The sequence below is a fragment of the Mustela lutreola genome, chromosome 4 (assembly GCF_030435805.1).
Source record: "Mustela lutreola isolate mMusLut2 chromosome 4, mMusLut2.pri, whole genome shotgun sequence".
Lineage (NCBI taxonomy): Eukaryota > Metazoa > Chordata > Mammalia > Carnivora > Mustelidae > Mustela > Mustela lutreola.
The window spans coordinates 86771906-87348621 of NC_081293.1; the positions used below are offsets into that span (position 1 = coordinate 86771906).

The following is a 576716-nucleotide window of genomic DNA, read 5'->3' on the forward strand; positions in this document are numbered from 1 at the left end:
AATTTACATGTTTAATGCAATCCCTACCAAAATACCATATTTTTTTTTCAAAGAAATGGGACAAATTATCCTAAAATTTATATGGAACCAGAAAAGATCCCAAATAGCCAGAGGAATGCTGAGGCAGAAAGCCAAGGTTGGTGGCATCACAATTCCAGACTTTAATTTCTATTACAAAGCTGTAATCATCAAGACAGTATGGTACTGGCACAAAAACAGACACATAGATCAATGGAACAAAATAGAGAGCCCAGAAATAGACCCTCAACTCTATGGTCAACTAATCTTCGACAAAGTAGGAAAGAATGTCCAATGGAAAATAGACAGCCTCTTCAACAAATCGTGTTGGGAAAATTGGACAGCCACATGAAGAAGAATGAAACTGGACCATTTCCTTATACCACACACAAAAATAGACTCAGAATGGATGAAAGACCTCAATGTGAGAAAGGAATCCATCAAAATCCTTGAGGAGAACACAGGCAGCAACCTCTTCAACCCCAGCCACAGCAACTTCTTCCTAGGAACATCACCAAAGGCAAGGGAAGCAAGGGCAAAAGTAGATTATTGGGATTTCATCAAGATCAAAAGCTTTTGCACAGCAAAGGAAACAGTCAGCAAAACTAAAGGACAACCAACAGAATGGGAGAAGATATTTGCAAGCAACATATCAGATCAAGTGCTAGTATCCAAAATCTAGAAAGAACTTATCAAACTCAACACCAAAGAACAAATAATCCAATCAAGAAATGGGCAGAAGACATGAAGAGACATTTCTGCAAAGAAGACATCCAGATGGCCAACAGACACATGAAAAAGTGTTCTGTATCACTTGGCATCAGGGAAATACAAATCAAAACCACCATGAGATACTACCTCACACCAGTCAGATGGCTAATATCAACAAGTCATGAAATGACAGATGTTGGCAAGGGTATGGAGAAAGAGGAACCCTCCTACACTGTTGATGAGAACATAAGCCCGTGCAGCCACTCTGGAAAAGTGTATAGAGTCTCTCCAAAAAGTTGAAAATGGAATTACCCTATGACCCAGCAGTCATACTATTGGGTATTTACTCCAAAGATACAAATGTAGTGATTCAAAGGGGCATGTGCACCTGAATGTTTATAGCAGCAATGTCCGCAATAGCCAAACTATGGAAAGAACCTGGATGTCTATCAACATCCATAAATGGATAAAGAAAATGTGGTATATATAGACAATGGAATATTATGCAGCCATCAAAATAATGAAATCTTGCCATTTGTAATGATGTGGATGAAACTAGAGGGTATTATGCTAAGTGAAATAAGTCAGTCAGAAAAAGACAATTATCATATGATCTCTCTGATATGAGGAATTTGAGAGACAGGGCGGGAATCTTGGGGGTTAGGGAGGGAAGAAATGAAACAAGATGGGTTACAGGATGGAAATAAACTGTTAGAGACTCTTAATCTCAAGAAACAAACTGAGGGGCACTGGAGGTGAGGGGGGAGGGATAGAGTGGCTGGGTTATGGCACTGGGGATGGTATGGTGAGTGCTGTGAGTTGTGTAAGACTGATGATTTAGAGACCTGTACCCCTGGGGCAAATTAACATTATATGTTAATGAAAAAAAGGAAAAAAAAAAGGCTCTTTATCATTATAAAGCACAAGAAACATCAACTACGTTTTCTTTTAAAATCCATATTTTGGGCAACGCTAGCAGGTGGACTAGCGGAGAGTATTAGAATTTTGTCCTGCTTGTGACAGGCTGAGTTCAGGACAAAGTCAATGACCACTGCCCCTTGTGAGCTACAGCTGCGTCTCTCCAGTTCTGAACCATGTCCCTTCTTAAAATCACTGACCCACAGAATAAAAGGTGGTGATAAGTAGTGTCACAGGAGGTCAGGTAGGGCCTTTCTTATGCTCGAGACTTAGGTCTCAAACTAAGACAAAGAAGCCTCAATTTCGCTGCTTTTCCAAGAGAGTTGTCAGCAGTAGGTCTCTGGACACCAGTATTAGGGCTTAATGAGAGACAGGCCAATCCATTCTGCTATCCTCACTGAAACTTTCCTGCCACAGTCCTCTGCCTTCAACATGAGCAGAAACCTCAGGGTGAGGGTGACGGGGGAGGATGGTGGCAGGAGAGAAAAGAGAGGAGTCTGGGTCCTGAGTCCACTTGGCGCAGAAACCATAGAATGCTCACCATGGCCCCTGTGCCAGACCACACGGGGACTGCTCCGGGACAGACGTCGGCAGGCTACAGCTCGTGGGCCGAATGCAGCCTGTCATCTGTTTTTGTAAATAAAGTTTAATTTGAACACAACCATGCTCCTTGGTTTCCATATTTTCTACAGCTGCTGGCTCCCTACAATTGCAGAATTGAGTAGTTAAAGCAGAAAGTACATGGTTCACGAAGCTGAAAATATTTACTATCTGGCTCTTCACAGAAGAAGGGTGCTGACCCACACCTACTCTGGGAAAATAATTTACAGAGATTATGGGTATTGGCAAAAGAGGGAGACAGGCCCCCATTCTGGGGACCTGGACATCTGCTGGTGCCATTGGTATGTGTGCCTACCTAAACATAGGAAAAAAGAAGTCCAGGAAAATGGCAGAGCAGGGAACCACGTATGACCAAGGAAACACGTGTCTGGCCACTTTCCAGCATAGAGGGGCTGCAAGGATTTCCACAGGCCAAGGGGAATGATGGGAGGTTGTGGAGCTCGAAGCCATCCTGGGAATAGCCCAAGTTAAGATGTCGGTCATTTGGCAAGGGATAAAAGCAGCAGCACAGATGGGGCATCATTGTACTATAGCAGACCATTTACAGAGGGTGGAGGGTGAACTGATATCAAGGTCTTGGATATTGGGAAGGTCCCTTTCATCTAACAGGACCCCTCAAAGAACTCATACATGCATGCCTTGAGAGCAAATTTTTGTGTATCTGTTACTCAGCTGAGCCTGATGGCCACCTAGCTCCAGCCAGGGAAGCAGAGAAGCCAGATAGGACCACGAGGACACCAGTTACGTAAGAGACACTGTGCTTTGTCATACATCCCTTCCTCACCCCAATCCAGAAAACCTAGAACGAAAAGCTAAAACCAAAAGAAGGAAGGAGGAGAGAAAGGGCCCGCCCCTTCCTCCTCTTACTTCCCATCCCCAATGCAGAGGCTGAAAGGTTCCTGGGAAGCACTAAGTGGGAATTGACAAAGTACATTTGATGAGTATGAGGACTGGACACCAGAAGATGGCTTGCTGTGTTACCCCCTCTCTTCCCCATTGCACATTTACACCCAGCAGTTTAGCCCATGAACCATGTAGGTGATATTAGTTTGAGTTTTGTTGAGTAATGTATTATCCACTTTCAGTTTATTCTCCTTACTAGCTTTCTTGGTTTTCTTATTGGATTAAAAATACTTTGCTTTTATTTATAAACGAGAAATATTCTCTTAGCATTCCTAACTTAATCGTGAATTTTTAGTACTGAGTACCTGGTACCCTGTAGCATATGATACCAGAAATGAAATGGCTGAGCACAAATTCTTAGCTTCAATTTTAAAAGCTGGGATTTAAACAAAGAAGAAGAAGGGAGAAAGAAAGAATGAAAAAAAAAGCTATGGTTAAAGATGGGAATTCCTGCAAGATATTCAAACAGTAATAGTTGGTAGCTAGGGTGTCCCACTGAGGGCATCATTTGTCACCTAATGCAGTACAGAATATTATGTTATACTGGGCTCCCACCCAGGATTCATAGAATAAGCATATAATGCATTAGATTTCTTTCTCATTAATAAGAGTCTAGGGGAGGTGGGCAACAGGCTTCAGGGAGTTTTTAATTTTTATTTTCTTTTTACTATTATGAAAAGTTATTTAAGCCTTTAGAAGGTGGATGGAGTTCAGAGAAATTTACTATCTTCTTAGAAAATACATTATTTAAAAGCCCTAATACAGAAAATCTCTTTGAGGAAGCCTATTTTGTGTTTAGTATCCTGAAATGGATTTTTCAAACTATTAAGCAAGATAGGTCACACTGACCCTGCGTTCCAGGTCATCCATTCTATTCTGCACATGGCTTTTTAAGATTAAAGGTGGGCACTTACAAAACAGAAGGAAGGCCATAGCATTTACAAGCTTGGTGGGTTCCGAACACAAGAGAGCAGCTTGATCCACAGGGAGAATTAAGGCAGCAACATAAACAAGTGTTACCTACAAAGGAAATTACATTTCACTCTTGACATTCCCCCAAAGCTAAGTGGAAAAAAAAAATCAAGTTTTTTCTTCTAACTTGAGATATTTTCCTAGAGTTACTTTCTTGTGTTATAAAAGTAGCCAGCTTCCGAAGCTGGAATTCTGTAAGTCATAGCCCTAGCATGGTATTATAATCACCTGCTTCATTATCTGGGTTTTTCAGTAGAATGTCAAGCACATAACCAGGGATAGTATCTGACTTGCTGCTTGTGTATTCCTAAAGCTTTTCATCATGTCTGATACGTGGTTAAGTACTCTATCTGCTGAACAAGCAAGGGTTGATGAGAAGTATGGAGGGTAGGTACCATGCCTAGAGTTAGCTGGAATATTGTAAAAGTCACGATTTACCCCACACTGCTTAGGAATCAGTACAGACAAAACTATGGTCTAGTCATTTGACTATATATCTCTTCTGGTTGTCCTTTCAATAAGAAAGATCTCATACTTACAATAGGCTATTTGAATTACCAGCATCTAGGTTTGGTTTCATGCTGAATGACTATCTTGTGGCATGCTCCACCCCCTGAAATAAAAGTACTCAAACCTCAAGATCACAGCGCTAGAAACACATTCCGGGAAAAATTTTAAAGGAAATTTCCCAAGCCTAGTGCCAGGAAAATTCAGTCGAGGGAGAAAATTTTCCCCACTGGGCAGCACATTGTTATCAGAAACTGAAAAATAAACAAAGTGCATTTGAATGTAAAAAAAAAAAAAATCACTCCTTTCAGTCATTCTAAATTTTAAAGGACGTACAGAAAGAAATTCAGACCTCATGGATTGATTTTTAGTGAGCCTAAGCAAAAACTGATTTGGGAAACCTACACTTCATTTAGCCTACAATGAAACCTGGTGTGGCAGGAAAGGGTACAGCTAATAGAAAACATTAAATTGATGCTTTAATTAACCCAAGAAACAGAGAAATAAATTTGTCATCATCTTCCCTTTATATTGTGAAAAACTCTGAATACTGTCCAAAACATAAATTTGTTTCAAAAGAGTTAAATGTAAGTTTGTTCTCCTTACTATATATTGATAAAAAGAAAGCATGTGTGGTAGACCTGTGTTAAACACACACATACACACACACACACAACTCCAGTTATGCTCTCCCTGTGTCCACCACCCTGTGCAGTGTGAGTCTGTAGCTCTTTGCATAAGTGGCAACATCTCTTTGCCCTCCCCCTGCTTGTATCTCAGGAGACCTTGTGACTTCCTTTGACCAATGAAATGAAGAGGATGCAACACGGTGGAAGCTCCAAGTCTAGTATCAAGAGGCTTTGCTTGATTCTGTTTCTTCTCTTGGAACCTTTGCCTCTAGGGTGTGAATCAGCTTGGGCTCTCCTGCCGAATGTTGGGAGCTCATGTAGAAGAAAGCCAAGGCACCCCAGCTAACAGCACACCCCAGTAGCAATTCTGGAATGAGCTCAGCCAACACATCCAAGTCACGACCACCCCCACCTGACAGCTGGCATAATGGGCAATAGTGAATCGTTGCCCCTGACTCTCAAGGTGTTTTTTTGTTGTTGTTTGCTTTTTACAGAGCAATGAAAATGTGATAGTTCACCCATTTAAAAAAAGCTTCACCCCATAGCTATGAAAGGAATTCAAGATGAAACATCAAAGTATGCTCATTTATCACCTAGGAGATGGGTAAAACTAAACAAGAATTTTATACAGAGGATTTTTGCTTACCTGGAAGGCTGAATTGTACAACCTTTTTGAAAGCCAACTTGGAAATACGTATTAAATTTTCAACTATGCCAGCTACTTTTTTGGATTTTATTCTTTTTAGGTAAGGGGTAGAAGGAGAGAATCTTAAGCAGGCACCAGGCCCAGTGCAGAGCCTGGCATGTGGCTCCATCTCACCACCCTGAGAACATGACCTGAGCTGAGATCAAGAGCCAGATGCTTAACCGACTGAGCCACTCAGGCCACCCTTTGGATTTTATTCTTAAAAAATTATGTAAAGTTGATGATGTATCAAGCTCCTTTATAATAAGTAGATAAAGTTAGGGGATTAAATAGAATTTTTTTTTTTTTTACAAGGGAGGAGCTTTGAAAAGATATGGTGTATCTGCACAATGAATTACATGTATTGACATGGAAAGATTCATATCACTTATTGTAATTAAATTTAAAAAGCATACAGAGAATATAAATAGGATGGTTCCTTTTTCCTTATTTAACAAAAAAATCTCTGCATATAGAAATTGTATAAAAAGATGTGTCAAAATATCAGTGATTATCTCTGGAAATGGGATTACATATGATTTTCCTTTTCCATTGACACGTCTGAATCACTTGACGCGAATCAAATTATTTATAACTTCTAAATTCTGAAAAATCAATTCCAGTTTTTAAGTAGTTTTATACTTCATTATAAGCTACATTTTCAAACTAAGTTGACCTATTTGATGACAAACATTGTTGGTGACAAAAAAACAAACACATTTTTAATTTTCCATAAAGAGCATTCTTCTGAATAAAGCAATGCGTTCTAATTTTAAATGAGTATAAAACCTAGAGGTTTACTGTTTTTCCCAGAAATAGCAGATGGAAAGTTTTTCAGACATCATGAAAACATCATGAACTTAGCGATATATTAATAAACAATTTCTGTGTATTTCAAATAGAGATGCTTGTCCAGGAAGAATTAAGGAACATTCATCATGGCAAAGATTTATTTTTCCATTGTAATCAAATCAAGAGAAACTTTTTTAGGTTTTTGTAAGAGGTCTGGAAATGAAGACAGAACTGGTTAAAATTAATCAGAAATAATAATGAAGTGCCTACTGTGTACATGAATTATTTTGGTTGGAATGGACAGAATAACCAATCCAAAAGTCTTTATTTGTATTACATTACATAAGCAAGTAATGTAAAGTAAATTCACTTGCTTATGTAATGTAAGAGTCCAAAAATTAACTCTTTTCAGATGTATGACCCAGGAGTCAAATGTGACCAGGACCGAGTTTCCCTGTTTCCATTTTGGAGTGTTGGCTCCATATCCAGGCAGTCTCTCTCTAGTGGTTGCTTCCAAGATGGCTTCCAATATACTTCATCCTTTAGACCCAGTGGGAAAGCGAGAGAGTTTCTCCCAGAACAGTTTTAAAACATTTCCTGATGCGGAGTCATGTGCCCAACCAATTATTGTTGCCTGGGAGAAGAAATATGCTTGTTGTTTTAAACTAGCAGTGGGGTTAAGCTCATCAAATCACATTGCTCAAGAGCAGAGGTGGAAGGTCATCCCCAGAGGAAAGTAAATATTGTATCCAAAGAAAAGTGAATGGATTCTGAGTAACAAGATTAATAGATGCTCACTATGGCCCTCTAGGAGATGATTTAGACAACGCAAAGAGGCTTAAAACACATCCCTAGCCACAAAATTTATCACGTAAAGTGAGGAATAAACCACAGATACATATAAAAAGAGTTGCAATGGAAGATTAATAATCCTAAAGGGTAAATGAGTTGTACAAATAACAAATGCATTTCAGAGGAGGAAACGCTGGTGCTCTGTGTTTGGATAATTAGACAGACATCATTCCTTCATTTCATGGCTCTGGGAGTAGCATGATGGTTTAAAATATTCCTACCCAACCCAGAGTTCTTTGGACTCTCAAGTTTTTAACCATATTATTAAATGATTAGGCTTAAGTACTCAGACCAAAGATCTGAGGCTTTGAAATAGTTTTCCTGTGGTTGCCACAGAAGTAAGAGTTTGGTCACCATTTGAAATGCTTTTGTGTGTCTCTCTCTTTTTTAGAACATATATAATGGAAAACATCTTTGTAATTATACCCTGTGCTGAAACTTTAATCTCTATTGTGTAATTGAATTATACTCTGCAGCTAAGTGTCTCTTCTAGATCCTCAGCAGGCTAAGAGCATTTAAATATTGATCATTCCTTGGGGCAGGGAGGAGAAAGCATGCATATGATGTCTTTCTCTCTCCTTTCTCCTCTTTTGAGAAAAAAATTATCTCCTCAGTTTCCAATGACATTTATTGTGAACCTCTTCAGAAAACACTACTTGGTGAATATTCTGACATCTATGTATTGAACAAATATTTATTGAATGCAATCATGTGCCAGAATATAAGGAATTGTATTTAAATCTGGGTATATAATGGTGAACAAAATAGTCATGTCTCTGTCATCCAAAAGTTTAGAAGTCAAATGATAAATAAAATAAATAGAAAATAAAGCAAACCAAAAAGAAAAAAAACTGCCAACATACATAATTGTATCTTATTATAAACTTTGAAGTAATCAACAGTGTATAATGATAGGACATAATGAGGTGTGGACAAGGTGGGATAGAGAAATCAATCTTGATAAGATTGTCATGGGGTCTCTCTGAGGAAGTGACATTTAAACCAAAACCTGAAGGATGAGAAGGCACATGTGAAGAGTGGAGTTGTAAGTGTTCTATGTAGGGGATCAAGAGTTCCCTCTAAAGGGAAAGTGTATGCAAGGGTCCTGAGGTATGAATGAGTTCACCATGTTTAAGGAACAACAGGGAGGACAGTGTGACTGGGGCAGTGAAGGGCAAGTTAGAGGGAGGTATGAGATGACCTTGGGGACGTCAGTAGAGATCCCATTATACAATGTTTGGGAGGTCTTTTATAAAGAATTTGGATTTTATACAAACCCTAAGAGAATATCATTAATGAGTTTTAAGCAATGAAGAAATATGATCTGAACTTTATTTTTAAAAAGGGCTTTTGTCTGCCCCACAGTGAGTAGACTGAAAGAGAGGCAAGAGTAAAAATGGGAAGACCAGCAAAATAGCTATGGGTTAGCCATGGCAAGGAGAGAAATGTGTAATTTCAAGATATAAGTAGGAGGTAGCAACAACAGGGTAGGACAAGGAGTTAGATGTAGAAGATGACCAGAAGGGACTTTTTCTGTCTTGAGCAACCAGAGGTGATGGCAATGTCCTGTGGCTGGGAAGTCATATCAGTCAGAATCTTGGGGAGAAATAAGTGGTCCCCTCTAATACAGTAACTGAGAATCATTTAACAGAGGAACTCTGGTTGAATATGTAACAGAGTTTAGGGGGCCCATCAAGGGGCAGTGAAGGACCCCAGGACTCATAATGCCAGAAGCCCTTATCCTTGGAACTCAGAGAGAACATAGTCATTGCTACAGCTATAGAAGAGTGTCCATGGAAACCATGACCTTCTTCCTATGCCAACCCTGCCCAAGGCTGGCAGGAAGAGACTCAGGGAACTCTCCAATCTCCTGCCAGCAGCTCTGCTGATAAACCTAAAACAGAAGCTGGACTTCACAGCTTGTTGGTGGCTGTGCTCCACAAAGGTGGCAGAGTGGGGTGGGGAAAGGTAGGGTCGAGAAGGTATAACCCAGAAAAGTACAACCCAGAAAACTATATGGACTGTTTTGGGGAGTGGGAACCAAAGTCACATTGTTGCCAAGTGTGGGACACACTTGAGACTGGAACTCAGAAGAGATATTTGTGCTGGAGATTCAAACAGGGGGTCATCACCAGCTGGGTGGGTTTGGAAGCAATTGGAGAGACACATAATATAGACAGGAAGTTAAGGTGGGATTAAAAGGAAGGGCAGGGTAAGAGTGAGAGGGTCCAGTATGCAGATGCAGAGTAAAAGAAAAGAAAAGATTTGTTCTGAGAATCTAGAAAGGGAGGGAAAAACCAAAAGAATGTGATGTCAAGGAACCAAGAGAGGAGAAAAAGCGGGAAAATATGTTGTGTGCAAATGAGAAGACAGTAAAATGAACAAAAAAATCCATCTCATTGGAGTCTGCAAGAGTAAAATATAACCCTCAATGCCTTTGTTACCTTTCAAAATTGTATGACAAGCTGTAGTCAGTTTTACACATTTTGTGGCAGTGGTATGCTCTGTTTTTTGTTGTTGTTGTTGTTGTTATTTATTTATTTATTTTTAATTTTTAATTTTTAATTTTTTATAAACATATATTTTTATCCCCAGGGGTACAGGTCTGTGAATCACCAGGTTTACACACTTCGCAGCACTCACCAAAGCACATACCCTCCCCAATGGTATGCTCTGTTTTTAAAACTCAGGAAACAACAATCGATTTGGCATTTTTATTCACATCGAACTAGGTTCCCAACACAATCTAAGCAGCAAATACTACCATAAAGGAACAGCAGTCCCAGATAATTTTTCACAAAAACCTTACCAACCCTTCAAGGTCAGACCAATCCTATCCCATCCAGATCAACCCAGAGAAGAGGAAGGAGAGGCTGTAATGATGTATTTTTCAAGGCTGCTATAACCTTGATATGAAATATAGACAGACAATACAAGAAAGGGCGATTTGTAAGTAGAGTAAAAACCAATGAAATACAGTAATATAGATAATAGAATACATCAAGACCAAGAAAGGAAAGCAAGGGTGATTCAACTTTGGAAAATCTCTTTTTTTAATTCACCACTAGATTGGAGAAGAAAAGCATATGATTAGCTCAATAGACACAGAAAAATGCTTGATAAAATTCAAGACATATTTATGGTTTAAAAAAATCCCATAATAACAACTAAAGTACTAAAGGGAACCTTGTTCCAAAGTGTTTATCTATCAGGCACCTCAATGATGGAACATTCCTTCTAAGGTCAGGAATAAGAGAAGGATGTCCCTAATCACTGCTTCGTGTAACATTGAGGAATCCAGCTCTAGACCACAATCTTAGGTGTGACTTCTCAGGCTCGACCACTGGAAATTACCAGGGCTTCATGTGGCAGGAGTCATGAGGGAAGGCTGCCTCCTCACCACAGACTTGGAGCACAGTCAGCAAGGAGGGGCCTGCTGTCACGTACTCAGCACCAGGCCCCATCCCAGTACTTTTAAAAATGTTTATTTATTTTCATTTTTTTATTATATTAGTCACCATTCTATACTTCATTAGTTTTTGATGTGTTCCCTGATTCATTGTTTGCATATAACACCCAGTGCTCCATGCAATACGTGCCCTCCTTAATACCCACCACCAGGCCAACCCATCCTCCAACCCCCTGTCTTTTAAAACCCTGTTTGTTACTTGGAGTCCATAGTCTCTCATGGTTCATCTCCTCCTCTAATATCCCCCCTTCTTTTTTCCCTTCCTTTTCCTAATGTCCTCCATGCTATTCCTTATGCTCCACAAGTAAGTGAAACCATATAATTGACTTTCTCTGCTTGACTTATTTCACTCACATGATCTCCTCCAGTCCCATCCATGTTGATGCAGATGGTGGGTGTTCATCCTTCCTGATGGCTGCGTAATATTCCATTGTATCTATGGACCACATCTTCTTTATTCATTCTTCTGTTGAAGGGTATGTCTGCCCTTCCACAGTTTGACTATTGTGGACGTTGCTGCAATGAACTTTGGGGTATGTATGGTCCTTCTTTTCACTACATCTGTATCTTTGGGATAAACACACTGTAGGGTAATTTCTGGGTCATAGGGCAGCTCTATCCCAGTACTATTATGCAGACCCATATTCCTTCCCTAATGGCCTCGATTCAGCAGCCTCCTTACTGGGGGTTCCTCTGTCCAGGTCTTTCTCAGGTGATCTGCCAAGACCACCTTTGTGTAAGCGTGGTGACTGAAGCTCCTCATGTCCACTCTGACTTCGTCTTCAGGACCATCCTAGCCTTGTCTTGTCTCCCTCCCCTCACCATCTTGGGCCCACAAATGGTGGGAGCCTGGTGTCATTCGGCAGGAAAAATTAAGCACCGGCAGAGCCAGTCTCCTTTCCGGTTTAGATTTTTCCTTCTACTATAAGTGTGACTGGATTGTTACTCTAATTTTGTCCTGTTTTAACTCCCCACTTTGACATCTGTGAGTTCAGCTCAGCTCTTGACGAATGTACGGCAAGAAGAGGTCCTTGACAACACAAAATACTCCCTATCTTTCCCTGAGCCCCCCCAGAGGTATAAGAGCTTTAAAACCGTGTTTTAGATCAGTGTGGTTGTCTGCATAAAAGAACCAAGAAAACCTATAGATAGGCCATTAAAAAGAAGAGGAGGGGAAGGAAGATGAGGAGGAGGAGGAAGAAGAAGAGCTTAGGAAGGTTGCTGGAATTAACACTAATGCACAAAAATCAATACCATTCCAATTACATACAAGCAAACAGCCAATTTGAAAATATGTGTTTTTTTTAAATGTATTTCTTTTTCTTAAAGGATTGATTTACTTATTTGAGGGAGAGAAAGAAAGAGCATGAGGGGGGAAAGGGGGCAGAGGGAGAGAGAGAGAATCTCAAGCAGACTCCCCACTGAGCATGGACCCAGATGTGGGGCTTGATCCCATGACCCTGAGATCATGACCTGAGCTGAAATCAAGAGTCAGATATTAATCAACCAAGCCACCAGGTGCCCCCAAAATATGTGTAATTAATTTAATCAATTAAATCACAATGTACAAATCTAAGATAAGACAAAAATTTAAAGCATTGTTGAAGGACACTGGAAAGGATTTAAAGCTATAGGATGATCTACAGTGTTTATGGATACCCAATATAATGAATGTGTCAATTTTAGCAAATTAATCTCTAAATTCCATGCAACATAAATAACATTTTATGATATTTTGTGGAACCCCATAAGCTGAGCCTAAATTTCAAAAGTAAAAGGACCAAGGATAGTCTAGAAAGAGCATTTTTCAAGTGTGAACAATTTGGGTATTGGGGGTGGTCCATGAGGTCAAAACTATTTTCATAAAAATGCTGAAACATTATTTGCCTTTTTCATTCTCATTCTCTCACTAGTGTGCTGTGGAGTTTTCCAGAAGCTACATAGCAGGTAATTAATATCACAATAGGCTGAATGCAGAAGCAGATATCAGAATCTGTCATCTATTAAACCAGACATTAAAGAAATTGCAAAAGTATAAGACAGTGCCATTCTTCTAAGCTTTTTGTTTTGGAAACTTATTTATTTTTCATTAAAAAATGTTATTTATGTTCACATGCAATAAGGTCTACTAATATCACTTTTAAATGAATTCATCACTAAACATTTAAAAAACTTCTCACTTTCAATTTCTAGTAGAGTAAATATCGATGGAAAGAATCCACGTAAACAAAAGTTCTTTGGAGTACTGAGTAATTTCTAAGGGTGTGATGGGTTCCTGAGACAAAAAAAAGCTTGAGAACTGCTGGTTTAGACAATATAAAAGAAAAAGAAGGGAGTAGACTTGCTTTTCTAGGTTTCAGTACTTACTGTAAAGCTAGAGTAGCTAAATATAGCAGGAAAAATTAAAATGTCTAGTATTTACCAAGTTTTGCGGTGGAATATGAAGAATTCTCATGCTGCTGGTGGCTCGGTAAGTTGTTCAACCACTCTGGAGAGAGAGTTGGCAGTGTGGAAGATGTGTATTATCGCTGAACTTGGCAATTCCATTTAGGTATGAAATCCTGCGGAAATTCAAGCACAGAGGGACACGAAAAATATTAACTGCAGCATTGTTAGTAATAAGAAAAATCTGGAAACAACCTACATGTCCCCCATCGGGAATGGGGAGGAAACACAATAACCCCAGAGTAATGTTTATCCCCTGGAAGGGAAAACAAAGAAATGGGGGAGGAAACAAGGGAGCTGCCTGTTGTATCTGCATGTTTTGTTCACCAGGGAGGGAGCATGACAGGGAGAGGGAGGGAGGGACCCTCAGAGAGGGAGAGACCATAAGGCCAGCACTGGCTTAAATCTGGGCAATGTATACCCAGGACTTAGTTGTATTGTTTCTTCTTCTGAATGTTTAAAATATTACATGATAAAAACAAGTGAATGGGTCTGCCAATTTGAGATCAAACATATTAATTTACACTCCTGTTCTTTAAAATGCCCACAATGAAACTGGTTGCCTATAAAGGGAATGTTAAAAATTTAAATCCAGGTACAAAGTGGTCTAAATACACACCACAGTCTAGCTCTTCCTAACACCCTGAAAGTGTTAAAGGAAGTTTTATTTGTTGTGAGTTTTATAACCAAGCTATTTCGAGAAATGCAGTCGAAGCACAGAGATCAGAATATTTCAATCTTCTGGTGCTTCTCTAGGAGATGCCATATGTTGAAGGAGCTGTCGGCCTGGAAAACATCCGCTGCAAAAGTGCACGCAAGCTTCTGGGGAGTCAGCTTGCGTAACCGATCTCCAGAATGAACTTGGAGAACGGAGGGGACATCCAGAAGGGGCAGAGGTTATCTTCCTGCTCTGTGCTCACCTCTATTCTTAACCCAGGTGGACCTAAAGATTATCAGCCAAAAGAGTGGGTTGGAGGAATCAACCAAAGAGTTTTGGTCTTGGTTTATTCCTTAGGACAGCAGGACACCAAGTGAGGGGGTTTCATGGATCACCATTCCCAGTGTCCCAGCCCACAAATTTCGGGATGGCAGGGTAGCAGTAGCTAAGCAGCAAGGCAGACAAAGCATAGACTATCCTACTTTGTCAACTATGAATAGATACTGGCTTTTTTTTTTTTTTTTTTTTTTTTTTTTTTTTTTTAAAGATTTTATTTATTTATTTGACAGAGAGAAATCACAAGTAGGTAGAGAGGCAGGCAGAGAGAGAGAGGAGGAAGCAGGCTCCCTGCCGAGCAGAGAGCCCGATGCGGGACTCGATCCCAGGACCCTGAGATCATGACCTGAGCCGAAGGCAGCGGCTTAACCACTGAGCCACCCAGGTGCCCAGATACTGGCTTTAATTATTGCTTCTGTTCAATTGTACAACATCTACCCAAAATGTACAACATCCACTATAGTAGGCTCCTTGCTGGGGATGAGGATGAGAGACAAGACTGAATAAGACAGTCTCAGCACTCGACAGGAGACGATGCCCAGCACAGGAAAGGTTAGTTTCAGCTATCTGGCACTGCCAACTGCCTTTCTGCAATGGGACACAGAAGACTCCTTAGGGAAGTTCTTGGCCTCTTGTCAAGAGCGAGATCCCTCTTAGTTTTGTAAATTTAAGTAGAATACACATCCATTTTTTTTAATTGGCCTTAAGGATGAGAACCTTCTTGTGACTTGATGGAGATGGAGAAGGTCAGTAAATTTGGTGGGCGTCAGATAGGGGCTAGGGAAGAACAGGATCAAACCATGAGTCTTTCTCTTTAGATGTTTGAAATTATTAGGAATTCTGATGTTTTAGGATAATATATGTCCAAATTCTCAGAGGAAAGGATCCTAAAGACCCCAAAGGAAATGAGAAAAATAAGGACCTGTCTTTGTGATCCTTGCTCTGTGGAACATCTAGATCATCAGGGAGAAGGGATTCCAGCCACCCTGTGAATGTGAGATTAGGAGTAAAAACCAAAATAACTGTACCTTCGTGAACTGAGTTGGAGTCAGGACCAGGGAGAGACAAACTTCAGATACAACACTGTCTCAGCAACGGGAACCAATGACGCCAAACACCAAGGCCAGCTTGTGGGCAAGCCCCATGGCCTGGCATCTGTAAGCAGGACAGGCCACTTAATTGAGACCAAGTAAGCTTCTCAGACCTTGGACATTTGGGGTGGTACAGTTCTCAAAGTTTTATGCTGGACCTCCTGCTAACATGAGTATGTGGAGCGGACACAATCTGTTGGAATATAGAAGAAGAATCATCATATTTGCACCCTAAACTAGGGAAGTGGGCCTTCCTGGTTACACATACTTATCCCCCAAATGTCTGCAAAGCAAACCATTTTGAGGACATAGTACTGTAAAAGTCTGCAACTGGTTCTGAGGAAGCGTTGTGGAAAGAGTTAGTCTTAAAAAAAATCCATAGGAATCATTGTAACTGACAAGAATAAATACAGTTCATAAATGGTTATGTATTGTTCAATAATCTTATGCTATGCACTGAAAATATTGTATGCAGAATTATACTGATTCTACCTCCAAAGAGTTGCTGTAATTCTGTACAAAAGTTTCAGAAGCCAAATTTGTCACTAGTGTGATATGTAGGCATTTTAGTTCAGACTGGAAAATTAAAATTTAAAAGATAATGTTCAGATTCTGCAGAGGAAATGTGTAGCCTTCAGCACAGTATTCTCAAGTATGATACACACCAACCATGCCCAAAAAGGTTGTGCCAAATATTATGTACACTTAGATAATGCAGAGGAGAGCCTGTAAGTAATTGGATTGCCTTTTACGAGCTTGGAGTAACAGCTAGGGCCAGTGACAGAATTTGGGGAGGCTCCAGAAAAGTCAAAATGTAGGACTCATTGTTCAAAATAGAGGGAAAATTCGCTAGGTATAGAGCCTTTCCCTTTCTTCCAGGGTCTCTCTTAATTTTTCATGGTGATTTTTCTTGGCGTTTTGTATTAATTTTCTATTGCAGCATAATTTATTGCCATAAACTTTGCAACTTAAAAGAACACCTGTGTATTATTTGTGGGTTAGGACTCCAGGAATGCTAAGTTGGGTCCTCTGTCCAGGGTTTCATAGGCTTCAATCTCATTGTTGGGTGGGGCTGGGGTCTCATCTTTCAAGCTCACACTGGTGTTGGCAGAACACATTTCTCTTAAGCTATAGAATTCAGGAATGCAGGTCACAGAGCTTCTCACTTGTAATTCTCTTGAAAGGGTTCACCTGATTAGGTATGGCTCACCTAGGATAATTTCCCTTTTTATTAACTTAAACTTAACTCATATGGGATTTTAATTTCATCTGCCAAACCCTTTCATGTCCACTATATTCTATTAGAAGCAGATTACAAAGGCCTAGGTCTCTGGGGATCATCTTAAAATTCTGCCACGAAGTGTTTTTCTAGGTAAAGAAAAATTAAGAATTTAAATGATTCACATAAATCTTACTGTTCATCTTTATATTGTGCAATGCCAGTTTTAAATACTACTAAAACATTTACTTGTATGTGGAATCATCAAAATGATACAATTGTTTTTTTGTAATGTTTATGTGCACATGGACAGTGGAAACCCTGCCCCAAACCAAACTAACTCAACTGTTTTATTCACTTCTTGATATTTGCACATTCTATCAACACCCTCTGCCATTGGCCTACCGATGAGTAAGTAATAACTGAGAATATAAGGAACTTGGGGCTGCTAACAACATGACTCCTAATACTAAAATACTAGAAATAATCCAAATGTTCATTAGCTGTAGCATATATAGTAAATTGGGATGTACGAGCACAATGAAAAATCAGAAAACAATACGAAATGATAAACTACAACTCTATGCCATGATATGGGTGAATCACAAACATAAGATTGAGCAAAAGAAACCAGGCACAGAAGTGTGCACACAGTATGGCCTGTGGAACTATCTAGATGTTGGAGTGCAGGATAGCATTTCCCTTTGTGATGGTTGGGTGAGGGGAGAGAACAGCTGGAAGGGAGCGTGAGGAGGTTGACAGGGTTGTGTAATGTTTTATTCCTTGATCCGGATGCTGTTACACAAAAACTCTCCTTAAGGAAATTCACAGAACCACACTCATATTTTGCACACTTACATGTGTGAATATTATACTTCAGTATCATTTTGCACAAGACACATATATAACACAAAATGTAAAGAGAGAGAGGAAGAGGAAGGAGAAGGAGAGAAAAAGCAGGAGAGGAAAGGAGGAAAAGAAAGACTAGAAACAAGCTAAAAAATTAAGAGATATCTGTATCCAAGGTAACAAGCAGTTACTAAAAAATTAAAATTTATAACAGCTTTCTGGCAGTTAATGTGAACTTTTGGATGATACAAAATGTTCTTTAAGAAGACTTGCCCTGGTATTAATATTTATTCTAACGCTGTATATTCAAGAACGTGGAAAAGTAAGCAATGGAAATGTAGAGTGCTTCAGAGCATGGATGAGACAATTTTGGCTTGAGGAAAAATGTAAAGGTTGGTGTTACCAATAAGCTGACCCGTCTGGAAAAAGTCTGCATGTTACCAGATTTGGGGAAATAATGATGGCCAATATATCTTCATAAGTGTCAGGGGTTATGCTAATCATTAATATTTCCTCATTTAATCCTTATAATCTTATAAATATCATTGATTTCTCCATTGTACAGATGTGAAAACTGAGTCCTTGAGGGACCGGCCTAAGGTTATAGCAGGGATGTGGACTCTAACAGGTTGGCCTGCCCCTGGTCCTAAACATAATGCCTTTCCTGTGATGCAGAGGATGAAATTCCCACATCTCTGAATGAGTTAATTCTTTGGTTAGTGTTTTCAGTGTAAGTGTTCTAGAATCCAGACATACAATTTGGGTTTACTGTGTTTCCCATTTGACACAAGAAGTAGCATTTTCGAATGGAAACAATCTTGTAGCGGGTGAGGGACCGGCAAACTACATTTCTTGGGGCCATGTTCCTTCTCTGTAATATGAAGGAGCTGAATTAAATGATTCATAAAATCTTTTCTAGTTCCAAATTTCTGTGAATTCAAGTTTTCTTTTCTGGCAATAACTGGCTAACACTCTCAGCTGCTTTTTAATACCACACCTGGATTCCTTTAGAGTATAATCATAGTCTTGGCATACGGATGAGTTCCTCCTTGTGGATGCAGAAAAGCATACACCTGGTTTAGTAAAAACAACTGAATTAGAAGATAAAAACAGAAGACACCAAAATAATAGGGAGGTCTGAATTACAGCACAGTTTTATAAAGTTCAAAATTAAACTTTATCTATTTATAGGTTCTTGCTATCCACTCTGACTCCAGAAATGATATAAATAATGAAGGAATATTAACTTCCTAATATTTATACGAAGAGCCTTTCAGTTTTTCTATGGCAATGAGGAAGGTTATGGATATGGAAAACAACCTCAGCTTCCTTGGTTATATTAATGCTTACTCATAGGATTCTTCTGAAGATATTGTCAGGCACTGGAAGCTCCTCATCAGCTGTAAAGTGCTTATCAGAGTCAGGAAGTATTAGTGTTAATGACAATGGAGACCACATAACCAAAATACTTTAAAAAATCTATTTCCAGTGAAAAGCTAGACCTTGATTTTAGTAAAATCCTACCTCTAGCACTGGTTCTTAGAGATTGACAGGATAAGCTCATGCTGTGATCAGTGATACAGCAAGAGAGTACCATGAAATCATATATTCCAGAAAAGGAGCCTTGGAACGGAAGGAAGTTCCATCTGAAAATAGGTCTGTCCTCTTAAATACTTGGCTTTTGGCTATTAAAAGAAAATATCCGGGATAGGGAGTACTTTACTAATGAGAAGCCAATATTCATATTTCAGACCTTCTTTTTGGAAGATTAGAAATATCTTTTCCCTCATGTTAACAAATGCAGTCCCAAAGTACTTGGAAATATTCTTAAGAATTTTGGGTATGTAAGCAATCATTTTTAGGTCAAATCTTCTGACAATAGTTTTCTCCATAGCTAAAGCAATCCATTCATTGTTTTTTATGTCATTCTGAGTCCAGAATTCAGTCCCAATTCAGTCTACAGGATTGACACCGAAATCACAAGCATGAAATACAGTACTCCACACAGTTGTTGGGTGTAAGCCCTGACATTGAAGAGTTACCCTTAATAAATCAAAAAAAAAAAAAAAAAAAAACTTCAAGCTTTCCAGGACAGAAGAGATAACTAAAGGAGAAATTTTTGGATAGAAAGGAGCAGCTTTCGAAGAGCCCTCATATCTTCTTTGTCTTTCAGTATGTAGACCCTGGGAGTATACTGCTCATCTGTTAGGACTTCAGCTCAGTTAGGAGCACAGCCCAATCCATTTCCTATTACTCTTGAGCTCAACTAAAAGATCCTTCAAGCATGGATTGCATGGAGCACTGGGTGTGGTGCAAAAATAATGAATACTGTTATGCTGAAAAAATAAAAAAAATTTTAAAAAAAGAACTATATTAAAACCAAGAAGGAAACAAAAAAGGAAGAAAACTGATAATATTCTTAGTTGTCAAGCTTACAAGTATGGATTTCTGATCCTATAGTAACTAACTTAGCTACTGACTCAGACCTGTTCCAATCCACATTCTTTCTTTACGGTATATGACCTCAGCTGTTAACTTGTCTTAAACTTGGCTGATCTCCTATCCTGGTCTGTTCCCAAACACACACAAATATTATTAAAACCTGAATCTTTTGATTCCTGTTGCCATGGATTCCCCTATTCGGTTACAATATCTGGTCTGAAAGCTGTTCATCTCTTCCCAACTCGTTCTCAAAGTTTCTGGTTATTTCATTATGACTGATTTTTCACAGCTCCTTCCCCATTCACTGCATCACTTCCAAGGTGTATAAAGGGGCAAATATTTTTCTGCAACTTATAGAAAGACTTGAAATATCCAGAAAGAAAAATTTAATACAAATTTTAAAGATGTTTTAAAAGCAACCTCCTATAGTCCAAGCCACATAGGTTTGCTTTATTATTTTCAAAAAAAATTGTCCTTACTTATGCCCTGGCTCAATTCCCTTTCTTAATGAATGGAAAGGAAATTTTGCATCCCCTTCTCCCTCCAAACCCTTCTCTCACCACTGCCTAATACTCTGCACAAAGCTAGATGCTCCCCTGCTTAATATTCTGAGAAGGGCTCCTTCTTCTGTGTGGTTTTGTGGCTCTGCCCTCTGTCCTAAACAGTCTTCTTCCCTGGCCAGAAGTTCTGTCTTGCTTTATCTCCATGCTTTATCTGTTTGCCTTGTGCCATGGAAAATTTGTTCAAATCTTTTGGAGGGAAGAGTTGATTTCCTGAGATTTTAATTAAAAATATAGGGTCCCCTAGGGCAGAAATACAGATACCATGGTATAGTCTCTGTAATTCTAAATTTACTCCTCAACACTCACATGCATATTCACTGTCCATTTGCTAGGTAAATTTGGTTCAATCTTCAAACCAATCCTATAGTGAAGAAATAATCTCCAAGAATTCATATAACCTGACCGAGGATGAAAATTACCATTCGTCCATCTCCAAAGGCCAGGATTACATCATTTTAATTTGCCACTAAGTGTTAGTGGTCTCCCCGGTAAAACTGAAAAAGATGTTTTAAAAACATTTTGGTGTTGGGGCACCTGGGTGGCTCAGTGGGTTAAGTGTCTGCCTTGGGCTCAGGTCATGATCTCAGGGTCCTGGGATTGAGCCCTGCATTGGGCTCTGTGCTCGGCAGGGAGCCTGCTTCCTCCTCTCTCTCTCTCTGCCTGCTTCTGCCTACTTGTGATCTCTGTCATGTCATATAAATAAATAAAATCTTTAAAAAAAAACAAAAATAAAAACATTTTGGTGTCAAAAAGCAAAAATACCAGTTTTCTTTTTGATCCCAACAACTTTTCTAGTAGATAAACCTTTAGTTGGGCTCCAACTTCTCACATCCTCAGTTCTGTTCTGCCCCCAAGTTGCCCACAACCTGCTTCTATTCCCAAGTCGACTTCGTTTGAAGTATATTTGAGGCTCTTAGAAAACAAACCCTATCTTCTCATTTCTCCAGCAGCTCCCACACTGGAAGAGGCTGATGGGTAGATTTCTAACACATTTTTCATCAACCCAATTCCACCAGCTCTTTATCTTCCAGAAGTTCCTCAAACGGTCCTGTCTACCAGCAGCATCTGCCTTGTTCTCTAGGGCTACTAAGGGTTCATTCTTATTTTTACATCAGTGATTTCATTGGAGTTTTGGAAGGAAAAATCAAAACCTTCCCTTAATACACAATTTTGTAGCAAAGACTTCTACCTGAATTTTCTATTTTTTTTTTCTAGAGTTAATACACATTTTTAGCATAACAGAGAAGTATTTGAAAAATAAGTTAGTAATTACATTCCTATGGCTAGGCACTCCAACCTAATGATGCTCTTCCTGAAATCTGTTATTTCCTAGCATGACAGATAAATTTCTGGAGAAAAATAGCAAAAATGCCTTGGTCCTTGACTAAGCATATTATCCTTGCATTGTTTTAGGTTAAAAATGAGAAGGATCCAGCAAGTATTGGCACATAAATTATCATTCTGCACAATTCCAGTTATCCTAATCCCAATAAAAGTATAAGTAGCCTAAGGGATGGCTATATCTCTAGGCCCAAGGACAGTTTATGATTAGACAAATGTAAATATTGTTTATCTTGTTTATATGTTGCTTTGTTATGAAATTCCTTTGCCTTTCTAACCATGGTGTGGTTTGTTAATTTATGATCTTTAACTCTATCTTTACAGAAAATAAAAGCTTGGTTCCCAAATATAATTCCATAACAAATGCACTGCTTTTATATGCAGAAAATAAAAATTAATTGAGATGGGAAGGGGTGGCTCTCTACAGAAAACCAGAAGCCCAAGGCAGAAAGTTCAGTATCATCGTTCCTTGTATCTGAAGCCATGGGCAGTGTACCAATGACCGAGGGAAAAACCAACATATTGTATGCATCCGCAGAGCCCTCTCAGAATCTGTGTACGTGTCATAGCTCAAAGGACTTGTCACCATTGACAGCTGCCTCCTAAGGTCCTAACATTCTGTGGCTCACTGCTTCTTAGATCCTCTCCCATTCAGTTTTGCCCACAGCAGCTCAGCTACCTATGCTATTCAGAAAAGCTGAATTGCAGTAGCTTAATTTTACAATTAAATAACAGGTCTCCCTTATTTAAGAGCCTGAAATACTATTTCATGTTTCAATGATTTTAAGCAATCCAGGGTACAGAGAACATTTCAGGAATAGTATCTATTATGATATTCTTAAAAAACTAAGCTTCTAGGTTGTAGAATTAAAACAGGAAGTAGAATTTGAAGATAGGTTGCAAATAGGAAGTACTAAATGCATGAAAAGAAGTATTTTTTACTAGAATTAAGCTATTAATACTAACACCACAATTCTAGAAATAAATACCGATGGAGTGACTTGAAGAGAATCTTATTTACCTACTTAGTTTTGTAATCTAAAGTACATTAATGCTTTAGTCTTTGTTGTACCCCAGACATACTGAATTAATCATTTTTCTCATCTATTCTCATCACAGGCAATGACTTACTTTTAATCAAATAAAAGCTGATTTTTAAGGAATTATTTCTCTAATGTTTCTGACATTATTGCTTATATTTTTCTCTTCCATAGTAGTGAAAAATTGCTAACAATTTACACACCAAGCTGATATCTAGCTATAACACATAGCATTAAATTACTTTGATTTTCTGAGATGATACACTAGATGCTTTATATTAACTGAAAAATTAAGATCATAGCCATTAGCCATTAAGAAGCACTTCCTATTTCAAAACGTTTACTGGTATAATTTCTGTGCCTTCAAGAAATTATTTCAATAATTTCTAATATTCAAAATGCCATGGCCAAGTATTGGTGCTCAACTGTAAATTAAAATACTCTTTTGTTTTGATTGCTTAGGTCTTTATTATTATGCTTGGGATTTAAAGCTCCCTACGATTGGGGACTTTTCTTACTCAACAAATATCCTTTCTACCACTCTACCATTCTAATCAAGATATTTTCTCAGTCCCATGAGTACATTATGTTCATTCCCATATTTCTTTTACGCATATTGTTTCTCAAAATATAATATCCTCATCTCTTACCACCTTTCTAAATTTTACTATCATTCAAAAGATAATACCTGCATTGTTATTTGATTACTTATAAAGGAAGGGAAATTAGGGCCTCACTCCATATATCCAAAAAGATCAGATATATTAAAATATAAAAATTAAAATATAACACATAAAAAATTACATGTAAATAGTTGAACACAATAAGGTCTAAGTACAAAACTAATGGAAGAAATTATAAAGAAATGATCACTAGATAAAAACAAACTTTGCATACCTTAAAAATAACTATGGAACAGCCTGAAGTGACAACAATAAACTCAATTTCTATATAAGAAACTGGAAGACACCTTTCTTAGCTTCCTTCCCCAAATACTTCATTGAACACCTGCAGGCTCTTTATAGACACCAAAACAAAAATATTGTAGTCAAATAACCATGTTTCCAATAAGGATTTTCTGCTTATTCTTAGGATTTTTGCTTGTTTGACTGCTTAATTCTATTGCCTCCCTTCAGGTTATTTTAAATGCGTGGACTTCATTAATTTGTTCAACACATGCTTTTATCACACCCCAACCAAGGCGAGACTGTGCTAGGTACCAGGAACATATACTGGTGGGCAAAACAGATATGGTCCCTTCCTTCGCAAAACTTAAGAAGATAAACATTAATCAAGTGATCACACAAACTGCATTAAAAAAAAAAGTAGAGCACATGATGACATATAAAAAGGACTTTATCTATTGGGGTATGGGATGTGTATGTATCAAAGATTTCCCTAAAGAATTCATATATGTGTAAAACAGTAAGCTTTACCTACAGGGGCTGTATGTTAAACATTTTTGTACCTTTCTGTATCTCACACAGTAAGTTCTTCGATATTTGTCAAATGATTTATTCCCGTTAGAATCTGAGATTATCCTTATTAACTAGGCTTCATTTTTAATGGTGTGCCTGAAGTCTGCTTTAGGATGACTGATTTTTTCAGAGAGTTTAGAAAGATACTTTTATTCTTCTAAGATTAAACAACTTCAATCTTACCTAGATTATAAGGTGATTTTATGATTAATACTGTTCAACTTAATAAATACTATCTAGACATCAAAATAACATATTTCTTTAAAAATTACCCATGTAATTTATGTACTAAAATAATGTAAAAAATAATTAAAAATTGTTTCACTAACGGTACACATAGGTTATACAAAAATAAAATGTTTTTTAAAAGCACGTATTTTCACACTGTATATCCTGGAAGTTTATTTATCACTAATTCGCAAATATCCTTGCATTGCTTGGAAATACTTAGTGAGGCAACTTCATCATCTTCATCAAAGTGATCTGGTGCACTGCTGTCCAGGACATTAAGTTCCAGGTCCGACAAGTTAGATGGCAGATAAGTACTCACTTGCGATGTCCGAGGTGACTGGCTTTTTTCTGAAGACTTGCAACCAGTTCTTGTTTTAAGTTTAGTAGGGATGTCCTGACCCCTCTTTAGAACTTCAGTATTATGCATACTGTTTCGATCTATCTGGTTTTCTTTCTCCTCAGTCCAATGTGATGAAGATAAATCACTGGTAGAGATACTAGACGTTTCCTCCAAACTTTTATCTTTAATCTTTGAAATATGAGATCTTTTACATGCGTATACTGGCAACCCAGCTGAAAAAGGCGGGCTAAGAACAGAACTCTTTTCACTGCTGTTTTTTCTTGTGGACAGTATTGCTTCACTAGATTTACTTGTATATTGATTATGTTTTGGATTTTCTGACCCAGGACTGCTATCATGAGTTTGTAAAATTCTGCTAGTGTCCTCAGAGGTAGAGAAATCTTCAGAAGAGCAAGGGCTGGTGAAGTCATCGGAATACTTGAGTTCTGAGATGCTTTCAGAGCAACTATTTTTACATGGTTTATATTCACCAACATCATCAATAAGAATGTCATCATCAGTGGTTTTGACCTGTTTATCTTCCATTTCTTTATCCACTACAATTCTGTCAATAACTGCAACTTGTTGGAAAACACATGGACTTTGGACTTTCATTTCCACTTTTCCTTCCAAAATACTTGCATGCATAACCCCTTGTGGGACAGTGGAATTTGCAGGCCTCACAATTTCTTGCAATAAACCATTATCTGTTCTATGTTCACCACAATCTACAGTTTTTTCAGTTGCACATTTCAGTTTAGTTTCTTTAGTTGTGCTAGGGTCATCAAAAACTCCACTGATTTGCTTTGAGGTATCACTGTTTTCAGCAAAAGATGCATCTAATCCCAAACACTCGTCTTTTGGCAGTTGGCGTGGCTTCTGATGTTGTTCTGCAAAGCTTAATACTTTAACTTTGGATGAAGGAATTCTGAGTTTTGCACCCAACATTTGTGCTTGCATTTTTCTATATTGCTCTCTTCTTTCATGTACTACCAACATATCAGGATTTGTCTGCTTTAAACGTAGTTTAAGTGTATTTGTTAAACCATAAAGCAGCTTCCCTCTTGGGACTCTTCTGGGGGGGTCACCACTGTTCTTTTCAAAATGTTTACCTTTTTTGAGATTTTCGACTGGGTTCTTTTTATACTGAAGATTCACTGACTTTTCATTTCCCCCCACAGGAAGCTTATCCTTAGATTCAGATTTACATGTGCATTTGGCAGAAGATTCTGGTGACTTCTTATCCTCAGTTCTATATAACCAGGCTAAGTGAGGATGTATTTGAGTAGGGCTTGCCACAGGTTGGTTATATAACACGGACAACTCAACCAACAAGGCATTTAACAAAGGCAGCTGCCTTATTGTATTAATTCTATTTTGTTCAGTTTGAGCATGATCTGAAGTTTGGTCACGTGCTCCTGCATCCTGAACGTGCGGAGGATTTATGGGCACTGGAGGATTTTCATGTGCCCCAGAATTAGTAAGTTTCAGAAAATCAGTATGTTTTGGGGCAGTTGCACGGTTTTCCTCCACACAAATACCATCCGGTTCCTCAGGTACATTTATCTGAGGCTTAATGGTGATTGTACCCTGCACAGGGGGCATCCTTTCTTGGGTCAAATGAGTGTAATACAGAGGAGGGGGGCAAAATGTGTTTGTTTCGATGTCTAACTCTGTGACTTCCTGATCTGGGGGGCTAACGCTCCTCACACCACTAGAATTTGAACAAATAGAGTTGGTTTGTCCATGCTTCACAGAAACCGTGTCACCAGAGTTGGTCTTACTGGGGAAAGCTCCTTCCTCCAAACCCTTCTGTGCTTTTGGGATTTTTAAACCCATGAGAAAACTGTCGCCATGTCTTGTTCTTGGCTCTGGGCGTGGCTGCTGTTTTTCCTGCGGGGTCTGGGAACCGATCTCTCCGCGCTCCACCCCACCTCCCGTGGAAGCGACCGGCCTCTCAAGATGCCCCAACAAGCTGCTTCCTAAATCGGTTAAGCGGTAGCCCAGGGCAATGTCCCCAATCCGCTCCCCAACTTGGTTATGCAGAGGGAAACTCCCTCGATGGCCGTGGGAGCAGCCGGGGGCGGCCTGCCCCAGGACCTTGTGGGCGGCGGCAGCCAGAGAGATGCTGCAGGCACCGAGGAGCTGCGGGGCGGGCGTAGGACGCCCGGGGGGCAGCAGCAACAGCAAGGTGTAAAGCGGGGTCCGAAGGAGCTGGCGGCGCAGGGTGGCGGGGTGCAGGCGGAAGAGACAGGACTTGCCGCGACCGAAGCTGACCAGGCCGGGTCGGGGCTCCGGGGCTGGGGCTCCGGGGCCTTCCGGAGGGTAAACCAGCAGCGTGGGGAAGTCCAGCAGGCGGAAGGCCACGGCGGGGCACAAGTCGCGCGATGGCCGTGGCGGGGATGCCTCCTCCTCCTCCTCTCCGGCCTCCTCTTGCTCCTCCTCCACCGCGACCACGGGCGGCGGCGGCAGCAGCCCGACTTCTAAACACACGCAGTCGACGAGCAGCTCCAGCGAGAAGAGCCGCTCGGAGAAGGGCGCCGCCATTGCTGTTGCCCCTGGAGACGCGGCCGCACGCCGTGGAGGGCGGAGCCGAAGCTTGGTTCTCGCGAGAGACAGGGAGCCCACAGCGCTCGTGCCTGCTCTCTGCGAGACTTAAGGCCGTACCCTCCCCCTGCCCCGCGCGGGTCTAAACTGCGGCGGCTCTGGGACTTATCCCTGCGCGACGTGCTTTTGCTTTCCAGGTTTCAGTGTTAACACAATTACGTGTCATACCGAGGCATGGTAATGTGGTGGCAAGAAATCAGACTTCTTCTTCCTTTGTTTTGTCCGCGTTTTTACCCGTGCCGATCCCCTGCAGTTTTGAGGTCAGGTCCAGTCCGAGGAAAACGGAAGGTCAATGCGGACTCCCCTTGCGGAGCCGAGGGCGGCAGCGAGCAGTTAACTCCCGGGGGGCTTCCTGGCTGCCGCCCACCCAAACGACCGGGACGCTGCTTGCAAGCGGCGCGCAGCCTCTGTCCGGGTAAATTATGGGGCACGGCGGCTGTGGTCCCACTTGCATTGAGCAGCCCCCGGTATGGAATTAACGATAACGACCCCGTGTAACGAAACGGGTACCTGTGCACGTGCACACACAGCCGGGGGAGGAGATCTGAGGGCGCTCCTGCAGGTGTTCGGGGACACACACCGCTCTCCGCGAGTGGCCCGCGGCCTGGAACGAAGGCTGCTGACACGGAGAGTTTTGAGCGACGTGTAAGGACTGTTCGCCTAAGCTGCTCCGAAGGAGGACGTGTGCGCCCGTCACGTGTTCAGACACGTAGTTACACGAATACAAAGGACGGATTCTTCTAAGAACGCACTGAATTCGGAGCACCCTGCTGGGAGGCAGTCCTGGGGGTCAGGTGAGGGAGGGCTGTGGCTTGAACTTGGTCAGGGTCAGTGGAGAGGAGAAACGGGTGACAGAAGAGGCATTTGTGAGAGGAGAATTTAGAATTTGGTGACTAGGAGTGAGAAGTTATTGGTAAAAAAAAATTTTCTGCTCCTGAAGGAGGAAAAAAAAATGAGGCATAGATTTGATTTTTTTTTTTAAGTTACTTTGGGTTTCTGGGATTGTAGAGTTTGAGGTTCCTGCCAGACATGATGTGAATATGTTTAATTTTAGACAGCCTTATCATTTATAGTTAAATTACATTACATCAAAGCTCAGAAGAACATTGTGAAGCTCAAGGGAAATTCAGAATTGGAGGGATTTGATGCTTTAGTGTGAAGACTGAGGGAGGTTTCATTGCAGTAAAAAAAAAATAGAATATACTACTCTTGGCCTTAAGAATCATACTAGCTACTTGCAGAAGAAACGTTTGTCAAGTGACATGCTTCATGGACGGACGGCACAGAGCAGTACAAAGCAATATATTCACAAGTGGAGAGCAATGAGGTAGAGTCCATATGTGCATCCAGTAAATCATTTACGTAGGGTTAATAATGTGGATTATTAGCATTTGTGTGTCACCCTGCATATACATACAGGGAAACCTTCTTCTATAAGGACATTGCTTCCGGAATTTGTTAAGTGTCTACAGAGGGAATATTTTCCTTGCCCAGATACTCTATGATTTGTATTCTAGTATACAAATAATATTTTATAACTTTAAATAGTGCTAAAATTAACAAGTAAAAGTTTCGCTATGAAAATTAAAAAGTTTCAGTGTCCATAGGCCATACATGGAGAAATAGCAGAGTGCCATGGCCGAGGGCCCAAATTCCCTAGGCCAAGGATCTGTCTCAAATCCTGGCTCTTTGACCATATACTAGTTTCTCAACAAATTGTGAATTATTTTCCTCATCCCCCAGAAATGAGGTATTTATAGTATCTTACCTTATAAAAATAATATTAATATCATATAATATTAGTATTATAGTAATATACATAGTATACTATATTTGTACTATGTAATGTAGTATACTATATTTATATAGCCTGGCAACTTGCTAAAATAAATACCATTTTACTTATTACTTACCATATAGCAGACTTTTTAGTTTTAAAGCACTAAGCTATGAGTTAGAGTAAATAGCTTATCTGACATGAGCCTATTGTTCTCGATCTGTAAAAGTTTATATGCTCTGTACTTTACCTTTCATGTGTTAGCCAACTTTTTTTGTTACAAGAGAAGGCAGGATGAAGAAAAACTATGGATTAATGCACATTAACACTTTAAGATAAAAATCTGCTATGCAATGTTAAGGAGTTTGAAGTTTACTGTGGGGGTGGCATGAATTAAGATGTTGGCAATGGCGTGGAGAGAAAACACACTCAAGAAATAGGAGAGCGATTTAATGGGACTGACTGACTGGGTGTGAGGTTTGCGGGAACAGAAGGTGAAACACAGGTTTCTACTTTAAGCAATTAGATTGATGGGTCAGATACAGAGAAGCAGGGTTTTTTTGTAATTGGTGTTAAACAAGGAACTGGGAGAAGCCAGAAGAGAAAACTATGAATCTCATTGTCTGATATGTTGAGTGTGATGTACTTATTATCCGTCCAGGTGGAAGGTAGAAGTTATATATATGAATCTGAAACCTTGAGAGATCTAGGCTGGAAATACAGGTTTACAAGACACCAAGATGGTGATGGTAACCTAATTTCTTCATAGAAGGCATAAATAATAAATAAATATGGCACTGAGACATTTTTTTCTTTTTTATGTGAGTTATCTCGGGACTCTGCAGACTGTAGGAATTTTGGCTTGATTTCTAAGGAATTAGGATGAGATACGATGCTAACATCCTTTTCTGGGGCAATAACTTTAGGGTGAAAAGAGACAAAGTCGGAATCATTAACTAAGGAAAGGCATGATGAGACTAATAATTTCGAGAGGAAACAGTCCCTGGATTAATGAAACGGATTGAACTGTGAGTCTGGCTCTCTAAAGTGCATTGTATCATAAGGGCTGTAGACCCCAGGGACAGATCCCGCAGATGGGATGGGTTAGCAGGAATTGTAACAAAATGGCAGTAGTAGAATTAAGTAAGAGCAGCATTGAATTTTGGGTGGCTGGTCCACTTTGGCACAGAAATGCAAACATGTGGGAAAACGTCAGCTCCTGCAGGAGCGTGGTGGGGCTGGCAGAAAACCACTTAGATGTCATGGCTCCAACCTGGTTTACTCAGCTTCGGAAAATGGAAGTTAGCTAAGGTGCTACTGAGGGAAGTAAAATGGACATTGAATTTTATGGGCCAAACAAATCCCACTTAGGAGGAATCTGTTACTCAGGGACCATGAAAATGCCCAAGACTTAGTCTAGAAACACCAAATACTAATTCCAAGCCCCATTAGTAAAGGCATTCTGCTGCCTGCAGACTTCTGGCTTAGTCCAGATTAGCTCCAAAGTCAGATACAATCACCTGTAATTGATGTGGGCTGAGAGGGCTGAAGATGATTGCCAGAAGGAAGGTCTAATGCTGAGTAATGAGACAGGCTACATGGAGCTAACTAGGGGGAAATCAACAAAAGGCTTAGAACTAACCTTGGGCTTATGGTGAAAAAATTGAAGCTTTCCCATTAAGATCAGGAACAAAGCGAGGGTGTCCCCTTCTACCACTGCTTTTTTTTTATTTATTTCTTTTCAGCATAACAGTATTCATTGTTTTTGTACCACACACAGTGCTCCATGCAATCCATGCCCTCTCTAATACCCATCACCTGGTGCCCCCAACCTCCCACCCCCCGCCCCTTCAAAACTCTCAGATTGTTTTTCAGAGTCCATAGTCTCTCATGGTTCACCTCCCCTTCCAATTTCCCTCCACTCCCTTCTCTCCATCTCCCCCATGTCCTCCATGCTATTTGTTATGCTCCACAAATAAGTGAAACCCTATGATAACTGACTCTCTCTGCTTGACTTATTTCACTCAGCATAATCTCTTCCAGTCCCGTCCATGTTGCTTCAAAAGTTGGGTATTCATTCTTTCTGATGGAGGCATCCTACTCCATAGTGTATATGGACCACATCTTCCTTATCCATTCGTCCATTGAAGACATCTTGGTTCTTTCCACAGTTTGGTGACTGTGGCCATTGCTGCTATGAACACTGGGGTACAGATGGCCCTTCTTTTCACGACATCTGTATCTTTGGGGTAAATACCCAGGAGTGCAATTGCAGGGTCATAGGGAAGCTCTATTTTTAATTTCTTGAGGAATCTCCACACTGTTTTCCAAAGTGGCTGCACCAACTTGCATTCCCACCAACAGTGTAAGAGGGTTCCCCTTTCTCCACACCCTCTCCAACACATGTTGTTTCCTGTCTTGCTAATTTTGGCCATTCTAACTGGTGTAAGGTCTACCACTGCTTTTCAACATTGAACTGGAATTCCTAGCAATAAGACAATAAGAAAAGGAAAGGAATATAAGGTATATTGATTGGCAAGGAAGAAATAAAGTTGTCTTTGCTTGCAGATGACATGGTCATCTGTGCAGAAAATCCAGAAGAACTGCCAAACTCTTGGAGCTAATAAGTGATGATAGCAACATTGCAGGTTATCAAGTTAATATACCCAAGTCAATAACTTCTCCATATACCAGCAATGAATTTGCAATTTGGAATTTGAAATTAAAAATGTAATACCATTTATTTTGGACCTCCCCCAGATGAAATATTTGGGTATAAATTTAACAAAATATGGGTAAGATCTAAAACCTTGAGTGTCCCACAGGGCTAATAAGGTCAAAACTAGCAGAAAATTTAAAGCTTGTTTTCCAAGAACTGTTTCTCCCTAATCAGCTATTGTATCTCCTCTGACCCCACTGGCACACCCACTAGCTCTCTCTGCAGAAGCCTGGACTCAGTGTCAACTGATAAGGCCCAGCTTATGAACAGGCAAGACCGAGCATTCCTTACCCGAGCTAACAAGCCCAAGACCCCATCCAGCTTACACCAGTTCTCACTGCATGCCGCATCTTGTCCTAAGCTAACTTCCTGACAACGGGGGGCTGAATTTTGCCTTCTTCTGGTGTGAAGTCTCCACCCCAAAGTGAACTGGGGCGCATGTTCCGTATATGTTCTATGCTCCATCTTTCTTCATGAAGAGTTGTTTTCCCGCCCATTTCATCAATATGTATATTGTCTCAACCTTGTTCTCTCTGCCTTCGGAGCGGTGAGTTTAAGACTCGTTTGGCTGCCTCTCTTTCCTGCTGCCCACCCAATGTCTCAGTGATCGTATTTGCTGTTCTGTTATAGATCTATACTGAGGAAAACTAGAAAACTCTGACAAGATCAGAGAAAAACTAAATAAATGGAGAAATAGTCATGTCTATGGACAGGAAGACTCAATATTGTCAAAATGTCCGTTATTCTCGACTTGACTATAGAGTCAACGCTGAGGTAATCCAAATCCCAGCAAGTGACTTCTGTGGTTATTAACATACTGGTTCAGAACTCTAGATTGAGAGACAAAAGGCCCCAAATAGCCAACACAGTATTGATGAGCAGAGTTGGAGAACTGACATTACCATCTTCAAGTCTTACTATAAAGTAAATAAGACTTTATTTACCCTATAGTAAATAAGACAGTATGGCATTTGTGAAAGCACAGACAAATAAATCAATGGGACAGAAGAAAGCCCAGCAATAGACCCATGTAACTATCATCAGCTGATTTTTGACAAAGGAGCAAAGGTAATAGGAAAAAAGCAAAGGCAGTCTATTCGACAAATGCTGCTTGAGCAGCTGGACACCCACACTGAAAAAAAAATCACAACTTTCACAAAAATCAATTCAAAATGGGTCACAGTCTTAAATGAAAGACATAAAACTCCTCGAAGATAACAGGAGAAAATCTAGATGACCTTGGGTTTAAAAATCACTTTTTAGAAATACAACTCCAAGTGCATGATCTGTGAAAGAAATAATAAGCTAAATTTTGTTAAAATTAAAAATGTTTTGCTCTGCGAAAGACACTGTTAAGAGAATGAAAAGAAAAGCCAAACCCTGGGAGAAAATATTTTCAGAAGACATATTTGATGAAGACCTGTTCCTCAAAATATGTGAAGAATACTTAAAGTGCAACAATAAGAAAACAAGCGACCCAAATTGTGGCCCCCTAAAATGGGCCAAAGACCTGAAAAGACACCTCACCAAAGATGATATGTGAATGGAGAATAAGCATGTAAAAGGATGCTCAGGGGCTCCTGGGTGGCTCAGTGGGTTAAGCCTCTGCCTTTGGCTTGGGTCATGATCTCAGGGTCCTGGGATCGAGCCCCCCATCGGACTCTCTGCTCAGCAGGGAGTCTGCTTCCCTTCCTCTCTCTCTCTGCCTACTTGTGATCTCTCTCTCTCTCTCTGTCAAATAAATAAATAAAATCTTAAAATAATAATAAAAATTAAGAAAAAATTTTAAAAAGGATGCTCCAAAACCTGCATCATCAAGAAGATGCAAAGGAAAGCAACAGAGTGATACCACACACGTCTACCAGAATAACCCAGATCCACAAAACTGACCAAATGCTGATGAGGGTGTGAGTAGTAGGACTCTCATTCATTGCAGTGGGAATGCAACATGGTACCACTACTTGGGAAGACACTTTGTCAATATCTTAAAAATGTAAACATACTCTTACTATACAATACAGCAATCACTGTCCTTGGTATTTATTTACCCAAAAGAATTGAAAACTTAACAGCTACACAGAAGCCTGCTCATAGATGCTTATAGCAGATATTTCATAATTGCCCAGTGACAGTCAAGCAACCAAGATGTCTTTTGGTAGGTGAGCAGAAAATTAACTGTGGTACTTCCAAACAATAGTACATTATTCAGTGCTAAAAATAAAATAAATAAAATCAAATGTGGGCTATGAAATCGTGAAAAGACATGGAGGAAAACTACCTTGATATATTCTGTTAGTGGTCAAGATGACTTGCTTTTAATCCTCAGAATGTGTGCAAGGTTTGAATGTGGATCTCTTTCTTTCTTTCTGGTCTTGTCATTCCCTTCCCCTCCTAAGTTTCTGGATAAGGGAATCGTAGCTTTTTCTATTATGCTGTCATTAAATCCAGGACAGGGTTAGGATCAGAACCATGAATTCACTTTGCACGTCACAGACATGAAATAGCTGTTTGTAAATAGTGCAGATAATCTAAAGAAACTGTGAATTTGTCCCAAGGCTCTGCACTGCATCTTCAATTTCTATTTTAAACTTGCCAGAACTTGATACTGGAAATTCCTTCTCTTAAGCTGGCCAAAGAGAAAGACTGAGGGGTGGGTGGGAGGAAAGGCAGGGCATGGGGGTTGGAGTGTAAGTAGGCAAAGGTACTAGTAGTGATTAAAGGGGAAGAGGGACCTAAAAGACCAATCGGATAAATCTCTTCCAGAAAGAAATTAAGGGAAATCATGCAGCATCTTAAGGCTTTGAAGACATGAGTTCATTAATAAGCTCAGTGTTGCAGAAGATTGATAGAGTGGTTTAGTGAGAGCTCTGTGACGGTCCTTGGCAGTTAGAAACTTGGCCTAGAGGAATCGACATAGGCTTTGAAGTCTAGGAGTCCTGATTCCAATAGCAGCTTCTTCATTTCATAGCTGCATAACTCTGGGACAAGTTCACCAACTCTGGGAAGTTTGCACCCAGAATTTCCCATAGATTCTCAAACTGTGGCATGCACATTCAAATGCAGACTCGGGCCCAGACAATTCTGATGCACGTGTGTCTGCAGAAGCATCTGAGTGATACAATTCAATTCCTGAATCATTCTTTCTTTCTCCTGCACATAAACACTGCTAGTTCTTTTGGCCTCGACCACATTGTCAGGATGAAGGTAAGTAGGTGTTTCATTTAATGGAATTAATTTTATTTTTTTTAAAGATTTTGTTTATTTATTTATTTGACAGTGAGAGAAGGAACACAAGCGGGGTGGGGGGAGGGAGAAGCAGGCTCCCCGCTGAGCAGGGAGCCCGATGTGGGGCTCTATCCCAGGACCCTGGAATCATGACCTGAGCCAAAGGCAGATGCTTCATGACTGAGCCACCCAGACGCCCTGGAATTAGGTTTTAAATTGGATTTTTTTTTTTTAATGACAACCCATATAATTTAGATTCTTGCAAAAAAAAAAAAAAAAAAAGCCAGCTCTTGTTTTTATAATTAGTAAGATGCCTATCTATTGAAATCTGGGAAATAAACCAAATCTTGGTAACTTCATCAAGCAAACCAGTCTCAGGAGGCTTTGACCTTAGCTGGAGCTAGGTGCTCACCGAAGTAACCCCCTGGCTAATTCCAGTTCTGTAGTGCCTTATCTGTGCTTGGCACTGGTCCTTTATAAATTCTCTTTCTGTGGTCCTCAGAGCAACCCCATGAAATTATCAATATGCTTATAATGAAACCAACTTAGAGAAGTTAAAAAAATGCAGACACATAGGAATTTACACAGACAGCTACTAAGTGACGAAGCTGGCATTAAAATTAAAATTCAGTTCTGTCTGGTTAAGAAAAAAATACCCAACTTATGTTTATCCCAATAAATTCCCTTAGCTTTCTCATCTATGCCAAGGAGAGTATTAATATGTAGGAAATGGACACTATCCAACTTAAAAATGTATTTTGGGGTAGAGAGGAACAGAAATAAGAGGCAAATGTAAAATGTCGTATGTTTCATGAGAAAACTGACCCAGTTTGAGTAAGTCAAGGACATGGAGAAAGGGGCGGGGGATATGGGGCTCCTCCAATTTAGAGTCTTAAGAGGCTTAACCACCAAATGTCAAGTGTGGGTCTTCTTTCTTTTTTTAAACAAACCATCTAAAACCAAGGCCTGTTGGAGACTAGATACAATGTGATTATAAACTGGCACTAGGTGATACAAAAGAGTTATTGTTAATGTTACGTATGTTAATTTCATTAAGATTATTTAAGAAAATGTTTGCACGGATAAGAGATTCCAAATGAGGGTTTAGTATTGCTGGGTGAACAGGGGAGACCCCTGAGCTCCGAGGTGGCCACACAGCCTATCCATGGGATGTCACTGGACGCTCCTGGTCTCAATGCAAGAAAGAATTCAAGGACGGACCAGACACTGGGTTAAGCAGAGCAAGTAGGAAAGTTTATTAAATTGAGAGTACACTCTCCAGATATGAGAGCAGGTGAGCTCCAGGAGAGCTGCATGTCCCATGGTTTGGGTCTCTATCTCTTATTGATAGTGATTGACTGGGGGTGAGAGGGTGGTATTTCTTACTTGGGAAGTGGTTTCTTTGGGAGCAGGGTCTCATGTCTCTTCTCCATTACTTGGTCAGGATCTCTGGCCTTATTTGTCTTGGCCTCATCTGGTTTGATCCAGTGTCTTGGGGCTTTGTCTTTGGACTGCTGCCAGGACAGGTGTCTAGCTTTCCAGGTAGCTAGCTGTGATGCCCCCTTTGCTGGCCTCCAGCTATCCTGTTAAAGCCTCACTAGCTGCCCATTCTAACAGTAGGGATGGAATGGCATTACTTAGTATGCTTATAACGCCTCCCAATTAAAAACAAATTTTTGGAGAAGGTAAAGCAAATGTGGCGAAATCTTGATAATTATTGAATCTGTGTGATAGGTACAGGCAAATAAATTCACTATGTTATCTTCTGTTCTTTTGTATGTTTAGACCTTTTTGCAATGAAAGAGATTAGAGGGTTTTGCTTCACAAGTTTCTTACCAGATCAGCTGCCAAAGACAATGAACTTCTAACAGTCTATTCCCAGGAATATCAGTACTGTGGAAACTAACCATGATGTATAATAATGTTTTCTGGGGAAAATTTCCTTTCTTTGCTTGAGTTGTGAGTCTCTGGACTACCCAGAATTAAGTTTCGATGGCTGTCCCAGCTAGCCACTTAAAATAAAGGGTATTTTAAGTAGGTTATATATAAATAGCATGCCTTCTATTTATAAAGCTTAAAGGCCAAGCATATTTGGAATTCCTTCTGACCTTGCCTGTTTCTCAATGCCGGCTGCTTAAAGAGGTGAAGAGGTGAGCCTCAAATATAAGAACCTCACTCTCCTTTTATATATATATATATATATATATATATATATATATATATATATATAAATAATGTTTCACTTTATTTCCCTAAGTTCCCACTTAGGGAACAGGCTAATTCTAGGGTATTATTATATTGTTATTCTAGGGTAACAGGCACAATTTACATCTAAATGTTTATTTTTCCCTCAGTATGCATGTGATTATCATGTCTCAAACTGGAATTTCAAAAGAGAAATTCGGCTCCTATAAGGCACCATCTGTATCCTATCATGTCAAGTACACAATGACATTTACAAACTTTAGGTAACAATGAATAACATGAAATAATTCACTCCTTAGCAGCACAGGAACCTCTGAGACCAGATCCCAAGCACCTTTTTCACCTTTCTTTTCTGGCATCAAACTATTTTCTCCTATACATAGTTCCCTATTCTCAGTGCCAGATCTATGGGGTGCTTAGTTCTCTGCCTAGAATAATCTTCCTCCACTTCTCCACAGGCCTCAAACTTGATCTCTCTTTAAAGCTTAACTTAAACATTGTGCCCTTTTTGAAATTCTTTCTGGAAATCCTGCCCAGAAGTGGTCTTTCTTTGCCCACAGCACTAAATCTCTCTTGCACACAGTTTTTCTGTCTTGTATTATCATTCTTACACACATGCGTCATTGTCCCTAGTTCTCATAAGCTCCTTGACAGTGCTATTTCTTCAGGTAATGCCATACCTTGTTTCTAAATACAGGATTTGTATATATTTGACGTATTAATAAATGAAGAATGTAATCCTTTATGTGATGATTGCGTAGAACACAAAGCTTGCAAAACAGCCTGAGCTAAAAATTTGCAAAGCAAATCGTTAAAGGAAAGCTCTGACCCCTCCCAATTTCTAGTGTTTTTCTCTGTGTAGAATGGTGTTTTATAGAAACCAAGGAGAACCTCGTAGAATGTGCTGGCCTTTTCAAAGAGACCCTCCTGGGTTCAATTTGCCTTGGGTTTTGAAGTTATGGTTGACTAAATCCAAGGCCTTAGGTAGTTAGATTAAAGAAAACAGGATTAAGTGCTCTTTTCTGCACACCAACTTGATGATATTCCGGCTTCTCTGCAGCCCGCCTTTCTGTGGAGGCACTGGGCATGAACATTCTCTGAACACTGCTCAGGGCCCAGCAGTAGGCGGGAGGGCCAGGAACCCTGCTGAAGCCACAGCTGAGCCTGTAAATGATACCATGTAATCGTGAGCTATGCCTTCTTTTAAACGATTATTCTTAATGTATGCAACCTCTGAAGGCAACTGTAATCCAGCCCAGCTAAAAATAGACTGTTCGTTTAGAATGGATTCTCTTAAATCATTCCCTCTGCCCGTTGAAATGTCGCTCTGCTCTTTTGTTTCTCAAATTCCCACCTGCCAAGCCTGGCACGCCACGGCAAGATGACTTGCCCTAAATAGAATCCAGTATATAGGGGTGGCTACTCCACTCACATTTCCCTGGGCCCCACATGCAGGGGGCATGGTCACTCTTTACACACATTAGGATGGCTGCGGTCAAGGAAAGAAAAATAACCCATGTTGACCAGGATATGGAGAAATTGGAATCTTGTGCCCAGTGGGTGGGAATATAAAATGGGACCGTTGCTGTGGCGAAGTGTATGGCAGTGTTGGGGACTGAATGGTGTCCCCCCTCAAGTTCCCCCAAAGTGATTGCTTGGAGATGGGGCTTCAAGGAGGTAATTGAGGGGTGTTAAGTAGGTTATTAGAGTAGCGCCCAAATCCAATCAGACCGGTGCCCTTATAAGAAGAAAATTAGATACCAGGAGTGCGCATGCACAAAGAAAAGGCCACACGAGGACACCGTGAGAAGGCAGCTATCTGTGAGCCGGAGAACTCTCACCAGAAACCAGACCTGCCTTCCTGGACTTCCAGCCTCCCAAACTGTGAGAAAATAAATTTCTGTTGTTCAAGCTGCCCAGACCATGGTATATTGTCATGGCAGTGTGAGTTGACTAATACAGGTGATGCCTCCAAAAAATGAAAAATAGAACTACCTTCATGATTTTGCTATCCCGCTCCTGGGCATATATCCAAAAGAATTGAAAGCTGGTTCTGGAAAAGATATTTGCACACCCGTGTTCATAGGAGCACTAATCACAGGAGCCAAGAGGTAGAAGCAGTCCAAGTGTCCAGCAACACATGAGTGGATAAACAGAATGTGGCATAGCTAATGGAGTATTATTCAGCCTTAAAAAGGAATGGAATTCTGGCTTGTCTGCAACATGGATGGACCTTGAAGACCTTAGGCTGACTGAAATAAGCCAGTAACAAAAGAAAAAATACTGTAGGAGTCAACTGATATGAGATGTCTAAAGTAGTCAAGTTCATGGGGAAAAAACCCCAGTGTGGTGGCTGCCCAGTGCAAGGGGAGGGGAAAAAGAGAATTGTTGTTTAAAGCATGTAGAGTTTTCCATTTTGAAAGATAAAAACATTCTGGAGATTGGTTTTGCGACAATGTGAAAATACTTAACACCACTGAACCGCACACTACAAAAATGGTTGATGGCCAAGTAATGTATTTTTTTCCAGTAAAATAAGGTAATTTTTAAAAATTACACTAAAAACATCTTAAAGGGGTGGGGCATGGTCAGAGAAGGGAAGATGAGTAGTGGAAGATTCTAGCGATGTGGGCTGTGGTGAAGCTTCTACGTCCCAGAGCAAATCTGATTAGTCATGTGAGCAAGAGGCTTTCAAACACATCCAGTGAGTGTCTCTCACCAGCATCCCAGCTGGAAATAGAGTTGTAACTGGGGGATTCCTTGGTACTTATTCCAGGAAACATGTTACAACGCAAGTCAGATGAGCCCTCCTCTCCCATCCCCTGTGCCCTCTGCTAGCCTGTAGAGTCCGGTTATGAGCCGTGTCTGCCGGGACCACCCTCCACCTGCACCCACCTTCCTGCTGCCTCCATTTTCCCCCTTCACTTGGCCTACCAAGCCCAGTAGATTTTTTCAAGGTAACTAACAATTGTTGGGCCTTTACGAGTGATGACTTGCCATCTCTTGCATGACAAGCAAAATATACTACTTTAAAAATGGCTTCCATCTTGGTTTTGGCTCAGGTCAGGATCTCAGGGTCTCAAGATCAGGAACAATAGTTCTTTTCTTCTTTCTTCTTTGTACATAGGCAGGTTGGACCCTGAGTAACAGAACACTTGGATCGAGGGGTACTTGTGTGTTAAGTTTTGACGCATCCTCTAAAACTCTTATCCAGAAGGATCCTATCAGTTTTTGCTAGTGTTGTAAATTTAAAAAATCATATCTCATTTGTTTTACATTTGTGTTTTTCTGATTACTAGTGAAATTCACATCTTGTGGTATAAAATTATTGTCTTTTGGTATCTTTGACTATCTTTCTATAAATTGTTCTCTTTTTTCTATTAATTTATAGGAGTTTTTATAAATATATATTTTTATGAGTATATATATATGTATAAATATGTTTGCCATATTTCTAGTTTGGATTCTACTTTAACTTACTTTGTAGTAAACATTTATGGACAGCTGTTCTTAATAATAATATAGTCACATTAATCATTTTTGTATATTATTAGTGATTTTTGTGTCTTATACGATAAATTTCTCCTCTAGGTCATAGACATCTTGTTTTATATTTTATTTTAAAATGCTTTAAGTTTTGCCTTTTACATATTTCTCATATGTCTAAAAGTGGTTTTTCTGTTTTATGTTAGATATGGGTCCAATTTTATTAATTCCTCAAAAACCATTATTCTAGTGCCTTTTATTTAAAAGTCCATCCTTCCCCCAGTAAGCTGCACTGCTGTCTCCATCATAAATCATTTTAATGGACACAAAGTTCAGTTTATGAATTTTTACTGTTTCATTTTTTGTCTCTCCTTGTGTCTTTATTATAACTTCCTAAAAAACTTGTTTTTCATGTAATAAAAATTCCTGTTTCATTCTCCTTATTAACAATGGCTTCTCTAATCTTGGGCTTTTCCTCTTTAATACATAGTGTTGAGTTGGTTTAAATTCCTGAAAAAAACATTATTGAGATTTTTATTGGAATTTCTCCATCAATTTGGAATTCTCCATCAATTCTCCAAGAAATAATGATGTCTCAATATATCATCTGTCCATTTATCCAGGCTTTCTTTAGTGTCTCAATAATTCTCTACAAACATCTTACACAGATTTTTAGATTTATGTCTAAGTACATTATTTATTTGCTTTGTTGTAAACGATACCTTTGAATAAGCTATGTTTTTAACTATTGCTTTTGCAGAGAAGTACAATTGATTTTATATCCAGCCATCTTGCTAAACTCTCTTAATTCTTTTTTCTCTCACTCTTATGAATTCTAATATTTATTTTTACTTGTTATGTATAAAATAATAGCACCTATGAAAACTGATACTTTGTTCTTCCTTTCCAAACCCTACACTTTTTACTTTTTCTTATCTTACTACACTCATTAGGACCTCCAATGAAATGCTGAATAAGTGGGTATTATAGGTATATAATAACAGTTCTTAAGAGATCATAGTCTTTTTAAGAAGCCGAAGATAATTCCATCCTGTTTCTCCACTGTAAAAAGAATAGTATTACAATTCCACAAATGCACGTGGGATTCCCCCTTCTATCACCTCTCAGTTCTCTTAACCTAGAATTATTGGAATTATTATTGGAATAATATTCCAATAATTATTGGAATAATATTCCAATAATTATTGGAATAATATTGGAATTATTATTCCAAAGGCTGTAAGTTACAGAATCCTTTAGGGGACAAGTAGACTTGTCCTGCCTGGGGCTTGAGGTACATGCAACAGATTTCCTGAAATCACAGGAGAGCCAAACAGACATTAAGTTTTCTTAACTTCCCTATAGAATTTTTTTTTTTTTTTTGAGAAGTAAAAATGAAGATAAGTGTTTTACCATAGAAAGCTAGGACAAATAATCCTCCAGGCATGGAAAATTGTTTGGCAGAATAATGTTTAAGAGTGGAAGGTTGTGATTTCTATTTGTGGGTCTGTCCCAGGTTTGCCTGGAGGCCATCCTGACTCTTGAATCCTCAGCTTTTTGGAATATACACTGGACATAATTCACAAGATCATTTTTTTTTTCTCAAAGACGACCTAAAATTCAGAACAGATTTAAATTCCCTGAGAAGGTGACTATGGGAAAAACATTAGTGATCATTAGTGATTATTATGATGACAGTTACAATGTTATATAGTTCTGTGAATGCAATGCCATAGCCTCATGGGTACTTACTAAAGATTAACTGAATGAACTAAGGAACAAATAAAAGATTCATCGTTAAAAATAATCTCAAAAATCACCTTATTGTTTTTGAGATCCAGAATGATTAAATTTTTATTATTTTTAAAGTGGATATTCTCTCACACAATCTATTTAGCAAAATTTCTAAAATACTGTGCAATTGTGTTGTACATCTTTGGGCCCTACCATCAGCTGTGCTAATAATGACCATTCTCCCATTTTTAGAAGTCTAATTTATGATACCTAAGTAATAGGCAATACCCCAAGAAAACAACACTGGGTTTTGTAATCAGAGTTCCTTGGCCACCCATTGGCAACAGAGAGAGGTCTGGCACCAGGAAGGGGAGAAATGCGTGACATTGGAGAAGCCATGGCAAGATTAGCTAGCTAATATTCCCCAAGCATATTATATTTGGAAACTGTTATTTATCATGTGGGAAAATGTAATGCGTCCCCATATGATAGCAGTTGTTTTCTTTTTTTGCTTGAGAGGCCCTATCATGTAACACAGTGAATGGCAAAATATGGTCCCCAGAACAGCGGCATTAACATCACCTGCAAATGCACTGGAAATGCAAATATGGCCTCACCTCAGATCTACTGCATCAGAAATCCTTGGAGTGGAGGCCGGAATTTGTTTTAATAGGTCCTCTACATCATTCTGGTGCACGCCGAAGATGGAGAACCCCTTGGTGCTGTGGTTCATATCATGGGCTCCGAAGTAAGGTTGCGTAAATTCAAGCTCTGGGTCTACAGTTCACCACTGGGTGACTTTCTATGCCTCACTTTCCTCACCCAAACAATTGGAGTAACGATAGTTTCAACAACAGAGCTGTGATGAATTAATTCAGATGAAGTGCTTAAAATAGCGCCCGCCAGATAGTCAGCATTCAGTAAATGTAAGGAAGTATATGGATTTTCCAGGATGAAAATAATGCTTGTAAGACTACCAATTCGTTTTTGGCGGTCTCTGCTTCCCTGGGATCGGGAATTGAGAATCCCCAGGCTGAGTATAACTGAGTACAACCAGTTACAAAGGAAGGAGCAGGACTGTCCGGGGAGTCGGACATGGTCAGCACACAGTGGGGCAGCTGGTAAAGCCTAGCCAGCCAGGAGCAGCTGGACTCACAGTTAGGGTCTCCCAGAGCAGACGCTGAGTGGAGTTAGGGGTACAAGATGCTTATTCTAGATCAAACCTGGGGGAGGAAAAGGGAGTGCATTCATCTGTTCCAGTTGCTATAACAAAGTAGCATAGACTGGGTGGCTTATAAACAACAGACATTTATTGGGTTCTGAAATCTGGGAGCTCCAAACCAAGGCAGAGTCCTTATCTGAGAAGAGCCCTCTTCCTGGTGCATGGACGGCTACCTTCTCTCTGTGTGCTCACATGATAGGAGAGATGAGGGAGCTCTCTGAGTGTCTTCTGAGAGCACTAATCCCATTCGTGAGGGTTTCACCTTCATAACCTAGTCACCTCCCAAAGATCCACCTGCAGATACCATCACCCTGGGATTTGGTTTCAGCATATGACTTTTGAGGGGACACATACACTCTGTCCATAACAAAAAGGAAGAAGGTCTGGACAGAGGAAGACAGTGAACTTTAATACAGACCCAGTGAGTCTTTGGCTGACTTGGCAGGGATCTGAGGCAAAGAGTGCCCACCAGTGTGTCCCTGGGTGGCCAAAGTGGCCATGGGGTACACGCCATTCCAGGAAGACCATGAGCCTTGAGCCAGATAGGCTCTCTGACAGGTCAGGCCCTACAGAAACTGACAGTTGGGCAGCAAACCCATCCTTGGAAGAAGATCTGGGTCACTCCTCATCTACACAGTATCAGAAGATTCAAAGTAAAGGGAGGGATGTAATTGAGAACCAGATATGCTATTAACCAAGGTGCTTCTGCCTGCATGTTAGCAACTAGACCGTACTTAGTTCTGGATGTTGTACTTCAGGAGGTTGGCATTCAAAAGTCATGACCTCTGCCCTGCTTTCCAACAAGGTGCTCTTGAGGCACATCAGATATTCCATTGCTGAAGTGTATTATGATGGTAGTGGTTAGTGGTCCTCAACAGTTGAGAACACACTATCATGAAGGCCATTTCAGAATGGTGGGGACACCTGTGTGTTTGACATAGCCCCTCTGATGCCTCCGAAAGATGATCACTCTCCATTTGGGAATTCCTAACCCCAAAGGAACCCAAACCTATCGCAGAGAAAGCAAGATGGAAGGAATTCTGTTGTTTTGTCTGAAAAAGAAAGAGTGGTTCTCAGACGAAATGGATATGCTAGCAAGTCTTCTTAGAATTGAGTCATGTATGGCTGTCTCATAAAGGAAGATATTCCTAGTAGCGCTTGAAATTATTTTTATTCAAATAAAAAAATCACATTAATTTAATGTGGTGGCTGCTAGAGTTTTGATCGGGACTACGTCACCACTAGCACTATGAATAGAGTACTGATGCTATGAAGCCATTGTTTATCAAAGTTGGCCTTGGCAGCATGTGCCATGAGATCACCATTTTGCCACCACTTCTTTCTATTCAAACTACTGCAAAACCTTTAATTATATATCATGCAGCAATGCCATCTGGCATTCATTTAGCTCAAAAGTATCACTTCTGAATTAAGTCTGCTCTGTTCTCTTCTCCTTTATCTATGTATAGAACATCCATTGATTTTTTTTTAACTTCCTAATACCCGCCCACCCCCCTTTTTAGATAACTGTCCTTCCCCAGCTCATGTGTGGTGATGAGCAGCAAAGAATATTAACTCACCCCGTAAAGGAGTGCCCATGTGGTCCAGACTTGGTAATCACGATACCTGTTCTCTCTAGCCCTATGGATGGGCTAGTGATCCAGGCAGAGTCAGTCTGAGCCCTGCCCCATTATTATATGCATGGAAGCTGAAAGAACAAAGCTCTTTCTTCTGAGCTTGCTGTGGTAAGCCACCTGCTCTTGTGTGGGCCACGCCCCGCCCTCGACCTGCCCCCAACTCTGATGGAGAAATCCTGTTCGAGGTGTGGCTCCCACACAGCAAAGCAACAGAACTGAATGGCAGACAGTCTCTGTGACATGGATTAGGTCACTGAAGTGAGCTCCACCCCTGGCCCCCCCAAGTTAATGAAGACAATAAATTACATTTAGCCCAAGCGAGTGAGAACAGACAAATCCAAGTAGACATGAAGGTTCTTCTCTTATGACTTTTTGGTGACATCAGAGAGCTGGCTTTGGAGGTCTGAGGAGGCTGAACAGAAGAACAGGCAGACACAGGCTTCTGGGCTCTAATAATGCCAACTTATCAAGCAGGAAGCTTCCATTGATACGTAGCCACATAGGTGGCCCCTATCTCTCCCCGCTATGCAGAGCATTACAGGAATGGGGTTCCTCCCTAGTGGGACTCATGCTTCCAGAAGTCCGGCACTGACTGACCCAGACACATCTTTTCATGGGGTGATGGCTTTGGGAATTATATGTATTCTGTGACCTCTGGCCTGAAAGGTTTTCAACAGTTAACCATACAGACCTAGGACTTGTGGTATAGGGGTCCATGGCATTCATGTCTCTTTTGCAAGGCAGCTAGTTTGGAACAGTTTTTATCACGGGCCATGGAGTCATGACTAATTCAGCCCACAATAATCAAAGCAGCCCTACTTAGCAGTGCTGCAATCACAAGCCCGAATGCAAATCCAAGAACTGAAATTGCATGACTTCAGTTTAAGATGACCGTTGAGATCATCCAGAAGAGCTCACAAATATAGCTCACAAATATAGCTCAGATTGTCATCCTATGAAAACGTGTGCATACACCCACGTACATGCATACACACACACACACACACACACACACACACACCACACACAAACTCCTTAATGAGAGCTCAGAACCCAAAGACTGTAACTCTAAGACTGGTTTGAGAAGCCTTGGTGTGGATGAAACAGAACATTCTGTGCCTGGGGTTCTAATGAAAAGACGAGTCACACTGATCCGAATGTCAAGATAATGATTGTCCATGAACCTTGTAGCTTTTTTGTTTTTTCTTAGATCTTTCTAAAGTACAGAAGCTCCAGTTTTAGAACATTTAGTTTAGAAGAATCCTGGTCACAATGAGCTAGATGTATTTCAGAAATTGAAGTTATGGGATTGTAAAGTTACTTGCACCTGGGGGGAGATTTGGATTAGGAAAACACAACCTCTTTTATTTCTCCCCTCCCCCAAAACAAGAAGACAAAGTCGTGTTTCTAAAAAAAGTCTTTGTGTTATGACATTTGGAGCTTTAACGTTGTTTCAGTGCCTTCTCCTTGGGGCAAGGGATGCTTTCTAAGAATATATCACAGATTTAGAGGGTCATGCAAGACTGGCAGGAAGTTAATAATTTGGAACTTTCCCTCTGATATGACCTTAAAGTCCATTTGGGGGATTCTAGGTTAGCAAAAGTGTGCCTTTAATACCAGCCTTCCACCTAAAGTTCAGTTATTTGTGGTAATGAGATATTTCAAAGTATAGAGTTTACAGGAGTAGAAACCATTAACTCATTCGACCTTGGCCCCATTCTCACTTGAGGATATTTCTGGAAGGAAACCGGTCAATGTAGTAGCAGTAAATGCAACTAGGAATTAAAAGACCAGAATTCTAGATCTGTTCTATCACTCACATGACCATGGACCAGTCAGTTAAACACTGTAAGTTGGCTACTTAAAAGTGGGGGTGCATATGCCCTTGAAATGACCCACGGGGTGAGGCAAGGCAATATCAAAATCTCTACTTGTATCTGTTTTCATCGTATCACTTAAAAACTATAGTATGTGTATCGTGTTTTACAAAGTATATTAAACTTTAATAAATAGTACATGAATATGATTAGGATTTATATGTATAAGCATTTTTATTAAGATGATGAAATAAAAAATATTCAGACTATAGTCCTGGCCTCAGCTTCTTTCTCTGTAAATTGACGGTGTTGTTTTGGGGTTTGGAAGAAATAAATACACACAGACACATACACATTTATCCATATATATATTTATAAAACACATTGATATAGTCTACTCTTTTAAGTTAACAAGAGAATTATCGTACCTTCCCAAGGATCCTGAGATCATAAGAAAATAACACCACATAGCTGAGATTACTTTATGGTTCACCCCCAAAATGGTTCTGTCTAGTGAAGGTTGATTTTAGTTCATGATTTCGTAGCAGACAAGAAATGTGGTGACTTTTAGATGAAGCTGTTGGTGTTAAAATTAAAACACAAAAGGAACATCATTGCATTTGATAAATGTTTTCTTACTTGAGATGCTAGCCTGCAGTACTACTTTCTTTATTGATCTAACCTTCCCAGGTTGCATGTATTTTGGGAAAATGGTATCCCAATTATAAGAAAAAAAATATTTCCCCTGTGGTTTTAGCTAAGCCCAGGCTTGAGGAAACATTCATCTCTCTGGTTTTTGATAAATTCTGGCCACTGAATTAATTCGATGACTTCCTGCACTTGCAAAATTTTAAAACTTGATTTAAAAGCACTGGTGGCTCAGATTTGCATACCTACACCTGTTTACCTGGCCAGAGGTCCTTGTACAACAGCCTACTAAAAAAATAAAGTTGGCTTATGCCAAACACTCAATAAACTCTAGAGAGATCAAAGACTTAAATGAGGCCATAACAGTACTAGTATTTGACGATGTGAGAATTTCACACATTCTTCAGAAATGTTCTGACAAGTCTAATACAAAAATGGGCAAAGTACAAAACAAAGCATTTTTCAAAGAAGCCACAATGAGCAGCATTTTATGAAATATGAAAATTTTCAATCTCATTAGTATTATAGGAATAAGATTAAAACAAGATGCCATATTTGCTTGTAGAAGTGGTCAATTAAAAAAAAAAAAAAAAAAAAAAAACTGGGCTCCTGGATGGCTCAGTTGGTTAAGCAACTGCCTTCAGCTCAGGTCATGATCTCGGAGTCCTGGGATCGAGTCCCGCATCAGGCTCCCAGCTCCACGGGGAGTCTGCTTCTCCCTCGACCTTCTCTCCTCTCATGCTTTCTCTCACTGTCTCTATCTCAAATAAACAAAATCTTTAAAAAACAAAAACAACAACAAAAAAACCCAACAACCCAAAAAACTACATTATCCAAAGCTGGTAAAGAAAGGGAGTAAAAACCATCTCATATACCTTAGGCAAAAGGGTCTTTGCACTTTGTTAGTATCCTTTGGTGAAAGCTTAGTCAAACGTATCCAAAATTTTGTGAATATACCTTTGATTCGGCTATTTCACCTCTACAATTTCGCCTTAATCAAAACATCGTAAGTGCACAGAAAAATTTATCTATGAGTATGTACATGACAACATTTCAAATAAAATAAACTACCACTCACCCAGTGCTTACCATGTGCCAAGTGTTAAACGCTAAAACTTTTGTATATGTCATCTTACTTCAGTTTGTAAAAACTTCACGAGGCACCCTCATTTCCATTTAACAAGAGAGAACTTTAGGCTTAGGGGTTGGGTGAGTGAGCCAAGAATGCACAAGTAGTAAGTGTGCAAACCCGAGTCCTCAGTCTCCAGGGCCTCCTATAACAACATAAAGGAAGGAAAAATAACAACGAAAACAGGAAGGTGGGTAAATAAATTGTGGCCTGTCACAGGAGTTTCCAAATGGTAATGCAAACAAGTAGTTGAGAACATTGGGAAAATGTCCACAATGTAATATGAAGTGAAAAAAAGGTGATACCAAAGAATATATACTTTGTAATCTTAGTGTTGATAAAATATACAATAAAGTGCTAATAGGGTCTGTCTGCCTCCAGATGTGGATTTATACAAGATTTTTGCTGCTTTTGCTTCTTTTCTGTCCACTCCTTTATATTTCACATTTTCTACAATTATGTGTCTGGCTTTTATAATTAGATGCAGTGTTACTAAAAATAAAAGGAATGAATTCGTAATTAAAAGGAAAGAAGCATTTATGTCCCTAGACATGCTCCCGGGATCCATTCTAGAGTGGCACAAAGTAACGTAAAATGTGGAATCTTGAATTTTAGCATCTTTATAGCCAGTCTTTTCTCCTTATTAGATTTGTGCCTCTTTGACTAAAATTCAGATCTTTCTTCATGTCCTGTAAATGTAATAAAATCTTTGTTCATTATTTAGGAAGAAACAAATACACATGCTAATATAAAAAATTGGACATAATGGTGAAAAATAAGAGTGCATACTGTCTCTTTGAGCTCACACCAGCACCTCCTGCCCTCAGAGGCAATCACTCTGGATCCATCCCATTCTCGGTCCTCCTGGAGGTGACCAGCACAACCCAAATAATTTGCTCATGTCTCTTTTAAACAATGTACCACTTTCAGAGAGGTGGTGATTCTTTCAATCCTCCAGTGTGACAGATGAAAGAAATGGCTGATGTAAAATAAAATATGCTTGTGATGCCTGGGTAGGCTTGGCTGATTAGGTGCGGGCTCTTGATTTCGGCATAGGTCATGACCTCAGGGTTGTGAGATCGAGACTCCAAGCTCAGCAGGGAGTCTGCTTGGGCTTCTCTCTCTCCCTCCCTCTGTCCTTCTTCTCTCTCTCAAATAAGCAAATAAATCTTTAAATTAATTAATTAATTAATTAATTAAGATAACATGTTTATAATCTTAGTTTTTATAAAATAGTTGAACTTTAATCAGGGCATTCTCTGGACGTGGAATTACAGGGAAGTTTTACTTTTTCTTGATATACTTCTCTGTAATTCTATTTTTTTTTCCTCCACTCATTGGGACCAAACAGTTTTATAGGTGGATTTCCAAACTCAAAAATATAGTTAGTAATGAAGACACTATTGAAAATGACATGAGCTGAATTCTAAAAACAAAACTCAACAGAAATTTTTCTCTATATCTGGAGTCAAAACTGCTATAAATTAAAATAGAAGTGGAAATGTAATTACTGTGAAAGAATTCCTTGTATCAATGGCATCAAGTAGATTTTTTAAAAAATAAGACATTGAATGCTCTAACGTATTAATAGGATGTTAATCCCCTACATGTGGGGTAAGAGCCAAAGTACTGAGTGACTGATGAACACTGGCTGATTAGGACAGAAACCAATCTCATCAGAAGGACACCAGCCAGGACGTCTTCACCCACTGGACCGATCAGAGTTCTGCTTTGAGTTTGGTCTTTGGTCTAGTTCATAACAGAACAGAAAATCTGATGGGAAATATTGATCCTTTCCTCACAACACACATGATACACACTCATACACACACACACACATCAAATAAATATAAACATAAATATAAAAGTATATTTAAGTATAAATATAAATTATATATGTGTGTATATACATATATATGTATATACATACATATATGTGTGTGTGTGTGTATGGCACAGTCTTCTAGCCAGTTCTGTTGGATTTTTGGAGACTAAAAGGTATGAACTTGGAAAGAACCCCTACCAGAAACCAACATAAATTCCAGATGGATTGAAATTTTAAACCTAAAAATTAAACATAGAAAGAGTCTTTGTGTAAATATAGATCAGGTACCTAAATCTCCAGCCTCCGTTCCCTTATCTGGAAAACATGAGGGTAATAATATCCACAGCAGAGTGTTTTATGAAGATTAAATGAAAAAATACACAACCTTCTACCACAGCATCTGGCACATAGAACTTGGTCAAAATTAATCAGCTCTAGGACTCTGTCTCTCTCTTTATAATATATATTTACATATCTACACACATATACATGTTATGTATATATTATGTAGCTATTTATAAATACATGTATGCATTTATAAAAATATTTACACAAATTTGGAAGTATTAAATAATTTATCATAACACCCTAAGGGGAAAGATGAACAGATATATTATTTATAGACATAAACTTTTTACTTGCTGAGAACCCAAGACAGCAGGTGCCTCCACTTTTTGCATTTAAAAAATACTGAGCATTGACTATCTTCCAGACCCCATGAGCACTGACTATCTTCCAGACCCTGTTGTACAGATTGGACCACAAAGGTCACCAAAACAAACCCAAATCCCTGCTGGTTAGAGCTGACCCTTCAGTGAATGGCTAAGATTGGAACTTAACCAGAACTCGTACAGGTGTGCAGGGGTGCTGTGAGCAGGGCAGGGATGCCGGTTTAGCCCTCCTGTCAATTTACAAAGGAGAAGAGGAGCAGAGCCCTAGTAGGAGGGAAGAAGGCAGGCTGTTGGGTTTTGTTCCTCAAGGCAGCCAAGGGAGCAGTTCTCCTCAAGGATGATGGCAGTGGGAAGGGTGAAGAATGGGAGAGGGAGGAGCCAAGGGGTGGATGGGAGCTGACTGGGCTCAGCAGCATGCGCACAGAGCATTTACAGCAAGCAGGGGTCAGCTCCAGCTGACCTTATAAGCAATGTTTCCCAAACATTGCTTCCTGGATGCAGGTCTGGGGACGGCACTTCCGGGAGAAGGGAGGTCTTGGGTCAGGATAATGCCATACACTTGTGGATAATGAACTTGGATTTCAGCATTGAATGTGCTTGGGAAATGCGTAATTTACTTGTTACAGGAATTGTGCATATAGAAGAAAATAGGAGAAGCTTTATGTGAGTCTTAATGAGTTTGGTTATAGAGGAGTTTGATTTCCATCTCATAAATAATAAACAGTCCTCAATATGCCCCTTCCAACTTCCCTTTCAATTGCTCGTTTTAATCTTGCAAAGAAAATAATCAAGAAAAATATGGAAAATGCCATCTCCCTGTTGGAATAAAACATCTCCTGACTAGTACAGCCTCTCTGCTTCAAGGTTTAGCAGCTTATTAAGTATAGCTGCCTGATTGGTTTTTCTGTTCAGACAAGACTTCCCCCATAATCTAATCAACGTTAAAATGAAACATGGCTTTAATTGAACAATACGTCTGTTCTACTACGATTTGTTAAACTTGAGGAAGAATGGTATGACCAAGATCAAAAGCAAAAAAGGAAACAAATTATTTCTAGATGGTTCCCATAGTTAGTCACGTTATCTTTCTTGATATTTTTTAGGGCGGTATCTTTTAAAAGAAAGATACTCAAGGGATATCTGTGTACAGGGGATAGATTAAATTTATCATGTCACTTGGGAAGGCAGTTTAGGGAGATGGACAGAAAATCACCATGTTCTCTTTATTTCCCAGATATTTGACTTGGTCTTTTTCTTTTTTCACCCCTTATGCTCCAGCCCGAGCCCCTCTCTACCTCCCAGTCGTGCCGTCTAATCAAGTCCTCATGACTTGACTCCGCCCCTCCTCCCCGTCTTGCAGCTCTACACATTGACTCAAGCACACGCTGAGCTGGGGGTTATGGGAATATTTGTAGTTCCTCGAGCAGGATTTGCACTCCCTGCCTGTATGTCTCTGCATGTACTGCCTCCTCTGCTGGGAAATTTTTACTTGCCTTCCCCTGTCTGCCCATCTCAGAAGTCTAAGAATTAAAAAGGTGCCAGTTTGGAAGCTAGACGGTCTTTCTCCAAATCCCTGTGTTGCCATTGCCTCACTGGCTAAGCTTGGGCAAGTTCATCTTTGTGAGTCCCGTGTTCCTCATTTGAAAATGGAATAACATAAAGTATTCATTTCGTGGAGTCACTGTAAAAGTTAAATGAGATGAAGCACATGACTGGCCCATTCTAAATACCCCAGAATGGCTCTAGCCATCAGTAGGGTCACGATGTTTATTGCCACATTTCCATGACAAGCTACTTCTCTCCATATAGCAATCTCGATTCAGGAGGGAGAGCGACAGGAGATCTTTTGAAGGTGCGTTGTTGGGCCACAACAATGATGGATGCCTCTGCCTCCTTCCTGTGGTAGCTCAGGAAGTCCTAGACATGTAGAGATCATTTTGACAGTGGGGATGGATGACAGCTGAGGACCTGATTGTCATATGTCTTTTATAGCATTTCTCTCTAAAACCAAGCCAGGACTTTGGTACCAGGGCTACTCTTGAATACCAAGCAAGCAGCATTCTGCAATGAGTGGAAGATGTCCGGACTGAGGGTAAGGAACGTTGACCTTGAGCTTTAACTCAGCCAATAATCAGATGTTATCCCTGGACAAATGACTTCACTTCCATGGGCCCAGGTCCTGATTTATAAGAAAAACAAGAGGGTTATCTTAGGTGATCTCTGAATATCTTTCCAACTCAGGGGTTCTTTGATTCTAAATGGGGAAACTCATCCTGTATTTGCTGTTAGTGGACTCACGAGACATCCCGGGCTGTGCTGAGTCATGCACTACTGCATATGGGAATGTGGAGGGGTCACGCAGTGTCATTCCTGTTGACAGAGGACAATGACTTCAGGGACTGTGGGAGAAAAGTGGAGGGCCTTCTCGATGTGTCTGTGTATACACATATATAATGTACATGCCATAAATATAAATAAAACTTACTACTATATAACCAAAGTTGAATATTAATCCTCTTATAGAATCCAAAATCTAACAAAGAAAGATGGAGTATACAGGAAAATATAAAATCTTTGTTATTTAATTCAGCTTTTCTTTTACTCTTAATCCACTTGGCAGGCCATTCTCAGAAAGGGAAATAGAAGTGTTTCATCAGGCTGTTTGAGACACAGGAGTCAAAACTTACAAACAGAAAGCAAACAACAAACAGCCTCTTACAAACCCTTCTAACAAGCCATTAAACTATCTTCCTTGAAAGATGCAGAAGCTTCAGAAAACATGAATCTCCTGTTAGAGATCCCTGATGTGTCTTCTTGGTTCCAACAAAGAGGAGTGGAAAGCCAAAAATAGAAACCACTTTGAAGACACTCAGAGGCCCTAAGTGCGAGTCCCCTTGTAAGACATCTTTATTAACACGAGAAATCCGCCAAGGTCCCTCCCCTACCGTCATGACAGATGCCTTTGAAAGTCTCTCCACAGTGGGAAGACTTCTGAAAATTTATTCCTGTGTTTCATGGAGTTTACAGAAACTACACAAGTCGTGTCCCTGCATTTATCAAGCGAGAAGTAATTGAAAACAGCAGGTAGCTGTGCCTCTGTCACTGCGTACCTCGTCTGTTTGCCAACTGATACATAGGATGCTAAGGCTGGGAACTCGCATTATAGCTCCTGGGTGGTATGCAGCTTCAGTAAATCCCTTGTGTGTCTGGGAAACTGGATTCCTAAATATCAAGACTATTTTCAACCACTAAGAAAAGAATTAGAGTAAAATGGGATCTATTTAGAAAATCCATTTTTCTTCTAAGTATTTGTTGAATTGAACATTCTAAATATGATTTTGGAAGGTCTTACTTAACCTTAACTATACATTGAAAAATCTTCCTACTGAAGTAGTAAGATCCCAAATGAAATAGAATAAAATAAAATGTAGCAATAAGATTCAGAAATACAGTAGGAGAACTACGTATCTCAGAATTTCCAGGCCAGTCCTATTTCTAATTATAGCATTAGGCATTTTGGCCTCACAAATTCCTATAATGTCCAAGAAATGTTAATATTTCTAATATCTAATATAGTGTCTACATTGCATATTTCAACTGCTTGTTACATACAAATATGACACACAAAATCCTTGTTCAGCTTTTTTCTCTGATGTGAGATCCAAACAAATAGGGTCACCATAATGGGAGACCAAGAAAGTATCATACTCAGCGTTGGACAATCCTCTGAAAGTCAGAGGAAGTGAAACTTAGGATCTTAGTAAAAACTTAATGGTAGGGGCGCCTGGGTGGCTCAGTGGATTAAGCCGCTGCCTTCGGCTCAGGTCATGATCTCAGGGTCCTGGGATCGAGCCCCGCATCGGGCTCTCTGCTCAGCAGGGAGCCTGCTTCCCTCTCTCTCTCTCTGCCTGCCTCTCCATCTACTTGTGATCTCTGTCTGTCAAATAAATAAATAAAATCTTAAAAAAAAAAAAAAACTTAATGGTAGACCAGATGAAAAGCAAAAATGGCTAAAGGCATTAAACATTGATTCTGAGCAGAAAGACTGAAAATCTTTGGGATCTTTAATCTAGAGAAGAAAATATTAAAAATATGTATAATGGTTTCCGCAAACAGCCCATTGTTGACAACAAAATCTGCAATTTGGGCTGTTAACTTGGTGACTGATCAGAGCTGGCTTGCTGCAAACAGTGATGAACTTGCACAAATTCATCCGTGTGCTCTCAAGCTCGACCCTTTGGGACTATCTGTATACCATCAGGAATTAGCTAAGGGGTAAGTTCTCTGATTCCAAAGCAGGGATGGATGTACTGGCTCTTCCAGATGCTGGACTCCAGCTTTCTGGATAGGATGTTAATGATATGAGACGTGGGTCTCCATTCTCTAAGTGCAGGAAGAGGAGTCATAGGATTCACATCAGCAGAGAAAATTAGTGTAAGCATGAGGAAGAAATTCTTGCTATCACAATAGCCAAGTGCAACCCCAAATAAGATGGTGGGATTCCTCAGGCAGTATATAGAATGATCCATTGGGCAGAGGGGTATGGAGGAAACAATCCTGAGGATGACTTTCTAGCCTTATGCTGCTGGGATATTTTGAGGCAGAATAAATGGACCTTGGGACAAAGTGTACTTAACAAACAACAGTTCTTTTTTTTTTTTTTTTTAATACGTATCTTCTTTTTTTTTTTTTTTAAGATTTTATTTATTTATTTGACAGAGAGAGATCACAAGTAGGCAGAGAGGCAGGCAGAGAGAGAGAGAGAGAGGAGGAGGAAACAGGCTCCCTGCTGAGCAGAGAGCCCGATGCGGGACTCGATCCCAGGATCCTGAGATCATGACCTGAGCCGAAGGCAGCGGCTTAACCCACTGAGCCACCCAGGCGCCCCAACAAACAACAGTTCTTAAGACATCAATCACATCACCTCTATAACTATGGCTGATTTTGTGGAGAAAGTATAGCCAGAGTCAAACTCAAGAGAAAAGGACTCTGGGAGAAAGTGCTGGACCAAGTGCTGATGGGACTGATAATGGGGGCCATGTTATAGGCTCTCCTAGACTAGAGGAACGTGGAGAGCGAATGTTCCCAAGAACCCAGTCCTACCTGAAGACCGTGTCTCTTCCTGGCTACAGACCCATCTTGACGAAATGGCAAAGCCTGTGGGAGCGCACTTCAGGGAAATGTCAACAATGCTTTATGCAAGGTTGCGAACTTCAGGTGGGGTACACATTTTCTTGAAAATACAAGTATTTAAAGACTTAACTGCAATTACTGATTTTCCCCCTCAAAACCAGTTTTCCTACTTCAAGATTTTGGAAAGTTCTATTCAACCTCTCCCCTGCCCCACTGTCTGGTACCTAGTTCTTATGACTTGGGATTTTCTTAAGTCTTCTCAGACTTAGGACCTCAGGGTATACCTGAGGTACTCATGCAGGGTCCTTACTTCCTGTTAGTGGTAAGTGCTCCCCACAGATCTACCTTCCAAAGAAGCAGATCCTGAAGACCTTGAACTTCCGGCCCTGTGGCTGAGCCAATGGCTGTGACATCTGCCCACAGCTGCTGAGAGAATGCTCTGGAAATTGCTGTTGCAGCCTGATGGTAGGCTGGCACTTTATAACAGGATGCCAAATTGAGCAAAAAAAAAAAAAAAAAAAAAACACACACACACACAAACAGAAAAACCCCGAAGCAATCCAAAAAAATCCAGTTTCACAAAAACTCTTCCCAGATGCAGGTATGGAAACTTCTCAGAAACTTATTAAATGTGTCAGGAAAAAAGAAAAGATGATGCCCATATACTGCAGACAATGAGCTGTGAGCTGGTTTGCCTTTTCATATCCACGTTACTGGTTGAGGAAACAAAAACTCTCTGGACCGATGTGAAGTTGGAGTTGGGGTTTTGTTTTGTTTTGTTTTGTTTTTCTGTCCCTCCCTTGCTCCCCTGTCTGGAGCCTCTGCCGTCTTATCCACCTTGACACACACAAATCTGACTGGCATCCCAGACTCTGCCGAGCGGAGCAGCCGCCTCTTTCCACCTCTCCCTAAACAAGTCATGACTTGTTCTTTGGGACTCCAGTTGCTTTCTTTCTGGATCTTTCTATCTTGCTTTAGAATTACTGTCTGTAACTCCCCTTGTAGATGATTTTCTCCTTGAGGCTTTGCTCGACTATATTTGATTCATTTTATAACTTCTCAGTTTCCAGGTGCACAGTGAAGTATTTACTGCAAAAATTAATATGACCGGGGGAAAGCACAATTAAAAAAAAAAAAAAAGCATCTCACGCTTATAGGATTCCCACTTGCCAGGAGGATGTTTTCTTTTGTTTAGAAAGATTGATCTCCGCCAAAGGGCAGAGGGTGTGTTTTCTTGCTTGGGCAAATCACTTGCAAGTCTACTGTAGCAGCCCCTCAGATAGATGCCGGCTTACTGCTGAGAGCCTGCGAGGAGGAGGGGAGAGGAAGGGCAAGCTGGGACAAATGGCACAGCGGGGCACAAGACACCTGCCACCCACCTGGTATGGGGCAGTGTGCCCCCCGAATGTTGTGATCACCAGTCAAGCCACACTGCAGAGGGCTGATGTGGCCTCAAATAACCTTACAAATTCCAAAATGGAAACACTAACCAGAGGGGCATGGTATTGCAAGATATCACCCCCCCTGACGGGTGAGTAATGAATCCCCCAGAGCGCTGAGTGTCTTTTTCCCTGTGTACTGCAGCATCGCCTTTCCCGTCAAATCTCTCGACACCAGATATAAAAGAACTTGGCACAGTCGAGAACATAGAACAGGTCCTTATAAAAGGAAAGGGAGAAAGATAAGAAACAAAGAAAGAATAAGCCAGAAGCCCACTAGCACCCTTAGCCTTACCTCTCGGACCCCATCCCCCAACTTCTGGGTGTTTCTGCAGAACAAGGCTCTTTTTTAGTATATGTGATTCATGGCGTGGATTTGACCACTTCTTATCGGAGGGGAGCTTCTCCATCTAGGAAGTGAGATAGTCAGATCTGCCATTTACCAATGACAGAGATAAGAGAGGGCTTCCAGCTCAGTGTGAAAGGGACACGAACTCTTTCAGGCCTCAGGGTGCCTGCCTAGTGAATTACTTAAAAGAGTACTTAATGGCATGCTGGCAACCTGATCGCTTGCCAAAATAGGAAATGCACACTGGAGGAAATCCTTCTCATTCCGTTTTTGGAGAGAAAAATTCCTCTAGAAACTTCAATTTCAGCATAAGATTGGCTGCACGCTTACCCTGACGGCTGACGGTTGCTGTAGTTATTCATAAGGGGCATTAAGTTAATGTGTCACTTAAATAGCAAATGATGTACCATTGCTGAGCTCAAAATGTACATTTGCATTAGTTAATTCCGTAGGGGTCAACAGTGAAATCATTAGTTAATTGATGCCCATAAAGGAACCCAAAAGAGCATGTGCTGCTCCCAAAAAGGTCAACTCGTTCCCCAGGGTGTACATTGCACATTGGATAAACTCTGAGCCAAACAGATCTCTCAATCTTGGAAAGATTAGAAATCCTGTGGGCTTCACATCTCTATGACAGTTGCTACCAGCGCTCAGAGTTAACCATGATGTTATTTGAGCTAGTTGAGAGCAAAGCATTGCTTCTCCCGGAAAGGCACCATGGAGGATGCTGAGGTTGGGTGATGCTAGGACAGGATGCCCACCAATTTGCAATATGTTATTGCTGCAACAATTACGATAGCCCATTTGTCTGTGAAAGTGCCTTCTGCTGTTATTAGATCATTAACCTTAACTGTAGCAACATGTTCCCAGTTATGTAACCGCCCTAGGAGAGTTAAAGAACAAGCCATCACGGGGGAAAAATGCTCACAGTTCATGCCTTATAGGTTTCAAAGAAAAGTTCTGAGGGAGAGCAGAATATGCCACCCCAAAATAGACCATTTTGGCCTATTGATTATTTTGAATTAAAGTTGCTTAAGAAATACAGCAAGGACACTCTGACCCTCCTTTGTCCATTTGAATGCAGGAAAGAAATTTCTCATGTGAAGAGTTTCATCCTTGGGGCACTGGGGTGGCTCAGAGGGTTGAGACTCTGCCTTTGGCTCAGGTCATGATCTTGGGTTCCTGGGATCAAGTCCCAAATCAGGCTCTCTGCTCAGCAGGGAGCCTGCTTTCTCCCCCTCTCTCTGCCTGCTTGGGATCTCTGTCACATAAATAAATAAAATCTTTAAAAAAAAAAAAAAAAAAAAAAAAAAAAAGAATATCCTCCTTGTACCAGGATGGTAGAAGGCATCCTTATGGCCAGGGATAAGGAATACAGAACCAAGAAGTCTGTATAAACAGACCCCGTCTCTTCTTCACTAATGTGCTAGCCCAAGTCTAAACTTCATTGTCTGGCTGACTCTTCACAAATGCATTGTTTCTTTGTCTAAAAGGTATAAAAAGCTGCCTGCTTTGGCAGCTTTGGCTCCTACCTTATGAGCTCCCGTATGTATAGAATTCGGTTCATTTTTCTCCTGTTAGTCTGTCTTATTTCAATTGAATTATTACGTCAGCCAAAGAACCTAGAAGGGAAGAAGAGAAAGATTTCCTCCCTACCACTTTAACCCTAGTAGCTGGGTTCCAGTACTTACAAATACCCAAGGGGCTGTAAACCAGATTTCAGGGAAGGCTGTGAAACCCACAATTAATAAAACAGAAGTTGGACAAGGAGCTATGCTCCCAACTCTTGCCAGACTAAGCCCCAAAGTCAAAGTCCAATTACCTTTGTTCAAAGATTTAAAAGCAAAAATAAACCTCAAAGGAAAACAGATGAAACTGCCAAATGGGAGCCTAAACACACATAGTCTTACTGGGTTCCAATCCCAAATTGGCAATTCTCCCCAGAATTTTTTCCAAGACTTTAACAAAGATTGGCAACTGGAAGCCAAGCTTTTCACAAAGGCACTTTTCACCTGGTTTTGGTTGACACTTGCAAAAACATACAAGGATGGTATTTGGCAAATTGGCAACACATGTTTAAGAATCAGCCTATCAAGGAACAGCGTGGATAATTGGGAAATACTTCATTAGCTGAAATGCAAGGGAACAGTTGGGTTGGAACCCTATCTTCACTTGTATGGAGAAGGTCATAAGACATTTACAGTAAGGGAACGGTTTGGCAGATTAAGTGACAATGTAATTTAAGAATATTTCTCCTAGGGGTGTCTGGGCGGCTCAGTGGGTTGAGCCTCTGCCTTTGGCTCAGGTCATGATCTCAGGGTCCTGGGATTGAGCCCCGCATTGGGCTCTCTGCTCATCAGGGAGCCTGCTTTCCCCCTCTCTCTCTGCCTGCCTCTCTGCCTGCTTAGGATCTCTGTCTGTCAAATAAATAAATAAATAAATCTTTTTTTTTTTTTTTTTTAAAGAGTATTTCTCCTAAATTATGCAGCTCCTTCTGGAGTCGGTGGTTCTCTCCTTGTTCTTGAACTTTCTGTTTTCCAATTTCCTAAAACAGAAAAGAAGAGATGTGGGAGCATGTAACCAGTCCACCTAAAATACCCTGAAGGGATTAGATGATGTAACCCCAAATCCTTTCCAGCTCTTTACTTGTAAATTTCTCTAGTTGTTAATTTGTAAATTTCCCCCCTTTAAAGACAGTGCCCTAGAAACAAGCAGGTAAATTCTCAAAGACAGAACACAATTCCTCTCCTGAAATTCTTTTTTAAATTGCAACTTACTCACCTGGTTTGATGTTTGATTTAGAAGCAGAGGTTCTAATTTGGGATTTCTGGATCAGTTAAGGATTTCTGAAGGAGCAAGCAGAATAGAAAAGATACACGAGGCCATGTGCACTGAGGAGGACCACCTTATCTCAGAGATAGTAGTTGAAGGCATCCCTTGCTAGGGTGGTTTAGCAAATGACTTTTTTTTTTTTTTTTAAGCAAATGACTTTTTAAGAAAAAATTTTCAGCAACAACCACAACAAAAAAACAAGCCCCAAATGCATAGAAAAAGAGATCAGATTTGTGGTTACCAGAAGCAGGGGGAGTGTGGGTTGGAGGAAAATGATCAAATGGTACAAATACATTAAGTCCTAGGGCAGGAATGTATAACACAGTGACTGTAGTTCACTCTGCTGACTGATAGGAAGCTCATCACAAAGAAAAAAATTATTTTCCTTCTTTTTGCTTTCGTTTCTTACTGTGTCTAAATGAGACAGTGGTTGTAAACTAAAACTTATACTATAGGGATGTATGTCAGGTATATCTCAATAAAACTGGTGGCAAAAAAGATAATTTCTTTGCCTCTAGAAATATCTTGCCAGTCTATTGGGAAAACAAGAAGAGATACAAAGGTTTGAAGAGGAGGGGAAGGAGAAAGGCATTAAGAAACTTGGTTTTTATGTTGAGGATTGGTTTTGAGCCCACCCCCCGGCTCAAGGTGAAGTTTCAGAAGTGTGTGTGAGAAGAGATTTCTAGCCTGGAGTTGTTCAGAGAGATAATGAGTTAGCTTTTGAGTCCCATCTCCACCAGCAAAATGCAGAGTCTAGTTCCAGACCTGGGAGCTATTTGATTTGGAAATGGAAGACTCTGGGAGGGGAAGACCCTGACTGGTTTCTCTATCCTGTACCTCAGTGAAGTTCTGTCCTTTCTTCACATAGATCCTGAACATTTCTAAGGATTATTTTTAGGGATTCTATAGGCTGCTGTTATAAATGGCATCCATTTAGATAGTTACATGATTTTTTTGTTCTCCACTGTATTTGCTTCTGTGTGTATCAGTGGATACCACTGGATACGCGGTAGAAGAGGGTGACGGGCGAGAAGGAAGCTGGAGCCATGAAAATCCTGTGCAATTATCTCCACCTTTACCCCCTCATCCGGGCAGACCACCTTATTTCTTTCTAAACTTCTCTTTGTCCCATTTTTAATCATTGATGCTATGTATTTCTCTTTTCTCTCTTGTCATTAAGAAATCTCAGAACTTGTGAATGAGAGTAGTACCCAAAAGAGAATGGTTTCATATTCAACAAACTAGAAAGTTATTTTTTTTTTTTATAAACACTCGTTTTCTTTCTAACCAACATATGTGGTGACACTCCTTGAGTATTATCTAATTCAACTCCTCCTAGAGGGAGGTATAAAGAGGAAGTCTTGAGTTTCTGCAGAATTCCTTCAGGAGATAGCAGGGTCATGAATGGAATGGGACAAATGTCCATAGACAGATAAATTATAACATAAGCTAACATAATCAGGGGGCTCCCAGATTCTATGTTTAGACAGGGACCCACTTCTCTCTTTTGTTTCCAAAGATTTTATTTATTTATTTGAGATAGAGAGAGAGAGCGAGAGAGCGAGTACATGAGAGGGGCATGTACAGGAGAGGGAGAAGCAGGCTCCTCAGTGAGCCTAGAGCCCAATGTGGGACTCAATCCTGGGACTCCAGGATCATGACCTGAGTCTAAGGCAAGTGTTTAATCAACTGAGCCACCCAGGTGCCCATCTTGACTTTTTTTTTATGTTCCATAAACCAACATATAGTCCATCATTAATTCTGATGTAGTGTTCACTGACTCATTATTTACCTGTAACACCCAGTGCTCATCACAGCACATGTCCCCGTCAATACCCATCACCCAGTTACCCCATCCTTCACCCCCTCCCTTTTGTAACCCTCAGTTTGTTTTCTGAGTTCAGAGTCTCTCATGGTTTGTCTCCCTCTTTGCTTTCTTCCCCTTCAGTTTTCTCTCCCTTCCCCCGTGGTCCTCCGTGCTATTCCTTATGCTCCACATATGAGTGAAACCATATGGTGATTGTCTTTCTCTGCTTGACTTACCTCACTCAGCATCATCCCCTCCGGTTCCATCCATGTTGATGCAAATGGTAGGCATTCATCCTTTCTGATGGCTGAGTAATATTCCATTGTATACATGGACCACAACTTCTTTATCCATTCATCTGATGAAGGGCATCTCGGCTCCTTCTGCAGTTTGGCTATCTGTGGACATTGCCGCTCTGAACACTGGGGTGCATGTGTCCCTTTTTTCACTACATCTGCATCTTTGGGGTGAATACCTAGTAGTGCAATTTGATGGGTCTTAGGGTAGCTCTGTTTTTAATGTCTTGAGGAGACTCCATACTGTTTTCCAGAGTGGCTGTACCAGCTTGCATTCCCACCAACAGCATAAGAGAATTCCCCTTTCTTTATGTCCTCACCAACACTTGTTGTTTACTCTCTTAATATTTTAGCCATTCTAACTGGTGTAAGGTGCTATCTTCTTGTGGTTTTGATTTGTATTTCCCTGACGGCTGTGATGTTGAACATTTTTTCATGTGTCTGTTAGCCATTTGTATGTCTTCTTTGGAGAATTGTCTGTTTATGTCTTCTGCTTATTTCTTCATTGGATTATTTGGGTTTTTGGGTGCTGAGTTTGAGAAGTTCTTTATAGATCTTGATTACCAGCCCTTTATCTGTAACGTCATTTGCAAATATTTTCCTCCCATTCCATGGGTTGCCTCTTAGTTTTGTTGACTGTTTCCTTTACTGTGCAGAAGGTTTTATTTTGATAAAACCCCCAAAGTTGATTATTTCTTAATGGAAAAATTATAGAGGATTTTTTTTCCATTTTTAAAAATATTTTTCATTTTAGTGCTTTTGTAATTAGTGTGGGTGTTTTATAATAAGAAATCAATAATTTGTAAATTTATGTTTAACACACGTTTAAAACAGTTACTATATTAACTTCAAGTTATGAGTGAAAATGGTAATTAATTAGAAATGAAGCAGAAAGGATTCTCCATTTGCCTGCACAGTGGGACTCTCCTTCCTGTGCAGGACATGGAGGGGTGGAGTGGGGGAGAGCAGAAGATGTTGTTTATAAACATCTCACAATCTATCTATGCCAATGTTCCTCAGTATTTAACTTCAGGGTAAATGCATGTAATTTTTTAACATGAGAATAATCATAAAACACATGCATATGTTCTCCATGTGTGAAAATTAAACCCCCTGTCAACTTTGACCTTTCATTCCTTTGCCCTCTGACCTATGGTAATTACTACAAAATAGTCCACTATTTTCAGACCTTTTCAATGCCTTTACACGTATATTCATTGAAAATATTTGATGATGAACTCATTTACATTTATTGTCTTTTTTTAAAAGATTTTATTTATTTATTTGACAGACAAAGATCACAGGCAGAGAGGCAGGCAGAGAGAGAGTAAGGGAAGCAGGCTCTCCGCTGAGCAGAGAGCCCGACACAGGGCTTGATCCCAGGACCCTGAGATCATGACCTGAATCAAAGGCAGAGGCTAAACCCACTGAGCCACCCAGGAGCCCCTATTGCCATATTTTATATGCTAATATACTATCTTATTTTATATTAGTCTATGCACCATGATTTCTTATTTATTTCCCTTTTCTTCTCTTTATTAGATGGATCAATTCTTTTTTGCCCATTTGTTTTTTCAAGTGGATTTATTTATTTTTGGGGGGGGTGGGGATTTTATTTGCTTTTATTCATTGTTCTGGTCCCAAAAGCTATTCAGTGTCTCTCATGGAGTATCTCTTTAATAAACATTTGTACATAAGTCATTTCCATTAATATTACTTTTTAAAAATTTTTTTATTTTTTCAATTTATTTATTTTCAGAAAAACAGTATTCATTATTTTTTCACCACACCCAGTGATCCATGCAATCCATGCCCTCTATAATACCCACCACCTGGTACCCCAACCTCCCACACCCCCGCCACTTCAAACCCCTCAGATTGTTTTTCAGAGTCCATAGTCTCTCATGGTTCACCTCCCCTTCCAATTTCCCCCAGCTCCCTTCTCTTCTCTAACTCCCCATGTCCTCCATGATATTTGTTATGCTCCACAAATAAGTGAAACCATATGATAATTGACTCTCTCTGCTTGACTTTTCACTCAGCATAATCTCTTCCAGTCCCGTCCATATTGCTACAAAAGTTGAGTATTCATCCTTTCTGATGGAGGCATAATACTCCATAGTGTATATGGACCACATCTTCCTTATCCATTCGTCCGTTGAAGGGCATCTTGGTTCTTTCCATAGTTTGGCGACCATGGCCATTGCTGCTATAAACATTGGGGTACAGATTTAAAAGTTACTTGATATATTTCCTATTGCTTAAGTGGTTATGCTTATATTTTTAGCATGTTCATTTAAACATGTATTAATCCCTAAACTTATAAAAGTAATTTCTATATCCTTCCTTACTAGAAGGGTAGACTTTTAGCTCACCATCATTCCCCTTTTCTCTCTCATTACTCTCTAGGCCATAATCATTTACGAATTTAGTTTCGGATTTTCAACTTTATTCATTACCACATATTTCAACCCACCTGTAAGTTTTGCTGAGTTCTTTGCTTATTTAGTGCATATTTCATTCATATTCATTCTTGGGTTGAATTTCTATTTTTTTGTAAGTCACCTTGAAGAAATCTTAATTCTAGAGAAGGTTTGTTTCTGAGTCCTTGTGTGTCCACAAACATTTTCATACCATTGTCCTCAAATTTGAATGCTCTCTTACTGGGTATAGCATTCTTAGTTTGAAGTAATTTCTCTTCAGAATATCTCAGGATCTCCTTTAACATTCAGTTTTGCTGGTGAGGATTTCAGTGACAATATGACCCTAATTCTGTGGAGATAATCTACTTTTTCTCTGGGAGCTTCTGGAAATCTCTAGTTCCTTTATAGTTCTGAGACTTCATAAAAGTAGATCTTGTTAATTGAGGTTTCTCCCACTTGGTCCTAGGGTCCCTTTCTTTGCAAAAATTTGTGTCTTTCTCAGTATGGTACTGGTACAAAAACAGATACATAGATCTATGGAACAGAGTAGAGAGCCCAGAAATAGACCCTCAGCTCTAACGTCAACTAATCTTTGACAAAGCAGGAAAGAATGTTCAATGGAAAAAAGACAGTCTCTTCAACAAATGGTGTTGGGAAAATTGGACAGCCACATGCAGAAGAATGAAACTGGACCATTTCCTTACACCACACACAAAAATAGACTCAAAGTAGGTGAAAGACCTCAATGTGAGAAGGAATCCATCAAAATCCTAGAGAAGAACACAGGCAGCAACCTCTTCGACCTCAACCACAGCAACTTCTTTCTAGAAACATTGCCAAAGGCAAAGGAAGCAAGTGCAAAAAATGAACTATTGGGACTTCATCAAGATCCAAAGCTTTTGCACAGCAAACGAAACAGTCAACAAAACCAAAAGACGACCGACAGAATGGAAGAGGATATTTGCAAATGATGTATCAGATCAAGCGCTAGTATCCAAAATCTAGAAAGAACTTATCAAACTCAACACCAAAAGAACCAATAATCCAATCAAGAAACGGGCAGAAAACATGAACAGACATTTCTGCAAAGAAGACATCCAGATGGCCAACAGACACATGAAAAAATGCTCGACATCACTCTGCATCAGGGTAATACTAATCAAAACTTCAATGGGATACCACCTCACACCAGTTAGAATGTCTAAAATTAGTAAATCGGGAAATGGCATGTTGGTGAAGATGTGGAGAAAAGGGAACCCTCCTACACTGTTTGTGGGAACTCAAGATGATGTAGCCACTCTGAAAAAGAGTATCGAGGTTCCCCAAAAAGTTGAAAAAAGAGGTACCCTATGATCCAACAATTGCACTACTGGGTATTTATCCCAAAGATACAAATGTAGTGATCTGAAGTGGCTTGTGCACCCCAATGTTTGTAGCAGCAAAGTCCACAATAGCTAAATTATGGAAAGAGCCTAGATGTCCATCAACAGATGAATGGATAAAGAAGATCTGGTGTGTATATATATATATATATATATATATATATATATATATACAATGAAATATTATGCAGCCATCAAAAAATCGAAATCTTGCCATTTGCAACGACATGGGTAGAACTAGAGGGTATTATGCTAAGCAAAATAAATCAGAGAATGAAATTATCATATGAGCTCACTGATATGAGGAATTTGAGAAACAATACTGAGCATCATAGAGGAAGGGAGGGAAAAATGAAACAAGATGAAACCAGAGAGGGAGACTCGTAATCTCAGGAAACAAACTGAGGGTTGCTGGAGTTGAGGGGGTGGGAGGGATCGGGTGGCTGGGGAATGGGCATTGGGGAGGGTGTGTGCTATGGTAAGCACTGTGAATTGTGTAAGACGGATGACTCACAGACCCATAGCCCCGAAACAAATAATACACTATATTATGTTAATAAAAGAATCCGTGTCTTTCTTCCGCCCTTGTAAGCTTTCATCTATTTTCCTTTATATGTTCCTCCATCTGATCTTCTCTATCAAGTGAGCTTTCATGTCTTTTGATTTATTGCTCAGTCTGACCTTCCACAGGAAAAGCTTGCCCTCATCTGTTTTCAGGTCACCAACTTATCCACTTCAGTGTCCACACCTGTATTCTTTCCTCCCATTAAATGTTCTGTTTTCATAATTTAATAATCCAAAGGGCTCCTATGGCAGCTTGGCTTCTTTTTTGTAGCATTGTTTTATGGTACAACAACTCGAAGCTCTCTGATATTGATTAAACACCCCGGAAGTTCATTTCTCTTTCATGAAATCTTTCTGGGATTCATGTCCTGTCTCTCCTTTTTAGTTTGCATACCTGGTGTTTGAACTTCCCCATTTCCACCTGAAGAGGAACTAGATTAATCCACACCCTCCAGGTGGTTTCTGGGCGTCTGCTCTTCTGTCCAGAGGGAGTTACTGGGGACCAACTGGCTGTTGCGCTCGCAGCTCAGTAATTACCTTCATGGTTGCCCAAGGCCACTTTTGCTCTCTAACTGCCGACACCCGAGCTGAGGCTTCTCTACATCTGCTCTTACCTTCCTAGAAGGTTTTTTTCTGTGCAAATGTTGGGCTGTGGTTTCCTCAAGCCTTGTCAATTGGATCCCATCTGCTTTCTATCTTCCAGAAATTCCTCACAATTTCAGGACCCCTCAATGTCACCCCCATCCCCCTCAGTGCTGTCACAGATTTAGTCTTTAAGAGATTTCTTTCTTGTCACTTAAAAGGATTTTGGGGGGAGGAGGGGGGGACTTGTTGGTGGGAGACATGTGTGCTCAGTAAAAGCCCTTCCCCAACTCTGCTTCGCAGTGCAGATAAAAAATTTATATGTAGTCATCTCTTTCATCCCGCAGTTTTAGGAAGTAAGTTGTTTCCCACCGGTAACCAATTAAACCTTGCCTACTAAAAAATAGTAGCTTTGGGGGTGCCTGGGTGGCTCAGTCATTGAGCGTCTGCCTTCAGCTTGGGTCATGATCCCAGGGTCCTGGGATGCGGCCCCACAACCGGGCTCCCTGCTCAGCGGGGACCCTGCTTCTCCCTCTCCCACTCCCTCTGCTTGTGTTCCCTCTCTCTCTGTGTCAAATAAACAAAATCTTTTAAAAAATGGTATCTTTGACAATTTAATTATGCTGTTGTAAATTGCATTCAGAGACAGTGTTGCTTCTCTGGTTTCTTGAATGGAGAACACCCAGCTCAACGTAATGGACTCGTGTTTACGCCGGACTGTGGTCCTGATGAGCTCCACTTTCGGGGGGCACAGAGTGCCCATGCTTCTGGGCTCCTCCATTGCTTTGGCCACATCAAGGGGTTTCCTGCTCTTAGTTTTATGACTTCTGACACCACCCTTTTTTCTTTCTTGACTTTCCACTTCTAATTTTCTGCTGCACGGGAAACCACAGTGAAGCATATTATAAAAGTGACGCTGTAGATAATGCACATGAAGACTGAGGGAAAGAGAATGCAACTTGGAGAAGTGACTTTTTGTAAACCATTTCAGGCCTGCAGCCATGTTTTGCTTACCTCTAACCCAGGATTCTTCTCCAAGTAGATAAGACTTTGACGTCTGACTCCAACAAATAGGAATGTTTCTGGGCTAATAGGCTTATCATTAAATTTAAAAAAATTATCACTATATTATATGTATACACACATACACAAATTATATATCATATTAATATATAAAATATTGAATAAATACATAAAATATATATTTCGTATTTGTGTATTATAAATATATAAATAAATAAAATGTGTTATTTCATTACATATTAGTGTGTTTTCTTACGAATAGATAAAATATAAATCCTACAGATATATAAAGAAAATCTAAACAAATAAAATATATTTTATCTATAAATATATAAATAAAATACATTGTGTATATTTATAAACATATAAACATATTTTATATATTTTATAGACATATAAATAAAACTTATTTTATAGGTAAATACATAAAGAAAGCATATTTTATAGATAAATACATAAATAAATATACTTGTATACTTACATGTGTAAATATATATGATATATATATATACATATACAAACAAGATACATACTTCATAAACAAAAAAACAGCTTGGCTCTTGTGGAGCAAGCAACCTCCGACAGAGAAAAAAATTGTTTTCTACATAGTAGTATAATTCTTCAGTTAAATCTCTACTTACTCATGAGATGTGAATGAGTGACTGGAACATTAAACATCTAGCATGGAGCATAACGCTAACAAAAATTTTGAAGGGGCTCCTAATAGTGTTTGTATTTTTTTCTGTAGATTAACTACCTTCAACAGAATCTAGGCAAGAGTAATTTATAGCGATCACAGCAGCTTGCACATGCGCTCAGATCTGCTTAATGAAGGCTGCCTCGCCTGGCAGGTGGAGGTGATGGATGCCCAATCAGGGTCCAGGTCAGTATGGCTCCTGCTTGCGATTTCTCTCTTCTGATGCTTTCTGTTTCCCAGAACCAAATCCATGTTTAACAAAGCAGCATTTGCAGTGCCCACCCCCTTCCAACTCACCACCATAGGCAGCGAGGTACAATGAACGAGGCATTGCTTTGGAACCAAACAGACTTTGATATGGACTCTGACACAGCCAGATGCGAATTCGATAAACTTTGCAAGGGACTTAACATCTCTTCATTTGTTTTCTCAAGTATAAATTTAGAAGAATAAAGCTCACTGTGGTCACTCTGTGGTCTGTAACCTTTCGTCCAAAGAACGGGTGAAAAATTCTTGCCCTGATAATCTAGACTTATTCAGTCTGGCACTAACGTTATCTAGCGCCCTCCTGCACTCAAACACTCCCGCCAAGCCCCTCGTGCATAACCCTTCTTCTGTCACCGCCACATCCATCTGTCCTCATTAGTGTGGCAGACAGAATCGTGCCCTCTGGAGATACCACATCCGATCCCTGGACGAGTTTATGAGGACAAAGGGTCTTTGCCAATGTAATTACTTTAGGGATCTTTAAGTGAAATTAGCCTGTATTATTGGAGTGGGCTTACGTGGCATCACAAGTGTCCTTATAAGACAGAGGCAGAGGGAAATGCAGCACAGGCACAGAGGAGAGGGGACGTGAGGATGGAAGCAGGGGAAGCCTGGGAATGCCTGCAGCCCCCACGAGCTGGGAGAGGTGGGGACAGACCCCCCGAAAGGATCAGGAGGCAGCATGGCCCTGCCGGTGTCTCTGTAACAGTGCCCACTGTTACTAACTGCCAACTCACCAGAACTGTGAGAGGATAGACTCCTGCCATTTTCAGCCACCAGGTCATGGTTTTTGTTGCAGCAGCCACTGGAAACTGATACAGTGGGTTTCCCCCAAACTGACTCTGAGACACAGCTGTGAGTGCAAACATCTGGGAAGTGAGAGCAGGCGTGACTGCAGCGGGGTGGGAAGCAGTGAGAAGAGGGGAGAGCTGACAAAGGATATATTAAAAAGTGGCTGTGCTGGGGGCCATCGGGGCTCAGGCTTGCCAGAGACCCTTTGAGATCATGACCCTGTGGATCATGCTTCAGAATCTTCCTACTGTGCAGAAAGATACCTGGGGTATTTATCCCCAGTGTTTACTCCTTCTTGGTTGAGGGTCACTCCTGGGAATACTTTGGTATTGTTTCCCACCCCCTCAATTTGGGCTATAGTTTTTAAACCAAGATTTAAGAGACAAATACAGAAGGTGTATTCAGAATGCGAGTGCAGGGCCCCCTGGGGAAGGTGGCTCATGAGATGGCCCCAGCTGGGGTGAGGACCACAGAAGGAGGGTCCGTCTGGTGGGCTCTGTGATCTCAAAGGTGATGCAGCTCTGGAAGCTGGTAGTAGCTGAGAGTCAGGTAAGGGAGAGTATCTGCCTATGTCCTGCCATTGACTTTTTCTTTTTAAAAATATTTTATTTATTTGTCAGAGAGAGAGAATGAGCATAAGCATAAGCTGGGGGAGGGGCAGACAGAGGGAGAAGCGGGCTCCAGCCCAATGCGGACTTGATCCCAGCCCCAGGATCATGACCCGAGAGGAAGGCAAACGCTTAATCAACTGAACCACCCTGGCATCCCCTGTAACCTTCTTCTCTGAACCTAAGCAGCCGGTTGACATAGGAGTTGCCAAAACGTAGATTGCAGGGGCAGGGAGCAGAGAGATCTGAGGAGGAGAAGACAAACACCAGCGTTATTAGGGACTTTCCCTTTAGGCTGGTGGGAGCAGCCCATGGTGTTCTCTGGCCAAGTCCGGAAATGTAGGATATCAAATACTACACCACTTCATCCTAAAAGTGGAATGTGAAGCTGGTTTAAAGGGGAAAAGATCCTAAACACAAAGGCAAAATAATAAAATCCATTATGGTCTAATGATTCCAAGCAATGGTCAAATAACCTGGAGTCAAGAAAATAGATTCACATTGAATCCGAGACAATTTGGACATCTGGATTTTAGACAAAGAAGTCTTGTTGCTTTTCTTGTTTTGTTTTTAAATTACTTGTTCTACCTAGCTTTCATCATTATTTTGAGATGGAATTGAAACAATGGCACTAGACATTGTTATGAAGAAATAGGAAATCCGGGGCTGAGAAAACCAATAAATAAATTTAAATAAATAAATAAATAGATAAATAAATAAGAGAAAAAGAAAGGTTGCATTCAGGTGAAATCTACTGTCCAAATCAAGAATCAAGAGACTAGGTTCTTAGAGAGGTAATTATACCACAATTGCTCTATGTAATTCCTGGGCTTCATGTTCTACAATAAAAGTTACACTGGTATTTGTGATGTGGTTGTTTCCAAAAGGATTTGAAACACTTATGAATTAAAACAAATTAAGATACTTAAAATAAGAATCCCCATCCTTCTTTAAAGGGAACAGTACTTGCTAATATATTTGAGATAAAGCTTTCTTTATAAATATATGTAAATATGTAAAAATAAAATATAATAAATATATATAAATATAGAAAACAGGATATTTATATGTAATGTAATTTGTAATAAATGCATATAATTTATATTATGTTGTTACATTAATACATTATATGTTTACATTTATGATCTAAAATGCATTAAAAATCTATTTGCAGGGAAAAAAACCCTGGAACACAAAATTCAGGAAAGGAGTCCAGCTATAAAGGACGCAGGGCAGTATCGTTACCCAGTATCTTGTTTGGGTTGCTAATGAAAGAGAGAACATTACATTAAGTCTTCAGTCAAAAATAACATTCTGCAGTTCTTTGCTTTCCAGTGTTGTTGCTGTTGTTGAGATTTTATTTATTTATCTGACAGAGAGAGAGAGCACAAGCAGGGTGAGTAGAAGAAGGGGAAGCAGGCTCCCCACTGGGCAGGGAGGCTGAGGCAGGACTCGATCCCAGGACCCCGAGATCATGACCTGAGCCGAAGGCAGACGTTTAATCAACTGAGCTACTCAGGCGCCCCTCCAGTGTTTTAAATTAGTATCCAAAGAGAATGTAAGAAATCACAACACCTTATAATCAACATGGTCTTAGCACACGTTAGAGCCCCTGAGGGACACTTAGACATGCGTGGGAGCTTAGTAAATCCACAATTTCTATACCTAACATGTCTAAGTACTCGGGCTCGCTGACGGAAGCCATGGTTGGAGGTCTTTGCAAACATGATCTACTCCCAGGAGAACGTGAGATTGTCGAACAAATTCACTGGTGCCATATTCAACCCACAGCGAACATGAACATCAGAAGCCCACAGCGGGCCTGTGAGAGTTCCTGCCTGCTCACGTGGACACCATGCCCATCGCAGCACGGCCAAGCCAGGCAGGGCGTGGGACGCAGGGCCCAGGATTGACCTCTGTCCCGTGAGAGAAGTCACTCCACGTCTGCCCTGCTTCATTGCAAAGGGAAGGGAGAAAATAACCTCAGGGGGTGGAGCATAGACGCCTCGCACAGAGCCTTCGTGGAGGTCATGAATCTAAGAGGAAAAGAAAAAATAAAGGCATTGCAAATACAAAGCCAGTATAAACCCAGGGAATGTACTTTGCTTGTATAACGGGGAAGATGAGTATTTCTCCTAGAGAACCCTTGATGGTTTCCCTGCAGGTGCTCAGGACATTTTCTCATAGCACCCCAGAGGCTACACACGGGGCAGCATGGGTTTTTTTAAAGATTTTATTTACTTATTTGAGAGGAAAGAGAGAGAGCACGCATGCGCGCACACACAAGCAGGGTGTGGGGGTAAGGAGAGAGAGAAGGGCACACCCCGCTGAGCAGGGAGCCCGATGTGGGACTCGATCCAGGACCCTGCGATCATGACCTGAGCCGAAGGCAGACACTTAACCCACTGAGCAACCCAGGCACCCAGATTGAGGAGGGGGTGGGCAGTGTACTTTAATATTCAGTCAGGTAGACACAGAAGAGTTAAAAGTCTTGCCCCAAATAACCCAGGAAGCTAGCAGGAGAGCTAGATGAGCCTTCCCAACCCCACAGTTTCCACGACTTTGATCATTTAATTGAGTCAGGCTGCAGCTCTCAGAGGGCCTGGAAATCACTAGGTAACTAGGCTTCCTTCAGGCCCAAAGCACATCACCAGCTTCTCCATTGTGCTGCCAAGATGCAAAGAGGCTCTGTGTGCACAGTACCTATCCCCCGGGGTCCCTGTGTGACCAGCAGCTATTGTCAGGTTTTTATTGCTGAGAGATGTAAAGGGAAGGTTTGACACGAAAATCAAGCTGGGAAGAGCAATGCCTCTGTACTTAAAAAGAGTATATAATAAAATCAATAATAAATAATAAAGTGTGTGTGTATATATATATATATAGTGCTTAATATCCAAATGCTTTACCACATTTGTCTATTGAGAGACATTTTCATGAAGAGCTACATAAATGGTATTTTGGCAATTCTTATATCAAACAGTGAATCAACATTGCCGTCTCTTAGAAAACACAGGTCCAGGAACACCTCTGTTGGGGTGGCATGTTCTACTTAACTGTAAGGATGCTTCCCAAAGGATTGTAAGCAAAAAGAATGCTTCTTGGAATGTTAAAAATAAGTAGCTACTTACCCACATAAAGGTATAAATGATGTCATGTGATTTTAAAATAGTGATTTGAACGATTATCCCTAGAAGGATGTATCCTAATGGCAAAAAGGAACCCCAAAGACATTGTTAACTTCACGGACTGCTTATATTGTTACTGACCATATTGGCAGTATTTTTCTGAAACTAACGCACAACAGATAAAACAAATAAGTAATTTTGTTAACGTCACTACAGCCAAGATTTTCATCATAAGTGATTAAAGTTAGAAATATAAAATCAAGAAGTAAAAAGTCTCTAACTTCTATATCAATTGACTGCATCATTATGCTCATGAGGAATTTTTTTTTTTAAATGCTTTCTCCCATGCCAGTTCTGTCGACTGATAGAACCACCAAACTACACCCGGGAGCAATGAGCATCCCTCGTGTTCCTCTGTTGATCTCTAAGTATAGTTCCTGTTACAAAGCTCTTTGGAGAAATAACTGCTTCAGATCTGGCCCAGGAAATAGATAAGATGATCCAGGCACATCGTACCATGTGGGAAAATGAGAAAATCCACCCAACACCATGGAGCTAGGTGAGCCTTCCCAACCCCACAGTATCCACGACTCGGATTGTTTAATTGAGCCTAGTTATCTGGTCACCAAGCCAAAAGTCTTGGGATCCAACCTAAAGTGGCCTCCACTCCCCAAAGGTGGGACAGTTTGGTTTTCAGAAAGAATAATAACTTCAAAGAATTTGAGGGCCTCGAATATCTTATTATTCATGAGTTCAAAATGATACTGAAATGACAACACATCGTGGGTCACTGTTGCCTTCACTAGTCTAAGGTCTATCCTGGTTTTCCTGCATACACTGTGCACTGAGGTAATCGTATAGCTCATGAAGGAAAGTCTCTCCTTGTAGTACTCCAGCTAACAAATGAAGGAAGGTCAATGTAATAACATCACTTCTCGGTCCCTAGGAGAACAATGGCCGAGGCAACGGTCATCCATGACTGATCGACCATTAGACGGAAAACTGATGGGAAACTATAAAACAATGCAAAGACTGATAAGGCCTGACTCAGTAATCAATTTTTACATCATAGATAGGGAGACGGTTAGATGTCACGTGTCTTCTGAAGGAAGTACACAAGTACGGCTTATTCTTCCCCCAAAATGGAAATTTAATCCGATAAAGCCTCTAGATCTAGTTGCTAGTTTTAAAGAAATATGGAAGATGGGAACATATGTTCAGTGACACCATAAGGATGCAATTAACAAATTTTAGGGGGAAAAGACCAGGTTTCTTTAATCTCTTCAATAAATAAAGTGCCAAGAAAAATATAGAGAGGGGAAATTGGGAAGATAAAAGGGACTTAAGAGTTCTATCAACCAAATGCATGCAACGTGTACTGGTCAACCATAAAGATGTAGTAACTGACAGCAAAGACATTTTGAGATACTCTTGGAAATTTCAATAATGACTATTTTAGGATGTTATGGAATTAAAACTAATTTTTCACTATGATATTTATGTTGTGACTAGGTTTTAAAAGAATCCTTAACTTTTTAAAAAAAATGTTAATTCTTTTAATTGACAGAGAGATCACAAGTAGGCAGAGAGGCAGGCAGAGAGAGAGAGGAAAGCAGGCTCCCCACCGAGTAGAGAGCCGGATGTGGGGCTGGATCCCAGGACCCTGAGACCATGACCTGAGCTGAAGGCAGAGGCTTTAACCCACTGAGCCACCCAGGTGCACCAAGAGTCCTTTACTTTTTAAACATGCCTGGTAAGATACATGTAGATGAAATGGTATGTTGTTAGGGATTTTCTTGAAAATGATCTAGTTTGGGAGGGAGAGATTGAAGAGGGATTTATGTAATAAAGTCACCCATGAGTTTAAGTGAAGTGATAGATACATAAAGGTTTGTTTTGCTATTCCCTATTTCTGTGTGTGTTTAATCATTTTATAGCAGAGGTAAAAATTTAAAATGTCTAAGACCCAGAGTCATTTACATAATTAATTTTCTTTAAATTTAATTTCCATATTAGCAGAAGCTAAAAGAATATGTACATTATTTGGTACAAGTTGCTGTCCTATTGTCTAGGGTGGTTTTATAAATTCCAAATATGATCAAGAAAAATTTGGTAACATCTCCCTGGCCTCTTTAACAATAGAGTCGATGTCTCGGTGACTTCTGTTAAGCCACAAGTGAGACAGTAGAGGAAAAGATTGGTGGGTGCTGAATTTAATTTGCAAACATAGCCTTTTAAACAAGTGGCACCTTGAAACACCTTACTTTGAGGATTGAACTTGGTGGACACACATTGGCAGAAGTGGAATCTTTAGACTACTCAGATGGGGTCAGAAGGAGGATGATAGCATTTTGTAGCCAATGCTGCAAAATCAGTGACTTCCGCTGTGTGGTAGAGGAGAGAGGATTTTCAGGTCTTCCCCAGCCTGAAAGATGCTCTTACCCTCCTCCCCTCACAGAGTAGAGTGATCACCAGATGTCTTCCCACTACCTCAATGTGAGCTGAGAGAGAGAGAGAGAATGAAGGTCTACCACTGTAAAGGGATAAGCCGATTGCTTTGATGGTCTTGCAAGATCCATGTGGCTGGAGCACAGAGCAAAATCGGGAGGGGCAGGAGAAGAGAATAAGGTAGGAGTTCCATCTCGTGGAAACCATGGCCTGCAAGTGAAAGGTTTAGACTTTATCCCACATACGAGAAGCCACTGTTGGGGTTTTAAGCTGGTGAGCACAGTGGCCAGACTTGCATCATCACACCTCACTGTGACTGCATTGAGTAAGAGGACTAAGACTGGAGCAAGCACGGGAATCGTGATAGGAGAGTAATATTCTCACAAGACATAATGGTAGCTGATAGTGGAGATGGTAGCTGGTAGTGGAAATAAAGAGAAGATATATTTTGGAGGTGGAACTGACAAGGCTTGTTGCTGTATTGGTTGTGAAACATCAGGGAGAAAGATTTCAAGGAATACACCCAGACTGTGGGGCATGATGAGCCAGAAGGAGGGATGTGCACATGACTAAATAAAGAACACAAGCAAAGAAGCAGGAGACCAAAAGTCAAATTGCATGCATACTAAGTTTGAGATGCTGATTAGATATCCAAGTGACATCCACATGATGCTACCAAATAGAGGTTAGGATATGGGTCAGGAATAAAGAAGTGTTGTCATCATTTACACAGAGCAGAAAGTAATGTCTTCTGGTGCTGATCAGAGCAGGAAGTACTGGGGCACCTGAGTGACTCAGTTGGTTAAGGTCTGCCTTGGACTCAAGTCATGATCCCAGGGTCCTAGGATTGAACCCTGCATCAGGCCTCCTGCTAGCATGGGGGTCTGCTTCTCCTTTTCCCTCTGCCCCTCTCCCTGCTTGTGTGTGTGTGTGTGTGTGTTTTCTCTCTCTCTCTCAAATAAATAAATAAAATCTAAAAAGATTTTTAAAAGAAAAACAAACAGGAAGTATTGAAAGTCTAGATAGAATCATAAGGAGAGAGCCAACTGGAATTAGAAGCCCACTGACATGACAAGACATGCCATATTGAGGGTCTTAGTTTGTGGCCAGCTAAGACCAACTCCTAGTCACACTAGCATATAGACCACCCTTCTGGTGAGTTCTCCCCCTCCAAACATAGAACGTCTTCTCAGCTTGCTAAGGCAGCATTCCTAGGATGGAGTCATCTTTCTGCCACCCTCGAGGTCCTGATCTTTCAAGACAAGGGGAAGACCAGGATTGGACCAGAGTTTAGTAAGGTCTTTGGATAGTCTCCAGGAATGAAGCAAATCTACTGTCTTTCTTGAGGACTCTTCTCAAGGTGGTTATTGTGAAAAGTAGAAAATGACCTATGGTACCATCCAGTAAGCATTCTGGCATCCCCCAAATTGCCGGAAATCATAATCACAACAAGGTGAGGGGAGAGCTCTGCCTTCTTTAGAAATTCTAATGTTTTCTTCAGCATGCACAGATGTAGCCCATACATTCTGCTGTGACATTGTCACACCCCCAGAGAAATATTTTTTTTTAAGGTTCAGATTTGGTGGTAAAACTGCAAACACGATCAGAGTCTTATAGAATGTCAGAATGAGAAAAGTAGTCCAAGGAAACATCTGTTTTTAATCTTTTTGGTATCGTAGAACTCTTTGAATACATGATAGACACTGTGGATTCTCGCCTCTGGAAAGTAAATATTACATATGGAACAATTCACATACAGTTTTAAGGAGTTTGAAGAATCCCTGCTATTCATGAGACCATTCGATGGATTCCTGACCAAGACTCTTGGGTCTGGGAGGTGATATAAGACGTGATTTAACAAACACAAGAAGACACATGAGGCAGTCTGAGAATAAAGAGTATCTTCCATGCATCGTCTTCTCGCCTATTCCGGACATGGGCCAGATCACAAGAAGGTCCGTTCGCGTGGAGCTGTTCCAAGAGCTCAGAAGTCATCAAGAGAGGATAATCATCATGGATACCCCAGTTGGAGACAGTTTGGAAAGAAGCAAACCTACCCTCTTTTTCTTTCCTAAAAACCTCAGGATCCTTAGGAGCATGAGGGAAGAGGGAGAAGAAGGGGCAGGTGTGCTCCCTGGTACGGATGGGCTCACAGAGGACCTGGGCATCAGTCGTGTATAAGGCAGACATCTATTTGGCTGGGATTCAGGCTTTGGCTTTGAGTGAATTCTCTTGCTCCCAATAGGACCCGTCCCAATCTGACAACAATTTGTCCTAAGTGATGTACTTGCCAGGATTCCATGGCACAGAGGAAGCGGGGACATAGGAAATGTTGCTGGCAAGGTCCAAAGTGAAGTTGAAGGGACTTAGGGGTTTCCTGCCAACAGTCCTGTGCTGGGCTCAGCAGTCGGAAGGATGGTCCTGAACATCCAGGGACGAGCCAAGATACAAAATACAAGACAAGGTGAAAGGATCCAATGCAGAACAAAGGAGGCTTTTATCGCGATGCTGCAGGAGGGAGCCATGAAAAGCCACAAGCCCACTTTATCAGACCAAGGATCAGATTTTTGTTTCCTTCTCATCAAGAGATGCCAGGAAATCTGTGATCTTATGCCAAAGACAGGAAAGTGGATTCTTTCTAAGGATTACTTCTTTCTAGCCTTTCGTAGGCAGTGCCAATGAAGTAAGAGCGGCCTTTGGTGGTTGAGCCATTCCAAACTCTCTGATTGACAAATCAGCTCACGACTTTTCCCATGCATTCCCAAGAAAAGGACATTCTAGAAAAGCTAAAGTTATTTTTAAATATTGTGCATACTTGTCATAGTGTTAGTCCTTCGAGGACCACACAGAAGTTCAGGACCCGTTACGTGGATTTCTGCCAAGTAAGGTAGTACTTGGTGGAAAGTAAGGTAGTACTTCCGCCAAGTAAGGTCTCTCCCCAGGGGAGAGACCACTTGGGCATAAAATGCAGAATGGGATCATATTTACTGAACTTCAAGAGAGCTAGCTAATTTTTAAAAGGAGTTCTTATTGCCTTTAATAAGTGAGAAAAGGGAAACTCAGGCCCAGGCAGAAATGGGATTCTAAATGTAACTGCCTTGGGCAACATGCAGGCGGATTTTCCGTGGGGTCTAGGGTAAAGGCGGGTCGCTGTCACACAGCCTGACCTCCAGGAGTAAGACTGACGCAGGGAGAACTTCGTCAGCCTTGCATTTTAGTAAAGTGAATCTGGAGCTTCTTTCTTATGCCAAGTCCTTTAGGTTAAATGTGTACTGAAAACAGTCTTCCCCCTTTGGTTCAGGGAGTTTGGGAAGAACTTCCTTGAAGAACCCGTCTAGGGCTTTGGAGATAGGAAAGGTAGCAGGGTTGGAATATGGGTGAAAGCGATGCCTGGGCTTGTTAAAACCAACGGGGGGGGGGGGGGGGGGGAAGAAAAGGTTTCCTAAGGAAAAAGCAAGCATCATTTTATTTTACTGCTCTGTTGAGACCCCTTGCTCAGAACACAAGCCAGGTCTCTGACTCTTGAATGGGGTAGTTCCTGTGAGTCCCGCAGTGAAATGCGTTCACCTGGGGGGCTGGAGGAGCTGGTGAGAAGTGGAGGGTGTTGCCAACACACATGCTTTGTCATTTAGAACCGCCCAGGGAGCAGTTACAAAACACACACCTGCAAATGGCAAGGTGATCGCTTCCCCAGGTGATGTGCAAAAAGACACGCAGGGTCCTCAATGTCTCCTTCCCAGAAATGCCTCCAGGAAGAACATTGCCTCATTTGGAGGAAAGTGGCCCCAGCCTAGGAATTTGGCCACGGAGGATTTATGATATTAAATCATAGGGGCTGGAGATATTTAAAGGCAAGACCAACTGAGCATGGGAGTGTGAGAAAAGTCCTCTCCAGTCATCTGCTAATCCGGGATCACACTCTTCCCTACACATCTGAGAGTGGTGACAGCCTTTTGGCAGCCGGGGAAGTCAAGTGCAATAAGAGACCTAGCAGCCATTCTGGACAATCACTGTGCTCCCAGCGACAGAGAGATAAGAGAGGATGTACAAATTCCATACAAATTATAGGGTCTGTACAAATTCCATACCTGTTGTCCTTAGTTCTTCCTTGAGGCTAGTCAAAGCTCACTGTTTCATGCATGCATTCGAGAGAGCCACTTGGAGGGTCCAGCATGGACTGGGCCTTGTGCCTTGGGCAGGGCGGTGCATGGGCTTATGAGGCCACGGGATGGCCACGAGGAGTCCTGTGGAAGTAGTTAATCTGTGCGTTGACCAGGCTCTCTTCTCCCCAACGACCCTAGCTTTTTATCAGCACTGCCATCTTGAAATTAGAGAAAGCTCTCCCTGGAGAAGGGTGGTGGGCTGAGGGAGGCTGGACCCTGGAGGTCCTTCACTACCACTGCCAAGGAGAGCCATCCTAAGCCATTCAGACGGGAAAGAGAGCAAAGAACACTTGTCCCAAGGACTTTGATCATCTGCTCCAAAGGACTGGATGACTTTAAGGGAATCCACATTCTGGGAATCCCCTAGGCACCAGGCTGTGGCTGGTTGTCTGAGCCGCCTTCCCAATGCACTGCTTAGATAGTCATATAATTAGCCTCCCCCCACTTCACTCTGGAGTCTTTTCGGTTTCCTGGATGCTGTTCCTGGGTCCCTGTGACCCTCTCCCAAGACCTGATTTCTCTGACCCCTTGTCAGACCCAGTCACCCGGGAACAGGGCCACTAGCTAGGTGAGAGAAAGGGGAGGCTTACAAGCTACAGAATTGCTAATTTCCTCAGGAATCCTCCAAAGTTCTCTTTGATCCCCTTAAGAGAACCTCAATGAATATGTACATTTATTTTACGCATTTTTTAAAAAGTTTATTTTGCAGATCAGAATATATCAAGTTTATTTTGCAGATCAGAATATATCTTATGATCTCATTTTTGCCCAGTGACCAAAGGTAAAGAATTGGAAAATGACCATACAATGAGAAAAAAACCCAGAAAATCCCAGAACCAACTCCCTTTACCTCACTCGTGCTTGTCAGGTTAAGATAATATTTCAAACCCATTATAGGGTCTGTACAAATTCCAAGAAACACATGACATGTGGTCTCTGATCTCTAATCATTATTTTTATTTTCTTTGCCAAATATTTTTAAAAATAATAGAGTCATATCGGAGACATTTGAAAATAAAATGGGAAGAAATCCCAAATCCCACCTAACATGTTCTACAGTTTTCGAGTTAGCACACGCCCATCTTTGCATCTGTGCATGTTTTTTTCAGAGACAACCATAAGTAATGTTTGATTTTATAACCATTTTTAAATTTTTTAAAAAGATTTTATTAATTTATTTAACAGAGAGAGAGAGAGAGCACAGCAGGGGGAGCAGCAGAAGGAGAAGCACATTCTCCGCCAATCTGGGAGCCCGATGTGGGGCTCCATTCCAGGACCTCGGGATCATGACCTGAGCCGAAGACAGACAGACACTTAACTGACTGAGTCACCCAGGTGCCCTGTAACTATTTATTTTTCTACTTGATGTTACAATAGATTATAATAAAAAACTTCTACCCAAAACATAAAAGGACAAAACAAAACAAACAAAAACTTCTTATATAGCTTTATGATTCTTCTCTTCCCTTTCTTTCTTTCTTCCTCCTTTCTAATTGCATTTTTACTTACATATAATTTTACATGAAAGGGACAGAATCCCAGCAGCTTACTTTTCTCTTTTCTCCTCCTCCTCCTCTCCCTGTCAAACTGCCGACCGAGCAACTAGCCCCAAATTTAGCTTTCTTACCGACGTGATGTGAATTCTTCCTCACTTTCCTCGGTTCATAAAATAGAATCACACACACACACACCACACACACACACACACACACACACAAACACACACAGAGTCTTTTGGCACTGTTTTACAAAAACGAGATCATATTATGGCAGTTTCTTTGCAACTTTTTTTCTTGCTCAGTAAAAGCACTAATTCATTCTTTATGATCTCTTTCTAAAGTCCCATGGAGTAGATAGGTCATAAATTATTCAACAATTTCCCTATTCATCATTATACACCATGTTTATAATTTTGAACTCTACAAACAAAAACAACATCTTAGATAAACATTTTATACAGCCGGTCTTATGATGTTGATACTTTTCTTTCCATGGTAAATAGTCCATGAATGGGGTTGCAATTTATTTTACTTTTTAGAAGACTTTGCCAGATTGCTTTCCCCCAAAGGCTATAAATACTCACATTTCCACCAGCAAATGGGACAGTGTGCTCTTCTCTCTTGCCTGCCAGCAGAAGGCTCTTCCTTAAACCTGGCATTATGGATGTAAGTCATATATCACTGTTAATTTAACTTCCAGTTTCACACTACTACTGAACTTGAACATCCTTTCACATAGATGCCAAACGTTTAGAGTCCTTTCCTGTGGATTGCTTGTTTATACCCTGGCCCGCCTTTCTTTTGGGTTGTAGGTCTTTTTCTCGTCAATTTGTAAGAGTTCTTTGTATGATATCACGTTTATTTTGCCAGATTTCAAATCCAATTTCAAATATAATTTCTGTTTACCTATAATCTATCTTTTCCTACATGAAAGTTATGCTTACTTGTAAATCTATCTCTTTTTCCTTAGCAGATTCTGGATTTCCTGCCTTGGGTAAGAAGGCACTCTAAATTTTACGTGTGATCTTTCAGATTTTTTCTGAAGGTTTTTAGGGTTGTGTGTTTATACTTCAGTCTTCTTCTTACCAGAATTTAGACTTTCATATGATTTGAAACAGCACAATTTTGTTTTCTTTCAGACAGATAGGTGTTTATGATAGTACATTGACTAACCAATCCATTTCCCCACAGAATTAAAATATCACACTTGTATCTTACAGTCTTTTATATCCTTGGGTGTCTTTCTAGCTTAACTACATTGTCTCATAGACCTACCTTTTTATTCCAAAAGCAACGCTATATTTATTTGATCAGTTTATATGTTTTGGCAGTTCCTTCCCCTGTTTTTTAAACAATGAAAACAAAACAAAACTTTTCTACCTATCTGTTGGCGTCTGTTGAAGTTACATTAATGTAACTTCAAGTGATAATTTCAAAAAACACTGTTACGATTTGCATTGCTTAGGATATCATTTCAGATGCTATAATAAAGGGACAAAGTGAAGGGGTAACTAAACAGACCAGAGACTTGATTTGTTTGTGTTTTTCTTAGAAAAATGCCAAGTGAAGCAGTCTTGGACTGATGTGTCCATTTCATGGTAACAGAGCCAGGTTCTTGCAATCTTCTGTCTTGACATCTGAGGAGAGGGTGGGCTGCTCACCTGCATTCCAGTAAAAAAGAGAAAATAAGCAAGGAAAGGTCAAGTCCCCCCACCCCCCAACACCACATACCTTTTAAGAGTGGAGGTTGCTCTTAGAAAAGAAAAGAGGGGCTGGAAATGGAGTTCATGATTGTTCATGCCTATGTGAGGAAGCCTCCGTCAATCCCAATAGCACGGGGTTCCGCAAGCTGCCAGATGGGTGAACACATGCGCATAGTGGGAGGGCGACGTTCCCCCAGCTCCATGGGACCCTCCCAGACCTCTCCTATGTATCTCCTCATCTGTATCCTTTATCATATCCTTTAGTACGCTGGTACCTGTAAGTCAGCCTTTCCCTGAGTTCCGTGAGCTCTTCTAACAAATAATTGAATCCCGGGGGAGGGAGATCGGGGGATCTCCAAGTGGTAGCCAAGCTGGGTATAAGTTGTGGGTAACTCGGGTCCCTACTGCTTGCCTTTGGCTTCTGAAGCTGGAATGTGTCAGAATTGAGTTACACTGTAAAACACCCACCCAGCTGGTGATGCAGAATCGCTTGGTGTGTGGAAAAACCCACGTGTTTGGTGACCAGAAGTGACAGAGGTGAAGTGTTCTGTGTGAAAGAAAGGGGAGAAAGACACAGGAAGACAACTGTAGGTCTTTCTCATAGACCAGCAACCGAAGTTTAATTATAAACAGCAACGTTCTTATGGAGAAAGGGAGAAAGGACATTGGAGGATAAAACATTTTTTTACCACAGGATTCTAGTTGGAATTGCATTCACCGGGTGATTTAAAGGTGGGAAGATACACATTTTATGAAATTAAATTTTCTAATCCAAAAAGTTTATGCCTTGTCATTGTTCAACATTTATGCTTCTCCTTCAATATTTTTTCATAATTTTCTTTATTGAGGACCCCTCCATTTCACATTTTTCCTCTTGATTTATTGATGTTATGAATTATGTTGATAGATCTTATAGTATTGAAGTGTCTTTGAAATACATGAATAAATCCAAATTGGTCATAGTGTATTAATCTCTGGAAACATCAAAACTACTGAGTTATATTTGTTATATTTTTAGTTTATAATGTGTAGCCATACATAATACTGCTTGAGATTTTTAAAATATTGGTTAATGTTTGATATTAAAATTATGGTATTCAAATTATGCTAGCCTCATAACCTTAGTCATAGAGGACTTTCCATCTTTCTATAAGGATTAGAATTGACAGTTTCAAGAACAATGAAATCTGACTTTAAAGTTTAAATGAAACTCACCTGTGAAACTATCTGGACATGGAAACTTTTATGTTAATAGCTTTTCACGTACCTTTCCAAGCCTTCTGTGGTAATTACTCTGTGTACATTCTCGATTTTATCTTTGGTACATTTTGTCAATATACTTTTTTTTGTTTTTATTTTTGTTTTATTTTTAATTTTTTAATTTTTATTTATTTATTTATTTATGTTTTGTTATAATGTTATCCATTTCCTCTAGATCTTCACATTTATTACCAAGAGGTTGTAGAAGGTAGCTCTTTTACATTTCTTCTGTGTCTCTGTGATCTTCTGTATCTATGGTTATATCTCTTGCCCTATTTCCAATCATACATATTTTTTAGTCTTCTTTTAAAAATATCAACCTGTATTTTAATGTTTTTTAAGTCATAATGCAACTCCTAAAGGATTTATTTAATATAATGGTATCATCACAAAACTAGCCCTTAGATGCATTTATCTCTTCTCTTATTGTTTATCATTTTCTTTCTTATTACTTTTTCACTATTATTTTTGCTAATTGCTTATTCATAATTTTCTTCTGTTGTTGTTCCTCTAATTTTCTGTGATGCAGACTAAGTTTCATTATTTTCAATCTTTCTTTTTAGATAAAACATGGAAGTTTCCAGATTTCCCTCTGAACACAATTTACACTTTCAGTTTGGATCGTTTCTTTGTTCCCAAGTTGGTCTGAGGTGGTATTTCTTAATTTCTGAGTCCTAATTTGATCACTTTCTCTGATTCATCTAACTCCATTGGATGATGATAGAAACACAGACTTTAAAATCTCTCCTTTCTTTGTTCCATCAACTTGGAAAATAATTTTTATTATCTATGTGAGGGGCTATGGATTCATAAATTCTTTTATATTCTCAATTTTTGTCTGTTACATATGACTGACTCTGAAAGGGTTGTATTAAAATCTCCCACTAATATCACCTCATTACATAAATCCTCTGTTTCTAATAGGTTTTGCTTCATGTATTTAGCTGCTTTTTTGTGTGTTCACGGGGGTTTATGAGTTGTTCCGTGTGTCTGTATTTGTCTGAGAAGCAGACACCCAGATAGAATTCAAGATGGCTGCATTATACCAGAGGAGCAGACTGTGAGAGAGAATGGGGAGGGAGCTGTGGGGCTGGAAGAGGCATCAGACCCTGAGTAAAGGAGAAAGTGAGGCAAAGTTGAGTTGAGGTACTCTAGACTGCTCTGAAATCTAATGAAAATTTCCAGAACACCTTGAGCCAAAGTCATCTGTCAGAGGACTCCTTGTCTTCAACAATGGGCCTGCCCAGGCACCCCATTTCACCCATCACCTGGGGACATTGGCCTCACCACACACGCTATGATGGATTTTGGAGGGCAGCTGCTGAACCTCGGGGTCAATTACGCTCCCTCTAGTTGGGGGTCAGCTAGGTGTATCCTGAGGACAATCATTTTCATGCACCTCCTTCAAAAAGAACGACATTCGACTTTTATTAACTGAGTGACTTAGCATTTTCCAAACCTATTAGATAACAGAAACTTTTTTTGTTTTTTTCCTACAGAACCCCTGGAGCATACTCTGGGAAATGCTCTTCTAGCTGCATGTCCTGAGACGTTGTCCTTGGTCCTGTCTAAGGACCAGATAACAATGATATCTGTGAGGACAGAGAAAGCTTTTGGATCAAGTTTGCAGCTGATACAGAACAAAATGGAAAACAAATTCAATAGATTTATAGGAGCTGCTCTTCCTATAACTGATTCAATTCTAAAGGCATTTTGAAAGCCATTTGCTCATAAATCCCAAGTAGGGAGACTGTTTTAAGTGTGAAACCCCTGGATACGTGCCCACCAAAATGGGCATGGGTCATGACTTTGAAGCATTAAGACAAAGTATATATTTTTCCTAGCTGATACATGTTGTGTTGGCCTCTGACGTCTGTGAGACAGTTCATTCCCATCAAAACCACTGAGTGTTCTTCTAGAACAAATTATTTCCGGTCCCGTTGCCACCGACAGATGACATGAATGGTCTGCGTACTCATTTTATTTTAATCTATTTTCCATTTGCTCAAAAATTTTCTTCCTCTTTTTTTTTTTTTTTTTTTGAAATACAGTTGACATACAATATCCTCTTCATTTCAGGTGTCCATCATAGCGATACTGCAAGCTCAGCCCTTAACACTTTTCATTAGTCTGTGTTTGTTATTGGGCTGTTGAAGAACAACATTAAACTCGTAATATTTGAAAAACCTCAGGGAGAAAATATTGAAAGTGTTCCTACCAGAGACTCTACCAGAGATGGCCTATTACAAAGAAAAGAGAGGAAGTGGGTTTTACGAATTGAAAGCCACATGGAAACTGCATAGCCAACACATGCCCCTGAGATGAATCGTTTGACAGTAGGAATGAGCCTTTGGGACAAAATGTGAGTTGGCAACGGAAGAGAAGGTCCAGGCCTACGCCACATTCAATAACAGGCAAGAGGAGCAAGGGAGATTTGTATGATTGAAAGACCACCCCTAGCATCCAGTGTTACTAGTCTCCTCTGTAGATTCTTTGGGCCTTAGTTTATGAGACGAAGAAATCTAGAGAACATGAAGGGAAAGGAATGGACGCTACAGCCAAGGAAACTTCTGTCACAAGTCATCAACGGTTGAGGGGGTTGACTGTCATTTGAATCTGTACCAGATCAAGGTGAGGAGTGGCAGGTGAATGTGGGGTTTCGTGGCATCTAAGGAGTTAACAGAAACACATTCAATGACCCTAAGTGGAAATTAGGGAAGAGAAGCGTGATGTGGGGACTGTTCTTTTACTATAAGCCTTAGAGCACTGTTTAACTGTTTCTGGGTTACTTTGGTAAAAAAATAAAATAAAATAAAATAAAATTATAACTTAATTACAAAGAGGTGAAATCGCGGGATTGTTCCTAATAAATCATAGTTGCAATCGTAAATCTGTCCAAAGTGATTCCAATGTCTAGAATGAGGAAAATAAAAGAAGCCCCGGCAGCGAAGGAATATGGGATATATTCTGGGAGAATGATGAAGCGAGTCTTAAATAAAGACAGCCAGGCAGTGCTGCCGTGTCCCACACCCACACGGGGTGCTAACCAGTCATTGTGAACATCCTGTTTTCCAAGGAAACATTGGCAGGAAAAAAACACTGATGTATCACTATTTTATAAGGAGGTAATTGGCAAAGTTTATTGACTAAAGAGTACATAGAAGAGAGGTCTGAAGCCGGAAAATTTCCACTTGGATTTGAAGAAAACTGTTGTAGCTAAATGGGATACTTATTCATTCAATAAAGACATAATGAGCATCTAAGTATAAAGCATGTGCCAGACTCTGGGTGGGAAGGTGCCCATAAAAAGGAAGAGGTTGCAGACTCAAGACACCAAACAGTCTAGTAGGGAAGATGGGAGCACATGGAAACTAAATGAGAAGGTGTCACCGTCTGTACATCACTTAGGCAGGGTCTTCTGAGCAATTCAGCTTGACCAATACTCTCATACGTTTTGAATGAGGAGGATAGCCCCACAGCGATGCATTTCTGGATTCCTAATTGTGTTGTAGATTTCAAGGGAGAGAGAATGAGAAAGAATGAAGATATATCCTGTGAGATCAAGCTGGTCTTTTCCAGAACTGCGCTTGCATGGAACAAAGGAGAGAGAAAGCCGGCGCCTAAACACCAAAGGGGAAGACGAGGTAAGGAAGAGAATTCGGGTGAGAATGAGAGCTCTGGGACCTACGGCTGCTACACCAAGGGTTACAACTCACAGACTAGTTTTAGGAAAGAGATGAAGGGGGTGCGGGTGTTTTGCTGCCATGATTTTGATATTCACTCCCACTAAGCGTCGCCAAGCAATGGGACTGCGTTCCTCCACAATGGACCACTGCCCTCCATACCTAAAGATTTTTCTCTGCTGACTTTTTGCTTAAAAGAAAGGGTGTAAGTGGATGCTTGCCTTTTCGATGCTACTTCTGGATTTTTGTTACCATAGAATGTCTCATCAGGGTTTTAATTAGTATTTGAGTTGATTTGAGAAAAAAAATCTCTTCACCGGTTTTTACTTAAATAAAAATCCTAGTTAAATGTGGCCTTTGGCAAAGCAGAGAAGACCATTAACATGGTAAAAACTGAAGATAAAAAAGGAAAAGATTAATAATTGGTAAGTCAAGATAACAAACTTTAAGACAGAAGAAAATGTAACCACACAACAGGATGGAGAGGAAACTGTCTTGGAAGGCCTTGGGACCTAGGAAAAATATTTGTTTACCCAAGCGCTGTTCTAGTTCGGGGGTAAAAGAGATGGTCGTATGAACAGAAGGGCTCAAAGGAGGGGGGCGGATCTGCTAAAAATACCAGGACATTTCACAAGTGGACACTAAATTAGAAAAAGTTATCTGACAATCCATCAGCTAAAGACTACTGAACAATAAATAATGGAACTGGCATACGTGAAAAGTCCAAGAAAGGAATGCCGATAACTTCAAAAATCTAAGCACCACTGTACCCATGCCTCTTAAGAATAGTAGAAATTATAGTTATTGAAGGTCATGGCCACAGTACCCATCAGTTTACAGAAAGTTGACAATTCAGAAATGAATTCTAAATGGCTAGAATCAGAAAGATAAGAAATAACAAGTCTTGGTAAGGATACAAAGAAAAAGGAACCCTCGTGTATTATTGGTGGGGGCAGCCACTGTGGAAAACAGTAAGGAGTTTCCTTCAAATCCACCACTGGATATTCACCCAAAGAAAACAAAATCAGGTATTCAAAAGATACACACACCCCTGCATTTATTGCAGCATTATTTACAAGAGCTAAGATACAGAAGCAACCTAACTGTCCATCAGCAGAGAGATGGTAAAGATGTGGTCTACAGACACAATGGAATATTATGCAGCCATAAAAAATGAGCTCTTGCCACTTTTGACAACATGGATGGACCTAGAGGGCATCATGCTCACTGCTCTAAGTCAGACAAAGAGAGAGAACATTTGATTTCACTTACCTGTGGACTCTAACAAAGAACACAAATGAACAAACAAAGAGCAGAATCAAACCTATAAATACAGAGAACAAATCGATGGTTGACGGAGGGCAGGGTTAGAGGGATGGACAAAATGCATGAAGGAGCAGAGTAGGTGCGGGCTTCCGGTTATGAGATGGTTAAGTCACAGGAACGAGAGGTGCAGCAGAGGGAATACAGACCATGGTTCTGCGATCATGGTGTGTGGCGACAGTAGCCACATTTTTGGTGAGATGAGCGTAATCTATAGACTTGTGCAATCACTTTGGTGTACACCTGCAACTCATTTAATGTGCGTCAACAAAGCTTCCATTGAAAAGAAAGAATCTAGGGGCGCCTGGGTGGCTGTTGGTTAAGCAGCCGACTGTTGATTTCAGCTCAGGTCATGATCTCAGGGCTGTGAGGTTGAGCCCCAAGTTGGGCTCCCCACTGAACATGGAGCCTGCTTAAGATTCTCTCTTTTCCTCTCTCTCTGCCCCTTCCTACCCCCCCCATTGCGCTTTCTCTCTCTCTCTCTCTCTCTCTCTCTCTCTCTCTCTTTCTCTCTCATAATAATAAAAAAGAATGTAGAGAGGGAATATTTACAGACAGAGCGATTAGAAAAACAGTGGGTTTTTCAATGATGACAAATAAAGTGACAAGAATGGTCCAAGTGAGAAAAATCCTATTGGGAAAGTGGTTTGTGTTACTGTGTTTTGTTGTTCTGTTGCAATGCTTGCAATGCTTTGGCTTTTCTCTGTGGTATATAGAATCCAGGAACAGAAATATGGGGTCATTTGAGTCAATAAAAAATTCATATTGTGCTAATAGGGACTAAGTCTGTATTACAAATTGCGGCACATGGCTATTTATCTGGTCTAAACCACCATTTTATTACTACGTGTAAAGCCATGATGGGTTAACGAGCATCTGTTCAGTTCTCTGGGCTCCTCTGCTGCAGCAGCTGAGGTTGCCGGGATTGGATATTAGGCTGCCCCAGCAGCTCCATTTCAGCCCCAGAGCCCCAGACATCAGGCCTACCATTGGTCTGGGGGTACAGAAATCTCCATGAAGAGCCAGGAGTAACCATCTGGGATGAGATGAGACTAAAGAAGTCATTTCTTGGTTTCCCAGTGTGCTCCTTGTTTTGCTTCCAGAGAGGGTGACAGGCTGCCTCTGCTGCCCCCCAGAGCCCCACCCCAGCAGCCCCCTGCCCTGCCTGTCTGGGAGCCCCTGCTCCTCCTGCAGGCCTGGGCACTGATGCAGGGTAGAGCTGTTCCACCCAGAACCTCTGTCGCCTGAGATGCACCTGGTCATAGTTACACAACAGTCTTCTCAAAGAGGTCCTGATGTTTCTTCCCTCCACCCCCCCACCCCCTTCCCTGCAACTGTGAATCTGGCCAGGAAGCAGGGAAATGCCCTGTGGAACATTTAACTGAACAACCAGCTCAAGGAGATCGCACAGGTCAAGTGATGACTCACGCTCTGGGGCTCACTTCATCCTACCGCGAACACCTGTACTCTTTCCCTGAATCCTCCTAAGTAAACGCTAAAGGTTCAGAATGTCTAAAAATAAATGCTTCCCCAGCACAGAGCTGTCCCTGGCAGTGAATTCCCACCTGGTTAAGTTCCTGTCCAGTAACATTCTCTAAATCTGCGCTGCCCACTGCCTTCCCCGCGGGCCATTCATGGGCCCCTGATCTGTGATTACCGAAGAGACCCGCATAAAAGTTCAAGCAGTGTTTCCAAGGTCAGGGGCACTGGCCTGCTGGCTCAACCCCGACATCTTCCAACCGCCTTTCCCAGGGACGTTCATAGGCATCAGCCCTTGGTCCTCCCAATCACCAGAGCGCGAGCGCGTGTGTCCCAGACCACTCAATTCAGCTTCCATTGTTCTGTCATCTGTGGCTTTTTTTCTCCTGTTTCCCTTTGGTTAATGCACTCTTCCCGCAGGGAGGTCAGTGAGGGCAGGGTCTGAGGACCTAACCAGAACCCAGGTGAGATGCACTTGTCCATTCTGCAGCATTAGCAGGTCCAAACCCAAAGGAAGGGGCAGGCTGGGAATAAGTAACTTGTCTAGCTGAGCTCTAATCCCCTCCCTCAGCCAGGGTACTTGGCTTCCAAACTAGCTGAACTAGTTGAAATTCTGAACTAACGGAACTTCTGAACTAGCTCAATGTGTGCATTAGCAGAATGTGTGCATTGTAAAAAGGGAACATATATGTGGAGAGAGAGAGAGAGAGAGGTGTTTTCATATTCGATTTGTTATTATTCTAATCACTGTGAGACTCTAAATAAATTTCATTTTTACTCTAATTTCAAATAAATTGATTGACTATTTTTTTTAACGTTTACCCTATTGCTCAAGATGCTTGTGGGCTGGATTTGAGAATGATCACTGTGTTCTCATGCAAAGCGTGGGGGTCCATTTCTTTCTGTGCAGATGAGGCTTGAAAACGTTGGAGACCTCTCCATGGGTCTTGGGTACTCGGCACATGTTCACCATCAGTGTTACTGGTTCCCAGGGTCCACGTACCAGTAGCCCTGGGAGTGGATACCTCCTTTCCACAGATAGGACGCTAGGAGAGACAATGCCCAGAAAAAGGTAAAGGTTTCAGTTGAACCATGAGAAAACTTGTCCTCAATATCGGCAGCTTTATTTCCTTTTAGATGCCCAGGAAAACCAACCCATCTCCTTTAGGGTGCTACTAATAATCCTTTCAATAAGATGCCATGTTGATGAATCATCAGTCCAGTGTACTTATTCTTTCCCTCTCATCATTCAGAGCAGACAGGTGAGGAATTAGATCAACAGTTTTTCCATGGCTTTCTGATGCTCTAGAACTGTCATGTCACATTAGGATTGAAGGCAAACACCAAGAGTGACAATGGGAGACAGGTTGGGGATAATTAGTGTCCGGAATCTGCGAAGGTCCTAAATCATCATAACTCTTATCGGAGCTCCCCAGGTAGACCAAGCAGCTCCCTCAGCCTCACTCTGAGTCAGTTTCTCTGTGATTCTCTTTCAGAAATCCATCTCCCCGAGGTCTACATTCTTATGTAGACCTTTGATTCTGGAAGGATGTGAGGCATCTGCATTAGTTCCTCATCTTCAGCTGCTTTCTTCCTTCCTCCCTGGCTTGTGGGTATCCCCCACGTTAGGCTGCAGTAATGTTCTCATTCTCCACATCTCATCCTCTTCCAACAGAGGAGGCACTGAATTTTGAATCAGGAAAATTTGGTGTTAGCACCAGCTTGCCTCTTGCCAGCTAGCGAACGCAGCCAAGTCACTTCACATCTCTGAGTCCTGATTTCCTTGTCTGTAAAATAAAGATCAAAAATATATTCCCGAGAGTGCATTAACTCCAGTGATGTAACTAACTTAGGGGAATACCTTTAAAATTATAAGATGATATGCAAATAGGAGAAACCACTATTTTCATAATGCCTTGTTTTTTCATGGATCCTTTGCAGCAACAAAGTATTTGTGACTGTCCAGGGTTGGACCTAGCGTGGGAGGTTCAGATGGAAGAATGTTCTTCCTCTCACCGTTTTCTCCTTCACTTGAACTACTTCCACTGTTAATTTTATCTTCTCCAATTATATTCATTTTTGTGAGCTCTCTCCAATCTTTTGTGGATTGGGAGTAATAAATGAATGAAGACATGGATAATTAATAAGATAAATACAGTTAATTAATTAATGGTATAAGGTGCAATCCCTGCTTGTAATAAATGGTGTATATCATAATGGGAAAACACACTAATACCCTGAAGGCATCCAACAACATCAGGGACATTTTTAAAGTGGGAAGGATGGCAGGTGACAGGCAGGAAGGTGTAGGAGATCCTCTGAGTTGGGGGAAGTAGGGGAAGGCATTGGAGAGCCTTAAACCTTAAAGTCAGGCTTCAAGTCAGTCAAGTGAAGAGCCTTTGGGCTATCGAAGATGGTGAGCAAAGTTGCAAAAACAAGGAGGACCGGAAAGAACATTTCGGAGGAAGGAAGTCAGCAAAGTGAGGTTCAAGACGCAGAAATGACTTTTCAGAGTCTATGGTCCTCATACAATGGAACGCATGGGCTGCCGGCTCCCACCTAGTAACACATGTCCATTTGCATAGTGTGTCATATATTCAGTCCGGGAGGCTCAGGGACAAGCCACAGAAGTGGAGTTAGCATGCATGGTTCCTGTGAGCTCTGTTTGTTTCTTCTGGAAGGGCAGTTCTCAGCACTGGTGTAACAATGTGTCAGAATGTGCTACAAGGAATTTGTTACAATTGTGAACATAGGAAGATTTAAAATCCTTTCATTAGGAATCGCTTGTTTCAGTATTTCCTGAATGGAAGGAAAAGAGATGGGGTTCTGGTGAGTAGTGGGGTGACCAGGAGTGCGTACCCTCATGAGAAGTGGTCACCCAAATAATAGCACCAATACTGTTGTCCCAAACAGGGTGAGGGGGTATGGTGAGACTTTTACCCATAACCTAGAGCTCTGTTCTGTATGAACAAGCTCCCCATAACAAAAAAGTGATTAATATGACTAGGTCAATACCTACGAAGGCAACAAAATCTAAAGACACACACTTGCTGTGGGAGGATAAATACGTGGGCTGTGTTCAGGACCCCATTGGGCCCCATAAAGAGAAGGGCGATGTGGAGGAAGGAGCAGGAAGCCTTTACTGGCTCCAAGATAGCCTGTCTCAGGACCTCGAACTTGGCTGGCAGGCACCCACCTTTAATTTCACTTTGGTCTGTTCAGATCCAGGTCTGCGATTCCAACGCTCCTGCACCCAAGACAAGTTGGGTTTGCAGCTTCTCTTCCTCCTTCCGGTCCTCTCATCCTGCAGGCTGGCTTTGATCCCTCCCTCAGGTCCTCTGTTCCGGGTTTTCCCATTTCCACATCTGATTCCCCACAGATCTTGAGAAACGTACGCTGTGAATCACCCTTCAAATAATGTCTGATGTTGTTTCAAGATATGTCTTTTCTTTTAAGATTTTATTTCGAGAGCAAGTGCAAGCCCATGAGTAGGGGAGGGGCAGAGGGAGAGGGAGAAGCAGACTTCCAGCTGAGCAGAGGGCCCAGTGGGGAGCTCGATCCCAGGACCCACGCCAAAGGCAGAAGCCTAACCCAATTAGCCACCCAGGCGCCCCCTCAAGGAACCTTCTATTAGGTGAAACGTCTCATGAATGATAGGAAAGCTCTTGTAAGTAAATTTTGCCAATATATAGTTGTGCATGAATAATGAGTTTTCTCTGAGAGGAGCACAAGGGCGTTGCCAAGTGCACCTTGCACTGTGAGGGCTCTCCGGCGTGAGCGGATTGTTTAGCTGTTCCTGATTTTCTCTTTGTTGCTAAGGCCTGCCGTTCCCCTGTGATAAACCCCCCAGCCTGACTCACCCAAGCCTGGCCAGCTTCTCTGTCTTTAACCTGCAGAATATGAAAAGCAATAGCACACTTGACACAGAAGAAAGAGGAGACGTTCAAGTTCACCAGTCAAATCCAAGTGCGAACATTCTGAAGTGAAGAAACAAACCACAACTAAACAAAAGATGGCTACTGTTCCTCTTGAACAGTTGACAGAGTAGAGTAGGTTCTTCGTGGGTTTTTTTTTTCCTCTCAGATGAATTGTGATATTATTGACATAACATATATAAGCTTAGAGTAGATGATGTGATGATTTTGATACACGTATATGTTGCAAAATGATTACCACAGTAATGTTAATTAACATCTCCATTCCTCACATGGTTATCATTTTGTGTGTGTGATGAGAACATTGGAGATCTAATCTCCTGACAATTTTGAAGGACATAATACCATATGGTTGATTATAGCCACTGTGTTGTACATAAATTATCTTCTAGCTAGAAGTTTGTACCCTTAGACCAACATCTCTCCCATTTCCCCCCACACCCCAGACCCCTGGCAGCCACTACTCTACTCTGTATTTCTATGAATTCGACTTTTCTAGATTCAGCATACAAGTGCGTTCATAAAGTATTTGTCTTTCTCTGCCTGGCTTATGTTACTCAGCATAATGCCCTCAAGGTCGAACCAAGTAGCTTCAAAAGGCAGGAGTGGGCTCTTTGAAGATGGGATGCTTTGCACAATGCATTATGTTGTAAGTTCTCAGCAGGGGCCAAAAGGAACACACGCACCATTTTCCTCCTGCAGATTCAGGCAGGAATGAATCTGTTCTGTTAAAGAAATGCTGAGTCACCGGGCAGCTGATCCATTAGCAACCATTAGCCAGCCCACAGTCGCCAGAAAACAAGCGCAATTGTGCAATCTTTATGGAAGAGAATTCGCAAATTAGGGTTGGCAGCCAAACCGACAGATCTAGGACTCCTATTAAACAGACAAGACCTTCTGCCTGGTAACTATTTTGGAGACTCAAACCCAGCAACATGAATGTTTACACCCCAAAAACTGCTGCTCACCATGGGCAGGTCAAACAGGACTTCTTTAAATCGACTCTCTCTCTCTCTCTCTCTTTCCGTTTGCTCATCATATGAAATTATGTAGCTACACCCAGGCACCAAGCTGGGAGACGGTATTACTTAGTTGTGATTTCATCCAGGCCCTTAAGAAACAAACTACTCACAGGGATGTTTTAGCTTGTGGTGATTCTTCTGTGTCATGCCAAGACTTGGGTGGCAATGGAAGCACAGGGTTGGAAACCTAGCTGAACACAAATGGCCCGGTAGGATAAGAAGAGCCCCTGGGCCTAAGCCAGGTTGGATATTGGGATTGTCTGGATGGCAGTAAGTAAGTTTTCTGGCCAGTCTGCCTCCATGTTGGTTCCCTACTCCTTCAATGTCTGGTTTCCCCATCTGGGCACTGGGTCTCTGATGTTCTAGCCTGGTGTGTGACTGCACACCTGTCTATACCCCAGATCCTTAATGGTATGCTGATGTCTGGTCTTCCCAAGTGAAGGTATTATGCTTCTGCTTGGCACCATGGTCTCCCAGCTTCTGGGTTTCCATCCGCCATGAACTCCAGTTCTGTCACTGTTGACTCCGTGCATGTTCATATTCCTCCTGATCATCTGTTCCGAGCCTGGCACCATTCAAGGCACTAGGGATACCGTGGTAAGCTATAAACTATGCGGACAAGGTTTGTGCTGTAATGGAAATGAATTCATACATCATCGAGGGTGGGACGTGGGGTATGGGAGACAGAAAAGAAACAAGCCAGCAAACTTCCATGGTGGCACTTTTGGATAGTGATAAGCATTAGCAAACAAAAGAAAGGTAGAATAGGATGATCCGAGAGAGAGTGACCGGCGTGGGGAGTATTGTGGTTTAGACGTTGGGTGGGGGTGGCGGTCAGAGCATGTCCCAGCAAGGAGGCAGCACCCACAGTGAGATAGCGTGGGAGGAGGCAGAGGGAAATGCAAGGGTCCGGAGGCAGGAATGAGCTTAAGTTGCTTTAGGAAGGCGTGGTTGGAGTGTAGGGACAGGAAGGTATTTGACAGGGACATGATGGCAGGTAAGGTGAGAGCCAGAGCCCACGATGTGGGGCCTGGGCAGCCACGGTAAGGAGCCTGAATTGATGTCCACATGCTACGGTAGGCCACACCATGGAGGAATTTTCTTCAAGAAAGCGACATGATTTGATCTGCTTGCTTAAAAGATCATTCTAGCTGCTTTAGAGAGTAGGGATTATAGAAGGACATGCGTGTCGAGAGAATAGTTAGAAACCTCTGTCTAATCTAACTAAGAAATTCTGGTAGTTTGGACTGGAATGGTATAGAGAACTGGAGAAAAGTTAACACAGAAGAGGTTCATCTTGGAGATAAAGCTGGCAGGTTGTGCCAGTGGATTGGATGGGGTGTAGGGGAGGGAGAAGAATGTAGGATAATGCCCAAACTTTGGGTTAAGTATCTGCGTGCACGGTGGAACACTTTACTGACTTGGATTTGTGGGGAGAGAAATGCCAATGGCAGGCAGTTTCTGGGACAATGATATTTGGTCATTTTTCTTAGGCAGCCAAGGGAGCCTATCAGGTGAGGAGGTGAATCTACTGTTTGTAGCTCAGGGTGGAAATTAGGACTGGAAATGTCTCAGTGCATGGACTGTCGAGGCTTGACAATTCATATAACCATTCGTTCATTCATTCATTCATTCACTCAACAGTCCCTGTTCTAGGCACTGGGATGACAGAACTGAACAAAACAGACAACAATCCATGGCCTCATGGAACTACTGTTCTAGCAGAAAAAGAAGGACAACAAACAAATGTGTGATTAAAATGTGTGTCAGAAAAAAGAGCAGGAACAACAGAGATCGGGATGAAGGTTGGGGGTAGGGGAGCCAATGTGGTCTCAGTGGCTAGGGAAGGCAACCGTGAAAGGCACAGTTTTTTCTGAAACCAGTGAGGGGTGAATCTGTGAGACTTGGGGAACTGCTCACAGAAGAGCATACCTGGGTAACTCAAGGAACGGAGCACGAAAATGAAAGATGAAAGCTGCTGCTTGGGTCTACACAGAGTTCCCATTCAGCTAGGCAGACAGAAAAGAGGACAATTTCCACAGGAAAATAAATCCAGCCGAACTCTCCTTCATAGTCTGTAGCCTTCAGAAACTCCTCGAACACTTTTAAATTAGAAGCTTTGATAGAAAGAAGCATGTTGGTGCTGGGAAGAGGAATCATATTTGCATAGAAGGGCCTTCTAGTTCTTCTAGTATCACTACCGCTTAGAGTTTAAAGGTTTTTGACCTCATATTCACACTTGCATAGGTGTGTCGTGTTTGTTGCACGTCTACAGTTCTGTGAGGATGAAACGAAGAAGTAAGCGGGCAGAGTCTGCCCCTGGGCAGATGGAGGCAGAGGTGGAAGCAGAGGAGGCTGTCCAGGGAGGGATGAGTGTTCATCAGATGGCATCCAACTTCCCAGCTGAGAGGGCTCAGAACTCCCAACTCAGGGACTTGGGGAGTGTGGCTGGGCATGGGGACGGAGTGTAGGCCGACACCGGGAGGGAGGAACTGAGTGAGGGAGGGCGTGTGGGTGGGCATGGGGAGGGAGTGAAGGGAATGAGGATGGATATGAATTCTCTCAGCCCCAACCCTCCCGATGGAACTTGGGCTACCTGCCAAAGTCTTCATTTTCACCACCGCTGTTAGCCAAGAGTCAAGGTGTAGCTGCGAGCATCACCAAACTGAGCAATCCAGTGGCTCTTAGACGCTGGCTAGGCTCACTCCCAGCCTAGGGAGTGGGCTGCCCTGCCTGTGATTCTTGGCCCTACAGGCTGCTTGCCAACTCCATTTGTGGGTGTAAGGAGTGAGTCCCAAAGCCCCCACATATGGGCTTGCCAGGAACTCATCTGAAAGAGTTCTGCATGTCCTCACTGATGTGTAGCTTTGGATGGCAGAATTGCCACAAAGAAGTAAGCAAACAACAGAAGAGAGTCCCTAAATCATTGGCTTGGGCTTGAGCATTTCCTTGTTCTTTTTGCCCGTCCTCCATCCCTGAAGACATGGCTGGGATGCCTATCCTGCTAACCAAGCAGGGCTCAGTGGGGGATGCAGGTCTCCAGCCCATGTGCTGGCCCAAGATTCATGGCCACGGCCTGCTGCCTGCTGCCTCCAGGGGCAGCCTACCCTTGTCCCACTGGGGCTGGGTGACAACAAACAGGTTTAGAGTCAGCCTGCCTGGGTATGATCCTGGCCCTATCAGCTATGTGACCTTGGACCAGTCAACTTCTTCAGAGCTCTGTTTCTTCATCTGTAAAATGGGGAGAGTCATAACTCCGTTGGTGTCCTTGTACAGCATGAGTGACCTATGCACGTGCTATCATTACCCCTGTTCCTGTCACACTTTGGATGCTTGAAATTAAGTGTTATAACTAGTGGCCAGTTATTAATGGCCTTTCCCAGGGCAGATGTCTGCCCCAGCTGTGCTTAATCAGCATGCTAATGTTTAAAATTGCTAATAATTATATTTTATTTAACTGAATATATCCCAAGTATTCCCAGTTTAACATGATATTTTTATTATTGTAAAGTATACATAACCTTTCCTTTCCTCCTCCTAATGTCCTCCATGTTATACCTTACGTTAGTGAAACCATATGATAATTGGCTCTCTCTGCTTGACTTATTTCACTCAGCATAATCCCCTCCAGTTCCATCCATGTTGATACAAAAGTTTGCTATTCATCCTTTCTCATGGCTGAGTAATATTTCATTGTATATATGGACCATATCTTCTTTATCTATTCGTCCGTTGAAGAGCATCTTGGCTCTTTCCACAGTTTGGTGATTGTGGAAAAGTGAAGTGGGGGAAATCGGAGAGGGAGATGAACCATGACAGACTGTAGACTTTGAGACACAAACTGAGGGTTTTAGCAGGGCAGGGTCGGGGGTTGGGTGAGCCTGATGGTGGGTGTTAAGGAGGGCACGGATTGCCTGGAGCACTGGGTGTGGTGCATGAACAATGAATCTTGGGACACTGAAAAAATAAAGTAGAATTTTTTTTTTTTAAAGCACAGCATTAGAAGAATACCCACCCCCAGGAAAAGGATACATAACCTAAAACTTACCATGTTAACCATTGGAGCAGGGGCATCAAGTACATTGCCATTGCTGTGTGACGGTTACTACCATCTAGTCGCAGAACATTTTTCATCTCCCCCACCTGGAAAAAGCACTGCTTTTCGAGTTTGCTTGTCATCTTTGCTCGGAGCAATTTTCTCTGTATCATTTTCAATGATCACCTGCAGCCCAAGTGAGCCCAGCAGCATGAGTTTTTATTTTTATTTTTTAGAAGACTTATTTATTTACTTTAGAGAAAGGGGGTTGCAGAGGGGGAAAGAGAGACTCTCCAGAAGATTCCCCACTGAGCAAGGAGTCCAACGTGGACCTCAATCCCAGGGCCCTGAGATCATGACCTGAGCTGAAATCAAGAGTTGGATGCCCACCTGACTGAGCCACACAGGTGCCCCCCACAGCAGCATGACATTTTAAAACAGGTTCACTGAAGGCCTGAAGGTGACTAACATGGGTTCAAGGAGCAATCTTACCAACTGACCACACCTTAAACCTAATGCAGTTTTTTCACACCAAACCACTCTCTCAGAAACTGCATTGTGAATCTTGCACACACATTTTACTAGGACAACTCAGGTTTGAACATTTTCATGTTTACCAATCCCTTAGGGTGGCTGTCACCCATGTGCTTTCTCATAGAGTATATTTCTGACTCGTTAGAGGCACCGTGTTGATAAATTCTTGCCAAACATATTCTTTATCCATAGCTCTTAGACCGGAGTCCTTTGTAGAGGCATTTTTAACTATTTTAAATATGGATGTTCAAGTCCAGATCATATTTTTTAAAAGGTTAGTTTTCATTTTGTTTCCTTCTATGCCACATGTCTATTTTAAACTTGGCTTAGGATAGAAAAGGATTAAATCTCCCCTAGGGCTCACCTCTGGGTACATATCTCTGCCTCCCTTGAAGCTGAGTATGTTTGTGTGCCTCGCTATGGCTAATGACATCCAGGCAGAAGTGACCTTGCCCTGGTTAACTCTGAAACTCTGTGTGAAGCTGGTGGTCTTGAAATGATAGAACTCCCATCAGCCTGGGTCCCTTAGCAGTTATGAAGAGCAGAGACCTCTGCAAGTCAGTGCTGGGCATGTGGTAGAAGCAGAAATAGCCTTGAGTGGTTTGGAACCCCTGAGATTTGGGGATTAGTCATTACAGCAGCACACACAGTCCTATCTTGACTAACACAGGTTCCATCTGATAAATACGAAAAATTCACTACGTCACAGAAGGCTTTCTTCCCTTCCTCCTGTAGCTCCAAACTCCTCCCCAACCACACCACAAACAACTGAAAAATATCTGAGAAAACCCGGCTGGGCACAATTCTAATGTTACCTGTTCTTTTTTTTTTTTTAATTTTAAATTTTTTTTTTCCAGCATAACAGTATTCATTGTTTTTGCACCACACCCAGTGCTCCATGCAATCCGTGCCCTCTATAATACCCACCACCTGGTACCCCGACCTCCCACACCCCACCCCTTCAAAACCCTCAGATAGTTTTTCAGAGTCCATAGTCTCTCATAGTTCACCTCCCCTTCCAATTTCCCCCAACTCCCTTCTCCTCTCTAACTCCCCATGTCCTTCATGCTATTTGTTATGCTCCACAAATAAGTGAAACCATATGATCATTGACTCTCTCTGCTTGACTTATTTCACTCAGCATAATCTCTTCCAGTCCCGTCCATGTTGTTACAAAAGTTGGGTATTCGTCCTTTCTGATGAAGGCATAATAGTCCATAGTGTATATGGACCACATCTTCCTTATCCATTCATCCGTTGAAGGGCATCTTGGTTCTTTCCACAATTTGGCGACCGTGGCCATTGCTGCTATAAACATTGGGGTACAATGAAACATTCTTTTCACGACATCTGTATCTTTGGGGTAAATACCCAGTAGTGCAATTGCAGGGTCATAGGGAAGCTCTATTTTTAATTTCTTGAGGAATCTCCACACTGTTCTCCAAAGTGGCTGGACCAACTTGCATTCCCACCAACAGTGGAAGAGGGTTCCCCTTTCTCCACCTGTTCTTTTGTTTGTTTCCCAGCTCAGATCTGATGATGCAACGAGCCTTTCAGGATGATGATTTTGAACTTGGGATCCTCCGAGGTAATACAGTTATTAGCAGGTGCGAGTGTTGGGAAAAAATGCCTCTCGATCTTGTTCATGCCATTCCCTTGTCATTCTCACTTGACAGAGATATTTTGAGGCTGGAAAGGGATTTGCTTTATTTGTTTCGGGTTAGAGGAAATCCATTCCTACGTGAGTCGATTGTCTTTCTAATTTGAAACTGCTAGCTAGATACTTCCCAAAGGTGAAGATGAGAACAGGGAGGAGGGCTTTGGGATTCTATCCACTCAGGAAAGAGGAAAGGAGAACCTTCTGAAAACCAGCAATGCACGCACGAAATAGTTGGTGTTCAACTTTAGAAGGTCCACAGCCCTCCTTTATGCAGAGCTTGTCATTACATGCCCGGCCTCTCACTTTCCAGAGTGTCCTTCCGCCATCATGAGCAGCAGCCCTGTTTATTCCTGTGCCAGCTTAGAGAGTCAGGACCTAACTGCAAATAATTTAGCTTTGAGTGAGCCTCAAGTCTCCTCAGCTGAGTTTCCAGAAGAAGAGGAAGTCCGAGGCTTGGGACCGAGCGAGGCGTCAGTGGAATGAGTCCAAAAGGATGGCCCATGCCAGAGGGGACACGGCTTGATTTTCTCACCTCATTCTGCAAAAAGGACTAAAGCTTCCCGTATTCTTTTGAAAGGAGTTAAGAAGACTGGAATTTACACCAGTTTGCAAATTCGTTGTCCAGGATGTAAAGAGAAGCCCATGCACACGGAGCATTTCTGAGGTTGGGAATGCCCATCACTCAGTGACTATGACTACAATTCAGGAGGATAAGAACTACCTCATGTGAAAAATAATTATAACCAAAAACCTTGGTGGCTTAGCTGAGAACCTCATGACAAGCCCAAGACCTTACCTTTATCATATAAACCTGCCACCATTATTCACCCATTTAGTCAAAGCTGTAGCACGGACTTGTGTGTGCCAAGCTGGGAAGAAGTTACTAAATGAGACATTTTCCGCCCTCCAGAAACTCAATCTTGTGGAAGATAAATGCCAGTGAATAGAAAATTACAATGTAGCAAGGTTAAAAGCAAGTGATGGGCAAAGAAGAGACAGCAATTTTGAGTCCTAGGAAATGACGCAAACCTTTTGTATAATTTACAGAATTCTGAGACACGGTTCATAGATTATCCGTAGAATCCACGAGGTTAAATTATATCCTTTCACAAATACAATTTATAGGTCTCTACTTTTCATGGATTATTACTTACACATTTATCAAGATACTCCTGAAAACAATGAAATGGTTTTTTAAAAGCAGATGCCAGAGTAGGTTTCCGAGGTTCAGAGCTGTGGTCTGTCTCATACCGGTGACATCAGCTCCCTTTTAATCCACACTGTCAAGGATGCCACTCAGCACAGGCATCTTCCATCTGTGTTTCCGAACAACGTGCTGTCAGCTTGTGTGGGGATTAGCAGGAGTGGAACCTTAATTTTGGGAAGGTGACTGCCAAGTGGAGTAGGTCACACACTCTAAATGACCTTGGATGTTCATATATTTGAGTCTGTATTTGCCTTTTGAAAGCCAGGTGAGTGCCGGCTAGACAAAGAGCTCCCCTCTCGACCTAACCACGCTGTAAGCAAAGCTCTGTGCAGGCATCCTGGGCCTTCAGTTAGTTCTCAGACACCTGCAGTGAGAACCAGCCTCTCACCAGCCTCCTCCAGCCAGCGGGTGGAGTGTCCCTCTGTGGTCCAGGTTTCCCCAGTATTCACTTTGTGGGTCCTTGGTCCCAGGCAGAAGTGGCCAGTGGCTCATGGTGGGTTTTCGTACTTTCTCCAGCCAAAGAGTTTCACTGTGATCTGAGAACTGTTCTAGAAGGCTGTCCCTTCTTTCCCCCATTAGTCTGTGGCAAAGTATTTCTGCAGCTCTCTTAAACTTTTACTGACAAAACACTTTGGCCTCATTTCTATTAGCTTGTCCTTAGAGCACCTTTGGGAGGCGTCTCAATATTGTTGCTTATGTAACACCGAAGTAGCCTGCCTGAGGACTTGGTACTTGGCTCTAGGTAGGTGACTGAGCCCAAAGCTAAGAGTCAGAGCATGGGAGCACAAAAGGCTGAATTTTTTTCTCTTCATATATGGTTTGGGATGCCAAACATTTGCAAATTTTAAAAAGACAAAAAACAAAACAAAGCAAAAACTATTTCAGTTCATAAGCCAATGAAGAGGCTTCTCGGGGACCACTCCCCTATTGGGACCCTCAGACATGGAAGCTATGTCCCAATGACATCGTAATGCTTTGCTCTTCTGCCTTCTTCCAGAGATAAACTCACAGAGGCCAGGAACCATATCTTTTCAACCTTGGCCTCCCTGGGGAGGGCCTGTCCTGATGCCTGTTCCATGCTAGGTGTTCTAGAAATATTTACTGGATGCTGAATTTTTAAGGGTCACTGCAACTGGTCAAACCGACTTTTTGACATGGACTACAGTGGGCCAGTAAGAGCTTCTATCCTGTTATTTAACTATCTGGGGGTCTGTTGTACATTTTATTGATGAAACATCATTGTTGATGAGACAGTAATGTGACTGTCACAGGGTTAATGTCAACCAGCATCTCCTCTCTCACCAGGAAATATCACTTGAGCTCTGTTTGGGGTAATAGAATGGCATGGAAGGTTCTGTTCATCAACCATTGGGTAGCATATATATATATATACATATATATATATATATATAGTGTGTGTGTGTGTGAGAGAGAGAGAGAGAGAGAGAATGTGTGCACTTCCGTGTGTATTCCCATGGAGAGATTTACATGTGTCTATAATGTATGTATGTACATGCATACACATTTACATGGATAGACATGTAGAATGTGATCCTGAGAAATATCCAGACAACCTCTGTTCAAACTGTATTTTTCTACTGTGCTCCCCAAGCCAAAGATGAATGTGAAGAATGGTTCTCATGAGGAAAAGAAGGGCAGATAGAAAGTGTCAGGATGGATGGCTCAGTAGGTTAAGTGTCCAACTCTTGGTTTTGGCTCAGGTCATGACCTCAGAGCCCTGGGATCGAGCCCCAAGTTGGGCTCTGTGCTCAGCATGGATCTACTGGAGATTCTCGATCTCTCCCTCCCCTTCACCTCCTCCTCTCCCTGCTCTCGCTCTCTCTCTTTATCTCTCTCTCTCTTAAATAAATAAATAAAATCTTAAAAAAGAAAGAGAAAGTGTCAGGAAGCATGGTGGTCGGAAGCAAGGGTACCATCCTGGGAGAGGAGACCAGGAAGGAAGAGATTCTGGGAGGGGAGGCAACGTTGGGATCTGTCACCCCAGATCCCAGAGATCGATGTCAGGGATTGACAAGGATCCCATGTACTGAAAAGACAGCGGAAGAAGAGGACCCAGGAGGCTGTCCTAGGTGGGTGACTGAGGGGGCTCCGTGAGCCGCTACACTCACTCACCATCGGCTCCAGCTGCTAGGGGAGAACCACCAATGCCCAGCAGGCCTGGCAGAGTGTGTGTGGAAGGGTTGAACATGGATTCTCCAGAGGCGGACAGAACCTTACTCAGTGTGGATTCTGGCTCTACCACCCAGCAGTTGAGAATTAACCACTTTTAGACTTTTCCTCTCTCTTTTTTTTTAAGATTTTATTTATTTCTTTATTTGACAGACAGAGATCACAAGTAGGCAGAGAGGCAGGCAGAGAGAGGAGGAAGCAGGCTCCCCGCCAAGCAGAGAGCCCATGCGGGGCTCCATCCCAGGACCTGGATCATGACCCAAGCGAAAGGCAGAGGCTTAACCACTGAACCACCCAGGCGCCCCTCCTCTCGGTTTTAGAAGGGACCTACTACTCGACCTCATAGGTTATCAAGGGAATTAAATAACGGAAAACACTCAGTAGTGCCTGCCACCTAGGAAAAAAGGTATACATGATCCATCTCATTAAAAGTTCTTGATGAAGAGAGGAGGGTCCCCTGAAGATGCCCGGATGTTCCCTGTAAACAGCCAAGAAGGAGCTAAGCCTGGGCCAGCCAGGAAATCCTAGGGGACCTATTTACTCCCAAAGACTCCTGGGAGGGATAAAGCAGGCAGGCAAACTGTAGTTTGAAAGCACTTTTCCTGACAGCTGGTTTTGATTAAGAAAGGGGGACAAGAAGGGGAGAGGATGAGGGCAGTTGGATGGGGGTGATAACGGGGGAGGAATTTGGAGTTCCGAGATGCAGAAGGTGGTTGGAAGAAAACAGGCTCCTCCTACTCCATCCATCCTGGGGCTGCGGGGCACGGGGGAGGGGGCAGCCTTGGGCCATTCCCCAGTCCCATCTTCTTTGACCATGAGTAGATGCCACCGAAAGGCATGACTGACTCTTGCAAAGGCGACTGCATCAGTTTCTCGATAACACAGTTCAGTCCGATCCCTTCATTCTTTCTCTGCTACCCAGATGTTATCCAGAATCTTTTCCATTCTCCCCAATTCTCTTTCACCCTGTTGGAATTAGGAATGAATAGACAAAATTAAACCAGCTTGAATCCCTGTCAACTTGGGACTCACATCCTCGGATGTGTTCCTGGAGACGATAATGAAAAACCCAAACTTCTCGAAAGACAGTTATTCTTGGGATATTTCTGATTCATCTGGAGCCAGAAAATTGAAGACATTTATAAAAGGCAGATTTCTATGGAAAAAGGATTTTTTTTTTTTTTAAATCATCCTTTACCTGAAAGCCAGATTGTGTTTAGAATGTGCAAATTGGAAGCAGATTGGGTAAATGCTGCTGCTTATGGCTTGGGCCTTTTGAAGTTGAGAAAAAGTCCAAATACGAACCAATCGATTTATCTGCTCTTAGGAGGCTTATCTGTCACAAGCTATTATCTTATACTGAAGTAATAAACACGCCTTGCCTACTGAGGAGGGAGGTAGGGAGTTCTCGAAACTACCAAGAGGATATTGCTAGGGTAACATATCCCAACACATGTTCCCTGAGATCATAATGCGTTACCTGGGCTAACCAAGCTTGGAAAAATACCAGATTAAATGAAACAAACTCAATTTCTTTTCCTGGGGGAATTTTCAGTCTTTTATATAAACGTAACATACATATCGCATACTCCTTCACGGTGATTTTCTAAGGGTGAGAAATCAATATTTAGCATTTCCCAAGCATGTTTGGCCACAGAGCATTTCCCCAAGTCGGCAGATTTTGCACAGAAGTTATTAATCAAGCTCGTGATGGTTGATGCACAGTCAGCGGCGTAAGATAATAATAAATGTGCTAGCATTCTCGAATCTTCTGTCTTCAGCTCCTTGAGAGGCAAAGCTATCACTACTAGTAGCAAAATTAACCACTGCTTCTTGGACTTCATGGAACATAAAACCCTCATGATTTCTGCATAGGAGATCTATGAATACAGATAAAAACACCTTTTTTTGTTATGATCTGTGAATGGGGTGAGTAGGTCTGGCAATTGTAACCTGAGCAATTATTTTTCTCTGTAGATGATTCTAGCCCAGAGAGACATGTGACAGCCTGAAACCTGAAAGGTAGTAATTTCCTTTACATTGATTAACATTAATTTCCATCCAAAAGGAGAAATGCAGCATCATACAGATTCCTGACTGAAGATAGAAGTGAGTTCTGTAAGCCTCCAAGGTGATATGTATTAGGCTGCTACACCCCAAAGATCTAAAGACCCTCGGATCACCAGTATACATCATGAAGCACTGAACACAAATAACACACATACACACACACACAGCACTCCAGGCCGTGTTAAAGATGATAAAAGGAGGCGCACCTGGGTGGCTCAGTCAGTTAAGCATCTGCCTTTGACTCAAGTTATGGTCCCAGGGTCTTGGGGTCAAGCCCCATGTGGAGTCCCATGCAGATGAGCAGGAAGCCTGCTCTCTCCTCTCCCTCTTCTTCTCCCCCACCTTGTGCTCGCTCACTCTCCCAAATAAATAAATATATATATTTTTTAAAGATGATTTTGGCCATTCTAATTGGTGTAAGGTGGTATCTCAATGTGGTTTTGATTTGAATCTCCCTGATGGCTAGTGATAATGAACATTTTTTTCATGTGTCTGTTAGCCATTTGCATGTCTTCTTTGGAGAAGTGTCTGTTCATGTCTTGTGCCCATTTTCTGACTTGATTCTTTGTTTTTTGGGTGTCGAGTTTGAGGAGTTCTTTATAGATCTTGGATATCAACCCTTTATCAGTAGTGTCATTTGCAAGTATTTTCTCCTCTTCCGCGGGTTGCCTCTTTGTTTTGTTGACTGCTTCCTTTGCTGTGCAGAAGTTTTTTATCTTGATGAAGTCCCAAAAGTTCATTTTCACTTTTGTTTCCTTTGTCTTTGGAGATGTGTCTTGAAAGGAGTTGCTGTGGCCGATGTCAAAGAGATTACTGCCTATGTTCTCCTCTAGGATTTTGATGGGTTCCTGTTTCACACTGAGATCTTTCAACCATTTCGAGTTTATCTTTGTGTACGGTGTAAAAGAATGGTCGTGTTTCATTCTTCTATGTATAGCTGTCCAATTTTTCCAGCACCATTTATTGAAGAGACTTTTTTTTTTCCATTGAATGATTTTTCCTGCTTTGTCAAAGATTACTTGACCATACAATTGAGGGTCCATTTCTGGGCTCTCTCTTCTGTTCCATTGGTCTATGTGTCTGTTTTTGTGCCAGTACCATGCTATCTTGGTGATCACAGCTTTGTAATATAGCTTGAAATCAGGCAATGTGATGTCCCAGTTTTGTTTTTCTTTTTCAACATTTCCTTTGCAATTCGGGGTCTCTTCTGATTCCATACAAATTTTAAGATTGTTTGTTCCAGCACTTTGAAAAATGCCATTGTTATTTTGACCAAGATGGCAATGAGAGTATAGATTGTTCTGGGCAGTATATACATTTTAACAATGTTTATTCTTCAGATCCATGAGCATGGAATGCTTTCCCATCTCTTTGTTTCTTCCTCAGTTTCTTTCATGAGTGATCTGTAGTTTCTAGAGTACAGATCCTTTACCTCTTTGGTTAGGGTCATTCAATTCCAGGAAACAACAAATGTTAGAGAGGCTGTAGAGAAAGGGGAACCCTTTTACACTGTTACTGGGAATGCAAGCTGGTGTAGCCATTCTGGAAAACAGCATGGAGGTTCCTCAAAAAGTTAAAAATAGAGCTACGCTACAACCCAGCAATTGCACTACTGGGTGGCTTAGTCTGTTTAGTGACTGACTTTTGGTTTCGGCTCAAGTCATCATCTCAGGGTCATGAGATAAAGCCCCAAGTTGGACTCCATGCTTGGTGGGGGTCTGCTGGAGATTCTCTCTCTCCCTCTGCCCTTGCTCTCTCTCTTACTCTCTCAAATAATTTTTTTTTTTTTTTTAAAGAAATGTCATGGGGAGTGACAGGGCAAAGGCAGAGTGAGCAGGGGCACAGAAGCAAGATGATGGCATAGGTCTGGAGATAGCCTATGTCTTCAGGGATCCACAAGGAATATCCTAGGCCCTGTCCTCCCCTGTTGTAGGAAGACTCTGAATGTGCATCTGAGAGAAAATAGCAAAATGACAGAGCAGAATCCCATCTCTGCTGAGGGGATGATCCTCTCCGAGGTCTGTCCTCTCCTACTATGAGCCAAGCAGCCCAGACGCCTTCTCCCAAGTGAGCCCTTCACTAGAAGAAGCTGCCTTTACTGTGCCCTGAATGACCTTCACACATGGATTCTAAGTCATTTAAAAAATTGAATGTTCTTTTTAAGGATATGAAGGGCTGGTCCTGAGGGAAATTAAATAGTCTCTTCCTTGTGTGTGAGAGTTCTGGAGGAAGCCTCTGGACGGCCGTGGAGAAAAGATAGGAACAACCTGAAATACTAGTCCCTCCATCTGATCGCCTCCTGTGGACAGTCATCTGACAGGAGGGCCGGGAAGAAGGGAAAGAGTGAGTTGTCATCAAGGACTATTGGGCATATGCCATCTGACAGGGACGAAAGACCTTCCTGTTGCCCCTCAGAGTAGGGCACAGGTGTACCCCCAGCTATGGGACAGGCCCGAGTGCCGGGCAGGGCTCTGCACATGGGCTCAAGGGTAGGCGGAGGTGGTTGTAAGCAGCGTTCAGCTAATGTTGCCTTTGAGCCTCTGTTGTTGCTATTGAGCTGAGTCATGGCCTCAGAAGAAGTGTGGGGCTGATGAGGACCTGCGTCCGAACAGAGCTTCTAGCCAGCGGTGACTCAGGGACAGTGGCCTCCAGGGAAGCCAGGGACAGCGGAGCTGCCATTTCCTCCTTGTTCTGCATTAGCGGAGGAGACTTGGCCAGAGTATGTGATCAGAGAGAATGGGACGTTATCCTGAGCCCAGGGTCTGATGACGCTCACCGGGACAGGTTAGCAAACGGCAACATCAGGCTTCCTAAGGAAGGAAGTCGGGATCAGAGGAGAACATGGGTCCCCAGGGTCAGCGCTCCGCTCACCAGCCAAAAGAACTCTTCTGTACCCCTGGACTCAGCTTTTCCTGAGGGTTTGCCTCCTATTTAGAAATGTGTTGTCATCAGGTCCCAACTCAGAGATGTTATTGTCAAAAAGTCTCACAACTAGGCCATCCGGACACTTGGTTTCTTTGAGGTGTGTTAATAAAAGGAAGCCAGAAAAATCAGCAGATGGCTGAGACATCTGGTTGCCACTAGGGAGTCCTGGAAAAGGCAGCCGACAGGGACGAGCCCTTCCTGGCAGAGTCGGGTCTCTGCCGGGGAGCAGCTCTCCCTTCTCGGACATGTCCTGTCAAGAGCCCCTTTTCCAAGCAAGCTGCCTGTCAGGCGTCATGAGGAGAGTGGCGGATCTGGGGGAAGAGTGGGCTGGCGCTCCCACTGGAGGGCTTCAGGGGGGCTCTGAGGCCCTCACAGAGAGGTCTGCCGAGAAGCAATGGCGCTCCTCTTCATCCCAGTTCATGGAAAGGGAGAGGCCTCCGAGCCGCTGTCATCGCACTGGCACAACAGGGAATTCCTCGGAAGGGGCCCTTCCTTCATTCACTCGCCACACATTTAGCAAGCACCTACTATGTGCTGGGCACTGTTCTGGGTGGTAGGGACTCAAAGATAAATAGAACGCAGTCTCTCTTGAAACAGCTTACGTGAATACTTTAAAAGGGGAACAAACTCTTTATAATGAGAAAGGTATTTGGTGATGCAGATGAGCGCCAGACTGGGAAACTGAAAAAGGGCATGATTTCTCTCATCTTGAAAGATAAGCAAGCTGACATCAGAGGGGTTGAGTACCCTGCTAGAAGCTAAGAGCTCAGGGTAGTCAACACCATGAATAAATGAATGACTGAGTTGTGCATGAACAAGGAGACTGTCCACTCTAGCTTCTGCCCGCAGAACCCAGTCTGGGTTAGGCTAGAAATCATGGACTTTCGAATATCAGGTTGGAAAAGCAGATAAACCTAGGCCTAGAACACCAAGTTGACTTTGACTTTCTACAGTGGCCAGTGGGAGCAGCTGAAGGTCAGGAGCGCCAGTGGAGAGGGGCGGGGTCTAGGAATGTTCTAGGAAGGGCATCTGGCAGCACCAGGTCTGGGGGAGGTGGACAGACTGAGATTCATTTCCTGAAATTGGAAGAGGGTCTGAGTAAGCGAGAGTAGCCAGGGAGAGACAGACACAGCGAGATTGGTTATGGAAAAATTAATAAAAGTTAGTGAGTGAGTTCGATATACACGGGAGAAAAGGATCAACTTTAGCCCTGTAGTTATATCTCATAGTTCATGCCTCGTGCTTTCAATGACCCAAGCACTGTGACAAACACTTTACTTACATTGTCTTCTCTGACTTTCTCAGTAACCCCATGAACTAGGTTCTATTAGGATCCCATTTTATGGATAAGAACACTAAGACACAAAGAGTTCATAGGGGATTTCTATGTGCTGGTAGACATCTCTGCCTGGGTGGCCTCCCTCTCACACTCAGCACTTTTTTTTTAATATGTATTTTTTTAATTTGACAGAAAGAGAGATCACAAGTAGGCAGAGAGGCGGAGAAAGAGGGGGAAGCAGGATCCCCCACTGAGCAGAGAGCCCGATGCGGGGCTCGATCCTAGGACTTGAGCCGAAAGCAGAGGCTTTAACCCACTGAGCCACCCTGGTGCCCCTCAACACCTTTTAAACTAAATTCTCCATTGTCCCTCCACCTGCTCTTCCCTGAGCTTCTCTATTTTTGATTAACACCATTGCCGTTCCTTCAATGACTTGAAGTCAAACCTCAGAAGAAATGTTTCATGTCTGTTCATTTATTGGGTGTGCCCCCAAGTCAGGCACTGTCCTGGGTGCTGGGATTACAGGAGCAAAAGGCATGGTCCTAGGGGTGCCAGGGTGACTCAGTCAGCATCTGACTCTTGATTTCGGCTCAGGTCCTGATCTCTGGGTCATGGGATCGTGCCCCCCATTGGGCTCTGTACTCAGCATGAAGTCTGCTTGGAATTCTCTCTTTCCCACTGCCCCTCTCCCTGTTCACACACTCGCGTTCTCTCTCTCTCTCTCTTGCGCGCGCGTGCACACACACACGCCACACGCACACTAAAATAAATAAATAAATCTTTTTTTTTTTTTTTTTTTTTAAGGGCATGATCCTCAAGATACTTCTAAGGTGCTGGGCTGTCAACACAGTCCAACGGCATAGTGGAGAGGCAGGGAGGTTTCCAGAAGAAGCAAGGTGTTCTCTGTGGTCTGTGGCTCCCGTCTTCATACTTCGTCTCAACCACAACAGCACAGTAAAGAGGGTCCTGGCATTTTCCGCCCGCCGGACTCCACTCCCACTTCCAGCTCATGAAACAAATATCACTGGAAGTCTCCAAAAGAAACTCTGGATCTTCAAAGAACTGAACAATTCGGTTTCCTGCAAGAGTGCTCCTAGCTGAGCCACAAATTTGATAAACAGGGAGCCTGGGCTCTAATGCCTTCTTCTCTGGTCTGCTTCTGGGAAGAATTCATTTATTTTCCATTTCCCCCAAACGTTAAAAGCACAAGTACAATAAAACTCTTTAAGTGACATGTGTGGGTTCAGCTCTGAGTAATGGAGTAGGGAGAACGGGAATCCCAGAAACTTAGAGAGAAGAAGAGGCAACTGACACAGACCTTGACTCGGAACTTCCTGGCAGCCAAGAGAAAGAGAGGAAAGAGGAGGCTTTTAATGGAATTTTTTAAGAGGAGTTTTTTTTTTTTTTTTAATCAACTAATTTTTTAAATGTTTATTGTGATGAAAGCATTCAACATGAGTTCTACCCTCCAAGTAAAGTTTAAGTGCACCTTCGTATTGGCTGCAGGCACCATGTTTCACCGCAGACCCCTGGAGCTCATTCATCTTTATGCCTTCATTTCCCCTTCCTTCCAGCTCCTGACCGCCACCATTCCCCTCTTGAATTCCATGAGGCTGACTCCTTAAATACATCATGTAAGCGGAATCATGAGGTATTGGTTGTTCTGAGGCTGCTTTATTTCTCTTAGCATGGTGTCCCCAAGCTTCCTCCGCGTGTGGCAGCTTCTCTGTTATGGCCGAATGATAGTCCCTTGTAGATGTTTACCACATTTTCTCTATCTATTCATGTGTCGGAGAACAATGGGACGGTCTCCACATCTTGGCTCAAGGGGAGTAGTGCTGCAATGAACACGGGAATCTCTTGGAGATCCTGATTTTGATTCTTTCGGATAAACCTCCAGAGGTGACTTTGCTGGGCCATATGGTAGATCTGTTTCTACTATTTGTGAAATAATACTGAGAGTCCTCAAAATAGTAGAAGCACTACTTTGCTTTCCCACCAACTGTGCATGAGGGTTTCGATTTTCTCACATTTACCAGTATTATCTCACCAGTATTTAGTGTCTTTTCTTCTGTTCAGCCCCTCCTGACAAGTGTGAGGTAATAGCTCATTGTGGTTGATTTTGATTTGCAGTTCCCTAATGATTAGTAATATTGAGCATTTTTTTTCCGTCTACCTGTTGGCCATTTGTATGTCTTCAATAAAGAAATGTCTATTCAAGTCCTTAGCTCATTTTTAAAAAATTTTTTAAAAGATTTTATTCATTTATTTGACAGACAGAGATCACAAGTAGGCAGAGAGGTAGGCAGTGAGAGAGGGGGAAGCAGGCTCCCCACTGAGCAGAGAGCCCGATATGGGGCTCGATCCCAGGACCCTGAGATCATGACATGAGCCGAAGGCAGAGGCTTAACCCACCCAGCCACCCAGGTGCCCCCTTAGCTCATTTTTAATCAGCTTATTAGATTTCTTTTTCCTATTGAGTTGTAGAACCTCTTTATACATTTTGTATATTAACTCTTTATCAAATATACAGTTCGCAAATATTTTTCCCCAGTCCTCAGGTTGTCTCTTCACTCCTTGATCATTTCCTTGGTTGTGCAGAAGCTCTTCAGTTTGATGGAGCCCCACTCGTTTATTTTTATTTTTGTTGCCTGTGTTTTTGGCATCTTACCGTGAAATCGTTGCCAGGACCAGTGTCATAAAGATTTTTCCTTGTTTTTCTCTGGAAGCCTTACACTTGCTGGTCTCACCCTGAAGTTTTTACTCCATATTGAGTTGATATCTGTGCCTGGCATAAGGTAAAGGTCCAATTTCTTTCTTTTGAGGTTGGTTTTCCAGTTTTCCTAGTTGGAAGTAAATCTTACAATCACTGGAGGCAAACTGTGTCCCAGCTCTGATTCTGAGAGCACCCCATCCCCTTCCCTGGGTTTCACACTGTCTGAAGGTGATTCCCATCACATGCCATGAGCCTCTCGAAGATAAGGACTGTCTCTAGTCATCTCTTTCTCTAGATGCCAGCCCATAACAGACATTTGATGAATATTCCTTAAGGAATAGCTGAACCAACATATTTTCATGTGATTTTTTATCTCTTAATGGCAAATAAGAAGGAACTTAAGGTAAAAACTTTGAAAATTATGGATGTTATCATTTTGGCCACATCAGATGTTGATTCTCACTGGACATCTGGGCTATGACATTAACTCCTGGGTCTTTAGTTCCTTTCACTGAAGTCACTAAATGGGGTTTGCAGTCTAACGAGTTATGTAGGTCCCAGAAGAGCTACTTTTTCCAATTATTTTAAAGATCTGAGTGGTTTTCTCCACACCTAATTCAGTGCTTACCCTCATTTAAAAAAAAAATGGAGATGCATAAAATGTAGTACCATATCTATAGCCCATCCTGAATAAATTGAATGAATGAATGAGGGGATAAATGAATAAATAAATATATTTCCTTCTGACTTCGCTGGGCCTTTAAAAAGAAACAATTATAGCTTCTGAAGTAAAGTTGTGTTGCCTTTGAGGCCTGGCACACCAGATGTATGCCTGCAGAACATACTTTCTCTATGTCCATACAGTCTCCTTGCTACAGCCATTCAGTAATCCCTTTCACACAACCAGCCCTGCCCATATTTCATTCTATAATAAATATTTATTAAACATTGCCTATGTGCCCAGTCCTGTTTTAGATACGTGGACTCTGTTCAATGAGAAAAACATGGACCTTATCTTCTGGTCTTTCCAAATACTTCTACATGCATGAGACAAACACCCAGAAGTCACATCCTTCTTTGTAAAGCGGTTGTGGGTTCAGAATGTTAAATCTGAAAGTTAACACTGTATTTTAGCAATTTCCCAGAATGTGTAAGAGGGAGAAGGGACAGAAATGTCAGGTCATCTAGGGTGGGATAAATCGACAGGGGCTTCAAAACCATAGGTGACCTTTAGTGGACTCAAAGATTTCTAGGTGAGCAGTGACATGATCCAACTCTGTGAAAGATTGTTCTGGTAGCTGTGTGTATAATGGGTCGGGAAAACTGGAAAGCAGCAGACATGTTGGGGGTCATGCCAAGAGTCAACAGAGAGGCAACAAGGGCCTGAAACATGGGAACTGTAAGGAAGGAGCAGGTGCCAGAGCCTCCTGGGTGATTCTATTGGGACTTTTGGGGACTTTTCCTCTGCAAGTACTTTCAGGGTACAATGAGGACTCCACCAGAGAAAAGTTCAACTTAGTTCCTCTATGGACAGCACTCAGCACTTCCCGTGTTCACCAAACTACATTCTATATAATACTTTAGACCATGCACACAATCGTGCATGACCATATCACCCGGAGGGTTTTCAACCTGATCTTTGCCTGAAAGCTGAGCACAACTTGGTCTGGTCCATGGTTGGGTGGAGAACTCCAAGGCACCCCAGCCACCCAGGACTGCTGCAGAGCAATATGATGTGACCTCGGGTGCAGTGATCCAAAGCCCTGAGCTCCAGCCCAGTCTTTCAGCAACTTATAAATTTGGTCCAATCTAATGGAAGGACCTCTATGGCCCTTGGTTGGATTGAATAAATCCTTTTTAACTGAGAGCTTCATGGTCTCTGTAAAATTCTATAGGATGCTTTTCCTGGGCATGTTTATCATAGACTAAGATTACTAAGTGAAGGGAGAATGGAAAGGAATTTAGGCTGGCTTGAGTGGGCTTACACTGAAAATGGCAAAGGGTTACAGTGGAAGAAAATGGAATAGAGCCAAAAGGGGTATGGGGGGAGGGTAAGAAGCAAAGTCAGTGCTCCTCAGATGGGTTGAGAGAGAGACTCTGGGGCCGGACTTTGAGAGAGGAAGGAGAGCTTTCAGTTGCCATGACCATCTATGTGAGATACAGAAGGAGAAATGGCAGAAGGAGATTATCAGGTGTTTTTCTAAGTAAAATGACCTCACCAATAATCCCACCTTCGAAAGTTGGGCAGCTCTGCTTCTGTATCCACTAACGAGATGGATCTACAGCTCACCCCTATTCTCAAGCCCAAATAAAGTCTCAGGCAAGTGGGTCTGATTTGCAAAGCCTGGGTCTCACACCTATACCTTAGTTTCAAAGAAGTAGCAAAAGATGAATGCTCTATGTTTTTCCTTGCAAATGCAGGATGTATAGGTACTTTATTTATCAAATAAAGCCCACAGATGCCCACAGATGCCAGGACCCACCAGGCTAGCTGATCACTGAAGTCTTCCATGGAAATAGTACACCAGGCAGAGGTCACCGATGCCTACATTAGACCCATAGTTGGTGAGGGGCCCTTATGGCCGTGTCTGGGCTGACAGGGCACTGACCAAAAACAGTGTGTGACTTGCCACAAGAGGAGAAAGGGTAACTCTTCTCAGCCCAGCCACTGACCCCCAAAGGTACACCTGAGATAAGTTCTTCAAGGGTAGAGCTGGAAGGTCAAAAGAAAGCAGAAGGAAAGAAGGCTCTGGGGGAGGAGGGCTGGTCTCTATCAGGGTTGCAGATTGTTAGGCGTTTTCCTGAGTAAAACACATGGAATTTCCTCTACTATTTTATGATAAACTTTAGTAATGAATTAAATTGATTTATGAAATCTTGGTTGAACTTTCCTCCAGCATGACAGCAGCTTCCTACCCACACTGAGTCTTGATTCTCTAGGTGTCTTTGGCATTGATACATGTCCCTAGTACTGTAGAAATGATTTTCATCATGGTATCCACCTGCTATCCTTTGTTAGAGCTATTCCCACCACTTAAAATAAAGGGAAAAAAGATTTACCTTCCTTGTTTTCTTTCCAACTATTTTCTTCCCATCCCCACGTGGCCAAGAATATCATTTGTGTTTTGCAAAACTCACTCCCTTGAAGAAAAAGAAAAAGAGGGACACCTGGGTGGCTCAGTTGGTTAAGTGGCTGCCTTTGCCTCAGGTCATGATCCCAGCATCCTGGGATCGGGTCCCACATCAGGATCCTTGCTTGGCAGGGAGCCTGCTTCTCCCTCTGCCTCCATCTGCCTGTGCTTGCTCTCTCTCTCTCTCTGATAAATAAATAAATAAAATCTTAAAAAAAAAGAAAGAAAAAGAAAAAGAAATTATTGCCAACATTCAAAGCATTTTTCAAAGGGAAACTCTTTCATAAAAAATACTCTGATGACTCCAGCCAGAAGGAATTGTCAACTTCCTGCTCTGCCATCTTTTTAAACTTTGATCACAGCACATTCCAGCCCTGACCGGTGTCTCAGCATCTCCTGCTGTAACTCAGGTGTCCCCATGCCATATGGCGACCGTGTGAACCCGGTGTGACCCACCTCTGCTACATGGCATGTCTTTAACCTATAGTCAGAGTCTAACTTATTTAGGAATGGTCAAAAGAAGGTGACATTCGTTTTACTGTCCATTCCATATGAGGAGTTTCCAATTATGTTTTTTAAAAGGCCAGCATTTTGAAATTAACTGGAGAATTCCTGATGGTAACCCTTTGGTAAGACCCACAATTTATCTGAATATAGACGTTTTGGATGTGTTTGTCTGAAAAGAAGTCTTCACACCTAAGGTCCTGTCTTTGGGCTCCATCCAACTGAAAGCAGGATGGAGCCCAAACATTGTCTTTTCTCCCCAGCCCGTCCCTTCCACACTCCCCATCAGACCCCAGGGGGCTCCAGCCTTCCCAACTTCCTGTGTCAAACCTGCTCCAAAGGGACAGTGTGAACTGGCCAGGTGGGTTGAAGCTTTATCTACTTGGGGTGCTCCAAGTGCTAAACTGCCCTTGCTTGCGGTGAAGGGGCAGACAACATTCATATCTGTTTCTGCTTTCTTCAGAGATAAAAAGTGTCTCAGAGAGGATTTTCACTGGGCTGAGAATACCACTGAGATGCATTTAGACGGTGGTGCTTATTAACTCCATTTTCAGGAAATTGGGACAAGTCTTGCCAACTGTTTTGAGATTGTTGGTTCTGTTTTAGTCATTTGGAGTGTATGGCGAGTAAATGAACATGTCTCCAGCTAAAAATTTTTACTCAGGGAAAAGAAGGTTCTTCCTGTCTCCCATTAATGAATGCTGAACGTCAATGTTAAGAATATCCAGCTCCATGGGTTCCTGGATGTCTTAGTCTGTTAAGTGTCTGCCTTTGACTCAGGTCATGATCCCAAGTCTCACATCAGGCTCCCTGTTCATTGGGGAGCCTGCTTCTCCCTCTGCCGCTCTCTCATGAATAAGTAAATAAAATCTTAAAAAAAAAAAAAAAAAATCAGGCTCCGAAACTACATGTCCTGACAAGAGTCTCAGCACGCCCACATCCCATCATCCACAGCCAGGGGCCAGGACAGCTCACGCATGCCCATTGGAAACACCACCTCTGATGGGGTTGCAGAGCTCACCTCTATCCCACTGTGCTATTTTGTCACCTACTTAAAGCCTGTGGACCTGCATGTCTATGAACCTCTCCCCACCACCACCATGTCCCTGCTGTGACCTACTCATTCCTATCTCATCTGCTATCATGCTCGTGTATACATTTGCCTGCTTTTGCCTGTCTATAGCGCCCTTAAGGACAGAGACCATTTATTACTTTTCTTTGTACCCCCTGAGAGCTAGCACAAGGCTATAAACATAGTAGACACAAATATGGGTGTGCTGAGGAAAACTATCAGTGGATGGGCCAGTTATATGGACCAGACCCTTGGCCTGCCTATGCCTGTGGCTTCTGTCAAACCCAGCTGCATATTAGTATTTCTGGTTCTTGCTCCAAAGACTTGCTCCTAAAACCGCCTTGTCTGATAGGTTGTAGATTGCTTGTTGATTGCTGGCTACACCCTGGAGAAACATATAGTCTTTAAACAAAGGAAGTGGTAGGATCTCAGTCATCCCTTCAAGGTGGGGAAGATTTAGATGGGAAGGGAAGGGGAGGAGGGAAGGAAAGCAGGGGAAACTCTCCAGGGTTCCCTGTTGGGCCTTCCACGGATCTACTCTTCCCTTTGCTTTGAATATACTTTATAACATTATCCCCCTCCCCACTCCTCTGTCCAAAGCAACATTACTGGATTTCAAAGCTTTTATCAAAGCACAAACCTTTCACTAAACCTTCCCTGATGTCCCAGCCAAACGTGTTACTAACCTTCTCACTTGGCAGTCTTAGTACCTTTTCCAAACATTTGATTCTAGCGCGTTCTAGCACTTACCCCGGGGTCTCAGTTGTTTGTATTCATGTCTCACTCCACATCAGCGTCCCTGCAAACGAGTCATTTTTTTTTCATCTTTTTATTCCCATAAGTGCCTAGCCCAGTTGGTGTTCAATAAATACGTATTGCATTGAATTATAAGCACAAAGCCTTCCAGAGTGACTACTTTCAAGGACAACCCTTGACCGAACCTTAATTCGTGTGACGTTTGTTTAAAACCGTCCTCATCTGTGTACGGTGAGTGCTGACTCATTAGTCACTTCCAGCTTCTAGGGATCCCATGCCTATTTCCAAGACTCTGAAGTATTTCAATGATTTTTGCTTATGGAATTCAACTTACAAATGAAGTGACTTCTTTTGAAATATCAAAATGAGGGGTGGCTGGTGGAGCCGGGAACCCAGGAAGCCAGGAGCCCTGACAGAGCATCCCAAGTGCTCCCCAACCCTGACAGCCACAGCTATAATCAGACCGCCCTCCCCTTAGACGCTACCTTTCCCCATAGGCCTTTCCCCGAGTTTCTATAAACAGTAATTAATGCAGTTCAGATGTTAGACTCAACTGTTTACCCTGGCTCTCAATTAATTAGTTAATTGCCAAGCTAGGAAGACACGGTTTGCATATACTTTTCTCGCCCTCATCCCGGTGACTCAAATTTGCAGATCTGCTCTCTTGTGAAGCACAAGATACACACAGGCTGTGGCGACAGAAACAACACAGCAGCCGGCAAAGCCTCACTGGCCTCGAGAGGCAGGCGCTGCTTATATCCTCCTACGTCGCGGTGGGTGGAATGACTCACCCGCAGGCCAAACAGCTTTTCCAAGGTGTGAGGAGACCTTGCTCTAACTTTGTTTAAAAACCATTCTGTTTGTCCAAATGTGTTTGACAGCGTTGGGAGGAAAGGGCTGGTCCTCTTAAACACAGCCGGTGTTAATAGAAACCTGAACCATCCTGTCCCTGCTCAGCTTTACGGGGAGGGGGGAGGACTGATAAAGGAGGGGGAGGGTGGGGGGGGGGCTTCCGGGCTTACCCCTTGTTACTGCATCCCCGCTGAGATGCACCAGTCTGGGGAGAGGGGGTGGGGTGCCACCCCCCACCCCCTCATCCCCCCCGACCCCGAGGATGTCAGGGAGGAAAGAGCGAGCTCCGAGGAGGCCCTTCTGCTCTACTCTGGATAGAAGCAAACCGAGAGTGCCTGATGGGTGGGGTGAGCTGGGTTCAAATCTTAGCAGGGCACCTGGCCACTTATAGCCATTTGTAACTTCACTCACTAGGTCTATAGAAACTGATTTTTTTTTTCAAAGATTTTATTTATTTACTTAGAGAGTGAGAGAGAGCGAGCGCAGAGGGAGAGGGAGGAGCAGACCCTCGCTGAGCAGGGAGCCCACCACAGAGCTCGATCCCAGGATCCGGAGATCATGACCTGGGCTGAAGGCACACGCTTAACCGACTGAGCCCTCCAGGGCCCCAGAAACTGAATTTTTATATATTTCATATTAAGTGTTTAATGCTAACCATGATGAGAAACAGACCATACATATATTATGTGTGTACATACATGTAGGATGTATATGAGATCTAAGTGATACCCATATAATGAGGGGAGATTATGAATGGTCTAATATTTGACTAAGTTCTCAATGATTGTCTCTAGCTCTCAATAGCATTCTGCCTGTGTTCTCACTCAATTTTATTCTATTTTATTTTTTGTAACCAGGCAGCGAGAGACCTTCCCAGCTCCTTATTCTTTTGGCTCTTACTTCCAAACCGGTGGGAGGACAGCGTTAGGATAAGAACACACTATTTGATAAATGTTGAACAAACCATCTGCTTAATAACCTGCTGTGTCATTCTCTGAGCTCTTTTCACAGCTTTGGGCAAGCTTGGCTGTGCTTCACGGTAACACCTCAACAGCCTTGGAGGGAGGAACACTGAGGAAGAAAGGACCAGGGTTCCACCACGATCGCAGGGTCGGGTCATCCATGGAACTGGCCGCCCAGGTGGCCCGTCCGATCTGTAGGACCTAGAGGGACACGGGCATGGCGGCTGGAACTTCCGGCCGTTCACATTAGTGGATGCATCCAGGAGACACCAGCTAAAGAAGTTCAGTGCTCCATCCCGGGCAGGCAACAATTTTAAGTTTCTGAGCGAGGACCTCGGCCAGTGGCTGTGGGTTCAGGGAACAGAATTAAGCCTCTGGAGAAGGGAGACCAGCTAGAGTCCCACAGACTAGAAGAGTCTTAGCCAAACAGTTTTACAAATTTTGGTGGGGTTCCATGGGCGTGGGGACAAGGAAAGAACCAACCAGGAACCAGAAAAGTGGGTAAAGATGCCGGGTAGATGACACCCAGGTGCCCCGGATTCAGGGACTCAACTCACTTGTGGGACCCTGGTTGGAACTGGTGAGGAACAGGGAGGGCTGAGGGGCAGGGGCCTTGGGACCTGGGCACAGGGGCACGTGGGGCTGGGGCAGGTGCCGTGTTCACTGGGCATCGAAATGCTCCATCCTTTGGCCACCTTGGGAGTCAAAACAATACGCACCTGGCTCCAGACTGATTCTAAACTATCTATTTCTTTAAGGGTTGTTACTGAAACAAAGGCAGCAATTAGTGTTTCGTTAAAAGTATGTTGTGATCTTAATGAGGGGTTATATTTTCAGAGAGAAAGTGCAGCCGTTGAAGCGGGAGGCCTATTGCCTGTCTCAGCGAAGCTCGCAGGAAGGGGACAGATGTGCCCGTGGCAGGATCCATTCGCAGCCCCCACTGGCTGCTCGCTGCGGGGAGATGCTGGGCTGCTTGGGTGCCGGACCTCAGAATCGAGCCTGTTCAGAGACTAAGGGTCTGAGTGTTCCACAAGCCCTTCCCCCTGTCTGCTGCTCCCTTCGTTCACTCCTAACTTCCTGACATCCTTTCTTCCCCAGCTGCCTGCGCCCCCTTCCTCCTTCTTCTCTCTCCTTTCATTCCTTCAGTTCCCCCCAATGCCAGACTGTTGGGGCCCAGGGACAGTGACCTGCCTGGAAGAGCTGTCAGAGGCCGCCCCAGGGAAGTTGAATCCTCCCAGGGTGTAGGATTGGGTCAGGTGGAGAAGGGCATTCTAAGTAGAGGGCATCACAAACGTGGAGATGTCAAGGTCTGGGACAAACCACAGGGACAGGGAGCTGCACGGGGCCTGCGCTTGGGGTCCAGATGGTTTTAAAACCAGGGACTTCCTCTCCTCTTTACGGTCTCTGAGAATGAGCCTTGATGATAAGGAACACCTTTTCCATGTCACGTTTATTCACGAAAGATGTCATAAAAACCTTTCAGGGTGGAAAGTAACATTTCTCACATCCGAGTTTTTTTATTTGAATGGAGAGCTCTTTGATGGACTTGGCATTGACCTTGAAGGTGATTAGGGCCCAGTGAGATCGTGGCTCCTGTTCCACACGTGCTCTGTAGCATTCGGGTGACCCGACTCATTCTTTTTTACTTTGCTGGGTGGATGTCAGGCATCGGGGAGGGATAAGGATGACCCGGAGAACATACTCCGCTCCCAGGGGTCAGGAATTCCGCGCAGTCTCAGCACCTTTGGTCCCAGCATGTGGTTCTGCATCTCTAGATGCCAATGGCTGGAGAAAAGAGAGAAGACAGTGAGAACACCAGAGGGGAGCCCCCAAAATGAATGTCTAAGTCCCCCTCCTTCAACTCTTGGTAGTGGCCCCCACTCTCTCACTGGGTATGAGACGTACCACGGAGGAAGAATGGGGGAGCATGGCAGGAACGATTCTCACGTGGGCGAGGATTCATCTATCACATCTGTGTCAAAGGTTCCATTCTTCACATGGGCTGAGCTGTCACCGTGCCTGCTCTTCCCTTAGTCCCTGGCTCGACAGGAAGATCAAACTTAAGGTTCTCTTAGTCTCCCCTGTGTTATCCGCAAGGCAATAGAGGTCAGGACCACTGATCAGGAGGGAGGTTGGTACCAGTACAGAAGGTTTTTGGAGCAAGGGTCGGTGTGGGAAAGCGACAGGAGGTACACGGGAGACACAGGCAAGGACCAGACTGCGAAGATGGGATCCAGAATTATTTATTTATTTATTTAGGTCTTTCTTTCATATCATCAAAATTTCAGAATCACAAAAATGGGCATTTGGGATCAAGGTGAAGAGGCTGTTTGCTGGGATAATTATCTTCCAGAGACAAGGAGGAAAGAACAGTTACTGGGATTCGTTAACACTAACAGCCCATCACTCTTCTTCCAATTATTATGCTAATGTGCTTCTCAAAAAACAACGGGAAACAAACAACAACAACAAAACCTGTAGGTTTGGGCTTATATTGTATTTAAGGAGCAAGAATGTCTTAAAAACAACTATTTTACCACCGGTCATCATTACATTTTCTATCCACTTTTAGAGAAAAGTGAAAAGAACGCTATGAGGTCATTCAATCTTTCAATCTTTTCCTCATCCATTGGCTCTGATACCAAGAAAGGGGTGGGTGTCAATTTTTTTTTTTTTTCATGCTAATACAGATCCTGAATTTTAATGCCATTGCAAAAGCCAGGATTGGCAAGAACAGACTTCTGATTCCAGGTAACAATCAGGAGTGGCGTAAAACAGGGCTACGTTCCACTGCCTTCTATTTTACTTCCTTTTATTTTTTTAAATTTTACTTATTTATTTGACACAGAGAGAGAGATCACAAGTAGGCAGAGGGCAGGCAGAGTGGGAGAGGGGGAAGCAGGCTCCCCGCTGAGCAGAGAGCCCAATGTGGGGCTGGATCCCAGGACCCTGGGATCATGACCTGAGCCGAAGGCAGAGGCTTAACCCACTGAGCCCCTGAGGGGCCCCTACATCCTTTTAAATCATGGGAAATCACCCTCAGGTGAGTGAGACACATCCTCAGGGCCATGGAGATGTAGGAGCGATATCCTCTTCTATGCTCAGATTAACCTAACCATATCTGAAAAGACATCTGATTCTGGTAAGCAACTTTGTCATCAAGATGACTTGAAACTAACTATCCTTTTAAAAGATGTTGATTCAGGAGATATTTTGAGAATGCTGTTAGTTTTAATCAGATAACTTCCTGCCATTGTTACTTGTGACATGCTAGGTATGAGATGTACGACCCATGCTGATGGAGTTACAAGGAAGCCATTTTGCTTGGCAGACAGCTCCCAGAAGCATTGGAAAGATTTTCCCCTGGTGCTGGTGGAGACAGATGATTAAAGCCTGCTTGAACATTTTCAAGCCGACGTGCCCTGAGCCTTGTTTTATGCTGTAGCACTTCAGGGACACAATCGAGTTCTTATTCGTTTGCTGAAACGGACCCACGGCTTCCTGGGGGAGAATTAGGGCTCTATCTGCAGGGAGAAAGAGTAAAGACGTTTGGGGCAGAAAACCAAAAGGTCGGAATAGATCATGCACACTATGGCTGATAAAAAGTTTAAAGAAATTAGAATTTGAGGATGCATTTCTCAAAGCAGGAGGTTACTAATCCGTGTGGATCTAACACCTAGGAAGTTCATCGGTCACGGGTGGTACTGACTGGCATTCTTGGGGTGGATGAGATCACCGGGAACAGGGACAGGCTACTTCATTTGCGGGATCCAGTGCAAAATGAGAAGGCGGGAGTCTCTGTTTAAAAATGAGGCATTTCAAGATGATGACAGCATGGCATTGATTCAAAGGCAGGGTTACCAAGTTCCGAACATCTGACTTTTGCAACTGCCCAGGTCACGTGCCCACGAAGTGTCTATAGGAAAGGGAGATGGTGAAAACAAGTGTTAATTACTTAATTCCAGGGGAAAACCAACCTTTAAACAGAGGGTGAAAGAAAAGTCAGCAGGGGCACCTGGGTGGCTCAGTCTGCTAAGGATCCGACTCCTGATTTCTGCTCAGGTCATGATCTCAGAGTCCTGGGATGGAACCCCTTGTCCTGCTCCCCATTGAACGGGGGGTCTACTTGTCTCCTTCTCCATGTGCCACCCCCATCCTGCACTGTCTCTTTAGCTCTCAAAAATTAAATCTCTTTTTTTTTTTTTTTTTTTTTAAAGAGAAGTCAGTAGACACGGAGATGGGGAGAGCAGAAAGGCAGAAAAAGAGGGGCAAGTCATATCTTAGAAGCCAAGAGAAGACATACTTTTAAATAGAAACCACATAAACCTTCTTTCTTTTCTTTTCTTTTCTTTTCTTTTCTTTTTTTTTTAAACTGGGCTCCACCCCCAGCGTGGATCCCCAAATGGGGCTTCAACTCAAGAGCTGAGATCAAGAGTTGGGTACTTAGCATGGAGGACAAGGGGAGATGGAGAGAAGAAGAGAGTTGAGGGAAATTGGAAGGGGAGGTGAACCACTAGAGACTATGGACTCTGAAAAACAATCTGAGGGTTTTGAAGGGGCGGGGGCTGGGAGGTTGGAGGAGCCAGATGGTGGGTATTGGAGAGGGCACGGATTGCATGGAGCACTGGGTATGGTGCAAAAATAATGAATACTGTTACTCTGAAAAAATAAAAAATTAAAAAAAAAAAAAGAGTTGGGTGCTTAACCAACTGAGCCACCCAGGCACCACTAAGTGAGCATTATATGTCCTTGTACTTCCAGTATGCTGGCAGAGAATCTGCATTCAGGAACTGCATGGTGTCGTCACCTGTCTCGTGTAATCAAAGGCAAGGGAAGGGAAGGACTTCAAAATATTCTTGGCATTTTATAGCCAAGAGACCATCCTTGACCTGATTTAAAAAAAAAAAAAAAAAAGTTTCATTAACAAAAGAGGAACAGCGAGATCGTGCTGAGAACGGACAGGGAGACAAGTGCAGACATGTCCAAAGCCCTCCGTGCTGAGTGTGGGAAAAAGTGTCCATAAAAGGGCAGGCAGTTCCTGGAGGGAGAGGTGGAGCCGTGAGAGGTGATAGTGGGTGGGGGTGCATCTTGTGTTTATGGAAGGAGAGGCGTAAGTAGGTGCACAAGAAAAGGAGGCAGTAGCACAGAGTGAAAAGTTGGACAAGTAGAAGGGAAAAAGAAGAAGAGACAGAGGACAAGAGATTAGAGGAGGAAAAAGAAAAAAGAAAAGAGAGATTAGAGGAGAACATTCTTCTAATGTACGGGATGGAGAGCCTGTGGACGCTAGTCACTTGGGGAAAAAAGGCAAAGTGCATATCGAGGACAAAAAGTAAGAATGGGGGTGAATGGTGGTTGTGGATACGTTCTCCAGAACATGCTTCCATTTTGGAGGAAGGTACTTGAAGGTAGGAATCGAAGTATTTCGTGTCCTTATTCTTTATCTTCTGTATGAAGTGGGAGAGGGGGTCATTTGCTAAGGATTGATACTGAAATTTCTTGCCTCCTCATAAAAAGCTTACTTTGATTTATACAGTTCCTTCCCTACGGACACTTCAAAGTCCTTCGCCAACTGCTACTCTCAAGCAACCTATTCTGGTATTTTGATAGGCCCTTTCATTGTGGTATTAATTTCTTTTCCAACTAATTATTTCTTTATATCAAAGAAAAACTTGGAAGCTTGAAGTATTTCTACAAAGATTTAACCTTTATCAGAAATAGGTTTTCTTTCTATAGCATTTTATAGGGCAATCATTTCAGAACACGTCAAATTCAAAATCAGAACATGATGTCTGGAAGGACCCGACTGTTAAGGCAAGCCCCTTGCAATGCTAGCTACACTGGGAAAGAATATTCTGTTTGGCATATAGCTGTCGGTGGGGAGACTTCTGTAAATTCTGCTTCCAGGTTGCGATGGTTTCTGTTTCTTTTCTGCAGAAGAAAAACATTTCACCCCCAATGGAAGCCCATCCACTATGGTTTAATGTGCCCGACTCAGTAAAAATCCCAACCTACCCTGGGCTGCACTGGCGAGATTTCACAGAGATGTTATTATTCTTATTACTATTATCCAAGGGATGTCTCACTCATTCATTCAGCCCTCCCAAACCCTAGTTTATGCTGTTTTATCGACCAATCACCTTTTAGCTTTTGCGGAGTTTCTCTATTTTGTTATTCTCTATTTTGTTCTCTATTGCTATGTTTCATCTATCTGTTTCCACTAGAATGTAATTGTTGTGAGAAGAGGAATTAAGGTCTGTGTCCTCGACATCTACAACCATTTCTGACTATAATAGGTACTCAGCGAATATTTGTTCAAGGAATAAATAAAAATACATGTGGGATATTTTCTATTTCAGTGTATCACATTAACTTGTGTATGGAGATGCTGGATTATTTTCCACCCTGATCCCACTTCTCTTTGCAGAAATCTATGATAGCCAACCTTTTTTTTTTTCCTTGTGAATAAATATTTTAATTATGTTTATTATCCAGTCTAAAATCATTCAATCCTAATACCCTTGTGGCATTTTATTTTCATTTCTGGAGGTCATTCATTCCAATTTTACAATCTGATTTTTTTTAACATCTTAATTTATTTAATTTTTTTCAGTGTTCCAAGTTTCATTGTTTATGCACCACACCCAATGCTCACTGCAATACGTGCCCTCCATGATACCCACCACCAGGCTCACCCCTCCCACCACTCCCCTCCCCTCCAAAACCCTCAGTTGGTTTCTCAGAGACCACAGTCTCTCATGGTTTGTCCCCCACCCCCCCAATTTCCCCCAGCTCCCTTCTCCTCTCCATCTCCCAATGTCCTCCGTGTTCTTCCTTATGCTCCACAAATAAGTGAAACCATATGATAATCAGTTTCTCTGCTTGACTTATTTCAATCAGCATAATCTCCTCTAGTCCCTCCCATGTTGATACAAAAGTTGGATGTTCATCCTTTGACAGCCAGCTTTTTAAAAAATTTTGTGCTTAGGTGTGGGCTCAGAGGGAGTTACCTCAACTGACTTGCCCGCCTGCCAATCACAAATGGTGGAATGGATGTTCTTCTACTTGGAAATGTGCTGGGGTTTTACATTTAAACTATTTTGGGGGGTGCCTGGGTGGCTCAGTGGGTTAAGCCTCTGCTTTCAGCTTGGGTCATGATCCCAGGGTCCTGATATCGAGCCCCGCAACAGCTCTCTGCTCAGCAGGGAGCCTGCTTCTCCCTCTCTGCCTGCCTCTCTGCCGACTTGTGATCTCTATGTCGAATAAATAAGTAAAATCTTAATAAATAAATAAATAAATATATTTTTTTTGCCTGAAAATAACTTTATGGGGTCATAATTATTTCCATCCTCTAAAGGTAGAAACTGAGGCACCAAAAGGCCAAGTTGCCCAAAGTTAGCCAAAAAGCAAAAAGCAGGAATTTGAGCACAAACTCATTCCCCAACAAGAGCTCTTCCTGAAACCGCCTGAGAATTATGCAGTGCATGTTGTGTTGAGAAAGAAATAAACAGAGCAAAACGAGATGTGTTTCACCTTTAAAAAGGAAAGAGGGGAGGGGGGAACTTATGCCTGCAGTTTTCATCAGTAATTCTGACATGGAAAACAAATCTATTTTCAATTTGGCAAAACATCTAACTCTCTTAGACGATTGATATCTTGGCTGGGGTCTGAGAAACCGTATAAATGTAATTCAAAAATTATGAGCAACGGAGAAATAATTTCTAGATCCAAAAGAGGCCAAGGCAACTTTCCATTTCTCCTCGCTACAACGAAGGTCACTCCTGTTTGTTCAGGGCTAAGTTTCAAAATCGATGATCCCTTTAATCCCACGTTCCCAGTGTGAATCATACGGTGTGATCACCACTGACTCTGAGGAGGTAGAGCACGGGAGTGGGTAGCTCCGTTCTAATCCCTCTCTGCTTTTTTATCCTTTTTTTTTTTTTTCCTTTTTGGCTTTTATTTATAAACCACCAAAACATCTGGCCAGTTTACTAAATATCCAGATGTTTTGATCTAATTTGTATCGCTTTTTCTTTTTAATATGGAATGTGTTGGCTTTATGGGTAAATATACGCCAGGTGAAGTGCATGGAGGTTGCCAGCTGATGGAAAATGGAACCAACCGGTAATCAACAATCCACATCTGCTCCTCGTTTCTCCATGGCTTCCTGGCTCAATCAAAAATAATGTGCCTAATATTTGAAGACATTCCTAAAGGAGTAAAAAATCACTTGACAATCTTTACCTTATCAGTCTCATAACCATAAAGAAGCTTGATGGGACGCCTGGGTGGCTCAGTTGGTTAAGCCACTGCCTTCGGCTCAGGTCGTGATCCCAGGGTCTTGGGATCGAGTCCCGCATCAGGCTCCTTCCTCAGCGGGGAGCCTGCTTCTCTCATAGCCTCTGCCTGCCTCTCTGCCTGCTGTGTGTACTCTCTCTCTCTCTCTCTGGCAAATAAATAAAATCTTAAAAAAAAAAAAAAACCATAAAGAAGCTTGAAATGGCCGGAGGCAAATACCAGATCCGTATTGGGGATGTGGCCTGAATCCCACATTGCGCCATGGGGATCAAATTAAGATAAGAATTTAGATCCCAAATCTCCAAAACCATTTGTCAGACCCTGCCCACCATGTATGTTTTCTTCCCGACTTAGCTCAGCCTGCTCAGAATACACTTCCTGGATACCTTGGGGAAATGCCTTTTTGGGGGAACCACAGACAAAGGCTTCTCACTCCTCTTGAACTTCGAACCAAAGCATCAGTGTTTCAGAAGCCACATTGTAATGACAGTCTAGTCCTGTTCTGTGATGACATTGGTCTTCAACGGTACAGCCCAGCCCAATCAGATAGCATGCTAGCTGAACCAGAGGTATGGAGATCTAGACTAAATCATACTTCAGGCCCCTCCATACAATCTAAAGGTACAAACCAGAACAAAATACACGTGACCATTCCTATCAAGCTCAAGATAAGTCATTTCTGGTAGATGGGTCACAAGCCAAAACTTATTTCCTAGATGTGCAATGTTATCATTGTAGTTCTGTTTTTTAAGACACAGCACAAATACACCAAACTTGATTACGAAGGGTCAGGAAGAGAAAATACAAATATATATTTTTATAGCTATGTATTAATAATGTAGAACAGAGAACTTTTATTCATCTATGTACTTTTTCTAAATTTTGTAAATACAGCAAACAGGCAGGAAAGTGTAAAAAATTATACATTTATAGCTTGGATTATCATAATTTCGTATGCCTGGGTATCTACCAGCCAGGTCAAGAAACAGAACATCACCCCTCAGAAGGCCCTGTGCTGGGACACCTGGCGGGTTCAGTAGGTTGAGCATCTGCCTTTGACTCAAGTCACGGTCTTGGGGTCCTGGGATTGAGCCCCACATTGGGCTCCCTGCTCAGCGGGGAATCTGCTTCTCTCTCTTCCTCTTCCCCTCCCCTCCACTTGTGTTCTCTCCTCTCTCTCAAATAAATAAAATCTGAAGGAAAAAAAAAAAAAGAAAACCTCTATGTCCCTTATGCACATAGTATATTTCTGCATTTGTTCAGTTCTTATTTAATTTCTCTCAAAAAGTTTTACAGTTTTCATGGAAAGGGCTTACACATCTTTCTTCATATAAATTACTAAGTGTTTAGTGGTTTTTTTTTTTTTAAGATTTTATTTTTCTTGTTTGACAGAGAAAGCAAGAGAACACAAGCAGGCAGAGCAGCAGAAGAAGAGGGAGAAGCACGCTCCCCATCAAGCAGGGAGCCTGACGCAGGGCTCAACCCCAGGACCCGGGGCCCACAACCCAGCTGAAGGCAGTCGCCCAAGCAACTGAGCCACCCAGGCGCCTTGTATTTGGTGGGTTTTGATGCAAATATAGATGGTATCATTTTACAAATTTTATTTTCTGCTCATTGTTGATATATGAAAAACAATTTTTAGCAGTGAATTTAATTAAGACCTTTGATAAATTCATTATTGAGTCCAAGATTTTATCTGTAGGTCCTTTTGGATTTTCTATATAACAGTCTTGTTACCAGCGAACAGTTAAGTCTCATTTTTTCTTTTTCAGTTCCTATGTTTTTCTCTCCTCATCTTATTTCTCTGGCTAGAACTTTTGGGAACAAATTGAATAAAAGTGCTGATAGTGGACATCTTTGTCTCTTTCTTGATCTCTGGGGAAGAGCTTTTAATATTTTAATATTAAGGAAGATGTTTGCTCTTGGGCTTTTTATATACACTTGATATCATGGTTATATACCTTGGTATAGAATGGTCTCATTAAAATATATGGAAAAACTCCCTCTCTTTCTATTCTTGAGGGGGATTTCTATGCAGTAGGGATTACTTTTCTGTGGATATTTGAATATTTCACTAGTGAAGTCATTTGAGTAGGTAGTTTTTGTTTTGAGAAGGGTTTTTTTTTTTTGAGATTTTTTAACAATTTATTTTCTTTTTGCATCAGTTTCAATAGGCTGTATTTTTCTAAGAATATGTCCAATTTCACTAACTTGTTAAACACATTAACATATGTCTATTCATTTTATTCTTTTATGATGATTTTATTATCTGTAGAATAGGTGGTTTTGTCTGTATTGGTTATTTGTGTCATCTTTATTCTCTTACCTGTACTTTGACTGGGATTTATTCCATTTTGCTGTTCTTTCCAAAGGACCAAACTTTAACTTGCTGATCCTATTTTGTGTTCTTTTCTTCTCTTTTGTAAAATTTCTCCTTATCTTTTAAATTTTCTTTCTTATACATCGTTTGAGTTTCTCTAACTTCTTGAGATCAATGACTAAATTGTTTTTAGTCTTTCTTTTTTTCTCATATTAGGCCATAGATTTCCTTTTAAGCATGGATTAGTTGCATGCTACAAGGGTTGTCATGTAATAATCATTTTATCATTTGATTTAAAATATTTTCTAATTTCCATTGTAATTCCTTAGTTTGTCAATGTCAGTGCACTGCTTAGAGGCTGCTGCTTAAGTTTCAAGTATATAGAGATTTTCTAATTTGTTCTTGATATTTTACAGTGGTGAGAGGACATAATCTGTATGCTGTTACAGTATCATTTGTTGAGATTGCTTTTTGTCCAAACAAATAGTCACTTCTGGGAAGTGCACCACGTAAACTTGAAAAGGAAGTATATTTTTCAGTCATGGGGATCGGCACTCTACACATGCTGTGAGGTCAAGTCTGTTAATCACATTGTACAGATTTTCTATACCTTAGAGGCTTTTGTATGTGCATTCTATTGGTAACTGAGAAAGAAGTGTTAAAAGCTTTTAAAATCTTCCACTATTTCAAATTTGAAAAATTTCAAATTTTTCTGTTTCTATTTTTACTTCCATCAATTCTTGCTTTATGTATTTTTTATATATAGTTATATATATTGTTATTATATATAATTAGGTTACTATATAAAAATACATATTTATATATGTTATTATGTCATAATATGTTATATATATGTTATGTGTTATATATATATATTTATATATTTTATTAGGTAGATACAAATGTAAACTTTTATATTTTCCACATCTGTCTTTATCCTTATCTTTAGCAATACTTCTTGCCCAAAGCCCATTACATATATTAATAAAATAGTTACTCCACTTTTCTCTTGCTTGGAGTTTGCAAGTTTTCTTCCTCTATCCTTTTACTTTCAACATTCTCAGGTCTTCAGATTTGAGATGTGTTTCTTGGAAGTAGATTATATATATATATATTTTTTTTTATCCCACCTGAATACTTCTGTCTTTTTTTTTAAGAACATGCGTATTCATTTGATACCAAAATTCCAAATGAGGGCTCCAAATTTTGGAGAATACTTCTGTCTTTTTTTTTTTTATTTTATTTATTTATTTGACAGACAGAGATCACAGGCAGGCAGAGAGGAAGCCAGAGAGAGGAAGGGAAGCAGGCTCCCCGCTGAGCAGAGAGCCCGATGTGGGGCTTGATCCCAGGACCCTGGGATCATGACCTGAGCCGAAGGCAGAGGCTTTAACCCACTGAGCCACCCAGGTGCCCATTACTTCTGTCTTTTAATTGAGACAGGTAATCCATTAAAATTTAATGTAATTACTATTTGTTTTTTTTTTTTTATTTGTCCCACCTTTTTTCTGTTCTTATTTTCTTCTTCCTTATGTACTTTTGGATCAATTATTTTTATTAAATCTGTTCCGCATCACCTTGTTGTTCTGTCCTCACGCGGTGGTTATCTAAAGATTAGAACTTCCCTCCTTGACTTATTACATCAAAGTCAGTACATTTCCTAGTTCCTGGGCAATGCAAGGGTCTTAGCATTCTTTAGCATCTTTTACCCCATTTAATCTTATATACTATTGTTTTCAAATTCTCCATATACTTTATTTTATTTTTTTTTAATTTTTATTTATTTATTTGACAGATCACAAGTAGGCAGAGAGGCAGGCAGAGAGAGAGAGGAGGAAGCAGGGTCCCTGCTGAGCCAAGAGCCCGATGTGGGGCTTGATCCCAGGACCCTGGGATCATGACCAGAGCTGAAGGCAGAGGCTTTAACCCACTGAGCCACCCAGGCGCCCCAAATTCTCCATATATTTTAAACCATAAAACATTATTATTGTTGATTTTTGCAGTCAAAAGTCCTTCTGATTTATCCATACATTTACCATTTCTATTGCTCTTAGTTATTCTCTAATATCCGAGCTGACACATGGAATCATTTCCCTCGTCCCAGAATTGCTTCCTTTCGTGTTTATTTTACTATGGATAAATTTGGATTTATTTTATTATGGTGATGAATTCCTTCACTTTTTTGTTTATCTGAAAATATACCCTTATCTTAATTTTTGAGGCCTTTTCACTGGATATTTTCTTTCAGCCCTTTGAAAATACAGTCATTTTCTTGAGTAAACAACTGATCAAAAGAAATGTTGAATGAATCAATCAATAAATAAAGTAGTGGAGAGATGGGTTATATAGGTGACAATGAGTAATCCCATTTGACTGGATTATAGGAATTCAGAGGATGGGAAAGAGGCCAAAACATGTGGACACCCAGATGGGAGAGCGAGGTCACATATTCAATGCATTCATCAATAAGTGTTCATTCATTTATTAAATAATTCATATTTGTGATTAGAATCTTACTATACTAGATTGTCTATATAAAGGTGCAAAACATTCCTTTAATTGTTCTTGGGGAGAACAGGTAGATGTAATCTAGTAGAGAAGTATATATTTGCTTATATATATGTGCTTACTTAAATGTGCTTTACTTAAAAGGTAACTTCATGATTCTTGGAGAACCAATGCTTTAATGCCTTTTTGTTTATTTGTTTAAAGATCTTATTTATTTACTAGAGAGAGAGAGCACAAGCGGCAGGGAAGAGGCAGAGGGAGAGGGAGAAGCAGACACCCCAGGGGAGCCTGATGTGGGACTCGATCCCAAGACCCTGGGATCATGACCTGAACCAAAGGCAGATGCTTAACTGACTGAGCCACTGAGTGCCTCCCCTTTAATGACTTTTGAAGAAAAGTCATCATATATGTTCCTATAGACCCACACAACAGATCTATAGACTAAAGCAGAATAAATATTCACTTTACTGTGGGAGGAAAAAGGAAAGAAATTCAGTACAGAGCTTACCTGAAAAAATCTGATGCTTGGAAAAACAATAATAATTTTTTTTTCAATAATAAGTTTTAAAAGCATGAGCCAAGTATAACCAGAGAATGAAATGAAACACTTTTCAGAAATAAAAAAGCAATGAGCTCCTGTTTAGTTTTCATTTTACTGTGCTTTTATTGAGAGTAACAGTTTTTACAAAAGCTTATCTCTGGGTCAAGGTAAGGCAATAAGGAAAAGCTAGAGTATGTGTGCTAAGAATATCAGTAGCTAATTCGGGCTTGCTCAGATAAACTTTGGGTTGGACTAAATGGAAGGGAGCTGGTGAGAAAAGCATTCCTAGAGAGAATGTCTGTCTGGGAGAGAAGCACTCTCCAAACTAGCAGAAGAAGGAGAGAATTCCAAATAGAGTGTTTCTTCCAGCTCGGTGTCTTTCCATGACTGCACCCCCTGGATGACTTGTTGCTAAGAGCAATAATGACCAATCTCAAGCATTGTTCAACTGTTTCCTCCATTCTCCTGTGTTTAACCCCCAGAACCTTGTCTTGGTTCTCCAAGCTCCAACCACTTGACCTTGTGTTCTCTCCTCCCCAAACCAAACCAGTTCTTGCTTCTCTGAGTCTCAGTTGTGGGCCGTGCTCCAGCTCAGGTCGCTGGCGTTCTGTCTTGGACATGAATTGGTATCTGTTTCCAGACTCCATGCCCCGTGGCTGCAACTGAAGATACATGCCTGCTTTCCCCCCTAAGCACACATGCTTCATGGGAAGATGGATTGGAAGGTGGCGATATGTGTATGCAGAAAATTTTTAATACCTCTCTAGCTTGGATATGGGAAAATTAACACTCGTCCATCTTTCACTTACATTTTTCAAGTCTGTGAAATTAACATTCTATTTCTGGGCCCTGCTATCAAAAAGTACATATGTTAGGCTGTGATAATTTAATTATAAAATATATAAAAACATTGAGTACAAAAAGTTCACTCAAATAAAAAAGGCTTGGGTGAGAGAGGTGTATTTTTTTATAACTAAAAAATCATATGAAGGAGATATAACAATCTTTAAAATCAACCACCACTGTTCACTTGTACCCTCTGTTTAGGTTTCAGTGAGCTCCTTCAAAAATGAAGGATAAAAATCTGTAAGTCCTACCTCATGTTGTTAATAGCCTGGATTCATCTGTTTCCTCTTCTCCATGGTTTTATGGCTCTCCCCAGGCCCATAAATTACATGGTAGTAATAGACTCTTCCAGAAGAAAGGAACTAAATGAGATAATTGACATCTCCCCCAATCCTAAAGCACTTGGGTTCCATTATTCTTTTCTTTAATGGACCTTCCCCCTGAATCTCTTTCCCCCTAACATAAATCATATGCTATATGCATTTCCAATTAGCTGTAGGAGGTCAGCTTCTGGATTTAAATGAGAGCAAGCAGCAAGAGAGGGGATTCCTAGACTGCTACTCACAGCAGACCTCTGGCAGTCATCTAACAACTTGCTGTGTCCACCATCCTCACGTCAGATGTGCTTTTGTTCCGCGCACATGTCCCCCAGACAGACAGCTCAGCACCTTTGGTATGAGTCCTTGATTATCTCGCCAAGCACTGGGGACAATGGCACTCACAGGTATAAAAGATTTTCCTTCCTAAAAACTCCAGTCAATTGCATTTGGTGTTGCAGCCCAGGGATAACCATTCTCCAAGTGGCTTGCTAATTCCACGTCGACTATTTCAAAGCTCGGGTTTCTTTTCTGAGTGTTTTATACTCTAGGGGGAAAAGAAACCACTTGTCTATTGTTATTAATGTGATATGACTTGGCTTGTGCCTGAGTTTAGGAAAGTAAATATCTCTAACCTGAGGTCATTCATATATTAGATGGTTCTGTCCATTATAATGAATTATAGCTGTTGGCCAGGCAGCAGTTTGGTTATGTAGAATATTCTTAGACTCAATAGTTTCTGTACCACAGAAACCCCTTAGGATACTTGAGGGCAGGCCGAGTCAGGTAGACAATCCCTTTACGACCCACTTACTCTTAAGTTCATACCAGTGTAACGGGCCGGGGGATAATGGTTTACAGGCTGATTCATCACTCATTGCTGAACCACATATGTTAGCCTGAGATCTCAGGCTAACATATGTCACCATAAAAGAGTGGGACTACTCAAAGCAAAAGCTGCAAAATCACAGAATGGTAGTTCATGCTTAAAATCAAAAGATTTCACATGAAGTTTTTCTTATAGCTTCTCTTGAAGCATGGGAAATTCTGGTGGCATTAGGCAGAATGGTCTCCCTCAAGTCAAGGAGAGAAGACATCTCCTACAGACAGGCGCGGGCTCTTGGGTCACATGTCTTGCTTTCCTGACAGCTGAGGCTGTGACTCCCACAGCCCCCTTTGCAAAAGTCCGGTTAGTACGTATGATCTTGGCTGCTTGGAATCAGGAGTCCCCAAAGCGTTTAGGAATGGACAGAGAGGAATTTCATCTAAGACCAGGAATAGTTGAACTTTGTATCAGGCTCTGGTATATTGCAATTTGTTCATTTCATTGGAATTACAGAAGCAAGGAGATCTATCCCTTGGTGGGCTGTAACAAGCAACTTCTCCTTATGTTTAACATCACTTTCATTCTCTGCTAGTGAATTAGGTTCTGTGACATTGTCTTCTTTTTCTTATTATTTCTGCATGCAGTCTTCCCACCTTCAACATAAATGCAAGCCCAGGACAGAAGGAGATGTATCATATAGCTTTTTGTTTTTTTTTTTTTTTAGATTTTATTTATTGATTTGACAGAGAGAGAACACAAGTAGTCAGAGAGAGAGGGGGATGCAGACTCCCTGCTGAGCAGACAGCACGATGTGGGGCTCGATCCCAGGACCCTGAGATCATGACCCGAGCCGAAGGCAGAGACTTAACCCACTGAGCCACCCAGATGCCCGTCATATAGCTTTTTGTAGTTCCCATATTACATAGTACATATTAAGTGTTCACTAGTTATCGAATGGATTGAACTTAAGACAAGTTACTCTTCACAACTCAGTGTCTCGGATGTACTCGCTCACAGAAGAGAATGCTCCTTCTCAGCCTCCTGAATCACGTTTATCTCATTGAACCTGTGAGGGACACAGCAAGAGATCACTTTATAGAAATTGCTTCTTCACTGAGAGCTGCTTCATACATGTAATGCATTGTATTTAAAATGCAGTCCTGGTACATTTCAGCAGAAGCTCTGTTCTCCACACTATACAATGCTCTGTGGGTTCAAATGAACCTTGATTATGAAGGGAAGGGAAAATGTGATTTTTGTGTTCATTTTGAAAAAGAGTCAGTCAGCCTGGAGGAAGTAAATTGTAATAACGGGGGAAAGTGCCTCTCTAGATATGTGGATGGCTTTAGAGTAGGCTGCAAGAAGCTTTTTTGAGGGCAAGAATAAATGAAATAAAAGAGTCACCAAAATTTGGTGAAGCGAGGCTTTCAGGGACCTCCCTTTCCAAGCCTCAAATCTTTCTGCAACTTAGCTTGGATGGTGACTGTAAACTTCAGTGCGGGGGTTCTAATGTCTTTTCTGAATTTCAAAGCATGAGGTCGAGGCCTGAGTGGGAAATCTCAGGTCATGAGGTAGTTCTCTCCAAATAACCTTCAGCGTGACTCTGCTATGATGGTCAAGTCCATTTGGAGGTCTGCAAAAGGCATCAGTTACCACTGTGGAAAGCTGACTTACTGAGCCAGCAGCTGTTTCAAAATGTTTCCCCTGTGCTAACTAAAGTCATTTTTCTTCATTTCATTCAGAGCATGTGGCTTTCACTAAATTAATAAGTCAAAGTTGATTTCATCTGTTAACAAGACTGTAGCAGCTAGAGCTTGGGGAGGAAATGGAGAAAGGATGCTTTTCTCGGGCTCTCATCACAGGAGACAGCGGCTGCCAGCCCACCGCTGCAAGGCACCACTTCTCGGGGGATTCTAATTTCTGCCCAAGTCACTCTCTTTTCTCTCTGAAAGTGAGCAAAGGACCAGCTCTAAGCAAAACGTTCCAAGTCCTTAAGAGTCCATGTTGAATCTGTTCTGCTCAGGAAATATTAACTATTTGACTTCTATCCCAGAAGGGCTCACTTTCAAAGAGCCTTGAAGAAGACCAAAGTGCTGGCTGGCCACCCACACAGCTTTAGGAAGTCCGAACTCGGTTGGGCCCATCGAGTTTTCTTCTCTGACCAAAATCAGCCAGGGGTACCCAGGGAAGGCCACAGGCATCTTAGCTTCATTCAGACCGTTATTCCGGACTATGTGCTAGACTGCGCTCCTGGGACTCCATGAGCTAAGTTGCATAGCTAATACGTGACTACACAGACCGTGAGAAATCGATGCACAAAGGGGATATTTTCCAAATAGCATCACCAACTTAAAATTGCACAATGACTCTGGTTCCAGGGTGTCGGTTCCAGACCTGGCACTGCGTAACCCTCGGATGATGGAGCGAGAGCAATCTTCATTAATTTAACAGTTAACACTACGTTGGGTGGGACGGAGCCCTTGGCAGGGATCTAATGTGTGTTTGGTGAATTGCCAGCTTGAACCAACAAAATTGCATCAAGCAGAGAGAACAACGCATGACTACCAGGCAAAACAATGGCATGGATGCATGGCAGGGGAAGATTGAGAGCTTGCAGCAGGTAAAGGACTGATGCTCCGTTGGTTGTGTAAGAAGGCTGAGTAGGTTGCCTGTGGGAACCAAGAGGTACTGCACCCGGGTGAGACCAGAATTCATCGCTGCAGAATGCTGGGCCCAGGAGAAAATGAGCCGGAGAGATCGGAGGTAGTGTAGATCTACAGGCACGATTTTTAAAAAATGGTTGATGTTTTGGCAGGATTCTGTCTTTAAAAGAAATAGTTAAGGAACGACTTCAGGCTTCATGAAATCAAAGGGCATTAATTAATTATGTGGTAACATTTCCATCTCTCCTGAGGCAAGAAGAAAGGAATAGAGGAAGAAGAAAGGAATAGAAATTAGGCTGCATGCAGGGTTTGGATCTCACATACTGGGAATGTCACCAAGGACTTACCGCTGTAGCTCCTGCTCTGAACTTGCTTAATTCAGTCCGTGTGAACTGAGGGGTGATTCTGCTGGGAACTGTATAGGACTGCCTACAGTGGTTTTCCATGGCCCCTTCCAGATCAATATTTGCATAGACTTTAGGACTTTTACCTCTAAGGGTGTCTCCATTATGTTGGGTTCATTGGTTCCTGTTTACCGATGGGGATACCAAGTCTCAAAGAGTTGAAGTTTGTTATCTGGCCTTGAACTCAAGTTTACTGGTTATGGTTCTCATGCATTTTCAGCCGTGTCATGTTGCCTACAATATGTGAAAATATACATATTGTATGTATATTTTTTGTAAGTGCCTGTAAAGCGTAAATAAACTGTGATGTATTTCAAGAGAGACATTGTTCCCTGGGGCGCCTCTCTCTAAGGTAGGGACTGAGACGGCAGAAGCAAGTAGCTAGCCCTCTGGTTTAGGGGAAGTGGCAGGTGGACTGTGGGCTTTGGGGAATATTCTAGTTCATTTCTATTTGTTGGCTTGTTCTATGGCACAATCTTTTCCTGGACCAATCACAGTCTCTATTTATGGAGACATAGTGCCTGCATCTTCCTGAGGGATGTCCTCACCTTCTCAATTTATGCTGCTTTTCTTTAGTTTCTTTCATGTCTAAAATTTCGTTAGCCAGGTTTTGCCTTCCTCTGTGACCTAGAGACGCTAAGTTTGGCCAGCATGTCACATTGGGCAAATGGCAACGTGTTCTAACTGCGCACTTGAGAGTTGATGTCAAGATACTCTCACGGTTTTTTAATGGTCTCCACAATTATTTCATGTAGAATTCCAAGTTTCTATTATCCCTTTTGGAGAAATGTGAGTTTAAAAAGAAGGTTTTCAATTCTGGCAGAGAAAGAGGAACAACTGCGAATACAGTCCCATCACACTTCTGGAGAGAGTCTCTGGGGGTCATTTCCTGATCTGCAAAACGTAGGGGAGTTAATGTCCTTGTACAGCTTTCCTGTCTAATATACATACTGTGAATCTTCTACGTCAAAAATAGATTCTTCTCTTAAAACCATATCTTGTATCATTCCTACTCATACGGAATCTCTTTGAGATGTTTATGCTTTACTGCGAGCTGCCTTCTTATTTTATTTTTAGGATTTGGTTTCTCACTAATACGTATAGCCCTTGAGCAATGCCGTAGTTCCTTTGCTGGGAGGAAGCCGGTTCAGTAACACCATCATGTGTGGTTTTGTGGGGAAGTAGAGATTGATAAAGGCCTTTCCAGCCTTGTGACCAGAATGATGGTTTTCTTTCCTGCGCTATTGCTTATTAAATGCTTCTTTGTGAACAATGCTGCCCTCAGTTTGTTGTTGTTGTTTTTTTCAATCTTATTTATTTATTTGACAGACAGAGATCACAAGTAGGCAGAAAAGCAGGCAGAGAGAAAAAGGGAAGCAGGCTCCCCGCTGAGCAGAGAACCCTATGCTGGGCTCGATCCCAGGACCCTGAGATCATGACCTGAGCTGAAAGCAGAGGCTTAACCCACTGAGCCACCCAGGCGCCCCTGTCCTCAGTCTTGAATGTGTTTGAATAAGAGGACTGGGGGCACCTGGGTGGCTCACATAGTTAAGTGTCTGCCTTAAGCTCAGGGCATGACCTCAGCCCTGCATTGGGCTCCCCGCATTGGGCTCCCTGACTCTCCGTCCCCCACTCCCCGCTGCATGTGTTCCCTCTACCCCTGTGTCTCTTTCTGTCAAATAAATAAATAAAATCTTAAAAAAAAAAAAAAAAAAGGACTGTGCGTGGGCCCCCGTGTAGTGATATCACCATGAAACTTTGGGTTTTATTAAATGTGTTTAAAATTAAAGAAGATATGCCCATGTAAAACATTTGATCAGTTACTCTCATGTTTCAAGATCACCTTGAAGCACAAACACAATGTAATAGGGATCTTTATATCCTTTGGAAAGGTACCAAATGTAATTAGAAACATTCAAGCTTTTCTAAAGTCATCATGAAAAGGCAAAGAGATGCTAAATGGACAAAATTGAGCTGAAGTATATCTCACTTCATTGGGCCAACCATCCTGTAGTCCATGTCCATTGGATTCACTTGGTAGAGCCATTTCTCCAACAAGCACAAGGGAGAGAACTGCATTTTCACCGAATGCTGGAGAAGGAATGGCATGGAGGTAGCAAGTCTTCAGTGCGAAGGTTAGACGGTCTAGAGATGATCCCAGACATAGGAACCAGGACCTTGCATAAATCACCAGCCTGGGTCTGTCAGCCTTCGAGAACTAGACAGAGAAATTCCGGAACTGAAACGTTTCCTGAATGGGCTCTGGGTTCTTTCCCACGAATCAACTCGAGAGTTTGGCGTGGGAAAACCGACGTGTGTGAGGCTAGTTCTCATCAGGTGCTATTGATTTTTCCACCAACGTGTGGCTTCTCCCAGGCAGGTGTGCTCGGCCCGAAGACTTGTGTCCTCTGCTTCCTTTTGCGGGCTCTTGGGAGAAAGGAAGGAGCTTGTGACGTTGTCCTTGCTGGGATGGTAAGGATGGACGAACGTCTTGGAAGCCGTTCCGCAGATGGTAGCCTGACGTCCTGAAGGGTTCACTTCCTCTCCTGCGGCTATGTGGTTTAGAAGTTCCATGAAGTCATTAACACAACGTGGCATATGGTCAGACCTCAAAGTCAGAAGTCAGGGGTTCGCGGTGTTTACGCACTGTCTGGGTGCTGGGGCGGAAGGGAAGGAAGGGAGGAGGTGAAAGTTCTACATGGATGATCTCGTTAGTCACTTCCAGCCCACGTGGAGGCAAGTCCCCCTGGTTCTAAGGTTGTCCTTCTCTGGGGACAGCTTTCCTAGCGACAGGGACGTGTCCAGCTTATCCTCGCTTCCCTGTGGAGGTGGAGCGGGGCTCCCTCCGGGGTTGTCCGCTTGTTTGCGTGAGCGTCTCCCGCAGGTTCTCCTAGGTACCTTTGTTGCTATGGCTCCTCCTGAGCTCACAGGAGATGCTAAAAATAAATTCCAAATGAAACTTTCCAGCTGCCTGGGCAAAGAGAGTTTTCTGTTCTCTTTGTACTTATATCCAATTGGCTCAGAGCTGATGTGCTCTGAGAAGCTGGATCTGATACAGATGCCATGCCCAGAATTAGCAGATGGGCTGCGGGTGGAGGGAAATTTTATAGGTTAAAGACTGCCAGGGGAGGCAAGAACCTAGGGTCCATGACCTTGCCTGACGGCGCGCCTGTGAGCCAATTTGTAATTTCCCTGGGTCTCAGTTTCTTCAAATGGAAAATGCAAAGAGCGTCAAAGGGGCATTCTAATTTTAAGAGTGCGCTCATGCTTTCTGATTTTGAGTTTAAAACATTTTTGTGTGCTAGATATAACTCCTGTGTCAGCGGTGTCAGCTTTGGCCGCTGATCGTCAATGCCTCAAATTATTAGCCAATGGAACTTAAAAATTATGCTTCATGGGACCTGATGTTAGAATTCGTGTGACAAAAATTACACATGGGTATTTTGGGTTTTACTTTTATTCTTTCACTCCTTCCTTCATTCAACAAATCATGACTCAGGTTTTTACCGGGCATTAGGCCTTTATGGAGCAGACATTGAATTGCATGCTGTTAAAAAGATAAGTGCTGCGGTGCCTGGGTGGCTCAGAGAGTTAAGCCTCTGCCTTCAGTTCAGGTCATGATCTCAGGGTCCTGGGATGGAGCCCTGCATCAGACTCTCTGCTCAGCAGGGAGCCTGCTTCTCTCTCTGTCTCTGCCTACTTGCGATCTGTGTCTGTCAAATAAATAAATAAAATCTTTTAAAAAAGAAAAGTAAGTGCTGGTGAGCCCTAGGTATCAAGGGATATAGACTTAGGAAGGAAAGGATATTAACAGAACAAGCAGAAAACAGAACCATAAAATATTTACATGTCTTCTAATAATAAAAGATGTCTCTGTTAACTCTTAAATTAATTGGGAAATCTCTAAAGTTAACATTATTTGATTTTCCACTAATGGTAGCTCTGACATTATATCACTTAGTTTCTGAGTTAGAGTAATTATTTTAACCTGCATTCTAAGAAGAAAGATGGGGTATGGATAACAGAAAATATGTTCATGAAGGAGACAGAAGGCTTACAGAGACTATGTTATATATGGCTGATTAGTACCATTCGTGTTTCTTACACACTAAATGTGGAGGGTTCAATGGCTCACCTAAAATCCATTTTGGAATCTTCAGCCGTGCCTCTCAGGGCAGTAGCTACAGAATTCTCTAGCTACAGAAAAGGAACAGAGGCAGAAGAAGGTTAAGGAAGGGGCTATCATCAGAAATGTTGGTGCCGTCTTCCATTTTCACAGACTCTGTATCCTGATCTGGAGGGGTGAACGCCATCTTTATAGAAAGCAAGGGATGGTCTTTTGCTACTAGGTGTACTTAAGTCATTTTAACACAGTAAGCTTCTGGCCTTCATGTTCCAAAATTAACTCCCTTGGGCTTGGAAGCCCTTTCTAAATCATGAGACCCTGAGATAGTACAGGGATAAAGGCAGGGCAGGATTCGGGACATGGGGTAGTGTCATCACAGACTGGAGGAAGGATGGGGCTTGGGGACCTCACGGGTTTGCAAGCAAATTTAGAAATAGAGGATTCCTTAAGAACTTTGAAAAATATTCAAATGGAAGGTGCTTTGCCATAGGGAGAGACCAGAGTCTTCTGCTAGCTGCAGATATAAGGTAGAGAAACTGCAGAAAAGAATGAATGTTAGCATTCACTCTATCTCATAGCCACAAATCAGCCTATGCTTCCAGTTGGCGGAGCTGAAAACCAGACAGAAACAAGCTGGCTTAATTTTGCAGGTGCATCCCCCTGAGTAACTGGCTGGTGAATCTGCCTCAGGCACTGAACAGGTCAGGGACGGCCAAGACGTCTCTTCGCTGAGAGCCCCATGATTCAGGTCCTGCCTGTAGTAAACCTCCCCTTATGCTTGACTTCTGTTGTGGTGGTAGGTACCAGAAGAGGTGCTGGAGACCTCATCTGCCTACAGCTACATTTGTGGATGCACATGGGGGTGGGGAAAGGAACACAGGAATGGCCCGTGTGTGGTTGGTGGGTAGTTTAAGTCAGTACCATTGTTATAAACTCTAATGCAGGATAAACATGGGTATACAGAGTGGCTATACAGAGTGGCAGGTGACAGCATCACAAACTACAGGGGACAATTAATTAACCAGGCAATCACTGAAAATGTCTTCTAAATTAGAGCCTATCTATCTGGAAAATAACCAGTAGGCGAAGGACATCCAATTTATTTTTTTTCCTTTCAACAAACATTCATTGGGTACCAAATGTGTCCAAGACATTAGGATAAAATCCATACTATAAAGAGGAAGAAGTCCTTTATTCCCTTACGGATTAAATAAATGACATTGCACTTTTTCTTTTTTGATCGGGATTTCGTTAAGAGGGAAGAACATGGGTCAAGCAGAGTGAACAGCCAACGAAAGGCAGCTGGCTGGAAAGCTGGGGTACACCATGCTGGAGATGGGGGGACACCTGGAGAACAGGGAGAGGTGGGTGTGGATGGTCAGACCTTCACCCGTTGTGGAGGCGAAGCACAAAGCAGGTGTCGTTCCAGATGTGCGAGCAAAGAAGTCCAAGACCAGGGCTGTGCTCGGACCTGATCTGGATCTGGATCTGGATCTGGTAAAGCCTCGTGTCACACTGAGCTGCTCCAGCTGCTCAGATGGATAAGTCTGGAAGGGAAAGCGAGTGCAGAGCCTTCCATGTGCTCACAGTCAGGAGGAGACATAGAGGTTACTGGATGCTGCAACTGGTAAGTGCACTTCTGGACAAGATGCCCGCCCCCACGCCCTTCACTAATTTGATAGAAGAAGATTTAGAAGAAAGTCACACACAGGCCTTCAGTCTTTTGTGTGAACAATTGTGTTATCCGTACATGTTAGCTACAAGAGAATTTCCTTTCTTATGCGCCTGGAAGTTGCGGAGGTATTTCATTTGTAAGATTTACTCTGCCTCTCCGCATCCTATGTCTTGGAGGTATTAAAGCTGAGCCTTCTGTTCTTCCCTTAGGCCCTGGTCCAAGACCTGTTGATGAGTAAATGATGTGTTTATTTACAAAAGGGCAGGCAATACTGCCGGAGAAACTGCTCATGTAGCCTAGGAAATTACAAAACTATATCAAACCATATAAAAGTCATTCCTAATATCCCAACCGAGCATAGGATGGATGAGAAGGACAAGAAAGCGGAGATGAAAAAAAGCCAGGAAGAGATTATTGCCCTGTTTCTGGAGAAAGTTAGTAGGACCCGAAACCAAGATGGCGACAGAGAGAAGGAAAAAGCAGAGGTGGCTTGTGATGGGAGAAGGACAAGAAATTGGGGGACAGGGAGAGAGGTGTAAAAGTTGACTGAATTCCAGTCATAGTAGGGGAGGTGACGGGGGACTGGCTAAGGGGGTGGGGACGGGACTGGTGGGGTGCAGTGGAGGCCGTCCAGCTCGAGACGGTGGCCAGCATGGGACTGGAATTCAGGGACAGGCTGGGCGGCACAGAGGACTTTGAGACATAACGACCCGAAGATGTCTCGAGAACTGGAGGAAACACCTGCGTTAGTCACACATGCGGGTATGGAGTTGTGTCACCCTTTGAAAATATTAAATAGTTGACATCAAAATCTAAGTTTTGGGGGCGCCTTCATGGCATCTGCCTTCAGCTCAGGTCATGAACCCAGGGTCTTGGGATCCAGTGTCTGCCTTTGGCTCAGGTCATGAACCCAGGGTCTTGGGATCAAGCCCTGCATCAGGCTCCCAGCTCAGCAGAGAGCCTGCTTCTCTCTCTCCCTCTGCCTGATGGTCTGTCTACTTGTGCTCTCTCTGTATCTCTCTGTAACAATCTTTTAAAAAAATGTTAAAAAAATCTATTTTATTTTTCTTGACTGGTAAAACTGTCCTGGCTTCTATTCATTTCTTTTAGTTGTTTCTGGAAACTTCCTGCAGCCCACTCAGAAGCTCTTCATCTCATGCAGGGACCGCTTGTAAAGTCCTGTGGCAAACACTGTGTCTGGCTGTCCCAGAGCCCCACCCGGTCCCCTTCCTTGTCACCCCTCACCGAAATGCGTGTAAAGACACTATTCCTGCCTCTCTTCCGGCCTGGTGAGCCTGGAATCCACAGGCTAGGAGAAGTTGAGGATCGGATTAAAGAAGCAAACAGGTCTGACTGGGCCTGGAGCCAGGAGAGTCATCCTGCTTCACTGAGGCAACAAGCATGAGGGAAAGAACAGGAGAACTTCAGAGGCCATTGCCCTCTTGGGGCTGAGCCTCCAAACCAATGCCTTGTTTCCCTGCTCCATGAGCAAACCTCAAAGTCAGGTTTTCTGTTATTTCTAGCCAGACATACTCGGCCAAAACTTTTTAGGGATTCCCCAAAGAGTAGGTTCCAGCCTTCTACTGCCATGTCAAAAACCACCTTAAAGCATTGCGGCTTAAAGAGCTACCATTTATTTTGCTCACAAACCCATAATTTGGACAGGACCCAGTGGGGATGGTTTGTCTGTGTTCCAAGTGGTGTCGGCCAGAGGAGCTGAAGAAGAGAAAACTCAAGAATGTGTTTCTAGATGGTTCACTCACACAGCTTGTTGATCGAGGCTGTGACTGGGCCAAAGTGGGGTTTGGGGCCAGAGGCCTCTATTTCCCTCCACGTGGGCCTCGGTAGCTGCCTGGGCTTCCTCACAGAATGGAGGCTGGATCGCCGGATGGAGGTTAGCGAGACAATGAGTTACAGTGTGTGGCACTGTTATGATCTAGGCTAAGGATGTCCCTGAGTACCGTTTCCACCGTACTCCCTTGGTGGAGGCAGTCCACCAAGTCCCTGGCCCAGCTTCAAGGGGAGTGGACATAAACACCACTCTGTAATAGGAGAGTAGCGAGTCCTAGAGCTTGTGTGAGGAAGATGTTTCTACCACCGTCTTTGGAAAACACCATCTGCTAGAAGGTAGCCTGTGATACCAGCTGGCCACTGATTACTGTTACATTTATTGTTGCACTTTGGAGATTACTTGTGGTCGCTTAGAGAGAAGAGGAATAAATCAAAATCACAGCATTGATTTATTGCAAAAATCTTGCCGAAGTATCCAAGTAAGAGAGATCACGATGGACTCACAGGTTACCCGCCTCCTCTGTGAGGCCTCAGCCGGTCTCCCAAGACTTGTCCTGGTGATCAAACAGTTTCTGAAGTCACAGGCCTTATTTGAGTACACGTAGCCTCTCCAGGCCATCACTGTAGAAGGGCCGAGGTATGTGTTGGGGGCACTTTGGGGAGCAGGAATGTTGGAATATAGCATAGAGCGACCTCACAAGGGAGCAAAACCAATACCCTTTGGTCCCAGAAAGAGGTCCCTTTACCATTAAATCGCTCTCTTTAGATAAAATCCCCTTGCATCGTTTCTCTGGCTAGAGTAGGAAATCTAAAAGGATACCACATCGATCTGTCGCCAGTCTGCTCTCAGACCCCATCCTTACCTTTGTCCTGCTCTGCTGTAGCCCACAAAGCTGCGTGTCCAAGACTCTCCCGACAGTGGGGGCCCGAGTAGAAGATGAGAGTGTGAGGGAGAAGGAGAGGCCCGGGTCATTCTCCCCTCACTTTATCTGCTGCTTCCTTTGCGGATTTGCAATGCCCGTGTCTCCCTGGGTAGTGGACAGCTCCTACAGTGGCCACCAAGGATCCCACCTTCCTAACCTTCACGCTCCTGTGTGGCCCCTTCCCCTGGATGATGGCTGGGTGTTGTCTAATGCACAGAACATGGCAACAAAGACAGGACATCACTTCTGAGAATAGCTTTAAAAAGACTGTGGCTTCTGTCTTGTTCATATTCTTGCCCACTCCCCTGTTGGCTCTGATGATGTCCACTGCTCTGCTGCGAGCTTCTCTGTATGACAAGGGAGGAGGCGTCTGGCCACCAGCTCTGGGGATGGAGACCTGCCAGCAGTCAGCTTTCTCCAGCCAGCAGACGAATGCATCTCTGGCCAGCAGCTGGATGACAGCCTTGAGAGCGCCCAAACCAGGGCACCCCACTAGGTCATGCCGGGACTCCTCATGCCCAGAAACCGTGAGATAACACAGATTGTCTGAAGCCATAATGTTTGCCGTGATTTATGACGAAAGCCGCAAGAAGCTAATCCGTGCAGATACAGTATCCCAGGCTGTTACCTGCAGGTCGGACTGGGCCTGGCTGTGGTGGTTTACCCGCTGTCACTCAGCCCTCCATGCAAGCAGATGTCGGCTCTCGCTGATTGTCACGTCGCCTGACCATCCTCTGTTCCAGTTTCCAGATCCCTTATCACCTGTGTAATACCCGCCTTAAAGAGTTTTTGTTTCGCAAGAGGAACCCTGACTGAAGAGGCCAGAGCTCACCCATTTGGCAAAACACCTCTTGCTTTCTGTGTCCATGAGGATTTTTTCTTCCTTTCCATAGAAGTCAGAGGCTTGAAGGTCCAGGCCAGGGTTGTGGCCCAGCAGGAGTGGGTCCGACAGCGTCCGGCTCAGACATCTTTAGGGAGTGGCAGAGAAGCAAGGTACACGTTCATACCTAATTTTTATTTGTGCTTTTGCAATCTTTCGCTCAAAGGGAACACTCATGTTTATTTAAGCTTCGTTTCCCATAAACCTGGGTCTGCCCCCTAATTCACACACACCGGTTACCAAAACCACTGAAGGCCGCCACACATCCCTTTAATCCAATTAAAACAGAATTTTAATTAGAAAAACAATCTGGAATAAATATTTCACTGACCTTTGCCAAAATCTTTTGATCATTTTTATTTTCCTCTTATCGCCAAGGTTTTCAATTTATATTCTCATTTGAGGTGGTCTGAAAGAGAAGGAGGTAACAACGTAACCATCTATTGGATTAGCCTGTGCTGCCATGAATGAATGAACTCTTGGAGCTGTTTTCCTTGGACAACCAAACCCATAGGCATGTGCTCCAAGGAACAAGCCCATGAATCTTTCTTCTTCTTTTTTTAACTTGTCATATAAGGAGTTTAATTCTTCATTAAAGTCTCTTTTCTTTAGGGAGCGGCTGGTAACGAATAAAAGAAGGAGTGAGAGTTAGATCTACCCCTGGAGGAAAGTAGCAGTTGCTATAAAAGAGATTTGTATGGGACAATCTTTTTGTTTGTGAGGGGCAAGGCAAGGAGAAGCTAAGATCTTCAGAGTGTGGTCCCTTTAGAGAAGAGATTCCTTCTTGGGCGCAGGTCAGTGAGAGATTAACACAGATCAATACTAATGCACAAATAGTGAAAATACACAAGACCGCCACACTATAATCCTTAAAGGAAAATAATAGTTTAAAGAACTAAAAAAGAAAACAAAAACAAAAAACCCTGATAAAAAATAACTGCAACAACAAAGTTTCGCGTCATTCTTGGCTTATAGCAGAAGAGACCAGGAAGCCCGTGTCGTTTCCGTTTCTACTTTCAGATTCTGCAGTCTATAACACCATTGCTCAGAAAGTTTCGACTCCACTCGACCAGCAGCCAGTCTCAAGGAGTCAAGCTTGACTCTTCTGAGTCATTGGTTTTTAAAAGAAATACTCCTCTTCCATAACCGAGCAGGATGCTCCTCGACTAGCAGGTGTCTGCTGACCTTGAACCATGGCATCCGTCCATCCCTTCATTACAGACTCCTACAAGGGAAGAGCCAGGAGAGACTTAGAGATTATTAATTCCCTCTCCATGCTTGGCCACCAAACCACCTGAGGTGCTTAGTGATTGAGTGGAGTCCCTAAATCCCATAACTGGTCTGGGGCACAGCCGGGCTAGACCTCAGACCACCTGGCTTCCCGGTCAACAGGCGAAGCAATTGCATTGCCTGGCAAATATGGCGGTTACTGGTAAGATTGACTTAATGGCTTTATCCTCCCAAATTCAGGACTCCACAGAGGAAAGTCTCAGTTGTCAGGTTTTTGGTAGTAAGACCTGTCTTACCTGAATGATGAACCCTCTGTCGTGCAGAGCAACAATCATGGGAATGGAAAATGGTCAGAGATGAATCACTAGATTGCAACAAAGATGAATAATATTACCCTATTCTCTGTGTTCAGACTATTCCTGAGCCGGAAGCCAATGTGTGGTTTCTTGCCTTCATGCTTTATTGTCCTCATAATTATCCTTAACTATTTTCCGACTTATAAATGGAATTAACTTTTTTTTTTTCCACAGTAGCCATGAAGAGGAATATAGTATTATGTTTTGATTGTCTTACTTCCTTTGGAAAGAGCCAAACAGTTTTGCTTTGCCAAGATTTATGTTCTGAAGGAGGGTGGAAAAGCAGGTTAATATTCTGTAGGTAGACAGTAGTAGAACTCGCTCATGACGGTAGAAATAAAATCTCTGTTCTCTCAAGTTAAAATAGCATTTCCCCATAAAGTTCAATCACTTCCTTAGTACAAATGTTAACTGGAAATTTCAAGAACAAGAGGTTATGCTAAGGTTGTATTTTTTAAAATAAATACGTGACAACACTCCTTCAGACTGAAATCACTGAATGGATGAGATGGTATTTAAGAATTTAAGGGGGATTGAAAACCATACTCACGCTACATGGATAGGCTTATGTAGTATTCAGAGTCTTTAACTTTTATGTTTCCTCCTATCTGTCAGTTAAATTGGTTTTTCTCCCTTACCTTTGCAGTCACAATGTAAAAAAATACACACAGTGATAAAGATAAGACAAAGAAAAAGATGTCACCTTAGAAAAACAACAATTTTCATACAGAAAGAGTGGCCTAAAATCTTAAGTTAGTAAATGTTAATTTAGACTCAGGAGATTTCATCTTAAAGACTGAAAAAAATCCTTTTTACGTTACCTCTAAACTAATTCACTGTAAACTATTTCTTTATTTCTAAAACATTTCACAGGATTTGGCTCAAAAGTAACCTTGATATGCTGTGACCTTGAGGTGTGGTCAGTGGAAACATTAAAATCCAGGAAAACAGTATCTTTATCAGAGGTCAGCAGAGAACAGATGAGGGAAAGGTGAAAATCAGAGAAAAACGGCAGCTAAAGGAGAAGTGGGAAAGATGTCTTACTCCAAAAAAGGATGCTTCCCCACTGGTTAATCTCTGGCATTCTTTGGGTTTGACTTAGTCCTTCCTGACTGCTAGAGCAGATTCAAGTCTTAGGGTCTATCGTCTTATTTTTTTTAAGATTTTATTTTTTCGTTTGAAAAAGAGAGCGAGTGGGGGAGGGAGGAGAGAGGAGCAGAAGCAGACTCTGCTCTGAGTGTGGAGCCCCACGTGGGGCTCGATCTCACAACCCTGAGATCACGACCTGAGCCAAAACCAAGAGTCGGATGCTTAACCGACTGAGCCACCCAGGTGCCCCAATTCTATTAATTATTTTTCTTAAGAATGCTTCATCTACTTATTGTTTTTTCTATTAATGATTGGGTTCTAGTCCTATGCCACAATTCTTGCCACACCATAGCATGCAAAGTATGTTTGATGGATAGAAGCATGGATGGGTAGATGAATGGAAAAATGGCATCTCTTCTAGAGTTGTTTTACATCCTTGTCTCACACCCTAGACTCTTTGAGGGTTTTGTAGTCCTGAACTAGATATAAACCAGTTTCATCTATGAGATGCCCCTATGGTGTTGCACCCCCCCCCCCAAGAGAGTTCCCAGCATACAGTAAGAGTTCAACGTGTTCACGTTTGTTAAGTGACAAGACTAGAAAGTTCTCTGATCTCCAAAGAGCATGTACAAAACCAAGATTACTGATATTCATTTACGGAATGTTTGGAGTGAACAAGCTTAGTGCTTAAACTGTGTGTTATAATCGATACAGATCACTTTTCTCTCCCCCCCCCCCCGTACAGTGACCACCCCTAAGACCCTACCAGATCCTCTCTTTATAGCCATGAATTTGGCCTAAAGTGCGAGCAAATTTGATTTTATTGTTCCACATGAATACCAGTCAATTTTCCAAGTGGGAATACTAAAGATGATAATTTACGTTGTCTAATCTTGTCTGGATAGGTCCCCTCCAGGGCGTTCTGCTGGTAAACCACTGAAAGCATGAACAGATCAGAGCAAGAGCAAATGAAATGTAATGCGGTATATTCTTTGAACTAATGGGAACCTCCTGGTTCAAGGGCATCACTAATTTGTATATGGATACACAGATAGGCCTAGACATAGTTATAATATTCTTCCTTTCAGGCAGGCTTTACTCTGGGAGTGTATTGAGTCACAGTCAATGGAAGGCATGGTAATACATGGTCAGACTGAGCATTTGGGGCACTTGACTAATTATCCTAGCCATTGGATGTTGTATGATGCCTGGGCCTCAGGTGTCACTTCTGTTCCCTTCCTGCTAAGCACCAGCTACCAGAGCTGGTCCTTGGTGGGTCATTACTAGTCAATCAGAAGCAGTCTTGAGTAGCACACTAATATAAAAACTCTTGCCCGAGACTCTGTTGCTCTGTGCGTAGTTCATACAACTTGTCTTTGGGGAGGAAACCAATCATACTCTATTACTGATGACTCGTGCTATTGCATGGAGTAGAGGTGTGGTTAATGACCATAATAGGTGACCCTAAAGCAATTGCTTTTCATTACTAGAACATAGTTGGAGAGATCACTTTATCATAGTTTCTTGCCCACATACACCGTCAATGCTCACCCCTCACACCCTTCTTCAATTTCCTGTGGGAAATAGTTGCATAGGTAATGGGGAGCATACACATAATAGAGAAACGACCCTGCTGAAAATACAGCATGATCAGGAGGACACTGGAGTCCTGGCCCTAGACACTCAAGGGACAAAAAGCCCACTTGCATTTCCCAGGTTTTACACCCCCAGCAGGGCAAAAATTTATGAATATTGCCTCCACCTGAGCTTGACTCTCTAAACAATACCATACGCTCAGAGCATTCCTCAAACGTCCTTGAACAGTGGCCAAGTTGCTCAGACAGATTTATCTCCATCACTTATCAAATGTGGTTAGAGAGACAAGACATAGATTGTACCTATTACAATGATAATGGAGAGTTTGAGATAATATCTATAAAGCCCAGTGACACATACACTCAATTTGGATGTGGCCAAAAATTCCCTAGGCCGGCTTTCAAGTCCAGAAGGGGCCACGTTCAGAGTAACCACTGCTCTTTTTTGGCTCTCCCATCTGTCTGCTAATACAGAGTTGCTCCTCTCTACAAAATCATTGGCTGGCTCCCACACTTGTGGGCATCTTTGGAATGCCCTTGATGAACACACTTGGTGAGCCCCCAAGTACACATGGCTGCTTCTGCCGTAGCTCTGCGGCCTCCGCCATGTGCTCCTGGGCCACACGGCACCTGCTAGGAGCTTCCAGTTCCTTTGCTTGCTGGAGGAGAACTGCTCCTGCTGGACCCGACCACCTCTCGGATCCTCTTCCATCCTCTAGCTCCCTCCGGTCCCCTATTACTGTTCCCGCCGCCTCCTGCAGGGCACTCCTACCAGTGTCCCAATGCCACCTGACTCCTGAGACAATCTCGCTGCACGGAATCACTGTGTGAAAGAAGGAAGCAAATGCAACTTGCTTGTGTCCTCATGCTTTCCCTTGATAATTTTAAAGGCTAATCCTCTATCTCCCTAGAATAGAGCCACGGGTGCATGGAGGGAGGGTTCAAGGTGAATTGAGATGTGTGATAGACGTCATTTTGTCCTGAGAATCAGTCCTCCCCTCCAACTCCAAGGTTCTCTAAGTGGTCATATGTGTCCTTTTTCTTGGGGTGAATTGGTTCCGTGCAGGCACATTTGATCACCTGCAGAGACAATGAACCACCAGTGGACCCATCTCCCCCTTCACCAGATACACCAGCAGAGGCCTGTCTGGGGCTAAGGTTGGCATCTTTACAAAGGCTGTTAGGAGTTCAGTTGCAGATCAGGCTTTAAGGAGGAGATAGTTAAGGCTGTGACACAATTCTGGCTTCACAGAGTGTCTGTTCTGGTAGGAAAGACAGAGGCTATACACACAGGAAAGAAGACGGGGGTGGATGACGGGAAGCTTCTGGGGCCACAAGATGTATGTGTGCCCTAACCTAGTACAGGGATCGAAGATGATCTTCTGAGGAAGGGCTCCTTGAGCCGGAAGGATGAATAGGAGTTTGCTGGACCGAAGCGGGAAGAGAGCGGAGTTATTGGCAGAGAAAAGTCTGCGTTGGAGGCTCAGAGCTGAAGTGTGAGGACAGAACCGAATGAAAGGTGTCTGGGTTGTTGGGGGCTGGAGAGGGCGGTGGTGACCAGACTAAGGAGTTACCGTTTTACCTGGGGGACTCTGGGAAGCCTCTGAAGGTATTGAAGCAAGTGAGGAAGATTGTCCAATTGTGTGTACTAAAGGCTGAAGGGGGGCAGATGCATTAGAAAGAGCTGGGCAGGAAACAGAAGACAGGCTGTGTAGGAAGCTGTTCCTTTTGTCTTGGCCAAATGGATAGCGTAGGAAGGATGGGGAAAAGGAGCTACAGACAAGACATATGCATAGAGTCTAGGTCCATGTTTGGACGAGTGCATGAGACAGAAGGAGGAGTTCAGGAGGAGCCCTAGATTTCTGACACGACAAATCAGTGGGTGTAATACCATTACTGAAATGGGGATTCCAGGAAAGGGCATTTGGGAAGTCACATCATGGTCAAATTTGGGGATGTGCTGTGACTGAGGTTGACTGAGCGTGAGCTACCACTGGGGCATCAGGTAGAGATGTATATCAGTTCAGGGCTGACTATCACAAGAACAGTAATTGTAAACACTGGAAAGAATGAGATCTTCCAGGGAAAGAAGAGTAGAATGTAATCCTGGGGGGCATCAAAGATGAAGGTGGTGGAGAAGGAAAGGAGTGTCACAGGAAGTGTGGAGTGGGCAGGCCGGAAGTCAGAGGGAATCCAGGAGAAGGTCACAGATGGGACCTGGGAAAGTGAATGTTCCAAGAAGGAGAAGTAGTCTGTGGTGGCCCATATTCCTGAGGGATCCAGGAAGCTCATTTTGGAGCAAGACTGTGGAGACTAACCAAATGTTAGGAAGGTGAGGAGAACCCGGATGTTGTCCAGGAGCACCAGGAAGCTCAGGGAAGACTTTGAACTGGAAGTCAATGGCCCTGAAGTAGTGTAAATCCACTGGTTTGGAGGTTGAGGGGCAGGAAACAAACAGCTCATTTAAGAGAGCTGTCCACACTTGAGGAGAAAAGCACCGAAGGAGAATGGTGACCCAGGTGATCCAGGGGTGACCTAGGGGAAGGAGACTCGTGTGGGATACCCCTGGGGGAAACCTAAGTGGTTTCATGTTGGATCATGGAAGGCAGAGAAAGAGAGGAAACTAAGGAGGCCTTGCTGGGTCTAGTATTTACAGATGACAGCAGCATTCGACGTCAGGGTTAGCGAGAGGAGCCAGCTTTTGTGGAAAATTTGGCTTCCCATCTGTTGAGATGTAGATAACGTTGTGAAATAATGATGGAGGTTTTTTTTGTTTGTTTATTTTGTTTTTTTTTAAGATTTTATTTATTTACTTTAGAAAGAGTGACCATGTGTTTAAGAGGAGGGACAGAGGGGAAGGGGGAACTGAAACAGACTCCCCACTGAGCTCAGAGACCACACAGGGGCTCGGCGCTTCCTCTCATGACCCTGAGATCATGACCTGAGCAGAAACCAAGAGTGGGTTGCTTAACTCACTGAGCCACACAAGCGCCCCGATGGAGACCTCCTTTTGTAGGTGGATGAAAATGGTGCTTGTCACAGGCTCTCTGCTCAGCTACTCCTCCGTGTATCTAGAAATAAGGAAGTAAAATAGCACAGGGGGCAGAGTTCATCTTTGCAACCTCCACACCTGATTTTTCAGTTTCCAGAAACAATGGAATTAGGAGTCCGGAGGTGTTTTGATTTTGTTTTATGACAAAAGCATGAAACAATTTTCTCCTTGCTTATCCTTTCAACCTTAAAATATGGCGTTGGTCTGTCCACATCAAAGACTGAATATTCAGATTTTGTTGAAAGAATGTACATTGCTCCCCTATGGCCATTCTTTCTCCATTTCTGTCTGATTGCCGCCTCAACAAAATCTTCCCTCTCTTCCTCCCTTCCCTCTCCTTAGGTCTCTCCCCAAGAAGCTCAAATGCAACTTTTTTTTTTTTTAAGATTTTATTTGTTTATTAGAGAAAGACAGAGAGAGCAGGAGCAGAGGAAAAGGGATAAGCAGACACCCCAGGTGCCCCTCAAGTTCAGCTTTTCTAGCCTAAATGCACAGACAACCAAATGTCGGTATGAAGAAATGTGGTCTTATGAATCCACCTGAAGACTGGAGAGCAGAAACGCTCTAGTCGTGATGGCACTTTCTTGATCTCTATTTCTCCCTTATATGTCCTGATAATCTCTTAGAAGCATCCATACCCTCTAACGATTGACGTGTCGCCCTGTGAACATTTGTCTCTTACAGTCGGAACATTTTCCTTCCTGGGTTAGCAAGCACATCCTCGAAGTAAACCGTCTTCATCCTCGTGGCTTCAGGACCTTGCAAGGTGCTAGCGGTCCCTGGCGCCCCACCCCCGTCGCCTACTTAATGAGTGACTAAGGCCTGCAGAAACTTCTGTCTGCCCCTTCCTTTTCTCCCAAATCTTTTCAACTTCTTTCTTCTCAGAGGGTGAGTTTTTCCATCAACTTTGCCTCAAGATGGGAGAGCAGTCACCAGGTGCTGTGAGACGTCTTGAACGTGGATGCTGCTTAGAGTTTAATTAACAATTAAAAATGTAGTTGCAGGAGACTGTTAAAATTAGGAAAGCAAGGGTTTGCCAAGCTGTAGACAGCTTTGGATTCATAACTGATATTAAAGAGAAATCATGTGTAAAATAACCACCGCGAATGTAACTAGGGGAGACTTCAAATTAGGAAAGCAAGGGTTTGCCAAACTGTAGACAGCTTTAGATTCATAGCCAATATTAAGAAGAAATAATATGCAAAAGGTAAATATATGTATGCGTGACTATGTACACACACACACACACACGCACACACACGCCCTCCTTTTCTGTATTAGAATTATTACCTCGTCGACTCTGGTGCTGTTCAGGGTTTTTAAGGATAGACGCCATCTAGTGGCAGAGAACAGCAGCTGCTCGCAGATCTATTCAACATGCATGGTTACTGTGATTGCTTGGTTATTTCTAAAAAGTAGAACCCCAAACCCTGGTGAATGAATACTGCAAGTCCCAAGTAGGGATGCAATTTGGAGGATTAAGATACAAAATTTACATCTCCGATGGCAGAAAATAGGAAAACAAATCCAGGACTTTATCTTTCCGTGTGATGACCCTCCCAGTCCCCTATCCACCCACTAGCTACCCACCAGGCCTCTCCCCTATGCCGGGTCCTGAGTGAGGGGCTGAAGTAAAAGGCCAGTCTCTATCTTGAGGGGCACCAGGAGGTGGTAAACACTGGTGATGCGGTGTGTTTTCGATAGTCCCTGCGTGCAACCACTGTGCCAAGCACTTTATACGCCAAATCATATGCAATCATCACCACCGCTCTCTGATGTATGGTTTCCCTCCTTTTCTTATGAGGAAAATGGGACTTTGAGACGTCCCTTATCTATGGTCTTATATCTAAGGAGCTTCCCAACCGGCTTCAGAGCCAGCGATGCCTAATGCCGAAGGGTGTGGGCTCCTAAAACATCTACGATATGGGTTTCCACTAAAGCAAGAGCAAAGGTGGAAGATGTTTTTGGATTATATGCAGACGAGGCCTTTTTCTTTCTGTTTTTTTTTTTGTTGTTGTTTGTTTGTTTGTTTGTTGAAGTGAGAGGTGAGGTGGGGCGGCAGAAGACAGCTGTCACAGTGATAAAATTTGTACGATTTGCTTAGCTGTGTGTCCGTCCGGGCTGGGAAAGTAAAGGGAAGACGAGGCGTGTAGCTGTGGACAAGAGCTTAGGTCTTCAGAAGAGAAATAATCCACGTGTCTTGGAGGATTCTTGCAGAAACATTGGATTGGGAACATCACAGCAAAGAACAATATAGAAGATTTCTTATTTGTGAAGCAGATGTTAAGAAAACAGGAAACCCTTCCCTTCTGAGAGGATTGGTCACTGATCTTGGACCTGTTTTTGCATACTGCCTCTCCACATCTTCGTGCACACCTCTCTACAACATGCAATTCTTAATGTATTGACTGCACTGTTCTTAGAAATTTCCTGTGTAAACATCCCAGCTTAGCCGTGTCGTACGTTTTTGAGGATGAGCTGGTTACTTGTACTTAAGAATCTGCTGCATTCCCCAGAGCAGAAGTGAGTACACAGTAGGCCTCCAGATATCCTTGCAAGATTTTTATTTTTTATTAGAAAAGATTTTTCCTCTGGCTCCTATGGGTAATATGTGATATTTAGCACATCATTTAATAACTCGTACCTTATTCTTTTGAGCTCCACTTGAACAGGAATAGGTGTTTTCCTTTTATCAGAACTTCTGGAACACTCACAACCAGAGCCAGTAGCCCAGCTTCCTGAGGAAACAACAACAACAACAACAACAAAACCCCCAAACCAAAAACAAATCCCTTTTTTTTTTTTTTAAATTGTACAAGAAGTTAGCAGTTAGCACTTCTCCTTCTTCCTTTTTCTTTTCTTTCTTTTTTTTTTTTTTTTTTCCCTTTTACTTTGTAAGACCACAGCCTAACAAGTTTCTGTTGGGAGAGCTTGCCGTTTTGAAAGGAAGGTGAAGCAATGCTTGTCTGCTTGGGATGATTTCCCTTCTAAGAAGAAAACTGAGTCTCCGGCGGACAAAGCACTAGGTAAGTATATGTTACATAAATGAGTAAGCCTGTGCACGGCCAAAGGGCACAGCTGTTTCCTAAGCAAGCCTCGCACTGTTCGTTCCTGTGTCTTTGCCCATTGAGTTGCTTCTTGCTGGTAGTGTTCCCTTCTCTCCTTCTTGTCTGGCAGGTTTGGTATCTTTGATGAACCTTTCCCCCTGTGGCTCAAGCTTTGCCTGCAGGCGGTTGGCCGCCCCGCTTTCCCTATAGGCACCACTCATCAGTGGTCCCAAGCACCTGCTCCTTACTCTGAAATTCACAAACCCTGGTGTTCAGCCCTTTGGGTCCTTCTAGTCTATCAGAATGCCCTGAAGGTAGTATGAAATCAATACACAGTTGTTGCAATTTATGAATATTCATTTGGCTTAAAAGAGGGCTGATAGTAGAAAAGGGGAAGAGGAAGTGAGAGCGGGAATCAAAAACCTTATTAGCTCAGCCATTCGGGCTTATTACAGTGCATACATGTGGTTTGCAGGGAGAAACTTGGTGTAATGGGTTAAGAAAATAAGACTCCTGTTTTGCTAAATTCAAAGGTACATAGATACAAGTACTAGCCAAGGTCAGCCAACAAGCTTAGAATCTTGGAACGATGCAGACAGCTGGTATGTCTTTGAACTCTGCGCCTTTTTACACCATTTGCAGGTAAGACTGATGTTGGAATTATTTCAGAATGAGTGGATGTGCTGATTCAGAATTGTAAAGATGATGAATCCCTTGAGTTTGTTTCTTTAGGAACCCTTTAGAGCAGGGTGAAATGCACAGGAGCAAAGAGACTTGAGAGGCAGAAAGTGAACGAGGCGGGAGGAAGCCTGGACCTGAGGGAAGGGGACAGTGACTAGATGAACACATGACCCTTTACTCTAGCTTTTGGGCAAATAGAGTGTCACACTTCATACTTGATATATTTATCTAGAACTTCAGCAAAATTTGTAGCCTTAATAGAAAAAGATTTTTTTTTTTTTTCCTGGTAAGATATCCTAAGGCCAAAATACTGCATTGATATCTTAACAGGGAGGTAATGTCAGTTTCTGTCCTTCCCCAAAAAGGCATGAAACAAGAGGGTTGATGCGAACACTGGTGAGGAGACACATAAGCATTAAATCTAAAAGTATTTCTAGAGTATGTTTTCGGGGAAGAAGATGCAGACTCATTCCTGAGCTTTGTCCCTTGAAGATCTCACAGTGTGTGGCAACGTGGACACCTTGTGGGGCTGGCCCTGGACCTCACTGCCACTGTCGAGCATTGACCAGACATGGCAAAGGAGCTCAGTATATGTCTGCTGAAGCCGCAGACATGGTGACAAGGAAGGGCTGCATGTGACCTGGAGCCCAGGGAAATCAGAAACTCCCGCGGGCTTTCATAAACGCAGACAGCGGATTACTCTGCGCTGTCCCTTACAAGCACTTATTAAAATGCCACCAACTTTGGTAGTGGCCCAAAGGGCCCAAGGTATTTCGGTTTTAGTTCATCAAACACAAGGAGAAAGATGGTAATGTGGGAGAGGAAGAGAATTATGACTGACATCATCGTGGGTCCGGGCAGACCTCCTTATAAGATCACTCCATACTAAACATTAAGGAACACACCTGGGTATGGGCCACCTCAGGGCCAACCCACTGACAGGCAGTCTGGGCCATCGGAGTCCAATCACAGGGGAACCACAGTTCTGTTCCTCAAGGCCCTTCCAGAATAGTGGGAAAGACAGTGAAACAAGCAACGATGTGAAACCTGAGAAGTACTGTGATAATGTGTTATGAAGGGAAATATGTCCTTCCTAGGCTCCCATAGGAAATGTCTGTCTGCCCATGCCTGCTCCTGTGGGATTTTGTTCATACCTCTAGTAGAGCATCTGTGGTGCTCAAGGATCGCCGCCTGTGAGATGGTGAGCTCCTAAGAGCAGGGCCCATGTCCTCTGTGTTCTTAGATGCCCCATTCTTAGCATCTTCTGGAACATCACAGTGGCTCCATATAGTGTTTGTTAAATGAATAAATGACAGTCTTGTAAGTGCTGATAATGCAATGACAGTTGGGAAGCCAAGCAAACCTGGAGAGCTCAGAAGTTTTGTCGAGTCATCATAACACTCCCTGACCTGTTTTATTACACCCACTGCTATATATTATACCCCTATTTTACAAAGGGATGTAAAAGATTGTACGAGGTGTACACACTGTAGATAACAGAGAAATACAGCATGGGAGGAAGGGCCTCTAATTTTTCTCAGGGTTATATTCTAGGGAGTGTTTGTGATGGGGAAGTACAGACAGCTTTATCTCTCCAGGAAGAATTCTGCTTCTAGAAGGAGGAACTGAAAGCCTTGAATCCAGTCTCAGGAAACCGCGGGGCCAGCTCTAAGGCCACCAAAAAGCCAGCTCAGGAAATGCTACTGTGGCGCTGAGAGGTAAGTTAGAGATGACCTAAACCTGTCTCCCCCTACTTACACGTTGTGACTCCCACTGTCCTGGTTAGGCAGAGACAATTCTACCGAAGCTTAAAGAAAGCCTTCTCTTAAAAGACTTCCTTGAATTTTTCAGCAACCAATTCAAGCGTTGAACAATTTACATCAGTAGTTTCAGGTAATGCTCCCCCCTGGGTGATCAACGTTACCTAGGAGAGTAGAAAAAAATTGGGTGTAGAAAGTTCATTTCCTCCTCCTCCAGATAAAGATCCAAAAGCATTCCTGCTCTGGGCTGAGGATTGCCTGGGGGCAGGGTCGGGGGTCGGGGCTCCGGGCTGGGCCTAGGGAACCTGGACTTCTTGCCTCTCCCAGCAACCCCACCGCCGCCCCCTCCCCACCCTCCCCCGCCACCTGCCGCGAAGCTCCCAAGTTTTCATCCCCGCTGCGTTCCTGCGCGGGCACCCACTTGACCTCATCTTAACGTTCTATTTATTTACATGTTTCTCCGTGCCACCTCCTACCCCATTCCCGGGGGCAGGGGCTCTCTGCCAGGGTCGTCCCGGGGCGCCCTCCCGGGGCCGAACACAGTAGGGGCACCGTCTGGGCGGTCCTGGGACGCCCCCATCCCAGGCCGGCACACAGTGGGGCACCGCCTGGGTGGACCCGGGCGACCTCCGGGGTCCGCACGCAGCTGGGGAGCGGCCTGGGCGGTCCGGGAGCGCCCTCCCAGGCCGCACGCAGCCGGATCTCGCCCCTCCCGCCGTCCCCTTCTGGACACGGCAAGGCGGCCGCTTGGGCTGACGCCGGCCTCGGCGGCGATTCTGCCGCGTCTTGGGGCAGGTGCCCGCGCAGCGCCCGCGGCTGGCTGTGTCCTCTCGGCTGGCGACACTCGGGCTCCGGCGGCGCGGGGACCCGTGCGCCAAGCGGCGCGTCTCTCTCTGCTCCGGAGGCTGGAGGGCCGGGCAGGGTCGCGACGGCGCGAGGGGGCGGCTCGGAGCCGGACTCCGGGTTTTAACTTGTCGCAGCCGGAGGGGACACGAGTCCGCGGAGGGCGGCGCCGGCCCTCCCGGGGCGCGGGACCAGGTAGGCGGCACCTCCGTCGAGGTCGCCGGGCCGCTGCCCCGCGCTCCGCAACCCGGGCAAAGGCGCCCGAAGCCCTCCGGGACGCGACACTCTCGCGCGCCGCGGGGCCTGGGAACCGCGCACCGGCAGAGCCGGAGCCCCGCGGGGCGGCGGGACGGACGGCGCCCGCGCCCAATGGCGGGGCGGGGCCGAGGGGGCCTGCAGGCGGCGGCCAATGGGAGGCCGCGGAGCGGGCGGGGGGCGGTGCCGCCGGGCGGGCGGGCGGTGTCGTCGGGAGCCGGCGCGGCAGACCGGGAGCCCGGGAGGAGCCGGCGGAGCGGGAGGAGGACGACGGAGGAGGAGGAGCGGTGCCGCGCCCCCGCCCGCCCGCCCGCCGGAGCACAGGCCGACCGCTCTAGCCGCAGCCGGCGGGTGCGGGCCGCCTCCCGCCGGAGCCCGGCGCCGGCACAGTCCGGGCCGATGGGCAGCCCCGGGCAGCGGCGGGCGGCGAGGCGGCGGCCCCGGTAAGCGCCGCGGCGCGCTCGCGGGCTTAGCAGGTCCCGGCGGACTGCGTCTCCGAGGTGCGTGGCGGGCGGGCGGCCGGGGAGCCTGGGGGTCCGCTCGGGAGCCTGCGGGTGGTGTCCGGGCACGGCCTGCGCGAGGACGGTCCCGGGGTGAAGGGGCCGCCCCGGGGGACGCCTCGGGAGCTGACGGCCGGGCCGGGGGCAGCGCCGGCGCGCGGGGCGGGGGTCCGGCGGGCAGAGGCGCCCGCGCTCCGGGGCCCGGGGTGGGAGAGGAGCCGCCGCCGCTCTTCCCTCAAAGTTATCGATCCGCGGAAAGGTTATTGCCGTCTTGGTGACACGAGCACCCCGAGGACCTCCTCTGGGTGCGCAGCAACTGCTCCGTGACTAACCGAAGAGCGAGAGAAAGGCTGCCGGACGCGGCGCAGCGGCGCGCCGGGCGGGGCGACTTGCTGAACTTGCGGCGGGGTGCCGGGGACCCCCGGGAAGGCGTGCGCCCCCAGCGCGCGCCCTCGCCGGCGCCGGCGCCCCTCTTTGTAAGACCCCGAGCCCGGGCGAGCGCCCTTCCAACTCGGCGCGACCTCCCTTCGGGGTCCCGAGGGCTCCGCCGTCTCCCCGGGTTCCGTGCCGCTCTCCATCCTCCGGGCCGGGCCTTGCCGGGTCCCCCTGTGTTACTGAAGGTAGTTTGACCGCGTCCTGGGAGTATCCCCACGAGCACCTACAGATTAATTTTCAACCGTGCCGCAAACCCAGAGAATCAATTTCGGTTCATCATCTACAAGCGAGGAGCCGATGCTTCTGGGGAAGAGAAAACAACTTGGCATTACCCCTCTGGGACATATTTGTCATCATTAACCTGCTTCAGTTAAATTAATTCAGCCCAAGATGACTCCAGTGTGAGTATTGGAAAAATCAAGTGCATTGGTCACGGAAGTGCGGTCACCAAAACATGATTTTGTGTCAAAATAAAATTCTGTATGTTTTGGATTTTTGTCGGTTAGAGTTGGTTGTCATAAGGATGGCCTTTTTTTTTTTTTAAACAAAGAATCTTGACGATTCTCATACGTTTCTCTTAGTAAGTTCAAAATAGTCACTAAGATTTTTCTTTTCTTTGCCTCTTTTGTCTGCAGTTTTCATTTCTAAATGTTAACACTAGATGGCTTTCTTATGACAGGCATTTAGGAAACTAGGCTTTTTGAGTTGCCTGTCTGCAATCCGGGCCACAATTTTTCCAGTTTTGCAATTAGTAATGGGAGAAAAAAATCTCCAGAACTGTTGCTTTCTTTGAAATATAGGATTTCCACATAAAACAAACGTCTAGATTTCAAAGGTGCTAAATATTTTTTCTGGCATTCCTAGAGATGAATTTCAAGAGACAACTTGGTCACCACTATTGTCACAAATTTAAGGATGTCTGTTTAATGTTTTGATTTATTTGAGGAATACATTTGGGGAATGTATTTAGACAGCATTTTCACTTCCTATGTTTACTGCTTAATTTAGTAGTTCACTGCTTGATTCAGAGGTGGATAAAACAATATTACACACGGGAAAGTGCGGTCTTTCTGGAGTTTTGGGTGCAGAGACAGCATGGATCCTTCCTAAGATTCCGGTGATGGAGGTAGTTGGAATCCGTATGCACGATTCATCCCAAGGATTGTGTTAAGGCATATTTCTTTCTTTCTCTCTAGTTGGTACTTGGTTTTTCACTTCTAAGCACAACCCCTTATATGAGAAACACAGTAGCCTGTAGTTGGTCTTTTTAGCAGAAGCGGGTTCTCAGGTATACGTTTTTAGCCTTTTCTTTCTAAAGCAAGACCATGCCAGCCTGTCCAAATCTTGCCTAGGTAGGCAAACTTGTTCATGAGCTGGAGAGATATCTGGACTTATTTTCTGGCTGTCCTTTATTGTGTGTCTTGCCCAGCTTAAAATATGACATGTTAAATTTGTTTGTTCTAAATTAGAGAGTATTCATAAATAGCTGAAAGGGGGAAAAAAAAACCTCTAGCAAACATCTGGGAAGTAGGAAATGAAATCAGAAGCAGCTTTTATCAGTACCCACATGCTACCTATAGATGGGGTGAAATGAACTTGGGTGAGAAGCAGTGTAAGCGTTTGGTCTGGAAAATAAGAGCTAAATTGCAGGTATGTAAGTACATTGGGGTACAGGCTGCAGATTTTCCCCAGCTGATTTAAGTGTATATTTTTCATCAGATGCTTATGTTTGTAAGTCTCAACCTTTCTTAAACAGCTTTAATTATGGAATGTGATAGGGGAATTATCAGAGGACCACGATTTGGCTTTTATGATTTTTACTGTAGTTAAAGCTGTGTACTGGGGGTTTATAAATTGTTTCCCCTCACCCCCTTGGGAGTGGAATGGTATTTTAAGGGCTTTCTTGATACCGGAGCTCAGTAAACACCTGTCTGCCTGGGGATCTTTTCACCTGAGGCAAAAGAAGTAATGGGTTATTCATTTTGATAATCTATCTATTGAAAGGGAGGAAATATTAGTGAGCTCCTTGAAAGGAGGAAAGCTCCTTGTCAGGTAATTGGAACTGGTCTGAAAGTGTTTGGTCCTCAAAGCTAATTTAAAAGAGGTTGTGTTCACTGCATACTTTGCAAAGAACTATGTGTTTAAATGAATACTGCCCCTCTTCAAATCCCAGCCATTATTGGTAAATTCAGGGTGTTTTGGTGGTTGGTTTTTTGTTTGTTTGTTTGTTTGTTTGTTTTTAAATCGAGGAATGCATGGAGTCTTTGCATTTATGATCTCCTTGTCCTAGCAGTTTAGGGTTACAGATCCTTTCAGAGACATGCTGAGTTTGAAGAAAATTTAGATTGCTGTTGTTACTGAAAAGCAGAGCAGTTTTTGCTCTGTTTTGAACTTGAATGAAATACGACGTACAGTTCTAAAGAATACAAGGAACTGTGTTCCAGATTTTTCTAGCCCTATGAATGTGCCTCATTCCCTTGCAGAGTGATAGGATGGGGAGAGTGTTAGGCGGGAGGGACAGGAACAGCTAGTTTCCTGCCTCTACGGCCTGGCACAGGAGAGTCTGGATGAAGAATTTCCATGATCCCTTTCAGCACCAACACTTTAGATTTCTTTCACATTTGAAATAAAGGTATTGGAGTGATGCACATGACTGATGGTGATAGTTGACATTTTTAATGATTTTGTCTTTTCTTTCATTGCCTTCTCGTGTGTTTACATATGAGCATTGGTTTGATGAACTTGGTTTACCTCAGCATCAGTGATTCAGAAATTGCTTTTCTGTTCCAGTCGCGTTTAGCTGTGACCCCTTCAAAGGAGAGAGAACAATACAACGGGACTTTCAATGGTTCATAACTTCAGAGCTAAATTATTTTGGTCCTTCCTGGACTTGATTCATAAACTTTGGTTCCCAGGAGTGGGAACTTAAGTGAGCCAGAGCTGACCCACGGTAGAGGTTCTCTGTCTTGAGAAATTTCATATGTAGTGTAACCCGATGCCGTGATGCTTTCTCTCCCCCTCGTATTGGCCAAGTTGGGTGAAAGAAGGAAAGAGGCAATAAGTTCAGTCTAGTTGTTGTAGCATCTCTGTACTACAAAGGTCCTTAAGGCTACCCCTTCCTTGCTGTGTGGTTGCTGTATTTTTTTGTTTTCATCCATTTGCAAAATGAAAGAAACAGAAACAGAAGCAGATCCTAGGGATCGTCACATTTGTCAGTAGGCGATGCTGCCACACAGACGTTGAGAATGAAGGACAACAGTTACTCTCTGTGTTCAGTGCGTTTCATCAAGATGCACTGAAACATGTAGACCACCGGAAGCTGTTTGTTACCTGTAGCACTGAAATCTCTTTCTATCTGTTGATTTGCTTTCTAACCCCCTTGGTGGCCTGTAAAACAGATCTTTCTAGAGATGCACTGCAGTGACTCACGGAGCAACACCTGTCGCAGCTGGACCCAGAACTGAAGTCTTCCCGCTCTGCTTGACCTGCGTAGAGTAGGAATGCCCTTCCTTCCGCTTTGCATGTCCTGTCTGCAGTGATGGAGTCCAAGTGCGCATTCACTTTTTTGGTGGCCACGCCCCTCAGACTCTGTGAGTTTCCTGTTCGCTAAAACTCCTGAGTCCTTAATCACACGCTGCCATTAGCCACATCTTGCTTTCCTGGACAAGTGTCATTGCAAGACCTAACATGCATTGTGTTTTGTTTTGCTTTGTTTTAGCTGGTTCTACCCCTGGGGCTTCTTGGAATTTGACTCTGTTATTTAGCATCTTTGTCTGCTCTCTGAAAGAAAGGTCGTCTGCAGTGTCTCTGGAAGCTTCCAGGTTTACTGGAGTCACTCTTGGTTCTAGTTAGGTTACTCATGCACCTAATTTCTTACTAACGGGCCAGTGTCTCTGCCTTTTCCACACAGGTGGCCTGGGAGAGCATGTCAAACTTCCTTTGCTGCTTCTACAACCCAAGTTACCCTAAGACAGAAATGAGTTCCACTTTAGTGTGTCCCTAGTAATTGGAACCTCCTTTGCATGGTTGGTGATTACGAAATATTCATTTAATGAGTGACTGACTGAATGACTTAGAAAATAGGGCCCCATGTGACCTCTGACCCCTGGACGTCTTAAGCACTAAAAAGACTGTGGGAAAGAGCAGAATGTGTTGGGCTCTCTGCACTTATTTTGTTGCTGCGTGTTATTTTATTTTGCACAGCTTTCAGGTAGCAGAGAAGAGAACCATGATCTTTTCCCATTTTCCCTGTGTTTTGATTATCAATTAGTAGATACTCTTCCCTTCCAACTTCCCAAATATATTTAGTCCTGAGGGGCTTTTTGAGCTCTGCCCATTGGATTACTCCATATTTTTCACTTTTGCGTATTTGCTAAATCTGGAAGAAGCTCCCGGTTAGTGGAGCTGTTGAGGCAATCAGAGTCGTCCAAAGTAGGCTGTTTAGTTGTGCGTTCAGTTACTCAGAAGTAAAAAAAAAATCTAGGTAGCGAGCCAATGTTAAAAATTGTTACTGTGGAAAGTCAGAACTCTTGGATAAATTAAAAAAAAAAATTATGTCTGCCGAGATGAACTATTTGTGTCGACTTAAAAAAGCATTTCTGATGGCAGAGCTTAGGGCGTAGGAGCCTGGGTAGTGAGCCTGGTGACTGCTGTCCCTGTCTTCTCTGGCGTTTGGTGGCACATTTGGCTCCTGGTTCAACAGTGCGTATTTGCACGGCTCAGGGATCGCTCGGGGATATAGTCTCCTTTGTACTGAAGTTTCTAATAAGTAAATTTTTAGGAATTACAGTTTTCATTTTTCATAAAGGACAAAAGCTGTTGTTGAGTGTTGAATACCTCATTCCAGAGCAGCGATTTCTTTGTAGTAGGTTTTCTACATTTTTTTTCAACATGCATGCCCCTTCTGTACAAAATCACTTTTTTAAAAAAAGATTTTATTTATATATTTGACAGACAGAGATCACGAGTAGGCAGAGAGGCAGGCAGAGAGAGAGGGAGAAGCAGGCTCCCCGCCGAGCAGAGAGCCTGATGCGGGGCTCGATCCCAAGACCCTGAGATCAAGACCTGAGCTGAAGGCAGAGGCTTAACCCACTGAGCTACCCGGGTGCCCCCCAAATCACTTTTCTAAGTAGATGTCTGAATGTGTGTGCATCTGCATATATACAGGTTTGTGTATGTGTGTTTATGTGTACGTATGTGTACACATGTACGTGTGTAAGTGGACCATACTAAGATACAGAAGTTAAAAGACATAAAAATAGACATTTTAAGAAGGGTGGTATTAAAAATAAATAGAAGTGGAGTATTTCCTTTTGCATTTAAAGGGCTCTTCTGTTGCCCTTTGAAATGTGGGGCCCCAGTCTGGAGACCCTTACTCTCTGCCCTTGTGGATTAGAGTTTATAACCCTTTGGAAGCAGTTTCTGTGGGGCTTGTCAGCATCTAACGAGGGAAGTTTAAGACAGACCCTACCCTGGGCACCTGCGTGGCTCAGTCAGTTGAGTGTCTGCCTTCGGCTCAGGTCGTGATCCCAGGGTCCTGCTATCCAGTCCCACATTGGGCTCCTTGCTCAGCGGGGAGCCTGCTTCTCCCTCTGCCTCTGCTGCTTCCCCTGCTTGTGCTCTCTCTCTCACAAATAAATAAGTAAAAATCTTAAAAAATATATTGTTTAAAAGACAGACCTGATCCTTATGGGGCCCTCTGTTTACTATATTTCTATATTTGTTCTTTTTCAGAAGACTTTTTTTTCTTTTTTTAAACTTGGGGCTGTTCTCTTCTAGAATTGCTTATGGTTTACTTAGAAGTTTCATTGTGGGGGAGGGGGTGGGAGAATGTATTGGGGGATACCGTTCTCCTTGGACCCTTTCTGACTGAACTCAGCTGTTGAAGAAGCATCCTACTATGGCACAAAGCCCACACCAGCCCCCCGCTCAGGGGAGAGGGATGTAACTAGTCATTTGCTCATCTGGAAACTTCTGAAGAGTAAGAACAATTTTTTTAAAGTGGTCTCCACACCCAGCATGGAGCCCTACACAGGTCTTGAACTCACGCCCCTGAGATCAAGACCTGAGCTGAGATCAAGAGTCGGTTGCTTAACCAACTGAGCCACCCAGGCACCCCTGCAGAGTAAGAACGTAATTAGAAGTACAGATTAACAGTACAGTCCTGCCTCTGTGTGTCATTGGCTAGAACTGTGGCACACACCAGCCCCTCCTGCAGGAGAGTTAGGGAGCCTAGCCCCCCAGCCTCTCTAGAGCCCCTGGCTGCCCTCTGAACTAGCACCTCCCACCTCACCCTCCCTGCTTTGTACTTTCTGCTCCCTTGTACTCTGCTTGACTTTAATCTGTAGCACTTAGGATTGCCTGACATTTAATTGCGTGTGTGTGTGTGAGTGTGTGTGTGTGTGTGTGTGTCAGTTAGGCTCCACACCCAATGTGGGGCTTGAACCCACGACCCTGAAATCAAGAGTCACATGTCCTACCGATTTTCATTATTCTATGATTATCTTCTGTTTCACCTCAATAGGACATAGGAGCCACACGGGAGGGCCATTTCTGTTTCACTCCTGTCTTGCCTGTACTTCCAGGGATTTTGCCACATAATATGCTCTTAGCAAACAAATATTTGTTAAAGGAGTGATGGAGAGCCATGGCTTTTAACATGAACCAAGTGTCTGTCTTGGCTTTTGTTGAGCTAAGTAGTGTTGCCACAAACATTCTGTTTATTTCTTCTATAAATGGCCTAACAACCTTTTATATTTCATTTTAAATCTTTTTTAAGGCATTTGAGATGACCTGTGATTGGACTTTGATACCAAACTAGTGAAAGTGGAGAAGTATTTCTTTTTTTTTTTTTTTTTTTAGATTTTATTAATTTATTCAACAGAGAGAGAGATCACAAGTAGGCAGTGAGGCAGGCAGAGAGAGAGGGAGAAGCAGGCTCCCTGCTGAGCAGAGAGCCTGGTGCAGGACTTGATCCCAGGACCCTAGGATCATGACCTGAGCCAAAGGCAGAGGCTTAAACCACTGAGCCACCCAGGTGCCCCAAAAAGTAGTTCTTGAAGGGAGTGATAGTGGAGATCCGTCTCTTCCTTGAGGACCTTGGTTATCCTGCTCAGAGGGCATGCTCCGGGATCTGGGGCACCCTAGGGATGGCCTTCTTTTCATGAGAGAGTGGTCTGCACCTTTCCCAGGTTTCAGAGTCTCAAGTGCACAGTCCTGTTCAAATCCAATGAGGCCGCAGTTCACTTAACCCTGGTTTGGGCGCATTAAGAAAGATGACTGGGAAGACATGATTTCCGAATTGCATGTGGTCACCTGTGGTCTTTCACCTGTCAGTCCGTTAGCCACGATCATCTCTAGAGAAGACAGTGATTCTGGAACCTTATCAGCAGGTGACTGTGTACCTCATGTTGACTTAGCACTTCTGAGGATTTCAAGTACATGAGAGTTACTTAGGCCTTAGATTAGTAGGTGTTCAGGAAGCATGAAAGTCTCTTATCTTGAGTATTCTGAAACGGTATTAATTCCGGCATTCGGGGGTTCAGGGCGCTGTCATTCTAGCTCCTGTTTGTGTCAATCTGTGTTACGATGTGCCATGAGGAAATTGGAGGCATGATTGAGCAGCTCAGCTGAGTAATAGTAAAACCACCACATTGACCAATCGGTTTTGCTTACTTCAAAGCTGTTGGAAGTCCTTTGTTGGAAACGATGCATCTATTTTCATGTGATCGTAAGAGTGAGTGATGGAGACCAGCGTTTTTGACTTAGGAATGGAATAAAGAACTGGGGAGGGGTATTCTTCAAAAGAAATGCAAAAACCATTGTTCTAGAACTTTCATTGGTGTTCTCTCACATACTTAAACCAAGAACCTTGTAAATCGATGGGATGACCCCCTTTCGTGGACACAAAAATGAAGGTTTAAGGAGAGAACACGTGCTTTTCTTAGTCTTCGACTTTAAACCCTGTCTCTTTGCTCCAAGGACAGGTCCCTTTCCTCTCTTCCCAGCTGCCCGATAAGGTGTGGTTGGTTCCCACAGATCTCGGAAGGTGCGAACGCAGGGAGGGAGGAAGTAAGGAAGGTGTGTGCTCAGGAGAATGGCGGGATCCAACCGGCTGCCCCTGAAAAGGGGCGAAGGGGTTGCCCAGGGTTGGGCTGAGTAGTCTGACCTGTTCCTTCAGCCAGAGGATCATCTGTTATTAATTAGAAATGTTGTAATTTGTGGTGGGGTAGCCCATTGAGTGTGGTTATCTGTCCTTTGTTGGGCAGCAAGTGGAACATTTCTTGAACTCCTGCGTCTTTGCCAAGATTAAAAGAAGTATAAGAGGAAAACAGTTTTTGTTTTGCATTTATACTTTGGCAGATTTGCATAATCTCTGTTTGAGTCAGTTGAATGTGAAGCCCTAAATAAATTTCAGGCATTTAAATATTTAAAAGGATTCATCCACAGCCCTTTACTCACCCAAAGAATGAGAGCTTTGCAACAAAGAGCAGAACCCCCTTGCAGATGTAGCCCATACAGACTTTGTTCACCTTGTCGTTGAATTATGAAACATTAATAGCAAAGCTAGAATTGGAACATCCGCTGAAATGCTCGGCTGGCTCTCTTCCAAAATATTGTTTCCCTAGTAGAGAAAGCAGGACGGTCTGTTGAAAGCTGGCAGTTAGCCAGGCCGAGGGGCTCTGACGCAATCACCGCAGTCCCTACTTTGCTAATTTTAGGGCAGTTAAATCTGGGTGATGTCTGATGACTGCTGTCACCGCGCGTCTGGTGGCGTGGAGCTTTCCAAACCCATCCTCCGAGCCTGGCATCACCGTCCACGCTCGGCTCCCTCCGAAGTGAGCCGAGGAGCAGGGGCGATGTTGGGCTGGCACAGGAGATGGAGTGCTGGGGAGCCGGGCCCTCACGAGGCTGCAGGAGACACTGCCTCAGATCTCACTATTTGCTTTGTCACCCCGTCAACAAATCCGTCTCTGAGTACACTTGGCCGTGGGAGGTGTCGGGGATGGAGGCAAGTGTAAATAGAGGCTCCTGCCTTCCCGCCTTCCCAGGGCAGCCCGAGGACAACATTCTCGTGTTTTTCTTGCTCTGCCTGCAAGCGCTGGCTGGTTTCACGCCGGGCTGCTGCTTCCTGCCTTCTCCTTTTTGGGAAAAGGGAAAACGGAGCAGGAAGATGGTAATTTTTGGAAAGCCATTCAGAACCCTGTATGGAGGGTCCCCCGGGTAGAATTTTCTGGCTCTTGCAGGAGAAGGAAGTGGAGGCGAGGAGGGCTTTCTTGGCTGTGTCCACCCCACTGAGCTCCCTGGACGGTGAGTGGAATCCCGTCGGAAAATAAGGACGTGAGCCACACAACCTCCAGGTCTGATTAAACGCTGGCCTCCTGTGGCTTCCCAGTGGGGTGTGAGACCTGCAAGGCCAGGGGCCTGTGACTTCATCCCTCCCCCCCTTACATGAACCCCAGGTGAGCAGCCGGCATAGCTAGCACAGTCACTGACTCACTGCCTTTCTGGCCTCAGAGGGGCCCTTGCACTTGTCCTCAAATCAGACTTCTTCCTGTGACTGATTCAGACACTGAAGAGACTGCTTGAACAGCAAGGCCCCATGTGCAAGGCCGTGGGCCACCTTGTTGGGCGGTAAGCTGCTCACCCCTTCCCCTGTCCGCGTTCTGGCCACGTGTCAGGAGGTGAGGATCGTGTCCGCGGAAGACACCCTGGGATGGATGGACAGACGCTGTAGCTTCTTTCAGCCCAAGGCTCCCCGGGCTGCGGAGAGTGTGGGGGGTTTTGCTTAGTCAGGAGAATGCTCGAGAAGACAGGACCCGAGCTACACTTTGGAACACGGATAGGATTTGAATTTTCCATGAGGGGCCCTTGTGTGCAGTGACACTCGAGGCTCTGCAGGGACCAGCAAATGCAAATAAAACCAACACTTAGTCGTTCATGGGACCCTGGTGTTGTCCACAACCCACTCTGCCTGAGATGAAACCCACCTCCTTGCCTGGTTTAGGTTTTGCAACTCCCAAAGTGGTTTTTTTATCATGAAAGCAACATCACGGAGAAGTGACGGATGGTATTCTTGACGTGGTAGTTGACTTGTCTGTCGTGGAGATAGTCAGTCTGATGTCCCCCCATGGGAATTTGTTAAAGGCTGTGGAGTGTGTCATAAACCTGAAGGAAAAATATAGAAAGTAAATGATAAGCTTTTTAAAAAAAATATTGACATAATAGATAACATTGTATTAGTTTCAGGTATACATAAAAACTGACATTTCTGTGAATGGTAAAATGATCACCACAATAAGTCTAGTTACAAAATTGTTTTTTTGGGTGATGAGAACTTTGAAGATCTACTGTCTTTGCAACTTCAAACATACTATACAGTGTTATTTACCGTAACACAGTACATTACATCCCCAGGACTTACTTAGTTTTTAACTGGAAGTCTGTGCCATTTTGACCATGGTGTTTTGGTATAAAATTACTGACTCTGTTTCAATTGTTTGTCCAGAAAATATACACACAGTATTACAGTTGCAATTCAAGGTCACATGTTTTAAGACTTTAGGAATTTATAACTTTTGGTAATTGATTTACCAAAGTGATTTATTTGAAAATTATTCTGAGTAATCAAAATATTCAACCAAGACAGCAGGCTTGGGAAGCATGGCTGTGGACAGTGAGCCCTTACCCTGGGGAGCACTCATCCCCCACTGGGGTCTCTCCGGAATGTATGTTAAGTTTCTCTCCAGGCTCTGTTGCGTGAGCTCACCTTCCCTTTTAAGTGCCAGGAAGATGTAGTAAGTGCTGGGTAAGATGTGCATTCTTCCTTAAACTCTAGAACAAGAGAGCTCAATGTAATCACTGGGTACTTGCTCTCAGGTTGTTATCATACAGATTTGCAAACATGCAGATAAGTTGTAAGGATTATATAGTACACCGGACATCATATACCCACCTCCTAGGTTGTAGAAAGTGTTAACATTTTTCTCTATTTGCTGTATGCATATCTATCCATCATTCCACTTTTGGGGTGTGTATTTTAAAATAAGTGGCATACATCAGTGTACTTCTGCTAAACACATCAGTGTATGTATCATAAATAGTTTAAAACTTGATTTCTTTTTTGAGTTAAAATTTATAAAATGAAATGCGTACATTTTAAGTGTATCGCTATGAGTGTGGTATAAATGCATCCACCCCTTTAACTAATGCCTCTATTAGGATCTACCTACCACCCCAGAAGATTTTTTTCCTGCCCCTTCCCCATCAGCTTATCTCCGCCTCCCTGCCAACCCCCATCCCGAGTAACACTGTTGTATTTTTTTCTTTGCCATAGATAAGTTTTGCCTGTGTTCAAACATCCCATAAATGGAATTGCGCAGTATATACTCTTTTGTGTAAAACTTCTTTCTCTCAGCGTATTGTTTCCCTACTTTGTCATATGCTTTTAAATATATTACAGTGGTCGGCTGGCCTTAGCTTCGCCTCGGTCACGGGTCCTTTTGAAAGGTCATATTGTCAAGTGATTTTAGGAGAAATTTCTTTAGGGTATTTCTATATTTTTCTTAAGTCCCATCCTCCCCGTTGTGAACAGGGGTGTGTTTTACACTTAATTTGGCCATTTTCTACCTGGGTCTCTTCTCGCATACCACCTGTATGTTCGGGAAATCAGTCCGCAGACACTTGCCGCAGGGTGGGCTCAGGCTGGCGGGAAGCTTTCAGCGGAGCCCTCTTGCTTCTGAAGAGTGGATCGACGCATGGACCATTTACTTGTGTGTGCTACTTGGAAGATTTTAGGTAAAAGAAAATCCATATATTTATTCTTGCAAAGTCTGCTCTCTTACCTTTGTGATTAACTTCTAAGAGAGGTTTGACATAAACTAGATTTTGTAAGGCATCTCCGAGGGATAATTTCTAGTTCAAATGCAATAAATTATTAAAGCTAAAATTTCCCGAGTTCAGATTTATGCACTATATGGGGGAGACTGACCAATGAATCCTAGAAAAATTAGGAGATTTTTAAATTACCTATGGTGAGGAGGTACTCGGTAGTGAAATAAAATACTAGCTGACTTAGGAAAGTACACGCTAGATCTAACTGACCCTGCCCTTGGCTTTGCCCACTGTTACTGAAGCTCTGAGTTGCTGAACCTCTAGCTAGAAACAGACTATAAGTTTTCATCAATAGTACTCGCTTATTGCTTTTTTGTTTTTGTTTTTGTTTTGTTGTTTTGTTGGTATTTTTAAAAGTATGGGCTGTCTGGGTTAGGAGGTAGTATCTGCTATAGAAGAGACTCCATAACGTGGGTCTAGACAAGAGATAAACCGGCTTCTTTCCACCACCTGTGTAGATGGGCTGCACAACTCCACCTGACATGCATGGGCCCAGGTTCTTTCCATCTTGTTTCTCCACCTCAGGGCCTTGGCTGCATGGTGGGTGGGGGGTGGGGTGGGGTGTGTCTGTACTCAGCCTTGCCGAAAAGGGACGGAGGACCTAGACGACTGCACCTAACTTCAGGGGGTGCAGGGGAACGAAGACGGTATTGTGACCGTGCTCCCACTTCTGTTCCAGGTCCATGGCATTGGCCCTGCCCGTAGTGCTGAGGGGGCTCAGACATCTTGCTTCATTTGTCCCATACTTACACGTGTTCTTTTGTGCTGTTCTAGGGAGGGACTCGGGTTACAGCGGTGAGTAGGCAGACACGGGGGTTGCTCTTACAGCACTCGCATTCTGGAAATATAGTAGATCTTCTAATAATACTCCTCTTAGCAGATTTTTTTCCCCCTAATGGGAGGCAGTACTGCCTTAAAGTGCAGTTGAGTTCTGGGTGGAGGGAGGGAGGGTGAAATATCCTAATAATGGGATTGCAGCAGATTCTGCGACTCTGAAAGAAATGTTTCTGGGGACATGGATTAGGGGATGTAATAAAGGACCTCGTCCCCTGTTTAAAATGCAGACTCATAATAGAGGGTTTAAGAGACACTTGATGAATGGAATAATGGAGATCATTTATTCTGGAGCCAGGGGGTTCCTTGGGAGCAGAAACCTTTTGAATGACTGTAGGGTGCTTTGGGCTGCCTGCCATTCAGGAAGAAGTTCCACTGGCATCCAAGAAGGCCAAGGGCCATCTCCCACTTGGAGAGGCACTGTGATGGGGTCACGGAGCAATTTGTCAGGAAACGGTTGTGCATGTGATTTCCTCTCCTACCTGGTGAGCTCGTGTTATTATACTGCTTTGGCCCCCAAAGAACCTGGAACAGGCTATCTGCCAGCACCTTGAAAGGCTCTTGATGTGACAGCTGATGGGTCCAAGTGGCTGATTCAGAGACCATGTGGAGCAGATCGTGAGTCTGTCTGGGCTCGGGGGGCCAAGGTCATGGGTGCCGAGCATGCGGAGCTGGAGAGTGGTCGCCGCATCTGGGCTCTCTAGAATTATCTGGCAAGCTCCCAAGCCTGGGTAGACTAATTCTGGGGTTACCAAACAAAGTAAGTTCCTTCCAGAGGGCTGCCTCAGGACACCCAGAGTGTGCTCTGAGCGTGAGTCTGTTTCCCTCACAATGTTGGACAGAAAAGATTTCCTTCCACTGCCCACTTTCTCCCTGTTGAGGGGACCACATCCAGCTTGGGATCCGAGCTTTTTCCCTGGAGGCCAGGAGTGCTCATGGTCTCCAGTGAAGGTCTGCAAAAGAGCGGAGATGTTGTGAGTCCCTTGGCATTTGTCATTTTTGCGCTAACAGATTAAAGGGGGGAGGTGGGAATCTCTCGGTTGGCATAAATGACACGTAACATTTTTTTAAGGATGGGAAGGCTGAATGGTTTTTCTTTTTCATAGGAGCATCCTGGCATTTTGGATAATTCATTTCCTCCCGATGGCTCTCTGCTCAGGATATGTTACAGATGGGTTATGCTGATTTTGCTAATTTTTGCCAATAACTTAAGCACGGAAGGAGTCGGGGAACCTCCCGAGCGATAAGAACACAGCTGCTAAGGATAACTTTGAGGGAAGAGGAGCATTTCTTGAGCCTTTCAGATGATTTGGGGGCAGGAGCCACGCTAAGCTGCTGCAGATGGTGTGTTTTCAACTTACACTGGCAGTTTGGAAGGTTTCTTTTCTTTTTTTTTTTTTTTTTCCTTTTTGTTCCTAGTGAACAAAAGAGCAGTGTGGAGCTTGATCAGCTGGATCAAGTGTGTATAAATTCTAAGGATGATGTCTCTATCTTAGCTGAAATATTAATCGTACATGGAAGGGAGGGAAACGGGGCCCGGTGATGTATTGGCATCTGATTAAACCCCGTATCCAGCAGCCTCTAGAATGTGTGTGCTTTGACTTTCCCTCAGTGGATAAACATTTACATTGGCCTTTGCCCTTATAAATTCACTGTTCCATCCACCAACCCAAACCAGAAGAACACTTCTGCTCTCGCTGTCCAGTGAAGTATTCCGCAGCCCACATAGGGAGCATGGGCCTGCCTTTCACGCGTGAAGTTCGTTTTTTAGTTGGAAGGAAAAAGGGAACTTTCCAAAGGAGGTTTCTCAGGGCTCATGCCTTCATGGGGACGGGGGAGGAGACGCCAAAGAAATTGCAAATATTCTAATAATCCTCCTCTACGTAGTTTTCACGCAGCGCCCTCCCACTGTGCTCTGTTATCCTTGGACCCAGAGCAGAGATCTGCGGGCCCTGGCCTCTTCTCCCTCTAGGTGATTCTTAGACTGTGTGTTCCGAACTGTCTTGGCCTTCCTGTGGCTCAGATGCTGGGCGTGTTCTGGGGGTTAGAAAAAGCACGTAGCTCCTGCGAAATGGTATTCTGTGCTCCCTAAACTGAGACCAGCTAGTCTGACCTACCTCAAGACATTTTACTTTGTTTTTATTTTTTTTTGGCACTCTTATCTTTTTTGTTCTTGGATTGCAGAACTTAACTGGAGGTTGCCAGAAGTCTGAGCCTCCTGCTCTTGTCTTTAGAGTAGGGTCTCTATTGCCTCAGTTTACTGTTGTCGTTTTAGTTACTGAGGCACCAGAATGTGTTCTGGACCGTCACCAAGTGGAATCAGGGTCTTAGCGGGCCCTGAGATGCAGTTTGCTTTCGGTGTGTCCCTAATGCCTGTGGGCTCCTGCCTGGGACCCAAGGCCAGGTCCTCCTGAGAGCTCAGCCCTCCCTGTCGACAAGGGTTGAATCCTTGTTGCACTCTTCAGAACGTTTCAACTCTCAAGTAATTTGCAGCTCCTCCTTTCACACCTGGGGATACACCTCTTGACTTCATAACGAACGTGAGAGATTGCTAGAGAACATCTATAACTTTGCTTTTGACTTCTTGTCTGGGACTTCTGCAGCCTTTACCATTAGGATACCTTCTTTTTTTTTTTCTTTTTTCTTTTTTTAACATAATATTAAAAGTCTTTTAGGCATAGTAACATGGTCAGTAATACCTTTGGAGTACCGGCATGGGGAAGTGCACTTACAGGACGGCGTTCCTGCTTAGCAGCTCCTCTGATTAAGGAGCATAAGGTCCCAGAGCAACCATGGCCCTCTGTGTTTTGGGCCCATTGTTAGACCATATAGATTTTTAAAAAAATATTTTATTTATTTACCTGACAGAGAGAGAGATCACAAGTAGGCAGAGAGGCAGGCAGAGAGAGCGGGAAGCAGGCTTCCTGCCGAGCAGAGAGCCTGATGCAGGGCTTGATGGCAGGACTCCAGGATCATGACCTGAGCCGCAGGCAGAGGCTTTAACCCACGGGGCCACCCAGGTGCCCCTGGATTTTTTTTTTTTTTTAATTTTTTTAACTTGTAGAAATGTAGGTTAAAGTTACTGTCTAGATAGAGGGGATCCCCCCAACCCATCCACTCCTTGCCCTGTGGTATTGCCTTATTCTGTCTCACATTATGTATTCACTTAATTCTCCTTTTATCAGGCCCCTCCCCGGGCATTCTGATGAATTCAGAATGCATGAATTCAGAGATGGTTCATCCTCTCTGCCCTGAGGACTGATCTCTGAGCTAGTCCAGCGGCCTGGTGTTGGGTGTAGGTGCCAGCGTTTATGGTGACCTGTGTGGTATGTGCAGTTTCGTTCATTTGTTTCGACTTGGGGACAGGTAGCCGCGAGCTTACAAAGATTGTACTGTTTATCAAAATCTCTTAGTATAATTTCTTAAATATTTGATTAAACAAAAACTACACTAATAACCAAGGATGTGACCTCCCTGACATCTTTGATGACCCTGAGTGTACTCTCTCCCCTGACATAGGTACTACCAGAGTTAAAGATACACACAGTGGAAGAGCCTAAGCTTTTATTATGAGACTTCTCATGGAAAATTACATTCCTATACATGCGATCGCAATAAAACATAGGAAGGAAGAAAAGCATTTAAAGAATCGTGCCTTTTGCCCACTGGAATTATGACTACGGGACATGAATGAGTCACAGTTACATGCATGACTTTGTTCTATGATTGTAACTGACTAACATTTATGAGTAAAAAAGCAGTTCCTCATACTAAATGCTCATAATACATTTTGAACAAATACCATGGGTATCAGTACAGTTGACCCCTGAATAATATGGGGTTAGGGGTGCTGACCCCCTGCCCGGTTGAAAATCTGCACTGTAACTTTTGACTCCCCCAAAACTGAACTGCTTATATCTCAGAAGCGTTACCGATACCAATGATCACTGACCTTGTATGTTATGTGTGTTAAATACTATATTCTTACAGTAAAGTGAGCTAGAGAAAAGAAAATGAAATCAAGAAAATCATAAGGAAGAGAAGGCACATTTACAGTACTGTACCATGTCAAGAAATAAGTGGGCCCACGCAGTTCAAACTTGTGCTGTTCAAGGGTCAACTATTTTTAGAGATTGTAATGTGATAAGTGTGCTTGCTTGCTTCTTGCTTATTAATTAATCAGGGTCAGATTAATGACATGCTATTTCCGGGGGATAATAGGTACTAAATAGTTTCTGTGTTCTGCTTTAACAATACTCATTGGAGGGAGACCCTCTGCCATGAGGCACTCGGATGGACATGGAAGAAGAGATTTTAAAGCACTTTTAGCCAGTTCAGTTTATGTAGCGTTTTAAACTTTTATCTAAAAATAAACAGGTGATGTATTTCAGAATCAATCTTTGATCTGTCATTGGTGGCCAATCCAAAAACTGCTTCTGTCAAGTAATAGACTATTTGTGTTTTAAAGAACAAAAGGGATTTTGTGTGCTTTTGTGTTATATTTGACAACAGACTATGTGGTATCCCATTGTAATACCTTCCTAATGATCACGACCAGTCACATGACTTACTTACTGTACCCATTCAACAGCTTCTAACCTGGTTTCCAGGTCGTTTGATGTGGGTGGCTATCCTGAGTTAGCTTTCAGAGAAGCAAGATTAAAATTGTGGAATACAAACCATTGGAAAAGAGGTCCCCCCCCCCTTTTTTTTTTTTAACAGTTGCCTCTTCTAAAGTGGGGTGGGGTTGTGGATTAGTGTTAGATAATGTATTTGATGTCCTGAAGACTGATGCATAGTAAGGGGGTAGCTAGATAGGGAAGTTTTTACAAGATTTATTTTTGTGCTGGGAATTTAAGTCAGTGCAATAGAATGTTATACTCCCTTGGGCCAGGTTGGCCTGCCTAGAACAGGGGAGTATTATTTCTGGCTCCCAGGTCTTTCTACTTGTAGTGCTGGTCAGCTTTCCCCTGTACACAGACCACCTCGTGTGTGCAGAATTGCACGGTGTACAGCATATATGGGTGCACTGCATATAGAGGAAAAGCTGTGCTAATTTGAGTGGCCCAATAATCCCCCAAATACAAATATGTACATTCATATATACATACATTTACATACATACATAAACACACATATAGATACATGTATATATGTATAATTTTTTTAATAAGAGGAGGGCCATATAAATGGCTAAGGGATAGGTGAAGGGATGATATTAGAAACTAGACACAATCCTGTGGATTCCAGCCCACATTTTATTTCTGTTATTTGGAGTTATTGGTACCTGTGGCAGGTGATCTGTCTTCTGCAGTAGTCCCACACTGGCCATCTCTCCCCTGGTGAGAAGCTATATCTAAGGTTCTCTGTCGGTTTCCCTTAGAGGTGAAAGACGGATGGAGTATGGGTGGGAGAGGAACATTGCCGGGTAACCTTGCACCTGTGCCCGAAGACTTCCAGCGAATTAGCTCTTCCGTGGTACTGGGTGGAACATGAAAGGGGAAGAAGAAAAGAAGGCACAGGGAAGTTTTCCTTGATGCTCTGCATGGTGAGCCTGGCTTCCCACGACTTCTAGGTTAAGCTCTGTGCACCTTTTAATAATGTAGAGGCTAATAATTGCATGGGGATTTGGGGTGGGGAAATTAGCCCAATGACCTCATCACAATTGGCCCAAAGACACGTGTTTAAGGATGCTCAAAGCAGTATTAGTTATGATGTGAAGAACTGGAAAAATATTGGCGGTAAGGCATGAAATGATCGTTCTCCATATGATCAAGTAATTTAAACCAATTAAAAATCTTGTTTTATGGGGCCACTTAATGACATGGGAAAATGTGCACAGAATATTAAATGAAAAAATTTCTTGCTAAGCAGTATATATATAATAGATCCCAATTTTGCAGGAAAATTAAATATGCATATGCATTCTCAGAATAAGGATACATTAAAGAATTTACCGTGGTTATTACTTATGGTTATATGTAATTATCATCTTCTGTTTGCACTTGTTTTCCAGTTTTTCTAAAATGAACATATTAATTTTGTAAGAAGAAAAAACATGGTATTAAAGTATTTGAATTATATGACTCAGTTATGTGTCCCCTGTTAAGTGTACCCTTAAAAAAATAGCGTGTTTCAGTATGGTTTCCTGGTTGAAGAGAGTCTGGGTTTATTTTATTTTAATGTGTAGTCTTCCTGATTTTTTATTTTTTGAGTATATTTAACAGAAGTATTTAAGGTCAGTATTTAGCAAACATTCATTAGATACTTACTATGTCTATTAAATATGTTTTTGGTATTTGTTCTTTACCATGAAGGCGTTTGTAATCTGAGTTTAGTATCATGTAGGTCGACTCTCTGAAAAGTCACTTGCTGTTACTGTATGTTTAGAGGTTAAGCATTATATTTGTTTCGCCTTTGACTATCTTCTGCCCTTTAAACTTGTTACACAGGAAGTAATATGTATTTGTATAACTTAAGGGCATTAAATTAATTTAGTTTCAGGAGATTCCTTCTTTCTAGTAATATCATTTATTGGTAAGGCATTGAATGCTTTTATATATCTGTTCTGTGTCATGCCCATAGCCACTATTCCTTGACAACCAGGACATCTTTCTTAGTTGGTAGAAGAATGAAGTCAGAGACTTTGGCATTTACTTTCAAAATACTTTTGTTGCTCTTTACTTATTGTCGAGAGCAGAGGCACCTTGACTCCCGAGAACATCCGTGTGTTTTTGGCAGTCTAATTGCCAGCCCTTTGATACTGTGCTTTTTGACATTTACGTTAAAAATAAAAATTAGCTAATTTGTAAGTTATAAGGTCTCAAAAAGTAGTTCATTCTTCTTTCACGGCTGTTAATGCTTCTATTAAAATTCTGAAATGGCTTATTAAATTAAGTGCAGTGTCAAAGGCTAATTGTCTCTCTGTGAATTATCTACACGACTTACGAAAGCATGATTTAAGAATTATGTTTGAATAGCGACTCTGAAGCCAGGTTTCAGTATGTATCAACTTGTAATGATTGTGGATGAAGAGTATTAAGAGATGACGGAGTCCACGCGTGTGCTTCACAAGACACCCCTAAAATATACTCAGTGTTAATGGCCTTGAAGCCGCATGCCCTCCTTGGCAACACACGTTTGGGGGACATGCATGTAGTTTGACTGTCCCATGCGGCACAGCCTGACGGATCCAAAAGCAGTGGCCATCTTTGGCTGTAGTGGCAGCTAGTGGACTTACTGTGGCCCAGGTACAGTGATGAACTGCTTTGACCCTGACTGAGCTCCGTACTTAGGCAAGTCATACCTTGATTTGCACAACTCACCATGGGGATTTGATCCCTATTGTGGACAGCGGTCGTGTGCCCCCCAGTGGTGTTTATAAAAGTGCTTTGCAAAAAAAAAAGAAAAGGAAAAGTGCTTTGCTTGCTATTGGCACACAGTAGGCCCTCAGTGACTGCTGATTTCTGTTCCTCCTCTGTGTTACTGAGCACCTAGCCTGTGAGCTGGGTGTCCACTCCCTTATGGATGTGCAGGGAGGACAGGCGTCTGGAAAAGACATGAAGAGGCTGCCCCTGGGAGCTGAGTGAGTGTTTAGTGAATCCAGCTTTTTTGAAAGTCAGAACATTAAGTCAGATGTAAAGTTTGAAGTCAAGGGTTAATATTCCTCTCATTAGTGATAATGAGAGTCAGAAGCAAAGTCGATTTGAAAATGTTGCCTTGGATTCCTGCAGGGGAGGTTCCCTCCTGCTTGATAACCTGGAGGAATCCTTTGGAGGGAAGAGTCGGGATGTGCTGGGTCCTTCTGCCTGCGCTGATTTACCCCTGTGGTGGGATCAGCGCTATTTGTTGGAGAAGTGCCCCCGACTGGTACAGAAGGGGATGGTTGTAGGTGACAGGTAGGTGTAGAATGAAAAAAAAGAGGCTTTTTAAAGTGGATTGTGGCTTCTTTTTGTCTACTGTCCATTCCTGTTAAACTTCCTGATCCTAAATTTAGATTTTGAAAGGCGTTTTTCCCAGGAAAGCCTTTATTTCATAGTCTCATGCAGGTAACTTGATGAACCTTTCTGATAGTTTCTGTAGGGGCCTCGGGAAAGAAATCATCTTGATAAGACTTGCAGTGGATGTAGTCTTGTAGTGTTGGAGCAGGGCCTAGAGTAGGATCCATATGCATCCTGCTGTCACTGTGACTGTCCATCGTGTCACTGAGTGAGAGGTGAGTGCCTGATTCTTGCTCCCATCCCAAATCACTCTCTGGTTCCTGGTCTTGTGAATCTTCCCACTGGCCCTGGGGCCCTGTCCTTTGGGACTAGCCTACTTTTGACCTTGTTGAGTACTAGTGCCCTGCTCCCTGGTGGGTACCCTGCCTTCTCTCCCATTTCCCATTCTCTGACTACCTTTGGTCATTTCTTCTCTGCCCTGGCTGGTCTTTCCTTGCAGAATACTTGTGAAGAGTTGGACTTCCCTCTCCTTTCTCTTCCTCTGGGTGATCCTGCCTTCCTAAGTGGCAGTTTTTTTTCACTAACTCTTAAGGGTGACCTCTAAGTCTTTACCTGTCTGACCTTTTCCCACCCACCTTCTAGCCATCTTCCGGGGAAAGTAAATGAGGCCATTTGGGATCTATTATCTGCCCCGCAAATGTCTTCTGCCTTCTGCCCTGCTCTGTACTGTGCTGTCCCACGGACCTCGTCTGCAGGTTGGACAAAGCGTGGTGATCCTGAGCACCACATCCGTCCAGTTGGTCATTCGGCGTCTACCAGCTGTGGTCCAGCAGTCCCTCTTGAATCGTTTCCCCACTGTTCTGCCGTGCACCTGGTCATACCAGCCTGTAAAACTCAGAAATCGCTCTCTAGCTTCTGTGCCCAGTGTGGCCGCCCCTAGCCACACATGGCGAAGCAAATTTAAATGAATTCAAATTAAATCCAAATAAAAGTTCTCGTGAGCTACATTTCAGGTGTCCGGTGGCCTCACTGATGGAATGGATGGGACATTATCATCACTCCAGAAGGTTCTGTTGGACATCCCTGTCTACCCAATCCCGCTGATACCAGCTCCTCGTTCTCTCCCTCTCATCCTTTGTGTGGCCGCCAGCGTTTTCTCCATGGAGGCAGTGTTTTGGTAAAAACCTTCCATTGGGTGTTTGGGTAAAAGCTGAGCCCTGCAGCAGGGCACGTAGTCCTCCAGTGCCCTAGTCCTCCCCACCCCCTCCCCTCCACACTCCTACCTGCCGGGCTAGAATCTTCTGCCTCTACCCCCTTGCACACATGTTGGGGCTCTGTTGCTCTGCATGGCTCCTTTCTGCTTGGCATGCCCTCCTTTTCCTCCTCCTCGTCCTCTTCAGACTTTCCCACACGTCTTCTGTCTCCAGGAGTGACATTCCTCATGACCTTGCGATGTGTGCTTTCTGGTCTGGCCTCCACTTGAAGGGGGTCTCGGGCGTGGTCCAAGTTTTCATCTTGGTGCCTTTTGAAAGAACTCTTTAGGAACTCGGTACTCTCTCACATGTTTTTAAGTTGGAGCCCAACATTTTTAGCACAAGCTCAAATCCTTTGTTTTTGCTGGTAGGAAGTAGAAAATACTAAGTATCAATTGTAATAGAGCAAACTTAACAGGAGGACTGACTCAGTTGAAGTCCATTTTTGACGGTCTAATTTTTGAGAGAATCGATTTTAACTTCCTGGGTGAAGAATACAGAATTCAAGTGAATTTGCTCTATCCTGAGGGCTTTCCCTCACTTGCACATTGTGGCATTTGGGGAAAAATTTCCAGGTTACATTGAAGAGAATCCATACCACTAATCTACATTTTTTTCATTTTTTTTTTCTGGGCCCAAAGGGTCAGGTTTTCCCCTTAGCAGGAATATGTGTAAGATACTTAAAGACAAGAAGCCTTATCAATTCAGGGGGGTCACGATTAATGACGAAAGAGGTCTTCCCTGATAAGCGCATCTTGTTTGGTGCCCTAAGGGTTGGTTTTTGAATTTGGGGACCACGCACTGAGGTAAGATTTTAGGAGAGAGCAGCTGGTGAGAAAACTGATGTGTCACCCACCCTTCACCCGGTGACTCTTCCTGGGAGAGCCTTGGGGCCCTCGGCGCTGCGGGCGTCAGTTGGAAGACTGCAGCCAGGGGACAGGTGGCCTTTACTGTCTGTCCCGGCATCCAGCCTGGGCTGGCCACAGCCTGGTATTGCACATGGGCCCAGTGAGTAAACCTGTCTCCTGGGCTTGACTCCCTCCTTCCCTTCCCTTAACAGGTGCAGTGCGGGGCTGCCAGGAAAACCCTCTTTTTTCCTGCAGGTTGTTCTGGGCCACACCTGGTCCCAGGAAGCAGCTTACGTATGTTATGCCTTGGAGAGGGCTGGAAGTAGTTTTGTCTTGGAACTCAGAGCAGCGTTTCTGACGGCTGCATGATTTTATCAGGCCTTCTCTCACCAGCCTTCTCGGATGGCAGAGATGATTGTCTTCCCTTGCACTGCCTGATGGTAGCGCATGTCCCGAGGCTTCCATTCCTTCCCACGGTGACCACCGGCCTCCTGCCCCGGAACGGGAGTCCTGTGTCTGCAGGGCTCCCCCAGAGATAGACCTCTCATGTCATCCAAAAGGCACGCTCCTTCATCTAGGCTCTCTTTTTGGATGTTATATAAACAGACACCCTCTGGCAGAAAGAAAAAGCCAGTCTCAGACAGCAACACTCTGGCTCTCCGACCCCCAGAGCAGCCCACTGTCATCCCTCATCCCCTTGTGCTCCTGACTCCCCCTCTGCAGGGGGGAGGGCGTTGGCCCAGATCGGGGATCTTGCCCTGAGGAGCTGAAAGCAACCCAAATAAGTGAGAAATGCTCGATTGCAAATAAAAGGGAGTGTTGATTTGGGCGGTAGGTTATAAGGGAGAGTAACTGGGAAAAAAAAATTGATGTCATTTTTTTTTTTCAGACTGTGCTTCTGATTCGGCTTCATATAGCCCAGCAAAGATAAGCAAAGAAATTATTATTTCTTTCTCGTTAACTCAGTCGTCAGATTGCTCCTTCATCTGCAAACTTCAAGTGGCTATCATGTTTGCCACTCCTGCCAGAGCTGAGCTTAAACTTCTCCAGCCTCCCTGGCAAGCCCCCAGTGAAGCCCAGGTCTGGCTTTCAGAGCTGGTTTAGGGCCAAGGGCGCCCCTCGGAAGGTAGTAAACCCCGGCATGGACTCTTGCCTGTGATTCACCGGGAGCCCTGTGTGTGGGCAAGTGAAGCCCACGTGCTTGCTTTCTCATCATTAGTATATCAGTTGCTAGTTTTCCGTCTGACAAGTCTGAGAAGCACCCATTCAGGAAGGCGTTTCTTATTTCGGATGGGCGATGCCCAGGTAGGGAGGTCATTAATGGACGGTTTGCGGGGAACATTTGGGCCATGCGTTTGTGTCGCCTGCTAGGGTTGAATCGTAGTCTTCCGCCTGCCTGGCGGTGTGTGCTTCTAGTCCTGCTTGGTGGGCGCTCCGGCCTCCCCAGATCTGCTGTACCCGGCTCTGCTCCTAGCCGCAGAGCTCCCAGGGACACCCGGGAGGAGGACCGTCTCCAGCCTTGGAGGAAGGAGTTCTGCGGTGAGCGGCTCCCATCACTAAGCCCTGGGGGCCAATGCCGCTGTTTCCTGGTGCAGAGTCATGCCGGGTGGGCACACACATGTGGGCACACAACATGGACTTGTGGGTGTCCCCAGAGTGGGCAATAGTTTTGATCCGACAGCGGACAGAAGCTGATGCAACTTCCTGCAACAGGTAGGCATTGCCCTTGGCCAGAATTCTTCCTGGCAGAGCTTTGCTGAAAAGCTGTCAGCTCTCTGTTATCCCAAGTCCACCTGCCAAACGGTGCAGTTAGTGGGGGATAGAAGGTGTCGGGAAGCAGCCATTGGACGAGGTCCACCGTAGGACTCGGTGAGCTACTCCTGGTTTCGCACAGTAGGTGCCCTGTTCCAGATGGGCCGCTGCAGCTTTGCTGTTAATTTTTTTAAAAAGCAGTATGTAAAATAAATCCGAGACCCTCGCGCCTGTCCTGGTTCTAAAGCACGCGGCTAGCTGCTCCCTACCCAGTGGCTGCTCCTTACTTGCTCAGGGAAGTCACGTTAACCGAGTCTGATGGAGCCCAGGCCCTCGAGGAAATGGCTTATGGGGCAGCTGTTGAATTGCGCGTCCACAACGAGGCGAAAAATCCCCAGGTTCACCAAGTCTTTCATTTTGTGTGGCAAACACTGCCGGGGCCAGCTTGCAGAGTCAGAGTGAGCCAGTCCCAGGGAAGCTGCCTCCCTGATGGCCTTGGTCCCATGAGGCCGGGGCAGGTTTCGGAGTTGTGTGGCATCTGGGTCTCCTTTGTCTCGGTTTGTCTCTGCGTGGCTGTCCAGTCTCGACACCTTACACCTGTACCGTATTTCTCATGCTTATGGATGAACCAAAGGATAGCAGGTGTCTCTGAGCTGGGCACACGCTGTCCTATAGAGGAGCATTGACCCAACAGCAAGCTGGGCTCTGGGAGCCAGAGAAGGAGAAGCAAGAGCTCAGAGCGGCCATAAGGGTGAAGGAGCCGCGGCGGACGAGCTCTGTTTGCCTTGGAGCTGCCTGGAGTTCATGTGCAGGTGTACCTTGCTTTTAAGAACATTGAGCCGTAAATATCACGATGCAGGAACCAGAAATTTTTTTTAATGAGCTGTTTATTTGCATTTCTTTTTTTTTTTTTTAAGATTTTATTTATTTATTTGACAGACAGAGATCACAAGTAGGCAGAGAGGCAGGCAGAGAGAGAGTGAGGAGGAAGCAGGCTCTCCGCGGAGCAGACAGTCCGATGCGGGTCTCGATCCCAGGACCCCGGGATCATGACCTGAGCCGAAGGCAGAGGCTTTAACCCACTGAGCCACCCAGGTGCCCCTTTATTTGCATTTCTAAAGTGTTGTGTCACATACCTCAAGCTCAGCCTTGTCCAAAGGGATTCATGTTTGGGGTTCTGAGCCTACCTTTGAAATTTCTCGTCTCCACTGTCACTATAAGGAACCGTAGTCTGAGGGATTGGACTCTAGACACATCCCATCAGTTCTGTACATTGGAGTCCAGGCCCACAGCGCCACCAGCAAGGGAGCCCATGGCCTGGCTTCTGCTGCACCCACTGTCCCCACCTCGTGTCTCCTTCCCCAGACCTGGTCCTGCCGTGTTTCTTCCTGGGGGCGGCCACCCTGCCCCCTCTCCTCTGGGCCTTGCTTCAAGCTTGCCTGGCCAGCTCTGCTCACATTACCTTTCTCAACTCCAACACCAGTGCTGAGAACGCTTTCCTGACCCCCTGTCCCCAGCTGGGGACTCAGCCCTGTCCTCCCTGAGCATCTATGTCTTCTCCACCAGGCTCACTGTCCCCCCCTGGGGGGACCACATGCTTCCTGTCAGTCCACATGCTTTGAGGTGGGGAGGGGGAGACACCAATGACTGTCTTACCACCGGTGCCTCATTTTCCAGCACATTCCTGGACATGCTGGGCAGTCAGCACATTTCTGTGGACTGAATAAGGGTAAGAGTAGGTCTTCCTTTTTTTTTTTTTTTACTTTATTTATTTATTTTTAAAGACAGAGAAAGATGGGACACCTGGGTAACTCAGTGGGTTAAGCCTCTGCTTTCAGTTTAGGTCATGATCTCAGGGTCCTGGGGTTGAGTCCAGCATTGGGCTCTGTCCTCAGCAGGGAGCCTGCTTCTCTTCCTCTCCCTCTGCCTGCCTCTCTGCCTACTTGTGATCTCTCTCTTGGTCAAATAAATAAAGTATTTTAAAAAAATAAAAGAGTGAGTGAGTGAGCGAGCACCAGCTGGGGAGGGGCAGAGGGAGAGGGAGAGAGAGGATGGGAAGCAGGTTCCATGCTCAGTGTGGAGACTGACGCGGGCTCAACCTCACAACCCTGAGCTCACGACCTGGGCTGAAACCAAGGGTTGGATGCACAACCGACTGAGCCACCCACGTGCCCCGAGGGCGTGTCTTTTAAGTTGCAAGTGTTTCTAATATATTTTAGGAGCTGACATTCAGATAAACCAACCATGCAGCAAACCCTGGTACCCTAGTTGCATGTGTGTTGGGGGAGGGGCGTCAGTATAGATGCCACCTTTTAATGTGAGCTGCATTCCCAAACTCAGCAATATCATGTTGCCGTATCCTTCTGGGAAGTGAAATTCTCACTAACAGCAGATTTCTTATATTCTTACTACTTTTCTCTCTAGTGCTCATTTTAATATCAAAACCGTAAACTGTTGCCTCTCCAGAGAGAGAGAGACCATGCTTTTATAGGTGATTTATGGAAATCAAGTAATGGAGTACCCTACCCTTCCTCCATAGGAGCGTGGATATTTTAGAATATATTAGTTGACCAAAAAAAAAAAAAAGAAAAAAAGAAAAAAAAGGATTAAGCCAGGAATGGTTTTTATTTTTCTGGAACAAACTAAATTTTTTTCATATTAGCATCAGCAATTTCAGTGACCAGAGAATCGTGTTAGGATCCTTCCTTGTCCGTCATTTGGGGCCCCGTTGTGCTATGCTTCGATTGAGCCTGCACTGTGAGGTTCTGGTGTCATTGTTAGTTTGGAATTTGTGTCACCTATGGGACACGGGAGTGTGGGGAGGCTCTTACAGGGCAGTGCTGTTTGCCTTGGGTGGTCTCCTGAGGGAAGGAGGATGAAAGCGTTGTTAGGGACAGCGAGGAAAGCCGCTCACTTCTTTGCTAGGCATGGAACTTTCCAGATAATTGTTAGCCATCGTGGAAGACAGGATTAATATTTATTCTCACCTAGTTCACATTTGGTTTGCCACTATTAGTGGACCCTGTTTATCCTCTAAGCTAGCACTGAATGATGATTTCATAATGAAAGTGGGATTTTTTTTTTTTTTTGCCTTTGAAATTCTTAAAGAGATAAAACTCGAATTTCAAATGTCTCAAAAAATCAGTTTTTCCTTTTTCTTTTAAAGAGCATATGGATTGGAAGAAAATGGTCATTTCGCCACAGAGACTCTAATTCTAAGGCTACCTGGATGTTGACCCATAGTGTCCCCCCAAGGCTGACTTCATGAAAAGTTAATTTAGACAGTTTACATGAAAGTCAGGCCTCTGAAAACCCCTATTGTTGGAGGGAGCACAAAAGATGACTTGCGGACCTCAAGCCCAGTTTGAGCTGGATGGAATGCGATTAGTGCGCTGGGAGAAAGTGTCCAGGCCCCAGGCCTGCTGTCCTTTGTGAGGAAGGTGACAGCTGAAAAGAGATCAGATCCACCAGGTGACAGCAGTGGCTGTGTGGCACAGAGCGGTGGGCCACTGACCTTGACCTCGGCCTGTCCTTGCTCCTCCTTCCCTTCCCAGGGGCTGGGAGGGGGAGGGGCTGGAGGGAGCTCACATAGGGTTGAAACTTTTTGCTAGACTTTAACTACAGTTAGGGGCTTATACATTTACATTTTCCTCCTTTAAAGGTTTTTGTGTTTGTGTTTGTGTGTTTTTTAAAAAATTTTTAAATTTATTTTCAGCGTAACAGTATTCATTGTTTTTGCACCACACCCAGTGCTCCGTGCAATCCGTGCCCTCCTTAATACCCAACACCTGGTACCCCAACCTACCCCCCACCCCCCGCCCCTTCTTGCTAGTTGAGTAGAGTGAGACCTAATGGCCTAGAAATTACATAAGATGAGAGTCAGTTTTAGGGAAAAGTTGACAAGACAGACCTGGAGGCCCAGCCCAGTCTCCCTCACTAGCAGGCCAATGAGTCTCACCGGCCCCATCAGGGCAGCTGAAGGTTGTAAATGAGGTGATGCCTGCAAAGGGTGGTGTAATTGCTTAGGAGGTACGAGCTCCGACCACGTTAGCTCTCCCTCATCTCCACGATGAGAGCCTTCACTAGAGTTCCGTAAGTGTCTCTGATTTGTCTGCACCTTAGAATCCTGGAGGGGATATTTGAAAAATGATGCATGCCCTTCCCCACCCCGAGGTTCTGATCTAATCGGAGTGGAGGGAGCTGGGCACCTGGACTCCCCAAAGCTCTTCAGGTGATTCGAACTCGAAGCCTTGGCCAAGACCATCTGTACCTGTTCTGGGTTGGAGCCCTCACCTAGAATCAGGACAGCCCCGGGGAGCTCAGGGATGCTGCTCTTCCCCTTTGAGCTCTTAGGATTATTAGCACTCTTTCTGATTTCTGGGACTTAGAATTTTTAGACAAGTGAAATGGTTTTAGAATCAGGAGAGATTCTGACCAGATCTAGAAAAAAGCCTATTACATTTGGGAGACTCAGGCCAGTTAGTGTGGTTGGCTGGGAGAAGTTTAGTGAACACTGGAGCTTACTGATGTTCCTAGACCTTAAAGGGAGTGCTTACAAGGAGACTGGAGAAAGAGCTGAACGGCTCCCTTTAGTACTGGGCCAAGGTGTTTCTCCCAGAGAATGAAGATGGAACTTTCCGGAACAAAATTATACAGGCGCAGTTGCTCCAGACGGAGCTATTGGAATGGATGATTAGGACCGTATGGTGAGGGTATGGGGACAATCCCTGCCTGGGGCTCCTCTGGGTGTTAGCCAGTGTCTCCCTTGATGTTTCCTCTTTGGCACCAGCCTCTCTGACTCAACTTCTCCTTGTGTTTTTACTCTCTTCCCAGGACCAGCTGCTCACTTTCATTCACTGCCCCCCTCCCGCCATCACGGGCCTTAACCACTTTGGAGCTCTACCTACATGTTCCTTTTCCCTCTCCTTCAGTTCGTGTTGTATATTCGTGTTTTCTGTTATCAGGTGGGATCGGAGTCATGCCCTTCAAGTCTCTTTTAGCCAGGAGGGGTGATGGAGAGAGATTGGAGGGGAGAGGGGCTTTTAAGAAGTATGGGGGTCTGCGACCAGTCTCCTGGGAGACAGGAGGCTAGAAGGTCAGAGCTCCGAGCCATGGGAACAGTGAGGTGGAGCTGTGTGAGGGGTCTGAGCTTGCCTTTGTGACCACCCAGAAGAGCTAGGCAGGGTCTCTGCCCTTGGTGTGTCCACAGAGAATCAGCATCCCTTAGGGCAGGCGTTCCGGCTGCTGGCCTGCCGCAAGTCGGCTTTCCTAAACATCATCATAGCTATGTGAATATTGCTTATTTCACACGAGGATTTTTTTTTTTTTAAATGGGTTATCTTTATTTTGTTCTCTGTGTTGCTGAGAATTTCTATCTTTTCATCTTATTTTGACAACTTGTTGGAAAATTCTTGCCCATTTTGCTAATTTTCAAGATGCCTAGCAACATTTTATGATATTTTGAAACGTCTCTCTCTAATCATTTTAGTGAAACCATAATAGATCATTTTATGAAAGGCACCCTAGAGATGGTAAATCTTTCCCGAGAGTTGTTTCAGAATGCCTTATTCTACAGAGCTACATATATATATGTATATATTTTTTTTAGAATTTTTATGTAATGTAGTCTTTATGTCGGGTCTTAAAAGGAACACCTCTAGTTAATAGCCCACTTACGTTCAGGAATGTCTGGAAAAGTGGGCTGGTGTTGGGGCACCAGGCTGATGACAGGCAGCCTGTGGGGCCGGTGGGGCTGACTCGGGGCTGGCTCCTGTCTTCAGCCCGTCTCAGGCCGCAGCAAGGACAAGGACGCTGTCAACAGGGCCCACCAAGCAAATGACTGTTTCTTGGCTGTTAGGCGGGAGTTTGGCCAGATAACATTTTAAAGTCATGTTGGTGGGGGAGAAGAGTATTTGACTTAGGATTCTCAGAGAAAATATCTTCTTGTTTTTCTCGCAAGTGTTGTTGTTGTTTGGTTTTTGTTTTTTTTCTGTTTGTTAAGTGATGTAATAATTCATGTAGCCCCTGAAAAGATGTTGGATTCATTTTGCAGCTGGTGTCTGTCTCTTAGAGAATTTGGATCCACCTGCCTGTGTCCAAGCCCTCAGTGGGGCTCCTGTCTGATGAGAATCTCTTATGGGAAAGGAGCTGCCCTTCTTCATTTACTTCATTTACTTCATTTACTGCCTCTTCTATTTTTTCAGTTACGCAACAGGAAAGAACGTGATATAGGATTTAAGGAGAGAAAGCTGTTTTCACTCCAGACTTCTTTCTTGCGTGGTAAACATATAGAAGGACACCCTGAAGTTTGAAGTACTAGGGTTCCTTTCTATTTGACAGTAAGAAATCAGTCTTGTTGTTAGTTTCCTAAGGTCTTTATGGATAGGTTCTGAAAAATAACTTTTTTTTTTTTTTTTTTACTTCTAGAAAATGTACCTGTTTACCAAGTTTTTGGTTAACAGTAAACATGCCTTTCTTAGATGATTCAGGAAATCTTTCTCAGTCCTTCAAAAGCCTTTGGGCCAGCACCGGAAAGACAGCATAAGAAATCAGCTCTTGTTTAATGTTCATATATAAACCAGAAGCTATTTTGGTTCAGTACCAGCAGTCATAATTTATAATGGAACATGACTCTTTTTTTTTTCTTTTGCCCGACGTAAACATTTTAGGTGGCCACAAGCGTAGCTCGAAATGAAGAACATTTAAAAAAACAAGTGGCAGGTGGTCCCATTCAGCCTTCCCAGGTTAGATGTGTTTATCTCTCGAGATGGAGCGAGAGTAATTGTATCTGGCAGATAGCAGAGTAAAATTGTCGTCACTGCTAATTATTCAGTGACTCCTATCTCTGCTGCTTCCCATTTTAATTCAGACAGTAAGTGTCTGCAAATGTCTGTGCTAAATATTCCTCTTGCTATCAGACAGCCTGTAAGAGCGTGTGTGTGTGTGTGTCTAAGAATTGATAATTTTGCATTCTTCTTTTCTTTTCCTTTCTCTGGTGGTTTATTTTCGGTGGCAGATTTGTGGAAATAGGTAATGCAGCCATCTTTCCCCTGGTCTTGGCCCCCCCTGTCGCTGGCGGGAAGGAAGGGACGGGCTCGGTGCATGGAGTCACGAGGAACCCGGTCCCACAAGAGGCGCTGGTGGGTGTGGCTCTGGTGGCAAGTGGTGCCATTTCCACTGGATTTTTCACTTTCTTACAGTGAGAGGCTTAGCATATTCCAGGAAATTAAAGATTGAAATGAGAGAAGTGACTTTAGTTCCTCCTGTGCAAGGATCAGTGAGATGTGTGGCCCTCTCCCTTCAGCTGTTCAAGGAGAAAGGAGGCCTGTCCCCCAGCCGCATGGTGAGGAGTTGTTTGGCCCAAGGCCCCTCATGTCCAGAAGGTGCCTCCCCTTTCCTGCCTGACCCCTGAGACAGAGGGGAGAGTGTGTGGGAACAGGGACATGAGGATGAGGTCCTGTCCCATGCCTGGTCTCCTGAGGCATTTAGGTCTTGTTTCCTTGGTGGGTAAGGGGATGGAAGAGATGGAATCCAAGCCAGGGGATGGGGTTGCACGTGTGTTCAGGTAGGCTTTGGAGGGCCAACAGAGGACGCCTCTGCTTGAGACAGAGATGAGCTCCCTGTTTTGCTGTGGCATCTAAGTCCTAGAGTGGGTAAGGTAGGAGCTGCTGGGTTTCCTTTCAGCCGTGCACCTATTATTTTGTGAATTAGACCTTTTTTTCCCTTCTTTTAGATTCCCATGCTTTCCCATAGAAAATGAGAATTTTTTGTTTTTTATTTCTCTTTGTACGGTCAAGCATGCCGCTTTTATGAATGAGAGTATAGACATGAATGTGTTTTTGAGGCTCCGGCTGGGTTCAGCACAACTGATCTATTCTAAGATTCATATAGTGAAGTTGTTGAATTGACAGAGAATTGAGGGAAGATCTAAGTGAAAAGCATCAGAGCCTGTTACCCAGTGAGAAATAGGTCTTTGTCCATTTAAGTGTCTGACAACTGGGGTGTTTGTAAGTTATGCCAGGAATATTTTTAGAATTCAGCATCTCATCTTAACACTTCCAATTACTTTGATTCCCCCATAGATTCTAAAGGGTGCAAGAACAGAGAGATGGGAAAAGGAGAGAATTTCTGTGGAGATAAGCCCCACTGAGTCTCACTGTGGTAGTTAATTGGCAGAAAATCAATAATTCAGTGAGAAGTCTCTCAGCCAGTGGTGGCAGAAGACAATGCAGTGGATGTCAGTGAATTGGGGAGAATGTACAAGTGTCAGTGAGCTAATTGGGTGAATTTACATACAGTGTCACTGTAGTGTCACACAAGACTAGTCATTTGGGAAATTTATAGGAGATGAGTGGAGAGACCCACATGTTTAAATACTTTAACCATTTATCCTTAAAGAGAAGCCCCGATGAAGGTCTGCTTGGTTGAATGAATTAAGATGGACCTACTTTTTGCACTGTCATCTGACGATTAAGAAATGTTAGCTGAGGGGCACCGGGGTGGCTCAGTGGGTTAAAGCCTCTGCCTTCGGCTCAGGTCATCATCCCAGGGTCCTGGGATTGAGCCCTGCATCAGGCTCTCTGCTCAGCAGGAGCCTGCTTCCCCCTCTCTCTCTGCCTGCCTCTCCGCCTACTTGTGATCTCTCTGTCAAATAAATAAATAAAATCTTAAAAAAAAAAAAAGAAATGTTAGCTTACTTGATTTATTTCTTAAATTTGTTTCCCTGTGGGAGTTACCATCTAAATGTTCCTTTTTAAGGGAGTGATTCTCAAATGTTTTGGTCTCGGGACTTTTGTAACATTCTTAAACATTATGGAGGACTCCAGACAGTTTTGTTTATTTGGTTACATCTATCTATGTCTATCATACTAAAAACAAAAGCTAAGAGATTTTTAAAAAATTATTAAATTAAAGATGATGAGCTCATGTTAATGTAAATACCATTTTTTAATCAAAAGTTGCCATTTTCCAAACCCAGAGAAACCATATTAAGAAGTATTTTGGTGGGTGTTTTTGTTTTGTTTTTAAACCTATTATGTATTTATTTGAGAGAGAAAGAGAGGAAGAGAGAAAGAGAGTGCTCGTGCACCAGGGTAGGGTGTGGGGGGGCGAGGGAGAGCGAGAAGCACATCCCCCACTGTGCACCAGCCCAAGGTGGCGAAGAGGGATCATGGCCTGAGCCAGAAGCTGACTTTTTACCAGTTGAGCCACCCAGGTGCCCCTAAGAAGTGTTTTGTAATTTTTTAGACCTTCATATAAAACTGCCTTTAATATCTGGCATAATGAAAGACAGCTAGGTTCTTATCTTTATATCTACATCCATTTCTGATGTGACATATTGTTCTGGTTGCCATGTATGATGAAAATGCAGCCTCCCACATACATGTGGTTAGGAAGAGGGTGGGGATGGGAGTGTTTTTATTCGTTGTTAGCTATTTACAGATCTTCTTTGATACCATACTAAATGAGCAGTGGTTTCTTAAAGGCTGGTTGAGATGAGGATTCTGAAATCATATATATGAACTTTTAAAACTTTGTTCTGTGTATGGTTTTGAACATGCTGTACTGGTCATTTGGAAAATCTCTCCACGGGTTGTTACATTTTATCTTATCATTAAAAAAAAAATTATGTCATCATTTAGAAGAACCTTTAAATGTAGGGTATTTTTCACCTTCCCCATGCACATGGATATACCCGTTGTCAAAAAAAAAAAAAAAAAAAATCTATGTTTTGGGCGCTTGGGTGGCTCAGCTGGTTAAGTGACAGCCCTTGGCTCCGGTCATGATCCTGGAGTCCCGGGATCAAATCCCACTTCGGGCTCCCCGCTCAGCTTGGCGTCTGCTTCTCCCTTTCTCCTTCCCCCTTCTCATGCTCTCTCTCTCAAATAAATACATTTTTTTTTTTAAAGTCTACATTTTGCACAGAAGCTGGGCTCTCATCCTTGTGTCAGCTGTTTTCCTTGAAAGCAGGTCCGTGGAGTCCCTGTCCCGGAAAGTGTCTAGCACGTAGCCATGTCCTGAGAGCCAGAGTGTGGATGCCACTCTCTGAGGGACAAGGTCGTGTTGCGTGAATAAAGCGGCTCACGCACCCCCTGCTCTGTCTTAGGGATGCTTGCCCCTGCCACACATGCAGCAGCCCTGTGGGCTCCCCGTTCTGTCCCACAGACTCGGAGAGTACGTGTTTGAGGCCCCAGATTTAATACGATTCATTCCTTTTGCTTCTTCATCCAGGACATTACCTGAGATCATCCTATCTGTCCATCTAACTATCTATCTTTAGTTTTTATTATCTCATTTATCTACTTATGTAACTGCAGTGTGGCGTGATTCCTAGTACAGTCAGGGGCACTAAGGGGCACGTTGTTACACATTCATTGTTGCGCATTGTTACGTTTGTACCCCAGACTCGGTATAACAGGCAGATGGGATCTTGGAATTGTTAGGAAAGTAGTCAGACCTCCCAGATGCGGTTGAAGAGCCTCAGGGACTAGAGGGGCTCCACGGTTCACACATTTGAGAACCCCTGCTTTCAGACGGGTGGGGAAAGTGCTCAGGGGAGCAGGAGCTACACATGATTTATGTGGATGGCACGAAAACAGACCCCAGACATGGGACAGGCCCAGAGGTCAAGTGAGTTACCGGAGTGCAGAACTTTCCTTGGGGAGTGCCAGCTCATGTGTCCTGAATGTCTAAATTGGTACCTGGGATGAGATACAAGAAATACGTGTTGTAGTTTGAATACATAGACCAAGAGTCATGAGATTTTAAATTCAGTGGGTTCTTTAAAAGTCACGTTCGTCAAGTTTCCCTTGTGTTAAAAAGGTAATTAAAAAGTCATGGAATGTGGCTGTACAGCCCCTCCCCTCCCATGCCGAGCTGCGGCCGCCGTGGCTGCTGTTCTCGTCCTTGCTTCCCTGGCCCTTGTAGGTCTGTGTCCTCCTCCGTGGAGGTCCCCGTCCCCTGCTCTGCAGAACACGCCAGCAATCAACACAGCAAGTCAGGGTTAGCTGAAGAAAACCCATGTTTTCCACGATAACATGTGCCCAGAGACAAGGGCAGTGCAGAGTCGGTTGTGAAATTGATTCAGCTGTTGATGAGAAAGTGTTATTCACTCCTGTTGTCCTTGTGCTTTGCGTCGTGACGGGGCTGTTTGGCAGTTGGTTTTGTTGGTGCGTGTGAAGCATCCCACTTAGTTCTTCGGGCGGCTCCAAAAGAGAAAGGTTTTTGTGCCTAGAGGGATACCTTGTCATTTCTGCCAGTGCTTTTCTTTCTTCTTGCTAAACAGAAATTTATCTGTGGGATAGTGAGGACAGATTTGTACTTTGTGGGTGAGAACGGCTGCCTTCGCTTTTGTTTTTGCTTTTAGAAATTAAGTCGTTCGGGTTAGTTGGTCACTTGTGCATGGATATTTTGCCCCATTTTGTTTCTCAATTGAGTTTTCTGCTTTTGTGGGATGGGACGAGGGGCTCTGCGGTGAGTGTGGACTACCCGGCTGGGGTGAGTCCCGTAGACGGACTACCTGGCTGGGGTGGGTGAGTCCCGTAGACGGACTACCCGGCTGGGGTGGGTGAGTCCCGTAGACGGACTACCCGGCTGGGGTGAGTCCCGTAGACGGGCTCCCCGGCTGGGGTGAGTCCCGTAGACGCGCTCCCCGGCTGGGGTGAGTCCCGTAGACGGGCTCCCCGGCTGGGGTGAGTCCCGTAGAGCCTGTTGAGAGCCCTTGAGGTTTCCTTCAACTGGTCTTTGCATTAGGAATCCCCAGTTGTAGAGGCCTTGTGGAGACGATGTGCTGGTCTGGGCAAAATGAAAACGTCTGATAAAATATTAATGAACACCTTATTGGATGTCTGCTCCTGAAGATGTAGATGAGAGGGGCCTGTTTTATGGCTGTGTTTTAATTGACTTCGCTATGATCAGAGAAACCGATGGGATCCTTGAGAAGATATCAAAGGGCAGTGTGGGCGGAGCTGTGGCAACCCCCAAAGTCCCAGTCCCAGCACCGCCCCCGCGTGCCGCAAACACACGAGGTCTTCAGGAGGAGCCCAGCCTGGGTGTATGGCTTTCATGTGGGATTTTTCTGGAACAGCCTATGAAGCCAAGCTAAGTAAATATTATCTTCTTTGCACATTGGCCTTTTGTTTTGAAACAGCATTCCACCTCTGTTCTCTAGCTTTCTTTTTAGTGCCGGTCTCTGTTTTACCGATGAGGGCTAACACCTTTTCCAGTCCTGCTCGTCACACTTTCCTTACTCTGGAGCCCGTGAAACCTTTCATTCAGTTCAGCAGGCGTTTGTGGAGTGCTTATGAGTCGGGAGCGGTATTACGACCAACCTGCATCTTTGCTTTTCCTTGAATCTAGAAGCCCTGCGATCGGCATGTTCAGGACCAGCGTAACTTTGCTGCCTCTTCACTCTGCTTTCCCGACCCCTGTTCAGTTGTTCAGATTAAGAGAACTTTGTGATGGAGAAAGACTTTACCAGGCTGCCTTTCTTCCTCCTGTGGCCTCTTGGTGTTGTTTCACTGCTGCCCTTCACTCTCCTGTGTGTGCCCATGGGTGCAGGTGTTAAACCGTGGGCCCCTGCTTGGGGGCGGGAAGACTTCTGGGGGGCAAGAGAGATCGAAGGAAGGGGGAGGAAGAGAGGACATTAGAGGGGATTCCTCTTCTTTGGTCAATTTCCATTTTTTCAAAGTTCCTAACCTTTGGCCTGTCTCATTCTCACCCCCCTGACCTAGAGACTGTACCTCTTCATCTGTGCTGTATAAAGAGGCCCATGTTTCTCTGCAGTGGCCGGGTGACCTCTTCCAGAGATGAGGTTGTAAAATATCTTCTTTCACTGGCGGGAAGAGGGGGACTCAGCTAGAAAATAAGTAGTAGCCTCTAGACTAGGATACTGACTTTATTTTTAGAACTGTCACCTCTAGGTCTGTTATACTGGTACTGAGAAAAGTGATGGAACCTGTGTTTTCTTGAACACAGCTGATAACCTAAACGGATGGGTAAAGGTTGTTCTCCTATTATACTTCAGATGGCCTCCTTGTATTTTTTCCCCACATCCTGTGTCAGCTATAGAAATTAGTTTTGCCATTCTACATTTTGATATACAAAACAAAGATCTACCTCTCAGTTGAGTTGACACATAATCGTTCAAAATCTGAAGGAAGTGAAATAATGGGCCATAAATGAAATGTGCCCTTACTTCTCAGTAAGAGGTTGGTGCGTATCATCTGGGATAGTCCCCCCTCTCCCCACTCCAAAGGTGACAGCATAGTTACTATGTAACTTGGCATGGTCAGATTTCTTCCTTCTCTTCTGGATATGGTCAGGCCTACAGTAGACAAATCTATCTCAATCTATTTTCCCTTTCTCATTTTTCTTCTGTCTGGCTTACCCAGCCTGTCCTAGATTTTCATGTCGCAGTTTGTGTAAGTGATATTTAAGGATGACTCGAGAAATGCATCTGGTTATGGGCTCAGTCCCCTTCCATGTCAGAAAACAGAGGTAGCACTACCAGCAAGGTTCTTAGGGCATTTTACCTTTTATGGACACCAGTAGGCATTTTTGTGAATTTACACTTCTGAAGTTTATTATGGTTACTATTAGCAGCTACTCCTAAAATAGGAGATCTACTTACATTTCTGAAGCGTGTTTTAAACTTTCCTTTCTTGACTAACTTAATGAACACGATTTCAGGCAGATAGTAGAAGATCCCTCAGTCTTAAAATGGCCTCATGATGTCATTATGGTAGAACTTCGTTCAACCTGTAGAGAGTGTAGGACCCCATGGATTTCTGAGTGCACGCCCATCAGATCATGGGTGCTCCTAAGGTTGGATCAGCCTTCAGCTCTTACGATAACAAACCACCACATTAAGGAATGATGCTTTCTTATTCGTTAAGATTTGCTTGTCTCCATGCAGATAATTAAAGCGAACTAGTGAATGGAGGAACGTGGATCGACTGCATGGGCCAAGTTCCACCTCCTATTTTATTCCCCTGGGAGAGGTGTGCTTGTGGTCATGCTTGAGAATCCGCCATGCTCATCTTTCTGCTAATAAAAATGTTCCTGGTTCTCATGCTAAAATTCTATCATTATTCATCCTGTGTTACACAGTGGGTAGAGGAGGGATGTTCACCAAACAATATCATGAATTTTACTGCTTCACCTTCCACTGAAGCATCTGAAAGCCACTGTTGGGGTGTGGGAGCGAGCATGGCAGGGCAGGGCGCTGGAAGGAGGCGACCGGACAGACCGCCGATGCTTGGTTGTCTTGGTTGCGAGTTTGGATTCTGTGGTCATTGAGGAGTCGTTAAAGCTTTCTAGCTCAATTTAGCAAGTACTGGTTCCCAGGAGTCCTCCACATTTATCTTGTTTGTGGGAAAAACTGAAAGAGCCCAAGTGTTTCCTATGCCACATGGAGGCCATCTCAACAGTCATGGAAACTTAGTTACTCTTGGAAGTTCGAAGCAAAAATAACGTAATACATTGATGGAAAGGGACTGCAGACCTGGAATGAATTGTGACATCATCACCGGCCGTTGTTTTGGGGTACGGGAAGCTTCCCTGCTGAGGGTGATGCCTTTCACCAACTGTGTATTGATTGCCTATTAAGCCTCAGGCCTCCGCTCATGAAGAATTCCTGCTCGAAGGTGGCAGACATCTATAAATAAATCATCATCCTTGAGACTGACTGAAAAATGTCAGAACAAAAGGGGTGAGGATTGGTCTCTGGGGGTAGCAGAGAGCAGGAGATGCTGTCTGTCTAGGAAGTTTTACTTTAGAACATTTTTCGTCTGGAAATGTCTGAGAAAGTTCTGTTGGCTATGGATGACAGAAATCTGACTTTGAGCAAAAAAGGAAAGGTAATGCTCCATAACCGAGGCATCTTGAAGTAGCCTGCTTTGGACATTGCTGGGTCCAGGGGCTTTAACGTGGCCACAGAGACCCTTCCTCGGTCCCTTGACTCCGCTCTGCTGAGTCCTTCGCGTTCAGCCCTCCCTGTGTGACCGACAAGGTGGCAGCCAGGAGTCCGATCTCACCGCCTCCCGGCTCGGCACTCATAGATGAAACAGAACTCCTTCCCTGGACCCCGGCGCCATCCAGGGACGATGTGGATGACTGTGCATTGGTTCTGGACACTGAACGAGGCACCTGCGAGGGTGAGGGGATGCCGGGCCGAGGGGCCAGGGAAGATTCCTCAGAGGAGCCAGAAGGAGGGAGTGTGGGCAGACAGACGCTGCCGCTGTCCCGGGTCACGGCAGCAGAAGAGGACTCGTGCAGGGAGAACAGAACCGGCAGCTGAGGTACAGAGCAGGGGTCGAGGGGGAGGTCCGGCAGGAAGGATGGGAGCTCAGCTCCTTGTACATTGAGTGAGAGCTGCTGGTGGGACCCTATGGGGCAGCTAGCCGTTTGGGCCCGAGAGAATCGGTAAAGCCGGCATGGTACCGAAGTAAGGGGTGGGTAATGGAGATAGGCATGGGATGAGCGAGGAGAGGCCTGGAATGAGCATCGCCAAGCTCCGTGAGAGGAGCATATGTTAGGCTGAATCACATGACATTACTGCTTTCGTGGGTCAAAAATGGCAGCACAGTGTCAGTTTCATATGGCTCAGCCTCTTCCTGGGAATTCCCTTACAGATGCCTGGGTTCTTTCTTCCCACAGATGCATACTGTGTGCTCTGCCCTGTGCCGGCCTCTCCTGGTCTCATTCTCTGTGGCTCTCAAGTCTCTACACAGAACCATTCTTTTCTCCTTCCTCTTTCCTCGCTTCCTCCTTCTCCCCCTTTCCTTTTATCCCCCTCTTCCTCTTTCCTACTTTGGGAGATCTCGGTGGACCGATCTGAAGTGCTGAGTGCTGGATATTTAGTGTGGACTTTGTGCCCGCCCTCCTGGGTTCTAGAGTCTTGATATGAAAGTAGCATTGGAGGCCCGATGGGGTGCTCTGCGAGGTGTGGTGCTGGAGGCCAATGAACACTCTTCTTTTTCTTTTTCTTTTTTTTTTTTTTTTTTAAGATTTTATTTATTTATTTGTCAGAGAGAGAGGAGCGAGAGCGAGCACAGGCAGACAGAGTGGCAGGCAGAGGCAGAGGGAGAAGCAGGCCCCCTGCCGAGGAAGGACCCCGATGTGGGACTGGATCCCATGGTGCTGGGATCATGACCTGAGCTGGAGGCAGCCACTTAACCAACTGAGCCACTCAGGTGTCCCGCCAATGAACACTCCTAAAAGGTACTGGTGTTGTAGGGCTCATGGGATGCTGGCTGTGGTATGGTGTTAGAGGGGCTGATGGAATGTTCTGGAAGCTACGAGGAGGCATCAGGTCCTAGATTCTTCTCGAATCACCCAGGGCCAGGGTGGGGGAGGGGAGGCCTGCCAAAAAGTTGAACAGGTGTGTGCCATGCTGTTAGGTGTGAGAGCATGGGGCTCTCCCTGCTACTCCTCAACCCTTCGCCATTGTTCAGCTATTCCAGTGTTACCTGCTGGAGAAAACCTTTTATTACCCGTCTCTCTCTTCCCAGGTAAAATTTCTCCTCCCCTTCCCTGGTGTCCCAACAATACCCTGTTAGAGGTTTCAACCATTGCGTCCCATTGATGCTGTGTTCCACTTTCCTATATTAAGGCAGGCTCCCTCCATTCAGCAGGAAGTTTTAGGTGACAACTGTCTTACTACAGACAGTGCTTAATAAAGTGTTTGGGTGCTAGAGGTGCTAAGTAAATATTTGGTGAGTGTTGAAATAACTTTGAAGGGATTCTGTTGGCAGAGCCCTTCCAATTTCCACCTGACTTAAAAAGAATGCCGAGAGTACACATAAGGAATATTATTCAGCCTTAAACAAGAAGGAAATCCTACCCATATGTGATGAGGCTGAAGATGCAGGACATTTTACTAAGTGAAATAAACTAGCCACAGTAGGACAGATGCCACGTGATTCAACTTACATGAGGTATCTGAAAATAAGCAGACCCATGGGACCCACAGGAACAGAGAGTGGAGTGGCCATTGCCAGGGTCTGGGCAGGGGGCAAATGGGGAGTTGCTGTTCAGTAAGTAGGTTTAAAGTTGTTACTATGTGCAATGGATAAATTCTAGAGATCTGTGCAACGTTGTGTCTGTTAAGTTAATAATACTGTATCGTGAGGTTAGGTCTCCTTAAAATAAATTTAAAAAAATAAATATAGCAGCTATCAACCTCTATCCCCTGCCCCTCCAAAAAACCCACCTGAATGACATTGTGCGTCACGCCGTTCTGCAGTCACAAAGGAAATGTCTGCAGTGAAATTACGTGAGCACCCATGTTGGGAGTTCTACCTGACCTGACTCACGGTGCAGACAGACTCTTGAGAGTGGGTCCGTCATTTGCTTGAGGCTCGAGCTGACCTCTTGTCTGTGATTCAGATGCCTGTACAAAAATAGACCTTTAAATGGACGGAAAGCAGTTAACAGAGATCCCTCAGTGTCTGGGTGTCTGTGTGCATCTGGTGGAGATAGGAAAGCACGAGGACGAGGGCTGCTGAGGGGTCAGTGCTGTTGAACGCTGTGCGTGACAGGTGCACTTCCTGGAGCAGATGGCCTTCGTCTACGGAATCCTCCGTGATCCCCAACTCTCTCGAGTTGACTGGCTGTTTGAATCTGGTACCGATTCCATATTCAGCCATACAGTTCTAGGGGAACGGTTTCCTGAAATGTAGTGTCCTTTTGGAGCGGGTGAGGTGTGGGTTAGGGTTCTCGCTGTGCACCCTGGGGCTAATGATGACAGTTAGGATTGGCTGTGGTTTATAGACTGGGTACAGCAATGGTGGCTGGCCTGGTGGCCCACATTGGGGAGGGAGTAGGGGGTGGACAGGCAGGTATTTCTAGCACACCTTGCAGAAGTTCACAGGTGCTTAGCACTTTGCCTCTTGGAAACATGTCATCATTTAGAAAGGAATTTTCATTTAAAAAAAAAAAAATTAGCCTTTCTCTGGTGCTTTTCCTGAATACTGGTGAGCCTATCCTAACATTGGAGGGATAATGACTTTGAGCTGGGTGGGATATTTTTATTCTACTCAGTGGAAAGTAAATATTTGCCTTCATTTTCTCAGAACCCTGTGTCACTGGGAAAGCAGCTGAAGAACCCGCTGGTAAGAACAAAGGGCCAGGCCTCTCTTTGCCTGCAAATCTGGTTTTCTGGCAGAGCTCCCTGTTGAAGTGTGCGTGGCCTCCTCTCAGCACTGGACCAGGGGACGAGAGAGCATTTTGCCGTTCCCTGGCCCTCCCTCTGTGAGACAGCCCGCAGCCCCAACTTCTGCTGTTTGAGAGGACGAGGCTCTGCTGAAAGCTCATAATTTTCTTCTCCAAAGTGACAAGGAGGCAAAAGACAATAGCCAGTTGCCTCGTATAACCCACCTGCTTTGAAGGAAATGAAGCGAACACAGGAGCCCCCCGTGCCACTTGGAGGATTTGTCGTTTCCTTTCCTGTCGGTAAACAAAGGCAGTCCACTAAAAGAGTGGGGCAAGGATTGTTTACAGGATGTTTGCTGTATCAGAGGAAGGAAAAGTGCCTTTTACAGAGCTGTGTTCATTGTGTGGGGGATATTACAACATCGTTTAAAGGGTACTCTGCTGGCGAAGAGAAATTAACCACAAAATAGTCCATCATGAAACACCAACTGTTTAATCAATCAGTAGGACTTACTTCATAAATTGAAGTTGAGGGTCTTATAATGTATCAGCAGTAAAAAAAAAAAAAAAATGCCAGAAAACCTCTTTAGAGACAAAATAATAGGTTCCTAAAACTTTGGAAAAATAACGATACTTTAGAGGACTCATTTTTTTTTTTTTAATTGTACGGGTTCATGCTTCGTGTGCAAGAAACAGTTATCATTTATAGTATGGCTTTGTCTCCCATGTAGACCTTTCTGGATGGCCCTTTAGGACATCCAGTGCTGTGTCTGGGTGCTTGGTGTCCTGGCTTTGTCCGGACACTCTTTTTCAAGCCTTCCTAGCACAGGAAGGAGCTGGTAACTGAGGGTGCTGTGAACGTGACCGAGGGAATGAATGCTTGGTGGGACTTAATAAACTGGTGACGGCTGAAACAATGACACAAGATGCCCAGTCACATAACACACTCTCCTTCTAATTGATGCTGGGAAATCTTTTGATATATACGTGGGTGTCATGTGTGTGTCTGCGTGTAGGCGGCACACAATTTTTAAGTGTGCGTTTCAGTGGCATTAGGTGTAGGCTTCCTGTTGTCCGGTCATCTGTCTCTCGAGATTTTTCATCTTCCCAAACTGAGATTTTGTACTCATTAATCACTGACCCCCCACTCCCCTTGCCCCCGTCGCTGGCAACCGTCACTCTCCTTCCTGTCTCTACAAAGTGCATCATTGTGGGTGCTTCATGGAAGTGGGGTCCCGTAGTGTTTGTGCTTCAGTGACTGGTTTATTTCAATAAGCATCATGCTTCCAGGGTTCATCCATGCTGTAAGCTGTGTTATAATTCCCTAACTTTTAAAGCCGAGCGATATTCCGTTGTATAGATTCACAACATTGTATTTATCCATCCATTGGTTGATGGACACGGGTTTCTTCCACCTTCTACTATTGTGAATAAGGCTACTATGAAGGTGGGTGTACAGATATCTTTTCAAAACCCTGCTTTTGGGGTGCCTGGGTGGCTCAGAACATTAAGCGTCTGCCTTTGGCCCAGGTCATGATCCTGGGGTCTTGAGATAGAGCCCCGCATCAGGGTCCCCACTCAGTGGGGAGTCTGCTCTCCTTCTCCCTCTGCCTGCTGCTCCCCCTGCTTGGGTGCTCTCTCTCTCCCCACCCCCCCCCCCCCAAATAAATAAATAAATAAATACATCTTCAAAACTCTGCTTTCAGTTCCTTTGGATATATATCCAGAAGTGGCATTATTAGAACCTATGGTAATTCTATGTTTAAGTTTTTTAAGGGGTTCTCCATACTATTCTTAAATTTTTAAGCTTGAAATTGGCTATATGGCTCCCTAAGTTAGGTCAGTGAGAATTTCCTTCCCCTCCATTGCCAGTGTACATGATCTTAAGTTCATTTACAGTTGAGGGACTCATACGAGTAGCGTTTCATCAACTCTTTCAATGCTTCATAAAAATGGAGACGGACTGGGAAAGGTGGGCTTTCTAAAGCCAAGGCCAGTTGTCGCCTTGCTGGTAGGTGGACCTGGAACTGATCAGTGCTCAGTGTGAGAGGGCACTGTTAACACGGTGCCGGGACCAGAGGCACAGACCCTGCTATCCCAGCACACCCCGCTCACGGGGGTCTGGGGAGCAGAGTGCAGGACCTGACAGGGTTCAGGGAAGCCGCGTTGATGCCATTTCATCTGGGCGTCTCACGTTCTTGATGTCAGGAGGGAGTGCGGGCCATAGTGCACCTGGCTCTGGTTCGGTTTGTGGAAATTCTCATATTGATGGTTTTTAGAAATGATGTAGCAAAAGATAGTACTTTGGGAGCCAAGCCGACTTGAGTTCACACCCCATCGTGTGTGATTCACTTTGGGCAAACGGTCAATGTCACAGAGTACCAGTCTCCTCATCCGGGAAGCAAAAAAGGCCGATTTTGTTTCTAAGTGATTGTGGGCTTGGAAATCACATGGAAAGGAGCTAGTGGAGCACCTGGTACTTAGTGCCGCATGCCCAATATTGTACGCTCTGTTAGGAAAAGCAGAGGCCGCTTAACCGAAGTTAGTACCAGAAACAGACACCTAGATTAGCAGTTGTCACAACTGTGGTCTTAGACCCTCCCCCTTGACATCTGTAAAACTTATGGAGGATCCCAGAGAACTTTATATTATGTCGCTTATCTCTACTGATGTTTATGATACTAGCATTAAAACTGAAATAATTATTAATTATTAATTAATTAATTAATCATTATTAATTAATTAATCGTTATTAATTAATAATTATTGATTAAAATGACAGCAAACCCTTTGCCTTTTATTAGAAACAGCGTGTTTTATGAAAATCACTCTTTTCTGAAACAATGACAAGAAATTAATGAGCAGAATGGCGTTGTTTTACAATTTTGCAAATCTCTGCGGTGTTTGCCTTTAGAGAATGTGGCTAGGCTGTCAAGCCTTCTGCACTGTGATGTGCTATTTAACCTCTAGAAGGCTCCACCGGGTCCTGGTGAGAGGAGTGTGGAGAAGAGAAGTGATGTGTGTTGCTCTGAGAGTGGTTTGACCCTGGAGACCCCTGGAGGGGCCTTGGGAACCCCTGGGTGCCCTCAGACCACACTTTAAAAATGGCTGACCTAGAGTTTTTCTGTGAGTCTGACTTCGGTCTCTTTCTTCTCTTGTAGGTTCTTGCTCCTGGTCGAGTGAGCTGGAGCCTCCCTTTCTCCCTGCTGAGGTGAGCGCAACCCCCATCTGTACCCCAAACCACTGCTTAGGGTTTTAAGTTTGGGCTTCTGTGCCTCATGAACGCTGTTCGTGTTTTGGTTTTCTTTTGTTTGTTTGTTTGTTTGTTTGTTTTGAAATTGTTTCTGTTCCCCTTGGCTTCGGGATCGAATGTTCTGATTTTTTCACCCCTCCAGCACATGCATAGGGGAGCATTGCCTTAAGAAGCCGTTTAAACTTGGGGATTGTCTAAATGGGTGGCTTCAGAAGGAGTGACTGGCAGGCTTCAATGGACATCTCGTAATGTGTTTGAAAGGCTGTGGATCTTAAAGTTAGTTTGTATCTCTCTGCATGGAGTGTCCCTTAGATTCTGGGACAAAGTGGGAGCACAGTGGGGGACGCAGGCCTGCACTGAGGGACCTTTGGGAGGAAGGAGATGGAGATGGGGTAGAGGAGGGCCAGGGCTCCCCGAATGGGGCCCAACCGTCTTCCTGGGGCCTTTGTGTCACGGGGGACACCTACCTCCCATGTAGAGTAAAGGCAGAGCTCGCTGCTCCCCTCCTTGTGTTGTATTTTCTGTAACAGCATGAAATCGACGGGTTTGTGAGGAGCTGTCAGGAGTAACGATCCCCGCGCACGTCTGGTTTCTGGTGCTTCGCCGTCCCCGTTCTTCAGTGTGTATTTCCTAAAAACAGAGCTGTTCACTTAGTTAACGATGTTAACCAACTAGTGAGGAGCCCAGGAGAACTTCGCGTGGATGCGTTACTTACACCCCATCTCTTCTTGGTCTTCCAGCATTGCCAGCTGGCCCACGGTGTCGTCTAGAGTGCCGTCCCCTCCCTCCGGGGTCCACGGTGGGGTCAAGTCCCGCACTTAGTGGTCAGGTCTGTGGATTGTCGTTGTTCCCACAGCCTCTGTCGCTCTGTGTGTTGGTGCATTTTGAAGTCTGTGGCCTGAGAGCCTGCGCTTCGAAATGTCGTTACGTGCATGAGCGTGTTAACGGTGGCAGGGCGCCGCCGGAGGAGGGAGTAGACACCACCACGGGTTTTCTCTGTGCCAGGTAGAAACTCTGCAAACACGCGTGGGTGGTGAGACGTCGAAACTACTTGCTGGAGAGCGGAGAGGGGGAAGGAAGGCGGCCATAGCAGGGGATCAACATGAAAAGACCACGTTCCTACTTGTGCAGGACTCGGGGGCGTGGCTGAAGGGCCAAGGATCTTGCTGCAGCTTGAGTTTTTCTAACATGGAAATAAAGAGCGGTGTCGTTAACCTATCAACACAGGGAAAGGGAAGAATTACGTGAGTTGGTTTAAAGGAAAGACTCCCTCACCCTGCTCAGCTGTGTTTGTCCCTCCTTGGTCCCTGCTGCCGCCTGGTGAGGAGTTGCTCTGTAACTGGCCTTGGCCCCTGAGGGGCCCAGGCTGCCTGGACATGGCTCTGCCCTGCTTTTGTCCCTTACTGAGCTTGCCAGCACCGTGGGACCTGGCTCCGGCCAGGAATGAACACTCCCTGGGGGGTCGTGACCAGGTGTGTACAGCAGCTGGCCTAGAGGGTCCCGTCTCCGCGCTAGTGTCTTTGTGGCTAATTTGGATGAGTGACGTTATATTGGTTTTCTACACTATGTGACCCTTACAGACATTTGTGATGCAGGCTCGCCATTTCAAGCGTACTGCATTTTGACACAAGTTACATTCTTTAGTTTTAAAATGTGTAGGTGTGTTCAGTTTCCAAAAACACAGAAATAAATACACTAGAGCTTAAATCCCCCCCATAATCTCACTCCCCAAAGGCATCCACTGCTGGTAGACCTTCTTTTAAATCTGCATGCACATGCAAAACAAAACAGAGGTGGGATTATTCATTTCATACTGGTTTTCCAGTTGCTTTTTTTCTTACCAGTACATTGTAGCTATCTTTTTGCTGTCAATATTTAGGTAGCCCCTACTTACTCTTTTTAATGAAGAGTAGGCTTTCCTGTGTAGCTGTACTCTAATTTCCCTAATCCTTGTGGAAGGACATTTAGGTGCTTGTCAGTGCTTGGCTCTTATTAACAAAATGCTAGTGTGTATATAGCTATATTAAAGTTGTATAAGTATGTATATAAATGTAATATATGTAATATACTCCATATATTAGACATATAATACACATATATAATAAAATAAAATAATAAAATAAAAAATAAATATAAGTATATATATAATAGTTGTATTTCTTTAGGGTAAGTTCCTAAGAGTGGAATTCCTGGATGAAAGAGCTCTCACGCTTAAACTTTTGGCGGATACTGTTTGGCTGACCTTCAGATGGGTTGTGCCTTTAGGATTCCATCCCGGGCTCCGGAGTGAGATTCTAGCCAGCACCAGCTGTGAATAATCTCAGTACTTTTGTTTCTGATTCTGACAGAAAAACTCTCATTGTTTTAATATTTATGTTCTTTTTTAAGGAAAAAATTAATCCTGAAGTTAGGCACCTTTATTGGCTACTTGTCAATTTTTGGGGGAAACTTCTTCATTCTGGATATTCATCCTTGGTGACATGATACAAGTATTTTTGCAAATTCTTAGTTACTATCTTTTTTTTTTTTTTTTAACCATTTGAGTTGCTTATGGTGTGAATGCGGATGAACTCTTTAATAAAGAGTGTAGCATGGAATAAGGCTAGTCTTTTTTCCGAGTTGAAAACCCCTTTCAGATTCTGGCGTGACACGGGTTATGATTACAGGCCATCATGGATCTGTCTGTTGTTAGGACTGTCAGGTTATGATTATGGCCAGGTTATTGCCAGGCCATCAGGAATCTATCTGTTGTTTTAAGGTATGAGTGAAGTTCATTTGCTTTCGTTCTTCTCTTTTCTCTTGTGTAAGGACCATTGTTCTCGCACTCATTTATATGTAAGGAGCACACTGCTTGAAATCTATACAATTTGTCACAGCATCAGAACGGAAGAGATGTTCCACTGGTTTAATTGCTGACTTGTTGCATAATCTTAAAGGGATGGTTTCACCAGTTGGCCTCCCCATTTTCCCATTGATGAAATCAGGACTCACTTAGCCTTCATGGGGGCTTAGCAGCCTGTTTATCAGAGGATCAGGAGACGTGTTCAGTGGGAGAAATCAATTATTATCATTAGAGGATTAGTAAGAAAAATTGGGGCTGAGCTCCAAATTCTAGTCCTTAACAAAGATGAATAGGATTTTGCAGGATAGCTGGTACCCTTCTGGTCTTATGGTGTATATTTCAGCCTTCAGATTCCTGATAGGAATTAACTCCTTAGGCATCTTCTTATTAGAAAGAAGTATCTTGTTCCTCCCCTCCGCTCTTAGCTTTACCTTCATCCTTGCACCTTCTTGGAATCAAAATAAGTATTGGCCAGGGGTAGTGGGCTTCCTTTTGATCCTGTCCTTTTTTCTTTTTGGCCAACTTTTTAAGGCCAGGGAGGTTCTGAGGCTCTGGCGGACCCCAGGAGGGGCTTCAGTTTCTCTCCATTGACGCAGAGTGTACTTAGGTAAATTTCTCAGTGTCCTTCCTAGGTTTCTGCAGAAATATCATACTCACTTGGATGTCTGTACTTAGGGGAACAGCATCGGGTTGGAAGCCATCTGCTGGCTTCCGGTAAGCAGTGTGCCAGCTCTCCCCAGGATCTGGATGTCAAGATGATGTCTGAACTGTGATGGTGCGAGATCTTTTACTCAGGTGCTTGGACATTGGGAAATGCACTGGCTTATAAGCAGAATGTTTGGGTGATCTCACACCTTGTCCTGAATTTCATTTTTCACTGCTCATAATCATGGTGTAATACAGACCTGTTCTGAATTATCTTTTAAAACGTTCCATTTCATATCTCACTATCAGCCAGGTTAAAAAGGGTTAGCCACCTCAGGGAAAGGATTTTAAAATCTGAAGACCTCATGGGAGGGAGGCCATGGAGTCTCCCATTCCAAGCATCCTGGAGATGATTTAGTTCACTGAACATTTATTGGGTAATTTCTGTTGGTGGAGCACTCTGTTAGGAGCCAAGGGAAACAAGATGATTAAAATGGGGTCCTTCCCTTTGAGAGTTTGTAATCTAACAGGGAAGAAAGAAGCATGTACAAATAGCTCTCATAAGAGGTTTGATTGCTGTAATCATCAAATAGAAGGGAAATGCTGGTGAGCTGAGTCGACCATGGATCTCTGCGCCCACCAGGTAGGCTGGCCTGTCGTAGGCACTAAATACACGTCTGAATTCACGAGTGGATACATTTAGACACAGACATTTTGGTGTGCTTTATAGCAGAAAATAGGTGTAGAAACAGATGATTGGATGGATTTGTGTATGATCGCATAGGGCATGCGAATTTGGTAAGGTCATCAAGGGCATAGGGCAGGCGGAGCAAGACCCCTTGTGGACCCATCCTTCCTCCTACACTGGGGGCAGCTGGGGGCAGTCCTGCTGGTTGCTTCTCCTCCAAAGGCTGGGAGGACTCTCCTGAGCCCACCCCTTGAACAAAATAGGGTTTGGTCCTTCATGTGAAAGATCTGTTGCTCTGGTTTCTTGTGGACTGATTCCTGCCAGTCAGTTAAAACTGCTTTGTACTTGGATTCCCTGCCTCCCTCCTCTCCTTTCCTTCCTTTCTTCTTTTCCTTTTTTTTTTGGGGGGGGGTCATTAGTCATTTCATTTTTTTTAATAAACCTTTCATTTATTATGTTAGGGTTTTTTTTTTTCTTAATTCACAACGTAAAATGCACTTTTCTTGATAACCAGTGATTTCTTTGCCTTCTCTTCTAATTCCTTTTCTTACCGTTGGGTTCTCTCTAGTCAAGTAAATGACAATGTGCTTTGTAGCCATTATATAATAAACAGTTTTCCCCAAAATGTAACCCCAATCAATGGAATCACCTGGCAGGGACTTCCTGATGGAGGGAGGCAGACAGTCTCATCAGCAGTGTGTCTGCAGGCCATTCTGTCCTCTTCTCCGTAATTGCTCGAGCACACTCTTGCTGCTGTATTTGCTAGCTGTTACTACCGTATAGTAGATGATATTTTAGTACTTCAGCTATCCCATTTGATCTCCCAGCAGTTCTTTGAAGTAGGTGTTATTATCCACATTTTAAAGATGAGGAAGCTGAGGCCCAGGGAAGTCAAATGGTGTGCTTGAGGCTGCCCAGCGAATCAGTTAGGGAACCAGGAGGAGCCAGGCTCTCAGACTTCGTTCCTTGACAGTGCTTCCAGGGCAGGTCATCTTCTGGAGAAGCCCAAGTCTTCTCTTTCTTCTTAACCTACGGAGATTTCTAGACGTGGTCTTGTGTTCTGAGAAGAACCAGCCAGAAGAATTGGTGCAATTACACCGATCCCGTCCGTACATCCATATGTCGATCATTCACAAACACAAATGTGATGTGTGAGAGGATCCTAGCAAAACCTGAATGTGCACAAGAATGAGACGAGACAATCATAGTACCTTCTGATACTCCAATGAATATTGGGTGAATGGCCTGTCCATGACCCCAACACCCGCTTAGAATGGGAAGCCTCTTAAAACATTCTTGCCCCTGAGCATCATGAAAGCTGGACCTCTCTCTGGTTGGTTGACTCTTCACCTCAGGTGTCTTCTCGGTTGTGGATGACCTCTGAGAGGTGAATGGGACGGATAGTCAAGTCAGTATATTAGGAATTCCATTACAAAATGTTTACAGGGCAACATCCAACTTTGTGTAAGTCTTCTGGAGAGTTCTTGTTTGGAAAACATTTGCAGTATGCTCTTAAAAGACATACTCTGACCATTCCCTTACTGAAAAGCTGCAGATACAGACCTTAGTTCATGCACCTGAATGCCAGCAGGGCGCTCCCACAGAACACATTGTAACTTTGTGAGTTACATCTCAGCATGGTGTGTTTTCTTTTCCTTTGTTTGTTATTAAACATTTCGCTGGAGGAAATATGGGTGGAAGATTTCATAAAGGAAGCATTCAGGGAGAACAATGGATAGTGTTAAGACTTTGATTCTGAAGTAAAATAACTGTTTTTCCTTGAGAGAAGCAATTCAGTGGTAATTAGCCATGTGTCTGATAGAGGTGGTGTCATCCCAAACTCAAGACAGCCCTCGTGCCTCCCGCTTCTGTAGTCTGGGACGTTGTAGCATCCGAGATCTTTTGGTCCCCTTCACACCTGAGGCACAACTGACATAAAGTCATGACAGTCATTGCTTCTATAAGATTGTTTATTTATAGAGTCTGCACGTGCAGCGAAACACACTAAGTTTTTACGTTTAATTACCTAACAACTGTGAACTCGTTTCTAAGATTGGATTCTTTGATTTTTCTGTTATACTCAGTATAGTGATAATAGTAGCCAGTATTTGTGTGCACTTTCCCGTTCTGAGGCTTCTTTTAAGCCCTTGGCAGATACACTTTCCTTAAATGCAAACGGCTCCTGTGACTGTCTTCCGTGCCCTGATGCAGGGACCCGGAGGACAGAGACACCCAGGGCTCTTGTACACAAGCCACTTAGCCAGAGTCCATGCCGGGTCCCATGGATTTGCACAAAAACATCTGGCAAACGGGCTTGGTGCAAATAGTGTAGGTTGGTGACAAGAATACAAAAGAATCTTATTTTAAATTTGGACAGCGACAGGGTCTGCCGCTTGAGTTGTCACATTATTAGCTTACTATAACCTGGGCAGTTTCCTTAATCTTTGATGGGCCCCAGTTTTGATATTGGCCAAAGAGGTATAATAATCTATTGTAAGATTTTCATCCAAATTCAGTGAGACAGTGCTTGTTACAACTGATCTGTCACTCTGTTTATCTCCCTTTGATTTTATCTGAAAAATCAACTGAAATCTATTTTTTTAATTAAAAAAATTTTTTTTAAAGATTTTATTTATTTGTCAGTGAGAGAGAGAACAAAGCAGGGCAACAGTAGAGAGACGGAGAAGCAGACTCCTGTTTGAGCAGGGAAGCCAGTGCGGGGCTCGATCCCAGGACCCTGGGATGAAGGCATGACCTGAGCTGAAGGCAGACACTGGGCCACCCAGGCACCCCTGAAGTCTGTTTGTAAGACACTGTAATTTATTCTCCCATCTCGGCTTTGTCCTCTCTCCACCCTAAAAATCCATGGTGAAGTCTCTTGTTTGTAGATATATTGAGAGAAGGAAGAGCGAGTGCTAAGTTAGAAGGGAATGAAGGAGTACTAAACTGAGGTTGCAAGTTTCTCTCTGTTGCGATCTTATCTATTTCATAGCTGCCTATTGTGAGTGGAGTTTTATCCTGTCCAGGAGTGGTGTCTTGAAATATAACGCTAGTGGCGTCTTGGTCACCTGTCCTTTGCAGGCTGAGTGCCTGACAGTCGCCCCTGCCCCCCCATCCAGCGGTCTGTTGCCCGCCTATCACCCGGGCGGTGGCCCTGACTCGGCCTAAAAGCCTTCATTGTTCTAAGCATGGTTTTTGCCTTTCACTGCCCATCCGAATCACCCAGGAAACTTTAAAAAAAACCAATGCCTGATTTCTAAAACTGATACTTAGAAAACTGAATTGTGACCGAATTTCCAACGCCTGTATTTTTTTTTTAAAACTTCCCCAGCTGATTCTGATAGGCAGGGGAGGTGGAAAACTCTGCATTAGTGTAGGGGAGACCCGGAAGGGCCATATTCCTTGTTACTGTCATGTCATTATCACTGTCCTGTCTGTTCCAGTGACAGATGGAGTCTCTCGGATGTGGCCATGAGTACTGCAGAGTCCAGAATCGTGTAGAGTGTACAGTGCCCCCTTGCCCCTGTCCATTCCTCTCCCATCCAGGAGGGCACAGCTCAGTGGGTTCCGAGTGTTCAGACAAAGTCAGGAGCCCAGAGGGATCCACGGAGGCACAACTGCAGGGGCTTAGAACCGCCTGCCAGTACGTTTTGTGTTCTTTGCCGTTCCTTTGTCTGTTGTTCGGCAGTGAGTGTGTAGGAATTACTCCTCGGTGTGATCTGCTTGCGGAGCCACACTATTTTTAGGCACTAACCCACACAATAGGTTTATAAAGAGGCTATTGAACCTTTGGAGGCTCTGCTGGATTTGGTCTGACAAGGGCTGAGTTACAAGTAGGCTCTCCAGCCTCACGGTTCAGGCATGTAGGATTTTTTTGTTTTGTTTTGTTTTTTTCTTTATAAAGAGTCTGAATAGCCTAAAAATACAGAGGTTTGGCGGTCTGTCAGGTGCGGTCTCCTCGGTGTCCCGGCTTTCCAGGCACATCGCTTTGCAGGTGTTTCTCACATGCTAGTTTTTATTTGCTCTTACTTTCCTTTTAGCATGCGCTAAATGTGCCTAGTGCGTAGTGCTGGGGGGGACGTGAACACGGGAAGCATTTTCTTGTTCTTGGGAGTTGCGTTTTCCTCCATTGGGGAGCTGTGCTTGTCTGGGTCTGATTACCAAATGGAATTTAAACAAATAGAACTAGCACTAAATGTTGGTTTAAACTTCTTTTTAAAATGGCCATTGGAACTTGGGGGTTCTAATCCACTGTCAGACATAAGTAACACTCCGTTAGGATGCAGAAACATGAGTTTCCTAGTAGCTGTAATGGAAAAACGGTCTCTCATTGTTTAATAATGAGATGCCCTTAAAAGTGTCCTCATAATAGATTGGATATTATTTATGATTCTTTTCTTCCTTTAATGTATCTGCTGCCATTAAAATGCCATAACAGGCAGTGTACTGGAATCACCACTCTATAGCTTTGGCTTTCCAGAGTTACTCGTCTCCGTAAAGATCATACCCACACTAATTCGCAACGAGGCAATTAGCCAAGTAAAGATTTTCTTTGGCAGTGCTTAGCGAGGGGATAGACTCTGAGCTATCTTGGATGACTTTGAGGATTAATACTGATGATTTTTTAACTCCTTTATGTGGTTACAAATTTATGGTTCCTCTTGCTCTTGGGATCTGTGTTACTCTAAAGGACGGGCCTGGCCTGACTTGTCAAGGGAAACATTTTGGTTTTCCTAACTACATTTGAACTGTTTTCCCCACTTCTCCTCTTCATTAGTTCTGTTGAGTCCCACGCCCTCCAAACCCCATGGGCATTTGTTGCTGATCTGGGGAGCTCATCTGTGCTCATGGGGTCGTTACTCTCTTCCGGCATCAGCGGGGAGCTGGAGCAGTGGGGACACTCCAGGTGCCTGGCTCAGCCTTCCCTTCGCCTCCAGCCCTCACGGGGCTTGTCATTTCCAAACCTGCATATCAAGAGCCACCGGAGGCCTCTGTCAAGTTATCCGTTCCCAGGCCCACTCCTCATGCTGCCTTGTGCTCCCTTCTCTCCTGCCCCTGGACTCAGGTTCGGTAGGTTAAAGGTTGAGGCTAGTAAGTGGGATTTTCATTAAGATCATTCTGATGCTGCTGTCTCTGTGGCCTGTTGAATCTTTGGGGATCACCCATGTGCCTCCAAGCCTCCTTGTGCAGATGAGACCTTTAGAGCCCAGCAATGATGAGGAACCTCACCAAGGTCACACCGGAAGATATGCCATCAAACACAGAACACAGGGATCTTCTACTTTTGTAGGGTGAATGCAGACGGGGCAGAAATGACCAGAACGTTAATGGGGCTCTTTGCCCGGGATGCATGTTAGTTCTCCATTTCCTATTATTGGGGACTCTGTGTGTGGTGTCTCTGTGACCGAGGGGAGCGGAGGGTGACTAGGTGGTCTGTGTACTTACCTAATCTAGGACAACGGTAAATAAAAGATGAGTATAAGATCCAGTTTGAATTCTTGTATACTGAAGGAATTGTTAGTGTATTGTTTTGCCATTGTTTTGGGCCCCATGTTTGTTGAGTGGATGTTCCGGTTAGCTCTGCCTGCTGATAAGAAGAGAAGCGAGCTTCCCTGGACACAGCAGGTATGTAACCAGGGCTCTGCAGAGTCTGGCAAGGAAATGCCTAAAACATACAGTCCTTATTCCGATCACATGGTGACAGATACATATTTGCACAGCCACTTAAAATAAACAAAGCCAACTTCTTGAAATTTATCTGATTCTCTTTTACGCTGGTAGACAACTATTTGGAGCTGGGAAGATAGCCCGTGAGGATGGGAGGTCGTCGATGGCATTTATCGCAAAGGCCCAGGAATTCATTTTATCTGGCTGACTTTATCTTATGGACTTGGGGATCGTGGTCTACCTCCCAGAGAGCTAACTGGGCCACGTAGGGAGTGACTTTTGTACGTGTGCACAAGTGTGTAATGATCAGGATGTGTCTGACAGGTGGTAGGTACTTAATAAATATTTGATGATAAACCATAATGCTTCAAAAAAGACTTCTTTTATATCTCTCAACAGTCTAGCTTGGGATGCTGCCGTGTTCTGGTTTACTTTTTTTCCCTCCTCGTAAATATCTGGGCTCTACCAGCCAGCATCTTTAATGGAATAATTTACATTTCTTATAGCCCAACTTTTGATTTTGGTATTTTTCCAGTCGTGGTGCCTCTCATGATTCTGTTTCCTTCAAGGAAAGTATATCCACTTAGAAACTTCCGTTTCTGGCTGGTTTTAGAACTTAACACCAGCACAGCCTGGGTCCAAGGCCTGCTGGGGGAAGAAGTGTTACATCAAGATCCGGGGCCTCATGTGATCTCCCTGATATGAGGAAGTGGTGATGCAACATGGGGGCTTAAGTGGGTAGGAGAAGAATAAAGGAAACAAGATGGGATTGGGAGGGAGACAAACCATAAGTGACTCTTAATCTCACAAGACAAACTGAGGGTTGCTGGGGGGAGGGGGGTTGGGAGAAGGGGGGTGGGGTTATGGACATTGGGGAGGGTACGTGCTTTGGTGAGTGCTGTGAAGTGTGTAAACCTGGCGATTCACAGACCTATACCCCTGGGGATAAAAATACATTAAATGTTTATAAAAAAATAAAAAATTTTTTAAAAATGATGGAAAAAAAAACAAAAGAAAAAAAAGATCCCGGGCTTTCATCCACGAGCCTCCTAAAGGCTGGAGGCCTCACCCTGCCCCTGGCTTGGGCCTTCGTCCCCCGCAGAGCCGCCCCTCCTCTGCCAGGTGGTAGAGAGCTGGAGCTTCTTCCTGCTGACCATGTTGACCAAGAAGCAGTGATGTCCTTTCTGTGAGGGCCAAGCTATCCCGGGGAAACCTTCCCATGTCTGGGGGATTATGCACTTTTACCGGGAGCTGTGAGGACTCCCTAGCCCGATAGGCAGAAGATCCGAAAAAGAAGACTCCAGACTAAATTTTGTGTTTCCAAGGGTTTGATTAAAGGCCACTGAGCTGCAGGAAGGGCTACAAGATGGAAAGTTCTTCTGACGGAAGAACAGCTTCTTCCAAAGGTCATCGTTTGGCTATAAAGTACGGATGACTGGGTTAGGATGTCTTACTAAGAAGGATGTGACTTGGGCTCACGGCGGCCAAGTGACTGCGTCCGGACAATTGAGTGGGACAGCAAAATGGGATTGCTGGCTGCCCGCAGGCCCTGAGCATCCCTAGAACTCTTAGTTTTAAACTCAAACTAAGTTTCTTTGTTGGCAACACAGGAATCATCCTGTTCTGAGCTAATGCTTTTGTGGGCCCTGAAAGGCCAAGGATCAGATAAAGGGGTGGCCGGGGATTAAAAATCATGACCGAATTAGGGGGAGTCCACAGGAAGGAAATTTCTTTCCAGATGGACTTGCTGGCGTGTGGGTGTTACCCTCCATGGATCGCGAAACTCTGTTCCCCTGATGAACAGATGGGGTCAACTTCGATCCGATCCGTTGCTGCTCACTCTGACAGTCCAGCAATTTCCTGATTTAAAGTAGTAGGCAGAGGTCTCACTTACTGATAAAGTGGGGATATTTATATTTGTATCTAAAGCCATCTTTGCTCCGTAGGGGTATCAAAAGTAATATGTATCCTGTGTGTCGTATCTGGATAGAAAGAAGGAAATAAAATCACCCCAAGTACCAAAACCCAAAAATCACCCCAAGTACCAAAACCATGAAAACTGATGATACCATCTTTTTTCTATGAATTAAGTATGTCTGGATCTGCTTGTGGTTGTACTATATGGTTGTGACCATCCTATATATATTCTTTCATATATATTTATATATATTATAATATACTTAATTATATATATATTTAAGTAGATATTAAAGCATTGTATATATATTAAAGCATTCTAACATTGCACATCTCAATACCTCATGGTCTTTATAAACAGTGTTTTTATGCCAGAACGTTTAATGTGTTTATTTGACTGAAGCTGACATAGTTCTTTTCAAGAACACAGACCCATGGGCGCCTGGGTGGCTCAGTCGGTTAAGCCTCTACCTTCAGCTCAGTTCATGATTCCCAGGGTCCTGGGATCGAGCCCCACTTAGGGCTCCCTGCGCAGTAGGGAGACTGCTTATGTCTCTCTCCCTCTGCTTCTTTCCCAGCTTGTGCACACGCGCTCACTCTCTCTCTTGCTCACTCTCTCTCAAACAAATAAAATCGTAGAACGCAGATCTGGGCAAAAAGGGGCTTACTTTTCGCTCCCGTAGTTCCCGGGCTTGGTGCCCTTGGCTGTGGAACCAAAGGTACCTGGTACCAGGTAGATCTAACTGGAGATGATTGAATTTATGTTGTCATTTGCCCATATTGAAAGCAAACATTACCCATCCTGTATGAGCATGTGAAAGGAAGAATAGATTAAATGAGCTGCCAGTGCCCAGTGATAGAGCCCTGCATAATAAGAATAATGCACTTAGCCTGGCTGACTTTTGTCACAATCCCTGCTTTTCCATCGGCAGGCAGGAGGGTCGGAATGGGCCCTGGCTCCCCACGGGCATGCAGGGCTGGCGTCTGAGGTTGCTTGGACTCTCCCCTACTCCACATCCTCAAGATCACCCACCCTCCAGTGGGATGAGGACTCTAAAGTGTGAAATTAACACATTAAGTGAATTTATATCAGCGTAGCCTTGGGCTGGTGTTTGCAAATTAAATTTTGCAGAAATTAGCCCCAGCCCTGCCAAGGCAGCATTAACTTAGTATGGGTAAAGCCAAACTATTTCTGGGGCGTTTCTATGCCTAGAGATAAGAGTTGAGTTTTACACTAGGACAGTGAGTCTTGCTGAGTAAACTGTGGTCTGTCTGGTAAGACAAAACAAGCTAACAAACAAAACAACCAAAACTGTTGATCGGAAGTAATACCCCTCAGTAAAACATGATTCATGTAGTGTTGAGCTTTGAAGGAAAGAGGTATGACTACGTAAGATTGTACATCAGCCAGCAGAGATGTCAGCCAACTCTTCCAAGACTCTTAGGGGTGATACTTATTATTTGGCATTCAGAGAAAAAAAATTTCTTTCCATCACACCGAGGTGGGATCCGTCTCTCAGACCCGTAATCACATTAACCAAGCTCACTCTTGTTATGTAATGAGAGTGCACATGTAGGAACCAACAGAAATGAATACCGTCATGGGGACGTCTTCTGAGTCCCTGCCTTCTCTGCCACCAGGTAGGCAGAGATCTGGAGGTTGCTTGGAATATTTGTGATGAGAACGGGGCCGACGGATGAACGAACAGTCACTGATCTCAGGCAAGGATGTCATGAGAGAATATTCTTTGTCCGATGGCTAAAGTTCCTTGGCCCCTGGATGCCAACAGTTGCGCCGGGATTCTCCCTTTTCTACATTCCAAATGTCTGACCCAAATTCTGTTTTCAAATTATATTTGGCCATTGATTAGGATACATATAGTCAGATATTACAGCCCTTGGGTCTTCTAACTCCTTACAGTTTAAATCTTGAAAGGAGATCATCCGTTCTTTCCCAGCTCTCCAGGGAAGTCTTACTGTCCGAGATGAAAGCCCACAGGTACTAACTTTCCAGGCTCCGTTCTGTTTGAACAATACCCTTAGGGCTTGCCACTTTGTCCAATAAAGGCTGTTTCTTTGCTGTAGCTTACTCTCTATCCCAACATTGCTTTGTTGATACGGATGTAATAATTTGTATAAAAGTATGCCACCTAAATGTTCTCATGACTTATCTATTGACAGGTCATGTAACAAGGTCATGCCGGTCCTGGGTGTTTGGTACAATTCAGTTCCGCACTGGCTGGCAATATTGCCATTAGCTGACTTTTTTTCTTTGTTTTGTTTTTGTTTTTGTATCTTCATGGAGCCTGGCACCTTGTTAGGCAGGGTGAGAGGATAGAAGATTGAGTAGAGTTCTCTGATTTCTAGGTTCTCGGTCTAATGGGAGAGACAAGCATGTAGATAAGTTATGGTAGGGGCACCTCGGTGGCTTAGTCGGTTAAGCATTTGCCTTAGGCTCAGGTCCTGATCTCAGGGTCCTGGGATCGAGTCCCCATTGGGCTCCCTGCGCAGCGGGGAGTCTGATTCTCCTCCTCCTTCTGCCTGGCTCACCCGCTTGTGCTTCCCCCCACTATAAATAAATAAACAAATAAAGAAAGAAAGATAAGTAATGGTAATATTGGGTCCAGTCTGCCATAACATGGGAGTGGGCAAGCATTATGGCTTCCCCGAGGCAATGAGAACACAGGCAGGACACAGTAGCCGGAGAAAAAATGTTGGCGGGGGACGCCTCGGTGGCTCAGTTGGTTAAGCAGCTGCCTTCGGCTCAAGTCATGATCCCAGTGTCCTGGGATTGAGTTCCACATCAGGCTCCTTGCTCAGCAGGGAGCCTGCTTCTCCCTCAGCCTCTGCCTACCATTCTGTCTGCCTGTGCTCGCTCTCTCTCCCTCTCTCTCTGAAGAATAAATAAAATCTTAAAAAAAAAAAAAAAAATGTTGGCGGGAATGATCTAGACGTCCATAGTGCCTTGGAGTTTTGGTTAACAAAACCCTAGTGGCAGGAAATGGAGAGACGGGTTGAAGTCACCCTTTGGGAGGACCTGGTGTTCTGTGTGGCTGGGAGAAAAAACATGTGCATGAAGAATCGTGTAGCTCTTTGACCAGAATCCAGCACCCACTGCCTGTGGCTTCCAGGACTGAACAGCTCCCTCCTCTGTTGGGGCCCCCCTTGTGTACCCATCTAATGGGGGGATTGGCAACCGAATCCTCCAGTGCCACGTGTAAAATAGAATGCCTTCCTCGTGGGACGGGCGTTCGGCGTGTTATATACTCCCATTCATCCTGATTGTGGGAGATGGAAAGGAGACCAGGTACACAGACTTCTCCACCAGCATCTGGATTTGACAGGCACTGGGCTGTGTCAGCCTCCCAACCCCCACCCCCCACTATTTTATTGAGCTGCCCTCTTTAGCATCTGCTAATCTTCTTTGGCTGTTGGAGCACAGGTGAACATTGATGTTGGCTGGGTGTAGGATTTTCTCTCCATTCTTGACTGCTGTCCCAGGGCAGTGGTACGTGCTGGCTTGTGTCTCTTTTGGTCTCTCCAATTTCCTCCTTTGTCCCCTTCTATTGAGATTTTGGTGTCTGGGTCTAAAACATTAAGTGACATGAACCTCTCTCTCTCTCTCTCTCTCTTTTTAAGAGTGTAGTTTAACTTTTTCTGGGTAAACCATCTTCTCCGTTTTTTGTGCAGACCTAGTCTGACCCTGATATTCATTAACTTGGAGGCCTTCAGTTTGTTTTTTCAAGCGTCTGTGGCAGAAAGGGTAGATAAGATGCCCCGTTTGACAAAGCAAAAGTTCAAACTTTCTCAAGTGCCATTTAAAACGGCCCCTGACGACCCAGGATTCTTCAGATGTTATCTTGTTTCTGTCTCTGTTGCTTTATCCTGGTCTGTAGACTTACCTGTCTGGTTTCCCATGCCCCTGAGAGCTGCCCGACTGCAGCATTCCAACCCCTCCAGGTCTGCAGCATCAGACCTTGCTAACAGAATCAATTTTCATCTTGGTTTGTCCAACCTCACGCGACGCTGCCTTGTCCCTGAAGGGGAGGATGAAGAGAAGTTTGGGAGTTCGATCTTTAAAAAAAAAAAAAACATAATGTGATGAATTATTTGGGTCTCTTGGCTTAAGCGACAGCAGGACCACCACCAGAAAGCCTGGGGCCCCAAGAGGTAATGTAGATGTTTGGGGGTCTTGGTGATAAGAGAGGCTTGTGGAGTTCACTTCCTTCCTCTGTTAGTTTTCAGAACAGGCCGGGATAGCGGCTCTAATGACGGTGCACACACTGCGCTCTTGATCCGCAGGGTCCTCAGTTCTCGCGACCAACAGTGCAGACTGGACACTCTTGCTGTCTTTGGCTGGAATGTCATCTCAGGGGAATCCCATGTTAGCTGTTCAGGGCTCTCACCAAACTGAGGTGATCTTTGAGCCTTTGACTGTCTTCTGGGTTAACTCCTGGGTCCTTCCAGGACATTCTAGCAGGATCTGGATTGCTGGGGAAGCGACTTCTCAGTTAATACTCTGGTGCATTACCACCCTTGTGCTGAATGGCTTTCCCCACACCCTACTCTGTACTTTTTCTCTAACAGAGAATTCCCAGAACGGTTTGGTTTAGAAATTTTTTTTTGTATGCTCTCTCCCACCGCTGTGTCCTTTTCATCTCTTCATTTATCTGGGCTTTCCAAAGACCGAGTGGACTCCTTGGGTGTTTGAATCTGCTGATTTTTCCGTGAACCTGGTGTCATAGTCTAGACCTTTATCCTTACATATGCAAATTATTAGATTACATTTAGCAGCTGGGAGCTGTGGCACTGTCTGCCTCCTCTTGGACTTGGCAAGAGCCTGTGTAGGGCAGAGCAATTTTAGGTCCTGAGGTGTGTGGCATTGGGGTGGGGCCTGTCTTCGGGAGTCCTGAGGAGCAGGAAACTTGTCCTTTGCTCGCCCACCTGGAGGTGTCCCAGGTCCCACTGGGGTTCTGCTGTTCCAGGGTGGTACTGGCTAGACAAAGAATGTCATTGCAGGTCAAATTACCTGCCTTTCCTCCACAAGCACCTGCTTTCCCACTCTGGCCTGAATTACCTTGGAGATAGATTGTTGAGTCCGAAAGACTTCTCTGTTTAATTTTGGGTGCGGGGCTTATACCGCTGCAAGATAAACATGTCTCGCTGGGTGATTTCGGTGGTTTGATACGAGTGTGGCTGGTTTCCTCAGTACTGCTGAGATGAGTGAGCTGATGTAAAAAGCCTAGAAGCTTTTTAGATGTTTGTGTTGCATCTGATTTTAAAGTCAAAGCCTCTGCCAGCGTGGGCTAATTAAGGTACATAAATGTGTAAACTCAATTTCTAGTTTAACTTACTTGCTTTTATTATGAGGTGAGCCACACGCTTTGTGCAGAGAAAGAGGGGACTTTGGAGTTTGCTCACCACAGGCAGGAAGCTGTGGGGGTGCGGACTCTCGCACTCAGATGCTCCTTGTTAGGAATTATTTCCTTGTTGTTATTTTAATATCTAATAAAAATAATTGAACGTTCTTTTAGCCTGTTTGATAAAATCAAACGGACGGGGCGCCTGGGTGGCTCAGTGGGTTAAAGCCTCTGCCTTCAGCTCCGGTCATGATTGGTCATGATTGAGCCCCATGTGCATCTGGCTCTTTGATCAGCAGGGAGCCTGCTCCACTCCCCACCCCCACCCCACCCCACCCCGCCCCCGCCTGCCTCTCTGCCTACTTGTGATCTCTGTCAAATAAATAAATAAAATCTTAAAAAAAAAAAATCAAACGGACAAGCCCTATGGAATGCTTGGGAACACTGTCCGATCGCCAACGATGGCTGTAGGACCGGGGGTGCCCACAGCAAACACGGGCGAGATGCAGGTCATATTTCTGGAGAGAAAACGTCCCCCACATGTGTCATAGCATTGAGATGTGTGCATACAACACACACTCTGCTCTCGTTAACACGAGGAATGGTATTCCTTGTCCACTAGACTGGCGTTTTTGCAAAAGCAACCCTAAGGGAAATCCACACATAATTTTGAGAAAGAAAAAAGGGGCTATTTTGAGGGAAGCATTGCAGGAAAGAGATTTCCTAGTGAAGGCCTGGGTATTTGAGAGGTTGGAGTAGAGGGAGTTTGTTTAGAAATAGAACTTTAAGCGTAAATATTTTTATTTCTCTGATATGATATTGTTATTTTAGTGCAGCTGTGTCCCCGTCTCTGGGGGACGTCCCCTTTCCTCCGTGCTCAAGTCCCCCCAGACAGTGTTGTTGCTGATGTGCCCTGTCACATATCTGACTCCTAGGTCTTTCCTACTTCTTTTCTCATTGTCTCTCTGGCTGCATGTAAAGCACCATGGCCCTTGTTAACGTAGGTTTCTCAGGGGGCACAGACTAGAGATCAAGACAGAACTTTAGGTTGTATCCATTTTGGTCTTTAATAGTGATTATGTTGGAAAAATAAATACTGTCTTAGAGGTGAGATTGAAATGTTGCATTGCAATGTTGTGGGAAGGTTTGTATGTCTGTGTTGCCTCCTGGGGGAGATGAGAACCTTCCCAAAGGCAGGGCCCATGCTTTGTGTACCTTTCCTCATGCACCGGGAGCCTCGCGGAGAAGTAAATGCTTAGTGGGTACTTAAATGAAAGAATGAAGACGGTACCAGAAGGTGGATTTTGTCGATGCTTTATTTGTGGTTAATTGGAAAGTTTTGATTGATCACTCCTTGATGGCTTCAGCTCTGTACTGAGTATACACGTGGATTTATAGTCTAGGAACTAATAGTCTGACGGTGAAGACAGGAAATACAAACTCCAGAGAATGTCTGTTTTTTTTTTAAGATATTTTATTTATTTATTTGACAGAGAGAGATCACAAGTAGGCAGAGAGGCAGGCAGAGAGAGAGAGGAGGAAGCAGGCTCCCTGCCGAGCAGAGAGCCCGATGCGGGACTCGATCCCATCAAAATAAATTTGATCGTAGAAGAAGGCTGAGACATATATTTTCTTTTTTTTAAATTTTTTTAAAATTTCTTTTCAGTGTTCCGGAATTCATTGTTATGCACACACCCAGTGCTCCATGAAATTCGTGCCCTCCATAATACCCACCACCAGGCTCTCCGAGGCCCTCACCACTCTCCCCTTGAAAATCCTCAGTCTGCCCCTTAGAGTCCACAGTATCTCTTGGTTCATCTCCCCTTCCAGTTTCCCCCGACTCACTTCTCTCCGTCTCCCAGTGTTCTCCATGTTATTCCTTATGTTCCACAATTAAGTGAAACCATAGGATAATTGACTCTCTCTGCTTGACTTATTTCACTCAGCATAATCTCCTCCAGTCCTGTCCATGTTGCTACAAAAGTTGGGTATTCATTTTTTCTGATGGAGGCATAATACTCCATTGTATATATGAACCATATCTTCTTTATCCATTTGTCAGTTGAAGGGCGTCTTGCCTCTTTCCACAGTTTGGCGACTGTGGCCATAGCTTTTGTGAATGTTAGGGTACAGATGTCCCTTCTTTTCACTACATCTGTATCTTTGGGATAAATACTCAGTAGTGCAATTTCCGGGTCATAGGGTAGCTCTTTATTTAATTTCTTAAGGAATCTCCTCACTGTTTTCCAAAGTGGCTGCACCAACTTGCATTCCCACCAACAGTGTAATAGGATTCCCCTTTCTCCACATCCCCTCCAACACACGTTGTTTACTATCTTGTTGATTTTAGCCATTCTAACTGGTGTAAGGTGGTATCTCAATATGGTTTTGATTTGAATCTCCCTGATGGCTAGGGATGATGAGCGTTTTTTCATGTGTCTGTTAGCCATTTGTATGTCTTCTTTGGAGAATCCATTCATATCCATTTTTTGACGTGATTATCTGTTTTGTATGTGTAGAGTTTGAGGAGTTCTTTATAGATGTTGGGATCAGCCTTTTGTCTGGAGTGGCATTTGCGAATATATTCTCCCATTCCGTGGGTTGTCTCTTTGTTTTTTTGACTGTTTCCTTTGCTGCGCAGAAGCTTTTGATCTTGATGAAGTCCCAAAAGTTCATTGTCGGTTTTATTTCCTTTGCCTTTGGAGACAGATCTTAAAAGAAGTTGGTGTGGCCGATGTCGAAGAGGTTACTGCCTATGTTCTCCTCTAGGATTCTGAGAGATTCCTGCCTCATGTTGAGGTCTTTTATCCATTTCGAGTTTATCTTTGTGTATGGTGTACGAGAATGGTTATATTTCATTTTTCTACATATAGCTGTCCAGTGTTCCCAGCACCAATTCTTGAAGAGCCTGTCTTTTTCCCACTGTATATTTTTTCCTGCTTTGTCGAAGATTATTTGAACATAGAGTTGAGGTTTGTAGATGGCTGAGACATACATTTTCTAAGGGGATGAAAATGTTCATTAGAGGCCAAGAGGGGGAAGAGGAAGCAGACCCTCAAACAACGCAGGTTTGAACTGTACGTAGAATTATTTTATATGTACAGTTCTGTAAATGTATTTTCTCTTTCTTAGGATTTTCTTGATAATATTTTCTTTTGTCTAGCTTACTTCATTGTAAGATGACTTAGAGAATACATATAATGTACAAAACACGTGTTAATCAGCCGTGCGTGTTATCAGTAAGACCTCTGGTCAACAGTCGGCTGTTGGCAGTTAAGTTTTGGAGGAGTCAGAGGGGACATGGAGATTTTTGACTGTGCGGGGGTCAGCCCCTGTAACCCCCAGTGTTGTTCAGGGGCTAACTGCATAAATACTGGAGGTGGCGGGGCTGCTCCTCTGTCGAAATCCCAGGGGGGCTGCTTCTCCTTGGTGTCTGGACGCCTCCCGCGAGTGGCTGGACCTGAGACGGGGTCCCGCAGGGTCTTGTCCGTGTGAGTGTGTGGCGCACAGTCCTCTGCTCTCATCTCCCAGGCCCGCCCTCTTCCCTTCTCGTTCTCCTCTTTTCTTCCCTAACGCTGGGTCTGCCGTGATAATCTACTCCCTTAAGCATTCTTTTATTCAGCCAGTCCCCATTGCTCACCTGTTCTGAGTCAGAATCCAATTTTGTTCATTAACGAGAGTCACCATCGCCTGGCTCCAGCTCTGGTCCTAAAGAGGCCAAGAAGAACACGATGCTTTCTCAGTGCCCCATAGACATGTGTCATCCTCAGCACTAATAAAGCTCACATTTACTCACTGCTCACCCCTTGTTGGGCACTGGCAAAATACAGTTTTTACCCAAGTACTCTAAATTGATTTTTTAAAAAAAGATATAAATTTACTTCATCTAAATGAAGCCTCTCTCTCTGACTTCAAAACCTGTCATTTCCCAGACAAAGTTAAAATGTCCCTGCCTGGCTTTTTAAGGCTCCACACTTAAGCTAAATAACTAGTCTTTCCGGCTTTTGCTCTCAATGTTCTCCATGAATCATTTGCTCCCACCACACCCACTTATTCATCAGCCTCCGTGGGCTCTGCACAGCCTGGAGCGTGCTGCCCTTTCTTTGAAGATGGAGCGGAACTGTCCCCTAGGCCCTGCCCACATCTCTCCCCTCCCACTGGGACCTCTTCCCTCCTGGTGAATCCCTAAGGCTTAGGCTGTGAGTCCTCCTTGTTTGTGGGTTTCCGTTTGCAGTTACTTTCCACAGGCTCCCGGCGCATCCTCAAGTAGTTGGCTTCCTGCCCCCAGCGCAGCAGGGAGCGGTAAACCCGCTGGGGCCCACGCACACCCTGGGCTCCTTCCAGTCCTTGGCTGTGAAAGTCGTCGGGGGCCTTCAGTTATGTGGTGGTGCAGATCGAACCTTTTCATCTTTGAGATGGAGCGAGAACTGGATCTGGGTCATAGAATAAAAACAGAACTTCTCCCAGGGAAAAATGAGAAAAGGCAGTGGTTTTGTGTTTTTGCTTTTGGAATACCCAAATCCCAGACACGAGCCCTGTATTATCTCACTTAACCTTCCTGCCGATCCGAATGGTTGCTGTAGAATCCCGCCTCTTTTATCATCCCTGTGCAGATGAGAAAGCCGCCCAGGGATGCGTGCGGGTCTGTCCAGGGCCGCCAGCTGGGAAGTCCAGGGGTTCGCAGTCACGGTTGCTGTTCCCACTCATCTTTGCCTGTCTCCCAGTGTACGAGTTTGTTTCGTTCTACTACTGCACTCAGCACTTTATTTCACTCAGTACTTTATTTTTTAAAAGACTTTATTCATTTGAGGAAGAGAGAGCGAGAGCACAAGCCCGGGGAGCAGCAGAGGGAGAGGAGAAGCAGGCTCTCCACCCAGCAGGGAGCCAGATGTGGGGCTCGATCCCGGGACCTTGGGATCATGACCTGAACTGCTTAATGGACTGAGCCACCCAGGCGCCCCTACATTGAGTACCTTGAAACTGGTACCTAGTAAACAGATTTGGCAGTACCTCTCTCCCATCTCACCTTTTTTTATCCCCCTATTTAAACTAGAATCAATGTATTTGTATTTGTGTTTAATTTGCAACCCTTTGAAAGCAGTTTTTTCTTTAGTGTTTGTCTGCATCAACCCATGCACTAGTCCTGATTGCCGGTGGTGTCTCCTTCCCTGGTGACGAGGAGTTCGCCCGCCCGGGGCTTGGCCCTCAGCATAGTGAAGCCGGTTGAGGGGTTTTCTGCCCCGACGCGCGGTCGGGGGGAGCCGCTGTTGCTCTGATCGGATTGTGATTGTAATAGCAGCCACATCAGCCGCAATTATTAATGCTCAGAAAGGCAGAATCAGCTGTTTTCCCCCAAATGTCTTTCTGATTCGTGTTTAACTGCTTTTCTGCTTGAAAATGCTGCTGCCGTCAGGACTTTTTCCTCGCCTAAATGAAGGTGCTGCACAGACGGTTGTGATCGGCAGTGCTGTCTGCATAAGTTAAACCCCTCCTCGTGTTGTCTTTTCTGTGCAGGTTTGGAAATTGAGAAGGTACAGATACCGAAAGCACGGCGTCATGATGAAGCCCGACTTGTGGCGGATGGCTGGGTAAGACTGTTCCTATTTCAAATCTGAGAGATGTAAATATTTGACTTGCTATAATGTGACCATACATTCTTTACTACTGATTATTTAAACCTTCTGTTGAGCTCTTAGACAGATGGTCTTTTGAGTAATGAACTCCTTTGAATACAGCAAGATGCCATGTGGTAAACTGATGAAGTCGCATTATTAATAAATATTTTAAGCAACAACAACAAAAAATCCAAAGTGAGAGTGGGTAGCTGCAGATTAGAAAAATCTAAACTCCATCTTCTAGAAGGCTAGGGGCATAATGCCTTTCTGGGCATTTTCAGAGGCTCTTCTCCAGTGCTGCAGAGCAGTGAGAAAAAAAGGGGATCCCTGTCATGGTTTCCGTCCTCAAACCGAATTTACTAAGACTCTCTCTGCCTGTGTGTGTGGCCGGCCTTCAGGATGTCTGAGAGCGCTCCTGCCTCCTTGCCTGGTCACTGTCATGTGAGGCAGCACTGCTGCAGGGAGTTAGCAGGATATAGAGGAACAAGATAAAAGTGGTCAGAAATGACCTGGGTGGCTTAGTCGGTTAAGCGTCCAACACTTTTTTTTTTTTTTAAGATTTTATTTATTTATTTGACAGAGATCACAAGCAGGAAGAGAGGCAGGCAGAGAGAGAGAGAGGAAGCAGGCTCCCCACTGAGCAGAGAACCTGACGTGGGGCTGGATCCCAGGACCCTGAGGTCATGACCCGAGCCGAAGGCAGAGGCTTTAACCCACTGAGCCACCCAGGTGCCCCAAGCGTCCAACTCTTGACTCTGGCTCAGATCATGATCTTGGGGTCATGAGATCGAGCCCCGTGTAGGCTCTATGCTAGATGGGAAGTCTGCTTGGGATTCCCTCCACCACCTCCCCTCTTGCTCTCTTGTCCTCTCTCTCCAAAATAAATAAGTAAAATGTTAAAAAAAAAAAAAGAGAAATAATATTAACCATTATTTTTGTGTGTTTCACCTTGAAATGTAAATTGGATATGATTTTCAGTTTAAAAAAAAAAAAAAGGCTGAGTTTTTCCTGCTGTATTTTTGCCTCAAGCCCCCCGGAATTCTAGGCCCATTGACAGTACTGTGCTGACTTGTAATCAGGAGGAAAAAAGTGGTCCCACTTAAATGAACTTTCCCGATCATGGACGTTCTTGTCAAAGACTCTGCCCACCTGGTCACCTAGCGTAGATGTTTGGCGACGTCTGAGGCCTCTCACATCCCCCCTGGCTTCCTCGGTCATTCTCAGTAACCCTTCCCGTGAACCGCTTACACTCAAACGTAGTCCGCTTTAATTCTGGATACTTTTCCAGAGACTTGAGGAGTTTGCTTTCAAATCTCTCTGTTCGGGAAGAATTAGAAAAAGGCCGTGGCAAGAGTGGAACAGCGGTTATAGAGGATGGGGCTGTGAGACTGGAAGTCTTTGCAGTGGAGCCTTCAGAGAAAGAGGGGGCATCAGGGCGGTGCCCCGGGTCAGGTGGGAGCGAGCGAGACGTGAGACGTGTGAGGCAGGCTGGACCTGGGAGGACAGCAGGGAGGGGATTTTACTGGCTACTCTTGACATGTGTGCCTGCGTGACCGGGGGTAGCATCACAGCCGTGTCTCGGGGAACAATCACGTGCCGTGGGGAGGGAAGGGTGCTGGTCGCACAGGCCCAGCGCCATCCACCTCAGAAGAACCAACCCATTTCCGTTTGGCCCACAAATCCTGGCCCGTGTTCAAAAATGTCTTCTGTGTCCCATACTCTTTCTTGAAACCCTTTGGTTTTTTTCAAGCATCTTCTAATTCTACTCTTTGTTCCTCTGGCCATATATATAGGCCACTTGGTGTTTGCAGACGATCGTGTTCCGTGATAAGGCAGACGTGTCTTTGCACTCCACACGTGTTCTTCCCAGCTCCTTTGCAGACCTAGACCTTCCTGCTTTTGTGCCTTTGCATACACTGCTTACAGTCACGCCCTTCCCATCAGCCTGGGGGTCGTGGCTCGCCTGCCAGGAGTTGGCTGGAATTCCATCCCATCGTGATGGGTTCTGTCCAAACACTGAGCCTTTGCTGTCCCTGTTTGGGGGAGCTGGAGTCCTGTGGGATTTTGTGTTACATTATGACCACACTGTCTGTCGGGACGCCTGGGTCCCTCTCCTTGGGGTTCTCCTGAGGCTGCGTACCTGTTACCTGCCTTTCAGTAGGTTCGTGGTCAATGTTTGTTGAAATAATAAATGAATGAAGTATATTTATGGGGCTCGTCATTGTTTGGGGTTAGAAAACCAATGTTTTGCCTGTCAGTCTTAATGACATGGGAAGGTAAACAGCAAACAATATGGATATTCTGCATTTCATGCTAATTATGGGCTGAAGAAAGGGTATGCAGGGGTAGGAAGCAGATTGAGGTGATGAATGAATGAGCTGCGTTGTGGTCTCTGAGACGTTTCCCTTGGGAGGAGAATGGCTGAAGAGATATTTGCTTATCATCCCGGACCTTAATCTTGTGAGCCTGCTAATAAGGCAATCACCAAGCTGCGGAAGGAATCCGTCCAATTCTCAACTCTGTGGTTTGAAGAATTCATGAGACCCCTTGTGATTTGGGCTCTGCCTTCCGCACTTGTCCGATTACTATAGTCACATTCATACTAATATTTATTTTCCTTTTGCTTGAGCGATTACTCTGTTGAAAAGCTTGTCTGTAAAAAGTGGATTATGTAATTACTTCTCTAGAAAATTGGCTTTCTGCTTACTCTTAGGATTAGCGTTTGGGCAGAATGGGAATCGCGTTTTGGGACCACCAGGAGCACGTCAGGCCCTGCGGGGCCGTTCTGTATGGCCTTAGCCCGGCTCAGGTGGTCAGACAGTTGCCAGGAGCATAGTTGCTTGTGACCCTGCCACGGGATCCACGGTCGGCCGTGGTTCTGCAGGGGAGGGTGTCTCTTCCAGATCTTTGTATTTCAGGGAAAACTGCGTGAAGACTGAAGAATTTGGAAACAAAATATGTATCTGGGTCAGATAACTTTGGCTCATCACTGATGCACAAGAATTGCTTCAGTGAACACTGGAGAGGGCCTCTGTGAGTGGCGTGGGTTCTGGAGGACGGTGACGCTGGTGCTCCTTTCCCAGAGCGGCTGTCTTCCCAATTTGCATTTCTGATCGCCCGGGCTCTGCCCGCTTCCTGCCAAAGTGATCCTCAGGACATGTTTTGAACACCAGCAAAATGATGGTTCCAGAAACACGCGTGACTACAGTGAGACCCGTGGTTCTGCCCCGAGGGACTGCCTGGTTGTCTCATAGTGACCGCCTCGCATCACGCATCCCGCAATCACCTACACATGAATTGCTTGCTCTGGCTGTGATCCCCTGTCTGCTGTTTATTCTAGCTGTGTGTCCTCTTAGAAAAATCTGCTTTTCTGGTGTGTGTGTGTTGGGGGCGGGAGGTGGGGCAAAAGTTTGCTTTATTTATTATTTATTTATAATTTTATTTATTTGGAGGAATGTATTCATGTGGCCCAGCAGTGTATTTGGTGGAATGTTTACCCCCGACCCTCTGCCTGCTGGCCACCTCCCCTCCTCACAGCCTCTTGTGCTGTGGACGCCTTGGGCATCATGCCAGAGACGTGTTCCGCATTTTCAAGCAGATACTGATAGTCTCCGCTTCTGGTCCTAAACAAGTAGCATACATAGGATACTTTGCATCTCTAAGTATACTGTGAATGTTTCTTAACTTCTTGAGCTTTCCATGAAAAAGAAGCTGATTTGGAAAAAGGTATTTGTTGACCTTCTACTTACAGAATTGACGAGACCAGGACGGATTTTTTTTTTTTTTTAAAGATTTTATTTATTTGTCAGAGAGAGTGAGCGAGAGCAAGCACAGGCAGACAGAGTGGAAGGCAGAGTCAGACGGTGAAGCAGGCTCCCTGCGGAGCAAGGAGCCCGATATGGGACTCGATCCCAGGACGCTGGGATCATGACCTGAGCCGAAGGCAGCTGCTTAACCAACTGAGCCACCCAGGCGTCCCCAGGACGGATTTTTTTGTTAGGCAGGACACCCCGCTCTCCTCAGAAGGGTAAGCTGGTCTTGATGTCTGGACCCTCCATCTGTGGCTCCTTCCGTGAGCAAACTGATGGCCTGTGGCTCCCAGTCACCACCCCACCCCCACCAAAACCAACCATCCAAATGATAACAAAAAATAAGCAAAAGAACAAAACCCCCTCAAGTCCAGAAAACCTTTCTTGACTAACCAGAATTCTAACTCTCTTTTTCTCCATTTCCTCAGAAAGTATATGATTCTCTGACAAACTTCCAGAAAGTTTTTTTTTCCCCCTCATTGCCCCTGATTCCAGGGGCATTGGAGAATGGCTCCCACTTTGCAGGTACTTATCTCTGTGCTGGCTGCTCTCTTCCCCAACTATTCCAGTCTGTTGGCTAAAACATAACCGTTTAATTTTGTATGGTCTTGTATTGTTCTATAACTCGCTGCAACCAGATGGTGAGCTTGAGGACAGGGACCTCCTTTTATACACTTGTACACCCCATATTTTAAGGTAGGGTGATTTTAGTGAGAGGTAGTTCTCACTAAGCTTTGCTGAATGAGAGTTATGCGAATCTAGTCTCCCATCTATAACTTCCTAGACATGACTCTTCCTCGGGTTCCTTGTTTAATATCTCCAGACCCAACTTCATAATCCCTTCTAGGCACGGCTCTCATTCCTTCTGCTGAGGGGCTCGGGTTGCTCGCTCTTCCTGTTTCCTCATGTCGGGCATCACATTTGCTTACTTTTCAGCGAACAGTACAGAAACCTGTGATGGTTAGTAACAACTCAGCTGGGCTGTAAGCACTCAATTACCTAGTCAAACATACTGATCTAAGTGGGAAAGTATTTTGCAGCTATGATTTCCACAATCAGTTGATTTTAAATAAAGGAGACACCTGAGTGGGCCTCATCTAATCAGTTGACTCAAAGGAGACTGTCTGGGTGGGCCTCACCCAATCAGTTGAAAGGCTTTAAGAGCGAACCTGAGGGGGAAAAAAATGTGTGGACTTCAGCCTCAGCTCTTGTCTGAGAGTTTCTAGGCTATTCTAGGCCCCACAGTTGAGTAAACCAGTTCCTTACCTCTCTCCCTCCTCCTCTTCCCCACTGCTCCCCACTACTCCCTGTACACATGTATATAAACACACACAACTGGATCTGTTTCTTTGGTAGAATCCTGACTTATCTGATGACACCACTAGTGACAATATTTTAGGAAATAGCCACTCTCGGTATTTTTGTGACTGGCAGTCGACATTGACTCCCCATTGCCTGCAAAAGCTCACAGCATGAAGATGAAACACAGAGTCCTACACCTCTGGCTTGAAGCTCCCTTTCCATCCTCAATCACGTCTGTCTCTTGAGAACCCTGGTCCTCTATGTTACAGCAGTCCTAAACCCTGCCACTTCCCTGTGCTCTCTTGTGCCTTCATTTGACCACTGCTTCTTCTACCTGGGGTCTCCTTCCCTTTCCCCTTTGCCTGGCAAGCCTCCTGCTCCTTCTTCAGGGTCTGACTTAGGTACCATTCCTTTTGAGAAGCACCCCCACCAGCCGCACCTCAGACAGTGAGCTGTTTTCTCGGCGATTCCATAGCATTATGCAGTTCTGTCTTTCATCCTGTCAGCGTCAATGTATTTTAATTATTTGCACGTCTCCTTCCCCCAGAGCTGAGTTTTTGTCCTCCACAATGCCCAGTGCCTCACACAATGTGAGTGCCTCAGTGGGTGAGTGGAATGAACTGTGCTGGTCGGTGCACTAGTTGGTGTAATTTGGGCGGGCTGCATTCGTTTTCCCACACCAAGTGGGTTAAAAGCATGTCTGTGATCACACCGACACCTCCTCGGGTAGTCAGGTGCTGTGTGGTCTGGTATCTGGTGGCTCCACTTGGTGTCCTTGGTGGCCGGCCTCGCCTGTTAAATCTCATACCAAGAGTGGGAAGCTCGTCCGGTGTATTGACTCTTACGAAGGAGGCGTGGGCCATAAAAGGCCTTCCTGAAATGTAGACGAGAAATGGTAAGTCCACAAAAGTGGGCATTTCTCAATTTATGGTGGCCTTTCCGTGTTTTCCTTCCCCTCTCAGGGTCGTAGAGAAGTCTTTTACGAAGAGCGTAGGTATTTTTTCAGGTGAGAGGGACATCCTTATTTGCAAAAGTAAGGTTATCCAGGCACCGGCTGGCTGCCAATCCCCCGGGGGGTACAGAATGCATGTTTTCTATCTAGCCTTTCCATCAGTCCACTGCGTCATTTTGTATCTAAGTCTCTCCAGCTTCTTTTAGCCTCGAGATGGAGGCAGGGCTCTGGGTCGGCTGGGAGATAAAAATGGCATTTTGATTTTTGTGATCTAAGTATTCCTTCCAGAGTTTGAGGTATAATGGCAACATGGTTGCTGATGGTGCTCTTATCAGTACTGCCAGAAGGAGGAGGAGAAGCAGAACTTCTGCTCGGTTTATAAAAAGTTTACGGGACTGAAATGTTGCCTGGTGATTTTGTGTTGTAACTTTGGCTCTTAAAGGAAGTCAGCAATGACTTACTAAAGCAGCAATATAGATCTGTCCTGACACAGAAAGAAGTAATTGATATTGTAATTGGAAAAAAGAAAAAAAAAGAAGCTATAGAATAATACTATAGCTAGAATATGGTGTAAATTCCACTAAATGCTCAGATAATCATACGAGGATTAGAAAACTGGAAGGCACCTGCAGCTCTCTCTTTATATGTATATATAAGTGTGGTAAATATAGCTAATTATTAAGTTGTTATTATTAAACTCTTAATAATAAGAAAGTTTTTTTTTCCTCGACAGTTCAAATTTTTTAAAAACAATTATCCTTTCAGTTTTTTGGCAAAAAAAACAAAAAAACAAACTATCCAAGGACAAGTTCAGAACAAGTAGGTGTAAATCACAGCTTCCATTAAGGGTGGTGATATTATGTACGAATGACTTATTTTTCTGCCTTTCCCCATCTTTGTGCAGGTAAGTAGATTGCTTTTCTAGGTAAATACAGACGAAGCCAGCTATGGTTCTCCCAGGGCCCTGGGATTCCCACACAGAGCCATTTAGATATGTGAGTCAGGGGCTTTGACGTTTCTAAATCACATACGAAAATAAGAAATGTAGAAAAAAAATAAGAAATGTGTACGATAAAAAGTTAGAAATCCCTCACCACATGTATGCTGTTTGTGGAACAAATTTATGTTCCTGGGCAAGTTGCCTTTCAGCGTTCAGTGTTACAGGGCAAGGAGCGTTGTCATGATTTATGCCTGACGAAATGCCTGCCCGGTAGGCGGGTCCAAATCATTAGGTTTCAAAGTGTCTTGTCAGGTCCCTTGTAATTTTCAGGCATTCTTGAAAATGGAAATACCTCATTTTAACCTGGGCTTGGCTGCTCTGGTGGCTTCTGCAGCCCTCCGCTGGGCTGATTTTTTATTTTTTTCTTGGGAAGCAAAGGTATAAAAAGGAGCAGACAGCCTTGGGTCTGTCCTGTTCACAGAAGGGGAAACCCTGAGAACACCTTTCAGAAGAATTCACGTGTTAACGTCACAGTATAGGGGGCTTTACCCCAGAATGCAGGGAGTTCCTGCCTCAGCAGAAATGGGGCAGGGAGGAAGAGGGGTAGATGGTCTGTGTTGGGAGCTGTTCTGATTGAGAGAGAAACATAAGGGAAACACTTAGACACTTGGGAGCTCAATTTTTTCTTTTTCCTGTGAGAAGACTTGGTCCTGTCACTCAGGCGTGTTAGGTGCCTTTTATTTGATAGTGAAATAGGGGACCCAGGGACCGAGAGTGCAGACTGACTTACTGTTTTCTTTCTTTCTACCATTACATTCCTACACTACTTTGACCAAACTTGTCTTGATTACAGCAGATACTCTTTCTGAGAGATAAGGATTGTTACTGTCATTTAAGCACGTTTATATTTGAAAGTCTTTATAACCATTCGGTCATGTCACACATTCCCTATGCCCCAGGGTGTCCCAGAGCATGGAAATATTTCAGTGCCTAGTCCCTGTATAGGAGCATAAAACCTTCATTTTTGTATCAGGGGAAAAAAAAAAAAAAGATTTGTGTTGGGAGGGAGAGGTTTACCTAAGTACATGCATACGCTTTTCTGTATACTTACATGCATAAGCCCGTATCTAAAGCATTTGTTCTGATAATATTAATGGTGACGCCTAAACTCCAATCTTAGTTCTTTTAGATCACGACCAGAAAAATCTTTTAATAAATCACTCAGTTTATGTTTGTGTGCAATACACTCTTCTACCACTAATTAGACCATGGGTAAAAATACAGGTGATTATGGCTTTGCTCTGTGTTGCTCTGCCCCACAGCCTCTGGACCACAGGCTTCCCTTTGGTTGGCTCGTGCTGGACAGATCCCATGCAGGGACAGACAGTGCAGAGTAGGCCTTCTGGAGGAGCACAAATTTACAAAATTCGCTTAAAATAACATCTTGAAGATTCTTAGACAGCTTAGCTGTTTCGCTGTGGCTGAAGGAATTAGTAGGTGGCAGTGCCTGATTTTTGTCATGTGCAAATACCAGTGTACAAACAAGGCCTGCTCCAAAGAAGGCAGCCCCAGGCTATTTGCATACACTAGGGTGGCAGATCCATGCACACATGCAATGGACAGTTCCTCTTGGGGCTCTGAGGGCTTCCTGGCTTCCCAGAGGTGGGCAGACCCAGCCTGCCCAGCGCTTGCATGGTCATTCACTAGTTATGCGATCTTGGCTACTTGGTATTGACTCTGAGCACAGTGAACTGTTGTAAGAATTAAATGAGATAATGTAAATGCAAACACCTAGCCGGTGCCTAGTCCACAAATGACCTGAGGTCATTGTATTTTCCTTTTTCTGTCCCTCTGTGGGGTTTAGCCCAAGGTCTTTGAGTTTCGTCTCTGGCTTCCTGGACGGTGAGAAATGAGGTGGGTTGGGGTCACGTTGTGAAGGGGTCCTAAGGAGAAATCTGCGTCTTATTCTGCATCTGAGGGAAATGGCTCAAGGTTTTTTGTTTTGTTTTGTTTTGTTTTGTTTTTTGGCATGATTTTATTTTATTTATTTATTTTTTAAAGAGCACAAGTAGGCAGAGAGGCAGGCAGAGAGAAAGAGGAGGAAGCAGGCTCCCTGCTGAGCAGAGAGCCCGATGCGGGGCTCCATCCCAGGACCCTAGGATCATGACCTGGGCTGAAGGCAGCGGCTTAACCCACTGAGCCATCCAGGCGCCCCTGGCTCAAGGTTTTTGAAGGTCCGACCAGATATGCTTTAGGAAGGTCATTGCGGTAGCGTGTTTGAGGTTCGAGTTGGATGCATATTAGAAACTTTGTGACAAAATAACTTCACACACTGTGTAAGGGAGCACTTGGCATACATTGAATCATCATATGATCGGCCCAGAGGGAAACAAATAATCCCTTATAGATGAAATGCCCTCATTTCCACATATGCCGTAGATGCACCTCGGCCTGTAGGCAGGAGACTGAATTACATTACTGCAGTATCTCTGTTTATGTTGGGTGTCTCTGAAATGATTTTATTGCAGATTAACTATGAAATGAAATTTGCCTTTTTCAGGCAGTAGAGAAATTACTCAAGAGCCCGGAGAGACTTTTCCCAAGGTTACGCAAGTAGGTGGGAGCAGGCCGGTGCTATTTATACCGCTCATGATAAGTTTAGATTATTACATCCTTAACTACAAATGCCAACTATGCCGAGGACATTTTTGTCTATCAGATGCATTGTAATAAGAAAGGAATGAAACTGTTTTGTCTCTTCCTGTCGGGGTCTGGGTAGGTATTTTTATTTTTATATATTTATTTATTTTAAAGATTTTATTTCTTTATTTGACAGACAGAGATCACAAGTAGGCAGAGAGGAAGGCAGAGAGAGAGAGAGAGAGAGAGGAGGACGCAGCCTCCCAAATAAGCAGAGAGTCCTGATCCCAGGACTCTGGGATCACGACCTGAACTGAGGGCAGAGGCTTAACCCACTGAGCCACCCAGGCGCCCCCTGGGTAGGTATTTTTAAATAAAGGACAGAGAAAGGAATTGGAGACTCAGCTGAAGGCACCACATTCCTTCCTGCCTCGTTCGTTTTCTGTGTATCTGTAGGATCAAGGCTACCCCTGCCTCTGGGTCACGCACCAGGGCTCTGCTTTCAAAGAGAACCTTGTTCCCTGAGAAAGCCTGTTTGTGCAACTATGCCAAAAACTACCATCTTGTTAGTGCTGGTGTGATTTTCTTTCACAGGTTCTTTCTTTTTATTAAAATAAGTCAGTAAAAAGCATCAGACCAGCAGATGAAGTCGATGGGAGCTCAGGTCCAAGTTTAACTGAACACTTTCATTATGTAAGCATCATTACATTGTGTTGACTTACTGTCTTAACTCACAGGTGCAAATATGGCAAGAAAGTAATTTAGGATTTGTTCAGTGTCGATAAACCTGAGGTTTTAGGAGAAAAAAAAAATCACTGTTCAGTCTCATTTGTTAAAGACAACCTGGGTGGCACGTGGACCTTGGAATGCAGGACGCACATAGATCACAGGGTTACAGGTTTTGTGTTTTCTTCCTCCATCCCTCTCTCCCTTCCTTCCTTTTTGAAGATTTATTTATTTGAGAGAAGGAGAGCACGCGTGCATGTATGCAACCGTGAGCAAGGGCAGGGGACAGAGGGAGCGCGAGTCTTAAGCAGACTCCATGCTGAGCATGGGGCCTGACTCGGGGCATGATGCCACAACCCTGAGATCATGACCTGAGCCTAAACCAGGAGTCAGACATTCAACCAACAGAGCCATCCAGGAGTCCTCAGGTTTTGTGTCTTCATATCATCAAAGGTATTTCTGTTCAGTATGTCCCTGGGGTTCTGGAGATGTTTTCTTGTGGAAATTAATAAACTGTTAGCAAGTGGCAAGCCTGGAGATGAACTTTCAAGAACTCGGTGTCATGTCGAGCGCACCGTGGGTGCTTGGGGGCGTGAAGGTGCCCTAGGAAAGCAACAGATGTTGCTGATAATATTTAGGTCAGGTTTTAAATTTTATCGGCCTGCTACACCAAATACACCCCATCCCTCTTCCCCTGCCCTCCACACCGCCCCGCCTTTGTAATTCCTTCCCCTGTTTCTCTGCACAGTTTCCCTCCTGCGTTTCCCCCCAGTTGCTCGTTTGCTTCCTTTCCTTCGTTCCTTCCTCCCCTTTCTCTGCCCTTTCCACTCTGAAGTGTCTGTAGACTGCCAGAGACCCCCGCTGGCCTTCACCCTCCTCCTCCTCTCCTGCCTGACCTTTCCTTCCTGAAAGATGCAGGAGTGGGCATCTCCCCGCAGGCCTTCCCCATCCATGTAAACGTGTCTTTCAGGGCTCAGCTGCACTCCCAAGTTAGCAATCCTTGGCCTCTTGCTTCTTCTGTAAAATGGAGAAGTTTTTGCATATTCTGGCCTGACCTTTGACTGGGTCCTAAACCTTGAGACTTCTCCCGCTTGGAAAGACTTCTTCACTTGAACTCCTCGGCGCCTTGCCTAAGGACCCAGCGAGTCACCAGGGTCAGAGAAGACTCCCAGGCAGGACCCTAGCCCACGGAGCTTCCTGTGCCAGATTACCCTCAGGGACTGAGCTGCTTTACTAATAGAGAACTTGGTGGAGGGCTGGAGAACGAAGATCAATGAAATTCCCGTTGCTTGACAGAGGACACCTCAAGGAGAGGCCTTCTCATTCTAGGGTACCATAAACAGATCCCATGTGACCAGTAGGCCTCTGGCATCAGCCATCAAAACAGTTTTAGGATGCACTGAAAACAAGGTAGACAGAACTTGTGTCTCTGGAATTTTCGTCAGCTGGACAGAGGAGCTAACAAAAATAGGAAAAAGAACATGGTATTATATATCCTTGTATATTGAGATGCCAAGGTCACATTTTGCTTTTCCTCCTGACTGGTGAGTCAGCTGGCCCTCTGTGGCTTTCTTGGATGAGTAAACTGTAATTCAGGAGAGCATCTGAGATCTCTACTAGAAATTCAGGTAACAGCCGTGTACCTTCTTAATGGCCACGGAGAGCAAGACATAGTTTTTCTTACCTCCTCAGTTATGTGTGTGAAAGGGTGTGTGCATGTGTGTGTCAGTGTGCACGTGTGTGTGCATTTTTTTCTTTTTAGCATGTGTAGATAAAACACTAACCATAGTTTCAAGATCACACGAAGTAGGAATGAGCAAAATAAAAGCTCTTAAAGATGACACCATTCTCTGTAGGGATTCTCTTCATCTGGATAACTTGCAAACAGCAAGATTAGGAACTAAATTTTAGGTGATGCTATTTGATGCCAGTGGTGAAAAGGTTTTCATGGAAAACGGTTGTGGCCTTTCTGGAAAGGGAGTCACATGGCATCACATAGGACACGGCTTTGAAAGAAACAGATCTTGCTAGGACACCAGTCATTCTTTTACTCAGGGTTATTCTTGGGGTATAAGCCCTTACTGAGGGCCCCTCACTGCCTTCTGCCATGTCGGAGAAGGGAAGGGGGTGGTCGCAGGGATTGGAGTCCTTGTAGGATGCTCTCGCCTCTCGCCTGGGCTGTGTTAGAAATATCCCAGTCTGATGGAGTCCTTCGTGATCTTGCCCTCCACAGAGCCGAATGCTGAGCCCAGTGTCCGCAGAAGCCCTCATCTGCTTGACCAGTGATTGGCCAGTGGGAGAACAGAAATCCTTGAGCTTTGTGCTCCTGCCCTTGATGTTACTGAGCCTTTTGTTGTTGTTGTTTATACAGTTGAACCTTGAACAATGGGGGACTGAGGGGGCCAACCTCCTATTCAGTGGAAAATCCCCGTGTAACTTTTGACTCCTTCCAGAACTTAATACTAATAGCCTGTTGTTGAGTAGAAGCCTTACCGATAAACAGTCGATAGATACATTTTGTATGTTATATGCATTACAGCCTGTTTCTGAAAAGAAAACATTAAGCACATAGCAAATCGTAAGAGAAAATACATTTACTGGACTGTATTTATTGAAATCTGCCTGTATGTGGACCCACACAGTTCTAACCTGTGTGGTTCAAGAGTCAGTTGTATTTAGCAAATGTTAACGAGGGCTGACACCCAGCCTTCGGCCCCTGACAGCTATAGACTTTCTGTAGAAGACCGTCACAGATAACGTCAATGACATTTATTGCCAAAAGCGTTCTACCCAGAATATTTTTGTCCTTCGGGATGACTTTAGCAAATGAGTAATGGATGAACCTTAAATATCTTCATGAGAGGTAGAAACGTTGCGTGCAGTGCAGGGATCACGAGGAACACGATCACAGTCACTGTGAACTCACGGCACGGTGGGAGCACTGTTGAAGCTTTCCCTGTGCTACCGCGGTTAGTCCTGTGAGTCCAGTCCTGTTGTTCTTTCCATTCTACAGATGGGAAAACCAAGGCTCCCAAAGCTCGAGTCTCTTGGCCAAGTCACAGGGTGAGTGCGCATGGAGCCGTGATTCTGAGCCCCGTGTCCGAGTCTGCAGTGCCCTGTGATTCCCCGAGGGTCAGAGGAGGGCTGAAGTTACAGTTAGGAATTTTTTTAAGTTCCTAAAGTTGAAATAATCCTGGTTGCTTCCTGTTGTGGATCTGGGAATTTTAATATGCATTTACTACAGGATCTGTAAAATCAAGACGAGTTGCTCCTTTTGGTCTTTTTAAGCAACTCTTGTGTTTTGCCGTTACACTTCCGGTTCAGTTACAGACTTGTACACATAGGAACGTTTCTTAATTCTGTTGATCCCAATAGGATCTATTCCAGGACCTATAGGACATACTGTAATTACAGATTGTTTGATACCTGAAATTAATACAAAGTTAATTAAAGCACATTCTCTGGAACATAAACATCTTAAGCCATTACACTTTGCAAGTATTTGGACACAAGAGAACTTGGTTTGTAACATTTCAATCTGTGTCACCTGAACCGTTCTCCTGTCGGCCAGTCATCTTACATTTCTGTAGGCAGATGATCTTTTTATTTATTTCCTTTAAAGTGAAGTCACTCATAGAGGTATTGCAGTTAGGAGAGAAGAAGACACATAGAGACTTAGAACCTCTAGGGTTTTTTAAAATTTGTTTTTTGAGAAATCCTTCTCAGTAGCCTGCTTGCAGCTACTCATTGGTGCTGTGGACTAACTTTTATTTCAAACAGCTCAATTATTTTGTAGCCTGATTCTTAAGTTTGACTTCTTCGAGTGCCTGGGCTCTCGTGCCTGGAGTCAGATACCACTGAAGCAGAATGAGAGGAGACTGGTTCTCCCCAGGCAGGGACAGAAAAGGCAAGGAGATTCGTTTGGGTCACTTAGAACTAGAAGATGGCCTTGAATGTCTGTGAGTTGCTGAGTATTGAATTCCCTCCAATTTTCCTTAAAGAGCCTTGTGTATGTGAAAGCCAGCTCCGTACTTGAGACACTGATAAGAATGTTCTACTCCAGGATTGCCACGACAAAGTCGTGTTGTCAGTGGAAGAAAGGGTTGGGGGGGTGATTGCTAACGTGGGGTAAATGATTCTTAGGGAACACTGCATTGGTTTTATCCTTTTCTTCCTAGCATCTCTCAGATCTCAGACCTGTCCTTTTCTTCTGACAGAACTCCTTTCACCAGGTTCCTCCAAAGGTTCTCCGCAGCTCTGCCCAGGCAGCCCATGCATGGCCTTGGCCTTGGCTGCTGTCAGACACTCACATGTAAGTGTCAAGGAATTCTATCCTACTTTAGCTACAGAATGCGTCCCTAAGGACAAAGTCACTTGAGACGCCAACATTTATAACCTTGATTGGACATTAAACCTTTTTTATGTGGAGTGCACCTCGCTTGTTTTCTGTTCTGTGTGTAAACTTTGAGGAGCCCCGATAAAAATGATGAATAGAATTTTTGTTGTTGCTTTTTGACATTTAGAGGTACACATCACAGAGCAACTCGTGGAAAGGAACATCATGATGACATGGCCCAGAATTCCTTACTACCAGGTGTATGCTTCATGCAAACGTAATGATTGGCATTCGACAGCATTCGGACAGAATTTTATGGTGCATATCCACATTCAGGAGGTAGTTAAATGTGGTACTTTGGGTGGGCAAAAATTAACATTAGTGAAAAAAAAAACAACCTAGCAAACATGTTTTTGTTTGTTTGTTTCTTCTTAAGAACCTGTGAGGAAATTTATGACTAAAGAATTTTTTTTCTACAAAACTGTATTTCTTGTCTCGCTGAAATAATCTCTCGACATTTGGCTTGCAGAAAACCGCGAGTTGGGTTTTGCAGTAAAACCGTGTTGCTGATGAAAAGCATTAACATTTAGGCTTCTGCTTGTGTCATATTTCAGACGAAAGACATTCTACAATCAAACCAGGAAAATGTGAAAATAGAGATTTATAATGGAAATGTTGATTCAATTTGAGCTGCAGCCAAACATTCATGAGGGAAAATTAGATTAAACAGTAAGATGTTTAGAAAGACTTTAAATTATGACAGCTTTAAAAAAACATATGTTGTGGATGTTTCCCAGGCTTTGAGCGTACTCTCTCTGGCAGACTTGTAACCCAGCTCCTTGATGTTTCAGCCATTTATTAAATTCCCTTTTATCTTACTTTGGACCAGTGGACTCAGAACGTACAGCCTGGAGTCTGGAGATTGGGAACTGTATCTTCCACATTACTCTAGGATCAAAACCTGATGTTGTCAGTGGAAGTAATTCTGCCCTGTCATACCCTATTATATTTATGAGCGTAAATTGCCATTTTAAATTGGGAATAGAAAGCTACCAGTTATAACTGATTTATTCCATTTGTCAAAGTTCAACAGATACTCTGTGCAGCTAATTTATTTTCGTATACTACTCAAGGAGCAGGGGGTGTGCTTCAGGGTGTAAGGAACCGGAATCTTGAGCTGGGGGACATGGTAACAGGAGGATTCACGGAGTACTGGGTGTAAATGCTAGCGCAGTGATTCTTCTGAACAGCCTAGTGGCACAGCACTCTGGCTGCGTCTAGCAGGACTTACCTAGGGTGGTGACGTTGGAACGTAAGACAGTTCAAGGTCAGGGCTCAGTGGGGCTGCCCTGTGCTGTTGGAGCTCCCCCTTCTCAGATAGGTGATTTGTAAATACTCTCTCCCATGCCGCCGGTTGCCTTTTCACGTCACTGTTGACAGTGTCCTGTGATACACAAAAGGTTTTGATTTTGATGAAGTCCAACTTAATCTAGTTTTGCTTTGGTTGTCTATCCCTTTGATGTCCTATCCAAGAAATCACTGGCGAGTCTAGTGCTGAGAAGCCTCTGCCCCGTGTTTTTGTTCAACGGATTTTATAGTTTCAGCTCTTTCGTGGAGGTCTTTGATCTGTTTTGAGCTTATTCTGTATCTGGTGTACAATAAGGGACCAGCTTCGTTCCTTTTGCATGGTCCAGTCGCCCCAGAACCATTCGTTGAGAAGACTGGCCTTACCCTCTTGAATAGTCTTGGCAACCCTGTAGAAGATCATTTAACCCCATCCACAGGGATTTTTGTCCAGGCTCTCTTCCTTTTGGTCTATATATCTGTCTTTATACCTTACCACACTATTTTTGAGCCCTGTCGCTCTGTAGGAAGTTTTGAAATTGGAATATATCGGAGACCTCCAGCTTTGTTCTTCTTTTTCAGGATCCTTTGGTCTATTCAAGTTCCCTTGAGGTTCCATATAAATTTTAGGGTGTTTTTTTTTTCTATTTTCACAACTCATGTCTCTGGGGGTCTGGTAGGATTGCATTCTATCTGTAGATCGCTTCAGGTAGGGAATTGACATCTTAACGATACTGAGTCTTCTGATCTGTGCACTTGGGATTTCTTTCCATGTGTTGGGTCCAATGCTTTTTAATAGATATTTTTTGACGGCAAAGGTATCGCTAGGCAGACTCGCCGTTGGATCTTGCTCTGCCACAGAGCGCGTTGTGCACCTTTAGATCGATGAGTCCGCTAAGTGTCTCTGAGCTGTGCTTGTCTTTAAATGCAACTTGCGTGAATGTTAAATATTGTGTATCTAGCAGCGTGTGTGTGTGTGTGTGAGATACACATCTTTCCCTTCCCTCGTGCCTTCCTGCTTACCTTGGACGTCTGGATGTGCGCCGGTTTTGTCCTCTGTGAGTCTACCTATGCTTGGCTGGTTGCCGCTCACCTTTTTAGACTGAACGCTTACCCCTCAATGCCCACTGTGACTTAAATCCCTTTCTCTGCTTTCTCCCTCAGTTTCCCCATTGCGGTGTCCGCGTCCAGCTTCGGGCCAGCGGTAATACCACCCCACTCCTGTAGGGATCAGATTTGCCTGGCCAAGCTCTTCGGTCTGTGTGTCTGGACCACCTGAGACCCAGAACATGGAGAAGTATGGACGTAGATCAGTCGAGTCTACAGGGCCAAAGGGAAGGGGTTGTGGGGGATGGCAGTGACTTTGAAGGGTGACCACTAGCTCTGCTTTTGAATTAATGGCTTAATTACACCGTGTGCGTGTATAATGTTCTCTACTTTCCAAAGTACTTTCCTACCCCATGGATCCCAAAGATGAGTCAATAGCAGAAACGCTTGAGGAACTTGGTAAAAACAGTCTGGGTGGGGGGACCCCCCAGCTCATGAATCAGAATTCCTAGGAGGATGGCTAAGGAAGTAGTGTTTTTTTTTTTTTTTTTTTTATTTGACAGAGAGAGAGATCACAAGTAGGCAGAGAGGCAGGCAGGCAGGCAGAGAGAGAGAGGAGGAAGCAGGCTTAGCAGAGAGCCCGATATGGGACTCGATCCCAGGACCCTGAGATCATGACCTGAGCCGAAGGCAGCGGCCCAACCCACTGAGCCACCCAGGCGCCCGGAAGTAGTGTTTTTTAACACACTCTTCTCAACCGATTTCTGGCATCTGGCACCGCTCCACTCTCAGACCTTGGGGAAGCCCTGGCCCCGTCCCCTTTGCTGGTTCTGGAATCTCCTCCCAGGCCATGCCTGGGCAAGGCTGACGGTGAATCCGCGCGCCGCACCCCAGCAGGCACGATTTCTTGACCCCAGCCTTGTGTCCTGTTGTCCTGTTTTCTCCTCCACGGACATCCCCAAGTCCTCTTTACGTTTCTCCTAAAGCCAAAAGAGCCAGTGCCGTTGCCCCCTTCTGCCTCTGAGGTTTTCACGCAGATTCAAAGTTTGGGTTTGGTTCTGCTCTGTTCCTCTTCCTGCAGGGGCTCTGGGTCTTTGTTTGGCCTGGGTCACAGAGCAGCTAAGCCTCCGTACATCTCCCATAGCTAGAAACTCCAGCTCCCCAGACACGGTGGCTCATTCTAGCAGGGATGATACGGCGGAGGCTCTGCTGCCCACCAGAACCAGGTCCACAGTACTGGGAGCTCAGTTTACTTCTCACCATCCCCCCACCCCCATGAAAACTGTGCAGAACTGCCAGGCAGGTCCATATTTCTCATGCGCCCAGGTGAGCACAGGATGGGGTTTCCAGCAAGGGGTGATGAGCGTGTGCTGCGAGGGTCATGGTTGCACCTGGAGTGATGCTGATTCCAGACGTCACTGTTGGTGTTGACGAGTCCTTGCAGTGTTTCAGACGTGCACTGAGCATTTTTCATGCATCCTCGCATTTGGCCACATAACACCCCCCCTCCGTAGTCTTCCTCAGCTTGGTGGGGATGACGTCATCGTTCCCATGAATTAGGCCGTGGGTCCTGGAGTCATCCTTGACTCCACCCGTGCTCTCATCCTGCCCAGCCTGTCACCAGAGGCTGTCCGTTCTGCCCTTCTCACCCAGATCCAGGTTCTAACAGCCGTTACCTGCCTCCTCTCACCACCCGGCTCACGCGCCCCTCACACCCTCTCCTGCCTCCACTGCCGCAGGGACCTTGCCATTCGGCCTCTTTCACCTTTGCCCTCCAGAGCCTGTTCCTGTTGCGCAGACAAGGTGACCGGAAACCTGAGTCAGGTGTCCTCACTGCTCCTCTGGCCCAGAACCTTCCAGAATAAAAACCCTCCTTGGGCTGGCCCCTGCTACCTTTCCAGCCCGTTTCCCGGTATCCTCGCTGGTCTCTGAGTGCTCCAGGCTGGCTCCCAAATCCAGGCCTTTGTTTTTCCTCACAGGAGCTCCTCGCCCACCCCTCCTCCTGGCCACCTGTGTGACTCGTGCTCTCATCCCCCCTCCCCGTTGTCCGGTTACCCACCTTACCCTTCTGCCATAACCACACCCACGCCCAGACGTCCCCAACCTTTTTCATCTTGTCCCTTTATGACACTTGTCTTTGTAGGTTAACTATTAACTTGGGCCTCTGTATTCTGACTTCCATCGCAATTTAAACTCAGGGCTTTTCCTAGTTTGCGCATCACCATATCCCCCATCCTGGAATGATTCTTGGAACTGTAGGAGGCACCGGCAAGCACCATTGAATGTGCACGTTGAAACCTCTTGTATAGTTAATGAAACTGAGATCCTAGGGTTAGAAGAAATTTGCCCGGGGAAGCACAATGAGTCCATGATGAAGCCAGGCTTTACAGTTCAGTCTAACACCAATGTCTGTGTTCTTACTGTCCCAGAGGGGTTGGAGTTGTGGAGTGGAAGGGACAGTTCTGGGGAAGGAGCTCGAAGTAGAGAGTCAGAGGTGGGAATGGATCTGGTGACTGGGGAGATAGCAAGAATTTAAGGGTGTTCTTGTAGAATGAAACTAAATTTGGGAAGGACCTTAAGTGCTGTATGGTAGGGCTTGAGAGGTTTTGTTTTAAGTTGAAGATACTGGGGTCACCTGGGTGGCCCAGTTGGGTCAGCAGCTGACATTTTGTTTCAGCTCAGGTCACGATCTCAGGGTCAGAGTCATGCGGGCTCTGTGCTCCGTGCGGGGTCTGCTGGCGATTCTGTCCCACCTCCCCCACCTTCTGCTTGTGCTTTCTCTCTCTCTCTCTCTCAAACAAATTAGTTAACTTTAAAACATAAAAATGAATAAATTAAAGGTAATAATAACTCCTACTCCACAGAGTTATTGGAATTAATATTTGGGAAGTCATTAGAGAATGCTTAACACATAGACAGCGCTCATAAGTGTTGCAGTGGAAGGTGCTTCTTGCTGACAGAGCAAACCCAGGCTACTGTCACCAAAGTAGAAACTTCTTGCATTTTGGACTCATGTAAATAGTTTCCAGAGGAGTCCCCATTTCAGATTTCATTTGTTTTCCTCAAAACTAACTAACAAATGTGACTAAGTAAATTGCTTGGCATTCAGCTGTGAAATCTGGGTGGAAGCTAGATTTGAGAAGGGAAAATAGGGAGATTTTGGAATCCTGCACTGAACTGCAGTTTATATCCTCGAGAATCGCGTGGAATGCTCATGGTGCGTGAAAACCACCTCTTGAAAGCCGTGGATTCCAGGGCTCCTGCCAGACCCTGAACCGGAATCCTGGGACTAGAGCCCAGGAATCCAGCTAGAAATAACTCAGGTAGTCTTGAAAATTGGGAACCACTGGGCAGAACAACCCCCAGCTGTTAACTTTTTTCTTGGAGAGAAGGAATCCTTGCCTTTTTGCTCAGAGATCGGTTCCTAAGTTTCGAGAAACCCTTCTAGTCGCCGTGTGTTTCCGGAGGGACTCAGCCCCATGTTAGGATGAGATCTGTGGCTAAAATATGAAGGGACCTGTCCTGCAAGTAGAGGAAAGGGCAAGGCTTTCTTCCTCTAGACTGGAAGAGCGTTCTGGTTACACCGGAGAGAATTCGGGAAAAACAGGTCGGTTCACCTGCGGTGAGCGAAGGGTCAGTGGGCGTTGTGCTTTAATCACCAGACGACTCACGCTCAAGTCTGGGAACCAGCCCTTCTCTCCCCATTCCCTGGGGCTGGTGGTGAGACGAGGCTTTGTGTGGCTCACAACATGCTGCGATGACCGGCAGGGAGGTTAGCACAGACCTCCTGTGGCTCGCCCGTGCCTGCTGTTGGCCAAAGACGGCAGCACCTGTTTATCTCCCCACGCGAAAGAAAAGTCAGACTTGCGGTCTTCTTCCTCTCGTGGCTGAGCAGAGAGAGAAGGCGTGTGTGAGGTCTCATTCCCCATTCTGTAGTCATGTCCCTTGCTGCTCTCTGTTTACAGGTGTGTAGGTTTTTAGTGTTGGCAGCTAGTGTGGAGGGGAAGACGCACAACTCTCAACATGACTGTAGCTAATGGGAGTGACGGTCAACAGCGGGAAATCCTCCACGGGACATCCTCTTGGCTGAGCTGCATTCAGGCACCCTGAGCCCACACTCGTGCCCCGTGCTTTACCTGGAAAGGAAGCTCTTACTGGTCTCCTCCAAGCCGAGAACCATCCATGTCTTGCCCATCCTTCTGTGCCCAGCTTGGCACTTAGCAGGTAGAGGGGTTGGTGTTGGCTGCGCGGGCAAGTACAATGTAGACAATCCTATAACAAAGGAACCGAACAGTCCTTTCAGGGTAAATGAGTGAGCTGGAGAGGGGAAGAGTCATAGAAGGTGGCTTTGACTGCATTCGATTTTGTCACTTCTGATGGAGGTGGAGACACTTTCCAAGCCAGGGGCATTGGCTTAGCAGAAGCTGGCAGGTGGGAGGGCTCTTTCCAGTCATAGTGAGATACTTGTGAACCCAAATGGCACATTTTCCTAATACTGTATTCAAATAATAAAGGAGGAAGGGCAGTGACTAACTGGGGATTTGGGGACCCCGGGAGGACATCTGTTTTGCTCCCTGAGTAAATCACTTAACATCTGGGTTTATGACAAGAGCTTGCATTGGAATTATGAGTCTAGAGCAGAGATGGAGGCTCAAAGCCCTAGACAGGGCTCTCTGCACAAGGGGGCAAAATGCCATCGTTAGTAGCATTGTGCAAATTTTTATGTAATTATTCGGTTGTGTTGTGTTTGGGATTATGTCCAGCCTATTGCTCTGCCGGGCAAGGGCTTGAGAGTCCCTTGAGACGTTCAGGTAACTAGTAGAAGCCACCAGGGACCAGAATATACCAGCCAGGGAACGCAGCCTGTGACTAAGAGATGCTGGGATGTGGGTCTGCCGCCTTCCTCAAGGCCCAGAACCTGCCCTTCAGACGGGTTCTAACACCGGCAAACGGGAGGACTGAGGGAGGTGGGAGCCTGCTGAGATGTGCCACCTCTGGGGGTCCCAGTTCCTTCATGCTCAGTGACCCCCCCCCCACTTCCAGTGCTGACCCTTCCGGCTGACCTCCGCCTGCAGGGCACAGCCAGCCTTAAAGCACCCCTTTCCTGAAGCCCTCCTTCCTCCCACCATGTGCCCACCTTCTGCGCCCCTCCACCCTGTTCCCCCCATCAAGCCTCAAAGCAGTGCACGTCGTACTTCCCTTTTCGCTTCAAGTTCGCATGTTTGGGTACGTTTGGCTTCTTCTGGACAAAGTCAGTTATTCTGTTCTGTTTTTCTTCCTCAGTTTTCTGGGCCATATGTAGATTGGTTAAGCTGCTAGTTACCGTAGAAAGGATGAGGCAGCCTAGATTCGGCTCTGAGTCTCTTGACTCGTGGTCATTTGATTGTAGGCAAATTGCTTATTTAATTGCCCCAAGGTTTCCTTCCTCATCTGTTAATTGGGGAGAGAAGTCTCTCTCTCTTGTGTCTCCAGAGGCTTCCCTGGGATCGGATGGACGTAAAAGAGTTTGGAAATGGCAAATCCCTAAATAAGTGGAATACACGTACATGAACATTTTATGAGAAAGGACAGATTATTAGTCCAACAGATTCCTTAGGTCGGCCTGTCATTTTCATGGTGATAAAGAGGAAGTATTTACTTGCTTTGTGACATGAGATCACTTTTCCCTGTTTGATACTCTGTATCTCAGGACTGATACTCATCGTAATCACAGTCTCTGGGTATGTCTCTTATTCATTCACCTAGGAATTCAAAGAAGGTAGTGACCTCCAAATCAAATTCAGGGTATTTTGTGTTACTTTTATCTTAATAAGATCTTATATATCCCCTTAGGTGGTCATTCTCTTACTTTTTTCTTCATGGCAAGATCTTGGAGTTAGGGACTTTAAAAAAAATGCCAACCCAAATTAATGAGCGTGCATCTGTAATTCAAGATGGTTTAACTCTCCCTTCTTACACAGCATTGGGTTCAGACTTTCAGAATTCCAAGTCAAGCCTGTTGAAGACGAGTTTCCACCTCAGAGCCCTGGAATTCATTCTCTGTGCATAGTGAGTTGAAAATGTGTCCTTCTTGAAGCAAATGGCCTTATTAACAAAGGACATGATGGGACGAACGTTCCTTCAGGATTCATTCCACCATAACCCCTGGACCCGAGTTTCCAAGGAACTTTGTGTTCAGGAGTCCTGAGTGAGCTTGCCCTGCCGCTGTTCAGCCGCACTAGGACACTTAGGGGTAAAATCAGCCTCTGGAAGCAGAAATGCATCCCCCGGGTCTCTCTGCTCTTTTGCTGACCTCTGTATCTGTGCTGCACATTTCCTGTTTTCTGTGAGGATGCGTTTATTGCTGGATAGGGATGCAGACTTTGGGCTGCACACGGTGGGAGCTGTGAAATCACGTCTTTCTAATGTCATCTTCTCCCATCAGATCAGTGCTTCATTGGTGGCCCAGCCTTCTGGGAAGCGAGATGGCTTTCTGCAGTGACTGTCCCCGCCTCCCTGAGCCTCCCTCTGTGTCTGTCCACCCTGAGAAGCAGGCCCTGCAGGGGACTGGAGCAGGCGGCCAGCGTGGGGCTCCCTGGAGGGGACGTCACTGTCCTCATGGCCGGGTCTGTAGCAAGTTCCTGGCGGCGGGCTTGCGGCCACAGGCTCAGCTGGAGGGTGTAAAGCCCACTCGTGGCTTCTGTTCCTCGAAGGCGGCGCGAGGGCAGGTGGAGCCTGCCATGTCCTCCTCTTAGAGATCCAGTGTTTGGATTGTCAGCTCAGGGCAAGGTGTGCTGCCAGTGCCGGTCCACAGATTCTGGCCCTGGAAGAAGTCCCGAGCTGGGGCTCATGGCAGCCCATCAGGAACACCAGCTCCCGTGCAGCACGCTGGTGAGGTCTCACACTCGGGAATCCTGGGTCCTGGGTCCCTGGTGAGGATGGAGAGCGCAGGAACGAGGCTGGGGAGGCCAGGTCTGTGCTCTTCTGCAGCAGAGTCCCCTTGGGCTGGCTCTCAGGAGGGGATGCCCGAGAGGGCAGAGGTGCAGTGGACCTTCTTCAAGGGTGACAAGTGGGTGATTAGAGTCTGGAGCTCGGTGGAAACGTCTTCCATAGGCATGTTCAGTAATACTTTCTCAGAGTTTCGCCAGCAGCTGGGTCTTTCACTTCCGGCTTCCCCTTGCTCTCTTGGCTCCTAGGCCTCGTCTTTTTTTTTTTTTTTTTTTTTTTTAAGATTTTACTTATTTCTTGACAGATAGCCAGAGAGAAAACACAAGCAGGGGGGGCAGGGGAGGGAGAAGCAGGCTTCCCGCTGAGCAGGGAGCCCGATGTGGGATCATGACCTTGAGCAGACGTCAAGGACTGAGCTTGCCAGGCGCCGGTCCCTATCCTCAGACTTAAGTGGGAACAAGTTTCGTTCCTCAGTGAAGGGGAAAGAACATCAGCGGGGTACTGTAGAGACAGACAGGAACAAATCACTTAACCCATACTTACACATGCTTTCTTGTTTGGTCCCACAAGACCTGGCAGAGCTGTGCCGGGTAGACACAGAGGCCATGGTGCAGAGGGAACTGAGTCAGGGAGCACATGCGTGGCTCAAGGGCCCACAGGGAATCATGTCCTTAGGGGAAGATACAACCTTCCCCATTGCAGACTTTTCCAGGCCCTGCTGCCCTGCAGACTCATCGCGGGTATAGGACGTATGAAAACACATGGCAGTGCAAGGTATTACCGTTCTAGCCATGGTGTCACTCCAGCATGTGGGAATAAGAGGCAGTACTTTTGTGAGTACCCACTATAAAAAAACCACGCACTCTAGTGAATGAATCAGCAGTTCCCTGTCAGCTGACGCAGCCGCTTACATGCTTACGTGTCTGACTGTGGGACTTCGAGCAAGGGAGGACACTAATGGTCACCTTGTCGTTCGTGAGTAACGGGAGCTGAGTAATGTGACATCCCTTGGTTTTATAGATGACTTAAAAAGTTTCCTATTTATTGAATTTAAAGTTCATATGTACGCAGATCTACATGTTCCTCATATATAATTTGGACACTGTAGAAAAATACAAAGAAGAGCGAGAAGCATGCGTGTGCCCATCCATAATAAGTAATCACTCTCGTTAGGTAAGGGGGCTTCTTTGCAGTACTTTTATGTATATATTTTTTGAAGATTTTATTTATTTATTTGACAGAGAGTACAGGCAGGGGGAACAGCAGAGGGAGAGGGAAAGGGAGAGGGAGAAGCCAGCCCCACGCGGAGCAGGGATCCGAGCCAAAGGCTGGTGCTTAACCGACTGAGCCACCCAGGGGCCCTTGTGTATATAGTTTTAACATCAGGCTTTGTATTTGGCTCTTTTCACACTATTCTGTGTTGTAAATTCCAACATCATGCATATTTGAAGAACCTTTTCTGGACTGTGTGTCATATTCCATCGTATCCTATTTGCCATATGAGGCATAGCACCCCTGGCCCCTGGCTTTTGTGACTGCCCCAGACTTCTTGTTCCTGTAGTTCTGGGGCAAATATCCGTCCTTCTGAGTTTTCCCCCACATCTTTTAGTTCTTGGGTAGATTTTTGAGATGTAGAAGTATGGAGTCAAACGACTGACTTTATTGGGGTTCAGAGGGAGGTGCTGTCTGCGGCCCAGGGAGATCTCCATAGCACCCCAGTCCTCACCAGCACGGAGTGCAAGGCGTGTGCGCACGCATGTGGCTAACTTTTATAACACACCGGTCCAAAGTGCTGTCCTATCCTTTTAGCTCTTTTCTGCTATTACTCATTATGCATGTGAGAATCTTACTCTGCTCTGCTTCTTGAGGATTAGCAAGCTCTGTCATTCATCCTGCAGCTCCCCAGGAGCCCCCCAGCAGCCCCCCAGCATGCAGTACAGTGCCTGGGAGAACTGAATGCGTTTATTTACTGGAGCAACAAAGGCTTTTTTGTATTAGATAATAAACCTCCTAACGCTGTTCAGTGAAGCTCAGTGTCCTATAATTCAAATAAACATGAGAACGATGGGAAGGTGGCGCCCAGTGTGTGATTAGTGAATGGCGTTTGTTGTGTATTTCCTGCTAAAACTGCTATTCTTTAACAGTCAAATTCTAGACTCTTGTATGGATCCATGGGGTTTTCTTTTTATGCCCTTCATGCTCCGTCGAAAGGAAGCATCTTCAGGGTTTGATGGTTCTTTGGTTTACTTGTTGCATTTTTACAAAGAACCCTTTGAAGGTAGCCTCCTTGTGTGTTTCAATTCCGTTTTCTATAGTATTGATTGGAGTTTTCGGGAGCAAGGTGAGACAGACCTTCACTCTGGAAGAGTTTTCCCTGAGATTCAGTGGAAAATAACAGAAGAGAGTGAGAGGATTGGTTCTCTCTGAGGAACGCCACAGGAAGGATCGCGAATAGTATTTTCTCCAGGCTCTCGCCTACCAGGTTTTTCTTATAAAATGCTCTGGTTCCCTTCTTGGCCACCCAGCATCACTAAACCTTTATTTAAAGAATAGCACAGATAGATTATTTTCTGTGATTTTTATATGAAAATAGCAGAAGGACAGTCTAAATCAGTGGGCACCAGATTGGAATTCTTTATTTCTTTCCTTGTGTTCTCCTAAGACACAAATGCCTCAGCTTAAATTATTAATTGGAATGTCTGATTTCCTACTGTGTCATCTGTAATTCGGGGGCCACATCACTGAAAAAATGTATTAACTAATAACCTCCTGAGGGAAGGAGGTGCAGGGCTATCTCTTTTGATCTCTTTCTGATTTAAAAGATTTAATGGAAAACAGTCAATACACACAGCTGTTCTTCTGTCTCCTTGAAAAAATAAACCCCATGATCACAATATTCCACTTAACGAAATGGCTCTTCATGTATTCTCTTTTGGACATTAGCTGGCTGGCTGGGTAGGGACAGCAGCTTACTACCCAGACTTGATTCCTGTTTTTTACTGACATACCGAAAGTCAGAAAGTTCCAATAATCTCATTATCATTTAATAGAGCCCCTAAAATAATTTTAAATACAAGTTATAGCCAGAAAGAGGGTCGTGTCTGACTGGAGATTGTTTTGGGAGAACTTTCCTTCACCTTCAGAAGGCTTCTGTTCACTTTTTGGAGAAGCAGCTGTTACAGATCCGCTAATGCTTTGTGGTCCTGTTCTTCTGTGTATAGAAAGCAGCAGTAACCCCTTGTTTTGTAAACAAGGCTGTACTCCTTGGGGAAAGCTATGTATCTTACTCACGTTAATTGCTTGATTTTAAGCCAGTTCATTAACATAGATATTTATTCATATATAAACCAATTTTGTCAGCTAATATTTTTAGAACTTACCATATAAGAAACGCATCTACATTTCATTGAATCTTCCTTTGAAATAAATACAGCCATCCCCATTTTACAGATAGGAAATTGTGGCTCAGAGAAACAACTGTAAATCTGCCATAAGCTTAGCTACCACGTGGTAGATCCTGGATATTTGCCGAGTTCCTGGGTACAGAGACATGTCCGTGCCTTCACAGTGCCTAGAGTTTAGAGGAGGTTTGTGACAAGCACAGAGGCTAGGATACATAGATTTGGTACAGTGGATGGTAAGGAAGAAGGTGAGGGATGCTATTGGAGCCCAAATGAAGATAAGGTAGAACCAATATAAAGATTCGAGAAGGCTTCCAACGAACCCAGCATAGGAGCTAAGGTCTGACTACTAACACTTACTAGCGAGGTAGAAGGGAAGAGTCTTAAAGAGTCTTTGGGTAGGAAGAGAAGCCTGTGCAGAGGCCTTTGCTAAGAAAATTCAGGACAGGGGCACCTGGGTGGCTGCTGCATCTGACTCTTGAATTTGGCTCAGGTCATGACCTTAGGGTTGTGAGGCTGAGCCCTGTGTCAGGCTCCATGCCAGAGCCTGCTTAAGATTCTCTCTCCCTCTCAAAAAGAAAAGAAAAAAAATGCACTGGGGGACATGGTGTGTGGAGTTTTAGCAGCTGAAGAAAGGGCCAGGCAGCTATGTGTAGACCGGATCACAAGCAACCTGTGTGTCCTCCCCTAAGGCATTCAGGCTTTATTGTGGCAGAAATGGGGTTGAAGGGATTTACAATAATCTAGGAAAAATAAGGAAGTCGTTGCAGCTGCATTGGGGACAGTTGAAATAGCAATTTGTGCATGGAATTGGAAACGTTCAGTAGGTAGAACTGACCGGCCTCGGTTTAGATGTGGACTGTCAGGGAAGGCAGGATGAGCACGCTGGGCTGCGGTGGCAGGTGCATGGTGGGGCCACTCCTGAGCTGGGTGGAGGAGGGGCAGAAGGACAAAAGCTGTCCTGACTCAACCTGGTGGTGCTGTGTAGATGTCTTTGGCTTGTGGAGAGGTTTCATAGTCATCCGCATAGAGATGGCGTAGGAAACTCCTTGAACTGCACAAGGAAATGTATGGAATTAAGAAAAGGCAGCCTAGAATAAACTGTGTATCGTCGGCATTTAAAGAAGACCAGAGGAGGACCAGGCACGGAAACCAAATGGAGAGAATCAAGAATCACTGTGTTCCATGAATGTGCCGTGATGACACATTGACTCAGTCCTTTGGTTTGCAACCATTTCAGTTCAGATGTCTGGATGCAAGTCAATCGTGAATGCCAGCTGGTGCCAAGCATGACTCTAGAGGCTGGAAGTATAACCGTGAATAGGGTAGATGGGACCCTTACAATGGATGGAGCTTACAACTGCTTCACTTAGAAAGTCTCACGAGAGCACATGAAATCTTGGATTTGGCCCTTTTATCCACCTTGGATTACAGTTCAGTATAGACACCTAATACAGGGTTGTAGTGGAGACTGAATCCTTTAGGCTTTTTACCGGGGTCCCTGCTTTTCTCTGATGAAAAAAAAAATCCTTAACTATAACCAAGGAGATCTGCTTTTCTGGGCACATCCCTTGAGAGATTCTCCAAGTGGCAACATGCTGTACTTCAAAAAATTAATTGTCAACACCAGTGTGAACATTCCACTAAGAAAAGATTTTATACTCCTCCCAAGTCTTGGGTTACGCCTTATGCTACAAAATCCCAAAGAGGAGATTTTGCTCTTTTTCATATTCTCATGTCCCAGAATATTTATCTTCAGAACCGTCCCATTTTTTAGTTCTCGATGAATACTGAAGAGCTAATGTTTAAGTCCAGATCTTCTGGAAACTAGCGGTCAAAATGGGACTATTGAACTTGTGTACTTACGACCGTTAATCCTTAATAATAGCCCACTTACAAGATTGTCTCATTTCCTTGATTTTACTGGTCTCCTATGATAAGAATTTGAGTTAATGGGTTGTTTTATAGCCCTTTAGCCTTAACTTCACTTAATAGCAGTCCAAATGTACCTGAACGTGGTGATTTTATGGTGAATGCATTTCGGGTGATCAGACGTCAGTGCGAGCACACATCGGCCCCTTCCCTGCCTTCCTGGTCACAGAGAGGGTAAAAGTGGGGATGGTTGGTTCCTCCTTTTATCCCCTGCCCAATTATACATGTTAATATTAGAGCCGATGGAATACGAGTACGAGAAAGAGGCATTTTTACAGTAGTTAGCTTTTATTATAAGTCTGCCATATAATTTTAACCATTTTTTGCCTTGAAAGAGGCTCATAATTTGTGTATTTTGTGTTTTTTCAATCCATTTGCTACAGCTGCAATCCTGATAAGTGGCTCAATTATAACTGTAATATTGGTCTTAAAGACGCACTGATGTCTCATGGAAAACTTGGAAAAACATTCTATCGAAAGACAATTACGCTTAAATACCACATTTTCTCCATTTCTCTGTTCTCTCCTTTACAAATTATTGCCAGGACCATTAGCATGAGAACAGACTATTCACTCAAGCTCTAAATTCTTGAATTTCTCAGGGTGCAGGTTGCCATCTTCCCCAAGCTAGCCCTGGCCTTCCCAGAGATCACCCCAGCACCCAGGGGGACACATGGGTTCACACGGAGAGTTTTTTCAAGTGCCCACAGAGTGCAGGTGACAACTTCCCATTTTTACTAGGGAGCAAGAGTCAGAGGATTGGATGAAAGGTAAGAATCATTGGACTCTGTGGGGGGAGGGGCAATGCCTTTGACATCCAAAATGAGCTCAGAGAAAGGAAGAGAGCAGTAGAAACATGTTAGAGGCCCATTTTAATTAATGATCATTTTATTTATTTATTTTTAAAGATTTTATATATTTATTTATTTGTCAGAGAGAGAGAGAGAAAGCACAAGCAGGCAGAGGCAGAGAGAGAAGCAGGCTCCCCGCTGAGCAAGGAACCCCACATGGGACTCCATCCTAGGATTCTGGGATCATGACCTGAGCTGAAGGCAGCTGCTTAACCAACTGAGCCACCCAGGTGTCCCTTAATGATCATTTTAAAGTGAGCTCTGTATCTCTTCCTTTCTTGGCAAATGATCTATATCTAGGTTTGGGGAATTACCTCGGGAAGGGGTTATTTGTGCTGCTGATTAGGCCTGCCTACAAATTATTAGTCTTTATTAAGTCTCTTTATTAAGGCCCAAAGAAGGAATTAAATGACTTCCTTTTTTTTTTTTCGATGTTTAATTTTTTTTAACCATACCAAGTTGGCAGTGTGACTTCAGTTAGCCATGAAGTTAGGAGAGTAGGATGTTTTAAGGTACCGTGAAGTGGTATCTTCATTAATTAAGGCAGGAGGGGGCAAGTGGTCAGGGAGGTGCCCATAATATGAACATACTGGGGTCTGTTTTATTTTACTTCGTAATATTTGATGAAATAACACTTCTGTCAGAGAAACACCATGGGCTTTTTGTTGGAGAACACTGTGAAACTCTCCTAACCCATGCTTTGCCATCGGTTAGAAGGATGAAATAAGGGAGAACCCCAGAGAGGATACAGCTTCGTCTCTGACCCGGACACGAGGCCCCAAGGCCCATCGGACCAGGCCGTCCTATCGGACGGTTTCCCTTTGCCATCCTTTGTGGAGCGGTACAGCTCGTGGGCATATATCCAGGGCCCCAGGATGCTGGCACCACGCCACCTTCAGAAAAATGAAACCCTGCAAACAATCCGCCGCTTTGCCGAGCTCCGAGCAGGACAGAGACTGATGGTGGGATTGGCTGTTTGCATCTCCTCATTTCTCATTGTGTCTGGGCTGCGCCGTCAGCCCAACAGATGCCGCTGCTAAGATGGTTCTAAGATGAAGTATGGCACGCTTTCCTTCCGTACCATTAGAAGGCATGTCTGGAACCACCTCCTTTGGCTGGGACAGCAGTGGGGGTGGAGAGGCTCCTTCCAGAGTGGCCTTGCTCTTGACTTTTACGGGCAAGGTAACTTGTTCTTGTGAGGATCTGGGCATGCCTTGGCACAAACACCATCCGGCAAACAGCAACCAGCCATCCATGTTTATCTGAGTTTCCGTAATGAACATGTTTCTGCAGAATTGTGCCATTTTGATGGTGGCAGTGGATTCTGTAACTATAAGAACTTTCCATTGAAATATCAAATATTGTTCTTCTAATGACTACTGCCTAACATGTGTGATTAACTGTTTGTTCACTGATTGAATAATATTTACTGAACATCTACCACACAAGAAACCATGCCCGGTGTGGCAGTTAAGAGGTGAACAGGACAGACACAGCCCTGGGCCTTGGGGCATGAAGGCGTAGCAGGGGGGTGTTTGGAAAAGAGAGGGCCCCAGGGGAGCGTGCTGCAGGGACACCCAGTTGGCGATGACAGTGATGAGGGCGAAGGCTTGTCAGCTCAGCCCAGGCAGCGTCAGCTCTGTTTCTAGGGACAGCTCAGATGCAGGCGCAGAGAGTCGGCTGCTTGAAGACTGGAAAGGCACTCAGCATGTCTGGGCTGCAGTACAGAGGAGAGGGAAGGGGGACCCCAAGACATGAGGCTGCAGACTGAGCAGAACAGAATGCAAGAGATTTGTAAGACGGTTTGAATTTTTATCTTAACAAAGATGGCAAGTCTTGGGGTGCCTGGGTGGCGTAGCCAGTTAAACAGCTGACTTTTCATTTTGGCTCAGGTTACGATCTGAGGGTGGTGGGATCGAGTCCCGAGTCGGGCTCCGTGCTGGGCATAGAATCGGCTTAAGATGCTCCCTCTCCTCTCCCTCTGCCCTGTCCTCCCAGTGGATTGTCAGCCGAGAATGAACATGGGGGGCGGGTTCAGAAGTGGGAAGTTTTTTAAGTGATGACAAAAGACCACTGAAATGTTACTGACTTTGTTTTCCCCCTGAGAAGTAAGAAGCTGCTGCAATGTTTGCTGAGATGTTGGGGCAGGAAGTGTGACGAGATCAAGTTCTTTCAAACTTGGCTGCCGTGGAGGTGGGTGGGGAGACAGAGGGATGGGGCCTGAGCTGGATAGTTGGCCCAGGCTCTTTCATACTAGCCTCACACACTCACCAGAAACCCTAAAAGACTTCATTTAAACACAGTTCTGTGCTATGGAGGATTGCATTTTCTCCTGTTCTGGAGTGATGCACACATGTAATTATTGTGAGCTCTGTGCTTTGTCTGGGGGCCAGTCACAGTCTCCTGATTCCTCTGGGCTCTTCTCTAAGATGCCACCCCTTTTCTGTCTTCTGTGAGTCTGGTATCCAGCAACACCAGCCGGCCTGCGAGGTGTGCACCCTGCACTTGAGATCCATAGGAGACTTGAGCCCAGAGCATGTATAAATACCTGGTCAGTAGAAAGAAGAAATTTGGAGACAGATATCTGCAAAATGCTTCCTAGATTATACCTTCATTACAATCAGGTACATGCAACTGAGAGTGCAAATTACAGTCTTTCAGCAACTTTGCAGGTGGCGGGGGTGCCCCGGTGGCTCAGTTAGTTAAGCTTCCGACTTTTGACTTCAACTCAGGTCATGATCTCAGGATCATGAGATCGAGCCCCACATCGGGCTCTGCACACAGCATGGAGACTGCTTGAGAGTCTCTCTCCCTCTCCTTCTGCACTGCCTGACAAGCCCCCCCCCCCCCCGCAACTCCCTCTCTCTCTCTCTCTAAGAAAATAAAACGAAACAACAACAAACCTTCTCTTCTCTTCTGAGTGTTGCATAGTAACAGACAAAGGTAGAAAGTTAGGATTTGTGAGAAAAGTAAATATATGAGAGATGCACATGTGCCAGGTGCCTGTAATGTGGGCATGTTGCCCCAGATCTGCAGCTCTCCATCAGCACCTCTGCAGGACAGATGTGGTTCAATTCAGTGAGGTAGCGGTGTATGTGCATATGCTCGTCTCTGTCTCCCTCTTGTCCAGAGCCCCACCCCCAGGTTCTGGATTATTTCACAGGTCGTTCCAGCTCATGCTTTAGTTTTCATTCGTCCAAGGCTTTGCTTTCTGCATTCCTCTGTGTTTACCTGTGCCATTCCTTCTTACTATCTGCCTTCAAAGATGCTGATTTCAATTCTTCCGTGTGAGCTCTATTATTTTTTTAAATTGCATGATCTTAATATTTCTAATTTATCTTATTTGAAAACAAGGGCTATAATTGTTTTGAGGTTTTTTTTTTTTCCTACTGTCCTATTTAATGTATTTAGGAATATTTTTAAAAGGAAGGTGCTCTCTATAATACTTTGTATTTAGAAATATTTAGTAGTACTTTTAAAAGGAAGGTGCCATATATTCTGTCAAGAGGGAGATTGACTTTGGGAAGGTATGGCAGCTGGAAAATACTGATTAGAGGATAACTGGCAGGAGGGGATCTGTTTGCAACTTTATTAATCTAGCTACTGTTACCAGAAATTTTTTAGCTTTGAGTACTTTGAATCGTTAGCCTTTGAAATGTTAGCAGCACACATGAAATATGTTAAGAGTGTGTATTACAGTATTTGAGCAGGGACCTTGCCCAAGAAGCTCTGGTTTTGATATTGGATTCAAGTGCCAGAACTATAATTTCAGTTCATTTATTCATGGACCAGGTGGTCTGCAACATAGTACAAAGTAGTTTGGTCATTGAATTTACACTCTTTGGTCTTTAACCAAAGTACATGTGGTCTCTTAGAACATTTAAAATTGGGGGCGCCTGGGTGGCTCAGTGGGTTCAACCTCTGCCTTCAGCTCAGGTCATAATCTCAGGGTCCTGGGATCTAGCCCCACATCGGGCTCTCTGCTCGGCGGGGAGCCTGCTCCCCCCCACCCCCCCACTCCGCCTCTCTGCCTGCTTGTGGTGTCTGTCTGTTTAATAAATAAATCTTTAAAAAATATTAAACTTGATCTACACTATACAGAAGTCCACTGAATAAACCAAAAAGGGTAATTAATTGGCTCAAGCAATTGAAAAATCCCAGGGGTAGTGTGGGTTTCAGGTCCAGCTGGAGTCATGAGCTCTGACTGGGATTCCTTCTTTCCCTCCTGAGGCTCAGCATCCATGCTTCTGTTCCGACTCTTAACCACGTGGGCAAGGGGAGCTCTCAAGCTCCAGGTCTCTGTTCTACTTCCTGAGCACTGGGGAGAATCAGAGCACAGGGCTGGGGGTGGGCGTGGTGGGGCGGGGGCTCCCTGGCAAGGTTGTCATTGGCCTGGCTGGTTCTTGCGTTCATTCCTGGACCAATCACTGTAGCTGGGAGATGCTGCACTTTCATTGGTCAAACCTGGGTCACATGTTAGGGGGTGGAGTTAGTCCCACATGAATTAAAATCTTTTAGAGGTAAGATTTCCTCAAAGGGATTCAGGAGAAGAAAGGGGTCAGGTCGCTGCCTGCTACATCTAATGTTATCACACACCACAAACTTAAAAATCATAATTGAAGAAATATTCTGATTTCTTTGGGGAAGGGTTTTGTATGCTGTGAGTTTGCCCTTGTTTCTGTGCTTTTTGTCAACCGTGATAATAAAATTCAGCGCAGATTCATCTGTTTTTGATTGTTTCTATTACTTATGTTTAAAAATAATAACTTTTTTTGGACAAGTCTTCCATTTCTATGGGTGATCTGTGGAGTAAAGATTTTGTATTTTTAATACTGTCTGTTATAAACAATGATCATGTTGGAGATGTAAGGGATGTGAATGCTCCGAATATTGATTCTCAAATAGAGTGCTGGTAATGTTCTGGTTGGTTTTTCCGGAAGAAATTACTCAGTGCATGTGTTGTCCTCCATAATCTGGCTCGAAGGTTTCCCATCATACGCATCTCCTGACAGGTGGCTTAACCCCAGAGCTGCCCCCAGAGTGTGGTGTGGTGAGTGCCTTACCCAGTGGGGAGGTACTGGTTTGCTGCTCAGCTTGAAGAGGGGTGGGGTTGGGCCAGGTGTGGCCGTGGAGGAAAAAGGACTTTCAAAGTCACGGTTAAGATGGCTCATTGCATTTCATCTATACATTGGCCATATTTTTACATAGGGATTCATTCTGTTTCTGCTGTCTTCAGTGATCATCAGTCTAAATTTTCCATTCTTAAAAAAAAAATTTTTTTTTTCCATTCTTGGATCAGTTTTGGGAATTTGTGACTTGGTAGGAAATCATTCGTTTCCTTTGTGTTTTCAAATTTGTTGCTGTACAGTTGCTTGTGGTATAAATTCTTTTATACTTAATGTTTACTTTAATCTCCTATATTTATGGTCATGTCTCCTTTCTCATTTCCAAACTTGTATAATACTATTCTTTCTCTCTTTTCCTTTTTCATGAGTGGGAATGAGTAGATCTTTCCCCTTGCTTTAAAAAAAAATAAAAACTAAATTTTGGATTTGTCCATCCTTTTTCTACCCTGCTTTTCCCTTATTCCATTAGTTTCAACTTTTATCTTTATTCATTCCTTCTTTCTTAATTTCTTTGGGGCATTTTGTTCTAATATCTTAAGGTGGTAAGTACTTAGTTGCTGATTATATTTTTTGAAAATACACAGTTTGATGGTATCAGTGGGCGTGGTTCTTCCTTCTGTAACAGGATACTTACAAATTAGTAGTATCTATCTGAGAAGAATGTTCTCTTAATGCTTGCTGAGAACTCACAGCCATCAGAATTCATTTGTAAGCTTTCAAATTTTGTTGTGTTCTATAAGCAGCAGAATTATCAATAGAATTTATAAATTAAAATTGTTTTCTTTCATATATCAGTTGTTAGCTTTGGTTCCCTGGAAAGGATTCGATAATAGCCTACATTGTAGAGGAAATAACTATAATTCAGAATCATCTGTGGTCCTTTTAAACACAACGATTCCAAGTGACATAGATAAGATCCAGTCATCTCTCTAAGAACCATGCACAGACACTGGTCTGGTGCGTTGAAGCATCTGACTGTGCTTCCCTTCTTTGTTTACCACATCCTAGAATATCATTCTATTTCCTCAGTTATAAAGTTGCCCTGGTAACAGACAGCATCTTATCATGCCCAGACTGAACTTTTCCCAGGAAGGGAGAACCAAGCTGCCATGATAAGAAAATATCAGTTATTCTGAGAAATGACTACGTGTTCATCTAAAAGACATTAAGAACCCATTGGAGGGGCGCCTGGCTGGCTCAGTCCATGGAGCCGGCAATTCTCGATCCTGGGGTCATGAGTTTGAGCCCCATGTTGGCTGCAGAGATTACTCAAAAAAAAAAAAAAAAAAAAAACCCAGCTTGTCAGAATGTTAATATTTCCTAACCAAATTGCAGTTGTTTTTATGCTTTGTTAAGGGTAGAGGGAAATCAGCTATGTTATACCTTTATTACCATCATTATTTTCAGAAGAATTAGAGTCATTCATTCATTCTTATGCCAACAAGGGGTCAGTTTCCCATAAGTTGTGAAGATACGACATACTTGGAAAATATTTTTGTCTAATTAAAGATAGAATAAATTGAAAAGGTTATTTGTAATTAAAGAAAAAATTTAAACGTCAAGTTTCTACAGACCACAAAGGTAAATTGTGCTTTTATTTTGCCCTGCACATCTGTCAAATTGCTAGTGCCTTGATGAACTAGAAAGTTACACTGTTCAGATTCCAGATTCTTCAAGGCTCCTTCCCACGTTAACGGGGATCTCTGCAAGTTCTTACTTGATTAAGAGACCACATTCTAGAAACTCATTTGCTAGTGCCTGGTATTGACCCTTTTGCTGCTCAAGATTTTGAATTTAAATATTTTGAAAGAAAGTATAATAATCCTCAAAAAAATAATATGACTATTGTGTTACTCTGTAACTCATTGAAATGTTGCTTATTTCTTGTAAGCCGGGCCATGTTAATAGATAATGTTAGTACAAAGATGAAAGGCATGTTATGTTCCTGGCTTAGAGGAACTTGAAGTTAGCTAGTGGAGGAGACTGGTCAATAAAGCAGCCAGTAAGAGTATAAGGAGATCTGCCAGCATAAGTGTAGATGTGGGTGCCGTAGGAACACAAAAGAGGCATTCTGCTTAGATGTGGGTTAAGGAAAGGTTTCTTGGAGAGGGTAATGCTTGACTTGGGTATAAATTCTAGCCAGCCAAGTAGAGCGAGAAGGCAGAATGTTCCAGAGAGAAGGAGCAGTATGAACAAGAGACATGAAACATCATGACAATTTGTTGGGGGGGGGGGGTTGGGGTAGGTTGGAGGTGGGCAGAAGTTGGAGAAGACAGGTGAGAAACCATAGGTAAGATGTATTGAACTTGAGGTACAAAAATTGTTAATGGTTTATTTTGTGTGTTTTAATTCAGGTGAAGGAACTACTCAAGGCCAGATATTTTAAGAAATGCTCTTGAAAAGGACGGAGGTGTACAGAGTTATTTCAGCAACTGAGAAGCAAGCTGGTTTTGGAGAAACCATACGCTGAGGATGTTGTTTGCTTTTGGTTGAAAAGAGAACGTACAACTATAGAGGAAGCCTTTGTGCGTCTGGATTTAGGATCGCACTGTAAATAGCAATGTAATTAGATTCACCTCAGTCCTGCCGGTGGGCCTTGGAGCTTCTTGGCTCGGCAGACATGAGTGACCCCAGGCAGTCGCAAGAAGAGAAGCACAAGCTTGGCAGAGCCTCTTCGAAGTTCAAGGATCCTCCCAGAATCATGCAGTCTGATGAGTATTTTGCTCGAAAATTTAAAGCCATTAATGGCAACATGGGCCCCCCCACTTCTTTAAATGCCTCAAATTCCGCAGAGAGTGGAGGTCCTGCAAACGGTACCCCAGCTGTGCCCAAGATGGGTGTGAGAGCAAGAGTGTGTGAGTGGCCTCCCAAGAAGGACTGCTCCAAGGAGCTAGCCTGCAAGGCGCTGTGGGAAAGCCGGTCTCAGGCCAGTTACGAAAGCGTCCCGTCCATCACGCACAATGGGCAGAATGACCAGAGCGATGGTCAGCGAGAGGAGCAGCTCGATCTAGACTTTGTGGAGGCGAAGTACACCATTGGAGACATCTTTGTTCACTCTCCTCAAAGAGGACTGCACCCCATAAGACAGAGAAGCAATAGCGATGTCACCATTAGTGACATCGACGCTGAAGACGTCTTAGACCAAAACGCAGTGAACCCCAACACCGGGGCCGCCCTCCACCGAGAGTATGGAAGCACGTCTTCCATTGACCGGCAAGGCTTATCTGGTGAGAACTTCTTCGCAATGCTCAGAGGGTACCGTGTAGATAATTACGACCACAAAGCAATGGCCCCCTTTGGGTTCCCTGAGTTTTTCCCCTGCGATCCTGCAATCTCTCCCAGCCTCCATGCGGCAGCGCAGATTTCTAGAGGAGAATTTGTCCGCATCTCAGGATTAGACTACATGGACAGTGCCCTTCTCATGGGCAGAGACAGGGACAAACCTTTCAAACGGAGGTTGAAGTCAGAATCGGTAGAGACATCCCTCTTCCGGAAGCTGCGGACTGTTAAAAGCGAACACGAAACTTTCAAGTTCACGTGCGATCCAGAAGATGGCCGTCTGGAGCGGGGCGTCCGCCCTTGGAATTGCCAGCGGTGTTTTGCACATTACGATGTCCAGAGCATTTTGTTCAATATCAACGAAGCCATGGCGACGAGAGCCAACGTGGGGAAGCGGAAAAACATCACCACCGGAGCCTCAGCGGCATCCCAGACCCAGATGCCAGCAGGCCAGACGGGCAACTGTGAGTCCCCTTTGGGGAGCAAGGAGGACCTCAACTCCAAGGAGAACCTGGATGCTGATGAGGGTGACGGGAAAAGCAACGAGCTCGTCCTGAGCTGCCCGTACTTCCGGAACGAGACCGGCGGGGAAGGCGACAGGAGGATCGCCCTCTCCCGGGCCAGCTCGTCGTCATCCAGCTCCGGGGAAGGCTGCTCCTTCGAGTCCTCTCTGAGCTCCCACTGCACCAACGCAGGCGTCTCTGTCCTGGAAGTGCCCAGAGAAAGCCAGCCCGTTCACAGGGAGAAGGTGAAGCGCTACATCATAGAGCACATTGACCTCGGGGCCTACTATTACCGCAAGTTCTTCTACGGGAAAGGTAAGGCAGAGCCTCCGACGTGTGCTGCGTCTCAGGCTGCTTGTGCTGTGCTTCCCTGGGCTGGGCACCTTCACCGGGCGGTCAGGGCCGTTGTCCCCTGGGCTTTCGTGGACCCCCCCGTTGCTGCCAAACTAAACCCTTCTTCAGAAATCCTGGTTTTCTGCCCCTGCTGACGTCTCATCCCCGGCGTGGAATCCCCACGTCTCTCTCATCGCCACTGTAAGAGCAGCGCGGATGTCCGGCTTGCCTCTCGATTTACCTCTTCTCCCTGGTTAAACTTCATTCCTCTCTTCTCCCTCTGATTAATCTCTCCTGCTGTTTACAGTGGATCATTCTGCCAGGAGTCCCACCCCCCCAGGCTTTTCTGTACTTTTTTCCTGCATCTTTGCCTCACCTTTTCACTTCTGTCTTCACAGCTCTTAGTGCCGTGTTGTGTTAGGTCAATCTTTGCCATGAATGTGTGAATTAGCGTGATCGACAAATCGTTTTCCTACCGTTCTGTAGATGGCCTTAAAGTCCGAGGTCCAGATAACCCTTTGGCATTGCGGTCTGAGAAATCCTCTAGTCCTATGCGCGGTACTGGCTACTTTATTTAGATTTTTCAGGCTTAAAGGATGCCTTTCTCAGAAGTCATGCAGTTGATTCCTCAGCCCTTTTAAAGAGTGTCCCTAGTCATTCCAGGGACACGAATCTGCTCTCTTGGGGACTCCTGCAGAGAAGTGGGTCCCACACGCCTGTCAGCCACACAGTCTTCGTAAAGACACTCAGAGCAGCCTGTTGCCTTCTTACCAGGTGCAGCTTGTAGCTTAGCCCCTTCCTGTAGGACTGCATACTTTCCAAGGCTGTCTTTTTTCTGTTTTCTGTGTCACTGGCCACCCTCCTCGCATTCCCAGGTGTCACCTCTCAGAGCACCTTAGGAGGTAGAAGTGGGCCCAGCCAGTCTGGTGAATAAACGGTTCTTTTTTTCTTTTTATTTTTTTTAAGATTTTATTTCTTCATTTGCCAGAGAGAGCACAAGCTGGGGGAGATGCAGGGGAGAGGGAGAAGCAGGCCCTCCACCAAGCAGAGAGCCTGACATGGGCTCCATCCCAGGACCTGGGATCATGACCTGAGCCAAAGGCAGATGCTTAACTGACCAAGCCCCCCAGGCGTCCTGAATAAACCTTTCTGCCATGGGTGTGGATCGCTGTGAGCCGTACTTGAATTTAATGCAGTATTGGTTTCTGTCTTCAGAATGTTTGCATGTCACTTTGACTCCATGGTTCTTTTGGGTGATGGCTTGGGTATAACTCAGACCTCAGGAGATTACTCCATCCACTTCTGTCTCTGGAGCCCCAGTAAAACTTCTCTCCATGGACGTCAGGCTCAAAAGAATTTGCTTGCCAGAGAGATTGCAATTGTCGTTGTTATACTGCAAGTTTTTTCCTCATTTTCTGCATGAATTCAGATTTAACCCATCACCCATAATCCTAATATTATGAAACCATAGAAATGGGTAGAACATTTATAATGCTGGATGCGCAGTTTAGCTAAATCAGCACTCTCATCACAACCGGTCATATATTTGAGTTATGTTTCCCTTTCCATACCAACAGTATGAGGAGACTGAAACAATTCTGCTGGTGGGTCTTGGTCCCCCCGGTGTGTCCCCGCGCTCTCCTCTCAATGCGGCGCCCCCCCGCCTCCCCGTGGAGCTCAGAGAAACTTGGATGTCCCTGTGAGTCTGTGCTGGGAAACCACGAGCAGCCCTCGTGATTGTGTTCACGTTGCACGATACTGTTCCGAGATGGTGTCTCGGTGGACGTCAGTTATGTTTGGAAACAGGCTTCCCGATTAAGATTCCTTTAACTGCTGTGGCTGTCCACACCAACAATAAAATAGTGTCTTAGAATTACTATGCCCTGAAATCCTCTGGCATTTAGTCATTTGGCTGGCTGAGTTTTGCCAGTAGTTTGCGGATTGCCCTGTAAAATACCAGGACATGAAAGTTACATATGTGTGTGTGAATGCGTGCGTGTGTGTTTACGCTGACGCTTCCCGCATCTCGACCCTCCTCTGGTGTGCGTGAAGCACACGTACACAGATGCTCCTGCAGCCAAGGTCACCGCCACTAACGTTCTCAGGGTTTGTTGCTAGAGATGGTTTTGGGTGCTGGATTCTATTAGTTCTCTTGACTGACTTCTGTAGGTTTTTTTCTGGAACTGTCAACTGTCACTTCCTGGTAGTTGTAAAGAGTGCCTGTGAGTGGTGTATTTCTTCCACTCTGCCTAATTTGCTGCTAAGGATTTTCCAGGGCATGGGCAGTTCCATCCGCAAACTCGTTAACTTTGAATGTGAAATTCAAAATAAACCCTAGAGAAGAAGTCGAGGGCAGACACCTTGCGGGGGAGTTGTGTGTGGATGCAGACATAAGGGTTGGGAGCACCCTGGGTTGGGCTCACTCTGGTTCTGGGCTTTGTTGTTTTTGGTTTTTTTGGAAAACATTTTTTATTTATGTATTTGATGGAGGTGGGGAGAGAGAAGGAGAGAGAGAGCAGAAGCAGGGGGAGCATCAGGCAGAGGGAGAAGCAGGTTCCCCGCTGAGCAAGGCGCCCTACGTGGGGCTTGGTCCCCAGACCCTGAGATCATGACCTGAGCCGAAGGCAGACGCTTAACCCACGGAGCCCCCCAGGTGCCCCTGGTTCTGGGCTGTGCCGTGGATCTGTGAAGGCGCCAAGCAGGTGAATTCTAGGATCCTCTGCCAAGCCTGAGGAATGAGGGCTTGAGGTGGTGATCCCTGAGCTCACTTTGGCCTCAGGGCTCTGTAGTGCCAGGCTGTGCTGCCACGGCTGCTGGTGGTTCCACGGAGAGGAGAGGACCTGAGCCTGTCCCTCTGCATTCACCCTGCAGCCATGAACTCGGCCTTCTTCCTCCTATTTTTAGCTCTTCCCCGGTAGACCTGTGTGTCTCAGAATGAAACTGGCAGCATCCGCCACTGCCACCACAGCTTGTCCCTCTGCAGAGCCATGAAGGGCTGGAGGCAGGGGCAGCAGCAAGATCCCCAGCAGTCAGTACCCCCTCCCCACCCCCGCTGCCGCCACCACCTCTGCCGTGGTATGGGAACAGAGACAGGCAGCCGGCTCGTACCCGGCCATCAACCTCCCGACCCTTATCTGCAAACACACCCCCAGTTACAGGAACATCATGGCACAACCTAAAAACAGAAGCCCTTGGGCCGCCTGACCCAGATCGGGTGTGTTTGTGGGGAGCTTTGTTCTTTTCCCTTTTTCTCTCTTCCCTTCACTCATATTTTTTTTTTCTCTCTGGAAGCAGGCGGTTCAGGGATCTTTTGATATTGCCCAGAATGACTTTTCTTTTTCTCCATGCTCCACCATCCTGTGTGAAATTTCATTTTCAAAAGAAGTAAGTGGCTCCCCATCGCTGGGAGGGCTTGAGCGCTTGGAGCCTGCCTGATGCGGCTGACTCCGCACTGGGTGGTTCGCGAGGGATGGCTGTGGATTTCCCCGAGGTGCGCTCCCGTGACACAGGGTGCTGAGTGGTTGGGGAGAACTCCGCAGAGGGATGTGTGCCAGGGGGGTGGTGAGCTGATGGATGTGTGCAGGGCAGTGGTGAGCAGACAGATGTGTGCAGGGGAGTGGCGAGCGGCAGCCAACCCTGTAGCTTCGTCACTTGTGCACACAAATCCATCTGTAGCCTTCCATGAGAGCAGCTTTTGAAGGGAGAGCGGCGGGGGATGGGAGCAAGCATGGGGAATGCCGGAGAAGGTTGTTGTTGCCGGTGATGCTCGTGAAGAACATGGGATGCTGCCTGCCCTGCACCTGTCTCTCTCGTGGAAATCCCGGTGAAGTTGCCGTTTCCAAACTCTTCTGTGAGTTTCCCATTTGTGAGACACAAAGAAGAGATTCTGGTTCTGAGAGTCTGTGGGAGATCCTTGAGCTCCCTTCATGGCACAGTGGCCGACTTCGCCTCCTTCTGGACTCCCGGCAGTTAGCGCCGCTGGCCAGCCATGGCTTGTCCCCAGGAGGGCCAGAGTGAAGCTGCAGGGCAGCAAGGACACCCCTGGTTCCCTGCATGCCCATCAGGGCTTCCTCTAGTTAGGAAATTGTGCACCTGCCGTTACTCGGGACTTCTGAAACTGTCCTCTGCCTGCCTTCTGGTCGCATGGACCAGAACAGCCGTAGACGAGAATAGCTCGAGATGGCAGACTGTGCCCTTTTAGGGTAAAGAAAGGTCAGAGTAGGGAAGAGGATAAGGTGGGTCTCTTGGGTGACGTTGGAGTGGAGCATGGCTAAATCTTGGAACCACTGGAACATTGTTTATGTGGTTACAGGAACATGTCCTCTTAACCTGGGGGAAAATCCAAAGATTGGCAACACACATACCTTTCTTTCAGTCTAGAATTATTACGCGGTGTCGAAGTATTACATGATCATTATAGGAAAAGGAAGTAAAGAAGCAAAAGAAATAAAATCACCCCAGTTCCTGAGAGATAATCCCCCTGAACAGTTTCCTCTTTATCCTTGTAGGCTTTTTCTGATGCAAATAAATGCATGTAAATGAGTCCTTCTACTGCTGTGTCTGTGGGACTTGGTTGGAGGATCATTCTTCTGTGTTATTATGTGTAGAGCTGTGTCAGCATTTTACGAGCCATTATCAATTATCATTATATGCCTTGGGTGCATGGGGAGATGCCAGGTATCTGCCAATCGTGATCTGGGCAGAAGCAGTAATAACTGTATTCGCTCTATTTCAGAGAAAAACCCATCAGCTTGATAGAGGCGCAGTGATAAAGGGACGCGTCTTTCTTACTCTCTTGGATGTAGTGTACCCACAAAACGACTCCTGTCAAATACAGTGATGCTCATTTTAACCAACAAATCTTTACTTAAAAAAGTAAATGATTATAAAAGATGTTTTAATTTCATAAAGTTTTGAAAGATGATGACAGTTGTCCTTCTCCACTGGAATGTGGATTGTGTGTAGAGACTCCCTTCCAAGGGCTAGGGCATGGAGAACAGAAGGTTGCAGGGGAGAAGTCTGGAAAGCACCGCCCCAGCTGGGTCATCAAGGTCAGCATCAGGATGGATAGGTCCTGTGGCTCATTTCTATCCCTGACGTGCTGGGAATGGCATTTCTGGGGTCTTTCTCCAAACCCATACCTTCAGTCTGGTGAGGGAACTACATTTCACAGATCCCTGCCCACTGCTCCTCAAAACTGCCAAGGTCATCCAGAACGAGGAAAGTCTGAGAAACTCACAGTCTACAAGAGCCTGTAAGAGCCATGACAAGGAACTGTACTGGGGTGTCCTGGATGGCTTCCCGGAAGAGAAAGGACATTGATAAAGCAGAAACCTGAATAAAGGATGGACTTGATCATATCAGTGTCTGTATTGGCTCATTAACGGAATGAATGTACCGAAGAAATGTAAGACATTAACAACAAAGAAAGTGAGCCAGGAGCCTGAGGGAACTCCACTGTCTTTGTAGCTTTTCTGCAAATCAAAACCAGCTTAAAAAGACTTTGCTTCAAATTTTTTTAAAAATATAAGTCATAATTCTGATGATAGATTTAATAAGAGCATCCTTGATATTACAACAAAAAGAGCTTCCAGGCAGTTCTTAAAAGTAACAAACCTACAGGTGTGTTCTCTAGTCTGTAGGATTCCTGTGAGCAACAGAGGCCACTGTGTGTTTCCAGGAAAGTGAAATTGACAAAATGTCAGTTTCCCACAGCCCTCTCTACACACATCTGGGGAAGGTCAGGAATAATTTTCTCAAGTTTACCTAGAAGAGCAGGGGAATTGTTAGGCTTTAGAATTTACACTTTTTTTGGTCTTTATTGAAATGCACAGACTTTCCCTTTGAGTTTCCCCTGAAATCTGCATGCTGAGTTCCAGGGGGATGCACTGGGTTCTCTGGGTCCCCAAACTCAGCTGAACTAACCCTGAAGAAAGCTTTATGCTCAACTCATTTTTCCCTCCTTGGGATTTTCTATCACGAGTCCAAGCAAAGAAATAAGTATCTTTTAGAAATCCTCTGTAAAGGAGCTGAATTGGTTTGACAGGCAGGTTTTGTAGCGTAGATGAAAAGCTTATCTTGGTTTGACCGATTAGTCTCTCTTCTGTCTGGTGCTTTCGGGGTTTCTTTTCCTGTGATTTCCTTTCTTCTGTGTTTCTTATAAAAGGAATATGCAGAGAGAACTTTGATTTCTCCTTCCCATCCTAGCTTTACGAGACTTCTGGGGTATGGGCAGTTTAGAATTCTTTTGGGAAAGATTGGAACTTTCCAGAGAAGAGTTTTTAGCTGCTTCCAGGTGGACTGGGACTCCAGCAAAAGCCATATCCTCCCCACAGTGCAGGGTCCATTTCTTCCCCAAGATGCCAGCCTTAAGCTTTGAAGGCCCCTTGCTTAGTCTGTGCCCATGGGTACCACCTGGGAATGAACTCCTCTATCGGATCTGCAGCACTTCCGAGAGTTCTTTCTAGAGACTCTTTTCCCTAAAAATCTTCAAGTTCACATTTTTATTAACTACCTTTGGCCAGCTATATGTAAGCTCACCTCTTTCTCCAGTGGTCATTTTTGTCATTAGTATTTTAACAAATGGATGATATTTGTACATATACCAGCTAAATGAACAAGTAGAAAGTAAGGATTGTTCTAGAATGTGTGTAGTAATCTTCCCACCTGTCTCGATACCAAATTACTGTTTGGGGATTGGAGGTTTACCTTTTTGCCAGAGGGGGAAAGTGCCCCTGCGTTCTGATTATGGTTGGAGGCCTGGGAGGGAAGAAGGGGCAGGACCGCACAAACTAAGGAGAAGAGCCCTGATTGTGTGAAGCCAGCCTCCTGGGGTCACGTCCCATCTCAGTTTTAGCAAGTCCCTCAACTCCTTTGTGCCTCAGTTAATCATCTCTAAAGTTGGATCATAATAAAAACATCTCCTTGGAAGGGATTTGAACCAGAACGTGTCACAAAGCATGCTTCCTCCTCCCCCACGTGCTTCTTAAATAGATGTGTAGTCTTTTCCCTCTAGAAAGAAACCATTGTCCACACCATGGGTACAGACTTTAAAGGGGCAGTACTTTATTTTAATGGTTAAAAGATAAAAAGGGGAAAACTAGAGAGAACCATATGGCGGGGGTGGGGGGGCATGGCGTCTGGTGAAGTCTGCCCCCCCATTCCAAACCCATTCACTTAAATTTCACAAATGCGACTGTTGTGGGCAGGCGTGTACCTTTACATATCAAATGGACCCCATTGCTGCGTAATGCATGGCTGCATTTGCTCTGAATTTCATGCCTGGTGGCTTCTTTTCCCCCCCACTTCTGGTTGTATACAGTCACTGAAGAAAATTAATAGGGAGCTGGACACTGTTAAATTCATATGGGTGAACTGCGGACCGCCTAACAACAGGGCTATTCTGGGACCCACAGTCCTCCTGGAGCGGACATAATCGACTCCGCTCTTCACCTCTCTGCCCGGCTAGCGTGGCCTCTGCAAACAGAGCTCCCATTGAGGTCCAGCCAGCTCCGGGAGGGGAGGAGCTGCCCAGCTGCACGGGACACTCAGCCCTGTGGGTTTTCGTGGTATACTTTCCATGTGGCCGGCGGCAGTGGGAAACTCTGCAGCAGCGGGGAGGTCACGGCTCCCGCTCTTTGCTGAGTTTTAGGAACTTGGAGAGGACCTCGTGCCCTTTCCTCCTGTGGTCACATTGGCCTCAGAGTCTTTTTCAGTTATCCAGGAAGAAGAACTTACTTTCTGCTCATTTCCCTAGGAGTAGAGGGATTGATACTGTTACAGTTCTGTGCTTAGCTGGGGGAAATTCCTTGCATCTTGCTTTCTGTCCAGAAAATTGCAAGTTCAAAGGCTTTGCAACATAAGGTCTCAGAGCACCTGGAAACTTAGTGAAATCTACCTACCTTGTATTTGTTCCAAGATTTCTTTCACTCTTTGCTTCACTTAAATAAAATGAAAAAAGTGAGCTACCTGCCCCTTTCCTACCTTTTATGCAGTGAATTGTTTCTTGCTTCTCCTGTGTTCTCCTCCTCCTTCCCTCTCCTGTAGCAAATAACACTCAAAATCAAAGGAAGCCTTTGACAGCTGCCTTTTTTCTCCAGTGTTTCCCTTTTTCTTCAAGGTTTTCCTAAAACGAGATTCTACTTATGTTCAGGACAGATTTGTTGGCTCATCTGTAAACTGTGTACATTTCACCCCACACGCATAATTGATTTCCGGTATTCAGACTTTCCATGACTCTCACCCTTTGCACGAGTGAGTCCGAGAAATAGTCTGCCTAGCATGTGTTTCCTCCCTTGTCACCCCTGACTGTGACCTCAAGCAAGTCATCTAGCCCCTCAGCTTCAGGAATATTATTTGGAAGATGGGGATACCTCCTCAGAAATAGAGAGGAGAAAATGAGTTCATTTATGTCAGGTGTATTAAATCTTGTTATTTTCACTATAATGCCTCAGGTTTTCAAGCTTACCTAATACTTTGGTTACATTTTGATCAAAGGAGCCTTCATGTAGCAAAATGCATTCTTTTCTGCATCATGGTAAATTCAGTCATTTAATCCCTGATACATGAGCAGGGAGTTTGAGATTTCTTGAAGTTATCTAATCAGTCTTCATACTATTATCTGAGTAAGCAGACCCCATTGTTCTGTTCACACTTCCCTCCCTCCCTCCATCCATCCATCGTCCCTTGTTGACTTTTTCTCCGGAAGTCTCGGAGAGCTCAGAACAGGGGAGCTAATCTAAGATGCAGACACACAGTTGTTTGCAGGGAAAGGTAAGAGAAGATACATCATAGGTGGGCATATAGACAGCAGGCCCCTCTAGCCATGGATGTAACCCAGGTAGGCTGTGAGCCAGCAGTTAAGGGATCAGCTTGCTGTTGAAAAAACGAAGAAATGTTAAACTCCATTTTGTGGGAAAAGAGCAAGGAAGCTTTTGCTGTGCACGGGTAACAGAATGAAGGGCGGCAGGGCCCAGATGCACGGCCTCTCGTGGCTTTGGAGGACTTAATGGTGTCGCGGGCCATGCAGGCCTAATCCCCATGAAATTGTAAGACTGAGCTGTGGGTGCTGCTTTTATGTACCTGACCTCAGGAGGCCCCACAGAGTTGGGATCCTCACCTGGTCAATGCATTAGTGACCGAGCTGATCAGTGCCCCTTCCAAGACACTGCAGTACCTGGAAGCAGTCTTTGGGCCGGGGTCACAGGGGGCCCCTGCCACCCCCCCCCCTTATTTTTAGCTCTCCTGAGTTAGAGTTCTTTTCCCTTTACTGAGTAGCCAAAGCACCCTACAAGAGATAAATGCCCTGAATCTCGTTTCCTACACTGCAGTCTTGTTAACCAAATTTTTTTGATCTTGCCCTGTTATATTTGCATATATATATATATTGGATTTTCATTCAGCTTTTCCAGTCTTTCCCCAGCTTCCAAGGAAGGATTTTATTCGACGCACTCTTAAAGCAATTTTATGGAAATCATGTGCTTGGGATAAGGACAGGCTCCCATGGGTGAGGGGGACTCATTCCTTGTCCTCTGCACACAGCTGGGAAGGCTCCCGTGGGGCAGATGAGGGCGCTGAGCGGTCCGGAGTGGGCGGGGCACAGGGTGTCACTTGAGAGGGTTGACTTGGCTTCCTCCGGGAGACTCTGAGGTCTACCCTGTTCTTCCTGGTACATGGAAGCTGTGCTGTGAAGCAGAAGACTGTGATTTCTTTCCAGACACGTCCAGGTCGCCGGCTCTATTCCCTGGCTAACTGGAAGCATGAAAAGACCCCTTAGATAAGAACAGCTTGGGGGCCTGGAGCTGGCATATCCAATGCACATGGTGATTTTAAGTGGCAGGGACGTCCTTTCTCGGCTTGCATTCAGAGAGTTTGTCTGAGTAAAATGGGGAGGGAAAAATGGAAAATGAGTGTGGGGAGGCAGAAAAGAGATAAAAGGTCCTTTGGCTAATGTGCCTGCCATCTTCATGAAAAAGGGAATATGCAAATTTTGGATTCTCCAATTCAAAATCAAAAAGCAAAAACAAAACAAAAAATAGGATAGTTCATGATAGAAATCGTTCAGTAAAATCTGTGCCACCGCATTCTTTAAATGACTACCTTGAATGGGATATAGCCCCTCCAGGTGAGTAGAGATTGGCATTTTGAGATTCGAAGTGTGAATCATCTTCACGCTGACCCTGGAACTTTGTAGGACTGTCGGGCTCCAAGTCAAAACACGCCATGGTGCTGTTTGTTTTATGTGCAGTCCTTTTTTGTCTGTGGTGTATGTCTTTGTTGATAATATTCATGTGTTCAGTTATAAGGCCTCTCTGAGGTTAAGGATGATAAGTGTGATGCACATATGGGGGTCGGGGGGACAGGGAACTGGCCCTGAGCTTAAGAAGGGTTATGTAATTCACCCAAGGTTCAACAGCTGCTAAGTTAGCACAGCCCAGATTCAGAGACCAGCAACCAGGCTTATTAGAATTGTAGGTATTTAAGAGTACATGAGTTTGGGACTCCTGCTCAGCGTGACAAATTGGAGACACATGTTATCGCTCCCTCTTCCAAAACACCACTAAAAATGATAGTGAAGGAATAACAAAGGGAATAAAGCCACAAAGGAAAAAAATAGAGAGAAGCAGCAGTAGACAAGATACGCCAAAGCCGACGGAAGAGCCAGACCAGTTTTGCAGATGGGAAAATGGCACCCCTCCAGCACTGGGTGTGTGTGCGTGCACGCACGTGTGTGTGTGTTGGCAGGGACAGACCATCAGGAGGCCATTCCACACCCTGCAGAACCAGGTACCTCAGGAAAAGAGCTGGTAGTGGGGGCGAGTGCAGGAGACCAGTTCAATATGTTTAAAAAGCTGGGTTTTCTGTTCTCTCCCTTGTAGTCCATTTACTACTCAGCCCTACCCAGGGGGGAAACTGAAGATTCATTCTGGAGAAATTGAACGTCTGCACGGCTAAGGGCAGGACTAAGGCACTTCACTGGAGAGTAGGGATTAAGTGAAAGTCAAGCCAGTGAGAAGTCCACCCCACGCCCGTCTCTGGGCTAAATGCGTCCAGGCAGGAGAATGGGAAACCCTTCCCCGGAGCGGTGGACAGGTTCAAGAGCCAGAGACCTCTCTCCTGATAGCTGGGGCTCCCTGACACGACAGTCGCCACCTGATTAGTTTAATACGAAATGGATGGTAAAGCAAGATCGGTCCCTATAGATGAACAGAGGCATTTCATAATGATAAAAGGGTCAGTTCTGAGCACCAAAATCAGAGCTTCAGAATATGTAGGCGGGGAAACACACACACACACAAAACCTGGTCAAACCAAAAGGAAAATAATCCAATCTCCGATCCGAATTATCCGTATGCTAGAAACATACAAATAGAAATAGGATATTTTTGAAAAATACTATTTCCATTATCCTAAAATATCAGGGACCTTGGACTAAATTAAAAGAAAGCCATGAATGAATGACAGAGAACTACAAAACATCACCAAAACCAAGGACAGCCCTTAGTAAGTAGAGGGGACACGTTGTGATTGTGGGTTAGAGTACTCTGTATGTAAAAGAATTCGAGGAGTTGTTTTGTGGGAACAGAATTAAGAGTGAGGAAAGGTGGAGCAGAGTGAGGAGAACGGCTTTGAAGAACTATGTCCTATGGATATGTTAAAGTAGGGTAGACGGGCTCTGTGCCTTGTGCTTTGACTGCGTCCATGGATTCCAGATTGTTGGTTCTCAAGTGGATATTAGTGGGGTTTCTTTGGTACTTCATGCTTCGTACTGCCACAGAACTTGGAATGCACAACTCTCATCTGTTTCCAATAGCATTAGCCCCACAGGACTAAAATTTTGTGAGGCAGGCACCGTGTCCGGCTCGACGTGGTATCCCTCTTATGTATCAGTGTATGGCACATGGCTGAGATCTAGCCCCTGCTGGACATTTGAATGAATGAATTCAGATGCACGCAGTGTGTGTGGTGGGCTGAGTGTGGGCCCCCAGAGATATCCAGGCTCCAGTCGCTGGAAGCTGTGTATATTACCTTATCAGGCAAATACAGCCTTCCAGATGTGATAAAGTGGAGGATCTTGGGACGAGCAGACCATGCTGGGTTCTCTGGGTGCAACCTGAGTGCCATCCCAAGTGTCTGTGTGGGGCGTAGATAGGGAGAGTCCTGACAGGGAATGCCTTACGGGCACTGAAGCAGGTGTGGGTCTGAAGAGAGGAGAAGCGAACCCAAGATCCAGGGAAGTCAAGAAATACAGCCCTAGAAGCTGGAAGAGGCAAGGGAACGGATTGCTCTCTAGGGCTTCCTGAGGAAATGCAGTCCAGATGCCATTTTGATTGTGGCCCATTGGCACAGACTGTGGACTTCTGACCTCCAGAGCTGTGAGACCGTAAATGAGTATTTAGAATCCCCAAACTTGTGGCAGTTTGTTACAGCAGCACTAGGACTGTTCTAATAGGTGTTTCGGTGCTCAGTTTTATAAATATTTCAAGAAACCATATCACCCCTTTCATGGAGGCAGCACCTGCTACATTTCTGGTCCCAGGACATTGCACACTGCCTTTTCCACTCGCCAGCGTGCAAGGAGCTGCCTCCTTGTTTTTATTTTGATGCTCTTGGTTGAGGTTCAGGAAAACCATTCCTTTTGTGCAGTACCCGGGGAGCCTACTTGAGTTCCTTAATTCAAGTACAATTTGTTAAGCCCTTATAATTTATTAGGTCCTATCAAATCAGGCCCTGAGGATATAAAAATTAAAGGATTCCACCTCATCTGGAGGTGAGGCAGATAGTGTCAGTGGAAGCAATGTCTGTGTGGAGCCTAGAAGGATGTGTTAGAACGTCAAGCTCAGAAGAGCAAGGGACATGCCAGCTGGGGGCCAATGTGTGAGTTAGGGGAGTTTGGGGAGAGGAGTGTGCAGAGATTTTGGGGTGATGTCACTGAGGAACTTCCAGGAGAAGATGGGTGGGTGGATGGAAGGACAGACAGACAAACGTTCAGATAGATTGGAAGACAAGAGTCTGAATAGACAGCCATGGGCTGATGGCGGAGCCTTGGGACACATCCAGGTTATGAGGGGAGGCCAGAGGGGCAGCCCCAAAGCAGATGCCAAAGGAGAGCCCTGAGGTGGCTCACTGGGAAAAGACACTCCCGGAAGTCGACAGTGCCCTGCATGGCAGACAGGCCTGCCAAACCAGAGTCAGAGTGTGGGGTGGAGGTCGGATAAGGAAATGGGGGAACCAGTAGTGGAGGGGCAGCTGTTCTCCTCACCGAGGGGCAGCGGGGGTGGAGGGATGGTCCACGGGGCTGGGGGCAGTGCTCATGGCTCCTGTCTTGCCAGAGACCCATCTACTTGCCAGGCCCACTGGGTCTTTCTCTCGTTGACCTTTTCTTCCTCAATTTTTTTTAAAAATGAAGGTACACTTCACCTATAGTGAGATTCCCCCTTTTTAAAGTGTCAAGTTCTAAGAGTTCTGACAGATGAACACGGTGTGTAACCACTAGCACCGTCAAGATGCGGGGTAGCTCCCTCAGCATGGAAAATTCCCGTGTGTTCCCCTGTGACCAGCCCCAGCTGCCCCCGGTCCGCTGTGCGTGCAGCACGTGCTGATGCGGGGAGAGCACACACTTGTTTGAGCACGTCACGTGTTCAGATTAGCAATTCGAGGGGCACCTGGGTGGCTCAGTGGGTTAAGCCTCTGCCTTCGGCTCAGGTCATGATCTCAGGGTCCTGGAATCAAGACCCGAGTCAGGCTCTCTGCTCAGCGGGGAGCCTGCTTCCCCCTCTCTCTGCCTGCCTCTCTGCCTACTTGTGATCTCTCTGTCAAATAAATAAATAAAATCTTAAAAACAATAAATTAGGGATGCCTGGGTGACTCAGTTAGTTGGACGACTGCCTTCGACTCAGGTCATGATCCCGGAATCCCGGGATCGAGTCCCGCATCAGGCTCCCAGCTCCATGAGGAGTCTGCTTCTCCCTCTGCCCTTCTCCTCGCTCATGCTCTCTCTCACTGTCTCTCTCTCAAATAAATAAATAAAATCTAAAAAAAAAAAAAAAAAAATTAGCAATTCAATGCCCTGAATCTGGACTCTCTGTTTCACCACAAGAAAGCGTTTTGTTGACTTGGTCACTGTTTTCCTCCCTAAAATAATTTGAGGCTCATTGCATTCATGTCAGTAGAAGTCATCAGACGCCTACCAGAGAATTGATTTAGCATTATTGCAGGTAACTTGTCCAGATGGGGTCTGAGGAGGAAGCTTTTGCCTGTGGAAGACCGGTTGTGCTTTTGTGAACTTGCTGAATGTTTTTCTTAATGCATCGGCCTTAGGAGAAAAGAGATAAAGAGGAAAGTTCTTGTCAGGACAGATTGTAACTAAGGAAATTCTGAACTGATTTAAGTTTTAAGATGTATTTTCCACAGGATAGGTATAATGCTGTGGGTCTAATAGTCACTAACACCAACTTTAATAAAATGATAATCTGCCTAGTAGTCTAAAGTAGACAACTTATAGTCTCTGTTTTCATTGAATTTTTAAAAAAAATTTATTTATTTATTTGACAGAGAGAGCTCACAAGTAGGCCGGGAGGCAGGCAGAGAGAGAGGAAGACAGAGAGAGAGGGAGGAAGCAGGCTCCCTGCTGAGCAGAGAGCCTGATGCGGGACTCGATCCCAAGACCCCGGGACCATGACCTGAGCCGAAGGCAGAGGCTCAACCCACTGAGCCACCCAGGTGCCCTTCATTGATTATTTTTAAGCTGTTGATTAAAATCCAAGTAACAGCTTCTGGGCCAGCTTTCCTCAACCTGCTACGTTTTCTACGATGTGTGCTTGGTTTCACTAGAGTTGTTCTTGTCTGTATCAGTTAACCTGGCTGTTAATTAGCATGTAATTTACCCAGGGGACGAGTTACCCATCCAAAACCAAGGCTTGTTTCCTACCCTGTAAGCTCAGGACTATAGTAAGTCAGTCATTCACCCATCAGCCCCTAAAATAGTGCACCTGCTACTTGTAGTCTCAACTGTAAAGAGAAGCAATGACAGTATTAATCTCATTTGGTCACAAGAGTTAAGAAGTAAATTATTGGAAAGTAAAGAAGAGAAGGAGTAAATGGCTTTTTGAGATCTAGCGAATAGTTACCATTGGCTTTGGGTAATGTTTGTCCTGGCTGATGGCAGATCCTGTTTTCACCCTGATTTCTTCTTTCTAAATAACATTTGTTATTCCTTCCAGAATAATGTGGCCAGAATTAATATGGTGGAAAATATTAGCATAACCAAAGCATTTCAGAGTGCCTGCAGTTTTCTTCAAGCTTATAAATATCTGACTCATTTTATTTCTTTTTAACTAAAAATGAAGAGTTGGGAAAGATGGACCCAGACCTTTTAAGGTGACAGTCAAAGGGGATGAGTCTGGTTCTGCATAGAAGGTGAAAAAAGCTCATTTTTATGAGTATATACCTTCGGGACCTGACCTGGTAGGAGTTCATTAAGAAATAAACGAATGCCCCTTGGGAGGTTGGATTTCCCACCTGCTCGGCGTGGATCGTTGATACGAAGGGGCTGCTAAAAATAGGTAAGCTGCGTGAATAAGCACTGGGGCCATTGACCCCTCTATTTTGTGTGTGTTCACAGCACATCTGAGTGTTAAGTTTGGGTCCTTTCAGAAGACGACACTTAAAGTTTGGTTGGAGGAGAGCGTTTTGACTTCTTTCAGCAGACGGAGGAGCTTTGGGTCCCACAGTCCAGAAGCGATTGCTCCCAAAGCAGTAAGCTTCCTGTCGTTGGCAGAGTTCAGGCTCGCCTATTAGCTTCATGAACGGGAATTTGTCCTGGGTTGTGACCCTGCTGCAAAACGGTGCCGGGCACGTGTTGTTGAATGTGTAATGAGACTCCTGACCATCCCTCAGAGCCGTGTGCTCAGGGATTCCTGTGCTAGATGGACGAGAGGGCCCCCAAAACCTCTTCCTGCAGTGAGACCGCATGGGTTGGAGCCCTGCAGGGCCAGCGATTTAATGTGAAATTCATGATTAGCTGAGAACAGAGTAAACCAAGTTACAGAATCAGTAGATACAGTTCGACCTCAGCAACTAATGACCTTTTCTGTCTGTTGTAAAATTTTGTGTTAGATGGCTAGGTACATTAGTGACGTCATGATGAAGGAGTAAGCTTTACCTGGCTAGTCCGAGTGCCCACATTCGGTCAGAGAAGGTGACCTTCCCAGCTGGAGGGAAGCCATTCGGTAACGGTCTTCAAGGAGCTAGGTTTTTCTCTTGACAGTTTTTGGGAATGGCAGCACATTCTTTCCGGGGATGCTCTTTAGTGATGCGGGGACAGCAGGGGCAGGTAGGGATGGGGTGGGGGGCAGGGGCAAAAGAGCTCTTCCAGCTCTTAAGCTGTGGACGAGCAGAATGAGAGTAACGGAAGATGAGATGTGTAAGTACATCCGATTTGGAAACAAAACACTTTGACCAAACACAGTTGGGGAATTGTGTACCCAGACCCACGTGGTATTTTTTTCAGAGATGGGACAAGACGCCAAAAGACACCCATCCGGTCCTTTGTTCCTTTCTTTTGATGCCACCACTGTCTCCTGTTACAGAGCACCAGAACTACTTTGGAATAGATGAAAACCTCGGCCCGGTGGCTGTCAGCATCCGGAGGGAGAAGGTAGAAGACGCCAAGGAGAAAGAGGGGTCCCAGTTCAACTACCGGGTGGCCTTCAGGACAAGTGAGGTAATGGCTGCCTTGTGTCCTTGCTGTCCTGGGCTGAAGCCTCTGACTTTACTGCACTAGCTTGTTTCAGAGAAGGTATAATATTAATGACTACAGCATTTAAGATAGTTGAAAGAACCTCCAGTATTTTATTCCCAATAAAAATTTGAAACCCTGTCACAGATGTTAAGGGGCAATGGCTTTACTTCCCCCTCACATGACAGAAAGGATACAATGGTAAGACCAGAAGGTTTGGGGGCTCAGAGAGGACATGTATGAACTGGCCTGTTCACGCCGGAGCTGACAAACAGCTTCGAGATCTAAAGCAGGAAATCAGCTGGTCCGCAGTGGGGGAGCATGGCCGGCTGTCTGTGCACGCCGCATTATTTTGAGGTCCCAGCTTAGTGCCGCTCTTGCCTTGGTTAGAGTAAAAACTGGGAGTGTTGTACAAACGGAACAATATAGGTAGAGACGCTGATTACAAAGAAGGCCCGTGTTTCGGGTTTTATTCTCTTGACCTGTTGTAATGTCGGGGCGGGGCGTATTTGGCAAGCATTCCAGCACGCATGTGTTGGTTGGCTCCTTCCAGATCAGCGAGAGGAAAGGGAGCTCTTCGCTCACCCCTTGTGTGTGCGTGAGCCTGTGTCCCGCGGCATGGCTGGCCAGGTGCTCCCGTGATGGGGCTCTATGCTGGGTACATGGGAGATAAAGCCCCTGACTTGTCGCAAGTTACAGGCCTGGGCTGTCCAATTTAGTGGCCGCTAGCCACTTGTGACTATTTGAAGTAATTAAATGAAATTCAAAATACAGTTCCTCAGGCCTGCTGGTCATGTGTCAAGTGCCCAGTAACCACACAGAGCCTGTGGCTCCCGTGTCAGCCGGTGCGGCTGCTGAGAGAATGTTCTCCTCATTGCACAGGCCTCTGCGGGGTGGTGGTGTTCTCGAACGTGGTGCACATAGCACACGTCGTTGCCACAGGCCTTACCCCGACTCTCTTGTCCGCTAACAGTTCTCTTCCCAGAGTCGGGATGGGGGGTCAGAGCTGGGTCCCCTGATTTGCAGTGCTGCAATGGTTTCCTCTCCGGAGCGAGTATCAGAATGGCGCTCCTATGCCATCCTCACGCGTTTGAGGACATATCACTTTTTTTTAGGGTATGTGCTGCCGAAGTGAGCACGAGGACTTATCACACTTACGAGGCAACATTCAGTAGTAAATGATCTTCTGAGGCCTGAATCCCCGTGCCTGTGGGGGTTACTGGATATCCCCATCCAGCTACAGGACCCGTCAGCAGTGGAAAGTGAAGTAGGAGAAGAAAAAGGAAAGGACAGAAGTTGGTGCAGAACACAGGGCAACAGGAACAGAGAAGGGAGCGGTGGGAGGAAGATACAGGGAGGGCAGTGCGGGGATCCAGCCCAGCCCGGGGATCTCCAGCCTCTCCGCAGCATCACAGGCACACTCCCTGACTCTCTCAACCCCTCCCAGCTTATCCCTGAGCCCGGGCCCTTTTGTTGTTTAAAGGCTCTGGGAGTATTGATTTTGCTTCTACCCATGGAAAGCTGTAGTCACTTTTGCCCACTCAGAAAAGAGACTGACCTTTCCCCCTCTTGGAAGACAACTAAAAAATCTAGCTTTCAGGAAGTAACCAGGAGTAAACAAGAACTCTTCTGTGATGTTCTGGAATCTTCTGTTTTTCCCCCCTCACCCCCCACAGCTAACAACCCTGCGAGGAGCAATTCTAGAAGACGCCATACCTTCTACCGCCAGGCATGGGACCGCGCGGGGACTACCTCTCAAAGAGGTTCTGGAGTACGTCATCCCGGAGCTGAGCATCCAGTGCCTGAGACAGGCTCCGAATTCACCCAAGGTCTCGGAGCAGCTGCTCAAGCTGGATGAACAAGGGGTGTGTACAATGCGAGCATCTCCGTTTGGGTCCGAGTATGTGTCTGTGTTTCAAAACATTTTGGACTTTTCCCATCCATCTTTCTTTGGGGATCATTTATTTTTAATGCATTCTCTGACTGCTCCTAGGAAACACGATGGCTGTCTAGTGTAGTACCCCTCCTGCCGAGTTGTGACCTATGTTGTTTTTACCAAGGTTTTGGTAAAGAGCCCAGCTGATTCATGACTATTCAAGATCAGTGGTATTTTTTTCCAGGGTTTAAAAAACTCACGTTGGGTCTTTCCTGAACTAACATTTGTCCTTGCCTCACTGTATACAAGGCACTGATGCTAACAGGTGAGAAATGGACAGCGTGCATTGGGGAGACTGGGGAGAAGTCACTCCTCGCCCCAGAGGAATAGTAAGACCAAGAGCACAAAGACCTCTGCAGGGCAGAGGGTGGCAGCGGATCGTGAGGAGGTTTAAGTGCAGTGAGTGCTTTGGGAAAAGAAGTAACATCTGATGGCACAGCTCCTGAAGAAGGTGGCCTTGTAACTGCGACTTGGGTCAAATTCCAGGAGGGGGATGGGAGCAGTTGACTGCTTTGGGAACTATGATGAGTTTCTTTATAAGACAAGGGCACATCTAGGGAAGTTGTAGTTGGGGGAAAAAAAAAAAAAAAGTATGTTGAGCTACAGCCTATAATATAAGACCTTAAAAGCTAGACTGAGTTTCCACGTGATTCAGGAGGCAAGTAGAAAGCCATTGAAGCTTTATGGTAGGACCAGACACAATCAGAGCTGTATTCTAGAAAGATTATCCTGCTGGAAGAGAATGAGACAGGCTGGTGAGGATAAAGGCTGATGATAGCCTGGAGTACAGTCATGGACTGTTGACATTGTCTGGGAGAGAAGTAATGTTGGACAGTGGCCCAGATGGTGGAAAGAGGTCTTTTAAGCGTCAAATACGAGATAACTCGTAGCAGGAACCTAAGAGGTAGGCACCCCAGTGTATGTAACTTACTTCAGATGAGCAAATTTGCTGTTAAAAGTCTGCTTTTAAAAAACCCAAAAAGACAATCTTCATGTATCTTTCCAGAATTTTCTAAGGAAATTTCCTTTGCCTGTTTTAGGGAAAATAGGAGGTATTTCTTGGTTGACCTAGTAACACCAATGTGGTAGATTGATGGTTTTTGATACTTAGATGGCAGAGTTCTCAAAGTGATGAAATAGTAATTTGTCTAAGACATTAATGCTGCGTGATTATCCAAAGGAAGAGGGCACCCTAACACTCAGAGTGAATAGTCCTGCGATCTGTCTGTCTCAAGAAGGAAGGCTGGCATTCTAACCAAACCAGAGCTCTCCCCTAGAGCAGTTGACCTGTAAGACTGTGTGATACCCTGGACGGCTGGACCATGGTCGTGACTGGTAAGGTAAATGTGCGAGATGTCCGTGAAGTGGGTGAGGAGAAACCCGCTATCAGGGAGGGTAGGAAGGACGTGTTGGTGTTGGTCCAGTTACTCTAGGAGCATACGGTCTTGATGAAAAGAACCACACTTATTTTCATATCTTATGGTCATGCTTATTTTTCTATTTCTAGTCATAGGAGAATGTGGTAGTTCTGTGTCCCTTTATGTTGCTAGAGTATATCATTCCCCTTTAAAATCTATGGCTGGACTTGCTGTTCAGCATGGTGGCTAAGGTAGCTGGTCCCCTCAGACTGCTGTGGAAAATCCCACAGACAGCCCCTGGTCCACAGGCCTACACCCCAACGCCCTCAGGGCCCCAGAGACATCATAGCAGCAACCACTGACTGTCTCCTCCTGAAACAAAGCAAGGATTTGGGATGTCCAGTGAGCAGAATAGTCCCAGAAGCTATGCCAGGACATTTTTTTTTTTTTTTTAGTGGAGTGTTTAAATGCTTTTAAGTGAACACCTTTTTTTACAGTTTGATGTCAAAGTTAATGCTTTGAAAATTGGGTTCTGCTTTTAAGCGAACCAGTGCATCGTTTAGCTCTAGTTGAATTTCGTGTGGTTTTTCTTTGGCAAGTGTGTTTGTTTGACTCTGGTCTGCTTTCCTGGTGGTGTGCCCTATGGCCTTGTCACTTCCCCATACCTCCTGATGGTGTCTGACTCCCATATTACATGAGGAAGAGATACCATTTATCTTCATTCTGAAGAGAGATTGGATGGCTTTTTTTTTTCCTTTTTTAAACATGCTCATTTTTAAAGGATCCTTAAAAGTTGCCACTAAGCTTTAAGAGTGTTTGAGACTGTGTTCCAGATAGTACTCTTTTGATTCAGCTTTTAACCAGCGAATCTGCACAGGAATGGGCTAGGCCAGTTTTCGGGCACTGTTCTTAGTGGGTTTTAATCTTAGAAAAAAAAAATACTGCAAGCATATATTTTCATGTGCTGCTTCCATGGGGTCTGTAGCTGCCCGAGTCCAACCCAGTCACTGAGTACATCTGCTGTCCGGGACGTAGGTTCGTAGCAAGGGCTACATTAGATACTCAGATCACGCATCTCATTCTTTGAAGTTCATTCTCTAAGTCCACGCGCCCCATCCTTTAAGTTTTGAGCAGAAAGACTCCCCTCCGTGGAGAATGACAAGGGAAGTAATTAAGTGAGACTCTGAAATTTTGTTACTTTATCTACAAAAATTCATCTCTCAACCTCTCAAAAATCCCCTTTTTCCTGTTTTAAAACACTCTCCTAATTTATATCATAGATGACTTTATACCATTATTTAGGTTGACATTTTAAAAAATCAGATAAATTGTGGCCACTTGCTCTGAGAATATCACGGCGTCTTTGGTGGAATGATTAATTTGTTCTCAGGCCGGCTTTCCTCTTGTCCCCCTCACCCTGGGTAAATACGTCTGCTTGCATACCAGGCTTGCTTTGGGCAAAGTCACGCAGGTCTGAAGAGATGATCTAAATAAATAAGACTGAGTGCTTGCCAGGGACAGATCGAGTCCAGAGAAAACACTAGAAGGGCCTCCCTACACATTCCAGTTTATTTGCAAGGCATTTCTATGACTTTGTTAATTTTGTCACCCTCACTTAAATTTAAATCCTTGTTGATGAGCACAGGGCTTCTGCCCTTGGGAATGGATCAGTCGGTTGTCGTCCTATCCCAGGAAGCCAAAGAGACCTGGTGTGCTGGGTTTTCTGTCTGTGCGGCCTGTCTGTATGTCCAGCTCTCCGCACTGTTGCAGTTTGCAATTTCAACAAGTGGGTATTTCTGGTTTCTGACAGTACTGATGCCCAAAAACCTGGCCAGCTCCCCCAGGACTGTGGGACTGGCTATGGTTCAGAGCAGTTAAACCAAGGTCAGGGGGAAGGGTAAGAGATCAGGGGGCCGCCCGAGTTCTTGAGAGCTTGGAGACAAACCCTCTTCTGAAAGAATTGGGAGTTTTAGTACTTGGGAGCTGGGGTCTCCCCTTTGTTTTGTGCCGCAGTTAACTGCGGGGTGTGCTGCTAGCTTTGTGATACAGTGCAGGAGGAGTGACAGTTGATACTAGGTTCTAGTTGTTTTCATGAGGTTTGTAAGAGAATCAAGTCAGAGAATTCTCTTCCCCGTGTTTCATTCTGTTAGTTTGAGCAGAACGGCAGCCGTCGTAGCAAGCCCACCCCAGCTGCTAGTTCTGAGACCCTAGAGATCGTCCGTTCTGTGGTCTCCTCCCAGTAAACGCGTGTGATGCTCAGACATGCCGTGTACCTGCCACAGGACCTTGTCACTGCAGCAGTGCTCTGATGGCTGTCATGAACATGTGGGGGCTTTGAAATCTGTTGGAGTCACATTCCCTAATTTTCATGGGCCTGGGGCTTTTTGGAGGGAACACAGATCCTGTCCGCACTCAGGGTCTAGACCCTGGCTGCTTTGTCCGATGGCTGGGAAGAAGGGTGTGGAGCGGACAGCACCTCAGCCAGCAAAGTAGGCCTGGGGGAGCCCAGTTCTCTGGGTGTTTGGCCTTTGCCTGAATAGGAGTCCACTAGGAATATCAAGTCCAGAAAACTCAGGAGTCACAGAAAGAAATTGTGCCCATCTGGTGAGCGCTCTGCTTAATGGGCAGGACGCCATTCTGGCCCAAACCGTGCAGCCCCATACAGCTTTGCTCTAGGCCTCTTCCCATAGGCGTGGCTGTGGGAAGAGAAAGGGTTCTCCCGCTGGAGACGCCAGGGCAGACCAGGGCAGGCTGCAGGAGCAGCCGGGGGGCATTAGTGCAGACTTGGTGGCCAGATGGCATTGACGCATTGGGTACTGACAGGAGCCCTGGCGTGAGCAGCAGGTGCAGGAGGAGCAGACAGGCGGACCGGATGGAGCTCCAGGGATGTGGATGGCAGTGTGGCAGTCTGTGGGTGCAGGCAAGGTGGTGGGTGCCAGGCTGCACAGGCATGCGGGCCCGTGGGACACTGAGCTTACATGCGCTACCGCCAACCAGTCAGCGGCCTCTCCGAGGGCCCTCGTTTAGTCTCGGGCTGAATAGCGGGAGACCGTTGAAATCCTCTTCCAACGGCTGAGGAGTCACCGAGCTAACCTGATATCCAGGATGGGAAGGCCTCGTTAGAGGATCAGTATGGATCCCGACAGTCGCTGAGATCACCCACATCTGTGGGGATAATTGCTAGTCCTCTGTTTCCCGAGTGGCTTTAACATCCTGAAATGTCTTCTGAGTCACTCCGGAACAATGAGTGTTTCTAATGAAGTAATACTGGGCACTTTTAGTACACTCCATATTTTTTCTAGATGATGGTCTCATTGCAGTAAATTGGGTTTCTCATTTATTTGGAGAGTCGAGTTCATCAGAAACGTTTTTCCCTTCAGTCTCTAGAAGAAGGGAAGAGTTTCTCCACTTAACCCTCCCAAAGAACTAGTTCAATAGAATTCATCATACTAGCTATCGGTTAGTTCGCGACACAGCTGTCCCCACCCTTGGGGCACAAATCATTGTATTCACCATGCAGCTGAAGATTGTAGGGTCTGACAGGAGTCCAGGCCGTGCACTGTCCACCATGCTGTGGGGTCCGTCACCATAAGAGCTCTTTTAGTCAGGTTGCAAACAGATGATGCTTCCCCATATCCTCCCCCCAACCCCCAATAATACCCGGTCCAGGTTGATGACATTCAGAATGCCGGGGTGGCTGGCTTTCTGTTTGACTGTAAATGTATCCTAACGTTTACCAAGATGCTTCCTACAGTGTGCAGGATGGCCTGGGCAGGTGGCTTCCTCCCTTTCTTGGTTCATATGTTGTCATTAGGTAACACAGGTAAGACAGCTCCTACCACTCTGCCACTCAAGGGACATGAACATCGTTCTGCCTTATTTTACTGGTAGTCAGCTATGAATTCTGATTAAAGGCTCGGTTTTATGGCTTGATAATGAAAGCGAGCAGTGTTATGGATTGATGCCTTTAGGAAATCGGTGATGTCTGATAATCTGTCAGTTTGGGGAGGCTCAGATTGCTGGTAGTGAGATTAAGTGCCCTGATTTCAGGAGGGAGGAGTAGTTTCTCTTTGGAAACAGGAGGAAAGCTGTCCAGCTGGATCCAGTGTCTCCCCGGCGTTGGGAGAAAGCAGCCCCATCGCTTCCAGTGTGATAAGAGATTGATTGTGAGTTAGAATTACGGCAGGAACTCTTCAGCGGCTTTTAAAATTCTTTATGGTCTGTTGTGTATTTAGCAGATGGTTTCTTTGCTGGACTGTCAGAAATATAGAAACGACTGTAATTTTATAGCCAAAGTTACTTTCATGGACACGAAACATCATTCTGTCTTGTACATAGATCCCAGTTCCCCCGGGGGTTCCTCCCCTACCGGACCTTCGTTTGATTTGTTTGTTCATTACCGTCTTTCATATTTTCGTGAATGTCAAAGAACAACAACAAAAGCGTCAGGAACCGGAGAGGGAAGAACTTAAAAGTTTATGGCTTTGTTTTTCCTTCTGACTTGGAAGAGGACTGTCTATACTGTGCAGAAGGTGTAAGATTACGAACTTCCACAGTTGTATTTTTAAGTACATAGCCAAGGCTGTTTGTCTGTCCTGCAAACCTGATGGATCCTATGCAGCGTGGCTATCCATTCTGTTTCTTATGGTTTCTGCCATGTCCCCCACCATATATGGGGGTTTCTGGGTTTGTTAGATATCTGCAGCACTTTGCACAATGACAGTTGTTTCCTCTTTTGCTCATTTGCTTATGGGAATTGTCCAGGCACGCGTACTGTTTTAATTTTACTGGAAGCTAGCTTGTCTGATGCTCTTTGCCAAGTAATTCTATTTCTCCCCCATTTCAGCTGAGCTTTCAGCACAAGATCGGAATCCTTTATTGCAAAGCAGGCCAGAGCACAGAGGAGGAGATGTATAACAATGAGACGGCGGGACTAGCTTTTGAAGAATTCCTTGATCTTCTGGGCCAGCGAGTCCGACTGAAAGGATTTTCCAAATACCGAGCTCAGCTGGACAATAAAAGTAAGCTTCCTATTTGTGCACGCATGCAAGTTTAATTCTCCAAAGGTAGGCACACCACATAAATCTGAGTTAGCAAGCACCCCCCACCCCGTTCTTGACCCCAGCAGCAGCCTCGCCAGGCTCACTTGGGATAGAGTTGAAATTTCCTCAGGTGAGCAAAGGCAGCACATTTCTCAAGAGGTATGTGTTTCGCAGAAGCTCAAAAGGTCAGTTCCTTTTCTGTAACACCAGCAGAGAGATTCCCCAGTGTTTGTGAAGAATCTTTTAATATCCCCTTCTTCCTCTTGGCCTCACCTCTGCTCTCACACCCGTGTTCTGATGTACCAAGGACGAGCCCGCATTCGTTTCTAAAAGACAATATGAGCGCCTTCGCTAGTGCCAGGGTCTCCGCCTCGTTCTATTCATTTCTGGTTTCGCAGTGTTAACTGGGGTGTGGAGACAGTGGCTCGTTGTTTGCCCGTGACCTTACTCAGGCCCCCTTGAGTCTGGATTTAAAACACAGGCTCAGTGCACCAACCCCCCCCACCCCCCCTTGATGTGCAGATTTCCATCATATCTTTATTTGGAGAATCCTATTCCTTCTGGTCCTTGTTAAGTCTAAATATTTTATCTTTGTCTTTATGCTGTTAGATCTCTTAGCTGTCAGTATCTGAAACATTCCGGGCAGAGTAACTCTGTGTATTTTGGGAAATACTCTTTATTATCAAGCAGTCCTCTGTGTCCTCTTGTAATCAAAGGGGAGCGGATAGATCCCACAGTTGGAGGAAGTGGGAAGGCAGGTGGCCCACTCCCAGCGGGGGTGTGAAGTATGAACTTCTTCCCCATGGGAGCGTGGTGTGAGGCCATCTGAGGTCCCGTGGCTCCATGTCCCTGGCGTCCTTCAACTTGGGACCCTCATCCACACTTGCATACATCGGGGTGGGGCCTGGTCTTTCTGTGCCTGTCAATCAGATCTGGTTTTTTTTTTTTTTTTTTTTTTTTAAATCTCTTTGTGAAGGTTACATTTCGAACACAGCTCATCAGATCTGGAGACAGTGTTGCCTCATAGATGGGCCCCTGCATGTCCTACACACACGCCAGGGTTGGAATCTTGACTCTTATATTGGGTGTATGTTCCTCTTGCCTCGGATCTGTAAAGACTAGGGAATAGCTTGTGACGCCCACTCTAGGTATCTCCATATGAGACCTTCTCTGATGTTCCTTCCTTTTTCCTTGCAAACTCCCTCGGTGTGGGCATGCCGCCCTTAGGGACAGCCGTCCCGAACACCACTGCTGGCATGGAGTTATTATTATGCCTGCCTGTCGTCTGTCTTCGGTGGGGTGGATTGAGGAAACGTAAGAACTTCCGATCTGTACGTTCCATAACACTGCAACACAGATAATATAAATACTGCCCTACGTGGCAGCATTGCCGTCAGCTTTGAATTTTTATGACCCAGGAGATACATGTCTCTGATCCATTACAAATGCCAAACTTAGCCCCTTCGCTCAAGGAAATGATAACCTGAGAACGAGATTTCGACACCTTGATTCTCATCATCAACAAATCTGAGTTATTTTTATGAGCAAGGCAAGGTGTTCTGCGAGATGTCTGAGACGTCGCTGTAGTAGATAGGAAGGTTCCGAGAATTCTGTTTCATGAAATGCTCAAATGAAATTATGTCTTTGCTAGAACACACACACACACACACACACAACCATCCCTCTTAAATTCAAGAGGGTGGTATGGTAGTCTTTACTCTGTCCTCCCACTGGACCTTGGTCGAATCTGAGCCCCAGGGAAAATGTACAGGGTTGTCCCTTCTGGCTTGAAAATTGGTTCTTTCTGTTTTAAGTACAGAGTGAAATGAAGCCAGAACAGAGGGGACAGGAACCACTAAGATCACTGGATGGCTCACCAAAGAGGGCTTACAGACCCCAGGCCAAACACAGCCCCTCTTGGGTCTGCGTGCAGAGGTGACAACTGGGGACTTCCATGATGGCCTACGCCTCTTTGCCCATAGGGATATTTGCAGCAGACCCTTGAGCAAGTCTGTCAGTTCACCTTCTCCGTTACCATACTGACGTTTGAGATGAAAACTTTCAGAATATTTAATTTCAGAAACCCATCTTGTAGTACTGTTTGGGATAGACAAATTATGGTCGTATTTTTTTAAGTGTTTTCTCCCTGCAGCAGCGCCTGGGTGGCTCAGTCGGTTAAGTGTCTGCCTTCGGCTCCGGTCATGATTTCAGGGTCCTGGGATTGAGCCTTGCATCGAGCTCTGCTCAGCAGAGAGTCTGCTTCTCCCTCTCACTCTCCCTTTCTCTCTCTCTCTTTCTCAAATAAATGAATTTTTAGGAAAAAAAAGAAGTGTTTCTCCCCAAAATGCATCTTTGTTCTTTCACTGCAATTTCCCGAAGCTTAAACCTGTTGACTACACTATTAGCTATCTATAAGGATTTCTCTCACTGAATTCTAACCAGCCAAATAGCAGGGTGTTGGGACGAGAACTATTGAATGTGCTGGGCCATTTCAGCCCCTGACCTTCATGTTGTTATTAACAAGTCAGCTCTTTGTGAAAGAAGATGATCATTATTCCCTTCCAAAGCCACATTCTCTGTCTTCAACCAAGACACTTGAAATAGACCATTACTTTCCAAGAAGCCCTTCAAAAAAAAAAATAAGAAATATGTACTTAATATATAGTTAACAGAGATAATTGCTTTGTTTGGGGACTGGTTAATAAACAGCTTATCGGATGAATATCCTCTCTTACCATCTACAGGTTGATTTGTTAATATCTGCATGTAAACATTTTAAGTGCTTCCCTTTTTTTATTAAATTGTATGCTCTGAATACCTTTTCAGAATCTGCAAAACTGGATGTTGTATTTTTTTTTTTTAGAAAATTTTCAGGACCGTTACTGATTTAGAATGAATATTCAAAAGAAAAACTGTAGGATTCAGAAGGAAGATCATAAAGGCCCATGAAGGCTGAATGTTGTAATGTTTTTAAAGTAAAATTAAAATATTTAGATTTAAAAATGAGAGGCACGGGGGTGGCTCAGTCAGTGAAGCATCTAACTCTTGAGCTCAGCTCAGATCTTAATCTCAGGGTCGTGAGTTCAAGCCCCACATTGGGCTCCATGCTGGGCATAGAACTTACTTTAAAAAAAAAAAAAAGTAGGGCACCTGGGTGGCTCAGTGGATTAAGCCTGTGCCTTCAGCTCAGGTCATGATCTCAGGGTCTTGGGATCGAGCCCCACATCGGACTCTCTGCTCAGCAGGGAGCCTGCTTCCCCCCTGCCTACCTCTCTACCTACTTGTGATCTCTCTCTATGTCAAATAGATAAAATCTTAAAAAAAAAAAAAAAAAAAAAGTAAACCCAAGATGATTACTTAGAGTTTCCCCAATAAACACAATGGAATGAATTTGGTTTTAAATGACCTTGAATAACATTGTTTCTTGTTAAAAAGTAGACAAACTTCTATGTTGGTCAAAGCCGGAGAAAGGCGGTCCTGAATTCTGCTCACATCCTACTGTCTATGCATCTTTTTGTCTCTATTTATCCATATGCAAAGTGGTTCAAAATTCCACCCTAAGATTATCATGTAAGTGTTTTATAATCACCGTGTTGGTTCAGGTGCCTAAAACTCTCAGTCTCGGGTAATCTGTTGATAATACAGATGGATTTTGAATTTGCAAAGAATCATTCTGCTTTTCAGAAGGTGAATAGCTGTGTGATTGAGGGGGTTCAGATGTCATCGTTTTACACATGTGTCAGCACATAATGTACAGTAAGAGATCACCTTCATTCTTAATCATCTGACTGCATCATTGCATTGCCTGCTGCAAAGAGAAGAAAATTAATTACATCGTTCAGGGAAAGAAGTCTTGAACATTTTTGGTTCTCATTTCCATATTAAGTCAGTCCCGTTCCGTGTTTTTGAGTTCTGGACGATCGGGTGCCCAAGAACCTCTTCGGAGTTAACTGTAAACACACACTCAAGAGCGGGGCAAGGAGAGCTGCTGGTTAGCTCGTGCCCTTCAAATAAGGGCACCCACACCCGCCTCCAGCTGTACCTCCGGCATCTGGCATCCTCTGCTCACCCGTGCTCCGTCCCATCCATGGCAAGTCCTCGAAGTCAGTATGACAAAAGCGTCCCCCATGTTGAGGGACGGGTGTGGGAGGTACAGAGAGAGAGAGCAGATGAGGAGACGCCTGAGCATTCAGGCCACGGATGTGGGTTGGAAAGTGGCTGGAAGGCTGCACTGCGAGAGAGCAGAGTAGCCAGCAAGACACACGGTGGCCGATAGTTGGGTGGTCTGTCGTTGGCTAACAAATTGCCTTCGGAAGGACAACCTTGCGAGTATCACGTTGCTAACTTTTGCAGTTGCCTGACGTGTGTTTGTCCTCCACCTCTGTTTCCAGCTGATTCTACAGGAACTCACTCCCTCTATACCACATACAAAGACTACGAAGTCATGTTCCACGTGTCCACCATGCTACCCTACATGCCCAACAACAGACAGCAGGTGAGTCCTCCCCCTGCCCTCCAGATCGGAGCTCAGCCCGCCGATGGGCTTCGTGCACTTAGAATTGGCAAAGCATCGTTGGAATTTTCTTTTTTTTCCTTCAGTGGCATGAATGATTTTGGACGCTTTTTCATCATTTGGAAGTAGTTGGCCTTGGAAAGGGAATATTTCTGCATAGTTATATTGCAGTTTTTTCTTATAAAACTTGGAAACTCTTCCACACACCTTTATTGCTTGCTAGGCAAAATCTTAATGGAAACCGGTGTCCACTGTGTTCATTATAAATAAGCCAGCAAGGTAAGCTGAGCTCAGGTTTCTGAGTGCAGGTGGGTGACTTAATTATAGAAAATACTGTAAGAACGGATCTTATAACTTATTCGTGGCATGATTCAGTTTCGGTGGGTCGATTGTATTTGGGCTAAATCAGGAATTGAAACAAAGTTTGTTTTCATGTCTAGGAAGTTTAGCTCTGATGTCATTTAACTGCACTCTTTGGCTCTAAAAATACATTAGCACACCAGGGACTGCCTAGAAGTTGCTTGGTAAGAATTTGTTGAATGAAGGGCATATGGGTGGCTCACTCAGTTGGGCACCTGCCTTCAGCTCAGGTCGTGATCTCAGGATCCTGGAATCGAGTCCTGTGTCAGGCTCCACGCTCAGCGAGGAGTCTGTTTCTCCCTCTGCCTACTTGTGTCCTCTCTCTCTCTGTCTCAAGTAGACAAATTCTTTTAAAAAAGAAGAACTTGTTGAACAAATGAAACTTAATCACAACGGAGTGTTTTCCTTCTCTCTTTTTTTGAATGCTCATGAAATTTATGAAGGTGGTCATAATACACCTCTGGCAAAGAAACCGCTTACCCTCTGCGGTCACAAATTACAAGAACCGCCTTTGACCCTCCAGCTGGGATGAGCCAGGGTAGTGACAACACCTCTTTCCTTTTCCCTTCTCCTTGCCATCTGGATTTTCTGACCATTTATCTGATGCTTAAACTCAGTCCCTTGTCCTGCCTGAATGGTCTGCAGTGTTTTCTAATAATCAGATTTCTTGCCCCAACTGTCAGCAGAGAGTCTGCTTCTCCCTCTCACTCTCCCTTTCTCTCTCTCTTTCTCAAATAAATGAATTTTGATCACATATCTCTTTGGGTTTCTTTTCTTTTCTTTTTTTTTTTTTTTAAGATTTTTATTTATTTATTTGAGAGAGAGAGAGAGAGAGTGTGTGTGTGTGTACACAAGCGGTGGGGGAGGGGCAGAGGGACGAGCAGGCTCCACAGAGCCCAATGCAGGACTATCCCTGGACACTGAGATCATGACTGAGCCGAAGGCAGACGGCTTATACGAACCAGCCAGGCACCCGTACATCTGTATGCTTTTTAAGACTTAAGAGTTATAGTCACTAGATCCCATGCATGTATTTAAATGTTTTAACCTAAAGGATTTCTAGCTCTTAAAAACAAATTTACTTCGAAGAATGTCAAACAGATTCACTCGCTTTTAAGAAGCTTAATTTAGACCAGTGCCGTTGTCTCGCAGATACTCGAGAATCATTCTGTAGTTAAACTCTGTGTGAGTCGTTGCTCAGAAAACTGATAGGGCTTACTCCGGCCAAGAAATCTGTCTGTACTTTAGCAGAAGTAAGAGCCAGTGCCTTTTGACCCCAGTCATTGAGTGTTCAAACCACAAAGCCCTTTCAGCTCCCTAATTACTTGAGCCATTGGACTCCACGCTGGATGGACCCCCATCACTTCCTGTATGGCAGCCTCTGGGATTCTGACGTCTGTTGGGCTTTCCCTGCCTCCTTTGGGTTGCATGGTAATTAAAAACTGTGGGCTTATGAGTTCTCTGTACCTGACTCCCCGCCCCCCCCCACTGAAACTCTCAAAGTCCTACACACAAAAAAGTAGATGAACAGATGGTGGTTGGGGAGTAGGGTGTGGATGGGTGTTTTAAGCTTCCCAAATTGGAAATACATACCTTGTAAATTGATTCTACACATTACAGACTCTGTAGCTTAAAGACTTACTTTGCTACCTCTCGGTTGTTGTTTTTGAAAACTTGAGTGAGAATCCATGACATTGAGTAAGTTTTGCTGATGGATTAGAGGTAGAAAACTATAAAATCGTTTGTTTTGCTTTTCTAATGAGTGCTCTTATTGTGCCTGGAATATATATGATCTTGCATATGGTCCATTGGGAAACCTGCATGTGAAACACTGTGTGGGCAAGTATTCATGATATAAAGGGGGGGAGGGGTAAGGAGTGGAAATAGGAGTCAGTGGACATATTCTGAACTTGCCATAGCCAGTCACTTGCCTTGTACCTTTGGGTAAGATCTTAGCCTCTCAAGAAACTGGATTAATTATATAATGCAGACCTGGTTCAGACGGCCAGCAGTGGCTACTTGGAAAACTGTGTTAAGGATTCTGGAGCTGCACCTGGGGTCAGAGTAAAAAAAAAAATGCTGGATTATAGAGAACTTTCTACAGGTTTGGCAGTGGGCAGACTTGATACTTGAACTAGGCAATTCATAGCATGTCCCTCTTTGTGTCTGATTTCTGTAATTCTAGGGTACTTCCTGCTTCTAGGTGGAAAATTGGCTTCCATAGAAAAATGTAGTTGTTAACAGAGCAAGAATTCTGGAGCCACACGATCTGGATTTGAATCCCAACTACCAGTTTTGTGACCTTGGGCACAATTTTCTGTGCCTTAGTTTATTCCTGAATGCAGGGACTTTGATCTCGTTTCTTCATCAAGGTGTCCCTGTGCACCCTGAATGCTACCCTGAGCACGGTAGGCAGGGGATAAACATTTGTCCAAGGAATAAATGAACCTTTCATAGATGGTGGCTAGAATTAGATGAGCTAATACGTATAAGGCATTTAATGGTGCCTGACACAGAGCATGCTCAGTAAGTTTCAGCCACGGTTACTATTTCATCATTTATTAGATATAAAGTGCAAGCTTTTTAAATGACTTAATTTGCATTTCATTTTCCTGTTCCCAATCCTAGAGCTCTGGTATGAGAAACTAAGGCCTAGATAGGTAAGAAATTAAGGGGCTAATTTATCAATAAATTCACAAAATTATCTTTACTTTGGCATTTAATATTTTGCTACTCCTGGGTTGTTACCAGAATATTCTGTTTGTAGATAAATGTTGCTACTGTGCAGTCTTCAAACGTGTACTCCAAATTTGTTACAGGTTGTACTGGCCCTTTCAACCTCTCCCACCCGCCCCACCATGCCCACAGATTATCTCAGTACCAGGGGTAGAAATGTCTGAAATGACCAGCTGGGCTCCTGAGTGCAGTTTGAGGCCAGTGAACTTAGCAAAGTTCTCTGGCCTGTACATGAGCAGTGCCTGTAACTTTGGCCTCATTAGCACCATGGTATCTGTGACTATTTAACTGGTCCAGACTCGTCAACATCAGATATTATTTCTTGTGTTTGTTCTTGTAATAAATCAAGCTGAAAGCCGATTCCAAGATGTATTAAAAGTCTTGAGAGAGTTTACCACTGTTGCAAAAGAGTTCAGTGTTTGGAATGTATGACTCCTGCAAAGAAAACCTAGCCAGCCCCAGGGAGTGATAAGAGAGCCCACTCTTGGAGCAGTTTTCCCTCTTCCTTGAAGACCCATCAGTCTCTCTGGGCCAGTCTGGTGGTCGGATTCTGTCTCCCAGGGCTGTCTCCACCATGTGCTTCCCCTCTGTTAGTCCCGTAGACAGATCATAGAGCAGCCATCATGGGGCGTTATCGGTGGAGAGAATGCCACAAATTGGCTTCAGACTTCGCTGGGACAGAGACCTTTTCTTCAGTCTCGGTATATAAAATGAATACAGGTAGCATGGAGCCTGGCACACAGTAAATTATGATTTTTTTTTTAAATGCATGCATACAGTTAGAGCTGCTCTCCTTGAAAGGGATGTCCAAGCCCCCAAGAGGTCCCTAAGGAAGAAGGCCAAGCTCCGAGGTCTCTGAGCTTCCATTTGAAGAATACTGGTGTTAGCCTAGGGACAGCCTTGACCTCTGCAGAGGTAACAGAGACATAGCTTGTTAGGTCTGAGCCAGGCTGGAACCCTTTCTCTATCTAATTTGGATAGATGGCTGGCTTGTCTTAGGGGGTTTGTGCACTTCTGTGGGTCCCTAATTGGGACTGCTAAGAAACCATTCATATACAGGAGGAGTCTGCCTCGTTAAATTACAGTACGAACAGTCCTGCCTGTACTTGTGTTCACCTATAAATAATCATTTGGAATATTTTGGAAGAATAAAATGATTATTCAGCTTTCCATGATTTGATTTATCCCCAGGCCCTAAATAGGAATGTGTACTTGTGCAGGACCATAAGCATGATTGTTTCAATAGGGTTGGGCTGCCGGCTGTCAGAAATACTCGTATCTCCAAATTCCTCTTATCTTCACTTTATTATTAAATCATTAAAAACCTACTTTCTTGGTTTATTTCTGTTTATTTATGAAATACTCAGCCTGGCTCACTTAACTGGTTTGTACATATATGCTTCCAATTGGTAAAATATATGTTTTATATTAAATATTTTATACAATATTTTATATTGGTTATATATAGTACTCCACAATGAATCCTTGAAATGGCAATTAAATTTAATATGATCTTGATGATCTGAGATAAGAGTGGTTAACCTAGCTTTCACCTTTTTTGTGGTGAGGAGGTAGGGAAGGCTTGCCCTGAGTATAGATTTTGTGAATTTATGTGGTCACGTATGTTGGTTTCCCTCTCTTTCTTATTAGAATCTACGTTCATGTTTCTACTTTCCACAGGAAACTCTAGATATCTCTTAAAAATCAAAACTCTTAACGACTGGTGTTGAGTCTTGAGTAATGAGTACGTGAGGGTGTGTGTGTGTGTGTGTGTGTGTGTGTGTGTGTGTTGTGTGTGTTGTGTGTACATGTGCAGAATTAGGAAGGTCTCTGAAGGGGGAGAAGCTCGCCCTCTGTGTTTGGGGGAGAAACTTCCAAGCAGAGGGTTAGCAAGTGCAAAGTGCCTGTGACAGGAAAAACTAGCCTGTCAGAGGGACAAGGTGGTTGTCTGGGAGAGGTAGGGTGGGTGACAAGGTCAGAGGGGTGGGAAGGCGCGGGTCAAAGGAGGCTTGCTCAGCCCGGCTCCTACCCACAGGACTTCAGATTCCAACCCAAGGGCTGAGATCCAGGACTTGTGATCGGTTTTCATGGGGATACATTTAATTTTTTGCTCAGTTCGGGGCTCATCTCTTTGAATTTCAGAACATATAAGATTATTAAATGATACATTTTTCCCTTTGAAATCACGCAAATTTTTACCTATTTGCTTCTTAAGACAGGAGACTCTCTCCGGAGATCGCAGCCATTTCTAGTTTCAAATTACACTTTCTCTTCACTAATTCTGATTCCTAGAAACTTGTGAACCACATCCAACTGCATTTCTTCCATAGTGTGCAGACTGCTTCCCCCACCCCTCCAGAATGAGGTGCAAAATGCTTTCTCTACCTTTACTAAGCCAAGAAAAAAGTAACAAACAAGCCTGTCTGCACAGAGGCTGATAGGTCTGACCTAGCTCGACTTGATGCCTCCTCTGATCCAAGCGGGGCTACCGGACAGCTTTCACTCAGTTTGGATGGGTGCATCGAGTTAAAACTGGTCCTGGGGAGCCCTGGAGTTTGGTTAGGGAGTGGAGAATAAACCTGAAGCTTGCATTTTCTGTCGCATCTGGATGCTTTTTGCTGTAGAATTGGGTGAGGAATCACATTTCACTTCTCTTGTCATAACAAGAGCTTATGCCCATTTCGCTGCTGGACTCAAGCATTGGAAATTTTGCAGGACGGACTATGTAAATCTGTCTCACGCAGTATTTATTTGTAACTCATTCTTACAGTCAGAGATGAGAAAGTGGTTCTTTTGGCGCTGAAACGTGTTGGGACCTTCATGTCTGGAAAGGAGGAGTTAGCCCTACAAGTCACCGTTCCTTCATCCCCCAAATAGTGCAGAGGGGGCTCGGGGACCCAGGGGCTCCCCTTCACCACCTGCTGGGCTGCCGTCCCCTTTCCCCTTCTAGTCCTGAACTCCGGACACAGAACCTCACTGGCTAGTTGGAAAAAACACATCACTAACAACGAAAGAAAATATTTACCTTTAGATAAGAAGCTTGCGAAGTTACTTAGGTTATTTGATGTTTGGCAAAATCCTGGAAAGCACTTGAAAGTGTTTCGGTGAACTTTCCAGATGTTCTTTTTCTTCAGCCTCTCAACAAAGCCAAGCATCTCGTTAATGGGCAAGGTGTTAAGTTTTCTTATTGTATTCTCCTACAAAGAGTTTCAGATTTTGCCCTTCTTAATGAATCACCTTACTCCCCGCCCCTCCCGCCCCACGCACTTTACTGTTTTGCCAACTACATTTTGTGACCCTGGTTCCATTAACCAGACCATTAAACACCTGTTTTACAAAGCCCGTTTTACAAAGCCAAAGAATATGCTTAGAAAGGGACACGTTGTTGAGGGAACCAGCCTTTTAAGTGGTGCTTTCAGTAATCCTGTGCTGGGAAGTAGAGACCCGGACCCGGTGTCTTCCTTCCAGACGAAGAGCCAATGGATGGGAACGGTTGTCCTGTTCGCTGTGGTTCCTTCAAGAGTGAGGACACGCAGACTCACACGTTCACGCCTGCCCCACGCACGTAACTGAGAGGGCCGGCCAAGGGTGGGGGGTTACACCGCACCCACGTAGGAGGAAGGGCTGCAGAATTCACAGCGTGGCTTTGGCCGTGGTGCGCACTGTCTTCTGCCCTTTGATCTGAGAACTCTTGTGTTTCAAGGACGTTAAGTCTACCACAGAGTCAGCTTTTGTGTGCCGTGTTCAACAGATACATTGAACCGTGGTGTTAGGTATTTAAAAGACATTTATTTTTTAACTTTTCATTCGTTCCTGATTTTCCCTTGTCCTATTTTAATACCTGGGAACCCTGTACTTCAGTTATTGTGGCAACGAGGGAAGAACATCATCATCTAGTACGATTTCCAGCGTGTCTGCTGATGTTTGTTTTAGATATATACGTACCCTTGCTTCCGTTCTCTTTACATGACACTTTTATCGTGATTATCATCTGTGTCCGCTGTAGTAAGGAGAAATAATCACACCGTGTAGAGGACCTCGTTGGCTACTGATTTTTTTTTTTTAACATGCGTCCAAAATGGCACATTTTGACTTATTTAGCAAACATTCTTAAATTTAGAGATGGCTCATTGAGTCTGTGTTAACGTAGGTTTCAAATCTTCACCCAGACAGGAAAGCGACTTGTGTGTGTGTGTGTGTGTGAACTTGAACCCTGATGATTTAAATGGGAGTTTCTCGGCATATGAATCAGTGATTTAACTGGCATATCAGAGAACCCTGGAAGAAGGAACATTTCATCCCCAAGTTCCCAGACCTTTTATCATGTGAAATCAAAAGTCTGGGGCCCGACAATGAAATCTTCTTTGTATCTGGGTTGAAAAGGCTTTAAGAGTTGAACTTAATGCTCTTTAGGGTGAGGCTGAGTTGTATAGGTGCCAAATAAATTTAAGAGCAAGCTCGTTGCCTTTGTTACTGCTAGTCAAGAGAGATTTACTACCTGAGATTATCACATTCCTGCCGTTACATCACCAGCTCCTATAAAGATTATTTTATCTATTAAAACTGAAGATCACAAACTTGGTGAGCACGGACACTGTGGTTTTGCTTGCGTCAACTTAGAGAGTGCCCAGTATACGGGTTTATCGACCTGCGTTCATGGTTTTATTGCACAGCGTGGTGTGGCTGGGATCCCGTGTCTGCACCAGTCAGGTATGCCTTCGGCAACTGCGCTGGGTGCCGGCTGTGTCCCAGACAGACCATCAGAAACCAGGAACTCACAGTCCGTTAAGCATCTGCCTTTGGCTCAGGTCATGATAGCAGGGTCCTGGGATCTAGCAGTCACCAAGACATGTCTCCTGCCCTCCCGATGGTGATGACCTGATGTGGGAGAAGTAAATCAACTATCAGCCTGGTTCTGTTACAACTAATGCCCTCAAAGTAGACCGGGTGTGTGGCTGGAGTTGCCTATGCAGGCTTCCCAGGGAAGTTCCTTTCAGGGGACGAGATACCTGACTTAGAGCCCTGAGTTGTCCAGGATCACCTTGCGGCGAAGGGAACATTCTGGGCGAAAGGAGAATGAAAAACGGAGTGTTACATGGAAGTGTCATTACTCAAAAATAAAAATAAAAAATAAATAAAAATAATCACCATAATAATAAAGTGTTGCTGCTCTGGGGTTCCTTGTCTCCTGCCACATTTGGAATGTGTAAGATTATACACCATGGAGTTTTCCAGCCGTTAACCTGGTAGAATTCTGTGTTTCCGAATCCCATTTGAAAGGCCGGATTTCAGTGAAGTAGTTTGAATCGTAAATTCGCCAGTGCAGTAGCAGTCTCTCTGTGTTGTCGTAGACAGGGCTGCGGGGGAGCACAAGACACCAGGGAAGGCCCTCACAGGCTGGTGTAGGACTTTCAGCAAATCTGTACCCTCTCTTTCACTCTGTCTCCTTGCTTTAAGCTGAAGAGAGCTTAAACCATAAAATTCTTGAAAGCGGGTGTGCCTGGCTGGCTCAGTCATTGAAGCCTCTGCCTTTGGCTCAGGTCATGATCTCAGTTCCCAGGGAATCAGGGATCTAGCCCCTGCCCCTCCAGTCCTACTCCCTGTTGAGCAGGGAGCCTGCTTCTCCCTCTTCCTCTGCCCTTCTCCCCTGCTTGTGCTCTCCTTCAAAAATAAATAAATAAAACCTTTAAAACAAATTCCTGAAAGCCTTTTTAGTGCTAAGGACTTAGTAGATCAGTGGGAAAGCTCAAGGCGAGAAGGAGTTGAATTTTAAAGCTCCAAGAGATGAACTGCGTTCAGCTTGTCTTTCCATAGATGTTTCAGATGCAGCCCATTTTGCTATTCTGGTGTCCCCTTGAGGAGCGCTGACTTTCAGAGAGAGGCTTTTGCTTTCCGAATCAGTCCTTTAACATGGACAGAGGAGCGAGTTAAATATCTGGCCGTGTTTTATCTTTATGGAAAACTGTGTCTGGAACTGTATATGTTCTCTTTCCTGACTGCAGCTTCTGAGGAAAAGGCATATCGGAAATGACATTGTGACCATTGTCTTCCAAGAGCCCGGAGCACTTCCTTTTACTCCGAGAAGCATCCGATCCCATTTCCAGCACGTCTTTGTCATCGTCAAAGTGCACAACCCGTGCACCGAGAACGTGTGTTACAGGTGAGCAAGCAGACCCCGGTCTTCCATTCCGTTGGCTGGATTTCAGCAGCACCCTGTCTCCTAAAATATCTTTGTTTTCCAATTATTCTCTCTAGCCCCATAATTATCCTTTTTTTGGTTCTTTTCCTAATTATATGTCCACTGTCTTCACTCAGGTGCCTTCTGTATGAAATAATTGCCTCCTTCCCATTTTGAGCAGCGAAATGCCTGGGCATTCAAAATTGTAGATTACAGGTTTCCTCAGTTTTCCCCTTAAAAACTGCATACAGCCACTGCTGGAACCAGAGCTTTGTTGATCCCAGCCTCCGAGGTGGCTGATGTGGCCATTTCAGCTCTTCCCAAGCGGAAGTAATGGTGGTAGTGGGAAAGCACTGCTTCTCATCCAAGATCTTGGAAACACTCCCTCCCTCGGGGCTCCCGGGACCAGAGTTGACGCTCGCATTGGTGATTTCCAAAGGCCGTGCGTGTGCCTCCGAATCCCGAGCCGCATGTTTCTGTTTCCTCTGCCCTCCCCTTTCGGGGGAGGTAGTTGCCCCTAGAAGATCTCGCCTTGTGGGGTAGAAGGGCGGGTGTCCGACCTGGGTTTAGAATCCCGCTGTGCTGTCCGCTGTGCTTTGTACAAGTTACTTTAATTTTGGAAACTTTCATTCATTCACTTAAAGTTGAGGATAAGAGTACCTACCTGAGCGTGTAGAATAAATAGCAGAAATTCTGTAGAACACCTGTTAGTGTTCCTGGCACTCCCCAAAAGTCATTTCCCTTTATCATCCTAAAACTGTAAGTGCTGTTTCAGCCGCCTTCTGGGCCAAGTGGGGCGCATGCATGTGCGCTGGGAGGGGACGGGGAGGACTGTAGGGCGTGCTCTCCTAAACACAGAGAAACTGGTCTGTGTGTTAGATGTTGCTGGTTTTATATCCCTGCCCCACGCCCAGCCCATCTCAAAGGAACACAGAGTCTATAAACTGGTCATTCTTAGCCCGAATGTCGCCTCACAGCTTGTTAAATGGGCTCATTCTCCGACCCTGCTGTGTGGTACGGTGATGTCACAGAAGTGAAATTGACCTGAGCATCTGTGTGATCCCTGAGTCACATCTTGGCGGAAGACCACTGGCCTGAATGCCCAGCACTTCCTTAAAAAATGCCGTTTATAACAAGTATGACGTCTCCTATCTCAAGCATAGGTTTAAAACAGATAATGTTGGTACAAACATGGTAAGTGGGATGATTCTTCTGAGATCTCACCCGATGAATGGTAATTATGGAGACTAATCTTAAATGAACCTTCATAATAGATGAGAAACGTAAGCCTAAGGCTTTATAGAATTTGGTGTTATTTTATTGGCTGCTGTTTTTAGGTCAAATCAAGTATTTTTAATTACTTTCCATTTTAGTTTATACTTCTGTCACGAGGCGGTTCGTGAGCACCAAAAATCTTTAAGTTAGCAGTAATGTCTGTTTTCATTTGTTTCAGGTTTTCAGATTTTAATAAAATGACTAGGGAGGGACGTTGAAACCAGTACTGGGCTAGATGTAGATCTTACTGATAATTAAAGCAGACTGTGGCCGGTTTCCTATGATAGAGGTTAGCATTGTGCAAGTCACCCAACTGTGGAATCGTTGGTTTTTAAGAAACCATGTGGGTATCACTTAATTACCATTTGCTAATGAGATTCAAGCATAAAGTGAGTAGAATGCCTCAAATTTTGAGAAGTGCCTCATACACATTCATACCGATCATGCTTAAAAACTTCATGAGTGTTCCTCCACGAGTCAGTACTAATCTTCTTGAATACTGTCGTCAAATCAATCCCCTAACATTTCACGAGGCCACATGAACTCTGTCCCATGGAATAACCTTACGGTGCTCACATTTTCCAAAATCCCCTTATAGGATTCTTTCATATGCTATTCCTCAAAACTCACCAGTGACAAAGTAAATTCATTAAAATAGTTTCCAAGGGAAGGGTAAAAAAACGGTCCAGGTCTCCTGACCCACAAATAACGTTGGGTGAAGATGGTCTCTACTGATAAAAACCGTCATGTCTGGCAACGCCAGAAACACAGAAAGGCATGTGCTTACCTTCCAGAGGTCATCTGAGGCACCTCCCATGGATGTAGCAGGGTTCCTAGGAAGTAAGGCTGGGTCTCTTGGAGCCTAGAGAGAGACGACGGGGCAGCATCCCAAGAGCTCCATGTACCATCATCGTAGTCTAAAGTCTTCAAAAAGCAAACTTAACTTTAATTTTATCAGCAAGAGCCGATGCAGAGCTAACCTTGAGGGACTGACGTGTTTGTATACTTTCCAAGACAAACTCTTCGCCACATGAATCCCGTGGTAAACGAATGCGTACACTGCTCGCTGTGTAGCTTGGTAGCTCGTCGAGTAAGAGTGAAACGGTATCTGTCCAAAGCAACGGGTTCCCTTTTCAAAAATTTAAAGCATAGTCCCTCCTGTCAAAAATTAGATGGTAGTGTTAAATCAATGACCAAAGCGGTGATTGTGATACTACTAATAATAGAGCAGTCTGCATCATAATAGCTTTGCCTGCAATATTTGGTTTCATGCTCACCGTGGCCTTTTGAGAATGGCACGGTCTAACCTCCATGCTGTGGATGAGGAAACTGAGGCATGGAGGGATGAGTCACCAGCTCAGAGCCTCTAGGCAAGCTGTGGGGCATCTGCCCACCACCATTCTGCTTTCCCAGAACCCTTTCACTTGCGTATCCAGGAATGCTCACTTTCGTGTTGTTCCTTTCCGGGGGGGTAGGGGGGGGGGGGTCTTACATTTAGCTATGCCATCAAGTTACTTGGCTAAAATAAGAAATTCTGAGAGGCACCTAGGTGGCCCAGTTTGGTTAAGTGTCCAGCTGTTGATTTCAGCTCAGGTCATGGTCTCAGGGTGGTGAGATCAAGCCCCCGCATCAGGCTCTGTGCTCTGCAGGAAGTCTGCATGAGATTCTCTCTCTTCACCTCTCCTCCCGCCTCCCCTTGTCCCCGCATGCACGCACTCTGTCTCTCTCTCTCTCATATAAATAAATAAAATCTTAAAAAAAGAAAGAAAGAAAGAAAATTCTGAAACACTTTCTTGTTTCAGCCCATTGGAAATCATCTAAATCTGGCCAAGGACATTCCTCTGACCTCAGTTCTGTTTGAAAGAATTCTATAAACTTCGGTACCAGCAATCTCTAATTGATCTCCATTCCATAATACCATTAGTAATTCTTTTTTTTTTTTTTTTTTTAAAGATTTTATTTATTTATTTTACAGAGAGAAATCACAAATAGATGGAGAGGCAGGCAGAGAGGGAGAGAGAGAGGGAAGCAGGCTCCCTGCTGAGCAGAGAGCCCGATGCGGGGCTCGATCCCAGGACCCTGAGATCATGACCTGAGCCAAAGGCAGCGGCCCAACCCACTGAGCCACCCAGGCGCCCCCCATTAGTAATTCTTGAGTAGTGAGACCTCAATTCTGGCTGCTTTTCTTGTACAGCTTGGATCTGAGATACACAGGATTCCAGCTGATCGAGTTGTTAATATGCTGTGCATGGTGGAAGGAACTTCCCGTTAGATATTAGGGTCAATAATATGGGACAAAATCAATTGCCCTTTTATAAGATACTGCCCTCTAACCCCTGCAGAGCTCCTCAGTAAGCGCTTTTGGGGAACATATTTAGATAAAAAGTTTTCCCTGAGGCTTTGGCTTAAGTGTGTGCACCCTGCAGCCAGAGTAGCTTGAGATCCACAGAGCTAAGTACAAAAAAAATCATCCTACAAGGTGTCACGTGAGAGTGGACCTCCCGGGCCTTCTGTGGGTAAAATTCTTCCAGAAATCTGTAATCATTACTGGAAGGAGAAAAAAAAAAAATTAGGGGATGTGATCACGTGAGTTTCCTGGGATGGCCGGTCCCAGTGCGGAGATCGGCCACGTGATTCCACTGACTGGTTTAGAGGAGAAGCAACAAGGTGTGGTCAGCCTCATCGCAGGGCCAGCTAGCTTTGTGACGGCTCTCTGAGAGTTAAAACCTGAGGACCAGTTAATTCCTACGCAGTCTGGAATGTCCGCTCTAAGGCTAGTCGTGGAGGGTGGCGGGGGAGATGAGTCCGCTATGAGGTTGGTCCCGAAGACATGTCAGCCTCTGTAGCACTTCCACCACCTTCCTTTGAGAACACGAGTTGAGTCTGCCCCATCATTGTCTGGTTTCATGCACGCGCGGCCGTCCCTGGATGGATTAGGTTCCTCTGTCCCAAAGGGAATCCTACAAGGTGTCACGTGAGAGTGGGGAATCCCCTGCCGCCAGTCTTCCATCCACAGCCCGGCTCCCCGGAAGTGACTCGCTCTTCTGCGGAGTGTGCGGATGAAAGCAAAGGTGAGAGAGAGCCGGAGACTGTGATCTTTTTAAGAGTCTAACCAGCCACTTTCCAGACACCCAGCAGCACAGATCTGGACAGAATTCTTTCTTCCCTCAGTTCGCCGCGTTCCAGGATTTCGGCGATGGCGACGACGAATCCCGGATTGCTTCCTTTGTTTACTGCAACACAGGGAGCATCTGCCCGGGCAGACGTGGCATTAGTATTGCTTCTCGGTTTCTCCATAGCTGCCCTGTCGTTGGGCAGTAGATGCTGTCGTTGCTCTGGGATTCGTTGTTCCCTCAGTCCAGTCCTTCGTCGATGACCATTAATTCAGTCTTTGTAGTTGGTCTCATCCCAAGACGGGTTTGACACATTCTGCCTGATGTCGGGGAGCATCACTGTCGGTTTGGACACATTAAGGTGGTTGTTACTGTCACTCCACACTTGATCTTCTTGGTCCTTGCAATCTCTTAAAATTTTACCCCTATAAAACTTTCACGGACATTTTCCAAATGTGACCAAGTGAGCATTTCCTACAAAAATGGGACACCTAAAACTTTTGACCCTGTGAAGTGTGATCATGGTGTCCACTACCCGTGAGATCCCAAGCAGCCATGTGGGGCTCATGACCTCATTTCTGTTGGAAGCATCAGTGTCTTTCCCAGTGATGACCAGCTGCAGAGTTAGAGCACCAGCCCATCTGAGTTAGAAAAACAAACACACAAACCCTGGGCATCCAGAAGTTAGTATATAACAGAAAGCTACAAAACAGATAGCCTAAGTTGAGAGTATTGTCATGTTTACTGAAGGTAAATATTACAGTATTAACACTCATCTTGTTTCCTTTTTCTTTTTCTTCCCTTTCTCAGTGTTGGAGTTTCTAGATCAAAAGATGTGCCACCGTTTGGTCCACCAATTCCCAAAGGAGTAACTTTTCCAAAGTCAGCTGTTTTTCGGGACTTCCTTTTAGCCAAAGTGATCAATGCAGAAAACGCAGCCCATAAGTCAGAAAAGTTCCGAGCGATGGCCACTCGAACGAGGCAAGAGTACTTGAAGGATCTGGCGGAGAACTTTGTGACGACCGCTACTGTGGACACGTCTGTGAAATTCAGCTTCATTACACTGGGCGCAAAGAAAAAGGAGAAAGTGAAGCCAAGGAAGGATGCCCATTTGTTCAGCGTCGGAGCAATCATGTGGCACGTCATAGCTCGGGACTTCGGCCAGTCTGCTGACATCGAATGTCTTCTTGGGATTTCCAATGAGTTCATAATGTTGATTGAAAAGGACTCCAAGAACGTTGTATTTAACTGTTCCTGCAGGGACGTCATCGGGTGGACATCGGGATTAATGAGCATCAAAGTGTTCTACGAGCGGGGGGAATGTATTCTTCTGTCCTCCGTGGACAACTGTGCTGAAGACGTCAGGGAAATCGTCCAGCGATTAGGAGTGAGTACAGGTTCTGTGTTCCTACCATCTTTAGGTCTTCGATCCCAGATTTATGATGGCTTCCACTCTGGAAAATCCGCCATGATTGTGGCAGCTAGGGAATGCATTCCTGTTTTGTATGGTTCTAGGGCTTAACTCTAAATGCTGTGTCCTTTTGAGCAGTTGCTAAATATGTGAGTGGTGGAGACGCACCCATTACAGCGTGTTTGGAAAGGAAATGTTAAGCCAACTTCCGAAAGGGAACATCAGGATGTATTTTTATGGTATCTGAAAGAAAAAAAATAGAGAATTGTCTAGATATTGTGTGTTTGTATAGAGACGGGCATGACCAGATCCTCTCAGTGGGAGACCAGCAGGCACACAGTTACTGTTGACCCTACGAATGACCGTGCCTTCTTTGCAACTTTCATTCTGTGTGTTTTTCTTTAGTGTTTTAGTGTTTTTCTTTAGTGTTTTTAGCAGGTGTTTTTCTTTAGTCTGCCAGATTAAATATGTGATTATTCTCCAGCCACAGTTTCTTAAGGAGGTTTTATAGAATTACCCGTTAAGTTAGACTTTAAAAAAATTGGTCCTGAAAGAGATTTTTTTCAATGTTATTTTTAGTACATAACCCCTAAATGATGTCCACAGAGTATAACAGTTAATATTTCTTCTCCTGATTTTCACACAGAAAGATCCAGATTTCAGTTCGAGTCTGTCAAACCCATAATAGGAATAAATCAGATATAGTATAAGAACCCAAACATGCTGAGACAAAAGAATTTCTCATGTTTAAATCTTATCCCCAGGGGATGTATATTTCAGTGTTTAGAAAAGATTTAGTCAATTACAGATCATGAAAAAAGGAGGATTTTTACCCATTTCCTGTCCCCTTTCCTCCCACCAAATATAAATCTCCCCTTTGTTATTCAAGACCATGTATTAGAGACAATACAATCAAGTCAGTGTCTGCTAGCCTTGGAGAAATAATTTAATTATTTGTAGAAGCTATTTACAGGAACAGACCTCAGTGCATTCAACAGTATTATCGGGTATACGGGCACAAACAGAGATGTGATTTGGGGATGATTCAGTACATGATTAGTTTATGTGTCTGGAGAACCGAGTTATCCTTGTGGGTCTTGAGATGTACTGTGCTTTCAGTGATACCGGAAATAGTTCTTTTTAGGAGATCCACTGAGTCATCAAAGTCTGTGCTCCTGAAAATATAACACAAACAAACACCATTTCCCCAACCACCAAAATGCACATTTCGTAGGTCCTTCCCCATTCGCTATTTTGTGGACCCCATTCTGCCGTGTTTCTAGAAGAGCAGTCGTGTGGCTAATGTGACAGCAGTGCCTGCTGTCCAGAACGTGTTTGAGGAAATACATTGTGTGTCTAGGATGACTTGCAGCAGGAGATTTTGGAAACAAACCATCCCACAGACAGTGGAGGGATTGGAACATGAGGTTAGTATAGATGTGGAGGCAAGAGGATCCCGTCTTCGTAGTGCAGATATGGGGAACGAGTGCTGGCTGGCGGGTGGTAGATTCGGTGTGCGTTTTATCGTGGTGGAAACTAAAATTAAAGGTGCCCATTATGCAGGTGCAGACCCAGGAAGGAATGAGAGCCGACACCTAAGTGGGGATAGGCAGGGCCAGCTGCAGTCGTGTGCAACCCATGACCCGCCCTCAGGGGGGCCCGCTCTTGGAAGAGCCGGTTCTTGCTTGAGTGCTCTGCTGTTGCCAGTTTTAAATAGTGTTGGACCCTGAACTGGGCCCCACCGATTATGTGGGCAGTCTTGGGTAGGTACATGGATAGGAAGCCACCATTTTCCTGTGGTGATTGAGTCCATTGTAAGTATGTAAGGAACTCCAGTTCTCTTACCCTTTAGAAAGGTGAAGAAGCAAGGAACAGAAGGGAGGAAGAAATGGCAAATGGTGAAAGTGTGGCCGGTAGCAGGCTGTTGGAAGAAATAAGAAAAAAACACAAAGGTCCCTGGAAGGGCTTAACTGTTCACTCCTCAGTCTGATGTGTGGATGCTCAATTTCACCTGAAAATTGCACTGTCGCACATACGTAGACTTTTGGTAGGAAAGCGTCATTGAAACAAAGTTGAAAAAGAAGTGAAGGAAAATTTTATTCAGGGTGTGTCCTTCTCTGATAATTTCCAGTTAGTTCAGTTCATAACTTTGCAAGCTTCAGTCTTTCAAAACCTGACCGCGAAGACCAGCAATGCCTTGCCCTGTTTTCCTGAGCCCCCAGCTGTCCTGAGGATCTGTGGGAAGCCGATGGGTGTGTCCCCGTGCGGGTAACCATGGAAACAGACACAGCGGACATGCACCTAACCAGCCCAGTCCCACAGCTGTGCTTGCACTCATAGGTCTCACTGAACAGGAATCTGGGTATTCAGAGTGTGTTTCCTGGAAATAGAGCATTTATTAAACTGCAACTTTATGCATGAGCTCTGGGATTTGGGGGGTATGGGTATGATACATCCCGACTTTAGATTTCCCACAAATAAGCAATGCCGTCATCATCGAGTAACATTTAATGAGCCTGTGTTTTTCTGTCCGTGTGTGTACGTTACTCTCCGTGGGCACTTTTGAGGGTGGCATTAAGTAACGATCGGGGTCTCAGAGCATGGCGTGGGAAGCCAACCACCTGGCTTCCACATTCCTTTTCATGGCACTGCTGCACACTCACACTCTCCAGGAAGGTCAGAGCACTGAAGCCATCACTGCTTGGGGTTGTCCTTGGCCCCCAGAAGGTGGACCCCATGAAGGAGAGGTGGCCCGCAGGTGTGGTGGCTGGGTGAGAGGGTCTCTGCTCCCTACCAGAGCGCCATCCTGCACAGTGCCCTTGTCAGGGGATGCCAAGGAGTCTGGTGGGCCTGCCCACCTTGGAACTTAATGGTCCTCACCACACAGGCAAGCAGGGGCAACTCGCCCCCACAAGGGGGCTTCCCGGAGGACAGAGCGGGCCATCTGGTGTAGGGAGCACTTGAACACATTCCCTAACATCCTGACTTCTGAGGCTGCCCTCCTGGGAGCAGCCCTCTGTGTGTTCGCTGGGAAGGGACTGGGGCCGTTGTAGAAGTTGGATGGAATTGTCTGAGTAGCTTTTAATGTTTAGTGGGTGAAACTGTCATCGTTTCAAAGGCCTACATTTTGCTGTCACCACGGTCCATCTGGAGCAGTGGGTTTATGTGCTTCGGAGCCAAGCCCGCTGACATGGTGGAGGGGAGGAGGGAGTTACCAGAGCCCGTCTGATGCTCACGAGCTCCGGGGTCAGTGTCTTCTAAGAAAAAGCAGGATGCCTGTATCAGGAGTATTTGTGCCTTTGAAGAGTAAAGCCGCTGTTTTGTGTCCACTGTTCTCTCTGCATCCGATGCCACGGCTGCTTATGGTGAACTCAGCATTGCGATGTCCTTAGCGTGTCACCTGGGCCATTGGAGGGCAGGGCTGGGAGGCCCGTGCATGCACCCTGACCTGGTGGGGGCAGCGGGGAGGGGGGTGCCCCACAGCAACGTCTCACAGTCTCCCCCTCCGTCCCCCGCTCAGATAGTGACCCGAGGCTGCGAGACCGTGGAAATGACCCTGAGGAGGAACGGGCTGGGCCAGCTTGGCTTCCACGTGAATTTCGAAGGAATCGTTGCAGACGTGGAACCTTTCGGCTTCGCCTGGAAGGCCGGCCTTCGCCAAGGGAGCCGCCTCGTGGAGATCTGCAAGGTGGCCGTGGCCACTCTGACCCACGAGCAGATGATTGACCTGCTCCGGACCTCCGTGACCGTGAAGGTGGTCATCATCCAGCCCCACGACGATGGCTCACCCCGGAGGTAAGGCCTGCGAGGCCCGAGGCAGGGCTGACCCCTCATTGGCTTTTGTAGTGGGCGCTGTCCCTGCCGCCCTGCAGGATCCGCAGAAGGGGTAGTTGGGTGCATCTCGGGCCAAAGGCATGGACCCATCAAGCATTAGAACAATTGAAAAAGAGCTTTAAAAAAGTTAGTAGCATGTAACAAAAGAGCAACTCTAATTTTCTAAGCCATTTCCAGGGACATTGCCCACATGCAGGCTGAGATATTAACAGAGGAGCAGAGCACCTGCTCAATGCCCTGGGGCCCCTGAGAGCCCACATCTGAGAAGAAATGGTTTATCATTGCTCAGCCCTTAGCAGGTGTCACTAGAATTCCCTTCTGTGACGTGAAGTCATCGATGCTCAACCAGGTATGTAAGCGATCAGGCCTGCAGGTCTGGAGGAGGGATGGACACGAGGCCGACTCTGTGAAGGGACAGCGGCTCCATTCTAGGTGAACTGGCTCGGGACCTTGTCTGGAAGCTCAGAGCTGGGTGGTGGAGAGTGGGAAGAGAATGGGATTGGTAGGTGAGAGTGTTCCGTTGTTAGTAGAAAATAATCAAGCTCAACATCCCGAAGATACTAGGTGCAGAGGGGAAAGAAGGCTAATTCGGAACAAGCCATCTGTGTGGGCAGAGGCCACCGTTGTGGCTGGAGCAACTGCTAGTGTAGCTGTGAGACTTTCTCTCCAGCTCCAAGGGCCTTTCTGCAGGCCACCCTACAGGCTCTGGCCTTTGAGAGATAAGGCAGGCTTGGAGTCCAGGCCTTGGCTGTGTGATCTCGGGTCCTGTGCATGCTCTCTCTAACCCTTGTTGGCTGTCCCTAAGATGGGGATTATAATGTCTACTCTCACGAAGATTAAATAAGAAGGATACACTTAAAACATGTAGCACCTTCTGGCATAATCAGTACCCCACGCATTTTAGTTAATTTAAAAACTTGAGGATGTTCATGTGAGTTTTTCCATGCTCTAAAAGAAATTCTTACCATTCCAAGATCGCAAGATGACCGTGCCCACTTTCTAGACGTACTTCTGTGGTCACTGAGGTCATTCCTTGTACTTTTTCTCCTGACTTCATCCTCTGAACCAGCAATGTCCAGCTACAGTTCCCACAGTGACCACGGTCCACAACTGTGGCATCTGAAACAGCAGCCGCTGGACACACACAATGGCCACACGCTTGAGCCGTGGCTTGTGTTACCGAGAAAGCGCATTTTTCATTTCAATTAGTTAATTAAGATTTCCATAGCCACACGTGGCTGGTGGCTACCGTTGATTGGCCAGAACAGCTCTAAACCATGACATTTTTTTAGAAAACAGACCAGAGGGATACCACCTTGCTCCCTAGCTAACGCAGAATATCACCAAAGTCCGTCTCTGTTCGATTTCTTACCACTCGCCGCCTGCGGGACTTTCTGTGGCCTCGTTTCCTGTATCTGCCCAGTAGGTTTACAAAATACAGGTTGAATGTATACAGGTTGAACTTCTTGAGAGTAGCAGCCGCGTGTTGTGGGAAATATCTGGGACGTTTCTCATTGCCTTACCAGGTTCTGTCCCGTCCAGTCTGTTTGCTTTCCAAAAATCCCACCAATCACACACAGAGATACAAGGGCAAAGAAATCGAAGACAGAAACTATTTTCTTAAAAACAAGACTTTGAAATAACCAAAGGCAAGTCCTTTAGACCTTTGAAGCCACAATATTGTGTAAGTAAGTGTTTTAAAATAAATTTTAAGTCAGTTCTGAGAAGTTTTCCCATGTAGTAAGAGTTTTTCTACCTTTGGTGGAAATAGAGTTTATAAATCTAGTGAGTATCTGTCTTAGAGCTTGATTACTGCTGTGGAGTTAAACAAAAAAGGTTACTGCATTCTCCTTTTGAGTTAAAGAATGACATTTCTCGCCCATTTATAATTCTGGCCTACTGTTGTTCAGTAGAAATTTCTTTTTTTAGGCTTCTTAAGAGATCTGGTTAAAAAAGATGTTAAAATTATTATGGTTAGTATTTAAAACATATGATTTAGAAGAATACAGTTTCCTGAGAAATACTGGATTGTTTTTTAGCTCAAACACACACACACTACCGTTTAAAAGTTCGGGCTGTTACTTTTCTATCCAGGGAGGCGTTATCTGCCTTGGTCTGCGCATAACAGATTCTTTCTTTGTTTTAAATGCAAATGTTCTTATCGAAGCTGTTCAAGATATTTACAGATTTTATCTTTGTTTCCTCAGAGTCTCATTAATGTCACTCCCTGAAGATACAGATTTCTCTCCTGATTAATCTGGATTAACAGTCCTCTGTACTTTGACCTTAGCCGGGATCAGAATTCGTGGTTTGCTTGGTAGTGACACTCCCCTTTTCTGCATGTCACAAAGGTTTCAGGCCTCGCCTATATCATTAGCGCCTGGGTGGCTCAGTGGGTTAAGCCGCTGCCTTCAGCTCAGGTCATGATCTCAGAGTCCTGGGATCGAGTCCCGCATCGGGCTCTCTGCTCAGCAGAGAGCCTGCTTCCCTCTCTCTCTCTCTGCCTGCCTCTCCATCTACTTGTGATTTCTCTCTGTCAAATAAATAAATAAAATCTTTAAAAGAAAAAAAAATAAAGTAAAATCCCTCCCACTCAGTCTTCCCGTTTGGTGGGAATTTGCATCTGTAAATTTTTAAATCCATATTTCTGTGAGCTTGGGGTTCGGGCTCTGCCTGCAACTCTCTGTCTGGGCTCCTGATAAAAGTACTTTCTGTTGTCAAGCAGCTTCACACAACGAGTCCTGACCCTTGCAGTAACACCCCTTTGCTTTAGACTGCGACTCAAGGACCAACATCGTTTTAAATTCCATCTGTGCTCCAGCAAGTTTAGCCTCTGTGCTCTTCCCTTTCTCTAAGGAACAATGGCGGGGCGGGGCTTAACAGGGGACATGGGTAGTGCTTGACTCATTGAAAAAATTAAAATACAGAACTTTTGAAAGAAACATCGCTAGTGCCATTTCTCCTTGGCACATGGATCTGTCTCAAGCTACAGCCACACGTGTGATTGTAATGACGGCCTCCGTTTTCACACAGGGTTCTGAGTGCTAGCCCGGGAGGGGGCAAGAAAAAGAAAGTTCATTTAAATGGATGTGTGTGTGTGTGTGTGTGTGTGTGTGTGTTGTGTATCTTGCTGCAGGACCATAGGACTACAAAATTAGCCAAATCAGTGATTACAAGATACTTCAGTCTTTGTAAGCATCGCATACAAGACAGTGAAAAATGCCTAGTTTCATTTTTGCTGTGTTATCAGCTGGATTTTTTTTCCTGCAGGATCTCAGTAGGGAATAACTCGTCTCCAATCTGTCTGTCCCCATCAGCAGTAGGACAGGCCTGTCCCCTAATAGACTCACTTCTGGTTGTTCACACGTCAGACGTTGTTTGCCTATGACTCAGAAGTTGCTGGATTAAATGAAGTCTTTAGTTGGGAAAGTATTTATCAAAAGCCACTCCAGGGTTTGAAGTCCCGTTCTCCAGCCTCCGGGTAATGGTAATTCGGCAGTCCTCCCGCTTGAAAGGGAGGTAGAGCTATGTTTCCCTTCTCCTTGTGGAGTTGGGAGGGTCCCTTCGGGAATGCTTATTAGCTGATATCTTGCTGGGGTTGGACCTGGAGGCAGGATTCGCAGGGACAGGGAATGAGTGGCAAGAGGCAGTTGGGGAATAGTGCTCTTCAAATGGAAATGAGGTTTTAAAGGGAGGAGGGCATTTCCCAAGCAGACATCTCTGTGGCAAAGATAAAGAGGACTTGGCGGAAGAGGCTTCATTAAGCTCTTCCTCCCCTCTACAAGGGATCCCACTGCCCCAGCTCCCAGTCTCCAAAGGTGATTGACACTCTATCAATGTCATCTGAAGGCAAGCACATCCATTTAAAAAGGCTGATATAAAGGCAATAACAACTCATCAGAATTACACATGAGTTGTTATACAATGTGAGTAGTAACAGTAAATAGGTCCAAGAAACGAGATGAAATTCCTTGCTGTGGCACCTGTATTTCATGTAATGTTTCATACTTTGTTGACATACCGTCCCAGACATATTTTTCTATATAATGCAAAACAGTGGAAATCGTCTCCTGTCGTCTAGAGCTTTAATTGTTCTTTCGTCATTCCACGGAAGATTTATGCTCATTTTATAAATTTACTTTAAGCTCATTCTGTAGAGCAAAGCTTCGGGTTGTTCTCCTTTGCTGCTGGTTGCTAGATCGTTCCACACCCTGAAGTACACACACCTAGTTCCAGAAACTGAACAAGGAAGGGAAACTCAATTTCATCAAATTAGCAGGTTGGAGAAAGAGAGAGATCTAAAGTAGATGGTGAGTTGAGATCTTGACCTAAGTGAGATTTTTAGAGTTCCAACTGCTTTGTGGATTTTCAAAGTCACTTACATTTTTTTAAAGATTTTACTTATTTGAGAGAGAAAGAGAGATAGTGAGAAAGAGCATGTGCACAGGGCAGAGGCAGAGGCAGAAGGAGAAACGAGCTTCTCGCGGAGTGGGGAACCTGGCACGGGGCTAGATCCCAGGACCCTCCGGATCACGACCTGAACCAAAGGTAGATGCTTAACTGACTGAGCCCTCCAGGCACCCCACATGTGGTTTTTGTCTTAGGGGTACCCTCCAGGAATGACTGTCAGTGTGAATTGTGAAATGTTCTGCATCTCTGCCCTGTCCCTCCAATGTCAAGTTCTGATTTTTCCCTTCCTCTTTGAAGTAAGAACGTTGCATTATAGAGGGAACAAAAAGTGGTGGCCTTGTGTTTACTCATTTAGTCTTTTCATTAACCCTTAACTGGTTTGTGCCCTGTGTGGGGCCCTGAGGCTATGCACATGTGGGGGACAGACATGATCTTTACTTCCCTGGACTCTTTCGTGGTCTACTTGGCATTCCAAAGGACAGGTCTTCGCATTCAAAAAATGGATTTCTCAAACTGTGGCCACAGTTTCTTACTTGATACTGAGAATCTCAGCACAGGAAATCCTCCACCCTCTCCAGTCAGTCATCGACACTACGGTGCTCCTGCCTTTTTGGCAGTCTGAAATGTGGTAATGCCCCTGACGTTGACACAGGAGCACAGAGGGGGACGGTGAACGTGAGCGTTCTGTTAGGCAGCTGACAGGTGCGTGCATGACCAGTGTTCCCCATGCGGGTAATGGGCAGTCGTGGGTGTTCTCTTTCACGAAATCCATTCATGAAAAACCAGGCATCAAACAGCTACTGAGAACCTTCTGCGTTTAACTGTGAAGGATGTAATGCAGGAAAATGTTATTCCTGGTCTCCAGCTTTCTAAGGAAAAAAAAAAAAAAAAAGGTGAGGTTGGCTTCCTGAAGAACTTCCTGAGCCCGTGGTTTAAGTTGGATGCTGTGCTGTGTGTGGAGTAGGTCAAGACTCATTGCCGCTGTGCCTGGCAAGGAAGGGGAGGGGGGCAGGCAGATGGATTATTTAGCGATTATTTAGCACCAGATGGCCTTTCTTCCTATTCTGTATGACACACACCTTTTCGATTCAAGACCTTTATTCAAAGGGCTTGGCCATGTGGGCTATGGTCTAGATGTGTCTTTTTCTAGGTACCATCTCAGTGTCTCTCTATCTGGATATAAATTAAGGAAATAGAAATAGAAAATTGCATTAATATTTCATGTAGTACCTATTTCCTATATGACACTGTCCTAACCCTTACAGTAAGTTATGCTATGTGGTTATCTCCCTGTTGGAAGCTTTTGATTTTTTTATGCAACAGAAAGAAAGAGTTTTTGATGTAAGTGAATGAGCATCAATTGCCCCTGTCACCTTGTTGGATGATTTGGAAAGAGTCTCTTAGCTATTAGCAGGCTATTAGCATAACAGACATTAAAATGATTAAAATATCAGTGATTACTTCAATCCCTAGGGCTATAAAAAGATTTTTTTTACAAAGCGCATAACAGAAAAGAAGCAGGTAGTTCATTTGAGGGGATCCATCTGCCTTTGTTCCCAAAGAGCCTCTTAGCTCCTCATGGAAACAATGACATGATGTGGGCCACATTACTGATTCGTTGATAGTTTTCTAAGGAGACAGCAGATGTCTTAGAAAGACCACTGAGCTAGGAGTGTGGGTTCCAGCTGTGAACCTGTCCCCGATGGGTTGTATTGACTTTCCAACCTGTCTGAGCCTTCTTTGGAAGGTGGGGGATTTCCTTTTGACCCTCTCCGACATTTTTGTGACATTGAAATGCTGTGGTGTGTATGGAAAACGGAGCCATGCCATACAAGGTCAGTGGCAGACTGGAAGTCAAGGATAGCACGACAATATGTTGTAAGATTTTTTGATTGATTACGGGGTTCAGTTAAAGGTTCTCTTGATGCAGTTTCAGAGTGTAGCAAATGCAAGTTACAATCATGTGATTGAGCCCTGGTTGCTTGGTCTCTGGTCTGCCCACTGGAGATCCAGCTAACTTATCCAACTGCCTTTTTCTTTCCCTTCTCCCCCCCCCCCTTTTTTTTTTTGGTAGAATATAACTTGTTTCTTTCAATCTTCTTGGTTTTCTAGGTTTTTGATTTCATGTTGCATCTCTTCAAAAGTATTCTCCCTGGCTATCCTCCCATAGAACTCTTCCCCCCTCTTAGTTTTAAAGTGGCATGTGTCCTGCTTTAGTAGAAGAAGCAAAGAATAAAGTAACAGGCTAACGATGAGCTGTTCTGTAAGAGAAGATACACAAAGGGAATTTTACAGCTGTACAATTTTCTACAACTCTGATTATCTTATAAATGTTGCCATTCTGTAGTTCTACACATCTACATATTTTCTGGGAAGAACTTTGATGAACATTGATGCACATTTTGCTATTTAATACTAGCTCCTTCTGTTTTATAAAAGGAAAAAAAAGAATGGCATCTATTTGACTGACTTCTTTCCTGTGAAGCCAGCACTTCTGAAAGCTTGCACGCTGCCTGTGATTTAACATGGGTCCAAAGGACGGTGCTATTTCTCACACCTTGACAGCTCTGGGTTTTGTTGTGTTTTGTTTTGTTTTTTAAGATTTTATTATTTGAGAGAGAGAAACACAGCGGGAGCAGGAACACAAGCAGGGGGAGAGGGAGTGGGAGAAGCAGGCTCCCCATTGAGCAGGGAACCCGATATAGGTCTCGATCCCAGGACCATGGGATTGTGACCTCAGCCAAAGGCAACTGCTTAACTAACTGCCCTTATAGCTCTGGGTTTTAAGCCAAGAGCCCCAACTGTGTCTTTAATGGAGAGCAGCGTGATTCCTGGGGGAGGATCCTGCTAGGAATGAGTAGAGGAGAGTGTGCCGTGGCCCATCTAGGTGAGCCATCCAGGATGGCCCCGATGGCCAAGCTCAAAGGTGGTAGTGAGCCTTCAGAACTGGGGCCACAGCCCAGCAGTGATTCTGCCTTCAGATGCCCAAATGACTGATGGCTAAGAGGGTTCTTCCAGGAAAGTAGAAGGGTCAGTTGAAAGAAGTTGGTCTACGGGGCAGATGCCGGTTGGGGACTTGGCAGGGTGTCTCTCTGTAAGGGATGTGTAAGTGCAGTGCTTTACTGTGTAGGCAAGTACCTGTAACTGTGACCCTCAAGTGGGCCCCCCTCCCCCCAACCGGCCATGCCCAGAGCCCAGGAAGCAGTAGCAGCTGCCGCCCTAGAACCCTGCCAGGGAGAAGCCCCTTCAGACTGCAGGACACGGGGAGAGCGCTGGTCAGTGTGCTTACAAGGACCCTCATGAGCGTCCTTGGTCCAGGAAATAAGCCATCGCGGAAAGCCCGTTGTGCTAAGTTCAGAAGGACAAGGAGCTGTGTTTTGCAGAGTAAAGCAGTAAAACACAAGATGCTCCGAGGGCTCCAACGATGCCAACTGATCGTCAGTTTCACAGTTTTGTGTACCGCTGGCTCAGTAAGCTTGCATTTTATGACCACTTCGGTCCAGAGAATGTTTTTGCCTTCCTTCTAATACTAGAGTAATAGTAATAATACTATTACTAATAGTAATAGTACTAATAGTAATAATACTATTACTAATAGTAATAATACTGTTAGACCCAGAGAAGTTCCTGGCTAGACAAACAGCGTTAACAAGTGTGTGTATATTTAACCCTGAAGTGGAGTGCACATGGTTGTCTACCTGGCATGTTAATTAGAAGCATAAGTAGGTGACGTGCACATTTGTTACTGACCAAAGAGGAAATCAATATGCTCACATGTAAGTGACCCCCACCGCCCTCTCTAACGTCTTCTAATGTCTTTGTTTGGCAAACAACCTGGGAAAAGTGTGCCAGAAGCTAAAAATGCAGTTCACATTTGTGGGCTTGATTTGGTGTATGTCCACAGGAAGCCGAGGGCATTTCTCTTTGAGGTCTGAATTTGTATTATAATGAAAGAAGCTAAAGGCTTGTTGTTTTTTAGAAATAAAAAAATAAAATCATAAAATAAAACCTGTTTCAGTTACATACAAGATTAGCAGCTCACTTTGGGGTGGTGGGGGGTCATCTTTTTGTGCTAGGTCTTTTTGCATTTGGTCCATTTGGGTTTCCGTTGGTCTTGACCTAGTGGTCAGGAGTCCTTGCTGGGTGCCCTTTCAGGACGTGATGCCCCAGAGGAGCAGGGAGATCTCACCTGGCATCCTTCACTAGAACTAGCCACAGAGACAAGAGGAGTGTATGCGGGGACAGGGACAGGTGTAAAGGGTGAGGAGTTTCTTTCACACTCCCTGTAACAGGGAGCTGTAGGCTAAGTGACAACTCTTATTTTAGACCTCTTTCCAGTTCCCTAAAAATTGGCTGAATTTTCTACCTGTGTCCTTCCAGACATTTCTTAGAACAGAACTGTGTTTGATTGGGTTTGATGGTATGTTGCCACATAAAATTAGTGGCATTTATTTGATGGTTTAGACCTAGAAATAAAGCAGAAACCTAGCTTGTAAGAGTAGTTGCTATAAAAGTGTCCCATACTCACAAAATTTATTTTGATTTTCCAAATAAAGCCATTCTTTCGAAAAGAGCTATTCTTTATTCAGGCATAAGAGCCCCAGTTTTTAGTATTAAGAAGATCATTTACATATGACTTTGTCCAAAAGGTTGGAAATGAAATAATTCCACCCGGAATCTCCCGTCAAGCGCGTGTTCGCACACGTTTGTGTCAGCACTCTTCTAAAATATTAGTCATGATTATGCATTTATATAATGTTTTTCCTCAAAGATTCGAGCTAAATTACAATGTCTTAGGAAAGGCTACAATCGAGGAGCATGAATGAAATATTTCACATGCCTCAGCCGTCTGTCTTCCCTTTGCTTTTTCTTCCGTTTAACCCTAGCCCAAACCCAAACAGGCTCTGGAGATACACGTTGGTCCACAGGATCCAAGGTTCCTGTTCCTTTCATTCAAATATAACTCAAAAACCCCTCACTTCGACTCCCTGACGGGTACTCTCCGGTCCCCTACAGGCTCTGAGACCAAAGCCCGGGGTTCACCTCACTACCCATTGACTTGCTTAGAGCACCCTATACGCTGGAAGACAAGAGTAGGTTTTCTTGATATTTTGATATGACTGCCATATCCCACCTCATGATTTCTAATTAGGTTGTTGGTCTCTGGATGAATCAGTAGTCCCAGGGGATGTGTCACCTACTTAAAGAGAAAAACACTGGGAAATAGTACAAGTCCATGAGTAAACGTTGTAGAGTCTTGGAGTTTCATGAAATTATTATGATAATAATAATAATAGCCATGCAATCCAGTGTAAATCTGGGCTTATCAAATTGACCAGTCGTTTAACTAGTGTGTTGAGGAGATCCAGGGTAATTTAAACTTGCCTAGGTTAGAGATAATTTTGGTTTGAAGGAAGGAAAGTTAAAATAAAAGATGAAGTAAAGTTTAATAAAACAGGCAGGAGTTTCTCCTTCAGATGGTTTATTCAGTCCCCTCTAAACTCAGAGGGTAGCACCAACCATCCATTTGGTTTCCCGAGCCAAAAATAAGGTCATTGTTGTATTCCTACCTGTTCTTCCAAGGACTGTTGATTTGATGGGTGAGAAGTAACTTTCATCCAATACTGCTGTACCTTCCGTACCTCCTGTCCCCCCAGAAACTCAGGATATCCTCTGTAACTCAAGAGTTCAAGTTCCACATGATGTTTGAAAAAGACCTTATTGAGGTATGACTGATGTCATGAGGCTGTATACATCTAATGCACACAGATTAGTGAGTTTGGAGATAAGTATACAGCCTTGGAATCATCAGTGCCATAAGTGTATCCATGGCCTCCAGAAGTTGCATTCCATCCTACATATGTATGTATGTCTCCCTTGACATAGACCTTCCTTTACTCATCACCCTGGGCACTCTGTGAACCTTTTAATCTGGTTTTACGTATCTTTTAGTTCTGAAGATTGTCCTGTATTGTTTCTTAATCATTTCCCCCCCCTCTTCCCCCCCCTTCTCTTTCTGGTACCTCTGTCTAGACATCAGGCTTCTTGGATCCAACTTTAATTTTCACATGCTTGCGTGCTTGTAACAGTTTTAGAGAGGTCTTCGGTTTACCTTGGTCTTAGTAAACTTTTTTTTTTTAATTTTTGAATTTTAGCTATCATGTTTTTAAATTTCAAAAGTTCTTTCTTATTCTGTAAGGATATGGTTGGTCAGTGAGCCTCACTGCGGGGTGATCGGGTGGCTTACATCTAATTACAACTCATTGTCTTTTTGCTAGAAGATCCTCCTTGGCCTTTTGTAGGCTGATCAGCATTCTGAAGCTGGGTTTGGAGGAAGGGGAGATGACTGTGGGTCTCATTTTCCAGTGAGACTTTCACTTAACCTTTTGTTTTCAGCCATGCTCTCCTCTGTTGGAGTCCGGATCCTTCAGGCGGAGTTCCCCACACCGTTGCTCCTGCCCCCTAGAGGTAGGGGTGGTTATTGCCTGACTAACTCCTGCCATGTAATGCTCAAACTTTCCTTTGTTCTCTCTTTTCTAAATCACCCCCTCCTAGGAAACCTTCTCTCTCACTTCCGCCTCCTGCAGTGCCTGGCACTTCCTGTCCCTTTGCCCCTTTCGGGGGTTGTGTAAGGGGAATAGTCACATCTTTCCTTGTCTCCCTCTACGTCACTCTTGGGTTTGGCCTTCCTCTGCTCTGCTGAACCATCCGCACTGTTCCATTTCCCTTCTCCCTGTGATTGCCGTGGTTTAGAATTCCAGCTGTCTCGAGTTTGGTAGATGGTCAGCTTTGTTTCTGTTTCTTGTTCTCCTCATCTTACATGATTTGGAAAAGAGGCTGAAATGTCCCTTTACCATCTTGAGAATGGAAGTCTCCTTTTTAAAGAACCACACCTTCTTCTAGTGGATTTCTCGGGGGGAGAGTATGAGCAAGCTTCTGTGTTGACTCTGGAACATCCGGGGAGAGACACCCCTCAATCAACATGGTAACCAGGGTGATGTGCCCTGGTGCTCAGACTTGAAACTTATCCAGGCATCCATGCGCTTGCTGTACTGTGCCAGCTGGTATCCCAGGCTCTTTTTGGTCAAGCTAATAGTGCTATTTGCACTGTGTAACTAATGAGAAACTTGAGAGAGGTCTGGCTTAAATCACAGTGTGAGGCTGACTGGTCTCCCGTTCCTGACTACTCTCCGAAGCACATGAGAGTGTGCTCCAGCACGTCCCGTTTGGGGGACTGGAACTCTAGTTCAATAGAGCGACCACGGCAGCTAAGAACCCCACTTTGACCAGATGGGCGCTCTGCTTTCCCCTTGATTGTCATGGCGTTTACTGCTTTTGTTTCTCACTTTTCTCAGACTCTGTAGAAAAGGTGACCTGTGACGTAATTCCTAGTTCTATAACTGTCCTTCTTTTGAATCTGTTCAGATCGTATGGGAGGCATTTTTAATCTGTTGAAATTTGTTCATTGCCCTCTGTTCAGTGTGTGTGATTTCCATGTATGCAACTTGGTTGAAAGGTTTTTGGGTGTAAGAAGTTTGCAGACGACCCAGAGAGACAGGATATATGCACGCGATGCCTAAAGCAATAGCTTGTCATTTACCAGAGCCATAAGCCTGATCCTGGATGCTGCTGGTTCCTGCTGGGTCATAGACAGAGTCCCCATAAGCCAGGGACACTCCTGGGGGTGCCTGGCTCTCCTCCGTGGTCTGGAAGCCCTGAGCAGCTGCTCCGATGGCTCAGCACCGAGCCCCCCTACCCACCCGCTCTTCTCCGCCCAACAGAGGGTGTTCCGAGCTCTGCCGGATCCCCATGGTGGAGTACAAATTGGACAGCGAGGGTACCCCGTGCGAGTACAAGACGCCCTTCCGGAGGAACACCACGTGGCACCGCGTGCCCACCCCGGCCCTGCAGCCCCTGGCCCGGGCCTCCCCCGTGCCCGGCACGCCCGACCGACTGCCGTGCCAGCAGCTGCTCCAGCAGGCCCAGGCTGCCATCCCTCGGAGCACCTCCTTCGACCGGAAGCTGCCGGATGGCACCAGGTAAGGCCTTTCCTCCGGGACCGCCCTTGCGAAACTCTGGGGCTTAAACTTGACATTACAGGGAGGACCTCCTTTCTTGGCTTGTTTCCGAGTTCACTTGTTCTGCACCAGCTGGCAGGAGGGGCGTCAGGGCAGGCCCCAGATGTGCTCGTGCTTGGGATCCGTCTCATACCTCACCCAACGGGGCTGCCCCAGGCCGGCCCACCGGGGCCGCGCCTTCCCCTCTCCTGGTCCTCCTGGTCACCCTGCTCCGTACACCGGGACAAGACATCCGAGAAGGGATTCTTCTTAGATATGTGCAGGTGGTTTTGAGTATAAATAAAACTGCAGAATCAGTGACCAAATCCCATCATCCTGATGTGTATAGTATTTTAAGAGGTCCCAAGATCATTAGCATTTCCATGCTTTTTTTTTTCTTATTTTAAGCAAACCGAGTGAAGTTTAAAATTAATTTTTCTTTTTTTTTTTTAAAGGTTTATCTATTTGTTTTAGAGAGAAAGAGAGAGTAGGGAGAGGGGCAGAGGGAGAGAATCTTCAAGCAGACTCCCCACTGAGCAGGGAGCCCACGTGGGGCTCAACCTCACAACCCTGAGACCATGACCTGAGCCGAAACCGAGAGTTGGACACTCAAATGACCGAGCCACCCAGATGCCCCTAAAATTAATTTTTCAATGAGAAGATGCTCTTATTTAAAAGTGCATGTGTGGCATTAGAAGCTGGTGAGAATTTGGGGGGCGTAATTCATAGTAGGTAGTTTTAAGTGAATGAAATGGTAAATACATCTTGTTAATTGCAGCTGCTTTTTATTTTCGCTTTTTTGTAACTTATGGGCCATGGAGACGCGGTGAGTTTCCGCAAACTGGTTTGCCAGGCTCTGGTCTCCTAAAGCGTTGGCAGCACGGGCGCTGGGCCAGGCTGCTGACCCGGTGGCTGCTCACCGCGGCTATTACTCACGCTCTCTCCCCCTCCGATTTCCTCATCTGATAAATAAGTTTAGTAATAGTAGAGACCTCTGCAGAGCATTACGAAGGTGGACTCAGTATTTGCAAACTGCTTCCGGAACCATTCGCGGCACGTAGTAAGGCTGTATAGGATTACCAACAGTAAGATTAAAACGTGAGGTCTTTCTCTGCTTTCTCCAGTCTGTTCTTGACAGGTCAAATGCAGAAACGGCATTCCTTTAACTTGACATTAAATCATCTTGGCTCTGGGTCTCCTTTCCCAGAGGTCCGCTGAGTTTATAAACTCCCCATATTCAAAGAAGCACACATAGGTAGCTCACAGGAGGGGTCTGCGGAGTCCGCAGAGCCTCCCTTAGTAAAGTAAAATTTAGTGAATTATAGGGGGGATTTAAAAAAAAAAAAGACCTAGAGGATTCTAGCAGCAAAATGGAAACTTGGCAAGCCCGTCTTTATCAAATGGGTTCTCATGAGTATTACTTATTTCTGTGTCTGAAATAAATAGGATTGCATCCAATGGATGTGTGAAAATAAATGGTTTTGACAAATTTAGAGTTCTGTCTCTGCATGGGTTTTAAATACAAGACGAAAACATGCCTTGCGTTAAGTTTTCATTGAGCAAGTAATAGTAACGTTTTCGTAATTCTGGATTCTGGTGGGTTCTATCGTGGTTCTTCCATATTTCACTGGAGTCATCACGGAGCTTTAAATCTCCAGAGAGTGACGGCTTATTCCTGCCCCATCCCTTTCCTGTAATAAGCTGCCAACCGTGAGCCACCCGCTGTCTCTGGCATCTCCCGTTCTTGGTCTGTCGGTCCAAAGTGCATTCCGTTTCATTCTGCAATGTGTATTTATTTCTTCCTTTCCTTTGTTGCTGTCAAATGAGTTTATTAGTAAAGAGGGACGGGCCGGGTCCCCACGTGGACACCCCGCAGATACGTTGCTACCCTGTTAATGATTCTAGTCACCATTTCAGAAGTTCGCCCAGCAACCAGTCATCCTCCAGCGACCCCGGGCCTGGCAGCAGCGGACCCTGGAGACCACAAGCGGCGTATGACGGGTACTGTTCAGTCCTCCCTCATTGCTGGCCCCTGGGAGGGACCTGGTCAGGGGCTCGCACAGAAGCATTTACCGTGTGCTTGCTGTATACGAAGCCATTTGGGGGATGAAAAAATGGCAGACAGGCTTTTAATAAGTCCCTGTCCAGGCCAGAAAGCTCATCGTTCCTATGCACATAGAGCTTGTTTGTCTGTTTTCGGAGCCTGCCTGTTTTTTTCATGTGAATAAGGAAAGTCGTTCTGAAAAATGAAGGATTTGGGGACTCTACAGTCAGTACCCCTTGGGAGTTGTCCCCTCGCTTAAACTGCTGACGAGGGATAAATTCACAGCCTCTCTGGGAAGTGCATCTTCTCCGAAACACGGACCCAGATTGGAAAAGGCAGGTTTAGCATTTGGCTGTCTTTTCATGCCTCCTGTTTGAGAACAGCAGAAGGTGCCTCATACATCCGGCTGAGGACCGTCCCTTGGAGTGTGTGCCTGAGTGTCATGTCCAAGAGCCAGCAGCTCAGGTACAGCCTGAGGACACTTGGGGACACAGAGATGCTGAACTGACAGATGTAGCAACTCACGAGAAACCTTCACAACTTCTGGGAGGAGAAGGTGCTCCCGGCCACATTATTGCCCTATATTGCTTTTAATTGGGTCTGGAGACGAGAGAATGGCCAGGTCAGACGAGAAGGGTCTCCCACGGGAACAGCAGCTTTCTGTTACCACTCTCCCAGGTGCAGAGGGAGACGTCTCTTCCTGGATCCCACTTCCCTCTGGTCTGGGCTTAGAAGTGGATATTTGCAGTCAGTTACATGTGTGTCCCTTCCTTAGGTAGTCGATGGAGTTCTTAAAAAGAACTTGACGTTTTTCTCAGTCGAGTTGCATTTGGAAAGTGGAAGGGATTTTTTTTTTTTTTTCTATCAGTGGAAAAACCATCCCTGTCTTTCTTTTGCAAACAAGGATCTGTCATGGAATCCTGTAGGAGTCACTTGGTGATAGGAAGAACTTTCCTGGGATTTCTTTCCTTTTTAAGATTGTATTGACCTATGTGGGGTTTTCATAAAACGGAGTCCACCTAGATGTCATCTCAAGCCAATCAATGGACTTTCTTTTCCTTAAAAAATTGGACATAAGGAAGTATCAGGGCCCAAGAGAAAATAAAACGAAACGAAACCATAGCAGTGAGCTCCTCCTTGGCTTCCTGGGGACAGGACAGCTCCTCTGACCCTGGACAGCTCTCCAGCCTCCTGGGATCGGCAGCCCTTTTGTGTCTACACGTGGCTGTCACCCAGATGCCTCTGTTGAGCCAGGGGGGAAACGAGAGTCCCCGGTTCCAGGTGCTGAAGCTTCCCTGGCAGGGTTGGGCCGGCAGACAGTGGCCCTTCCGTTTGCCAAAAGCAGCCTCTGCTGCGGGGCTTCCCTGGGACAGGCCCGGCGGGAGCAGCACAGGGGGCGGGGGACGCACGGGGTTGGGGGGTGCACCCAGGGGACACCCGGTGAGCAGGCCACTCAGCTCTGTGCTCTTTGCAGATGCCACTCTCCTCTGCTGCTCGAGCACCAGGGCGCGGGCCCTTTGGAGTGTGAAGGAGCCAGGGAGCGAGAGGACAGCCTGGACGGAAGCAGGCACCTGGGTAATGAGACTCGCGGCTCCGCAGCTGCCCAGCCCTTCTGTCCTGCTCCCTCTTTCCTCCCATTTGTCCTTCATTCCTGCCTTCATCCCGTTGGTCAGCACTGTCCTGCCACAATGCCCGTGCGGTTCGTGGGGGATGTGGTCGTGGGTCACGGTACTGGTGGTACCGACGGAAATGGAACATGAGCTTTATGTGAGTTGTTTTGTGGACGCTCAGGGGATATCCACTGGTGAGACCAGAATGTTCCAGAACCACAGTCCTGTTCATTTCCCCCAGACCATTTCGTCGTCCGGCGTCTGTGATTGCTTTGCTCTTTTGTCAACACAACAAATTAGATATTCAGCTCTTCTCTTCTTCATGTGACAGAAACCAAATGGCATGGCCCGCCCTCCAAAGTCCTGAGTTCCTATAAAGAAAGAGCCCTGCAGAAGGACGGCAGTTGCAAGGACTCTCCCAATAAGCTCTCCCACGTAAGTCCTCCCTTCGCGGGCTACCCTCTCGCGTGGCCGTACTGAGCCATCTCTGCACACAGCAGGAGCCGTTCTGGCAGGGACTTTCAGTAGAGGCGAGATAAAAATAAAGAAAGACGTTAAGTTCCTTTTTTTTCCTCCTTGATTTATAAAGAACCTCCAAGAAAGGCCACACCATAAATTATTGGCAAAACCAAGATTATATCCTCAGCCTTTTGATCCTTGGTACCCAGTGTAATAGTTACTAAATCAGACTCCTGTTTTTAATCTGTGAACGGTTCACTCCCTTGTGGGCATTACCTGGTGGGCTTGGCCAGAAACCGGGAGGCGGTGTGTTTGTGTGGCCGGAGTGGCTCTGCCCGCAGCTGGCCCCTCACTGTCCAGTTCCTGATGGTCCGCGGTAACGCTGGCAGCTGCTGACTAAGGCGCAGGCTGCGCTCCAGCCATGCCCGGCGCGTGGCTCTCGGTCATTGGCACACGGGGTATCAGTTACTCATTTACTCCTCACCCGCTGGGGCAGCCTCTCAGGCCACCGTCGCTCCACGAGGCACAACTTTCTATCGAACGTGAAAACACGAATTGTGGGTCATTGCCAATAAAGCCAACAGTTTTGAAAACTTGCAGGTGAAGAAATTTTATCATTTGCTAACTTTGTTGCTTCTTCCCCTCTTCTTCAAGAGGTCTTAGCAAGCTCCACAGCCGGGGACTCGGGAACACATGTGACGTTCCTCCCGTTTGTGCTGTGGGGCCCTTGTCTTGAGTCAGCCTTACAGCAGCCCTAGAATTCCACCTTGACAAGTCTCAGCGCTGGTTTAAGCAAAGGCAGGCAGGGGTGGGAGTAGGCCCGGAGAGTATAGCGTGTGCTGCGAAGGTCAAGGGCAGGGGCATGTGTAGAGCTGACAGGGCGACGACGTGAAGAAACTCCAAGGCGCTCGACAGCAGGTCAGGGCACAACTTGTCCTCACGATCCCACCCTTTGCTGGGGCTTCCAAGGTTCCCAGGCTGTGCAGAGCCACCGTGTCTGTAGGGGACCCGTCAGAGGGGACCTCTTTTGTCTTCCGAGGACCGCAGAGAGAGCCCTGCTCATTAGCACCTGGGGCACCCAGTGACTTGGGCTCTCTCAGAGAAGTCACTTGTACTTACAATGCACTTTGTGGCTGCAGGACGTTAGAGGGTATTCTCTTGCTGGGCCCACAGCTTCATCCCCCGAGCTCAGCGCTGGGAGAAGAGAGAAGTGCTAAGTGACAAGACGATATTGTGCTGCTGGGAGTCAAACCCAAGTCCTGTCCACACCCAGGGCTGGCACTGTGATTAGTCACAGGAGAATTTTTTTAAAGATTTTATTTGTTTATCTGACAAACAGAGGTCACAAGTAGGCAGAGAGGCGGTGGGAGGCAGCAGGCTCCCTGCTGAGCAGAGAGCCCAATGTGGGGCTTGATCCCAGGACCCTGAGACCATGACCTGAGCCAAAGGCAGAGGCTCAACCACTGAACCACCAGGCGGCCCAGGAGAATTTTCTTGATAAAAAGCTGCTCTCCCCCCTTTATTTAATTTTCCATGTGCTTTCTCAGTTTGTACAACATGTGCTGGTTATTTTCTGGCTATGACACTGTGGTAATATTTCCGTGCTCCAGGCACAAATAATTGAACAGAGATTTGAGAAGATTCCTATTTAACTTTAAATGAATTATGAGAGGAGTTAGGAATCTGGGACTTCTACATCAAATCAGAATTTTTTTTTTTTTTTAAAGTGAGTTATCTCCTTGCCTTTCTCCTAGTAGAAAGGGCTCAGGTGCGATCCTCTGGTCTGTAGCTTTGGGGGTCTGGGTGAGACTAACCGTCTTCATAAAGAAGCAAGGAAGGGGCTCTTGTCTGAAGCCTTTCCATTCTTCTTCCCAAGATTGGAGACAAAAGTTGCTCCAGTCACTCCAGCAGCAACACACTCTCCAGTAACACGTCCAGCAACAGCGATGACAAGCACTTTGGGTCTGGGGACCTTATGGACCCGGAGCTGCTGGGGCTGACCTACATCAAGGGGGCCTCCACGGACAGCGGCATCGACACGGCCCCCTGCATGCCCGCCGCCGTCCTGGGCCCCGTGCACCTAGCGGGCAGCAGGTCAGTGATCCACAGCCGGGCCGAGCAGTGGGCTGACTCCGCCGACATCCCGGGGCCCGACGATGAGCCGGCGAAGATGTTCGCGGTGCACAGCTACGCGCCGGCCATCTCGGCGGGCAGCGCGGCCGACGGCAGCATGGGGGACCTCAGCGAGATCTCGTCGCATTCCAGGTCAGTGCCCCGGGGGTGCCCCCGGGTCCCACAGGGGTCGGGGAGGGGCCCGAAATGGGAACAGCGAGGTAGCCTGTCACCGGGCCGCCCAGCCACCGGACTTCTAGTGAAGTGCTGGTATCAGAAGTGTGATCGGGAGATTTGCACAGCAGGCGGCTGTGACTTGACTTCTTCATTCAGCCGCAGAGAGAGCTACACACAGGTAGGAAGTGCTCCAGTCAGGCCACTGACCTCTCTCTCCCAGTTTAATCGGTTCCTACAAGGAACCAATTGTAGGAGAAGTGGACAGAAGCTGGATAGTATTCTGGTTGCAGCGCTGGTAACCTGGGGAACGGGGTCCGCGTTGTCTGCACGTAGCTCCCTCCGATGAGGGCGGTGCCCGTAGCTTCTGTGTTCCAAAGGCCCCCTTACCAAACGGGGATACCCGAGGTCTGAGAGTATGTTCAGATCATCAGTTCAGTATTTTTTTTTAATAAAGACTAACTAAATTTACAGGAAGTGTTTTCCAAGTAGATGTTTAACATGAAGTTCGAAGTAGTTTTATACTCTTCCGTGATGTATGTCTGTACAGTGGTTTTAAAACCCCTTGATCATTTGTGATTTCTGCTGTCAGAGACGAGACAGAAATCCGTATTTGTTCAGGGTTGGTGGTAGACAGAAGTTAACCCCTACACACCGACCACCCTAGAATTTCCCTTCTTGTCTGCGAGGCTTCCTAACTCAGCTCCCGGGTACTGTCGGGCTTTTCCCCACAGCCCTTCTCAAGGCCACTCCTGCCCGCCAGAACTTCTCCCTTCCTCCCACAGTCCCTGTGGGGACTTCGTGGGATCTCGGCTTGAAGCCACGAGGGGCAACCCCCTATGCAGCCAGCGGGCAGGGACAGGAGGGATCCGCAGGCCTGTTCTCAAAGCCAACGTGCAGAACGTTTCAGCTCTCTGCCCTGGATGTCAGAGGAGGTCACTTCTGTGAGCCTTGCACATGCGTGTGTATATTCACTGCCGCTGTTGCTCTTTTCTTGTCCTGTGGCTCCCCCTTCATCAGTGTCTTACTGACCATCTGTGTCACTTGAGGGCATTCATGTCACAAGTCAAACTCCCCACTAAGCGTTTCACACGACATAGGCAGTACTTTAGCTCCTATGATGGAAAGGTCTAGAACCGTCAAGGTTCTTCTGCTTGCAGCTATGTGATAACCCCCCATCAGCTCCCATCTTAAAGCTCCACATGATAGCCCCTGAAGTCTCAGGGGGTGCCTCCTGGTCCAAGATGGCCATGTCACCTGCAGGCCCCCTGAGCCCACACCCCAGTGTCCACAGGAAGAAAGTGTGGCCCTTCTCCAGTTTCAGCCAAAACTCCACCACCGCCATCTCCACATTCCCTCCTCACGTCCTCTTGGCCTTACCACTGTGATAGGGGGTTCCACTGTCTGAGGAAAGCAGTACCCCCCACCTCACTGGGCCCATACCATGAGGTACCGTACCTCATGCAGCTGAGGTGTGGTGAAGACAGCTGCTTTCCCAGAAGAAAATCAGGGTGGTGTTCCACCAGGAGAAGGGGGAGCAGGTGCCAGACAGGGGAATCGTAAGGATCCCCCCACACTCGGTCTCTTGTTGGGGCACGGGCAGCTTAGAATGTGGAGATTATTTTCTAAAATAGATGTTCTTACTACTGTTTACCGGTTCTCTTGAATAGTTTCCCTGGAAATATGTTTAGTGATGAATAACATATAATACAGACGTACTGGCAAGGACTTTGGTTACCTGCATGATTCCTGTCCAACTTCCGGAACACTTGGAAACCGGACATACTATAGAAATCCCCTTAGGATGTTATACCCTCCTAATGTCTTGTTCAGAGTCTATGGTTTGATAAAACAGCTGACTTCAGGATCCCTGGTTAGACAAATGTAATGGGCATCGCAAATAGAATTTTGTAGCACTGTTATGGGAAATTTCTGCGGAAGCCGCTTGGAGGGCACATTCGTTTATAAATAGAGGCAGGGATATTTATAGGCCTTTGAAGGAGATTTTCTTGAATACCTTACCCATTCATTAAATTAATGGGTGATGCTATTAGAAACTATATAAAAGTGGGAGATTGAATTTCTGATTGATTGTGCTTTTTTCTACCACTTGAAACTGAATGTGTGCACAGCTGTTGGGGAGATGATAGATGCTGAGGGGCTGGAATCCTTTACCTCAGGGCTGGGGTTTCCTTGTGGTTCTTAGCGGACAGGGGCTCTGAAGCCGCATTTCAGCTTACACTGTAGGCTTTTGCTCAGTATGAAATTCAGTCATTAAATTGAGTCTTTGAATCCTTCCTCCTGTCTGTCCCCTGACCTGTGTAGGAGGACTAGAGAGAATAAAACTTAAAGTATCTTGAAGTTTTTTAAAATATTTAAAAACTTTAAAGATTGCTATGTGTATGTATGTATAAAATACTTTATCTTGAAGTACTTGAAGCATTAAATATATCATACTTTACATGCAAAATGTTTGCAGTAAGATTTGAAATCTCTGCAGGTTGAGGTAAAAGGAATTTTGCTCTTGAAAATGTCTGTCAGATTCTCCATACCCTGAAGGGCCAGCGTCCAACTGGTCTCTGCATGTCTGTGACGACAAACCACCAGCCCCCTGTGCTCCTCTCCTGTCTGTGTTCGAGCTGGGGCGTGGTCACCGGGGAGCCGAGGCCTGGTGCCCACGGGCCACACTTGTGACTGGGAGTAGCCCAGGTGGCAGAAGGAGCGAATGAACTCGTTGTAGGGGCTGACCCCAGGGCCGACCTCCCTGGATGAGGTCCCACCCTGGCTGAAATGGTTTGTGCCTTCTGTACATCTCCCGGCACAAGGCTGTAGCTTCCCGGTGCCTTCCTGGGGCATCTCGGAGTCTGGGAGGCACTTGGCCTGTCTTGTGCACTGCGTGTACTTCTCTCCACATGGTGGCCTTGGACTCCTTGGGATACGATGGAGGGCGTACAGGGCAGCGCGCTTGGTAAATGCTTACTGACTGAGTTCACAAACCCGCTGGGGGGTTTCTCTGGAGAAGTGGGAGGCACGTGGGATCCACAGGTCCCGGGTCTAATTTTCAGGAGTGCAGATCACTGCATGGCCTGCTGTGGTACCACCAGCCCTACCAGTCCCAGAGCCCACGCCGTGCTCCCCAGCGGCCATCTGAGAGGAAAGCATGCACAGAGCTGTGTATGTGGTAGGATTCCAGGACTGGGCTGAGGGACACGGGGGACGTCAAACTCTTTAAGACTAGCTTCTGTGGTGGGTGGAGGGGTGCGCGGGAGTCATCCAGAAAGCCGGACAAGCACCGGATGCAGCTTGCTGTCTCTGCTGCTCAGACCTTTAGTTCAGGAACCCCTCCCCTCTTTTTTTTTCCTTGCTGTGAAGGCAGGACACTTAGTAAGCGCCCAGAACCCAAAGCAGGACCATATCAGCCTAACCAAGGTTTTGCAAAGTGCAATGAAGCAAGTGCAGAAAATAATAATAATTTCATGTTCTGGCCTCTCCTACAGAAGGGCTCATGTTAACTCTTGCTTACTATTATTCATGCCCTTTCCTTAGTGGCAGTGACCGGAAGTTGGGGGTGAAACTGGAAAGTAAGAACTTTAGTCTAGAAGGGAAGGATTCATGCAAAGCTTCCTGCCAACATTCTGGAATATCTACCCGTTTCAGGGGAAACCTTTATCATGACGTTTCTGCTCTTAAGCCTAGAGTCCTGCCCTATTGTTCATCAAATCGATCCAGCAAATTTGTTCTTGGAGTTTAAGTTTATTTATTTTCTTTAGTAACCTTTATACCCAGTGTGGGGCTCAAACCCACGACCCCAAGATCTTTTTAGAGTTTCAGGTTAGATTTTTTACTCTTGGGGTACAAGACAATTTTAATCAAGTCTGAATTAGCAAAACAACTTTTGTAAAATGAATGGGAAAGCACATAACCGTTTCTGACTGCTGTCCTTATTCACGGTACATCCTCCAGAGACATCATCTTGATCATTGCAGCAGAGAGTGTGAGCGGCTTACGCAGCATGTTAACCTTCCCAGACCTGGGGAACTCTGAGACTTTAACGGTAAAACATCTCAGGGATAATCAAAGGCTTCAAGGTACATGATACTTCTGAGTAGCTAAAGTCAACGCACAATCCTTCACTGGGCTCCAAATGGAGAAGCTAGTGCCATAAATATTTCTGGGATTAATGTGTGATTCCCTGAGTGTGATCATCATGTTATTACCATGTGAATAACATGTGAATAACAGTACCCTGTGAATAAAAGAAGGAGAATATCCTTTTTTATGGACTTACTCTGAAATGCGGGAGTATGATGTCATGAAGCATGCAACTGATTCTCAAATGGTTCAGAGAAGAATATATAGACAGAGGAATAATGCAGATATAGCAAGGTATTAACAGTTAGTGGCTGTAGATGAACGATAGATAGGCATTTTGCTACTGTTTTTATACCTTATCCCCAGATCTGAAGTTTTTCAAAAATAAGCAGCTTACGGGGACAACATGTGGGCCTTCAGACTTCATGGCCTGGATGTAGAGCTTTCATTTTGGAAGGTGACTCCCGGGTGTGTACCCAGTAAATGGAAAGAGTTCACTAGCTCCCTTAGTCCTTGCTGCTTCCCTGGGTGGCCCTGGGCATGGGAAGGCAGGAAGACGTCTCCCCCCAGGGTCTGCAGTCTAGAGCCCAGAACTGAAGTTGCTTTGAGTCCCACGCAGGAATGCCAGACCTTCATAGTTGTAAATGAGTTGTTTTATTTGTTTTGTTCGTGTGTTTAATTTTTCCATTTACCGCAGCGTCTCCAGCTATGTAAACCCTCAAAAATGAGTTGGTTTATTTTGTTACCCTATTTCCTTTTAAACGTTTCTAACAAGTCCATTTTAATAGCCATTCTTAATTTTGGACTTTTTTTTTTTTTCCCCTACTGCCTGCGTCGAAGGATACTTGCTTGATTATGTAGGTTTTCAGGAAGGTAGGTGCTTCTCAGGGGCTCCGGAATAAGGCTATAGCTCATCCTACCAGGAGGCCTACCCCAATTTAAACATTTACATTTTTTCGTGTTTGTAAAGTAATCCCCTGATCTCTGTTCTTGCTCATTTTTTATAAGACATTCTATTGTCAGTCTTCCTGAAGTAAAAAGGGTCTTTAGGCTTTTATATTTCTGCATGTGGTTCTGCAGTCAGTGGGGAGTCCTTCTGGCCTTAGTTTAATCACTGACTTTAAAAATTTTGTGTTGTTTTGTTTTGGGGTTTGCATCACTTAAATTTTATTTTGTGGCCGTTATAGTGTGCGGTCATATGGCAAACACGCACACAGCCACCAGATGCAGAATTGGCATTTCTCTGTCAGAAGATCCCTGTGTCCTGCACACCCACAGCCCCTTCCCTTCTTCCTCAGTAGCCACGAACTCGCTCTCCTGATCCTTTCTCCCCTCACATCACCTCGTTGTTTTACTAACTGAATATGTTGTGTTTCTGACCAACGCCATTTTGCCTGTTTATAAACTTCCTTTAAAAATGGAATCACACTTGATGCATTCTTCATGACTTGCTTCTTTCGCTACACGGTGTCTCTGAGGCTAGCCCGAGTTGTTTGTGGGCTTGGTTCATTATTCATGGTGCATCCCCTTTATCCGTTCTTGTTTAATGATTGACCATCTAGTTGGCTACTGATGATCGAGGTGGCGCCATTGGGGACCTACTACGATCAGTCCTCCTGTCCGCACTGCTGCCTGTTTCCAGTCGCACCCATGCAGGGGTCTCTCTGTGGTGTCCACTGAGGAGTGGAATTGCTGGGTCACACACTGTGCCCCGCACGCCTTCGCAGGTCACGCCCCGCCTGCCTTCCAGACTGTCTGACATGCTTTTGGCTCTCCAGCCCGGCCAACACTGGACACTCACTGTCAGATGGTCCTGTGTTTGCCCATGTGGCCAGTGTGCCATGGTACTCTGTTGCACTTTGTGTTGGCATTTTCCTGGCAGCCACTGAGATTAAGGACCTTCTTTGGGGTTTCCCACCTTTTGAAGCATCAGTATAAATATGTTACTTGTGTTTCTCTCTGATTTTCTTCCAATTGTTTTTTGTTTTTTAAGATTTTATTTATTTATTCAACAGAGAGATCACAAGTAGGCAGAGAGGCAGGCAGAGAGAGAGGGGGAAGCAGGCTCCCTCCTCCAATTGTTTTTAACATGCTTCCAGCCACAGGCATACAGCTTACACATGGGCATCCTTGGCCCCTGGAGGAAGGATGGCTGGGTCTGCCACACTCCCCCAGGGGTAACGCACCATGCCCCCGAATCCGGAGGCATGTCTGCACTGCCGGAATCTGGTTCTATGACAGCTTTTATCTGTTTTTCTCCTCAGTGGTTCACACCATTCAGGAAGCCCCTCAGCTCACTGCTCTAAGAACAGTGGGTCTCTGGATACATCCAAAGTCTACATCGTGTCTCACAGCAGCACCCAGCAGGTCCCCGGGTCCGTGTCCAAGCCCTACCACAGGCAAGGGTCAGTGAGCAAGTACGTCATCGGCTGGAAGAAGTCGGAGGGCAGCCCGCCGCCTGAGGAACCCGAAGTGGCTGAGTGTCAGGGGTAAGGCGGACGGCAGCTCGGCCCTAGGCAACCTCACACGTTGCGGGAATCGACTAAGCACGTGTGTTTGTACCCCCTCCACAGAAGTATATTTTCTAAAAGGAGTAATCCGGAAACATCTCTGTAAAACTTCTTAAATGTTCACATTTATGTTTCTCTGAGAGTTTTCTCTTTCCTTGACATTTGCATATAAACGCAAAAGAAATCCCTGTTCTTTATTCTTATTTCCAAAAAGCTGCCTGCAGTAGAAGACTCACGGTAATGTGCTATTGATGGTGTGACCCTAGAGCCCGTCTCTAAATAAACAAGTTCAAGGACAATTTGAATTCCCGCAGAGTCCATGAGTGTGTTTCTTTTTTTTTTTTTTAAAGATTTTATTTATGTATTTGACAGACAGAGATCTACAAGTAGGCAGAGAGGCAGGGAGAGAGAGAGGGGAGGAAGCAGGCTCCCTGCTGGGCAGAGAGCCCAATGTGGGGCTCAATCCCAGGACCCTGGGATGGTGACCCAAGCCGAAGGCAGAGGCTTAACCCACTGAGCCACCCAGGTGCCCCTCCATGAGTGTGTTTCTTAAATTTGTTGTGTAAGTGACATCATCAAAGGAAATGTAGTTTACCTAATTTTAACATGACTTTGGCTTCCCTTTCAGTTGTTAGGTTTTATGGGGACAGGCAGGGAGGGATGTTATGTACCTGTTTGAAAAAAGAAAAATAAAACAACAACAACAAAAAAAAAAAACTACTGATAATCCGCTTGACAGGACATATGGAAATTATGCTGCTGTCTCTTTGAAGAGACAGATAAAGAAATCACACTTCAAGGATGCAAAGCAAGGCCGGTCAGAGCTATTTCTCTATTCGCTGGCTTATTTTTAAAAGGACAGCCTTAAGAAAAAAAAAAAAAAAACCTCCCATGCACCAGATTATGAGGTCCCCGTGTTCAGCTGTGTCCCCATGTCCCGTCAGCACCAGGACACCTGGAGGGTGCCCTGGGGGCTGCGGTGATTTTCAGAGAGCTCCTCTAGATTTTAAGCTAGGTTGGTAAATTAGTATCACTTTTTCCATTGAAGAATGATCCCACTTCTTAAATAGGGAGAACCTGACACTGCTTTCTCAATTAAAAATCATTTTAGTGCTGAAACAGAACAATCTTTTTGTTAAAACACACACACACACACAAACCATCATGTCAGTAGTTGCAGATGAGTTATTTAGAAAGGAATTTTGTGGTGATAACCACATTTTTTTTTACCATAAATGCAAATCCCTAATGATAACATTGGTATTTCTGCCTCTTTAATACATCCCAAGCCTTTTAAGTTCTGTGCAGAAGCTCTGTCGGAGGGGAGTGCTCTTGAAGAGTTGGGAAAGGGTGACAGGTGCCTGTGTGGACGTTCTCTCCAGAACCCGCCAGAGTTTGTGCGTTTTAACACACGGGATTGATGGCACTTTCAGTCAGAGAAGGGCAACCTCAAGGGCATTGTGAGGAAGGGGTCTGCAGATGTGGGTGTCAGGGCATCACACGAGGGCACTGTCCCAGCCAGGTCTCAGTGTGGCGGGCTGTACCCATCCTGTTGGGGGCGGGGGTTAGGCACCTTTCGACCCCAACCAGCTAAGTCAAGGGCTCCTAAAACAAGGAAACACTCTATTTAATGTGGAAGTGATGAATCTCTCACCCCTGCAGACTGAAAACGCAGTGTCCCACCAGATTACGGGATGATGCTCGGAAAGGGATCAGCCACGTTTAGTGTGTTTGTACCCCAGGATTACAGAATATCACTGTCTCATACACAAAATAGAAAACAGGTTATGCTCTCCGGAAGTTCCATGGAATTTGGAAGTTCCCAGTTATCCCTTTAAAACCATACTGTGGAACCCTCACTGATTGAACCTGGCCCACCCCAGAAACAAAGCAGCAGCCTCAGAGACTTCCAGATGACCGTTGTTCATTTTGAGTGTGTCCATGTCAGTTTCTTACCACGGTCATTTCCCAGTGAGCTCTCACCCTGTGACACGACAGCCCTGCTTCTGCAGTAGAGCCGTCTCAGTGAAGGTGACGGCGCCCGCGGCCCTGAACCTCAGACTCCCGGAGCCTGACCTCACAGGTCGTGCGGCAAGGACAGCTCTCACCTCTGCCCACGGTCTAGCCACCAGCAATTCCCGGTGTCCCCAGGAATGTCTGCTTGCTCAGACTGCACGTCCAGAGCAAACCTGTTAAAGATGACTCCCTGGTTTTCTCCCTGGAAAAGAGCTAAAAACAGAAATTCTCTGAGACAGTCTTTTGTTGTCCGTAAATACATCTTTATATCCTGATAATTAAAGGAGACAGCTGCTTGCTTTACCCAAACGGCTTTGCGGAATCGCTGATAATAAAACATGCTTGGCACACGCCCGCATCGATTACTCTTAAACTTCAGGCTCCCTCGGGTGCCTCTCTCCGTGTTGCCAGGGTGAGATGTGGGGGTGTGGCTGTCCAGCCACAAGAGAGAGCCTCTCTCCAGTTTCTAAGAAACACAGGAAGTGTGCCTGCAAAGGACATATGATCATCTCTGATGAATTATTGAAAATGTGTTTTCTGACATGGCCTTTAAAAAAAAAAAAAAAATGAGCTCTATTTTTCTCCCCATCCAGAGCTTCGGGGATCTGATCTCGTTCTGAATTATTCAGAACTCTGACTTTGCAGTTGAGCTCCTTTCACAGATGGAAAATGACGTGGGGGTCTGGCGCAGAGGAGGCGACCATGAACCGACTTAATAATTAAGCTCCGCGCGCGGGAGTCCACGGTTGTCGGGACGGTGGATTTCAATCCTTCAGGCTTCAGGCACTCGACAGGGAGGCTGACCCTGCTCTTAATTTCCCCTCTGGTTTGTTTCCACAGGCTGTATGGCGAGATGGATCTCTTGTCCACAGCAGCTCAGCAGACCGTGGTGGGGGAGGCTGCTTCAGAAACGCAGCACGTGCTGTCCAAGGAAGACTTCCTGAAACTGATGCTTCCTGACAGTCCCCTCGCGGAGGAGGGACGAAGAAAGGTTAGCGAACTTCCGGGAGGCTTTGAAATGACCAGACGCAATGACGTAGGGTCTGAAGAGACTCAGAAGTTTCAGGAACACCCCCCCACCCGCATTCTTTCTCCCTTGTGATTCTGCCTGTTGGTCTGGGCACCACTGACCCTCTTCAGGATTTGTTGTATCGTTTAGCAGAGCGAGCCCGGGAGAGGTCGGAAGGGCAGCTTACTAGCGTGGGTAGAGCGGACAGGGAATCTGGATCTTTTCCCGTCTAATCCCAAGCTTGATCTTGTCCAAATGAAAAAAAAAAAAAAAAATCAGGCATTGCCATGTTAATTGTGATCAGGGTAAACAGCAAGTCTGTGAGCTTCTCTCTTCCCTATAATAAAACAATACTGCAATTAACCTAATTGTGTTCTTAGAATAACACTCTAATTAGATACTACCTCAAAGCCGCTTTAATCTAATGCTCCTATAATCATGTTCTGAAGGACCTGCTGGTGTGTGTGAAGAGGGAATCCCAGAAGAAGTCAATCATAATGATTCCCTTTTTTTTTTTTCCCTAAACTTGTATCCAGCCGTGTATATGGTACTGTTTAAGCTTGGGTGTAGATTGTTGTACGAGAAGTGCAAATAGCTTTTCTTTTTATAGGAATGAACTTCTCCTTGGTATGTGGGTCTTCCCCTCCCCCCTTCTGAGACAAATCACCTTTTCATGGTGTAAATTTAACTTTGTAGTCTCCATGCATCCAGTTACCATTCATCAGTTGGACAGGCCTGACAGAATGGAAGGAACACATACAATAGAAATATTTTTAGCCTCCTTGCTGCACTCACAAATGTAAATGTTTAAAAAAAAAAAAAAAAAAACTTCTGCATTTGTTTGATGCAAACACTCTGGCTTTTACTGTTGTTTGTATAAAAGGAATGTGGTTCTGTATGCAGAAGCAGAAGTTGGAAAGTCAGATTCTATTTCATTTTTCTTAAGTATTGGACCACTTGCTTCTTGCATAAGAATTTTCCTCACCTTCTGTGGGACGATCATTTCACTGGTTCCTTTAAATCTGGTTATGTAGCTCCATTTTTCAACAATTGTAATGGACTTCTGTGGGTGGTGGCTGTTGAGTAGACAAGATTTTCCTGGACTGATAGCATTTTTCTCAAACCTGTTTGCACGGCCTAGAAAGCGACCATGTTCAAAAGTAGTTTTATTACTATTTAGATGGCCTTGAACCTTCCATGCAGTTGATGGTTACAGAAATTGCCTCCTATGAAAATGTAGTCATTTCGAATTAAAGTCAAGCCAGCGCTCTGTGTGCTTTTGAATAACTATGCCAGAAACTGCAACCTTCTCCAGCTGTGGGAGCTGGTACTGCTCTCAGGTGACAGAGGTTCCATTGAACATTTCAGAACTAATAACACCGTGCATGTCTAATTCATGATAATATTTCTCAGAATGTCAAAGGAGGAAAACATTCAAATCCAATAACTGCACCAGAGCCCTGGTACGTGTGCCTTGATGACCCCCACGCCTGGTTTAGCGTTGCCGAGCTCATGCTGCCCGCGTGTCCACCTAGGGAGAACCCAGAGAGCCGAGTGAGCGAGGGGTGTGTGTGCCCCCCCCCCCGGATTGAGTCCGATCCGTTCGGTGCTTTCAACTCTTTCATGTCTGTCTTACCCTTCTCCCGCTACGTTTAAACCCCTAGTTTTCCTTCTACGGGAACCTGTCTCCGCGACGATCGCTCCACCGCACGCTCTCAGACGAGAGCGTGTGCAGCAATCGGAGGGGATCTCCCTTCGGCAGTTCGCGGAGTTCAGTACTGGACCAGGCCCTGCCCAACGACATTCTGTTCAGCACCACCCCGCCCTACCACAGCACGCTGCCCCCCCGGACCCACCCCGCGCCCAGCATGGGGAGCCTAAGAAGTAAGTGCAGGACAGGGGGTGGCGGGGGGTGGGGGTCTTCTGTGGGTGTCGGCTTGTCGTGTGGTCTCCTACAGAGGTTTTGGGGGTTTGGTTTATTTTTAAAAATAAATGTATTATTTGGTGTGTCTTCTTTTTATTATTATTATTTTTTTTAATGTGATAAAAAGCACCAGAAAGGACATTTCCTAAAAGTTAAGCAATCCTGGGGCACATAGGTGGCTCGGTCAGTGAAACACTTGCCTTCAGCTCAGGTCACCATCTCAGGGTCCCGGGGTCAGTCCATGCATCGGGCTCCCTACTCAGCAGTGAGCCCATTTCTCCCTCTGCCGCTGCCTCTCCCCTTCCCCATGTGTTCTCTCCAATAAATAAAATCTTTTTTAAAAAAGTTACACAATACTACCTGTTTTGAAGAATATAGAAAACCTTGTGTTAAACATTCTTCTCAAGTAGTGATCGTATGGATATATACATAGATTTATCTGTTAGCAATTACACTCATAAAAAGTATCTCAAGACCTGATTTTATAAAGAAAAACCTATGGTACAGGAGGTGGATATCCTGGTGGACAGCAAGCAAGCTTGGGAACTTTCTATTTTTGTTTCTTCTTGATATTACATTTTCCGGTTGCGGTCAAGGTGGTAGACGGCGTCAGGAGACCCTGGTCTCCTCTCGAGCATGTCCTGGTGCTCATCCCTCGGCTCCCCGCATCCGGTTTACTCCGGTTTACTGCTCTCGGACTGACTAGGCAATTTCTGCGTGATTTTCCTTTACACTCGGAAATCTTTGATATTTACATAGTGTCCGTTTCTTATTAATGTGTCAGAGTTTAAGAGTGATAATTTTTTTTTAACACTGGCTTTATAAATTCCTTCTTTTTCAGAGTTTAATTTATAGTGTACAGGAAGAATGAGGATTTAATCACAAATATATTCATTATCGGGGGGGTTTTTGGTTTCATCATCATAAAGCATTATCTTTAGAACCAATTTAAACTTCATCACGCACTTAGAAGTCTCAGGCTAAATGAAAGAAAAGTCCTAATAATGTTTCTTCTGATGTTTCACCTAATTGGAAATGAACCTTGTCTCATAAAATCTTAATCTATTTCTTTAAGTAACATAATATCCTACCTATTATAACGAGTCCATTTGCCTAAATTGAAGAAACCTTTAAACCCCTTCTTGACAACCTTGTGGAAGGTCAGACCCATCCTAATGCTCTAATAATCCTCTAAATGTTTTTCCTTTTTTGTAAATAGGTTAACTTTAATGTCCTCTTGAAGGCCTTCATAAAATCAGTGAAACTATTTTCTTGCAAATGTGGGTTTTTTTCATTTAAGATGCTTGATATGCTGCGTGGTCGTGAACTCATCGGTGGCCTTTGTGTTGCTGTAATTCTCCCGTTGTCCTCCTACCCTTTGCTTGCTTCCATAGGAAAGATATGTATCCTTTGTTTATTTTTAGCTCTCCTTTTTTTTTTAAGATTTTATTTATTTATTTGACAGACAGAGATCACAAGTAGGCAGAGAGGCAGGCAGAGAGAGAGAGGACGAAGCAGGCTCCCCGTGGAGCAGAAAGCCAATTTGGGGCTCAATCCCAGGACCCTTAGATCATGACCTGAGCCAAAGGCAGAGGCTTAACCCACTGAGCCACCCAGGCGCCCTTCTTTTTCTTTTTTTAGCTTTTTTTTTTTTTAATGAATTTTTTTTTAAAAGCAGTTTAAGGTTCACAGCAAGATTTAGCGGGAGGCTCAGGGAGTTCCCATACACCCCTGTCCCCACACGGGCACGACCTCCCTCCCAATCAACATCCGTCAGCAAGATATATTTGCTGGAGTCCGCAAACCCACAGTGATACATTATTATCTTGGAGCTCGTAGTTTACATTAGGATTCCCTCTTGGTGCTGTACATCCTGAGGGTAAAATGACATGTATCCGCAATTACAGTATCATCCAGAATAATTTCACTTCACCTAAAAATCCTCTGTGCTTTGTCTATTCGTCTCTCCCTCCCCCATACCCCTGGCAACCGCTGATCCTTTTACAGTACCCATTTGCTTGCCTTTTTCAGAATGTCATAGAGTTCTATGGAATCCTACAGTATGTCTTCTTTCCAGACTGGCTCTTTCCTTTGTGTGTTTTCATGGCTTGAGAGCTTGCTTCTCTTTAGTGCTGAGTAATATCCCATCGTCTGGATGGACCGCAGCTTATCTGTCCCTCTGCCGACTTAAGGACTGCGTCCTTTCTTGGTATTTTCGAAGTGTGAACACGAGTAGGATGTGTTACTTATTCACTGTCTGAGTTCAGAACCACCGTACTAGTCCTTGTGGTCCATTTCTCTGGGAAAAGCAGTGAGCAGTGAGTGAAACCTCTGGCAAGGAGGCTTCTCCAGCTTACTTTAGCAGCTCCTCGGGAAAAGCCCTCTTGGTTCAATGAGTAAAATGACAAAATGTCAACAAGGAAGCGGGCAGTAATTTGTGTTGATGTGTCTGACTCCCACATTCACCTGCGTGAATTCACCTTTCTTTTCATCTCCTGGACAGATGGTAGCCATCCTTCCCTGTCTGTGGTTTCGGGCCACTCAGCAGAGCTGTGGTGAGAAGATCTCGCTCTTGGAGAATAGTTTAAAACTGAAACAACGGAAGTCTAGTAAGCAAGAAACAAGGACTCCTAGAGGTTGTCCGGGTGCTTCTCTTAGTTTCTGAGAGACTTAGCTTCATGGGAATGCTTGGAGGAGAGGTCAGTTCTGTCCAGCTTTGGGCACTGGATGGCCAAGGAGCCGGGTGCAAACAGCTAGACAGAAACTCAGGAGGCATCAGTGTTCTTCTGTGAAGCTTGAAACCTTGAGCCCTCAACATACAATACTGTATTAGTTTCAGGTGTACAATGTAATGATTAAACAATTCTGTACTTTACTCAGTGCTCATCAGTATAAGTATGCCCGCAATCCCGTCACCTGTTTCACTCATCCCCCAGCCACCTCCCCTCTGGACCATCCGTTTGTTCTCTATAATTAAGAGTCTATTTTTCAGTGTGTCTCTTTTTATTGTTTCTTTTGTTATCTATCTTAGATTCCATGTATGAGTGAAATCATACTGTGTTTTCCTGTGACTTGTTTCGCTTAGCATTATACTCTCTAGATCATCCACATTGTTGCTTATGGCAAGATTTCATCCTTCTTTATGACCAGATAATATTTCCTGTGTGTGTATGTATAAACACACACACACACACACACACACCCCACATTGTCTATCCGTTCATCACTTGGGCTGCTTCCATAGTTTGGCTGTTGTAAATAGTGCTGCTTTAAACATACAGGTGCATGTATCCCTTCAAATTAGTGTTTTCATACTCTTTGGGTAATTATCCAATAGTGTAATTACTGGGTGATATGGAGGTTCTATTTCTAGTTTTTGAGGACCTTCCATACTGTGTTCTACAGTGGCTGCACCAGTTTGCATTCCCACCAATAATGCATGAGGGTTTCTTTTTCTGCACACCCTTATCAACACTTGTTGTTTCTTGTGTTTTTTATATTAACCACTCTGATAGGTATGAGGTGATCTCTCATTGTGGTTTTAATTTGCATTTCCCTGATGATGAGTGGCGTTGAGCATCTTTCCATGTGTCTCTTGGCCATCTGGATGCCATTTTAGGAGAAATGTCTGTTCATGTCTTGGTTTTTCGATACTGAGTTGTATACATTCTTTATATATTTGGGGTACTAATCCTTTATCAGGTAATGTTGTTTGCAAGTATCTTCTCCCATTCAGTAGGTTGTCTTTTAGTTTTGTTGATTCTTCCCCTGCTTTGCAGAAGCTTTTTACTTTGGTGTAGTCCTAATAGTTCATTTTTGCTTTTGTTTCCCTTGCCTCAGAAGACATATCTAGAAAGAAGTTGCTGTGATGAATGTCAGAGAAATTACTGCCTGTGCTTTCTTCTTGGATTTTAATGGTCTTAAGTCCTTAAGTCCTTAAACTATTTTGAACTTATTTTTGTGTTTAGTAAAAGACAGTGGTTTAGTTTCATTCTTTTGCATGTGACTGTTCAGTTTTCCTAGTGTCATTTATTAAAGAAACTATCTTTTTCCCATTGCATATTCTTGCCTTATTTGTCAAAGATTAATTGACTATAGAGTTTGGGGCTTATTTCTTGGCTTTCTATTCTGTTCCATGGATCTGTTTGTCTGTTTTTTGCCATACTCTTTTGATTAGTACAGCTTTGTAATAGGATTTGAAATCTGGAATTGTGAAACCTCCAGCTTTACTTTGCTTTTTTCAAGGTTGCTTTGGCTATTTGGGGTCTTTTGCGAGAATTCCTGTTTTTTTATGGAGATCAAAGCTCTCCAGACAATGGTAGAAATCTTCCTATGAGCACAGACTCAAAAGTTATTCAATTTCAAAAGATAAAAACAGAGCATCAACTTATGTGTGTTTCCAAATCCTGTAGTTCTGACCTAGGCACCTCCTAAAGGATGCTCCCTTGAAGACAGAGAGTTTAGAATAAATAAAATGAGTATTTTCTTTATAATTCAGTGCTCTCACAAGATGCTGCCAGGCCCAGCTCTAGGCTCAGCATGTGGGACATAGGTTGTAAGAGCTGCTAATAGGCAGATGACCTTTGCTACAGTTGGCCTTACAGAAGGCAGCTGTGGACTGTCCCGGCAGGGCTTGATGGATTCCACAGGGCACTTGTTTCTCTTCTTCAAATGTTCACAGTCTTTCCTGGTTTGGGGAGAAGAACTGAGAAACCCTAGCCACCTGACCATCAGGAAGGTTCCACAGCATTTATAAAACAACAAAGTCAGACTCAGTAGGCTGGGCAGTGCCTTCCGGTCACAGATAAACAAACAAACAGGAAGCCACAAGGTCAGTGTCTGGGCTGGAGAGCAATGCCTGGGCGTCAGGGTCTGGACATGAGCCGTCCTTCGGAATCCGCAAGCCACTTTCTTCTTTGAATTGGCCACAAGAGCAGTGTGTGCTCCTGACAGAACGCTAGCTTTTGGAGAGGTGGATTTGAAGGAACGGGCTTTGATATGTAAGACAAGTGGTACCTTTTCTCCCTCCTCTCCAAAGCTCAGGAAGCTAGCCAGTGACAGCTGCCACCGTGGGCATGGGGGTGGGAGTGGCTCACTTGCAGGCGCCTTACCAGACCCCACCACCACCACCACCCCAGCCCCAGAGCACCAGCAAGCAGATCTCCTTGCTGACTGGGCTCCTCAGGGGCCGAACCTGGCTCTTCCTGGACCTTGTATCCCTGGGGGCTAGTAAGCGTCTTCTAGGTGATGATACCTAACATCCTTTAAAAGTATTACAAAGGATTTGGGGTGGTTTGGTGGCTCAGACCAATTATATAATTTTCCAAACAACTGAAAAGAAATTGAGATGATTTCCATCGTGATAATTCAGAGGAGAATTGAAGTGCTCTTGTGTCATTTAAGGGGAGGATCTCCCTGCTCAGTGACAAATGATGGGTTTTGATTTAAACCCTTAGAGCTTTTCTAGCAGGATTGTGTTCTTCAACAAGCAGCCCCTTATCATTGGGGTCTCAGGGAGGCCCCCACCTGAGATAAACCTGCCCCAACATGCCCTCAGGCTCCTCCGTCCCATCGCTGCCCCCCACCCCTGGCCCCGTTTTGTTTTCTTTGAAAGACTTGTCCCTCCTTGTGTTACCTGGTTTATTTGATTATTGTCTTTTTCCCCATCTCTTGTAAGCTTCCGGAGGGGATGGCTCTTGTCTGCCTTTTCCGCCCCTTTCCCCAGCACAGGGTGAGGCCTGCCGGAGTCACTTTGTAATACATCACAGATAGGTCAGCAGAACGCTCCCAGGAAACCCTGGGAGGAGGAGATTTCTTCTAATCTACTGGTCATGTCAGTCATGCCAGTTGCATGTCTCCAGTAAACAAAACAGTTCCATTCGCAAACCAGGGAAGAGGGGATATTAGTTTGTAATAAAGAAGAAAGACAGGGGCGCCTGGGTGGCTCAGTCCATTAAACCTCCACCTTTGGCTCAGGTCATGATCCAGGGTCCTGGGATTGAGTCCTGCGCTTTGGGCTCCCTGCTCAGTGGGGAGCCTGCTTCTCCCTCTGTCTGCCTCTCTCTCTGACAACTGAATAAAACCTTTAAAAAGAAAGAAAGACCACAAACTATTTCCCTCCTTTTGCTCCTTGCTTCTCCATACAAGCTGGGGGAAGGTAGCATGCCCTGGTCATGCCTCTGGTTGTGAAACTTTGGCCCAGACACCTTTCCAGATCCCGGAGTCATCATGTGCTTTGCAAGCGGCCTCCAGGGGACTGGTGCACAGGGCAGCAGTGAGCAGAACTGTCTGGCCTCCCCGCTGGGTGAAGAGATGGGCACGCTCTCTCCCTCCCCACCCCCTCACTTGGGGCTTTGGCTCCCTGGCCACCAGGATCAGATGTGTGCCTTGGCTCAATGACAGATGGCCACAGATCGTGGCATTTCATGCTGTTCAGGAATCTTCAAAGCATCCCAAGACTGCCAGTGCTCCAGCGGTGCTAGGGAAGGGGGCCCTTTGAGTGCACAGCTGCTGGGGGCACAGGGATGTTAGCTCAGTGCTCCTCCAGTTTGCATCCCGCCCCACTTTTCATGTGGCTCCGTGAGAGCCAGGAAGGATGTTGTTGCCTGGCGGGGTGCAGGGAGAATGTAGAGTACACATTGCAAGCATGCATTAGGTTTGATTTTAGGCTTTATGAAGCCAGAACTTCAAGTGAAGGATTATGTATCTATAAAGGCATTTCTTAGTGAAGTGTGACTCTCAGAGTGTACTGCTACAGAAGTGTTCATTTTCCTGAATAATCACCAGTCCCTGCTGTTTTCCTCCCGGAGGAGGGAAGGGGTGGGGGAATTGCCCCAGGAACAAAGAGGTTCTAGCCTGCCTGGTGCACCCTTCACAGGGCTGCCACACTCTTAACAGAATTCCTGAAGAGCTCTGGTCACATGGAAATTATCACACAGGTCAGGGCTACCTAGTCAGATAATCCCTGTACTCTTAGTGAAAAACCTTCTTTAAGCAAAGCAGCCAAAGCATTTGGAGACAAAGGAAGTGATTTGCAAGTGATTGAAGATCCCAGGGCTCCCAGACCTTTCTGCCTTGGGGGTTGAACCTTAAACTTCTGGTCCAGGCCTGGGAGGGGCTTCAGCCCAGCTCTGCTCAGCTCCTGCTTCCCTGGGTTCCAGAGAACCCGCCAGGAGAGTAGGCAGCCTTGAGTGCGGATTTCCTGCTCTCTGGGCTCGCACTCCAGCTTCCTGCTTCTGTGGCTCCCTGTTCCTCCCTGGCCTGGACGAAGACTGTGCAGGTAGACAATACAAATGGTTCTTATTTCAAAGAAGATGTGCCCGTGAAAAGGGAGAGTGGCAGGAGCTGTGTGGACAGAACCCCCGTAACTGGATTCCCTTGACCATGGACTGTCCGCGCAGCTAAACATGGTAATGCTGAAAACAGAGTGGTTGCAGGGGTGTAGCAGCATCGAGTGGAGGTCGGCTGAGAGCAGCCTGTGAAGGTGTCCAGCAGGTGGAAGACCGTTAGAGCCCGTCAAAGTCAAGGTCAAACACCACCGCTCATTCTCCATCCAGATGCCAGCTTTCACAGCTACCCCAAAGGGTGTGGGAACAAAAATTACAGGTGCACTGGGTTAATTATGCCCCTTCCTTAATTGCAGGCTCAGACAGCCAGGTGGTCATTATTTTGATTGGTCTCATTAGGCAGATGTGTTCACAGGCAGTTGCATGCCGCGTTTGGGGCATGTTCAGAAGAGACATGTCAGAGACAGTCCGGGCTGAAGTCTTTGAAAAATCGGTCCTGAGATGTGTAGTGAGTTCTAACAACTAATTTTATCAATAACATAAAATTCCAAGTCACTTGATGGCAGGTGAAAAAGAAAAACCTAGAAAGTCCATTTGTACAGACAGAGGACAGGCAGAACTCCATGCTGGACGGTGAGGGTTTCTGGCTTACCCGGTGATGAACCAGCTCCGTGAGTCAGCCAAGCAGTCCAACCCCCGTGTCCATGCCAAGCATGAGGAAAGACCGTCACTAATGAAGGCAAAGTTAGTCTTCCTGCATCTTTGTAATTAGAAATATATAAATATGTTCAGGGCATCTTGACTGTCTGATGTCCAGCGTACATACTGTGTTCTTCTGGAAGCTTTTAAACCATCAGTCTAGAGGGAGACGGTACCACACTGTGTGTATGGTGGAAGTTTGCAGCACTGGAAGGGAAGTAATGCCTGCAGAAAGCAGGAATCAGTGCTGCAGCTAGTCAGACGGGAATGGATGTCCTCCAGAGAAGCCCAGTCTGGAAGGAAGCTGCCAGATTTCAGCACTGTCCCGTCAGAACCGCTCCCTTCTAAAATCCCTTCCATCCCGGGGTGTCGCTGGCCGACTTCTGAGTGAGTGTGTAGGTCCTGGCTTCCCTGCACACCTCCATCTTCCCAGCCGTGTGCTCTTGGATGACTGCAGCTTACTGTCCCCTTTTCATGGGTGGCAGGCGACCCGCTGTAAGAAGTTCCCCAGCTCCTTGGAGGGGCCGCCCATGCCCCACACTGCCATCCGACTGATGCTCTGGCTTTGTCTCTGTTCAGATGAGTTCTGGTTCTCCGATGGGTCCTTATCGGATAAGTCCAAGTGTGCGGATCCTGGCCTGATGCCCCTCCCAGACACGGCCACGGGCTTAGATTGGTCCCACCTCGTGGACGCGGCACGGGCATTCGAAGGTAAAGACTCGAAGCCTCCAGGGCCTGGGGTGGCAACATGGGGAACGTGGCTGTATTGATTATCTTGAGTTGTGATTTTGGATACTTGGTGCATCTTTGTGGGTGAAAACACAGGCTTGAGCTGTGACCAAGGACATTTCCTTAGGGAGACGGTGCCGTGTCATGGCATGAGTACTGGGCAGAGGACTCCAAAGCTGAATTCCACAGCTATGACCTAGGCCAAGTCACTTCTCCCCTTTGATCTCTGTTTTCTTCCCTGCCATGTGGAGGTGAATATGAAGGACACAGAGCACCTCTTTCCTGAGTGTGATGAGCGGAGCTGGAGGGGAAGGGCCGTCAGGGGGCCTGGTTTGGCAGGGCCGGCGCACACGGGGGGTCCTAAAGGCAGATAAAGCGTGATCTGTGCAACCCAAGCCCTTGGCTCTCCCACCTCGGCTTTCTGTGCGGTCGCTGCTGGTCGCTGGAAGGACACCCGTCTCAGGGCCCCACCAGCTGCCACACCAACGTGAATTTTAGAAGGTCAAAGCTGCTCCATAGGAAATACGTTTTTCCAGTGCGCAGGTAAAGGCAGACCCAAACGAGGAAGGTGCTTGTCCCGCATCGTCAGGACCCTACCTGTGGGCCTGGGGGCAACCCATGGCCTAGGATTATGACCGGCCATTTGCTGATGTTCTCCTAGGATTACAGCCGCTCCTGGGTGACTGGCAGTACTGACAAGAGAGGCAGGACTGTTTTAGTGGGGCCGTGTTTGAGAATCTCTATGCACTGGACTGTCGAGTTCCATGTTCGAGGCCGTCCTCAGGGGAGGGCTGCGGCCACTGGAGCAGACCATCTCTTCTCTCCTCTCAGGAATTGGGATCATTGTCTCTGGTCCTAAGCTTTGGGGGTGCGGGGGTGGTGAAAGCTACTCACAGGCTAATTTAGACACCAGGGACGTTTGCTTCAGTAGATAAGGAAAGGGAGACTCTGTTAGGAAATTTCTGCAAAGTAAACAGGCTTGTACTTCTCCCTTAATCAGAGTAAGGGGTCCTTGGTTCTCCTCCTTAAAGGTACTTATTCCATGTGGAAGCCTCAGTATGCCCTGTCTGCTCTGTGACGCAGCCTTTGTTCCCTTGACATGACCTGAAGATGGTTCTAGAACTGCAGGCCCATTACTTCCTGGACTTTCAAACTGACCTAGATGCAACCTAGCCCAAGGGGTAGGAGTGCTATCTTTACCTCTGTCCAGAGCAACCCAAGCAACAGGGAACAGCATTTTCTCTGGCATGTTCTGTACACAGTGTGCTGTCTTACTGCCCCCAGGAGATTGATAAGAGCATCTCTTCTGTCCTCTGCAGTGTTCTCCACTGCTTAAATATTTGCATTGTACTTACCAAGCTGAATTCTGCTTTATTCACTTGAGTGTGTCTACTTATTAGGTGATGAGTATCTCGAGAGTAGGCTGGTTGTTTTATTTATCTTGTCTTTATTTATCAAGCACATAGTGAGATAACTCAATAAGAAGAGCTAGTCCCAAAGAGTGCATAGGTATCAAATGCACAGGATCCCTGAGCTGTACCAACTCAGGGCATAGTTTCTGACCTCTGGAGGTCCATTTGCATTTTATCCTCATTTTTCAGATTTAAAACAATATTTATCAGCTTATCTCTAGATCCACACCCCACACACACACACTCATTTATCTCTTTGTTTAGCTCCCGTCTACCTCTCCAGAATGAAATCACTGCTTCGAAATGGATCTTTTCAGGAGCAGGAAGTGGAGAAAGCAAAATGGCGCCCCCAGTCAAGACTGAGGTCCCAACCCGGGAACTCTGGTCACAGTCACTACAGCTTGGCTGTGGGCCTTTGGACAAGTCCCTTAACTACCATAATGGCCACACTTTGGGCCAACAATGAATGTTTGACAGTAATCCCCGGAGGTCCTTGACTGCTCGCATCAGGCTTCATTCAGTCTTCTTGTCCATTAAATGAAGACCCTTACCAAAGAACGTAAGGCTTCTGATGGTATTAAACTTCCACTTCTGTGGTCCTGTTCATCAGAGTGTTCTGAGCTGAAGTTAGAGTCTAGGGGGGGCTTGGCACCCCATAAAGGAGAAAAAGCATGGCGTGGAAATACCAGATAGCTGGTGCCTCAGGGGCATGGCACCCGAGCCAAACAGAGAGGTCATGGGATTCTGCTTGCCAGGGGAGAGGACTTTGGTTACCTGACCTTTGTGAAGTTTCCAAACGTTTACAAATTGTATTTCAAAATTACAGTAATGTTCAGTGCTCTTCTGCAGGGCAGCACACCGCGCAGCAAGACAATAGCCCGCTTAGGAAAACACAGTTGGGCATTTGCAGCTCCAGACTTCTGTTCCCCAGATTCCCTTGTGTCAGTGTCAGGCCCGCCCTGACACAAGCTGGCGTGGTGGTGAGGGGACATCATCAGTCACCTCAGCACTTTACAGAAAAATGTCTTCACTGAGATAACCCAGTTGCCCCGACAATGACTTGATCTTTTTGTACCAGTTCCCAGAACTATTTCTGAGCTATAGACTAAACATGATAAAGATAGTCCATAAAAGTCCCCTGTGTGTCTGCTTAATTGTTACAAGCTAATAAAGGCAGTTCAGAATGCCCGACAGAGCTCACAGAGCTCTGGAACAATGCTGTGCCCAGACACCGATGTGAGGGGTCAACACACCTGAAAATGCCCTTCCAGAATGGAGTGTGTCTGCCTATTGATACCATGACCCTCGTAGAACCCATCAGTGGGATTCACCCAAGCAGGTATGCCTCCTCCCCGTTGATCTGTTTATGTCCCTCACCTTGGCATGTGATGTATTTACCTTTGTTTAAGAGCCAGAATTGACACTGGATATGGGAGTGTAAGAATTTAGATATTTTGTTCCTACCATTCAAGAATAGAGCAGTGCCAGGGAGCCTGGGGGGGTGCTCAGTCAGTCAAGCGTCTACCTTCAAGCTCAGGTCATGATCCCAGGGTCCCAGGATGGAACCTCATGTTGGCCTCCCTGCTCTGCTTCTCCCTCTCCCTCTACAACTCCCCCTACTTGTACTTTTTTGCTCACTCTCTTGCTCTCTCAGATAAATAAATAAAATCTTAAAAAAAAAAAAAAAAAAAAAAAAAACAGAACAAGATCACCACACTAATCTGCCCAGTCAGAGTTGTTTAAATATATCCAAACCCTGTTGGTCCGCAGAACGTAGCAGATACTCTGTTACTGTGAGTGAGACTTCTCCAAAGACAGGAGCATTTCCATACATTTCTGACCACAAGGCAATGAAAATAGAATTAAATAAGAAAAGTAGAAGAAAAACAAAAAATTCTCAGCATTTGGAACTCTTAATGTAACTATTCTAGACCACATTTGGGAATACGAGGGCATTTTTTTTCTTTTTTTGTAAGTGATGATAAAAAGATGTTACCTATTAAAATCTTTGGACTGCAGCCAGAGAGTAGTTCTTAAACAAAAATGTACTGTTTTCAGAAACATTTATTTAGATGGAAAAAAAAACATAAAAATTAAGCAACTTAACTATACTTTAAAAGGTTCTATAAAAGCTATGAAAGCAAACAAAAAGGGAGGAAATCAAATAGAACTGGGAAGTGAATTTTCAGTGCAATTTATAAATAAAACCAATGATTACTTTTTCTTAGAACGTTGTTAAAGCAATATAAATTTGATTAAAATTGGAAAATACAAATGAACAAGTTTCGAAATGAGAAAAGAGATTAGCAATTGCCAACACATAAGAGAAACAAAAAAATTAAGGAATGAAATAAGAAATAAAATGGATACAATATTTGGCTATTTCTTGCAGGAAAATGGGATGGAGCATAAGAATCTCTCAATGGCCCAAATATGCAGGGTATTGAAAAGTTATTTAAAAGTATCCCCAAATCCCAAATGTCACCTGAAACTTAATATACTTAGAATTCATTGCTTTCAAAGCTTCAGAGAATAACGATGTCCCTGTATACATTTTTCTTGAAATTCAGAAGCAGCCAATAAATGCTTGAGTGGATTCTTTCCTTTTTTTTTTTTTTTTAAGTTTTAAGTTTTTTTTAAGTTTTTTTCTTTTATTTATTTGACACAGATCTATGAGAGAACACAAGCAGGAGCCATAGGAGAGGGAGAAGCAGGCTCCCCACTGAGCAGGGAGGCCAATGTGGAGCTCGATCCCAGGACCCTGAGATCATGACCTGAGCTGAAAGCAGACACTTAACCGACTGAGCTACCCGTCCATCCTCAGAGGATTCTTTCCTGATAGACACAAGATAAGAAAAATCCTAAGACAATCTCAGTCATTAATCATGATGTTAAGCTTAGATGAAATTCAGGAGGAAATTGAAAAGATTATCCATTGTTATTGGTGAGAGTTTAGCCAGTTTAATAAAAGAAAAACTTCTAATTATAAAAAGTTATAGTAGATGAAATAATTAAAAGTTATCATATCAATTTCCTAAAAAGGGTATATCTAATAGAATTAGGACCTATTTCTAATAAAAATTAAGATTTGAGAGATTCCTTTAAAACATAACAAAAAAGATATACTTCATTCCAAGTAGTTATATAATCTTAATGGAAAATGGTTTATCAGAAAATACCTGCTGTGAAGAAGCTAAAGAGGGTCTTCTTTGAGATCATGTCCTTTCATTCTGTAGTGAAGTACTGGACATTTATACCAACAATGCAAAGAAGAAAGGAATAAATTTTGAAATTAAAAAAAAATATTTGTACATATGCCTCTGTATCTAGAAAATATGAAAGGTAAAATATTATTCAGATCAAGAGGACACTTGTGTTCATGAGCCCTGAAAAATGTATAGAAATGTTGAACTATTATATTATATACCTGAAACTAACATAACACTGTATGTTCATCACACTTGAACTAAAAAAATAAAATAGAACTTGAAGAAAGGAATTATCCAAGATTATAAAACAAAGTAACTAGGTGAGATACTTTAAAATCTTCTTCATATTTTTTAAGCCTTGTTTCAAAACATTGTTGGTTTTTTTTTCAGTTATCTATTTCAGTATAAAAACAACAACCCCAACATTTATTACTGGAAACAAGAATGTCTTGGGATCATTTATGTCTCATGATTCTGTGGGTTGGTTAGGTTCGGTTGGGTGGTTCTTCTGTTCCCTGTGGTTTCAGCTGGAGTCGCTCCAGCAGCTGTATTCAGCTGGTGCTCACCTGGAACTGGGGACTTCACTCATATGTCCCACTGGGCTCTGGCTGAACCTCTCTCCTGCAGGGCGATTTTACTTCTTCACGTGTGAATCAGGGCAATCAGGAGAGCAAAAGCAGAAGCTGCATGATGTCTTAGGGCCTCCTCATCTTGGAAGACTCAGAACATGATGATACCCCCACATGCTGAAGTCTAGCCCACATACCAGAGGTGGGAGTTAGGCTCCGCATCTTGGTGTAACGGCTGCCATGGACATGTAACCATGTTTGTGGACAGTCTCCCACCAGAACAGTAGCAAAGGGCATTTAGCTGTATCTGCAAGATCAGATTATCCATTCTTTGGAAATTAAGCCATCCTTACAGTTACAATCCAAAAAACCAAAAGACATTTCAGTAAGTGAAAAGCCCTAATATCTGTAAAGATAAGAATGGGTAGGAAACCTGTAATAAAGATGCCAAATCAATGAATTTCCTGAATGAGTTTGTAGATTTCATACAGTTTCAATTCAGATATCTAAAGGATATATTAGAGAGCTTAACTGCATCCTGTGGGAAAGAGATGAAAGGTAGCCCACCAAAAAAAAGTCTACTGTACATCAATAATAATTAAACAACATAGTAGTGATTCAAAAAATAGAAATTAATCCTTTTAGAGAAAGAGGAAGAGCCCAGACCAAAAATCTGAATAAAATTTAGAATTAAATGGGAAAGGAATTTATATATGCCACTTGGATTTAGGATTTAGAAAAGTCAATTGTAGAAACAGCAAAATAGGATTACCATCTTGGAAGCAAGGTAATGCTTTCATTATTGGGTAATGAGTAAACATACGAAATATAATGTGGACAGATAAAAGTATTTAAACACTTACATTTTTATGAACTTGAAAGAGAACATTTAGATAAACAGGGGAATGTGGGGGAGGATTTGTAGTAAACGTGATGGGTAAAACCAGGCCATCCCAAGTGCGTGGAAGGGCTTACCCAGTAAAAAACACCAAATCCCTGATTAAAAAAAAGAAAACCCGTGAAGGCATATGGACGCACAATCCACAAAAGCAGAATCACAAAATAAGTATTTGAAAAATGTTCCATCACACATGTAAATTCAAAATGATAATGAGCTAGCAGCTCACACCTCGGGAAGATGAGAAATGGCCCCACGCTCTGGGAAGCATTGAGGAGTTGTCACAGCTGGCATCATCGTAGAGATAAAACGATCTCTCTCCTTGTACAGTACGACCGTATGCAAGTAGAGCCAAGAGGGGGACCCACCCTTGACCAGAAATCTGTTCACTGGAGATGGGCAGATAACCAAACTCTGCGCATCCGACCAAGTGTCAGAACACAGGCGTCTCCTCCATAGGCCTGTGAGGGAGAAGATTAAGTCGAGGAGAGGGACGGGTCTGTGACCCAGATTCTGCTCTCCTGTAACAGTTAAGTTCAAAAAATGGGCAGAGTCACAGTTCAAGTGTGTCTTGTTGTGTGCAGCCCTTTTGTTTCTTGGGGGTGAGCTGTGACCCTTCGTGCGTGAGAACTCTTTAGTGATCTATGTGAGATAGTAATCATCGCTTATCGGCCTGGCCAGCCCCATTCCCTTTATTAGGTGGAATACTGAAAGGTGTGTGCGTGCCAAGGGATGCATAGGATAGAGCCCATCCCCCTCCAGGATGGGCAGGGAACAAACCCAATTGGAAAAGCTGGCTGTGGGTCCAGCGGTGAAGCAGGGGAAAGCAAGTGGAGTTTCCTCAAAAGGGCTCATGTATCAAAACATCTCAGGTAGGCAGTGGGTCCTTGAACATAAAGTTTTAAATGCAAACGGGCTTTAAAAGGTTAAATTACAAATGAATGAGGGGAGAGTCTGGGTTGCCGCATCCCACAGCCAACAACAGGCCACCTTCTCCTCTCCTCTGGATTCCAGCCCCAGGTTGGTGGTGACAGCTGCCGTCTTCCCACGGGCACACGGAGGTGTGCGTGTCCCAAGTGTCTGTGCACAGGATAAGTGCAGAGTCAAAGCTCGATTATCAGGCCCCACTGTGGGAGTGAAATAGTCCGCGGAAACGTATTTCGCAAGAAAGTACAAGTTTATATTTTCAATCTATTATGCTCCATATGCCCTTGGTTTTTAAACAGAGACTAATAAGCCACATTTTTTACAAAGAGCCCTGTTTACAGTTGTGAAGCAGGAGCTCAACCTTGATAAAATGGTTGAAGTTACTGGTCCTTGAACACGGACAGAGCTTGTGTGTGTGTGTGTGTTTGTGTGTGCGTGCACGTGTGTGTGTACAGGCATAAACAAAGTGACATAATTGGTTTTAAAATAAAACAGAAAAGTGCTATTAAGATGAAAAATGCTAAGTTAATTTAATATAGTAAATTGACTTAAATGATCTCAAAAGTACGGAAATTTTGTCTCGGGCCTGCAACAGTAGCTGTATCTCAAATGAGGCATGATCCCGGCACTTCTCTTTGCTCGTTACTGAGAGGCAGACTCAAGACTGTTATCTTGCAGCATTGATGTACAGGCTGCAAAATGTTTAAGCCAAATCATTTATGTCTAAAGTGCAGTATAGCCTTTTTTTTTCTTTTTCCCCTTTCCTGGTTGCCAGAAGTCAGCTTGCCGAGATCTGATAAGCATGGCACTCGGTATCAGCACCTTGAATTTGCTCCATGTAGCTACAAAGCCCTAGTGTCTCTGTCATTTGTAGTGATAGCAGAGCCACGTTGGAAGAGCTCTGTTTATGGGCACGGGCTCAGTTGGACAGGGCCTCGTGCTTGGATGGCGTGCGTGGCCTGTATCCAGCGCACATACCCTTCTCCTAGTCCACGCCCTCAGCAGACATGACTAATCCTTCAGAGCCCTCCTCCCCGCTGATGCCAGCTTGGCCCTGCAGCTGGCCTGTATCCAGCGCACATACCATTCACCTAATCCACGCCCTTGGCAGACATGACTAATCCATCAGTGCCCTCTTCCCCCGATGCAGGCTCGGCCTTCCTGCTCGCCAAGTCGGCTCTAGATTGGTGTGGAATATCTTGTTGGCCTTTCATCCTCTGGCGTGGTGCCAAACGCACCAACCAGAAATTGCATTGAAATAAGGTTTTTCCAAGGTGGCCTAAAGGGGTGGAGGGTTCTGTGTGTACCCCATGCCAGATGTCCCCCTCCCCCCGAGTCCAATGTTCCTGCACAGAAGAATGGGAAGAAGGACTAACGGCTATCTGTGTAGATTGTGGGGGATCATCTCTGCCGCAGCCACCATTTTCATGAAGGTCACACCCCTCTGCCTGTCTTACGGTTTCGTCTGTGCCGCTGGGTTCAATGTCTGTAACTACCAGCTTACTGAATATTCATCCTCACAGAAATAAGCCCAGGAAGAAGAAAGCGTCCACTGCAAACTAAGGTTCTGGCACTGAGGTTCTCTGTTTTACAGAGCACTTAAGAGTCTGGACTCAACCAAGCAGCGTTCTGTTGGGATTTCAGCTTCCCAGCTTTTTAGATCCAAAGTGAAGTCCTCTTTGTGGAATGACATTGCTGGCAAAACACCCCTTCTGGCTTCTTGCCTCCTGACCAGCAGGACCTTGTTCCTCCCAGAGGAATGCTCGAGGGACTGCCAGCAGCAAATTCTTTTTCTATCAAATATGTGGATATTTCAATCAATTAAGGTAAAAATGAATAGAGCAAGCGAAGACATTTTTATCCGGATAGTCTAGCTGGACCGTCAGACTCAAGTGTATTAAGAAAGATGGAAACTCACCAAATTATCACTGAATTGCATAAAATCTGGACGAGTCCATGGAACTCTTTAAAAGAGTAAGGAAACTAAATCCTTTATCTTTTTTGACATTCCTTTTTTGTCAGTAAATTTACTGTAGAAAAAAAATCTATCCGCCGCTGATTTTTTTTTTTTTTTTAAGTGTGAAGTGTTATTCAAGATCCTCACAAAACAGAGGGTTATCTTGGATGTCATGGAAACCCCAGACCCTCCCTGCCTCACCCCTGCAGCTGCTTGGCCCCGGCCACTGTGCCCCATCACGCCTGCCCCCACGTCTGCCATTCCCATCCTGTCATGTGTAGAAGTAGGCAGTTCCCAGATTGTGCTGTTAGTCTTAATTTACAAATTCTTTCCTCATATGCACAAATCCTACAAGTCAGAACCAAACTGGGAACGTGATCCTCTCTCAGGAACGCATGGTTCCAGAATGTCCCGTCATCTTGTAGGTTTGCGGTATAGAAGACATCCTTAAAGCCTTATAGACATATTCGTTGAAGGGCATCTTTGTCCCTGTCACAGGGGAAATCTGATCTAGGAAAGCGGGCTGTGAGGCTGGAGAACGCCCTGTCGTCCCATAAGGCTCTCAGCGCCACTGCCAGGAGGGTCCGGGCCCCTGGTGGGAGCTCCCAGCGCCGTGCCCGTGGCATTGTAGCTCACTTTCCTCCATGCGCCCTGGAAGCCTCCACCATTCCTTCTGATTAACAGGAAGTGCAAGACCCTCCGTCAACCAGACAAGCAGGTAGCCTCATTAGGAGACCAGTTCAGCAGCCAGAGGGAGACGGAGTGGGATAAATTAAGAACAGAGCACCCCTGACTGGGACCCGAGTGCAATTTCTCAGCCATTAATCAAATCATATGAAAAAGACACCGCAGCACTAATCCACCTGCTCTCGCCCTCGCATTCTGACTATAGATGCACATGTGTGCTCGGGCACCCAGGAAAGCGACACCAGGGTTCAGGAGAGGTGGATAATTAGGTATAGATTCCCGGTTCTCGCCTCCACGTTGTTCAAACGCGGGACTGATTTTCTGCATACCACTGGGCATTTCTGGACCAATGCTCTTGGGTCCGTGTTCAGCCCGCAGAGCTGGGCCAGGCTGGTGCCTGTTTCAAAGAATATCCCATTCCCTTTCCTGCCTAGCTCGGGAAACGCTGAATGTGAAGGTGCGGGTGCCAAGACTAGAAATGGTCCGGTGCTGGGAGAAGGGTGGGTAGTTGTGCCGTCCACTGCTACCACTGCCGTTTCTAGTAAGAGTCTGTGGCCCAGCTCGCTCACCACCAGGTTCACGTTCACGGCGCGGGTCATTTAAGCGAGCCCCAAATGGTCAGGGGTTCTGACAGTTGACCTCGCCTGTGTTCCTCTTCATCGTTTACAAGCATGTGCATCCATCAGGGACCACGACACATGCACCGTGGAACCACATTGCTCAGCATCACGTGTTGCTGGCTGTCGAGGGTCACACCGCATGCAGCAGGACACGTACGCGTGCACGTAGGCTCTTCCAGGACCCCACTATCTGAGTCTTGTCTGGGCCGCTGAGGCTTCCAGGTGCATCGAGGTACCACTGTTCATAGGAAATTCTAAATCTTATTTCAGGTCTTGACTCAGATGAAGAACTTGGGCTGCTCTGTCACCACACGTCCTATCTAGGTGATTGTCCGGGGCTGACCACGGGCTCTGGATGTGCTGTAACCTTTTCTTTTGATGTCCCGTGTCTGCACGTTTGCATGGTTCCCTGAGCTCGGAGGGTTGGCACGCACAGGGGACGTGGGTCCTGGCTGCTGTGTCTCCAGGATGCTCCCCACCACCCACCCAGGTTTGGGGCCCGCTGGAGGAGGAGGGGGCCGTCCCCTCGGTCCTGTTAAGCAGCCCTGTCATCCTGCGACGCCATGATTTCGCACCCGGCCGGCAGCTTTGGCATTTCTTGGGATATGGAAGGAAGAAAGCAAATTGGCTAGCAAATCCAGGATCTGCTAATCGTCCCCGGGGCTGTGATGTGCGCATGCCATATAGCCCCCGAGGACAGCCAATCCTGATGCTTTCTGATTGCCAGAAGCTTGCCTGAGTTCGTTTTTTCTTTGTTTTGTTTAAAACAGGGCAGTCACTGATGGGGGGGTGGGCGGGGTGTCTGAGGTCAGCAACTAGATTCGCTTCCACAAACATGTCCTTGTGGCTAATACTAAACTTTCTTCATGTGTGTGTCCACCCCACCCCAGACCAGAGAGTGGCATCCTTCTGCACCCTGACCGATATGCAGCACGGGGAGGACCTGGAAGGCGCGCAGGAGCCTCCTCTATGTGTAGACCCAGGCAGTGGCAAAGAGTTCATGGACACGACTGGGTATGTGAGTCCCTGGGGAGCCCCCCACACCCCTGCCCTACTCCTCTCCCCAGGCCCCCTGAGTAGCAGGTTCAGCAAAGCCACAGGCCACCAGGAGATCATTTCCAGCTGCACTCCCCAGGGCCTTCAGGATCCAGATACGGGACTGCATGGGGCTGCCCCTGCTTCCCACCCTGCTGGGGTGGGCGGCACTTGGCAGCAGAAGTGCTCTGCTGTGGGCGGTCCCTGCCTGCCAAGACATGTCACCCCGTGCCCATGGCGACAAGGCTGTCTGACAGAGGGAGGGAAGGAGGGGGCCTGGCTCTGCATCTGCCGGTAATTGCTGCCACAGCCCCCAACAGACAGGGACTTTGCTGATAGGTCTCCTGCTGCCAGGCGGCACGTGCAGGCCTGCCAAGGGCACAGCTCCCCCCAGCAGCCTGGTCCTTGACGCTGGCCTCACCCAGAAGAACCATCTCGTTGCCCTATATTCTTGGCATGTTTATCGCCCACGGGGTCTATATTCTTTACCTAATTCCAACTTTTATATGAACTCGTGTGACCCTTAACTGGCCCACTCATCTTGGTAATGACATTTATGATATTTTCTTGACAGAGAAAAACAAATTGGGGAAATCGAATCTCTATTTGATTCCCAGGACCTCAGTGGTCTACCTAATCTCAGTTGACTAAACTGATTTAGATAATCTATCTTCTGTGTTTGTTACCAACATACATGCCTGCAGGTTCTGAATCCCTTTTTTAAAAATATTAGAGAGAGAGAGAGACAGCAAGAGAGGGAACACAAGCAGGGGGAGTAGGAGAGGAGAAGCAGGCTTTCCGCCGAGGAGGGAGCCTGATTCGGGGCTCCATCCCAGGACCCTGGGATCATGACCCGAACCGAAGGCAGACGCCTAACAACAGAGCCACCCAGGCACCCCCTGAATCTCTTTTTAAATCAACAGAGACGCAGAAGGGATTTTCTACCAAAACAGCAATAAGTTCCCTTTCCAAATCTGACATAATATTATTTATTTCTTCACTGGGCTCTAAGCAGATTCTTTGAGTGAAAACTTTACCAACAAAATATGGAGTGTGCTTCTGTACTTGGATGACCTTGAGTCCTTCTGACCCCACCCCTCTTCGCTAGGGAGCGGTCTCCATCCACACTGACGGGGAAGGTCAATCAGCTGGAGCTGATTCTCCGACAGCTGCAGACGGACCTTCGGAAGGTGAGGGACCTGTCGCGAGCCACCATCGGAAGTCTGTCCTGCACAATCACCCCCTTCCAACCAGTAGAAATAAAAATGAAGATGCTCAGGAAAGATTACCACCCTAGTCAAAGCCAAACAGAGACCCCTAAGGTCTAATTCTCGTTTCTAGCCTGTAGCTTATATTTTTTCACTCTAAGGGGACCCAAGAATTGCAGGAAATAGGACTGCACAAGGTGACCCCTCTGGGCCGCCAGTCTTCAGAGCAAGGTAGAAACACACAGGCAAGTGTTTTTTGGTTCAGTGAGTGATCAGTTGTACCAACAATTCAGGAGCTGACCTGAGAGGAGTTAGTTGCTACCGGAAAGCCTGTTTTCCCTGAGCTGTTGTATTCCCATGGAGTCAGCTACCTGACCCTCACAACTTCTGCCCTGCATGTCCAGGTGTGTGTGGCCGGTCCCCACAGAAGTTAATTTGCTGAGCCCTTGTTGTATCATCAGCCCCGCACTGTATAGCCTTGTGCTGTCCATGGGAATGGAACAGAGTGTGACAGTGGAAGGGCAGCGGGGAGATGTCTGAGGAAGTGTTTTGTCACTGCTGTGTTTGTTGAAGAAAGGAGAAATTACAGCCGGTGTCAACGCTGGTGGAATGATCCAGTTGCGAAGGAGAAAATGGCAGGGGGAAGAGCCGGGGGGTGATGCCCTGACCTAGTGCACAAGGCGGGGGCTGGCCTTGATTCGGAGTGGGGGAAGTTTGTAGGTAAAGCACTGTGGGTGTGTGTGTGCAAACACATTCCCATGCATACATAGGTCACACACATATAGTCAGAGATAGGTTGACAGGGCTCCCCTCTGATGGTTTCTTTTTCCCAGTCATGAGCTGAGAGTGAGTGGTGGGGGGAAGGAGAAGGAGGGACTTGCGGTCAGAGGGTAAGGTATGGAGTAGTGTAAGTGCACGGGGTAATGCTTGATAGGATTTGCCAAGCAAGGCTGAAGGTACACCTGAATTTGCAGCCTCGGTTAAAGCGACCATCTGTTGGCGGAGTTAGGTGTCTCTCACCCACTTGGATGGCCACCTGTCATAGTTTGCCTGCAGTGGGGCGGCTCCAGGATACAGAATCTACAGAGCTAGAACCGGAAATGTCCCAAGCAAACCAGGACATCCCCTTGCCTCCAACTGTAGGTGTAGGGTAGTTAAAGAGTTGAATATATAAGAGTTGAGACAGGAAATCAAGACAAGGAGAGAGATAAAGAGACAAAACCCCTGGGGTGTCTGTAGGATGGGATTAAACTGAGGGACCTAGAGTATAAGCTGGGTGAGGAGACATGCTGTCATGGCAGCGGACAGCAAAAATAAGGTAAGACTGGTGCATTACATAATTACTGGAGGAGTAGATACTGGAGAGATGATTCTAAAAGGGTAAAAGGTGGTGGTCAGGACGTGGGAGGCTGAAGCAGGAGCAAGGTATGTGGTTTATGGGTAATGGCAAGGTACAGGGTGTGGCCAGGGGAAAGGGCTTGAGGAGGGGTGGGTTTCCGGATCACAGGGAGGAAGTGGTGGAGAGACTGGATTGGATTTGGAATCATCAACAAACATGACATGTGGTAGGGGAGAGAAGAAAAGCAAACCACATTCTAGAACCTTCCATTAGTGATGGGAGGGAATGGAGACAAGAGTAGATAATTGCGGTGAGCAGGGGCGGCAGGCCCTGTAACCTGATGCCCCACTTGTCAGAGAAGCTGAAGTTTTCGGGAAGACCCCCTCCCCCACCCCAGGCACGGAGGGATAAGCTGTTTGCTGTATGCCAGGCCCCACGTCTTCCCGCAACAGGTGGACCTCTCTCTCCCCTTAGCGAGCAGCCGGGAAAACAGTGTCCTCCGGGGAGAGCGGGGTTTCATCTGGAGGTGTGAGGATGAAGGGAGTTTCAGGCACGAGGTTGACCGTTTCAAAGGCTTTCATGGCGGAGTCCCAGTTCCGCGGGTCACAGCAAAAGGGGCAGAGGGGTCTTGCAGAGGCCGCGGGCGCAGGGGGTGCTCCGAGCCCCGCCGGGGGAGGGGACGGCCAGCTCGCGCGTGACACCGTCTGTGTGTACTCCCCCCAGGAGAAGCAGGACAAGGCTGTGCTCCAGGCCGAAGTGCAGCACCTGCGCCAGGACAACCGGCGGCTGCAGGAGGAGTCGCAGACGGCCACCGCGCAGCTGCGCAAGTTCACCGAGTGGTTCTTCAACACCATCGACAAAAAATCGTAACCCGGCCCTGGCCCGCCGGGGGTGGCGATGGGGATGGGCCTCGGGGGGACGCCCCGCGCCCCCCTGCCCCTCGCTCCCGGGAACTCTTCTACGCGTGGTTTCTCCGTGTGCTTGCCGCCAGTCGTACCTGTCTTTGCCGTCCCACCCCGTCCAGCACCATCCACCCCCGCAGGGTAGGGAGGCCCTTCGTTCTGGAAGCCATGTGGTGACCACAGCGGGGACAGCGAGGCCGTGTGCGCGTGAATGTAACTCCCGGTGTCGAGATGAATGTAAGCCCCGGCGTGGGTTGGGGCCTCTGAGTGGGACTCCAGGGCCCCGGTGCTCTGGCGCGGGCGTCCCTCGAGACGGGAGAGAGCGGGGCTCCGCGTCCCGCGCATCAGGTGACCCGGTAGCCATGGTGAAAGCAACTGACCCACAGTCGGGGCTTTAGTATTGTAAGATAAACCCGGAGACGGATAGTCAGACATATACTTTAATGTTAAAGGTGCTCTATTTTTTTGGATGTACAGTAGTTTTATTTCTCAGCCACATTATCATAGCAATAAGAAAGAGACATAGGAACTAGCTGGAGAAGCCGTGTGGGGAAAATTAAAACGAAACACTGATGTCTTTAACACTAGTTTGAATGCAGTTCGTTTAGAGACTTATTTATTTGCAGGAGCAAATGGTGCCTGAATATTAAAAGTGTTCTGAGTTTTAAGAAAAAAAAAAGATACATATGCCTTGTATATGGCTCAGTAAGCAGTCCTTCGACTCTTAGTTCACTGTGTATAGTTAACGCTCTGCTGAGAGTAGCGCACGCCTGCTTACATCCTAGAACCTCCTAGAACCTCCCATTGGCAGGGAGCCAGCAGAATCCCATGTATACAATGCCAAATTTGTTTATCTTTGTACAGAAGCTCTGAGGAAGTGTCTTGTATTTAACGCCCTTATTTAAGCTTATTTAACCTTAAATTGTTAATTTTATAAACTTTGGTTTGACCCGCGCTACGAGGAGGGAGGTGTAGGCAGCAGCAAGCTTTGGACAGCCGAGGTTGCCCCTAACAGAGCAGAAGCAGGGCGGGAAATTCTAACAACTGGATGCTGCTAGTAACAAGTCCTTTGTATTGCTTTACCATTTTTAACTGTTCTATTTGAGATGAACATACATTTTGCTTTTTTAATAAATGTTCAAAAGAGGCCACATCAGTCACGGTGTTGTCAGGTGAATGTAAATCTGTAGCATTTCTGTGTCAGTAACCAGAGTGTATGAGAGCGCGTTTGGGGTCATTTAGTGTCTCAATCCTGACTCCTGCTTTGCCACCTTCTTACCGAATCGCAGACTCGTTCGAAGGAAAGAGTAACTCATGTCCATAGCGGCTGTGTCCACACACTCCTCTCTGTGAGTTTCACCAGCAGGATTCCTGTGCTTACAACTCAGGAAACTGAGGCTCAAGTTAAATGATTTACCCCAGCCAGGAATTTGGGTGTTGCTTACAAGAAAATACAGAAGGCAGAAAGAGTAAGAATTAGAAAAATAATCGGGAAGAGATAAACTATACATTTGAATCAAACGTAGAAAGAAGAAGACGCGGACGGTGGGCCCAAGTGGGAAGGGAGCCTGGTAAGGTACAAAGTTCTCAACCTTCTGAGAACAGAAGTTTTACCAAGGATTTGGAGGAAGGAAAGTGATTTCTAGAACTTACCCTACAAGGGATGTCCTTTTTGGGCTGCACCTAGCAGGCGTAGTAAAAATATTCTTAACATTCCTCTGATGTACAAATAGGCTTCCTAAGGCTGTTTCTTGAAGTATGCTTCCAAAATGCCTCTAGTGAAGGCAGTTTTTCAGGGAGTCAGGACATTGTGAACCAGAGAGTCTCCACCCCCTCCCTTTCCTGTCAGTGTGTGCCAGGCACTGTGCCAGGAGCCCAAGAGCCAAGCAACAGGAGTCAAGACCCAGCAGGGTCCGTCTGCCAGGGGTATGCAGTCTGTATGGGGGGAAGGACATAAGATTATTTCAAAATGTGAGAGACAGAGATACAGAGTGCCTGGGATGGATTCCTTCAATAATCATTATAACAGCTGACATTGTTGGGTGGGTCCTGTGTGCCAGGCACCCTTCTGGTCCTTTTGATGTCTGCACAGCAGCCTGTGGGATAATTATTAGATGCACTCCCTCTATACAGATAGGGGATTGAGACATAGTGAGCTCAGGGGAGATGCCTGTGGGTGGGAGATTTTGAAGATGGAAAGAAAGCCAGCCAGGAGAAGCTGGAGGAAGAATATTCTGGATGGAGGGGCCACAGAGTTCAAGGGCCCTGAGGCTGTAGAAAATCAGGATGCACGGAACATAAGTAGTAACGGGGAAGTGATAGGGACATGTTAGATAGGTAAAGCCAGATCAGCAAAGAATTATAAGCTATGGTAGAGTCTGGATTTTGTTCTAAGTCAAAAGGAGACTGTTAAAGCAGGAAAGTGCAAAATAAGATCTGTATTTTTTAAAAAACTATTAGGAAAATGAATGAATGAATGAATGAATGAATGAATGGAGTGGGTGACTATTTGGACCTCTGAAGGAGAAAGGACCACCTAGGACAGGTATCTGCAAACTTCTGTGTGGGGACACATAGTAAATAATTAGTCTCTTTATATTTTAGTATTTTTAATATTTTTAAATTCTGGTTACCCTGGAAAGCTGGAAGATCATTCACTCTTAGCTTTCAGGCTACCATAGCTGACTGACCCTTGGGATAAGAGAAAGAGTAGAAAAGAGAGACCAGGGGCCTCGGTGGTTTAGTTGGTTGAATGACCGATTGTTGGTTTCACCTCGGGTCATGATCTCGGGGTTGCAAGATCGACACCCATGGCGGGCTCCCCCGCCATGGCCAGTCTCCTGGAGATTCTCTCCCTGTGCCCATACCCCTGTGCTCACTCACTCTCTCCCTTTCTCTCCAAACTAATAAACAGATTTTTTTAAAATGTGAGATCGGTTCCAGGGAGAGGTAGGCAATCACAGCTAGTGAGGTGGGACAGGTGGAGGAAATAAGTGGGTCACACTCGAAAGATAGACCCCACGGAGCTGCTGATGGGCTGGAGACAGAAGGGAGAGTTTTGATTCAGGGATAAGCCCTAAACATCAGAAGAAAGGTTGGGCACCATGTTCATCAGAGAGCTTTCCGTAGATCTGGCCAACCTTCAATAAAAGCTTACCAACAGGTGGTCCTTGGCTAGGGCCTGAGAGCGTCACTGACCAGCCGTGGATGCATGCGCTATAGAGGGCATGAAGCAGACAGAAATGTTGACGTTGTTTAGAGAAAAGAGGAACCTGACCAAAACCTAGCTGAATGGAGAGCCATCCCACCTTCCTAACGTGTACCTGCAGACAAAACCAGAAGGTTTTTTTTGAAGACATACTTCTCAGTCTACACTGGCCAAAGAGTAAATCATCGCTCAAGTCCACCCCTAAAGGGTCGTGCCAAAGAATGGCCAGGATGATGTTGGCCTGTTCAAGTTTTTCCAAAGGCGCGCTTCCAGGCAACAGCCAAGCCATAGAAAAATCTCCTCACACACCTCTGTTACATGTGGCTTTGTGCAACTTGGCATCCTAGTGAACACTGTTGGTTACAAAATGTACCCTTCACTGACGAAACACTTTGACTTTCTGGAACATTCACCGAGTACAAACTAATTAAACATTGGAATATAGCCACTAGAATTATTTTTTACTTTGGAATAATTAATATTCAGCAGGTTTTTTTTCCAACCATATGGAGTAATCTATTGTGTATTAAGGCCAGTCAACTATGTGACAGAGTTAATTTGTATTTTAGAGGCTTCCATCCTGCTATTTGTATCAAGGAGCAGGTGGTTCATTAAAAATACAAGTTAAATTTGGGAGGGAGATAATCCCAGGCCTGCTTTTGCTGACCTCACAATTCTCCTTTGAAATGCCAGGACACTTGTTGTTCTGCTAGCCCATTAAAATGCAAAAATTGATTATCTATCAATAGCCAAAGCCTTCATCAAACTCAGAGCCATAAAACTATGGCTTCCTATCTATAGATTCAAAGAGATATCTATAAAAAGACAGTAAGAATAATACTCTTGATGACTTCTTCATGAAGCGCTATAACTGGTTAATATTGGAATATGGGGATATTAAAATGACTTGCTCCTAGTATAAAAATATGAGCCTGAGAAACCTGGAATTGTGGTTTAGAGTGAGTGCTGACATCAAATTTAGACTGACCAGCCATGGAGAAACTGGCATAGACCTTTGTAGAGTCAACCCAACTTTTGTTCCCAACCAGCTGGGGGGCATGTCACTACAAAGAAGCCGCCATCTTTACATCTGCCATCCTCACCACTGGAGTCATCATGCAATATTTTTCGGCAAAACTTGTAAGAGGCAAGTCCCAGCTTCTGGAGATTATAAGATAATCTCAGATCTACTGAGGTCAAGCCAATGTATGTCCTTGAGAATTTCCAAGTTGGGGATGGGGGAGGAACCAAAGGAAGTGATACAGATTTTTACATTTGCACCTTGGAATTACTGTCAAGGGTAAGTTGCAGGTCGCTTGAGTGCTTGTGGATTTGGGGCTTAAAAATTTAAAACCACTCCCCTAGATCTAGTGTTCAGGCGTGCTACTTAGTAGCGGAAAAGAAAGTAAATAGAGTTGACTGGGTTTCATTCAACACCTGCTTCGAGGCAGGTGGGAGGTAAATGTGTTTGTTTATGTTCCACAGGATGGAAAATAGCAAGAAACCTGCCCAATCCAAGGCATGGGTTGGGTTTCTGACCTGTGACCTCCAAATTAACCCAAAGACCAAGCTTCCTGGCTTCTCAACAATGCGAATTAGGCAGAAGCTTAAGCACAAAGAAAAAGTCTTTTTATGAATTTTAAAAAAGGCTTAAATCATCACCCCCAAAGGTGACATTCTTGAATTTTTAACATGGAAGATTTGGGGTTTGTAAGTTACCTTAAAAATAAAAAAATCCTTTAAGCCCTTCCAGTTTATCTTAATATCCAAAAAGGCACTGCCCTCTTAAATCCTTACACTCAAGATTTTGGTACAACTGTTTGCAGACCCAGAAGCACACCAGCCTCTGGGTCTCCTCCATAATATCAGAGACCTGCCTACAATGTGCAGAGCAGCTCGGGTTTTCAGAAGAGCAAATTTTAAAAAATCATCAGCTCCCTTGACATGCAAATGTCCTTTTGCTGATAAACTAGAGCCGAGTTATTAAAGAACAAAATTAAGGGTTAGATTACCTATATCCTGGGCATCGATACCCATCGATCGGATGGTTAGGCACTGGTGATTTTGTTGTCTGAATATTCTGCTGTTCTCTTGGCCTCCTCACATGCAGCGAAATCATGATGAAGCCTGTGCTCAAGGGGCATTCCCAGTTGTAGCCTTTCAGTTCATTATCTGTCTCAGCTGCCTCAGAGAGAGTATGGCTACAAATACACACCTGCAGATGGAGATTTCAGACCCCGGCGGTCTCCTCTATCACTGCACATCACAGAATTAGGGTTTAGGCCGCTGGGTGCTGGTCCCTCTTCTCCGCAGCCGTGATCAGTGATAGGAAACCAAGAGGGACCTTGCTGAATGCTCCATTAAATTGGGATTAATTAAACATGGCAGTCATGTGCTCTTCTAGGATCTGATTAGACACCTTGTAGCAGTCATTACAGAACCCCATCTGGGCTGAGGGCTTGCCAAACAGCAGGCGGAGACTCAGAGTCCCCACTTCAATGACTCCAGAATTCTGAGGCTGGGCATTCTTTATCCATTTAAATTAAGTACTTGAGAACTCAAATAGCACTATTCCAGAGAGGAAGAGGCACTTGCCTACAGCAGGGCACTGAAGCCAGTTGGGTTTAGCCCCCTTCCAACTCCCACTTGATTCTATTTTTTTTGCTACTATTGAACTATCTGAAGGCCATTGCTCAGCCAACATTGTCCTCAAACCATTTCATTTCTGAGTGGCTGGGCTAAGTGGAGTCTTGGTGGGGACCCAGGTAAAGAGACTGGCGTATATGGGGCCACACTGTTTATACTGATCCCATTGAGATGATCTCTGAAATCAAGTTTTTCTCCCTAATTTAACAGATCTTGTTCTGTTCTTTCAAAGCAAGAGCCTCTTCACTGATTTGTCCTGAAATGTACAACCGACCTAAACTTGGCTGCCCTAATTGTCTACGGTCTCATCATTTGTATGAGGATCATTCCTGCCCTTGACTGATTTCCAAATGCAAGATTATATTGCTTTAAATACTATCCACTAACATAGCCACGTGTGGAAAGATGTCTATAGAACCCTCCCTTCTTTTGTCCAAAGAACCAATTTGGGTACATGAACTTCATTCTACCACATAAATACATTCTATTAATGGATGTGAACATCACACTTATAGATGTACACTCTAGTTATAAAGGATTTTTTCCAGTATAAATGACCATTTTCAATATTCTTGCTTGGAAATCTTGACTCCTCAGCCCTCTTGCAGTAACCCTTCGCTCTTAGAGAAACCCATTGCCTTTATTCTTCTCCGAGACTTCATCGTACATGGCCTTGTTCCTCCAGAGTTCTGCCTTGTGATGAATCGTATTATAAAGGAATGGACACTTGGAATGAGTGTTGGCGACAATGGGAAGAAAAGGGAACTCTTGGCGTTGTTGACGAGAATGAGGAATGCTGCAGCCACTGTGGAAAACAGTTTGGTGCTTCTTAAAAAATTCAACCTAGAATGAGCATTTGACCCAGCAACTCCACTTCTGGTCATTACGCCCCAAAAAACTGAAAGCAGGAACTTGAACAGATATTTGCACACCCATGTTTGCAGCCGCAGTATGGACAGTAGCCAAAAGACGGAAACAGCACAAGTGTCCATGGATGGATGAGTGGATAAGAAAACATGATCTATCCACACAATGGAATTTCATTCTACCTTAAAACAGAAGGAAATTCCGACACTTGTCACAACACAGACAAAGCTTGAGGACATCATGCAGGGTAAAATCAACCAGCTACAAAGGGACAAATCCTCTATGATCCCCGGTACACGGGGTCCTTATAATAGTCAGCTTCACAGAGATGGAAAGTAGAAAGGTGGTTGCCAGGGCTGAGGGAGGGGAAATAGGAAGATGTTATTGAATGCGGACAGAGTTAGGGGAGTTTGGGAAGATAAATAGAGCTCTGCGGATGGACGGTGTGGTGGTGGCGTACAGCGTGAATGCGTTTGGTGCTGCTGCACTGTACCTTTAAAAATGGTTAAGACGGTACATGTAGTGTCATGTGCATTTCATCACAATTAAAAATGAAGGATAGGAATAGGGACCTGAAGGAGTCAGTCTGCAGGGCCTTGAGGTGTAGATAAGCACCGAGAAACCTAAAAAGCTTAAATTCCCCCAAAATAGAGGTGGTTGGAACAAGGCAGGAAAGTCTAAGAACACCAGTGACGTGGTCTTTGGATGCTCGAGGGAAGCCGGACTTTGATCAATTGCCGTATATTCAGAGAGAAGACGCGTCATCCCAGAAACTTGGCTCTGGAGCCCGCAGGAGAAGCAACAGAGGAAAAAGGAGCCCTTCTCCCCTGAAGAGTGATTAATTTGGTAATTAATGTGTAGAAGAGGAAGAACGATTCTGAAATGTTTGCTCCAGGGCCTAAATTTTCACAGTTAGTTCTGCAGTTGGAGCATCTGGCAGGACAGTGAGGTGGGGTGAACTGAAGAGTGAGATTAGACACCAGGGCAGCAGGGGAGGGGATTAAAGGCGGACAGCTTTAGGGGTGCTGGAGGACTCAGAGCCTGAAAACCATGGACAAGAAAATTCTTCGAAATAAACAGACCATTTGGAGAAGCCTCTGGTACTGATTGGGAAAAAGAACCACCAAGGGACCAAAACCTTCAAATTCTCACTCTATGAAAAAGACAACTGCATCCTGGATAGATGGGCCAAGGGCTGGGGGATTCAGGCGACACCCAAACTATAACGTGGCCTGCCCTGGCTTGTTCGTCAGCCATGTCGAAGGAAGGGTCGTGTTTGTGAATTTCGGGCCCTGATTGTATTTGGGGTCAGGATATCCGTCTTCCAAATCTGATTAATCTCCATCAACTTAGGACCATCAGGACTGAAAGGTAAGAAGAAGGAAGCATCATGGGACACCTCTGAGGTGAAGAATTACTGGGGAAACCCTCACTTTTCAATACTGCTTTAATTGTAAACTGAACCCTATTGGACCTGAGCAGTCAGGGCCCAGCCCCCACACCCAATTTTCACCCCGGCCATGGAACACTTGAGTGTAATCAAGTCACAGATGCAGAACAGGTCAGATTCAAGACTCTCCGTCGCCCCATGCCACTATTTCAGAGGGGCGAGGAGCACTGCTCAGTTCCTCCTTCTTCAGAAGGATGAGTGCCCAGCTCAGCCTCGCACGCAGGCGGAAAGAGCCCGGAGAGAAGGGCAGATGGACTCTGTGCTCCTGAACTACGTTGGATCAAGGCCACACACCTCCATTCAGAGCCCCTGGGGACTTCACATTGGCTCACTCGTGAGCACCTTCCCCTGGAAAAGTCATGGCAGTTCTGAAACCTGGAAAGGTTCATTGGTAGTTCTGAAAAGGCTAACTTGGTCCTCCCTCTTACCCCTAGAAAACCGAGGTCATCAGCAGAGACTGGGCTTGGGGCTTCCTGCTAACTGCCCCAGGGCAGATCCAGCTAGAGCATCCTCAGAGCCAAGGACGGAGCGGGACCCAATGACACGTCTCCCAGGCCAGGGACCAGCTCACTCTCCCAGCCCATCTCCCTCGCCAAACTGAACACCTGGCAGTGAAAACAGTTCCCCTCCGCTCCAAGTTTTCCATTTTTAAAACTGGCAAGACAGAAGCCATCTAGAGGCCTGTGCCTGGCCCCTGCGAGTATCCAGAACCCGTTTTCCAGCCCCTGCATCTCTCCCAAGCCCAGGAAACAACAAGCAGGCTGTTTCCTGTTTGTGCTGCTCCGGGCCAGCATGATCGCGCACGCTGTAGCTCCAGCTAGAAGCTTCTGAGCTTCTATCGTGGACTCACTTCTACTGGAAGGAGCTGAGACTGCCTGCCCGTAACCAGAGTCCACGGTCAGGGCAATGGCGGGAGGATATCTGGATATCTGGGTGTGGAGGACTTGAGACAGAGTTCCCTTCCTGGGGAGGGGCTCCTGGTTCTATCCACCCCTGCAGGTGGAAGCTAGCACATCTGTGTGGTTGGGTGCTAACCGCCATTGGCTTTGAGGCTGATTCTCTGGACTTTGGAAGGGGAGAGCAGAGCATGGTCAGGAGCGGGTTTGGCCTCGCTGCCTTTATGGCAAACGGTGACCCCGTCCCAAAGAATGTGCTGGGTGGCTGGGTGAAAACCGTCTGCGGTTGAGCGGCCAGCGTGAGCTCCGGACTGCTCAGAAGGGAGCCCGTCAGGCCTCTCCTCGCTCAGGGTGCATCTCCTGTGTCTGCGCTCTGTGCCTGCATCTGCACATGGAAATCCTAAATACAGAGTACTGTCAGGCATACGGGACCCCGAGCCTCAGCTCGGCAATGGTCCCTCAGAGCATGTTCTCTAACATGGAACCACGGACTCAAAGCAATATGTGATTTTCTCCTTGGCCCTTCTGTCCCCTTGCGCATTTTTTAACTAAATGGAACTTGCGTGTAATTTTGCTCTTTGTGTGAGCATCGGAAGGAGGTAAGAGGCGAGACGGGCGAACAGGTGCACGCTGGGAGGCTGGAAGGAAGGTGCGTGGGCATTTGCGTATTGGGGTGGGCACGTGGAGGATGGGTCTTTGCCTCTGTCTCCCGGGACATGCACGCCCCACCCCGCGCGCCGCCCGGCTGCAACCACCCACCGCCAAGGCCACACTCCCTGTCTTGTCTTCCCTCTCCCCCTCTGCCTTTGAAACCCTAAGCTCGGATGCCCCTTCTCCATCTTTGCTTCCTTCCCTCTGCCTGTCAGCCTCTGCTGCGCACCTTGCTCTTTTGACTCTCTCTTGTCCCTTTTCCAAGAGGAGTGGGTCCTCGACCCCAAAAAGGCCAGCACCGCCCCCAGGCTATTGCCTTCTACCTGAAACCCCCACCTCTCATCCCTTCATCTTCAAGGCCGCCTGGACCTGTTGCTTGGCTTCTTGCATCTTGAGAAACTTCTTGCTAACTACTGTCTTTCCTTTTTAAATCTGCATGTATCTTTAATTTCATGGGAGGCTGCCCCCACTGTCTACACGTGGTCTGTATGCCCCTGGGATGCCAAGTACTCATTTCCATAGCCACCACAGTCCCCTGACCCTGACGGCCTCAGTGGCCACCAGTGGCCTACCAGATCCCAAAACGAATAGACATTTTTTTAAAGTTTTTATTTATTTAAGTAATCTCTACACCCTACATGGGGCTTGAACTCACGACCCCAGAATCAAAAGTCGCTTGCTCTACTGACTCAGCCCTTAAGGTGCCCTGGGACATTTATTTTTAATAACGATGGTCACTTTTTATTACAGTTTTCCTACATGCCAGCCCCTGGCACAGGGTAGTTTGGAAACTTTTCATATTTCCAGACCTTCTCCAGGACCCTGGGTCATGCTGCTTCTCTGACCACTGCTTCCCACCTTTCCCTGCCCCTCTCCTGTGGCCAGTCCTCCTGGGGTCACTGCCTCGAGCCAGCTATCCCAGCCTGCCATGCTTTGGGAATCACTTAGACAAACCACCTTCAGCTTTTGGGAGAGAGCGCGGCTTCTCTTAGCTGTAGCAGAACCTTGGCTTAGATCACCCCAGCTCTGTTTCAATTTCCTCTCGAGCCCGAGAGTCCCAAACCAGAAGTCTGTTCTTCTGTGTCAATTAGTAAGCTTTCAGGTGTAATTAACAGGAACCTAATTCAAACAGATTTGAACCCTAGGAGAATCTGGGGCTTGCAGAACAGAGAATCAAGGTCAAACAGGCTTCCGAGTGGGTTTCATCTGGTGGCACAGAGGAGTGCAAGACCCCGGATCTTCCATGTCCCTGCTCCCGCGGTGGCTGCTCCAGCCTCCCTGGGTGGCCTGCTTGCTTCTTCACTTCCAGAGAGAGAAATCTCTGCCCCAAGAATACCCAGGAAGACCCTAAGGGTCACTCTCATTGGGCAGCTTGGGCCACACCCTCACCTCTGAGCCAATCACAGCAGGCAGTTTCAGCACCCCTGAAACTTCGGCCTGGGGTCAGCTTTCCCCCTCGGGTCACCCCGAGAGCAGGTGGAGCACAGGAAAGCGGGGAGGGGAGGGGCACTACCCAAGCTACTTCAGAGCCCCATGGTGAAGGGTCGGAGTCAGGGCTAAGTAGCAGACCCAACACCGTCCTCTCCCGCCTTCCCAAACAGCTGGCGCCCTGTGTCCTGGTCTCCATCTCTGTGGGTAATGGCCATCCACCCCGGACCCGGGCCAGGGGTCAGGGGTCAGCCTGGGTCACAGCTCCTCCTCCCTGGCTACATGGAATCCATCGCCAAGATACTCTGTGTTGGTGGTGGTGGTTCTCACATCCTAAATACCTCCAGCTTCCACCCTTTCTCCCAGGCCCTCACCACCCTTCATCTGAGTGGTCTCCTGCGCCCTTGACCTCACAACATGCTGCAGGGATCCGGGCATTGTGAAACATTCTTCTTCCCCTGCCGAGCCCCTGACTGAAATGCTACCCTGTGTCCCAGAAGCCTCGCCCCCTTCACCTGACCCCTCGGGCAGCACAGACCCCACTCTGCCCACTCCCTCCTCACAGGACCACCGGCTTCCCACCCCCACCCCACCAAACACCTAGTGCATCACCAGATGCCCAGTCGTCTTCCCCACCGGATGTCCTCACATCCTTCGAAATCATGCTTGGTAATGACTTTGCATGTGAACTCTCCTGCCCCATCCCTCTCCAGACATCACAGCCACAGTATCTGGGCATGACCTCAGTGCCTTTCCCCTGGCAGGTGCCCTGCAATGGCATCACTCACCTGTCCAACCTACCTGCAAGAGATATTTGTTTTCCATGTATTCAGTTACTCTCTCAACCATTCATTCTTCAACAAACACTTCACGAGTGCCTGCTGCCTCCTCGGACACATTTCCTATCCCTTACAATTAGCCCATTACCTGACACAGAGGAGGAGTCTAGTTCACGTTTGTGAATGTGGTACACCCATTCACGGGTAACAGATGCCCAAATTAATCCTGAGAGTCCCCTTATTCTGATACTGCTGCCAGGGACACACTTGAGTTCTAGAAAGTTGTATACATTCCCCTCTGGGCTCCTTTCCACACAGGGCTTGTCCAAGAGGCCCCTCCATAGGGCATCCGGCGGCAGACAGCCTGGGGTCCAATTCTGGATTCCAGCTCTCATGAGCTGTGTGACCAGCGACTAGCTACTTAGTCTCAAGGTGTCTCAGTGTCTTTAAAGGAGGGAGGGTGTAAGGCAGTGAGTGTCCAGTTCAGAAAGGCCGCGGGAAGTACACGGCCCCCCATCTGGGACACTCAGAGGTTGCCTTAGTTTGGTTGTCTTTGCTGACAGCTTTCGTGCTTGCCTACTCAAAGGGGACAAGCGCAACACCGGGAGGAGGAGAACTCTGTTGTCACTGTCACCATCAATAATGCAGTAATTCCCGGCTGGGCCTCCTTGGTGCTGAAATGAGCGTGACTGAAATTCATGGCTGTGTCATTGTAGATCCGCCGGTCCCAGTGGCTGCTGTCCTCAAAAGTCAGAAGGATGAAGAACAGGCAGCGACATTCCAGCCTCTGCCAGGGACTGAGCAGCCCTTAAGGGATCATAACTAGTGGGCGGCCTTTTGTGTGTAGGCTCGTGTGTGTGTGTGTGTGTGTGAAGAGGGGGTGGACAGGCCCAGGATTTCCCTTGGCCTCACATCCAGTGCCAAATTCATCAAAGAATGGCAGCATAGAAGCCAAAGGTTCAAAGAACTGGTTACAAATGTGGTTGAAGATGAAGAGTCATCTCTACCCAGGAATTCATACCGTGTAGAGGAATGGCATGCAGGACGGTCTGATTGCCACATTCCAGGCTCCTGGAATCAGCTCGTAGACGTTCAGGCTGGTGGATTTTCCAGGTCCCAGACTCTCTCTCAATTGGTTCCTTGATGCTCGCTCCCACTTGTTCTATCCATATGGTAGGAGATTATGTTTGTAAACTTGATTGGAAAAGGCTTTAGTAAGCAGAGTCCAGAAAGGATATACCAAAAGAGAAAAATCTGATTGACTTCACTAATTCAAAAGTCAAGATTTCCATTCAAAAACTAGCATCCAAAGCCAAGTTAACAAATGGGTGAAAATACTTCTGGGGATAAATTGTATCCATTTTCTATAACCAATAAATGTTAGTATTTAGAATATGTGACGAGCTCTTGCAAATTATCCAGGGAAGGAGGATAGATAAAATAGAAAAGCAGTCAGTGTATGTGAGTGGGTAGGCATGTCACGGAAGGAGGGGATTCCAGATCTGATGAATATATGGAGAGAGACTCAGCCTCGCCAGCAATCAGAAAAATACAAATGACACAGAGAAATAAAATGACCCACTCTGATTGGCCAGAAATCAAAAGTTGCGTGATAGCCATTGGTGCTGAGGTTGTGGGAGGGGCCAGATTGCCCGAGCGTGGCTATTTGGAAGGCAGCCAGGCAGTGTTTAGTGACATTTGGGAAAGAAATACCATACTATCCTTTTTTTTTTTTTTTTCCTCATGTGTATATATTACACGTATACCAAGAAAAATTTCTTGTTTATGCAGAAGGAAAGGTGTCTGGGGATATTCGTCATGGTGTGGCTTTGACAGTCAAGTGTGGGCTAAGACCTAGGCATCCATCCCTAGCAGGGAATAAGACATGATTTTGTGTCCATGGGGAGACTCCCTGCAGCACAAACTAGGCGTAAACTAGGTCTGCAGAGAGCCAGCCATTAGGCCTCCACAGCATCATGGTGAGCGCAAAAGTAAGGAAAAGGAGAATTTAGATACAACTTGATGCCATTTAGATATAATTTGAAACACACATACCACAAAGCAACAAAGTATATTTTTATCAACATAAATATGCATAAATTAAGGTCTGGAGTTTGGAAGGGAAAGACCTCTATGAACCTCATGAGAGTAAATGTAATGTACAAGTGAGAGGGACTGAGGACAGGGGCTAAAGGGAGAAAATTAAACCAAAAAAGCAAAAGAGGAACCTTCTATGGATCTAAGTTTGCCTTGAACTTAGAAGTGTTGTCAGCCCAATTCTGTGCACCAAGAGAAAGGAATGGAAAAAATTTCGACCTAGTGACTTCTTTCCTTGTTGGTCCAGGTCCCAAGGCAGGTGCTCGCCGGGGCCAGGTCTATAACTGGCAAGCCCGGGGCAAGGTGAAGATGCAAGTCTCCTGGTTCAGCAGCAGGGAGGCAGTGCTGGTAAAGACACTAGAATGTAACACTGCTCTGCTTCCTCCTTCTCTCTCTCTCACTGCCTGCCGGCATGGCATTTACAACGGGCTATTTAACATCACTTCCTTGGACACAGTGTATCTGTTGGGTGAGTGCAGACCCTCACGGGTTCCTGGGGACCTCACCCTAGGGCTCAGCAGGGTCCCCCTGACTTCTGCCAGCCCATAGCAACCCCCAAGCAATTGCAACCTCCCGGCTAGCACAGGCTCAATATTTGGATCCGGGAAGAGCAGGAGGCTTGCCCACACTGGGTCCCCGGCTCTTACCTTACTGAAGGCCAACCTTGACCCTCTCAGTACCCAAGCTCAGGTCTGCACTGGGCAGGAAGATGATTGTGGCCATCGGTCGGAGGGGGAGCCCCAAGGGAAGGAGAGCCGGCATCTGGGGACACATTCAGGGAGGCATCGGGGAAAGATGGCACAGAGTCAAACAAGCCGCAGCACATGCTGCACTGTCCCATCAGACCGCATTTGTGACACGCAAACTCAAACCTTAAATTATTAAGAATTTAAGATGACCACAGAGTATTAACCCCTGTGATCCCACATCCATGCAGCTGACCCTGATGCTTACAGACAGAGCTGATTCCTTCTCTGGGATGGAACTCTGGACCTCACCACATGCTCTGGGTGCCTGCCTTCCTTCTTACAAGCCAAGTGACAATTATTGGAGCACTTTATCAGTTGGTGGCTGTGCCATTAGTGCTTCAGCATGAGCCGTAGTGGGAGTCTCTCCATCATGCTCGCTTTCCAGCATACCCATGAGAGTTCCCCATAATTTTCTTCACCCTATAAAGCCATCCCCAACAAACATAGAGTCATGTGCATGGAGGAACTGCAGCCAGAGACAAAGCTCCTGTCTCATTCTTTGTGCCTGGAGAAGAGGCATTCTAGAGCCAGTGGGACGGTGGGAGGGTTCTGGGGCTCTAGGGTTCTAGGGGGAATGGGTGCAGCCCGGTGTCTTCTTGGACCACCCCTTTCAATCTGCAAGCAGGGAGCTGGTGCGGATAAGAGAGGGAGCTGTTGAGGGGCGAGAGCCAGCAGGCATCAGAACTCAGCTCTCCTGGCTTCTACCCCACGTCGCTTGCTGATGCCCCCTGTCCCTGGCCTCACCTCCCAGCAGGTGCTGTCCCAGGCACACCTGAAAGCCAGTCCTCAGTGAATTATAGCATTTTAGTTATAACTCTCTCCCCCGTGGGCCTAGTCCACATACCTACAACTTCACCAGCCGTAGAGGAGAAACTGAGGAAATGTCAGAGAAGTCGCCCACCATACTATAGCCAGACTTGCTTTCTCCCCATCCACAGCGCCTGCTATTCTGTTGGCTCTTAAAAGGTGGCTGGGACTACCTTTTGCTCTGTCATGTCCTTTAATGCTTCTGGAGTGTTCTCGAATGTTTTAGATAAAGTCTGTTTCTCTTGGTGGGTGTGGGTGTGTGTGGGGGTGTGCTTCAACCCACTACTTCCCGGGGGACTCACCAGCTCTGATCATTTCATGGTCATCTTCTCCAGAGTCCAGAGTCCAGGAAGCTTGCCCCACACTGCCCCTCAACAAAACACACACACACACACATACACACACACTTAACAGGATCTCCATCTGAGGGGCTCACGGCCTGTCAGGAAGACGACCAGTGACCCTATGGGGGCAGTGGGAGATGTTGTGGGACCACAGGGACTGTCTGGTATATTCATCCTGGGGTGACTTGCCCAAGGTCACACAGCTACTGAGTGCCAGAGGACAGCCAGCTTTCTTGCCTCGATTGCTGAGGTTTTTTTCTCCCACAGAGCCTACTTTTGCAGAAGGCAGGCAATCTGTGCTGCAGTCTGCAGCTGGGACCAGAATGGCCACAAGCCACAATGACTCTGGAGCACTAGAAAAGAGACGAGCTCAAATTGCAGTGCCCTGTGGAAAATACGAGATTTCCAGCATTTACCACAGGAAAGACATGTGAGATCACTCACTGATCATTTTTTATTTTGATTACCTATTGAAATGATAATACTATACATGTATTTAGACACTGAAGTATCATCAAATGAATTTTACCTGTTCCTTTTACTTTTTTACCAGATCTTCTAGAAAATTCAAAAGTACACAGGTGGCTCTGTATGCTCTCACTCTAGGAAAGCACTGGTGCATAGATGCCATTGTAAGCTGAGTGCGTACTTACTTGCCGGGCTGTGTTCTCCTGCAAGCTAGAGGAGAGCTCAAAGAGTAAGAGCTAGGCGAGCAGTTCCCAGGCACCCTCCTGAGTGAGGCCAGCACCATGAGTCCCCCAAGGTCAAGGAAGAACTGATTGTCAGTTGCATGCCTTGTGAGTTTCCCCGCCCAACCCACGAAGTTGGTGGTATGGTAATTAAGGCTCCCAGGGCTGTGCCATGGGTCCTCCCCCCTTCACCGCTGCACCTCCCCCTACACACACTTTCTCTTCCGAGCTTCTCCCCTAAGCCCCACCGCCATTCTGTTCTGCGTTGCCTAGGGCACTCGACTGCACAGCCTAGACACCTGTCTGCTGGTCAGGGGAGAGCTTGCCCCAGCTTCGCCCGTGGCTGCATCCAAGCATTCCTTCCCTTCAAGGTCACTCCCTTTCAAGTTGTTGTTCATTCACCCGAAGGCCGGAAGGCACATGGCCAAATTCTGGTGGCAGATGAATGAGACCACGTCCGAGAAAGGGAGCGAAGTTTCAAAAACAGAGCTTCTGGGGAGGCTCAGCAGAGTCTCCAAACTCCCTGGCCCCACAGAAGAACCGTGAAGCTGTCCTGATGAGCCTCTTGAGGCGCAGAGCCCGCCCGGGCCTCCCAAAGAGGGGACGCACTGGGTTCATCCCAGTGCACACCCTCACGGACAGACATGTTCTAACACCGGGCCCCCTTCCAGAGCGCCCCTCCCAGGGGGTGGGCTAAGTCCCAGTTGTCAAGGTCTCTGCAGAGCTCTGAGGGGTCGTGAGAACGGCCCACAGGGAGCGGGCCAAGCTCGGTGGGGTCGACCACTTAGCAACCAGTGTCGCAGGCCCCATAAAACACTTGACAACAGGCTGACCCCTCCTCCCAGGGCCTCTGCCCGAGTTAAAATCCTGGCTCAGATTTCTTCCTCCACCGTCTGCCTCACCTTGCAAAAAGAGCAGTTGCTGTTTGTTCTGTGAGGCGACTCCCTGGGTGACGTTTGGAATGATGGGAAATGTCTCAAGGAGCCACTCTATAAACACTGCCCCCTGTCACCCCAATGAGAACCCGCCTGGCCCCCCACCCCGATGAGAACCCCACCCCTGGGAACACAGTCTCTTCTGCCCTCTCCTCTGGTGCCCAACGCAGGAGCCAAAGGCAGCCGCGCGGTGCTTTGAGAAGCAAGAAGGAATCTTCTCTACCTGAGTTCCTTCATTGTTACAACTCGCAGGCCTCAGAGGCCGTGCGGCCGAGCTGTCCTTGATTCCAGTTCATGGAAGCAGCAGGCCCTTGGTGAGGCCTCAGACTCAGTGAGGGGACCCTCACTCCCCGCTCCTTGCAGGTGGCCTGTGTGCTGATGCATGACAGGGCCAAGGGGTCGGGTCCTGGGGCCCGGAGGATGGGGCTTCGGCACTGCCTTCCCTCCCCCAGGCTGCTCTCAGCACAGCAGCCACCCCTGGCGGCGGCTTTCCCAGGCAACGGTGCAAACCCCCCTTGCTCGTTTCAGACTGCGCTTCTGTCTGCGGAACCCACCTGTGAGCACTGACTGTGCCCTTCGAGCGGCATGGGGACCTCTGTCCCTGACCCTGGCAGGGCCCTCGCAAGTCCGCTTGTTTGAATCAGGGGTCGTGAACAGTTAGTGCAAGGGAAACGTCCAGACTCTCCTATGCTTAACCTGTGCATTTGCCGACACTCGCACGAATATGGCATCTCCACTCACGCAATCCTTTTTGGCTTGAATCCATAGGCAAACAAATTTTTTAAAGATTTTATTTATTTATTTGACAGACAGAGAAAGAGATCCAGAGAGCACAAGAGGGGAAAACAGCAGAGGGAGAGGGAGAGGCGGGCTCTCCGCTGAGGAAGGAACCTGACCTGGGGCTCGATCCCAGGACCCTGGAATCGTGACCTGCGCTAAAGGCAGATGCCTGATCAACTGAGCCACCCAGGTGCCCCTGTAGGCAAAATTATTTTAAGGGTAGGGATCATATCTTATTTGTCATTGAACCCACAGTGCCTAGCACTTGCTAGATGTTCAGTGAAAGACTTCTTGTGAACTGACATAATAATGCTTTATGAGAAAGACAACGAAAGGACACGTACGTGGGTTTTGGTGTAAACTATTGGATGTAAACTATTTGAGTTCCAATTCTGCTGTTTGCCTTTAGACCAATCCCTGAACCTCTCTGAGCTGTCGGCTCCTCATCAGTATAGTGAGCACGGTAATGCAAAATTCATGGCCTGTGGTAAAGATTAAACGACAGGGTATCTTTAACTCTCTGGCCAGGAATAATAGCTCACGGAGTCAAATCTGCCAGCAGGCTCAGGAGGGCTCTTAGAATCTCTTATTGATCATCCTATTGTCATCGCAGGGAGGGAGGAAATGGACTTCGTCCTTTTCCATTTGTCGATGGAGATCTGTGAAGTTCCAGAAGATCCACAGGTCTCAGAGAAAAGGCAGTGGGAAAACCCCATACTCATTATATAAACTGACTGAGAGCCTGGGGCTGGGCTGAATATTCTGGAAGACAGCAGAGGTCAACCAGATTGGCGACCTGTTAGGAAGGTGAGGCTTACACACAAGTAACCAGAGCGATTTAGCACAAGAAGGGCAGACAAAGGTTGGGAGCTCAGCAAAGGGGCATAACTTGGGGTCTGAGTCCTAAGAGAGGGTCCCATTCAAGAAGGGACATTTGGGCTGCTGCTGGCCTGGGAAGCATCGTTGCATGAATTTGGAAATGTCCCCCTCCAAGTCTAGAAAAGGCCTCCTTCTTGGGGCCACACCCACAACCAGAGGAAGAGCGTCCCGAGCGGACTTCAGACCCACTCCGTGCTGATCCCAGCACACAGTGGGTGGGTCTGTCTGCTTCCCAGACATCAGTCTATTGAACGGCTCCGCCTAAATGGCAGGTGGCCGGAGGGCCCAGGGTCAGGCTTCCCACGTGGTCCCAGCATTGGTCCTCACACCCTGGGGACCATGCCTGACTCCTCCTCTGTCCTCCAGTTTTGAACTCTGACCTTGGCTTTTGGTTCCAGCTTTACTGTTTGCTTTTCTGTGATCCCCCAGCCTGGCTCTTGTTCTCACTCCTGAACTTGCCTCCCTGTCTTGGATTCTCAGGGCATGATTGAAAGAATCCAGCTCTTCTGTGTTTTAACTTGAGTGGCTTTGAGTCCCTGCCTGCGTCCCGGGGATCCAAAATGCCTGTCTGTAAAGTGGGGACAATCATGGCCCCTGCTGCTCAGGTCGGTGTCCGATGGGATCAGCTATGACACCACCTTGGGGTCTCCAAGTGCGTGGCCCCAGCTGCACTCTCCCCTCCTGGCCTCCACCGCAGCCCCATTTCCTATCCGTGTGCAGCTCGGATCCCTGACGTGCGCTGCAACATGGCACGTTCCTGATCCGGCAGGTGCTGCTGCTGCTGGTGGCCTTTTCTATGCCCAGGACCAAAACGACGTCCCTGAAACAACCAATGGCTGACCCTAGAGAAAGCGGGATTGACAAGGTGGCACTTGTGAGCTATTGAGACAAAGCTGCAGCCCGGAGACCCGAAGAAAGTCATGTTCTTGGCTCAGCCCCTCCCAGCAGGAGGACAGGCGGCCAATCCCCCCCCCAACCACAGTATCAACAAGGAGACTCCAAGCTCAGGCACGTCGGCTGCCACGGGCCAGGACAGCTCCAAGTCCTGCCCAGATTGGCCCCACTATCTTCTTAGACATTTGCCTGTGTCTGGGGAAAAGAGCTGACACAGGCAGGGGTCAAAGCCCAACTCTGCCACGGGCTTGTGCGTTCCCCGAGCCCCAGTTCCTGCGTCTCTGCATGGGGATAATAATCACCTAATTCAGAGCATTGCCAGGAGAATGAGGAGCGAATGCATTTTAAATGCTTAGCCTGGGACTCGGCGCAAGAGTAAGTCCTCCCACACAGTGGACCACTCCATGGCCAGTGACAGTCATGTGGGAGTGGAATCCCGTGTCCGCTGTGGAGCGATCGCTACGTGTGCAGCCTCTCCCCGGGGTTCCCTTCTGAGCACGGCCCAGCAGGTGGCCAGAGCGGCAGTGGTCGTCTTGGGGAAGCAGTGGGGACCAGGAAGGAATAACACGGATGCCGGTAGGTGGAATGGTGAAGGGGACTTACCTACTTGTGCTAGGGCAGGCCGCACCATCTGTACATCCTTACGCCCAGATTTTGGGCACGGCGGCCAATTTGAACCTCTCCTTCCTTCGTGAATGGAGCCTTCCCTGATGTGGTTCCGGATGTTTCTGTGCCGATGGCCTCGTTGCCCTGGCTGCTTTCCTACACACTGGTGTCCTCATCTCTCAGATAATTTCCAAACCCTCGTACAAGCTGCTCATCTCCAGAGCTGGATCTTCTTAAGAAAGTGAAATGGATTTGGGGGAAATTGACCTGGAGTGTGACCTTTGTAACAGTGTTCCTACTGAAAATTGGGTTTCACGTTGCAAGATCCTGACCTGAAAACCACAGGGTAGAACTGGACCTACCTGAGAGATGGAAATTGCCCAAATCAGGCCCATGTTTCATCGTGCATCATGCTGACCATCGTGCTTCAGGATTTGGGGACTGGGTCTGCCACAGACCGTCTGCCCGAGGTCCTTGAAGACACCACCTTGAGAGCCACACTTGGGGAGCATGATAAGGGATGTTTCCCAGGACAGTGGGAATTGATAAGATTCGGGGACATCTTTACCTACAAAATCACATATAAAACATATATAAAAAAATCACCCCTCCCCAATTTTTTCTTTCTTGGAATGTATGAAATCCGCCTGAAGATGACAGTTCTTGGGAAAATGCCCTTCAAATCATGACGTCGGCGCAGAACTGGTGGGAACTGAGCGATGTGAAGTCCACTCGCAAGAAGGTGAAAGACCACTGAGCCTGAGACAATGGTCTGTGCCCGTACTGGACGCATCCTCGTGCTGTGGATGTCCTTTAGAGCCTCGGTGGGATGGGCCCAGAAAGTCAGGAAAAGGGATAGTCAGAGAATCAAACGTTGGCAGTGCCTGTCTAGCCAACAGGAAGTCTCAGATCATCCAAATCAGGTGTATCCTTATTTGGGGTGTAGACTTACTGGGCTTTCAGAGACTGATGCTAAACTCTGAGCTGCAGTGGGACAGGGGTAATATGCCCCACATCGTAGCCATTTAACGCATGCCTGGTTGACTCCTTTAACCATTCTAACGATCTGCACGTACACATACATAATTACAGATTGTGTTAATGGTGTCTTTTTGCTGAATATTCTTACGCTTTGACATCCTGGGGCCTCGGTAACCATGGAAGGACTGGCTATCCCTCCTGGAGTTAGTCAGTTCCTAAGGACGGCAAACCACTCGTCTTGGAGAGCGCCTTTCATAGACAACCCAAAGCTCTCACACTCGGGCCACTAGCCCCAGCGCTCATCACCTGGGACCAGGTATCAGATGACTAGGGGCAGTCTCTATGCCCCAGACCCCTGAATTTATTCAAACTAGCCAATCTCAACCTGCCTTGCCTGCTCCCACGTTCCTTCCTAGAACTCACAGTGAGCTCCCTTGCCTGCGCTTTTCCCTGCTCCCTCTACCTCCTGACGCACCCTGGTGTGTCCCTGTGTACCCTACATGGTGGGCCGTGCCTCCTATTCCTAGGGATCAGATATAAAAATTTCTTCTGCACGGCAGTCTCTTCCATATCTGTGTTTTCCTGTCAGAGCTGCTTAAAGCAAATCTGAAGTACCTTAAATTCTCTCGACGTCATATAGAGTTGTCTGTTCTCGAGCTCTCGCTCTGTTCTCAGCAAACAGCGTTTTCGTATTCAGCTCCCCCAAAACTTGTCCACAGGGAGAGAAAGTGTTGGTAGTCAGGCTGATGTGAACATCTGGTCCCCCTAAAAGCTACATTTCTCATTCTAAACTTTCAAACCGGCATGCTGACTGTATACCTCATTTTCCAAGGACTTTTGTTAGGCCAAGGCACCACCCCTAGTCCAAGTGGTTCCTGGACCCTGAGACAGCAAGATGGGGCCAGATAGGGGAGAGTGATGAACTCACCAATCCTGATGCCGTTTTGAGGCAACAGGTCTGCATGGCCACCTGCCTTCCCCAGGTGACTCCCCTCTGCCTGGATGTGGCCTTTCCTCAACACCCAGAGTTCTGAGCTGATGGAGAAGCCGGCATTATCGCACAAACCCAGAAATGTGGGCCTGAACAGAGGCCCGCCTGTGAACCAGCCCTGGGACCTCTACGTTGCTCTGGGTGATATTTCCAAGGGAAAGGAAGTGAAGACAGCTTCAACCAAGCAGATGCGATCTCAGTGATGGTTTCAGAGAAGATCTGGAAATCCTGAGCCAGAACAGGAGATGACCACTCTTATTCTCCGTCCCTGCCTTAGCAGGAGACTCTGTGCCTTCTGGAAATGGCATCAAGGTCAGTCCCAGAGCCAGAGGCCAAATGCTATTCCCAGTTGACTGGAAACCTCCCCTCCCCCTTGGTGGTTTAGCACGTTTATCCACGCTGAAGCCTCGGACCAGACATTGCTCTGTCTCTGAGCCAAGTCGGTGCTGTTGTCCGTGGGCTGCAGAGATGAAACCACTGAATGGAGTCACGGAACTTCACAGGACAAGGCAGTCCCTGGAGGGAATCTTGGGGGAGGCAGCCACCAGGCTCACGCACATGCTCTGGCCCCCTAGCCCCTCCCCCACCTGTGGCTAAGCTTCCAACCCCTTCCTTCCTTTGTTGGCCAATGGCCTTGGGAGGACCTCCTGAGTCACACATGGGGCCCACAGAGCTCCAGGTCCATTAGCTGTGGCCTGTGTGTGCATGGATAGACTCCGCCATCCAAGAAGCTGCTGGACCCACCCGGAGGCCTGCCAGAGCTTGGGTAAGGATGAGTCAGAGGTTTCTCTGGACCAGGGACCTTTGCACCAAATCAATTAACAGTGTGGGGGGAGTGGGGGCGGGGAGCAGTGGGACAGGACGGAGTCTGTCTGCTCAGTAGTCACAACTAGCATCACAAGGGAAAACAGATTGATGACCACAAGTCTGAGAATTCCCCGCATTGACATTACCTTTAGTCATGACAAATGCAGGTTCCTGGGCTCGCCCTGGCTCAAAATCTGCAGGTCAGACCGCTCCTGGGGGTAGCAGGGTGGGGGGCGGGGGGGTCTAGGATCCTTTCCTCCGGTGGGCTTGGAGGAAATAGAAGGAGGCACAGAGGGGCTGAGGGTGAATGGTCTGAAATGCAGAAAGCCTGAACTCTGCCCCACTCTGCCCCTTCCTGTGCGTGTCCTCCCGGCGCCACCTCTGAGAGTTCCGGGCTGACCCGCTGGCACACAGCTTTAAGGACCACTCCTCATCCTCCTCCGCAGCTCTGAGCAGCTGGGATTTGACCGGCTGTCTTTGCAGGTGCCGCTCCTAATGGTCAGAGCTATGTCTGTGCACCATCAGGCTTCTTAGACCAGGTCCTCACTGGGAGCCTGTGCTGCCACAGCAGCCACAGAACCGGCATGGTCCTGTGGCCCAAGAGCCCCCCATGAGCTCCCTGGGGAGGACACGCTCCAATCAGCCCATAGCATCACCGCGAGATGCCGACGGAGCCGAAAAACCGGCTTGATCTCCAAAAATGCCAGAGATAAACATATTCATTCAGGATGCTGTAGTCACAGGACAACGGTGTGCATGTGCTCGTCATGGTTCCGTGGTTCCAGAAGAGAGAATTACATTCTCTGTGAGAGTCTCCCCGGAGTATGGTTTGCTGGGGAGCAGCCAGTGGGGCTGGCCACTGAACTCTGGTTACGATTCTTGCAGACTTCGGCTGAGACTCCTTCTGTGCTGAGAGGGTTTGACATTTCTACCCCAAGGTTGCCTGAGCAGCTCTGGCTCGCGTTGGTCCCACACTGAGTTCACGACCCTCATTCGCTGTTATGTTTTCTGTCTCAATAAACAGGATTTGCAGAGAATCACTTCTCTCCCTCCCCTTCTAAATGATCACAAAACCCCATAGTTCTGCCTGCAAAATAGACTTAAAATCTATTGACTTTCCAACCCTTTCCCACATGCTGCCCCATCCTCCCTGTCCGTCGTCCAAATCGCTACCTTTTCTGGAGCTCCGCAGAGCCTCTCTCCTGCTCTCCTTGCCCTCCCCCCGCCAACACCCCCGACGTACTCTCCACCAAGCAGAGAGAGTGCACTTTTAGAAATAACAATATGGTCACTTCGCTCGCCTCCTGCAATTTATAATGGTCTCTTCCTTGTTCTTTTGGCCAAATGGAGAGATGCCTCTTTGGCTTCTCGCACAGGCTACTGTCCCACGCCGGGCTGGTCTGCCCTTCTATGATCTCAGAGCTCCCACGCTTTCTTCCTCAACACCTTCATCGTGGTGATAATGATGTTCTTTTTCAAATTAAACCACAAACTCCTTGAAGGCAGAGATGGGTTCTTTGGTGGTCACGGTCTATGCCCCCTGCCTGGTGTAGTACTTATCACACAGCAGACATGTCCCAAGTATTTGTTGAATGAATGAATCGATCAATGAATGTGTGAGTTAGTGAATTCTGGTTCAGTTGCTAAACTAAGAGCCAGAAAAGGGGTGCACAGATCCGAATAGAGGGGTAGAAGCTCTGCCTGGAGAGAGGGGCTGGTTTTTTTGGTTGATCTCACCCTGATTGGCGTATTTCAGGAATACGCCCCTGCTTTGTCTTGCAAGCACTGATGGGCTTATGTAACCCCAGAGGGGAGAGGAGCATGAAGGACTGGCAGCTGAGATGGGGCTTAGTCACAGGAAGGGGCGGGGCTGGGGGCATTCCTGGATTGATCTGCGACAACCAGACTTGCCTCTTTCTGGTTGAGAATTGGGATCTCAAAGGGGCAGTGGGTTAGCTACTGGTGCAGACCTGAAGTGAAAGGTCATTTTGAACTTTTGAAAGCAAAGAAAGCCAGTTCAAAGACAGAGGGACAGACAGATGGATAGAAAGCAGGACGAATAAGGAGGACATTTGGTCCCAGAGAAGCAGTTAGAGGTGTGTGTGTTTGTGTATGACAGAGAGAGAGAGAGAGAATATGAACAGGGAGGAAGACATCTTCCCTGCTGGATGGAAAGGGAAAAGGAAGTCCTGATTCCAAACTTTCCTTTTTCTTTTTTTTTCGATTTTATTTATTTATTTGACAGAGAAAGAGACAGACGAGGAGCACAAGCAGGAGGAGTGAGAGAGGGAGAAGGAGGCTTCCCGCTGAGCAGAGAGCCTGATGTGGGGCTTAATCCCAGGACCCTGGGATCATGACCTGAGCCAAAGGCAGAGGCTTAATGACTGAGCCACCCAGGCGCCCCTCCAAACTTTCCTGTCCCAGTTTTGCTCTCTGTAGCTCAGAAGTAGCTCCGCATTTTATACTGGGAAGTGTGAGGCTTGAGAAGTTTTCTGATTTTTGCAGCCAAAGGTTCTTGGCCAAGACAGGTTACATCATGGGGGAAGTGTTTCTGGGTCTCTCACAAACTTCTGGCCACATGACCTGAGACCCTCCCTTGGGCCCTGACCAAGCTGCTGGGCATTCTTTTGCTAACCCATCTGTCCTCTACGAAGCAGAGGGCCAAAAGACAGGTGCCGAGGGCCATAGAGCGGCAAGCATCCCCTGCCCGGAGTTTCCTCTCTGGCAGATCACACGACTATCCACATTTGCACAGCCAACCCAACTAGAGAAAACCAATGTCAACCCTCTCTTCGGCTCCCCTGGCCCCCCATTGTGGGCCGTCTGATGTTTGCCTACAGACCCACACTTAATTGAATACCAAGATAAGATTACTATTTCATAATCTGACCTACAGCGGGTTTACTGGGCAGGGTATTGGTTAAAACAAGAAAGTGAAATTACCTGTGGATTTTATCAGATCATCTGGGACCTCGCTGGAAAGCCGGGTCCTCTTGTGGGTCTCCACCCAGATGCGAGCAGGTGGGGTAGTGGCCTCCGATGCTTCTACGGGTTCACAAAGCTGCGGAGCTGGAAAGAAGCTCCGAATTGATCTGACCTGTGTCCTTTATTATTTTAGGCATCAGTTAACATCGATCAACTAAGTGTAGGAAGGAAATGCTGAATCGCTATACTCTAAACCTGAAACCAATATTAATTGTATTGTAACGACCTCAAATTTAAAGAAAGGCTTAAAACATTGATGAACTAATGCAGAGACACCTATTCCTTGGAAACAAACTAGCAAGCATAGAGGAAGGGGAATGTCCCCCCACACACACACACCCCTCATAGCCCATGCCGTATGGTAGTCCTGTGACAATTACCACGCTTTTTTAATATTTAATATTTACGTGTTATATAAATGGGACCTTGCCATGCTTATTGCTTTGAGACTAGTTTTTCGTTCCTTGAGAATTTGTGTTGGAGAGCTTTTCAAGGCAGCATACGTCACTTTCACAAAAGCATGAGAAGAAGCATGATATGCATGGTAAGAGTGTACCTTAGTTTACGGCCTTACGTAACCAGCCCTCTGTCTAATTTTCTATTATTACCAATAGTGTTGCAATAGTTTTTAACTTACAAAGTTTTGCACCTGAACAGGTATTTTAGGTATTTTAGTCTTTAGACTAGATTCCTAAACTGGAACTAGAGAAATGGTATAAATATAAAATGGTTTAGACACAGCCAAATTTTGATCTCCCAAGGATATGTTAATTTGTCTCCTATCAACATTAAACGGGAGTGAATATCTTTTCCCACCAACATTAGGTATTTTCAGTGTTTGATTTTTGCCAATCACATAGGCTAAAAAAAAAAAAAAAGGAAGAAATTCAATTTTTTCCACTGAGTTTCCTCGAGGTTATTTTCATGTGTCTATTGGCAACAAGAAGTTCTTGATTAGTTTATTACCCGCTCCTATTTTTTTTTAATTTTTGATGTATTTTCTTTAACTTAGCAACTTGTAAAATCTCCTTGTATATTCTGTTCATTAAACATTTGTCTATAGCAATATTTTATAGTCTTATTTATTTTTAAACTTTGTCTTTTTGGTCATATTGTTTTGATTTTCAGGTAATGAGAATTGCCTGCCTTTTCCTTTAGAACACTGAGGTTCTATGTCTTGTTTAGGAAAGCCTTCTACGTGACAAAATTATTTGCCTACGTTTCTAGACTATTTTGTCCAGTTATATCTTTGCTCATTCAGAATTTGTTTTTATATAAATTGTGGGCATAGTATCTAATGTTGCTCTTCTTCCACAGATAAATAGCCATAATTTGGGTCATAATTTATTGAGCTAATTAATGAAATAATTTCATTATTTCACTACCAATTTGGAAGGAAAATTTTATCACATACTGAATTAGTAGTATGTTTCCTGCCTCGTTTTTGATCCATTAATCCCTCCTTCTATTTATCTAGTCTAGGCTATTAATATTCTGGGATCCCCCCCAGGTTATTTCTTATATAATAGTTTTATTGAGATATAATTCACATACCATATAATTCACCCATTTGAAGCGCACAATTCAGTAATTTTTAGTATATTCATAGATTTTGTGCAGTTTCATTTTCATTACTTTCATTACTTCAGAAGGAATCCTGTATCTCGGGACAGTCACTCTGCATTACCCCTGGACTCCCCATTTGTAAGCAATAACTATTCTGCTTTCCATCTCTGTGCATTTGCCTATCCTGGGCATCTCCTACAAATAGAATTACTCAATATATGCTCTTTTACGTCTGGCTTCTCTCACTTAACATAACACTTCCAAGGTTCATTCGTGTGATTGCATGTATCAGTACTTCATTTCTTTTTCTTTTTTTATTATACATTTTTTTCACAGCCAAATTGCATGAACATACTACATTTTATTTGTCTGTTCATCAGTTGATGGACTTTTGGAGTTATTTCCAAGTTTGGCTATTACGAATCATGCCACGATGAACATTTGTATACAAGTGGACATATATTTTCATTTCTCTTCAGTATATTATTAGGACAAATTGCTGGGTCATAATGGCTCTGTGCGTAACCTTTCTGAGGAAGCGCCAGGCTGGTTTTCACGGTGCCGCACAACAGTCCCAGTAGCGTAGGAAGGAGGGCTCCAACTCTCCACGTCCATCCCAACCCTTCCTATTCCCTTTTTTTAACTATAGCCATTCCGGTGGTCGTGAAGAGGTCTTCCACTATACTTTTAATGTGAACAGGTCTAATGATGTGCTGATGGTGTAAATGAGAGTGTATTCCTCGAATGAAAAATACAGAGTCATCAGATGTAGAGAAGCACAACTTAGAAGCCTGGGTTCCCTGCTGGCTTTCGCACCTGCCTCCTACAACAGCATTCACGTACTTGAAAAATAGTAGGGTATCTATTTCCAAGGCAGGGCCAACTCTTCGTCTTCAAGCTCACAAGATATTTGTGGATCTTTGGTAAAGAATCTGGGATCTAAATACTTGAAAATTCTGACTTCAATCATTTGATTCGTTTTTACTTCCCATTGCCTCCCTCTCGATTTAGAGCTAAGAATGACAATCACCGTTTTGCTGGAGTGACCTGCCCAAGACATCAGATTTTCCAAAGAAAAGGACATCACCAATGCTAGCATCTTTTTTTTTTTTTTTTTACACTTAACGTCTAATGATCCCACATAGTCTCATAAGATCATTAAATGTATCCAATCCAACAGACTTCAGATGAGTAGTTTCCTAGGCTTGGAAATACCTTTTAAAAATAAACACTAGAAATAATTTAATAAAAAGAGGGGGCATTTTCTAAAATTAAGTTTTGGGGTATACTTAAAAACTGTGCCTTTCCATTGTTAACTTTTCTTCATCCAAGGACTTTTCTTTTTGTCTAAAATCCAATTTGCAGCTCTCTGAGGATAGGTGCTGAGTGTCACTTCCCTTCCATCCTTTGTTAGTTCTCTAAAACAAGCATTTTATATCCTGGGCAAGGAGCCTATACCGGGTCCTGAGAGTGCCGAGTGTTGAAGGCTTGGGGAACATGTAGGTGGGTGTCTCCCCAGGACTTTCATGAAGGGTATTTCTTTTCCTGCTAGAGGAGAGTTTGGCAAATCTCTTCAACACAGTAAAAGTTGCTAAGCATCCCACCCAGCTGTGGCCCTTTTTTCTTTCTTTTTCTTTTTTTTTTTCCCTCCTGGAGCAATACAGTGGGACATTCTTCATCCCTTAGCAAAAGGCTATGAAAAACATCCCCCAAGACAGTAAATTACATGGAGCAGGTGCCTGTGAGAGGAGATTGAACATCCCACAGCCAAATATGATGGTCTGCTACTAACCTCTATTTCCTGAAAGCCTAATTTATTTCCTGTCTCTCAACTAAAGAGAGCCTTTCAGCAAAAATGATATTGTAGCGGCCGGGCTCAATGTTCCAATGCAAAGGGTATCAGTCTGTCTTTATCTTCAGCCGTCCAATTCTTCTCAGAGTCTTTTAACTATTGTAGAGGTTTTCATATTTTACCTCCAAGATTTGGAGTCATAAAGGTGACTAAGAGATGCCAGAAAAATTCTAAAATCATAGAGCAGAATGGTTTGCTAACGAGAGTAAATTGAGTCAGGCATCTCTGCCTGGTTGAGCCTGAAATAGTCCCCTTTATCTGCTTATCATATTTCCCTTCCAGGCAGGACGGTATTTACTGGGAGGACTGTCTGCCTTTTGCATCTGGCAGACATCGCTAATTCATGACAGAGTTCCATCTTCTTATAGAACCCTTCTCTCCATTACGTCCCAGAGAGCCACTATGAATTGGTCAAAGTTGTCACACTTTGTGAAACTATGATGCTCTGGGGGGGGGGGGGTATAGGTTTTCCTTTTTTAAAAGATTTTATTTATTTATTTAAGAAAGAGGCAGCGAGAGCAAGCAAGGACACACACACACGTGTGTGCATGTGCAAGTTGTGGGGAGGGGCATGGGAGGAGGGAGAGGGACAAGTAGACTCTGCCCTCAGTGCAGAGCTCAGTGTGTGGCTCTATCTCATGACCTGAGATCATGACCTGAGCCAAAATCAGGAGTTGGTCTCTTAACTGACTGAGCCACCCAAGTGCCCCTCAGGAGAGGTATAAGTTTTCTGGATCAAGGGTTCTGTGGATAAGATAATTTAAAAATATACTAAATAATTTAAAATCTATTGAAAGTTCTTTCATTATAAAGGTAAAAATAGAGGCTCAAACTGATCCAAGAACGTACCACAAGTTCATGCAGAAATATATTAGAATCTTTGTCTCCTGTCTCCCAGAAGAACAGAACAATTTATCTTTTCTCTTGTCTTTAGCTTCAGGACATTTTATAAATGTTTACAAACCACTGTCTCTTCAGGATGATCTGACACCTGTCCAGAATATTCTCACCTCCTGTGAATGGCCCATCTGTCCTACTGAGAGCAGTAACTAGTGAAAATAAGGCCTATGCTCCTTGGCAATCCTACAGCTGGAGTTAGCTCAGACCATGCACCAAGAGGATGGAGGAGTGGAGTGGAGGAGGGAACAACCTCACTGAACATAGTATGCCAAGTGCTTTCCATTCATTGTCTCATCTAGCTCTGACATAAACTCTGAATAACCCCACAAGAGAGACCAATATCCCCTTAGAGTAGAGAATGAACAGGCTAGAGATATAAAGAAACATCCTTATGATCACTAGTAAGGTCCACGTCCAGATCTGAACTCCAGCAGGTGTGATTCCAAAGCCTGTGCTCTTGCAAATTAAAAAATGTACATATTTAGTCAGGAAAATTAAAAAAAAACCACTTTACATTAGTCTTGAATGCACTGACCTCTGGGGAGACCAGTTTGAGGAACATCACCTCAGAAGTCAAGTGCTACCAGCAGGAAGGGCAAAAGAGCAAACCAGTTAAGAGCCACCAGCTTGGAGGCCAGATTGCCCCTGGGCCCCAGCTCCCGCTCTGCCCAGCTGCATAAAATGGGACAGATCACTTGACATCTCTGTGCCTGCTTCCTCATCTAGGCAAAGCTGATGATAGCAGAATCCATCTTAAAGGGTTGCTATGAAGATAAAACGAATACATACACTTAAAAATATAAAGAAGGTGCTTGGTGTACAGTTAGGGAAACAGAGGTACGACGTGAGGCTCAGAAACCCCGCTGTATTTATCAGCTGATGATCTCAGAATATATATGTTGATTATTGATTTATTATGGTATTAGCAAAATGGCAATAAAAAATTTAAAAAAATTCTCAAATATTCTTTAGGATCATACCCTCCTAGCCTAATCAGAGAACTAGTTCAAAGAACTGTTATTTATTAAGATAGTGAGTAAACCTTGGCTCCTACCACCAAAGTGAGGTCTGTGCAATTGATATCCTCTTATTTATGACTCAAAGAATTCTGAAGAGACATAATTCAGCCAGGGAAACGAGTCCAGGCCACAGCAAACAAAAGTGTAGAACTCTAATTAGTGCATCGATTGCAAACAAGTGTCTATTTGCAGACATGAGCTCAAGCCCAGCATTGACATAATTCACAGCCCGAGGGAAAGGTCTGGATGCTGGGACACTTACACCATCAGGGAGTTGGACGCAGAGCCCAGGCTCCTTGCCTCTCATGGCAGTCCTGGATCCTGGCTTCTTCCCTTTGCAAGTTTTCAAGTTCTTTGTCACCCAAGAGGTACAGGAACTTTTAAGTCATACCAGCTGTGCTGCTCAGATCAGATGTAGAAAGTGTGTCACCCCTCCGGAACAATTGATGCTTATAAATCAAAGAAAATGAAGTGAGAGGCAGGAAAGTAGGCACTCAATTATCCAGCATCCAGTATCGTTTACCTCCTCTTTCATGCTCAGCTGTCCTGGCTCATACTTCTTGTATCAAAATGCACTTGTGTCCAGAAAGCAGCTGGAGAGCATCGGGAATTTTCTCAGGGACAAGCAGCGTGTTGATGAACGACGGTGAGGCCAGAGAACACACAAGGCAGACAATAGAGAGCTGAAATCAATGAAGTGGAAATGAAAGCGTTCTCATCATTTCAATCTGATCAGCTCAATCACCAAGCTAGAAGGTCATGAATTAGGAAGGTCCCCAGGAAACCTAATACAATTACTGTCTGATAAGATGTGCTCCAGAAAGCTAATATCTTCCCTGAAGGCTAAGGCCAAGTGACTCGTTCTTAACAACCAGGAAGGAAAGGCATTGCTTTCTGCATCTTCCTTTACAAGTCCATGGTTGTTTACCTCCTCGCTCCGCCCTGTAAGGATGCTTGTTAAAAATTCAGGAAAGATGCCAGCCACCATGGTGGACAGATCTGGAGTGTATGACAAATAAAGTAATCTGGCACTACTATTAACAGCAGGCATGTCGCTCCTGGACTATTTTATGGCTCATTTTCAATGCACCGTCCTTATCCAAAAAAAAAAGGAAATTCATTTCTTACGCAGAGGGCAGTTACAGTGGTCCGCATTGAATGGAGTTCCTGTGATAAAGCAATCAACTTTTCCATGGCTGGCAGGTGAGTAAATTGGGTTTTACTAGGAGTTATTAAATATGGTTTTTGGCTGATTTACTACCTGCTGGGTTTCCATGGAAGTTGAGTATATAAATACACCAGGCCAACAGCATTAATCTTTTGTTCTTAATTCATTACTGTTTCCAACATGCAGACAGACGGGGAGCGGCCGTGCTGATGAGACAGGGAACCGGGATGCCAGCGTTGCTCCTTTAACACGGATCAGAGCATCTGTGGCTGGCAGGCGGCACTTCCCTCCTGGAGTCTCCTTCCTACTGAGATGTACGGTGGTCTGTGGGTTCCCTAGGCAGGGGCAACCTGGGGTCTTCTAGCACGGCTTGTCCCCACTCCGGGCCTTTGCACTTCCTGCCCCTCTGCAAGTCTCTGCCAACCCTGGAGCTCTAGTTGTCCTGATCAGATGACCCTTTCCCTGCATGGAGGGAGTTTGGCTCTGTTCCTCCTACTCCTGGTGAAACTGTCCTGTGCCCCTCCTCTCTCTCCCTCTCCCATCTGCATTTCCCTTCCTCTACCTCTGCAGAAAGATCAGTGCCAAGGAGGAGGGTCAAGTCACAGCTGATTTTCAACCCTCCCCTAAGGACTGTGGGGATAATCCCAGCTGGTCTTCTAGCTCCCTTTGCCACAGGGGCCATAAGAAATCCAAGCTTCTCTGGCCACCCCTCGTCAGGATCTCTGTCCCACCTGAGGCTTGGTCCATCCCCAATCTGACTCCAGGTCCTAGGGCTTCTGACACTGACCCCTGCAGTCTGGAGGTCATGGTCTACCATCCGCATCCCCCTCCTCCAACCTCAACTTCCTGTTTGGATCACCCCCACCTTCTGGTTTCAAAGCAGGCCTGACCTCTGCAGGGACCAAAGGTGGGGTGGACCTCACCGTCTTCCCCCACCAACACTCTGTCACCAGTAAGGCTATTCCAGTGCCACACACACTTCACAGGATGTCCTCGTCCCTGTCCATGACCTCACCGACGCTCCGGCCTGCCACAGCCATTCCCTCCATTGCCATCAACCACGGCGACCCCTAAATGCCAATCTCAGCATTCCAACTTTGACGGTCACCTGCCATCTTCCTACCTCACCCCCCCACGCCCCAAGTCCCACAGCTCTATGTCCCTAGGACTCACAGTCTGTTGCCTCTACCAACTCTTCATTTTCTCATTTTCCTTTTCTCCTTAGCTCCACGTGCATCGCTTGGGCACTCCCTTAGCCATCTGTCTTCTGTTATAGGATTATGAACACAAATTCATTCAAGTCAGGTGTGGTCTGTGTCTACACCTGAGCCACTGACTATGGCCAGAAGGAGGACAACATGGGGAACTGGCATCCCGTTAAATCTAAATGAGTTGCTCCTGACTGCTCAGCCATGCCACGCTAGCACCCAGCCGAGGCGTCCGCTCTGTCACTCCCTGGGGCCATGATATCTTGCTCCTCCTTCCTCCTCAAACCTCCAACAACCCTTTTCTCCAACTTTATTCTCAGCCATTGACCTTGCTTCCTACCTGCCTGAGAAAAAAGAAGAAACTGGAAGACGACGTCTCCCCTCTGCCACCACACCTGCTACTCGGCCTCTGGCCAAGCTCTCTGCCTTGTGTACTGCTGTTCCAGGGTATTTACTGCTGTTCCAGGATATGGACTGGGGCCACAGCGCTTGAAAGCCAGACCCTGGACATGCGCACCGGACCTGCTCTCCTCTCTCCTGTTCCTTGCCTATGCCCTTAACCCTGCTCTCGCCCACATGAACGAGCTCCCGGTCTACTATTCCGTGTGTGTGCAAATGCTATCGTTTCTCCCATTTTTAGAACCCACTCTCCTGGCCCCATTAAAGCTGCCTCAAGAAGTCAAGAAGTTGTCTATATTCACTGACCCTGTTTTCTCTCTTTTGAGCTCACTCCCCCGTGCACTGAAGTCATGGTCAATGACACCAAAATCTTCACAGGCTCGCATCGTCCCACCCTGTGGCCACTTCACAGCCCTCACATCTGACGAATTTAGCATCCCTTCCTTTGAAATGTCTTCCTTAATTTGGTTCCTGGAACATTCCACCCTCTTGGTTTTTCTCCTCCATCACTGCCTGTTCCTTCTCAATCTCATTTCTTGGATTTCTTCCGTGTATCTGACCTGAGTGTGGGCGAACCCCAAGGTTCTATCTTGAGGCTCTTCTGCTCTCTGTGCACATGTGAGCTTTCATCAGAACTGTGACTCCCAAATGTTCATGAATCACTAACACATACGGAAGCCATGTCTGGTAGGCGACTTGCACTTCACAGACCCTACCCAGAATGCCCTGACAGCCACCTCGGGAGGCCCCAACAGACCTACTCTTCCTCCCATGTCCTTCATCACCATGAACTGCTGGGTCATCTTTCCAGTTGGGCAAAGACCCCTGACTAAAGTGACTACATCCTGATGTACCTGACAGCCTTCAGTACCCCCCATCGGGCGCTCAGATCCTGGCTTGCACAGTACATGGCAACCATGGTTCCTGGGATTTGTTTTCCACTTCAATGTATCAACATGTCCTCTTGACTCGAATCACATTCTGCATCTGATCCCTTCTCACCACCTGCCCCTGCGACTCCCTCATCAGGCCACGGTCCTCTTCAGTCTGGTTCCTGCCGTGCTGAACTCACGGGTCTCCCCGTTTTCTCTCGCTCCCAGTGGTCTGCTTTCCACACAGCTGCTCAAGTGATCTTTTCGATTCAGGTCATGGCAATCCCCATCCGAAACCTTCCCATGGCTTCCCATTGCCTTGAAAACAAAGACAATTGTGTCCAGCCGCTTCTCTGACTTGGCTTCTACTCTCTGTTACTCCCTTCCAGCCTTGCACACCTCTTTGCTGTTCCTCAGTCATGCCCCCCCACACAGAGTCTGTGCTGTTGCTGTTCCCTCTGCCAGAAAACTTTTCTTTCTTTTTTTTTTTTTTTAAAAGATTTTATTTATTTATTTGACAGAGAGAGAGATCACAAGTAGGTAGAGAGGCAGGCAGAGAGAGAGAGGAGGAAGCAGGCTCCCTGCCAAGCAGAGAGCCCGATGTGGGACTCAATCCCAGGACCCTGAGATCACGACCTGAGCCGAAGGCAGAGGCCTCAACCCTCTGAGCCACCCAGGTGCTCCAAAAACTTTTCTTTTAAAGATTTTTTTTTTTCCTATTTGAGAGAGAGAGCATGCACAAGTTGGGGGAGAGGCAGAGGGAGAAGCAGACTCCCTGCTGAGCAGGGAGTCCAACTCGGGACTTGATCCGAGGACTCTGGGATCATGATGGAGCTGAGCCCGAGGCAGATGCCTAACCAACGGAGCCACCCCCGCACCCGAGAAGGTTTTTCATTCAGGTCTGCGAGGGGCTCACAGGTCCGCTTCACGTGGGTCTCTGCTTATATGTAGTTTTGTGGAGGTTATCCCTGTGTCTCCCTCCACTGCCTCACCGGGCTTTCCTTTACTCAGACAACTTAAGATTATTCCCGTGGCGTGGAATTTTCCACTCCTGCTGACACGCATGCGGCAGGCAAGCTTTGTCCGTTCGTTCACGGCTAGCGGACTGGACCCTAGAACAGTAACAGGCAATAGTGCGGCTACTATGATAAATATTTCCCGGTAAGTATTCACCGGAGAAATGAATGACGGGTCCAAAGGATGAAGCAGATCTCCCACGGTCAGAACGCCTTCATTAGTTTTAGTAACAATAATAATAATTGTAACATTCTGTGCCAAATAATTTACCTTCGGATTTAATCCTTCTAAAAACAAAGGGACCCCTGTTATCACCCCCGTTCCACACCCAGGGAACGAAAGCACAAAGAGGATGAGGCCTTTGCCCAGGGTCACAGGACTGGCAAACGGCAGAGCTGTTTTTGATCCCAGACCAGCTAACTCCACAGGCTACGTTCATCGTCATGATGCCCAAAGGCCTTCCCGGTGTAATTTTCATTCACTACACCCTGGATTGCGACAAAGGAGAGAAGCTGGCAGATTTGTGTCTTTCCTCTCTTCTTCGTGGAGTGAGCTTCCTGCGGGCAGGGACTTGGCTGGCTTTTAGTCATACAACTGAGAGTCTCAGCAGCTCCCTCCCTAGCCACCATGAAGCCATTTGACACCTGCAGATATACACCTGACCCCCGGGCCAGAGACACCCAGAGCACCAGCGTGCTTCTCCCCACAGCCTTGGAACCCTGAGCAGCCTCCGAGTTCTCCATGCTCTGGAGCAGCCTGTGGATCCGTCTGGCCCTCCTGCCCGGGCCGTTGGTGGGACCCGCATCCAGATGAGCAGGCAAACTTCCTCGCTCAGACCTGTTCACCCCCGTTTTCCTCTGGGATGACACCTGCTCCACTGACAAACCCCAAGGTCTGTGCTAACTGAAAGCCCAAAGCACTCTCCTGCTGGAAGGTCTCCTCCTTGACCGTGGCCCTCATGCTGCTTGTGCTCAGTTGCTCCTGTGTTATTATAACAGCATCGTGTGATCAGTCACATCTCTGCAGCTCGTTCTGTGAAGGGTTTTATGTAGAATATTTCAAATAATTTTCACAGTTGCCCTGTGAGAGAGGGGCTGGCATCAATCTCATTTTATCGAGGAAAAATATGAGGGTTAGAGAGGTTTAGTATCCTGTCCCAGGTCATCCATGTGGTGGGTAGTGGTAGTAGGAGTCAAGCCTAGGCCGCCTACTTGAAAAGCGACTACCTTGCTTCTCGAATGCCCTTGACTAGGTGTTAAACTAAGGGTCCTCCACTAGGAAGGGGTGACCCACTAGCTGCCCTGAGGGGCTTCCCAGAACCCTGACCCAACACCTACCCTGACTTGGTCTGTACTCATGCCATAATGTTCAGATGGATCTAGGGCAGACTGTGGCCTCCGCCATTGGGTGGCCTCCTTGCCCTGGCCCAATGGGAGCCTCACCTTTGGTTTCCTCATGAATGTCTCACCCATGGCAGGAATTTTGTTGGATGGGCCTTCATCAGCTCTTTGGAGGGAATTATTTGTCATAAAGCATACTTTGGAAAGGCAAAAGTAAGACTAAGTACTAAGAGTGAGGGAAATAATTTGAGAGAGGAAGAAAAAGTTGGAAGAACATCGGGAAATGAGAAAAAGCATAAAGAAGGTCCATAAATCACAGCAGCATTATTTTTACCTACATTGTCCCTCTGTATTTTATGTCCCTGGCACCAAACAATTCATCATTCCTGCTTCAAGCTAAGTGCTACCAAAATAGCATCTGGCCCAAAATTTGAATGGGAGATAGTTTTAGGAAGAATCGCAAAATGTCGAACCATCTGAATTCATGAATTTTCTGCCCCTCGTCCCCCTCCCCAAGGGTCATTGACCTGCACCGACACAAAAAGAACAAGAGGAAGGGAACTTTTTCTGAAAGTCAGTAGGAAAATGGAACGTGGGTTAGCATCTCTCTCCCGTTCCTCTACTGTCCTGAGCAAACCCAAGACCAGCGCTCCCCTCGTGCAGGCGTGCACGTGCGCATGCGTGAGGAATGGAAGGTTTCGTGCACGTGGCGTCTGACGAAGTCCGGAGCTGAGCGACGATGCACTGCAAACCGATACTTGTAGGGACAGTGGAGGCTGGGGGGGTTGCAGGCAGGGGGTTTGTAGGCAGGGCACAGAAAAGCAAAAATACTTCGATACCCTTCGCAAGCAATGCGATAGCACCACCACCCCGACCCATATTTTTTTCAGGAGCTCATTGAGTGAATAGTCTTCTCTTTGTATTTGGAAGTGAACACATGGAAACCATTCTTCAAAGCAAATACTTCGAAATCTAGCCCCTGCCCCCAGGATTAATACAGTGAATTTGCACTACATTAAAGATTGGTCTTTCCTTTGAAAAGGAAACTTCTCCTTCAATGAATAGTTGTGGCCTGCATCTCTCTGGTGGATGGCACTTAACAAGACCCTTGTCACTGTCGGCTTTGCCTGTGGCGGTCAGCAGGGGCTCAGCCAATGGACCCCCATCCTATCCACGTCTCTCCCAGTGTGGTCACACTTACCCTCAATTCTCCAGGGTTTAACACATTCCAGAGGTTGGGCTAAGCGATTTGCATACAGAATCCCACTTACAGCTCACAGTGACCCTATGTTAGTTATTGTTTTTCCCTTTTGGGGGAAGATTTTATTAATTAATTAATTAATTAATTAATCAAAGGGAGAGAGAAAACGAATGGGGGAATAGGAGAGGTAGAAGCACTCTCCCCACTGAGCAGGGAGCCAGATGTAGGGCTCCATCCCAGGACCCTGTGATCATAACCTGAGCTGAAGGCAGATGCTTAACTAACTGAGAGAGGAAGAAAAAGTTGGAAGAACATCGGGAAATGAGAAAAAGCATAAAGAAGGTCCATAAATCACAGCAGCATTATTTTTACCTACATTGTCCCTCTGTATTTTATGTCCCTGGCACCAAACAATTCATCATTCCTGCTTCAAGCTAAGTGCTACCAAAATAGCATCTGGCCCAAAATTTGAATGGGAGATAGTTTTAGGAAGAATCGCAAAATGTCGAACCATCTGAATTCATGAATTTTCTGCCCCTCGTCCCCCTCCCCAAGGGTCATTGACCTGCACCGACACAAAAAGAACAAGAGGAAGGGAACTTTTTCTGAAAGTCAGTAGGAAAATGGAACGTGGGTTAGCATCTCTCTCCCGTTCCTCTACTGTCCTGAGCAAACCCAAGACCAGCGCTCCCCTCGTGCAGGCGTCCCTTTTCCCCACTTTAAAGGAGGAAGAAAATGCAAGCTAAGTGGCTGAGTGGGAATTCAAACTCAAGCTGGCTAGAGGCTAAAAGACACCTCATCAGTGTCATGGAACTCCGGGAGGACCGCACCCACAGGATGGACAGGTGGGGGGCCACAAGCAGGGGCAGAGCAACACAACCCACTGGTTGGGAGCATTTCCAGGCTGTTCCCTTGGACTGGGGGGGCTGATGACGATCGTGACAATCATAGTTTTCTTCCCTTTGGCCAGAGTGGCAGCTGCAGAAGTGAACAGAGCCACAGGGAAAGCACAGAGCTGTCCTCTCCACTCCGGGGGTCTGACCAGCATTCACTGCTGCTCCTGGCCCCATGTACACCAGCCATATTTTCTGTGACTTTGGAAGTACAGCTCAAATTTGCAATGGCACTCCTCCCTGACCCTCACGCTCTGCACAAGCAGGAGAAAATGATACTTGGGACAGGATATTGCTCTTATCTCTTCCCTCCCTAAGTGTTCTGCTCAAAATAAAAGGTCTGTGATTGCTTTCAAAGGTGACTGTGATTGCTCTCGCTCCAAGCTCACGAATGGTGTTGATAGGAGGCGTCTCACCTCTAACCCCGATGCTGTTCTTGCTGGCTGTTCCTATCTCCCCCGGGGAAATGGCCTGCCTATCTGGGCTTTTTATCGGGTGGGAGGTAGGACCTATGTGAAAGCAAGAAGAGGACATACCAGAGAAACAGAGGAACTTTCCCAGGATGCCAGTATGAGCTAGAGACAAATGCCGTATCTTTGAATCTGGATGCTCAGGTTCACATCTGTCTTTTTGGAAAGGTTTAACTTGTGTCCTAGGCCTCCCATCTTGCCACTCCCTTACTGTCACCTTGGACCTGCCCTCTTGATCCCTCTGCTGCCCCCTAGGGTTTTGTTTGTTTCTTTGTTTGTTTTTTGTTTTGTTTTTTTTTTTAAATTAATTTATTTATTTTCCCTACTTTCAGTTCCTCAGGTTATGCCTGCCTCTGTACCCCAAGCATCAAGACAGTAGACCCTTTTGAAGAATGGCTGCCCTCCTTACTCCATATTGTTAGAAAACTATCCATCACTCATTTCCCTTGCTGCCAAGTTATTAAGAAATGTTCCAATACTGCCCTTCATGCTCCATACCACTGCTTGGACAAGGGTGATCACTGAACACACTCTAGAGGTACTCTCGAGGACCCTTCTCCACCTGTGCCCTTCGCATAGGGAAAGCATCTGCAGGGTCAAGAGAACTGTCTACCTGGACCCCTAATCACCCATCCCATTCCAGGTAGCCAGTTACTAAAATGTCCTGCTTAAATGTCTGGAAGCTCAATTTTAAGGCCTTCCTGGACCTTATACCCAGGGTCGTCCTTCTAGAGCAGGCTCTGCTGTTGGTGTGTTCACCTCTGGGTCTATATGGGGATGCTGCATTGGGGGCTGTGGACATGTGGTCGATGGGTATTCTCATTGGTGTATATGAGGCTGTCCCACACATAGGGAGAGAAGCAGGAATAATGGAAGGGAGGGTGTGGTGGCACAAATTCTAACCTGATACCCAAACTCCCAGGTCATCTTTACAATTGAGACTTAATTCACATTCTGTAAAATTCACCCTTTTAATGTGCACAATTCACTAGTTCATAGTATATTCACGAGGTTGTGTACAACCCTAATGTCTCATTTCAGAACATTCCATCACAGCAAGAAGAAATGGGATACCCATTAGTAGTAACCCTTCCAACAGCCACTGATCTTTCTGTGCCTATGGATTTGTCCAGTTGGGACAGTTCATGTAGATGGGATTGCACAATACCTCTGGTGTTTTGTGACTGGCTTCTTTCACTTAGCAGAACGTTTTCAAGGTTCATGTAACATATGTCCATATTTCAACAATATTCCATGGTATTGCATTTTTGTTTATTCACTCATCAGTTGATAGATATTGGGGTTATTTCTTGGTTGGCATGAATTACGAATAATTCATTCATTTTTGTGTAGACCTACGTTTTAGTTCTCCTGGGTCTATACCTAGGAGTGGAATTGCTGAATCATATGATAATTCTAATTTCTACCTTTTGAAGAATCTCCAGGCTGTTTTTTCAAGGGAGCAGAACCATGTCATATTCATCCCAGCAACGTATGGAGTTCCAGTTTCTCCACATCATCACCAACCTTTGTTATTGTAGGTCATTTTGATTAGAACCATCCTTGTGGATGTGACATGGTATCTTATTGTGGTTTTGTTTGTACTTCCTTAATGACCAACTGTGTTGACCATCTGGTAATGTGCTTTGTGGCTTATTTGTACACGTTCTTTATAGAAATATCTGTTCTGATTCTTCACCCATTTTGAAAAAACTGGGTTATTGGTCTTTTTTAGTGTTGAGCTATGCAAATTATTTTTAATAAATTCTATCCAGAATTATCAAGAACTAGACCCTTTATCAAATATGTGATTTTTAAATCTTGTCTTCCATTCTGTGAATTGTTTTTTCACTTTTTGATGATATCCTTCAAAACGTGAAAGTCTTTAATTTGGATATCTAATTTTATTTATTATTTTTTTCTTTTGTTGCTTGTGCTTTTGCTGCCACATTGAAGAAACCATTGCCTGATCTAAGATCATGTCCATTTTCTTCTCACTCCAAGTCATGTTGAAAGAAGAATGGTCAGGCTAGAAGGGGAGAGTTTATTTTATTTATCAGCTTATTAGTCTCATTTAAGTCCTATAAATATTTTGGTATATGGCCCTCCATTTGTTCCAAGACCCACAAAGTTGACAGTGACCTTGATGTTGAGAAGCAGACCACAACATTTTGAAGTGGAGGATGCACTGACCTTGTTTTCCCACTGGAGAGTTCTCATTCGGTCTGCCTTTGAGTTCCCTGTCCTCACTGAGCCCAGACCCCATTCCTTTCCTGACCATCATCATTCTGTCTTGTAAACTGCATAATTATCTACTTGAATTTTAAAAGCAAAGTGTACTTAAATCCAAGTTACAATTTGTATTTTAATGTAGATGACCCTGATTTTGAGATTAATTCAATGATTCTTTTTTAGATGTATGTGTTTTTTAGGCATTGCTATGGTCTGAATGTTTGTGTCCCTTCCCACAATTCATATGTTGAAATCCTAATCCCTCACCATGTCCACCACGTGAGATCAGAATGGGAAGTCTGCCATCTCTGAACCAGAAAGCGGAACATTCCCAGATACTGAATCCACTAGAGCCTTGATCTTGGATTTCCCAGACTCCAGGATGTGAGAAATAAATTTCTGTTGTTTATAATCTATCCAGTTTTTAAAATTCTATTATAGCAGTCTGAACAGACTAAAGCAAGCCTCCACTGTGTGAAAAATGCAGGTACATCACCAATAGAGTGTGGTCTGAGATGCTGTCCAACCTGGAGAGCTTCCCAGAGGTCAAGAGTCACAGAGTGGAAAAAGTGAATATTTTGGTAGGATATGGATGAAAAGAGACTCAGATTTGGGGGAGAATCAGAGTTAAAGCTACCAGCCCAGTCCTTGGGCCGTGAATCTAGGAAAGCCCTTCTAGGACCATGAGTCTTCTTCCTTCCTGATGCTGTGGCAGCTTTCACAACTTGCTCTTGGGCATTGGTGCCTTGCTCCATGGCAAGCCAGGAGCATCTTGCTGCTTCTTCCAAGGTCTTGCTGGCTGCCTCACTCTGGGCTCCCCTTTGCTCAGATGTCATTCATATTCTCCAGTGATCACAGAAAGTCCAAAACAGTCCAAATGGTCTCCTGTGGATCACTTTTTGCCCAGGTGGGTAGAAAGTGGCAGGGGCACAGGTGCCTGAAATTCTCAAATCCTGATTCAGTCCCCTTCTAGGGAACAGGTGGCAATGTCACACTGTACCTTGGCCCTTGCTGGCATGAATCCTATCTCCTGTTGATGGAGGCTGGAAGGCAGGAATTAGATTGGCAGAATGACAGAGCCAGTCCTTGCAAAGCAATGACCAATGTTTTATGAAGCCAAATTCTATCAAGTTCCTCCATAGGCTGCCTCATCAAATTGAGGTATTAAGACCTAATTGTTCATCCTCTGCCAGGGTCTTCAAAACGCACATTGTTAGTACATGATGCTTTCCTACCATCTACATCGGTACTGGATTGTCACCAACAGGGATTTGAATTCAGCTGCATTTGTCTTTTGGAAACAATTACTCAGTGTTAATGTCTAAGACTGTCAGGTGCCAGTGAAGACAGGATTAGCATTTTCAGGATTGCCTCCTCCCCTCCAGGCATTATTCCATTATGAAGGACATTTTGCCAGGGAATGTCAAGCATGAACCAGAGGAAACAAAGGTAAGTTTACATGGCTAGGTCAGTGTCACGGATGCTGGCCTCCAGGGGCTGCTGACCTTGAAGCCACTTTACCATCTGAAACTCAGAAAAGCTCTGTCCCCATCAGGTGAAGAGACAAGAATGGAGACGAAATGCAAAGCACCTTCTATGCTGTGCGATGAGTGGCTCCAGCTCCCTGAAGCTTAATTAAAGTTAGAAGATGGGGTGCCTGTGTGGCTCCGTCGGTTGGCTCAGGTCATTATCCCATGGTCCTGGGATCAAGCCCCACATCAGGCTCCCTGTTCAGCGGGAAGCCTGCTTCTCTGTCTCCCACTCTCCCTTCTTGTGTTCTCTCTCTGTTAAATAACTAAATGAAATCTTTAAAATATCTTTAAAATAAATAAACAAACAAAAATCTTTAAAATAAAAATAAAAAAATAAACTTAGAGGATATCCTACCCCGCCAGTCCTAACCTGGCGGGGTGGCCCCAATGATCTTGCGTTTCCACTTGCAAAGAAGACCATTTATTTCACAGTTTCCAAAACTTTTGGAAGGGGAGCAGCGAGACCAGACTGGGAAGCCATAGCAGTGAGGTGCCCAGGGTTAAACAGCTCTGACTTGGGACTCTCAGCATGTGTCCCCAAACAGGAGTGGTAGATCTCATCGAGTTACTTTTCCTTCCATGGAAGCACAAACCTCTTCTCTTTTCTGATTATTGTTCAATTCAAGGAGTCAGTCCGAAGTTAATTGACCTTTAGAGTATAGATTTCTTCCTAGTTCTTCCCTAGGGGTATTAACATTAAACTGGAGCCAAACCATGGCCCGGGCAGTATAATAGTGCATCAAAGCACGTGACTAAACGTTCAGGGAATAATCCCTTTCTTAGGTTCGGTGAGTGGAGATGTGCCATGGGCACAGACTCGAAATGACTTCTCAGCACTGCGTGTATGTGTCCACTGGCGGCTGCCAAGACTTCACATTTGAAGGGTCCTTTACACTTTACAAGACGCTGGGTGAACCACTCCTATCTGGTTGAGACACCTTCTGGATAGTTAGGGTTACAAGGCTCCCGTGAAGACGTATATTTCACAGACCCTGTTGATTGGCCAAGGGTTGGTCACCTGACCAGAGAAGGGCCAATCAGAGGCCTTCCCTGCAATTTTTTGGTTCTCCCTTTCTGTGAACCAGGAAATGGGAAAGGGAAGTTGGAAGCTGTAGTCAGCTTAAGTTTCAGACTTGTGAAGGGTTAGTCTCCAGAGGGAGAGAGGAACCCGCCAAGCAGACCCATAAGAAAGAGGGAGGAGTTTCTGGGAGCATTTAAGCCCCGAATTCTAGGAGCTCCCAGGGACAGCTGCATTCCTTCTTTCAGTCAGCTTATGTGAGGTCCTCCAGCATCCTTACGCACAATTCCCCATTTTGCCTAAAAGTGGGAATACTGCTTTTTGAAACCAAAGTACCTCTGATCATTTCACACCCCAATCTCATTTTGATCTCGTACCCATACTGTCAGGCAGGCACTATTACCCTGATTTGGGAAACAGTAAAAACAAGACCCAGAGAGGTTAGGTAGGTAGATAAGAGTCACGGAGACCTTACAAAGCAAAATCAAGACCTGGCTGTGGCAGTGACTCTCAGGCTTTCTTTCCCTACCTCCCCCCGTGTCCCGGGAAGACCCATTGACCCCAGCTGATGCCCCTCCTTGGTTCTCTAGCTGTGACAGCCGTGCAGGCTTGAACTGGGGTGCCTTGGAGAGTGGTGCAATTATAACAAGGAAGGTCTATTCCCTTAGCAGGCCGCCTCATCAGCCTCATTTACAGAGTGTTCTCTCCAGTTTCTGCCACTGTCGCTTAGAGTTTAATTCATCAGCCCTGCTGCAGATGGTGTCATCCGCTGGGATTTCGCTGGTTATTAACTATTGCCAGCACTCTCACCCGGGAGCTTGCTCCGGCTGACTTAGGCTTTGGATGAGTTACATACTATCGACCCAGCACCCCCCTCCCTGGGCGAGATCTTTCCAAGACCCCAGAGATGCAGGTCCTTCCTCTGCCCACATACCTGACCCTGTGTTTCAAACTCAGCCAGAAGTTCTCAGTGTTACCTTCTATTCCAAACACACCGCAGGGGTTTGTCAAAGGAGAGCCAAAGCTACAGCTGCCTGGGCATGGGCCAGGCTTGCCCTGCTGTCCCCGGTTCCCCCTCACACTCCAGGGAGCAACGATGGCGTCAGCAGCCACAGAGAAACACAGTGTTGCACTTGTCACAGCCCTGCAGGAATGGAAGAGAACCACCTTGGGACAGGTGGCTTTGAGGGACAAAGTCTGAACCTGCAGGCAACAAGGCCATTGGAAAGAGCCTGGCTTGTCCTTGGCTCTTCTCTCTCCTTCCTCTTTCTTTCCGGTTAGAAATCTGGCTCGAGACCCAGGCAGGAGCTGGCCAGCCTCACTATTTTGGGGCCTTCATTGCCAGCAATTAGGACTGGTAGGGCTCAGCCCAGAAAAATAAAAATTGGGATTTTTTATGGATACTTTTGCTTTTTACTAAACTCTGTATTGGGGGAAATAAGGATTCACCACAAACATTCAAGCTCAGAAGATAATTTTGTAAATATATATATATACACACACATATGTATATGTATATATATTATATATATGTATATATAATATGTATGTATATGTATATATATAATAAAAATTTTTGTACAATTTCTCTGAATTTATCTTTTAAAAATTTTTTAAATTTCATTTTAGTTTTCCAGAATTCATTGTTTATGCACCGCACCTAGTGCTCCATGCAGTAAAATTTAAAAAAATAAAAAATCCCTGTGCTGTCATACCTTCTCAGCTTTGCATTCTCCACAGATCTTCCTGTACTCCCTTGACCCTCCTACATATCAACACTGGTGAAGGGTGACACCTGAGCCATCTGAGCTCAGCTTTACAGGAATGTCTTCCAGACCTTAGAGAGTTCCAGAGCAGCTTAGCAATAAAGGCAATGGTAGAAACCGTGTCCTTTAGTTCATCATAGACATATCCATATACGTTCAGTCTTCAAATATAGAACATTCCAGTGAATGACTCAGTCCTGAGACTCCAACTGGGTTGGTTATGTCCTGGCCATGTGTTCAGTTCAACCACAAGATAGTTGTCCTTGCTCTGAACACAAGCTCTGGTTTTTCCTTATCATCATACATTTGAATGTGTTCGGGCAAATTATGCTTGTCCATCCAAGAGGTTGAGCCTTACTCTCTCAGCTGTACCCAAAGGGAAGGGGAAACAGCCAGTTGGTACCAAAATAGAGCTTAAAATAACAAAGCCATGCTGCCTCAAGACGGGATATCCAGAAGACAAGACAGTATATTTCCTCGTGACATTTGGAAAAAGGAGAGTACTGACAACCTAAATGACCTACAGGAAGTTCAAGAACCAAAGGCCTATCTTAAACCAAGCTATTGAAGAACAGTTGCTTTCTGAGAACCCCCAAAACTTTCAATGAGCAACTCATTATGGCTCCAAGAGCTCCCAGTCTTTCAAGAAAAGACGTCTCCTCAAAACTTCCATCTTTTTTTTTTTAATTCTTTTTTTTTTTAAAGATTTTTATGTATTTATTTGACAGAGAGACATTGACAGGGAGAGAGGGAACACTGTAGCACTGTAGCAGACTTCCCACCAAGCAGGGAACCCAGTGTGGGGCTCAATCCCAGGACCCTGGGATCATGACCTGAGCTGAAGGCAGACGTTTAATGACTGAGCCACCCAAAATTTCCACCTTTCAACATGAACGGGAGAATGATCTGAACCAAAATTTCTAATACCTGTATGCCCTTGACTTCCATCATGAGGTCAAACCCAGTTGCACAGAAATAGGAAATAGGGAGATTAGGCAGGTGGCCCCTTACAAGAAGGTTGCCGGGAGTCAGAAGCAGCAGTGATAATACTGGTAGCATTTATGGAGTACTTACGTTGTGCCACATCTTGGACTGTATGAAGAGCTTCCCATGTAGAATTCATGTAACCTGCTCCATAACTCTGTGAGCGAGGTGCCATCCATCATCCATGTGTTTCAGATGAAGAACCAAGATGAGTTTTCTGAAATGGGACTTATTCTATAGAAAAGGAAATTTCCAAAGTGGAATGTCAGTTCAGTAGGCAAACCAATAATTGCAGGCATTAAAAGACATGCAGAGTCAAGTGACGACTGAGTCAAGGCCAACACTGGGAGTTTCAAAGAAGGGGCAGAAGGAGTCCTGCCCTCAGGAACATACCACATTGAGGACTAACTTCCTGCAGACAATTGTTAGAGGTAAGTCCTGTAGACGGTTTTCTTTAACTTAAATTCAGAGAGATGTCTGTCCAGGGCCTGCTCAGTGTCCCCTCTCAGTTATAGATGTTAAAATGGATCTGAAATAGATCAAAGCCTCAAGTAACCCTTAATTAAGTGCTAGAGTGAGTGATACGGAGCATAGATATTCATGGAGATGGGAGCCGTGTCCATAGCTCAGAGAAGCCTAGAGAGGTACGAAGGAGCCTGGACTTGCTTTGGGCCCTGAAAAAAATGGTCAGGGGGTGAAGGACAGATATGCAAGGAGAAGGGGAGCAAGAGTATCAGGAAAAGATGCCGGGAAGGTGGGAATGACTCTATGGGGTGGAGATGGGGGATGGGAGGGACGGAGGGTGTGCTGAGGCGCAGGGGTAGTCACGGAGCTGGGAGCGAGGACACATTGACTCGGTCATTTCCCAGCCACCCAACTTCAAATTAATCTAGAGACAGATGTGCAGAAAAAGGCAGCTTGTCAATATCTAGAAGCTGATTAGACAGGGCCCTGTCCCCTGAGCTTGTTGCCCTAGAACTTCTTAAGGGCTGTGGCTGTGATGTCTGCAAGATGGAACCAAAACCCTCTGTCTTTGAAAGGAAGGGTGGATCCCCTAGAGACTGGCTGGAAACTCTTGGTTCTTGGAAAGAGGCTTGGCTGAGAGGTGTAATTGGAAGACCAAAGAGAGATTCTGGAAAAACAGACCAGCAAACCAACCCAATTAACACATGCATACAGTTTCAAACATTAAACTATTATTAAATAAACCTGTAAGTTCCCTATTTAGTTTTTTTTTTTTTTTTTTTTTTTTAATTGAAAGACTCCAGCATGGAGTCTGATGCAGGGTTTGATTCACAACCCTAAGATCTTGACCTGAACCAAAATCAGAAGTTAAACTCCTAACCGACTGAGCCACCAAGGCACCCTATTGTTTTGTGTTTTGATTTTCCCTTCTCCTGACCATACTGGCCGCTCATCGATGGCCTGGTATCTCTTACCTCCTTCCTGCTTCATATCTACATGGACTTCCTGGCCTCAGGCAGGCTTTGATTACAAACTCAGGAAGGAGGGTGTAGCACAGGGAACAGCCATAAGCAGCCGAGTGTTCTGAATGACACCGGTCATTTCACTGTGGGGCCTACCTCCAACAAGTCCTCAGTGGAAACCACCAAGTGATTAAGGCACTTCTCAGACAAGAGCTATAATTTCTTACAGTATTATCATACTCAAGGAGGGGCAAAGCTGTGGGACAACACTGTGTATCCCGGGCGGTCAGGTGACTGCAGAAAGGAGGCACTATGGAAGAAGGCCAAAGGCCAAGTGGGGTCGCTGCTTACCATCCACGGGAGAAAAGGAAATCCTTCGGCTTTGGGGAATGGTAGGAGGCGTGGGAGTCAAAAGACACTGCACTGGCAAAGAGCCAGAGTGGTATCTCATCTGTCCCCCTCAAATTCTGGAATTCATGAGGCATGATTATTTGGGGGCACAGCGGATGGCTTTGGAGACGGCTCCTTATGATGACCCACATGAAGGTAATCTGAAGACCAGAAAGACAGAAGCTGGACACACAAGAAGCCAGTCGCTTCTGGTTTTGTGGAGAACTTGGTTTCCTGAGAATATCACCGACAAATATGTATGTTTTGTTTCTGGGGGAAGTCGTAGAACTTTACAGACATTGTCTCATCGGATGATTCACAACACGCGTCAGAGAAATCTGCCACCAAGCTGGTGTTCTGAGTCAAATTTTATAGTTAGAGATGATGGGGTATGAAGAATTTAAGAAAAAATTTGTGACAAATCAAATCAAAGAGCCCCTCTTTTCTGTCTCTCTGTGGAGTACAATTGTCTAGAGGAATTGTTTTATAATACACATTTTAAATTTCACGTACATATTCTCTCTCATGTACCAAGATGTGCATATACCCACAGAAACACCTGTGTCTCTTCAGTTTTCCTGAAGGTCATTTTGTGAACGTGTCACTTCATGCTCGCTTTCCCATCCACCATCCAGAGCGATGGGTAGGAAAGGACATTGTGTGGGACGTCCTTGATGGGGGACTCACGGACTTCTTAGCAGTTGTGTGGAGGCACGGTCTTTGTAAAGCTCATATTTTCAATTGACCAGTAGATTGACCTAGTTAAAGGTAATTTTCCTAAAATACATACTACCTTCATCGCCAGTCTGATAAACTCTAATTTCTGTACTTTGGGATAATCTGAAGGTGAGGTCATGCCGTCCACTAAGCTGAAACAGTGTGATGGCTCTTCTGGGCCCTCCCCCACCCCGTTCTTCACAGCTTCTCATTCCCCACTCCTTGCGGCACCCCTAGATCGCAGGGAGAAAAACAATGAACCAGTTTGGACACCAGAAAGCCCAGGCTCTGGGTGAGCGTCCCCTACTGGTGACCTGCTTCTCAAAGGAGCATCTGTGAGATGACGACAGATTGAGGTCTGTGGGGCCAGGTTCCCCCGTTTGCCCTGCCCCCAAGACAAAAAGGCAAGGAAGGAGCTGAGGAAAGTGTGAACCCCCAGGGGCTGTGGCTTGGCTCGAAGACAAAGAGGCACACGCAGGCCCTGTAGACGGAGACTCTGTGCGGTGCAGGCTGGAAAGGTTTGCTCCCTTAGAAAGAAGAAAGCCCTAGGGATAAACTTTTACTTTAAGTTCCAGAATTAACCACATGGGCAGTGCTCCTATGGTATCACAGGACAAGGCATCCCTGGATTTTGGGGAGGCCCTCACGAAATGTATTTCACGTCCCTCTTTCCAAACAGCACCAGAGACAAGACGTAGTACCTTAAAATACACCGTGATAAAATATGACTCTCACTTCCACAGCCTGACACATTACCCAGGTGATATATGCCTTCTTCCCTGGAGACCCCCCCCGCCAAACAGACTCGCTCAGGGGCTTTGTCTAAAGACTGCGTGCACCAGTGTATAAGGCCTCTGGTCTGCAAATTCCTCCTTGGTCTGCCAACCTCACTTCAAGTCTCTGGACATTTGGGGGCACAGGGCGCTGCTCTGAGCACAAGGACACAGTGAAGATTACACAGGGGCTTTGCCAGTGGTCAGAGAGAAAGTGGGGGGTGAGAGGGAGACTCGATCTCACGACCCTGAGATCATGTCCTGAGCCGAAACCAAGAGTCGGAGGCCTAACTGACTGAGCCACCCAGGTGCTGTTAATGGAGCCCTTCTAATTAGTTCTGGAACAGTCTACCACTGTTCTCACTGACCCACTGTCTTGTTAACTATGATTGCCAGATCGGAGAGTACAAACAGGCACAGCCAGCTCATCTGGGGACACGTACGGCTACGGCAGTCGCCACCGGGGCAGAGGGAGAGTGTGCTCTGAGAAGTTCTGTGTCGTGATGGAACTTTGGGTGCAACGTGAGCTCACTGAGCCAGTCTCTTCCCTTCACTGTGGTTCTAGATCCAGTCTTTGTAAAACAGGGGCCCCTGTAGGTAGAGACATCACGCATCGACCACCCCCAGACCTGCTGGTGAGACGTGTCCTCCCGAAGCATCTGGTGAGGAGACAGTCTCAGCGGCCAGAATTCTTGGCCAAGGCTTTGTCACTGACTGATGGCCGTGGTGTGGCACGGTGACACGCAAAGGCCATCTTGTGGAAACAGGACAAAGGTGTACACTCCTGCAAGGGAGGAGCTGGGCCTGTCGACTGTGGGGATAAAAGCTGAGCATTTGGAAATGGAGGGAGAAGCCGAGAGCCCAGGAGGGACCAGGTGCCGGCGCCTGCAGAGCTCCACAACCGTGCAGCGTGGGAAGATCCTGGCTGGGGACGGAGGAGGCCCGGAGGGCCAGAGGCGAGCAGTGGGGACCCGACTCAGGGACAGCCCGAGGCCTGTGAGAGAGGAGGGTAGGATGGTCCCTTGAGAAGGTTATGCAGGCATCTGTCGGCCTCTGTCAGTAGATCAACAGAAACCCTCCTCTGAGAAGTCCCCAGAAGGAAGCCGCTTGTGGAGCCGCAGAGGTCAAGGACCGGTAGTCCTGTCCCAGGTCTATGATACTCTGATTTCCTCAGCCCATCCACACCCCGGCCTGGGGAGCTTTCTGACCCCACCCAGCATGGACAAGTGGGTCCTCAGAGACTCAGAGACCAGCCTCTTGTCCACAGCCACTCCAGACAGCAGCAGTCCCAGAATCAGAGCTAGGCCTGGGTGTGTTGACCAGCCACAGTGGCCCTGTGGCATGACCCAGGAGTCCTCCGTTCAAGGGGCCAGCCCCAGATGTGCGTCTCCCCACCCAGTGACAGATGAGGACTGGGAAATGCTCGCAGTTCCTCAGCCGTGTTGGCAGGCCCGGCGCTGCCAGGCAGGAGCAGACCTGTCCTTCCTCTTACATCCAGAGCAGGTGGGCAGAGCAGAACAGGATTTCAGCCGCCCTTTGTCAGACGAGTCCAGCACGCTGGCTGGCGGTGCAATGCTTCTCCCCAATTAAGCTTGGCTCAAAGTCAAACGGAAACACTCATCTTTCTTTACAGCTTATTCTCGAAGGCCCAAGTCCCAAGAACACGTTGCTCATCCTTCCCTGCATGGGCAGATTTCAGAGAAGCCAGCACCGAGCCCAGGGGACAAATGCATGTGTAGCTGAAGCAGGGAGAATGGGGCAGGGGTCAGAGGGCTGCAGGCAAGAGGGGTCAACGTTATGGATGGGTGGGTGGGTGGATGGATGGGTGGGGGGTCAGGAGGAGGAGGGAGGGGGGAAAAGAACCAGGAGGGGGGACAAGGGGTGAGAGGAAGAAAGGAAGAAAGAGGAGAGGGGGCAGGAGAGCCAGGAGGAGGACCAGGATCCTGAGAAGGCAGCTGAGGGAAGACAGGGAAGGACGGAGCAAGGAGGTGAGAAAGTCCTGGGCAGGGGCTGAGGGTGCGGGAGGCTTGGGGCAGTGGTGACACCTTCCTTCCAGGAGAGCTAATGTGCCCCTGCCTGGGCTCTGTCCTGAAATCCTCACTCCCTATCCTCTTCATCACTTTTAATTCTGTCCGGGGGAAACACACAAACTCTGTTAGGAGGAAGCTGGTTCCCAAGCACTGTCCAAGGGGAAGGGAAGGATGAACCGGTCCAAACTCAGTTTAGCTTCTGGGCAGAAAACAGCCCATGTGCTGCCTTTCGGCCTGCCCTGCTAAGTCGGGGTCTTGGGGAGGAGGACCTGTCCATTAGTGATTAGGTTTTAGAAAGCGTATGACGTTTTCCTCATGTCCTGGACTTTATAGCAGGAGTCGAAGTAACTGGAGCTTCTCCAACCCTCTCCCTGCCCGCCCCCTTTTCCGTCCTCCCAAACGCAAGGAAGATCACCGTTCTCGCCCCGCGCTGCCAGCCCCCACCCAACCCCGCACATTTACATGTGTGCTGCTTCCTCTGTCATTTGCATCTTAATGTTTCAAACCAACAATCATGAAGCCTTGTGTGGAAAAAAGAAAGAAGGATTTAGAGAAATTTGGGCTAATTCTAAACCTTGATGAATTATACCTAACTATAGAAGCTTCGTGATGAGGCTTAAAAAAAAAAAATAAGTAACTGAAATCAATTTACTGCTGAGAAAGGTGCCAGATGGGAATTGAACCAAACACTGACATTTTCTTTAGCCACAGTTTAGAATTACGGAGGGGGTGGGGCGTGGGGAGAGCCCTGTCTCATCCATGAGCCTGTTTCAGCTCAGGTTTTGGTCGGATTTGTAGGTTTGCCCAAAGCCTCTCCTTCGCTGAGCACGCTCTAAGCGCCCGTCGTGTGTGAGGACCCGCCCTGCCAGGTGTCCCCTGTGCTCCCGAGGGCACCTGCTGGTCACCTGGGCACCCTCCAGCTGCTGGCACCAGGCTGCATGCAACCCTCAACACACTTGAGCCCTCACGGTGTCGACACTGGGTGGCCATTGGGGGTCCCTGGTGATATAGGAACAATCTTCCCCCTTTCAGTTTCTTCTGTAAGAAAGGCTCTGAGATGGTGACTTGTGCCCCAATGGGGTTTTTCTTTATAGGGACTAGAGGGGAGTAACGCTTCTCTGTCTATTCACAGCAATGACTGTGATCAACTTCCCAGTCTCAGACCAACGTTGGCTCAGTGATGATACTCAAAACATGGGAACGCCATGTTTTCAGAACCTCCCCGCCTCTCCCCTCTTAGAAGAGAGGGCCTCCTGCTGAACCAAGCTCATCATGTCTGGCTTCTTCTGTCCTTAAAATGAATTGCTCTCCCCCCAACCCGCCCCCACCCCCCGCTCTAAGAGTAGACATCTGACCTGCAAGGACTGTCTCACTGTCACCACTTCGGTAATTTCAAGGTTTGCCTGATGACCAGAACTTCGTGGAAAGCCCCTCCCCCACACGCCCCCGTTGTAGAGGATGTCTGTTGTTGGTTTTAGGGCCAAGAGTCGCGCGGGAATCACGGTGAGCCCGTTTTGATTCCCCTCCGTCTTCCCTCCAAAAACGGGGCTCTCTGACCTTACACCTCGTACTGAGGGGCTGATTTGTTTCCGAACTGCTTTGAAAACAAATCCTGGCCACATCCGTGTCCACGGCCACCTGCGGCCCACTTTGTGTCATTGTTCAGACGAATGAATGGGAGCACAGCTGGGCTGAATAACGCAGGCAAGGGTCAGTGACAGCGGCAGATACCCAAGGCAGGGCCAGTCTCCCAGGCACTCAGTGCAGAAGGTCTTCCAAGAGGGGCTGCCAGATGGAGCAAAAAAGAAAGCAACCAGGACCCCCAGTTATATTTGAATTTCAGATAAACAATGAGTAACTTTGATCTAAGTGTGTCCCAGCGACTGCGGGGGCGGGGGATACTTGCACTAACACTCCCCAGAAAAGTGATTATTGTTTATCTGAAGTTTGAATTTCACTGGGCGTCGATACTTCGGCTGTGGGCAGGTCTGGTTCTGCGCTTGTCTTCCTAAAACCACCGCCTCGTATCCAGCGCCTTCCCCTGCATCTGACCTCGGTGTGTTATGAAACAGGTCGAATTTAGGGAAACAATATTGAGCCTTCAAACTGGAAAAGGAAAAGCCACGTCCTTTTTCTGCCGATGGGCTGAATTTTCCCTTTGGACAGTTTTTGCCGCTGACTGCATGGTCTGGCCTGCCCCCCACCCCATCTCTCCTCGAGTTAGCAGCAGGACCAGTCCCCACGAGTGACAGAGCCAGCTCTGCTCATGTCCACTGGTGGGTCACAGCACGCTGGAGGGTTTATCCAGGGCATGGAGCTCTGGCTTAGGCACAGCCTGGATTGTTATTTTCTGGTCAAGCTTCCCTAGAGCCGGGTCTGCCAAGAAGAACCTGCCACCTCCTGGAGCACTGTCTCCAGGGACTAGAGACGGCGGCTGACGTGACTCAGTCAGGACCCACCACGCCTGGCGTGAGCTGTCAGCGACTGGATGACGCCCTGGGATGAGAAGGAGTCTGCACAAAGCTGGGCCAACCACAGGCCCAGCCCTCAGCGTGCCTCTCAACCGGCCCGACAAGAGCTCGTTGCTTGTGTGCAAACAGGATTCCACAGCCAAGACCGAACCCACCCACCTTGTAACCCGTACGTGCTTCCGCTCAGCTTTCCAGCCCAGTGCATGGAAGACAGAGGGCTGTCTCTGCAGCTTCTTGTCATCGAAAGAGCAGAACAAATGGTTAACTCTGCCTTCCCTCCTTGCCTGGGATTCCTGGAAGAGAATGAGGCCCTGATGCCCGCACGGGGCCGGCACAACTTCCCTCCTAGGGACCTCGAGTCGTACTAGCTACGTGCCCTTTCTGGGAACACTCAAGACGTTTTCTGTAGGAGCGCAGTTCCCTGGCTGAACCCCTGGCAGTGAAGAAAGGCCAAGAGAGACTGCTAGGCCCCCTGCCCTACAGGGGTCCTGCCCATTCGCACGCAGCACCTGGGCGGCCCCGAGCCCCCAAGAAAGTGGTGGATGGATGGCGCCGGACCGATTCTCAAGACCAGGCAGAAGTGCTTAACGCCACAGACACTTCACGTGGGCTGTTCGTTACCTGCACTCAGGCTTCGACCACACATTGATCGCTTCTCCTTTTAGCATCCAGTAAGCATTTTAAGTGTCCTCTTGGCGGGTTATCTGGTATGACCCGGACCTTTGCCACAAATGGCTGTGGATGGGTCCCTTGACAAGTGCCATCCTGGGATTTGCAGGGCAGCTGACGTGGCAAACCTCTCAGAGCTGTGGCCTTGCCTCCGCGCATCGGCCCCAGCCAGACGCAGGCTCAGACCTAATAAGGTTAATAGCCTTATGTCTATTTGTGACCACGGGGATAAAGAAGTCATGTCCCCCAGGACCAGGCCTGTGGACGGAGTCTGTGAGAGTCCTGCTCCTCTGGGTCGCAGCCTGGTTTCACGTGGTCTGGAGATAAGCTTCTGCATTTAATGGACTGGGCTGACATTTACAAGCCCGAAAGTGAGTCTTTAAATCTTATCTCCTTTGCCATCATGATTAAAAAATAAAGAAATAAAACATAAAAAAAAAAACAAAACAGTAGGCTTTTGGTAGTGAGTATAAGGAAGAGATAGAAGGTAAGGAAACACCCTCACACTCGCCCCACTTATTGGGGCTCAGATAATCCCCCCATGATGTCTACAGGAGGTCTTCTTCAAGTCCGTGTTTAGGCGCAGTGGGTTTGGACATTACTGACGGCGTCACCTTCTATAGGGGCCCAGGAGGCACGGTTTGCCTGTGAGATGCATGCACCTCAAAGGACTTGCCCAGAGAACCTGTTGGACCCTGCCCTTGGTCTTGCCTGATGAACCAACCTATAGACAAAACAGGCAGCTCCTGTGACTTCCTGCCCAGGGTCTCTACTGGGGCTGTAGCTTTATGTTCCACATGCTTCTAGGCTGTGGGACAATCAGCAATGAGGCAGGACAGAGTTCTGGCTAGAGGCCCCTTGTGCATGCTTCTTTTGAACATTACACTTGCATTGGGTCCCAGAAGTGAACCCTATGTAGTAAGGATCCCAAGCTGGACTGTCCCTGAGGAGCACAAGGCCTCTCCCTTAACACGATGCAGAGAACCGGACGGTGGGTATGATGGCAGCAGCCCGTCGCAAGCGTTTTCATGGGAACTTTCACAGGGAACCAGGGAGTCTGGACAACTTGAATGGGGTCGGTCAAGGCCAGTATTAGAGCTGCTGAGGCTGAGCAGAGACATTTTGGGGAACAACGTGGAGGGAAGGGGGTGGGTGGGGGAAAGAACTCATTCGTTGTGTCTTATTTTCTTTCTTGATGATAAATTGGTACTTTTTACATTGTCAGAAAACCAAGCCCAAATCGAACTATGATTTATTGTTCACAACTTACAGTTGAGCTCGTGTACGTTGAGGAGTTCTGTCATCTTTCTGAAGGTTAAAATTATTCTCCCTTTGGAGATTTGGAGGGCTGATGCCCCTCGCCCCAGGCCATGTTTGCCTGGCCGTAGCTGGGAGCGCAGGCTGGGTACCCTCCTGACTGCGTGGCAGAGGATCTCTCTGAAAGCAAGACCTGTTGTTTTATTTTGTTTTTTAAAATATTTTATTTATTTGTTTGTTTGACAGAGAGAGAGATCACAAGTAGGCAGAGAGGCAGGCAGAGAGAGAGAGGGGGAAGCAGACTCCCCGCCTAGCAGAAAGCCCAATGCGGGACTCGATCCCAGAACCCTGAGATCATAACCTGAGCCAAAGGCAGAGGCTTAACCCACGGAGCCACCCAGGTGCCCTAGCAAGACCTGTTCTGAGTGATGGATGGGGTGGCGACCTTTTGTGGCTTGGCGGACTGCATTGTTCTAGAGAGCTGGATGACCCCCTCCCCCAAATATTTCCTGTAGCATTTAGTGGATCCTGAAATTCCATCATCAGTAATGCATTCCTCTTGTCGCATCCTCCTCTGTCGCGGGGACTCCTTTCTTACAGGCAAGTACCTCTGGGAGGCATGATATGTTTTTGCATGGCAAGGTCTGGCCTGAATCACCAGGCTTCTTCCTTAGTGGGCACCCAGGAGAATAAAACTAGAAAAACAAGAATTGTTGTTGGTATTCTTCAACGCCACCACCAAACGTGGGAGTCTGGCAGGTCACGCTCCTAACGGTCCCTTCTTGCTCTGAGCCATGTGTGGGTACCCCTCCCCCGACCACACACACGCTCTGGAAAAACGGTTCAAGTGCATTCTCATTCTGTGAGCAAAATAAAATCAGTCAAAAATGAAAAAGCCCAGACTCCTGTTTCCATGGGACAGTGATTTCTGGGATAACTTCTGCTAAGGGTTGAATTGTGTCTCCCAAAAGAGATTTGTTAAAATCCTAAAATCCCTAATCCCTTAATCTCGGAATGTCACATTATTGAGCAATAGGATTGTCGTGAATGTAACTAGTTGAGAGGAAGGGATGCTGGGGGAGGGCGGGCCCCTCATCTGATATGTCTGCTCTCCTCGTGAAAAGGAGAAATCTGGACACACACACACACACACACACACACACACACAGACACAGTGGAAACTCCATGGAACATGGAGACGGTCATCAACAAGCCAAGGAGAGAGGCCTTGACAGCTCCTTCCTCCCCTACCTCGGACGGAACCAACCGAACCTGTGCCTTGATTTGGGATTTCCGGCCTCTGGAGCTGTGAGACAATGGATTTCTATTGTTGAAGCCACCTGGTCTACAGACCAGGCTTTGTTACAGACGTCCTAGCAAACAAATACAACTTCCAACCCTTAGTTGTCCCCACCGGACTCATAGGAGGTCTGTGAAAACTGAATGCTGTTGAAATCTAGTTGATAATTTTCTGGGGAAACACTACTAAAAAGGTAAATAAAAGAAAGAAATAAAGGACCTGCAAGAACACGGACATAAATGATTGTTACAGAGCACAGGTACTCGGGGATAGAAAGGCGACCGGCTTCAGCATGGGAAGACACAGGTTTGAATCTCGGCCCTGCCACTTCCCACTGACGTGACTTTGTGAAAGCCGCTTGAAGTTCCTGAACTTTGATTTTATCAATTTTCATTATTTATGTTTGGCTTCTCTGAAGTCTCCTTGCTGGGTGGTTATTAAACCCCGAGATGCAGGTCAGCTTCTTAATCTATTGGCTGGTTAGCCTCCAAGCCAGTCTTCAACATGGACGTGGACACTGGTCTTCTGACAGGACAGCAAAACTCATTTCAAATGCCCGTCCCATTTCAAATGCCCGTCTTCCTACGGGAACTGGTCTTGAATTCTGGCTCCCAGAATGGCTCAAGTTATTTTCTTTTTCTTTTTTAAAAAATATTTTAATTTTTCTGGGGCGCCTGGGTGGCTCAATGGGTTAAAACCTCTGCCTTCAGCTTGGATCATGTTCCCAGGGTCCTGGGATCGAGCCCTGCATTGGGCTTCCTCCTCTCTCTTTCTGCCTGCCTCTCTGCCTACTTGTGATTTCTATCTGTCAAATAAATAAATAAAATCTTTAAAAAGTATTTTAATTTTTCTTAAAGATGTAATTATTTTAGAGGGAGAGAAAGAACATGAGTGGGGAGAGGGGCAGAGGAAGAAAGAGAATCAATCTCTCCCTGCTGAGCCCGGAGCCCAATGTGGGGCTCCATCCCAAGATTCCAGAGGCATTAGTTTGTGAAAATATATTAATTATTTCAAGGTTACACCTGCAAGTCCTGTAAGCAGAAAGAAACAGAAAGTGCATACAGTGTCAAGGGGCTTTTTCCTTTGAGGTAAAGTCTGAGGAGGATTATGGTCTGAGTGGGGTGCTGTCAGCTCTTTGCCACCTTTCTCCCTCCCAGGGATGCCTGGGGGTCCTCACACACCTAGGAGCAGCCTTTCATGGACAAGCAGGAGGAGAGAAGAGGAAGTAAAGTTGTCTACGTTGTCACACACAAAAAGAGGTATCAGAGGCATGAGGAACACACTCTGTGAGGCTACTTTCCTTTCTGAATTGTGTTCTCTCCCACACAAAATCCAGCTGAAAGTGTCCCTCTGATGTCTGGCTAGCTCTAGACCCATAACCCTTTCCCAGCTCAAAGAGTCTATCTGGGAAAACAACCGGATACACAAGACATGGGAAAGGAACGTGACACCTACAGGCCCAGAAATGGTCTTTTCTCTACCTTCCGAGTAGAGGTATTGAATCTCGGGCTGCCGGGGACCTGAGAGATCCCCTCTTCCACTCTTTGTAGAGGAATGCACTCCACGCACACCTCCCCTTGCCCAGAATCTCTTACTCTCTCCTCCAAGAGTCCTGCATACAGGGGTTTGACTGCTTTCGGAGTTTTATTCAATATTTAGGCTTTTGTTGTTGTTGTTGTTGTTGTTGTTGTTGTTGTTGGAAAGTCTGTATCTAGATGGAAAAGAACTCAACGTCTAGTTCTGCTCTTCAGAGCCATGAGAATACAACAAGCCCCAGCTCACTCGATGGCTCTTCACACGCTGGGACACACGCTTCCGTCCTTCTTCCCTTCTCCCGACAAAACATCTCTGGTGCTCTCGATCACTTCCGTCGTCAGGATTAGGAGTGATTTTCACTGACATTTTCCAATGCCCTTGTTATTACACTCTACCCAGAGGTGAACCTCTGCTCCCGTGCGGACACATCAGCAGAGAGTGGGCCTGTGTGGGCATCCGTGCAGGCTGAGATCTCACCGGGCTTGCCCTTGGGTGGAATCTTACACCACTCGCTCACACCGAAGGCTTCTGCCAACTCTCCCTGTTTTGCATTTTCGAGAGATGCTCATTCAGGTGTGACCACAAGAGGGGATGCAGAAAAGGTACAGGGAAACAGAATTTCTTATACTCCAGGCCCTAGAGAGAAAGTCACCGCAGGCCATGAGGCCCATGCGTGGTGGGAGGCATCCTAAGGGAATGGGCTCAGCCACTCTGGTGGAGAGCTGAGTGAGGCAGTGAGGCCCCATGAACAAGGGCCTAGTTTGGGGGTCAGGTGCATTTTAATGTTACTAGGTCACTGTTGGAAGGCAAGAAGGGGCACTTGCAGCAGGGACCGGCCTTACCGTACTGGTACATTTGGTTATCTGGTTGGGATGCTCACAGCCTCTTTGTGGGAATGTTGAGATGGCAGAAAAACATGAAATCTGCAATATGCTGACCTAATGGTCGCACCATGAATCCACTGGGGCACCTTCTCCAATTCCCACACACCACGCCGGGATTTTCTAGATGAGATAGAAATTTTAGGGTAGAGCATGAAGCGTGGACATCAGCCTTGCCTTGTCTTGCTGCCCAGTGACTTGAGGACGATCTAGCCTTGGCTGATTTTCCAGTCCCCAGGATGCAAGCAAAGGCTTGATTTAATCCTGGGTCAGAACCTCTGCAGAGAGTTTGCCCATTAATTCTGTTGGAGCTCTTGGAGAGAGAGTTGGCCTGAGGAACCAAAAGCCATGCCACAGTAATAAGGAGAGTTCCTACCTGTTCTAGTCAGAAAGGAGATGGTTCCAGTGGCCATCCTGAGACAGGAATGGGAGAAAAGAGGCATCAGGTGTCCAAGGGTAATTGAGGTTATGAAGATGCCGCTTCTGGAATTAATTTCCCTTTAAACATCACACTGTGAAAGGCTCCACCGCTGTCAGGAAGCCTGACTTAACTCCCCCCTCCCAAGGGTCTCTTTATCTCTGCTTCTCACCCTTTTCCTATCTCCATTCCACAAAGATCTAAGGAAGTATTTTAGTATTCATGAAAGATAAGCTTGCTTATCTGACTCCTTTGGGTGAAGATGTAATTCAACAGCTAATCTCGGCCGGTTGTACAACCGATTACATAGTTCACTTTGGACAAGTCTCTTTATTTTTGTGGGCCAGTTTATTCACCTGTAAAATAAAATAATTGAATTCTTTCTTAACTTCCTTATATCTCTTACATCCTATGCCCCATGGTTTGAATTGGTGAGGGTCAAAGTCATGAAGATGTCAAAAGCTTCTCTGTCACGGTACCTGCTGCAGTGTAGGGAGGGACCTGTTCTCCCTGTCACCAGCCCTAACGACTGTCCCTGGAAGAGTTAATGACACGGCCCTCAGTTAACATCTGCCGGTCATGGCGGCTGAATGATGCCATCAGTCACTCTTGGGGCTTGTGTTGGGGCCAAGCCCTGAAACTCTGCCTTACATATTTATTGCTCTCACTCCTTCGATGGATATAGACCCTAAAATGGGCCTCCCAGGTAGGCTAATCCATGCAGAAAGTGGAACTTGGGTATGCTCTCTCTTTGGACCAGCTGCGGCCATATTTTCCACAGAGGTGACTGAAATGTGCAACACGACTTTGCAGTTATTCTCAGGTGAACCCAGACCCTTCACACAGTGTTTGCAGAAGAGGGACTCTGCCAAATGGTGATTTCACACAAACTCCCACGTATTTACAGAATATCAAGCAAGCAGTGACCCAACTAGACCAAACAAACACTGGTTTTCTCTGTTCTTCTCACGGCCTGCCTGGCTCTGTTCCTTCTCTCTCCCGCCCTTCACTTGCTCTAAATCAACAGAGATTGTGCAAACAGTCATTCTGTAATTTACCTGCCTGATATTTCTGGTGGTTTCTTGCACAGTCAAGGACAGGGACAAAGGCAGGTGAAGGAAGAGAAGCACAGGCTGTGGCTGGGCGGCCTCAGGGGCTGAGGTGGGAGTCCCGCTGCTTGCACTGTGGCCTGGGTTGTGCCCGGCACGTCCCTGGGGCCCTCCACCGGCCTCCCACGGGGACGTCCACGGGAACGCCACATATGCAGGGGGCAGTGGCACCTGCGGGTCTGCAGGAAACCGTCACTCACCATTGTGTATTACGGAAACTGTAAAGCTCGTGCCTTTTTATTTTTAAATATTTTTCAGAAGGACCATGATGAATCAGATGGTTAACCTCAAAACCATGTTAAATTATATTTCTATGAGGTTTTCTGCCGTGGATCCACTTAAAGAAAATTTTTTTTTAAAGATTTATTTATTTATTTGAGAGAGAGAGGGAGACAGAGAGAGAGGATAAGTGGGGGAAGGAGCCGAGGGAGGGGGGAAAATGAATCTTCAGGCAGACTCTCCACTGAGCATGGAGATGGACACAGGGCTCAATCCCAGCACCCTAAAATCATGACCTGAGCCAAAATCAAGATTCAAACCCCCAGCTAGCTGAGGCACCCAGGCGTCCCCATCTCCTAAAGATCCACTTCTAAGACATTCAAACTCTGTAAAAATGGACTATCTGCAAATGGTAAACTATTAACTAATGCAGGGCCCCTTAGATCACCTAGATAAGAATCTCCTATGGTGCTTATCAAAAAGCAGATTTCAGTTCCCAATCTTAAACCTGCGGAACCAGAATTTTTTTTTTTTTTAAGATTTTATTTATTTAGTTGACAGAGAGATCACAAGCAGGCAGAGAGGCAGGTAGGAGTGTGTGTGGGGGGGAAGCAGGCTCCCTGCTGAGCCGAGATCCCGATGTGGGGCTCGATCCTAGGACCCTGAGATTATGACCTGAGACGAAGGCAGAGGTTTAACCCACTGAGCCACCCAGGCACCCCAGAACCAGAATTTTTAAGGCAAACGTACAGAGATCGACATTAGGGGAGCTCTCCAGAGATTCTTACACAAGTCAGTGTTGGGGGACCCTTCGAGCAGCTCTGTGAGCCCATCACCTGACCTCTCTGAATCATAAAAGGATTTAGTAGGCCTAGAATGCAATGAGCTTATCAAAAGAATAAATAAATGCAAAGCTTTCTAAACAGACAAATAACAAAAACTCCTCTAGAAAAATCCCCCAATGGAGGATCGACTGGCCTTATGAAAACTTTAGAATAGGGATCTCTTCAAAACTCATGAGGTCCTTCTCTGGGGGCCCCTCAAACAGCCCCATGAAGCCAGCCCCACTCTAGCCCCGCTAGAGCTGAAGTTTCAGCAGCTTGAGGTGTGGGGTGCAGGCGGGACGGGGAGTTACAATCGAGAAAGGGGCGTGTGCACGTGCGTGAAGAGAGCGGCCAGCAGCCGGGCTGTGGTCCAGACAGGACTCCACGTGACTTTCCCGATCTAGAGGCAAGAGCGACGGGCAGGCCACCTGCAGAGGTGGAGACAGGAGCACACACAGTGGGGGTTGGGAAAGGATGACGTACGGCCTGGGACGTGGCCAGTCCTGGGCCAGAGCTCTCGCTCAGGTGTTGTGCTGCTGGACCCAAGGGTCAGCTGGGTTAGCATAATGACAGGAACTTGAACTTTTTGAGGTCAAAGACAATGTCTATCACATGGCTCTCTCAAGGGGGAAAAAAACAAACAAACCACAGACCAACTTCTTATTCTCACGTGTCACTCATCGGACCCGTGAATCACAGTGGAATCTGAAGTTTGTCTAAGGCCAAAAGGGTCAGCATTTTTATCTCTTCACAGTTGACAGACAGAGACTCTTGCCAAGGCCCCAGGCACATGAAGGTGGTTAACAACCCATTACATTTATGACTGGACTGGGAGGCGACAAAAACGCCCCCAGGGCCAAAGTCTATGAAAAAAGAACAGAGCTCTTTTTAGGCCTGAAATCACGGGGCCGTGTCAGCAGGTGGACGAGGCTAGGAGGTCAGGGTTGCTTTGAAATCCAGAGCTGCTAAGTCAGTCAACCTGGTCGTGCCTTCCTAGGCCCCTTCTGTCTCTTGAGCCAGGTTCTGAACGATTCACATTCCCTGGCCAAGATTTCTGATGGGTCTTAGCTGTGTGTGTGTGTGTGTGTGTGTGTGTGTGTGTGTGTGTACACGTGCGTGTGCCTACGTGTGGATCTGTGTGCGTGTGTGTGCGTATGCGTGTCTGCATCCGTGCTCCCAAGCTGTGGCTCTCAGTGCTCACAGTCTGTGAACGGACTTTAGGAATGGTCCGTAGCTGGGCCGAGAGTGGGGCTCTGGAATAGCAGTGAGAAATCAGAAAAGCTGGGAGAGAAACGTCTGACTGACTCAGGTTAGGGAACAGGTGCAGTCCCGGTACCTCTGGGTTCCTAAGCCAGTGTGTCTCCAAGGCCAGAGCCATGGCCCCGGCTCTCTCTGCATCATCTTGTGGGAGCAGGCTGCAGAAGGGAAGGGACACAGCGCTTTCCCTCCATAGGCCCTCCTGCTCCTCTGCACCGCCAACAGCCTCTGCTGTAAGGAGGCCCTTCTCAGCCTTTCCCGTCCTGGAAGCCTGCGTACTGACCGGACCGAGAAGCTCAGCGAACGGGAGCAGATGACATTGGCTGGAGCCAGCAAGAGGTAGGGAAGAGCTTCCTTCCAGGCAGCAGACCAAACTCAACTCCTCATTCTGGAAAGACAAATGAGAAGAAAGAGGTGCATTTACTGCACAAGCCAACTTCTTTTTCTTAAGGAGCCAGAACTCCATTTCCACCTTCCTCTACTCTCTCCTGGCGAGTCAGGAGCGCATCAGGAGGGGCTCTGCCGGCTGCTGGTCCCCCGTGACTTCTGGAAACCAAGGGGAGGCTGCCGCAGGCCCTAATGACTCTCTGGGAGCCGCTGGCCCTGGGCCTGGCAGCCCACCTGCCCCCCTCCCCCTGCACTGTGTCACCCGCTGTCTGTCACTTGTCACTGGGTGAGTCTGGCCACAATCAATTCACACTGGCTCCCGAGGGACCGGAGTCGTGACTGGTCACAGTGCAGCCTGCCAGCGGTCTGACGTGCTCACAGCCACGCTGGCTGGGGCCGACTGCTAGGTCAAGAGCAAGATGCTGTGTCTCAATGGCATGAGCACAGAGAGGATGGCACCGATGGGCAGCTGTTCTCTAGAGCCCCAGGAGGGATGAGGAGACGTCCGACCCTGTTGATAGGAGCTCAGGGTGCCTGGTGTGAACACCTGAAATTGACGGATTGCCGGGGCTTTGTGTTAGTTTCAAACAGGAGAAGTTTATGCCTCTTTCTTTGCCGCAGGATCCTGAATTCCTCTCCTCAAGCTTTCTCCTTCCGTGATTCTAGAAAAGACCACGCAAGAGCTGCAGGGGGGCTCAAGGCTGAGGGCATCTGGGTTAGCACGCTGCTTCCCCAACAGATCCCCGTGAGCCTGGGGCCTTGTTTTCTAGCAAACTGGCTTTCTAAATATTTGCTGGCTATGAATGAGAGATCTGTGTCTCCCGATTCACCTAAAGCCCGGAGCCCAATTTACCCGTGGAGACCTCTACCTTTCCAATCAGATCAGCTCGCAGGAAGCTACATGGGAGCAGAGACTCAAGGATGTTTTCTTCTTTGTGCTCAAATATTGAATGACTTGCCTGAGAAAGCAGAGGCCCCGTGAAGCCCTGGGAGTTTGGTCTTTTGCCCTTCATCCATCTGTAGAGCCAAGTTATATCAAAACGTCCTTAGCAGTTAGGAACCGTGGCCTCGGACTCACTCAGCCCACAGAGGACAAGCACTGGGTCTCTCGGCCTCAGGTCCCCCACCCTCACCAGGATCCCGGTCCTTCCAGCTTCCCTTGGCTCCCACCGAACCATGACCCGCCGGGCTTCTAGTCCGGGCTCACATGGTCTCAACACGGAGCCTGGCCCCCAACAGGAGTACCCTCACAGCCAGCTTTGTTCTGGGCTGTCTTGGAATGGAGATGCTGGAGAAAGATAAACTGAACCCATACCACAGTCCGCAAACGTCTCATGAACTTCTGGCTCTTCGTGACCCCTCCCTCCAATCAGCCCGGTAGGCAGCCTCGAGCCCATCCTGGTCTGAGGGTTCCAAACCTGGCTGCCTCCCACCACCCCCTCATCTGATCTCAGGTCATCACCATGTAAATCTCGCTTTCCATTTTCCCTTTGGGTCTCAAACTCTCAAAAGGGCTCCCCTCTTATCGAGGCAGTAGTTTTATGCAAACATTTCTATGCGAACATTTTTCAGTAAATGGAGTCCTTCTCTTTGTAAGAACAGAAATGTTACTCAACGTCCAACTCGTGAAGCAGATGAAAAAAGAATGTTCTGGCTTGCTTCTCCTGACCAACACCTGGCTGAGCCCCAGGGAACCTCTACTCCAGAGTGCCTCAGAGCACCGCTTAATCACCAGGCTGAGAGCCTCCCGCCCCCAGAGCCCTTCTAATTCCAAAGTTGTCATCTTTCTTATGGACCTCTTCTTTTTCCAAAATCCTTGAGTTTCTGATATGCCATTGACTTTTTCCCATTATTTTTTGGTCTTTTTTTTTTTTTTTTTTTCCAGCCTAAATAAGAAAACATAAATTCTCGTTTGACTCCACGAGTCATTATACTTTCCATCCCATTTCTGTCACTTGTCTCCATTTCTCAAAGATGTAATTTGTACAGCCGGCCACCTTTCCCACATGCAGATATGACAGTGACCCCTCTTGACGGCCTACGGGTGGGTGGACACGTGACCACATGTTCATCCCCACCCCCATCTAAATATCTCTCTGTGGGGTGACTCTGCTGCTTTGCCCACCAAGACAAGATCGTAATTTTTTGCCCTTAAACTGGGCTTGGCCATATGGCGTCCGTTGGCCAATGGGATGTAAGCAAATATGACATGATGTAAGCAGAGGCTTAGAAAGTACTTGTGCCCTCAGGCTTTTCCTCTTTTACTGCTGGAAGCCCTCTCCCTCCATGTGAAGAAGGCCAGGACAGCCTGAAGAATGACGACAGTCGCATAGTCCAGTCTCCCCAGTGGTCTCAGCTGGCAGTGGTAGACAGCCATCACCAACTCCTGGGCTTTTGAGTAAATAATTTTAGGCAAAGAGCACCCAGCAGACCCAAAGCCTGCCTGCAGAACTACTCCTGGTAACCACAGATTTGGGAGTAATTATAAACATTTAAGCCCCTTACATTTTGGATTGGTTTGTTACAAGGTAACAACTCATTGATAGCTCCTTCATTGACTTAGCTGATATCAACCTAGGGCCTTTCATCACAACTTATTTGCCTCCATGTCTCTCTCCCAGTTGAGTCACCTGGTTTGCTTAAAATCTTTAAAATGGGTGCATGCGGGGTGTTCAGGTATCAGTTTGCTTCAGGCGAGAGTTATATAAAATCTCTCCTTGGAGATCTTAATTTACCAACACATCTCTATTTATGTGGTAATAAAAGAACGGTGTCTTCACTTCAGGAAAATGATCTTAAAATAGGATTTCTGTACCTATTCTTTGGTTGTCCGGCCAAACCTTGACATCAACAGTGACCCAGTAGAGTATAATGAGCCAATTAATGGTTAATAATTGTGACATAAACCTTAGCTATTCATGTTAGTCAGAGTTTTGCAGAAAAGCAGAACTAATTGTGTGTGTGTGTGTGTGTGTGTGGAGAGAGAGAGAGAGAGAAAGGGTACGTGTGCAAGCACGCGTGTGAGCTAGTGAGATATTTATTTTTAAATGGCTCACATGATTTTGTGGGCTGGCGTGCCCAGAATCCTCAGGCAGCCAGAGATCCAGGGAGGAGCTGATGTTGTCGTTCATGTGTAAGAGTTACCTTCCGGCAGAATTCCTCCTCTGAGCACACCTCAGTCTATTAACTGCTAGTCTGTCCACTTCAACCCATCAGATGAGGCCCACCCACACTAGGGAAGGGAATTTGCTTGGCTCTCATTTAAATATTAATGTCACCTTAAAAAATACTTTCATGGAAATATCTGCAACACTCTGTGACCAAATATCCCGGTGCTGTGGCCCAGTTAATTTGGTGAGTGCAATTAACCATACACTACCCTCGTTGCTGATTAGATCTCCAGTCAAAGTCGTTATTCCTAAGAAAATCACTAGGGTTCCTGACCACACTTATTATCCTGGATTAAGTAGCCGGACATAGCAGATTTCCAAATGGTTAGGATCTGGGTCAGTGTATATTGTTCGTGACCGACGGATCGTGCCAAACATTCCTTGCCTTTGCTTCCCTCTTTGTTTGTCCTTGATTAATCCTGGAGGGGTGAGGAGTTGGTCTCACCGAAACCAAGAGAAACTCAGGGAAATCCAAATATATATATTATCATTCTGATAGGATAGTGTTAGGGATTGCAGGGTTGAGATTCCAACTTCTTTCTTAAACATGGTTAGAATGAGAATGACATTGCCCAGGAGTAAGTGTGTCAGAGAGTGAAAGTGTGAATTCACAATCCTTTTTGTATGGGCTTAAAAGTCTTTGTCAGTTATGCAAAAATCTTCTAAAAGGAGAAGGATTAAAGACACAAGATACAAAGACAGAGCAAAACAAACAAATGTGGTTAATAACAGATACGTGGGCTCTCGAGGATATTAACATAAATAAAAATTCATCATGAGAAATAATTAGGTTCCCCATTGTGGCCCACCCCCTAATTCTCTTGGGCACTGAAAAATAATGGGAAGGTTAACACATTTCTCACATTTCTGAGCATGTTATTATTTCTTGCTTACACAAAAATTGCATAAAAGCCATCATTTGGAATCTGGGAGTAAATGACATATAGCAGACTCGGGTAAAAGCTTAACCCAAATAGAAAAGCAATCTGGCATTGCTGACAATATTGTCACAAAAATATTACATTTTATGAAGGGAATTTCTCAGAATTCAATAACAACATGTTTAGGAGCTAAATTGAGTCATTTGCATATTGTGGCAAAGTAAAAACACAATAATCTCATTTTTTACTGCCCGATAGGATTTCCTAGGGCTGGATTGCTGGAAAGTCTGCCCATCACACCCTCCCTCCATGCTCTTTCCCTCCACCAGCCCTCCTCCCCCTCTCTGGTTTACCTTTATTTCTGTTATTCTGCCCCATCCCACGCTCCCTTTGTTCCTGTTCTACGGGTTTCTTATTCATGGAAAGTGACTCCTACTGACTGCTATTAACTCATTCCTGAGCAGAGAAAAGGAACCACCATCTCTCACCCATTTTCTTACTGAAACTTCTTTTCCCTCCAACTTTTGGCTTTATTATCACTGCTATTACTGTTCTCCTGGCTACCCCCTTTGTAGGTCAGGTCAAGAGAACTGGAGGACTGGGCTGTTCCCTGGGTGGTCAGGAAGCATCTCACCACGTCTGGAAAAAAGGGGAGGCTGCTTACTGAAGCCATGCGCACCTGTGCGTGGGCCTGCACACCTGTGTGTTTCAGTTTTTCCTCCCGTTGCACCGAAAACATTTGGATAATCACTGGAAATCTTCGGGACCAGAACGGCATGGCAGTTGAGAGGAAGGGCACTGACTTTTAGTTGCCTGGGTTCAAATTCAGTCTCTACAGCTGATCTGTTTGTTTTTACATAGAAGTAAAAAATAGAATTTAAGGCATGGTGCTGCTGGGGAGATTAAATAAGCCAATGATCTTAAACCCCTGACATATCACCTGGCACAGAACGGGCACGGCAAGTGTGAATCACGTCCACAAACCTAGGTGTTTGCGAAATGTCACATTTCATTACTTGCTGCTAAATTAGCTTCCTCTCCCTAGGTGGTGATTCCATCTCTCATGTTTGGGACATTTCTAAGGTTCTGGGGTCACCTATGAGCTGAAGCACCGGGAGTGGCCGTTGATCATTAGCATCTGCTGCCCCCAGTTCTGCCGGGGCTTCCATCATCTCCGCAGCCGCTGTCGTGGACTCTCTAGGTCGAGTGCCTCTTTGGACAGGGACTTCCGGGAGAGGCTGGGAACCACTGGCCTTGTGATATCACTTTGCCACTTCCTTCTACAGGCTTGTCTCCCCCCGAGGGTGGCTGGGAAGCAGGGTGGGACCCATCACTCTGTCATTCATGCAGCTAACTGGTCCTCCTCGAGGCTGGGGAATGTCTCTCCTTCTCTCTCTTACATCAAGCATCTCTCCGCCTCCGGCTGTTTCCAAGCCCCTCTGCTCCTTTCCACCAAGCCCTGATTCTCTTCTGCTGCCTCGGCTCGTCCTCTGGCTCCTTTGAGCTTATCCCACTGGAAACAAACTTGCAGGCACGCTGTGCCGTCCACCTTGCCTCCTAGCCTCCCTGAAACCAAGGCACAGGGCTCGCTCTCTCTGGTTTGAATGTCCCGGAAAGGAAGTGGTCGTGTTGTAATGCAGAGGAAAAGAGAAAATAGAGGGGAAAACCCCATCAATTAATTTCAAAATGTTATCCAGCGACCTAACTGTTAGCCAGATACTAAATTCTATTTTTTGCCTTGCTGAAACTGTCCTTGTCCCGAGCTTGTCTCAGTCCCTTATCTCAGAGTTATGTCACATGCTTTTCTTCTCGAAACTACTCATCTGCGGCTCAACCATCTCTTAATTTTCCTTCCATCGCTCTGGGTGCTATTTTCTGGGGTCTTCTGTCATTTGCATCTTCATGTTCCTTGGGGTTCCAGGTTCTACCCTGGGATCCCTTCTTTTCTCGCCGTAACCATCTGCCTGGGAAACTGCATCCACTCCTGTGGCTTCAGTAACCGTCCGTGTGTTGATGCCTCCTGTTTCTATACTCTGGCTCTGGTAGATTGCAACACCTGAGCAAAAATATTTATTGCTTTTCTCATCAAGAAGTAAAGTTCACCACCACCCCCCCACCTTTGCATCTGGCTGCCCTTGGAACTTGCTTTGGAGAACAGAATGTAGGAGATTGATGCTGTGCCAGTTCTGAGGTTGGACCTCAAGAGATTGTGCACACATGTGCTTGTTTTCTGGGGACCACTCCCTCTGCTATTGCGGGAATAAGCCTGGGCTAGTCTGCGGATGAAAGACACCCCCAGCAGACTTGCTGACCACAAGCTAACCGCCAAGTGTATGAAGGAGGCCCCCTGAAAGCGGTCAGTGCCCACTGACCCACTCGCTGACTGGCAGGTGCATGAAGGAGTTAAGTCCAGATCAGCTGGGCCACCCAGCCGCCTTGAAGTTGTGAGCAATCATAGGTCTGGGGTGGTTCGTTATGCAACAAGTGCTAATCGATACAGGCGCAGGCATCTTTTCGGAACTCCCTCTCCCATGAGTCAAGGGGCCCACAGGACACCCCAGTTTGATGACTTCCATGCAATGTGTCCCAAACTGACCTCCTCATCCTCACTCATGCCCACCTCCAAGTCAAACGGCTTCTTCTCTTGCCTCCGTCTTGGCAAGCAACCTGCCACCTCCTCAGAAATCTGGGCAGCATCCTGGCTTCCCAGTTCCTTCCAATCTGTCACCAAGAGCAGTCGGTTCCACCTGCCACGTAGCAGGTGGAACTTTTCTCCACCTCCACTAACTCCCCTTGTTTGACTGTATCCCCTCCCGTCTGGCTCTCGCGTCCCTAAGCTCGGCACTCACTTGCGCCTCCGCTCTACCTTCAGTCTGCTTTCTATCGGACGAGGGGGAGCGTTTTCAAAATATAATTCCGGCCAGATTAATCAGATGACGCATCTAATTAAATCCCTATCATGGCTCAAAACCCCTCGCAAAGGCCACACTCTTCAGCTGGACTCAAGAGCGTTGACTTACCCCTCCCTGCATGTCATTGGGAGCCATTGAAGGGTCCTGAGCAGGGGTGGGACAGCAGCAGAGCTCTGCTTTAAGAGACGCGATCTGGGAGCCGCATTTGGAGACCTCCCAAGGGAACCTTGGATGTACGGAGACAAATCTCCAGCAACAGATCAGGTGAGAAGGGGTGAGTCTGGAGAGGTGGGAACCTCAGGAGTTCTACGAAGGACGGTCTCGGGAAGATGGGGAGGAGGCAAGTGTAGTTTCAGAGGTAGATGGTTCAAGCCTGGGTTCTGTTCACGGGTCCAGGGAAAGAAAGGGAGATGTAAAAGCTGCCTGTGACCTCAACCCCCACTAACGGACGTTTGTGAAACCATTTCAACAACAGCATAGGGAGGAGAGGAGACTCATGGAGCAAAGGCATGGTTGGGAAGGAAGGAGGGCACAAAGAGCTGGAGAGATAGATGGAGGTCAGTGTCCTGTGGCGTCTGAGCCTCAGCCCCGCTAAGCCTCGGCTGCTCGCTCCGGCATGTCCCTCAGCGGATCAGCTCTGCATTTCCCGCACGGCCAGTTTCCTGACCTACGTATTGCCATCACCCTTCTCTCCAAGTCCGTCCTCACTTCAGTCCACTGGGACTGCTCTAGCAGAACACCACAGACAGGCACCTTACAAACAATAGACATTGATTTCTCACAGTTCTGGAAGTCCCAGATCAAGGTGACAGCAGAGCCTGCGTCTGAGGACCCCTTCCTGGTTCACAGCCGGCCGGCTTCTCGATGTGTCTTCACCTGGTGGAGAGGAGAGAGCAAGCTCCTGTGTCTCGTCTCGGAAGGGGACGGGTCCCAGTCATGAGGGCTCCACTCTCAGGAGCTAAGCACTTCCCCGAGGACCGTCACCACTTCCACTAACACCAGCACCTTGAGGTTAAGACTTAATTCAGGAATTTTGAGGGAACACAGACTTTCAGTCCATCCCACCACTGTTGTCTTGCTTGGTTACTTTTTAAAAAAAATTTTATTTATTTATTTGTCAGACAGAGATCCCAACTAGGCAGAGAGGCAGGCAGAGAGAGAAGAGAAAACAGGCTCCCTGCTGAGCAGAGAGCCCGATGCGGGGCTCAATCCCAGGACCCTGGGATCATGACCTGAAACAAAGGCAGACGCTTAACCCACGGAGCCACCCAGGTGCTCCATTGCTTGATAACTTTTTATGTAATAAATGTAGATGGAGGAATTACCGTATGTCAGCACTGGCTCTCGAGTGGTAGCACTAAGCTCTCTCGATGATATCCTGGATCAGTCCATCCCTGAAAGCCCCTCACGGATCACAGACTTCCCCATGTCAGAACCATTTCTACAGCCAAATGACAGCAGATTAGCATCCAGATCCGGCAGCTTCTTCCAAGACAGTCCTGCAATCTTAAGTTCATCTTTGTATTTCCCAGAGTATACGATAGATCTATAACAAATATTTGATGAATTAGTGAATATCACAGTAATGCTCCAAGACATTTCAATAGACTTTTAGCAATAAAGTTTTATTAAAATGATGACTAAAACCCATTTCACTGTTAAGGCTTTGGGATGAAATAGAACTCAAGGTCTTTGAAGTTAATTACCAAGTGAACTAGTCTGAATGTCCTTAGAGGAGAGAGACAGGCATGAATGAGCCTTACAGAGCACACACCTTGCCCTAATTTTCTTCCTGCAAGCCCATAGGTATCTTTTCAATAGTGATTTGTTTTGGTGGAAGGTTAACCCTCCTGCCCCAATAGTTATATGTGGTGTGGTTTAGGGGGTACACACCGTCTGACTGGTGTTTGAAAATGTCATCGTCAGAAAAGGCTTCATCCGGGACGCCTGGGGGGTGCTCAGTCCGTTGAGCATCCGACTCTTAGTTTGGGCTCAGGTCATGATCTCAAGGTCATGGGATCGAGCTCTGTGTCAGACTCCACGCTCAAGGGGGAGTCTGCTAGAGACCCTCTCTCCCTCTGTCCCTCCCCTTATTTCTGTTCGCTCTCTCTCTCTCTCTCTCTCAAATAAAGGAATAAATGATTAAAAAAAAGAAGAAGAAGAAATGCCTGCATACTCTCAGCTTAACATTTTGACCTGTGTTTGCCAACTATACGTATGGGGGAGTGGGCAGGCGAGGGTGAGGGTTTGACAGCACGCCTGAGGGGCAAAGCCTTCGAAAAGAACAAAGAAGTCATTCTAACGGAACTTACCTGGATTTAAAAATTCTCCTTTTCCAATTTGTGCATGTGGATCTAGTTGTACAAAACAACGCCGTGCCAAAAACCAGAGCGCTCGAAAAAGTTCTAGGAGCCGGTTTCTGTTTTTATAATAGAATTTCAATTCAGATTTCTTTCTGCTAGCCTGATATGTTTTGGCTTATTAAACTCAAATTACTCTGCATTTCCTACAAAAGACATTTCCCTGCTGCAGTCTTCCTGGCGTTCTGTTTGATTAGGAAACTTTCGGGATTGCTGTGCCTTTGACATTTATGGATATAAAGGCAATTAAAAGAAAATTGACTGGCTTACCGTCCACCTCATCCTCCCCTGACTTGTTTGCTCCCGTTTCCTGCTGCATTTATTATTGATAGGGTGCTTATTTTCATCGCTTCTGTGCATTGGATAAAACAGGATAAACAGCTCTTGCTCCTGGAAGGGAGGAGGGTGGCAGTCACGCTTAACCAGTGGCCGCTCACTTATCCTTGGTCACACAGCCTGTGTGACCTGGGTATGCCTACAACTTATTCAGGAAGAGCCTGTGAGCCTTGTGGGGGGTGGGGTCAGAGAAACCGAAGGGCGACAACGGGGAGGGGACAGCTAGCTGCCAGCCAAGCTGGGGAAGGGATGGAGAGATCCTTCCGCAGTCATTCAAGGTCAGTACACCGCCCTGCAAGCAGGGATCTTTTCCAGTTACGACTCTCCTTGGTTATGTGGGGGAGGATTAAATCACACCCCCTGGGAACCCTCGATTTGCAAGCTTTTTTGTTTAGTAGAACGGGAGGGGTAAGGCAACTTGCCTTCCCTTAACACAGAACTGAAAACAAGTGTTATTTCTTTTTTCTAAATGGAACAAAGGGGAACAGAGTCATTAACTATAAACTGCCTAGACATACCAAGTCCATATATGTCTACGAATTTTCGGGAAGGCCCTTGGCTCCCACCCGTCACCGCCGTCTTACAAACAAACAGAACAAATGGTGTCAAAGCAAACAAGCGATGCCACAGCTCGAGAGGCAAAAGGTACAAAGGTGCTCACTTGACCCTGGTTCTTGTGCCTCCGCCAAGTTGTCAGAGGTAAACATGTGGGCTAAGAAGCGCTTTTGCACAGTCTCGAAAATCTCCCCAGGAGCTCTCAGGTCTCTGCTGGAAGCCACAGCTGCCAGAGCCTTCCACCCCTCTCTGGTCAGGAAAGGTCAGAGCCACCCCGCCCCCCTCCCCCAGCTGCCTCTTCTTCAACACACATCGTCCTCAGCCTGCCTCCGGTTTTCTCACCGATACCCAGAGACATCCTCACCATCACTACCTGACTGCCAAATGGCCTCTGGAACCACCACGCTGCCCCATGGGAGCAAACACAGGACGGGACTTTTGTTCTCAGAAGACCAGGTTTCCAAACCACAGCCAAGACGGCGGGGAGCGGCCTCCTCTCTGGGCCTCACATGTTTGCCCAGGTGGGAGCCCCCTTTGCTAGAAGCAAATGAACTGATCCCGGGTCCTGGGGTCTTACGGAGTCCCCTAAAGGAGAAAAGTCGCCTTAGGAAGGTTGTCAGAGGCTGGCCAAGCATGGATTCGATTCACAGGGAAATGCAAGGGAGCACCGCTCCGACCTCTCGCTGCAGGGTGAGGTGAACAATGCCCCAAGGCCCCAAGGCAGCAAATCCCGGGCCGTAGGAGGATTCATACCCATACACGAAGGTCTCATCAGCAGCCGTCGTCATAAGAAGTTCAACCCACCCAGGGATGGCTTTTCAAGACAAGTGCTAGAACCAGGTTCTAAAGTAATGGCCAGAGGGGAGAGTCAGGCAACAGGCCTAGCCTGTTGATTTTATTTTGACCCTATTTGATGTCTTCTGGAAGCAGTTTGGAAGGGTACTGGGTTGCAGGACAGGCCCTCCTGCCCTGTCCGAGCTGTGGGGCTGTGGAAAAGGCAGCTTCCTCTTCCAGTCGTCAAGGATGTAGCCAGCAGCTCTATTCGCCAGGCCGAGAGAGGGAAGAAAAAGGTGAAAGCAGGGGAGGATCCCTGCCCACTGGGCTTACACTTTGTCGACGGGGGTGGGCGGTGGGAGGGGCAATAAATGGGTAAACAAGTAAACAAGACACTTGTACTGAGTGAGGCATGTCATGAAGAACTTCAGGAAAGCAGGTCGTGGAACAGCGCTGGTTCCAGGAGGTGGTTTTCCGGCACTGCCCAGGCGATGAGGAGCGGCCAACCACACAAAGATCCGAAGGAAGAACATTCCAGAAAAAGGAATAACAAGTTCAATGGCCACAGTCGGGAACCAGAAGTTCAATGGACCAAGCCCCCATTTCCTCCCCTGCACAGTGTCAGTGAGGATCAAATAGAGTCACGTATATGGTGAGTTGTCATACCCAAGTCCACAAATGAGGCTAATGGCACAGCTTCCACACAGGGGCTAGATTCTGGGGGCCCTGGCTTCCATAACATGGACCCCCACTACGGTCCAGTGCCCCACTGGAGTCATGCCCAGACAAGTCTCCCTGGTTCTTTTTGACACGTCATTAGCGTAAGAGCCCCCCTAAATGCCCGCCCCCAGCTTAGGTGCCCAACGTTGTTCTCTGGAAGCTCCCTCGGACACAGTGGAGCGGAGGGCTCTGTGTTTACTTTGTGTTCTTTGTGTTCTGAGCAGATACCAACACACCCACTATCTTTGGAACTCTGGCCTCTCAAAAGCCCTGGAATCATCGAATGACATGACCTCCAGCTGTCCTCCAGCTCTACTTTGTTCTGTAGCAGATCACTCACCACCCAGGGATTCAGGATGAGGCTTTGGCATTCCTATGTTTAAAGGTCCCCGTGGACTACAGCCCTGAGCCTCTGGGTTGCTGTGTTTCCAGGAAGGATTCACCTGCCAGGCAGGAAGCTCATCCCAATCATACAGCCCCCTTTCCAGCAGCTCCCTCCCATGTCCTATTTCTGGTCCCCCCGGAGATGGAGAACCAATGGTTAGTGCTCCATGCAACAGTCCTCGGCGAAGACCATGGTTAGGTTCCCCTTGACATGCTTTTCTCCCAGCTGAACCACAACCTCCTTCATCTTCCCTGTGAGACTCTAAAAAGCAGCACATCCCTGTGGGAATGAACAGCAGAAAGAGGCGCCCACAGTACCCACTGACAGAGAGTGGGGGAGGGAGCCCCATGGCTCATGGTAATCTCCCCAGGGCAAACAGCTTGACATCTGTCCAGCCTTGGCTCCAGGTCAAACACCTGGAGTTTCTCCGTTCTCTGTTCTCCGAGAAGGAACACGCACAGCGCTTTGCAGATGAGGGACCTGAAGTTGGGAGAAGCTGCCTTGCTCTCCCCAGGCACACCCTGGGGCTGAAATTCCCATCAGCTCTGATTCCAAAGTCAGTTCCCATAAGCAAACCATTTAAAGCAATGTTCAGCCCTCTGCAACTTGGAAAGCGTTTGCTTCCCACCACCAACCCCCATCCTGTGTACTGAGCAACTCTCAGTAACAAGGGAAGTGTCCATACTGGAACTTTAAGTGTAAAGAAAGAGAAGCCCAGGGTATGAATAATAGCTGCCATTTATAGGACATCTCTTCCGGGACAGGGACTCATTGACCAACGCTCCTACAGGCCAGACAGTCTATCCCCATTGCAAAGACAAGGGAGTCAAGGCTCCCTATGGTTAAGTGACTCATCAGATGGGAGGGCTGCCTTGCGCTGAAGTGTCTGCCTCTTCACCTTGACACACACTGGCTCTAAAGGTCAACTCAAGTGGAAATATGTGGTCCAAGGCCCCTCTCCCTCACTGTAGACCAAATTCAGGTACCCAGTTGGTGAAGATTTGCTAACTCTGCATTAGTCTTTTAAACCACACACTTTGAAACCACAAAAAAAAAAAAAAAAAAGAAAAGAAAAAGAGAATTATCAGGAATTAACAAGACCAGCTGCACATAAAAGGAACAAGAGTAACCATATTTCTCAACCTCTGCCTCCTCCCTGAAAGTTAAGGTTAGGAAAAAATTTAAAATTTCAAAGATTAATTTTTTTTTTTTAAGGAAGTGAAGATTACGAGTTTGTAGTAAACCCAGGAAGCTTGTTCTGTGACATCTCACTGAGCTGTTTTTCTTCTTGGATAAAATCAGTGCAATAACAGCATTACCCCACACTAATAAATATGCCATATTATTGCCTAATAATAGTGGAGAATGACACTTGCCTGACTATTTCCCAGGTGATTATGAAGACCCAGGAAGCCATCTACATGAAAACATGTTACAGGCTCTGGAAAAAATCTAAGAGGTGTGACCACGGGAACGGTGATGGCCGCCATTTGGAGACTCGTCACAGCCATTGTCACCCCTGTCACTCCCCGCAGATGGCCCTGGGCATCTGTGACACAGAGACAGCTTTCTCTGGAATCCCAGCAGGGGCTGGACGAGAGTGCCGGATAGCAGCAGCCACGTTAACACGCAGGGTCTCTAAGGGGACCCACGGACTATGTGGCGGGGACGATTCTATATCAGTAGCCCCTTGAAAGTGAGTGTGTCTTCCTGTCGGAAAAATACCGTATGGGCATTTCAGATAGTTTCTCGTGCATCTACCCTCAGTCCAAATCAAATAATAAAATAACTTTTCCACTTGTGGCTTGGCCTTCTTTTTGTTTTTCATATTTTCTCGCTTTTACCTCTCCCACACTTCCCCTTCCGCATGTTGGTCCATCTGTTCTAGGTGGGATGTGCCTGGTAGCCAGGGACGATGTTTGTTTCAGCTTTCTGGCATGCGTGCCTGGAACCACGAGAGAAAGTAGAGACAACCGGGCTTGGAGTTTACTGCAAAGATCCCAAAAGACACTGTAGCCCAGAAATTACGATGTCCTGCTTTGCAGACTGGGCCGAGATGGGAACGCTGGCTTATGGGCATGCATGTACCTACTACAAGGAGCCTCCATCGTCTTTGAGGCCAGAGAGAGACCGTCACCATCCTGACCTACCACACACCAGCATTGTGATTCAGTCACTTGATTTCCTTCTCTCCGCGTGATGAAACCAGCTCTTCCAACTTCCCATTGAGCCGAGAATTGAGACATCAGACGCAAAGTGCCTGGTGACACCTGGCTTTCGATGGAAGCTTCCCACCTCTGAACCCATAAAAAGATGCCGCCCTTGGACACACGGATCTTGGTGGACCCATCTACTGTTTTACTCTTCTGAGGAGATAAATGGTAAATTGTCTCCATTCGGGTTCTCAGCGCATGTGCTGCTATCAGAACGTGCGGGAAGGACTGAACAGTGCACATCTGTGGAGACTTGCGTGGCGGGTGCTGGTTTTGAGGGAGATCTGAGGTGGCTCAGTCAACTTTCCCACAAGCTCCTCTATGACTAATGCGAAGGAACACGCCTCACGGCCAGGACTTGGCAGACACGGGAGAACCACTCTCAGAAGGCGTGCGGGCAGTGCCCGGACCAGCATGCTTGGAGAGACGGTCGTGCGCCTGTTACCCATCAAGCACCAGGAAAGGGCGGACGGCCACCCTTCCAGCCATCCAGGCTGTGCAGAATGTGTGACTCGGATCATCACCATCACCATTTCTTGTCTCGTCCAGGCTTACGGAGGTCTCACACAAGGTTGGGGGCGGGCAGCTTTTGTTCTCATTTTTTGCTTGATATTTCTAAGAAAAGGACTCTTGTTTCAACCCTCCTTAAGCACTCCTTCCCTTCCTCCCACTCTGGAGGCAACCCTCCCTGCCACCCAGGGGAAGTATTTTAATTCCGAGCACCAGCTCCTGCTGAATCTGAGTCTGGGTGGGTTGCGCCTTCCCTGCCCAGTGCTCTGGTCCGGAGCTTATGGTAGAGCAAGCTGCGGCGGCTTCACTTTACATTTTCCTCCCTGACTCTTCTCCAACACAAGGTTTTCTAGACCCCCCCACGTTTTACCTTGCCATGTGGTGCCTCGTGGGAGCCTAGGCCCTGGGCACAGGGCCTCCTCCTCAGGGACGCACAAAGCCAGGAAGCAGATGGTGTGGGGAGGACTTGTTTTTCCTCTCCTTCTTGATCACCAGTGGCTTCTTTTTAAGACTCAGCACAGTCAAGCTGTGTGAAGTGCGGGCAGTTGAACACGCTGTTGTGCTGTTCTGCTTGACCTCTGAGGATAGTAAGACAAGCGCCAAAGAAAGACCTAGACTCTCCCGGGGCGGCAGCAGAAAAACATTGTCGTGGAAGTGCAGAAAAATAACTCAATCTTTTTCTCTAATATCATCATTTTTCCTCATTACAGAGACAGCCAAATTATCCTTTTGGCTAAATGCAGCCAAGTGCCAATGGTTTTCAGGGACTCTGATTTATGCCTTCCTACAGGACTGGTCTGATGAACAAGCAAACCGTATTTGTGGTCTCCCCAGGAAGGACATGCCCAAACGTATATTTCAGGACGATCACTCTGGCAGCATAGCAGAGAGTGGAATGGAAAGGGACTGAACTAGGGTGTTCAAGTAGAAATTATTACAGTAATTCAAGTTAGAAATCTGGGTGACCTGACCTCGGAACCTGTGGTAGGAAGGAGAAAGAGATGCATCTGGAGATACGTGTAAGAGGTGGGGTCATCACAATGCTGTGGCTGGAAGGAAGTGGGAGGCAAAGGGACACGGAGGAAACAAGACATCGGAGTTAAGGACAGTGATGTGTTTGCTGAGATACGGAACATCAGAGAGGGCACAGCTCTACGTGTAGATCTCAAGCAAAGACGTGAAGGATGTGGCTGATAGTTCTGAAAGCCCTGGAGAGGTTTGGACAGGTTTGGAAGACCTTCCCACACTGAGAGTGAGCGAGCACGTGGTAGCAGCTAAAACCACCCAGAGAGGAGGTGCGCTCTGTGAGCGAGGGCAAGAGAAGAGAGATAAGCTAGAGGAAAGAGAGGTCTTCGGCCAGAAATAGAAATAATAAGGGACAAGATAACTGTATATAGATATAAAGCAAAATCAAAAAAATAAAAAGGATAGAAATAAACTCAGAGTTCAGGTTAGTAATAATTAACGCCAAGGAAAAGCTTGCCAAGTAAGCACAGTGTCTCTCTACCCAGCTTTACGGTTATCCTTTATATTCACATGCTGGCATCGATCAAGGAAGTTGTGTGTTCAGTGGAGAAACCTGACATCCGAGACATGCTTTCTATAAGCCTTGTCCGGCTTTACAGCTCTTGGCCTCATCAGCAGCCACAGAGAGCCCAAGAAGAGCCAAGCTGGGCTCAAGGAACACACCTCGAAGAATCTACCTCATCTCAGGGACCCACCATCTTCCCTGCCTCTCTACCCCCTCACTGCAACCACACCTCTCTGAGTCTCTCAGTGCTGGACCTCTGTGGGCAACACCCCACGTATAGGTGTTTCGAGCTGTTGTTTCCACATGCGCTCGAGAGTTACAACCGATCAGGTTTGCCCAGAACCCAGGGCGTACGTGGGAAAGTGACTAAGTGTGGATGAAATGGTACCTGGAGCTGGGATCTGAAGGGTTGCAAACAAAGCACTGTAAGTAGGAGAGTGACGTGACGTCTATTTGTGCTTGCAAAGAGCCTTCAGGTAGTGGAGTGGAGGATGCCCTGGTGGGAGGTAAGATGGAGGGAGGGACCTGATCAGAAAGATGTTTAACAGTCCAGTAGCAGATAACAAGAGCCCATGCTGGAACAGGGGCAGTGGTCGTGGATATGGGAATATGGATTCTAGACACGTTTATGAGGTAGAATGACAGCAGTGGTGCCTGATTGACTTGGGTGATAAGGATAACAGACTTGTTGAAGATGGCTCCCTCATTTCCTGCTCAGGCCATTCACTGAAGATTATTCTAGTCAATATTATTATATTATATTATATTATATTATATTATATTATATTATATTATATTATTATATATTACTATATATTACTGCTGTTATCTAAAACATGGAAGAATAATGACTATAATTTCTAATATTCTTATTTATGCTTAGACGAGGTGTTCTGGACTGTGTCACCCTGTTTCACTTCTACCTTCTGTGGAAATTGCCATTACCTTAGGCAGTTTCTCTAGCCATAGCCCAGCCCGGGCCCAACTCCCTTCCATGTAGTCACAACAGTGGGTCCTAAAACTTCTGCCTTTGAGAAAATTCACGTACGTTATTGGAGGTGATAAAGCCAATACCATGAGAGGCCAACAGAGTCTTTTCTACACTCTATTTCTTTTTCAACCAAAATTCAGGAAGTTCATACTCAGCAGTGACATGTGCTTGACAGACAGCCTCATCAATTTCTCTGCCGTAGACACTCCGGATGGCTGTCCGGTCTGAGCAGCAGAAGATGATTACAAAATTCTTGTTTTGCCACCTCATCTTGATCTAGGGTAACATTCAGATAGATATAATCGTATCTCTGACTCTGTATCTGTCTCTCTCTCCTGCTTCTCATGTCAGTAGGAAGGCCAAGCACAAAGTCTGTCATTCTCTCAAAGTTAGCTTATAAACCCTTAGTCCTTTCACCTAATTTTTGTCCTGCACATGTCATGTGATCTGTTCCTCCAAAGGACCCTCAGTTAAGTAAGACAGGTTATTACTATTATTTGTAATTACGTGTTGAAAATGGGGGCCCAGTCAAGTCAGTCAATTGTACTAGGAATAGACCGGGGGTTAGCTGGAGAAGTTTGGTTCCAGATATGATGAATTCAAGGTGCCTTCCCAGACAAAGATATCAGGGAAGCCATTAAATGTTGGGTATAAGGCTCAGGATAAAGACTGAGGTTGAGGATACAGAGTCAGAAACCATCAGTTTACCAGAGCAGTTAAGCAGAAAGACAAGAGCAAGCAAGTTTGAAAAGAAGTGATGTACTACATCTATGGTTTCATCTAGAGTAAGGGTAGAAACTAGTGGCTTATGGGCTGAGTTTATCATATAGACAAGGTTGTAGGGGTGGAATTGGAGTCACATTTTAGATATTGAGAAACATCATGTAAAACCCTGATTTCCAGCATTCTAAAAGTAGAAGCTGTGGCATCCTAAAGTCTACATTCTCACATCTCAATAATATCAAGGAGTTGAGGGAGTGACCTTCATTCCCTTTTGAACATTCTCTCTTGGTTTCCCATAGTCCCTGCTATTCCTTAACGTCTTACTGACTTGACTCATTAAAATACCTCTCTCTCCTGCAAGTTTTTTAAAAGATTTATTTATTTATTTGGCAGAGAGAGAGAGCACGAGTGGGAAGGGCAGAGGAAGAGGGAGAGAGAATCCCAAGGAGACTTCACACCAAGCATGGAACCAGATGTGGGGCTCGATCCCATGACCCTGGGATCATGAGCTGAGATCATGACCTGAGCTGAAATCAAGAGTCAGATACTTAATGGACTGTGCCAGCCAGTCACCCCTCCACTGCAATTGTTTGAGTTTGTGATCATTACCAGCAGATTGACTTCCTTCTGGCTGAATTCCTTCTTAAAGTTCACCCCAAGACTAAGTAACTCCAGAAATCCCTCTCCAGATGTCTGTGCCCTCAAGGATGCTTGAAGCCATTGAGTATGTCCACCGGGTCCTGTAGAAATTTACCCTCAGTATGTTAGCGATCTTCTTATTTATGTAGCCTGTCTCCCTCACTAGACTCAAAGCTATCTGAAAGTAGCATTACCCAGATTGCGTTTTGGTGTGTCCGCTATTACTTCACACAGGAAATACATCCAGAACATGCTGCTGTGGTAAATAATTGAACAAGTGTCTGCAATTCCCATTTCACAGAGCTCCCTCACACTCATGTTCCCCTCAAATGGCCCAAGGAGACCCAGCTCCTACGGGAGCTCTCTAGCCAGGTCTGGGGAGCTCTCTGGGGTCCCTACTACCACTAGCCCTGCTCTGTGGGAGCCCCAGGAGTATGACAGTCAACCATGGACCACAAAAGATTTGAAAGTAGAAGATTCTGCCTGATAAGCACCAGGGTAGCATCAGGAATAAATTCACTGGAGATGGCAGTGATCACTCCTGATTTCTCTGAGAAAGGAACTGATTCAACTCAACAAATTCAACTCAACAACAAAACTGGGGGCAGTCCATGTGCTGAGGAGTGACTGTTTAATTTCAAAGGTAAGGAGAAGGTGGCCAGTGAAGGATGTGGGAATGGGGAGGGAGAGGATTCCTGGCAGAGGGAACAGGATATGCATAAGCCTCAAAGCGGCCGTATTACTGGAGGAACTGAAGAAAGTCCACGATGATGCCAGTAAAAAATGTGAGGAGGAGAGGTAAACAGGAGTCAGAACATGTGATCAGATAAATCGTGTTGAAAATCCTGGATTTCATTCTAAGAATCAGGGATTCTGAAAGGGTACTGAGCAGAGGGGAAAAGGACACAATCAGATATCAATGGCTGAAACAGTTCCCTGATTGCTGTCAGAATCGGCTGGAAGCACTCAAAAATGTTGGATACACACAAACAGACTCTTTTTTAAAAAATTTATTTTTTGGGCGCCTGGGTGGCTCAGTGGGTTAAGCCGCTGCCTTCGGCTCAGGTCATGATCTCAGGGTCCTGGGATCGAGTCCCGCATCGGGCTCTCTGCTCAGCAGGGAGCCTGCTTCCCTCTCTCTCTCTCTCTGCCTGCCTCTCCATCTACTTGTGATTTCTCTCTGTCAAATAAATAAATAAAATCTTTAAAAAAAATTTATTTTTTATTTATTTTCAGCATAACAGTATTCATTATTTTTGCACCACACCCAGTGCTCCATGCAATCCGTGCCCTCTCTAATACCCACCACCTGGTACCCCAACCTCCCACCCCCTGCCCCTTCAAAACCCTCAGATTGTTTTTCAGAGTCCATAGTCTCTCATGGTTCAGCTCCCCTTCCAATTTCCCCCAACTCCCTTCACCTCTCTAACTCCCCATGTCCTCCATGCTATTTGTTATGCTCCACAAATAAGTGAAACCATATGATCATTGACTCTCTCTGCTTGACTTATTTCACTCAGCATAATCTCTTCTAGTCCCGTTCATGTTGCTACAAAAGTTGGGTATTCATCCTTTCTGATGGAGGCATAATACTCCGTAGTGTATATGGACCACATCTTCCTTATCCATTCTTCCGTTGAAGGACATCTTGGTTCTTTCCACACAAACAGGCTCTTCTTAAAAGGCATCAAAGATTTGATAAGATAATGAGAAATGACATAGCCAAACTTTACGAGAAAACAGAGCAATGGAGTCACTTTTGCCCTGAGGTAATCTACCAAACCAGGTAAACGTGAGCCTTAATTCTGATGCCCTCATAAGGCATCGGGGGCAGACTTTACCCCCTAGAGCTTCACAATGTAAGCAGTTGTCTCAGACAAGCTCCTCTGGAAAGCAGAGCCATGGGAAGCACTAAGATGACCTTGTACGTGCAGGCCCAGGGCAGTGAAAGTGAGGCCAGCAGAGATGTCCAGCAGCACCATGTAATGTATTCCCCTGCTGGCTGCTGCCTCATGACCAGCGAGAGATGGATCCAGCTGGTTACTCTGCAGATGTGCGTAGTTAGTGTAGGGGTGTGGCAGGGCATCGTTGGAAGGGCTGCAAGGATGACCCACACTCCGCTGTCATCCAAGTAGAAAAGGAAGGAAGAGGAACTTGCCTGTGGGGCTCCTTCCCATCTCTCACTTCCCCTGGTCAAGTTTCATCCCACCAGCAGGTTACATCTTGCCCTTCTCAGTTCTATCATCTGATGCCTCAGAGGCCAGCCAGGAACGAGATCCTAAATTCAAGAGAGGGGACAGCCCAGCATGGATAGAGCACCAACCAAGACAGAAAAGAAAGAGGTGAGATTGTGAGAAAGTGGACTAAATCTTGGTCCAATGCTGGAGCCTAATCGAAGTTCCTCCTACCTAAGCCCGAGGACACAATGTACTACATAATTAGGATGAGGGTAAACCAACATTTCCCACACTACTCCACACCCCCACTCCTAAAGACTGGAAGGAAAGTATCCTTGGCACAAAGCAAAGTGGGGTTTCTAAAAAAAATTTTTTTTAAGACTCTGGAAAGTTGTGGCGGTAAACAGTTTTCTCCATGTCTTTGCAGCCCCAAATCATATCATAGGTGTTATCTCCACACCCTCAAGCTATGAATTTAATTTAGAGTGTTTTTAGACTAGTGAAGCCTTTTGGCATCTGGCAAAGCAAATGCAAACCTTTCTTGAAGAAGGCACCTTCCTTTTAACTCTCCAAGGATTTCAAACATTATTTTCCTCAGAACAGAGAAGCTTATGATAATGAATAACCATTTACCGTGAGTGAGAACCAGCAGAAACAGATGTGTGAAGACTTCATATGTCAGAATGATTGTGCGTGAACTCTATGACCTTGAAATCAACCGTATTTAACATTGTGAAAAATGTGCCTTAAAATATATGTTAAAAAAAATAAGGGGGAAGAAAACTTTAAGAGACTTAAGAGGTCTAAAAAGATGACTTCTAGAAAAATTTTAATTATTAGAACTTAAAATGTAATAGATATGTATAAAAACATATTAAACCTAGATAAAGAGACAACTGGTACACCAAGAGACCAATAGAGTTAATTAACCTGAATTCAGCATAAAAAAAATAGAAGCTACGGAAGAGAGGGTGAGAAGGTCTAATAGATATCAAGTCAGAATTCCAGAAAGAGAGGGGAGGGCAGTGGGACAAAAAGCAAAACTCCTAAAGACAACATCTGGGAACTTTCCAGAAAGGCTGAAGAACAGTGTTCACAAATGCAAGTATCTCAACCAACTCTAGACCTGATGAGAAAAAAGAAAGCCAATATCATACACAGAACCTCATGAAAGAACCGAATCCCCAAAAAGAGCAGATTTTAAAAGCAGCCAGAAATAAACAAAGAAAAAAGAAGGCATTATCTTCAAAGGAGTGGTAGACTCATACCTGATTTATTAATGACTTCTCAACAATGACAGCGAAAGCCAGAAAACAATAAAGTTAAAGCTTCATGGTGCTGAAAGAAAATACCCACTATCTCATAATGTTATGTAATAAATAAATTGTTCCCAAACAAGGGCAAAATAAAGACAGATCCACACAAACTGACAAGTTGCCGCTCCCAAACACTCACTAAAGCAACCTGGAAAAGATGCATCCCCAGATACGAGGTCTGAAATACAAGAACGTACCATAGGCCACTAAAATGGCAGATATGTGGGTGGCCAGGAAAGGAAGGGGATGAGAGAGGAGGGATGTAGTTGTCAGGGAAGCAATGGCGGATCTTAGAACCGGAAAATGATGGCCTCACAGGCTGCGGAGAAGGTGCTTTTTTTACACAAGGCAGTTGGTAAACTGACCAAAGTTAATCCCCAGGAAGATAATGAATCAGCTAAAAAGTTACTTTTCATGTGAGGATTTGGAGGGCTTTTTTTTGTTTGTTTGTTTGTTTTTAGATTTTTGCATTTTTTCCTCTCTTTTTTGGTAAACAATTTTGTCACGCTTCATAGAATTTCTCTAGCCATTCTGCTTCAGAGGAGCGGGACCAAGGTACTTGGGTGTAGGACGTGGGAGGAGAAATTGGCTGAAATATCTGCAAAATTGGCCGAGCTTCCTCTGTCCTTGTGCGGAGTGAAAAATCATGTCTTTGTAAGGCTGTGTTCGTTAGCGTGGCACAGCCCACCGCGGGAGGCCTGCTGACAAAGGACGGAAGAAGCTCAACTGGTCTTGTACCACTAGCGAGGGGGGCGGGAGAACATGGCAGGCCTTTGTCAGGCTTTGTACAACATGGTTGTTTTTGGCAACATCCCAGCACCGTGCTCACGTTTGCCTGTCTCGGCTCATACTTGAGGTCGGCGAAGAGCACCAGGGAAGTAGAAGATTTGCATGTACTGAGCAAACCTGTGGCTTGTCCGTGGATTGGCTTCCAGCTGCTTCTCTCCTGGTGGAGTTGAATTTTGAGGAGTTCAGTTCTGCTGGGGTGGGGGCTGAAAGAGCCAGCCCCAGCACCGAGGGAGGCTGACTCTACCCCAGACTTTTCTGGTGCTTTGGTTTCAGGTGATGCTGCCTCTAGCCCATGGGTCTCTTCAATCTGTCTGGGGGAAAAAATGGCCCCTTAGAAATGATCTTTTTCAGGGACAGGGAGGATCATGAGCACAGAAGTGGGGAGTAGGGAAGGAAAGGAAAGTAAGCGAAAAACGGCAGGAGAACAGAGGTGAGGCCCCTTCAGGAGAAGCTTAGGTGCAATGAGTTGAGAAAGCCAGAGGGGACGTGTTTGAGTGGACAGAGTGACACTGGAAAGGGAGAGAAAGAAGGACCAATGAGCTTGGGAAGGCAAAGGAGTTGGTTCCTCCCTGACTGGATATTTGCCAAGAGCATGAACTCTAAGAAAGGGGCAATTCTGAGGGGGAGTGTAGCAACAAAATGGCAGAAGGGTTCATAAGGTCCAAACTTCCGGTTATAAAATAAATGAAGTCCTAGGGATGTAAAAAACAGTATGGTGATGACATAGCTAATATCATGTTGTATATTTGAAATTCGTTAAGAGCAGATCTGAGACGTTCCCATGGCAAAAAAAAAAAAAAATTTGTAACTATAAGATGGATGTTAATTAGATTTACTCTGGTGATCATTTGCAACATATACAAATAACAAATCATTATGTTGTGCAACTGAAAGTAATATAATGTCAACTGTATTTCAATTTAAAAAAAGAAAAAAATATAGTTCTTGAAATGAATGTGAAGGGACAAAATTAATCAAAATAACTGGCGATAGGCATTTTGCCCATAAAAAGTATTACCTTTTAACATACACAAACACAGCATGGTAAAGATTTGTGTTACGTATTCTACACGCTAAGGTTACAATGGAAATTTTTTGTATAAACCCCTCAGTATGGGAGGGGAAATATCCCCAAGTGAGTAAAGAAGGTAGAGCAGTGATTCAGTACATGCATTGATTAAATGATCGAACACTCAGTGGCTCCACAAAGGTGCACAGGAAAACAAAACTTCCTCGGGCACAGAAGCTGCATCTGTAACCAAGGATTTTGAAATAAGTTAGAGGAAATTGTGGGGGGGGGGGGCTTAACCTCCCGGTTTCTTTGTGACGGTAGCTGTGCTTAAGAGTTAATCCAGTTTCTGTCTTATCTTGCCAATGGCTTGATCTCAGATAATGCATTTGCCACCGTCTTGTAGAAGCTCTTCAAGAGCTCAGACTCATGACTACCGAATCTACTCAAACATTCAAATCTGTTTTAAGACACTTTGTTAAAATCTCTTGAAAGAAAGTGCCCTGTGTAAGAGAAAGTGACAAGATGCATCGATTGATTGATTGATTTTTTGCTGTATTGCCAAAGAGGATTTGTTTATTTTAGAAGCAAAAACATTTGGGTACATTGAAGAAAAATGGTGGATGGCCTTTCTCAGAATCCCTGGCAGGTGGTACTTGAGCTAATAAATTGTGAAACCAAATTTGTCTGTATTTTGAAGGCTACCTGTGAGGTTGGTGATCACAACCATAATGTAAGTTAAAGAGAAAATAAGCCAGTATTTCTTGGGCTTTCCTCCAATAAAACTGTAATCAATTTGAAGGGAAAGATTGTGATAGGAAAAAGGGATATCTGAGTTGGTAGAACTCAAGGTGGCTTTTTAACTCGGAGCCGAAGACCCAGAAAGAACAATGGGCTGCCTTGTAAACTGAGGGTAAATCGTTATTGCATTTGTTTTTCCCACATCACAGATGCTATTGTGTCTGAACACCTTGTGGTCTGGTCAAACAAGTTCTAAACTTAATAAAAAGGACAAACTCTAAGTCTGTTCCCTTGAGAGATTTCTGGAGTCATTTTTTCCCCCCTTTCCATTCTATTGGAATAGGATTGATGTACAGCGCTGTGTAAGTGTAAGGTGTCCAACACGACAGCCAGACTTACATATATTGTGAAACAACCACCGCAGTGAATTTGGCTAACATCCATCTCCTCATATAAATACAAAAGCAGAAAAGAGAGAAAAGTAATGAAAAGAAATGGGGACACCTGGCAGGTTCAGTCCATAGAATGTGCAACTCTGGATCTCAGGGTCCTGAGTTCAAGCCCCACATTGGGTGTGCAGCTTATTAGAAGGAGAAAGAGAAGAGGAAGAGGAAAGAAATGGTGTTTCCTTGTGATGAGAACTCTTTTTTAGGATTTTACTCCTAGCAACTTCCAGATATAGCATGAGGTGCTGTTAACTACCATCATAGTCACCATATTGTACATGACATCCCTGGGACTGACTTATCCTATAATGGGAAGTTTATACTTTCTGATGTCTTCCTCCAATCCCCCCTCCCCCATCCCTGTGCTGGGGACCACAGCTCCTAGCCTCCTCAGCCCTGCCTCCGGTCCCACAGCTCCAGCCATGCCCACCGCCCTGGCCATCATCAAACATGGCAAGCAAGGCCCCCCTCCACAGACTTTGCCTTCCTTCTGCTCTGCCTGGAATGTTCTCCCCACAAATATCTGTGCTATTCTCCCTTCATCTCCTGCAAGCCTCTGGGGAACTGCCCCTACTCGATGTCTTCCCTCTCACGAGGCCTCCCCCGAACTCCTATTTCTGTCTCTCCTCTTCACCATTATATTCCCTTGTATCATTCATTTCCTCCTAACACACCATATATTAATTTCTTTTTCTCTATACTCATTTCTTAATTGGTTAATTGCCTTCTCTCTGTTTTTTTTTTTTTTAATATTTTATTTATTTATTTGACAGAGAGATCACAAGTAGGCAGAGAGGCAGGCAGAGAAAGAGGGGGAAGCAGGCTCCCTGCTGAGCAGAGAGCCCAATGCAGGACTCGATCCGAGGACCCTGGGATCATGACCTGAGCCGAAGGCAGAGGCTTAATCCACTGAGCCACCCAGGTGCCCCTAATTGCTTTCTCTTAATTGCCCTCTCAATACAAGCTCGTTGAAGGGAAGGAATTCTGTTGAGTTTTGTTGTTGTTCTTTCTTTTATTCTCTGTCTCCAGCATCTAAAATCATATATGGCACATAGTAGGTGTTCAATAAATATTGATGGAATTAACAAACAGTCATCTACATAAGAATTCTAGTACCCAAGACTGCCCACACATAATGGGAAATTAAAACAAATATTTTAAAATTAAAAAAATAGATATGACTTGAAATATTAATTCTATTTCCTATCTGATGTAATCAGTGGGATGTAAGAGCTTGTCCTGTTTGTTCTGGTTTTCAGTGGCAATTCAGTGGCCACTTCCAGCGTGGGAAACCAACAGCGAGAGCCCAGTTGGAGGAAAGTCTGGGAACACAGCACCTGCCAATGAAATTAGCAATGCTGTCATGGGTCAGTAGCCATCGGCCTGTGGTCAGAGAGCTGTGATGATGTGCTCTGTGTTGGGAGGGCTGCTGAGGCTGCTTTGTGGGGGACAGAGTCCAGGCGGCATTGCTGGAGAGAATAGCCTGGTGGAAGGCTAGTACCCTATCCGTTTGGCCCATATGAACAATGTGCACAGCACCATGCCAAGAATGGTGGGGTTACAAGAAGTATCTGAGGCAGGAAGATGAAGTCTACTTCTGCGTTGTCCTACTTACCCCCAGAATATTTTCTGGACCTCAGTTCCTTTACAGAGAGAATAAATAACTCGATGGTTATGAAAACAGGCTTTGGGGCTGACCCAGCTGGCTTCAGGTCTATTTGCAATACTCAGTAGTTAAGTGACCTGGAACCATTTTTTGTTTATCACCAAGTCTCAGTTTTCCCTTCTGTAAAATGGGGATTACAATCGCGTGCGCATCGTAGGACATTTGAAGGGACTAAGCACGGTAATACAGGAGCGGCATATTTCAGGATGCCTGGCACGCAGAGTTGAGAGCCATATACAAGAGAATATAGGAATGCCTCCTGTAAACGGTGGTCCCTGTGCTAAAGTCAGTGCATTTGACCGAATCTGCCTACACCTGTGTTGTCTTTGACACATATGCTGGGTCATCCAGATGGCACAGTCCCCTTCAACTAGACCTCTGGCTAGAGGTCAGTCCCATGGGTGAGAAGGTCAACCTTTAACAGCTGGATCTGGCCACCGACCTTGCCCAGAGCATGGGTGAGACCTATGTCTGCATGGACCCTGGCCTTCCTATGAAAGGAGAGGCTTCTTCTCCCAGCAGAAGTTGTATAGCCCATGCACCTGCTTGTGTGCTTTTCCCTACTCTCACTGGCCACCATTATGCCAACAGAATGCCAAAGACCCAGGTCTTTAAAGGGTACACATTACGGTTTAAAAGGCCGTGGCACTGGGGACATTCTCTTGCTTAGTCACTCCCACACCATGGAGATGCTGAATAAGACGATTATATAAATGTTTCCCAAGTTCAAATTGGATTTGAGGCTCCAAGTGCAGACTTTTCCCCCTTCCCACCATTTCAAGGTCTCAGCTAGCTCTCAGCAACTTAAGTAAACACCGGCATGTCATCCTGGGGAGAGCTGCTCGAAAATTTTATTAGTTTGGATGAATTCTTCCTTTCTTCCTTTTTTTTTTCTTTTTAGTTGTTTAAAATTTAATACATACTCTGTGTCCTGGTTTCATCTTTCTACTTGCCACTGGACAATGACATAGAGCAGCTTGCAATGAATGCTTTGTCTGAAAAATCTAGTTTCCAGTGATTTGAACAGGAGGAAGGAACATCAGAAGTCTGAGGTCTCTGTAGGGTGCTTCTCAGGCCGGCTGGACAACTCGCGTTGAGTGTCTGTGATTCAGTCTCTCCATCTGTAAAATGGAATCGGAATGATAATCTAGCATCACTCCTACAGAACATGCAAATTAATTAATAAAGGTAATTTTAAAAATTATCTTTCATAAGGGTTTGGATGCATTGGAGGTTAGGACTGTAGAAATGCAATCAAATTGTCCTTAATTCTCCTGAGAAATTTGGGAGGTTTGAAGATACTCAATTCATCCTTAGCAAATGCCTGCAAGGTATACAAATGAGAGCAGTTGCCCGGTGCATGAGCACCAGCTTGATTCTTACCCTGCAATCCCAGAAGATGCTCTTGCACTGCGGAAGACAGGTGGGGGGCTGCGGGGTCGCCGTGACCTATCATGCTGCTGAAACTTGAGAAAAGCTGGATGGAAGTCACTCCAAAAACTAAAGCAAGAACGACCCCATTCTCTATTTTTCCATGACTGTGTGTCTATTTGGGGGTTCATGTTTCCTGCCACTTTCCCGTTAGTCCTCTTCTTGCTCCCCATACCTGTTTTTTCGGTCCCTTTCAGGGGATCCCCTTCCGCACGGTATCAACATGTCAGACCTTGACTGAACGGGTATCTTTTGAGTGTCAATGCGACCTTGTCTTGGAAGATGGGCGCACCCTGTCGGACTACAACATCCAGAAGGAGTCCACTCTGCACCTGGTTCTGCCCTTGAGGGGTGGTGTATTAAGTTCCCCCTTTTAAGCTGTTGACAAAATTCATTGCACTTTTCTTTCAATAAAGTTGTTGCATTCCAAAAAAAAAAAAAAAAAAAAAATCTCTGTCTGGCTCAGAGATAAAGGGAAATTGAATGTGGTGGTCAAACATCCGTTTGAGATAGATTTATAGACTGTGAGCTGGAGGGCCAGCAGACCAGCCATTTAAGACTCTAGGTGACACAGTAGTTAGTGGTAGATCTCAGACCACCCCCATGGTCTTTGAGGCCCCTCCCACTGTTCTTGCCGCCACACCCCCGCCCCCCACTGCTGTCTGCATCTATCAGAATTAATACCCAGGTTTTTTGTCTGTGTTGTGCTGTGATATGTGATTCATATTAGTCTTTGTCCAAGCTCACAGCTCCCCTAACCCTTGGAATTTCCTAAGTGCTGGAAGTGATCTAGGTGTCTTTTGTTATATTAATGAGATGGCTTTTGGAAAGCACCTAAGAGTGGGGGTTGGTTGCCTAGGGAGCCAACCTTGTGACTAGAGGATCAGAATTTCCAGTCCCACCCAAACCTCCGAGAGAAGGACCAGCGGTTGAATCAGCCAAGGGCCCTTGACTTAGTCAATCAAAACCGTGTAATGCAGACTCCATACAAACCTAAGAGGACAGCTTTGGGGTCCTTTTCCTGGAGAGTTTGCACTCTTGGAGAACCAGAATCCTTCCATGTGCCACAGAGCCAGCCCCGAGTTCCTCGAGCACATCAGCTCCTTTGTTTGGAACTCTCCCCATGCGTCTGTTCATCTGACCGTTGACCTGTGTTCTTTATCGTATCCTTTAATAAACTGGGAAACCTAAAGAAGTGTTTTTCTGCATTTTGTGAGCTGTTCTAGCAAATCAATCGAACCTAAGGAGGAGGTCGTTGGAAGTCTTTGATCCGCAGCCATCAGAGGCCATCAATAGCCTAGCTAACCACCTGGGACTTGAGACCAGTGTCCGCCATAGGAGAGGGGGGCACAGTCTCGGAGGACTCTGCCCTTAGCCGGTGGGTTCTGATCTGGGTAGCTCACGTCAGAATCGAGTTGAATTCTGGGACACCCCACTGATGTCTGAAAATCGCTTGGTGCTGTGTGTGTGGAATGCTCCCTCCAGGTTGGAAGTGGGTCCAGGAACCCCAAAAGATGGGCCAGTGTGGCCAAGCAGAGCTCTCTGCTGGCTGTGAGCCACAGGAGCCCCGTATGTGGCACCAGACATCCAGGACTGATCCTGGGGACCCGTCCCTACTCACTCACCAATTGTTTAAACAATCACATGACAGGAATTGGGCAGCTGAGTTGGGATGATGTCGTGAGACCCTCTAACAGCGCCACCCATCTCTGGGACCTCCGGAGATAGCTCAAGAGCACGTGGTGGCTTCTTTGGCCCAAGACAAGGGCCAGGACATATCTGTGGACAAAGTCCCGGTGGAGCCGGCAGCAGGCTGAAATGTCCAGAATGAAAAACCAGCCGGGCCACCTAGATGGAGGCCCCCTAGAAATTCAGGTCCCTTCAGATCTTACCTCTAAATACAGAAGCAGAGGCATCTGTGTCCCTTTACCTTCGTCGTGATGCTTTGCTTCGTTTACGGAGATCACAGCTTCGTGTTCCGCACAGACGGAGCAGTGATGGGTCTAGATTTTCAAAATCCCAAACAGGAAACCTGAAAAATGGGAGGATTTCTATAAAAAGAATTGAAGTGATTAGCTTCCGTTTGGCAGGGAGGTCCTGCAAAATTCTTGGGAAATGTGGAAGCCATCTCAGCCACTTTTCAGCCAGATTTCTATTGCCCAACAAATATAAAGCTGGAGGTCATCAAGAGGTCCCTTGACGTGCGGACCTCCAGGGGGGCTCCGAGTGTTTACATGAGCTCGACAGTGATCAAGGCAGGGCACCCTTCTCGCCGGCCTTCCCAGGAAACTGAATGTGGGACCTGTGAGCACACCAGCAGGCAGCGGGAGCTGTGTCAGGGGTCCCCCTCTTCTTGGCCCAATAACAGCTGAGCTTCTGTGCTCTGAGATGATGCTGACGCAGGACCAGGCTGCAGGGACTGTGACCAACCCACGCAGCTGGAAGGAAAGCCGGGTGCACACATGAAGAGGTTTTCTAAACCCCAGTGGGCACCAAGGCCTTTGAGTCTGGTTCTCAGCAAGTGTATGATCAACCGCTCCTGTCTTAGAAGGCAATAAAATGCCTTGCACAGAGCTTAGAAGAATTGAATTAGGACACATCTGAAGGAAAAGGAAAACAGGCTGAAACATGGGAGACAAATACTAATGACTGTGTGGAAATTTTACTTGACTCCTGCTCTGAGCTGGTCTTTTCCAGAGTTCCCCGTGAACAGCCCCTGTGGTGGCCTCGGGCCCTCACCGCGTGGTGGGACCTGTCTCTGGGACCAGAATGGAAGCCTTTGTGGAAGTCCGGGTAGGAACGTGTAAGTGATATGTTCCAGTTTCTGGGCTCTCTAGCCATGCTGGGTTGAATTTCAAGTCAACGCCTGCCTTTATTTTTTTAACGAATCCTGGGATTCAAACCCTTGGATCCAATTTGGGTTTTCACTCAATCTTTATCGTTTTCCCTCCTACCTGAACACGTGTCACACCTCGGGCAGAGCTGCTCGTTAGAGCACGGGTGTGCCCGGAGTGCTAACCGCACCAACACGTCTCTTCCCCCCCTAAAACTCCTCCAGGGTGTTAATGCCATGTGTCTTTGCCGTCATACAACATCGTGATAGTGACTAAGGCAATCCCAAGGCTCTGGTTTAGGAGAACTTAATGGGGAGACCAGGATGTTCATCTCTTTGTCCTGAAGCAACCAGCTCTTCCCAGTGGCTGGCTGGCCCTCTCCCTTCTCCCCAAAGCACTACGGGAACGTAGTCACAGAAACCTTTGCTGGTCTTCCTTCCCATAAGTGGTTTTTGTATTAAAACTCTTCCCTTGGGGTTCCGTTTAACAAACATGCTCTGGAGATGGAGGTTGGAAAGAGAGGTTAGGGGAGGGCAGATGGACAAGGGAGAACGAAGCCTACGATTCTCCAGGAGAGGTCACTTAGCTACATGCTCGGCCGAAATGTGGCAGAACGTGAGAACTCCATGAATCTCGTCTATTTCAATCCCTGCCCTAGCTCCAGCATGGAAGAGAGTGTCTGGTACAGAGAATGCCCTCAGTACTCATCTCCTGAATGAATGACCACTCATTTATCCCTGATTCAGACCAATCAGCCCAGCATGAAGCAAATCACGTTCCCTGCTGTGGTTCACCAGGTCATTAAGCACAGAGAACCATCCATGTTCCGCAGGAGCAGAATCGGCATGAACTATTTTGTTTTATTTATTTTTTTTTAGAGAGGGAAGGAGGGTGGCGATGGGCAAAGGGAGAGGGAGAGAGAGAATCTCAATCACGGAGCCTAACCTAGGACTCGCTCTCACGATCCTGAGATCATGACCTGAGCTGAAAGCCAGAGTCAGATGCTTCACTGACCGAGCCACCCTGGAGCCCCAGAAGAACCTTGTGTTTTCATAAAGCGCCACATGGGATTCTTGGGCCAGCGTGGCAAAGACTGGCCTTTAGGAATCACGGATGTAAGTTCTTTAAGAATATATGCCAGTAGCGTCTGTGTTTTTCCTTCTCCCCACATAAAAGACACAAGCACACGTGTACCACACCAAAGAATTCAAAACCAACAGACCCACTAATGGCTGTGTAGACAGTTCTGCACTCTCGTAAGTATATTACCGTATGGGCTAGGATGGAGCACATTGGTGAGGGCTAGTGACCGAGCTTCCCGAGGCACTCAGACCTGCTGGTTTGGGAAAAAACTGAATCTCAAACTAACCCAGAAAAAAAAAAAAATAAGGCACAAGAAGTTTAACCTAAGGATTGCGGGGAGGGCCATCTGTGCAAAAGGGATCAAAGGATTCCACCAACCAACGCCTTCGCTTGGAGTCAGAGAGCAAAGCTCAGGGTGTGTCGGCTGGGCGGTTAGCCACAAGAAGGAGTCACCATCTCCCCCGTGGGAGCAGGGACCACCCACTGACACGACCCCACGGCTGGTGAGCCCACCAGGAGGTGACTCCAACCAGTGGGGAGGCCTTGCTCTTCCAAACAGGGCACCCAGAAACGGCTGGGGAGGACAGGGACATTCAGGGAGAGACCAGCAAGCAGGCATGGCTGTCTGGCAAAGGGGCGCATTGCTCTCTGTTAACAGTCCCTCTTTTAACCACAACAGAGAAATGGGCACACCTTAGACAGAAAATGCCCTTCGGATCTCAAGTTCATGGCACGCCTTCTAAGAGTCGCCACACCAGGGACACCTGGGTGGCTCAGTGGGTTAAAGCCTCTGCCTTCGGCTCAGGTCATGATCTCAGGGTCCTGGGATCGAGCCCCGCATCAGGCTCTTTGCTTGGCAGGGAGCCTGCTTCCTCCTCTCTCTCTGCCTGCCTCTCTGCCTGCTTGTGATCTGTCTCTGCCAAAGAAATAAATAAGATCTTAAAAAAAAAAGTGTTTTTTTTTAATTTAAAAAAAAAAAAAAAAGAGCCGCCACACCACCCAGGAAATGAAAAGCACCCAGATCTCAGCACCATTTTTGCCTCCAAGCAAAAATGAAAGCCTCGTTCTTCATCATCAGTCATGTTGTATGAAAGGCATGGGCAACATTACGGCAAAATAGTGCCTATTTTCAGAAACTTGTTATTTTCAAGAGGTTTTCTTTTTATTTATTCTTTTTCATTATCATGTTGGCACAAAAGCACAGTCTTTGAGCCAACAGAGGCAAATTCATGTTGCTTCTCTCCTTCCTCTCCTAGTCTTCCACTCACTCCAAAAGCCTTTGGTCCTGACTGTCGCCTGATGGGAACCGGGGAGATCCTCAGAGGGTCACTGCAATGCCGGACGGCAGGAAAGGGCCCGACCGTGCTTGACGTGCTCTGTCTTCCTCCCCTCTCTTGTCCGTTCTGCAGAAGCACTTCTAGTGAAACCAAGTCATGAGTCAGGGATGCAGAGGCTGTGCCCGACCTTCAGGCTGACCGGCGGACCGGCTGTTGGAGATCGCTCACCTGTGCTCCGTCCTCCTGCCCCGCAGCCCCGTGGACGCTCCTTTTGCAGTCTTTCCTCCCTGTCCCTTGCTGTCCCCCTGCCATCTGCCATTGTTGCTGCCTGCCACACTCCTCCGTCTGGGGTCACTTCCTCAGGGGAGTCCTTCTTTTGTCTGGGGCTTCTCTTTCCTTTTTCTGGTTTCTCATTATTATCTTCAAGGGTTTTAATCGGCTTGGTGATGCTGACCTTCTTTTCTCTTTCTTTTGAGAATATATCATGATACAACTCCTAAGACTATTTTTCTGTCTCTTTTTTTTTTTTTTTTTTTGGTTGGGTTGTCACATTTGTTTTTAATTCTTTTTTCGGGGTTTTCAAAATCTCCTGTCTACGGTTCCAGGCCTATATAGAGTCACCTTCCTGCTCCTGGTGGCCTTGGGGACCTGGATGGAGATCCTCGCCTGCCTTTACCCCTGTTGCTCTCCAGCTCCTGCAAGAACATTCTGATCTGAGCACACAGTATGATCTTGCAAATATAACGGTGATATTTCAAATGCAGCCATCCGTTATGACCAGAATTTAGAAGAACGGGGTTCTAACACCAGCTGTGCTTACAATTAGTGGTGTCACCAGGTAAAAACATATCAGACTTTCCCAGCCTTGGTTTACTTATCTGTGAAATGGTTGGGGCTGGATACAGTCATTGCTCAGCTCCCTGACTATTTCAAACTGCTAAAATTCCACGTTTCCCGCTGCAAAAAATATCTTTTCCAGATGCCCATCCTCTGGAGGCAGGTGCTTCTTGCTTCCATCTCTAGGGCTGGTCAAGCCGCCCAGAGTCTCTAACACTCCGTGAGCTTCTTTGTAGGGCTACCAACTCTGTCTTTCCTCTTGTACATGCGTGACACACGGTGTTTGCATCGACTCTGACTTGGGAGAGGAAGAAAAACACGTGTGTGAAAGGTGCTTTATTAGACCGGCAGCCTTCGAGGGGCAGCTAAGGTGGCTGGCTTCCCTCGACTTTGTTCCCAGGATGGGGGATGTATTGCCGACGCTCTGAGCTCTCCTCCAGACGGTGCTCGTCGGGAGTCCTAAGGAGCCTCTTAAACCAGATGAACCAAATCAGCCACTCAAGCAATCAGTCTGATGGCTGATTCCTATATTAATTTCACAAATACAGACACTCGAAATTTGTCTGCTGCTTTCCCGTGTGGTCTCCAGTGTAATCATCAGGATATTTGTGGACGGGGGATCGTTAGCAAGTTGGGTCATCCCCACTTCACAGAGGAAGAAATGAGTGCAGAGTGGGTTACAGAATCTGCGCAGGAGCCCCTCTGGGAGTGGGAAGGAGAATCTTCTAGATCTGGCTGACATTGAGCAGCAGCTGAACAAATGAACCTCCTTTTTCCCCCTAACAAGGACTGAAGTAAACGCAGACCGTCCCTTAGCAACAAACACGAAGGTCACCACCTGATGGTGGGACAGGACGCCACCTCTTCTTTTCCTCATCAAAGCCCGCCAAGAGCGTCGTCAAAGATGGCGTCCTCTCATCAGGCTTCGAGGACAGGACCCCAGGTTCCACCCATTCCCGCCTCGATGGCTCTCGGCCACCATGGGTGCCCCCGTGCCCTTTGCTCCCAAGACACCCCACTCCTCCACCCTAGCCCTGACCTCTTCCTTGCCCTTCCCAAGCTCCTTCCACCCAAGGAGAGTAGAGCCCATACGAGAGCTCGCAGCATTCCCAGCAGCCTAATGTTCCTTTAATGAATGTGAGCTGGCCACCCACCTCGTTTGTACCCAGGGGACACGGAGCCTCTGACCTGACTGCTTCCTTGAACCCTCCTTCCCCATTGTAGATGCCTTGGACCCTTCCTGTTGACCCTGACCTCGCTCATCTTTGTTTGACCACAAAACGTAATGCTGAGAACTGCTCTATTCATAATGATCCCAAACTGGAAATAAGCCAAATGTCCATACAAAGGAGAAGGGTTGGGTGAATTTAGGTGCATGTATGCAATGGGACATCTCAGGAGTTGAAAAACAGGAAGCTATTGAGCTAGTGATGGGCACTGACCTCCAAACCCTCCCCTTGAGCAAAGGAAGCAGAACTACGAACCACACTGTAATGCCTTCTGTATGCATTCCATCAGCAGGAGGTTCGGTAGCAGGCCAAAAGAGTCAGTGGTGTCAGAAATTAGGACTAGGGCAGTGGGGCCTGGGGCAGGAGGGGCCTTTCCAGGGCTGATGGAAATGTTCTATGTCTTGATTGGAGCGGTGCTCACACAGGTGCACGCAACTGTCAAAAACTCACCATTCCAGATGATTCAGATCTGTGTGTAAATTATATTTATTGCATATCAATTTTTCTTCCATTTGAAATTTTGATAGCTAAAAAAAAAAAAAAAAAAAAAAAACAACTGGTCAAGCTATTGTACAAATGTCAGAGACATTTCTTCAGTCAGTTTCCCTGACCCCCTGAGGCAGCTCAATGCCCCCCTTTTTATCACCACATTTCCATTTGGCATTGAAATATGGTCTCTCCTTAAATCTGAGTTGCTTGTGAGGGTGGGGTCTGGAACCTTGGCACCAAGTCTGGCCCTGGCAGGTACCTGTCTGATGCAAACAGCCCCAGGGACCCTCCTGTCACTGTGTGGGCTCGTGGAGGACACAGCCACCAAGAATTCTGCAGATAAATGGATTTGCACATAGCTGGAAAGGCAGGTCAGGCCTTTTCTGGGGCTCTGGGGCCTCCCCAGAGGCCACAGGGCTTGGCAGGGTTTTGCACACTGGCTGAACTTTAAAGGGTTGGAGGATAATGTTTGGGGTTTGCTGAGCCTGCAAGAGAATGAAACCAGAACCTGCAGCCCCAGGAGGGATGGGGAGAGAAGAGAAGAACACCTCCACTTAATTTGGGAGAATGAGGGAGAAAAGCTGGCAACTCTTTCCTGCTCCCAAGAAAAGGAAAAAGGGAAGGAAGAAGAAAAGTTTGAAGGAATTGTGGGGCTAAAGGCATGGGCACCCATGTACCCACGAGTCTGAATGAATTCCTTTCTCCTACTGCATAAATCAACGCGTAGACCTATGGACTGCTCCTGGGGAAGGGGAATATGGGATTCACTGCCCAATGATGGATGTAGAGTATGAGGAAGAGATTCAGGTCAATCCAGCCCAGAACCATGAGCTGGAACAACTGCAGGGAGCAGACAGTTAACATAAACTGGGAACTCAGGCCGAGGTGCCTCCTTCCTCACAAACAGTGGATCTGCAGATAAAGAAGCCAGGAGGATTCAGCACCACCTCCAACAAAAATACCTTCTCCCACTTTATTTACAACCTCAGTTTTTCAATCTTGTTTTGCCAATCCTGAAAGGTATCTTCCATAACAAGGGAAACAGCAACGCATGGTAGATGGCAAAGGGCAAACGGTGCTCACCTTGCTGGCCAAGAGACAGTATGGTGGCGAAATTCAGAATCAGGCCCGGTGGAAGGGGAGGCCCTGGGGCACACCAGCTGATTTTGGCTGTGCTGTTTACTTTCTAAGAGATGCCTGATATCCAGATTCTATGAGAAGTCTCTGAATTTTGAAAGATGGGCCTTCATTTTTGTTTTTACATGGTAAGCCAAAGAGAACATATTATCACCCACAAGTTTGACCTCTTTTAGAGACAACCAATCTCACTTCATTAAAGAGATAAAATCTCTATTCCAACAGCAGTATGGTGGGAAGGATGGACCGGGCAATGTAGCTGAATACCAGCCAGACTGTCCTGCTCCTTGGAGTCCGGGTGCGGGAATGCCAACTCTACTACGTTCCATGTCCAGTGGAATTCCAGCATCCACCTGAGATATTTGAATGTTCCTGGAGGAAGAACGAGGCGCTGTCTTCTCTGCATGCTCAATAAATAGTAGACAAATGAATGAGCACGTTAATTCCAAAGAGAAACTCAGCACTGCTGCAATAACAGCAAATAATAAGTCACTTGCTCCAGGGATTAATAAATTCACCAGGAATTCAGGGATGTTGTGAAGGAATATGAACATCACTTATATCCATGCCATCTCCTCAACCATCCTTGCTCTCCCCCATCCCTGTTACCCTTAGCTCCTCTCTGCCTGCATAGCCTGGTGTCCGCCATCTTGAATGTAGAACAACTCAACCCTTCTGTCAGGGGTGCCAATCAACAAGCAGGCCCAAAGGGATCTGGGAATCTTACTAAGGAATTTCCTCAGGCAAAGGCAGTTCCCTTCTCAAGAGGAATTCTGGGGTCAGCTGTTTAGGCAGTCAAAAAAACCAAAACATTATTTTCTGCTTTTTAAATTGAAATATAATTAATATTCAGTGTTATACTAGTTTCAGGTATACGAGATACAATAATTCAACAATTTTGTACATTACTCAGTGCCCCTCAGGATAAGTATACTTTTAATCCTCTTCACCTGTTTCACCCATCATCCGCCCCCCACTTCCCCTCTGGTGACCACCAGGTCATTCTCTGTAGTTTTAGTTTTAGTCTGTTTTTCAATTTGTCTCTTTTTCTTTGCTTATTTTGTTTCTTAAACTCCACGTATGATTGAAGTCATATGATATCTGTCTTTCTCTGACTGAGTTACTTCACTAAGCATTGTACCCTCTAGGTCCATCCATGTTGTTGCAAATGGTAATATTTTACTCTTTTTTATGGCTAATTAATATTCCATTATATATGTATTATGGAATATTAATATATTTAAATATATTTATAAATATTATATAATTATACATATACCAATTTTTTGTGTGTGTGAGTAAAGTGATAGAAGTTTATTAAGCTTATTAAGGAAAAGCTCTCAAGGGTGAGAGTGGTCCCCCCAATGAGGGCCTTCAGGGTTGGTCTTTCACAGAAAGCTAACCAGGGAAATTAAATCCTTTCAACACCTCTACTAATATTACAACTAAGCAAGGACTAGTGATAACACCTTCAATGGTTGACTTCCTTTTTAGGGTCTCCTTATTCTTTGTTGGTCGCAGGTGATTATCATAAAAAAGACACCCACTCCACATGCCTAGGCACTTCCTTATCCAGTCTTCTACAAATGGATACTTGGGTTGTTTCCATATTCTATATTTTGGCTGTTGTCAGTAATGCTGCAGTAAACATAGGGTTGAGTAGATATTTTGAATTAGTGTTTTCATTTTCTTCGGGTAAACACCCAATAGTGGAATTACTGAATCGTATAGTAATTCTACTTGCAGTTTCTTGAGGAGCCTCCATACCGTTTTCCACAGTGACTGCACCAATCTACATTCCCACCAACAGTACTCAGGGGTTCCTTCTGTTCCACATCTTCACCAAACTCGGTATTTCTTATCTTTTTGCTATTGCCATTCTGACAGATGTGAGGTGATGTCTCATTGTGGTTTTGATTTGCATTTCCTGGATGATCGGTGATGTCAAGCATCTTCTCACATGTCTCTTGGCCATCTGGATGTGTTCATTGGAAAAATGTCTATTCAGGTCCTCTGCCCATTTTTAATTTGATTATTTGTTTTGTTTTGGTTTTTGGTGTTGAGTTGTGTCAGTTCTTTATATATTTTGGATATTGACTCCTTATTGGATCTGTCCTTTGGATCTATCTTCCTCCATTCACTAGGTCTGCTTTTTATTTTGTTGATGGTTTCTCTCACTATGAAAAGCTTTTTATGTTGATCTAGTTCTAATACTTTAATTTTGATTTCCAACTCTACTACGATTTGGATTTCTTTGCCTGAGGAGACATATCTAGAACAATGTTGCTACAACTGATGTCAAAGAAATTATTGCTTATATTTTCTTCTAGGAGCTTTAGTTTATTTAGACAGTAAAAATGTGCCACCTTATTATATAACAGTAACAGATAAACTTGTTTACATCTTTATTGTTCTTTCCCATGTTGATCCTCCTCCCAGTGAAGTAAGTTGATAAAGCAAATGAGAAGATAAGCTCCAGACAGAAAACATAAGTAATTAGACAACTTAATGTGAAAGCATGCAACTTGCAAGTTATACAACCAAAACTTCAAAAGCAGGGCTTTGAGGACAATTCCCATAGGTGTTGTATGTGGAGTAAGACAATGGAAACATTGCTTCAAATTATTTTCCTTTGCCTCATGCCAACATTTTCTGAGTTAGAGTGTGAGGTCCAAGGGGGAGACCTTGGGCAAGGTTCACAAGCAAGGGGTGGACATCTGTTATTGCATGTTGATCTGGACCCCAGGAATCAATGATGCGTCTTAGGCTGATGTCTCCAAGGTGCTAGGGAGCCTGACAATGCCTCTTTGCTAAAGTGATCCATTACCCTTCCTGGTATTGGGTGTTAACAGTGGATAGTACACTGCTACATGAGCTCTGTGTTTGCTTATCACCCCCTGAGGTGTATTAGTTTACTAGAGCTGCCAGAACACAATACCACAAACAAGGAGTTCAAAACACCAGAAATTTATTGTCACACTTCTAGAGGCTGAAAATCTGAAATCAAAGTGACAGTCGGGTCATGCTCCTTCTAAAGGATCTAGGGGAGAATCCTTTCTTCCCTTTTCCTAACTTCGAGCAGTTCAAGCATCTTTCATAATCCTTGGCACTGATAATCACTGTTTCCATCATCTCATGGCCCTCTCCTTCTGTCTCCTGTGTGTCTCCAAACCACTCTCTTTTTATAAGGACACCAGCCATTTAATTTAGGACCCATCTTAATCCAGTGTGACCTCATCTAAACTAACTATATCTGCAAAAATCCTATTCTCAAACAAGGTCATCTTCTGAGGTTTCAGGTGAGCATTCATTTTAGGGTCACTTGATCCCACTAGAGTGGGTCTTTATCTGATTAGATCTAGCTTAGATCAATCATAGCAGAGGCAAATTCAGAAGTCTCTAGATATTACCTTTTAGTGAAGAACTCTTGTCAAAGTTGGTTTTCTTGAATAGCATTCAAGATCCCAAGTCTACTGACTTTCTGGGCATTAAGCCAGACTTCTCTTCCTAGGGGTTAACTTTGGATTGAATTATTAGTGCCAAACATATATACTTAGGTTAAAAAGAAATACGTCTTACTCAGCAACACTGAGATGAAGTAGCACTTACCCTCAATATTAGATTCAAATTTTACCAAAGGAGTTCTGGAAGGCTGGAAGATACCTCTACATCTTCTACCTATCAAAGACCCACAACAACTTTGCTTACATGTAATTTATATTTTAAAGGCAGAAACAGTGAAATGTTAACCACCTGTTACCAACTACATAATCAAAAGAATGATTTTATTCTATGAGACTTGTGTTATCTGGACATATGTTGCAACAGGAAGGGATCTTGAGAAAAAGGTTTGCAAATAAACACATGCTACAACTCCATCCCTCGGGATAAGGAAAACAAAATCATTATTTCAGTATGAACTATGGAGAGACTTGACTTTGGTACCTGTAATTCAATCCTCATGTAATCCTCATGACTCCCACTCATATCCTCCTCCTGGCCCTCTTTAGGGGACTCTGCTTTTCCTTATCCCTGTGGTTTTCCATTCCTACCTTTGTGACAGTGTAAGGAACTGAAGAAACCAGCCAGTCTCCCACTGCACTTCAATCCCCTGCTCCTCTCCTGAGAAATTCCTGACTAGATACCAGGTTCCAGATGTTCCTGCAGAGCACAGGCTGTAACTTCCCTTCCTCTTCATTACATGCAAAAAATATTTTTAGATGTATTTATAAGCAACACAGTCATGCACAAAAACAAGAAAAGGAAATCTCTGTAGATAAGAAACGAGCGCTGTCCCTACACCACAGAGGCAGAAGGAAGCCCACAACTGTAAGTGCGGACCTGCCCCACATTTCTACAGTGGACCTGGTCTAGAACAAGGCCAAACACCTGGGACAAGGATTGTGGGCCAGAGGGATGGTAGTCAGAACTATGCTGCCCATCCAGGGCTATGCCTAGCAGAAAAATGTCCACACGTGGCTGGGGCTAGGGCATGGCTTCCACGGGTTGTGAGAGCCCAGAGTACTGCTCCTGCCAGCTTCCAGGCTGAAGACACAAGGGGATATCTCTCCAGACATCCTCACATTCCATAGAGGCAAGTTTGGCCACCCAAGAAAGACCAGCAGCCCGAAGGACAGGCAGCAAGCACCAAGGAGGGCCAACTGAGATGGGATATTTCCCATACCGAGGGATATTTCCATATCCTCAAGGAAATAAAGGAAGAAATGGCTTCATCAAACAGGAATGGATGAATATAGAAATAACAAATTAGTAAGTTTGGTAGTGAGAAATAGTGCAGTTGAAACAAAAACTCAATAGATAAGTTGAATCTCAATACAGCTCAAAAGTGAGTTTGTGAAATGGGAGATCAAACTAAAGGAATCTTCCAGAATGGATCACAAAGAAACAAAGAAAAAGAAAATATGAAAGAAAAGTTAAGGGACATGGAGGATCAATGTAGACATTTTTCCAGTGAATTCTAGAGAGAGAAAATAGAGAGGATCCTTGAGGGACAGTGTTTAAAGAGTAATGGCTAAGATTTTTCTAGAAGAAAGGAGAGTGGCCTGAGTACCTAGAGGAAAAAAAAAAAAAAATTATAAAGTGCCAAGCAGAATAAATGTTTTTTTTAAAAAATCCACACTTGGATACACTTTTGTAAAAGTTCAGAAACAAAGGAGGATAAAGAGAAAAAACCTAAAATCTATGAGAGCAAGAGAGAGAGAAATGGACACATTCAGGATTTCCTAAAATTTCTTTTAGACATGCACATTTTAAAAGTAAATAGTCCCTTTGTCTACAAGTTGGATCTTTTCAGGAAAATGGTTTGCGGTTTTAACTACCATCTCTTTTAGTTGCTGGGTGTCAGTGGGAGTAAGGGACCAGCAGCTGTTTCTGGTACTTCTTAACCTCTCTGTGAATCACCCACTTGAATGTCAAAATTCCTGCCTCCTTTTCCCAACAACCTCAGGAGACACCACATTGGCTTTCCTCAGGGTCTCAGGACAAAAGAATATATTTTGAAAGTGAGCAAATAAATAAATATTCCTTGAATTCCTCTTTCACTAAAAGTATTTTCCCCTCAAATGTTCCAAAGACATTTCTCTTTCCTGTTCTACCCTGAGATCCTTGAATATATTTCTGAAGAAAACTTTCCTCCAAAGACTATTTTTAGAAAGTTTTCCTCTCATTTTCTCCTGCTGTTTTCCCTATAGCAGAGTGTGACATGACTTCTGTAAACAACCCAAGAAATTTTAAATTTAAATAAAGTTAAGGATGCACTTTAAATGTCATTTCTCTTCTTTGATTCTGTGACCTTTTGTCCTAATCATTATATCTAAAATAATATATCCTCCATGAAATAAAGTTTTCAAAGAGTAAAACAGACCTAGCATTTTAATTCTAATACTGAAGGCCTTTAGGTCACTTTCTGGGAAACACATTTTATTATGGGACTACTGGACTTGTGTTTCATCTTCTAATGATGGGGTAAGTAAAAAGGAGGTTCAGGAATGCAATAAACTCCTTCGTTCTGTTGTCTAAAGGAGTCCTCCTTGGATGTCCTTCTGTGATCCATTAGAAGACATCATGGACATGATCATGACCTTGGGGAGGCCACTGTGGCAGGAATGAGGATCCACTATCCACAGGTACCCTCCCCAGGCACCTTCCAACCTCCATGTGCTCCTCCTGGTAGAAGTCCAGGTGGTATGAGTTGTACACACCCCAGCTTGCAGGTGTGTCTGACAGATTTGCTGGAGAGCTCTGATGGCCAAGGGGCTCATTCATGCCCCTTGCAGCCCTTCAGTGGGAAGAGAGCATCGGGACACAAATTTGATATGGTGACGTTTCTCCGTTGTCAGAATAAACAGATGTTTATTCTGTGTGGCACCATGCCCACTCTATACTCTAGGCCCAACAAATATTTGTAGAATTGTTTATTTAATTTGTGGATATGGAGCAAGTACCAGGGAGTAGGGAGTTCTAAGTTGGACTGAGAAGCACACTTGTGCAGTTGTCTCTGAGAGTCACTGGAGATATGCAAGGGGTGTGGCAAAGGGACAAGAGGGTCTCCCTATTTCACTAGAGATTTCCACCACACAGTCCATTTAAGGATGGACAGACCTGTAGAGGAGTTATAGCCAGGCATCCCCCTGGCAGGGGACCTTTGGTGACCTTCAGCTTCCAACCGCAGTGAAAAGAGCAAGGGGTCTTCAAGAGTATCAGAAGTCTTAGCAGAAGTCTTAGCAGTGAGAGTCACTATAAGGGGCTGAAGCAGAAGAAAGTTCGGGAAGTATAACCCTCATCACCCAGGAGGTGGGACGGCTGTGACTATAGGCAGACATCACTATGGGGACTATGGGGTCTCCCAGACCTCGCTGGGAGAGGGGGGCACTGGGGGGTAGGAATGTATATCAGTCAGGGTTCAGGTGCATAAAAATGAAAATATCCCAGATATTTTCAATAAAAAGAGGATCAGATGCCAGGAACTAGGCAGGCTCCTTGAGCAGTCTGGGAGAACAGGATGACTCCAGGAACAACTCCAGATGGAGAGTTGATGCCTCTGCTAAGAGCATGGGGGTCAAGAGGCCAACAGCAAAGCGGTAGAGGTCAAGAACACGTAACCAGGCCCCTGCCCAGCATTTGGGGAACCACGGTCACTTCTCAGCACCACTCTAACTGGTGGCTGGACCCCGGAAGCTGAGTCAGGCATCTTGGCCTCACCAGGACCCCCAGGACTGCAGCTGAGACCACAGACAGGGAGCTCCCAGCTCACCACCACCTTCCAAATTGGGGTTCCAAGTGAACCATCTAGAACCCCAGCTGCAAAAGAGTCTGCCAAACGTATTTTCTATCTTTCTAGACCCTGTCATTCAGGAAGACACACAAAAAGTAAGCTGGAATAGAGCCTAAATGCCAACTCCCATACCTGCTGGGCAGCTGAGCTATTGGGTTTGGCAGTGGCTTTTAAATCAAGGTGTAGAGGTCCTAAAATCATGGACGGAAGTGAAACCAGGAAAATCTTACGTGACTATTAAGTGACTACCTGGCTTTTTTCCTAACCTGTAGATCACATAAATGATGGAAAAGTAGAGATAGTAGCTACCAATAACTTTACAAAATTATTTTGATGATGTGTTGAAATAAATTCATTAAGACAAAATAACTGAAAAGTACACCACATACAATAGCAATTAGAATGATAGTAATTTTAGATGGAGGAAAAAAAACCCTTTATCCTCTTATGAGTTGGAAATATATCCTGTTGGACAAATTCTAAGCAGAGTTTAAGTAAGTAGCAGTTAGTATTTGGCTTTTATGATGATATACATACCTGGGACTCACAGTTCAACGTCAATGCATTTCTCCAACTGCCACCATCCCATGGTGATTTAATTAACCTTTAACAGTAGCTCTGACCTACAGCCCCAATCTGCTTTCTTCTGAGCCCTGGCATCAGCCACTGCCGTAAGCTGCAGAAAGGAACCATGTGCTCATTGTTCACCCTTGATGGAGTGTGCTCTGGACCTCCCCGTGAGGCCTGACAGTGGACCCTTCTCCAAATCCATTCCCGGGCCAACAGCCCCCATCTCTCAGGGTTACACACATTGTCCCTCCTGCCTCTACCCTCAGCCAAAAGCAGCTTCCAGGTGTTGGCCTAGTCCTACAGCTTCTGCACAGAGAATTGCCTCATTATGGGAACTGACTGATATAATGAATGGCTATCTTGGTTTTAGAAAAGCTATGAGAACATATCCAAAATCTGATCTTAGAATTATCTTTAAGAGGATTTTTATACAGGAGCCAATAGCAAGGAGGAGTGGGGGGGGGGGGGGGTCGGGGTGGTGGAGAGGAAGAGAGAGAAAAGGAGGGAGGGGGGAGGGAGGGGGAAGGGAGGAAGTAGGGGAGGGAGGAGGGAAGGGAGGGGAGAGGGAGGAGGGGAGGGAGGGGGGAGGGGGGAGGGAGGAGAGAAAGTAAACAGGGAGGGAAACTGCTCTACGCTAATCTCCTGCTTTTTATTGAAACGTCCGCCCAGGGGAGGCGGAACAACAGCAAGCCTGTTGGAGAGATTTGGTCTGGATTGGCCACAGAGCTCTACGCATCTTGACTCAAAGTCATCTTCTTTGTGGCCGCCAGTCCAGGCTTGATTTCCCTTCGGTTCTTTCCACGAGCAGCCCAAGTTGGATTTGGAGGCTAAGGCACTGTTCTGGCCTCCCACAGCCTGTGAGAATAGCAGACTGAGGAAGGACACACACTCCAGATCAAAGCCCTGTTTCGGCCAGCGCCTGGGACTTGGGTACCTGCCTGGGTCTCCGCCCTGAGCTGGGTCTGTCATGGCAGCACCTGCACCTCCATTCCATCTGATCAATATCCTTGGGGTTTCATAAGACACGCGGAAATGGGCTCGTTGGGGAGAACGTTCTAGAGTTGATCTCTTCGTGTGCAGGAAGGGTTCTTTGGGGATAAGGTGAGCACTCCCTCTGAGCTCCCTGGCCCTTCCATCGGGGTTTAGCGCTGTGCCCCAAGAGGGGCGGGAGCTCCGTCCTGGGTAATTGTGAAGGTGCTTTCCCGTGCACTGAAGAGTTTCGCTTACTTGACCTATGTCCTTAATGCCAGCACCAAGTATTTCTATAGCACTTTAAGGTGCCATGTTTTTCTGTATTTCTATTTTACCCTCGAGGACACCAATTCGGAGATAGGGCGAGTGAACGGGCAAAAGCCATGCAGCCGATCTATTGCTGAGTTAAGGTTCTATTGTACCTTGGCTCACCAGTGCAGCAAATTCCAAGCAGCAGGGATGAGCCAGGCGTGGGCTAGGGAACCCCAAGGCAGTCTCCATGTAGGGAGCTGCATAGGGTGAAAAGGAAATACTTTCTTGTCTGTTTTGCCAGTTTGGGCAGATTTATTATTTTTTAATGTGTTTTCTTATCCTGCCCTGGAAGTTTTCCACGTCTTTCCTGTAGGAGAGAGAATGCTGACCTCAATCCCATCCTAAAGCTGTGACTGGCATCGTAGAATCGAGAATTAGCATCATTTAGGATTTCACCGCACAGAGGGAAGAACTGGGATTTGGGGTCAGAGGCAAGTGGCCAGCTTAGAAGCCTGTCTTCTTGCTATAAGAACTTAGGGAGGGAGTTTCAGCCCCCTGAGCCCCAGGTTCTTCGTCTGGGAAGTGGGGAAGTTATTAAACATGCTGTCACACAGAGGGATGAAGAAGTGGGGTCATGCTCAGGAAGTATCTTCAACCATAAAGCTATAGAAAGAGTTATTATCAAACCAGAGCAGAAAAAGAACAAAGGTCACACAAATAGACATTTCAGTGACTGTGAAAATCCAACACCAACTCATTACGTTTTCTCTTTAATGATAACACTGAACTTTAAAGAATTGCAAAGATAACAAGATGGCATTACAATGAGTGTGTTATACATTCAGATGATAGGCACTACTTTGCTGCTTAACTCCAAGTAAATCCTTTTGGCCGATTCCTGTCCTATGAAAGGCCATAGCCATTATAAAAGGTTCATAAAGCAAAAATGTGTGCTTTGGACGGGGTATTTTATTTTTATTTTATTATTTTTTTAAGATTTTAAAAATTTATTTGCTTGAGAGAGAGAAATAGCAAAAGTGAGCCCAAGCAGGGAGGAGAGGGTGAAGCACGCTCCTCCCTGAGCCAGGAACCAATGCAAGGCAAGATCCTAGGACTCTGGGATCATGACCTGAGCTGAAGGCTTAACCGATAGAGCCACCAGGCACCCCTTGGGGTGGGTATTTTAAAGAAAAGCTCATGCTGAAAGTCAACAATGTCATTTGGGAAGCTCTACAGGTCCTTGTTTCTTGGCTCCTCTATTTTGATACCCAACCACCTGAATTTAATTTCCTTGGTGTCTTTCTTTCCCCAGATGGCCAGTGTTCAGTTGCTTCCAGGTGAGGCCAACAACACCCTGGTCTCATGTTCCACGATCAGTGTGACGTCTCCTAGTGTGGGTCTCCTTCCACGGGCTCTGCTTCTGCAACTTGAAAACTCAGTGCCTGGTTTATTAAACATGGTGGTGACCTGCCTGATGTATGCTCTTTGAAGACTCTTCTAGTTCTTTACAATTTCTCTCCAAGCAGAGCAAAGGAGGATCAGATAAGAAGCAGAGAAAGCAGACATCTGATGGATGGATAATGGGTGATGATGGAAAACGGGCTCACATGCAAGCAATTCTGCCCATCCCCACTGTCCGCTGACCACAGCTTCCCCAGAGACAGTGAATATTAGCCACAGAACGGAGGTCACGGCGGGTCAGGCAAGCAAATGGGATTTTTCCTATGAGCGTTTCTCACCTCATCTCTGCTGGAGACTTGGCTATTTTCTTCTCTTTTCTTCCAGAGACAAACAAAACAGAAAATGAACTTCAAAGGTGTGCAAGTCATTCAGGCAAATAAAGGATCCAATTGAAATATCCTTTGTGTGAAATTCATTCTCTAATTCATACAGTCAGACAAAATGTTGGAGAACAATTCAGTTTCCGTTGGAAGGATTCTGCCTGTCTGGCCTCCTGAGCCATATTTGGTCTGGAACTATGCTCTTTCTAAAACATCTCCTCAACAGGTACTGTTGGATATCCCCATGAAGTAAGATTACTTACCCAAAGGATACCTGGCTTGGCTGAGAACTCTGGAGGCTGCTGAGAATTTGTAGAAATTATGCCCAATCTGGCTTTAAAAACCAGAGGGTCTTTTATAACTTTCAGAAGATTCTCAATCAGATTGGGTAGTCTTCTCTACTTCTGAAATGCCTGTTATATTCTAAGTTCCATAGGGTGGTCAAGAAGACAAAATAGGGCCCTTCAAGGATTTGCCTTCTTGTTAAAGAATCGACAGGATACTTAATATCAAATCCCCTCGGTATTCTCTTGTATTCATCAGAGTTGCAAGAATGGAACCCATGGTGGGTAGGTTAAGCAGAAAAGGAATTTATGAAAAGATACTAGGAAACTCATAGACTCTCCCGAGATTAGAGCCTGAAGAGTCCATAGCCAGGAACTCACATGAGCTTTCCCAGCAGAGACCCCGAGTGGTCTCCTCAGGACACAGGCCACAGCCACACTGTGAACCCAACAGGACCTTGACCTCTGAAATCATGGTATCACTTCCTTAGACTCTACCCCTTTTGCCAGCCAATGACGTCTCTTCTTTTCTAAATGGGTGCACTGACTAGCCAATATCCGAGGCTGGACGTCAGGAGCCAAGGACACTGGGAAAGATTCCACTTGTGTTAAGGTTCCAGCTTCTACCAAGGGAAGGCGGGATTCATTCCCACGCTTCCCAAATACAGGAAACTGCTAAAGATCGTGACACCCACAGAATGACAGATGTTCACCAGTCCACTCCAATTATGCTAGCCTATACTCTCATTATTTCAACTCCAGTTGAATACGGTAGGTTTCTAACTGTTCTTATCTCCCTGTCTGACTCTTCCTTCCCATTTCTTACGCCACGCAATTCCTAGATCCATTTTTCTAGCCCTGCAATGAGTCCCCACTAAAATGCCAGTATTCTCAGCAGGTGTTAAGCATTAAACAATTAACACTGATTTAATCGATGTGATTAATCTGGAGAACAGCACCAGGGCAAGAGAACGGGACACAGCACCAGTAAATTTTGCAAAGGATCCTAAAAGACCCAGGAGAAGGTCAAACCCCTGAAACAGGGTACCCAGCACCATGAAGAGAGCAGGGCAGGAGGAGACAGCACTGAGCCATCAGGTGTTTGTCATCATACAAGTGTCCTTGGCACTGGGATGGGCTCTAGGAACACAGAGCAATGAGACACAGCCTAGCCCAGAACAGGAGCCTGGAGGGGTCAGTCCCAGTGTAGGGCAATCCGTGATGAACACTTGCTGCTAGACCTCCGCTGGGTCCTAGTGCCACTCCTTCTCAGCCCGGACCCTGAAGCTAGGCTTGGATTGACCTGGTCCATAGCCCAAGAAAAAGGAACCTGATATTTACCATCCAGAAAAAGGAGGGCCTGGGTGTAAAGGAAGGAGCTTCATCAGGAGGGCAGACCCCACACTATTTAGCCCAGTTTCCAGCTATTTAGGCCAAACACATTTTTTTTTCTGTTTTTCAGGGACGGAGGAGAAACTGGCCAGAGAAACACAGCACTGGTTATCACTGAGGGAGGAGGTCCTGTGTTTTCCTTTAATGACCATTTAGGGTCTTAGGGATCATCTATATGACTCTCCAACCGATCTCATCCATGTTTCAGTCCACCGTTTGCCAGGACCCAAGCTGTAGATTACAATCACTGGGCTGGTTTGTGTGGTTTGGTTCTTCAGGTCTGACACTGAGACCAGATATGTTTTTTGCCTTCCATTCCCTTTCTCGGCTCCTCCCCTTCTGCTCTCTGGGGGCTGATGGAATAAGTTATCTCAGACACACAGGGATCCCTGCTGTGTTATTCTTCAAAGGAAGGGCCCTGTGGAGAAAACCATGTGACATATGTGACATATGCACACGGAGAGGGACAGCCTTGGGGCACTTCTCAGCCTTGGTAACCAGCCCTGCAGCTTTCTGTGTCTGCAAGGAAAATGAGAAGACACCACTTTTGCCCCCTGCTTGGCTGCTCCTAAGTAGGGGCAGGAGAGATAAGAAAGATTTTCCAGAAGTCCAGCCTTTCATCTTCTTTTGGGTATTCCTTCATTCATTTACTCATTTATTCAGGAAACCTATCTTAAATGAACACCCCGATTTGCCAGGCTCTACCGTAAATAAGGGAGTTGCAAAAATGCGTACGTTCACGGAAGGGAGAGGGGAGACTGACCTGTGGGCAAGGTGGTTGGTGGTGATCAAAGGATGAAGTTGCCCTGGACTTCCAGGTAAATAATAATAGTGGTAGTAGTAGTAATAATAATAATAACAAACAACCCCAAATGGATATCTCTTTCCTTCCCCCAAGTAATTCTGACTATTCTCCTCCTTCCAAACTCCCAACCCTCACTGATCCACACCTTCCCACATGCACCAGCACATACCTCCTGTCTACTGTTGGGCTCTGGATTTGATGGGGGCAAGAGTCAGGGGGGTGGAGAGAAGAGAGGAAGGGAGCATAGGGGAGGGGAGAAGGGAGAAAGGCACTCCTCAGCATGGTGTAGGACTCAGAAGGGAGGAGGAGGGGGAGCACCCGGGGCACTCTTCCCTCACATCCCCCCTTCTCACGCTCAGAAGTGACTTCTGGCCGGGACAGAATCACAGACCTCCCGCCTTCACCGTGTACTGCTGCGTCTCCATCATACTCCCCGTCCAAGGCTGCTGCTGGCTGGTGAGTTTGGATCTTTGGCTGCCCCAAAGCTGCAATGTCCTTGACTGTGTAAGGGACTGGCGGTGTGATTGGCACAAACACTCATGTATTTGGTGTGCTGCCCTTGCCGCTGGAGGAAATCCCCTTCCAAAGGGGGCTGGAAGAATGTTAGCATAGTCCAACATGATGTTAGAAGAATGAGCCAGGAAAGAGCATGGACAGGGGATTCTTGAGTCCTCCAGCAATGCCTTCTAGTTTCCCCCTAAATCTTCCTCTGTTCCAAGCACATGAATTCAGGGCTCTCAAATGAGTTTTCTAAAGCAGATCTGTCCCAACCTTTTGAATCCAACCTGTGCTCCTGAGGAAAACAGAGCAGGGTTTTGAGCTGCTGTCTGCCTGATTCTCAGGGGTGCCTACCTGGCTGGGAGGGGGAAGTAGAGATTGGGAGTGTCCCATTTGTATAAAGTGCCCCCACATTCATGATTCTAGATCTTGCCCACCCCTGGCCCCTTCAGCATCAAGAAATCAGCCTCTTTCCCATCTCATCATGGCTGCCAGGAGAGCACCTTCTGGAGTCATTACCCTGCTGGGACTATCCTCCCATACCTCAGTCTTTGTGCAGGGGAAGTGGGTGTGCTCTCTGTCTGCACCTAAGCCCCTCAGGAGCTGGGCATCCTGCAGTATTCCAGAAGTAAGGGTTATCTGGGGTAGACCAGAAGGACGGGTTATTTGGGGAAAGGCGAGGAGGGGGAAGGAGGAAGAAGCACTGCTGCATGTGGGCACGGCTGCTCCCATCCAAGGAAGAACCCCCTGCCTTATGTTCCAGGGTGAAATCGCAACGAAATAACCCTGCCTCGAAATGTGCTCAGTTCTTTTCTCCTTCACACCTCCCCTGGACACAGTTTACCTGTGATTCCTAATTTGCGATTCTGTGGATTTCAAAAGACTTCTTTTCCATACAAGTCATGTTCTCTGTAGTTCAAAATGCTGATTACACTTAGCTTTCATCTCATATTTTCTCTCCTAGCCTTGAAGTAAATGTTCATAGCATTAATTTCTATAGTATGTAAAACAAAACAAAACAAAACAAAAAAACTGTCCCATAAAAGCAATAACAACTGATCATTTAAAAAATAAACATATATCTCTGATTTCCTCACTCCAAAATACATATTTAAAAAAAAAAAAGTCCATGTTCAAGGTATTTTCAGCCTTCCTTCATTGTCTTAAACATCTGTTTGGTTGCTTCCCTGCAGACATTTGCTAAATAATATGGTTTATTTTGGATAACTGGTGATAGGAAACCTTCTCATATATCCACCAAATGACATTTTTAATCACATCGTCTTTTCAACTTTAAAGAACCGAGTGATTTCCTTATCTTGACATGATTTATAATTTGAGTATGAGCCAGGGACCTACGAGGGCATTATCTATGGAGCCTTCACATGAAGGGTTCTTATCAAGCAAGCCAAGTTTACAATCACAGCAAGAGAACAGAAGGAAAACAAATGATATGGTCAATAGTTCTCCATGTACGATTTTTTCAAAGCATCTTATCTAGTAAACCTCTTTCCCAAAAGCTCACAGACGATGTGATTTTCCATTAACTGCAGAGAGATGGTAATTGATGTGGATAACATTTTGAATGTTTTCTCCTTTTACTGGCTGCCAGCGAAGGCTCCATTTTTTTCTTTTTGGACATCAGTTGGATTTCTCTTCCATGAGATCAAAGCCTTTGTTGATACAGATTTTCTCTCATTACTGATGGTTTTGATCAGAAGGTAAAAAACTATCACGAGAAGGTCACCTCTGCACATTCTTTCTTGCTCTTAGAATTTAATGAATTGCATGTTTCAGCCAGGGGTGCATCTCAGGACAACTATTTCCACTCTCACTTCACTCCCAAATCCCCACTCCCTCCTTCCCAGATCTAATTGTCAGTTGACCTTATTTCCTTCTTCACTTAGCGTGACAAACTCTCCTGGTTGGCCCAGGCCTGAGGGCTTCCTGGGTCACAGAACTTCCACTTCTGGGAAAGTTCCAGGCAAAAGGACAGGGTGAGTCACTCCTATTATTCCACACTTTGTCAATCTTTCAAGAACATCGTTCTAGCAAAACTCCTCCCTATCCTAAAACATCAGTTTCCCCCTTTGTAGTATATCCTTACTTTTCAGCTCATTGTTCATATTTCTCACATTCGATGATGATGATAAAATTAGCAAAACTCAGCTCTCTGATCAACTGTTGGCCATTCCCCTCCTTCCTTTTGTAGCAGAACACTGGACGGAGCTGTCTGTTTTCACGCTCTCCAGACTCTCTAGCTACTATATCTTCACCAGCAGTTGTCACCTCCACTTTGTCACTGAAACTGCTCTCGTTGAAGCCAAGAAAAACCACATGTAGCTAGATCCAATGTTGTCAGTCTTCTTCCTACTTGGCCATCAGGTTGGCTACTCCCTCCTTCTGGATAGGCTTTCCTCAGCTGGCTGTCGAGACACCACGCTCCTGTTCTTTCTCCTCCTTGGTCATGCCTTGGCCATGACTTATCAGTGTGCATCCTTATTTCTGCTCATCTCCTTGACATGTAATATTGGAGGTCCTCAGAGCTCTACCCTTGTTCTTCACCCACATTATTGACTCCTGGCTTCAGCCATCATTCTTGTATGAATTATTGTGATCTGATCTCATTTGGTCTCCCTGCTTTTATCCTTCTCCCTGCCAGCTGGCACTGAGCTCAGGTCAGTTCATATTCTTGGCTTAGTGTAATTCAGGCAAGATACCTGAGAACCGAAAGAGTCACAGCCCCTGATTTAAATGAGCCTACAGTTTAGATGAGAGACGCAGAGTGCTCTCATGAAAAGAATAAATAACAATTCGAGGCCATATATGATTAAAGGCCAAGATGTGTGGCAAGAACAACTTATGCTCTTCTTCACAGCTTAAACCTATGTCACACATGGATTTTCCTACTTGTCCATTCACAAGTCACTCTAAAATGCTAAAGGATAACTCCTGGAAAAGGCAAGGCTGAATTACAGAATTTTTTCAAAGGAATGCCACTATATTACTCTTAGTGTATACATTCTGACATGTGGGAAGGTAAGCAATGGACTGCGTGGAAGACACATGCCCCGTCCTGCAATGGCTCTCACAGAGGGCATTCGGAATCATTTCAAGTGGGTACACTGAACTCAGCCAAATCAGAGGTGGTCTTGAAGTAGATGATTGCAATGTATTTGTGACTTCTCAGGTTGCTAGAAAAAGAAAAAGGGAAGCCTTCTCTCCTGACATTTTCAGAGCTGCTTCTCACAGTGAACCTCTTACAACAAGAGAAATAGTCAAGGGCAGCCAGGGACTTTCTGGGGATCAATAACATTATGTAAGTATTTCTATCAATAGTTCCTTTTTGCTTTAATTCATTTATTCATTCAACAAGTGTTTGCTGAGCACCTTATTTGATCTTGAAATTAATCTAAGTACTAGATCCACAATGATGAACCAAGCAGAAACTAAATTTCCCCCATGGAACTGACACAGGAACATTACATAAAAGTTCTTTTAATGGAAGCATATTAAAACCTAGGGGCAAGGCTAGCAGAAAAGAGTCCACTGAAAGCAGCTTGCTTTTCCTTTGCACTGGAAAGTAAATTTGACATAATTTAATGTCTTCCATTTATGGTTTCACTGTCAAGAAACACAGGAGGAGATTTAAGCTTAGTTGCATTCTACATGTTAGGAATTTTAATGAACTCTTTAATTGAAGTACAACTACATTTAGAAAAGTACAAAAATCATAAACCCACAGCTCAATGAAGTACTGCAAGTAAATGTAACCACCTCCCAGTTCAATAAATTAAATGTTATTGATTCCCCCCAAAGCCCGTAGCTGCCCTTCCTCAAATTACCCTACATCCTGTCACTATCCTGACCTCTAACACAATAGATGGTTCAGTTTTGAACTTTATATAAATCTAATTGTACGGCATGCATTTTCTTGTGTCTGATTTCTTTTGCTTGACATGTTTGCAATTTTTATCCAAATTGTTGCATGAAATAGATCGGTCATTTTAGTTGCTGGACAATATTCTATTCTATTAGTACACCTCAGTTCGTCCATTCTACTGTTGATAAATGGGTTTCTTGCGGGTTTCAGTGATTACGAGCAGTGCTGTCACCAATATTCTTGTACATATTTTTTTGTGTACATGTGTACATATTTCTTACAGGTGTATATTTAAGAATGAAATGTCCAGAATACAGGCTATGTGTATAGTAAAATGTAGTGTATAAAGTCAAAGTTTACTAAAATGTTTGTACCTATAGATAGCCATAATGGTACCTCATACCTATATATACCTAATATATTCCCAGATTTGTGTGAAGGATCCCATTACTTGACATCCTTGCCAATTCTTAACATTTTCAGAGTTTCAAATCTTGGCCCTTCTAGTAAGTGTGATGGCTACTCATCATGCTTTAAATTTCCCTGATTACTAATAAATCTGAGCACCTTTCATTATGTTTAGTGGCTCTTTAGATACCATTTTTTGAAGTACATGTTCAAATGTCTTGTCCATTTTACTATTGGGTATCTAACTTTGTCTTATTGATTTATATATTCTTTACATAATTAAGGATATGCATCTTTTCAGAGATGTGTGCTGTCTATATCTTCTCTCATTTATGACTTGATTTTTAAATGGTCTTCGTGGCATCATTTGATCAACTGTTTATAATTTTCCTCTAGTCTAATTTTTGAGACAAATAGTTGTTAAAGCAAAAATCACTCCTTGAAGTAGATAAGAATATTTCATAATGAAAAAGTGTTCAACAAACAAATAAGACATACCAGTCATTGCAACTAATAATATGCTTTCAAAACATAAAAAGCAAAATAGAACAAATTGAAGGAGGAAGTAGAAAAATCTATAATCTTTTACCAGGAACTGGATTAAAACACAAAAACCCACTCTACACTGCTTTTAAGAGACACAATTTAAATATAAAGATATTGAAAATTTAACAATAGGAAGATGAATAATGGTATATGATTCAAACACTAATCCAAAGAAAGCTGGTTTCTGAATGTTGAATGTTGAACTATCCTGGCATAAAATCTGGATATACTGGAGATAAAAATCCAGTCCATCACGCTTTGTCTTTTTACAAATTGTCTTTTTACAAATTGATGTATTCAACTTGCTAACATTTTGCTGAAATTTTTCACACCTATGTTTATGAGGGATATTTGTCTCTCTTCTTGTAATTATTAGGTTAGGTTTGGGTATCAGGATAACACTGGCCTCATAAAGTGAAACAGGAAGTGTTTCTTTTTCTTTAATTTTTTTCTAGAAGAATTTGTGCTAAATTGATATTATTTTTTCCCCTAAATGTTTGGTAGAGTTCACGAGTGACGTCATCTGGGTCTTGAGTATTCTTTGTGAAAAGGTTTTAATCAATAATTTACTTTATTTAGTAGATAAAGAGATACTCAAGTAGTTATATTTTTTTCCCAAATTAGCTTTGGTAGTTTGTGTCTTTTGTAAAACTTATTAATTTCATTTAAATCATCAATTTTATTGACACAAAGATTTTAATAATATTTTTAAACTATCATTGTAATATCTGTAGGGTCTGTATGATACTCTTTTTTTCTTTATGAAATTGGCAATTTTTTCTTCTATCTCTTTCTCTCTCTTCCTCATCAGTCTGTCTAGAATTTTATCTATCTTATTTATGTTTTCAGAGAACCATGGATTTTTTACTCATGGATTCTTTTCTGTATTGAATGTATTGAACCTGCTTTGTTCAATGTATAACTAGAAATTGAGAATACTGCTACTTTGCTCTTTGTCCAATATAGGAAGACTGATTCTTTGATTTCTTATAGATCATGAGAGACATGAAGCTTAGTGCAAAGTCACAACACCATTGATTGGAAAACTCAAGTTACACTTAGTGAATAAATTAAACAACACTTGATTATAATATATAATATCTCACTTGATCTGCCCTTATGACACTCTATAAGTTCAGTGATATAAGGTCTAGTCCATTTAAAACATACATATCACTTTTTAAACTCCTCCAAACTTTACAAGTTAATATTACTTTGCCCATTTTATGGTCAAGCAAGCAGAAAATCAGAGAGAGGTTTCTAACATGGCCACCATCAACTGTAGCAGACTGACTTGTGAGACAGTGCTTTTAAACTCTATTTTACCACCTCTAAACCCAAATCACCTGGGGTCTTGAGTGACCCAAACAACCTCTATAGGGACTCTATTCTTTGCAAGTTTTGTTCCAATGTGAATACAGATTGTTCTCTTTTAATTCGATCACTAATCATTTCTAATTCCCACTTTGACTTATCTCACTGCTAATTTTGCCCTCACAATCCATTTGAATTGTTTCTTCACATGGTATTTATAAATTAGAGCCTAAATTCTTTTTACTCTGTGGATCTGTGTTTGTGTCTTTGCTGTTTATATCTGCTCTCTATAAAAGTATAAAGGCATCTAAATGAGAACCTACCAAATGCAATAGTGTTTGAGCTTTAACGGAACTGAGCCCAGTCCTCTGCAAATTCAGCATTTTCTTTTTGGACAAATTTCACTGCTCTAGTCCCACTCTCCTTCTGTGAGATGGCACAGGAAAGCCCACCAGCGCTCCTTAAGGTTGAAATAGAAGAGTCTCTATACATCCAGCTGGAGATATTCTGTAAATATTTGTCCTTTCTTTCAAGAATAACTGTTGTTATTACGAAGCTATAGTAATCAAAGCAACATTGGATTGACATAAAAACAGACACATAGATTAATGGAACAGAAGAGAGAGCCGAGAAAGAAACATGTGTGTGTGTGTGTGTGTGTGTGTGTGTGTGTGTGTGTGTTAGTGACAAAGGGGCCAAGAATATGCAATGGGGAAAGGGCAGTCTCTTCAATAGACGATGCTGGGAAAATGGACCACCATATGCAAAAGAATGAAACCAGACCACTGTCTACATAAAATCACAAAATCACTCAAAATGGATTGAAGAGTTTTTAAAACATTTCCAAGAAGAAAACACTGGTGGTTAGTTAGTTCCTTGACGTGGATTTTGGCCTTGATGTTTCGGGTTGGGCACCAAAAGCAAAGATAACAAAAGTAAAAATAAACTAATAGGGATGCAAAAACTCAGCACAGCAAAGGGAATCATCATTCTGCTGAATGGGAGAAAAGGGGATTGGCAAGTCGTATATGCCATAAAGGCTTCCAACCGAAACATACAAAGAACTAATATAAATTCGTAGCAAAAACAAACTGATGGAAAAAACAGGCAGAGGATCTGAACAGACAATTTCCCAAAGAAGACATATAAATGGTCAACAGGGATGTGAAAAAGTACTCAACGTCACTCCTCATCAGGAAAATACAAATCAAAACCATAGTGAGAGATCACCTCACACCTGCTAGAATGGCTGTTATCAGAAAGGCAAGAAACAACAAGGGTTAGAAAGGATGTGGAGAAAAGAGAAGGGTTGGTAGGAATTTAAAGTGGTACAGCCACTACAACAAAGATTATGGAGGGTCCTCAGATAATTAAAAATGGAACAAACATATGATCCAGCAATTCCATTTCTGGATCTTTATCTGATGGAAGACATAAAGTAGAACATGGTGACTAGAGTTAGTAACACTGTGTTGCATACTGGAAAGTTGCTATGAGATTAGATCTTAAAAGTTCTCCTAAAAAGAAAAGAAAAACTGTAACTACGGTGATGGATATTAACTAGATTTATCATATGGATCATTCCCAGTATATATAGATATTGAATCATTTTGTTGTACACCTGAAAGCAATATAATATTGTATGTCAATTACATCTCAATTAAAAAAAAAAAAGAATAACTTCTCTCTCTTCTATAAACACATCAATCTTTTCCCTTCTCTCAGATACAATGCTACTTTTCTTTTACATTCTTCTCCTGGTAGCCACCTGATGCCATTTCTAGGTAAAATATCTTGGCACATCTTCTTTTCAAACCATGTAAAAATAATCCCAAAATCAGTTTAAAGCAACTTTTGAAAATCCTCTAGGTCAATTAAAACGTTACCTATCAACACATTTCCCTACTGGTTTACTTTTGAAAGTTAAATTGAATTGAACTAGATTATGATATAAATAAATCTACTGAAAGCATATTACATTTTTCTATTTTCCAACTTTCTCTATGGACTGTAAATATATATGTGTGTGCCTGTGTGTGTGTGTATATATATATATATATGAAATCAATTTTGGAATACATGCTGTTAGTAACTAAGAAAATTGTTGCAGACTTTCATTTGTTTGTTTTTCAATTTTCATATATTAGTGACTCCAGGGCAGAAGATGAAAGATATCTTAGTTATTGGTTATAATTTTATCTGTTCATTCTCTTATATTTTCCTTATATCTGATGAACATGTGGCCTAAAAATCTTTACTTTAAATTAAAGATGATAATCTGATTTCTAGGCATTTGGGGGATTTAAATTTTCTGTCCCCATGTGACCATGTGAAATATTTCTCTTAATTATTTTTCTTTGTTGGTAATATTTGTTAGATGGACTTTCCCTTTAAGGCAAACCTCGCCTGGGGAAGTGGGACTCTAAGGCGGAGGAGGAAGGCATCCTAGGAATGTAGAAGCAGCATGAAATCCAGGGATTTAACCTCTTAAACTACTAAATACATTCCCAATTCCTCAGAGAGAATTCCATAAGCCCTTTAGCTGCTTGGCCCCAGTTGCCACGTCCTGGGCTGTAGTCTGTTTGACCCCCATCCCCACCTCTCTCACATAAGGGGTTGTGTTAAGGGCCTCCAGCCAAGGGTACGTCTTGGCTAACGCAGCCCTAAGCCTCTGAGGCTGGCTGGTCAAACACGAAAACCACAGAGATCTGGTCACTCCTCAGGGAAGAGGCTTCTCATTATGTCAGGGCCGTTTCCTCCCAGAAGCCCTTGTAAACAGCCAAGCCATTTTGTAGTATCAGCTCTGATCTGAGCTCGAGATGCGCCAAGGGTCTCGATCACACGTCACACAATCCAGCTGCTACACTACTTGGTGTGGCGGTTTAAAAAAAGGGACTTTCCTGATTAAAACACTCCTTCTCCGGGCAGCATCTGAGATGCCACCTCCATATTTGGGCCGAAGGAGTCCCTGAGGGTCGGTGTCTCCTCCTTTTCCCTTCCTTTGTTAATTCCATGAAGAAGGAGTTAAGATGAGTGAGTCAGATGTTGAGATAAATTATCACATAGATCAGTGTGTGTTCCCATCTGAGAATAAACGAAAGAAAAATTAACCTGTTGTTTTGCTATGCAAGTTATATTATTAATCAGTTCCCTACAATGTGTTTTAGCTGAAAAGTAATAACTCATCATTAGGACTTTGCCTGAGGGAATTGAGTTACCATGGAAATAGCCTGTAAGAAGAGACAATCTTTCATTTTTCCCTCTGAGGTACCATTTTCATCAGATGACTTAACACAGCATTCAACATTTGGGTAGAAAAGAAATGTATGTACTCACAACTATACTCGCAGGTGTGTGTGTGTGTGTGTGTGTGTGTATAGCATAGTTAACAAACTGTTCCTAATAAGGTATCCATCCTTCAGATGGAATTCTCCAGACGAACTCTTCTGGCTCTTGTCTTCCAACAGCAAAGAAGCCATCATCAAACACCTCACCCAACACTCCAGTGAAATGATTAAGACTGGTTCCACACCCAGGAAGCCGACAGATGGAGCTTCTCTGTGACTTAAAATGGAAGGGAATTCAGAAGATGCAGCCCCTCCCAGCCTCTCTGATCCTCTGGTATCCAGCAGCAGGAGCCCCAGACAGGAGCGCAGCTGTCGCCAGAGCCAAGGTCGGGCTGTACAGGGTGATTGGGGCAGCGTCCTGCTTGGATTCAGGGGAAGCAGAGCAGGACAAGGAGGTGGAAGTAGTAGGAGCCCCATGATTCCACACAGCCATTGCTTACATGAATGGGGCCCTTCTTCGAGGCGTTACTTTCCTGTTCTTTAATTGGGCAAGAGAGTAAATGTCAGATTTGCTAACTCATTGAGCAAAATCCAACCCCAAGAAGTCCGAGGCATTGTCACAAGAACACCCGAACTGGCAGATTTCCAGCAGCTGTAGGGAAGAGATGACCCGTTTCTCAAATAGCGCTTTCATCGATAGAACCAACAAATTGAAAATCTTCGATCAATGCAGCAATTCCAATGTGACCTCAACTATCAGGTTCTGTGTGTGTGATTGACACCTTGAGGCGGATCTATCTGACTCGCCATTGGTTTTCCCAAGGGCCAGGCAGGGACCTCAGAATTGAAAGTCTGGAAATTGTACTCCAGCCCAGTCAAAATGGGGACAGGGTAGTATTCCCATCTCAGGGCTTTAGCTTAATCTAGTTTGGTGAAGGTTTTTTCTTTCTTTCTTCTTAAGATTTTGTTCACTTCGTTCGTTATTTTAGAGAAAGAGTGCAGGATGGGGGCAGAGGGAGACAGAGAATCTCAAGCAGACTCCTCACTGAACACAGACTGACTCGGGATTCAATCCCATGACACTGGGATCATGACCGGAGCCAAAATCGAGAGCCCATCACTCAACCAACTGAGCCACCCAGGCACCCCAGTGAAGGTCTTTTCTAAGCACCCAATGCAGAGCCCCATCTCCTCCTTTCTTTGTGGGCCTATGAGACTTCCGGTCATCAGCATTCATCTGACCTCATCAGAGGGGCCACTGTTGGTCTCTTTTCCCTCCTTGTGTCCTGTTTTTCTTCCTGGGCAGCAAATTCCTTCAGGGAAGGCATAAGAGATAACACAGCACTTACTATGTGCCACGGACCGTTTTACACTGTTCTAAGTGCTTTACTCACACTCATTCTCTAGTCTACAACAACCCTAAGCAGCTGGTGAGCCATTACTACTCTCCGTCTCACAGTTGAGAAAACTAAAGCAGGGAGAAACTAAGGAATCTGACCAAAGTCACACAGCTAGTAAGTAAAGGAGTCATGATTCAAGCCAGGCCAGGAAACTTTTCTGCAGAAGGACTTTCCTGCTGCAGGGGACTGTCCTCCTTCCCACTGTACTGTCCTGTCTCACACGAATCTCAGAATACCTAGAGCTCTCCCATGCCTATGAAGGACCCCATCTGCCATTATGTCATGGACCGCCAGTCAGAAGGAGAAATGGAGTTGAAGGAACTCCTAAAGATAAACTCGAATGAGCTGCCCATGCAAGAAAACGAGTCAAAGCGTGTGCTGCATTCACAATGAGTACAGAGCATCATTGAAGGTCTGAATCTCAGACGTGATTTCCGTTATTTACACTCACTTTAAGAGCCATCCCTAGAATATTTTCTCAAGGGACCTCAAAGGGGAATTCCATTATTATCTAAAATATCAAATTCTGTTGGGTTCTGGGCAATTCCCCTGGTGCTGGGATTTACATGATGTTGGCCAGATGGATAGACCCTTCTAAGCCTCTCCAGAGGCTTGGACGGAAGGTGGTAAAAGAGACCAGCACACGCTTCGGTGGCATCGTGAAAACAAGGCTGGTTTAATCCCACACTTGTAGTGCTACTCGTGGATGTGCCCATTAATTCAACACATATCTATTGAGCATGTGCTCTGGGCAGGCATGGCTCCATGTTCTGGGCCTTTAAGGGAGCAAAACAAATGAATTCCCTGCCTTCTTTCCATCAGGAGAAACAAGTATTAGATAAGTAGATGATGTTTAGGGAAGACCCTTTCTGAGTCTCCTTGCCCATGATGAGGGAAAGGAGGTAGGCAGGGTGTCATGATGCCTTCAGTGGGAGGGAGACCGGAAGAGAGACCTTCCTGTTGGAGAGCTCTCTAAAGAGATGATTTTTGAGCTAGCCTGGTATAAGAGAAAGCCAGCAACCCAAAAAACAGCCAACGAAGATGCTCTTGGCAGAGGACAGAGAAAGAGCAGAGGCTTTGAGGTGGGAATAATCTCGGTTTCCTAGGAAACCAGGAAGCCAACATGGCCAGGTGGGGTGTGGGAGGGAGAGAGTGAGACAGTAGGGTCTGAACCTGTGGGTCCCTATGGTCTGTGGTCAATGGCTTGGGTTTGTTCTAAATGCAATGGGAAACTATCAGAGAATACAGAGTAAGAGAAAGACCAACCTGGTTTACTTTTCTGCAAGACCTCATTAAACTTTGGAAGAGACCTGTCGCCAGGACTGAACTTGTACTATCCTCTCTTGGCATCATGCCATGTTTGCCCTGCTTCTGAAGGCCTGGCCATACCAAGTGGTTGGCATATCCTAGAGGCAGAAATCAAGGTCAACTCAGCATTAAGAAACACCCATGGCTAGTTATGTTGACAAAATAATGAAGCAGTAATACCTAAAGTTTCTATCTCACAAGAGGATCCTACCTCAGCTTTTCTTCTCTTAATTTTTTTTTGTACTTTAAAAAACATTTATGTTACAATCACCCATAGCTTTGTTGTTATCATTGTGCACTTTTTAATTAAGAGAGTATATCAAACATAAAAAGACATTGGGTCAAAACACGCAAGCCATCTGAGCTTACTTGGAATGGAAACAATTTTAATTGATGCAATTTGCTGCTATTTAAATATTTCATATTTGGTTATTAACACCGCAGGGAGAGCGGGCACTTTGCGTTGGCTGACAAGCAGAAAGGGAACTGCTGGTTTTGTCATTTTCACTCACTCGGGTCTAATTTGGCTTGGCGTTCACTGAAACTTGTGTAGGTCGATGAATGTTGTGTCCTCAAAGGACAGAGGATACGAAAGTGATATTTCATATTGAAACCCAGCAGATAGCACCAGGAGGGAGAAGCAGTTGTGTAGACATAAAGGCTGCTTCCCCCTTAAGACTGTGGGGGAACATCTTTCAGCCAGAGTGCCTTGGTTTAGTGCTCAGATATCACAATGCCCACCATAGGAGATGCGGGCAGATGCACTCAATCAGCTGTTTAATTAGACAACCCTGCTAACAGAGGGAGGACCCATGGAGCTGAGCATTTTCTGGTTCCATCTTCTTGTCCCTGGCTCACAGTGGAGTCTGTGTGTGGTGCCTTCTGATTTGCAGCTGTCTGAATTCTGCCTTTGGGGAAGGGAAGAGAAAGGTAGAAGAGGAAGAAAGAAGGAGGTATAAAAATGAATGGCTTTGTGCCTGTTGACATCCATTACCAATGAAATTTTAAAAAAGAAAGTTTAGGGGCCCCCCAGGGGGCTCAGTCTTTAAATGTCTGCCTTCAGTTCAGGTCATGATCCCAGGGTCCTGGGATCGAGCCCCGCTTCAGGATCCCTGCTCGGCAGGGAGCCTGCTTCTCCCTCTCCCACTCCCCCTGCTTGTGCTCCCTCTCTGCTCTATCTCTTTCTGTCAAATAAATAAAAATATTTTAAAGAGAGAAAGTTTAAGACTCACAGATATATGTTGGCTAATTGAATATAATAATTAAAAAAATGAGAAACACACATGCAAGGACTCATTGATACAGAGAACAAAGTGGTGGTTGCCAATGGGGGATGTGGGGGTGTTGGGTGAAATCAAGTAAGGCGAAGGGGATTAAGAGATACAAACTCCCAGTTTCGAAATAAATATGTCATGGGGGAATGTAGCCAATATCATAATACCGGTGATGGGTATTAAGGAGGGCACGGACTGCATGGAACACTGGGTGTTATATGCAAACAATGACTCATGGAACACTGATCAAACACTGATGATGTACTGTATGGTGACTAACAAAACGTAATAAAATATAATAATAAAAAAATAACTTCAAAGTGACAGAGCATAGCTAGACCTTGAGAGGTGATCACATCGAGGTATATAAAAATATCCGATCCTGGCGCCATATACCTGAAACTAATATAATACGGTACATCAATTACAACTCCATTAAAAAATAATGAAAGATGTCAGACAAGATGAGCTTCTGGTTTAATACGGGGGAGAAGGTGCTGACAGCTCCCGTTCAAGAGCTGGTCCAGTCCCAGAAGTGGAGTGTCTCTGGGCAACTTTGACATTGATCGTCTCTGCCCCCCTCTATCTGTGCAGAGATGTGAAGGAACAGAAAAATGGACAAGAAGACCAAACAGGCTCCTTTGATGGGGATTTTCAAAAGCACATTGTGTGGAAAGATTCCATTGGGCTTGTGAGAGCGTAGCTCGAGCCCTGTGCCCATTTATGTCTTTCCTAAAGCAGCCACCCTCTCCCTAGGAGGAAGGAGCACAGGCTGCTGCCTGGAGCCAAAGCAGACAGAAGCTTCCCTGTAAACACAGATTCTCATCAAAGCACAAAGGAAACGGAGGGGAGAAGCAGGATGTTGCATTTTTCATTAGACCCCAGGCATGCAAGAGCTGTTTCGGTGCTGTCCCCACTCACTGGATTCTCAAAGGCCTCGCATCGAGTTAGTTCTAACTCCACCTGGTCGGGACAGAGAGAAGTTCCCAGCACAATGAGGGTATGGCTCGTGCCTCCATACAGAATCCCAGGGGTCTTGGACTTCCGTGTTGCCTCTGTTCCGTGCTTTCTGCAGAAATGATATTCCAAAAGCCTTTCTTCCAAATTCAATGGCTGAAGGCTTCAAGGGAGGGTGGAAATTGGGAGAAAAGCTTCGGGATTTTGCCACTTTCTAGTAGAGAACAACAGTCCCATCTTGAACACATACGAAAAGGGCTGCTCTCTAGAAGGTTCAGGTCCTTAACCTGCCCAGGGAGTCCCTTGAGGAATAAGTAGAAAATCCCACATCCTGTAAGAATGTGTTTCAGCTCACTAATAACCCAAAGACCCTTCTGGCCCCTCTCCTGGGGTTCACGTTAGTTTACCCAGTTAAGTAGAGGTTAGGATTTTCATAAACAAACCACTAGCATGACCCATCTTTAGTGCCAGAGATGACAGGGGGCCAACTCTGAACACATGTTCGTCAGAACTGTGCCTGGGGAAGGTTTGTCCAAATGGGCTGCTGCATCTAGATTTTTTTGATGAACACTTGAAGGCTATAGATTATGGGGCACCTTCTCTTGATATCTTAATTGATTAAAGCCCAGAGAACTTTTTTTTTTCCTCTTTTTTAATAGCAGACTTTTTCCCACTTGTTTCATACATGCAACTGCCCACATGTTATTTTTGTATCTCTATTTGGGGAATACATGAGAAGTCTGATTTTTTCCTCAAGTTACAGTTGTTCAACTGGGGTCATTTTCTGGAACTACCTAGAATCGTTCCAAAAACTTTGGGATCCTCTGACAGGGGAGCTGTCTCGATACAGCAAGTTTGACTTCAAGGGAACATCTAGCCTCACGAAGCTGACACACACATCCTTTTTTCAGAAACTAATGCTTACCCTACATAATCTTAAACATGGCATCATATGGGTTACAACTCTGAATTTCAGCCTTTGGGATTTTAGAAGGTCACTTCTGCAGGACAAATAAAATAAGAACCACATTCAGTGGATTATGCCCTGTTATTTAATCCTGAGGGATAAACACTGGGCTAAGACTCTGGCTAAGGTACAGGGACTCATCAAACACTTCCTGACATACATCCAGACCAATGCATTGCTCCCAAGACCTAGTGAGGAAGCAAGCAGATGACAAGCGTCATCATCGTTCATCTTAGTGGGCACTGCAGAACCAGAGGGTGGCCATATTGATTCACGTCTAGGGTTTGTCGAGGCTGGCGGTTGAGCTGCTCCCAGATGTCCCTCATCTTCCAATTTAATTCAGTTCACTTTAACTTAATGCCATGAGGTTGGAAGCAGAGGCATAGCACTGTGCTAGTTAGAGACGCAGGGGTCTTGGGTGACTTTATGAGACGTTAAGGCAGGATAGGCATGGGAGAGAAAGGGAGAGACTCCGAAATAACAGGAAGCATGCCACGTATGTATTTTCTCATTTTATATCTGACTTATACAAAGTTAAATGCAAGTCAGGTGACTCTCCAGGGTGCCTGCCCATGGTGGTCCAGCTTGTGGTTCCGCCATCTCAACGTATAGCCCTGAACCACCGCTGTGGCGGGAAAGGGAAGGAGCATAGAACATTCACAGCCACTCCCAGCTGCCCCTAACGGGAAATGACTTGCATGGGCCTGGCTAGTCACGTGGTCCCAACACAAATGCAAAGAGGGATGGGAAGCTTTCCTATGTGCCCAGAAAGGGGGAAGAACCTTGATGTGGAGAGTGCAGCAAGGCTGTGTCCTTCCTGTCCAGAATGGCCCCTGGGCTAGGGAACACTAGAGGTTGCTTCCTTGTTCTGGGTTGTTGATACATTTAGTTACTGTTGCCAAAAAATATCCTTGCTCTCCAGGTGGCTTGGTCAAGTGGATAGCAGCCAAGTGAAATTGAAAGTTGACCTAAAACTCTAAATAATAAAGACCGAATAAAGATTTTATTCTTCCCATGAAAGAGTCAGATTGAGGCAAAGTGCAAGCATTTCAGTTCTCTGGATTATGATTTAAATTATACACTTCTTTTTAACATGTAGATCTGGCCTCTCCGTTTGCCAAATGACAGAGTTCATCTCTTCCACCAGGCGTTCCGACCCACCTGCCACTGTGCTAACTGCTGGGATACAAGCTGAATCAGACTCACATTCTGTGCTCACGGTCCCTGCTGTCTAGGAGAGAAGATACAGTGAAGACACAAACTGCTATAAACAAGGAACACGTTCAAAGGTTCTAGGAGGTCGGATTCTAAAAGGGTGCATGTTCTATGCATGTTAGTCTAGGGCGAACACTTGCGGGGGGTTGGAGCAGGAGTGGAGACCTGAGCCAAAATCTGCAAGTGTCATCGCACACAGCCTGGGCTGGAAAAGAGGAACGTGGCCAACGGGAAGGTACTCTTGGCAGTTCGGAACGAGAAAACTCAGACAGAGCTAATGGAAGGACACGTCCAGTTGGAGCTGGAGTGGCCACTGTGGTCTTCAGGCAAGCTGAAGTTAGCAGCCAGGGAGCACAGGACAGCACAGAAGCTGTGAGAGAAGCAGAAGCCACAGGGTAGAGTGTACTTCTCTCTGCACTTCACTCTGTACTTCTCCCTGCAGCTCAGCAAACGCCTCCGGACCTTGTTCCCACGGGACCAGCTGTCCCGCAGTTCAAGTTCATGGAAGAGCTTGTCGTACAAGCTAGGAGCACAGCCACTGGGATTAGACAGGTCCAAGTTCATCCTGTAGCACTGGCTGTGTGATTATATAAATACTTAACCTGTCTGACAGCCTCTGTCCCTGCATCTGTGAAATGGAGCAGAGATTTCACAGGTTTGTTCTGAAGGTCAACAGAATAAGACAGGACACACAGAAAGCAATAAACCCTATTATCAGCAGTGTTGTGATTGCCACGAGTTGTTCCCTTAACAATCTGCATGAATCTTTGTAAAAACCTGTCCTCACCTCCTATTTGCCTTCCCGGGGAGCCCAAGGGGGTCTTTCTCCTTCATGAACCCAAAGATCTCAAATAAGCCCCTCTGTGTGGGTTAAAGTTTCTGACAAGGTGGAGTCTGAGCTAAATCTGGGTCTAATATTCTGGTTCCTGTTCTATGGCTTGTGCGAATATTTGTTAAGTTCCTTAAACTTTTCACAAGTTAGAACGTGGGTTGCATAGATGGTCTAAAGAGTTCTATGATGGTAAAGAAACTTCTGTCTGTGTATTATCCCTGTTAAGTATGAAAAATTCTTCTTAGCAGGACCATTATAAAGACCCCCTCTCCTCCCAGTGCAAGGAGCAAGGAGGCCATTATGAAACACTTGGTAGCTTACAAAATATCCATTTGACTGCATCCCTGCTCACAACAATGCTACACAGTAAGCAAGGAAGACATTATCCTCACCCCCACTCTTCAGATAAGAAAATAAGGTTTCACAATATGTCTGACTTCTCAAGAGTCAGAGGTTAAAAACTGATGCTCCTTTGGCTCCAATCCTGGGTTTCTGATTCCCATACTCACAGCCCTTCTGCTGAATCCTGTTCTCCTGCCTCCCCCTGCCCCCACCCAACCTGCGGCTCTTCAGGCCATTGGTAGGGCAGGGAGAAAGGGCAGGGAGAAAGGGGCAGAGCCTATGGGCCTTAGGATGACAATAGGGACACTATTACTAGGAATTCTGTGCATTGTGAAGGGTCACTTCTTTTTTTTTAAAATACTTCTTGAGCTGTACCAGGAGAGCCATATTGCAACTGTTCTAGGAAAGATGAGCCAGAGAATGGCAGCGAAAGGGAGTTATTTATGGCAGCAAAGGGGGGAGGGGAAGGGGCGGGGAGAGAAGGTGTCAGTTGGGTGGTAACAAAACACCCAGCCTCCAGCGATGGTGGCAGAGAGATGGTTAACAATTGAGATTCCAAAAAATGGAACAAGTACGCGTGCACATACACACAGACACACACACACACACAGACACACACACACACACCTTAAGCGTTGGCCAATGTCTGCGGACTAAGCCCTCCCACCATTGACAACTCCAAGTCCTACTCTAACGTGGCTGACTTTGGAGTAGGGCAGAGGGGGGAGCATCACACGCAGTGACAGCATTCCATCATAGATAAGAGACACCAAAAGAACTGCAGAGCAGAAGTAATTGTGAAATCAGGGAACGAAGAATTTTGAGCACTTATGAACTCTGTTTTTAAATGCATCTTATTTCATTGTAATTCGGTTGACAAGGGCTGCCGGTAAAAACAAGTTCACAAAATTCCTGAAAACAGAAGGATAAACTCTCGAGACCCGGGGTCTCCACCACACCAGCAGTCGGCCTTCATCCCTGCAGTGACAGGCACACAGCGTCACCCATTCCCCTCGTCCTGTCCAGCCTGTGGGGGGGTGGGATTAATGAAGAGGATTACAGTGATGTGACCCCTTCTTCCTGCCTGACCACCCTGCCTCCCTCCGCCTCCTGCTTACTAAAAGGGAAGAACCCTTTTCATTTAACCTTTTTCTTCTCCTTCAGTGTGGGATCGGGGACCCAGCATTGAGTTCAGCTTCCGTAAACACTGGTAGTGTGTTCATTGTGACACCTGGGGTAGCCCCTATTAGATCCTCGATGCTGGGAATAAATTTCCAGTCTTGCCAGGTTGGAACCATGCAGACCTCGTGAGAATCTAGGCTTATAAATTTTACAACACCCATGAAATACCTCTCTTGGAGTAAGAACATTACAGAGATGGTTAAACCAGACCCCTCATTCCCTCGAGCACTATTTTTATAGCTATTAATCTCAGTATCAGGCACAATTTATAGCCATAATAGCTATCTCTTTGCCGGCACATACATACATAAACAAAACCCGTATAAAAGAGAAGGTATTTAGACACAATTAAAGCAACAGATTCCTCTGCACACATGATGGAGAACATAGATGACTCACTTCTCTCGGAAATAATTAGCTCTTTTTAGTTTTTAGTTTGCTAAATTTTGCAAAGAGTGTTTTGAAAGCAGCAATCACAAATTCCCCGGAGCCAAAAGGAACGGATTCTACAATGGAGGGAGAGAGCAGTGGGCTGGGATGGCTAAGACGAGTATCTGAGAATCCCTTGAAACAGCCTGGAAGCCGGAGCCCACCCGGGTTCCTCTGCCGAGCCTGGGGGAGTGTATGTACTACAGCTAAATAAAACATAAAATGTTATAGTATCTGCATTTTCTAGTATCTACATTGTTTCCCCCATATAAAAGTTTATTGATACCTTCAGGGACTCAGATAAATGTTTCAAACGCTCCCATTCTGCTGGCTATGTTGGAAATGGGTTTTATTTGAAAGCTCCTAATTTTTGTAGTATTTGTTATGGGGACAAATATTCCCCTATTGCTATTTGGGGACATAGGAATAATTTCAAAAGCTTGTATATGAGTCAGGTTATATCGAGAACATCTTTAAAAAAAAAAAAAACAAGATGCTGCAATGCCTAGCGCTGGGCTTGCAGATCCCTCCAGTCAATGTTTGCAAGAGCAGAGAATTCAGGAGGGGGGACAGACCCACAACCGCCGTGGAGAAGGCTGGTTAATTGAGGTCCTTGGTTTCCCCTCTCCTTCTCACTCAGAGGCAGGGCTCTGAGATCCTTTTCCGTCTGTTTTGATTCCAAATGTGACAGTCAAGGCGGTGGCCCACAGAGGCTATGTCTATGCATGGATACATTTTGGAACAATGTGGCAATCCCGGAAGAAAACCAACCCTTAGCTTGTGAGCCATGCTTGAGCTGTTGGGATTTCGATTTGGACCCAATGAGCTGAGCAGGAGAAACCTTCTATTTGCAGTCCGTCTGTTTGCCTGAGGACAGCACACAAAGTGGACGGGATGCATTTAGACAGTCAGCTGCCCCAGCCTTAAGTGCTGCTCTCCTCTTTCCACCTGTCTTTCAAACAGCTCAGCTCTTACTCAATCAATGCTCAACGCATAGAGTTCCCCCTCCCTGAAATCTCACGTGGCTTCCCTCCCCCCAACCCCATCCAGATATCTAATCCAGGGACTGATTTCACAAAGCTGCGGATTGTTCCCCTGCTACCTATTCATAAAATATCAAGGGAGTACACTTCCGCTTGTCCACTTACTGGCTGTGTGACTTTGAGCAAGTTTCTTAACCTCTCTGAACCTTGTTCTCACTATTAAACAGGGCTGAGAAACCACCTTGGAATCCTGTGAAGATTAAATGAGACAATGTGTATAAAGGGCTCAGCACATGGTTGCCTTTTAGCAAAGGTCATCTGTTATTATGGCTGCAATTTTAAAAAATTAGATATACTCATAGAAAAGCGAATTCATTTGTGAAATCAGCACCCAGATTTAAAAAATACAGTAGTACCAACACCACCAGGAGCCCTGCCTACCCCTCCCAATCACTAACCACCCTCTCCCTGATGAAATCACTCGTGTGCTGTCAACATCATGGATTAGTTTTTGAACTTTGCGAAAATGGAACCAAACCATATGTTCTTTTTCTCCCGCTCAGCCCCATTTGTGAGCTCTATCCACGCATTAGGTGGGGTTGTGTTTCGCCCATTCTCGTTGCCATATCGTATTTTAGAATATGGTATACAAATATGCATTTATCCTCTCTACTCTGTGGATATTTGGATCGCTTTCAGTTTTGGGATGTGACTGCACTCTACCATGCATAAAGATTCTTGTCCCTGCATTTTAGTGAGCACGTGGAGAGCATCTACTGAGAGCAGGAATGGCAGGGTCACTGGACGTCTTCCACCTTGACAAATGCGTTCTTAATATTTGCAGGCAAAAAGCGTGCTCCACTTCTCATGCATCTTGCACTTCCAGCAATGATATCGAGCAATTATTTATAAATTGATCCAGATATTGGATAAAATAAGTATTGCAGAAACGAAGGAGAGAAGCATTTTTTAAGTAGTTTAACTAAAGGTGGCTGGGTGGCTCAGTTGGTTAAGCATCTGCCTTTGGCTCAGGTCTTGATTGGGAGGGTCCTAGGATCGAACCCCACACTTGCTTAGTGGGGAGTCTGCTTCTCCCTCTCCCTCTGCCCGTTACCCCCACTCGTGCTCTCTCGCATGCACTCGCTTATTTTCCATCAAATAAATGAACAAAATCTTCAAAAAAAATAGTTTAGCCAGAAAAATAAAACTTTTTCTTAATACTTAATGGTAACATTGTGTCTCAACTACATTTCAATTAAAAAGTTTTTAAAAGTTCCTGGTTATTCATGCTTTACTGCATGAATTTTAGATGAGCCATTTTAGATGAGGAAATAGAAAAGTGGCTGGCAAACTAAGGTCTACAGGCCCAAAGTAGCATGGTGTTTGTTTTTATAAATAAAGTTTTATTAGAACACAGTCAAACCCATCCATCTATGTGGTGTCTATAGGGCTTCTAGGACTATGACAACTAGAGTGAGTCATTGTAGTAGAGATCATGTGACGCACAAAGCCTAAATTACTTACTCTCTGGCTATTTAAAGAAAGAGTTTTCTGGATACTGATGTAAAAAATTATATATTGAAGGATAGGAGGAGGATACTTCTCTCCTAATGCCATTGGCAATGACCTTAATTGCATATACACTCGTTATTCTCCACTCTGCTCCAAGTGATAGGGAACTTTGCTTTGTCCAAAGATCTAACAATGAGCATATGCCTTTGTAGGATAAAAAAGTAAACAGGACCAAAATATTGTTATAGAAAACAACCCATACTTTATGGAAGTAGAAGGAAGAGAGCTGGCCATTCCAAGAAGTCCAGGAAAAGGAAAATGAGAGATCCCTGCTGGCAAGGGGGTCCGTCCTCACTCAGGGGAAACAGTTGGGTCCAAGAACACAGGTGGTCCCTTTGCAGGTCTCATACCCACAGCGGGCAGAAAGGGTCCTGTCAAGTGGCCTCAGATCCCTGCCTTCAGCATTTCAAGTCATCCAAACTCTCCCTGCATCTCAGAGTCCACATTTACAATAAAAAGTTTTAATTTTAATTGGTTTCTCTCTAAATGTGCCAAGAGAGCTGGAATGAAGGAAACAGAAAATAGGAGTACCCAGTCGGTTTGATGGTTTTATTTCCATTATGAATGAAGATGTCAAGGTGTTGTTTTCTACAAAATCATTGTATGTTCGAACTGAGAGATTTCGTTGCTCTTGTTCAATGTTCAGTGGGCCCAGGGCCAGTGAAGGACACGCAAAACATGTGCTGCTTTTCTTCTGGCCTAACCCATCTCTTTTATCTGTGTGTTTGTTGGTGATCGTGCTTGGGGAATGAAATGTAGGCATCATCACCTTGTCTTCTTCCTCCTCTTCGTCTACTTGATCTGCATCTCCAATAAACACCGCATGAAAAATCTCCCTCTCTAAATTCTCTTGTAGCCATTGCCATTGGGACTAACTAAGCTGGCAGAAGTGACAGCCTCTATCCTATAGTTAGGTTCGGGTTCCAAGTCTAGGCTGTAGTGACATGGCAGAACTCGTTTAACCTTCGGAATATCTTATGCACAGAAAAGAAAAGAGCAAAAGTTATTGCCTCTCAAAGCTTATTAGTGGAAATGCTTTCTGTACTTTTCTGAGGAGGGTCACATCAGTCTAGATGTGGGCATATCACTTCTTGTTTATGCAAATAATTCAGGCCCTTGAGAACATGTCTTAGGCCAAGTTCCTTAGCAGCAGAAGCTGAGACAGAAATTCAAAGGTCTGTGGACTTGGGGATGGGTGCCCTATCACCAGTCCAATGCCATGGGAGGTCTGGAGCAGGAACTGTACCCTACATGGTCCCATGGTCCCATGTTGAGGAAGAGGGTTGGCTTTCTGTGTTCTGCAATCCATCATCACCTGTGGGGTGGGGCGGTGTGGGGCAAAGTCAGGGAGGAGGATGTCTCTTAGGCTGAGGGTTCCCATTTGTCCACGGGCCATTCTTTGAAGAAGGGACAGCTTTGAGACGTTAGCAGTTATGAAAGAGGTTTCAAAATGGAGCAAGCAAGCCTCGGTAAGAGAATCTTAGAAAATAGGGTTTGGAAACCATAAGGGAGGAGGAATTTATGCACAACCTCATCGGAAGAACCATGAATTTCCGACCAGCTGTAAGCTCTTGGCCTAGGCATAACTTCCTCCCCATGGAGACACCTGCATCACTGGCATTGTTCACTTCCAAAGGACCCAACACAATTTGGCAAGTTTCGACCCACCATTTGCATATTAACCCAACCAATCCCACTTAACCTAACTTCAATCCCTCTTCTGCACAGAGGACCTAAATGAGAGCTGCACTCGGGACCTTTCACCTTTACCTCTATGCCCCTCCTTGTCTTCCCTGGAAGAGAACTCAGGTTTCTACCTCAATCAGCGTCTCCCATTAACAATCCTCGTTACCCAAATAGGTTTAAATTTTCCATGAATTCTTTCTTGGTTGACAGAGGCCACACTCGTAGCAGCCGAGGGATGAATACACACAGCCCGTGAAGAGGTCTGGGGAGGCAGATACAGGAACCATAATCTTTCTGAGTGAATGTGGGTCAGTTTCTCTGATAACGTTTCAGGGCTCAATCTTCTATACACTGTCATACAGTACAGAATCAACACCGACAGAAGTCCTTATCTCCGAGAGACTTTGTTTTTAGAGGAACTGAGCACTCATTGACTACAGTGTGGATTGTATGTTCAGAATGGAAAGAATTATCTTTTCAGGAAAGCAATATAAATGTGGGTATGCATGTCTATAAACATATGCATATGTGTAAAAAGCAAAACTGAAAGCAGGAAAAAAGATCTTTCCTTTGCCATATTTACATTTGCCAAAACAAGCATGTTCTTATTTTATTTCCAGTAATATGTGCCCCTTGTAGACATGAGAATTGTAGACCAAAGAATTCAATGTAGACGGCAGAATTAAAATTGTGTCCCAAGTTTATCTGGATGGTGATGACATACAGAAGCTTAGGAAGAGAAGCAGCCCTCAATGCACAGCAGACATGCCCGTGGACCAGGCTCCCCTATTTTCTAGAAGTTTCCTTAATGTTAGTAAGGAAAAATATCTACATTGATATTATGCTTACATTAAAATTTTCTCCTTTACTTCATGTCTGTAAGCACTGCAATTATAAATACGTTGACATGTGCTGCCTGCCTTGAAAGAGGACTTCTACCACCTCCATCTGACCTCTAACTTTCAAATAGACGACGTCCTAATTTCCAGCTTATCTCTTAATGCAGGCAGGAGAGCTGGCAGGCCAGCATCCCGTGGTGGGAACCATTGTCCCCTTGAGCGGACAATGGTCGACCTGACCTTCCCGCCCAGCTGCGTGGACCCACCGACCTCTGTCTCATGTTCTCCTGACAGAAACCCAGAATTATTTGCAGAGCTTGGGAGATGGTCTTTGAGACCCTGGTGCACTGTCTTCCTGGTGTTGGTCTCACTGGAATAAATCCCTTTCATGTTCCACGACCACTTGTCTCTGTGCCTTTGGACTTGGTCAGCGCGGAGTGGTGGGGCCTGGTCTGTTTGGGGACCCCCAAGCCAGGTGCTTTTGCTCCCAGAGTCCCAGGGACAGCCACACCACATGTGGTTATTTCAATGTGTTCAAGAGCAGAAATTCACCAGTGGAAATGTAAAGATCTCACTGGCATTATTAAGTGACCCATGAAGAGGGCATCATTTCATCTAGTGAGTAGAGGGGAGCTCAGAGGAGCCACACAAAATGGAAGGTTTTTATAGGATGGAGCGTAGGGTGAGGAAGTTCCTGGGGAAAGAAAAGGGAAGGATTGTTTCAGCCACGGTCACAAGCTCTTAGGGGAGAGAGCAGAGGCGGCCTCCCTTTGGGGCGGGGGGGGGGGGGGGCGATGGCGAAGGCCCAGGCGACAAATTACCTCATCATGGTGACCACGAAATTCCGGACTGCCCAGGGAGGACTTACTTCAGTGACCTTAGGTATTGATTCGGTTAACTTGGCCTAAGGGACGCCATGTGGAGCCTGCAGTTTTCTTTGTAACAAATTGAAATTAAAATTAATCAAAATCAAATAAAATTAAGAACTGAGATCCTCCGTCACACAGGGCTCAAGAATCACATGTGGCTCTTGACCGGGCTACTGGGGAGCACCCAGGTAGAACTTAGCCCACGGCGGGAAACTAGTGGATAGTGCCCCTGTAGACATTCAAACCCTTCAGCGCATGAAGCATTTTAACGTATAAGATACATGTGGACAATCGTGCTTCCAAAGCTCTGGTCTCAGCTTCTTATGATTCTTGTGGCCGCTGTTGTTAGACTTGGCTAATGAGAGAGCTGAGTTAAGAGGAAAGATGTGCGTTTTGGAGGCGGGCACCCCTAGGTTCGAAGCTACTTACCATCCACTGACTGGGCCAGTTACCATTTCTGAGCCTCAGTTTCCACATCTATGAAATGCGGAGAAGCATGTGTTCTTTGGAAGGGCTTTACGGGGACTGAATAAGTTAGTGCCTTTAAAAAGTCCAGCCTGGTGTCTGGTACACACTGGAGACCCTCTAATAGTTATTACCGTTGTTGGAAAGAAGGAAGGGAAGGGGGAAGGGAGCGAGGTTGGGAGGGGAGAGAGAGGGAGGGATAAAGAGGGAACGAGAGAGAGGAAGGAAGGAGGGGAGAGGCGAAAAGGAAGGGAGTGAACGGGAAGGGGAAAGACGTTGGTGCCCTCCGCGTAAATTCTCATAAAATCTCAAGCCGACAATGTCAGAATTGCCCCGTTCGTTTTGAGAAACATTTTAATTACCCTATTTGCACATGTCTGAAATTACTGTGAAGATGATTGTTTTGACACGGGCAAAGGAATTGATTTCCTCCTTCATTCTCTTTTTCTTCGTTGTTTCTAAGATGCTGCACTGAAAAGGAGTTAGAGGGAATTATACTAAACTTAGTTTTTAGTTTTCAAAATTGGGAAAAAACAGAAACAGTTCTAAAAGATGTGGAATGGTTATAAACCTGGACCAAAGCCTACCCCTATTATAGTGAAGAGACTAATTTCTCTCTGAGAGGGTTCTTGAGAATCATTTATAGAAGAGGCTTTTGAGATGCTTTTTTTAAAAAATCAGAAGAAAACTCATCCAAAACTGCATTCGCTGAGGAGTGCCAATTAGTACCATATTTAATCTGTATCAGAAGACAAGCATTTCAGCCTGAAGAGCCCCATCGCAGACCACGGAGAAGAACTCCCCCGCGCCAGGGCTGCCGGAGCCCCACACGAAGGGCTTCAGCTGAGCTCCTGGTTCTGCCTCCTTTGAACATAAACTCATTAAAAGCCATTTCCTTAACTCTGTAAGATCCCTTGGTGTAAACTCAATATGGGCAAGAGAGAAAGGCAGGTTCCACAATGCAGCCCATCTGGAACTTGGCCAGGAATATACAGGATAAGATTTAAAGAACCAAACAAAATTCTCTGGGGATACCAGGAACGCTTAGGCGGCCTCACTCTCCCTCAGGAACACAGCAAAGGCAGAGCAAGTTACTCATAAAGCGGTTTCAGTCATCTTCTTGTTTTATTTCTTCTTACTCTATCAATCTGGGTTTATCCCCGTTCTGAATTAAGAAATTTAACCCTCGGAGTCCTCCAACCCACTGTGACACATCCCACCTTTAAAGAGAGGAGGAGACATTCATAGCCATCAAGATTTGATCTTTTATCTTAAAAATTTATGCCAGAGAGTGAGATGACTGATTTGGGGGGAAAAATGTATATACACATACATATATATATTCAAATAGACAGAAGCGGGTGGCACAGTATTTAGCTCTCATGGACAGTGATTTCCTTTCTGACATTGTATTTGCAGGTAGAAATCACAGTCACCTCGTCTGCAAAGCCGATCCCTAGAGAAGGAAGAGAGCCCGGGCCCTCCCGCCTGAGAAGGGGCCTCCCGCCACACACCGTGGGCACAGAGGCAGCTAAGCCTGACCAGCAGGTGCACCAGAGTCCCAGACTGTGCTGGTGGGGCTGCCTGAAAACACAAGCCTTTGACCCTGTCACGGAGGTGTGGTTCTTAGGAGAGTAGATGGGCTTCCACTCACCTGCTGCGCCTCGTTGCAGAAAAGGGCTCTCATTTAAGGGACAGATCCTAATCCGCTTTCTGTCTCCGACCTTATCACCATCAACTCCCACTCTGCGAATGCAAGTATTTCCACTGGGCGGGGAGCAGAACAGGGCAGGGATGTTCCCACCGGGAACTTTCCCTTCCCCGGGGAGATCACTGGTGGGGGCTGTTGGGAAGGAGGGGGTGGCTGCAGCCCCGGGACCCTTTCCTGACTAGCTCCGGAGGGTCGGCTGCCAGCAGGGTCTCTCTGCTCCCGGACCCTGGGCCTGGCACCCTGCATTGGCCCCAAGATGAAGGACTCAGTAAGGACTTCGAGCTGATAGAAAATTCAAATGACAGAAATGGAGGGAAAGATGTCAAATACGGTTTTTCACATGAAAAAGCTAACGCGGAACCAAGTGACTGAAATGATAGGTGTGAAGCTCCCAGAGAAGCCGCCTCCCATGGCAGAGTATAGGAATTTGGGGTCGCAGTCCCGGGACTAAGGAAACCATTGGTTTCAGGGATCCCTTGGTTTGCAGAACTGGCTGGAGAGGGTCAAAAGAAATGAACATTATATTCAGAGCCATTGTCGTCCTTTATGACTTAACTGTCTCCGTCTTAGTTCCCGTTATTCTCTTATTAATTATTAAAATAGCCTGCAAAGGGATTTCCCTGCTTCCCATCTATCTCCGCCCCTCCGTCCTTGCTTCCTTCCTTCTTTCTTTCCTTCCTTCTGTCCTTCCATTCTTCCTTCTTTTTAATCACTCATAAGTCATTCAACATACATCACTGAGCTCCCCTGTCAGGCCTTTCTCTAGGCCCTGGGGGAAATGGCATTGATTGGAACTCATGGAGCCTGTGTTTTAGTGGGGGAGGTAGATTATAAACACGATCAAGAATCTATAGATCGATAAATGGACAGACAGATATCTAGATCTATATGTAGATATACATAGAGATAGCCTGTAGCATAATGATCTAAAAGGGAGCAGGCCCGAGTGCAGGAAGAGGTCCTTTTGCACAAATTAATAGAGGTGCACTGTCAGGTTCCTACACAGACCAACGAAAACAGAGTGCCTCCTTTGCATGGGGACACAGCCTGGCCATAGTGCCTGGAGAAAGCTCCGTCCGACCTGGGAGATCAGCCCACACAGAACTCAAGGCTCTCGCCAGTGGAGGGAGGCAGGATTGCAGAACCTGATCGCTCATTCCGGCAGGTGCCCTCGGGCGGCGCAGTTGTAAGTGGGGAATGACCGACTGTGTGTGTATGTGTGCGTGCGTGTGTGTGTGCCTGATTGCAGGTCAAGTGCAGGGCCTGAGAGGGGGGTCTGCGGGGAACAGGGGGAAGGGAGGCACGTTGGAACCGGGCTGAGTGCAGTGTCACTAGGAGACCGTGGCATAGAACCTGACTTCCATTTACCAGGGTCTCCCTCCCATTTGAGGATGGGTCCAAGCAGGACAAGGGGGAACCTCAGGAGGAACCATGAAGAGGTTATTCCAATCACCCGAGCCCCACTGGGGAGATGCCCCACTGGGGGACTTCTCTACTTCTTCGTCCACTGCAGCCCAGGTCTTCCTAAAGCTTCCTAATTCCTAATCTTCCTAATTTGATTAGCATCTTCTTGATGAAAAAAAAGAAAAAAAGTTGAGAAGGGACTGCCCTGCAGGGACAAAGGACTGATCCTGACAAGGTCCTCATCTTCCCTTTCAGCCCCCTGTCTTGGCACCTTCCCTCCCCAGCAGCTCCCGTCTACCAGCCTGCTCTTCCCAAACTGCAGTCAACAGTCTCAAACAGGTGGCCTAAGGACCCCCTCTGGTCTGCAGACCCGTACGTGGGGAGTCTCTGCTGACAGGTCAGGTTCAACGGACCTAGCGCCCAGGGCCAGCTTCGGATGCTCTTCGGGAAACACTGCAGATACAGGAGGAAATGCAGGCCGAGGAGGGGAGCGCGGACCAACAGCGAGTGCAGAGCTGATGGGTGAGGGACTCCGGGTGCATCATGGGTATCCACGACAGCTGGCCTGAAAAGGCCTTTTATTTTTAGTTGGTTACCAACAACTAAAAATCAGGAAGTTATTTTTACCCATGGATCATGAAATAAAATATTTTCAGTTACACACACACACACACACACACACAAGGAATCAGGAAATTCGTTCAAAATCTGAATTGCAACACCTTTTGAAAAATCAGAGAGAGCTCAGTCTGGGGCTGCTTTCCTGCCTGATGAGAATTCACCAGAGCCGAGCGTTGGCTGTCTCCTCCACACAGGCCTTACCCTGAGGTTTCCCAGGGCCTCCCTCGGTGGCCCGCTCCACTCCTTCACACCTCAGGTCTGACTCACACGGCACCCGCCATCGCCCAGGTGATTGCGTGCCTTTGGGAAGTGCTCCAGTCATCAGGGTGGAGCCTTGATATCAGTGGGACTGATGCCTTATAAAAGAGGATCCACAGGCACACTCCCGCCCCATTCCTTGTGCCAAGTCAGGGCACAGAGAGAAGGTGCCAGTCATGACACAGGGTGAGGGCCCTCACCCAACCACTCTGGCCTTTAGTCTTGGACTTCCCAGCTCCAGAATGATGAGAAATAAATTTCTGTTGCTTATAAGGTACCTAGGTGGTGGTGGTTTGTTGTAACAGTGCAAATGGAATAAGATAACAGGCAAAATCTATATTCTCCTGGTGGAACCTTCTGGAACATGCCAGGGCTTTCCTCTTCTGGTCTGTGAGCACCCTACAGGCCAGGCTGTGTCATTCCCATTTGGTGCACAGCTTCTAGCACAATATCTGGCTCACAGTGGGGGAAACCATAACTATCTGTATAGAGGAAACCAGTTAGTTGAATAAAAACCTTCCAGCATTACAAAATCTAGAGCATCTCATTGAAAAGACAGTCAAATTGCTAGACATTTTCAAGGTTTAGAAATAACCAGAAGGGACCTTGGAGCTCATTCTGCATCCATCCTTCTGGTTCTTCTCAGAGCAGGGAGGCGGCGTGTCGCCATCACACAGCTGGTGTGGGAGCAAGTGAGTTCCAACCACTCGTGGCACACACAGGTGTCTCGAAAACATTCCCAAGGCAAGCTGCCCAGTTTTGATCAACACGTAAATTTATTTTTGCTACAACTCGGTACACGTGCTGTTTCTAGAATGTCTGTCAGGGAGCTCTTGAGAGAGTAGCATCCAGTGGAAATGAGGTGGACAGTGGTGAGCTTGTTGGGAGAGAGAAGCACGGAGCTCACCGACCCCAGCCAAGGTCACAGCCAGGGGGAGGTCTCTGCCACAGACAATCGCGTGGCCTCGAGCCATGGGAGAGGGCTGTCAGGGAAGCCAGTAGAGAGTCAGAGAGGGACTCAGAAGGGCTGATTCCAGGCATAGCAAGGCCACCCCTGTTTTTACAAAGATTGAGACGATTCATGGTGGCAGTGATTGAGCTGTGATTACTACTGACTGTGTCGATGTTGGTTTAGCCTCTCTTCCTTTTTAGTGGGACACATTTCCCATATTTCAAAGGGGACTACCAGGCGCCTGGGGGGCTCAGTGGGTTAAGCATCTGACTCTTAACTTTAGCTCAGGTCATGGTCTCAGGGTCGTGAGATGGAGTCCCGTGTTGGGCTCGTGTTCTGCATGGAGTCTATTTGAGATTCTCTGTCTCTCCCTCCCTCCCTCCTTCCCCCACTCACTCTCTCTATCTCCCTCAAATAAATAAATCGATCTTTTAAAAAAAATACCACAAGGGGACTACAAACACAGCCAACCCCAGGGTGAATGTGTTAGCTCCTCACAACAACGCGGTACATGTACATTTATAGTCTTTTGTTTGCGAACCCTTTCCACGTATGTAACTTGGTTTATTCCCACAGCCCCTCTCTGCTTAGAGCATGAAAGGTAATGCCATGGCTTAAGGCCACACGACTAGTGTGTCATTGGTTTTGAACTCATGCCTTAGGACTGCAGGACCAATGCTCCTCGTGCGTCACTCACCAGGCGGTCAACCCATGGCCCCAGGGGCAGCTGGGAGAGCCACCACACTTCCTGCCTGCCCCTGGGCTCCTTGGGCTCTGCTAACACTTGGCACATGGGGTGGTGCCGGCTGGCTGGCCTTTAGTCCGGCTCTGCTATCTAGCATCATGGCCTTCCGCTCACCAGCCTCTCCTCTGCACGGGTGGCTATGCTGGCTCCCCCTATCTGGCAGGACAGAGTGGCAGCTGAGAGGGCTGGCCGTTGGCTTCCGGTGAGGCTGTGGTAGGTCAGTCCTCCTGGTAAAGTTTCCTCCTATGCTTTTGACCTGAGGTTGCCAGAGCCCTCCTGTTGCTGACTCTCCCTGCCGCTGATGAGCGTCTGACGCCCAGAGGAAAAGTCTGGAGCTCCGTTCAGCTCCTGATCAGCCTTCCATCCTGGAAACCCACTTGGCCTATACTTTGTGCTCCTCTGGAGTCCATTTTGGAGAGGGGGCTGTGTCAGTAGAGAGAGGGAGAGAGCAGGAAGAGCCGGTCACCTAAAGAAACCCCTGTCCACACACAATTTGTCGTTCACATGTCCGAGTCTCACATACTTGTCTAAAGTGAGGGAAAGAGGCTCTGACTCCTGCCCCACGGAAGTCCTGTAGCTGGGTCTTTCCTCAGTCTGTTGATGGCTTCATGGCAAAGAGTTGGGGTAGTTGGGAAGGGAGGCTTAGGGCCACTGGGGTCAAAAAGAGACCTTCCTTCTTATGGAGCACATGGTTTCCTGGGAGCAAAGGACGTGTGATCAAATCAGCATCAAGTGGATGCACAATCACTGGGGGATCCTGCACCACTTTCTTGACCTTTCTGTGCTTCCATTTCTTCATCGGCGAAATGGAGAAAATGTATACTTGACAAAGTTGTGAGGATTGCATGAGTTATGTAAAATATTTATGCTAGGTGCGTAGCAATTCATCAAGGATAGCCTCTTTCTGTGCTGCCAGCTTTCCTTCCTAGCCTTGAATTGATTAATCACTATTGGCCTTTTAAAATTTTTTCCCAAATCTTCAACTGACCCAGACAAAAGCCAACCTATTCAATTGTTCCTAGAATTATGAATTTTCTCCATATTTTTTCAAACACTTAAAACATTATACCAGGCTAAGGTGTTTTCTTCTGCTGATTCATTATTTAGCTAACCACCAAAGAAAGTTTTAATAATTAATTGCTCTCCTACATTGGACCAGGAGCTATCCATGCTTCACCTATCACCAGTGATGAGGTCCTCACTTTGAGCAGACCAGACGGTGATCCAGCTCTAGAACCCCATCTTAACTTTCTTAAACGACTTGTCCTAGATGCAAGTTGGTTCTTCCTAGAAGTAGACTCTGAGATAAAGATTAGTATGCAAAACGTTTAGGGGGAAGTGTTCTTAGGATTAATACCTACAGGCAATGTGAAGTCATCAGGACTTCAGAGAGGGAGAAATTGCTCTGTCACGTATCCTGGGTGTTTAGAAATGCACAACAAATCTTCATCAAGCTCCAGGCAATTTCTGAGGCTGAACTGGCTCTTTAGGAATGTCCCGAGTTGGGAGGAATGGACAGGATCGTTATATTTTTGTAGTAACAAATCATTGAACGAAAGCCTCTTCAAGAAGGGAACATGACCTTAGCAAGGTGGCTCCCTTCAGCAGAGGGTCTTTCCAAGGACAGCTGATATTTCCAAGGACTCTAAATTTCTAAGGACTCTGAAGAGTTTCAGCTGGTACCACACTCAGCAGCTGAGATGTGAATCCTTCACCACGGAACGTGGATCTCAGTAGGTTAACAAGCATCCCATACCACCAATGAGAGACTATTTGCATGAGATTTCAAAGATAAAGAAAAACGCACTATTATTCTTCTCTAATAGCTGCCGTGGAGGCAAGTAAGCACTGGAAAATGGTAGATGTGGCTTTTTGTCAGTGTCCCTTGGGAACTTCCTGAGTGTTGCCTAATCGTTGCCACAGGTATCTGAGATCATCAGGGATGGTATCTTGGGATCGTTCCATTTCTGAATTCAGAGAAAGCAAGCATGGACCTTCTTGATCTTTCATCCTCCAATATTCCAGTAGTTAGTTATATGGGCTTCTATGTCCTTAATGCTAGTTGCATTCCTCTTGCCTAAAATATCTAGTATTTAAAACATCTAAAAATATTTTGCAAATGTCACCTATTTTTCTTTTTTTTTTTTACACTTAAAGCTATTTTATATGGTTATTATACAAGAAAGGGATTTTTTTTTTTTTATTTTCAGCATAACAGTATTCATTGTTTTTGTACCACACCCAGTGCTCCATGCAATCCGTGCCCTCTCTAATACCCACCACCTGGTTCCCCCAACCTCCCATCCCCTGCCCCTTCAAACCCCTCAGATTGTTTTTCAGAATCCATAGTCTCTGACCTAATGTGTACTAGTACAATTGCCTCATCAAGAATTATACCTAAGTAAGAACACATGAGCATGTCTAAATGACCTCTCCAATAATTAATTAATACAAATCTTTTGAGGACCTAACCTTTTCCCAATACAGTGATAGGTCCTGAGTGCTAGGATCAGATAAGAATGCTTTTGGGAGATTCAGAAAAGATAATTCAATAGAAGTGTCAACGGTAGGCAAGCAATGTAGGGGGTGGTGCCTTGGGGGTAAGGGTAGCAGAGTCAGAGAATTACAGGGTTGGACAGCTATGCCAGTGTTCCTGCAATTGCTGAGATTTGAAATTGGCCCTGAGAGGAAAAACAGCTGACAGAAATAAAAATGTGAACATCTTTTAATGTAGCACATGGAACATTTGCTTTTGGCCCTTTCTCATTCCTCCACCCTTTTCTTTCTACTCCTTTTCACCAGCTTGATTTTCCACTAAGATCAAGCTGCTTGCAGTTCTCCTGCATAAGTCAAGTGAGTGTCTCATCTTTTTTTTTCTTTTCCCAAGCTGTCATCTCTGCCATAATCAATTTCCCCCCTCTATTCTGTCTTTAAAATGTAGTTTGGATAGCACTGAAAATGGCAGAATACATTCCTCTGAAAATTCTCTCTTCCATAAAACAATAGAAACACTGGCAAAAATTATAAGAATTACCATTTTCAGAGGTCAAGATTAAGTTCAAGATTAAGATTAAGATTAAACCCAGGAAGATTTTTTTTTCCCAAGAAAAATAGCAGAATCTCAGTAAGAACAGAGAGCTTTATGTTGCTGTAACTTGACCTAATTCCACCACCCCTTCCCAGATCCACAATAGTCTTCAAACCAAAAGTCACAGTCAAGTGAAAACCAGAAACCTGGCAGTCACTGGTAGGGGATGTTTAGATATCATTAGTTTATCAGCAGATGAGACTGATGATTTAAGCAGAAACCAGATACTAGAGAACTTTATATGCTTCATTATTGATTTGGCATTTTACCCTGAAAGTAATGGAGAGTCATGCAATGATCTTGGTCTTAAAGCTCCATTTCCAGATAATTATTATTATTTGACACGCAATAGTTTTATACCAGAGTGGAAGTGGGGTGGGAGCATTTGTTGAAAATCATCAGAGGAAATTTTTTAGTGTCTTGGCTGTCTGAAGCAGTGAATAACTATTGGGATAAACAGTAAGTTAATAGTAAGTTAAGAAAGCTTAAAAATAAATCTGGGGAATGAGATATCCATAGGGTTTTTGAGAGCTCAAACATATTCCTGAGCATCTAATAAGGCCATGCACATGTTTAGAGATGTGTGCATGACCAGAAAAGACCTGACAAGGTCCTACTTTATCCCCTATGACTGCCCTTGAGTCACTCTACAAACAGGAAGTGGAGGCTAAGGCAGAGCTTTGAGTCACCAGGTTGAGTTTTGAAAGCACATTCCATAATACACAGGGAACTCCCCTGCAGAAAATGGAAGACTTAACAATTCATGTATTTAAGGAACTCTCTAACCACTTATCTGACCATTAAACTAACTGAGTAGAGAACTTAGTGGCTGCACATGACAAATGCGGACTTTTCTGAATTAGCTCAGAAAAATCCCTAACAGACAAAAATAAAACAACAATTCTGAGGAATAGGGAGAATCTTGTTTCCAGGGCTGTCCTTTTTTATTTTTTAAATTTAATTTTTCCAGTTTTCTACAATAACAAAAATGCGTGACATCCAGAAAAATAAGAAAGTATGACTCATATACAAGTAAAAATGCAATTGATAGAACAGTTCTGAGGAACCCTAGACATTGGAATTATTAGACAAAATTTCAAAAAGATTTAAATCATCTTTTGTAAATGTGTTCAAAAAATTAAAGGGACCATGTCTATTAAACTAAAGGAAAGTATGAGAATGATATCTGACCAAATGGAGAATATTAATACAGAGATGGAAATTATAAAAAGGAACCAAATAGAAATTCCAGAGACAAAAATTACGATAACTGGAATGAAAAATTCCCTAGAGAGTTTCAGCAGAAAATTGAAGAAAATGTGAAAGATTCAACAAACTTGAAGGCAGGACAATTGAAATTATCCAGTCTGAAGAACTACAACAACAAAAGAATGAAGAAAAGCGAACAGGGCATAAGAACCTGTAGGACACCATCAAGGGGACAAACATTGCATTATCATAATGAACCAGCAATTCTGCTCCTAGGTATTACCCAAATGAATTGAAAGTAGGGACTCAAACAGAGACTTGTACACCAATCTTCACTGCAGCATTATTTGCCATAACCCAAAGGCAGAAACAAGGAGGGTGGGGAGAGGGGAGAAAGAGGAGTTAGTATGTAATGGGCACATAGTTTTTGTATGAGATGATTAAAAAAAAAAACTTGTGGAAATGGATACTGGTAATCCAATACAAGACCATGAAAGTGCTTAATGTTACTGAATCACACACTTAAAAATAGTTAAAATGGTAGATCTCATGTCATGAATATTTTACCACATTTTTTTTAAAGGGTTGAAGTACTGATACATGATACAACATAGATGAACTTTGACAACATTATACTAAGTGAAATCCAAAGAAGACCACACTTGGAATGATTTAATTTCTAGGAAATGTGCAAATAGGCAAATTCATAGAGGCAAAAGATGATTCGCCAGGGGCTGGTGAGAGGGAAAAATGGGGAGTAACTGCTAATGGGTACAGTATATTTTGGGGTAGTAAAAATGCTCTCAAATTAGAGAGTGCCTATACATTTTTTAAGATTTTATTTATTCATTTGACAGAGAGAGTGAAAGAGCACGAGCAGGGGAAGGAGCTGAGGGAGAGGGGGAAGCAGACTCTCTGCTGAGCAGGGAACCCGATATAGGACTCAATCCCAGGACCCCAGGATCATGACCTGAGCTGAAGGCAGCCATTTAAGTGACTGAGCCAGCCAGGGGCCCTGATAGTGGTCATAGATATACAACATTGTGAAGCTACTGAGACCCACTGCATTGTTAATTTTAAAGGTGTTAATATTATGGTATGTGAACTATATCTCAAAAAAATTTTTAAACTAATAAAATACTATATAATCTTATGTCTATCATCATTTTCTCCAGAAATTTTCCCTGCCCTTTTCCATTTCTCCAGGATGGGTTTAAGTAACCTTTTTCTGGGCTCTCATAATTTCTTATGAATGATTTTTGATAATTATACATATTATTATTTTAAAAATCTTATGCTTCATTAGTAGAATATGACCTCTCTAAAGGCAAGACATAGTACTTATTTATCTTGTAATTGCCCAGAAGTTAATACAGGATTGAACATTATAGGAGCTCAGTAAATAGTGGCTGCACAAATAAAGAAAATAAACATATTTAAAAAAAATTTTTTTAAAGACTATTTATTTGGGAGAGAGAGCGAGCAAGAGAGAATGCATGAGCAGGGCTAGGGGCAAAAGGAAAGGGAGAACAGCTCCCTCTTGAGTAGGGAGCCCCACGCTGGGCTCGATCCCAGGACCCCAAGATCATGACCTGAGCTGAAGGCAAATGCTTAATGAACTGAGCCACACAGGTGCCCCGAAAGTAAACTGTTAAAGAGAAAACATTTCTGTCCAGAGATATGCTTCTTGTTTTAGATTGGGTTCCTTGGGAAACCAGACTCTGAATGAAGATTTGCATAAAGGAAGTTTATTGGGGAATGTTCTTAATTTGGGCAGGTATGGGGGAAGTGAAGGAAGGACAATTGTGGAGAGGTGGTTTACACTTGGCGCAATCATGACCAAAGCATGAGCCAGTCTTTGGGAAATTTGATGACTTTCAGAGTTGTCTGCCTTCGGGCCAATGGACCAGTTCTTTATATCCTCCTGATCAAGCAGCCATTGGATATACAATGTCCTTTGGGAAAAGGCATGACCGTGGGCAAAGCAGCTCTGCCTCCAACAATCTAGCAGCTCAAGGAATGAGTAAATACCTAAAGAGATATCAAAGCATCATAGTTTTACCACACTGCATAGCTCAGCTATGGTTTGGCCCATGGTGCTGGATCAATGTGGGATCACCTGAGGGAGGTATAGTGAGAAGCCACGTATGGGGGGGGGGGGGGGTCAGTTCATTTGATTCCTACCTAGATTCTTCTTGCTTGGATCAGAGTTTATCTTCCTTAGGTCTGTTTCTTCTTCCATGGCAAGGCAGTATCCCTACCTAAACACTGAACAAGTTTCTGATGTCCTGGGATAAGGAAGTGAGGTCAAGGTTGAGTGGACTATAGTCAGGAAAGAAATCCAGTACCTATGATTCCCCAGAAGGCCAGCTACACCGTGGTCCCTCCACCTAACCCACCCAGAATCTCCCAGATTTCTGCTGAAAGAGAATGGAACAGGCCTAGTTTCCTCTCCAGGGTATGGAGAAATTGATCAACTGTGTTTTGAGTTAGCTGGACCCCAGATAAGGATTTTGCATCAGGTGGACATTTGTTCTGTTGACAGTGGTCAATGAGAAATCATGTGGAAGGAAATTATGTCATTCTTCATCCTGGTATCAAATTGTACATGAGTTAGTGACTTGTTAGGAAGAAAAAACGAGTCAATATTCTATAGTAAATCATAGGAGTGTTGTGAGGAAACTCAGCTCCAGAGACATAAGGCTCTTGAGTGATGTGCTTTCGGTCTCTACATTCAAGCAAACGGCTCTCAAAGGGGACATACTGGAGATGGGAAATTTATCAGAATTGCAGGGGGAAGGTGAGGCTCATGTAGTTTGAAAAAGCACTGCATGCTTTCTCCCCATTGACAAGTATTGTACAAAATTTTTGTCTGTTGCAGATGTGCAGAAAAGAGTATGAGGGAGTGTTTTGGGGACAAAGATTGTTTTAAAAAATGGTTTTAGTAGTAGCTTTAGAAGCAAATATCTGAAGCTAAAGCTACTGATCAGAAGCTTTATCTCTATCAGCTATATTTGGTACAAAAATACACAATGGTTCCTTACGAAGCCTTAAGCTAAGGAATGCAGTTACGTCCTGCTGTAAATGAGAGTTCCAGAACCACTGATAGACAGCCTCTCAAAACTAAGGATGGGAAAATGCTAACAGACTCTGAAGAATGTCAGAGGTTTCCTTGTAAGTTAAAATCACCTGGATTTTTTGACAAGTCTTGGGGAACTTGGGCACATCGCTAAAGGAGACAAGTATCTGTCATCTCGGAGACTCCAAGGATGTCCAAACTTTTCTCTAAAGTCTAGAGTAAAGAATGAAATAAACAGCTCTTTCAGGACAGATCTCCCTCAGGTAGGTAAGGAGATAGCGTTGCTCCCAAGACCATTATCTGAAGTTTCCACGACTCAGATCCAGTCTCCACGGTGGAGTGACGGCTATGACTGACAGCCCCCAACACGGCCAGAGCTCGCATTCCAAGCTGCACGGTAAAGAGATCTGCAGATGCACTTTTACTCAAATTTCCAGCAACAGCGTTTCGCAAGGTTTATCAGCTTAGGAGATGAATGTAGACTATTTCCTTGGTGTCAGCAGCAATGAAGAGTATGGATTTCAGGAGCAGTTACCAGTGTACAGGTTAACCCTTTACTTATGGACAAGGAACAGGAAAGCAATTTCCATAGTGGTCTATTTGGTCCACATGTGTCTGTGTTTACATATATAATCATATACACACATATATGATGTATATAAATCTCTTAATGTGTATATTTTCCACATCTACAAAATGTTTCCTTCTAGTTTTTTTGAAAACTACCAAGTAGATCTCATGTTATGAAATGCACACTGAGATATTTGTAACCAATTTAATTCCTTTTTTTTTTTTTTTTTTTTGCCTTCTCATGGCCGGGAGCAGGGCCCACCCACACCTACAATCTGGTCTTGCATGGCCTGTGTACATTTTAAAATGGTGAAAGGAAAATCAAAAAAGAGTAATAGCTCATGATACATGACAATCATATGAAATTCCAAATTCAGTGTCCACCCACATTTTATTGGACACACCATTTGTTTACAGATTGAGTGAGTGGTTGTAGCGGTGACCAGAGGGTCCATAAAGCCAATGACTGAAAAAGCTAGCAGACCCCTGGGTTAGAGCATTTCTCTATTTGCTGCTGGTCGTTTTAGGGCTTCCTTAAACCCCTGCTCCACTGAAGATAAGATCACTGCAATCAGACAGCCAGCCGGAAGACACCTCTATCACGACAAGCAGACTTTACTACTTCAAGTAAGACCCACTAACAGGTAAGGAGCACTTGGTTGATCGCATCTGACTACACTATTAACGTTATAAGGACAACTACTCCTGGCAGGTGAATTCTCACCATCTAATTTCTTGTTAGGGACAATCAGATTTGTACACAACAGGTTTGTTTAAAGTGAGATCATAACTACTATTGGCAAAAGAAAAAATTTTCTTCGAAATGCTAAAAAAAAAAAAAACCTCAATTAGTAAGTTGGCTATAGAAAACAAAACAAGGAATGATACTGTTGCATTCTGCTTTAACACAAAACACTGTTGGACCCAGCAAACATTGAGGAGGTGGAGTCATTAACTTAACACTTAGCTCAGGAAAAGCTCAGAACTCTAAACCACAAAATTGTATCAGGTAATATCCTTCCTGTTAACTCTCTGAGATGTTTGGTGGGAGGGAGTTGGTTGCAGAAAGAGGAAAGGCAGAGGCTCTCCACCAGAGTGATGAAATGCCAAAGACCAAATACAGAGCTCTTTTAATGTTTTGGAAAAAAGATACTCACTTAAATATGGTCAATTCATCATTTCAATTATCCTTTTTCTTTTGAAACCATTGTAGATTCACATACAGTTGTAAGAAATAATAGAGACAATTCACACATATTATTTGCCCACTTCCCCAGTGGTAACCTCTTATAAAACCATAGTGTAATATCACAATGAGGAGATTGACATTAACACAATTCTCCGCTTTTATTGAGATTTCCACGGTTTGGGTTGTATGTGTGTCTGTGTTTACTTCTGTGCAATTTTATCATGTGTAGGTTTGTGTATCCACAAGGCGAAATACAGAATAGTCCAGTTCCCACAAGGATCCCTCCTCCTGCCCATTAACAATCATAATATCTTTCTTCCTCTCCATCGCCAACATCCCTAACTCATGACAACCACTAATCTGTTCTCTATTTCTTTTTTTTCTGTTCTCTACTTCTAAAGTATTGTTCTTTTTTTTTTTTTAAGATTTTATTTATTTATTTGTCAGAAAGAGATCACAAGTAGGCAGAGAGGCAGGCTGGGTGGGGGGAGCAGTATCCCCGCTGAGCAGAGAGCCCGATGTGGGGCTCGATCCCAGGACCATAGGATCATGACTGAGACCAAGGCAGAGGCTTTAACCCACTGAGCCACCCAGGTGCCACTTAAAGTATTGTTCTTTTAAATGTTCCATAAATGGCATCCTACAGTATGTATGCTTGTGGGACAGTCATTTGTCACTCAACATAATTCTCTGGAGATCCAACTAGGTTGTTGTGTGTTCAGAGCTCATTGGGTTTATTTGTGTGTGTTTTGTTTCGTTTTGTTTTGTTTTGCTTTTTAATTGCTGAGTGCCACTCCATGACATGGGTTTTGGAATGTTTAACCTGCCCTACATAAATAGAATAAATCTCACTTGGTCATGGTATGATATCTTTGTCTATGTGGTTGGATTCAATTCACTAGTATATTTTTTTGCAGATTTTTGCACCTACATCCATGAGAATTATTAGTCTGTAGTTTTAATTTTTTGTACTTTCTTTGTCTGGTTTTATTATCAGGGTGATACTAGCCTCATAAAACAAGTTAGAAAAATTCTCTCCTTTTCTATTTTTTGAAAGATATTGTGTGAAACGGGCACTAATTCTTCTTGATTCTTCTACCAGAGTCTTTGGAAACCATCTAGACCTGGAGGTTTCTTTTCCAGGAACTTTTGAAGTAAAAGTTGCATTTCTTTAATGGCTAGGTAACTATTCAGATTATTTTATCTCGATTGAGGTTTGGTGGTATGTGGTTATTGAGATGTGGAGAGTTTTTCTAAGCAGCTGGATCCATGAGTATAGAAGGCTTGTTCAGAGCTCCCTCGTGTTTTTTTCAATGGTTACAGGATCTGTAGTGATAATCCTGTTTCATTCCTGATATTAGTGATGTCTGCCTTCTCTCTTCTCATTTCGTAAGTCTGACTAATGATTTGTTAATGCTATTCCTTTTTTAAAATAAACATTAAATTTCATTGACTTCTGCAACAAAAAGTTGTCGTTTTTGTGGTGGTGGTTTGAATGATGTCCATTTCTGTTGTTATCATCATTATTTCCTTCCTTCTGTTTCGTTTGGGTTTATTTTGGTTTGCCTTTTCCCAAGTTTCTTGAGGTAAGAATTTAGATTATTGATTTGAGATCTTCTTCATTTCTAACATGAATATTTAATGCTGTAAATTTCCCTCTCTGCATTTTGTTGTATCCTACAAACTTAAGCTATTGCATTTTCATTTTCTTTTAACTCTCTGTATTTGTTATGTCCTTTGAGATTTCTTGCGTGGCCCATCAATTATGTAGAAATGCGTTGTTTAATTTTCACAGATTTACAGATTTTTCTGTTGTCTTTCTTATGCTGATTTCTAGCTTGAATCCATTATGAACAGAGAGCAACTCTATGATCTCATGCTTCTAAATGTATTGAAGTTTGTTTTATGGCCCAGATATGGACTATCTTAGTGAATATTCTATAGGCACTTACAAAAAATGTGTATTTTGCTATTGTTGGATGGAGTGCTCTTAATGACATTCTGTTGTTTGATTAAGGTGTTCTCGTCTTCTACCTTTTTGTTGATTTTCTGACTCATAAATCTATCAATTTTTAGGAGGGCAGTGATGAAGTCCCCAAGTATAATTGTGATTCATCTATTTCTCCTTCAGCTTCATCAATTTTTGCTTCATGTATTCTGAGAATTATGTTATTTGGGGCATATACATTTCAAATCACTATGTCTTCCTAGTGGATTGATCCTTTTTATCATTTTGTTCCTTTTTGTCTCCAGTACCTTTTCTCTGAAATCTAATTTCTCTGGTATTAATATCATAACACTTGCTTAATTTTTTTTTCTAAAGTCAATGTTTGCCTGAGATATCTCTTTCCAACATTTTAGTTATGACCTACCTGTATCATTGAAGTTGAAGTGAGTTTCTTTAAAATAAAAAAAAAAATCACACACCCCCCCCCACTCACCTAATCTCTGTTGATTATCTTTTCCCAATCAGGTTGTGATTTCTTGGTTCTTACTATGATGGTTGATTTTCAACTCAACTGTATCCTGACCATTTTGGCTATTATGTTAGGAGTCTCAGTCCTATCTAAATATTTCATTTTAGCAAGTGGTTGCCCTCTCTAAGTGTAACATGCAGTTCCTGGCCTACTATATGGGATGAGATTCCAATGACAATTTAAGTTCAAAGCCCCCTTGATGTTATTTTGGTGAGCCGTAGCTCCTCTTTCTACCACTGTTGTTGTTTGAGACTGCAATGGTCCACTTGGTGTCTCTAGGTAGGAGGTGTTTTTTTCTAGCCCATGAGGATTAGTAATTCTGCTGGCAACCCCATATGAGCCCAGTAGCACCAGCAAATAAAACCCACTACGATACCTGCTAAAAATAAGCATCCAGCAGGTCTCACATTCCCCTTCCCTCACCCTGAGACACCAGACAGCCAGGGGTCAACAGCCAGGGGATTCAGTTCTGGCACAACTGAAACCTGGCTCAGAAGGTACTTTTTGTCCTGTGAGCTTCAGACTTCCCTCCCAAATGCATAAGCAAGGGGATCTGGTACACAAGCCCCTGGTCCAGGAAGCACTCTCTTTCCCTAGGAGCTTACACTCCTCCATATGTACACTTAAAAGCAATTAAAAAAAATAAATTCTCATCCATCTGCGATATGTTCCTTCTGATTGTTACAGAAGCTTAGAAAACATCAAGCTTAGATTTGAATCACTTCCACTTGGCCCATTGAGCCATCCATATTCTTCCCCTTTCCTCTCTTTGTTTGCCCAAAGTCCCTACTATAATCATTTATACATTTCCACATTACCCTCCCCCACAAGTGCTTCCTTCCTTCTGCTCACAGTTCTTCCTGATGAATGCCCTCCTACCCTTCACTGCTACTTGCTCCCTTAGAAACCATTGCTTCCGTAGGCTCTGTTGTTCTTGCTCATTCCTACAGTCCCGCCAACTGGAATGCTTCAGCTGTTTCTCTCCTCTCAGACCGGTCTTGTGTGGCATCTACATTCAGTCTGCCCATCCTCTCTACAAGCTGCTTTGTACCTCTCACCTTTCTGGTCTCTGAGAGGTGGATGACCAAGGAGCTAAGAACACATATTCCAGTGGGATACCATGTGGTTGGTTTCAAATTCCAACTTTGTCTAAACTCAAGCAGGTCACTCAACACCTCCGACCTCAGTTTCTCCATCCAGAAAGGAGGATGCAAATAATACGTACTTTGTAGGTCTATTGTGAGGATTAAATGTATCAGGGATGTGCCTGGCCCCCAGTAGACACTACGCAAATGTCAGCTACTATTATGATTACTCTGTTCACTTGAGCACACTTTCTCCTTCCTCTCCCCTTCCTTCCAGTCTGGTCTGCACACATTCTCATAAGATTAAATAACCTCTTTTAATCTCTCTTGTCTCACCACAGTGTCATCCCTTAGTCTCAGTTCAGTTCTGGGTCTACCATCTGTAGGAAGGAATCCTACACATAGCAAATGGGGGGGTGGTCATCCTTGCCATGAGCCTCCACTCCATTTCATATTGACCCAAGAAGTGGGTCAGACTTCTGCTTTCTGAGCAGTCAGATTGGCAGGCAAAAGTCATGCCCAGGGTTTCTATATACTTCCCAGGTCCTGTCACCTGTGGTTCCAGAATACTAGCTGAGCACATTCATAAGCACTGCCTTCATCTAGGGCATATTCCACAGTGCTATTTTGCAGATGCCAGCCTAGATAGTCTGACCAATGGGTAGCACCTACCACGTGCAGGGGTGGGGGTAGTGGAAGGACAATGTCTATAATGAGGAATCCCATCAGAAGAATCTATCAATCCCAGTAAATGAAACAAATCCACTTTAAGCTGGTTACCAGGGTCCAAAACTCCAGGACCTTTGCCAGGACTCTTTATGGATCAAAGTTAAGTAGGGAAATTTCATAAAACTACAGCCTTGGGTGTGATTACTCTCAAAGTACAGTATTCACATAAGTTCACCAGAATTTCCCCGTTAGGCCACAATGTTTGAGTAATTTGGGTCTTTAGTAGGGGAGATAATATTTTTTGGCAGGCTATAGGTTCTTTTCTTTTTTTAGGTGGATTTTTTTCTGCAGCCAACACCAAGCCAAGAATGTTAACAGGCCATCAATTTAACTTTGATTTCATAAAGTGTGAGTAAAGTGGTGGCAGGCTGTGGCACTTTTGCCAGGGGGCAGCAATTAAGCAAGTTGAGAAGAGACTTGAGTAAAGCAGGGACTCGCTCTGAAATGAAATTATGGGAATTTGCTCTGTCGGAGCTCTGATTCATGCAAGGATCTGAGAGGCAAGCCTAAAGATGGCGGAAACTGCCTTCCTTTAAACCTCAGGCAAAGTAGCTAACAAGCCCTCTTTGCCTTGTTGGCAATATCAGAATTTTTCCAGCTCTCCTCACAGAAGGTGTCCGTGATAAGTATGTCTGCAATATTTCATGTTGATGAAGAACCTTCATTTTCCACTTGCCCACATATTGATTGCATATGCATATGTCCCTCAGGAACTCTTCCTTGCAGTAAATTGCAGTGGTTTCCTTAGGTCCTAACCTGGAGGAATTGCCTCAAAGCAATGCTGGACCTTAATTCAGGTGCCCCCGCAGAACTGCAGGCTTGTGGGCAGGATCACCAGGCCCCCAGACTAGGGTCTTATTTCAGAAGGTACAGAATTTAGTGGTCAAGGGGGTCCAACACTTTTTAGCTTTTTAGAAAAAAATTCCATTGGGAGATCAACCCAGGAACTGATGCTGGCCATTGACCAGAGACATCACAAGGTCCATGAGACAGATAAAATTATGCACTGGGAGTTGTAGTGTGTGCAGAAAGGTGCAAATACTTGGAATTTGCTGGAGGAATATATCTTCCAACCAATGATCTCCGAGACACGCCATGCCACGGTTATCCATTTATGTCTCTGTCCTCCTGTTGTACTATTACATTTCAGGCTCAAAGCCTGGGTCTCACTCAGCTTTGTGTCCCTTGTGCCTAAAACTCAGCTACCATTCATTAAAGCCTTATCGAATAAATGCTGAATTAAGGAAAGAAGGATTTGTTTTTGACCTTAAGAAATAAGTCAGTTTGAGGGCAGTGCAATTATTCTGCATGATACTATAATGGCAGATATGTGTCATTATGGCCCATAGAATGTACAACACCAACAGTCAACCTTAATGTAACTGTGACTTCCAGGTGATAATGATGTTTCAATGTAGTTTCCATCCATTGCACAAATGTCCCGCTCTGGTTGGGGAGGCTGAAGTGGGGGAGGCTCTCTGAGGGAGAGGGGCAGAGGAGATATGAAAAATCCCTGCTTTTCACTCAGTTTTGCCTTGATCCTAAAACAGCTCTAAAAAATAAAGTCTGTTTAAGGAAAATAAATCAGGTTTCCACATGGAGGGAAGGTAGGTGACAGTATGTAAGGCAGAGAAAACAGCATGGGGGAGAGTATTGAGTCCTGGGTGGGCTGGGGGTTGGGAACATGGTCTGTTTGGAAAATCAGCAACAATCCAGTGTGTCTTGAGGAATGAATGATACAAGCAAGGCAAGTCATAAGAGATCAAGAACAAGAAAACAGTTTAATATACAAAGGGTTTCAACCTAATTGATAGGAGCCATTGAAAAATTTCTCAGATTAAGTTGTAGCAAGGACTAAAATTGCAATTCAGCTCTGGGCCAAATGGTCAGATTCCTTTATTCCATCTAGATTAGTGATCTCCAAGTGGACCACATCAATTACCTCCTTCAGGTATGAGGAATTTGCCTAGAATCACAATGACTTGAGACCCTACATTCTTTCTCTACATTCAGTAATTTCTAAATGAAATCTTATACTCAAACTAGCTCCTTCTCACTTTCCACCCACTGTCGCCTTTTTCTTCTGGCCTAAGTATAATGCCTATTCCAGCTCTCCCCCCAGAGGTGTTCAGTGGAGAAGGAGGAAAGGAGCATGGGTCTGATAGTGGGGGGTCTGGGGTGGGGGAGGGGGTAACGGCACGATGTCCAGAAGCTCTACAGCTCTTTAAAGAACAGTAGGAAAACCACTTACCTAAAAACATCCCCGTGCCCACACTGCAGACCCCACTCCAGGGGCATGCAGAGGGATCCAGAAGCCTCCATCAGTTTCAAGAGGAGCTCACACTCCTTAGCTAAACATCACCAGGGAAAACAACTCTGTGACACTTCCCTTGTGCCACAGTCCTTAAAATAGTAACCCCAGGGGTGCCTGGGGGGCACAGTTGGTTAAGCTTCCGACTCTTGATTTCAGCTCAGGTCGTGATCCCAGGGTCGTGCGATTAAGCCCCACGTCAGGCTCTATAGTTAGTTAGCATGGCATCTGCTCAAGATTCTCTCTCTTCCTCTCCCTCTGCCCCTCCCCCATTCACTCTTTCTCTCTAAAATAAATAAATAAAATCTTAAAAAAAAAAAAAAAAGGAGAAGAAGAAGAAAGAAAAGGAAAAGAGAAAAGAGAAAAGAGAAGCCCCTTCCATTGCAGGGTCCCTGGCATAGAACCATGATGTGGGCGATATTTCCTGATGACCTGACCCTCTCACTGGGCTTCTGGAAAAGCCTGACTTATGAGGAACCCCTCCTGAGGGTGGAGCCAGCACAGAGAATACGAGGCTGCACGAGGTGGTGTATTGGGATGGCAGGGGATACTGAGCGGGAGGAAGAAGGTCATGTGTAGTGTGGGCCCGGAGACTCAGAGGTGAGATGGAGAGAGGAAGCAGATTTGGGCAAAAAGGGTGAGTAGCTACCTTCCCTTCTCTCCATGGGATTCTGACCTATGGGGACCAGCGAGGGAGGAGGAGTGTTAACACACCAGTGACCAGGTCACGAAGAGTTCTGAGGACACTCACGTTTGAAATGATGTGAACACAAGGGCGAGAACGTGAGGAGCTCTACGTGAGAATCCCTGTCCGAAGGGCTTTATCTGGATTACCTCTTTCTGCTTCACCTGCAAGGCAGGTCCCATTCCTGGGTGCCTTTCCCAGAGAGGGACACGAGATAAAAAGGGGTTATGTAAGTCACTGACATTTCTAAGATAAGTGAATGGCAGAATCTCTCTGTTGATTTGCCTAGCTCTAGAAGCCATGCCGATCACTCCTGCTGGGGAAGAGGCAGGTGGCACCGAGAGGAACGTGCAGTGGTAAAATCTAGGCCTTCTTTCCAGACCGTGTTTGAGCAGCATCTTGGCTTGGCACCCACCAACATGGTTTTTCAAGACCCTTTATAGAAAAAAACAAGAACGAAAACAAAAGCCCCAAATCAGTCTGTTTCCCACCTGCTCCTGCTCCTGGTTCAAACAGCCTCCGTCCCACATGTGTGTTTGTGTGTGAGGGTGCATTCCTTCTGGGCAGGGAGATACACCCTGTGTGGGTAGGCCGTCCGAGCCGATCTGAGCAGGATGCTCCTGCTTGGCATTCATTTTCGTTTAGGAAAATGTGAAGTTATCTGAACTTGACTCATCATCCCTGATAAAAACCTCATCGAGTGTCTTCCTCTCAATGTGGCCAGCATCTGACCGGCCAGCCTCCACCACGGGGTGTAGAGATCTTTCCCTGGTGCAGGGGTAGGGAGGGGCGGGCCAGAGGTGAGGGGCAGCTGTGAATATGATCACACAGTTATAAATGAGGCCCCCACCTATGAGACCGAGGGCATCCCCAGCCCTCCTCCAATACTGCCTAGGCCCAAAGGATCTATTATTGTTTCCTTTTTTATTAAACTATCAAGAAAATTCAGTGATTTTCAACTGGCAAAAGAGAGAGCTCGTGGGACACGAAGCCCTTTGACCCTCGGGGTAGAGCCTCAGACTGCCCGAGATGTGGCAGAAATAAACGGTGTTATTCTTGGAGTCAATCCTAACCTTACCAATAAAGGAGTTTTAAAGAACCATGAGACAAGCTGAAGAGGCAGCGAAAGGAAAACAGGCAGGTGCCTTTCGAGTCGGCAGTGGGGAAGAATGGGCCTGGCACTACGCTTGCCCCAGGACCCCCCAGGGCAGTACGGAAGAAGACAGAGTTAGAGACCAGGTTTGGAGAAACAGAGCCGCAGGAAGGCTTTATCTCCGCTGGGCCGCCTGTCCTACAAACACTCCCACCACCCTGTCCATTTTGTAAGTGCTTTTTGTGGAGGTGCGGGGGGGGGGGGGGAGGTGGCGGGGCAGGGTCAGGGCCCGGGGGGCCTGGGAAGCCTGGGAGAGGGAGGATGGAGGCCAGACAGAGCACCCGTTTCAGCCTCCCACACGAGGAAATACGGTGACACCAGCACATGCAGACGCGGATTTGCTCAGCTGAAGTCCTGGGACGGCCCTCTCATCACCGCCACCCTCCGTAGGACCGCGTGTCTGCGAGAGGCACAGAACCCAGAAGGTGAGCTGCCGGACAGCTCTCTCCCCAGAGTGGGACGTGACTCAGACCATCTAGATGTAAGGAAGTTAGTTTATTATATGCTAGAAATGCCTCAGTCTGGGCACTGGGGCTTAATTCTTCCCAGGGGAATCCCGGTGGAGAAACTGCCTTCTATTCCAAGTGTCAGGAATATAAGGGATATTTATTTAAGGAAAAATCAACATTTCAAAACTCCAGGGGCCCCGCAGGGATGTTGGAGGAGGCCTTTCGAACAAAGGGTGGGGGGCAGGCCTGGGGCAATGAAGCCTCTTTGCAAGTTTTTCTTGTCTTGTTTTGTTTTGATTTGATTTAGATCGTATTTATTTCTTGTCAGAGAGAGAGAGAGAGCACAAGCAGGGGGAGCAGCAGGCAGAGGGAGAAGCAGGCTCCCCGCTGAGCAGGGATGTGGGACTCGATCCCAACACCCGGCGATCATGACCTAAGCCGAAGGCAGACCGTTACCTGCCTGACCCACCAGGTGCCCCTCCTTCTAAGGTTAGGAGGAACCAGCCCAAAGCCCTCTTCTGGGCCCCACAGAGAACCCATTGCCTTTCTAAGATTCTGTGGCTGGGATTTTGCCACCTCAGGTGCCTCTGGTCCTGGGCAGTCCGTCTCAACGGAACACCTGCCATCCGCTTCCTGAAATCTTTTTGTGTGTGTCAGCAGGTTTTCCTAGATTCTTCCCTTGCATCAATCAAAGACACTCACCCAATGCCTTTCTACAAGAAGGGAACTTACCTTGGAAGGGTTTCAGTAACAGCGATGTTAGGAACTTAAAATTAAACATTAGGCTTCAGGAGTCCTAAACCAGTGCCCTCCTGGCCTCCCCCTGACTGCTGGGGCAGCCCATGCTCCGACATGGCCCCCAGACATGATCCCATACCAGCCACCTCCTTCCTCCTCTGGCTTCGATTAAGAATCCAGAGAAGGGGGGGTCGTCTGGGTGGCTCAGTCATTAAGCGTCTGCCTTCAGCTCACGTCCTGATCCCAGCCTCCTGGGATCCAGCCCCGTATTGACTCCCTGCTCACTGGGGAGCCTGCTCCTCCCTGTCCAGCGCCCCCATGGTTGTGTTCCCTCTCTCTCTGTCTCTCTCTGTCATAAATAAATAAAATCTTAAAAAAAAAAGTATCCAAAGAAGGAATTTCTTTTCCAAGAACATACGCTAGAGAACACTGTTTCCGTCTTTATCTGCCTGAAATCCAGTTAAAAAATCATTTAATAATGAACAGCGCAGCACAAAAAGAGAACAGGCTGAGATTTGGAATTGCCGATCCAGCCTCTACACTCTGTCCCAACAAGCTGGGTGACCTTGAACAAGTCACCCCCCCTCGCTTCCTTACCTGTGGAGCACAGGTCGTGCCACACAATGTGGAGAGTGGCTACAGGGGTGAAGTTATATGTTTATAAAGACCAACACAGATCACATGTCCTAGCAGACAGCAATCAATTCTCGGAGTTTCTATGAATTCTTCAAATATCTAGCATAGAGTAGATGCATATGGAGTGAGAGCCGCCTCCCTGGGTAGATGGTGAGCGCTGAAAGGAAATCGTAAACAGCAAACTGAAATGGTGTAGGATAAAGAGCACCCCTGCTCTCCATTCGAAGCCCTTCCAACGCAAAACAAGAACACGTTCCAGAGAAGGGCTTAAAGACAAAACATTTCCCCTGCATCTCCTGGCTCAGTGCAGGACGTTCCCTCGGCGTGCCTCTGACAGGCAGCGACTTCACGGCCCCAGGATCTTATCACACATCAACGTTCGGAAATAGTTTGTTCAAAGGAGAGGCATTCCGGAATGCCAGGAAAGCGTGGGGGAGATCTCTATTCCCTCCACTTGTATTCACCCGTCCCGCTTCTCCACCTCCTGCTTTCTGTCCTTTGCAAGATCTTACTTACAGTGGTGCCAGTTCCTGAATCAAGAGCGCTGACCCTGAAATTTCAACCCCATTCGGAAGTTAGATGAGAAACAATAATGTATTCTGAGGACGTGACATCTCTGATTGGCTTTGGCTCCATCAGATCCAGACCTTAGACAAGCCTGGTGAGGAGGGACTGAGACCCGGAAACTCAGCACTCACTGAGCAAGAGAGACCCGGGGTCAGGAGAGCACAACAGCAAGTGAGACCAGACAGGCAGAAATCTAGAGACCCATGGTCCCATGGGGGGGCCCATCAGGCAGGCAGTCAGCACTGGGAGGCATCCCACAGGTGGCGTCACTGCACACTGCACACAGGCGGAGCCTAGTGACAGGGACACCCTGCAGACAGTAGAGTTTATGCCAAGATCTGTCCACAAAGCGCAGACCCCCCAGCCTCCAGAGAGGAGTTCTAGAGGGACAGGAAGGGGACATCCCAGCTTTGGGGAAACTGAGGAGTGAGCGGATGATGAGGGAAAACAAAACAAACAAACAAACAATCAACAAACAATCAAACAAAAAAAAAACAAGTATAGGAGCTAAAACGGGACCCACTTCCCAGAGCCCTGACCTCAGATGGGCCCCAAATGCTCACAGAAACAAAACCCGAGTCCTACTGGTGAAACTACGACTCAACAGTTGTGTCAAATGTGACCCTGGACACAACACGAAGACAGGACTGAATCCTTCCCCCACCTCACCCCGTAGCTGAACCTCGGCCGGGCCCCCACCTGCAGCCAGCAAAGGCCAGGTCCTGGCAAGCGAATCCAGGTGCAGTCAGGACACACTCTGCCCAACACAGCCCCTGCGCAAGAATTTAGCCAGAAATGTCACCCCTAGACAGTGAGGAACAGGCTGCGAAGCAAAGGCCCTCCCATGGACACATGAACGCCCTTTCGTGCCTTCACGGAGGGTGTGGTCACTTCCGCCCAGCGGCTGCTCTTGCAGTCTGAGGACGAGAGAGACCATCAACCTGAACTTCAACAAGTAAACTGAGTATTTGAGCTGGTGCTTCTTTGGGACCTCGCTCTTGAGGACAGGGAGGACGCAGAGTGACTTTACTTATTTCTCAAAGTGCAGCCACAGAGCACACCCCCAGCATCAGGAAATGGACATGGAAAGTTCTGGGACGTGTACTGAGTTGGAAACTCTGGGGTGGGGACGGGGAGCGACCTTCAAACCCACACCCAGGACTGAAGCTCTGCTTAGGGATTGGGTGCGATTCGCACTGCAAACCCTGTCTTCTGTTCCGTGGTGCAGAGCCACATCAGGGGTCTGAGAGCCACGCGTGGGGGCTGGGCGAGGCGTGGAGGGAATCTTCTGTGTTTGCTCGTCCGCTTCAGCTGCCAAGTGTGAGCAACCCAGGGACCCTGTGACGTTCCCACTTCAAACTCTGCTTCCAAGGAAGTGAAAGGAAGCGGATGATCAAAGCTTGGCTCAGCATTACGTGGCACTCAGAGTACTTCCTCCAGATCCACCTGTTTAAGACAGAAGCACATAAATACATGCTATTGTTGCCACTTCCGCCCACGTCCCAGCGCACATCCCCTTTTGGGGGGCTGCCATCACAGATGTCGGAGTCGCTAGTGTGTCGCCAAAGCATGAACGCTGATGTCAACCAGTTAAAGGGAAATGATTCTGTTTCCCCATTCTGTAGGAACTGGAAGGCACATTGAGAGAAGGCGTGTGGGTGCACGTGTGTGTCGTTCCTCGTGTCCTGGTGCTCGGCACCAGGGGGACGGGATGAAGGTGTGCTGACGTAGGCAGGAGGAGAGGCGGGTCTGAAACCCCAGAGGTACATCGGCAGGTCAACCTTCTTCTGTCTCAGACCAGGACCACGTGGCCCGATCTCCTACGGAAGGTCAGAGGGACTTACCCGAGGCTGCGGGGGTCGCTCACAGAACCCCAGGGCAGGGCACACAGCAGGACCCAGGAGGGGCTGGATCCAGGATCTGGAGACTCACTTTCTCCAGGTCTGCTGGCCTCCCCCCTGCTCAGCTCCCTGTCCCCACTGCCTCTCCTTTTCTTCATTGTCTCTTTCTCTGCGAAGTGAAGGTCTTCATTTCTCTGTGTGTGCGTCCAACATGGCCGCCCCGGCCTCCATGTTGAATCACGTCCTATTTTAAGAACCCAGAGAGAATCAGGAGGGCCTCTAGGTCCTAATTCCAAATTGTAAGAAATAGGTTGTGATAAGCCATCTTCGTGAGGGTGTGAGGAGAGCCCCATCCAATCGGGGTCAGACCAACAGTGGCCTGAGGCAGAGTCTCTTTTCTCTCTGTCCACCCAGTTGGGGTGCCAAAGACTCACTGAGAAGGGTGCGGCAGGCTGTGAGAAGGGACTGCCTGTCCGGGACAGTGAACAGTGTCTCTACACAACTCACATAGGACTGGGACTCCCTACAGAGCTTATTCTGGACCCAGCTATCAGTAACAGCACCCTGCGGGGGAAGGGCAGCCCGAGTCTGCATGCACGCGTCAGGACCCCTCCCCACCAGGACTGTCACCACCCTGAAGTCCGGGCATGACCAGAGGGAAGGTCTGTGCTCCTTTTGGTGCCAGTGCTTTTTCAGAGCTGCTAGAAAAACACGATGAGGACGATGGTTTATCTGCCATTCTCTCCTCAGCTGGGACCTATGGTCCTAATTGAATATGTCATTCTTTGTTTTGTTTTGTTTTTACAAAGATGCATGGAACGACATTCTAAGAACGTAATTTACAAAGTGACCCATCCACAGGCAGTGAACGCGTGCTTCTGCTGATTTCAGAATCATCGGGTCATCTCCCCTGGCTTGAGGCCACGCAAACTCGAGCCCAGAAGGTACCGCCCGAGCCAGATCAGAGCTCCATCCCACGCTGCCATACACAGAACCTGCCGATGCCATTTGGTGTGTGCTCGGCGCCCTCGGTGTCTCAATATTTTATGAATGACCCCTTCCAAGATTTGCTGGCCCACACCGGGACCGCCTGCCTCACTGACATCCTGATGTGCTCTCAGGAAGGGGCCCCTCCCACTGAGAAGGTCCAGATGGCCCTGGCCATCCTCCATTTGCACCATCTCCTTGCCAAGCTAGACGAACACAGGTTTTCGACCTCAGGGAAGTAGGATTATCGGGTTATTTTATCTCCCAGTGGAACTCTTACCTGCTCTGCCACTCAGTCAGTGTCCTGCTCAGCTCACGGAGGGCTTACCGGAGCTTCTGGGCACTGATGTTTTCTGGGGTTCACGGGCCTTCACCAACCCCTCTACCTTTCGGCCCTCCCAGGGTGTTTCTGTAGGATAAGCATGCCTTCTAGTGGCCATCGGCAGCTCCCAAGACCGTTGAGGCCACAGAGTGTTAGAATGGCGCTGTCTCTCGCAATGGAGCAGAAACCACGGGCAATCTACAGGGTCAGCGTGTCCATCTGCCTTCCCACATGCCTGCGTCCTCCCCTGGAGAACTTCGCATGGAAGCAAAGGACCCCAGCGTTGAAGGGTGTGTGGTGGCGATCTAGAGCACGGTCTACAGCACGGCCCCCAAAGGGACATTCCCAGCCCTATGGGGGTGCCCAGAACACTATACCAAAGGGAAGGAAGACATACAGGAATTTACTCATTTTTTTCTATCTTTATATATATATATACACAGGAATTTACTCATTTTTTCTATCTATCTATCTATCTATCTATCTATATAATGAATTATGCTTTACTGATATTGAGGTACATAGAGACCATAGCACCCATATAAAATGTATTGTAAAATATGCTCGTGGTATATTTATTTTTTCTGTTGGAGTATAGGATCCATTGCATTTGGAGACTAGTGGTGCCGAGACAGATGCAGAGCCTGTCTGGGCTGGGGAGCAGAAGCCCTCATGGGACCAGAGTGGTCCTGGGTTCCTGCAGAGTTGGGGACATCGGCATGTGTCCCCAGTCTTCCCTCTCACTGGCTGTGTGACCTTGGCTGAGTTACTCTACCTCTCTGTTCTAGTTGGGATAAGGCTAGCTTCCCTCGACCACTTACTGGGCATAATAGAAGTTTACTTTTCTTTTACACTCGCGTCCCACTGCCAGTGTCCCTGATGAGAACACAGCTTCCCTCCAGGTCTGGATCTGGGGACCCTGATGCCCTCTGTGATGCTGCCCCCCCCCCCATCCCCTTAGGACCTCAGAGTTGTCAGCATCCCGTGAACAGAGGTGGAGAGTGAGTGGAGAAGGCACACTTGAGAAATGTCGTCCCTGGCCAGGCAGCCACTTCTCAGCAGTAACCGAGAAATCCGTCAGCGCAGGAGGGAGGGCAAGGGGCACGTTTTGGAGGACAGTGAATTACCTCCCTGCCTCACTCTCTGGGCCACTCAACTGAGGAGGAGATCATACGTGTGAGGTGGAATGGTGGTCATGCCATGATTATTAGCTGCTATTGTGAACATTAGGAACTGGACCTTGCTATCATTTTCCCCGAGCTGAAAGGCTGCACCTTGTGGATGAATCCAGACATTGTGGGGCCTGGGTTCTGGGGTTCCAGAAGCAAGTCAGTTGCAAGTTCCCTGGGAAGACACTATTTTTGGATATAGGTCTTTCATCTGGTAAGGGGGAGGACGGTCTGCTCTCCCTCCCCCTCCCCTCTGTCTGCTCAGTCTCTCTTCTGTGGAGGGATTGGAAGAAGGGCCATAGTCCCTTCCAGATCTGGCAGGGGATCTCTCTGACTGGGACGGCTTACCTGAGCGGCAGGGGACAGGTGTTGCCTTTCCCGTGGACACTGGAGAGTGAACCAAGCCAGTGACCTTCTGCAGCAACGGCATGGCCCAGGGAGTCCTCACCCTCTTTGCGGGAGCACTGATGGCCCGATCTATGCCTCCTCCCTCCACCCTGCCCTAGCGGCCCATCTCCTCTCCACCTGCTCACCTGGCAAGTCGGCTGCCTACGCAGGCATTTACCTGGCTAAGGAAAGGCCCATCTCCTCTTCTGCCATCCCAGCCCCGCTCGCGCACCCCTCCTTTGTTAGGGAGGAAGCAGAGCACTGTGGAGACTCGGCTTCACAAGGAACCTGGTTAGATGAGCTCCCCCCGGCGCGGTCACCTGTGAACTTCCTGCACCGTCCTGGAAAGGTGACAGCAGGCAACTAAACCCCACCCTGACATCTCGAGCCTCTGGGAATACCCTTGGTGTCGCCCTGCCCCCAGCTCAGTCCTAGGCTGACCTCTTCTGCCCTTCCCCTCCATCCTCCCGGCCAGGTTGGTGGGGCCGGCTCCAATTCCTATCTGAAACCGGGGCCAGACAGACATGTGGACACCCTAGGCAGGCTCATCCCTTGGCACACTTTCAAGACAAAGCACTTTAAATATTTGTTCAATAAAAATTCAGTAGGACCGAAGAGATACTGATGTTCTGTTAATGGTTACAGAAAGATGTTTCCTTTCTCATTCCTCGCCACTGGCCAAAGAACTGACGTTCTAAAACAGAAGAAGCCAAATACCTAGTAAGACGTGTCTCGTCGTTTTCAGTAAATTCTCCTTGTTCAGTCTTTCCTGTAGTTTCTGAAAGGGAGTGATTTCCCGAGAGGCATACACCAGAGTTTCAAATTTAAGTAACAAAATAAAACTCGTTTTTAATTTCATGCTACGCTTTATTTATTTTCCAGATTTCGCCTGACTGTGCCTGTTAGCTGTTAGCTGACCATGAGCGCATGGGAATGCCTGGGTGAGCAATGTGTTTACTTCTTTCTTTTTCTTTTCTCTTTTATCCCATTTTGGGTTTGTTTGTTTGTTTGTTTTCTTGGGTTTTTCTTTTTTTTTTTTTTTTTTTGGTTGTTTTGTTTGCTTGTTTATTTTGAAATGCCCAGTCCAGCTTACCCCGCTAGGGTCTGAGTGAGAGCCGTGTCCAGCCACACAGTTAGGTGAGGCGGAGCTCAGAGGACCTGGGTGCACCTGGATTTTCCTGGAGATGATTCTGCGCTCCTGGGTGCTGCTCAGCGGGTGTGTCCCCTGTTCCGGCTACCCGACGGGGCCACCACCCCCTGAGGGAGCACCTCTTGACTCTCCTGGCCCCTCTCCCAAACCCTCTCTCTAGTGCTTAGAGGGCTGTGCTCAGTTGAGGCACCCCTGAAGCAAATTCTGCCACTTTAACAGCACATGCAGGGGAAAAAATGTTCACCTGGACGCCAACTTGCCCAGCTGGAATCCAGTCCCAGCCCCTTACTGACTGTGTAAGCTTGGCAAGCAATTCAGCCTCTCAGGATGGCTGGGTGAAGCCTCTGCCTTCAGCTCAGGTCATGATCCCGGGGTCCTAAGATCAAGTCCCACATAGGGCTCCCTGCTCAGCAGGAAGCCTGCTTCTCCCTCTCCATCTGCTTCTCCCCTGCTGTGTTCTCTGTGTGTGTATGTGTGTGTGTGTGTGTGTGTGTCAAATAAATAAAGGAAATCTTTTTGAAAAAAAAAATTCAGCCTCTCTGAACTCAGGCTCAGTCAACTGTAGGGAAGGATAAAGGTCCCAAGGTCACTGGATTATCCAGAGGATTTGGGTACCATCTGCAGAGTCTGGCCACAGGAGGCTCACAATACACAGACACTCCTCTTCTTAGGATAACTGGCCTGTGGCTGTCTTCCTGCAAAGTGGTGTCAACGTTCCTTACCCTGCATACACAGATCCCAGGCTGATAACTTGTGTCAAACACCGGAAGGCCACCCAGCTGTCAGCTCTGAGTTCCCCATTCCATGCATGTTCCTTTTAGGTGGTTTGAAGCTAAACAGCTGTGGGGGTGTGGACGGGGCCCCTTCCTACACATGCCCTCCAGACCCCAACTCTTCTCACCAAAAGACTAGTGATGATGCAATTGTCACAATCCCAAAGTTCAGATGCTTACGTTCCTGAGTCCTAGGCAAGGCTTAACCTCCTACCAGTCTACTGATCTGGGGTGAATTAGAAGAGTACCATCTTTATCACCCAGTTTTGTAGGGATTAAGTGGGGTAATGGGTTCTCTAGGCTTCTCAGCACAGGCCTGCGGAAAGGGGTGTTATGGGCCCAAGGAGGGGGTTCTGACACCCTGGAGAAAACCACATGTCTCTCAGGCTTCTGCACTGGGAGAAACAGGAAGCTCTTCTTGGGGATGGTTCTGGGCCCCGAGGATGAGGATGGGCTGTCAGTGCAGAAGACTGGGGTGTGGGACCCCTTCAAAGCCCTAGAGGTCTGGAGGCCTGTCATAAAGTGGGGGACCAACCCCACTCCCGGGGACAAAGGCAAGGATAACAGGAGTCAATTCTGATTTCTCCGCCTTCTCCGCAGGGACCCTCCGCTTCCTTGGCACCCTCCGCTTCCTGCTCTTTCGTTCTCTCTTCCCCATTTCCCTTTATAATCACTTTTGACCCTTGTACAACACAGGGGTTAGGGGCACCAAGCTCCCATGCACTCAAAAATCCACAAATAGCATCTGACTCCCTTAAAACCTAGCTGCTGGTAGCCTGTGGTTGACCAGCAGCCTTACTGAGAACATAAAGAGCCTGTGAACACATGTTTTGTATGTTCTATGGATGAGACGCTGTTTCTACAATAAAGTAAGCTAGAGGAGAGAAAATGTTATTGAGAAAATCATTAAGGATGAGGAAATACAGTTATAGGACCATACTGTATTTATGAAAAAAAAAAAAAAAATCTATGCGTAAGTGAATCCCGGCAGTCCGAACCCACGTTATTCAAAGGTCAACTGTACTTCCCGGCAGGAACTCTCCCTTCCCTGGTGCCCACCCAGTCTGGCCTGCTCCTGATGCAGAATTCGTTTCTTTGGACGCGTTCTGTTAATTGAGTGAAGAGTCCTCTGCCCCACCTCAGTTATCTAGGGACTGGAGACCCAGGCCACTACGCCTCAAAGAAGCATTCAAGAGGGGCTCAGAGTCATCAGGCGCCCCCATGGGCTTGTTGATCTCATCTGAGAGGCAACTAAGCTTAACTCCCCATACTGCCTCGGAATAGGAATGGTGGCCGAGTAGAGAGACGGCCCCTGAGGGCACACACGTTCCTGAGTGGGAGAGTTGGGCATGGTGTGCTTGTGCACACTGGAGGACCAGAACTGGGGACCTGGGAGGGACAGACCCTCGAAGACATCAGTCTACATTTCTTTCACTTTGGCCTTAGAGACACCCAAAGCAAAACTTTGGATCCTTGTAACCAGTCAGGGGTTGGAGAACACAAGAGACAAGCATCTGTTATGCCCAGATCTTGTTCATTCCAGAGTTGGAAGGAAGAGGCTCTGTAAGGTCAAGGCTGGCCATGCCACTGAACAGAGCAGACTTCCCAGGATGACTGGCTGCCCCCAAGAATGCAGGTGGCCTGGGGTCTTGCCAAGGATTCAGATCCCTCGCAACAGAAACAGATGAGAAGTGGGCATGTGTACCACATTTTTAACAAGCAAAGAAAGCAGCCAACACCGGTGAACGAAGACTGAGCTATCCACTGGAAGAATCAAGTGTCTGAAAAATCAATTCTACCAAGGAGAGACAACACAAAGAAGGCTAAAATGCCTGCTGTGTGTGGGTTGAAATTCTGTACGGGTTTCCCGGTGCAGGAAATCCATGCCGGGAATCCGAGGGAGGCAGAAGAATTATTGGGCAGGTATAATATCACATGGCACTCGCGAAGAAGTTGTAAAGATAACACTTGTAAAAAGGAAGCAAAGAACAGTAGGCCTTTTACCAATGCATCAGGGAAAAGATACACTGACCGGAAAATGGTCCTCTCCTAACTCAGGCAGGGCGTGGAATCAACGAGGGGTCTGAAATGGCCAAGGAAACAGCCTATTCTTCAAAACCATCCGTAGCAATTGGAGTGAGAGGGGGAATACGAACACCAAAGCCTTCGGAAATAACTACTGCAGAAGCAGAGGCAGCACCCTTGGGGTATCCGAGGACCCCACTGAACAGGTGCAGGCAAGCTCCCGAGGGATTATGGGAATGGATCCACATCCACCAGGTCACCTACAGCCATGCCTGGGAAATGGCGTTGTTACTCTCATTATTATTTTCAGTGAACAAAGTTAGAGACAGTTCTGAAAGAAGACATCCAATATTCTTTTTAATTTCTTTTCAGTGTTGCAGAATTCATTGTTGATGCACCACACCCAGGGCTCCATGCAGTCCGTGCCCTCCTTAATACTCACCACCAGACTCACCCAACCTCCCACCCCTTGCCTCCAAAACACTTGGTTTGTTTCTCAGATTCCACAGTCTCTCATGGCTCAAGACGTCCAATATTCTTGGTGGAAATAATCACAGGGGAGGAAAGGAGAAAAGCAGAAGACATTTTGACCCTACATGTCAAGGCGAATGTCAGTTACTGGGGAAACTCATCAAGCACGTGGAGGGTCACAAAATGCTCCAAAGTCTAAATTCCCAGCATGCTGATCTGAATCCAGCCACGTTTACGATTGTGGTTTCAGGGACCCCTGGAGGGCTCAGTCGGGTAAGCCCCCAACTCTCAATTTCAGCTCAGGTCATGATCCCAGGGTTGTGAGATGGAGCCCCGGTCCGGCTCCACGCTCAGCAGGGAGCCTACTTGATTCCCTCTCCCTCTCACGCTGCCCCTACCCCCTGCCCCTATGTGCACTCTCACTCTCTCTTTAAAATAAATAAGTAAATCTTTTTCAAAATGTGGTTTGTGTCCCCTCTCTCCCACCCAAAATGCCAAACTGGTGAAGAAAAGAGCTGCTAAGTAGACTGGCTTGCATTTTCGGTGGGTTTGTGCCTGCGTGATCCACAGACTATAGAGGAAGACCAACACCTGCACAGCCCATACCCCCACCCCCCACAAGAGCCCTGTGGGCTAGAAGGCCCATCTTGAGGTCCTACCATTACAACAGCCGCCCCTGGGCCCTGCACCTGCCCCACAGCCACAGTTCTATAGAGTTCTTTTTCATCTCCTTCTTTTGGCTCCCTTTCTTCTTGGACGGATTTATTGCTCTCATTTGAACACCCCCCACACACCCTGACCCCACCCCACCCCCCGCCCAGGTACCCATACCCCTTACTGCCTTGGGACGTCCTTCCTATCCCTGCAGAGCCCTGGAGGCTGGGCTCTCCTCCAGTCTTATGCTCTTAGGGCCAAGCCTGCTATGGGATGACAAACTAAATTACATTAAATAGTGGGCTAACGTGCCCGTGTTAGGAAGGTGCTTCAAGCGATAAAGTCTTACTCCAGAGAAATAACTCGCAGTGCTATTCAGGCTTTGGGGTGAGGTAATGGAGATGGTTTAGGGATGACAAGCCCGTTGGGAGTCTCGCATTAGAGACGTTGCCTGTGAGTAAGGCATAAGCAGGTGCCACTTACGGTTACACCCAGGGCAAGGGGTGTGGCTCTGAAAGGGGCCACATGTATCTATATGAGGGACGCAAAAAGGAAGTCTGACTCATCTCTCTACTAAGTCCTATTTAATATCTCAATTATCTCATTACTGGTCTTTCAAAATGGAGAGATGACAGTGAAGTAATCTCATTTGTACGAATCTCTACGTATTATCACCAAAATGATCATGTTAGGTAATAGATTTATTTGGCTATAAATGATGAAATTAATGTTGCTAAAACATAATTAGGTGTGCGTGTGAAATCGACACACCCTGGTGCTCACATTCTGATGAAAATTACACGTAATAGATGTACTCTTGAAAACTCATGTATAAATAGAAATACGTACCATTTTTAAACGCATTAAGGAATCTTGCTAGTTAAACAAAACCTATAATTATACCTATTTAAGAATGAGGATCCTCTACATTTAGAATATTTATGCTGTTATTTATAATACAGTTCACTTGAATGTACGTATTTACACACTGTGACTGCATACACATGCGTGTGGGTATGTGTGCACACAGTACTATGAAATATACGGTAGTTACATAGCCTTAAGCCAGTGGTAAATTTTCCTCCCCTGGTCTTACTTTCTTTTTAAAATTCCTGCCCTGTAAACCATCCAGGCCCTACTGAAGGCAGGTTTAGTTAGTTTATCAGCCTTCCATTGGCAGGATGCTCCCTGGGGGTCACGTCCTGCAAACAAATCAATCTTGCTCCCCATGGTGGGTAATTGTAAAGAAACAGGACCCAGTGGAAACTGAGTCATATTGTTCTAACATCCCCTTCCCTGCAAATTGTTTTTCTCATTTTGCTTCCGAATTTGTCTGGGATTGGGGAGCCCTGAGCGGACCGTTTCAGACGGAAATGTTGCTAGTGCAGCGTGCTGGGCAAAGGAAAGCCCATAACCTCATAGATTGGACTTCAGTTTCCTGCCCAGCTTCCTGAAGAGGGCTTTTCAGATTCTTTTAGCCCAATTATTTATTATCTGGGCTTACCGTATCTGTAGGTCACTGGCTGTTACTTTATTGCTGTGTTTATGAGCTGGTCCCAAAACTTTCAATCTTAAAAAGGTGAAATGAGGGACGCCTGGGTGGCTCAGTTGGTTAAGCAGCTGCCTTCGGCTCAGGTCATGATCCCAGCGTCCTGGGATCGAGTCCCACATCGGGCTCCTTGCTCCACGGGGAGCCTGCTTCTCCCTCTGACTCTGCCTTCCACTCTGTCTGCCTGTGCTCGCTCTCTCTCTGACAAATAAATAAATAAAATCTTTAAAAAAAAAAAAAAGGTGAAATGATTCCATCTATAATTTCGGGGCCACGTAAGAATATGTTTTAGAAACTGCCTTCACAAAGAATTAAGATGTGTACCTTATAGAAAATGCTACGTGACAGTCACAAAGTCAGTCGCGAAAGGGAGAGAAATGGCTAGATATTTCATTGTCTGTCTTCTCTGACTGAGTAATAACATTTTGGCAACCCACTTTGGGTTTTCTTTGGACAGGGAGTCCCTGGGTCTTGAAAGATGATCTCTTCCCACTGAATGAAATGTCTCCTGCGTGTTATTCCTTGTTGGTTACCAGAGAGGCCTCCTCGATGTCTTCTGTTGCTCCAACCATCTTCTTGCTCGTTCCTGTCTACCTACAGATGCCGTCCGTATCGGTCTTTATAACTTCGAACAGCCACATCCTAGCCAGTGCTGTGAAATCCAGGAAACTCTTGTATCATATACCCTGATTGGAGATTTGGAAAATGTGGTCACAATATTTGTAAATGAAGACGTTCAAAGACAAGACGGAAGCAGAAGAGGCAGAGGCATGCCCAGGGTAGAGAGAGGCAGCTACGAGGAATCATGGACAGTGACGTCAGTCAGATCTGCACCCTCATCGGCAAGCAAGCCCGGAGGATGGTCCCCAAGGGCAGCTCCGACTATCTCTTAACTGGTGCTGGGACTGATGCCGACACCCAGAAAAATTCCCAGGGCTTTTCATATCGCGTTCCAAATACAACGGTACAAAAGCTCATCAGATTTTTGCTCATAAGGTGTGGAGGTGGTGCATTTATTTGTACGGCAGAGGTAAGATGTTAATGATATTCAAAATGGATAGCAAGCAATGAATTGATAAATCACCTCATTTATATTTTATAGGCATTGAATGTGGGTCCTTTCTTTTCAGCCATCTCCCCTTGGTCCAAAAGATCTATAATGTCATAACAGTGGAGAATCCCAGCATTGCTACTGTCATTTCCTTTTTTAGACACATTTACTGATGACACTCTGATGCCTATTGCCGCCTTTAGACTACGGATAATTCGGAAGCAATAGGAGCGTTTGACCACAACAGGGGGATTGCTCCCACTGGATCAGCTGGGTTCTAGGACCAAAAAAAGTAACTCTGCGCACAGGATATGACAGACTCAGAAAGAAAGCTCAATGAAGAGACAAGAGTCTAGGGTTCGAATCCTGGCCCCACCACTAACTAGCTCCGTAACTCTGGACAAAATCACCTCAGTTCCCTCATTTGGCAAAGGGAAGGGTAGACTGTGTGGTCTCCAAGAGTCCTCGCGGCTCTAACATTTTATGTCCTGTGACAACGGAAGCTCTAACAATCAGACGCATGGAGAAATCAGTACTGGTCCAATGTCTCTGATTTCCTTCAGTGGGATCCGGGGGAGCTGAGGGAGGGAGCCATGTAGGCACACTGGGAACATCCTGAAAACATGGTGAATCAGGAAGGGACACAAATGAGGGAAACTGGAATGATTATCAAAGGGATCCAAGGTTTTGATGAGAAAATCAGCAGAGAGCAGCACACCAGCCCTGGCGACGCCGGGCAACCCTGGGTGATGGTGGAGCACGTGACTTCAGGTTGAGGAATGATTCCAGGAGAACGGAACAGAGCCGAGACTACACGTGCTGGGTATATCCTGGGGCCCCTGTTCTCAGCAGATCCAAGTTACTTAGCATGGCATGGACCCCCACCTTCTTAATAGAACTGCTGGTGCTACACAGGAATATATTCTTTTTTGAAACTCAAAATGACGACAACAACTAGGGCTTCTGCGGACCATTTTCAGAGCGGCATTTGAGCATGGGTGGACGGCTGAATCCACCTTATGGTGGATGACTTATGTCACCAGTTCTCACTGATGAAAGGCACATGGTTAGCAATTAGTCTTTTGAGGGCAAGATGGATTATTCAATAAATGATGCTAAGATTTTGGAGAGAAAAAGCTAAGCATGTAGGGGGAAAAATTAGATTACTTACTTCGCCTCATTTGCCAAAATAAATACCAAAAGAATTAAATATTTAAGTGAAAAAAAATGGCAAAAGGGAAAATAAATTTTGAGTTATTTCTGGAGACAAAGTTCAATATCCTTATTATATAAAACCTGCTTATAAATAACAGAGGAGAAATTCCCTAATGAAAAAAGAATTAAAGAACAGAAACAGGCAACTCATAAATGAAGACATAAAATTGACCAGTAAACAGATGAAAAATGTCCAACCTCCTAAAGAAATCAAAGTAAACACAAATGAAAACATTTGAAATACCACTTTAGTCCAACAGAGATTTTGCTTTAGGGGTGCCTGGGTCGCTCAGTCCATGAAGCGTCTGCCTTTGCCTCAGGTCATGATCTCGGGGTCCTGGGATCAAGCCCCACAGCAGGCAGCCTGCTTCTCCACCTCCTCCCCGCCTGTGCTCTCTCTTCTGCTATCTATGTGTCTCTCTCTCTCAAATAAATAAATAAAATATTTTAAAGAATGATTTTACTTTTTTTTTTATGTTGTGTGAGTCACCATAGAGTACATCATTAGTTTTTGATGTAGTGTTCCTGAAAGACCCCTCCCCTAGAAGATAGATAGGATAACTAACCGCTTGTTTGCTTTTCTGTGAACCTCTGGCTTTTAGGCGTAAATTAGGTTATTAATTGCTTATTAATTGCTCTTTTGCCCTTCTGTAACTGCTTGGCTTATAGAAATAATAGAGACGCCATGATGGCATTCCTACCTTCTCCCTTCTTGTTCCCCCTCCCTGCCTCTCTCCTCCCGCGCGCGGGCCCTCAGAACCAATCAGCTTGTTCCCCCTTCCCGCCTCTCTCTTCGCGGGCGCGGGTCCCCAAAGCCAATCAGCAAACTCCACGTATGCCTTTTTCAAAAGTTCTAACTGTCAACCAATCAGTTGCGCCCCACCCAAAACTTGTTTGTACCTGTCTATAAAAACCCGGCACCACCCCAGCCGGGTGTGTTCAGCTAGCAGGAGCTGCTGACCACCCGCAGGCACGCGCTGACCACCCGCAGGCGCCTGCGTAACAATAAAGAACCTCTTGCTGATTGCATCCAGTGGCAGTGTTGGATTCTTGGGTAAGGGGATCCGCGGGTCTTTCATTCCATGATTCACGATTTGCATATAACCCCCAGCACTCACTACAACACATCCATCACAGAGCAACCCCATCCTCCCACTCCCCTCCCCTCTGAAACCCTCAGATTGTTTCCCAGAGTCCATAAACTCTCAGGGTTCACCTCCCCCTCTTACTCCCCCCCGTTCAGTTTTCCCTCCCTTTCCCTAATGTCCTCCGTGCTATTCCTTATGTTCCACATAGGAGTGAAGCCATATGACTGACTTTCTCTGCTTGCTTATCTCACTCGACATAATCCCCTCCAGTTCTATCCATGTTGATGCAAACGGTGAGTACTCATCCTTTCTGATGGCTGTGTAACATTCCACTGTATACATGAACCACATGGAATAAAGAAGATTAGACTTTAAATAGTGCTGAATGTTGTTGAAGCTTTTTACTTATTTATCTGCCCATTTTATTTTATTTCTTTTAGGTGTTCCAGCATTCATTGTTTATGTGCCACACCCATGTGATACATGCCCTCCCTAATACCCCCCACCAGGCTCATGCTTTGAGGGAAGCGTGAACCCATACTGTATGCATGGCTCACCAGTAGTCAGGGTCCCTGGGTTGCATTTGGAATATACTGGTACCCTGGGATGGAGACTGGCCAGCTGTTTACCAAATCCATCTTTCTTTCTTCTGGGCTTATAAGTAGACTACATGTCTCAGCTTTCTTAAGAAAGGTGTGGCCATGCAAATAAATGTTGGCCAAAGGGATGTGGCCAGAAGTGAGGCCCACCATTCTAGGCCTGCCCATAGATGCCAGACATATGACCCTACCATCTCTCCCTTGTCTGCTGACCAGAAGCAGAGGACGTAGCCAGGCATCCCAAAAGTCTAGGGGATGAGGGAGCAGGAGGCTGGCTGAAGACAAAGCAAAAGCTGGTACCTTGTACCCCCTCTCCTTCCGCTCCCCCTCAGTAATATGGGTAGCTTTCCTCAGGCACCCCTGACCTTATCAATAGCACAAATTTCCAGAGGCAAATAACTCAGTTCCTCAAGCCCTTATGTCTCCCTTCTGACCACAAACAAAACTGAGGGAGGCTGAGGTAGAAGGGAATGTAAATATAGTTAAATCTCTTCTAAACCTAAATCTCACTAACAAAGACGATTGATTATGACATCCCACCAAAAATTTCCCAACTATCTTGATGTTAATGGCTGGCCAAAAGATAAAATTTAGCATATGAAAGTTCATTGAAACCTCCCCTCCCCTCACCTTCCCCAACTGAGGGTACATAACCTGCCATCCCTCACAACTCCTGGGCAGCAGCTCTTCCTTCCCACGGGTCCTGTCCCCACACTTTAATAAACCACCATTTTGCACCAAAGATGTCTCAAAAATTCTTTCTTGGTCATCGGCTCCGGAGCTTAGCCCACCAAACCTCACCTAGGTCTAGAACTTCATCACAGGAAGCCACAAGATTAAAAAAAAACGAAAAAAACCCAAAGCTCTGAGTAGAACAAGCTCCCTCTCTTGACCCTTGTGCCATTTTGTTCTTCATGGACAAGTAATAAAATTCTTCTCTATTAAACCACTGAGGATGGGAATTTATTATTCTATCGGCTTGTGAGCATTACTGTCAGGGACCTTTTTTTAAAATGGCACCTTGAAGGCAGGTGCTTTGAAAAAAAACATGTGACAATGATTTAGTGGCTGAGGGACAGGTGGAGAAGATAGACATGGAGATGGAGACCAGATGGTCTGTAAGCTGTGGTAAGTCATGGCAAATATTTGGTAAATGAGCAGCCTGGAATGCTTTGGAAGGGAGACTTCAGGCCTCCTGAGCCCTTAGCTCCAGAGAAAGTGGTGGCAGGCGTTAGAGTGACCGCCTAGATCTGTGACCACCTAGATGTAGATATATAAATACCTTTTATAAGGTATTACAGGAAAGAGATGACCTCCAGCCAGAATCACATGGTTTTCCAGCAGAGAGAGAGAAGGCATGAGAAAGTCTAACAGATAAAAATTCTACAAATAAAAATTTAAAGGTAGAAGAGTCAGTGCTTCTGGACCCCAAATAATAAGAGATAAGACTGGAGAATTCTCGTCAAACTTCCCAGTTAAACAACAAAAAGATTAAAAAAAAGAGATTTGGATGGTGGCAATCATCCAGTCACCCAAGGTTGATTTTACAGATTACATCCGGGTAATCAGGAACTTGAGGAGGAGGGGCACAGAGATAAGGCAGGCTGGAGGGCTTTGCCTAGGAAAGGCCCTCAGCTGGGCTGCTGGTCCAGGAACGGCCTAGAAAAAGACAAGAAGAAGCTACTAAAGATTTGAGGAAACTCTCCCATCATGGAAATGAGAAGTCTAGACCATAAAGGTCTTTGATTTGGGACCCAAGCAGCACTTGGGTCCTCACATTTGTTGGGTCAGGCAGGACACGGTAAACCTCTCTTACTCTCGGTGTTGGGATGCTGACCCTGAAAGGATCACAGGCCCGGGAGGAAGTAATTCCTAGAGACAGGGAACACCTGGGGGGGGGGGCTTTCAAATGCAAACTAACCAGGCGCAGCCCTCACCTCCAGCCACCTCCTCAGTCCAGTTTTTTTTTTCCCCAGCATCCAGGCTTCATTGTTTATGCACCACACCCAGTGCTCCAGGCAATACTGCCCTCCTTAATACCCACCACCAGGCTCACCCAACCCCCCACTCCCTTCCCCTCCAAAACCCTGTTTGTTACTCAGAGTCCATAGTCTCTCATGGCTCATCTCCCCCTTCCAATTTCCTCCAACTCCCTTCTCCTCTCCATCTCCCCATGTCCTCCATGTTATTTCTTATGTTCCACAAAGCAGTGAAACCCCATGATAACTGACTCTCTCTGCTTGACTTATTTTACTCAGCATAATCTCTTTCAGTCCCATCCATGTTGATACAAAAGTTGGTTATTCATCCTTTCTGATGGCTGAGTGATATTCCATTGCTTATATGGACCATATCCTCTTGATCCATTCATCTGTTGATGGACATCTAAGTTCTTTCCATAGTTTGGCTGTTGTGGCCATTGCTGCTATGAATATTGGGGTACAGATGCCCCTTCTTTTCACTGCATCTGTATCTTCGGGGTAAATACCCAGTAGTGCAATTGCAGGGTCGTAGGGTAGCTCTATTTTTAATTTAAGGAAGCTCTATCAGGTTTTAACTCTCTGGGACACTATGCCCCTCCCCTAATCACCCAGGGCCAGGTACCAGACAACTGGAAACAGCCCTCACCCAGAGTCTGCTGAAACTATTCAAGCTGCCCATCCTAAGCCTGCTTGCTGTGCCTCCCCCCTTCCTTTTCTTCTTGTGGGAACCACAGTAAATACCCTTGGCCACATTTCCACTGGCTCCCTCTGCCTCCTGACTGACCCTGGTGCTTCCCTGTCTGTCCCTGATGCCATGCTCCCCTCCACAGGGGTCTGGGAGTAACAAACTATCTTTTCAGTGGCAGTGGTCTCCTGATCCTTTGACCGGACTGTACTGCAAATTTTATATTAATATACTGTATTTTAAAACAATAACTAAGCATTAATACCCATTTTAGATGTTGCCATGGAGAAAGATGCACCAAGGGGTTCCTCCTAGTGAACAGGATCAGGTATAACTGAGGACCTTCCCCTATCCCCAGGGTAGGGTGCCCTTATAATGCCTGTCTGGCCAGATTTCAAAATTGCCATGAGCAGGTAGCCACCCTGTGTTTCTTACACTTCCCTCCTTTGAATGGGAACATTATCGTGTTACCCTGTCCCTGGTGCACAATTATCTATTGGAAATGAGGAGGGGAAGGCAACTTGTCTTCTGAATTCTCAGGTTTCAGGATCATGGGAAGCTGTACAGGTCCAGACTGGACAGGAGAGCTCATGCCCCAGAGACCCTCCACTCCAGGGACTGGGGTGGGGAGGTGTCTTCGAGTTGTTCCCCATGGAGAGGCTAAATCTGTTCCATGTGAAAAAGAAAAAGGGAAGAGAAGACAAATAATTGGTCATCAGAAGGGCAGACCATGGTCAAGACTATAAGTTCTTTGTAAGATTCTTCCCCTGTTTCCTGGGCTCCCTGCTAATCTATATTTGTGTCCCCACTGACAGCAGATACGACCGCATGTTTGAGCTCAAGCAAGGCGACAATGGGGTTGAAAAGATGCACATGACTTCCAGTCCTGGCCTGGCCTCCCGTTGTCTTTCTGTCAGCCACAGTTCCGTGAGAAGGCTCTAGGACACCAGTCTATGGCCCTGGAAACACCACCAGAGGACAGAAGGATCCTCCGTCCCTATATGATTCCCCTCTCTGCCACCAACTGGCCTTTGACTTCACAAAAACACAGCTTCCCTCAAAAGTTATGACATGTGGCAGTCCTGGGGAGTACGATCTGGGAATAGAACACAAAGCTGATCACATGATAAATCATCTGATTCACTGCCGAGTGGCTAAGATCACAGGCTCATACTACCTGTGTGACCTTGACCAAGTTACTTAATCACTCTGTGTCTCTCTTTCCTCACTCATAAGATAGGTACTCTGACAGTAACTATTTCAAAGGGTTGTGGGGAAGTTTCAGTGAATTAATTTTGTAAAAGTTTTTAGAACAGAGTTAAGCTTCAAGGTACTATACAAGTTAATTTTTATTTGAATTCGCAATTCCACTTTTAGTATCATCCTAAGGTCATAGTCTTAGATTTTATTTACTTATTCACCAGATGTTTGGGGAATTCTGACCATCTGCCAGATATTCTGATAAGTTCTAAGTAAACAGTGGTGAAAAACTGATGTGGCCAAGGATTTGTAAACAAGGATTTTGCTACTATATTATTCATGCAAAAAAAAAAAAAAAAAACCAACAACAACAACAAAAAAACAAGAATAACTTGGATGTCCCTCAATAAGAAATTATTAGGGAAATTATGCTATACCTATGGAGGGGAACAAAATCTTGACACTAAATAAATCAAACAGAAAAGTCTCAAAATGCTTTGGAAGATATTCACAATGTAAGTACTTGCCTCAGGGCCTTTGTATGTGCCCTTCTCTCTGCTTGGAAAGCTTGAAACATAGAAATTGCTTCATAAATAATTGCTGGATGAATTAATGAACTGGAAGAGACAAATTGTAAAATAATACATACTATATATTTCTGCTTTGTAAGCACATGCCTAGTAGAGAGACTTTAAAGTTCACCAAAATATTACAATGACTAGGGTCAGTTGAGAAGACTGTGGGTGATTTTGACTGTCTGTATTTGGGGAATTTTCTCTAACAAACTTTTTATTATTATTATTTTAAAAGGCAGCTTGTTTTTAAAGGGGAGTCTGCATATGAAGGATCAAATATAGTTCACTTCCTAAGGAAAATAAGAATACAGACTTCAGAACAATAATATGAGCCAATTTTATCAAATGCTGACCACGTACCAGCCAGTGTTCTAAACGCTTCACATGCATTACTCCATTTAAACATCACCACGACCTAAGGTGGTAGCCGTGACCCTCACCCAGCAGGGTCTAACAGCAACCACCCTGAGATCCCTAGGCTGGGGTAACTTATTCTCCCCAGAATGGCACTGATTTGATTGCAGTCCTTGGGCCAGCATTTTTTTTTTTTTTTTTTTTTTACTTTCTTTCTTAATTGTGGTAAAACACATCTACAGTCTAAACTTTTAGCCATTTTTCAGTGGCATTCAGTGCTTTCATAGTCTGTGACCACCATTCCCATTCAGCCCCAGAACATTCTGTCTCCCTAGACTTAAACCCTGTCCCCACTAACTGCCTGTTTTTCTGTGACCTCAAGCCCCCGGCAACCACCGCTCTGCTTCCGGTCTCAACGAATTTGACTATTCTAGGCACCTCTTTTAAGTAGAATCACAGTGTTTGTCCTTTTGTGACTGCTGTGTCTCACTTAACATGTCTGCAATGTTCACCCACGTTGTCTCAGGTGTCAGAATTCCCTTCCTTTTTAAGGTTGAATATTCTGTTGTGTGTACACACTGCTTTCCATGTAGCCACTCATCTGTTGATGGGCACTTGAGTCGACTTCTACCTTTTGGCCACTGTGAATAATGTTGCTGTGAACACGGATGTGGGACTATGTGTTCAAGTCCCTGCTTTCAGTTCTTCTGAGCATATAGTCAGAAGCGGGATCGCGGGGTCATAGGGTAATGCTACTCTAACTGCTTTCCAGAAGCGGCTGCTTCAAAACCCAGGAAGTCAATCTGGTGCCACTTTTCTTAATGCTTCTCTCTTTTTTTTCTTTTTTCTTTTTCCTTTCTTTCTTTCTTTCTTTCTTTCTTTTTTTTTTTTTTTTTTTAAGATTTTATTTATTTGTCAGAGAGCACAAGCAGGGTCAGGGGATTGATGGGTTTGGTTGATGGCAGGAGCGGGGCATCCCAAATGACCCCCAAAGGTGAACCAGGAGACTTCCCACACACTGCCCCAACCCCAGCTTTGTAGGTATAGAGCTTGGTTTATGATTTCTATCACAGATGTTTATTTTTCAGATTTACTCAAATTGATGTTCCCAAGGTGCAAGTCGCCTGAACTGGGAGCGCCTCCAAAGCTGGAAGGAAACCAATGTACCCTAAACAAAGACCAATTGCGCTGTAGCGGACGCCCCGTCCCACAGCCTTCTGTGGCAACAACGTTGCTATAACTTGATTTCTTTGCAATAAATTATTTGTAATAAATTACATGCCCACTCTTCCCCCACCCCAGGCAGTCTTCTTTCTGCTCTAGGAACAGAGAGAGAAAGGCGTGGGGGGGGGGCGTCCTCTGCAGAAGATGGAAACCAATGACCTTAAACTTGGCACTTCTGCCCACCTGCCTTTAAAACTTCATCGCGGAACACGTTTGCCTACCCCTGATTTTTTGTAGATGGTGATGTCCTAATGCCTGAACCTGGACTTGAGGCATTGTCCCATTTTGGTCTTAGCTTACATTTTTAGCACCCCCCTCCAAGCCACCCACCCCACCCCGCACCAGTTTCCTGTTTGACTCCATGATGAGATTCTCCAGGGGAGGGTACTCTTGTCGTTCTTATCTTTCTGTTATGTGATCATCTGGTTGGAGAAAGAAGCAAGCCCCCCCTTCCCCCACCATGATCTCAAATTGGGTGCACTCTGGTTTACGGGGAGGGTCTGGAAATAGACACCTTTGTGCTAGTGAGCAGGCATTCAGAACCCTGGGGAACCCTCTCCAGCTGTATGGCGAGCAAGAGCCATCTCTCAGCAAGGATACTTTCACATTCGCCAAGAGGAGAGGGTCTGGCTTACACCTGTTAGTGTTTTCTCTCCACAAGTTCAGAAGCCTTTGCCAATCTTATTAAACTCAGCCTTAAGCTTCATGGCAATCAAGTCTCCCGTGTAGCAGGTGGTCTTTGCTGCAGGCAAAGATGAGACGGTGCATGGAAATCCCCTTTCATTTCCTCCACCTCCTCTCTGAGCTCAAGGAAATGAACACTAATGTCGTTGCTATTTATGTTTTACAATGCTAATGCCACGGTATGTCACCCACATTGTAAAACAAATGCGTTTACCTGTGATAATGCATTCGTTTCATTTCGATGCTAAATGCAAAATGAATAATGTGATGAACACGATGCTAAAGGATTAAAATGAATCTGTAATTTCTTGCAATTGTTCAAGAAGGAAATTACGGGAAAATACTAATGCTTTTTATAATGATTACTTCGCTTGGGGTAAGCAAAAAGCCACTGTTTCCTCCTGGGATATTATTTGTTCCAATTCAACCTAATAGATTTAATTGAAGGCCCTAGTGCCATTAAAAAAAAAAAAAAAGTTCTTCTACCCAGTTTTAGCACGTGGGGAGTGTTTTTTGCTTTCGTGTGGATCCATGGAGTTTTCGAACGAGCAATAACAGGGAAGTCATGTGGTCAATCATGATTACAGGCAAAGAGGCAGGGGCCCCATCCATTGGCTTGTCCACAGCCCTACAGGAAAGTGTCGGGAGAGCGGTGTTGGAAGGATTTGGAAGGAAATATTAAGAGAATAGATTTCCTTCCCTGGTGCGTATGTCACGAAAGGTCTTGGCAATACTAAAAGAAAATGTTTTCTCTGGGTTAATTAATCTCTGGGCAAATGAATGTCTTCAAAGCACTGGTACAGAGAGCCTCCCTCTTACCTGCCTCTCCCAGGCTGATTTCTCCACACACCGTTACCAGATCTTTGATACCCCAGAGGCATTGAGGACTAAGGGCAATCCCCCTGATGGGGGATTCATCAAGGAGGCAACCCAGTAGCTACCTAGGAGAGTGCTTCCCACCTTCCTTCATGGTGTGTACCATAGAAGCTGCTTCCTACAGCACTCTGGGGTGTGCTTACCGGCTGCTTCTGGAAGCCCAGCTGCCCCAAGGGCTCAGAGGATGGATACTTCCCAACACCCTACCTCTTTCTGAAACACCACTTGGAGAGCTTGGTATAGGCAAGAAAGGTGTCTGAACAACAGATGCCCACCTCTGCAGGGTCACCCTAAGACCCAGCTCCTTGCAGCAAACGCGGTTGGAGTTTACTTCCTGTTCCCTCTGTGTTCACGTTTAGTGATCAGAAATTGAATTAAGGCTCAGGCGTAATCTTTACTTAACCAGAGCTGAGCAGCTGAACACCTGTGAGGTCACGTACAGAATATTATTCAGAGGCTGAGTAGATTTAAATATTTCATTATTCACAATGACCTTGGGCATGTCTCAACGACAGCCAGGTGAGAGTGAGGGGAAAAAAAAAAAAATTTAACCCTGTAGGGGAAGAGTTGGACAAGGAGATATCACAGAAAATGTTTATTTTATTCCTTTCTTGGTTCCTTTCGGTTAGATACATCTTTAAGCGTTTTCATAGCCCAAAGAGACATTTGTGAAAACCGACAATGTGATGCACGGCCTCTAGGAGGCGCTCTACAAAGGCAACTTCCCTGCCTTCTTTTCTGTCAGCACCTTTTTATGGTCTGGGGGTTTGTTTGTTTGTTTGGTTGGTTTTGGTTTGGGTTTTTTTGTTTGTTTGTTTGTTTTGGTTTTTCATGCTTTGCTTTGTTTTTAGAAAAGAAGCATCTTTTGTCTTAGAGTCTTCAGTGATAGGAGGAAGGAGGTCACAGTAAAACAGGTCAGGTCAGTCAAGTAGGAAAATAGCATGTAAGAAATTCTAGAATTTGTTGCCAGCCACTACTGTAGATACTGTGCATGTTGGGCAAATATTGCAAGTTGCTGTGCTCAATATCCATTCCAACTGTGCTCTGCACGATAGGGGCCGGAAGACTAACTCCGCATTTGCCAACTTCCTTGCAGGCAGGGTGCTGTGTGTCAGCTGGATTCTGATTAGTGCATGCGTCAGGGTAGTCTGGGAGGTGGCCCTGAGCAAGCAGGGAAGGGCCTTGTCTGCTGGAGCAAACAGACCCTCTGAGCTGACGCGGGAAGAACTTTCCGTGTGCCGTATCCATTGTCAAGTTAGCTGAAAGGTGGGAGCTGGTGGTAGTTGTTTTCCCCTAGGTCAGTCCTAGTGTCACGCTGGGCTTTTTCCCTGGGCAAGGGTGGTTCTCTGGCACTCCCAGAAATACTCAGAGCTAATAACTTTAATCTCTCATTTGGTTATGGGAACTAACACGCATGCTGTTTTTGTTTTGTTCTGCTAAAATCCCTGACTGATACCGCAGTTAGTAGCAGAAATGGCATAAGAATAGAGCGTTGGGAAAATGGGGATCTAGGATTGATTACTCAAGGGTCCCGCGGATGTTGGAAGGTGGAGCACGGGTGGTCCGTGGGATGGAGTGGTGGAACATTTTCCGACATTATTGTCCATGTTCATCTGAAATGAGCGACCAGTGAAGGCAAGCCTCCTGCTTTAGACCAATAGGAAGGACACAAAGAATAGGAGAATGTGGGATAGACTGGCTACTTCTAGCTGCTTGAAATTTTAATGAGAGAAAACAGCAAGCTCAAGGTTGGAACTCTCAGTGGAAGGTATAGTGTGGTAGGCTGCCTCAAGAGTGGGCTCACTGACTCCCATCTCCTAATATTCATACCTTGTGTGATCCCCTCCCCTTGAGTGTGGGCGGGGTTTATGGACTCATTTCTAGAGAGTGGAATATGGTGAAAGCGATGGGATGTCCCTTCTGCGGCTCCCATCTTGGGGGCACTCTTTTGCTCTCTTAGAGGGCTCACCTGGAGGGAGCCTGGTGACATATCATGAGGTAATGTGGGGTGAGGCCCATGTGATTAGAGACCAAGGTCTGTCAAAAACCACGATTAGCTTAGGCTGGACGCAGACTCCTCCCGCGCCCACAAGCAAGTCTTTGGATGAAAGTGGAGCCCTGGACCACAGCGTGACTGAAACATCATGAAAAACCTCACGCCCAGAGGCACTTAGCTAAGCCACGTGGACTCATGACCCACAGAAAATACACGAGGTCGTAAATGTTTGTTGTTCTGCACCACTAACTTGTGGATAATTTGTCACACAGCAATAAATAATACAGATTTCTTCAAAGACCAAGTCATTCCTTTGGTGGTCCTGAAAGGATCCCTCACCTATGTTAGCTACTGAAAAGACACAGCCAAAAATTGAGCTGTGGATCTGATTTGTTAAGTGATGGAATATGAAAGTCCTCCCCTGCAGAGGACCCTTTAAAAATCAGGTGGGCAAGAGGAGTATCACTATGTCTCTTTGCTCAGCCATGATAGCGTTTGCTCAGTGGGTTCCTGAATAAAGTGGCCATAGAGGCAGGGACAGGGGCTCCCGTGGACTCTCAAACTAAACTTCACTTTAAGGCTTCTCTAGCTACTTCCCAGCAGAAGCCAAATTGAGTACAGCACCATGCCCCCGTGGGGACTTCGCTGACCTAGATAGAGCGAGGTGTTGACTTTTTACCCCTTCTACTTTTGAGGAAAAGGGGGATGGATTTGTTCTAGATTTATATGTACTGTAGACAAGAATTCTAGATTTAAATTTGCCTGCCAGGCTTCTGCAAGAAACACAGTCCCCACAGTTATTACCGATGGTACTAATAGTGTCTTACACAATATTGCTCCTGTCAAGCAACTGACTTTATGGTGAGCAAAGGAAGGCAGCGAGCTGATATGGATGGTGTTTTCAAACGCAGGTTTTATTATTATTCGGGTATGGTGAGGCAGACAATTGTCAGGGGACAATCACTACCAAAAAGATAGCCTGTTTCCTACAGGCCCCAAGAGAAGGGGTTATGCCACACCATGGGGTGGGAGTGAGGCTTGGGAGGAAGTCCTATGGGGAAGCACCAGGGTTAGCTAGGAGACAGACGGAGCAGGGCAAAAATCACGGTTGAGGGTCTTTCTTGTGGTTTCTGCAAAAAGGAACAGGTGAGGCAGGGTGAGAAGGCTCGCTCGTGATTTGCTAGTCTGAATAATTTCAGCAAGCTCTCAAGTATAGGGGTTGTCCCTCGTTGTCTGATACATGGCTCTGGGATGACCAGGGCAGGGAAAAAATGGCCTGTAATTGAAGAGCCAGACAGAGGAATTGGGGGGAGTGTGGGCTCAAGACAGGTTCGTTTGCATATGAAAAGTACATCACAGGCTAGTCCTTTACTCTCTCCAGGAACTGGCTAATCTGGGAGGGGCAGTCTCTTCAGGGTCAGTAAGGCCTCAAAGGTCAGCCTATCAGAACACCAAAAATAAAAAGGCATGACTGGTACAGATCCGAATCTCTGCTCCAGCATGCATCCTTCTCCCTAGACAGCCTTAGAGAACATAAAAATTGATGTATTAAAGATTCAGTTAATTACAATGCATGGGAGACATTGCATAAAGTTGAAGTGTTGTCCTACAGGATATAGAATATGCTTTTTATTGCTCTATTTTCACAGCCAGAGTATAAGAATCCCAAAACCAAGGGGGTAGAAGTGAGGGTGGCTTCTTGCGCTATTACAGATTATGACCCACTTGCTAGATGTTCACTTCTTATCCCCAGGACATTAGGCACTCCTGGATTCATGTAAAGAGAAGGAATTCATTCTGGGGTCACAACATTCATTCTGTTGATCTGGAAGTTAAGACTTCCACCAAGTTTTTTGACCTTCCTCATGCCATGCTCTGAAAGGCAATAAATGATAGGATAGTGTGGATCCTCATGGTTGAAGGAAAATGAGGTGGCTGCTCACGACATGTGTCAGTATGAATGGAACCAGGCAGTCCCTAGGAAGCCTCCCTTCAGTGCCCTGTTGAGTAATAAAATGTAACAGAAGGCTATAACAACTTACACCACCAAGAAAAATGAAAGGGCAAGACCACTCAGGAAGGCAAGTTTGGGCCAACTACATAAAACTCTCAGCCAGTTGAGATAACAGCTGAGGGCAAAGATAAAATGGAATGAATTAAAAAAAAAAAAAAAAAAAAGCTGTAAATTCCAACCAGAGTCTTGTGACCAGTTGCAGAAATGAGGACTATAAAAACTACCCACATTTTCTTTTCTGCTTTTCCCTCCCATTTCCATTGCCATTTCCTAATGGTATGTTAGTAGTGAATCAGTTGTCAGTTTGGCCCATATGTAAGAGATACCAAGTAGGAATCATGGCAACATTAGAAAAATAATGGATATTATCCAGTTTGGATGCAATGACTGGGAAGATATTGAGCCAGCCCTTTTATGGCGGGAAAAGATGGGAGATTTTTTTCATTTCTATTAGGAATGGCTAAGTAAGTGCCTATTAGTCTGTAATCTTAAGTATGAGAAAAGAGTATGAGTATTAATATTAAGAACCCAAAGTATGGATTGTGGCAACTAATACTCATTGGCGCTCATTATGGTCCCCTTCTAATTTATCTACATATTCTTTGAAGACAGGAAAGTTTATGAAGCACATTTTCCAGATTCCCCTGTAGCAAAAATTTCATCTGTGACCTAGTCTTCTTAGACTTGCAGGTGGAGTTGAATGATCTAACATGGCGACTGTGCATGGAGGAACTGGATCACGTGACATGCATGTGTCAGTTATAATGGAGTTTGGGGTATCCGATCCCTAGTATACTAATGGTATTATTGTATGTGGTATGACTGGAATATTCTCTAGATATTCTGTTTTGCCTCGTGTAACTTCTAAGCCTGGTTCCCTGGATAGCTTGCTGAGAAATTCTTAAGAAAACCTAGTATCTTCTAACAGACCATTTTTGATGCTGAAACTAGTCACAATGGATACTTTTTTTTTTCTTAAAGATTGTATTTATTTGTCAGAGACAGAAAGAGAGACAGTCAGAGAGAGCACAAGTAAGGGGGAATGGCAGGCAGAAGGAGAAACAGGCTCCCTGCTGAGCAGAGAGCCAAACGTGGGACTCGGTCCTAAGACCTTGGAATCATGATCTGAGCCCAAAGCAAATGCTTAACCGACTGAGCCACCCAGGCATCCCAGAATGGATACTTTCTACAACAAAGCAGCCCCATTCCATTCAAATGAATCCTCATAGTAGTTCTTTGAGGAATGTTTTATTGTTATTGCTATCATTTTATGATGAAGGAATGGAGGCACAGAGTAGCTCAAGGTACCCAAACTTAAGCAGGAAGGCAGGAGCCGAATTTAGATGATTTAACTTTTAAGCCCATATTATGGTCCTTGAAGTTTATGTTACCTCTACAAATCTAGTAGACCAGGAGTAAAAGATGAGAGAGAAGAAGAGAGGAATTAGGAAAAACAGATGCTTAAAAGATTTGTCTAGAGATCAAACTATAAGTGATAGATACTAGGTTCAAACACAAATTTAGATTCAAATCCTATATGCTTTTCACTGCATCACACTTAAGTTATTAACCATGTTTGTTTGAAGTTCAAAGCTTAACTGAAGGTAAGGCTATGCTATAGACCAGTATAAGGACAGGAGACATCTTAGCATGGTGGGATCATCCAGCTACTTCTGATGGTGTTGGACAGATTAATGAAAGAAAATAACAAGGTCAAGAAAATAACACGGTTGTCAAGTCCCCATTCAAGGCAGGTTTGAGAACCAGAGAATCAAAAGAGTATCCATTCACCATCTGGGCGTAAATTCGGTAACTGATTTATTGAAGGTATATTCATCCACCTTAATAATATCAGATGCATTTAAGTTTGGGTATGTTTCTCCTAAGGATTACATAAGACTAGCTTAAATGCTAAGGGCACATTATAATGAAGATTTGTCTAAATATTTTAAGTACTTAACATAGTTTGATCAACTCATACTGCTGTGAGTATAAAATGTAAATGTCATGTCTGTTTCAACTAAATATTCAGAAGATGAGGAATATGATCTGATTTCACTCTCTCCACATCTGCTCTCACATTGCCAGGAATTTCACACAGTTTCTGGCATACTATTGGGACTTTTTATGTTTTCTAGAATGGTTATGTTTAATTAAAAAAAAAAAACCCACTACATTCTGTCATTTATTAAGGTGAACTTTAAAAAGATAGGGAGATGGACAAGTTCTATCTGGCATCTTCTGCTAAAGCATCATACATAGGTTTTTGCTAGTGCCATCAAGAAGATAAATTTCCCCAGAATACAAATATTTTCTTAAAATGCTGTGGGTTCTGAGAATATGAATCAGTGAGATATGTAATTTAAAAGCATATCTGATTACCTTTTAAAATAGAAGTCTGGACTCTTATTATGCATTATAGTCCCTTATAATTTTTTATTTTTTTTAAATTGTCCCAGATTTGACCAGTAAGAGCACCTTTGGGTTGGGCCTATGTCCTTTAGATATGACCCCAACACTTTTTTAGATATTCCTTATTTTCTGTCACCTGAAGATGTTCCAGGCTTCTCTGGTACTTTCCCTGCCCTAGACCTGAGTCTGAATGGGATGGAAGCTTGGTGCACTGGATGTCCTCATTGATGTTGGTGTTCAATTGCTTCCAGGCCCTCTCAGGGAGTGGAACTAAGAATACATGCACGATTCCATGATGATATGAATATGTAGTTGAACAAAGAAACCAATGGAGAAGGGGAAACTCTTTGTTCAGTATATGTTCAACTAACGAATGTAGAAGAAATAAAGAGTGCAAAATCTCTGTTTGGCAAACATCATGGAGATCATTATTCCAAGTAAAAATCATCAGTGGAGACTAAAATTAATGGGCAAAATTTTGTTTGATGAGAAACAGGAAGCTTATATCTTCTCATGGTGTCTCCCCACGAGCCATTATTACTTACCACAAGAAAAATAATCTATTTGCAGTGAAGGAAGCTGGCAGACACACCACTTAGCCAAAGTCACCTCACCAGGAGAGGGACAGGCAGACTGATACTGTGTGCTACCTCACAAGATGCACTAAGAACACACATGACTTCTGTGGGGTGTCTGCCCAGAGTTCAGAATCTGAGTCTACTCCGAGAGAACAGTAGACAAACCCAAACTGAGGAATATTATCCAAAAGGACCAGCTCGGATTCTTGAAAAGTGTCAAGGTCATGACAAGGGGAGTTCAAAGGACTATTCCAGAATAAAGACAGCAGAGGACAAAGACAACGGAATGTGATGTGTGACCCTGAATTGGATCCCAGATTAGAGAAATCTCCAGAGACAGTTGGTGAAACCTGAAGAATACTGTTAATTAATCTTTTTCTAGATTAATTAACAGTATGAATCAGTCTCAGCCTCCTGCTTCTGAGAATTATCTTGTGGTCAAAGAAAAATCTTAATATTTGGGGAATCAGGGTGAGGGCTATATCAAGCATTCTTTTACTATTTGGCAACTTTTTTCTAATTCGGAATCATTTTAAATAAAAAACGAAGAGCATCCAGGAAGAACTATCCACGAGGAACCAAATGCCTGGTAAGGAAGTGCTGCTGGTTGCCAGGGTGTTGGCCCTCCGAGACCCGGGGAGATCCAGGTATGAACTGGGAATGGCCATGACTGACACTCACGGTTACTCTTACCTGCTACTCTTACCTACAGGTTACACATATTAGCAGTGACAGGCCAGACCCTGTATGATCACTACAGAACCTGGGGACTAGACTTTCCAGAAGACCAGGTAGGGGAAGATTTTTACATACCCCCCCACACCCACCAGGAACCTAGACGATCTTTACATTACAAAAGACAGTTGGAGATGTCTTTCTGTGCTCATTTGTTTGACATTTTTTCCAAGTATCATTTTGTTTGAAGGATTTTTAATACTAAGTTTTATACTAAAGTTTTATACTAAAAAGTTTTATACTAAAATAGTTTTATAATAGAAAGTTTTATATAAAGTTTTATACCAAAAAAGTGTAGTTTTATACTAAAAAAGTATTAATACAGTCTCCAGCTACCAGAAAACCACTTGCAATATTGTACGTTTTGAGGTCATTGAGATGCACGATCAATGAGGCTATTTTGATGAGCTTTATCAGTTGTTTTTCCTTATTTTATGGTGCTTGACAGCTGTGGTCTGAGTACTGGGTAATATCTGCAGTAAGGGATACCTGACATAGGTTGGATTTACTTTATGAAGAATAAGGTTTTTTTTTTTTTTTTTTTCAGCATGAAAATGTTTTCTGGGTTCAAGCACTTGTATAAAATGCAAAATTAGAGGTACTTGGGTGGCTCAGTTGTTAAGCATCTGTCCTCAGCCCAGGTCATGATCTCAGGGTCCTGGGATCAAGCCCAGCATCTGGGCTCCCTGCTTCTCTCTCTCCAGTCCCCCTCCTCTCCCTCTGTATCTCAAGTAAGTAAATAAATAAATAACAAATGCAAAATTAGTGACCCTGTAATATTTTTATCAATAACATCCCTGAGAGAAGAGACTTCCATGACTCATACTTTACCCATGATATCTTGTACAGAAACAGACTCCTAACAGGTCCTCAAGTGAATTTGAAAATGATTTTGTTGCAGGAAATCTGAAGCGATGGAGGAAAGTCAAGCACACGGAAATCAGGGAGAACTTAGCTTTATTATGGCCGGCGGGCCTAGTGGGATGGTTTCCCAAAGGCTGAGCACCCGACAGGGTTAGGGATGTACAGGTGATGAGGGATAGTAACGGGACGTTTTCACGGTCTCTCAGGGACAACTGGCCCCCTTCATGTGGAAGTATAATCTATAAGGAGGTGGCTCAGGAGAGTGCTAA

The 576716-nt window shown here is 45.3% G+C and overlaps 2 protein-coding genes and 2 long non-coding RNA genes across 12 annotated transcripts; 1 reads left to right on the plus strand and 3 right to left on the minus strand.

Moving 5' to 3' along the window:
- Nucleotides 1–10326: 10326 nt before the first annotated feature.
- On the minus strand, nucleotides 10327–16090 carry LOC131829080 (uncharacterized). The gene is made up of 3 exons (XR_009352715.1): nucleotides 15545–16090; nucleotides 13500–13638; nucleotides 10327–10514 (listed from the first exon to the last, which is right to left on the minus strand). It is a non-coding gene; the product is annotated as an uncharacterized LOC131829080 (long non-coding RNA).
- Nucleotides 16091–18803: 2713 nt separating this feature from the next.
- Nucleotides 18804–28587, minus strand: MAP10 (microtubule associated protein 10). Its single transcript, XM_059170441.1, has one exon. It carries the CDS (start codon nucleotides 27655–27657, stop codon nucleotides 24919–24921), a length of 2739 nt encoding a protein of 912 aa, XP_059026424.1. The 5' UTR covers nucleotides 27658–28587; the 3' UTR covers nucleotides 18804–24918.
- A 121167-nt stretch (nucleotides 28588–149754) lies between these two features.
- LOC131829082 (uncharacterized) lies at nucleotides 149755–164770 on the minus strand. The gene is made up of 4 exons (XR_009352716.1): nucleotides 161622–164770; nucleotides 158902–158996; nucleotides 151987–152064; nucleotides 149755–151743 (listed from the first exon to the last, which is right to left on the minus strand). It is a non-coding gene; the product is annotated as an uncharacterized LOC131829082 (long non-coding RNA).
- Nucleotides 164771–165379: 609 nt separating this feature from the next.
- On the plus strand, nucleotides 165380–378149 carry SIPA1L2 (signal induced proliferation associated 1 like 2). 9 transcript variants are annotated; one of them, XM_059170444.1, is made up of 24 exons: nucleotides 165380–165503; nucleotides 212332–212381; nucleotides 235057–235130; nucleotides 272845–274587; nucleotides 291195–291328; nucleotides 293020–293208; nucleotides 299484–299658; nucleotides 304071–304174; nucleotides 313291–313448; nucleotides 318665–319241; nucleotides 322786–323060; nucleotides 335291–335548; nucleotides 337472–337567; nucleotides 339085–339185; nucleotides 339552–339655; nucleotides 341556–341944; nucleotides 348322–348546; nucleotides 351424–351574; nucleotides 353257–353476; nucleotides 362081–362212; nucleotides 372780–372833; nucleotides 373400–373523; nucleotides 374653–374734; nucleotides 376815–378149. In XM_059170444.1, the coding sequence occupies exons 4-24, from the start codon at nucleotides 273111–273113 to the stop codon at nucleotides 376959–376961; spliced, it is 5172 nt and encodes a 1723-aa protein (XP_059026427.1). In that variant the 5' UTR covers nucleotides 165380–165503; nucleotides 212332–212381; nucleotides 235057–235130; nucleotides 272845–273110; the 3' UTR covers nucleotides 376962–378149. The 9 variants fall into 9 exon arrangements, with proteins under 9 accessions (XP_059026427.1, XP_059026426.1, XP_059026432.1 ...); XM_059170443.1 differs by lacking the exon at nucleotides 165380–165503 and adding an exon at nucleotides 165809–166063; XM_059170446.1 differs by lacking the exon at nucleotides 165380–165503 and adding an exon at nucleotides 165810–166063 and having other exon boundaries at nucleotides 337484–337567.
- The last annotated feature ends 198567 nt before the right edge of the window (nucleotides 378150–576716 follow it).

Bases quoted from the DNA above. Each gene is read 5' to 3' on its own strand.
- SIPA1L2 (XM_059170444.1), top strand. From the start codon at position 273,111: ATGAGTGACCCCAGGCAGTCGCAAGAAGAGAAGCACAAGCTTGGCAGA. The intron at 319,242-322,785 runs GTGAGTACAGGT...TCCCCCGCTCAG, and splicing joins AAATCGTCCAGCGATTAGGA to ATAGTGACCCGAGGCTGCGA. The intron at 362,213-372,779 runs GTAAAGACTCGA...ATCTTATTTCAG, and splicing joins CGCGGCACGGGCATTCGAAG to GTCTTGACTCAGATGAAGAA.
- MAP10 (XM_059170441.1), bottom strand. From the start codon at position 27,657: ATGGCGGCGCCCTTCTCCGAGCGGCTCTTCTCGCTGGAGCTGCTCGTC.